The following is a 522,965-nucleotide window of genomic DNA, read 5'->3' on the forward strand; positions in this document are numbered from 1 at the left end:
ATATATAACACATATTCGGGTTACGTGAGTGAACTACGATGTTCCTGACAAGGAAGAAGTGTTCAGAATTTCCTAAAGTCTCTTTCACAAATTTATGCACGAAGAATTACCATTCACACGTAGATATTAAATTAGTTGGAGAAGTGCTCAAGCCTATGCCATTAATACACTGAAATAATTTCGTTACGCCGGGCTGAGCACCTCAAACGGTTGATGCGCTGGCCCTCTGATCCAAATTTGGCAGGTTCGATCCTGGCTCAGTCCGGTGGTATTTGAAGGTGCTCAAATACGTCAGCCTCGTTTAGGTAGATTAACCGGTGCGTAAAAGAATTCCTGCGGGACTATATTCCGGCACCGCGGCGTCTCCGAAAACCGTAAAAGTACTTAGTGGGACGTAAAGAATATTATGATTATTTTCTTATAGTAAGAAAAATCTTACTGGATTCGAAACTCATGGCCTTCAATTTCCAGTTTCAAGACTACCGCTACAGGCGGTACGGTAATGTTTAACAATGTGCACCCTCATTTGTTAATATTATTGGTATTAGGTCCCACTAACATTTCAGAAGAGTATTTGATTGATTTTCTTAATATAAGGGGCATAGAATGTAACCTCAACTCAGATGCGAGGTCATTACTTTTCTAATACTTGCGGCCCTTATCAGTTCCCATGCCATTATCATGCTGGGTAATTTGTTCAGAACATAACACTTTTCTTGGAATATAACTGCAATGTAAGATTATTTAGTGACAAACACCTGGTACATTATAAACAACACGCCAGCGCACCAAGAATCATACAGATGGCAATATGTTATTGCACGCCCGACTTGATGCGTTGCTCTAGCTAGCTCCTTACCGGCCTTGGCAATCGGGTCCACGCACTGTAATCGGAGTAGTTACACAGCTCGACATGTGGCGCTGGTGGCCTATCTGTTTGCGGTAGAAATGCATATCAATCAATCAATCAATCAATCAATCAATCAATCAATCAATCAATCAATCAATCAATCAATCAATCAATCAATCAATCAATCAATCAATCACTACTGATCTGCATTTAGGGCAGTCGCCCAGGTGGCAGATTCCCTATCTGTTGTTTTCCAAGCCTTTTCTTAAATGATTTCAAAGAAATTGTAAATTTACTGAGCATCTCCCATGGTAAGTTATTCCAATCCCTAACTCCCCTTCCTATAAACGAATATTTGCCCCAGTTTCTCATCTTGAATTCCAGCTTTATCTCCATACTGAGATCTTTCCTACTTTAAAAGACACCACTCAAACCAATTCGTCTACTAACGTCCTGCCATGCCATCTCTCCACTGACAGCTCGGAACATACCACTTACACGTTATAATTCTCATGGTAGGTCCGTATTGAAATGTACGTAAATACAAAGTATGTTACAAGTGTTATTATTTTTTAATATCCACCTATTCAATACAAAGAGATCTTTTTTTAGAAAGTAAATATTATTATAAAATGTTAAGGGAAATATTTCGCCTATAATAAGGCCATCATCAGCCTCAAACTCAAACCTGTATGGTGAAAAATCAGGATCTTGATTGCTCTTACAAGTTATAAAAAGGGGATATCAATGAAGGTGTCTGTCCAAACATAAAACTTATTAGAATGTCCTTGGCTAAAATCGCAGCATCAAGCTGCATGTCAAAAGTTAACACGATTATACTTTCCGGAGCGTTGAGTCAACGCACCCCAAAAAACTTGTTACAAACTCTACATCCAAAACATAACTACATTTTTTTAAATCTTCAATTATCTTCTAGAACCTCCACTACTTTAACTAACTTGACTCCCTTCATGTCCGCCCCAGCAATTCTCCCGCAACTCAACACGACTGTCTCCCTGTCTGACCATACAAATCTCTCGGAACCAACAACACAAACTTAACGCCCCACCTACCCTCTCACCGCCACACCACCCTCCTCCGCCAATCTCGCATCGATACTATACTAGAAGCACAAGTGTAGTCATTCAACGCTACCACAGCAACTGTTTAACACTATCAAAGTCAAAGTAATAAATGAACCTACACATAACGTTGTTTTTCTTCAACTAACCATCCTTAACTGATTTACAGCTTTACAGACGAAAGGGTAAGTGTTTTATACATTTTCCATGTTTTTCTTTTCTAAAACCCACATTCTCTTAAAAAATACCTTTACTAAGCATTCACTCTCCTCTTGTTACACACTTCATACCAAAGAGCTCTATCAGCGTCGATATACCTACGACTTTCGATACTTTAAGCAAGACAAATACGTCTATAGACAACTGAATGTTTTTTACTTACTCCCACAACTACTTAAGGAAAACTGTTATCTTATCGTAACGCATTCGACTTTCACTCCTTCAGTCAGTTAAATATACTATAGGCAGCTGAACAGCCACTTAAGTGGGCTGTTGTCTTATCACAAACTACAAAATGGCATCTTTAACAGTCTATCAGCTTTGCTTTTTCTTATCCTCTAACAGGAGTATTCAAGGAAGCACATTTCTGTTTCGTTATAAAGATTGAGCTGTTTATTGCTCTACCCCCAACAAGTTTTTTTGGGTGCATTGACTCAACGGAAAGTATATTAAAATTCTAATTAAAACAGTTCATGGAATGGAAGAAGTTTTAGTCTCCGACAAGATTATAGTTTAATCATTGACAGTGTTTCCATTAGCATCTTTATATATTGTTATCATTTTTCACATTTTTATGTCCCGAATTTTAATAACTGGCTAAACTTTTAGCTTCCACTTTTAATATTAGTTGTACGCTGGGTGATTGTTTTTAGGCTGAAGATGCCCTTAATTGAGGGCGAAACATGTCCCATTTAACTGTGAGTCTATTTATGTAACCACTATAAGTGAAAATAAAAGTATTGAATAGGTGGATTAAATTAAAACACCTTTATTGTTGCTGAACTGTTAATTTTCAATACGGACCAAAAATGAGATTTATAACATGTAAAATGAGATCACCCGCTACAATCACGCTCCTTTCCTTATCGCTTCCTATATAGCTGATTATCTTATCAAATAATTCTGAATCAGCATCTGCGCTACCTTTTCCTGGTCTGTACACTCCAAAAACATCAAGTTGCCTTCTCACGACACAGTATAATAAATAGGCAAGAGTGCTAGCACGACCTGGGATAATAACAAGCAAATAAGAAATCAAAAATAACCAGTATACATACCAGAATTCCAAGAAAAGGCCGTCGCGATTTGCAGAAGCTAGGGCACAAGAGGCCAAATGAATCAATTAAAACTAAGTTTAATTAACTAATTGGCTGAAATAATAAATCCTAAATAAATTATTGAAAGAAAATTTTAATAAGGCAAAATCATTCAAAAGAACTTCCGACCTCCCCAACACTACAATTCAATTTCTGAGCAATTAATAAATGAAAGATTAATTCAAAATTAAAATCTTAAAACCAACTATTACAGCATGAAGGCTGAAAACTTCTCTAATGGATTATCTCGGTTACCCAAATGGTGCATGAAAACTGTCATAACCCACGAACAACACGCAACTTCAGTAATCAGGGAGAAATAATCCAATGAACATGAAAATAAATACATAAGTGGGACAAATAATCAAATATCGCGCAAGCAACCGTAACTTAAATTAAGTGAGTAACTCAACACTGCAGAAAGGTCATCAACACGCACGAAAAATCCTCCCCATAACAGATGAATGTCAAATCTCTTCAATAATTAGCTGATACTCATATGTCAAAATACAACAGAGCAACGCCCCCCAACCGTTTGCATTCTATTACACGGCAGTGTAACAAATGACTACCACCATGATCAAAATGGCTACTCAAAGGTACCGAAGTTTTCATTAGAAAAGTTTTCTACAAAATGTTTTTACTTGCTCGAAAGGTGGCTTAAAAATATTTAAATAATAAATATGATTATTATGATAAATAAAGGAAAATGAAACTACACCACCATCTAGGTTATACAGACACTTCGTACATAATTAGCTTAGTTAGGAGCTCCTCAACATAAATTATTCTTTTACGCCCATGAAAGCTTAAATGACTGTATCAAAAAGGTAAAATTAATATCATTACAATTTAAAATTAAACCCCAAACAGTTTGAACATTACATAGTTATGATGAAGACCTGTTCATTAAATATTTATTTGTTTAAAACCTCAAATGTCCGAAAGATCAGGTGCAGAATTTTTCACATATAGTAGCCCTTAAGGGTCTCCATGTCTCTTAACACCATGAAGTAGTAGTTTTCGTTGGCTAGGTTAATCCAGTACTGAAGTGGTCTGAAGTCTACTTACGAGGTCGGACGATTTGAAACGATTAAATTAGAAAAAACAAACCAAAACTTCGGGCCTTATGCCCCAGATGGATACACCATCATCCAGGATCCAGTCCCAGCACCATCCTTACGTTCTTGAGAGATAAATTTATCCCTTAATTCACAACCAGGAGCGTAGTTTCCAAAGCGTCTTCTTCAATTTAAGAATCAAGAATCAAAACAACTGCTTCTCACTTACATTTTCGAGTTACGGTTTATCGCATAGGAAGCTCATCTTCTCGCGGTCAGAGAGCAGCACTATCTAGCCACCTCGTAAATCTAGTACCAAGTCGACCGCTAGATGGCGTACCATAACCAAATCAGTGCAAAGTCCATACAATCTCGATGTTTGAACTCACGGTGACGCTGACAATTATATGAACGCATGAATAAGATGCAAAATACATCGTACCATGGCGAGGAGTAATTCTAAATCCATTTCAGCCTATTATCTTTAGCGATGAGCCTTACCCCTAGAATTTTGTGCTTGTCCTTTAACTTTTTCGTAGCTTACAAATTCTTCTTTCACCAAAATGAATACTCCCCCTCCTACCATTCCTATCCTATCTTTACGGTACACCCTCTAGTTCCGTGAAAAAAATTCTGCATCCATTATATCATTTCTCAGACATGATTCAACTCCTATTAAATATCTGGTAAGCATATATATATTAAATTACTTAATTATATTCCTTTCTTTACAATACATCTACAACTGATTACTAACATTACTTGGTTTTCAGTTCCCTGTTCCCTTAACACCGCTCCCTAGGCCACCCTGTTTCCCTGAATGTATCGCTCTATAACCCTTCTAAACAAATTTCCTAACTTATATGTACCATTGAGGGTTAAGTGAAAGCCATCTGAGCGCAGATCTCTATCTCCTACCCACCAATTAGGATATACAAATCTCACACACAGTTTTCCACATACCCACTCCATAGTCTCATTCAAATCCTCAATCACCTTCCAGGCAGTATCCTTCCTACACAGTATTCCACTGATTATAATCTCCGCTTCCTTAAACTTCACCCGTGCTGCATTTACCAGGTCCCACACATCCCCAACTATGTTGGTGCTTATAGCTGCTTGTCTTACGTTGTTAGTACCAACGTGAAACACTACCACCTTCTCCTTTCCCTCCTCCTTCTCTTCTACTTTCCTCAACATCTACCTTAACCTAATTCCTGGATAACATTCTATCCTGGTTCCCTTTCCTCCACGCACTTTTCCGTCATGTCTAACGATGGATTTCCCCATGACGAGAGCCTCAACCCTACCTACCTCATTTGATCCCCTCCCCTCCTGGTCAGTCCTATCTTTCCTGACAGCTGCAGAAGCTACTTCCTCCCTTTCCTTCATCCCATGACCCTGTTCCACCTGTCTTTTCCTATCCACTACTCCACATTTCCCTTTCCTACTTCCACACTTCTCGGCAACAGTACCCTGTTCCTCATCTTCCCTTGGTTGTTCTACCTGCAGTGACTCATACTGATTTCTCACCGATATCTGTCCTGAATTCTGATCCTGAAATCAGCCCTTATCCTGCAATATCCTTCCCCTTAAAACATTAGACCACCTGTCTTCTATAATTCCCCCTTTCCTTCCCATCCCCCTATTACACCTACTGTATCCTGTACATTATTTGAGGGAGGCCTACTTTCCTTCCTGTCGTCTGAGAGAAACCTAATTATCTCCCTAAAGCTCTCGAACTCCTCCCTTATACTCCTTAATGCCTGGCCACACCCACAGTTCCTACACTCGCACTCCTTAGCCATTCTTTACTAAATAATGAAAAGAAAAGGGAGAATAAGATAACTTATTCTATAGAAAATTGTAACGTGAAAATGGCATCAAATATTTATTTGGCATGATGGAATTGTAACATGAAAACATCTACGATTATTTATTTATTTATTTATTTATTTATTTATTTGGCATGTCAGTAGTATAATACAGGGATTCTGGCGCCACCACCCCTACCGGCTCCCAGAGGCCACCTCCACCACCACCACCACAGCCAGAGGCCTCCCAGATGCCTCCTCCACCACCACCACAGCCAGAGGCCTCCCAGAGGTCTCCTCCACCACCCGCGGGAAATTTGAATTTGTAAACAAAGCCACGTGCTTTTTGACAGCTGTCATCGACAACAACGCATCGCTAACCTCAGTACTGCCATCTTGACGGGCCTAAACCTCAGTAGTGCCAACTTAACCTAACTAGCGCGTGGTAAACAAAGCCACGTGTTTTTTGACAGCCACGTGCTTTTTGACAGACAACAACGCATCGCTAACCTCAGTACTGCCATCTTGACGGGCATAAACCTCAGTAGTACCAACTTAACCTAACTAGCGCGTGGTAAACAAAGCCACGTGCTTTTTGACAGCCGTCATCCGCCATCTTTAAACTACTGAGCACTGTGCTGCCCTCTTTATCGTAGTAGATGTAAAATTCGTCACCTGTCATCGGCAGTGCTGCCATCTTGGCAGCCCTAAACCTTAGTGCTACCAACTTAACCTCACTAGCGTGAGATAAACAAATCCACGTGTTTTTTGACAGCCACATGCTTTTTTGACAGCTGGCATCCGCCATCTTTAATCCAGAGAGCACCGTGCTGCCCTCTTTATCGTAGTAGATGTAAATTCATCACCTGTCATCAGCAGTGCTGCCATCTTGGCGGGCCTAAACCTTAGTGCTACCAACCTAACCTCACTAGGGCGAGATAAACAAATCCACGTGCAGCTGTCATCTGCCATCTTTAATCTATAGAGCGCAGTGCTGCCCTCTTTAGCTACTTACCTTTGAAATGTGGTGGCGGATAATTAAAAAAATGCTTTTCTGACAGCTGTCATCCGCCATCTTTAATCCAGAGAGAACAGTGCTGTAATCTTTAGTTGAAATGTGGTGGCGGCAAATTCGACGTGCTGTTGTTTGGAAACAAATTCACGTGCTATTTTCTGACAGCTGTCATCCGCCATCTTGCATCACAAACCTCAGTGCTACACTCTTTAGCTAGATACCTTTGAAATGTGGTGGCGGCAAATTCTACATGCTCTTGTTTGGAAACAAACCTAGGCGCTTTTTTTTGACAGCTATCATCCGCCATCTTTAATCCAGAGAGCACCGTGCTGCCCTCTTTAGCTACTTACCTTTGAAATGTGGTGGCGGTAAATTCCACGTGCTTTACAAACCTAGATGCTTTTCTGACAGCTGTCATCCGCCATCTTTAATCCATAGAGCACTGTGCTGCCCTCTTTATGGTGGCGGATAATTTGAAAAATGCTTTTTGACAGCAGCCATCCTTGAGCACCGTGCTGCCCTCTTTAGCTACTTACCTTTGAAATGTGGTGGCGGTAAATTCCACGTGCTTTACAAACCTATATGCTTTTCTGACAGCTGTCATCCGCCATCTTTAATCCAGAGAGAACAGTGCTGCCCTCTATGTGGTGGCGGCAAATTGCACGTGCTCTTGTTTGGAAACAAATCAACATGCTTGTTTTTGACAGCTGTCAACCGCCATCATTAATCACCGTGCTGCCCTCTTTAGCTACTTACCTTTGAAATGTCGTGGCGGTAAATTCCACGTGCTTTACAAACCTATATGCTTTTCTGACAGCTGTCATCCGCCATCTTTAAGCTGTAAATCACCGATTCTCATGTTAAAAGAGCATCTAGTTGTAAAATAGATTCTTAATCCGAGTTCTTTGACGTCAGGAAGGGCAACCGGTCGAAACAATAGTGTATGATGTAAGAATCTAGATACTGCCAGTTCTGCGTCAGCAAGGGCAACTAGTCTTAAAACAAATTCTTCTGATTTAAAATCTTAGTTTTGCGTCAGGAAGGGCATCCGGCTGTAAAACAATAGTTCGTGATACAGCGATTTAAAATCTAAGAATAGCATCTAGCTGTAAATCCCCGATTCTCATGTTAAAAGATCATTTAGTTGTAAAACAGATTCTTAATCCGAGTTCTTTGACGTCAGGAAGGGCAACCGGTCGAAAACAATAGTGTATGATGTAAGAGGCTAGATACTACCAGTTTTGCGTCAGGAAGGGCAACTTAAACAAATTATTCTGATTTAAAATCTTAGTTTTGCGTCAGGAAGGGAATCCGGCTGTAAAACATTAGTTCGTGATACAGCGATTTAAAATCTTAGTTCTTGAACTGAGAAGAGCATCTAGCTTTAAATCCCCGATTCTCGTGTTAAAAAGAGCATCTAGTTGTAAAACAGATTCTTAATTCGAGTTCTTTGACGTCAGGAAGGGCAACCGGTCGAAAACAATAGTATATGATGTAAGAGGCTAGATACTACTAGTTTTGCGTTAGGAAGGGCAACTAGTCTTAAAACAAATTCTTCTGATTTAAAATCTTAGTTTTGCGTCAGGAAGGGCATCCGGCTGTAAAACAATAGTTCGTGATACAGCGATTTAAAATCTAAGAAGAGCATCTAGCTGTAAATCCCCGATTCTCGTGTTAAAAAGAGCATCTAGTTGTAAAACAGATTCTTAATCCGAGTTCTTTGACGTCAGGAAGGGCAACCGGTCGAAAACAATAGTGTATGATGTAAGAGGCTATATACTCCCAGTTTTGCATCAGGAAGGGCAATCGATCGTAAAACGGATTCTTGCGATTTAAACTCTGTAAAACATATTTTTAATCCCAAGAGAATCGAACCCGAGACTGCCGGTTGAGAGGCAAGCACACTAAACCAAACTGTAGGAGCCGGTAATTCTCTTTCTATATAATAATATTGTGTGGCTATTTCAAGCTAAGTGCAGTCTGAAAGAAATAAATCCTAGTCTTGTTACATCAGAAAGGGTAACTACCTAAACACCGGATTTAGAATAAGCAGACTCTAGAACGAGAAAAAATATCTGGGATATGTTTTGAAGCATGCCTACACACACGCGCGCATGCAAGCTGCATCCAGCTAGCCAGCTCCTACCTGGAATGCGTTTGCCTCAGCAGGTACGAAGTCCGCTACACGCGTACAGTTCGCATTAAAATTATTAGCAGCTTCTTGAGCTGAGCTCAAACCTTCCCGTTTAATCATAGTACAAGTACGTCAGCTTGTAGAACTTATATATTTCGATACCTCAGCGTTTCGTGTTGTTGCTAACAGGTAGGGGGTACTGTGGATGTAGACTTAGCTTAGTTAAGCTCACGACAATGTCCGACCTCAGTAGGTTGAAACTTGGTTTCTTCCGAACATTGCAACTTTAGTCTATTGATAAATAGTTGTTCTCTTCAATCCTCATGCTATAGAAGAGGTCAATCTTATAATTTCAAACTTACAACTATGACTGATCTCTATATGTTGAAACTTAGTTTTTTCCCCCTAAAATTGCGATCGCGCGCTAACTTTCCAAGGCTCGATCCGCTGCAGAACTCTTAAATTCTAACACCTCGGCATCAACAGCAGGTTCGACCCCGGCTTAAATATGTCAGCCTGCGGGACTCAGTGTAAGACCTTCAGGAGAGCTCTTGTTACATAAACATTTTGTTCCGACTGTACAGCAAACGTCTGCAATTTTTGATATCCGCTTGGTGATATAGAGCATATTTACTCGCTACAGTCTGCGTGAAGTGCTCCTCACAGTTCTCAGTATGCGTTTATCACATGCACAACCTCATCTAAGTACTGTCTTCTGCGAATATTATTCTTCAGCCTACAGCTTTAAGGTAAGCCCGAACTGTTAGTTACTGTTTGCAAAGCAACTTCTACGCTAGGTAATAAACATCAACATTCATATCTGTTTATTCTTTTCTTTTTTAGGTACCGTTCGAGTAACAAGCTTGAAAGTATGCATTTTATTCACCTGAGTAACAGTTTGCTGCGCGTGCATTTTAAGGTATGTTTCGAACTTTTTCTATCGATCTTATATGTTTACGTTCTTTTTAGCATTATAAGATAGGGGGATTAGAAGGTGTAGACAAGGAGGTAGTTACTGTAATCTTGTAATTTCAAACTTACTACAATGTCTGACCTTAATAGGCTGAAACTTGGTTTCTTCTGCACGTTGCAACTCTAGGTTAGCTGACTTATCCTTTCGATATCCTATTATCACATTTGCTTTTACGCTAGGCAGTAAAGGTCTTTAAGTTAAAGATAGCTAGGTTACCTGCTAACAAACCAAGTATCTTTTGTAACCTTCATTGTTTTTAGCATTTTACGATTAGAGGAATAGAAGGTGTAGACAAGGAGGTAGTTATTCTTGTAACTTCAAACTCACGACCATGTCTGACCTTAATAGGCTGAAACTTGGTTTCTTCCCAGCATCGCGAATTTAGTCTAATCTCTATTGATGAATAGTTGCTCTCTTTAATCTTACATGCTGGTTAATCGGTAGTAATTAAATTTTCGTTTTTTTCTTTGTGACTAGAGGAAAGGATATTGAGTTACTATATTTTTTAACAACAAGAGTGCTTCGACTTTGTTAGGTATAGAACATTTATCTCTTTCTGTTTGCTTTTAAAAACTCACGACTATGCCTAACCTTAATAGGCTGAAACTTGGTTTCCTCTGCACGTTGCAACTCTAGGTTAGCTGACTTATCCTTTCGATATCCTATTATCACATTTGCTTTTACGCTAGGTAGTAAAGGTCTTTAAGTTAAAGATAGCTAGGTTACCTGTTAGCAAACTAACTTACCTTTCTATATCCTATCATCACAAGTACTTCCACGCTACATCTATATATTTTCGTTCTTTTTTAGGAACATCGACATCTCAAGAAGTAGATGATTATACTGTTGCAATGTCCGATATGAAGATCAAGATGATCTAAGAAGGACTCTAAAATCAGTTGTAGTAAATAATATAAAATAAATAATGTAGAATTAACATATTCTTTTATTTCAGTTTAGGTATTACATTCTCCTCCTCCTACTCCTTCCTCTCGAAGAAGAAATAAGAGTAGGTGTTGATTAAATTCGTAAGTATGTTATTGTCTAGCTTATGTTCAGAAGAGAATGTTTTTTTCTAAACAGTGTTTGATTGCAATGCAGTGTTCTACAACATCGCACTATAAACAGTAGTATGTATTCAAGTCTAAACCTAATTTTTTTCTTAGAACAAAGGTATACCCCAGACATGTTGTAAACACATCCACCGATGTTTTGATCATATGTAGTATCGGGTACAGTGTTTGAATCTAGTCTTGATCACTCATCTAGTGTTTGAACACATCAATTAATAGATTTTAAATCGCTGTATCACGAACTATTGTTTTACAGCCGGATGCCCTTCCTGACGCAAAACTAAGATTTTAAATCAGAAGAATTTGTTTTAAGACTAGTGCCCTTCCTAACGCAAAACTAGTAGTATCTAGCCTCTTACATCATACACTATTGTTTTCGACCGGTTGCCCTTCCTGACGTCAAAAAACTCGGATTAAGAATCTGTTTTACAACTAGATGATCTTTTAACATGAGAATCGGGGGTTTACAGCTAGATGCTCTTCTTAGATTTTAAATCGCTGTATCACGAACTATTGTTTTACAGCCGGATGCCCTTCCTGACGCAAAACTAAGATTTTAAATCAGAAGAATTTGTTTTAAGACTAGTTGCCCTTCCTGACGCAAAACTGGCAGTATCTAGATTCTTACATCATACACTATTGTTTCGACCGGTTGCCCTTCCTGACGTCAAAGAACTCGGATTAAGAATCTATTTTACAACTAGATGCTCTTTTAACATGAGAATCGGGGATTTACAGCTTAAAGATGGCGGATGACAGCTGTCAGAAATGCATATAGATTTGTAAAGCACGTGGAATTTACCGCCACGACATTTCAAAGGTAAGTAGCTAAAGAGGGCAGCACGGTGATTAAAGATGGCGGTTGACAGCTGTCAAAAAAAGCATGTTGATTTGTTTCCAAACAAGAGCACGTGGAATTTGCCGCCACCACATAGAGGGCAGCACTGTTCTCTCTGGATTAAAGATGGCGGATGACAGCTGTCAGAAAAGCATATAGATTTGTAATGCACGTGGAATTTACCGCCACCACATTTCAAAGGTAAGTAGCTAAAGAGGGCAGCACGGTGCTCTCTGGATTAAAGATGGCGGATGATAGCTGTAAAAAAGCGCATAGGTTTGTTTCCAAACAAGAGCATGTAGAATTTGCCGCCACCACATTTCAAAGGTATCTAGCTAAAGAGTGTAGCACTGAGGTTTGTGATCCAAGATGGCGGATGACAGCTGTCAGAAAATAGCGCGTGAATTTGTTTCCAAACAACAGCACGTAGAATTTGCCGCCACCACATTTCAACTAAAGATTACAGCACTGTTCTCTCTGGATTAAAGATGGCGGATGACAGCTGTCGGAAAAGCATGTTTTTAAATTATCCGCCACCACATTTCAAAGGTAAGTAGCTAAAGAGGGCAGCACTGCGCTCTATAGATTAAAGATGGCAGATGACAGCTGCACGTGGATTTGTTTAACTCGCCCTAGTGAGGTAAAATTGGTAGCACTAAGGTTTAGGCCCGCCAAGATGGCAGCACTGCTGATGACAGGTGATGAATTTACATCTACTACGATAAAGAGGGCAGCACGGTGCTCTCTGGATTAAAGATGGCGGATGCCAGCTGTCAAAAAAGCATGTGGCTGTCAAAAAACACGTGGATTTGTTTATCTCACGCTCGTGAGGATAAGTTGGTAGCACTAAGGTTTAGGCCCGCCAAGATGGCAGCACTGCCGATGACAGGTGACGAATTTTACATCTACTACGATAAAGAGGGCAGCACAGTGCTCAGTAGTTTAAAGATGGCGAATGACAGCTGTCAAAAAGCACGTGGCTTTGTTTACCACACGCTAGTTAGGTTAAGTTGGTATTACTGAGGTTTAGGCCCGTAAAGATGGCAGTACTGAGGTTAGCGATGCGTTGTTGTCTGGCAAAAAGCACGTGGCTGTCAAAAAACACGTGGATTTGTTTATCTCACGCTAGTGAGGTTAAGTTGGTAGCACTAAGGTTTAGACCCGCCAAGATGGCAGCACTGCCGATGACAGGTGACGAATTTTACATCTACTACGATAAAGAGGGCAGCACAGTGCTCAGTAGTTTAAAGATGGCGGATGACAGCTGTCAAAAAGCACGTGGCTTTGTTTACCACACGCCAGTTAGGTTAAGTTGGTACTACTGAGGTTTAGGCCCGTCAAGATGGCAGTACTGAGGTTAGCGATGCGTTGTTGTCTGTCAAAAAGCACGTGGCTGTCAAAAAACACCTGGCTTTGTTTACCTAGCGCTAGTTAGGTTAAGTTGGCACTACTGTGGTTTAGGCCCGTCAAGATGGCAGTACTGAGGTTAGCGATGCGTTGTTGTCGATGACAGCTGTCAAAAAGCACGTGGCTTTGTTTACAAATTCAAATTTCCCGCGGGTGGTGGAGGAGACCTCTGGGAGGCCTCTGGCTGTGGTGGTGGTGGAGGAGGCATCTGGGAGACCTCTGGCTGTGGTGGTGGTGGAGGTGGCCTCTGGGAGCCGGTTGGGGTGGTGGCGCCAGAATCCCTGTATTATACTACTCATGTCTACTTGTGTATCGAGACGTTATCTAACATTATTGCCCATTGTTTGGAACTGTCATCTAATTGTGGAATTTACCATGCCCATTTAATTCAAAAACTATATCTCCTATTATTACGTATTTGCTGGATTAATCTGATTCGCTCGATTATTGATCGTGTGCCGTGCGTTTGCGTGGTGCGAACTATGAATGCTGGGATCTGGTGACTTCCGCCTTGTCTGTGTGAGAGATTAGGAGTCTGTCTGTTGTGTTCGAGCATTCAATATGGCTGTGTTCAGGCGCGCTCGTAAAGACATCTTGATGTAGCCGGAGAGTGCTAGTAATGGAGTGTGGCTCACCAGGATAAGTGCGAGGACGTTAGGGCTATGCCCTTTACTCTTTTGAATGCTTAAATATTTCATTAGTGTAAGAAGAAAGCTTTGTGTGTGTGTTAACCGTTACCGGCACGGCAAGTTCTAAATGTGTTGCTAGTCTTAATATCGGATACCCCAATTCAAGTAAGTACTGGAAATTATAAATAATTCCGACGATCTTGTACGACCATGCATTATTGTGGATTTGACCAACGTCATAAACGCACCCTTTCGGCACCGTATAAACCTTCGTAAACAAAATCTTGTATCGGCTTTGAACTGAATCCGAAGAAAAAGAAGCATATAACTGAAATGTGTGGGAATTTGGAATCGCTAGTTATGCGTCTATGAGGTTGTATTTTGTGTGAGTTGTAACTTACTGTGTTGTCGTCCGTACTTTGTTTGCCTATTCATTCGTTAAGCTTATTATTATTATTTTTATTATTGCCATGATGTTTATTATTCTGTTATTTATTTTGGTGTGGATTTTCCTCCCTAATTTTTCTTCGTTGTTTGATCTTTCCTTCTAACTGTGTTGCTATTGCCTTCACGGCTAGTTATTTGGATGTGATCGTTATTTGCATTGTTCGGGACTTTATTTAATGACACCTCGAGTACGTATCCTAGCGTAATCCAAAGCCCCTTCATTCTAAATCATCTAAGCTGTAGGTGAACTGTTTAACAAAAGCTAATATAATTTCATACTATCACCTCGGTACCTGAAGACAGAACACGGTAAAATAGAAAAAGTTGATAGCTTTAAGTATTTGGGTGAAATAGTGCAATTGAAAACAAATGAAAGAAGCAAACAACACCAGACGGGAGAAAATGGCTGCGGCTTTTCGTAGGACATATCCTATATACAAGAAGAAAACCATATCCAGACGAGCTAAACTAAGGCACTACAATACAGTGATTAAAACGGAATGTCTGTACGCTAGTGAATGCCTCCAAATGACAGGAAAAGCGGGACTGAGAGAAGCTGAGAAATTTGAAAGAAAGATCCTTCGCAAAATAATGAGTCCAAAGATTGTGGATGGACAGTATAGGCTGCGAGGAAGGGAAGAACTTTACCGAGACAATGAAAGGTTAACTGAGTCCATGAGAAAACGGAGACTTACATTCTATGGGCATTTATTTAGAATGGATGAGAAGAGACTAACGAAAAGGATTTTCACAATACTAGACAGCAGACCTAAAGTGTCGGACAAATGGTTCAGGGAGGTGAGAAAGGATCTCAGACAGGTGGGACTAAATTCGGAAGACATCTCAAACCGAACAAAGTTTAGGTCAGTGATCGACAGATTTCAGGGATTCCATGACGAACCAAAACTTAACCGTGGGTGGACGGACGAAAGAAGACAGGCTGCCAGAGAGAGGATGCTGAAGTTCTGGGCTGTGAGGAAGGCTTCCAGAAACATGTAATTGTTATCTAACGTGGTCTCTAATGGCCGTAAACGAATATATATATATACACTGACTGACAGAGCAAATGCAACACCAAGAAGGAGTGGTTCGAAAGGGATGAAAGTTGGGGAAAAAACAGAGACGGCACGGACGAATAATTGTTGTTTATTTCAAACCGATATGCAGGTTCCACAATGCGCACGGCATCGACTCAGTAGGATGTAGGACCACCGCGAGCGGCGATGCACGCAGAAACACGTCGAGGTACAGAGTCAATAAGAGTGCGGATGGTGTCCTGAGGGATGGTTCTCCATTCTCTGTCAACCATTTGCCACAGTTGGTCGTCCGTACGAGGCTGGGGCAGAGTTTGCAAACGGCGTCCAATGAGATCCCACACGTGTTCGATTGGTGAGAGATCCGGAGAGTACGCTGGCCACGGAAGCATCTGTACACCTCGTAGAGCCTGTTGGGAGATGCGAGCAGTGTGTGGGCGGGCATTATCTGCTGAAACAGAGCATTGGGCAGCCCCTGAAGGTACGGGAGTGCCACCGGCCGCAGCACATGCTGCACGTAGTGGTGGGCATTCAACGTGCCTTGAATACGCACTAGAGGTGACGTGGAATCATACGCAATAGCGCCCCAAACCATGATGCCGCGTTGTCTAGCGGTAAGGCGCTCCACAGTTACTGCCGGATTTGACCTTTCTCCACGCCGACGCCACACTCGTCTGCGGTGACTATTACAGACAGAACAGAAGCGTGACTCATCGGAGAACACGACGTTCCGCCATTCCCTCATCCAAGTCGCTCTAGCCCGGCACCATGCCAGGCGTGCACGTCTATGGTGTGGAGTCAATGGTAGTCTTCTGAGCGGACGCCGGGAGTGCAGGCCTCCTTCAACCAATCGACGGGAAATTGTTCTGGTCGATATTGGAACAGCCAGGGTGTCTTGCACATGCTGAAGATTGGCGGTTGACGTGGCGTGCGGGGCTGCCACCGCTTGGCGGCGGATGCGCCGATCCTCGCGTGCTGACGTCACTCGGGCTGCGCCTGGACCCCTCGCACGTGCCACATGTCCCTGCGCCAACCATCTTCGCCACAGGCGCTGCACCGTGGCCACATCCCTATGGGTATCGGCTGCGATTTGACGAAGCGACCAACCTGCCCTTCTCAGCCCGATCACCATACCCCTCGTAAAGTCGTCTGTCTGCTGGAAATGCCTCCGTTGACGGCGGCCTGGCATTCTTAAGTATACACGTGTCCTGTGGCACACGACAACACGTTCTACAATGACTGTCGGCTGAGAAATCACGGTACGAAGTGGGCCATTCGCCAACGCCGTGTCCCATTTATCGTTCGCTACGTGCGCAGCACAGCGGCGCATTTCACATCATGAGCACACCTCAGTGACGTCAGTCTACCCTGCAATTGGCATAAAGTTCTGACCACTCCTTCTTGGTGTTGCATTTGCTCTGTCAGTCAGTGTATATAATTATTAGAACGTCAAGTCTGTGAAAAATTGAAATTTGCTGGTCGATATTTAACTTAATATATGCCATTCTCTTTACGTTTTCTTGTCACATACTACTCATTTTGTGGTTCCTTGCCTTTGATTTGTTACGTAATGTGTCATCGCCTTTTATCTTATCTGATGGACAAGTTTTAAGTTTTTGGGGCTTTGATTACTATGATGGGATTATGGCTTGGCGTCGGTAAATGGTTGCTCTTGTTGTGTGCTTCTGTGTTCTGTTATTATGTGATGACGTTTATAGTATTTTTCCCTTGATATTCTTCATTTAGTTAGGATTGCTTTCCACTATTGTTTTATTATAATTTAATCTTGTTTGGTTAATTTATGTAATTTTAATTCGCGGTTGGTGCCACTATTTTCTTTGTACGTGTGTCCTTGTGTGTGCCTTTGCGTGTGACTTATTATTGTTTTGGTAGTGTAGCAAATTTCAATTTTAAGCGGTATTAATAGTCGCGGGACCGCATACTGATTATTATTCAACTAGTTTTTCAATGAATTTCCGTGTAGTAATTATCTAGTGTTTATCGTTCAAATATTTTGGTTGCAATCAAGGATTTTCCTTTTTTATTTATTTCAATCTTTCTATACCTTAAGTGTCCGGCTCCATGACTAAATGGTTAGCGTGCTTGCCTTTCGTCACAGGGGTCCCGGGTTCGATTCCCGGCAAGGTCTGGAATTTTAACCATCATTGGTTACTTTCTCTGGCACGGGGGGCTGGGTGTATGTATCGTCTTCATCATCATTTCATCCTCATCACGACGCGCAGGTCGCCTACGGGAGTCAGATGAAAAGAACATGTCCTCGAACACTCCCGGCACTAAAAGCCATACGCCATTTCATTTCATTTATACTTTAAGTAAACGTTAGTGACAATTTTATTTAATGATATCTGTTTTGAGTTTTTCATTATCTGATTATTTGAGGAAGCCTATGTTGATATCAACTTAATTTTATCTTAATTTAAAATTCATTATAAAATAGTGTTTCTCCTTTTAGTTTCAATTGCATTTCGGTTTTTAAAAAGAAAATATATATTTAACTGTACTTATACAATTTTCATATTTAATTTATTAAGTAAAATTTCTTTATTTTAATTTTAATCTTGCTTCTTATTTAGTAGCTAGTAGTATTGACCTGGCAACCTGTCAAACGTTAATGTAAAGATCCTGCCCTTTTTCCTTAATGTTTTTGCCCTCCAAGCTTCGTATTTTGTGCTACTGCCCTTACGGTAAATAATTGTGTTTGTTTTCATTTTGTTGTTTGTTCATTTGCATTGTTATGTGTATATATTGACGAGGTTGCAAAAATAAAAAAAGGAAAGGAAAGAAATATTTTCTAGGTTAGTTCACAAAGATCACACGACAATAAGTTACTTTACATAGGCTACTAATACTACACTGCAATACTACTTAATTGTAAGATTCGTTTATTCCTACAACACGCTAACAGTATGAAAATTGCTGTTAATTACTAGAAATAGAGAATAATACACAAGAATTACACAATTCTTAACTGCAGTTAAGTCTACCCTGATTACAATTTCTTTATGGAAAAGATATTTACTTTGATTGCCGATGTATCGTAATTTAGAGTTATGGAGAATGTTACATAAGTTAATACTGTTACATTCGTTGATATTTGCCAAAATAATGTCGTGAAATGAAACTGCGGAGAGAAGGAGTAGTCCAGCCGACGTCTTGATATCGATTATGATTGCTGATTTATCTTGATTTAGGGAATAAAGGAGTATGTTTCCTTGACTAATACTGTTAAAATGATAAACCTTAGAGGCTACTTTCATTGATATGCGCCAAAATAACGTTGTGAAATGAAACTGCGGAGAGATGGAGTAGTCCAACTGATATTCCTTAACTGTGAGAAATAATAGTAATCGCTTTTATTATCATGGCATTTAGATACATAGCAGAAATTACCACAATACTTTTGCCTTCTGATGTTAACCTTGAGATTATAAATCATTGCCAAGTTGGGGTCAGAAGGTCACTCAGCCTGGCACTCAACCATTGATCGCACCCTTCCTTCCAAAACACGAGTGAACAGCTTGCAAGGTATACTGATCAATGAAATAAATCGATAATTATTGCAATTCTTCCTGTTACCTTTCTTAAAGATAGGTGCAATTATTGCTTTCATCCAATCAGAAGGTACCTCACTAACATTCCATGCTAATCTTATTAATCTATGAAGCCATTTCATTCCTACCTTCCCACTATATTTCTCCATTTCACATCTTAATTTCATCTGTTTTATGAAGATGGAGTTTACCACTTCCGCAACTGTTATTTCCCTACCATCATTTTCTCCTTCCTGTGACCTCAGTTTGCTATCTCAATAGAAAGATTTCACTTTACGTTGAGAAGATTTTCAAAATTTTCCTTCCATCTGTGTAGCAATTCCCTGGGATCTATTACGATTTCATCTAAATAACTCAAAACACTCTCCATTTCCTTTTCCACTCCCTTTCTAAGATTCTATATTATGCCCAGATAGGTTTCCTTGATGTTTGACCAAACCTCTAAGGTTATTACCAAAATCTTCCCGTGACTACTTCTTGGATTCAGTAATTACCTTTTTCACTCTTGTTTCTTTCATCTATATTCAATTCTCTGTCTGCATGTGTCCTTGTTTGGAACCATTTCTGCAGTTCGCTTTTGCCCTATCTTTACACACAGCTGTTGTTCCTAGACAATCCCATGCCGTTTCTACTACAGCATATCTGTATGCCACCCATTCTCTTTTTATATCCTGAACCTGCCTACTGTCCGTTGTTCGATACTTTTCACTAGTCATGTTTATATACTTCTGTCTAATTTCTGCATCTGTGAAATTCTCTATCATTATTTGTCTGCAGACAGATTTAATTTTATACATCCTAGGCCTAGAGATTCTTAGTTCACTACAGATCAGATAGTGGTCTGTGTCACAAAAATAACCCCCAGAATACCTGCACTTCCCTAACAGATTTCCTGAATTCAAATTCAGATATCATGTTTCTGGTGCCCCAACCATTCCATGTGTACCGGGCGAGTTGGCCATGCAGTTAGGGGTACGCGGCTGTTAGTTTGCATCCGGGAAAAAGTGGGTTTGAATCCCACTGTCCGCAGCCCTGAAGATGGTTTTCCATGGTTTCCATTTTCACACCAGGCCATGATGGGCTGTGCCTTGATTAACGCCAGGGCCTTTCCTATCCCATCGTCACCACAAGTCCTATCTGTGTCGGTGCTACGTAAAGCCACTAGCCAAAAAACAAAAACCTTCCATATGTAACGGTGAATAGACTTGTGCTTGAAGAATGTATTCGTAACTGCTAATCCAGAAAATGCTTCCCACTCCTATTATCTTCTAAAACTTCCTGACATTTACCTACAATTTTTTGTGTCCTTCAGTTCTATTTCCCACTCTCATATTGAAATCGCCCATTAGTACTATCCTATTCTTGCTGCTGACCCTGCCTACGAGGTCACTCAATGCTTCATAAAACTTGTCAACTTCATCCTCATCTGCACCCTCACATGGTGAATAAACTGAGACAATAATAATTCTCGTCCTAATTCCTCCAACTGCATCCACATCATTTGCACATTTGCGTGCCTGACAGAAACTATGCTGCGTGCAATAGTATTCCCGATGAACAGTCCTACCCAACACTCTGCCCTTCCCCTTTTAACACCCATTAAGTACATTTTATAATCTCGTAGGCCTTCCTCATTATTTCCCCTTACCCAAATATCATTTACTCCTAGCACATCCAGACGTATCCTCTTTGCTGACTCGGCCAGTTATACTTTCTCCCTTTGATAAACCCCATTAATATTGATAGCTCTCCATCACATTCCATTTTGTTCGTCAAGTTGTTTCCAAGGAGTCGCTCGCCTGTCAAATGGAAGTGGGACTCTGTTACTCCCATAGGTCCAAGGCTGGCTTAAGATATTCTGAGCGTGCTCGGTAAAAATTCTGTGAAGCAAAATGCTACCCTACTTACACATAGTCCCATTGAGGACCTCTCCTCTGACAAGTTAGGGACCATCGGCGGATTGCATAGTCCTAGCCGCTTGAGCACAAGGAGGGCCATGATGCTGTCTGAATTTTCGACAGTGATTTCATCCTGTTTTGTACTGTTACAAAACCAATACTTTGTAAATTAACAGGTCCACAACCTCACTATATGCACTTATTGTTCATTTCCATCTGTATAATTTGTTTTCACTTCTTTTCTTCTTAGGTTAACACAGTTGTTAGTTTGAATTATGTTTCGTATTAACCCCTGTTTCACTGAATTTTATCGCAGTGAGTTGTTTTTGCTCCACATGATGTTGCAAATATTGTATATTGTGCTAATTTTGATTCCGTTTAACCTTTCATTTGTTTCTTCATCATGTTTCTGGCATTTTTAGCTTGTATTATGCAAATTATTTCAACCCCCTCCACTTTCACTGAAGATGGCTCAAACGAGCCGAAACATGTTTAATTTGATTACTCCGTCTGATGACGGAATATATTAGGAGGATACACTCAATTTTTTCACCTTTGTAAAGTGAAAACCGTCAATACAGAATGATTCTAATATCTTGTAATGCCCTTTATACATACTAACAATCAGAAATAATAGGACTGTACACACACAGAACTCTAATACCGAAGTGTATTGTATATTAATGAAATTATGCTGACCTGAAAGATGATTTTGCAACTTTACCATGCCAAATGGTCTTAGATGCGTGCAACTAGCGGCAAAAGCTTGTTTTAACAGGCCTGAGCAAGAACCAGCAAGAACGCGCATTTCCCAGCCTTAAACAATGAGCCAGAAGAAGACTGTAGAGTGGCTGTTGAACCACTGTATTTGAATCCATTTTTTTTGCAATTTGTTTTACGTCGCACCGACACTGATAGGTCTTATGGCGACGATGGGTCAAGAAAGGTCTAGGAATGATAAGGAAGCGTCCGTGGCCTTAATTAAGGTACAGCCCCAGCATTCGCGTGGTGTGAAAATGGGATACCACGGAAAACCATTTTCAGGCTGCCGACAGTGGGGTCCGAACCCCACTATCTCCCGGATGCGAGCTCACAGCTGCGCGCTCCTAACCGCACGGCCAACTCGCCCGGTGAATCCATTTTAACACTGCGCCTGCCGTATCTCAAATTACCATAACTAGTTGGCATGGTGATGAATAGGGGGCGGATTTCTATGACCTAGAATGTATGAAATATGTATGCATTTATGATCAAAAAACATAAAAATATGACCTATAAAATTCAAAATTTGACTTAATGAATAGGATGTAGATTACATAGAAACACTTAAAACAATTGCTACAGGCTGCAATTAATTTAGAGTTAAAGAAGTTTTAATTCTTCGAAATCTTTGACCCAAAATCAACTAAAATGATGAATATTTCACGAATTCATTATGGTTACACTGCATACTCCTAGGCAAGGATGGACTCTGTGGAAGACATAAACACTACAGTTACTTTCATTGTTCAATATTCAATCAGTTTTAATTTATACACAAAACATTTATTTGAATGAAACTTTCATACCTGATCTAGTCTCCATGATCAGAATTGTTGCAATTTATGACCACATGCATCTTAAGATTGTTGAATGAGAATCCGCTCCTGTTGTCGCTGAGTATCGTCTTGTAGCGAGAAACACTTCTTTTGACATCTGAGCCATGCTAATATGGCATGTTTATAAAAATGATGTTTCCCATATTGCAAAGAGCTTGTATCCGCCTCACCTCTATTGACTTAAGTGTTTCAATGATTGTACCAGAGAGGGCAGCTCCCTCGGTCATGAGCATGGAAGATCATTCTTTCGGTGAGAGAGTAGTTTTATCTCTTTGGAGCGATTATTTGCATTGTTATGTGTGTGGAATATAAGCATAACCCCCTCGCAGATTGGAGTGGCGTTTTTATGGCATGGATGGGTTTTCAATAGATTTGAACTTGACCCGTGCTACCATACTTCTTGTTGCTTTAATTATTGATATTACAGGTATGGTAGTCCTTGTATTGATATTGTTTCTACGGTGCTGTTATGACATTCTTCGATATCGTCCGTAACTGACTGATATGCATCCTTCTGCTCTGCTGTATGAATGAGCTGCGTGCTGGTTGTCTTTGTTGTGATTGACTTATGATGTTAGTTGGGTCTCTGATTGATTTTATTTGCGTGCACTACAATGTAAAGTATTTTGCCAGCAATGAATGTACGCCCTGCGTATCGACGCGGAGATCCATTCGTATACATTCGTATATCAAAGAAGAGAAAGGATCCACCTCATTAATACAAGTTTATTATAAGTTCTTATATTACAGTACTGCCCTCCTAAGCCAAAAAGACGTAACTGCATTCAACATGGAACCCAGAAATTTAAGTGTTTAACATTTTGAAAGATTTTTGATGTTAGAATTGTCACATTACCAAAATTCTTTCGCTATATATACCTCTTTGTTAGTTTTAAAATCAATTTTATGGTTTGCTTTGGGTACATATTACTCTTTCACAGTTTAATTTACAATTACTGCTTTTGATTGGTGTATTTACTAAGCCAAAAGGCAGTAACTTACACTTACTGCTTTTTGCCTTCATATTTTGAAGGAGTTGTCATGGCAGAATCTAAGGGCAGCAAGATATTCTGGATAATAACAAATATCACATTTGGAAATTTATCTTATTTTATTCATAGTGAACAGACCACTTACATGTTTGCAACAATAGACCTCTTAACTCAAATATTTAAGGCTTAAAAATAGGTTCTTTAAACGAAGCTAATCTTCACATTCTAAAAGTAAGTCAGGTACGTCACATAGTGGAAAGTTTTCCCAGAACTTGCGTCAACTCTCTGGCATCAATGGTACCAATTTTTTGAAGATTTCCTCCTGCTTCTCATTATTGATACCTCTTAAAGTTGTCCTAGTAGGTGGCCTTGGGACCTGATTCTTCTTTAAGTACTGTTTTTTAAAAAACGTTAATTCAATGGGTTCCTCATTATAGTCATTTTTGTACTTCAGATTTAAAGTTCCTCCTTTTCGTATGTGACCTGTACAATGTCAGATAAATAAGGCCTTGGCTCTGTCTTCGTAATAACATGAGATGAGCTGTAGTCGAACGCATCAAAAAAAATTGAAGGACTTGTGAGTTTCGATACAGAAACTTTTCCAGAATTACAGTTTTGCACGGCTTCTGCAAAGTCATCAAAGTCATAAACTTTACCCTTTTGCCTTAAATTTTTTGCTACCTGGTGGTGAAAGCTGTCAGCAGGCATAAAAGTGTGACCTGCTTCCAGGTAGTTTAATTCCACCACTTCACCTTCTACTTCCTTAGAGTTTACCAGCCAAACAAAGTAGGAAAATAAAGCCCAATTTTTATTTTGTGATGCGCAGCTGTTCATCCAAATCACTATCTTGGTAGCATCCCTGTTAAGAACAAAAAAAACTATGCGAAGCACCCATGATATCGTGTTTCTTTCTTCCAGAACAACCTTCATGCCACATGCATGCAATCGGCTTCAGGTGTTTGTTTTGAGTCCCTAAAGGAATGAAGGATTCGTTAAAAGCTACAATTCTTTTTGTGAAAATGACCTCTTTAAACTGTTCAATCATTGGCAACATAATAACTTTTTGCAGATCCATAGAGTAAACTACATTTTTTCCACTCACTACCTCATTGTACTCCAAAGCGTTTACTTTATTGATATAGCTCTGGTATGATTTGCGAGCTTTTGTGTATTTTCTTTTGTGTTGTAACCAAATTTGACATTGATTGCATGAAGGATTTGGTTCTTCGTAATGATCATTTTCATGGTTCTTGTGGGTCTCGCACTTTTCGCACTCCTCATGGCCTAATGTTGTAAATGAAATGTTCATATCTGCTACAACAGAGCGATATTTATCATATGAACACTTCACTCTTGGATTTTCTTTTGTGAAGTCTTTATGCATTGTAACAATGTTAATTTCAGAAAAAGGAAGGACTTACTTGAAACGGCTAAAATAACTTGGCATGTATTAATGATAGTTATAATTTCTTGGGGTCCAAGGCAGTTTTCACTTTTCAGTTACTGTGGAAAAATACGTAAGTGGAATCATATAGAAGAAATAGCTAAGGAAGAAAGCAGTAACATACATGTGCTAAGCCAGAAAGCAGTAACTACATGTAGATACTGCTTTCTTCTGTAGTATGTGTAAGTTACTGCTATTTGCCTTATTAACCTTGCAAATTAGGTGTAGATACGGCAACCCAATAGCTCTGTATCTCATAAACTAGCGGAGATACGACTTTTTGGCTTAGTTTTTTGGATTCCCCATGGTTCAAAACATATACATATATCTATAACTCAAAATGTGAAAAATTGTCAGTTACGTCTTTTTGGCTTAGGAGGGCAGAGTACCGGTTTCGACTCTTGTTATAAATTCATCTTCAGCTGTACATTACCTTTACATGAGTGTGTCTGAGGGCCTAAAAATCACACTTAATATTAGATATATACACAGCCGGCTTTTACTTTGAAATACGCCTAATTTTCACCCTTGTTACATCCTTCTTTTACTTAGCAAGGCACAATACCAACTTTGACTAATGTAAAGGTAATGTACAGCTGAAGATGTCTTTATAACAAAAGTCGAAACCGGTACTGTAATATAAGAACTTATAATAAACTTGTATTGATTAGGTGGATCCTTTCTCTTCTATGATATATGATAACTATCAATACGGAAAAATAAAACTAATAAATCAAGAGATCCATTCGTGTCGTACGAAGTGCGTAAGCTGATGGGTTTATGCGTGACCACTGGGTCTCAATTATCCTACTGCCAATTGCCTGCGCTGTGCAGGGTATCTCTGACATATGTGAGACCTTTGTGTGTGACCATGAGAGTCATACTATGAGATTGTGTTCAACTTATTAAGTGGAGCAACTGCTCAGATTGTTTGCCGATACCGGCAATGTCTGAATGTTTGGGTGTGTGCTGGCGAGTGAAAGGATGACGTATTGGTCAGCTCATTTTATATTTTAATCTTGTTTCTGAGCCTCATGTTTGTTGCTGGCACGGTGAGATTTATTTTGCCTTGGTTTCTATCACGGCCTTTTGCTTGCCCACGAGGCCGCCATGTTGTTCACTTATACTCTGGCTTTGCGCTTGCCTGCGATTCTCTTTGGGTTTAAATTTTATTCCTTTGGTCCAAAGATGGTACTCTGTGCTATGTTGTGATCTCTCACATCTTATTTTTTACCTTCTCTGGACCACTTTTTCTTCTCCATGCCGCATGGGAGCTTTGATCTATGTGGTAATTGTTGTGGCGATGTGAAAGTTAAATAGGCGCATATGTGATGAATTCTATTAATCTCGCGGAAAGAATGACCGAGTTGATCCGTGTGGATTGTATTCACATTACGTATCGAGTTATCTTAAGGATAATTTAAGCTTGGTGTTATGACTTCAATTGGATGAGCTCTGCACATGTACGTATCCTTGGTTTTTAATTGCTGGCTTCATTTCTTGTTTCTTTTTGATATGATTATATCAATAAAACCTCATTTAAATTTAGTTGGGATTTTATTGCTAGTAGGTTTGGTCTCATTCCTGTTATGCCTTTTTTGAAATGAGGGCCGTTTCCAGTTCAGGGCTGTGTTTGGCCTTTCCTAGTCGCGGTCCACGCCTCGAATCTTCCGACGTGTGTGTTTTATGGTGAGGTAAGTTGTCGGTAAGGGAGGGAGTGCGGCTCAAATGGTCGCAGATGCGAGGTCGACTGGGATATCTCCTCTGAAAAAGGATCGGACGAGGTAGAACTGGAGATGGTGATTTATGTTGACATATTAAGCGAGTCCTTATTTTCCCTAGATTTAGCCGCGTGAAGCCAGTATGTTCTTACCTTAATCTCCAGTGTTATTTATAATTTATGTATTCTTGTGACCATTTGCAGGTGTGTGTCGTGTTTGTTACTGTTGAAACTTTGCCTAGAATATGGAAAGTCAGAAAGCCTTAGACATGAGTAACGAAAGCGAAGCTTTTACCGGGGAAATCTCCAACCTTGAGAGAGAAAAGAGGGAAGGTATTGCTGAAGTTAATGCATCACTCGTGTCTGGTAGTGATAGTGCTAGATGCCCAGACGGTAGGAATGCTATTGCATGTACAAATTGTGCCATCGACGTGAACCGTGTGGAGCCCATTTCCCCCAATTCTAGATCCGCTAGCGATCGTAACGCTAATGTTAACCCTGTTTTTGATGTCGTCAGGAAATGGAAGCTAAATTTTTCTGGAGAAGGGAACAGCTCCTGTATCATAGAATTTCTTGAACGGGTGGAAGGTATCGCCGAATGTAGCTAACTACCCCTTGACCTGTTCGATCATGTCATCCCGGCGATGCTGGAAGGGCCAGCGTTAAAATGGTTCAGGCTGATCAAAGCTAACATTCAGTCATGGGATGATTTTGCTGCTCGTATCAAACAGCGCTTTGGGTTGTCCGACATGGACTACTGTTTAAAACAAGAAATTTTCAGAAGGATTCAGGGAGTAGGGGAAGGAATTGATGATAACGCCACCGGTATTTTAACCTTGTTCAACCGTTTGTGTGTCAAGGTGCCCGAATCTGAAATTTTCGACCAGTTTTATAGAAATCTAGCCCCTGATTATAAACTATACATAAAAAGACCTCAGGTTGAATGTGTTGAAGATATTATTAATTTAGGTCGTGAGTTCGAGTCCGCTGTCAGAATTAGTTATACCGTCCGCCTCTTACTCCATCTGACTGTCCGTTTTCCGACGTTGCCTGTTGTGCGTTCGTTACATCGGACTCTTTTGGTGCAACCCCTTCTCAATCTCGCCCATTGGTAGTCCCGATCGCAGGTCCAGTGTTGTATATCCGCGTTGACACTGCTTTAATGACTTCCAATCTTCTAACTTGCCTATAGTAAGCGATACTGCAGCAAGGAGGTGCTGGAATTGTGGGAATTTAGGGCATGTTTCAAAGAACTGTTGGTCTAAGTCTCCTCTGAAAAGCTCGAAGTGTGGTCTAGGTGGTGTCACTCAGCACGTGTACTCGGTGCAACTCTCGGCAGGGAAATTAATGCGCGCCGGCATGATGGCCGTCGTTGGCACCTGATATTGGTGGTAATAAAAGGATCTGGGGCCTTCCCTCGTCTACAACCTGGGCCAAGATTTATGTTGGATCGCGTGTACTGTATGCCTTATTAGACACTGGTTTCTACGTTTCCTTCGTAAACCAATCCCTTGTGTCTTCTATGGATTTAAAATATCTCCAAGCCTGAGATGCTTGGGAAAGTTCATGTCTGCTGATGCCCGTCAGGTATGTGCCGTGGGTCGTGTCAAATATCATATTAAAATACATAATATTTCGTAGGATTGGACATTTAATGTTGTTCCTGTACATCTGTCCCGGTTATTTTAGGAACCGATTTTATGCTGGCTACTGGTCTATCTATTGATTTTATCACCCGTACCTTTGCCTTTCGATTCAGATCAGGCGTAAGTTACCCTTTTGAAGCCCATTTCCATGGTGCTACCGTATGCGCCCTTTCCAAATCTCAACTTCCCAACGCCTCATGTGACTTGACTGACAACCAAAACTTCATGTTAAATGGTCTGTTGGAAGAGTTTTCTGATGTTTTAACTGCTGATTTAAGTTGAGCAAAAAATTTCTCCCATTCCATCGAACTGAAAGATGATACATCTGTTAGGTCGCCTCCATTCGGTTGCTCGCCCCCAAAGTTGTCTGCTATGAGGGAATGTATTAACCTCTTGGAAAAGAAGGTAATCAGTCCCTCCAAGTCTCCTTTCAGTAGTCCCACCTTCCTTGTCCCCCAAAAGGATGGTAGATTTAGGTTTATTGTAGACTATCGTAAGGTGAATAAGAATATTGCCTTTGACAGCTTCCTCTTACCCACCATTGAAAGTGCCTTTCAACATTTTCATGGCGTTAAATTCTTCACCGTTTTTGACTTTAATTCAGCCTACTACCAAACCCCTTTGGATCCCAAAAGTCGCCCCTGCACTGCTTTCGCCACTCCTTTTGGACTATTTGAATTTAATAAAGTACCGAAGGGCATCTCTATTGGTGGACAAGCGCTCAGCCGCGTGATGGATTCGATCTTTGGAGATCTAAAATTTTCCTATGTCTTCAATTTTCTGGACGATCTTATTTTTTTTCTCCAAGCTTTGAGGAGCACCTTGCTCATGTTCAAGTGGTTGTCAGTCGTTTGCGCAAGCACGGTTTCACTATAAATCCGAAGAAGGTGTCGCTTTGCTCTAAGCGCTTAAATTTCCTTTGTCGTGTCATATCTGATTCTGGAATCGCTGTGAACCCCGACAGGGTTAAATGTATTAAAGAGTTTCCTCGGCCAAAGAATGTCCGCGGTGTGAGAATATTCCTGGGTATGGTCGGTTTCTACAGCCGTTTCATCAAAGACTTTTCCCAATTTTGACCCCCTTAAACCTTCTGAAAAGGAAAAACTCCCGTTTTGTGTGGGGCGAAGCTCAAACCCATGCCTTCGATCAACTGAAAAATGCCCTTTGCCAAGCCCCTCTCCTCCACAATCCAAATTTTTCCCGTGACTTTGTCCTGCAGTGTGACTCCAGCGAACATGCTATTTCTGCTGTACTTAACCAATCCGATGAGGACGGGAAGCTAGTCCCTATTGCGTATTTCAGCAAGTTGTTGCATGGAGTTGAATTACGATATTCTATTTATGAAAAGGAGTGCCTGGCCGTAGTTTTAGGTGTTGAGAAATTTCGCTTATTTGGAGCACCGTGATTTCTTCGTCCATGCGGACAATCAAGCCCTATCGTGGATGAGCGCCAACGTCAAGCGACTTGGCAGGACAGCTAGGTGGATCCTCCGGTTATCAGCCTATAAATTCACAGTTGTGCATGTTCGTGGAAAAGAGAATTTTGTGGCCGAATGTCTGTCGCGTATGTTCGACGGGGTAAATGAGTGTGAGGTCGAGTCCGAGGAGAACTGTCGTCAATCTGATAGTGTTGAAAGTATCAATATTTTGCAAAATTATCCTTGGTTCTTCACGGACATTTATGAGCACCAAAAAGATAACGCCGAGTGTCAAGAACTGCTGAAAGGAATCGCTGCTGGGTCTCTTCGAGACAAGTAGTTTGGTATCAAACGAGGGTTGTTGGTTCGTCGTAACCGTAAAAATGGTAAAGACAGAATTTACGTTCCTCTCGAATTAAGATCCATGATGACGCAGTATTATCATGATTCTTACCTGGGTGCTCATCTAGGTCAATACAAAACCTTGCACCGTATTTCTCGTGATTTCTTCTGGCCTGATGTCAAAAAGGAAATGTTAGAGTATGTGAAAAGTTGCGTTTGCCAACGGTGTAAACCTGCGCAATCCTCTCAAATTGGACTCCACTTCGCTGATGTCGCGTCGTACTCCGGGGAAAAGTTATCTGTCGATTATTTTGGTCCTCTCACGAAATCCGAGAATGGCAACATTGGAATTCTGTCCATCGTTGACGCCTTTTCTAAATTCGTATGGTTGTTCCCAGTCCGCACTATAAACTCGAACAGCGCCGTCCACGTTTCATCTCAGCATATTTTTGGAGTTTATGGACCCCTAAAGTGTTAGTCATGGACAATGCGTCCACATTCAGCTGCCGTAAATTTCGTCACCTGTGTTTTGGGTGGGGAGTGAAGCATGTTTTTCTGGGCCCCAACTACCCCAGACCTTCTCACGTTGAAAGATTTCATCGTAATCTGAAATCCTGTTTGAGTGCTTTCTACAGCGCTGAACATCGCAGCTGGGATGATAATTTGGAATTTTTGTTTTAGCCTTCAACAGTGCTGTGCACCCCAGCTGATTTGTTTCTAGGGAGAAGCCTTGCTGACCCGCTCCAGTTGAAATGGGACATTGGGAATCTGTCCGAGCCATCGAGAAACAGGGATATTGAGGAAAAATGGAAGGAAGCCGTTGCACACTTGGTCAGAACCCGAGACCGGGTGGCAAAAAGATTCAACCAGGGGAAGAAAAAGGTCACCCTGGAAGTTGGAGACCTGGTTGTGGTAAAAGTGCTTCCCCCTAACATCGACAGCCAACCAAATCGCCGCCAAACTCTGCCATAAATGGTCCAACCCCAAGAGAATTGTAAGGTTCCTGGGACCTGTAACTGTAGAATTGGAGGACCTGACGAGTAAGAGGTTATCGAAAGCTCATGTGTCTTTATTGAAACCATATCATCAACGGAGCCAGTAAAACTATCCATTTTCCATTTATATTCCATTATCTGTTTATTTTGCTTTTTGTATAATTACCAGTGTTCTAAAGTCCTTTTTCTTTAGGGGAAATAATATAGAGAAAAAAGGGGGAATGGAAAGGAATATCGATGTCATTGGTTGAAGATGAGACGAAATAAGTTGCGAATCCCTTGGAGACGTGAGGATGTTACGTCTAATTACAACTTTCCCTTGGTTATCTAACACAACTCATGGACGTATTAAATGAATTGCTTGAAATGGACTAATTGATTCGGCATGATACTGTTTATGAAAGTACAGGGCCTCAGGTTGAGGTGAACTGCATTTTATAGTGCATTGTTATAACTGATTTTTGTAATTATGTGTATAATACGTGTTTCCCTAGTTTTAGTTAGATTTTAAGTCCTTTAGTATTTAGCAGTACGTGCACTTTAGGTTTAAGGATTAGAACCTTGTTTTAAAATGTGTCCCCTTGTCTGATCAACAAGAAGAGACACATTTTAAAACGGGGGCAGTGTGATGATGAGCCATGGTAATATGGCATGTTCGTAAAAATCATCTTTCCCATATTGCAAAGAGCTTGTATCGGCTTCACCTCAATTGACTTAAGTGTTTCCATGAGTGTACCAGAGAGGGCAGCTCCCTCCGTCATGAGCACGGAAGATCATTCTTTCGGCGAGAGAGTAGTTTTATCTCTTTGGAGCGCTTCTTTGCATTGTTGTGTGTGTGTGGAGTGTAAGCATGGACCGCACGCAGATTGGAGTTGCGTTTTTATGCCATGGATGGGTTTTCAATAGATTTGAACTTGACCCATGTGTTGACCGCCATGTGTTTTCTTTCGTCAGAGGTCAGCACAATCAGACTGCTACAGCCCCAGTGGAAGGGGGACAGAGTCACGCGCCTTATCGGCGTCAGTGAGTTCCGAGCACTGATCTCTATACCTGGATGGCTGGTGGCTTGGGTAGCAGTAAGCCGAATAGAAGATGACTGGCGCAGTAAGATGGCAGTGAGCGCACGGTGCAGTAGACCACGAGGAGCGCGCTTGCTTTGTTTATGCTTAGTTCAGTGACGCCAGGCCTCTTGATTGTAGTTCCACGAGTGTTCTGTGCTTTGTTATTGCAAAGTAAATAGTAGTGTATTTTACGAATTTAGGTTCGTTGCCTTGTAGTATACTTGTGGATTACAAGATTCAATTTAAATATGTATGTGTTTATCTGAGTCCGCCTCTGTGGTGTAGTGGTTAGCGTGATTAGCTGCCACCCCCGGAGGCTCGGGTTCGATTCCCGGCTCTGCCACGAAATTTCAAAAGTGGTATGAGGGCTGGAACGGGGTCCACTCAGCCTCGGGAGGTCAACTGAGTAGAGGTGGGTTCGATTCCCACCTCAGCCATCCTGGAAGTGGTTTTCCGTGGTTTCCCACTTCTCCTCCAGGCGAATGCCGGGATGGTACCTAACATAAGGCCACGGCCGCTTCCTTCCCTCTTCCTTGCCTATCCCTTCCAATCTTCCCATCCCTTCACAAGGCCCCTGTTCAGCATAGCAGGTGAGGCCGCCTGGGCGAGGTACTGGTCATTCTCCCCAGTTGTATCCCCGATCAAGAGTCTGAAGCTCCAGGACACTGCCCTTGAGGCGGTAGAGGTGGGATCCCTCGCTGTGTCCGAGGGAAAAAGCCGACAGATGATGATGATGATGTGTTTATCTGAAATGAAGAAACATTCTACGGGGTATTAACATACCGCAGTGTTCAGCTTATGGATGTACAAACAGAACCGATCAGTAGAAGGAGAAATCATTTCATCGAGGAGTTTTATACTGTACATAAGAATCTTCCTAGGGTAGTGTTTTGAGTTTTAGGTTTATTGTATCTTATTTCGCATATTCCGGGAGCAAAATGGCAATTAATTTTTGTAGGTTTCCTTTCTCGAGACCCGAACATCTAAGATCATCGATTAGGAGTATCAGGTGGGAGAACTGGGAGCCTTCTAAAACAGCTGTTCTCTGCTCGGATCACTTAGAGGAAGACTGTTTTGATAGAAATGGACAAACTGTACACCTTAGAAGTGATGTATAGCCAACTGTTTTCAATTTTACTGAACATTAACTGCAAGTAAAAATTTACTTATATTTTTTTTATTTCTCGTAATTAAACTGACGGTTTCGATGAAATAATTGACGTGACCTTATAACAATCTTAGAAAATGAAGTCTGGGGGAATTCTAGACCTTATTTACATCAGTAATAATTATGGGTGGGAGAAGAGAAAGTGTGGTGGGTATTTGGGGCTATCCCATTATACAATTCGTGGTATTTGGGACTCTTAACTGGTGTTACTTATATCTGATGATGACTATCAATATCGCTTTGCTAGCTGAATTTAATTAAAGAGGTCTGTAATAGTAAATTAAGCTGCAGGTAATGTGATATATTGACAAGTTTTGAATATTTGGTGTTTTTATAATTGTGTACATTTGCTTCACTGATATTTTAATTTAATACTATGCGCGTTATTTCATGGAAACAGGAATTCATTATCAAGCACCGATTACGAATGTCGAATCTAGGCCTGTATAGTGAGCTACGTTTATAGGTACATCATTTTAAGAATGCATAATTTCATGGCATACATGTATACAATTTACAGCAATGTTTCCAGAAACTGGTTTTCACTTGTATTGTGTTACCGATCGCTAATTGCATGTATTCAGCACCTAAGTTAATATTTGTCGGCCGTTATTATACACTCATGTTTATTGCTATCCCGGAGATTTAGTGACCTCGGAATGACGAGTCAGTGATCCCAATGTCCTTATGCTTTGAGTGAACATGTCTCTATATTTTTAATTATTCCAATGCGCCATTAATTGCGACTTAAAATTGACTATATTATCATTGCTTCCCCATAAGGAGAGCTCTAGGTTGGGTACGCCAACATGGCGAACCGCGCGCTCAACTTGGCGTACTTTCTCCTGCAGCGGAGACCTGCCATCAGCGATCCATGTATAGAGATCAGTGGTTCCGAGACTTGGACCAAATACAGTAGAGACAATACGCGACACTGAGCGAGATATCGAGGGACAGCTATTGGAGCTCACTCTAGCGGATAGACCTGAACGGTACTGATTCTGTCATAAGAGCACGTGTATTTTTGTGTGAAGTTTTTGATGTTATTTATGCGTTTTCAGTGAGTTGACATAATTGATTAGTAGCGTGTGTCATTCCTTGATATCTCCTCTCAACGTGAGGGGAAAGGTATGTGCTGTGTTTGGCTATAGTAATTACGAAGTAGAGAAAAATGCGCGGTCGTTCTTCAGGTTCCCTCGTGACAAGAAAATGTAATATTGTGTTTGCATATATATTCTTCCAGTGACAGAGATTTTTATAGTACTTCATAATCTTCTGACCTGCTCGACCCATGTTTTAACGGGCTTAAAATATAATACGCATATTTTATTGTATAGTGCAGCAGTTAACCTTCAATACCGATATGTTGTTGTAGGTGTGATCTGTGGGTTTTGAAATGTCACAGAAGTGATTTGGATAAAGTGTACGAGAAAGAAGGGACGTTACGCTTGTATAAGAATTATAAGATCTGTTCAGATCATTTCCAGGCCAGCGACTTTCAAAATCCTCGACTGTACAGCCAAAGGTATGTTACATTTTTACTCTAATTGTACATAAATATTCCTCAAAGCATCACTATCGACAACATTTTCAAACTTTTCTTTCTTTTATCCCTCTTCTCAGATTAAAGCCGGGATTTTATAGATTTTCTTTCTGTTAGTAGGCTTCATGTTAAGAGGAAAATTGTCCAGCTATTAAACGTTAATTCATTGCATCATATGTGTAAGGAATGAGCCGATATTTTTATTGACAAATGTCTTAATGTGATGATACAATGTTTTTAAATGAGGAAAAAAGACAAATCCAACCGTAAGATTTCAGGCAGGTATGCTAAAGCTAAAAAAGTAATGCATAAATGAAGATCAAGCCATTTCACAGCAGTCCATTTTGCTCCTTGTTTATATGTCTAATTTCAGTCTTTGAATAATAACCTTTTAAATAATTCTTCATTCATTTATCCAGAATTGCTTTAGCAACTTCGAAGTTAATATCTCAATACCACTTTCTTTCTAGACGTAATTTATTTATCCATTTCCGTATATTCATTTCCATTGATATTTGTATTTAGCGCGATTTGTTCAGGTCAAGTCACTGGGCGCGCCACCGTCGAATTGTCTCCCATCTTAGCAAGGCGAAATCCGTAAGTGTGGTGTATTCTCTCTACTGTATTTGCTTGGACGAGCGTGGGTATCGGTATTGTGTTTGTGCGCTACAACATGGACCACGGCGTCCTAATGTATATTTTGTGAATAAATGAAGTATGTAATGTACATTATGTTGGCCTTCCCTTTGCACTTAATGAAGTACCTTTCGTGGACTGTGGGAAGAGCTAGGCCTCGTTCAACACGAGTAAGCAACTTGAAAACGAGACCGAACATTTTCGTCCTCCGGTGCCCGATGTGATTCAGTGACGATATTACATCTCATAATCTGCGCATTTAGGCCTATTAGTGATTACAGTTTATTTACAAGCGTTTACATTTGTGAAGTACGAATGTGTTCGTTTTACCGCCAAACTTACAACCACCCACGTGCTAAGTACTGCGCAGTAAGGTACAAATGAGTGACTTCAACTAACGTGCTGTGTATGTGATTAACTGAGTTCTAATACAGTTCTCATTAGGTTTCCGAGGGCTAGGGAGTCTTTCATTTTCATGCCCTTCGTGGCCCTTGTCTTCCTTTGGCTGATATCTTCATTTTTCGAAGTATCGGATCCCTTCCATTTTTCTTTCCTTCCCACCCTCCATCCCCCAGGGGCTCTGAACTTCGGAGCGTGGGTTGGCGACCATGGGGCCCTTAGCTGAGCCCGGGCATTGCTTCCACTTACTTGTGCCAGGCTCCTCACTTTCATCTATCCTGTCCGACCTCCCTTGGTCAACTCTTGTTCTTTTCCGACCCCGATGCTATTAGGTTTGCGAGGGCTAGGGAGTCTTTCATTTTCACGCCCTTCGTGGCCCTTGTCTTCCTTTAACCGATATCTTCATTTTTCGAAGTGTCGGTTCTCTTCCTCTCTTTTCCTCGAATTAGTGTTATATAAAGGATTGTTGCCCAATTTTATTTCCTGTAATAACAATAACCACCATCACCACCCTCTAATAAACGTTCCCCACCCCCTTTCTCTATTTATCATTTCTTTATCAATTACTACGGCAAGTTGTTTCGAGTTGAACCTCGTATTTCTTTCATTATTTCTTCCCATTTTTTAATATATTTTTATTTGGCTTTATTCTTTTTTAACGTTTTAAATTATTTTAAAACCTATATATCCACTTTGATTTTGACGAAATTAAATCCTACACTGTTTTCCTAAGACTTCATTCATGTCACCTTTTACTCTTCGGCCAGAGAAACAAATGCCTACAAGACCTGCCTAGCAACGACTTTACATAAGTGCATACTTGATCTGCTTATGAACTTCAAATATATTTGTTTTCGGCGCAAGATAGTGATGTTCTGTTTACTCTCTTGACTGTGATTATTGTGTTTTGAACATTAACTGAATTGCTACAATATGATACAATGTTAATATTTTGCCTGTGTTCAATATATTAGTTGTTTTAAGATCTTCGCTAATTGGCTGATGATGACACTTGAAATGTGTTGAAACCGGTCCCAATAAACAGGTTGTAACTACTTTTTACTACGGAGTATTGAAAGGTGGATCCTTCCCTATAATATTGTACATCTTCTTATTTCTCTATTCAATACGGAACAATCATGAAGTTTTTAACTTTAAATACCTTCCAGAGCCTAGTAATTAATAATCATGCCTTAACAGACACAGAGGTACTATTACCTACTATCATGCTTATCGGGAGAACCTCACAAATTAATTGAAAGCTTGCCTGTCACTGAAAGCAATTTCAAGGTAGCTTGGGAATTAATCTTTCAGAGATATTATAACACCAAATTGATTGAAGACCTACACGTTAAGCAACTGCTAGATCTTCTGTCAGTTAAAACAGAATCAGCTAAGGATTTAAGAGTGTTGCTAAATCAACTGCTGAGCAACCTGAGCACTATTGAAGTAAAGGAAATAGATGTGCCTCTGCATGAAATTTTGTTATCTCGCTTAGTGCTAGATCGAATCAGCCTCAGCCTAAGAAAACAGTGGGAAGTTAAATCCTCAGATAAGCAGTTCCCTCGCTTGAAGGATTTAGTAGCTTTCTTGGAGAATAGTTGTCAAACTCGGGAGCTAATCAGACCCGAAAAACACCAAAGCGACAAGCAACAGGTTGTATCCAAACATGGTGGTGATAAGAGCAGTAAGAAGTCCTTTGTCACAACAGCAATTCATTGTGAGTTTTGTAAGGCTTCTCACACCCTAACAAAATGCCCTAAGTTTCGTGAAGCCAGCATTGGAAATAGAATAATTTCACCAAGAAGTGTAAACTTTGCTGTAACTGTCTGGGTGCTAATCATACTTTAAAGGAGTGTAAAATTGTCGAGTCTGCAATAATAGACATCATACTCTGTTGCACAAGGAGCAGAGTACATCCTACAATACTTCTACTACATCTGAAACCAACCAGACTCGGCAGCAAACCTACTGTGCAGTGAAGAGCAACTATACTCATGTAGAAGTTCTATTGTCAACAGCTCTCGTATTGGTCACAGACAAACGTGGGAATGCACATCGGTGCCGAGCTCTACTTGATAGTGCCTCTCAAATGCATTTCATGTCCAGGCGTTTGGCAGATCGCTTAGGGATTGAATTGAGTCGGCACTCAATGCCTATAAGGGGAATTAGTGATACTAAGGCAACTGAATCATCACATATTTTTCAAATCCAAGTTACATCTAGGGTCACAGACTACACTACCCCTATTGTTTGTGCTGTACTTCCTCGCACAACTGGTCAGCTCCCTACAGTACAGCTTGACACGTCTGACTGGCAGCTACCACAGGACATTCCCTTGGCGGATCCTCAATTTAGTACACCAGGTGAAGTTGATTTACTACTGGGGGCTTCTGTGTTTTTTGACATACTGCGTCGTGGTCAACTCACGAGAGAAAATCATCCTGTACTACAGGACACTGAATTTGGTTGGATCTTATCAGGCAAGATACCATCTCACTCTCTCAAGTTTACCAGCAAGAAAGTAATGTCTTCTCTTGTGCGCGGCAATGAACTGCACGTACAGGTCGAACGATTTTGGCAACAAGAGGAAGTAAAGATGTCTCCCCCGCGTCCTAAGGAAGAAAGTCAGTGCGAAGAACACTTTGTGAACAACACTACTAGGGACAGCACCGGAAGATATGTTGTAAGAATAACTATTAAACCACACCATGAGGAACTTGGGGATTCATTTAAATACGCCACTCGTTGCCTCAGTCAAATTGAACAGCGGTTACATCACCAACCAGACTTGAAGAAGGACTATGTTGAGTTCATGACAGAATATGCTGATCTTCATCACATGGAACTTGTGACAACGCAAACCAATAAGCCAACATATTACCTGCCGCATCATGCTGTAATTAAGCAGTCCAGCACTACCACTAAGGTCAGAGTCGTCTTCAACGCCTCTGCTAAAACTACTAGTAACTACTCACTGAACGATATCTTGATGATTGGACCTACGGAGCAAGAAGACTTGTATTCTATCATCTTGAGATTTAGAACACATAAGTATGCCTTCACTGCAGATGTTACAAAAATGTACAGGCAAATTCTAGTTCATCCTGATGACCAAGATCTGCAACGCATTGTATGGCGTTCATCTCCGAATGAACCTATCCAGATTTATCGACTTTCCACTGTAACTTATGGTACCTCAGCAGCGCCTTTTTTAGCCATGAGATGCCTGGTACAACTTGCCAACGATGGTGCACTGCAATACCCAAGAGCGTCGGAGACATTACGAAGAGACTTCTATGTTGATGATGTTCTGAGTGGAGCAGATACCATTGGAGATGCACTCAGTCTGCAACAAGAGCTGATCGAACTACTCAGTAGCGCAGGCTTTCCTCTTCGTAAATGGTGTGCTAACCATCCCACTCTTTTAGAGCACATACCTCTTGAGCACCAAGAATCACAACTGCCCTGGAGTCAGGATGACAAGGAAGAGGGTACCATTAAGGCCTTGGGACTACTGTGGCATCCTCTAAAGGACATCTTCCAGTTTGCAGCTACCAGTCAAACCCAGAAGACCACAACCTGGACAAAACATAGGGTGTTATCCTGCATTTCATCCATTTTTGATCCTTTGGACCTCTTAGGTCCAGTAATAATAAAATGTAAAATTTTCTTCCAACACTTATGGCAGGCGAAAGTGGACTGGGATCAGACTTTGCCTCCTGTGCTATTAACTACTTGGGAACAGTTTCATCCATATTTGCCATCACTCAACGACATTCACATCCCTCGAAGAGTGACGGGAGATGGAGAGATTAAACAATATGAGTTACACGGATTCTCTGATGCTTCAGAAAGGGCCTTTGGAGCATCCGTTTACCTACGGAGTATAGATGTCAAGGATAATGTTACAGTAGTGCTGTTAAGCTCCAAATCCAGAGTAGCACCACTAAAACAGATTTCCCTCCCTAGACTTGAACTATGTGGTGCATTACTTCTTGTAAAATTAATGGATAAGGTTAAAACTGCTCTTAACCTCAAAATTGAACAAAACTACTATTGGACTGATTCTACCATAGTACTAGCTTGGCTTGCAGGAGAGCCCGCATCTTGGAAAACGTTTGTTGGTAACCGAGCGTCTGAGATACAACAACTTTCATCTGTAGAACAATGGAACCATGTGATGTCACAGGACAATCCAGATGACATCATTTCGAGAGGGATTGAACCACATCTTCTTCAAGACAATCTGTTATGGTGGGCGGAACCATCCTGGCTCTACCAGCCACAGTCAACCTGGCCTGTCAGCGACATGAAGAAAACTTCCGAACTCACTGATGTACCAGAGCAACGGAAACCAGCTGTTTGCTTACTTGTTGTCAGTCATTTCCTTGAAGATTTCGTCCAACGCTTTTCTTCTTGGTCACGGCTGGTGAGAGTCATGGCCTTCATACCGAGATACATGAACAACCTCAGGCTTGCTGCTTCAAAGAGACAGGTGGGAAGTCTGACTGTAGTAGAACTTCAAGAGGCATCGCACAGGATCATTCGTACTGCCCATGAATGAGAATATGGTAAGGAGCTTCAAGATCTGCGACTTAGCAGACCGATCGCAAAGGACAGCAAGTTGAAGTCTCTTCATCCTTTTGTAGATGCAAACCAGATGCTTAGGGTGGGCGGCAGATTGGAACAATCTCAAGCTCCGTACAGCCAGAAACATCCCATCATCCTACCACCTAATCATCATGTGACCAGGTTGTTAGTAATGTGCGAGCACATGTGACTTCTGCATGCTGGACCCCAACTTTTGCTTGCAACCATTAGACAACGATATTGGATACCTAATGGTAAGTCTGTCATTAGGCACATAACACACAAGTGTCTCCCTTGCTACAAGTTGAAGGCAAGTACATCAACTCAACTCATGGGCCAGCTCCCACACCCCAGGGTAGAACCCAACAGACCATTTTTGAACTGCGAAATTGACCATGAGGGTCCACTTTACATTAAGCAAGGGACCCGTAAGAGCAAAACAAAGCTAAAATGTTATATTGCTCTATTCATCTGCATGGCTACCAAGGCGATCCATCTTGAACTTGTCTCTGACCTGTCTACTGATGCGTTCCTAGCTGCTCTGCGTAGATTTACATCGCGTACTTTCGTGGGAGCAAGAAACGAGCTACGGGAGCTTCACACCCTTTTCAGATCTCAAGTACATCAGAGGAAGGTGGATGACTTCGCATCTCAATGTGGAATCCAGTGGCATTTTTCCACCGCATGCCCCTCATTTTGGTGGGCTGTGGGAGGCTGGCATAAAGTCTACTAAGTCCCATTTGAAGAAGGTTGCAGGAAATCTTGTACTGACTTTTGAAGAAATGTCCACATTGTTAGTCCAGATTGAGGCATGCCTGAATTCGAGACCAATAACCAAATTGTCTGATAATCCTGATGACTATTCATTCCTGACTCCCGGTCACTTCCTGATTGGAGAACCTCTCACAACCATCCCAGAGCCAGATTTACTTACAGTTTCAGGTTCTCGTCTGTCCAAGTGGCAACTACTTCAGTTTTGTAGACAGTACTTCTGGAAGCGGTGGTCAAGGGACTATCTATGTCAACTCCAGCAGCGGACTAAGTGGTCAGCAGGAAGGGTCAACCTTCAACACGGAACTCTGGTTCTTCTCAAGCAAGATAACTTGCCACCTCTCGTGTGGCAGACAGGGATCGTGGTAGATACACACGCAGGTGCTGACGGCTTGGTGTGAGTTGCCACTATTTGCACTCCCAAGGGGACCTTCAAACGGCCAATTGCAAAACTTTGTGTCTTCCCAGAAGAGGTTGAAACTGTATATAGTGAAAAAGTGTAATTAGTGAAAAGGTGTAATCTTTGATGTGCTAAAACTTTGGTTTTTTCATTTGACTTTTTTCAGAGCGAGTGCTATTTTTTATTGTTCTTAATAATATTTATGTTTGTAATTTATATATAAATTAGGTGGGCGGTATGTTGAACGCCATGTGTTTTCTTTCGTCAGAGGTCAGCACAATCAGACTGCTACAGCCCCAGTGGAAGGGGGACAGAGTCGCGCCTCACCGGCGTCAGTGAGTTCCGAGACTTGGACGAGCGTGGGTAACGGTATTGTCTTTGTGCGCTACAACATGTACCACGGCATCCTAATGTATATTTTGTACAGTGCAAATAGTTTTGTGAATAAATGAAGTATGTAATGTACATTATGTTGGCCTTCCCTTTGCACTTAATGAAGTACATTTCGTGGACTGTGGGAAGAGCTAGGCCTCGTTCAACATGAGTAAGCAACTCGAAAACGAGACCGAACACCATGCTACCATCCTTCTTGTTGCTTTGATTATTTATATTACAGGTATGGTAGTCCTTGTATTGATATAGCTTCTATGGTGCTGTTATGACATTCTTCGCTATCGTCCGTAACTGACTGATATGCATCCTTCTGCTCTGCTGCATGAATGAGCTGCGTGCTGGTTGTCTTTGTTTGATTGAGTTATGATGTTAGTTGGGTCTCTGATTGATTTTATTTGTGTGCACTACATTGTAAAGTATTTTGCCATTGAATGAATGTACGCACGCGGAGATCCATTCATGTCGTACGAAGTGTGTAAGCTGATGGGTTTATGTGTGACCAATGGGTCTCAATTATCCTACTGCTAATTGCCTGCGCTGTGCACGGTATCTCTGACATATGAGAGACCTTTGTGTGTGACCATGAGAGTCATACTATGAGATTGTGTTCACCTTATTAATTGGAGCAACTGCTCAGATTGTTTGCCGATACCGGCAATGTCTGAATGTTTGGGTGTATGCTGGCGAGTGAAAGGATGGCGTATTGGTCAGCTCATTTTATATTTTAATCTTGTTTCTGAGCCTCATGTTTGTTGCCGGCACGGTGATATTTATTTTGCCTTGGTTTCTATCATGGCCTTTTGCTTGCCCACGAGGCCGCCATGTTCTTTTCTTATACTCAGGTTATGTGTTGCCTGCAATGCTCTTTGGGTTTAAATTTTATTCCTTTGGTCCAAAGATGGTACTCTGTGCTAAGTTGTGATCTCTCGCATCTTATTTTTTATTACAAGATATTAGAATCATTCCGTATTGACGGTTTTCACTTTACAATGGCGAAAAATGAGAGTAGCCTCCTAATAAATACATCATATATTTTTTACCTTCTCTGGACCACTTTTTCTTCTCCATGCCGCGTGGGAGCTTTGATCTATGTGGTAATTGTTGTGATGATGTGGAAGTTAAACAGGTGCATATATAATGAATTCTATTAATCTCGCGGAAAGAATGAACCGAGTTGATCCGTGTGGATTGTATTCACATTACCACATTATGTAGCAAGATACCAATTGAGATGAATAATTTAAGCTTGGTGTTTGAAAAAGCTGTGCTCACACGTTAGTGTTATGACTTCAATTGGATGAGCTCTGCACATGTATGTATCCAGCTTTATTTTGGTTTGCAGGTGATTAGGTGGAAGGAAATATGCACGAATGACTCAGGGGACTACACAATGTTTTGTAGTAGTAACGGAACAGCTAATTTTGGAACAGACTTCCTTGTAAACAGAGCATATAAGGCGGCAATATTGAACTTTGAACCAAAAAATGGAAGATATTCACACTGAGAGTTAAAATGAAATTCTTCAATATGACATTGATCTGTGTTCATGCTCCAATAGGAGAAACAACTGATGAGGTTAAAGATTCCTTTTATGAACAGCTGAAATGCACATATTATACAACTGCTGAAAATGATGTGAAAGTGATTCTAGGTGATATGAATGCCAAGGTTGGAAGGGAAACTGTGTAATGACCAAATGTGGGAAAGTATAGTTTACATGAAGTGTGCAATGATAACTGAACGAGGTTGGCTGATTTTTCAGTGAGGAAAAACCTTACGATAAGCATCACTTCACTGGATGGAACCACAGTTAACCAGATAGATCACGTGCTTATTCAAAGAAGGCATGGCATGGATATAAGGGATGTTAGGGTGATGAGGGGAGGCAGATGCTGATTAGGACCACTATATGGTGATGATTAAGTACAGACAACCATCTATAACCAAATAGAAAGGGATAAAATGTATAACATAACTGTAATCAGTACTGATGAAAAGGAAAGAGAGGAATTTCAAAGAGGAATGAAAGAAGCAATAAGAGCGATTACTGCTGACGAGGAGGTAAGCCCTGAGATACACTCGGAAAAATGGAAAGAGCAATAGGCAATTAATGGACTAAGTTGGTTCAGGAAAACAGAGATAAGCGAAGGGAGTGGTACGATGAGGATTGTGAGAAGGCAATAGAAGAACGAAATAGTGCAAGGAAGAAGGATATGTGGGCCGCCGGAGGTAGTGCTCCATGAAATTCCTGGACTCTCTTCTAACACACGGAAAAGTAAAAGCAGCTTCATGTACTTTTGGATACAGCCATGAACTAGCATCAAAGGACATTAGCAAGCCTCAAGCCAGTGAGATGAAGTCTTATAAAACAGCCCTCCAAAAAAAATTAGACTTCGATCATACATGGAATGAAGAAATCGGAAAGAAGACTAAGAGGCCAGTTGGAAGACCAAGATAAAGCTGGATAGAACCTACTTAGGGAAGATGTGTGGAGAGCAGACGAAGGAGTTAGGAACTTGAACTAAACCTTTTTGGACTGACAACACTGGAGCGTGCTCGTTTACAACCACCTCACTTGGCATGCTTGAAGGGTTCAACATTGATGACATTAGTGCAACAGGTTGAAAAGTTGGAGATGGCAAGTACATCAGCTTGAATTTTTGACTGATTCTACAACCAGACAGAAAGGATTGCAGAGAATAATTCCCACTATTCCTGAGGATTTTAAAAGGCATGAAGAAAGAATGGACAGAACCCTAGTCCAGCCACAAACTTTCAGCTTGGACTGTAGAGTAGTTTTCCAGGTGCTCACCAGTGTGTTGAAAGAGTGAATCTTCTTGGCTTAAGCTTGGAGTGGGGTGAATATGAAAACAGAGTAGCTGTAATTGCCATGCACAGAGTTGGAAAGCCACATGCTGATATTTTCCAGAACCCGAAACAGCTGATTCCAGACAATCCAGTGAATAACTGAGAGAGGTTTTCAATCCAGCGAAACTCCATTTGGAAGCAGAAGCTGAACATTTCACCAAGATACAGGGTACATTTCTGGACACTGCAGCAGTACAATGGAGAATTCTCTTCACAGACGAGAAAGTTCAACTGCTACAACGGCAGCGTATCCGCAGTAAGTTCGTGAGAGTTTCTAAGGTCCAAAAGAGTTATGGTTTTGTGGGTATGAGCTTTGAGCCAGGCTTCATTTTTTAGAAAAAGGCATAAAAACAAGTGTCAGTGTATGTGGAAACTGTTCTGGACCGTCCTGTTAAGGACTCGAGTCACACCATATTAAAAAATGTGTCCGGACCTTTCAGCAAGATTCAATGAGAACTCATAAGGAAAGGATAACTCTACGATGGTTGGAGGCCAATGCAGCAGATTTCATCACCACTGCCGAGTGGCCTCTTGGTAACCCCGACTCAATCTGCTGTACTTCAAAGTGTGGTCAGCATTAGAGGGAAGTTTAAAGCATTCCTCAGTGGGAACAGTCATACTGCCCATTTTGTGATAGATGACTGATCAAAGAGACTGTGCTAATGATGCAGACTGATTGGTGCAGATCGTGCACAATGTGTGTGTCTATAATTTGTTTACAGGAAATTGAAAAAAAACTCAAACTAAATTCCAGTTATTCAAAAAATAGTTTCTGACAGTATTTATGGCAGACTATGTATATTAACTGTACTGATACGGTACTCTTTGAGCCTCAAAGCATGGATCTGGTTGCTGCATCAGAAAAGACCTATTTGAACGAGTATAAGAAAGTACTGGTTTCACCAACACTGTTCTAAAGGCCTACTACACGATGCACCATCGTAGAGCTTACTACGCATACGGAGAGACTGAACTGTGATGTTGGATTCTGCACAGTGCAAATTACTCTTGATCAACACAACTCAGAGGAACAATGAACTTATGAAATTTTTCTATATAAAATGCATTTTTTTCTTGGCCTGCAGATTATAATATTTCAACACCAACGGGCCAAAGTGATGCTAAAGGCTGTATTTATTAAAATTAGTAATGTAATGCTTGGTTTGGTGACAAAGGAACATTATACTGTATATATTTTTATCAAACAGCTGTGAAAAATTTGGGTAAGCAAATGGAATTCATCATGCATACTACTGTAAATATTAAAATACAAAAGCAGATATAAAACACACAGCAATTACAAGAAAAGCAGCAGAAGAGTACAGGGTAGCACAGGAGTCGCACATGGGTTAAAATGCCTCGTAATGTTTTTCTTTACAAGGATATTCTTTTTTCGTTTGTGGTTTCCCAAAGGACACTTGGGAAAATAACCCTGGAGCAGTTGAGCATCGAAAAGTAGGCAAAACATTTTAAACTTTACTTTCAAAATCAGCTGTCCAATATTATATCTTAACCCCAGATTTTTTCTTTGCAGATACTACAAGTATCAACTATTCATGAGCTAAAGAACAATATTTTGAGTGCAATATTGATACATATATCCAGAAACTCTCAACAAAGTTAGGAAGAATAGGCCTACTCTGAAAATTGTTCATCTTCACGAGGAAGTGATTGCTGGTCACTTGAAACACACAATTTTTCACATTTCTAAAGCATGTATTTAAATGTTTTGCAGCAGAATCATTGCAATTTCTTTCAAAGCAAAAAGGTTACAAAGGAATCAAACTCATACTTGACTTATGTGCCACCCCATATAAAAAAAAACAAATAAATAAATAAGTTTCATAAGTCCATAAATTCTTGGATAAATCACAAAGGAAATCAAACTTGTCTAAAATCTACAATTACCTGTGGAACGTAAATCAGCCGGCATTTAAAGAATACCTTCAGCAAGAGCTTCCTTTGAACGACATTGTACCTAGGTAGTTCAAGATGTATGTTCCATTTAGCATCTCGTACTTGTCAAAGCAGCTTGTGGTAGCCACTACTGGCTCTGCTGAGGACGCGATAATGAAACTAAAGCATTCTCAAGGGGAATGGGATTACAGAAAAATGCCAAAGGTCAGTTTTAAAAGAAGCATTCAGGTTGCTAACTCACAACACAAATTTATTCTATAGGAAAGTGAAGAAGAATATAACATATTTCCAACTAAAATAAGTAACAAAGGATTGCCTCTAATATAAAAGTATTTTGTCGACTTCTATTAACCAACTTTTGTGGTCAATTTTCTTTCCTAAAATTAGGGCATAAAGAGCATTTCTGACTATCAGACACCTCACTCATACTTTGGCCTTCCATTGCAACCACAAATTTGAGACTCTTCGAATACTGGAATATATAAAATATTTATTTAACAATATATTGCATGGACTTTTTTTTTGTGTGACTGCAAAATTAATATTAAGCGATTACATCTTGATACTTCGAGGACAGACAGTCCCATGACATTGTTATCATTCTCGGTAAACTTGAGCATGCTTGACTCGGCCAATTCTTTCCTTGCTTTGGTTATTAAGTTTTCAAACAGTTTTTACTGTTTATGAAGAAATAATAATTTTGAAATGATGCACAAACTGTTTAAGTAATGCCAACACTTCTTTCGCTACAAGAGAAGTCCAAGGGCAATCGCAGTAAAACTGCATGTCCCAAGCAAATTAAAATTCAATTAGCAGCAAAATTACTAACTTCCAGCAAAATTCTGGAATGTCTTCTACATGCAGCTTGACATGTTAAGAATACAACTTTCTGTGTACAGATCACTGTAGATAATTTCAGAACGTCTGAACATCTACCTTCCCGTCAACACCGCAGCACTCTGTCACATCTGTGATACTTGATTCATTTCATAGTTATTTAATTTAGTCAATATGTCTTTAGCATGTTTTATAACAGCATCGTTAATAACAAGCAGATGTGAAAGACGACAAATGTAGTTTCACAGGTTATCCCACATCTTCAGAAGAAACAGTCTGTAACCGATTCCAATATCTTTCTCTAATTTTGTGGCAAAATGTTAAGCCATTTCATTTCTATGGACTTTAATTCAGAAAATCCACTTCATATAGTTTGAGTGTCATCGGATCACTTCTCATGAGTTGAGAGAAGCGTCTGGTGAGAACGCTTGCTGTTAAAGAGTGCAGAAACTCAAAAAATTGCAATGTCTGCACATTAGAGTTGCTCACTTTATGGTGTTTTAGCTTCTTTTTCTCCTCTTAGAAATGATGGCTTTCTTAGTTCACTGTGTTCTTACATTAAACAAATCCATTCTATACAGAATGCACATGATACTCCTGACAACACAAAGGGAATGAATAAATCGCTAACAGTACTATCCCAATGGCACCTCAAAAATAACATCATTGAAAAACCTCAGACTTGAACAGATAAGCCAGTTCTGATATATCTGAAGGATTGTCAACAGAAATATCAGCGAGGTGAAGACAGCTGCTAACCAGTAAGTACACAAGGAAAGTAGATGATGGCTGAACAATGGGAAATGATCATGTCGATGCAGAGAAGAGTGACCTGAACGATCTGTACATAAAGGAAAAATAATGACCAGATTCTCAAGGAAATTGGTGAGAAAAGAATTCTGATCCGTAAGATCAAACCAAAGAAGGCGAAAACTGTGGGGCATGTCTTCGGAAGGAGGTGGTGTTGGAAAGAGGCAAATGGTCCTATTTAAAAAAAAGTTGGCTACTTGAATGACCTGCAGTTCTTATACAGAGGTCATGAGCATTTACCGAGTACAATGTATTTCACTTTGACAACATATTGGGTGTTAAAATGTCAACAACTGATTGATTAATTGTAAGAAAGATAAAATGGTTTTATCTAGTGACATAGGAACTCGTGTGAATGAAGCAATAACCCTTGTGACAGGTTGTGTGAGGAGGTTTGGCGGCTCCAGTCCACAGCACAATGAAGGTTCCGAACAAGGAATGGCGACATCACACTCCATGCCATTCTTCATTAATGAATGACAACTACTGTAGAAGGCTATACTGTTCCAAAACTGCCGAGGGAAAGACCTACAGTTTGAGTTCATTCTTAAGACAAAACATTGGAGCAGAAAGCAATCGTATGTAGCAATGAAGGTGGCAACAGACCAGTCTTTACATTGAATACTTGATGATAGATTATGTAGCTTGTATTCACTCATTTGTTTTTATTAGATTTTCATTAATCCAGACCAACTTCAGTTTCATCTAGTCTAGATAAACAAAGTTCTGGTGTACTGTCAGTGAGTCATGAAGTTATATCACCAAAGGGTTACAAACAAGTGTACAAAACTGAAGATTGGATTGATAGTACACACTCTATAGAGCACAGGGATAGAAGTTTGAACAAATAAGCTCCAGATTTAAACTGAAAGCCGAGGATGACGACAAGGAGAGGTGCAAAGAAGATGATGGAATTTGTGTTCCACAGGAGTTGACAACCATCAATTTTTCAACACTTTAGCGGCTTGTCGAACATCTCATATATTACTTTTCTATTTGTGTTGTGTAGATACCGTTGCTTATGAAAAGAGACCTCATGTCTGCAGCTTTACCAAAATATTTTTTATTATTTTGTTTTGGCTGCACAAAGCCTCTGGATCACTCTGTGGAGACCATGTTACCAAATACGGAATAGAATTCCTTGGATGAACTGACACCACCATCTCGTATCTCAAATATTATAACACTAGTCCACATATTTCTTGCAGGTGCAAAATGAATATACATATAATATTAGTATTTTGTACTAATCAATATAAAAATGTAATTAAAAAATTTGTAATGGGCATATTTTGTTTTCTATTTTCAATCACAGGACTGTTTCTCCACTCTCCGTAAAATAAAGTTTTCATTACATTATTTAATATTTTCATTATTTGGGTGGAAATGATTACAAAAGAGTAATACACTGATCTTCATCTTCAGGGATTAGCGGTAGTAACATTCCCCCCCCACATTATGAATGACGTAGCTCATGAACAGCTGAAACTCTGTGTAGTGCATTTCAGATACATTGACATTTTATAGATCTCAGTTCATTTATAATAGGCTTTTTGTCTGTGTACATATGATCTAACTTTTGACTGTTATGTTTTCGAACTGACATCTCTTTAAATACCCTATGAACACAGAAAATTTTGTAACAACATAACACTCCTCATTCCTTTAGTTTCTAATGACATATAATACTTCACAACTTCCTTTCATAATATAGTGGTATTGTTTTTAAACTCAAATAAACATGCAAAACCTGCCCAAAGATGGCACTGCGCTCTGGACTGTGCATATATTGATCACAAAGAATTTTAGTGATTTAAAAAGGAGCTTCTTATGTTTCGATGTTTTTGTAAAGAATTTAATAGGGTTTTGTAAGTGAATAAAATAATTTCCGGACATACTTCCGCCACTTGGAAGAGCACCAGTTCAAGTTCGCAATGTGTTAGAGACAGTTCGGTTATGTTCATTACAGAACCATAATAGTCAACAAAACTCCAACCTGAGGTGTCCAAATCTCTTATTGCAGCACGTGGGAGTTTCGTACCAGGTTTTGAAAGGACACACTACATGAGAATAACATTCACAAGTGATACAGAAAGTTTGTGGACGATGGATGCCAGTGGAAAGGCAAGAGCTCATGTCAGCCACGTCTGACAACGAAGTTGGCTGTAAGCCATTTCAATGACGAGAGGAAGCAGAGAATTAAATATGCTGAAAGTGACAGTGTGGCAATTTCTTCCCTTTGCAAATCCATTGTAGACAAACTTTACTCACATCCCTTTAGGATCTTGGTCAGCTATGAGAGTTTACCGTGCTGACGTGCTGTATGATCAAGGGTGTACTTATTGAAGGACTAAGAATAATGCAACTCAAACTTTAGACATCTAATCTCGTATAAGGCAAGAAATAACCTCACCATTCTTTTATAAAGAACCTGTATCTTTATTTTGAAATTCACCTAGTATTGTTGTTTAGATTAGTTCTGAGATCAACTCCTATCTTCTGGCTATGCACAAACAGGGATATTCCACCACCCCCAGCACAATTAAAAGGACAGGAAGCTCTTATAGCAGAACCCTAATTAACTGATCATCAGACTGTCAGAAGACTTGGCATTTTTTTAAATAATCAATAACACCACCCAAAATTCTCTGTACCTGCCAGAATATAATACAGTGTTGCATCTCTTATAAAGACAAAGAAGAAAGGATCCAAGAGGTTACCATTCCCAACATGTGGTGATCTCGAGTGAGCGGAACCCTTATTGGGTGCTGTTGAGACCAGTCTACCAAATGTTACTGATCATTCATGGAAGTTTAAAAAAATCAATCATGGCATTGCATTTTATCAACTTAACTCAGTTCAGCTTCAGTTCTCTGAGATGCAGGATCATCAAAACAAGTTAATAGGAGAAAATATGAAATGTTCAACAATAAAACAATAGTTAGAATCAGTGACTTTTCAAACTACAGAAGGATCAGCAGAAACCCTCATGCAGTTTGTGCTGACACTTCATTCTGGGACATTTTACTCTGGAGAATTACAGTAGACATCAGAAGAAGAACTGCAGGTATTAAAGCTGAGAAGAAAGTTAAGAACTTAAAAATATAGTAAGAACAAGTCGAATGAAACACTTTGAACTTTTGACTATTACTATGCTGAAAATCTGAAACATCATCAGCAGAATTTGGTAACTTTGGATGGATTTCACACATGAAGAAATAAAAATAAATTGAGCTTCGAGAACTGGCCGACTCAAGCTTGACACCTTGTATTACTCATCACATATAAAATTCATACAAAGTTTGAAAAAATTGCTGAACAAAAGCCTATAAAGATTGAACAAGAGGGGAATCTTTGGCAACTGTACAACCCTGCGACCTAAGTGTTCCCCACTTAAATTTAACATAACTCATACAAACCCATGTGTTGACAGTAAAATACAGTACATTCAGAATAAATGCTGTTTGGCAGTTTATACACGTGACACATACACACGAGATTCACTTCTCCTACAACTGTGCCAAAAGGAAAATAAACATAAAAACCTATCTTCAGGTACACAGTATTTGTTTAACCCAACAAATAAACAGTCAGTCTCTAAATGAATACGATGTCGACCCAGCATGGCGCAGCACTCTTCTGTTGCTCAACCAGATCATCTCCTTGCAGTGGAATCTGTTCAACAGAAGCAAACGTGCAGGTATTAGCATTTCCTAAAATCCCATACTCTCTAGCAAACAGGGAGGGTGACAAGTGGAAAAGAACCCTTTCCCAAATCAAAACATTTTTGTTCAATATTTTTTTTTTTTTGAGAGAGATGATTTATTACCAGAAATAATGAAACATCCACTTTCTGAATGCATGGGCTGTCAACAATAACAAAGGAAACAAATCCAGATTTAAAAAGGGAATGTTGAAACTATTGCAGACAGTAATTAAAAAATGAAGCAATAAATTTGATAAACTTCTCAGTAATGTCCTCTAGTGCAGGGTTCACAGAGCTGTGCTAAGCTGAACCATCCCAATAACCCTGATCTCCAGGAGAAAGGTAGTGTAACAAGCATTCCCCTTCTCTGTAGTCGCTTCTTTCAGTTGGCCTCAAACTGGATTGTCGAGCCTTCCTTGCTGTTGAAAGCTTTGTGCTAACAGCAGACCTCTTGGTACATATTAACGCCTTTCCTCTGCATTCTTGGGGTGGGTAAAAGATCAGGAAAAGATAAACAATGCTAAAAAGAAATTAGGAAACAATAGACAAAGACACTGAATGATAGTGCTGACAATTTGTTTACACAATTTATATGAACAATTTTCAGTAAGATGTTTCAGTTAATCTATCTCCAAAAAGTCATTTCTCAACAATACACACTTTATGCAGGGAGTCTAGCATCTAATGGCCAACTGGAGCAACATACTTCGAGGGATCTGCACACTCATTGCAGGTCAGGTTGACGTGACAAAAGTAACGCACAATCGCATGGGTCATGGGGGATATTGTGTTCCAAAACTAACTTATGATTTGGGTAATGAAAGGAAGAGATATTATTAGACTGAAATGAAATTTCTGAAGTGAAAGAAGAGAGAGGTGAGGAAGGAAGGATATGAGAGAAAGGAAGTGATGGACATTAAACTGTGCTGCATGATGACTGTAAAACCTGACAAGTTAATACTTGCCATCTGAAGAATAACATCCCAAGGGTTAAGGCACGTTGAAACATGGACCACTGCTGGCTGAGGAAGAGTTGAAGCCTGATCAGCACTTCCCTGGCGAGTACTGATAAATCGTTCTTGGCATTTTGTTGGACCCAATCTGACACTGCTAAGACACAGTTCAGGTCTTATGCCTCACGTAACTCTAAGGTTATATTTCTCATAAATATGCAGGGAAGTGGTAGGCATGGTTTAATCTGCATGTAGCATAACTATTTCTTTGTACAGTACCTGCACCTATGATGAAATTAGTATTGTTTTTAAGTGTTCTCTCAGGAAATACATCAACAGTGACATTCTGATGTTCACATTCTGCAGCACATGGAGTCTATTAGCAGTGGCATGCATACTCATGGTATTAATGATCAGTTGTGTGACAGTAATAATTCTGATGTCCATTTTCCATCTTGGAAAGCTACACGTCAGATGTCTCGAGCAAACAAGAAAATGGGATTGCACTGCACATTCAGACACGAAAGTCAAGAGTTGTAGACATTTTTCTATGGAACCTGTCCAAGGAACCCAGGACTCCCATCTTATCAACCGATTCTGATGAAAAAAAAAAAAGAAAAAATTGCTACAGGTGTTGTCGACCGATTGACAATATACTATTTGCAAAAGTTTACTTTCAAATTAAAAAAACATATAAAATAAATGTCTGTATTGCCACTGATGCTGTCACGGCCCGTACTTATAGACATGATACCATATAAGCTTTTGAGCTTATGCCGTGTGAAGAAAATAAGGTGAAATTCTTTAAGTATCGCAGAGACTGTGCTCTGCGTCATCAGAAGAAAATCTCGATTGTCCACAAGAAATGCTTCTTAAACAATGACTTCTTGAAATTTAGACATTATAATAGAAGTGGAAATGGTATGTTCATTCGTCACCAGATGGCTCCCCGGACGTGGCACAGCGCTAGCGTTCGAAGCGGAAGCTGACCGAACCATCAGAATCAGTCTAAGATGGTCACATAACATGTGTACGTAACATATGACATTACAAGATATGACATTGACACAAGCCTGGAATGAAGCATCTGGCAATGAGGAATGTTCGAATTTGGAAAACACAGAGACGAAATAACAATAGTGAAGAGACAGGGAAGGGAACTACCTACGTAAATCCTTAATGGCTGGCAACCAGATATTCCTTGATAGCCAGTGTCCCTGTTGAAATTGTTGGGATTTCTATGTATTTCCACAGCTTCCCGTGTAATCCTGGACCTGTAGTGTCTAGTGTGGGTAAGAGCTTGAGCATCTTGGAACATGACATCATGACCCGACGATAGAGCGTGCCCAGCTATTGCCGATTTGTCTGGCGGTTGAGACGAATATTACGTTCATGTTCCTTGATACAGGTACCGACGGACTGGCATGTTTGGCGATGTATACCTTTACCGCAAGTACAGGAAATTTCGTATACCCCAGGATGTAAAAGTGGGGACAATTTGTCCTTGGTTTTACTCAGACTCAGAGCAATTTTAGTGGCGGTGCCAAACACGGTTTTTATATTGTGTTTGCGGAGGACCTAGGCAATGAGATCTGTGGTGTTGTGAATGTAAGGCAAGTAGGCAGTTTCCTCCACTTCTTCCTTCTGTGAGCTTTGCTAGGTCGTTTCTCTGGGATGCAGGGCTCTATGAATCTGCAAATCGCTGTAACCATTACCCCTGAACGTGACTTTCAGCGTGTCCGTCCGTCCGTCCATCCATCCATCCATCCGACTCCATCTCCATAGTGAATTTAATTGAAGGATGTAGCTGATTTAGATCGTTTAGAAATAGATGAAGTTTCTCAGAACCTTCTGTCCAGACTACAAATGCATCATCAACATACCTCCACCATATCACAGGTTTGATGGATGCCGAAGCAATAGCCTCCTCTTCAAAATGCTCCACAAAGAAACTAGCCACTACGGGCGAAAGTGGACTTCCCATAGCAACTCCGTCCATCTGTTCGTAAAAATTCAAACCCCACAAGAAATAGCTGGAAGTCGTGCAGTGGTAAGCCTCCCATAAGTCCAACCCCTCATCCACGTCGTGGGAGGTGGGGAACGGCATGAAGTAGGGGATTGCCTGTAGGTGGTGATGTACATCGGGGACTGTGTGTGTCCGACGACCGCTACGGTAGCTGTGAAGGCCCTTCAGGAACCCTGAAAAGCGACGCCTAACAGGGCTGTGGTGAAGTCCTCAATGGCAGATGCGGCAGAGAAGGAGACCTTTGGAACGGCAAATCTGGCAGACGAGGCAACCCTTTTCTCTTGGGGTTGAGGAAGTGGGGGAAACCACTGCCTTGTGGTGAAGAGGGATCTTCAAAGGCTAAGGGAGACAACCCCTACAGAAAACGGCAGGCTTGGAGGCTCAGGTGGCAGCCCCACCACCAAGCTTGGGTGCTGTAGGCTAGTAACTCGCACATCTTAAATCCACTTATTAAAGAAACTGAAGTGAAATGAAACCGGAGGGATACCTCGATGACGAACTTTGGCCCAAACGGAAAATGAAAATTGGTTGTTGCAATGTTAGAACTTTGACAGAAGAAGGTAAACTAAAGTAGGTCGAGAAAGAGATGCAAAATTATGGCTTGGAAATTCTTGGTTTAAGTGAAGTGAGAGATCATGATGCAAAATGGGAATACAGTTATTTATTCTGGACAGTCTGGGGAGGATGCTGAATGGAGAAATGGAGTGGGTATGTTGCTAAATAGGACATCCAAGAACAGTTTAATTGAATGGAGTCCCATCTCAGACAGAATGATGACAGCTAGATTTCAAGGTAAAATTCGAAATGTAACAATAGTAGTTTGTTATACACCAACAAACATTTAAACTGAAAATGAAGGCTGCATCAAAGAAGTTTGCAACAAGAAAAAAGAGGTTCAACATACAAAGGTTAAACAGTGAAAAGAGGAGGGAAGAATTTAGTCTGGAGTATCTGATGCCGACATGAAAGATCAATTTTATCATCCGTTGAATGAAATTATGAAGAATATAAATAAAAGAGATATTGCTATTATTATGGGTACCGAGCTCGATAGCTGCAGTCACTTAAGTGCGGCCAGTATCCAGTATTCGGGAGATAGTAGGTTGGAACCCCACTGTCGGCAGCCCTGAAAATGGTTTTCCATGGTTTCCCATTTTCACACCAGGCAAATGCTGGGGCTGTACCTTAATTAAGGCCACGGCCGCTTCCTTCCCACTCCTAGCCCTTCCCTGTCCCATCGTTGCCATAAGACCTATCTGTGTTGGTGCGACGTAAAGCAAACAAAATTATGTGTGATACGAATGTGAAGATTGGATCAAATAATGAGGGACTAGAGCATGTGATAGTGAAACATGGATTAGATGAAATGAATGATAATGGAGAGAGATTTGTAAATTTGTGTGTCAGCCAGGAAATGGTGAGGGACGATCTTTCCTCACAAAAGGTGTCATAAGGTTACATGGATATCGCCAGATCACAAAATAGAAAATCAGATTTACCATGTAGCTATTAGCAAGAAATTTAGAAGATCATTGACAGATGTGAGGAACAGAAGAGGAGCTGATGTTGCTAGTGATCATCATCTAGTAGTAGCTGAGTTTAAATTGAAAATAAAGGATGCATCGAAAAAGTTTGCAACAAGAAAAAAGAGGTTCAACATACAAAGGTTAAACAGTGAAAGGAGGTGGAAAGAATTTAATCTGGAGTTGAAAAATCGGTTTGAAGTCCTTTCAAATCTTGAGAAAGAAGAGATAAGTGTGGAAAGAACTTCGGAAAATGTTAAGAACACTTATATACAAACGTGTGAAAAAGTAATTGGTTATAGGAGCTAACAACAGAAAGAGTGGATGTCTGAAGAAACATGGGACTTAATTGAAAAACGAAAAGAGGCAAAAGCTATAGTAAACCAAAGAGAACAAGACAGCAGAAGTCAGAAGCCCAAAAGAAATATTTGGAAATTGACAAAATGGTTAAAAAGAGTGTGAGAAGCGATAAAAGAAGATGAATTGATCAGCAGGCACAAATTGCAGAGGAAGCTGAGAAGAAGGAACCCTGAAAAGCGACGGCTAACAGGGCTCTGGTGAAGTCCTCAATGGCAGATGCGACGGAGAAGGAGACCTTTGGAACGGCAAATCTGGCAGACGAGGCAACCCTTTTCCCTTGGGGTTGAAGAAATGGGGGAAACCATTACAAGGAAGTTGTCAAGAGGAGGTTATAGGAAGAGTAAACCAGTGAGGGATAAGCAAGGAAATATGCTGTTATCACAAGAAGAACAATTGAGAAGATGGCACGAGTATTTTTCAGAAATTTTAAACAAAGATGATGGAAATGAGCAGGAAATGCAAGAAGAAGTAAATGAAGGCTTAGATAGTGAAGACTCAAGAATAAAGCTAGTTTCCCCAACAACGCATGAAGTTAGGTTAGCACTGAAACAATTAAAGAATGGTAAAGCAGCAGGTATAGATAATATAGATCCAGAAATACTAAAAGTGGATGAAGAGGCCACCATTAATTTGCTGCTACCATTACTGGGGAAAATATGGAAAGAAGAGAAAGTTCCAGCTAATGGGAAAGAGGGCTTGATCGTGAAACTCCCCAAAAAAGGTGACACCACAGTGTGTAAGAATTGGAGAGGAATAACACTACTGAGCATACCAAGTAAAATTCTCTCTAGAATAATTCTAAACAGAGTAAAGACTCAATTGAGCAGCGTCTTCGAAAGAAGCTGGTTTCCGTAGACAACGCAGCTGCGTTGATCTAATAAATAATTCTAGAGCAAAGTAATGAATGGCAGGCCACATTATACTTGACATTCATAGACTTCAAAAGAGCGTTTGATTCAGTAAATAGGACCGTAATGTGGAAGACCTTGGTGAAATATGGAGTACCGGATAAGATCTTGAATCTCATGAAGGCAATGTATGAAGGGTATAGATGTAAAGTAGTACATGAGGGAAAACTCTCAGATTATGTGAATGTCACAAGTGGAGTTCGCCAGGGATGCGTTCTTTCACCAATAATCTTTTTAGTGGTGCTCGATAATGTTATGAGGAATATTATGATAATTATTTGGGGATATTAGGTCGTGTAATAATAAATAAATACCAGCTGACGCGTTTCAATCCTGCGACCAGGATCGTCTTCAGAGCAACAACAAAGCAAAATGGCTACGGTCTCTCCATAGTAACCAGACTCAAGATAGAGAGACCCTGTTAGAAATATAGTTCATTCCAGGGCCTCCAGAGTCACGGAGAAAGATGTAGACGAGTTAACTATGGAGGGTAGCCATGATCTACTCAGTATATAGCCGTCACCTTTGTTAAAGTTATTCGGGCGTTTAGCAATTTCAATCGCCTCACGAATGATTCTGGGAATAAAATGTTTCTCTTTACAAATGACAGAAGTTGCATCAAAAATTATTTGATGGTCATTATGTATGGCATGCTCTGCCACAGCAGACTTCTCTGGCTGGCAAAGACGTAAGTGCCTGCGATGTTCTTTAACCCTTGTTGCTACTTTCCTACATGTTTGGCCGACATAAACCGATCCACAGGAGCAAGGAATCATATATATTCCAGCGCAGTTTAAACCAATAGGATCTTTGACAGATCGCAAACAATTGCCTATGGTGATATTAGGCTTAAAAATGGTCTTGATATTGTGCTTTCTGAGAATATTGCCAATCCTATCCATGACAGATTGCACGTACGGCAAGAAGGCCAGACTCAAAGGACGAGAATCACGTGACAATCTGTCTTTTGGCTTAGGATGTAGCACTTCGTCAATCTGTTTCCCTGAATAGCCATTGCTCAGAAATGTTCTGGTTAGGAACTCAAGTTCACCGTTTAATTTATCCTCCTCACAAACCTCCCTTGCTCGGCTGATAAGAGTGTTAAGCATAGCACGCTTTTGGCAAGGATGGTGATGAGAGGACCCATGAAGGTATCTATTAGTATGAGGAATATGTTGGGTGGAAGGAAAAGAGGAATACAATGGGGAATGGGGGAAAGACTGGAAGATTTAGAATTTGCATATGATATCTGTCTTTTGTCTTCAAGAATTAGTGATATGAAACACAAGTTAGGAGGATTACGGAAGGAAGCAGAGGCTGCAGGACTCAATAGAAATGTTGTTAAGACCAAGGAAATGAGAGTAAATGCTAAAATTGATGAAAGATTGTTTGTGGCAGGAGAAGAGATTGAAGAAGTCAAAACATTTACCTACTTGGGAAGTGTAGTGACAAGAGAAGAGGATGTGAGAGCCAGAACAAGGAAAGCAAATGGAGCCTTCATGCAGCTGTATACAGTATGGAAGAATAACAACATTTCAAGGAAAACGAAAATAAAAAATGTCAATACAAATGTTAAATCAGTCCTTCTATATGCTTGTGAAACTTGGAAGGTTACATGAACTATCACTAAACTCTTGCAGACATTTATAAACCATTGCTTATGGCGCATCATAAACATCAGACAGCCTGAAATTATATCCAATGACGAGCTATGGAGAACAACAAACCAAGTTCCAGTCGCAGGGGAAATCAACAGGAGGAAATGGAAATGGATAGGTCATACTTTGAGAAAGCCAGCGGGATCTATAGAACGCACAGCACTGGAATGGAATCCGCAAGGGGCACGGAGGAGAGGTTGTTCTGTAGAGGAGGAGGCTCTTGAAGCAGGGAAGACTCGGAAGGAAGTTAAAGCATTGGCAAGTCAACGACCACAATGGAGACGTTTAATGGATGCCCTATGTTCCAGTGGGAACGAGAGCAATTAAGTCCAGTAAGTCATGCAGTGCTAAAATAGCTTAGTAATGTCCTCAGGGAACAGGTGTTCAATGGGAGACATGAGTGAATTGCCACTTTAGTGAACAAGGACTCCACATTGAAACTTATAAGTCTGAAAAAAGAGAATATTATCAGTCATTTTACTCTGATTAGTGCAGCTGTATGCTGACATTCTAGAAGGCGAGAACCTAACTTTTCACTTCTTAAACCTCACGATGTTCAATTGCCACTTACAATCTCTATGACAACTCATCATACTGTACGTTACGTTCTCGTGCCAACGTGCTTTGTTTTGACAACTCAAACATGGCTGCCCTTTATGAACTTGCCTCCACAAGGACCACTGATGTCAGGCATACAACCCCTCTATGTTATTCTAACTCTCATATAGATGTTGATTCCCATAGGGAACCTGAAATGTTTGTCCGGAATGAGTAAATTTGTAATACCAATATAAATGGTCCGTTATTGGACATTATAAATTTTCCAGTTAACTCATTCCTGGCTACCAGCGTTTCGCCCCAGTGTGCTAATTGCAATCCTCATTTTTCCATATTGAAAGTCTGTTAAAGGAGAACAATAAAACTTTGATTTCCACCTATTCAATACATTAAAAGCAATTATAAAATTAGGATTTCATCCTTATTTTATTGCTTAATTGTTAAAACATAGGACATGTTTCGTTCATATTTTGAACATCTTCAGCTATAAATATTCTTGCAAGGTTAAACTGGTAACATTATTCTAGAACTTACACTTATGGTTTGCTGTTAACAAACTTATCCATAATAAACTGTAAGAAACCTTTTAAATATAAAGCGTTTATATATTATGTCGTCTTATTAAAAACAATATGACTATTTGTTGAGTTTGAAACTTTAAAACCTTATTCTAATATTTAAAATACAATGCCATTAGTTAGTTTCTGTATAAATACATTACAATCTGTTAAAATTGCTGAATGTCTTAAAATTATTTGTTGAAATACACATTAAAATATTTTGTTACAATTGGTGTGAGCTTTTCCACTCGTACCATATGGAAATGAAATCTTAATACACTCTCAAAACAGCTGAGTTTAGGTGTGAATATATTATTCATTTCATCCGTAAAATGACACAACTGATGCACACGGTTGATTATAGGTTATGAATTTTGTCGTACTTTAAATATTTAATGTCCAGTTTTTCAAATTCCCAAATTGCTTGTAGACTTCACCAGTGTAGGGCAATCCTACAGACGTTAGCAAGGACTCAGTCAAATGGTGACAGTCAAGTTTTGGTGGTAAGCAAGTGGTAACTTCATCAAATTTTACGTAAGTAAGTCTGTTGACACCTCCCTTCTACTCCTATCTGCATTTACGCTAGCGCACTCAGCTGTTTGACAACTTACGTAAAATTTGATGAAGTTACCACTTGCTTACCACCAAAACTTGACTGTCACCATTTGACTGAGTCCTTGCTAACGTCTGTAGGATTGCCCTACACTGGTGAAGTCTACAAGCAATTCGGGAATTTGAAAAACTGGACATTAAATATTTAAAGTACGACAAAATTCATAACCTATAATCAACCGTGTGCATCAGTTCTGTCATTTTACGGACGAAATGAATAATATTCACACCTACACTCAGCTGTTTTGAGAGTGTATTAAGATTTCATTTCCATATGGTACAATGTGTGGAAAAGCTCACACCAATTGTAACAAAATATTTTAATGTGTATTTCAACAAATAATTTTAAGACATTCAGCAATTTTAACAGATTGTAATGTATTTATACAGAAACTAACTAATGGCATTGTATTTTAAATATTAGAATAAGGTTTTAAAGTTTCAAACTCAACAAATAGTCATATTGTTTTTAATAAGACGACATAATATATAAACGCTTTATATTTAAAAGGTTTCTTAAAGTTTATTATGGATAAGTTTGTTAATGACAAACTATAAGTGTAAGTTCTAGAATAATGTTACCAGTTTAACCTTGTAAGTGCACACCGTGGAGGCCAATGCATAGGCTATTTGGAGCCACCGGCAGTGCCAATGCACAAATCCATGTTTTATTGTTCTCCAGTGTGCTAAGTTGGGCTCACCAGTTGGTAAATAGCACACCCACCAAGACGCATTGCTAGTGCATACAATAGAGTAAAATAATATATTATTATTGGTCCACCTTTTCAATACAAAATGAAAATTACATAGGGACTAGTTTCGACCTAGTAATAGGTCATCATCAGCCTGAAGTAAATTAAAGTGTAAATATCGAAGAAAAACATAAACAATGTAAACACAAGTACAGTCTTTTTAAAGGTACATACCATGTGGGAATTTGAGTTTTTTCGATTTCCATTTCCACAATTTATACGACGCACGGAACTTTTTTAAGGATCTCTATTTTTTAACATAATATAGCGCTTCTCTGGTTTCCTAAGCCTCCTCGCGCAACAATTGCCTTGTTCCAAAAAATGAAGAGCCTTTCCAACATCCATGTATTTTGACGTCTTTCAATACCTTATAAAATACGACGTAATCTTCTTCGAATATACAACAGCTAAGAAGAAGCCAGCATTCAACCTACTCTTCTTCTTTATTACATCATTTAGTGCACAGTGGTCTTTTATAATATACGGCGCACCGAACTTTACATAACTTCCGCTCAGTGCTTCGTCAATTGGAAGAGTTATTATTTTTAATATATCTCTACTCAAATTCCCACATGGTATGTACCTTTAAAAAGACTGTACTTGTGTTTACATTGTTTATGTTTTTCTTCGATATTTACGCTTTAATTTACTTCAGGCTGATGATGACCTATTACTAGGTCGAAACTAGTCCCTATGTAATTTTCATTTTGTACTGAAAAGGTGGACCAATAATAATATATTATTTTACTCTATTGTAATCACAGTTCAATACGGATCTATCATTATGAAACTTATTTCTTTTAATTGCTAGTGCATACCGTGGAGGCCACTGCGTAGGCTATTTGGAGCCACCGGCGGTGAGACTGTGTCTCATTACCAAAAGTTGATGCCTGCCTGGCCACCAGATGACATAGATGTTGATTCCTATAGGGAACCTGAAATATTGTCCGGAATGAGTAAATTTATAATACAATGAGCCGACCAGGAATGAATTAGCTGGAAAATTTATAATGTCCAATAACGGACCATTTATATTGGTATTATAAATTTACTCATTTCAGACAAATATTGCAGGTTCCCTATGGGAATCAACATCCATATCATCTGATGGTCAGGCAGGCATCAATTTTTGGTAATGAGACAAAGTCTCTCATAGTGCACTGGCACTGCCGGTGGCTCCAAATAGCCTACACAGTGGCCTCCACGGTACGCACTAGCTATGCGTCTTGGTGGGTGTGCTATTTACCAACTGATGAGCCCGACTTAGCGCACTGGGGCAAAACGCTGGCAACCAGGAATACGTTAGCTGGAAAATTTATAATGTCCTAACGGACCATTTATATTGGTATTATTTAAACTCGGTTGGACACCACAAATGTTATGGGTTAACTAACTAAATTTTTATGATTTTCAGAAATGCTGAAGTGCCAGAATTTTGTCCATCAGGAGTTCTTCTGTGTGCCAGTAAGTCTACCAACACAAGGCTGACATATTTCAGCACCTTCAATTACTGCTGGTCTGAGTCAAGTTTTGATCAGAAGATCAACATCTACCATCTGAGCTATTCAGCCTGGCACAGATTTCAACTAACCTATTATCATAAATAAATTACCATAAAATCAATGGTAGTGTTCATCCTGCCAAGTTTCATTGTAAATGTTCTGTTCAAACCCAAACAGTTCTCCTAGGTGCAGCACATAGTATGGCACGGTCTCACTTTATGCTCTCTTATATGGAAACCAACTGTGATGTGCTCAACTACCCAGCCATGGCACACAGCTGACAAAGAGCAAAATATACAATGGAAATGGAACTATCCTTGGACGCTGCCATAATATCAGGGCACAAACAATAACCAAAACAAACAACTGAGTGACAATTTCAAATCTTATGCGCTGGCTTATTACTAGAGAAAAATATGAATAACATTAAAAACAAAAAACATCATGTAACTTCTACTGTAACCCACAAATCTGTAAAATAAAAAAAAAAAGCAATAAAAGCCCAAAGGTAGCCAACTAATTTCAATCTGTATAATATATATATACATCAGAGCTATAAAAACATAATGTGATACAGTCAAAGAAATGGAGCCAAAACCCTGTTTTCTCTCAGCGTGCTTTGAAGATAATACTGCTTCTCAAACATAGCCTTTGGAGAAATAATGCTAAAATATTTAATCTGCAAAGTTAGCAGAAAATAAACATTGCAGGTTGATTTAACTTGCAAGTATTATTTAGTAAGACAAATAGACAACCTAAAATGTAAACAGCATTAGATGGAGAACGGATTCAGTTTCAATTCTGTATCACAATCTCTTTACTATCCTCTCTCATGAAAGTGATTTGTCTCTGGTATGAAAATTAATTCAAAATTTGTGACATGTCCCAGGAAAGCAAGCAACTTGTTTCCAAAATCTGGAACAATGTTGCTGTTTTAGTTCATCCCAGAGGTGTTACAGTAGGACTGAAGTTTGAAGTCAGAGATCTCAGCTGGCCAGTCTATTTCCACAAACCACCCGTGACAAGAAGTATTCACAACACACAGGCAGTCAAAATGTTCTTCACATTCACACATTGTCACAGAACCTCTGCCAAATTTCACTGTAGTAACTGAACGATCTCCCTTGGGGAAGACTGTTAACCCTAGAGGCGCGTCCCCTGGTGGCGGATATGGGGCCCACATGTGGGCTGATTCAGACACCCTGGAAATGAACCCGCAGACCAAAAGGCTGCCCAATTTCTCGGGGCTCCATCTCTCCTGGGGTCACAAATATGGAGGGCCCTACCTTAGGGTAATGAGTGAAGACCTCAACAGCATTTCTAGTGGGGTAGATAATCTTTCAGGACAGTGTAAATGGCAGAGAAGACAGACTTTAGTACGGCAGAGCTGATGGAGGAGGCACGGCGGATTGAAGCTTTTGAAGTGTACTTGTACAGAAAGCTTCGAATATCCTGGGTAGAAAGGAAGACCAATCACAAGGGAGAGAAAGCTCAGATGCATCTGGCACATCATAAGAGGTGAATGATATGAACTTATCAAGGGGAAAACTGAAGGAAAACGATCCGTGGGGAGAAGGATAAATTCCTGGCTCAAAGACCTGCGCCGCTGGTACGGACGAACTTCCATTGAAATCTTTTGAGCTGCTGTTTTCCGAGTCAAGATAATAAATTGGATCGCCAATGTTTGCAGGGAGATGGCGTCCTTTAAGAAGAAGAATTTCCTTACACCATTGAATGTGGCACTTCGTGCAGTGCATTTTTTGCGAGGGTACCCTCGTATCTCCTGGCACAGAGTCATGGTGCTTGCTAGCTGTAGCACACGACTTTCTCATTGTCCCTACTGTTTCTGCCCTCAACAGTCGACAAGGACAACTCTGAGAGTGACTGCTTACTGATGTGCAGTCGCTCAGCTCCCTTGCTCCACCCATTCTACAGGTATTCCATAGCACTGAATATCATCCAGCCCCACAGCAGAGCACCAAAATAGGTGGTGCTTGAACTGAGCTGCTCTGGTTTGAGTCCATTGTTTTTGTTTTGTTAGATCAGGGTAATGATTCGGAGTATTTTTAAAGCATCAATACTGAATAACATCAAGCCATCGATAGTCTAAGGTTTTAGTGACATCTAGGCTCTACGAGTACAAAGTGGTGTGCATATTCTCAAACTCTTACACTAGAGCACATTCTTATTAATGTGTTCTCACGAAGCACAGTAAAAGCGCCAAAGACTATACGGATACTTCATAGCAAAAATATCCAATGCAACTTGTATTATGCAATAAATTAATTTCCAGGAAATTAACAGATTATTAAACAATTGTAATTAAGCATCTGTACTTGTCATATTATAAAGTCTCATGGCATAATAGGCTCGATTTCTTGGGCTATATTTACAAGAGGAACTAAAGATAAAATCTCCAGCACCATACTGCAATTGTAACCCATCTACTGTACCTGCAACAATCAACAAAATGGACAAAAACCCAGAGCATGTTTGAACCTTACAGGAAACTGGTGACCAGACCTACAGAGCAGTTACCAAGGGAACTTCAGTGCTGACAGAATAGTTCCAAGAGAAAGCTTATTTACTTTGCTTATAGTTAATTTGGTTTAATTTAGTTTTGGTATTATAAATTAACAAACAAGATGCATTTTAGCAGTCAGAGAAAGGTTAGTGTCTGTGCATGTCGGACAAAAATTTGTTGCTCATTTCCCGTAAACTACATTCATTCATTGTTTAACTTGTAATCTCTACACTATTTGGTATATTTCAATGATTCTTATTCTTGGGAATAACACATACAAAACTCATCAGAATCAAGTGCCTAGGGTTGATAATTGTTTGGAAAAAGACAATCTGCACTCAAAACATGTTACAGTAAAACCTCAAGAGCTCCTTTCCACAGCGGTTCACGAGACCTGCGACTTTCTTTCAACTTGAGGAGTCCCCTCTTCCATAAAAATTAGATCCATTTGCCACCTCAACCACCATATTTGAATTGTCTGCAAGACTAACATTAACAATGCATTTATATACAAAACCAACTTTACAAGGACATGTTTTAAAGTGTAATTTTAAGAAGGAATGTATGCATGTGTTTTATAGACTCTAATCAGTGGTTTTAAGCACTATTTTCTGATTTTAGTGTACACAGTACACGTTTTGTCATTTTTAGGAATCTTGAAGTGTTTGACTACTCTTAATTGCCTATGTCTATTTTAATCTATGCTACAAATCTATGCAGCTAAAGATGTCTTAACAAAACTCAACATGTAATGTAATTTAATCGCAAATTTGATTGGAATGTATTGAAAAGATGGAAACCTCACGCCTTTTATTTCAAACTGTTTGTGGGTTACTGTAGTCACGTCCTAGTTCGTGAACCATGGGCAACGGCTGAGTGGCCTAGTAAGTGGTCCTGAGAGTCGGGATACCAGTTGCTATGGAATGGGAGTGGGCATCTCGGACATATTCTGAGTCCTGGCCCTCCTTGTGCTCAGGCGGCTAGGACGATACAATCCACCGGTGGTCCATAACCCTTTAGAGGAGAGATCCTCACTTGGACTATGTGTAAGTAGGGTAGCATCCTGCTTCATGAATCTACCGAGCTCAGAACATTTTAAGCAAGCCTCGGACCTATGGGAGTAACGGAGTCCCACTCCCATTTGACAGGCGAGGGACTCCTTGGAAACAACTTGGCGAACGAAATGGAATTCGATGGGGAGCTATCAATATTAATGGGGCTTATGGAAGAAAGAAAGTAGAACTGGCTGAGTCAGCAAAGAGGATGCATCTGGATGTGCTAGGAGTAAGTGATATTCGGGCAAGGGGAGATAATGAGGAAGATATAGGAGATTATAAAGTGTACTTGACGGGTGTTAGAAAGGGAAGGGCAGAGTCTGGGGTAGGGCTCTTTATCAGGAATACCATTGCACGGAACATAGTTTCTGTTAGGCACGTAAATGAGCGAATGATGTGGGTAGATTTGTCATTTGGAGGAATTAGGACTAGAATTGTGTCCGTGTATTCACCATGTGAGGGTGCGGATGAGGATGAAGTTGACAAGTTTTATGAAGCATTGAGTGACATCGTGGTCAGGGTCAACAGCAAGGATAGAATAGTGCTAATGGGCGATTTCAATGCGAGAGTTGGGAATAGAACTGAAGGATACGAAAGGGTGACTGGTAAATGTGGGGAAGATATGGAAGCTAATGGAAATGGGAAGAGTTTGCTGGACTTCTGTGCTAGTATGGGTTCAGCTGTTACAAATACATTCTTCAAGCATAAGGCTATTCACCGCTACACATAGGAGGCTAGGGGTACCAGATCCATAATAGACTATATCTTAACCGACTTCGAATTCAGGAAATCTGTTAGGAATGTACGAGTTTTCCGCAGATTTTTCGATGATACAGACCACTACCTGATCTGTAGTGAACTATGTATCTCTAGGCCTAGGGTAGAGAAAGTGAAATCTGTCTGCAAACGAATAAGGGTAGAAAATCTCCAGGACGAGAACATTAGACAGAAGTACATGGATATGATTAGTGAGAAGTTTCGAACAGTAGACAGTAAGCAGGTTCAGGATATAGAAAGTGAATGGATGGCATACAGGGATGCTGTAGTAGAAACAGCAAGGGGATGCCTAAGAACAACTGTGTGTAAAGACGGGAAAAGGCGAACATCTTGGTGGAATGATGAAGTGAGAGCAGCTTGTAAACGTAAAAGGAAGGCTTATCAGAAATGGCTCCAGACAAGGGCCGAGGCAGACAGGGAGTTGTACGCAGATGAAAGAAACAGAGCGAAAACAAATAGTTGTTGAACCCAAAAAGAAGTCCTGGGAAGATTTTGGTAACAACCTGGAAAGGCTAGGTCAAGCAGCAGGGAAACCTTTCTGGACAGTAATCAAGAATCTTAGGAAGGGAGGGAAAAAGGAAATGAACAGTGTTTTGAGTAGTTCAGGTGAACTCATAATAGATCCCAGGGAATCACTGGAGAGGTGCAGGGAATATTTTGAACATCTTCTCAATGTAAAAGAAAATCATCCTGATGGTGTTGTGAACAGCCAAGCTCATGGGGAGGAGGAAAATGATGGTGGTGAAATTATGCTTGAGGAAGTGGAAAGGATGGTAAATAAACTCCACTGTCATAAGGCAGCAGGAATAGATGAAATTAGACCTGAATTGGTGAAGTATAGTGGGAAGGCAGGGATGAAATGGCTTCATAGAGTAGGAAAATTAGCATGGAGTGTTGGTAAGGTACCTTCAGATTGGGCAAAAGCAGTAACTGCACCTATCTATAAGCAAGGGAACAGGAAGGATTGCAACAACTATCGAGGTATCTCATTGATTAGTATACCAGGCAAAGTATTCACTGGCATCTTGGAAGGGAGGGTGTGATCAGTCGTTGAGAGGAAGCTGGATGAAAACCAGTGTGGTTTCAGACCACAGAGAGGCTGTCAGGATCAGATTTTCAGTATGCGCCAGTTACCTGAAAAATGCTACGAGAGGAATAGGCAGTTGTGTTTATGTTTTGTAGATCTAGAGAAAGCATATGACAGGGTACCGAGGGAAAAGATGTTCGCCATACTGGGGGACTATGGAATTAAAAGCAGATTATTAAAATCAATCAAAGGCATTTATGTTGACAATTGGGCTTCAGTGAGAATTGATGGTAGAATGAGTTCATGGTTCAGGGTACTTACAGGGGTTAGACAAGGTTGTAATCTTTCACCTTTGCTGTTCGTAGTTTACATGGATCATCTGCTGAAAGGTATAAAATGGCAGGAAGGGATTCAGTTAGGTGGAAATGTAGTAAGCAGTCTGGCCTATGCTGACGATTTGGTCTTAATGGCAGATTGCGCCGAAAGCCTGCAATCTAATATCTTGGAACTTGAAAATAGGTGCAATGAGTATGGTATAAACATTAGCCTCTCGAAGACTAAATTGATGTCAGTAGGTAAGAAATTCAACAGAACTGAATGTCAGATCGGCAATACAAAGCTAGAACAGGTCAATAATTTCAAGTATTTAGGTTGTGTGTTCTCCCAGGATGCTAATATAGCAAGTGAGATTGAATCAAGGTGTGGTAAAGCTAATGCAGTGAACTCGCAGCTGCGATCAACAGTATTCTGTAAGAAGGAAGTCAGCTCCCAGAAAAAACTATCTTTACATCGGTCTGTTTTCAGATCAACTTTGCTTTACGGGAGCGAAACTGGGTGGACTCAGGATATCTTATTCATAAGTTAGAAGTAACAGACATGAAAGTAGCAAGAATGATTGCTGGTACAAACAGATGGGAACAATGGCAGGAGGGTACTCAGAATGGGGAGATAAAGGCTAATTTAGGAATGAACTCGATGGATGAAGCTGTACGCATAAACCGGCTTCGGTGGTGGGGTCATGTGAGGCGAATGGAGGAGGATACGTTACCTAGGAGAATAATGGACTCTGCTATGGAGGGTAAAAGAAGTAGAGGTAGGCCAAGACGACGATGGTTAGACTCGGTTTCTAACGATTTAAAGATAAGAGGTATAGAACTAAATGAGACCACATCACTAGTTGCAAATCGAGGATTGTGGCAACGTTTAGTAAATTCACAGAGGGTTGCAGACGGAACGCTTAAAGGCACAACAGTCTATAATGATAATGTATGTATGTATGTATGTATGTATGTATGTATGTATCAGGAGGATTAACCAGACCGGATTAAAATCCCCATCCTTGCAGGGAATCAAACATGGGATCCTCTGCATTGAAGGCCTCAACACTGACCATCCAGTTACTTTTTGGTTGAAATCATTTGGCATTTTTTTTTGCATAATGTTGTTCTTCGTCAAAGAGAAAGTCAATTTTTCGTCATAAAATTAATCGCCCAGCCTCAACTAACCTTAAAATCTGAGACACTGATTGCACGTGCAGCAGCTACTTCTCACCATTTAAAATACAGCATTTCATATGAAACAGCATATCCGTCCTTGCACAATTTCACTGATTTCACTCTGGACTATGAGTGATGTAATTACTCTCCTGCCGTATTGTTTCTCTGTACTCAACAAGACTACTCTTCTTTCTATCAGCAGGCATAAAAAACTTACAAATCCAATGGAGATGTGCCTCGAAGGCACGGAACTATGTAGAAAAGTGATCTCTATATGTGTATATTTTTTGGTTGATGCAAGAAATATTTTTAAAAATTTTCCATTTCCATTTGATCCGCCTTCGTACAAGATGTCCAGCAACCCACTTGTTACACAAGACGATAGTCGCTATCACAATTTTCAATAATTCTCAGTCGACTGTCACTTTTCAAACGAGTACTTTCCTGAACACAAATCTTGTAAGAGTAGCTACACAGTAAAATCCAACACCCTTTACATAGTTGAATATAGAAGATATTCTCCGGGCTTGAAGGCTGTGGGGGAGGTGTCTCTCTCTCTTTGAAGATCACAAATAGACTTAAGTTGTGGCTGAGGTACAGTCCAGACTTTTGCTTTGCCAAGGGTTCAGCGCAGGTAGGTTGACTGCGGTGGCTAGTGGTTGCTGCTTTGATGAACTTTTCTCAAATTAGATGGAGTTATGCATCAATAGACTACGCACCATTCGATGAAAATTAACATTTTAGCACTATCTTGTAGAGGAAAGCTTCAACTACTTATAATAAATTCCTCACTGTCTTACATGAGGGCATTAGTTGTCAGTAAACTGAAAACCTAAGCGACATAGCAGGAATTAGTTAAACTGTAAATTGGATCAGTAGAACAAGCGCCTCATTCCTCACATTGCCCCGTGGATGACAGCGAGGGAGCCGGCGATTTCGATAGCGCTAAGTTATTGACGTGGTGAGACATTGAGTGGTTTATCAAGTACTTCCGAAAATAAGGGGAAGAACAAAGCTACTAATGCAGCTTGCTAAAATGGTTACATCGGAGTATCTTTCTAGAAGAACTTTCTAAGGTTAGTCGAACAAAAGATGGATTTAGGTATTCAGTTCAATATAGATTTGAAATTTGGAAGTCATATTTAATATATAGCCTATAGAAATTTGGGTTTCATATTTCAAAATTCCTTAAATTTTCAACGTACAACGTTATTTATTTTATACAACTCTTTAATAAGACCGAAACTAGAACATGGTTCTATTATCTGGAGTCCTTCAGACACTAAGTACATCAAATTAATTGATAAAGTACAAAAGCAGTTCTTAAAGTATGTGTACTGGAAACAGTCACACGAGTACTCCACAATGTTATCACACTTTGGTGTTAAAACTTTGGAACAAAGACGTAAAAAGTCCATGATGTTATTTTTGTATAAAATATTGAATAGTAAAATTGATGATGAAGAGTTACTTCAAAGGATACCATTTTACGTTCCTCGGAAGTCTGGCAGGTTCAAGAATTTGTTTTACATTAAGAAATGCCGCACAGAAGCCCATAAGAATTCTCCTCTTAATAACATTCTGAAACTTTATAATACATTAAATACATATAATTTGGATATCTTTTTCATGAATCGAATCAACTTTGAATTGGCGGGTGATACTTTCCTATAATGCACATACTGTTGAATATTATCTCTGTTTTCTGTATATGTTTTTTATTTCATTCTTCTAGTTGTTCTTTTATTTCTCTTCTATTTGAATTCACAGTTTTTCAAATGACCTATAAATTAAACACTTTATTTCTCTTTTAGAATATTATTTTGGATAATGTGCCATGTGTCATGTTTAATACTAAGACTGTATAACTGAATGTGTTACTTTGTGTTAGGCACCACTATAAAATAATAATTATTAATGTAGTAACTGTATATTTTTATTGTATTACCAACTTTGTATTGTTTGGGTAGTTCATTGTATTCTTTGTATTGCCTTTTTTTAATGTTTAGTAGTGTAACTATTAATTTTACTGTATATTGTGAACATTGTAATTGGGCAAAAAGCCTGTTATGTTCATCACTGAATAAATAAATAAATAAATAAATAAATAAATAAATAAATAAATAAATAAATAAATAAATAAATAAATAAATAAATCTCAAGAACAATAAAGCTTCTGGAGAAGACGGGATAGTAGCAGAAATGCTAAAACATGCCGGAGAACACACCTTCAGGAGCATACATAAAGTAATTCTGGACATATGGACTAGTGAGAGGCTCCCAGATGATTGGACGTCAGCCATTATCCATCCAATCCACAAGAAGGGAAGCAAAACAGATCCCAGTAACTACAGAGGAATATCACTCCTTGCTGTTACCTATAAGATATTTTCCAAGATTCTGGAACGCCATGTCACAAGACAGTTGGATAAAGAGTTAGGAGAATATCAAGCAGGGTTCAGAGCATCGAGGTCCTGTACCGAGCAGATACAAAATCTGAAGACCATCCTTCAATACAGCAAATCAAGAGCTCGACAATGGGTAGCTATATTTGTCGACTTCCAGAAAGCATACGACTCAGTAGATAGAATTACTCTTTACAATACATTAAGAGAACTAGGACTTAACGACAAGATCAACAGGCTGGTGCAAGCAACCTTGCACAATACCACAGCCAGAGTAAAGTTTAGAGGACAACTCTCGGAGAGTTTCGCCATTAAAACAGGGGTGAGACAAGGAGATGGCATCTCATGTATATTATTTAACTGCGTTCTGGAAAAGATAATTAGAGAGTGGATGAGATTCCTTCCAGAGAACACTGGATTACGGATGGGGATTAAAGCAGACAACCTGAGGATACCATGCCTAGCCTTTGCAGACGATCTGACTTTATTGGCAAATGACATACAGGAGGCTACTACTCAGCTCCAAACACTGCACTCAATAGCGGCTAAAACGGGTCTTTTGATCAACATAGGAAAGACCGAGTTTGTTACTAACATCAAAGATGCCCCTGGAAAGATGAGAGTCAGTGATAATATCTACATCAAGAGAGTCAAAAGTGTAAAGTACCTTGGGGAATGGTTCTCAGAGGACCTCAGCGAAACAATGGCTCTTGAACACAGGAGACTCAAACTAGATAAGGCTTACCATGCCTGTAGAAAGCTGTATGCTTCAAAAAATCTGTCGATGAATGTCAAACTAAGACACTACAATGCAGTAATCAGACCGTCAGTCCTCTATGCAGCAGAGTGTCTATATTTAACTAAGAAGACCCCACTAAGAGCCCTCGAGGTACAAGAAAGAAAGTTCCTGAGACGGATAGTGGGACCAAGAATTTTACCAGATGGAAGCCGATGGTATCAACCAAATCGTGAGCTATATAAACACCAAGAAAATCTCATAGATGCCATCAGAAGAAGGCGACTGGCTTTTTACGGACACCTATCCAGAATGGACTCAAATAGATTATCTCATAGGATCTTCAAGGCTGCTAACAAGGGCAAAGCTACTGGGTTCGTGTGGATGAAGCAAGTGGAGAAGGACCTTTCGGAACTCCACATAAATCAAAACGACATAGCTGATCGGAGTAACTATCATTCAACTCTTAAAACTAAATCCTTTGTAACATCCCTCACAGAAGTTACCCACAGACCAAAAGACGAGACCAGGAAATGGTCTGAGGAACGTAAGATTGAATTTAGCCGGAAAATGAAGGACTACTGGGCCATCAGGAAAGCTCGAGGTACCAACAAGAAAACAGCTGCCAAACCAGCCGCTAAGAACACCAATTGTGGCAAACAACGACGATGACTTCAAGAAACAGCTAAAACACAAGCACCGTGGTCCATAGATGGCCCTAACGAATTAAAAAAAAAATAAATAAATAAAAATGATATTGTTGTACGGTATCTAACACTGTAGTCTGCAATGTAAGTGATATTTCTGTATCAATATATTTATTTGAAGAAACTGTGAAGGCTTCACTACAACAGTGTTTTAACAAGTTATGCTAGGTAATACGCACCAAATCAGTAAATTCCAGATCAGAATAATGAATGCAGTGACTTTGCAGGTATTTAGCGTGCCCTCAAATTTCATCAGCGTTTATACACTGCAGAGGACTATGTAAACGTAATGAGAAACTGCAAGCAGAAAAACCCCATTGTTGTTCGTCAGATGGAAGACACGTCGTTCTTCAGTTCAGCAGAACTTGAAAAACTGATTGGTAATCGGGAAACAGATGTCCATGGTTGCAAGATAAACTGGCAAAAACTAAAAGAAATCCAGTCCTTGAAATCACAGCTGTTCAGTATGTACGTCAAACCTACATTAATGGTGAATATATGGAAGTATATCTAAATACATGAAAACTGGGACGACCACGGGAAACTAGTTTCCTTTAATCAGGCATTAATACCTTTGTGGCCAAATGGAAAACCTATCTCTGAAGCCAAACTTGGAGACCTTAATTCGCTGATGCACCTAATATTTGCAGATGCCAAACAATTTTACCAGAAACTGAGAGTAACAATCTTAATACCTGTCCAGTGTTTTATATGAATTTATGGGAGCAAATATTTTAATCAAATTTTCTACTCCTGTTCTGTTCGACTGAGATAAGTAATTACAATTCTATATTTTCTTTCAGAATCGCTTTATTTTTCTTGGAATATGGTATTCATAATAACATATACCGGCCTCCATATCATTTACCTAGTTTAAGGGACTATCATTCTGATGATGATAATGATACTTGTTTTAAAGGGGCGTTAACATCTAGGTCCACGTCCCTTAATGGTATGAAAGACTGCTATTCTACTTAGCAACTAATGTGTGTCTAAAGCTGAACAAAACTTACTCATAGGCTTGAAAATATCATATTGGTACTGTACTCTCATGAAGGAAAATTCATAAAGAAATATGCATTGCATTGTATAGACTACAATGGCTCACTTCTTACCTTTGTATTTGACTCAGATCATTTTAAATCTGTCAAATCAATAAGTGGTTATAGCAGTGACTTTAGGGAACAGCTCCCCTTCTAAAGTTTCTCCATAAAACTTGAATAATGTGCTGGAGTTGTGGCGCAGCTCCCGATGGTTCAAGCACTTAGCGCAGTAGGAGATTCAGGTTTTAATCATGACTGTGGTCACACATTTTTTGAAGTCTTTCTTAGTAGATACTCAACAGTAAGGGGTTATTGGTGTAGCATTGTGATGCATTATTCGCATGTGAGAAATACCTTAAAAAGCATCAGTAGACTAAGTGCCATTTTTTCAAGAAAACCGATATACTGTAAGTATAAAAATGTTGAAATTTGGTGAGAAGGTACAACTTATTATCCTACAACACCAGGAATACCATCATCATCACCATCATCCTAAACCATCTCCAGTTACCCATGTTTAACAAAATTATGTTTGCTTGAATTTACACATAAACCTAAAGTTAAACCACTGCCTACGAGATATACAAGACCGGGACATAGCTACTAATTTGCTGCTGAAAAGACGGCCTGACCGTGTTCATGGTTTGGCCGCTAGATGTCAGGCTTCTGTTCTGCTCTTGGCGGACTTTAACATTGTGATGTACGGAGTAATTGTGATGTTGTGCTGATTGTATGCACTTCATTGTGCATATTGTCCCTGTCGGTGAGTGTCTGTGAGGTTGAAATGCATGGTGCATTGTTGTGTGCCTCTATATACTTCGGATACCGCTAAAAAGCAAGAAAATGTGATGTTCCATAATTTTTCTTCGGAGTGCGGTTTAAGAGAGATATGCAGGCAAGCTATTTTGAGGCACGAGTATGTAGCTTGCATTTTAATGCATCAGGTTTCAGTGTAAGCATATCAATCAAGCGAATTCTCCCCAATGAAGTTCCTTCTGTTTTTAGTGTATATCCTGTTCACAACAGAAAAGTGTCAAACGCAGGAAGGCTCCAGCTCCAAGAAATGACGTATTGCCATCAAAATTTAGTAAAATTTCTGATTCAGATAACGATGAACATACCATATCTTCAGCATATAACTGATCTACGTCACTCACAAACAAAAAAAGGAGTACCTACAAGTCTCGTTTCTATGTCAAGGAAAGGCTACGAGTATCTATACTAAATCTATATATGTGTTGATGAGATTTCAAATGCCAGAACATGGTAAACAGTCTTTATATTGAGAACTAAGATACGGTAATGAAATCAGAAAAATGGATTTACGGTATCTGAACTTGACCAAAAAGTAAACAAAACTGAAATAATGGTACAAATGATTATTAATAATAATGTTATTTGCTTTACGTCCCACTAACTACTCTTTAAGGTCTTCGGAGACGCCGAGGTGCCGGAATTTAGTCCCGCAGGAGTTCTTTTACGTGCCAGTAAATCTACCGACACGGGGCTGTCGTATTTGAGCACCTTCAAATACCACCGGACTGAGCCAGGATCGAACCTGCCAAGTTGGGGTTAGAAGGCCAGCGCCTTAACCGTCTGAGCCACTCAGCCCGGCCAAATGATTATTTAGGAGCGTTATTACTGTTAGAACAAACTGAATCTTAAGGGAAGAAAAAGTGAAATACGAAGAAACTACGCTAAAAAATTTTGCGTCCTCTGGCAAAGAAAAGCACCTGCAGGCTACAGATTTGAGATCCTTGCACTGTCCAACTGTACCACATCAGAAGATGCTGAAAATTATGTAGGATTTTCTAATGGCGAAACGGATATAACATCGCTCTCCAAACAGCAGCTTCAATACGAATGTCGCAACATAAGATGTGTGGAGGAAAAGGTAGGATAGGTGATAATTTATAAGATAGTGATTAAACCCAAAGTTATTTATTACCGCAATCTCGATCAGTTTATCAGATACATTGAGGCAGAATTAGAGAAAACAGGAAGAAGTGACAAACTCGCTAATAGACTTCTCTGCCTCTTTCGTGAATTACTTATTTCGTTTAAGCAAAGTGTAAGAAATACTTTGCAGAAAGTAAGTCGTACATCTGCTCTTGGTCTATTTATTTATCTCACATCTGTTTGGTGTCTTCTGAAATTGTTAGTTTTAATGACCACAGCGCATGACCTTGGATGTGCCGCGCTGATCACCGTGAGCTGGCAGTTTGCTTCTATAAATCTATTCGTCTGCGACTTCAAAATATTTATGGATCTTCATATGTTGTTCGATAGTGTTGTGACTTTGTACCTGACAAAGTGTAAAAACTGACCCATTTGACCGTTCTCCACTATTCATAAACATTGAGAGACTTTACTTATCATTGCGTGTGCCGTACTACCTTTCATAATATTACGTACCGTTTTATTTTAAGTGACTCACAATTTCTACCCCCATCATCAATTTATATTTCATCTTATACCGATCCAGAGTTCACTTATTCTTTTTCATATGCATTGTTTTTCTTGTTTTTTATGTTTTGAACGGCTGACGATGACCTGGACTAGGGTCGAAACCGGTCCCATTTCTAATCACTATTAAATAAGAATGTAATCACTACATTCCTTTCTTTTATGTATTGAATAGGTTGAACCTCTTTTTCAATTATTTAATTTTTAACGTTAATACTTTCAATACGGAACAATGAAAATTTTTATCTTTAAATGTCGGAAGTATCTCAAGGACGAGTCTAGTGTGCTGTATTTCCCGGCCTTATGTCTCTCGTAGGCAACGGTTAAACACAAATAACTCGAAACCAACTTTCGGCATTTGGTCTAATGATGCATAAGGGCATCCAATTGTTCCCTGCTCCTATGTCCCCTTCACTTCTTTAATAATGGGTATCGAGATTCTGTTTACCTGTTTGCCATTAACATACTGTATTTTCTTGCATAATTTTGCCCCTTAATATTTTCCGCATCCCAATGTTTTTGGGTCCAAAGTGGAGAAAAAGAATATATTTGACGCACCCCCTTTTGCGATCATCCATCTCGCAGTTCAGGATGCATTTTGAAATAAATATGTCAACTACACAAGTAGCAGCCTTCCTATTGCAAAACCGGGCATTCCAAATACTGCATAACATGCTGTTATCAGCCAGTAGGAAGTACCACTGTACTAGTTCAGTGAGTGAATTGACACAGAAGTGACTTGTGATAAAAATTCTTATAATTTTGTTAAATACCATCTATTATTGTACTGAATAGGTGGTATTTAACAAAATCGTAAGAATTTTTATCACAAGTAGATCTTCAATACGGACAAAAAATGAAATTTATAACCTGCAACAGAAGTGACTAGCGACGCTGTATTCCGGTCTGGTACAAACACGTTTTACGAGTATTTTGGGTACAGTACACGTATTTTGTGTGATTTCAAAATTGTTTCTTAATCCATAATGAGCAAGAATTCGAGTTATACTGCATCATAAATTTGCGATGATCAGTTAAGCCAAAACATACGGGAATAGGGCAGCGGACCGCAAGTATTCATTGTTTGAATACAACAAGCGCCCTACAAGTCTCGCAAAGCATTTCACGGACCAAAATGTGGCAAGTTTCTGCAAGCAGAGGAGGATCAGCTTAAATATGTGATTTCGTTACGCAAGGACGGATATGCCGTTTCTCATGAAATGCTGTATTTTAGGGAAATTGCTGCTGCACATGGAATCAGTGTCTTGGATTTTAAGGTTAGTCGAGGCTGGATGATTAATTTTATGACGAGAAATGGACTTTCTCTTCAACAAAGAACATTATGCAAGAAAAAAAATGAATGATTTCAACCAGAAAGTAACTGATTTTCATCACTTCGTGATTGAGAAGCTTAATGTGAAGGTGTGAAAGAATATTTGCTCTCACAAATAGGAAACACAGATCAGATCCCAATGTTTCGATATGCCATAAAGTCAAACAATTGATAAGAAACGGACCTAGAGTGCCATCATACTCACTACCTGAAGCGAAAAACAATGATGTACTGTAATGCTTGCTGTAACAGCTGATGATAGAAAGCTCGAGTCTTACGTTGGTTCTAAAACGAAAAACAATGCCTAAAGTAAAATTTCGGCAAGGGACCCATACTTACTTACTGGTTGGCGCTACAGTCCATGCAGGTCCTTGGCCTCCTTAATCACCTGCCTCCATTCGTCCCGGTCCTCGTCTTTCCTTCTCCAGCATTTAACTCCCATCTTTCTTAGGTCGTCCTCAACATCATCAATCCATCTCTTCCTGGGCCTTCCTCTCCTCCTTCTTCCTTCCGGCTTTCCTATAAAAACTTTTTGACAGTACTGGTTTCTGCCATTCTCTGAACATGACCAGCCCACCGAATTCTTCCCTACTTAATTTTAACAACAATATCTGGCTGGCCAAACAATCCTTGCAGCTCTGCATTTGTCCTCATTCTCCATCTATCCTGATCTCCAACTGCTCCAAAAACCTTTCTCAATATCTTCCTTTCCCACCGTAACAGCCAGTGTTCTTCTCTAGTAGTCATCACCCAGCATTCTGAACCATACATCACTATAGGTCTCAGTACTGTTGTGTATATTTTTATTTTAGTATTCCTACTGACATTCTTGGATTTAAACATATTTTGCAAGGCGCAAAAGCATCGGTTCCCACTTGTTATCCTTTCCTGTATTTCCACAGAAGTTTTATTGTCTGCAGTTATTACTGAGCCTAGATATTTGAAAGTTTTAACTCTTTGATATTCCTTCCCAGGTATTCTCACTGTGGTCCTTTCTTTTGTTCCCTCTGTCTCTCCCATCTTCATATACTTTGTTTTATTTATATTCAATTCTAGCCCTAAGTTCTGTGCTTTCTCTTCTAACAAAGCACAGTTCTCTTCAAGAACTTTCGTTTCGTGCAATAATTGTCACATCATCAGCATATGCTATCACTTGTACCAATCTGTTCAGGATGGTTCCCGCTGGGTTGATGGGTAGTTGGCGTATTACTTTTTCCAGTGCTAAATTGAATAGGAGTGTGGAGAGAACGTCCCTCTGTCTCAGCCCCTTTCTAACTAAAAACAGACAGATCCTTTTCCACTCTCACCTTGATTACTGTTGTTTTCAAGGTCATTTCTGTCAACCTAACCTATTTCCTCAGGATTCCAAACTCTCTCATACTTTTATAAATTTTGCCTCTATCTAGACTGTTGTATGCCTGATTAAAATCAACATACAGCTGGTGCAGCTGCTTGTCATACTCATAAAACTTCTCCAGTAATTGTCGCAATATAAAAATCTGATCCAGTGTGGAGCGATTTTTCTAAAACCTGCTTGGTACTCTCCTAGTGTCCTTTCCATCCATAGTTCCAGTCGCGAGGCTAATATCTTACTGAAAACCTTGTAAGTTCCTACCGGCAAAGTAACCCCTCGGTAATTTCCGCATACTGCCTTATCTCCTTTCTTATGTATTGGACATATTATACCCAATGTCCAATCCTTGGGCATTTCCTCCTTCATCCAAACCTCCTTTATCAACTCATGAACAGCCTTCTCTACTCCTCCTCCATATCTCAACAATTCTCTCTACATCCCATCTTCACCTGGGGCTTTGTTATTCTTTAATGCTTTAATTGCTATCCTCACCTCTTCTAAATCTGGCTGTTCTATTAACTCCTCATTCAATTGTCCTTCTTCCCCATCATCACTGATGTTTTCCTCTTCTCTATCATCCTCATTATTTCCATTGAGTACCTTGTAAAACTACATCTGCCATCTTTCGAGCACTTTGTTTTTGTCACCGATAAGGTTTCCATTCTTGTCCTTAAAGAAAACAGCTCTTGGTTGAAATCCTCTCTTTCTGGGTGAGTTGACTGTGCGGTTAGGAGCGCGCGGCTGTGAGCTTGCATCCTGGAGATAGTGGGTTCGAATCCCACTGTCGGCAGACTTGAAGATGGTTTTCTGTGGTTTCCCATTTTCACACCAGGCAAATGCTGGGGCTGTAGAGCCACGGCCGCTTCCTTCCAACTCCTAGGCCTTTCCTATCCCATTGTCACCATAAGACCTATCCATGTTGGTGCGGCGTAAAGCAAAAAAAAACACCTTTCTTAAGATCTTTTGTTTTCTTATAAAACTTTCGTACCACATTTCTATCCTTCATTTCATCCAGTTCTTCAATTTTCTTCCTCCCAAAAGCTGTCTTTTTGGATCTACATATCTTATCGGCTCTTCTCTGCTTCTCTCTGTACTCTTCCACTGCTTGCCTTGTCCTCCTTTGAAGCATTCTTTTCCTAGCTTCATTCCTCTCTTGAATTAGTGTTAAGCATTCTTCATCAAACCATTCTGCTCTCATATACACGTTCCTTCTTTCCCAAAGTATCATCTGCAACTTCACTGATAGTTGTTCTCAGTATCTCCCACTTACTTTCCACTTCTCCTTTCTCCCATAACTCCTTTCTTATTTCCAAAGATTCTGCTATTTTCTTCTTGTATTTCTCTTGCAATTCATCGTTTTTTAGACCCTCTACATTATGCTTCGTTTTTTTTTACTTTTTCCATCCTTGCCAAGTCTATCTTTTTGTCTGTATTTTATTCTTACAAAATAATGGTCTGAATCAGCATCAGCACCTCTACAACTTCTAACATCCATGATGTCTAATGCAGGCTGCCTGTCTATGATAACATTGTCTATTTGATTTCTTGTTACACCATCTGGTGATATCCATGTCTCCTTTATGTTTTTCCGCAGGTGCCAAGTATTTTTGATTATCATCTGCTTCCCACTCGCAAAGTCAATAGGTCTCAAACCATTATCATTACTGACTTCGTGCAAGCTTTCTTTCCCTACTATGTGTTTATACACCTCTTCTCTTCCATCTTTGCATTTAGATCTCCAAGGATCATTTTCATGTCATGTCTTTGAACTTTGTTAATTTCATCCTCCAATATGGTGTAAAATGCATCTTTTCCCTCCTCTTCTATCTCTTCTGTAGGGGCATGCACACAAAACATTGTAACATTGAAGAATTTTGCCCGAAGTCTCAAAGAGCACATCCTATGCCATTACTGCCTTCTCCTCCACTGTACATCAGGATATATTGTCCAGACATTATCATCCCTGGCCCCTTCCATCTTAGCTCCTGCAATGCTGCTATTTTTCATTCCATACTTATCCACTTCATTCCTTAATTCCTTCAACTTACCAGGTCTCTTTAATGTCCTTATATTTCACATTGCTACTATGATATCATTTTTCCTTCTCTTAAGTCATTTTTCTCGCCGGGTCGTCACTAAGTTATCTGCTTTACCTGTAGTATGTCTTAAGGTATCCGTAACATTTGTCTTTTTACGAGGTAGGGGAGTTAACCCTACCCCCAACCTGGAGGACCAGGGTATCACTCTTAGTCTGGATCATCACCTCAGACCTGTCCGGCTTGGGTGGCCCTACCAGGAGCATGTGCTCCCGCTGGCATAGCTCTAAGGATCATTTGAACATGCAACCCTCCATATACCCAGCAAAATGTATTTTGCCTTTGTCAAGGTGATACCTTCGGGAGGCAAGGGAACCATCTTCACAAAAAAAAAAAAGGAGCTGGTCATGTCACCCGTACAAGATTGGATACAAACAATTTGGGGAAATCGAGCAGAGTTCCTCCTTCGATGTCCGGCCCTTCTCGTGTTGGATAGTTTTCATGGCTCCTTGATGGAAGACACTAAGAAATTATTGGGAACCATGAAAACAGTTTGGCAGTGATTCCTGGTGGACTGACGTCGCTACTTCAAGCCTTGGAGGTTTCGATAATGAACGAAAACTATCAGTGCCGAATGACGGAAAGTGTGCACTAACTTGCTCCAACAGGAAAGATTCGGAAGCCGCTTGTGGAACTCCTTTGTGAGTGGATATTGCACGCTTGGGAAACAATTTCTTCTAAGGTGACTGAAAAGAGCTTAAAAAATCAGAAATCTCTTAATTCGTTATACGGAGCGAAGATGACTTCTTATGGAGAGACGAGAGCAGTGGTAGCAGTAGCAGTGCTGGTAGCGAACTCAAAGACGGTAGCCGAAATGTCATTATTATGTACTTACATGAATTGTACTTTTATTAGTACATACATATTTATTTCACTTTAGGTCGTATTGTCAGCTTGTAACAGGAAGAAGATTTTTCAGTGTCGGTACTTCAAACCCATGTGTCTGTACACTATTTGACTTTTCAGAGCGGGGATGAAAAAAAAGACGATAACCGCAAATGAGACAAACCAATTGTGTAATATTATATTTGATGTATCTTTTAAATGTAGATCAATTATAAATATCTGAATTCTTTCAATAATTTGCACATCCAAAATTTTTGCCTGTATTCTTCATTTAAAAAAAAAAAAAAGCGTTAATGATGTGAGAAAATATGGTATACCTGGAGTGCACAGCCGTAACCTCAGTCGCCTACCGACCTTCAGAGAGAGCAGTCACTTAAAAAATGACAGACGCAGTTTCCATGAAATGTTGCGAGTTGTCAACTAAATTTGCAAACAGACACAAGTCTGGAAAATAATTTCTCCTATATACCTCGAGACGTCCACCATGAGATTCTCAGCTGTTATATTTCTTCAAAGAACAGTCTCTAATGTCAGTAGTTTAGAGCTTTAAAAAGGCAGCTGCGAGCTTGTAAGAGACAAGATTTCAAAAGGTCGTTTAAATTAAAAATATACCTTAGAAGATTTGATGATTAAAGAGGTATGAGATTACTTTATAACCTACAAGCAGACAACATTCTCATAGTTTCTTTCCATTGACCCTGACAGCCACTCTCTGGACAACATGCTCTGTAGGCTTGGTGTTACTTGTAAGTTTCAAATGTTACTCAGGATCACCTGTGTGATACACCAACCTGGAACTTTCATTGGTCTGTCCACATGCCATTGGAACTGTAGTAGGGGTAAGAGTAGTAGGGGTACTGGGGGTACCCTGAGGAGAACAACAAGTCCACATCATTACCAGCTTCTTCTAAATTTAATACAAGCATCACATATTAATTAAATAAATAAATCAAATTACACACGATGAACCTCCAGCATCCTTACAAGCAGTGTCCCACCTGAAAAGCAAGCCTCAGAAAACAATTTATGCAGCATTCACTTGGTTACATTTAAAATAATAACTTGTGTTTTACAGTTGGTAAATTACTTTGGGCAAGTTATTCAATCAAACAACATAAATTCATAGAACATAACAGAAACAAACATGAAATTGAAAAGACTGAGGGAGAAAAAAAATAAACACAAAAATGATATACAGTGAAACCTTGTTAGTGTGTTCCTCATTAACATGTTTTCCCTCTTAGCATGTCGTGTCAAGTCCCAATTCTCATAGTATTAAATCTATATAAAAATACCTCACATATAGAGTCGCGAATCTTTGCTATTACTGCTTAGAACAATCACATTTTTTCTAGCCCTGAAAAGTTATTTGTCATCCCTTGTGACTTGCAAGCTGTCCACTTCATGACCGTATCGATGAATTCAATCAACAAATTATTGAACAAATTAATTTAATACACCACCTAGTCGATACTTTATTTCTTGCCTTTTGGCAGAATTATTAAAAACATTAACATATACAGGACATGTTTCGACCACTGTCAGCTGTCTTTAAATAACTTAGATGAAACAATTAGTTTGACCAAAATAACCTTCTATATGAGCATTTAAGTAAGTACATAGAATGGGTAAACAGAAGACAAATAAGACGAACAAGTAAAATAACCAAACACGATGTCATGAGACGTATTAAATGACGACACAACCTCGCTTCCCCTCTTGCCGGCGAATCGTAGAAACAAGCAAACTGCGACACATCACTATAACACTAGGTCGTGTACACGAAAACAGTCTCAAGGCGGTGGAGTATAAACACCATCCCAGAAAGGCGAGTTAAAGCAATATACCCCTCATCACCACCTTCTTTCCGAGGTCAAACTAAATTAGAACTATTTTGTTTAATGACACATTTTAACATTTTACGATCTTTCTGCTAGTTGCAGATCGTGAGGCAAGCTGCCCAAATCTGAGAACCACAATTTCACGCAACTTAATAGTCACCATACGACCATGGTAAATTAACAGTTCAACACAACCTGGTACCAAAAATAAAAAAAGCAACTTACAAGGAAGATAATCAACAAAATAGACAATTAATAAGAAACTTGAAGACTGTTATACATATTGATTTTAACATAAGCAAGATCAAGCCACCTAGTGTTTTTACAAAAAGTGCCTAATTCTTTTAAGATTTGAAGACCTCAGGGGAAAACGGTGATAACCCCATTTTGTAAGTTCTGAGATATAATGAAATTATTTTTAAAAAAATATTTACTATTAATATTTTTGATCTTTGAAACAAATTACTCTAGTCAGTGGTACATGTAGTCTTTCTTTATAACATCTTGGAGAAAAAATGCATTAAAAACCAGTATTATACGGAATTAGAGTATATTAAACACTGAATGTGCCCATCAATTTGAGGGTTATAATATTATTTACATGCAATGTGGATAAAGTAGTGAGCAATTTACAATACAAGAAAACATCTCTGTGAAATATATGAAAGTGCGTACACAAAGAAACAAGTTAGTAACACAATTACAATAATAAAATACTTCTCACTCTCAACTGGACTTGTCTACCACTCATCAATGAACATTTCTGTACTGTTTGTACCACTGCACTTCAAACTACCATCAAATTCAGAGTATACTGATGGTACTCATTAGCCCTAGGAAAAATTCTGAATGTAGACTTATGTTTAACAAAATTAATTAAGTTAAAGAAAACATTTAATATAATGTTATTGCATTTACGTGTCACTAACTACTTTTACTGTGCCGGTAAATTTGTCGACACGAAGCTGACATATCTGAGTGCCTTCAAATACCACCGCACTGAGCCTAGATCAAACCCAGTAACTTAAGGTCAGAAAGGTAGCGCTCTACCGCCTAAGCTACTCACCCCGGCATGTTAAAGAGATTTCCGTTAAGTTTTTTTAAATGTCATAATCCAGTTACCCAATTATTTTAAAGAAAATAACAGGTAAACTAATTATAATCTACATAGCACCGGTACATCAACAAGCGAACAAAGTTATAACCCACAGAGTCACATAAAGGACGTGTAAAGAGCCGTTATGTTTATAAAATTTCAGTATAATGACACTAGCTAATTGTATGTGTTAGCATGATTTGATAATAATAATGAATACTAATGCTAATACTTTTCCAAAGGTATTTTACATCACAGCATGTAAATAGTCATAACCCACACTCAAAACCACATGGTAAACAAAGCTGCTGACCATCTCGAAAACGTACTTGTTCACTACTTCCAGATGAACTTCCATGATATTCCTGGGTTTCAACATATTCCGGATCCTTTAAACTGTCATCTCCGTCCATAAACTCCTCAACTTCATTGTTTTTTGTACCATAAATGACATTTTGTTTGGCAGAAAGCACACCATTAGAAACATGAGCCGCCATCTTGGAAATTGGGTTGTCACTGTTTACTGCAGAGACAAGTGGCTTGTTATAAAAATGAAGCTTAATTGTGCTGCCATATCTCATTAAATCAACTAGATTCTTGATAAAAATGAAACTTCATGTTGAATAGAACTGTTTACTGCAAAAAACTGAAAATTTTAAAATTTGAGGGTTATCACTATTTTTCCCCGAGTTCTTCATTTATTAAATATGTTCAATTAGAAAATAAGTTATTACTGTAGACGCGAATTGTAATTTAAGTACCTTTTTACACACCACATCACTAAAATCCCCCCTTAATCCTCCTATTCCCCCCATATTTCAAGCACTTTAAGCAATAGTTATAAGTTCCCATGGGAAAGTAATTTAAGATTTTAATGTACTTACTAATAATAATAATTGTATGGCCTCAGCTACCGGGTGCAGACATTTCAATTTGACGCCATCCGGCTGCCTGCTTGTCAATTTCGACGTTCCGTTTTACTCTAGGCCCCCACTAGATGGCAGACCGAGTAAACCGAAACTCTCTTGGGTGTCTCTGGCTGAGATTTAATGAATTTTGTCGGGTAAACACCAAATGTGTCACCAGAGATCTTTTACATCTTCCATCATACGACATGGAGTGTCGAATGGACTTCTTTCCGCCCTTCAAAAATCCGACTACCTCTGCCGGGTTTGAACCCGCTATCTTGGGATCTGGACGGCGACACTCTACCGCTGATCCAAAGAGGCAGCTAATGTACTTACTAATGAAATTGTTTCATCTAAGCTATTTAACGACAGCTGAAGATGACCACTGAGTGGTCGAAAAATGTCCTGTATATGTCACCTACATACATACATACATACATTATCATTATAGACTGTTATGCCTTTCAGCGCTCAGTCTGCAAGCCTCTGTGAATTTACTAATGTCGTCACAATCCTCGATTTGCAACTAGTGTTGTGGTCTCATTTAGTTCTATGCCTCTTATCTTTAAATCGTTAGAAACTGAGTCTAACCATCGCCGTCTTGGTCTACCTCTACTTCTCTTACCCTCCATAACAGAGTCCATTATTCTCCTAGGTAACCTATCCTCCTCCATTCGCCTCACATGACCCCACCACCGAACAGGTTTATGCGTACAGCTTCATCCATCGAGTTCATTCCTAAATTAGCCTTTTTCTCCTCATTCCGAGTACCATCCTGCCATTGTTCCCACCTATTAGTACAGCAATCATTCTTGCTATTTTCATGCCTGTTACTTCTAACTTATGAATAAGATATCCTGAGTCCACCCAGCTTTCGCTCCCGTAAAGCAAAGCTGGTCTGATAACAGACCGATGTAAAGATAGTTTCGTCTGGGAGCTGACTTCCTTCTTACAGAATACTGCTGATCGCAACTGCGAGCTCACTGCATTAGCTTTACCACACCTTGATTCAATCTCACTTACTATATTACCATCCTGGGAGAACACACAACCTTAAATACTTGAAATTATCGACCTGTTCTAGATTTGTATCACCAATCTGACATTTAATTCTGTTGAATTTCTTACCTACTGATATAAATTTAGTCTTCGAGAGGCTAATTTTCATACCATACTCATTGCACCTATTTTCAAGTTCCAAGATATTAGACTACAGGCTTTCGCACAATCTGCCATTAAGACCAAGTCGTCAGCATAGGCCAGACTGCTTATTATATTTCCACCTAACTGAATCCCTCCCGGTCATTTTATACCCTTCAGCAGATGATCCATGTAAACTATGAAAAGCAAAGGTGAAAGATTACAGCCTTGTCTAACCCCTGTAAGTACCCTGATCCAAGAACTCATTCTACCATCAATTCTCACTGAAGCCCAATTGTCAACATAAATGCCTTTGATTGATTTTAATAACCTACCTTTAATTCCATAGTCCCCCAGTATAGCGAACATCTTTTCCCTCGGTACCCTGTCATATGCTTTCTCTAGATCTACGAAACATAAACACAACTGCCTATTCCTCTCGTAGCATTTTTCAATTACCTGGCACATACTGAAAATCTGATCCTGACAGCCTCTCTGTGGTCTGAAACCACATTGGTTTTCATCCAACTTCTTCTCCAAGACTGATCACACCCTCCCTTCCAAGATGCCAGTGAATACTTTACCTGGTATACTAATCAATGAGATACCTCGATAGTTGTTGCAACCTTTCCTGTTCCCTTGCTTATTAGATAGGTGCAATTACTGATTTTGTCCAATCTGAAGGTACCTTACCAACACTCCATGCTAATGTTACTACTCTATGAAGCCATTTCATCCCTGCCTTCCCACTATACTTCACCATTTCAGGTCTAATTTCATCTCTTTCTGCTGCTTTATGACAATGGAGTTTATTTACCATCCTTTCCACTTCCTCAAGCGTAATTTCACCAACATCATTTTCCTCCTTCCCATGAGCTTGGCTGTTCGCAACACCACCAGGATGATTTCCTTTTAAATTGAGAAGATGTTCAAAATATTCTCTCCACCTCTCCAGTGATTCCCTGGGATCTATTATGAGTACACCTGTTCATTTCCTTTTTCCCTGCTACTTGACCTAGCTTTTCCAGGTTGTTACCAAAATCTTCCCACGACTTCTTTTTGGATTCAACAACTATTTGTTTTGCTTTGTTTCTTTCACCTACGTACAAATTCCTGTCTGCCTCGGCCCTTGTTTGGAGCCATTTCTGATAAGCCTTCTTTTTACGCTTACAAGCTGCTCTCACTTCATCATTCCACCAAGATGTTCGCCTTTTCCCATCTTTACACATAGCTTTTCCTAGACATTCCCTTTCTGTTTCTACTACAGCATCCCTGTATGCCACCCATTCACTTTCTATATCCTGAACCTGCTTACTGCCTACTGTTTGAAACCTCTCACTAATCATATCCATGTACTTCTGTCTAATTTCCTCGTCCTGGAGATTTTCTACCTTATTCGTTTGCAGACAGATTTCACTTTCTCTACCCTAGGCCTAGAGATACATAGTTCACTACAGATCAGATAGTGGTCTGTATTATCGAAAAATCCCCGAAAAACTTGTACATTCCTAACAGATTTCCTGAATTCGAAGTCAGTTAAGATATAGTTTATTATGGACCTCGTACCCCTAGCCTCCCATGTGTAGCGGTGAATAGCCTTATGCTTGAAGAATGTATTCGTAACTGCTAAACCAATAGTAGCACAGAAGTCCAGCAGATGCTTCCCATTCCCATTAGCTTCCATATCTTCCCCACATTTACCGATCACTCTTTCGTATCCTTCAGTTCTATTCCCAACTCTCGCATTAAAATCGCCCATTAGCACTATTCTATCCTTGCTGTTGACCCTGACCACGATGTCACTCAATGCTTCATAAAACTTGTCAACTTCATCCTCATCTGCACCCTCACATGGTGAATACACGGACACAATTCTAATTCTAATTCCTCCAATTGACAAATCTACCCACATCATTCGCTCATTTACGTGCCTAACAGAAACTATGTTGCGTGTAATGGTATTCCTGATAAAGAGCCCTACCCCAGACTCTGCCCTTCCCTTTCTAACACCCGTCAAGTACACTTTATAATCTTCTATCTCTTCCTCGCTATCTCCCCTTACCCGAATATCACTTACTACTAACACATCCAGATACATCCTCTTTGCTGACTCAGCCAGTTCTACTTTCTTTCTTCCATAAGCCGCATTAATATTGATAGCTCCCCATCGAATTCCATTTCGTTTGCCAAGTTGTTTCCAAGGAGTCCCTCGCCTGTCAAATGAGAGTGGGACTCCGTTACTCCCACAGGTCCGAGGCTTGCTTAAAATGTTCTGAGCTCGGTAAATTGATGAAGCAGGATGCTACCCTACTTGCACATAGTCCAAGTGAGGATCTCTCCTCTAACGGGTTATGGACCACCGGTGAATTATATAGACCTAGCCGCCTGAGCACAAGGAGGGCTATGACTCGGAATATGTCCAAGATGCCCACTCCCATTGCATAGCAACTGGTATCCCGACTCTCAGGACCACTTACTAGGCCACTCAGCCGTTGCCCATAGTTCACAAACTAGGACGTGACTACAGTAACCCACACCATGAACCATAATGTTTTTTTAAATTTTTTATAATTCTGCCCAAAGGCAGGAAATAAAGTATAGATTAGGTGGTGTTTTAAATTAATTTGTTTAATAATTTGTTGATCCCTTGTGAAAGAAATGTGATTTCCAACTCTGGTAAGAGCTGTCGCCATAGTTGCATGATTACAGGAAAAGGGATGTTAAGTTTTGCTTGCCAGTTAGCAGCGAGATTGCTGAACAACACAGTAAGCCAATTTGTTGAAGAAGCTGACAAAATAGCGAAACAAGGCTCAAAAGGTCCTTTCATAGGAGCAGAGCCCTTCCTAGGAGTGTTACTCCGAAGTGTGAAACTGGTAATATCCCAGTGGACGAACCAGTCTGACCTAGACATTTGGAAGAGGTTAACCATAGCAAGGCAGGCACATGAACTTATCAAAGGGCCTAGCCAAAGTTATAAGAAGGTCCTGATAAATTTGAATAGGACCAGAACGCGAATGGCAGTTGAACTGTTGACAGGCCACAATACCTTACAGAGATACCTACACATCATGAAAATCAGTCGGGATCCGATGTGTAGAAGATGCGGTAGGAAGGAAGAGACATCCGCGCATGTGTTTTGTCAGCGAGGCCCTTACAAGCACTAGACATCAATATCTTGGCTCACATTTTGTGAGCCTGGACGACATCAGGAATGCTAACATCCGGACACTGGTATCCTTTATAGGAGCACTAGGGCTGGACTAGGCAAACCCGTTTAAGGGACACAACGGGTCTTCACAGACCTACGTGTGGAACCCTGCGAAGGCAGGGCTCACCCATTCCTTATCTATCTATCTATCTATCTATCTATCTATCTCAGCCAATCTGTGCTTGTATTTCACATTCCATTCAGAAGTTAGAAATTCATTTTGTGTTGAGTGGTACTTTGCCGCATGATACGGCCGCCTATATCTGGATTAGGAACACGATTGTGTGAAAAAGATTAGCATAGTGCACATTTGTCTTGTGATAGCCTAGTTATACATACGGAAAACGTAGTGAAATTCCTTACTAATGAAGACAGAATTAAAATCTGTCAGAAGTGGATAGGTGTGGGCATCTTAAAGCACACAGAGGTTGCAGATGCTGAACTGGCACCTTCCAGTTTCGATCGATCAGTTGGTCGAATCAAAGTTTTCAATATGGCAGCCAAAATCATTCCTCCCGGTTGCACATGGTCGAGTATAACCTCCAATTTACGGTCGAAGAGTGTGACCAGAAAATAATGCTTAATGACCCACTGGTACAAAATATCGTTTTACGACGAGTGTGATCTGCAACAATACTTTGATTGGCCACCCCATGCACATCTTTCAGTGCACCTGTTATTTTATACGCCCCAACGGAATAATTTGTTTTCTCATGTTTTTTTTTCACACCTTTTAATATTCACCTCTCATCTTAAGATATAGTTTTCACTGTACCCATGGATACACTATGTAAAATGCCCTCATGTCGGAAAGAATCGTATCTAGTATTTCCATATCCCTGTTGGATAGGTTTTATTGGTATATTCATTAGTACATTTTCTCGTTCCTTCTTGTTGTCCCCTGCAGAAACGACTTACCGAGGCTTTACTGTATTGACTTTACGTCCCGCCAACTACTTTTACTGTTTTAGGAGACGCTGAGGTGCTGAAATTTAGCCCCACAGGAGTTCTTTCATGTGCCAGTAAATCTACTGGACTGAGCCAGGAATGAAAATTGCCAAGTTGGGGTCAGAAGACTGTCTCAGCCACTCAGCCTGGCATTACTTATGTGTCATCTTACTGTGCCTAACTATAAGTTCTTCTCTTTTTACTTTCAATAATTTTCCTCATTCTTCTCCTTTGCCATTATTTTTATTGTTAATTGTTGTTTCCCTACAGTTATCATGTTAGTTTCTAATTTTCTTCTGCTACTTTTGTCATTAGTTTCCTTTGTTGCTCTTTCATTTATTTTTTTAAGCTTGCATTGTGGTATTCTACTGCATCTCACTGTTTTGGTTTAATAAACTAACAAACAATAACAAACAGATAGTTATTCTTCTTATAAGAGTATTGGAGCCTTGGAAACTGCTAGAGGCAGCATGCAGTTCTTGTGGTGCTACGAAAACTGTGAGAAATGGCAATCGGCAAAAGAATACATAAAGATACGGACCATCAATGTAGTGACACTAACAGGAAAAGTGGAAGTAGATTGACAAAGATATTAAATTGCTGGGAATTAGCAAGAACAAATGGAAAGGAATGGGCGAGAAAAAGCTGAATAAAGGGCTTTTTGCTGCCACCAGTTATTCTTAATTTCCCTAATTTGTGCCTGACATTTTTCTTTAAATTCCAAGAAATGTGATTTCTTCACATTGGAACATGGATCTTGAAGAGAGGATAGGTGGGCTTCCCGTTTGGCATTGATCAGGCATTTAATTTCTTCCTTATTTTCATCAAACCAGTCCTGTCTTTTTTTCCTCACAAAACCAATTGTTTCCTCAGCTGACTCAGTGATGACCTTCTGAAGCGTGACCCATTCCTGATTTGTACTATGACTACTTCGGAATCTGGCTCTATTCGAGAAGTATCTGTACGGCACGGCTAAAGCGAAACGTTTCTTCTGCGCATTTCATATGAGACTATTGTGGCATCGAGTTATTCTGAAACATTTCTCCATATTGCCTGTATGTGTTGTGTATATCACCTAAAATGAGCGATAATCCGACAGGAATTGAATGAATCTGTTCTGAGAACCCCTTTTAGGGATCAAACTAAGTTTTGGTTTATTTTTTAAAAACTTAGAATGTAAGATCTTGTAAATACTGTGCTTGTTTGATGACGGTAATTGCCAGCGTAAGATGTTATCGTATATCTCTTCGCGACTTTAAGTACCTTATTTTATTTTATTTTTTTGGTGGAGTCATATTATACCTCATTTATGTGTCATTTTGATTATTGCTGTGGGAATTATGGTGAGATTTTGGTTTGTGTTTTATTCATGTTTTCGTTTGTACTCTGTGTTGGTACCTTTAAATCATATGCCCTTGTTTTCGCTGTTAAACTTGAACATTCTTTGCTTTTCCAAATTTTATTTTCCCTCTCTGATTAATTTTAATTCTGCTCGTTTGGTGTGTTTTCTTGTACGGTATTATTTGCTGGTGCATGTGTTAATGCTATTTAAATTATCTGGTAATTTATTGATGTGGTAATCCTTGCCCGTGTGCTTGCTTGCGTTCTTTCTGACATTCCGTTTTGATTTATTCATTTTAATTGCGTTTGTTTCGACTCTGTATTGTGCTGCGTAATCACCATGTCACCGTTCATTTTCTTTCTTCTTAGTTAATATAATATTATTATTATTATTATTATTATTATTATTAATAATTTTAGCCCAATAAAGTTTATGTCTACCTTTTATATTAATATGTTTCATTTAATTAAAACTTCATATTAAGTACCTGATTTCTGTTCCTATACATACAGAAGTAAATTCTGGGACATACACAAATTTTAAGTTGGTTTCATTTCAAGTTTATAATTTTAAAATACAATATTCTCTAGAAATTGTTCACTTAACATATATAATTTGTGGGGTTGTAGGCAATTCCTCGGTGGAAGGTTTTCTAACGTTCGCTATCCTTATCTTAACTTCAATTGTTTTATCTTATCTCTGCCTTTCCCCATTACGTAACTGTGTCATTGTTCTTATCTTTGGGAATCTTCTTTTCTTGTTGCGTGGCGTCGTTAGTGTGATTATTATTGTTTTGATCTTGGTGCGAGATCGTTTTTGACTTTCTGTGTGTGTTAACACCTTGGGTTACTGGACCTGCCTTGTTCTCTAGCTTATTGACTGTGGGTTTAAAATTTGTTGATTTTCTAATCCGTTGGATTTTATTTGGGATTTGTGTTTAATTTATTTGTGTCAAAATTTTTTCTAATATCGTCGGGATATGTTTATGTTTTAATTTCACGTGATGATTTATGGATCTGTGTCTCTGTCCATATTTATTTATTTATTTGGGAAACCAAAACAGCGAGAAGCCGAATTACAGAGTTCCACAATGAAATACATATTTACAATAGAGTAGCACAAGGCAAGCATAAAGAAAAGTGGAAGAATAATGACGAAAAAACATCTAACGATAAATATAGAGGAAAAAATTAAAAACTAACATAATTAGACACACAACATAACAAAAACAAAAAATAAAGGCTAAAGAAACGAGAAAAATTGTTGAACGTAAAACGAAGAGAAGAACTTATAGCTAGGCACAGTAAGATAAATACAGACATAACACTTAAGTAATGGTATAGCACAGTAAAAAATAAATATTATGTTATGTACAAAAGAGAGGACAGCAATGAGAAGAGAAAAAAGGAATATGAAGAAAATGAACTAGGCTAAGTTAAGGAAGAATCGATTAAAGGAGGCATACGAAGAAAAAACGTCCAAGTTCCTGTCAGAAGATAAAGAGTTAAGGAGGGTTGGTATGCGGATAAATAAACTTCTTTGAACGAGAGAGAGGCGGGAATATGGAATATGAAGGGGCGTATTAATCCTGGTTTTGCGAATTGGAACATGTATGGAAAAGAAGGATGCAGGTTCAGGAGAACGAAATAAACCATTAACAGCGTTATATAGGAATCTAAGGTCGGCTACTTTCCTGCGACTAGATAACGGGTGAAGGTTTAACTTGTCTAGTATCTGATTACTGCTCAAGTTTCGACAATCAGATACTCTGGCTCTAACAATGGCACAGAAGAATGACTGCACGCGGTCAATATGATTCAGATTAGTGGGTGAAGAGGTAGACCAAATGGGAGACGCAAATTCAATAATCGGTAGGATGCAAGATACATAGTAGGCTCGGAGGGCGTGGATATCGGTGATGTCAGAAAATCTATACAACAAACCGAGAAGTGACATTGCTCGTGCGGTTATCTTTTGTATATGGGGGACAAATAACAATTTACTGTCAAACATCACTCCTAAGTCATTTTGTTCTGCTAGAGTTGGGAACGGGTTACCGTGGAGGGAGTATTTACTGAGAATAGGGGATTTACGAAGCGTGATCGAAATAGAGGAACACTTGGCAGGATTAGGCTTAAGACACCATGTGGAGCACCATTCAGAGAGTGAATTAAGCCCACTCTGTAAGGAGTTTACGTCAGATAAAGAATCGATTTGTTTGAATATTTTACAGTCATCTGCAAATAGTAGAATTTCACAAGAAACGGAGGATATAGAATTAATGAGATCGTCAATAAATAAGACAAAAAGAAGCGGACCTAGGACACTGACCTGTGGGACGCCAGAATGTACCATAACAAGAGTCGAACTGAACCCATCAAGAACCACACGCTGAGTTCTGGTATTGAGGAAGCTCTGCAGGAGAGTTAGCAAGCGACCATGGATATTAAAACGTTCTGAGAGTTTATAGGAAAGAAGTGCGTGGTCTACGGTATCAAAAGCCTTAGCAATATCAATGTAGCACACGTCCAGTTGAGAACCGGCGTTAAGAGCAGATGTTGCACGATGGAGAAGAACAGCCAGATTAGTTAGGCAGGAGCTACCAGGAAGAAAACCATGCTGTTGGGACGATATATAAGGAAGTGTGAAAGAAGGAAGGCGCTGGTGGATAATCTTTTCACAGATGAGCGACAGAGTGGGTAATATAGAAATCGGACGATAGTTTCTGACATCAGACCTCTTTCCACTTTTAAAAACCGGAGTGATGTTAGCGATTTTCCAGTCGTCAGGAAAGTAGCCGGCTAAGAAGCAACGGTTAAATATAACAGCAATAGGATGGGCAAGAGTCGTAGCGGTATTCTTAAGGAAGACAGGACTGAGACCATCCGGACCAGTAGGTTTATTTTCTGGGAGGGAGGAAAGTAACGAATAGACTTCTGACTCAGAGGTGGAAAGATTACTGAGATTATGAGAAGGAACAGAATCAATAGACGGAAAATCTGGGAACTGAACAGGTGCAACAAAATTAGACGCAAAGTAATCGTTGAAAATTTCTGGTCTATTACTACCACTGGCTAAATTATCACCCCAAGTCACTGTGTCTGGCACACGCTTTGTATTTTTCCTGCTGTTTATCAGAGACCAGAATTTTTACTATTACTTCTCACTTCTAGGCAGGCAGAGTTTATGTAGTCCTGGTAATCCCGTTTTAGAAGCTGTTTATGGTGTTTGCGAAGGTCAGAAAAAGTTTTATAGCTGGCTTCAGAAGGTGACCTTTTCCAGTCTTTCCAGGCTTTCGTTTTATTAATTTCTGCAATTTTGGTGTCACTTTTCTTCCAAGGTGGGCATCTGGCGGATGTTTTACGAGTGGGAACAAGGTCACGGATCACAGCACGAGTCCAGTCATAGAACAGGTCCACTGCTTCTTGCACTTCACCCACTTGCAGCAAGTGCCAGGGTAGAAGAGAGAGGGTGTGATTGACAGCCTGCCAATCAACCTTTCGCCACAAGGGTACACAGTTCCTGGTAAAGGGTCGATGACATTTCGGGGGGGCGGGGAGGGGCAACAGAGAATGTTGCCTCTACAGACTTGTGGTTCGATTTAAAAATATTTCGTCCCACAGAAATAACGGAAGGCTCAACGGAGCAGAGCAGGTAGTCAAGAAGACTATCCCCGCAGGTGTTCTCAAGGACGTACTGTTGGAGGCCTAGGCCCGTAATATAATGGTCGAGATACCACTTGTCAAGGCTATTAGACGGGACACCATGAGCAGGGGAATTCCAAGAAATAGAGAGGTTAAAGTCGCCTAATATACTTACATTAGGATTCAGATTAATGGCTTTCATTACAGAAGAGAGAAAATTTTCAGAATAATTGAGGGTTGATCGAGGTGGCCTGTAAAAACAAGCAAATAGATATTTGGAATGCTGAAATTTCACTTCTACCCAAATGGCTTCGGAGTCACTACTTAAATCAGTACGTTGGTTAGCATGCCATTTGGATTTAACGGCCAGGAGAACTCCCCCGCCCCGAGATCCACGGTCCGTTCTGAAAATGGAAAACTCTTTGGAAAGAGGGATTTCCGTGTCTGAAACAAAGTCAGTTAACCAACTTTCAGAGAAGGCGACAATATCGAAAGAAGATAGTTCTTATAGGTAGAGCTCACAGTCAGTAATTTTGTTTTTAAGAGAGCAGATATTCTGATGGTAAACTGAGATCGCACTATCCGCCGCGGGTCCGGGTTTATCTCCACATCACCAGCTAACATTAGGAATGTCAACAACAAACTTAAAGTAGACCGAGAAGAAAACCGAGATAATTTACTGGAGGCTGGAACCGAAGCCGGTGCTACAAGAATGCATGGGAGGTTTGCAGTCGGCAGTGAAGGAAAATGAAACTGACGAACGGCAGTCAACCAGTTTCCAACCTGAGGTATATTCAATCTTGAGACGGCGAGTCGTAGACTTCCGGCAAGGGAGGCTTGGGTACGCCAGCAGCCGCCGTAGCACGTGGAATAAAAACAAAGCCGTTTATATTGAGCAGACTTACTTCCGAGCATTTCACAACACATGGAATCACTGGCTGGATCATCTAGATGAACATCACTATATTCTTTTGCGCACACTACTTGTTTTGACATATTTCGGGTGTGTGGTTCCTCCACCAGGGATTGTCCTAAGCCATTCACAGTTATTCAGCCTAACTATTTGTCCCACATTTTATATTTCTAAATCTGATTTCATGTTAAAAAAAAGAGAAGGATTTGTATGGGTAAAAAGTTAAGTTAGTTTAAGGAGCTCCTTACGTTGTCTGTTTAGTAAACTGAATATATTTATTTTAAAACTACTATATTTAATTGATTTCATAATTTTCTTTTGCTAGTTGCCTAAGGTTTTATTATATTATTACAGATCTGTTTACCTATATTTTATAAATTTTTTTTACTTTGCAAAGCAACTGAAAAACTTTCAAATTTCCTTTTATTTACCAAACTATTAATTCATTAAGATTTATCTGTAAGTTATCTATTCCATAATGTTTAATTATAATGTATTTTTTAAAGAAAATTGGTGTTATAATTGGCTCAGTAAGACTGACCTTGTTTTTAAATATGGGGTGGGTTTTCAGCGCAGTATCTTGCTTCCACTTGTGTCCTGGTAAGTTGCTGTATGTTATTGTTTTGTTCTTCCATCCTTGTTGTGTACGTTACCCTATGGCGTTTTTGAGTATAACATCATTCTTTGTCATCTCGGGGTGGTATTGCACAAACTAGAGCCCCAATGGGCCTTCCACCTACCAAGCGACCACTGCTCGGTCCGAAGGCCTGCAGATTACGAGGTGACGCATGGTCAGTGTGACGAATCCCCCTGGCCGTTATTCCTGGCTCTGTAGACCGGGGTCAACATCTCACCATTAAACAGCTCCTCATTTAAAGGTAATCGTAGAATGAGTGAACCTGGAACCAGCCTTCATATATAGGTAAAAATGCCTGATCTGGCCGAGAATCAAGCCCAGGCCCTCCGGGTGAGAGGCAGGCAACTTAGACCACAGGGCCAGCTTCAAACATTCATTACCAGTACGCGACTTAAAAATCTCAAAACTTTACATTCAGTGTTACCGGGGAAACTTCGTCATTTTCCTCTGAAAACTTCTTTCAATTCAGCAACTTTGATCAGCCAAACTCTTCGAAAAATCAAATACCCGTAATGCCAAGCCAAACAACAATCCACCACAAGTAGTTTTTAATTCTCCTATCTAATAAAATAAAGCACATTAGATACAAAAGCACCCAACATAATGGCGAAATCCCTTTTTTAAATCTTCCATTGTCATTTGGTCACCGGTATACTGTTCGTCTGTTTATGGAATTCTTGTACTGCGGAAATTAGGCTACATCGACTTTTAAAGGTTATGCTGAACTTGAGAATATGGTTTCGAATGTAAGTATCGATTTCCAACTTCTTGAATGAATTATATTCAATTCTGCCAGTCAATGAAATTGAAAAGAGAAAAAATATCATTAACACTTCCAAAATTATGATTATTCGTGACCTTGAGCTCAGCTGGCAAGTGCACTTGCTGTACGAGTCGGTACAAGTGGAAAATGATACAAAGTTTTTAAAATGTAACGTGCGCAAATGAAATGACTGCGGTTTTTATAACATTTTAACACAAAAACGTGAAATTTCCAGTCTTATATTAGGACCACAACAGTAATAGGCAATCGCGAAACCTCCCAAGGCTTTATGTATGTAAGGTGCAACATCTGTTCTGGTCTCGATAACATAATCGTAAGGTATACGATAATATTAAAATACTAAATTCGTGTTATTTAACCCTGGATCACTAAGCTCTTCTGTGAAGTACGTTATCACTAAGCATTCGTCTATGAGACAACGGAAAAAGACCTTCCATAACTCTTACAATTACGTTATTTAAAACTTAATAACTAATCCAGCACGTAAATCATTCTATGTAGCATTGAGGGACAAAATACACATATTTTCTTTGTGCCAAGTTGTGCCTTGTCTGGCCTGTGTACTATATGATTTTCACTGCGAATCTCGCAGATCATACAATGTAATAACCGCTTTAAATTTGGTTGCGTAAGGCGGCGCTGGAGGTGAAGTCTAATCAGGTCACGCTTAACTGCTGCGCGAATGCCCTTTTCAAGATAGGTTTTTCTCTCTTCCGGAGGATGTTGTGGCAGAACAAAATATATCCATTCACTAAGAACATATTGATCATAGTTAAGAATACACACAGAGGCCAGCACTGGGTCTTTCATGCTGCAACGCATTTGTACGAAAAAGTCTGTTGCACCTTTTGTTTCGTTATAAAATTCAATTGCTGCAGTTTTGCCACTGTTATTCCTTATTTCTATGTCCTCGTGAGTAGTGGATAGCAGAACGATTTTCCCCTGCTTTGGTTTTTATGATACAAGGCAAAACATCAACGTACCGATTTTTCACTTCTTCACTTCACGGAGCTCAGGAGGTATCTTGCGTTTATTCTTTCTTATTGTTCCTACAATTATTGTCAGAGAGTACGGTGGTTTCAAAAGGTTTTCAGCCAATGGGACGGAGGTAAACCAATTATCCATGGTTACATTCCTTACAGCTACTGAGAACATAACAATGAAATTATATATTCCGATGTTAATAATGAAAGTAGTCATTGTCACAGTGTGCAATAAGCTATCATTTATTTTTAGAATAAAAATAAATAAATAAATAAATAAATAAATAAATAAATAACTGCACAACTACGTATAAAATATAAAAGTAACGTTGGCGTACCTCAGACAACGGGGTCCCCGTAGAGAAGGAATGAAGCAACGTACAGTGACACAAAGGAAGCTAGAGAGAAAGTGAAGCAAATATCTTTGCAGTAGGAGGAAGGGGAGCTACTAATATCCGCACGTATCGTCTGGCAGACGAAAGCTTAGTAATCCAGGGTTAAGGAGCAGTTTCAATTCCTGCCTGAAAGCCCAGTGATTATACAGTGCCCTGAGAGAAGTGCCCAAAACCTGCTCGGCGATACACTCGAAAAAAGTAAAAAAAATCAATAAATAAACATCTAACCCTGGACATAATGAAGACGGTTTGTAAGTATGAACATTTGATGAAACTTGTTCCGTCTTCAAGTAGAGCTGTCGAAATGCACTCTGTCTCCTTCCAGTTGTTGTGGACACTCTCTGCTCTATGATTTCCGAGGATTCTCTACGCAATACCACCCGAATGAGACGCTAAGATGGTCCCTTACGCAAGTTCACTGCCGATTGTTTTTCCAGTACAGTACTTCCTCAAATTACCGACGGCACGTTAACACCAAGATCCGTAAGTATGCCGTAGCCGTACTTTCGTAAGATACAGTTTCTTGATCGAGGATTTAGAGTTGATGGAACTAAAATTTCTGGACGCTTGATCCGGGAAATCGTTTCTTCGAGGAAAGGACAAATTTCTATAGTGTTCTATAGAAATTTGAATATAAGTCAATATGGACAGGATCAACCAACATGGTGAAAATAATCAATTCAGGAAAGGACAATGCAGGATTTTTACAATGTGATTTAATTAGGATGCTCGTGGGACTACATAATTTGAACGAATAATTCGAGAAAACGTAGTTTTCAGGAACGTATAATCGAGGTTCTACTGTAAAAGAAATTAGTTTATTATCGGTAACACATGGTTTTGTAAGAAAAATAGTCAGAAGATAACAAGATAAAATCATATTGTCAAAATCAATGATAAGACTGAGATAGCATTGCACACACCATCTCTCACCAGAAATGAATATGAGTGAATATATTTATAACATAAAAATTTGCACCATTGCTATTACATACTCACAGTTATACGTCTGAAATGTTCCAGAAGAAGGGAAGGTGAAGAGTCCACTGAACGTTCGATCTCGCTCGCCGCTAGCCTGAGATGTGTTGCCATGGTTGATGTTGATGGTGCTGTACCCGCGAGAGCCCCATAGAGATGAGTCTGAGCAATAGAAGAATACATCTTAAAATCTCTTTTGGTAAAACATTTACAAATCAATTGGGAAAGCATGAGAACAGCAAATGTAAATTTTTATGATTTTTTACAACTTGCTTTACGTCGCAGCAACACAGATGCGATAGGGGAGGGCTAGGAGTGGGAAGGAAGCAACCATGGCCCCATCATTAGCCTGGTTTAAAAATGAGAAACCACCAGGACTGCCGACTCCTCAATACAAGCTCACAGCTACGTGACCCAAATTGCGCAGCTACTTGCTTGGTGGAGCAGAACAGAAGATAGTTAACCCTTTACTGAATACTGTTGCCCTCAGGTAACATATAACTTTTCACCTGTATAGAAGGATACAGATTGTGGACAGAGGTAGTTTTACGGCACACTTTCAAGTGTACAATCAATTTAACACATATACCAATGATGCCTTGTTTTTTTTTTTTACATAACATGTGACAAAACAGCCCTACAACCAAAGGTACTCCTTCCATCCCGTCAACATCCACGCGTACCAACCACCGTTTATTTTACGTGGGCCCTCCCCATCACATTACCCAACCTCAAAGACATTACCAACCTACAATCGTGTAAGTATACTTGCGCCTTGCAATATGTACCCATGGCCAGTAGGCAGTAATGTTCGGTCTTTGAATGTTAAAAACTTAGTGTAAAATCGTGAAAAATCGTATATATACCACATTATGGCAATCCACATCACATACCGAGTGTTAAGGTATTAGCCCCAGTTAAGAATTGCTGGTAGATCTAAAACACTGAACGTAAGTTGAACATTAAAGCTTGAAATTTTCTTCGCCAACGAAAACTAAAATCAATTCATGCAGGAAAGGGTTAAGGAACACCATTTGTCCACATCAAACACGCAGATAATATTGACCACTCCAATATGAAAATAATAAAAAAACAGAATAAATTCCCCTTATTCTTGCAAAGAAGCTCAGAATTGACAACTACAAGATGTTGGCAGTGTTTGTCAGCCCCTACATCCTCCGAGTCCTCCAACAACATGGAAATGGAGTAAAGAAAGGCATTCAGGAAAGATAACACATTCCTTCAGCCATTAAATGTCACAGGCTTTCAATGATGCTGGGGTACAGCAGGGCTAGAACTGGGATAGCAGAAGCCATGGCTTTAACTGAGGCACAGTCCCAGAGTTTGGCTGATGCGTCAATTTCAGGACTGTCAATGATATAAAACTCTTTTCTACAAAAAAGTTTCATATCTCAATTCCCTTGCTGTTTCCGTGAATCACTCTAGATCCTTCCTGGTGACTGAAACCTCCTACAATCTTTTTGTGATATATGAAGCCATTTCTTAACTCAGTTTATTTATGAGTGTTACGTCCTTCAGTCTGTTGAAACTAACTTTGAGTAATAAATTTATAAACTATCTGTTACATATGGTAACAGGATAAAGAAACAACTTAATTATAATAGGAAAAGGAGAATCGACTTCTATGGCCACATCCTAAGAATGGACCCGATTAGGATAACTAAAAGAATCTTCGACTAAGAAAAGCAAGCCAAACTGGTTTAAGGAAACTGAGAAGGACCTACGAGAGTTCCAAATTACAGAAGAGATGCTTGTAAATGGATCCGTGAAGAAAATAACCAAAGATAAAATAAAGAGGTTTCAGGACAGGGGGAAGCCCAAACGACTATACAGAATTTCTGACGAAGAGAGGAAGGCAAGATCTGAAAGAATGAAAATTGGGAGGACAGGAAAACACGACTAGATCTATCGTACCCCGAAGTGCGACATATTTCCTTCTTGAAAGATTCTATCAAATCACACTCAAACATTTCCTATGTCACACAATGTCAAATTAAAATGCCTCCACACAGTAGCTAATGATTATTATTATTTCACAAGTTTTAAACACAAAGTTGAAGAATTGTCTAGGTTTTCATTACAATGGAAGCTGAAGGAATAAATGACATGTTTTGCATAGGCAAGCTTGAGTAATAATAATAATAATAATAATAATAATAATAATAATAATAATAATAATGTTATTCCAAGATGCTGGGGTGCCAAAATTTTATCCCGTGGGAGTTCTTTTACGTGCCAGTAAATCTATCGACACGAAGCTAAGCACCTTCAACTACAACCGGACTGAGCCAGGATCGAACCTGCCAAGTTGGGGTCAGAAGGCCAGTGCCTCAACCGTCTTGAGCCACTCAGCCCAGCTCCGAGAAATAGTATACAAAGTTTTAGAAGTGAAGTTTTCACGGTGTGTAGAGTTATTTAGTTCCTCTTCCAGGCTGAATAGTGTTTTTCTCTGTACATTCCGTACAGTCTGCCGACGTTTCGAATACATTGCAGTATTTTTTTTGTCAAGGTGATTAAAGCAACTGGACCTGACGGTGTGTACGCTGAAGTTCTCAAAGTAATAACAGAACAGGAATCTACCGGCCTCAATATCTTAACATCATTATTCAATAAAATATATGTATCAGGAGAAATACCATCAGACTGGCTGAAATCAACCTTCATACCACTACCGAAGAAGCCTAACTTGTCTCAGTGCGATGGTTATCGTATGTTAAGTTTGATGTCTCACGTGCTCAAAATATTCTTGCGAATCATTCACACTAGAATATACAAAAAATGTGAATCCCACATGGATCAGAATCAGTTCGGTTTCCGAAATAGCGTTGGTACACGTGAGGCACTCTTCTCGTTAAATGTGTTGTTACAGAGGTGCAGAGATATGAATGTTGATGTCTATGCCTGTTTTATAGACTATAAAAAAGCTTTTGATTGTGTCAGGCACAATAAGCTGATAGAGATTCTGAGATTAACAGGTACTGACTCCGGTGACTTACGTACTGGAATCAGTTTGCAAATGTCAAAACTGATCAAGGAACTTCAGAAACTGCTTCGATCAGGCAGTTGTGTACTGTCACCTCTGTTGTTTAACATTTACTCAGGGGCAATCTTTAAAGAAACATTGGAAGACTATGGTGGGATCAAAATTAACGGGAAAATCATCAACAACATCAGATATGCAGATGATACTCTTGTCATAGCTGATAACATGCCTGCCCTTCAGTGCATGATAAACTCCTTAGTTCAGCAAGTGAAGAGTTTGGATTATATGTTAACCCCTCAAAGATGAAACTGATGGTGTTCTCTAAGAAGACAATTCGGACAAATCTCACAATAAATGATAAATTAGTTGAGCGAGTGTCTTCTCTCAAATATCTGAGTACCATCTTGGATGACCAATGTAACTCCAAACGGGAGATAATATCGAATTGAGTAGACCAGGAAACAATTCATTACCATGAAGAAATTCTTTGCGAGGTCAGATCTCAGTCTCCAACTACGAATTCGTATGGTCCGCTGCTATATATTTTCTGTTCTCCTATATGGATGTGAAAGCTGGACTCTGGATCCAATCATAGAAAAACGTATTGATGCCTTCGAAATGTTCCTGTATTGCCGTCTCTTGCGGATATTCTGGGTAATGAAAATCTCAAATGCCGAGGTCCTTCGTCGGATGAAAAAGCAAAAAGAACTACTGCTCACCATAAAACAGAGGAAAACGCAATATCTAGGACATATCATGAAAGGTGAGAGGTATCAGTTATTACAGCTTATTATCGAAGGGAAGATACAGGGGAAGAGATCTGTTGGGAGAAGAAGAAATTCATGACTGACAGACCTTTGAAGATGGCACTGCTGTACTTCAGAAATGGCATTCCATTCTGCGCTGTCAAGATCAGAGCTAGTTACGTGGATCGCCAACCTCCGCTCGGAGACAGCATCTTAAGAAGAAGATTACCTAGGATCGAGTAGGGGTATTTCAGTCACCTTGACAAAAAAATACTGCAATGTATTCGAAACGTCGGCAAACTGTAAGGAATGTACAGAAAACTACAACACAGTTCAACCTTGAAGAAGAACTAAACAAAAAAAAGTACATGATTATTCTATAAACGTGAAGGACGTGCTAAAGCAGATGTGAGAAAATGTCAACACATCACAGGAACTCGCATCAGCTGCAAGTGGACACTAAATGTGCAAATACTCTCTGAATCTCAGCTCGTGACCCTTGTACGAGGAGGAAGTGAGGAAAGAGGGGAATTTTGTGATATGTGTGAGGTACACGTTCACACAAAACTTCTCTCTCGAGTTTGCATGCTCGCACCCAACCACTGGGGTAGGATAAGTAAAATTTTTTTTAACCAAACAATAGTAGTGGAACTCTCACCTGTCTGTCCCCTCAGGCTGTTAATACTCCTTAGTCGACAATTTTCCGCATTTTTATATTTCGCAACTGTCCATACATATGAATATTCTCCTTGCATTTACAGCCTAACAGGAACACTCAAAACAAACCAGTGTCTGCTGTGGTTTTCTTTTTGCTATTTTGCTTTATGTTGCACCAACACAGATACGTCTTATGGCGATGATGGGATGGGAAAGGCCTAGGAATGGGAAACCACGGAAAACCATCTTCAGGTCTGCCGACGGAGGGATTCGAACCCACTATCTCCCGTTGTGGTCTTCACGAACATTCAAATCTGATACCTGTGGCCCAGCAGGAACACTCAAAACAAACCGGTGTCCACTGGGGTCTTCACGAATACAGCAGAAGTGCATTACAGCGAGAATAATTAATGGAAAAAAATGTACTCGCTATAGGGTATTGTTGTTTTATCTGATTTTTTTGTAAATGTTAGGAAATATCCCATAGACATTAAAATCGGTATGTAATGGCAATCAGTTTCGTTCAAAACTTGCATTTTCGCAGATAATATCCACACTATGGCTTACTCGTTTGCTATTTTTCGAAATCCAATACAACGTGAAGGTTTGCGATTAATTTCATTATGAAAAAAATTATTGTATCACTCTAGAGCCCTTTGTGGCAAACATTTCAGTTTTCTTCTTCAAAACCTAACCATATAGATATCATGAAAACATATTTCAAGCGCACGTAGAGAAATGATAACCTCCTCGTTACAAATTTACATGGGAACAGCCTTTCCGAAATGTTACTAGACGCGAGAAAATATAAACTATCCTCTGAAATCACTGATGTACTCAGACATATCTAGAGGTGTATCACATTCTTACTTAATTTCAGTATGCAACATTCAAATTAAACGATCGTTTACTTCAGCCTTTATTTCTAACGATTTAACAACTGCTATCGGCCTCGTTACTTACTTATTACAAAAACTTATTATCCTCTTTCATTTTGAATTTTCTTTTAGGGAACAGCATTCGACGAGTATTACCAATAGAATCAGACATTGCCTTTGAATGATGACGAGAGAGCTCACAAGTGTATATAGCGAAAAAACGACACAGTCCGACGATCAATCACATTTTGCGGCAAATGTTTCAGTTTTCTTAGTCAAACAGCATCACCGAACTTAACCATACTACATATATCATGAAAACATATTCCAAGCTCCAGTAGAGAAATTGAATGACCTGCATAAGCAGAAACGTATCAGGATGAAGAGAAGAAGTACAGAAATGATAACATGCTCGCTATAAATTTACATGGGGAAAGCCTGTCCGAAATTTAACCAGACGCGAGAAAATATAAACTACATACATATCCCACGTCACTCCATCTATACGATGGGTCAGCGAATGAAGCCCCTCCACCAACTTCTGTCTCTGTACTTTTCTCCTTCTTCAATGTTGTCCCAGTCCCCTCCTCGTTGCTGAATGTCGTTTTTCACCATGTCTGTATATTGCATTCTTGGCTGCCCTCTTGGTTTTGAATATTTTCATTGCAGATCATACATTTTTCTGGGTATGCAATCAGGATCCGTCCTTCGCATGTGACCATACCATTTGAGTCTAAGCAGAGTTGTTATCCTGCATTCTGCCAACCTGAGTCATGTCCCTGATGTTCTCATTACGAATTTTATCTCGTCTTGTTTTGCCAACCATTTAATTTCAGCTGCCAGAATCCTTGCTTCATCCTTTTTCCTCATGGTCCAGGTCTCACTCCCATATGTCAATATTGGCACGTAATAAGTCAGATAAATTGCTCGCTTGCATTTCAATGACATTTTTGAGTTCCATATTAGGTCTCGGACAACTCTATAGAATGTTCCTCCAGCTTGAATCCTGCTGGTAAGTTCCTCTTCAATGGAGCTTCCTAAATATTTGAATTTGTTGGACATCTTGACTTGTTTACCCTCTGTTTCAATGTAACCTTCAGGTTGACCTTTTCTCCGCATAACCAACAGTTCACTTTTTTCCTGACTGAATCTTAGGCCGTACTCTTTAGCTGTTACTGTCTGTTGATCTGATCCTGAAGTTCCTCCTTGGAATCTCCCCATATACAGATGTCATCAGCAAATAGCATGACTTTCATTTTGTTGTCACCAACGTTTTGGCATACTTCTTGTTGAATCTCATTCACCACAGTAATGAAGAGAAGAGGTGACAGAACTCCTCCTTGTCTTAGGCCCGTAGTTATTCTAAAGGGTTCCATCATTCCTGATAGTGTTTTGACGCAACTACCAATGTCTTCATACAAATTCTCAATTCATTTCATTATGTCATTATTGATTCCACTGTTTCTCAGCACTTCCCAGACTTTGTTCCTGCTTACAGCATCAAAGGCCTTTTTGATATCCAGGAAGGCCAGCCAAAGGACCTTATTATGTTCATAATACTTCACCATAAGCTGACGCAGTAAAAATATTCAATCAACCGTTGATCTGCCTTTCCGGAATCCATATTATTCCTCTGATAACTTTAATTCTATCAATGGCCTTATTTTCCTTTCTAAAATCTTTTCATACAGCTTTCCCACTTGGGAAGTTAATGTAATAGGAACATTTCTTCCTGTCACCTTTCTTAAAGAGTGGAATGATACCTTTTTTCCAATCTGCTGGTATCTGCCCATCCTTCCATATCTTGTGAAAAAATCTATACATCCACTGCTTTCCTGCATCACCCATAGACCTGATCATTTCACCACACACTTCATCAATGCCTGGAGATTTTTCTGTTTTGATGTATTTCCATGCACATTCTATATCACTCCATATCAGATCTGTTATAGTGTCTTCCATCATTAACTAATCAATCTAATGGAATGTTTGTGATATCATTCACATTTAACAGCTTATCAAAATAATTTTTCCACTCTTGTTTGATCTCTCTGTCACCTGTAATGAGATACCCACTATCACTGGTCAGATAATTAGTCTCTTCTTTGTCCCTCCTCCCATTCTTCATCATTCCATACAACATTTTTCTGTTGCCATCTACATCTTCATTTAGTGTATCACTCCATTCATTCAACCATTTTTCTCTTTCTGCTCTGACAACCTGCTTAGATTCCTTTTTCGCTAACTAAAAGTTTTTTTTTGTGCTTATCTGTTCGATTTTTGAAATATTTTCTGTAGGCACTGTCCTTTTCAAGGACTGTGTGACACCATGGTGTCTCTTTCCATTTCCTTTTGCCATGTGTTCTTCCTCTCTTGTCTTGACCAAGCATTCCTTGAAATTTTTCCATTCTTCTTCAACTGTTCCAGTGTCTGTTTTTGGTATTCACTGCTGGATATTCTGTGACCTTCTCTTTATTCTTCAATTTCTAAACCTTTAATTTCTTGTCCTGGATGGTTCTTATTTCCTTCAAATTTTAAAACCTGAAACAACTAACAAGGAGCCTATGATCACTTCACATCCAACAACATTTGTTTATCTACCATAATATAATCAATGATGGACTCCTTCCATCCGTATCTGGTGATTTTGTGACTTTTCTGTTTGTGATACGAGGTATTACCAATAACTATGTTATTTCTCAGGAGTCTGCTTCCCTCAGTGTTCCTTGGTCCCCAACCACGTGTGCCCATGATGCTCTCAGACCCTTGGGCATTCATGTCACCAATAATGATGGTTCCTTCACCTCTTCCAAGGATTCTTCAAATAGATCTTTCTCTGAACTACTTGCGGGGCATAGCACTGAATGATACTAATGTTCTAATCCTGTCAGATTTGAAGTTTATGTTTGGTACATGCTGTTTCATTGAATGGTCCATTATAACACTCACTCCATTCTTAGCTGAACTTCCTCCCGACCAACATAGATGATAACCACCTCTGACTTCTTTTGACCCTTGTCTCTTCCACTTGGTTTCACTCAGTCCTAGTACATTAATATTTCTCATTTTCATCATATCAACGCACACTTCTATTTTCCCTGTCAAAGTAATGATATTCAGAGTTGCTACTCTGATTGTGGTCGTTGATGGATCTTGGTGGAACATCGATCATTGAGCTGTCATTAATATCAATACCAGGAGAACTTGCGTCCTTACTGGGTTTGTTTAACACTCAAAGGCTTCTTTTGGTTTTGAAAGCAATTAAAATTTCTCTCTTCCACTGACTTGCTAGGCCTAACATTTCAGAAGATTTTCTGTCAGCGGTTGTCTCCCTTAGCCTTTGGCAGTCCCCTGCCTCACTGCAAGGCAACAGCTGATGAGTATGTGTGTCATTTCCTATATAAACTAACCTCTAAAATCAGTGATGCTCTGCCATATCTTGAAGTGTATCACTTCTTATTTAATTTCAGTGTAGAGTATTAAGCGATCTTTTACTTGGCCTCTATTTCTAACAAGTTAACAACTGCTTCACAACTAAGTATTTATTTACTTTCCACCTAGTCGATCATTGTATCGATCATTGTATCGATTAGGTGGAAAATAAATAAATACTTAGTTGTGAATCTATTGAAGTGCGACACGGACCATGAAGCTGAATTTAGGTAATTAACAACTGCTATCGACGACGTTATTTATGCATTTGTTACGAAAACATTTCATTTCTAATTTCCTTTACGAAACAGCAGTCGACGGCTATTACTGATAGACTTCTTCAACATCGCACTTGAATGTCGACTACAAAGCTCGCAACTGCACATAGCGACAAAATGGTACCGAAGGTTGCATTCTGTGGCAAACGCTTCACTTTTCTTATTCAGTGTCACCTACTCTAACTTAACCATACTATTTATGTGTATGTATGTTTAGTCATCAGCCCGAAGGCTGGTTGGATCCTCAACAGTTCCGCCATGAGCTGTCATAGATGGCCTAGGCATCACTGAAGAGGCGTACTAGGGAAATGAGGAGTGAGGTAGTTTCCCGTTGCTTTCCTCACCGAGCCAGAAGTTGCTATTACAAATCAGTCTGCCAAGCCCACTGAAATGCATACACCAACCGACCCTATGAGCAATATTTTCACACCATTCGTAGCAGGGACTGGCTGCGTAAGGAATGGCATTACTAGCATCGCTCATACCTCAGTCACTTTCATTTTGTCAAAGCCAAGGATAAGACAGAGACAGATCAATGAAAGTAACAAAATTGCTCTAGCCCATACCAGAAGACTTACTGCACTGTAAACACTAGGTCCCGCCAGCAAAGGCATACTATTTATGTATCATAAAAATATTTTTCAAGCGTTAGTAGAGAAATGATACCATTCTTGCAATAAATTTACATGATAATAGACTTTTCCAAATTTAACCACATGCGAGAAAATATATACATATTTTTTTACAATTGGTTTTACGTCGCACAGACACAGATAGGTATTATTGCGATGATGGGATAGGAAAGGCTTAGGAGTGGGAACGAAGCGGCCGTGGCCTTAATAAAAATATGAACTAACCTCCAAAATAAATGATGCACTCTGCTATATTTTGAGGTGTATCTCATTATAACTTAATTGTAGTATTTAGCATTAACATTAAGCGATCCTTTACTTCAGCCTATATTTTTAACGAGTTTACAACTGTTATTGGGTAAGTAATTCACACATTTATTACGAAATCATGTTCTCCTTCATTTTTTTTTTTTTTTTTTTTTTTGGAAGAGCAGTCGACGGGTTTTACAACTGACTCCAACATCGCTTTCAAATTTAATATCAAAAACTTCATTTTTGGTCCGTACTGAATCAAGATTTACATTAAGGAGTGAGGGTAATTGTTTCCACCTATTCAATACTACAACAGTGTGAAGTCATTAATACATCACATATTTATTAGATCTCACCATTGGGACCAGTTTTGGCAACTAGATTTGCCATCATCAGCCTGTTACAAGGCGTTATACAAATCTATATTAACATCATTATATGTATGAGCAAATTGAACCATATTCTTAAACTATTTTGTGTATTAGGTGAGGTGTACACCATAAAACTTTTGTATTGAAATTACTAGCATACTTCTTATGCGATATATTACAATTTGTTAATTCTGTGCAATCTTTTTTGATATACTGTAAATAGTTAAAACGTTGTCAGTTCCTTGTAGTTGTTGCAAAATTATGATTAAGCATCTAGTTTGGTTAAAATCAATCTCTTAAAAAATTACAGCTGCTTACACATTAAGGGCATTCAGTTTTTCTTGGCCAATTATACATTTTAGTTATTAACATACATTAAAATAAATTCGGCTGATGTCATTTTGGAACATTAAACATTTTTGTGCTTGGTATGGAGGTCCATTGCAGTACAGGTCTTTGGTAAAATCTATCCCTTAAAAATTACAGCTGCTTAGACATTAAGGGCATTCAGTTTTTCTTGGCCAATTATATATTTTTGTTATTAACATACAATAAAATAAATTCGGCTGATGTCATTTTGAAACATTAAACATTTTTGTGCCTGGTATGGAGGTCCATTGCAGTACAGGTCTTTGATAAAAAACAGTTCCTCGTAAAATAAATATTTGTGGACTATAAAGTGTTCACTCTGTCTTGGTAAAATATGAAGTTAAGTGGAAATCCTTTGTGAACACAATATTTTAGTAATATTAATGTGTGTTTTTTAGTCTATAATTTGATTGTAGTATCCTTAATTATGTATAGACTTGATAATAGTAGATTAGTGGACCAGATTTCTTGAAAAACATGACGTTCAAAGGATTTTGAGATTCTAGAAAGATCTCGAACCAAGACGGACCTAACAGAAGGAATATATTACGTATTAGTGTAACAGAAACTGAGATAAGGAAAACACTTTTGTTTGTAAATAGATACTCACCTTGAGCACCAAGTTGACAAGAGTAAAGCTGCAGAGGAACTGCCTTGCGAAATGGCAGTCAACAGACCACAAGCGGAGCGTGTTATGTAGGGGAGGAGGTGATTGCGGTAATTTGAGGCCATTGGTCGGGTGGGTGTGGATTACGGTGGGGGTAGTAGGCTAGTGTGTTATGTATCATTTTGTATACTGATTGATCTATTGGTATTTTTACTGAAATAAGTGTATCAAACAATATTGTAGGTTTTTCGGACAAATCGTTCAGATTGTAGTTAGGGTTATAGTATTGATCTAGTAAAATGAAATATTGCTCCGTTAAGTCAAGTAAAGGACCTTTCCCCATTATTTCGATGACATCTATTTGTGATTACTATTCGTGATTGATATCATGAAAACTATGTTTAGTCATTTATGTGTTGTCTTATTGCTGAGAATTTCCTATATTTAATGGCATTGACATGTTCATTATGTCTGATCTTGCCCAATATATGTACTGGCACAGGTGTTACAGTGAAATCTGTATACACCCGACTTATCAAAGGGGTTAGAAGCACTGACTAACTTCGAGTTATGGAATATGTCGAGATTTCTGTTAGTTCTAAAGTAAATGCTGATATTTATCTTCTTAAATAAGTTTATAATTCTGTAGATGTTAGGATTAAATGTAAAGGTTGAGTAGGTTTTTGATTTAGCTATTTCTTTTTGTAAATTGAATTTCGGTCGGTGCTTAAACTTATAAATTATTCATTCCATAAAACTATGGTTGTATCCATTGTGGGATGCAATGCTATGTATTGTGTTAAGTTCTTTATTTAAACCTGATTTTGACATGGGAATGCTAAAAGCACGGTGTATCAGACTATTATAGGTTGCCCGCTTATGGCTAGGAGGATGTATGGAGTCTTGTTGAATGGTTGTAGCGGTGTGTGTTGGTTTTCTGTATCACCCAAATTTATTTTAATGTATGTTAATAACTAAAATGTATAATTGGCCAAGAAAAACTGAATGCCCTTAATGTGTAAGCAGCTGTAATTTTTTAAGAGATTGATTTTAACCAAACTAGATGCTTAATCATAATTTTGCAACAACTACAAGGAACTGACAACGTTTTAACTATTTACAGTATATCAAAAAAGATTGCACAGAATTAACAAATTGTAATATATCGCATAAGAAATATGCTAGTAATTTCAATACAAAAGTTTTATGGTGTACACCTCACCTTATACACAAAATAGTTTAAGAATATGGTTCGATTTGCTCATACATATAATGATGTTAATATAGATTTGTATAACGCCTTGTAACAGGCTGATGATGGCAAATCTAATTGCCAAAACTGGTCCCAATGGTGAGATCTAATAAATATGTGATGTATTAATGATTTCACACTGTTGAAGTATTGAATAGGTGGAAACAATTACCCTCACTCCTTAATGTATATTGCTTTCAAATGTCGACGAGAGAGCTCGCTAGTTGATATAGTGAGGAAACGATACCAGAGATGATCGATCGCATGCAGTATAATGGCTGGGTGCACAAATACGGGTGACTGAAAAAAATCGTGCACGCTTAATCGCTCGTAATAACAGATGGGTCGGTGATAGGGTTTCACTGTAACCGAAGGATAATACACAGTTTAATATAGGAATTTTGAAGAGACAGAAAAGAACAGACATTATAACGGGGTTCTCGTTATATCCTGTAATCGCTATAGTGGACTTCTACTGTATTCAAATCTGACACACATGGCCTAGCAGGAACACTCAATACAGACACCAATGTCCACTGTGGTCTAGCAGGAACATTCAAAATGGACATTAATGTCTACATGGTGTTCATCGTGTGAAGTGCTGGTAAATGTACCAACATGAGGCTGACATATCTAAGTGCCTTCAAATACCACCAGACTATGCCGACTGGGGCGGAAGCGAGAGACTTCCTCCCCACCGTCGAAGGAAAGTTTGATAAACCATGATTTTTTAAGGGTGTCGGGCAAGTACAAGGCATCTAAAAAATGCAAACAGTACAGTAATCCAAAACATAAAGCATTTGCGCAGGGCAGCCAGCGTAATTTGTCCTCATCTTTGCAGCGTGTGCCTTTTCTTTTGTTGCGTGAGGTTATGTTTGCCAATGATTTATCCAAATGCATTATTTGTATAATGTAAATGCACCTTGTTGGATACATTTCGGAAATAAATTTTCCATGGCATTTGAATGGTTTAAACTGTGAATCAAGGTGACTGCATGCATTATCGGGTCTTAGAATACTTTGTGACGCGGCGAATTAGAAGAGAAGTGCCATGGCGGGAAATCGTACATGAATAGTGACTGTACTGTGTCATAATGCAGATGGAAGCGAGAGACTTTCTCCCCTTGTCATAGGAAAGTTCGATAAGCCACGATGTTTTAAGGGGATTGGGTACTTTCCGCACAAGCACAGGACATCTAAAATGCATACAGTACAGTAATCCAATGAGATGAGAGCATCAAAAAGCTGTCTATACGCTGGGACAAATGCATTTCCAAAGCAGGAAACTAAGTGGAAAAATAAATTGTAATAGCTTTGTGTTTTTCAATAAATGAATTTAAATAAAATATAAGCCAGCATAGATTTCTCCTCGTCTTTTGATTCATGCTTTTTTTCTTTCGTTGCGTGAGGTTATGTTTGTCAGAGTTATCCAAGTGGATCATTTGAATACTGTACATGCACCTTGTTGGATACATTTTGAAAATAGATCTTTTCCTTGGCATTTGAAAGGTTTAAACTGTGAAACAAGGTTAACTGCATGCAGTAACGGATCGTAGAATATTCTGTGACACGGCAAGGGTTGGCATGTCTGAATTACTAATTGGCGGTTAATTCAAAATAACGTAATTCAAAGTTAGATTTTTGCGTTCCAACAGCTTGATATAGATGTTGATTCCCATAGGGAATCTGAAATATTTGTCCTGAATGAGTAAATTTATAATACCAATATAAATGGTCCGTTATTGGACATTATAAATTTTCCAGCTAACTCATTCTTGGTTGCCAGCGTTTCGCCCTCGTGTGCTAGGGTGGGCTCATCAGTTGGTACCTAGCACACCTACCAATACGCTGGCTAGTGCATACCGTGGAGGCCACTGCGTAGGCTAACTGGAGCCACCGGCAGTGCCAATGCACTAAGAGACTTTGTCTCATCACTAAAAATTGATGCCTGCTTGGCCATCAGATGATATAGATGTTGATTCCCATAGGGAATCTGAAATATTTGTCCTGAATGAGTAAATTTCCAACAGCTTCGAATAAACAAGGTTTTACTGTATTTCAATACTATAATGTGACTATTGATTCTTGCATTTGGTTAATCCAGTCAAGGCCTCGTATTTCTCTTTCGTTCATCAGATGAAAATATTTACAGATTTTCTTCACCGTCATTAGTCCTCTATGGATACTTGTCAGATAAACAGTTTCCCAAAAAATCCGGCTTGAAAAACACAGACACTTTTTGGACAATTGTCACTTTAGGCTTTTGAATTGCATGGCGTCTTTCTTAATCACACATGAATCATGAATTATGAACTGAAATATAAGGAGGAAAAAAGCAATACTTGAACCATCAATCCATCGATTATTAGACTTTGATGAAAATGAGCTCGCTTGTCACTTTGTTAACATCTCCTTGAGAATACTTGGCTTTGACATTTATATTCGAAGGGTCACCTTACATACAAAATACGTGACCCTCTACCTGAAGGTTCTATTGTTAGTCCAATTTTTATATTAGTGAACAAATGCAACACAGAAGTTCTTGGGATAAAGAGATGGAGCTCAGCCTGACTGGTCTAAGTTGGATGTCTTGATCAACATATCTTTTCATAAATAAAAGCAAGCAAATTAACCTCATAGCATTAAAGGCCTGCAGATTACCTCACTCTCAGATAGCTTCTCAACTGTTCTCACGTAGGCTGAGCAGACCTCGAACTAACCCTAAAATCCTGGCCAGGAACCGAACTTGGGGCCTCCCTCTACCCATAGGCCAGCTTCTTTCATAGAGAATAAGAATAGTCCAAAATAAAACATTATCCACTTGTTGATCAACAACAGAACTTATGTTTACAACTAAGGGAGGAACACGTGGTGGATTCATGTGAGATAGATTACCTAGCAGAACAATGGACTCTGCCAAGGAGGGTAAAAGAAACGAAAGGAGACCAAGGTTTATAATGACAAAGATAAGAGGTGTAGAACTAAATGAGGTCATGTAGCAAATAGAGGATTGAGGAGGCACAGAGGCTTGCAGACTGAATACTGAAAGGAAAACAAAGATGCATGTATGCAGCATTTAAATTACTTCCAACAAGGTCCTTTCCAGTAAATGTTGTGGCTTGTCGAACAACTCTTGGCAGACGGCTGGCCTTAGGTGACTCAGCTGATGGCCACCAATCAGCAGCAGCTAGGGAATACCATCCCGGCCCTTATTTCTAATCTCGGGATTTCGGAATTACACTTGGTCAGTCCCAGGATTGGTTACAAATACAAAATAAGAAAATCTTACAGAAATCAGCTGTTTAATCAGCAAATCAAAATTTAGACAAAATCAATGTATTTTACGGTATACACCTAGCTAATCTAATCACTCTAACTAATCAGACTTGGAGTCTCAGACTAACCAGATTTAAAATCACTCAGTCTCTATGTTAAAATTAATCTTTTCCAAGAATCAGTGGCTGAAATCTCGGCTCATTAAATAAATATAGTGGCTTTAATACAGTATTTATTTATTTATTTATTTATGTTAATCAGTGAGATCTCTTTAAACTTACATTTTAATAAAACCCTTATGTAACAAACTATGCAAACTATGGAAATTAACAACAATTTCTCTGAACATAGACTAAATAGACGACTTTCATGTAACAACATAATAAGTAGGTAGAAAGTTTCTTAGCAAAAAGTATTTAAAAATAACATTAATCAGTCCCATTTCACATTTCTCGTAAATATAATGAAAACTAATTTAATAGGAACTTTCTAATTTGAATGCGAAAATATGATCTGAGAAATAACAATGTGTCCAGTGTCTCATCACCACGCTTGCTTCTCAATTTGTTACACATATATGCAGCTGCTGAGAAAGCACGTTCAGTTTCGATGGAAGGTGGAGGAATCGTTAGTAAATACTTATAAGCCCGCACTAGGTTATAGCTCTGAGTCGAATTTGAAGACTCGTATAGGTTCATTTCTTTCTTAACAATTATGGAAAATTCATTTTCATTTAATGCTTCAGGAGACAATTTTCATGCTCTTTTTTATTTCCAGCTGAAGCTTTCCTTTGAGCATCAGATTTTTTTTTTTGTATTTGTAGGCTCGACTTGCATATTTTGTTCTTCCTCTTTGTCATTTTTTAACCATTTAACCTCTCAATTAAAGAAACAATCTGGTTTTTTATCAGGACTTTGCTCGGACTTGAAAATGTACGCTTTATTTGATCATCTAACGCCAACGCTACATTGGCACTATGAGGATTTTGTAGGTAGCATAATATGCCACTCAACTAATTTTTCATGCGTTTTTGTGAAGCCAACTGGGAGCTATTTTCATTTAACTGCTTAAAAAGAAACTTAAGGGCAGCATCAGTTGTGCATAAATTTGCATCAGTGCGACAGAGTCCTCCTACAGTTAACTGACTGGAGCCAGGACTTTCATGATTTCATTGATAAGCTTGAAATTGGACTCTTCCAACTGCACTGGATTATTAAAATATATAAGCGCCTTTTTGACGCTAAATTTCAATTTCAAGCAGGCGAAACGCTCGAGCATAGTGTAGAGGCTGTTCTATCTGGTTTTGCAATCAAGCAGTAAAATTACTTCCTTGTCATGCTCTATCTTCACATATTTTTGAAGAATGGTATCATTCTTCAAGGATGCTCTCTTGAAAATAAGAACCACTTTGCGAACTTTTTTTATTATATCCTTGATGTTCTGGTCATTCGTCAAATCCGGGCAATTTTCTCTGTCTTCAAGGTCTAATGTGATTCAAGATCTTTGTCATCATCATCATCATCATCTGAGTCTACATCGTGGAGCTCAGTGGACTAATTTTCTGAAGCCGGTATACAGGGTAAACTTTCTTTATAAAGTAAATTGCAAACGGCTAAGTGAATGCCATGAGCAAAACAAACTTGGTGCTCTGCATTGACAAGTTTCCCGACTTTGAGCATGACATTTGGACTGTCTGTTACGATTGCAATGGTTTCGCTGTCCAGTGAAATATCGAATTGAGAAAGGCGCTCTTTTAAAACAACACAGGTTTTCGCCTTCAAAGATGCATCAATACGAATAAGGCCTAAACTCCAAAACATTTTCTCGGAAATAATATTTACATTCATGTACTTTTTGTTAGAATTCGATGTCCATTCATCAAAGCTCAAACTAAAACGCTGGCCTTCAGTTTTTAAAACAGTTAATTCAGCATTTATATGCTTTTTAATTCTGTAGCTGTAATTGACGATACGGTTACGAACTGTTGAAGCAGCTTTTGGTAAATCTGAATATCCTTTTGATAATCATAACTCTCTCAAATCTTTTGAGGTTACAAAGACACTAAAAGGAAAGCCATTTAAGGCTGTCATTCGCGCTAAAATGTCGTCTAAAGTAACAGTTTTAACTAAAAGGTCCCCAAGTGAACTATGTTTTCTCTTCAATGCCGGTGGTTCTTTGTCACTTTGGCTAGTTGATGAGGACGGCCTTGCTGTAATAACTTTTTTTGCCATGTTTGGTTGAAAGATGAGTGTGTAGTCCTTTGGTAGACCCTCCTAAGGTTTTTAATATAGCCGGGCAGTATTTACATTGCGCTGTTTTGCTATCTTTAGCGACAAAAAAATGGCTCTACAAAGACGTTGCATCTCAGTCTTTTTTATGTTTGACATAAAAACTTTCTTTGCATAGAGACATAATCACTATAGTCGGTCATAAATACCTTTCAAGAAAAGAAAACAACATTAGTGCAATATAAACATAACTTCTCAGAACTACAGGGATTATATTCGTTTGTTATTGATATCCATAAATTCAAGTACCTACTAATTACAACTTAACTAAAAAACAATAAACAACTCACGTAATAAGCGCAGGTTTTCACAAACAACCTCTCAATCTGCTGGCGCAAACGTTACTAAAAGCAGCTGGCAAAACAAACCTCAGTAAGGTACGCAGCAAGCTAGAGTTACATGCCGGTCTGTTGAACAGTGAAGCAACTTAACTGTAGCACCACCAGCGCATCCAGCAGGAAGTTGCACATAGAGGAGAAACCCTTGCCTTATGCATCAGATACAGTAAGGCATTCACTCATCTCACACACACGGGAGAGGAACTGTACTAATGCACGCATTGTGGTCAGATTTTCACGCACACAGGGGATGAACAATACAGTCATGCGCTAAACGAGAATAGGCATTTACACACCAAAAAGACACATAAATAATGCACTGAGAGTTTCACTTCACGCAGTCAATTTTGCAAATTTTAAAAAATGATTTCAATTCTGGAAATTCCGGAATCCGGAAAACTTAATACCGAAAAGTAGTGATTGAAAAGCGGTCGGGATCGCGGGATCGAAGCCTCTAGCAGCGGCGTATATGAGTTGCTGGTTCAATTTTTAATGAAACTAGCTTTTGAGCTGTCTACATTTATTGTGGGCTGTCAACATGTAAGACATGTCAGTCTATGGCTTTTCCTGTGGTTGGAATTAAACCTGATCTCTGGTACAAGCACCAGCTCAAACTTCAGGAGTTAGAAAGAAAAGTTGCAACTGTCTCATACTTCTATAATTGTACAAGGAAATTGTAAAATCACTCAAAGATTCAAACTGATAAATCATTGCTGCTATGAAACAAAGTCAGGTGTATGCCATTCATGGCAAAGAGTGCTCGTGCAGTGAAGCCCATGCAAGCTGTGATAGATTGGCTAAACAAAGTGGAAATGAGACAAAATGTCCTTCAAAATAATATGTCACTTAAAATGTCACAAAGTCCATGCTTGGAGAAGATGCACATGCAAAGTCAGTCCGTCCGTCTATCCATCCATAAGTTTACCCATCTATAGAAACAACATGCAAAATTAAAATGTTAACAGCTAAAGTTGCCAGAACTGAATGATACCAGAGATAACCTTATGAACTGGGCTTTCCTACACTACAATATTGTTTCTCAGATTGCATTTGTACATTTGTTTTTTCTTTAAATTAAAATATCCAACTTAAGGTCGCACGATCAAGAAATTTGAGCTTTATACAAAAGTTCAATTTATAGTAAGCAAAATCCAAACAATGAGGTGATTTAAACAACAAAAGCAAAGGAAACATTTTGCCAAATAAATTTACAAAGTCAAAGCAAACAAAGCTAAAGACGCTGTTAAAAACTCCACGAAGATGGCACTGAATGTACAATGACATGCTGAAAGTCATGGAAGAGGGACTAGTATTATGTAGATCCTCAACTCGAGGAGGCATCAAATCCACAAGTGGACAAAACACATCTGGAGACCCATGCCATCTGGATAGCTATCCACAGCTCTCTGCATTTGTAGGTGCAGGATCTCCACCATGAATGCGGCTCATATTGGACAAATGATGTGGTCACAGTAGTTGCTGACAGAATCTGGAATTCTCCTCGAACCAATTCGGGACAACTTGGGCCTGATGACACGGTGCATTATCCTACTGGAATATCCTATCATTCTGGGGATATGTGATGTCTTACTGGCAGCGAACACCAGCCTGTACAATGCCTTGTTGACAACTAGGAACCTAATGTGATATTGAAAAGACTGGAACTGTGACTCATTGAACCTTACCACATGTTGTCAGTTCCTCAAAGAGTCCAATCAGCAAAGTCACATCCCCAAGTAGGACGCTATGCCCAATATTGTAGTGGTAACAAGTACATTCTGGTAGGTCTTCCCCTCCCATTTCCCATGGATGCTAAAGAATGCTACACAGACTGCTGAATGTGGATGTGATCTGAGTCAGTGTAGATTGTCTGTTACCACAGGCACTATCCCGCCTTCCAGGAGGTATTACTGATACACATGCAACACAGTCAGTTGAGGTACATTAAATGTTTGCACTCCTTTGACAATGGACTGTTTCATCAGTCTGGTCCCATTCAGAAGGCAATGAATTCATGTCACCTTGCTAGGGCCAGCGCAGATGGTTTTAACACTAACTCTCAACAAGTCAGATCACAGGTTCCACGACATCACAGTACTATCCCATTTCTTTAGGCATGACAGTGTATTTAAGAAAATTACAGACTCCATGATTACCCAGTATTGTTACCTCATCTATAACAGAATTTCTCAAAGTTCTGACGTCCAAAGAAGGTAATTTCCGATGTATGTTTTTCTTGAAAGAGTTAAATTCTTATTACATGATATTTCCTAGCCCTCCCTTTTCAAAAAATGGCACACAATGTAATGAACAATCTCAGAAGCCTAGAAAATCTGGTGCACAACTGAGTCGCAGGCACAGACAAAATAAAAATCCTAGATGTGTGTAAGGTGGTAGGTGCTTTCAGTAAAATCTCACCTTGCACAGTGCTGGAAACGTCCCTCCTTGTGCTCCAGTTGACCACAACACTGGTGTAGTCTGTGCTTCCACTACTGTAGCCCACAGGTTGGTTAGAAGACCAAGTGGCAGGACCTGCAGTCACAAACGTAGCTGTACTGTCACATTTTAGACAGGCTACATCCAATCTCCTGACAGCAATTCCTAAGCAAAAGATGGACTCTGCAACCAGAATCTGGAAGGAAATGTTCTTACACACGCAAGACTTGTTCACAGTTCAAGATCTGTTATCTAAGATGTTCATCACAGTACCACCACACATCAGAAGTGTTCTCGGTCATGCTGAGGTAGGATCGGTGTTGAGTCCCCTCCTTTTCAACTTGGTGATGGACCACATAACTTGCGACATTCAGATACAGAGACATTCATGCCTACTGTATGCGTAAGACATCATCTCAACAGGCAAAAGTGCAAGTGCAGTGCAGGAGACCTAAAACTAGTGGACATCAGTGTTGGAACGGCATGGATTACGTGTCAGCAGCACTAAGATGGAATAAATGGAATGTAACTTTGGTAATAAAGAGAGAACAGGCTGCAGAATATGGATAGATGTTGAAACAATCACCAAGTATCTCACACTTCAAATATCTCCATTCTGTACTGACAACCATTGTGAGGTTGATGCATCAGAAAGAGACTGCCTGGTTGAAGTGGAGATCCTTATCAAGTGTACTCCGCAAGTGGCAATAACAAGCATTACAAAACTGTCGTTAGACCTGCTACAATGTATGGAGCACAATACCGGATCACCAAAAAGCTGTTTGAACGATGACTGGAATGAAAATTCATAAATGGGCAGAGTGCCATATGAATCAACACGATTCAGAAATACAGTGGAACCTCAATTCTCCGTTTTTAGAGGGACCACGTAAAAAAAACGTACAACATGGGAAAACGGAAAATCTGGGAATGAATGAACCATCAACAATTTGGCCAAACATTACAAAAAAAAAAAAAAAAAAGTATGTATACTTATAATCCTACAAACACCCCTAAATCAAACCAAACTACAGACCCAATGGGCCTTCCACCTACCAAGCAACCGCCCTTGGTCCGAAGGTCTGCAGATTAAGAGGTGACGCATGGTCAGTGTGACGAATCCCCTTGGCCGTTCTTCCTGGCTCTCTAGACCAAGGTCGCCATCTCACCATTAAATAGCTTCTCAATTAAAGGTGATCGTAGACTGAGTGAACCTGGAACCAACCCTCATATCCAGGTAAAAATGTCTGACCTGGCCGGTAATCGAACCCGGGCCCTCCAGGTTAGAGGTAGGCAAGTTAGACCGCAGGGCAAGCTTCAAACATTCATTACCAGTATGCGACTTAAAAATCTCGAAACTTTACATTCAGTTTTACCGGGAAAACTTCGTCAAATTCCTTTGAAAAACTTCTTTCAGTTCAGCAACTTTGATCAGCCAAACTCTTTGAAAAATCTAATACCCGTAACGCCAAGCCAAACAACAATCAACCACAAGTAGTTTTTAATTCTCTAATCCAATAAAATAAAGTACATTAGATACAAAAGCGCCCAACATGTTGGAAAAATTCTTTTTTCTTAAATCTTCCATTGTAATTTGATCACCGGTATACTGTTCCTAGTCAGTTTATGGAAATCTTGTACCGCGTAAATTAGGCCTACATCAACTTTTAAAGGTTATGTTGAACTCGAGAATATGGTTTCGAATGTAAGTATCCATCCTCAAGTTCTCGAATGCATTATATTCAATTCTACCTGTCACTAATTACAATCAAATTGGAAAGAAAAACTATCATTAACACTTCCGAAATAATGATTATTCACGGCCTTGAGCTCAGTTGGAAAGTGTGCTTGCTGTAAAAATCAGTACGAGTGCAAAATGATACAAAGTTTTAAAATGTAACGTGTGCCGGTTTTTATAAAAAAAACCCCCGTGAAATTCCCAGTCTTATATTAGGACAAAAACAGTAACAGGCAATCCCAAAACCTCCCATGGCTTTATGTATGTAAGGTACAACATCTGTTCTGGTGATATAGATGTTGATTCCCATAGGGACTGCCGGTGGCTACAATTACCCTACACAGTGGCCTCCACGGTATGCACTAGTCAGCGTCTTGGTAGGTGTGCTAGGTACCAACTGATGAGCCTAGCCTGGCACACGAGGGCGAAACGCTGGCAACCAGGAATGAGTTAGCTGGAAAGTTTATAATGTCCAATAACGGACCATTTATATTGGTATTATCTGTTCTGGTCTCGATAACATAATTGTATTTAAAGATAAAAATTTCATTGTTCCGTATTGAAAGTATTAATGTTAAAAATTAAATAATTGAAAGAGGTTCAACCTATTCAATACATAGGAAAGAAATGTAGTGATTACATTTTATTTAATAGTAAAAATAAATGGGACCGGTTTCGACCCTAGTCCAGGTCATCGTCAGCCGTAAAAACATGTAAAACAATGCATATGAAAAAGAAAAGGAAAAAGATTAATTAAACTCTGGATCGGTATAAGATGAAACAGTACGTAATATTAAGAATGGTAGTATGGCACACGCAATGATAGGCGAAGATTCACAATGTTTATGAATATTGGAGAACAGTCAAAAGGGTCAGTTTCCACACTCTGTCAGGCACAAAGTCACAACACTATCAAATAATATATGAAGATCATAAATAATTTGAAATCGCAGACGAATAGATTTGTAGAAGCAAACCGCCGGCTCCCGGTGATCAGCGCAGCACATTCAAGGTCATGCGCTGCGGTCTCGAACGCCAAAGTAGAATGGAGAATATCCTGAAGGTCCAGTATTTGTCTCGGTTGCGGGAAGTTAAGTACGTGTATATAGAAATATACAACGCAAATCAGTATAATTGAATGAGTATTTGTGCTCCTGCTAAGTTCTTGGAAAACAGTTGACTTGAAAAAACAACATTAAAACAAACAAAAATCTCATGTCAATCTTATGTTAATTTTAAGGACACTTCCTCTAAAGCATTACTTTGTCAATTTATGTATTTTTCATCTAAACAGTGTTATGTGGCTGAAGATGTTGATAATATATGAAACTTGTACCACTTTTAACCATTAAATTGCCCTAGGCAATCATTGTATCGACTAGGTGGAAAATAAATAAATACTTAATTGAGAAATTCAAACAAAGCTGTTGAAATGTGCTCTGTCTCCTTCCAATTGATGTGGGCACTCTCTACTTTATGATTTCTGAGGATTCTCTAAACAATACCACCCGAATGCGATGCTAAGATGATCCATTATGCAAGTTCTCCGTCAATCGCTTCTCCAGTACAGTACTTCCTCAAATTACCGCAATGACGGGATATCAACATCAAGATCCGTAAGTATGCTGTAGCCGTCCTTTCGTAAGATACACAGTTTCATGAAAAACGCATAATTGAGGATTTAGCATTGATGGAATTGAAATTTCTGGACGGTAGTTCTGGGAAATTGTTTCTTCGAGGAACGGATAATGCGGGATTTTTACAATGTGATTTAATTAGAATACTCGTGGGACCATGTAATTTGAACGAATAATATAGGAAAACGTAGTTTCCAGGAACGTATAATCGAGGTTCTACTGTAATACATAAGAGGTTCCTTTAAATTATCTCAACTACAGAAAAACTTCAAAAGTGACATATGAGGAGAGGAGATTCCTTCGCCATCAAAGAAGTACTAAGGGTTGTGTGTACCAGCCAATGTATTTCCATAGTAAAATCAACACCGGGTGACTTCCATACAAGAGTAAATTACTTCGGAAGTGTTTTAATAATTTCAGATAGTAGTGGAATAAATTACTACAATAGTAAAATGTTGAAGAGTAAGTTACTAAAGAAGTAAATAAAGCACAAATATAGGTTAGAATTTACTCTCACGTTGTGTATGGAATAAGCCAGGAGGATCTCTTGACTGGAATAGAATACCGTCTAGTAAACAGGAAGAAAGACATTCTAACACTTTTGTGGATTTAATACGATGACGATCGACAAAGAAAACGATGGGGAATGTACTAGTACTTATAGTGCATGTAAGGTTGAGGTTCATATTTACATGGGGAGAGAGTTTAAGGTACGTTTTGATCATATGAAAGAATTCTGATTTACAGTATGAGTGTTTTGAACTGAAAAACTTCATTCTGTTTCAGGCAATCTTATTAAATGTTCATCATATGACTGCACACCATTTTTTCACCAACACTTCGAAAATTTTCAGCGACATAAAGATGGGAAAAGGCTAAGACTGGAGAGGTAACTGGAGTGGCCTTAACTAAGGAATATCCTTAGCATTTACCTCGTGTGAAAGCTATCTTCAGGCTTGCTACGGAAGGATTAGTCCACCTTGTCCCGAATGAGTCGCATCTTTTGTGCAGTACCGATATTAGGAGAAAAGTGCCCAACCCCATCTCCCCGTTACGACCACTTGCACGTCTCGGTATTGAACGATTTTGGCAACACAGAATCGCCCTGTTGTAACCTGTTTCTAACGGTGAAGGACGCTCATAATTTATTCACAAACCATATTCGACAGGCTGAATCAGAGTCGTAAGCTTCAATAAAGCTAATGTACCATAATGAAAACAATCCATTGGAATAAAAGAAAATCTCAAAGTTCAATTGCTTCTCTTCAGCCAGTGATTTTCCCACTCAGAATTAACTATGTTGTAACTTCTGTTACTAGGTACGTAAAAGAACGAGCAGAATACAACACTAGGTGCTGTAATTCTAAACTTGTGTATGGTATCGCGAGTGTGCAGTACAATTAGTAACACAAGAACTGTTTTTCTAAATGGGTTAATTATTAACATTGATACTACTATGGATATTTTTCAGATTTAGAGTGTAGCTTAATTGTGATATTTGCAGCTGAAGTTTCATTTGCTGGTGTTGATGTTGGCAACGTTGACTCCGACTGGTATGAACAAACGATCAATTGAAGTTCGAAACAGGGGGGGTTGCAATAAGTGCATTAATAACAAGGCTGATAACAGTTGTTTACTTGTTAGAAATAAAGGATGAATTAAATTATCACTTAATTTTAATACTACACTAGCTGATGTACTCGTGCTTCGCTACGGGATTCTCAGAAAGACTGTCTTTGTGGTTTTCCTAACTACAGTTAACTTATGCCATTACAAAAACGTCAGTAGGAACGTAGGGTTTAAAAGCAATGTTCTCATATAAAATACTCAATCAAATGAAAAACCGCACGTTCTCACTTTTAACGAACAGTACTACGATGCCGATCTAAAAGTCCAAAGTTCCAATGCCGGAATGCCAAGGCCGCAGACAGCCATGAACACTCCTCTGCCATTGTTCCATTAAATATACACACTGCGCATTCCAATCAGTGCCTCAGGGTAGGGATTGAATAGCTCGAATGATATGATGAACCATTTTGTTACGTACCAGTAGCATCAGAAAATTTATGAACCAGAGGAATGGCACGCTTAAGAAGAAAGTTATCTAACTCCCCACCTACTTCCCGCCAATATTCAGGCAGGCTGTTATACTCGGTACGACCAGGCGAATGAGCCGTGCGGTTAGGGGCGCGCAGCTATAAGTTTGCATCTGGGAGGTAGTGGGTTCGAAAACCACTGTCGACAGCCCTGAAGATAGTTTTCCATGGTCTCCCATTTTCACACCAGGCAAATGCTGGGGCTGTACCGTAATTAACGCCAGGGCCGCTTCCTTTCCACTCCTAGCCTTTTCCTATCCCATTGTCGACACAATACCTATCTGTGTCGGTGCGACGTAAAGCAAATTAAAAATATACTCGGTATACAGCGGCAATTTCATCTATCGGACATGACTGCAACAAAAGACACAAAGCACAACACAACAAACAATGGTCCATGTAATGTTATTGTTGTTCAGTATTATGAGCTTTCTGTATAGTAGGCCTTCACATTTAGTTTTCTTTCGACTCTGTGATATTAGGGCATCTTACGAAATTACTTATAGTGTAGAATGTAGTTCCTTATTTCCCGACTTTCATTAAATTCTGTTTACCCATTTACTCATGACTTGGCGCTGATATGGACCTAGCAACAAAACTCCACATTAACATAGCCGGTACGGTAAAAATGTATATGACATAAATGATCGGACATTTAATATTATATAACTTTAGTAATGCAGTATTTGTCGATAGGACAACTAATAACACAAATATTTGAAAATTAAATTTTAGGCCTTCCCCTAAACTACTATTGCACTGAGCGTGAATAAAAATATTTATGACCTAGACTGTAGCGACTTATTTCCCGACTTTGCATACCGATTTTCACTAAGATAGGGCCACTAATAACATAAAAATTCCAGAATTAGGCCTTCCCCTAAACTACCATTTCTTTCAGTATGAATAAGAGTATTTATAATTTACATTGTAGCGACTTATTTTCTGACTATGCATACTGATTTTCATTATGATAGGACCATTAATAACACAAATATTTGAGAATAAAGTTTTAGGTCTTCCCCTAAACTAACATTTCCATCAGTGTGAATAAAATTATTTATGGCTTAGATTGTAGCGACTTATTTCCCGACCATGCATACCGATTTTCATTAAATTCTCTTTGGCCGTTTTCTAGTGATGTGTGGACAGACAGACAGAAATTACGGAAAAGTAAAAAGTGCATTTCCTTCTTACTGTGGACATGACCGATACAGAAATACCATTCTTTTCAAATTCTGAGCAATGTACAGACAAAACACTTATTTTACACACACACACACACACACACACACACACACACACACACACACACACACACACACACACACACACACACACACACACACACACACACACACACACACACACACACACACACACACACACACACACACACACACACACACACACACACACACACACACACACACACACACACACACACACACACACACACACACACACACACACACACACACACACACACACACACACACACACACACATATATATATATATACCAAAATTGACTATGAATGTGCTACTTCCCAAATTACACTATGATATCAGAGGTTGGGTTATATATTCTTGCATCTGGTTAAATTACAGAAAGGCTGTTCCCATAAATTTATAGCAAAAATGTTATTACTTAATTGGAGCTTGATACATGCATGGTCAAGTAAGGATAGGTGACCTCAACCGAGTAAGAACAAACTCTTGCCATAGAAGCCTATGGCTATTACATAAAATAAGTTTCATTATGATAGATCCGTACTGAACTGTGATTACAATGCCCTGAAATACAATACATTTTCATCAGTTGGTCAACACATGAACGATTATAATCATAAATTTACAGACATTAAACATGATATGGAAATTCTCAAAATTATGAATAAAGGACCCCTCCTTAACATATCAGAGAACTCCTTTATACATCTGGACTAAATGACATATCCGAAAAACCGAACATTCTTTTTGACCTGCTCATTGAGCTTTTCAGACATACATACATACACACATACATTATCATTATAGACTGTTATGCCTTTCAGCGTTCAGTCTGTAAGCCTCTGTGAATTTACTACATGTCGCCACAATCCTCGATTTGCAACTAGTGTTGTGGCCTCATTTAGTTCTATACCTCTTATTTTTAAATCGTTAGAAACTGAGTCTAACCATCGTCGCCTTGCTCTACCTCTACTTCTCTTACCCTCCACAGCAGTGTCCATTATTCTCCTAGGTAACCTATCCTCCTCCATTCGCCTCACATGACCCCACCACCAAAGCCGGTTAATGCGTACAGCTTCATCCATCAAGTTCATTCCTAAATTAGCCTTTATCTCCTCATTCCGAGTACACTCCTGCCATTGTTCCCATCTGTTTGTACCAGCAATCATTCCTGCTACTTTCATGTCTGTTACTTCTAACTTATGAATAAGATATCCTGAGTCCACCCAGCTTTCGCTCCCGTAAAGCAAAGTTGGTCTGAAAACAGACCGAAGTAAAGATAGTTTCGTCTGAGAGCTGACTTCCTTCTTGCAGAATACTGTTCATCGCAACTGCGAGCTCACTGCATTAGCTTTACGATACCTTGATTCAATCTCACTTACTGTATTACCATCCTGGGAGAACACATAACCTAAATACTTGAAATTATCGATCTGTTCTAGCTTTGTATCACCGATCTGACATTCAATTCTGTGGAATTTCTTACCTACTGACATCAATTTAGTCTTCGAGAGGCTAATTTTCATACCATACTCATTGCACCTATTTTCTAGTTCCAAGATATTAGACTGTAGGCTTTCGGCACAATCTGCCATTAAGACCAAATCGTCAGCATAGGCCAAACTGCTTACTACATTTCCACCTAACTGAATTCCTCTCTGCCATTTATTACGTTTCAGCAGATGATCCATGTAAACTACGAACAGCAAAGGTGAAAGATTACAACCTTGTCTAACCCTTGTAAGTACCCTGAACCAAGAACTCATTCTACCATCAATTCTCACTGAAGCCCAATTGTCAACATAAATGCCTTTGATTGCTTTTAATAATCCGCCTTTAATTCCATAGTCCCCCAGTATGGCAAACATCTTTTCCCTCGGTACCCTGTCATATGCTTTCTCTAGATCTACAAAACATAAACACAACTGCCTATTCCTCTCGTAGCATTTTTCAATTACCTGGCGCATACTGAAAATCTGATCCTGACAGCCTCTCTGTGGTCTGAAACCACACTGGTTTTCATCCAGCATCCTCTCAACAACTGACTGACCGCACCCTCCCTTCCAAGATGCCAGTGAATACTTTGCCTGGTATTCTAATCAATGAGATACCTCGATAGTTGTTGCAATCCTTCCTGTTCCCTTGCTTATTAGATAGGTGCAATTACTGCTTTTGCCCAATCTGAACGTACCTTACCAACACTCCATGCTAATTTTACTACTCTATGAAGGCATTTCATCCCTGCCTTCCCACTATACTTCACCATTTCAGGTCTAATTTCATCTATTCCTGCTGCCTTATGACAATGGAGTTTATTTACCATCCTGTCCACTTCCTCAAGCATAATTTCACCAACATCATTTTCCTCCTCCCCATTTGCTTGGCTGTTCACAACACCACTAGGATGATTTTTTTTTACATTGAGAAGATGTTCAAAATATTCCCTCCACCTCTCCAGTGATTCCCTGGGATCTATTATGAGTTCACCTGAATTACTCAAAACACTGTTCATTTCCTTTTTCCCTCCCTTCCTAAGATTCTTTATTACTGTCCAGAAAGGTTTCCCTGCTGCTTGACCTAGCCTTTCCAGGTTATTACCAAAATCTTCCCATGACTTCTTTTTGGATTCAACAACTTTTTGTTTCGCTCTGTTTCTTTCATCTACATACAACTCCCTATCTGCCTCGGCCCTTGTTTGAAGCCATTTCTGATAAGCCTTCTTTTTACGTTTACAAGCTGCTCTCATTCCACCAAGACGTTTGCCTTTTCCTATCTTTACACACAGCTGTTCCTAGGCATTCCCTTGCTGTTTTTACTACAGCATCCCTGTATGCCACCCATTCACTTTCTATATCCTGAACCTGCTTACTGTCTACTGTTCGAAACTTCTCACTAATCATATCCATGTACTTGTGTCTAATTTCCTCGTCCTGGAGATTTTCTACCCTTATTCGTTTGCAGACGGATTTCACTTTCTCTACCTTAGGCCTAGAGATACTTAGTTCACTACAGATCAGATAGTGGTCTGTATCATCGAAAAATCCGCGGAAAACTCGTACATTCCTAACAGATTACCTGAATTCGAAGTCTGTTAAGATATAGTCTATTATAGTTCTGGTACCCCTAGCCTCCCACGTGTAGCGGTGAATAGCCTTATGCTTGAAGAATGTATTCATAACAGCTAAACCCATACTAGCACAGAAGTCCAGCAAACGCTTCCCATTCCCATTAGCTTCCATATCTTCCCCACATTTACCAATCACCCTTTCGTATCCTTCAGTTCTATTTCCAACTCTCGCATTGAAATCGCTTTTCACACAATCAAAATCAAATATTAAAGGTCTGATTTTTCATTCTATTTACAGTACTTTGCTTAATCTTCCATATTCCCACATCGCTCAGCCCCGCATTAATAACCTCTTCCCCCCCCCTCCCCCTTTGTTTTCTCCCTCAGTTTCCTTTCCTTTTGTTTCTCTTTTCCCTTCACTTCCTTCTCAAGATTTCCTTTGAACCTCACCTACCCCCAATTCTCTCTCTAGCTTCTTACAACACGAAGTAATTCCCATATGTCATATTTTATTTAGGTATTTCCTTCCACCTGACTTAATTCCTTTTTTTTTGCCATCACTTATTCACAGTCAAATGTATTGAACTGCGAATTTCTATCCACCTTTATTTAACTCCATATATGTTAATCCTCCTCACCTAACATCCATCAAGATTCTAGAAACAGAAGAAATTTCTTCTAGTATCATACTTTGCATCCACACATATATAAAGTTTATAAACATTCATTATTCATTCGAAGAACAACTGAGATGAAGTTATGTCATTTTTTAAGATATTCATAGAGGTAAAAACATATGGATGCTAGAAAGATTCTTCTGTTTTTTGGAACTTGAAGGAAGGTGATTGTTGCGCGTTGAGACAATGTTACCACAATTACAATTGATCTCTGAATGAACAGCAGCATCGCTTGGAAGCCAGACTTTTTTGATTTCCATGACCAGCAACTTAAGGATTACTTTTACAACTTTTTACTTTTATCCGGCGCACTGGACTTTTTAATGGATCTCTATTTTTTAACATAGTGTAGCGCATCTTTGGATTCTTAAGCCTCCACGCGCAACAATCACCTTCCTTCAAGTTCCAAAAAACAGAAGAACCTTTCTAGCATCCATATGCTTTTACCTCTATGAATATCTTAAAAAATGACGTAACTTCATCTCAGTTGTTCTTCGAATGAATAACATCACATTTAAGGAGCCAGCATATATTGAATTCCTTGACTTGCAACTTAAAGATTTCCATTCCTAACAACTTTTTAAAGCTGTACAGCGCACTGGACTTAAATCGCAAATAAACAACGTGACTTCGGCTCAGTTGTTTTTCAATTGGATAACAGCATCTTAAAGGAGCCAGCATATAATGATCTCCTTATTCAGAAACTCAAGGATTCCTATCTTTAACATCTTTTTAATGCATACTGGACTTTTTATGAATCTCTGTCATAGAGTTATTTTTTAATATATGTCTGCACTCTGTATAATTCTTTTCTCAATATCTCACATGGTATCTACACTTACGAGACCTTATGTGTCTTTACATTGTTTAATTTCTTCGGTATTTATGTTTTAATTTTGCTTTAGGCTGATGATGACCTACTATTAGGTTGAAACTAGTCCCTAATCATTTATGTAATTTAAACTCTGTACATTTTGTATTGAAAAGGTGGACCTTAATAATACATTAGTTTAACTCTACTATTACAATGTTTAAGAATTAAATTCAACATGTACGTTCAAATAGGCTCTGTTACAGTATTAAAAAGCAGCTGTGTTTATCGTATTTTGAAAGATGTTGTGTATCACTTTATTTTATTTTGAAAAACTCAAGAAAAGACATGAAAGTACTTTACAGAAGAACAAGAGTCATTGTTTTAATTTTGATTTTGTTCTATTTGATTTTGAAAAATATGTTCCTTTGTCTTGCCTTGAAAACTTGACTGAGGACCAAGAAGAAGAACTTTTGGAAAATTGTTTTATACTGTAAAATTTGTCTTATTTTATTTTCTGTACGTCAAGAATAGTGTCTTAATTTGGTTATAGTGTAAAATTTTATAAGGTAAATAAATGTGTAATTGGCATCTGGATTTAAGGTAGTAACTTGTGTGGCAGGGTGTAGCTGCACGCGCATGCATTGGTAAGATGCTTCCAGTGATTTCCTGTTGCATTGGAAAGGAAGTTTCTGGAAAATGTAAAGATCTATCCTCATAAAAAATTTCGGAGCCCTATTGGCCAAAATAAAACGATTTCTAATTGGTGAATGTAAGAGCAGCGGGTGCGCTGATTGGTTATCTCTTGATTGCCCCATTTCTGGCTCCTGGAGACTTGGACAGGGCCAAGCTTGTGTCCGTCGTCTTTGATTTGTGACCGGCGAAGGGAGCAGTCGTCTCCTCCGTCTGATGGGACCACCGGCCCTCCGTATTGAGCACTATTTGGTTCATGCTTTGGATTTTACCTTTAAATGCAAATTCTTATTTTAAATTTCTTCGTGCACCGGAGTTGGCCCGGGGTACCTTCAATTTGCCAATCTTAAGTTCAAATGACTTAGCCTTCGCGGCTAGTCATACCCCATTTGTTTTGGAGGCATTCCCCTTTTCTTTGATTTTACATACTGTGTAATAAATATGTAAATTTTAATTTTTCCCAGGATTGCCTCCAGTAGTCCTGTTTCATCTTAAGGTATGCACCTTATTGAGAAGTGTTTTTGAAAAGGCAACTATTTGATCGGGCTCTGAGTTAGGATTTTTAATAATCAACAGCTTTCTTTTCCTTGCTAATGTCTTAACTTGCATGTGGTGTTATGTTAATGTATATTTTTTTCTTTAACTTCTTTGGTTGTAAAGCGATAGCCCTTGCTAATTTCTGAACTCATTCTCTTATATGTAAAAGTTGATATCGTCCGCAACTACCTCACGAAACTACCTTGTCATGACTTCAAATTATGACTGTTAAAAATGTCTTTTCATTGTTTTAAAGACGTTGGCGTGAAGCTGAAGCTTGTACTATTGACACTATTGATATCTTAAAATTTGTTTATTTACTATGTTAACTTAATTTGTATTTCATCACTGGCCTTGTTTTGTAAAGTCATATTCCAATTTTTTAAAATTCAGTAAATGTAGTGTTCAATTGGGATCATCGTTGATTTTGTTTTTCCGGCAACACACTACCTTCCCACGGACCTGGTAAGGTTCCCAACCGCTTCCCATTTCCTTTCTTTTAGTTGTCATAATGGTTAAAGTGTTATTTATATCTCTACAATGTTTTCGGAGCGTTAACTTGGTGTGTATGTTTCACTTATTTTGTGCGATCTAAATTTATTATGTTTAAAATTTTATTATCAGTCTTGTTCCTTGTGTAATCTGTTGCGGTTACAGGCTTGATTAGAAAATAACTAACGAATATTCCACAGTATGAAAATAATCTGTGAAGACTTCAGTTTCGAACAGAATGATGGCCATTTCATACCAATTACAGTAAAAGTCCGTTATAGTGAGAATTCACAACGGCAAAAAATTTATTTGCTATAGCGGATTGTCGTTATATGGGGGGGGGGGGGGGGGGGGGGGACCCACACACATTAAAATCGCTATGAAATGCCAATTGGATTTTTCAAAATTTTCGTTTACACGGATTTCCATACTGCGGCTGACTTGTTAGTTAATCTTCTAAATCTGAGAAACATGAACCCATATGTTCAATTTCTTTTTGAAAAATGAAACAAACTTTTTGGTTTCCTTATTCAAATTGCATCATCTAACCTAACCTTATGTGCATAATGAAAACAGAATTCAAGTCCTAGTAAACTAATGATAACCTTTTTGCTATAAATTTACATGGGAATAGCCTTTCCAAAATTTAATCACACGTGAGAAAATACAGTGAAATTTCGTTAGGGATCTCCTCAAGATATCTTGCTTAGCACGCCATAATATGAAGTACCAATTCAAGTCGTATTAAATATATATAAAAATACATCGCTTATCGCGTCACAAATTTTCACTATTACTTCAAAATGGGTGCAATGAGTATGGTATGAAAAGTAACCTTTCGAAGACTAAATTGATGTCAGTGGGTAAGAAATTCAACACAACTGAATGTCAGATTGGTGATACAAAACAAGAACAGGTTGATAATTTCAAGTATTTGGGTTGAGTGTTCTCTCAGCATGATAATTTAGTAAGTGAGTAAGGTGTAGTAAAGCTAATGCAGTGAGCTCGCAGTTGCGATCAACAGTATTCTGTAAGAAGGAAGTCAGCTCCCAGATGAAACTATCTTTACATCGGTCTGTTTTTGGACCAACTTTGCTTTACAGGAGCGAAAGCTGGGTGGACTTGGGATATCTTATTCATAAGTTAGAAGTAACAGACATGAAAGTAGCGAGAATGATTGCTGGTACAAACAGGTGGGAACAATGGCAGGAGGGTATTCGGAATGAGGAGATAAGGTTTAATTTAGGAATGAACTCGATGGATGAAGCTGTACGCATAAACCGGCTTTGGTGGTGGGGTCACGTGCGATGAATGGAGTAGGATACGTTACCTAGGAGAATAATGGAGTCTGTTATGGACGGTAAGAAAAGTAGAGGTAGACCAAGACGACGATGGTTAGAGTCAGTTTCTAACAATTTAAAGATAAGAGGTATAGAACTAAATGAGGCCACCGCACTAGTTGCAAATAGAAGATTGTGGCGACGTTTAGTACATTCACAGAGGCTTGCAGACTGAATGCTGAAAGGCATAACAGTCTATAATGTATGTATGTACCACTTCATATGATCACTTATTTTCCTAGCCCTGAAAATGTTCATTGTCATCCCTTGTGAAAGGAACGTTATTTCCAACACAGATTAGAGTCCTCACCAATGGAGGCCAGTCGGAGAAAGTTGCGTGAAAAGGAGAAATGGTCTTGAAGTCTTGAACTTTACAGTCTTACGAAAGTTCAGTTTTGCTCTCCATTGATATTACTGAATAACCCAGAAAGCCTGTTTGTTTGTATTTTGCATTCCATTCGGAAGTTAGAAATTTATTGTGTTGAGTTATACAGCGAAGGGTGCTGAATATTTGTCGCGCGATTAGGAACATAATCGTGTGAAGGTGACTAGCGTGTGCAGACCAGCTATGGATATGGTCATCGTGATATCACTTACTAATTAAGTACACCTTTGAGCTTCGACTTGAGTTGATCCAATTGATCAAAGTGTTGTCGCAATCGAGATGACAAAGTAATCCTCTCACACATGGACGAGTTTAACCTTCAAATAATTCATGATGAAGAGTGTGATCAGAAAACAATGTTTAATAGATGATGATGATGCTTGTTGTTTTAAGGGGCCTAATATCGAAGGTCATCGGCCCCTAATGGAACAAGATGGACGACAAGATATATAATAGTTAAAATTTTAAAATTTATCCACTGACTAGAGTTAAAAAATGGTGATGAAGAAAAATGAGTATGAGATTAAAACAATCAGTGGATCTAATTCGCAATGCCTTATTTTCTATTAAAATAAGAGAAAATACAGAAAACAAACCAATAAGGCATTGCATGGAAGTATATAATTTACGGTAGACGTTAAAAGAACACATTAAAATACGCAAAACAAACTAACATGCGGTCAATGGGATAAAACACAATTAACACAAATACACTAAGACAAAGGACATCATTTCACACGATAAAAAAGACCACTATCCCTCATAAAGCGGATGACGAGGTCTGCTGACTGCTCGTCATCTCGCAGGATGAGGGAGAGGGTACGCGGGAGTTTTAGACTACGGCGCACATCGACCAGGTCCACGCACTCCGTAAGGATGTGTACTGCGGTAAGATCATCGCCGCAAGTACACACCGGAGGGGTTCTCCTTTCAATAAAAGGGAGTGCGGCAGAATACCGTGGCCAATCCGAAGACAAAATAACACCACTGCTTCCCTCCGAGAAGCCCGAAGGGAAGTCCTTCAAACCTTTGTTGTACCTTTTATCGCTCTCAGCTTATTTGGAAGAGTGGCCAGCCACTCCATCTCCCAATGGGACATAACCAGATGTCTCAGCTGAGAGCGAATATCACTTGCTGGAACCTTGTATGGCAACGGGGGCAGTGTAACTGTCTCCTTGGCAGCCTGATCCGCTAACTCGTTTCCCTCTACACCCATGTGACTTGGGAGCCTCAGAAACGTGATTCTGGTGCCGGCATCCGAACACCCGGCCAGCAGGTCCTGGATCTGCTACACCAGAGGGTGCCGAGGGAAACAGGTATCAATAGACTGTAGCGAGCTCAAGGAGTCAGTACACACAAGAAAGTGTCGGGGCTCATTGGACAGTGCGTACCGCAGAGCTTCACAGATAGCATAGACCTCTGTAGTGTACACACTACAGGTTTCCGGCAGAGCAGAAAGAAACCTATCAGTGTCAACAACGAACGCACAACCCACGTGAGTGTCTATTCTCGAGCCATCCGTGTAAACGATGACTGAGCCTGGATACCGCCCAACAACGGACAGGAAGAGCCTCCGATAAATCGAAGGGTCCGTGTTTTCCTTCGGGTCACTGCGCAGATCCAGAATTATTTCAGGACGTCGTACTACCCCCGGAGGTACCCGACTTGGTTGTCTGACAAGGCAAGGAACCGAAGGTGCGTGAAACAATCTGTGACTGCTATCCAAGCGTATTCCAACCGGTTGCGTTGTTCGAATACAAGCAGCGTACAGCAAACGGTTGCCATTGTTGAATACACAAGGATAGCTTGGATGAAGTGGCATCTGTCGCAAATTAGCAGCATACGAAAGAAGCATTTGCTGGTGCCTCAGGTGGTGGCACACCAGACTCTACTTCTTCTTCTTCTTCTTCAAGTGCCATATCCGGTTGCCCAGACGTCGGCGATTACTCTAGAGAAAGTTTTTCTGTCTTCTGCTAGTCGGAAGAGTCTCTCAGTTGTCTCAATACCGGTCCACTGCTTGATGTTTTGTAACCATGTTATCTCTGGTCTGCCAACTCGCCGTCTGCCCTCTATTTTACCTTGGAGAATGAGTTTTATGAGGCCATATTTGTTTCCTCTTAATATGTGGCCTAGATAAGCTGTTTTGCGAACTTTTATAGTTGTTATTAGTTCTTGCTTTGTCCTAGCTCTCCTTAGGACTTCATCGTTTGTTATCATAGCTGTCCAGGGTATTCTAAGCATTCTTCTGTGCAACCACATTTCAAAGGCGGCAAGTCGTTTGATACTTGTGGCTTTTAAGGTCCATGTTTCTGCTCCATATAACAGTACTGTCCAGACGTAGCACTTCATTAATCTCTGTCAGAGCTTCAGATTTAGATGATTATTACAGAACAAAGAGCTCATCCTGCGAAATGCAGCTCTAGCATTCTCAATTCTGCATCTGATTTCCTTATCTGGATCCATACTCTCTGTTATTATGCTGCCGAGGTACTTGAACTGGTGGACTTGTTCTATTTTACGGTTGTTTAATGACAAGGTGACATTTGCATTACCTTTTCTGCTAAATACCATTAACTTAGTTTTTGCTACATTTATATCAAGACCATACTGTAAACCTCTGACACGGATTCTGTTCAGGAGTTCTTGAAGGCCTTCTGTAGTGTTGCACAGAATCAGAGTGTCATTTGCATATCTAATATTATTGATCAAAACACCATTTACTTTCACCCCCAGTTCAACATCATGCAAAGCTTCTTTAAAAATGATGTCAGAATACATATTAAAAAGGAGCGGCGAGAGAATACAACCTTGGCGTACCCCTCTTCTGATTTTCACATCTGATGTTTTGGTTTGTTTGATTTTGACTGTTGCTTGTTGGCCCCAGTAGAGATTCTGTATGATGCGTATGTCTTTTCCATCGAGATGTTTTCGTTGGAGAATCTCTATCAATTTTTCATGTTTCACTCTATCAAAAGCTTTCTCATAGTCAATGAAACGTGCAAATACATCTTTGTGTAGTTGGCGGAATTTTTGGAGCAGGACATTGACGCTGAATAAGGCTTATCGTGTGCCAAAGGCATTTCTGAAACCCAAGTCTATTTCGCACTTTGTTCTAATGCGTGCGTGTATTATACGTAAGAATGCTTTTAGCATATGACTCATCAGACTTATGAGACGGTAGTCACTGCATTTCTTTGGATGAGACTTTTTAGGTATTGCGACGAATGTCGACCAGTCCTCTGGGATTATTCCAGTATCATAAATTGTATTGAAAAGTTTACCAATTTGGTCAACATTATCTTCAGTTATTAGTTTTAGAACCTTGCCTGGTATCTGGTCTGGACCTACTGCTTTACCATTAGGTGATATTGTGAGGGAATGTAATACTTCTCCTTTTGTTATTTTTGGACCTTTTGCATTGTGTAAGTACACAATTTCACCTCTATCATCACTGAACAATTCGTTTATGTATTCTGTCCAGGTCTGTATGACTTTTTGTTCATCTAGGATGGGTTTGCTGGTGTCATCAAAGAGAGTCATTGGCGTCTGTTTTCTGTACAGCCCAGCTATCTCTTTTACTTTCTTGTATAACTTGAAACTATCATGGTCTTTATTTAGTTCTTCCATTTCTTCACAGTTCATTGTCATCCATCTTTCCTTGGCTAATCTCATTTCCTTCTTAATCTCCCTTTGTGTCTGTCGCTAGCTGTCTTCCCTGCCCTTTTCTTGTCTTCTCCGTTCCATTAGATCAAGTATTTCATCAGTCATCCATCTCTGCTTCTTTTGCCTTGTTGGTGTAAGACGATCCTTACAGACTTTTAACAGTGTATCATGTAATATTTTCCATTGATATTCTGTACTGTTGTCATTGTTGTTACTATTGTTTGTTTCCATTTTGTTGTTCAGGTCTTGTATTACTGCTTTTTTAATTGTACTATCTTGCAATTTGGCAACATCAAACTTGTTAGACACTTGCTTTGATGTGGTGGTTTTCAATTTCAATCTGATATCTGCCACTAATGGCACATGGTCGGATCCAATATCTGCTCCAGGATACGTTGTTGCTCGTTTAACAATATTTTTAAATCTTTTGTTAACCAGAATATAATCAATCTGATTCCTGATTGGTCTTCCTGTTTCCTTTTCTAGTGGTGAAATCCATGTGTAGAGGCGCCGTTTATGAAGTTTGAACCAAGTGTTACAAACAACTAGATCTTGCTCTTGGCAGAATTGGAATAGTCTGTCACCTCTTTGGTTAGCTGAACCCAATCCATATTCTCCCACTAAGTCAGACCTTCTACCTTGCCCAATTTTGGCATTGAAAGCTCCTGATATTATTATTATGTCAGTGCTGTTGAGTTCTTTACACACCTTATTCAGCATTTCATAGAACTCATCAACGTCCTTGTCATGTTTTGTGTCCGCTGTTGGAGCATATACTTGTATAATGCTTACATTAAAGAGCTCACTCTGCATCTGTAACAGCGTTATACGGTCAGAGATTGGTATGAAGTTTTTGACATATCTGACATAGTTCGCTGAAACGAACACACCTACTCCATTCCAGTGATTGCGGTCTTGTGGGTCCCTGCCAGAGTAGTAGAGTGTGCCATGTTCATGGCGACACAATCCAGAACCTGGCCAGCGTAGCTCACTGATTCCTAAGATGTTCATTTTCAATCGCCTGGCTTCTTGAATCATATTGTCCAGCTTTCCAGCTGCATATAAACTTCTAACGTTCCATGTAGCTATACGTAGTTGATTTTTAATTATGTTAAACCGGGGGATTCTTAGCACCCCTTGCCCACTAAAGGGCTGCCCGGGACTAGGGGCCTTTGATTTATTCTTTCTCTCCATAGTAACTTCCTGGGAATATTGTCACTGGGGTGGTTTCCCGTTGCCTTCCCCTGTATAAATACAGTCGCTCCTAACATGGAGAACAGACGCTGGGTGTAGCCGCCCACTCTGGATCAGACGCTACACGTCGTATCAGACTCTACAATGCTTGGTAAAGCTAAAGGTTCCACCTATTCAATGCATTATCATAATGGTCTGTTTAGAACATCACATATTTATTTAACTTATTGTAAAATACATCTTTGGGACCGGTTTCGGCAATCCACTATGCCATCATCAGCCATTGAAAGTTTAATAGCAAGGAACATTCAAAAAAGTAAAAATATGCTATAGAATCAGTAAAGAATGTATGCTTGGCATACTTTTAACAGCAAGTCCTATTCTACACGAAAAACATTAAAAATAGCTAGATAACATTGACCCATTGTACTATACAAATAACATGTCTTTTTTGAAAAAATACAGTATTATTTGGTGCGTCTAAAATTATTTTGTATATGATTGAAAAAGTCTATGATTTGGTGTAGTTTATGTACAAGAAATTCATATGAAATTGATAAGTGATTCTACAAAGCATTTGCCATTTTAAACCACAGTTTTTTAACAGCAAGTACTATTCTACATGAAAAACATTAAAAATGGCTAGATAACATTGACCCATTGTATTATACAAGTAACATGTCTTTTTAAAAATACAGTATTATTTGGTGCATCTAAAATTTTTTTGTATGTGATTGAAAATGTCTATAATTTTGTGTAGTTGATGTACAGGAAATTCATATAAAATTGATAAATGATTCTACAAAACATCTGCCATTATCAAAGCACAGTTTTTTGGTTCCTCATGATATGCGACTTACACTGTTTGATAATATATACAGGTTCTTCTAAAAAATTATTGACAAGACAGTCTATGTTTGACTAATATGAGGAGTAGCAGATTTCTGATATGTTTAATCTTATTTTAGTATTTGAAACTTGCTTCGTAGTATTTTTTCAAGATAAATAACTGTATGGCTGAGGCCGAAACTGTGGTTGAGATCTTGAATATTATTGTATATGCCAGGTGGAAGTGGGCAGTAATTAGTATTAATGTCGAACCAGCACGGACCTAAAAAGGAATTTGTAAATTGAGTATGAGTTATTGAGAATGAAACGCGGTACTATAGGAAAGAATTGAAGATATGAAACTCCCTTCAGGTTGAATGTAACAGCGTGTAGAGAGAGTGAGGAACAAATGCTGAATGTCAAACGACAGCCGGCTGGCTCAGCTGTGAGGCGGGGCGTATTATTTGAAATTAACAAGAGAATATAATTTTTCTATAACACAATATTATACAATTTACGCTAACAATATTTTCTATTAAACACACAGCTCATCCTTAATAAATTTATATTGTTTACAAAATTCTGCTTATAATATCTCCTGTACTACTTACAAATTTAGTCGTCTGATATACAGTAAGTGGAATTACTTCAAATGATACTATACAACTGGTATAAGATTAATATTTACAATGCATTTATTTACATTTTTTTTTTTTTTTTTACCCGTTCTGGAACCTAAGTAGCATAACGACCTGCTGCGTCTTAACCAGAGCCCCATTTGCCACCACTTTTCAGAGTTCCTGAAGGGCCTTCACAGCTACCGTAGCGGTCCCAGGGCCCTCGAAGTCCCCACTGTACTTCACCCCTACAGGCAGTCCCCTACTTTGGCTGTCCAAACTCCTTAGACCAGGGGATGGAATTAATTTATTCACACACATTTTTTTGTTTACAATAACCTGCACTGGTCGAATGCCCTCTAACACTTCATTTATTTTCTGTTGCTGTTTATTCTCTTCTTGAATATCTATACAGATTTTGGAAAAGGATCAAACACTACCCCTGGTAAACTGTTCCACTCCTTCACACCCTTCCCAATGAATGAAAATTTACCCCAATCGCTTCTGCTAAAATTCCTTCTAATTTTATATTTGTGGTCAGTCCTGCCGATATAATTATTTTCCAACTGAAGCCTCTCACGGATATCTCCCCAGGCTTCTTCTCTTGTATAGGCTCTATATAATCCTATAAGTCTAATTTTCTCCCTTCTCTTACTTAAAGTTTCCCACCCAAGTTCCTTTAACATTTCTGATACACTACTCTTTCTCCTGAAATCCCCTGTTACAAATCTTGCTGCTTTCCTCTGCACACTATCTATTTCTTTTATTAGGTATTCTTGGCGAGGATCCCAAACACTGTTTGCATATTCCAATAATGGACGAACCATACTCAAGTAACTTTTTTCTTTTAATTCTTTGTTGCATCCTTTAAGTAGCCTCATTATGACATGTAACGATCTGTATGCTTTCCCAACAATCTCATCAACATGACCCTTCCAGTGCAAATTACTTTCAAATCTCACACCTAAGTATTTGCACTTGCCATCTTTTGGGATAACTACCTCATCCAAAGTATATTCAAATTCAGTTTTAAAGCTCCTGTTTGTAAAAGTTGTAACAGTTGATTTGCCTCCATTAACCTTCATATTATTTTCTTCAACCCATTGTTGGATACTTTCAAGGTTTGAACAATCCTCAATGTTGTTTATTTCCCTATAAACAATTATGTCATCTGCATACAATCTAATTTTTGATGTTATATTGTTCCCTATATCATTTGCGTATATTAAGAAAAGTAACAGACCGATTATACTACCCTGTGCAATTCCCTTCCAAACTTTCTCTTCCTGCGATACATTATTTCCTACTTTGACTTTCTGAACCCTTGAATTTAGAAATGTTTTTATCCAACGTGTAACCCTTACGTCCAATCCTATTCCCTCCAATTTCTTTAATAATATTCCATGTTCCACTCTATCAAAGGCTTTGGAAAGATCTATGGCTATGCAGTCTGACCTCCTGAATCCAATTGATCTGATATGTCCTGCTGAAATCCCACCAGTTGTGCCTCACAAGAAAATTTCTTTCTAAATCCATACTGGCTCCTCATGAACCAATTTTTATCATCACATATCCCTCTGATGTACTTCGATATTAAACTCTCCAGAATTTTACAAACTATACTGGTCAGGCTGATTGGTCTGTAGTTCTCTGGTATCACTCTTTCCTTTATAAATTGGTATTATTATAGATTCCTTCCATTCCTTTGGTAATACACTATTATTTATGACATAGTCAAAGAGAAATTTTAAATAAGGAACTATGTACCAACCCATTGTCTTTAATACCTCCCCAGTAATTTGATCACTTCCTGCTGCTTTTCCTTGCTGAAGCAGTTGGATTTCTCTGAAAATATCTTCATTTGTGAATGAGAAGCTTCTTGTTTCCCTCTGTGTCTCTCCCTCTCTATCTTCTGTTTCGGTTTCCAGCTCTTGACAATCATCTACTGAATCTCTAAATTCCCTTCTAAATAGATTTGCTTTCTCAGTATCTGTTAAATAGTGTTCACCCCCTTCTCCCACCATTGTAGGAATTTGGGGAAGGGGAAGTAGGAGAGGTTGTGGTCGCATGTATCTGTGTGTCAGGGGGGCGTGGGCTTTGTCGGGGATAGTTTTTGTTTTGGGTGTTTCTTTTTGTAATTTAGTCTTGGGTTGGTGTTTAAATTTATAAATAATGCGTTCTATAAAACATTTGTTGTAGCCATTATAAGATGCGATCTTGCGTATAGTGTTGAGTTCTTTGACATTTGACATGCTTATTTCATTGATTAATAGTTTCAAAATTCCTAAAAATCAATCAGTACATAAAATATTACGTAGCGCGCTAGCTTACTATCCCCGACAAAGCCCACGCCCCCCCCTGACACACAGATACACGCGATCGCAACCTCTCCTACTTCCCCTTCCCCTACATAATACGCCCCACCTCACAGCTGAGCCAGCCGGCTGTCGTTTGACATTCAGCATTTGTTCCTCACTCTCTCTACACGCTGTTACATTCAACCTGAAGGGAGTTTCATATCTTCAATTCTTTCCTATAGTACCGCGTTTCATTCTCAATAACTCATACTCAATTTACAAATTCCTTTTTAGGTCCGTGCTGGTTCGACATTAATACTAATTACTGCCCACTTCCACCTGGCATATACAATAATATTCAAGATCTCAACCACAGTTTCGGCCTCAGCCATACAGTTATTTATCTTGAAAAAATACTACGAAGCAAGTTTCAAATACTAAAATAAGATTAAACATATCAGAAATCTGCTACTCCTCATATTAGTCAAACATAGACTGTCTTGTCAATAATTTTTTAGAAGAACCTGTATATATTATCAAACAGTGTAAGTCGCATATCATGAGGAACCAAAAAACTGTGCTTTGATAATGGCAGATGTTTTGTAGAATCATTTATCAATTTTATATGAATTTCCTGTACATCAACTACACAAAATTATAGACATTTTCAATCACCTACAAAAAAATTTTAGATGCACCAAATAATACTGTATTTTAAAAAAGACATGTTACTTGTATAATACAATGGGTAGAGTTCGTGGTTTATAGCATTTAAAAATCAGAGATTTAGCATTTTGATTTTCAAATTTAGCGTTTTGTAGCATCTAAACTTCTCAAATTTAGCGTTTTGTAGCAAATTGGTTAAAAATAGGCATAATTTGCAGAATTGCACACACAACAGTTGGGAGTAAAAGCATACTGTTTAATCACACATTGGTCGTCATGCAGTTCTGAATTCACTATGGAATATAAGACAAACATCAACATAAAACTGCAAGAAGTATTAACGAACACACAGGAATATGCTTATTTTCAAATTTACAAACACAATTTCAAAGTGAAAAATACTATTCTCAACGTATTTATTTATCACAGTACAACCCGCTTACAAGGAAGAGAAATTTCGATGATGATTTAAGTACAACATGCCAATTGTTTAAAAGGTGTCCTCCTTCATTTGAGACCGCCTATCAGTTACAATTATGTTTTACTTGCTAAAAAAAATCTACATCGACACTGTTCGTAGAGGCCCAAATGCACAGAAGTGCTGCCAAGGCAAAGGAAGGCCTGCAAAACATTTTTTTCTTCAAGTTTTTGATTGCAGAATCGGCACATCAATATAGGCCATCTGTATCCTTACATAAAAATGTCCCGATTTGTGACTTTTGGCATGCTGTTTGATCGACACTTTGCTTCTACCCATGGCTAACAGACAATAAAATAAATCGCTACCGTACTTTTAAACAGAACTATTACTCAACACCAATGCCAAGAATAACCGACTAAGATCAAGGGTCAACACACAAAGAGAATGAACGTGGTGCTTGAAAGTGTATTTGCTGTTTGATTGACTGGTCTTTGCAGTGCTCTTTAGCCAGTGAAAGAAATTTCACACATTGAATGATTTAACCCTTTGGCCTACCATTACTTGTGAAAGGAAATATTCCCTTGCATACTATTTATTTTTTCGTCACTTTAACAAATTTGATTAATCAAATAGGCTACATAAGAATACACAAAGCAAAGTGGGCTTTTAGCTCGTCTATAGTAACAGGAAACCAATGTTTTTGTTCGTAAGTATTACTGGCTTCAAGGGAAGCAGATAAATTAGCAAGAAATGTAGAGGCATAGACATTGGTTTCCTTAGTAACGTGATCTCAGAACTGTGGGGATAGAAATTCATTCCCTAAGTCCATTTCTTTCGGATTATTACCCAACCCCCTCCTCACTATAGAGTGAATTTCAAAAACTGGTTTACATGTTACAGAAAGAGGCTTACTGTCAACAAGATCATAATTCCAAGTATCATTTTACTAGACTTCTCAACGGGCGAGTTGGCTGTGCGGTTAGGAGCGCGCAGCTGTGAGCTCGCATCCGGGAGATAGTGGGTTCGAACCCCATTGTCGGCAGCCCTGAAGATGATTTATTTTCCGTGGTTTCCCATTTTCACACCACGCAGGTGCTGGGACTGTACCGTAATTAAGGCCACGGCCGCTTTCTTCCCATTCCTGGGCCTTTCCTGTCCCATCGTCGCCGTAAGACCTATCTGTGTCGGTGCGACGTAAAGAAGAAGAAGAAGAAAAAAAAAAACCAACTAGACTTCTCACTCGCTCTTGTTGCATTCTGGTTTTGTCACGTAGTTTCAATTGGCACTATCATCTCAGAATTGAAATCGGAATCACTTTCATCCATCACTATTTTCAAGCCAGTTACGAATAAACTCATCTATGCCGCGCTTGGATGCCGCCATGATTGTTTACAACGAGCGGCAAAATGAGGTGCTTTTAATTTTCCGTATTTCAGCTCAGAGTTACTATTTACACAGAGAAAATAGCTTCAGGTATCATCTGACATCAATCGGTTAGGCTGCAAAACAAAGAGAATAAATCTCTCCGACCAGCTAACTGCGATAATGAACTTATAGATCTTTCGTGCACCAAGACGGAAGTGTCCGTGAAAGCATGTTACCGCTTTACCATCGCAAGGGGCGCCGAAATAATTATTTCTCCTCAAATAAATAACAGCATTTATATCTTATTTTTAAGAAAATGCATCGTTTTTAAAAATATATATGTTTATTTCGTATAAAACTGAGAGTTTCGCATCTATTTCGCATAAATCGTATAATTTCGCATTTTGAACCAATTTCACATTTTATTGCGAATTCAAAACCGCTAAAAACCACCCGTACGAGTCATATACGATGAAGGCACATACACTGACAAAGTTTCGGCATATTTCGCATTTATCGCAAATGCTAAAAATCACAAACTCTAACAATGGGTCAATGTCATCTAGCCATTTTTAATGTTTTTCATGTAGAATAGGACTTGCTGTTAAAAAACTGTGGTTTAAAATGGCAAATGCTTTGTAGAATCACTTATCAATTTCATATGAATTTCTTGTACATAAGCTACACCAAATCATAGACTTTTTCAATCATATACAAAATAATTTTAGACGCACCAAATAATACTGTATTTTTTCAAAAAAGACATGTTATTTGTATAGTACAATGGGTCAATGTTATCTAGCTATTTTTAATGTTTTTCGTGTAGAATAGGACTTGCTGTTAAAAGTATGCCAAGCATACATTCTTTACTGATTCTATAGCATATTTTTACTTTTTTGAATGTTCCTTGCTATTAAACTTTCAATGGCTGATGATGGCATAGTGGATTGCCGAAATCGGTCCCAAAGATGTATTTTACAATAAGTTAAATAAATATGTGATGTTCTAAACAGACCATTATGATAATGTATTGAATAGGTGGAACCTTTAGCTTTACCAAGCATTGTAAAATCTTGAGTCAATACGGACAAAAAATGAAGTTTTTAATACTAAACACCAGACTCAGCGAGCAGGGTAGCTAAGCGGCTTGTACGAAAAGCTCCCGTCGCCGACCTAACCCTGTTGTGGTGGATGCTTTTCAGCTTCGCAAGGACGCTTGGTCTTGCTGAGCCATATGCTGCACTGCCGTAGTCTAGCCGGGAACAAATATGTGCCCTATAGAATTGGAGGAGCACCGTGCGGTCAGCACCCCAATTAGTGCTGCTAAGGAACTTCATGATATTCAGCTTCTTAGTGCATTGCACTTTTAACTGCCGCACGTGTGGCTCCCACGATAATTTGCTATCGAAAAGAAGCCCAAGAAATCGGTGTCAACAACTGGAAGAATGACATTTCCTAAATAAAGCTCAGGTTGTGGATGAAGAGTACGGAGCCGACAAAAGTGGACAACAGAGGACTTTGCGGTGGAAAACCGAAAGCCATGTTCTAAGACCCACTGTTCCACTCTCCTAATAGCTTGCTGTAATTGTTGCTCTGCGAATGCCATATTACGCGAGCTATAGTGCAGAGCAAAATCTTCCACATAGAGCAACAGTATTACTGCTTAAACAGGAGCAGCAACAATACCGTTTATGGCAATCGCGAATAGAGTGACACTAAGGACCAATCCCTGTGGAACCCCATTTTCCTGAACGTGGTATTGCGAATATGACCTCCCTACTCGGACACGGAATAGACGGAGGGACAAAAAATTTGCAATAAATACTGGCATGTGACCTCAGAATCTCCACTGATGCAGGACTGAAAGGATACCATACCGCCATGTGGTGTCATAGGCCTTTTCTAAGTCAAAGTAAACAGCTACCAAATGCTGTTTGCGGAGAAATGCATCCTGGATAGAGCTTTCCAGGCGTACCAAGTGGTCAGTGGTCGAGTGAGCGGCTCGGAAACCACATTGGTACTCGGACAAGAGTCCTTGTTTCTCCGGACACCACACAAGTTGGCGACTTGCCGTCCTCTCAAATAGCTTACACAGGCAGTTTGTAAGACAAATCTGTCTGTAACTTCCTGCATACTTACGATCTTTGTCAGGCTTGAGGACAGGAATGATTATGCCCTCTCGCCACTGAGACGGAAAATCACTCTCTATTCAGATACGGTTGAACACATGAAGGAGATATAGTAAACTATCACCACTAAGGTGTTTCAACACCTGGTTATGGATGTTGTCTGGGCCAGGAGACGTGTCTCCTTGCAAAGCGCTAAGGCGTTGCAGAGTTCCCACTCCGCAAAGGGCACGTTGTAGTTGATGACGTTCTGCCTCCCGCTTCAGAGCGAGGAAATCACGATGGTAATTCCCGGAGCCAGATACATCCACGAAATGACTAGCTAGATGGTTAGCAATCAAGAGTGTGTCAGTGATGACACTGCCTGCAATGGAAATTCCCGGTACAGAAGATGATCCTTAGATACCCGAAATACGTCTAAGCTTAGTTCACACTTGAGATGATGGAGTATGTGACATCATAGACGACATCACTCCCACGAAGCCTTCTTACTTTGGCAAATAAGAACTCGCACCTTAGCGCGGAGTTTCTTAAATGTTACTAAGTTGGCCACAGTAGGCTGTCTACGGTAACATTTATGAGCGTGATAGCATTCTTTGATAGCTGCTGCTATTTCTTCATTCCACCAAGGAACGAGTTTTTGGTGAGGAGTCCCCGAGAAGAACGGAATGGACTCTTCAGCAGCAGCAAGAATAACTTGGGTGATACAAGTTATTTCCTCGCTGACGGTCTGCCTGATATTGTCGTTAAAGTCAGCTAGTGACGTGTACTTTGCCCAATCAGCATGTTTAAGAATCCATCGAGGGGGAGCCTCGACGGAGTTTTGTTTCAACAAAGTAAGGATGATGGGAAAATGGTCACTGTCACAGAGATCATCATGTGTATTCCACCGAAACAGCGGAACCAACGTTTGGCTGCACAGACTTATGTCTATGGGAGAATATGTGCCGTAACGTACACTGAATTGAATTGGTTCCCCTGTGTTCAAAATACATAAATCCAGCTCTGTTACTAATCTTTCCAGCTCTCGTCCCCGGGGGCAAGGCGTCTCAGAGCCCCAGATGGGGTGATGGGCATTAAAATAACCCAATAAGAGGAAGGGAGGTGGAAGTTGATCTATAAGATCAGTGACATCATTAATGTTAAGAGGCTGGCCTGGTGGAAAATAAACATTACACACTGTTGCTATGACAGGCAGCGGTATCCGCACCGCAATTGCTTCCAGTGGGGTCCTTAGAGGTACCTCTTCGCTATCAAGTATCAGAACGGACAAAAATACCCACACCACCAGACGCCCAGTGGGCATAATATCGTTCTGTCGAGTATAGTCTGAAATTTCTCAAGACCGTATGATGACCTGGTCTGAAGTTTGTTTCCTGAATACAAACTATACTCACTGCGTACTCACTAATGAGTTGACGTAGCTCAGCAAGGTGCCTGTCATAACCGTTACAATTCCACTGTAACAGAGCCATAGTGTGTGTGGACTTCTGAGGTTTAGGTTAGAAGCAGCGTAATGCTACCTAACCTACACTCACATCCCCATCCGAAGATGGAGATAAATGCTCCATGTGTATCACCCCGTCTTAAATTTCTTCGATGTAGTCCGGGGGTGGGGTTTCTTCCTACGAGGGGAGTGCGCACGTTTTCCAGGAGGAAGACCCGTTGGCGCAGAATCAGGCCCTCCAGGTGGAGGGCGTGAGGCCCCATTTGTAGGAGAAGTTGAAGAACGCCTGGTAAGGGCGCTCTTCTTCCCCGCCGTCGATTCTTGTTTAGACGAGCTGGGAGGTGATTTTCCCAGCCCTGGTCGATGGTGCCGCCTTCACCGGCTTAGGCGCAGCTTTCACTGACCTCGTTATCATGCTAAAGTCTAGTGTCTTAGCCGGTGCATTCAGAGAATTAAACTTAGGGCGCGCTTCCTGGTAGGAAAGACCATCCAGGATCTTGATCTCCTGGATCTTCTTCTCACTCAGATAGGTCGGACAGTTCTGATCTCGAGGAGAATGAAGACCAGAGCAGTTAGTGCGCTTGTATGGATGTGTGCACTGCTCCGTGCCGTGAGCTACTTTCCCACATGTACCACACACAGACTGATTCGAACAACGAGATAACATGTGTCCAAATCTCTGGCATTGATAGCATCACATAGGAGGCAAGATGTATGGCCTCACATCGCAACGATAGGTTATTACCTTGACTTTCTCTGGCACCACTGACAATTTGAAGGAGACTATGAACGCACCCATAGCAACGTCCTCACTGTTGACTTTGCGTGTGATACGCCGGACGTGAGCCACGCCACGGTGCTTCATGTCTTCCATCAATTCATCGTCAGTGTTCAGAACGAGATCACGGTGGAAAATAATTCCACGAACCAGATTCAAGGTTTTGTGCTCTTCCACTTTGACGGGGATGTCGCCAAAGTGGTCGCACTTAAGCAACCGATCTGCTTGGAGAGCAGTGCTCGTCTTCAGAAGCAAGCCAATATTGTGCATTTTCTTAAGGTCCTCAAGTTCACCGTATACATCTTCAATGTGTTGATGGAATAAAATAAATTTCACCAGCTTGAAATCGTGCCCATCAGTTCTGGTAGCAACCAGGAACCTAGGGAAACTGGAACCCAGACTAATAGGCTGCACTTGTTCCCAAGGGGTCGCCCTCCTTACGGAATCAAAATTTTAAGACTTGGGTAGCGAACTACCCGACAATGTTTAACAACCCACTGCTCCGAAATATAAGACTTTAGCTGACATTTGTTTTAGAAAGAGAGTGATCTGCAAATAATGCGCTGATACTTCTATAGACCCCAGTGCAAATGTTTTTATATTTGTTGTCTGGTGTTTAGATACCTTTCAATACACTCTTATTAGCGGTATGTAATAAGCCCCAGCGGAAAAGAATTTCGTAGTCGTTCTCTAGACTTTTTTCATGCCTTTTTATACCCTCATCTTTAGAAATGGTAGGTAGCCTATATCTTGTACTGTACCGTACATGCATGACGTAAAATAGAGGGATTACATACAAATTACAAAATATACATTTAATGTTAACCTAGTCAATACTTACAATACCACATTTTGTGGTTAAATATTTATAAAAGATAGAAAGGTTGTGAACATGTTTCGCCCTTCTTAATGGGCATCATCAGCACAATGGATAACCTTAAAACAAATAATTACAACTGAGAACGTTTACAATTATTGGTCATATAAAACTGGAATGAGATGTTGTGTTGTTAAAAGTTATTTTCGATATCATGATTAGAAAGTTTGACGCGAATGTTACAAACACAAGTTAAAACTATTGTAGTACATTTTTACAATATTGTCTAAAAAATGTATATCGGCATTCGCCTGGAATTGAAATGGATCCTCTTCTTTTAATTTTTGGTGAAAGTCAATGTTATTGTCATGTTCACCACCAAGCAGATTTGAAGAAAAAGATATGTAAAAAAACATATGTTCTTATTGTAGAAATTAGGTCAGGAATGAACAATTGGTGTTATTTTTTGAGTTAAATTGGTTAAAACACTTTCAGGTGAGAATACGTTGAAATGGAATATACGTTGAAAATTTATCCGATGTACAAGTTGGAATGGTTAACGCTATAACAGTAGTCTTCCAGATTGTTGTGTAAATCTCAATGGTTAGAACTGCAAAGAAATATAAAAACGTATTTAATGTGTATGTATAAATAATGTATGTGTTTGTACAGTGTTATGGGTTACGTAAAAATGGACACTTACTCGAATGCCGTAGAGTGTGTTCCGGCCTAGCTTGGCCAGACCACCTAGTTACTCGCTGCCACTTTAGGACAAATAGCAGCACCCTTCAGTGTGTAAATATTTTGTTGCTTGTGTTTCTGTTTTGCCTATGTTTATAAGTATATTTTGTTGAATGATCAACTCATTTTGGTTACTGTACATGAACTCTGTATGCCAGTGCCTGTGTGATATTTGAACTGAACTCTCATGAGGGCATATCAGGCAATTTAATTCGGTTGAATCATGGTGATTCAACGGTGGGGAGCATGTTCTGGCCTAGCTTGGCTAGACCACCTAGTTACTCGCTACCACTTTAGGACAGATAGCAGCACCCTTCAGTGTGTATTTATTTGAAGGCCCTCAGCCGGAAGTGGTGTGGATGGAAGGGGATGAGAGACTGTTATGCTCGGGTGCCTCGAGCGAGAGGACATGAGAACATGTGACTGACTATTACCGAGGGCATCAGCCCATTAGTACACAGTATTATGTATTAATAATGTTATAAGTGTCGTAAGTGTAATAAATGTTGTTATTTAATCAAGTGAGTGATTTATGTTCATAACAGAGTGTCTATCTTGTTCTGTTATTAGCGTTAGTCTGACTGGCGTTCTGCTACGCGTATTGTATGGGTGTGGCGGAGGTGGGGGACGGGTTGAGGGAGGGAACAATTGGGCGGAGTAATATGTATTGGTATTGGTACGGGAGGGGGATTATTTGGAGGGGGAACTGTAGGTTTAGTATTCGGGGGGGATAAGTGGAGTTGTTGAATTGACAACTTTTAATGTATGCAGAATTTTCTTTTAATTTGGAATAACTTTTTTCAATAACTTTGGTATTAATGTGTATAAAGAACTCTTAATCTCCGTGTCGTCATTAAGGTTGCGATCATTATTAAATGTTTTGTCCAGATAAATATAAATATTTTCTAATTCATTTAGTAGTTTTCCCTTGTTAGTATTCCTTATTATTGTCACATCTTTTTCTATTGAGGTAAAATGGTGGCCCGTTTCCTTGTTCATGTTCACAACCTTTCTATCATTTATAAATATTTAACCACAAAATGTGGTGTTGTAAGTATTGACCAGGTTAACATTAAATGTATATTTTGTAAATTGTATGTAATCACCGTCGTCAATACGGACCAAAAATGAGATTAATGACTTGTAAAATAGAGGGATGTCGGAAAAAAACATATGAAGTGTTTACATATCCCTATTGAATAGTTCTGATTCGTGTATTCAATAACATGTTTTCTCGCTTAACACATTATCTCTTCTCGTCCCCTGCAGAAACGTCCAAACGAGGGTTTACTGAATAAACTAACCTCTAAAATGAGTCATCCACTATACGCTGTATCACATTCTTACTTACATTCAGTACAGCATCGGGATGTACGGCCTCACATCGCAACGATAGGTTGTTACCTTGACACTCTCTGGCACCACTGACAATTTGAAGGAGACTATGAACGCATCGTAGCAACGTCTTCACCGTTGACTTTGCGTGTGATACGCCGGACATGGATCACGCCACGGTGCTTCATGTCTTCCATCAAGTTATCGTCAGTGTTCAGAACGAGATCACGGTGGAAAATAACTCCACGAACCAGATTCAAGGTTTTGTGCTCGAGTAAATTTATAATACCAATATAATTGGTCCGTTATTGGACATTATCAATTTTCCAGCTAACTCATTCATGGTTTCCAGCGTTTTGCCCCAGTGTGCTAATTGAGCTCATCAGTTGGTGCCTAGCACACCTACCAAGACACATGTCTAGTTATACCATGGAGGCCACTGCGTAGGCTACCTGGAGCCGCTGGCAGTGCCAATGCACTATGAGAGACTTTGTCTCATTTTCAAAAATTGATGCCTGCCTGGCCATCAGATGATATAGATGTTGATTCCCATAGGAAACCTGCTGGTGGCTCCAAGTAGCCTATGCAGTGCCCTCCACGGTATGCACTAGCCATGTGCCTTGGTAGGTATGCTATTTACCAACTGATGAGATCAATCAGCACACTGGGGCGAAATGCTGACAACCATGAATGAGTTAGCTGGAAAATTTATAATGTCCAATAACAAACCAATTATATTGGTATTATAAATTTACTCGATTCCCTATGGGAATTAACATCAATATCATAACATTAAATTACGCGATCGTTTATTTCAACCACTATTTCTAAAAAGTTAAGTACTACTTTCGGCCACGTTATTTACACATTTATTACCAAAACATATTCTCTTTCACTTTCAAATTGTGTTTACAGAACACCAATCGATGAGTATTACTAATCTACTCCGACATCCCCTTCGAGCCCGAATGTCGACGAGAGAGCTCGCTAGTGCACATAGCGCGGAAACTCTACCGAAGATGATGCTCCTGTATTTACTGTAAATGTATTTTTCTTTGTTAATAACGTTGTTTATGTAAATATGTATTATATATGATTGTACAGCAGTTTTTATTGTGTATATTCATGTCCTTTGTAAGCATTTATATACCTTTCATTTTAGATTCATATCTATTGTACATAGCTCAGATCGTTGTAATTCGGCGTTATTCTGTTGCTGATCCTGAATAAATAAATAAATAAATAAATAAATAAATAAATAAATAAATAAATAAATAAATTAAAAAAAAAAAATAAATAAAATGTCTATAATGGAAAAATAACCCATGCTTAATCGCTCATAACAAGGAATGAATCAGTGATAGAGTTCTTGCTGTAACCAAAGGATAATACACAGTTTAATGCAGGAATTTTTAAGGGACAGAGAAAAGCTGTCGGTACAATGGAGTTCTTGCTATATGCCGTACTCGCTAAAGCGGGCTTCTACTGTATAATGCTTTTTTTGTGTGAATCTTTTAGGAAATGCACTACAGCAAGTAAACCTTTCACGGTTGTGAATTCTCTCTATAACGGACTTCTGCTGTATTATAATAATGTTACTGGGTTTGCATTACAATGACTACTGTTACGGTTTTCAGGGACCATAAATTATGCGAGTTAAGTGAGTTCAAAATTGACAAATTGTTTCTCGTAAGTTTGATCTACAAGAAAGCGTAGGGAGAGCTGTATACTTACTGGAAACTGGTGACTGCCTCTGAGTGTAGTAGCCGGTGGAATACAAGGACTGTCGCTGCCCACTGTAGTTGTTGGAGTATGGCGAGTACCTCTGAGTGTAGTAGTTCCGGACAGGTCCTCCTCCAGTGTCGGTCCGATACCCATTCGCTAAACTATCGTAACCTCTCCAAGTGTAATCACTGTAGTAGGGCTCAAATCTCCTGCTGTACTGGCTGCCACGAGGATACACACCTGTAACCCGAGCATGAATAAAGCTCTTCAGTCTGTCAATACCAATTACAATAAAATTCATTTTCTAATAAAATACCTGAAAATGAAAACATTTAACAACAGATTATTATTGATTTAAGCCCACTAAGGAGCGCTGGTGACTAGTTCTTCCTCAATGCTCTTCTTTGTTCCCAATATCTCTTGAGCCCTGCTGATAATTTCTCCTTTCTCTCCGGTGAAAGGGGCTTCCGACTTCTAGGAACTCTAGGCGGTGGGGTCCAAGACTGTACTGTAGCACAAAATTTGGAACGATCTTCTATATCAATATCTGAAATCCCAGCCGAATCCAAGTCCTTCTGTACTTCATTAAGCCACAAGCTTCCAGTCTTGTAGCTTTTAACCAAAGAAAAGATCTTCTTGGTAAGCCTCTTGCTGTCCATTCGTTGTAGGTGTCCATAGAACTTAAGCCTCCTACGTCGCATGCTGGTATTGGCTGATTCTAACTGTCGATACAGCTCAGAGTTCGATTTAAGTCTGTAGGTTCCATCTGGGAGCAATCTCGGTCCATGAATTTTCCTGAAGATACGTCTTTCGGCTTTCTCTAGATCATCCATGGTGCCTTTTTTGTTCATCAGGAGGGTCTCTGAGGCGTACAAAAACTGTGGTCTGACAACAGTTTTGTAATGACAGATCTTAGCATTTTTCGAAATGCACCTCTTATTATAATGGTTGTGGGATAGTTGGTACGCTGCATTGAGTTTGTTACACCTTTCTAGGATGGATGTACCGTCTCTACCATTGGGGTGGACCCATTCACCAAGATAGCGGAAGCGACTGACTTTCCCAATCGTTCCATGTATGGTCGTCAAAGGGGGGTTACCGGGATGCCGAGTCTCAAAGTACTTAGTTTTGTCATACGATATGTGTAATCCAGCCTTCACCGCTATCTCGTGCAGGGCTTCAATAGCAATGACAGCATCCTTAGAGTTGTTGGTTAGGATTGCAATGTCATCTGCGAATGCTAGGCACCTGATCTCAATCTTTCGAGTCCCGGCTCCAATGGCAACTGGTTTGATTTCTAGATCCTCAGTGTACATTCCCAGTGACTTTATCAAGCACTAGATTAAACAGAATGGGTGAGAGGCCATCACCCTGTCGTACTCCAGTTTTTATCTTGAAAGTCCGAGATAGTTCTCCCCTGAACTTCACCTTAGATGTTGTATCCGTAAGAGTCTGTTGGATGAGGGTGCGTGTGTTGTAATCAACACCTCGTTCTTGCAGTACGGAGAAGAGTGTCTGGCGGTCGATGGAATCATAAGCTTTTTTAAAGTCGACGAAAACCACAGCGATGTTCATACTCCTTACTTGTTTTAGTTGGAGAATGGTTTTTAGGTTGAAGATCTGCTCGGTACAAGACCGTCCCCACCGAAATCCTCCTTGATATTCACCACATTGGCTTTCTACATTGTCCAGTAAAATCCTTGACAGCACTTTGTATGCTACTGACAGCAGAGATATCCCTCGGTAGTTGTTGACATCACTGTGGTCACCTTTTTTGTGTAAAGGGTGTATGATAGCTGATTTCCAGTCATCAGGGATCCTGCCAGTCTCCCAGCAATCGATCAAGATCTGGTGTATGGCCTCTGTGATCTTATTTTCACCTGCTTTTAGAGCTTCCGCAATGATGCCATCTTCCCCGGGTGCTTTGCAGTTCTTAAGATGTCCGATGGCATTAGCAACTTGCTGCATTGTTGGTGGGTTAGATGGGAGGTGTATCTCTGGAGGATCTTCAACAGGTAATCTTTCCGTGGGCTCTTCGCAATTGAGCAGCTGCTCAAAGTAGTTTGCCAAAAGTTCCACGTTCTGGCTGTTGCAGGTGACCAACTCCCCGTCTGTATCTTAAAGTGAAGACATTGTGGTTTATAACCTGAAAGTTCCTCTTTGAAGGCCCGATAAAAGTTTCTGGTGTTGTACATTTTGAATTCTTCATCTAACTTCTCCAGTCTTGACCGATCGTAAGATCTTTTCACACGTCTGATGGTCTTACTCGACAGTTTCCGCATCATTCTGAAATTCTCCCAATCTTCCTTTCGTTTAGTCGAGTACCACTTCGTCCACGCTGCGGCACGCTCATCAACTGCAAGATCGCATTCAGTTTTCCACCATCTATGTCGTCTCTTCCTTCGAGGTTGTCCGAGGTTATTGGTCGTTTCGCATATGGTGGACTTCAGTTGGTTCCAGTCTTTCATATATTTTTGCAAGATGTCGGTTGCAAAACGTTCTTTATTCTCTGACAGGAATTGGGGATCAATCCTTGGTGGAACTGTGGTAGAAGGTATATTTCGTTTTGGCAGTAATCTGGTCTTTATTTGTGTGAAGAAATGGTCAGAATCAACATTCCATCCTTTACGAACTCTGACATTCATGATCTCTTTCCTGCATTTTACACTGACTGCAACATGATCGATTTGAAATGATCCTATAGCTGCGTTCGGTGATTGCCAGGTGGTCTGATATTTTGGCTTTCTGGGGAAAACTGTGGACATGATCTTCAACTGATGTAATCTACACAGTTCAATTAAGCGCTTGCCGTTGGTGTTTGTTCATCTATGTGCTGTGTAAGGCCCCAGTATATCTTGGTACTGTCGTTCTTTTCCCAGTTGAGCGTTGAAGTCACCTACGAGTATTTTGACATGGTGACCGGGGATCTTACCGATCTCGTCTTCTAGCATCTGCCAGAAACTTTCGACCTTTTCAGGGTTCTTCTTATTGTCATCATTAACTGGAGCATGTGCATTTACAATAGAGTATACCTTGTTGCCACATCTTAGAGATAACACAGAGATGCGTTCGCTAGCTGATGTAAATCCGATGACAGAATCCATTATATCACGTCGTACTAAAAAAGCTGTACCAAAAACGCTGGAGCCATGTGTGTTCTTAGATGCTGGTTTCCCCTTGATTACTCTATAACCTTCTGACTCAAAAGCCACATCATCAGTAAATCGGGTTTCTTGGACTGCTGTTATTGCAATTTTGCGTGTATGCAGGATGTCCGTCAATTGCTTGAGTTTTCCGGTCTTACAGAGGGTTTGAATATTGATGGTTCCAAAGTGTGTGACAGTTTTGGGTCTCAATAGGTTGGTGATATTGGGGAACTCCGACTTTCCCCGCACGATGAGGTCAGGCTCCCCAGAATCCGAAGGCCTGAATGCGCCACCATTGGTGACCGGAGATTGGATACTCCCTGGGGTAGTGACATCTGCGTCGTTGTTTATCATCGTATGCGAACTAGTAAAGAAATTTACTAGGGGTGAAGACTAAACGCCTTCAGGGTTGGCCACTCCGAATCTTATTCAGGAGCATTGATTACAATGGGGTCGCCACTCCCAAAGGCATTTTAGAGCTACTGCCAGCAATTAACAACAGATTATATCTGGGGGAAAAAAAATTTAAAAAAGTAAAAAAAAAAAATAAAAAAATAAAACAACATTAGAACGATACGTTTCACTCTTGAAAGAATATCATCACATTCTATCAAATCACATTACGTTTTAAGCTCCCTCTCTAATCAACAATTTGTTTTGCGTCGCACCGACTGATAGCTCTTATGGTGACGATGGGATTGGAAAGGTCTAGGAGTGGGAAGGAAGCGTCTGTTGGCTTTAATTAAGGGACAGCCCCATCAGTTGCCTGGTGTGAATATGGGAATTCATGGAAATCCATCTCCAGGGCCGCCAACCCACTATCTTCCGAATGCAAGCTGACAGCACGCAAACACTAACTCTTTTATTTTAAAACCTACACATACATACAGTGTATGTGAAATGTAACACCATTTATATTCTATTAACACCTTTTAATGCTTGAGAGTCAGAACTTACCTTAACCCATTCCAGTCTGGGCCGCAATATCCCTAACAAACGTTCTGGAATGGGCATTTTTTAGGATTTTTAAAACATTATATCTCTGTACCTGTAGGAGATATTTGAATGATTATTTTTTCTTTGCGCTAGTTTGAGCATCTAATTTTGAAAAACGCTGTTTGTATCACGTCAACTATCACCTGAGATTTTAAAATTGTTCATATATTACACCATGTTTTGCGAATGGAGGAAAGGTCTGACGGATAACTAAAAGCAAGTACAGTTTACTGAAATACTGTTATATTTACCTTATTTTGCTAATATAAAATGTGCATTGCAACTACAAAACAACAAAAATAATGGGTACGATATAAAAATAATAAGTTTTCAATAATGATAGTAATAATTACAATAATGGAAATGGGAGCTCTTATGCAATTTTATTTTAATTGATAAATTTTGTCAAAAGTTACTCAAATGTAAAATTATTGTTCCATTTACCACAAAAGACTTTTGAGAAAGAGAAAATATAGTCTTCTAAACACACAACTTCACTAATATGTAGACAATCTTACGTATTCACGCAAATATGAAATACGCGGGAACATGAGCTAGGCCGTAAAACGAACTCTAATCATAATGAAATGCAAGAAGTTGTTTCGAATTCATATGTCAATATGTTCATTTGCGTGTAAACTTATAATAAATCATAAAATATCGAAAATATCACTTTCGTCAAGCACATGTTTGCCGCGAGAAACCATGTCTTAGAGCTTACTGAGTGACAAAATCTACTGATGCATGCTGATCGAAAATATCATAACTTCTCTGAATTAGACATATAATACTGCCAACTGTTTAAATATTCTCGTAAATAATACATGCAGAAACACGATGTAACCACCAGAATGCGTGCATAGCTCGTTCTCGATTTTTAGTGAATTGTCAAACCTTACTACGGGCTATGCCCGCAGCGCGGCTTGAACGTAATTTCAGCCGCTGCGAGCATAGCTCGCAGTTAGACCGGAAAGAGTTAATGTAGTTCCCCCTCTCTCTACTGTCAGTACACAAGGTGCAGTTGGTATGAGGCCAGTTGGCTAGTTTCCTGTTAACATTCCATTACGTGAGGTCAACGGCCACGTTAATCCACACTTTTAGAATTATTATCATCGTTACTATTATTAATCATTGACATTATATTTTTAATTGTTTTAAAAATTATTTAGGGATAGTTTAACCCATTCGCATCATATGACGAGCTGTGGTCTTGGATGTAGTTTTGGCGCATGATTCAAATGAGCTCAGCTTGCAATGACGCAGTGCCTCACTTATCTTCGTGTATTAGATTCCCTTTGCAACATAATTTCTAACGATTCACACTGTAGGGAACTAGAGGCATGTGCTGTTGGTAAACAATGCTGTCTGTATTTCCGTGTGACACTGGAATCGTTGAATAATAGTTTATTTTTATTGGTATTCAGTATTCATTATGCAGTAGAACTGGTTTCGCGGTAATGTCGACAAGATATTGAAAGTATAAGTTAAAAACTTCATTTTCCCGTAGTGAACTGAGATTTACAATTAGAATTAAGGAAGGTTCAACCTTTTTAATACAAAATGTGTTGTAAAGATGTTCACAACATATTATTTATTATATTATTAGTACTGGTTTCGACGCTTATTGCGTCATCATCAGCTAAAATATCACAAGTGGGCAAAGTACATATCACAAAAGTTGTATAAATAATTCTTGCATGGCAAACTACAAATGATAGACTGCTTCTCTCCTTAAAGGCTAAAAGAAAAATGGGTAAAATATGATGATATAATATGACATATAAAAGCGTTATAGTCTAATGAGATGGGTGAGGATTATGCAATAAAATTGGTCTGATGATTGAACATAAAAGTCTGAATGTGATAATAAAACGATGTAGTAAAATTGTCCACTCTTCTGTTGTTATTCAATGGAGACACACAAGTCCGGGTCCGATGTTATGTGAGGTTGGCAAGACCATCAAAAGGTTTTTTGTCTACACCTGATGTTAAGCGATTGAATAAGGTTGATCTTTAAGTTATCTCAGCTCAACAAGGGTGGTGAATCTTAAAAGAAAGGAAAGAAAAACCAAGTCAGTGAAATAGAAATCTAAATTGGGATCTCGGCCAAGGATGATAGAATATGAAACTCACCTTGTTCAGCGTGCTGTGTGTGTAGTGTGAGAAGAGTTGTGGACAAGTGAGATGGGTGTGACTAAGTTGAATGAGTGCGAAGGTAGAGTGAGAGGGGTGGAAAGGGGAGGGGGGAGAGGGGGAAGGGGAGAGGAAAGGGTAGGGAGGCGGAGTTCAAGGCGGGTCAGGAGGGTGGAGTGGTAGTGGTGTGAGACATAGAAAAGTGCTGTGGAGAGCGTGAAAGATCGATTTTCCTCCCGTGATTTTGATACTTCTAAAGACTTCAATTAGGAAGTCGAAAAGGATATTGGATTTTTCTGAAATTTCGTTAAGGTTTAGATTAGGATTAACAAATTGGTCTAGGTGAATGAAACAGTTCTCCGTAACATCGAGTAAAGGGCCTTTGTTTATGTTTTTGAGAATTTCTAGGTCTTGTTCTATGGTAGTAAAATTATGCTTTAAGTCATGTATGTGTTAGCCTATTGCAGAAAATCTATTATATCTGATGGCATTGACGTGTTCTAAGTATCTAACTTTGAAGCTTCTCCCGGTCTGTCCGATGTATGAGGAAAAACAGTTATTGCATTGAAAACGGTAAACACCTGACTTTGCGTGAATGTCGGATCTATTTATCGACTTGGAATTGTGAACTGTATCTATGTTTCTATTGCTGGTTCTGTACGAAATTTTAATATTATGTTTCTTGAAGACGTTAGTTATACTGTGTATGTTTTCGTTAAAGGTAAAGGTGGCAAATAGGGCAGGGTTAGGTCTTTCTTTGGTTAATGTTGTCTTTAGTCTATGTTTACATTTGTTGATAATGCGTTCTATGAATGAGGTGTTATAACCGTTGTACTTAGCGATGGCACGAATGGTGTTCAATTCCTTCTTTAGGTTTACTTTGGATAACTGTATTTTTAGTGCACGGTCCACCATACTATAGTAAGTGGCGCATTTGTGTGCGTGTGGACGTGTGGAGTCTCTTCTGATAGTAGTCGCTGTTTGGGTTGGTTTTCTGTAGATATTGTATTCTAAAGAAGAAGGAAGTCTCTTAATTGTAAGGTCTAAAAAGTTGATTGAGTTATTGGACTCAGATTCTAATGTGAATTTTGTATTAGAATCTATCTTGTTTAAGTTGTTAAGGGTGGTAGCTGCATTAACCGTTCTGTCATCTAGAATAACCAGGGTGTCATCGACATATCTAGACCAGAAGAGTATATTTGAGAAAATGTTGTTGGTATTAATTGCAGTGTCTTCTAGGAAATCTATGTATATCTCAGCCAAAATTCCTGAGGCCGGCGACCCCATAGCCAGTCCATCTTGTTGGTAAATACATTTGTCAAATGTGAAATAGTTGTTATGTATCACGAGTTTTAGGAACTGCATGAAGTCTTGGATCTCTAGTTTACTTAGCCCACTATATGTTTTTAGGTTATTTTGGATTATGGGAAGGAGTTTTTTGGTGTTGATGCTGGGATACATGTTATTGATATCGAATGAGTGAAGGGTGTGAAATGGTTGTATTTCAAATTTATTCAGTTTTTCAATTAGTTCAGTGGTGTTTTTTACAGATTTTTTCTACTGAAATTTATAGTTTTTACTAAGGAATTTTTGTATGAATTGGGCCAATTTGTATAATGGGCTAGGTCTATAGTTAATGATGGGGCGTATGGGGACGCCGGTCTTATGGATTTTGGGGAGAGCTTTAGCGCTAGGCAGGCCGGGATTCATATTAATTAACCTCGTTTTTTCTTGTTCTGTTGAGCACAACAAGGGTGGTGAATCTTAAAAGAAAGGAAAGAAAAACCAAGTTAGTGAAATAGAAATCTAAATTGGGATCGCGGCTCCCTTGTTGAGCTGAGACAACTTAAAGATCAACTATATTCAATCGCTTAACATCAGGTGTCCCGGCCTTAGACAAAAAACCTTTCGATGGTCTTGCCAACCTCACATAACATCGGACCCGGACTTATGTGTCTCCATTGAATAACAACAGAAGAGTGGACAATTTTACTACATCGTTTTATTATCACATTCAGACTTTTATGTTCAATCATCAGACCAATTTTATTGCATAATCCTCACCCATCTCATTAGACTATAACGCTTTTATATGTCATATTATATCATATTTTACCTATTTTTCTTTTAGCCTTTAAGGAGAAAAGCAGTCTATCATTTGTAGTTTGCCATGCAAGAATTATTTATACAACTTTTGTGATATGTACTTAGCCAACTTGTGATTTTTTAGCTGATGATGCAATAAGCGTTGAAACCGGTACTAATAATACAATAAATAATATGTTGTGAACATCTTTACAACACATTTTGTAGTGAAAAGGTTGAACCTTCCTTAATTCTAATTGTGAATCTCAGTTCAATACGGGAAAATGAAGTTTTCAACTTATAATGTCAAAGCTAACCAAGCAAAATTTATAGCCCATCAATACATGGGCCAAAGAATAAAGATTGCAAAATTGGGCAAGGACATTCGCTTCTTAAAACAATGTTTATTATACAATTTAACCCCGAACTTTCTTAAAACCAACTTGAAAAAAATATAACGAGTATCTCCTCAACACTCGAAAACCCAAGTCAAAGTAAATAAAATCTGGCTTAAGAATGAAATAAGATTCTTATACAAGAAAAAATCTTTCTTGAATAACAAACTACATGAGACGCACCTTGAGACAGCACATTTACTTTCCAAAGCTCAATGGGACATATTCCAAACTAAACTTGCGGATAAACTGTTCATTATACTTGAGCAAAAACAAGCAACACATGAGAAGAAATTTAATAACCTTAAAAATAACGCAAGGTTATATAGTCCAACTACAAAAATTTCGAGTACCCGTAACCTAGAGTCTTTAATAGAGCATTTCCATTCCCCAGTAGCTAACTTAACAAAAATAACACTTTCAGACAAGGAAAACGAGATCCTCGAAAAAGGACCAAAACACAATTGGCCTAATCCAAATAAAGTTAATATCGCTACCACACTAGTCATAGAATCTGAAACAGCCATAAATAAAATGCCTTTAGACGTACAAGATGAGGTTAGATTGGACGTCAAACGAACATTAAACAAAATCAATAACCTAAAAAACAAAACAACACCCACAAATAGTAGTTCACATAAAAAAACCTTCGCAGAACGAGAACACATCACTAAACTCACGAAGAAAATCAAAGATCACAACCTTATCATCACAAAAGCCGATAAGGGCAATACAACGGTTATCATGGATAAAAACGATTATATCGAAAAAACAAAACGTTTTTCAATAACGGTTCTTTCTCCATAGTAAAAAAAGATCCGACTCAGCAAATCCAACGTCTAAAACAAACTTTAAAAAACACATCATTCCTCTTTACAGAACAAGAAAAAATGAGATTAATTAATATGAATCACGGCCTGCCTACCGCTAAAGCTCTCCCCAAAATCCATAAGACCGGCGTCCCCATACGCCCCATCATTAACTATAGACCTAGCCCATTATACAAATTGGCCCAATTCATACAAAAATTCCTTAGTAAAAACTATAAATTTCAGTAGAAAAAATCTGTAAAAAACACCACTGAACTAATTGAAAAACTGAATAAATTTGAAATACAACCATTTCACACCCTTCACTCATTCGATATCAATAACATGTATCCCAGCATCAACACCAAAAAACTCCTTCCCATAATCCAAAATAACCTAAAAACATATAGTGGGCTAAGTAAACTAGAGATCCAAGACTTCATGCAGTTCCTAAAACTCGTGATACATAACAACTATTTCACATTTGACAAATGTATTTACCAACAAGATGGACTGGCTATGGGGTCGCCGGCCTCAGGAATTTTGGCTGAGATATACATAGATTTCCTAGAAGACACTGCAATTAATACCAACAACATTTTCTCAAATATACTCTTCTGGTCTAGATATGTCGATGACACCCTGGTTATTCTAGATGACAGAACGGTTAATGCAGCTACCACCCTTAACAACTTAAACAAGATAGATTCTAATACAAAATTCACATTAGAATCTGAGTCCAATAACTCAATCAACTTTTTAGACCTTACAATTAAGAGACTTCCTTCTTCTTTAGAATACAATATCTACAGAAAACCAACCCAAACAGCGACTACTATCAGAAGAGACTCCACACGTCCACACGCACACAAATGCGCCACTTACTATAGTATGGTGGACCGTGCACTAAAAATACAGTTATCCAAAGTAAACCTAAAGAAGGAATTGAACACCATTCGTGCCATCGCTAAGTACAACGGTTATAACACCTCATTCATAGAACGCATTATCAACAAATGTAAACATAGACTAAAGACAACATTAACCAAAGAAAGACCTAACCCTGCCCTATTTGCCACCTTTACCTTTAACGAAAACATACACAGTATAACTAACGTCTTCAAGAAACATAATATTAAAATTTCGTACAGAACCAGCAATAGAAACATAGACACAGTTCACAATTCCAAGTCGATAAATAGATCCGACATTCACGCAAAGTCAGGTGTTTACCGTTTTCAATGCAATAACTGTTTTTCCTCATACATCGGACAGACCGGGAGAAGCTTCAAAGTTAGATACTTAGAACACGTCAACGCCATCAGATATAATAGATTTTCTGCAATAGGCTAACACATACATGACTTAAAGCATAATTTTACTACCATAGAACAAGACCTAGAAATTCTCAAAAACATAAACAAAGGCCCTTTACTCGATGTTACGGAGAACTGTTTCATTCACCTAGACCAATTTGTTAATCCTAATCTAAACCTTAACGAAATTTCAGAAAAATCCAATATCCTTTTCGACTTCCTAATTGAAGTCTTTAGAAGTATCAAAATCACGGGAGGAAAATCGATCTTTCACGCTCTCCACAGCACTTTTCTATGTCTCACACCACTACCACTCCACCCTCCTGACCCGCCTTGAACTCCGCCTCCCTACCCTTTCCTCTCCCCTTCCCCCTCTCCCCCCTCCCCTTTCCACCCCTCTCACTCTACCTTCGCACTCATTCAACTTAGTCACACCCATCTCACTTGTCCACAACTCTTCTCACACTACACACACAGCACGCTGAACAAGGTGAGTTTCATATTCTATCATCCTTGGCCGAGATCCCAATTTAGATTTCTATTTCACTAACTTGGTTTTTCTTTCCTTTCTTTTAAGATTCACCACCCTTGTTGAGCTGAGATAACTTAAAGATCAACCTTATTCAATCGCTTAACATCAGGTGTAGACAAAAAACCTTTTGATGGTCTTGCCAACCTCACATAACATCGGACCCGGACTTGTGTGTCTCCATTGAATAACAACAGAAGAGTGGACACTTTTACTACATCGTTTTATTATCACATTCAGACTTTTATGTTCAATCATCAGACCAATTTTATTGCATAATCCTCACCCATCTCAATAGACTATAACGCTTTTACATGTCATATTATATCATCATATTTTACCCATTTTTCTTTTAGCCTTTAAGGAGAAAAGCAGTCTATCATTTGTGGTTTGCCATGCAAGAATTATTTATACAACTTTTGTGATATGTACTTTGCCCACTTGTGATTTTTTAGCTGATGATGACACAATAAGCGTCGAAACTGGTACTAATAATATAATAAATAATATGTTGTGAACATCTTTACAACACATTTTGTATTGAAAAGGTTGAACCTTCCTTAATTCTAATTGTGAAGATATTGAAAGTGATTCACAAATAAGTATTTTTTATTTTCCACCTTGTCGATACATTGGTTGTTTAAGGCAACTTATTGGTTAAAGGTGGAATATGTTTTATATATTATTAACATCTTCAGGCACATAAAACTGTTTAGATGAAAAATTCATATATTGACAAAGTATCAAGATTAAACTCCTTACGCTATTTATAAGGACACTTTCTCTTTACGCATTGATACTTTGTCAATATATGAAATTTTCATCTAAACAGTGTTAATGTGGCTGATGATGTTAATAATATACGAAACATGAACCACTTTCCACACCTGAAAAGCCTTACATCTGTTATGTTTTTGACATGCTCTATGGGTGAAAAATATCTAATTTCCTCCATGGGAATTTAGAATTTTCCATTCGGAATTGCTAGGCGGGAAAAAATTCCATTGTGGAGATTTATCTCCCATATGCAGTTATCAGACTGTGCCTGATATATAGGCTTCTGATAAGCTCACCTGCATACACCCAGCGTCAGTGGGTAGGGTCTGACACATCCCACTCTGACGAGTCTAGTGTCAGACCGAAGACGAAACGCTGGTTAATAGAGCAAATGCCTGAAAAGCCTTACATCTGTTACATGTACCACTTTTAAAAAATAAGTTGCCTTAAGGGACACTGGGACTGAAATTTTGGCGAAATATATGTAAAATATTGATTTTCGGCCTTTTCCATATTAATACACCCCTAATCCCCGCGGATCAGATAGCAGTGTTTTCATCCAAATTCCTCCATTTTTAAAGCTCTAGCGTAGCTTTTAAATGCCTGGCGTGCAGTCCTTTAAACGCCCACTTTCGTTCGACTCACGATCAGCACACATTAGTGGTGTATTCAAGCAGATTTCACGATTTCATTTCATAAGAATAATTCAAAAAGGCCTCCTACATCTGTCGGTCTGCATTTTGCTGCTTTCTAGTGGAGGAAGTAGGCACTTTTACTACGTAAACTATATAAGAACTACAAAAGTTTGAAAAATCTAAATGAAAATTACAGGTGGTGGTGTGGCCTTGCATAATATATTGAGTAAATTTTTATGCCTATTTTCAAAGACAGTGATTACTTATTAAAGAAATATTTATTAGTTCCAACATTATTTATGACTATTTCCATACATACCATGTGCAAATCCTGTTTGTTTACAAACAAGTTGTTTTCCAGTTTGATTGGGTTGAGGTATGCGAGTATTTTCTACTATTATTTGGTGTTGTTCTGTGGTGAAATGCATACAATAAGTTCTCGGTGGCGTAAGCCAAAATCCAAAAGTAGGAGAAAACAAGAAATTTCTTTGAGATTCTCAGCTGGCAATACAGGTTATGAGCATTGTCCATTATTTTAAAAAATTGCTTTTTTCTCTGTTTCACTTTTTCAAGCATTCAAAATGTTACACGCATCATAAATTTTATGATATTGCTTTCAAAATTTGCATGTATTATCTTCATTGCATTGACTATAAACCTGCGGATCGATTTTTGGATTGCACTTTTGGTCTGGCTGCAAAAAAATTTCAAACTTAAAAAATTGAAGATTTTTTGTAGATTAAAAACTTGGATATGAAAAAAATTTATTTCTTCATACTCATTAATGCAATTCAAAAAATAATCCGTAGGTTTCTTCCAATTGTATTAATGCAATAGAATATTACCTAAAAGTTACACTACCTTGATTGGTTTAATGCGGCAGACCTTTATAAATATTGAATAATTTGCACATGAAAATGTATAAAATAATTAATATCTCAAGAACTAATCAACTTGCAATGCTCAAATTTACCACAGTGGTTTATGTTATGACTATTCATAAGCATACAAAATTTCAAAGCTGTACCTCAGTTTATATAGAATTTGGAAATTTCAGTCCCAGTGTCCCTTAAGTAACTAATGTATCAACAAGGTGGAAAATAAAAAATACTTATTTGTGAATTTGTTAAAGTGCAATACTGACCATGGAGTTGATTTTATGCAAGATTGAAAGTGTTCGCAGACATTGTTTCAGATGGTGATTATGTTAATAATGACATTTTGGAAAATGAATCAGAGTTCCAGGATAGTGATAGCAACAGTGAAAGTTACCAAAGTGAGCAGAATATTGAAGAAAGTGTGAGTGCCGTGCCAGGTTCTTCCAAACGCGTGCGGCCGGCGAACAAAAGAACCATAGTGATTGGAAATTGGAGGGAAACAAAAGGCAAGAATCCTAATATACAGTGAAAAACTCGTTAGTGCATCCCTCATTAACACATTTTCCTGCTTTGCACGTCATAAATTCTAAGTCCCAATTCTCATAGTATTAAATCTATATAAATATACCTCACCTATCGGGTCACGAATTTTTGCCATTACCGCTTAGTATGATCACATTTTTCCTAGCCCTGAAAATGTTATTTGTCATCCCTTGTGAAACAAATGCGATTTCCAACTCGGGTAAGAGCTGTCACCACAGTTGCGTGATTACGGAAACCGGTCTTAAATTCCCGAACTTCACAGGATAAGTTGCACGTTCGGGGGAGCAAGCTGTTAGCCTCAGGAATGTTCAGTTTTGCTTGCCGCTTAACAGCACGATTGCTGAATAACACGGCGAGTCTATTTGTGTCTGTATTTCTCATTACATTCAGAAGTTAGAAATTCAAGTTAGAAAATCATTTTGTGTTGAGTGGTACAGTGAATGAAGTGTAGCGAATATATGTCGCATGATATCTGAATTAGGAACATAATCATGTGAAATTGACTAGTGAGGTGCGTTTGTCTTGTGATAGCCTAGGTATGGAAATGGAAAAAGTGAAATTCCTTCCTAATGAAGACAACATTAAAATCTTTTAGAAAGTAGACTGGCATCTGTAACTTTAAGCATACAGAGTTCGCAAATGTTGAACTCGCACCTTCGAGTTTCGACTCGATCAAATAGACTCGGTTGAAGTTTTCGAAATGGTAGCAGTCACACATAGCCGAGTATAACCTCCAATTCATTGTCTAAGAGTGTGACCACAAAATAATGATTTATAACCCACTGCTCTGAAATAAAAGGCTTCTACTAACATTTGTTTTGGAAAGAGTGTGATCTGCAATTATACTTGGATATTTTTATTGGCCCCTGTGCTTACGTTTTCATATTTGTTGTTTGGTGTTTTTCACACCGTTCAATGCACTTGTTATTTTATAAGCCCCAGCAGAAAAGGTTTTTATATTTGTTCTCTCATGTTTTTCACACCTTTTTATACTTTCCTCCCATCTTGAGAAATGGTAGATATGGTTTTCATTGTACCCGCAGATACACGACATAAAATGCCCTCATGATAAAAATCGTATCTAGTATTTCCATATCCCTGTTGGATGGTTTTTATTTCGTATATCATACCTGCCAACTTTCCAAAATAAAAAAATAGGAAGATTTTTTTAAAATTCTTGGATTTTATCGTGTATAATGTGCCATGGTCTCCATGAAAAAAGGCCTACAGTTACAAGGCAAATTGACCATTAATTTTAAAACCTTAAAGTAAGAAAACATAAAAATGGTTACAAAAAAAAGTAACAAACACGGAACCAAATGCATAATGGTTTCCTTTATTAGACAGTAACACAAATGGAAATTCAATTTTATACGTATCTCTCAACACGTGGAGATAACGTTTGTTATGTTTTGTGGCCATAGTGTGAAGATAAAATACCAGAAACTGTCACCGACACAGCTCTCTGAAATACATTCAAATTCAAATTTTGAACTAAGAATGAACACAAATGCACTGAAATATGCGAAACTACCACATACAAAACAGATCAATATGTACAATACTAGTAGTCTATTGAACAGGTGGAAAACCCTACCCTTATTTTTGATTTTAATTTCAATTCAATACGGACCAAAACTGAAATTCTTGACATTAGATCAATATGTCACATACATTTTTTTTTGCTAGTGGCTTTACGTCGCACTGTCACAGATAGGTCTTATGGCGACAATGGGATAGGAAAGGGACAGGAGTTGGAAGGAAGCGGCCGTGGCCTTAATTAAGGTACAGCCTGGTGTGAAAATGGGAAACCACGGAAAAATATCTTCAGGGCTGCCAACAGTGGGATTCGAACCTAATCTCCCGGATGCAAGCTCACAGCTACGTGCCCCAAACCGCACGGCCAAATTGGCCGATCATACATTATTAACATAAGACTTCGAGAGGGGGGGAAAAGCACAGAACCGCAAGAAAAATCACGTGGCCTTCAACTTCAATGAAATTACACACAGAAACAAAGTTAACAGCGCGAGAACAAGAAACTCAATCTTTTGTCCCTATTAACGGAGTCTCTCTTGCGTGTAGGACGATTGCCATCCCAAATTCCCAGCTTTAAAATACACATGATGCTGTAGTGAGTTGGAAACATGATACACGAAGACGACAAACGATACACCGGCCAAATATATACACTTGAAAATGAGGTTGCGTACATTACACAAGCACACAATAATTTATCCTAGGGGAAGATTATTTACCGTACCGAGGTTATATTGGTCAAAAATAGGAAGAACTAAAAATAAATCGGAAAATCAGAAGATGAGTTAGTTTCCGGGTAAATCGGAAGTATTGGCATGTATGGTATATTCAGTAGTACGTTTTCTCGCTTAACATGTTTAGTTTTGCTGTCTCCTGCAGAAACGTCTTACGAGGTTTTGCTGGTAATTTTGGTAATTTTGTGGATACAGTGGACAAATACTGATGAAAATGTACAGTCCAACACCCATCCGAAATTGCGATGTTTTTAAGAGTACATGGATATGATGTTTTTGAAATTATTTCAAATGAAGCATTTGTACCACAGCCAGCGGTCACTCAAGGAATGAAGAATAGGTAAGTGATAACCTTCAATGGAATGAATGCGAAATTTGAGTGAATTATCTGGAGTAGTTTTTTATTTAGGGATGTTTTTGTGTGACAAAGTCGTTGAGAAGAAGTTGGATGAAAACCAGTAAGGATCAGATTTTCAGTATGTGCCAGGTAACTGAAAAATGCTACGAGAAGAATAGGCAGTTGTGTTTATGTTTTGTAGATCTAGAGAAAGCATAAGATAGGGTACCGAGGGAAAAGATGTTTGCCATACTGGGGGACTATGGAATTAAAGGTAGATTATTAAAAGCAATCAAAGGCATTTATGGTGACAATTGGGCTTCAGTGAGAATTGATGGTAGAATGAGTTCTTGGTTCAGGGTACTTACAGGGGTTAGACAAGGCTGTAATCTCTCACCTTTGCTGTTCGTAGTTTATATGGATCATTTGCTGAAAGGTATAAAATTGCAGGGAGGGATTCAGTTAGGTGGAAATGTAGTAAGCAGTCTGGCCTATGCTGACAACTTGGTCTTAATGGCAGATTGTGCTGAAAGCCTGCAGTCTAATATCTTGGAACTTGAAAATAGGTGCAATGAGTATGGTATGAAAATTAGCCTCTTGAAGACTAAACTGATGTCAGTAGGTAAGAAATTCAACAGAATTGAATGTCAGATTGGTGATACAAAGCTAGAACAGCAATTTTAAGATTAAAATTTTATTAGTCAACCTATTCAATACAATGATATTTTCAAAGTTAGGACTTACATCCTATTAAACTAAGGTCTAAGGGACATGTTTCGCACTTTAAATGGGCATCATCAGCCTTTTTACACTCATGCTAAAGATAAAAATCAGGATCTTGATTGTTGATATAAGAAAAAAATATAAAATGAGAATAAAAATTGGAATGAATATTATACAATATGTGCAATCATGAGTTCTTAATGACAATTGACAATTAAAATATCATTTAAAATATTTGCGAAGAAATGGGAGTTGGTACGATAATTATATCAACAATCTTAAAATGATCTTATAAAACTGAACAAACTAGGCCTTAACCAAATAAATAATAAGAAAGTCCAACGTTAAAGTTGCCGTATCAAGGTTTGTGAAATTTGGCTGGAAGCAACCTGATTTTTAATGTAGAGCAAATGGTTAATAGAATCTAATAGCCACTCAAGACAACATAAAACCTCTCTCGTTGAAAAGTCGTAATGAAACTGTAGTATGGCACATGTAGATTATAAAGTTGTGTCCAATCAATCCATTAATCTCATATTTTATGAAGTGAGATTGCAGTCTCAGTATTTTTGTTGAAGGAGCTGTGAGAAGTTAACTAATAAGTGCCGCTGTACAGATTTTGTCAGCTCGTATACCGATGGTTAAATGGGAACATTCTTACATGTTGGCTGTAGTTTTGAATGTGGATTGACTATTGAAGAAAAATAGTGCAAAATCTGTAATGAAAAGGAGAATAAAAAAGTAAGAAGTTTAGAGAAAAAATGGTTAAATTAGGAGAATTGATACAAATCCAATTACTTACGTTCTCGGTTTTTGCGGTATGAACTAGTTGCCTGTAAGGTCTCGGAACGAGTGAGGTTTGAATGGCGTGTGTTGTATCTGTGTGGAACTGAGGGAGGGGGGTGTGATGGATGAACGGAAATAGGCGGAGCGTTGCGCTTGCGCGCTATTGGCTGTTGAAGATGTGGAGTTAAGGAAGAGGAGTGTAATGGAGAAGATGAGGTGGACGGAGGGTTAAACCTACATGCCGTTGGCTGTGGAACATTAGCAGATTGGGGACGGAGGGAGTTACTTTTAAGGGGAAGTTGGAATCTTTATTGGAAGTTAGTTTAAGGTTTGTAAGGATTTTTTAAAAATTTGGATTTAAAGATTGTAATAAATTGGGTAAAGTCCCGTATAGGGGATTTTTTATTTCGACGGGATCATTGAGATTTAGGTCTTTGTTGTAATGCTGATCCAGATATATGTAAATGTTTTCTAATTTGTTCATTAATTTTCACAGGCGAGGGACTCCTTGGAAACAACTTGGCGAACGAAATGGAATTCGATGGGGAGCTATCAATATTAATGGGGCTTATGGAAGAAAGAAAGTAGAACTGGCTGAGTCAGCAAAGAGGATGCATCTGGATGTGCTAGGAGTAAGTGATATTCGGGTAACGGGAGATAACGAGGAAGAGATAGGAGATTATAAAGTGTACTTGACGGGTGTTAGAAAGGGAAGGGCAGAGTCTGGGGTAGGGCTCTTTATCAGGAATACCATTGCACGGAACATAGTTTCTGTTAGGCATGTAAATGAGCGAATGATGTGGGTAGATTTGTCAGTGGGAGGAATTAGGACAAGAATTGTGTCCGTGTATTCACCATGTGAGGGTGCAGATGAGGATGAACTTGACAAGTTTTATGAAGCATTGAGTGACATCGTAGTCAGGGTCAACAGCAAGGATAGAATAGTGCTAATGGGCGATTTCAATGCGAGAGTTGGGAATAGAACTAAAGGATACGAAAGGGTGATTGGTAAATGTGGGGAAGATATGGAAGCTAATGGGAATGGGAAGCGTTTGCTGGACTTCTGTGCTAGTATGGGTTCAGCTGTTACAAATACATTCTTCAAGCATAAGGCTATTCACCGCTACACGTGGGAGGCTAGGGGTACCAGATCCATAATAGACTATATCTTAACAGACTTCGAATTCAGGAAATCTGTTAGGAATGTACGAGTTTTCCGGGGATTTTTCAATGAAACAGACCACTATCTGATCTGTAGTGAACTAAGTATCTCTAGGCCTAAGGTAGAGAAAGTGAAATCTCTCTGCAAACGAATAAGGGTAGAAAATCTCCAGGACGAGGAAATTAGACGGAAGTACATGGATATGATTAGTGAGAAGTTTCGAACAGTAGACATTAAGCAGGTTCAGGATATAGAAAGTGAATGGGTGGCATATAGGGATGCTGTAGTAGAAACAGCCAGGGAATGCCTTAGAACAACTGTGTGTAAAGACGGGAAAAGGCGAACATCTTGGTGGAATGATGAAGTGAGAGCAGCTTGTAAACGTAAAAAGAAGGCTTATCAGAAATGGCTTCAAACAAGGGCCGAGGCAGATAGGGAGTTGTATGTAGATGAAAGAAACAGAGCGAAACAAATAATTGTTGAATCCAAAAAGAAGTCATGGGAAGATTTTGGTAACAACCTGGAAAGGCTAGGTCAAGCAGCAGGGAAACCTTTCTGGACAGTAATAAAGAATCTTAGGAAGGGAGGGAAAAAGGAAATGAACAGTGTTTTGAGTAATTCAGGTGAACTCACAATAGATCCCAGGGAATCACTGGAGAGGTGGAGGGAATATTTTGAACATCTTCTCAATGTAAAAGGAAATCATCCTGGTGGTGTTGTGAACAGCGAAGCTCAAGGGGGAGGAGGAAAATGATGTTGGTGAAATTATGCTTGAGGAAGTGGAAAGGATGGTAAATAAACTCCACTGTCATAAAGCAGCAGGAATAGATGAAATTAGACCTGAAATGGTGAAGTGTAGTGGGAAGGCAGGGATGAAATGGCTTCATAGAGTAGTAAAATTAGAGTGGAGTGTTGGTAAGGTACCTTCAGATTGGGCAAAAGCAGTAATTGCCCCTATCTATAAGCAAGGGAACAGGAAGGATTGCAACAGCTATCGAGGTATCTCACTGATTAGTATACCAGGCAAAGTATTCACTGGCGATCAGTCGTTGAAAGGAAGTTGGATGAAAACCAGTGCGGTTTCAGACCACAGAGAGGCTGTCAGGATCAGATTTTCAGTATGCGCCAGGTAACTGAAAAATGCTACGAGAGGAATAGGCAGTTGTGTTTATGTTTCGTAGATCTAGAGAAAGCATATGACAGGGTACCAAGGGCAAAGATGTTCGCCATACTGGGGGACTATGGAATTAAAGGCAGATTATTAAAATCAATCAAAGGCATTTATGTTGACTATTGGGCTTCAGTGAGAATTGATGGCAGAATGAGTTCTTGGTTCAGGGTACTTACAGGGGTTAGACAAGGCTGTAATCGTTCACCTTTGCTGTTTGTAGTTTACATGGATCATCTGCTGAAAGGTATAAAATGGCTGGGAGGGATTCAATTAGGTGGAAATGTAGTAAGCAGTCTGGCCTATGCTGACGACTTGGTCTTAATGGCAGATTGTGCTGAAAGCCTACAGTCTAATATCATGGAACTTGAAAATAGGTGCAATGTGTATGGTATGAAAATTAGCCTCTCGAAGACTAAATTGATGTCAGTAGGTAAGAAATTCAACAGAATTGAATGTCAGATTGGTGATACAAAGCTAGAACAGGTCGATAATTTCAAGTATTTAGGTTGTGTGTTCTCCCAGGATGGTAATATAGTAAGTGAGATTGAATCAAGTTGCCGTAAAGCTAATGCAGTGAGCTCGCAGCTGCGATCGACTGTATTCTGTAAGAAGGAAGTCAGCTCCCAGACGAAACTATCTTTACATCGGTCTGTTTTCAGACCAACTTTGCTTTACGGGAGCGAAATGCTGGGTGGACTCAGGATATCTTATTCATAAGTTAGAAGTAACAGACATGAAAGTAGTAAGAATGATTGTTGGTACAAACAGGTGGGAACAATGGCAGGAGGGCACTCGGAATGAAGAAATAAAGGCTAATTTAGGAATGAACTCGATGGATGAAGCTGTACGCATAAACCGGCTTCGGTGGTGGGGTCATGTGAGGCGAATGGAGGAGGATACGTTACCTAGGAGAATAATGGACTCTGCTATGGAGGGTAAGAGAAGTAGAGGTAGACCAAGACGACGATGGTTAGACTCGGTTTCTAACGATTTAAAGATAAGAGGTATAGAAGTAAATGAGGCCACAACACTAGTTGCAAATCAAGGATTGTGGCGACGTTTAGTAAATTCACAGAGGCTTGCAGACTGAACGCCGAAAGGCATAACAGTCTATAATGATAATGTATGTATGTATATGTCATTAATTTTCCTTTGTCTACTATTTTAATGATTGTCAGGTCCTGTTCGATAGTTGTGAAATGATGACCTGTATCTTTCATATGTGAGATGAGATTTTGCACTATATTTCTTCAATAGTCAATCCACATTCAAAACTACAGCCAACACGTAAGAATGTTCCCATTTAACCATCGGTATACGAGCTGACAAAATCTGTACAGCGGCACTTATTAGTTAACTTCTCACAGCTCCTTCAACAAAAATACTGAGACCGCAATCTCACTTCGTAAAATATGAGATTAATGGATTGATTGGACACAACTTTATAATCTACATGTGCCATACTACAGTTTCATTACGACTTTTCAACGAGAGAGGTTTTATGTTGTCTTGAGTGGCTATTGGATTCTATTAACCATTTGCTCTACATTTAAAATCAGGTTGCTTCCAGCCGAATTTCACGAACCTTGATACGGCAACTTTAGCCTTGGACTTTCTTATTATTTATTTGGTTAAGGCCTAGTTTGTTCAGTTTTATAAGATCATTTTAAGATTGTTGATATAATTATCGTACCAACTCCCATTTCTTCGCAAATATTTTAAATGATATTTTAATTGTCAATTGTCATTAAGAACTCATGATTGCACATATTGTATAATATTCATTCCAATTTTTATTCTCATTTTATATTTGTTTCTTATATCGACAATCAAGATCCTAATTTTTATCTTTAGCATGAGTGTAAAAAGGCTGATGATGCCCTTTTAAAGGGCGAAACATGTCCCTTTAGACTTTAGTTTAATAGAATGTAAGTCCTAACTTTGAAAATATCATTGTATTGAATAGGTTGACTAATAAAATTTTAATAATCTTAAAATTGATGTACATTTTCAATACAAACCAAATATGAAGTTTATAACATGTAAAGCTAGAACAGGTCGATAATTTCAAGTATTTAGGTTGTGTGCTCTCTGAGGATGGTAATATAGTAAGTGAGATTGAATCAAGTTGTCGTAAAGCTAATGCAGTGAGCTCACAGTTGCGATCAACAGTATTCTGTAAGAAGGAAGTCAGCTTCCAGACGAAACTATCTTTACATCAGTCTGTTTTCAGACCAACTTTGCTTTATGGGAGCGAAAGCTGGGTGGACTCAGGATATCTTATTCCTAAGTTAGAAGTAACAGACATGAAAGTAGCAAGAATGATTGCTGGTACAAACAGGTGGGAAGAATGGCAGGAGGGTACTCGGAATGAGGAGATAAAGGCTAATTTAGGAATGAACTCGATGGATGAAGCTGTACGCATAAACCGGCTTCGGTGGTGGTGTCGTGAGGCGAATGGAGGAGGATAGGTTACCAAGGAATATAATGGATTCTGCTATGGAGGGTAAAGAGAAGTAGTGGTAGAGCAAGACGACGATGGTTAGACTCGGTTTCTAACGATTTAAAGATAACAGGTATAGAACTAAATGGGGCCACAACACTAGTTACAAATCGAGGATTGTGGCGACGTTTAGTAAATTCACAGAGGCTTGCAGACTGAAAGCTGAAAGGCATAACAGTCTATAATGTATGTATGTATGTACAGTAGAAGTCCGTTATAGCGAGAATTCATAACAGCGAGAAATTTACTCGCTATAATGGATTGTCGTTGGGGCCAAATTCAACGACTAGCGATGTATAGGCCTAATCGCGAACGTTGAAAGTCAACAACCGAGTTTATTGCGCCACGGTATGGCCAACCGCCCTTGCATTTTTCGTGCACATACCTCACAATTTCATCATCGACTTCTTTAAAGCGTCCTTGTTGTGGACCACTGAATGCATTTTTTGTACAGTACGCATTTTTTTTTAGCTCGTTGTCTTCACGCTAACGCCAAATATTGGCTTTAGTTAGGCCAATGCCGTAATTTCTTGCGGCTGCACAATTATTCTACATTTCCGAGTGTTTAATAAACATTAACTTAAAATTGACATCATAATATTGACTAGAACCCGTTGAAAATTTGCCGGCAATACCTTTTCCACGTATCTTTACAATACGACTATCCATCACTAAAATATTCCTGCTGTCTATAAACCTTAATTTTACTAAGCGTCAAGTACAATAGACGCGTTATGACTCTGCCAGTGACTAGCCATGGCTTTTCTAAGAATTCGAAGGGTCACATGTTTTGATGCCATTCTGCAGATTTGAGAAACACACAGGCACTGTACAACCAGTAGCGATGTGTAGTAAAGAAGCGGTCGTCAATAAGTTCTGTGCGCGTGTGAAAAGAAGCAGCGTGAGTACCGCGGTAGTTGCCAGTGGTATCCATTAACGTACTGTTAGGCTGCGAATGCAACAACCCTTGAGTTTTCGCATGAGATTCTGAGAAAAAAAAAGTCTTGGATTCGGAGAAATATGGTATCACTCCAGAGATTTCTGTGGCAAACACCTCTCCTATTATTGTGCAGTGGCTGGATTATTGCTGTAGTCCATTCTTCAGGTATTTCTTCAGTATTCCAGACATCTATGATACATTTATGTAAATTTTGAAGGGTTTGTTTATTTGCATTCTTCCATAGTTTTGCTGCTTTGTAATTCTTGAGGGAATTTATTGCTTTGATCACTTCCTCATAAGGTGGTGGTATAACCTTTTCAAGTGAAGTTTTATTTTTTGTGGAAGGATTAAAATCAAATTTTTCTTTTGGATCTTCACAGTTAAGTAATTCTTTAAAATGGTCGGCTATAATTTTAGCAATTTTCTCCCTTGCATTGAAATGGCAATGATAAGGTGGAAGTCGAATAACTTTATGTCCATGACGTCTTGCATACACTGGAAATTGTGGCTTGTTTTCTTTCACAAGCCCTAACAGTTCACCTTTCTTAATGTCCTCCCGCACAGAAATGTTGTACCTCCTTAACCACTCAGTATGAATTGACTTCTTTGCTGCCATTGTCGAAGCTTTGTTCTGAATTACAGACAGGTTAATCATTAACGTGTATTCAAACCAGTTTTGAAAATTAACACTATTCATCTCCTCGTAGTAATTGCCAGTCTTCTTAGACCTCGGTACATATAAACAGTTGGGTACAAATCCGTTTGCGGTACCAGCATGTAGCACAGTAATTCTTCCCCTGTTTCCAATGGGCACTGCCATTGTACCTTCCACAGAATCATCTGTCCAGCCTTTTCCTATGGTATGGTTTGCAATGATCCTCGTTTCATCTAACCACACAATCAAATAAAAATTTTCCTCCATAACGTCCCTTAAAAACCGGCAGCGCCACATCACAATATCACTTCTCTCCATTAATACTCGCCGGCCATTTAATTTCTTGTAACGGAATCCCAGTTCCTTTACCACAACAGTCAGTGAAGTCTTGCTTCCCTTAAATAGATTGCTTTCCTTCAGAGACTCTCATAGTTTCGCAAGAGTACGGCGACTGGAGTGGGACATTGATGATGATGATGATGATGATGATGATGGTCTTTTCTGCAGTAGTAGTCATAAATATGCCGATGAGTGGCATCTTCCTGGAAACTGTCCAAGTTCATCACTGGTTTGGTCCGATTCTTTTTCTTACACGGCGTTTCAAACTTAAGAGGATCCAGAAGGGTTCTTCAGCGTCGTATTTCTTCTTTTCAACTGACACTACTGTGTGTTTACTTACTTTGGTAGCATCAACAGTTCTCTGTACAGCTTGCGCTAGAGGAAGCAATGTAGCACTGTGCTTCTTTTCTTTCTCAAAGTACTTGCGTACGTTGGCCACAATTTCATGGGCCTGGCTTCCCACACCTCTCGATTTCTTACCACTTATTACATGTTATGAGTCTCATTATGATAGCCGTATTGAAGTACGGAATGTAAAAGTTTCAAACAAATTTATTTAAAAACTACCATTCCAATACTTTAAAATCTCTAAGTCTAAGATACAAATACTACATACATGTTAAAATGGGACATGTTTCGCTTAGGCTTTGTAAGCATCTTCAGCCATACTTAAGTCAGGCTTTATTGAACACCCTATTTGTTGAATACACTAGACAGCTCACGACTACAATCTATTACAAAGATTATTCTAGAAGGAGAGACAACACTTCTATACTGATGCTTCAAGCGCCTTTAGACCTTATTACGCAACCACTTGGAGTCAACAACTCTACTGTATTCTACGTACCTGATTCTCAGTCAACAACGCTCGAAGATTTATTTTTCGACATTTTTAATTAATCCATGCTTCATTAATGTAAAACAATCTGTACAATCCAAATGTATGTCAGATCATTATGACTCTTGTTCTACAAATAACTAACGTGTACTTTTTTAGATGAACACTAGTATTCATTCCATGTACATATAATACTATGACAAGTTCATTATTGAATTTTATTTGCATTTAAGTATTGCTTTTTCCACAAACTAGATTTTATGACTGTTTTATCTTGTATTATTACACTTTAATGAGAAACCCAGTTCAGGGCCCTGACTTAGCTTTAGATTAAGTATGGCTGAAGATGCTTACAAAGCCTAAGCGAAACATGTCCCATTTTAACATGTATGTAGTGTTTGTATCTTAGACTTAGAGATTTAAAAGTATTGGAATGGTGGTTTTTAAATAAATTTGTTTGAAACTTTTACATTCTTACCACTTGTCTTTCTCGAACTACATGGTAAAGTACACTAATACAGGGACGTAAATAAAACTACAACTATTTTATACAATGAATAATTAAACTTATATTATATTAACAAATGCTATGCTAAACTGTAAACTACGCTATACTGTACTAAACCAGAGATAAAGACTAATATGAAAAACAGAGTAATTACTGAAGGAAAATGCAAAAGATAGCAAACCACACCGAATACCATATACACTGAGCGTGATAGGTTAACCACGTGGTGAATGTAAATATTAGAGTTGGCAACTAGGTTTTGAGACAGTGTTCTGCCGATATAAATCAATATGAATTGCAGCTTGGGATTGGTTGGATGTCTATACTTCAACGCATAACCATCAGAGAGAGCCAAAATCTACCAAAACGTCAATTTAGAAGTAGAGCCGTGTGGAGTACAATGTTGTTTTGAACAAATTCCATTCCTCCTGAGCACTTTGTATTCCATTCCTCGGTAGCTTTTGTATTGTCAGGTTTTCAAAAGCCTTTTTTATTTACCCCATCTTTTAAATTCCACTCCTCTATTCTGGGTGCTTTTCTTATACTAATAATTACAGCACACACAGCCTTATAGTACAAGTCAACCATTAAGAATCTGTGATCTTTACATAGACATTCACTGGGAATAACTTGCGTGACTGTCACGCTTTCTCCTTATAGCTTATCTGTTATCACAGATCTTCCGTCCCAGCTGTATCTGGTTCACTGGGATTAACTTAGGTGACTTTCACGCTTTCTCCTTATAGCTTATCTGTTATCACAGATCTTCCGTCCCAGCTGTATCTGGTTCACTGGGATTAACTTAGGTGACTTTCACGCTTTCTCTGTAGAGCTTATCTGTTATCACAGATCTTCTGTCCCAGCTGTATCTGGTTCACTGGGATTAACTTAGGTGACTTTCATGCTTTCTCTGTAGAGCTTATCTGTTATCACAGATCTTCTGTCCCAGTTGTGTCTGGTTCACTGGGATTAACTTGTATGTCTCTCACGCTTTCTCCTTATAGCTTATCTGTTATCAGTAGACGGGAATTTGCCTATGTTATTCCTGTGTTCAGAAATGTAGCCTTTCGAGATATCCACCCGTTTTAGGGACAGTTTTATTGTGCCTATAAATGCTTATTTCAGGGGTTTGTGCCTATTTGCAGTATAATTGCCTACAGATTCACAATTAAGTATTTATTTCCCACCTAGTCGATACAATGATTGCTTAATGCAATTTAATGTTGTCAATCTTATGTTAATTTTAAGGACACTTCCTCTTAAGCATTACTTTGTTAATTTATATATTTTTCATCTAAACAGTGTTATGTGGCTGAAGATGTTGACAATATACGAAACACGTACCACTTTTAACCATTAAATTGCATTAAGCAATCATTGTATCGACTAGGTGGGAAATAATAAATACTTAATTGTGAATCTATTGAAGTGCGATACGGACCATGAAGCTGATTTTATGTAATATAATTGCCTATTCGATGCCTTTTGAATCTATTTTAAAGAAGCCGATTTTCTTCCAGTGCATTATATTGTAACTGATGTGCTCGGCAGAATTATCTTCTCATTTCTCTAGATCTGTTTACCCTACAAACAAAAATGGGAATTCTCGGAAGTCACCAGAAATAGTTCTTGGGAAATTTTCATCAAGAGAAACAAGGAACAATTTGACCTCGAAGGCTTCAACCGCTCCAATCTTCTAAGACATATGCGAGAACCAATCAACGTCGAATTACATTGCGCAACCCATATCCCTTATACCTCCTTCTCAATGTGAACTGTTGTACACGTACGCTTTATCTGCAAAACGTGTTGTGATTTACTGTGAAGAAATATGTCTGTGGCAATGCCCAAAGAAAAATCACCGGGCGAGTTGGCTCTGCGCTTAGGGGCACGCAGTTGTGAGCTTTCATCCGGGAGATAGTGGGTTCGAGCCCCACTGTCGGCAACCCTGAAGATGGTTTTCCATGGTTTCCCATTTTCACACCATGCAAATGCTGGGGCTGTACCTTAATTAATGCCATGGTTGCTTCCTTCCCACTCCTAGGCCTTTCCCATCTCATCGTCACCATAAGACCTATCTGTGTCGGTGTGACGTAAAACAAGTTGTAATTGCAAATGAAAATCGTTGAAGTCCTACTGGCTGAAGCGGTGGATCACCGGGGATCCCAGTTTCACTACTGATGGAAGGGTAGTCTTCTGCCAAGCTTGCTGTAAGGAGGTAAGTTCGTTTGTTCCTTTTATCTTTTTTGTGACTGAACTACGATCGCATTTCATTGTAACATGTATAGGCCTATTAATTTACGTACTGTGGAAAGTTGTTTTGTTGCAATGCTGTATTAGTCGTGAACTTTCAATAATTTATATTGCTAAAATGTAAATAATAATTTAATTACTGAACGAGGAGTCAGAACGCCAGTGGTCTCTTGTCACAGAGTGGTATTTTGAACTCTGATTCATTTCCTGTAAAAATAGAGATTTCCCCTTTCTTTCCTGATATGTTTACCTTCCAGGGTAGGTTTTTCCCTCCGACTCAGCAAAGCTTCCCACCTCTACCGTCAGGGGATACAACTGGGGAGGATGACTAGTACCTCGCCCAGACAACCTCGCCTTCTATACTGAACAGGGGCCTTGTGAAGGCATGGGGAAACTGGAAGGGACAGGCAAAGAAGAGGGAAATGGCCGCGTCCTTAAGTTAGGTACCATCCCAGCATTTTCCTGAGGAGAAGTGGGAAACCTCGGAAAACCACTTCGAGGGTGGCTGAGGTGGGAATCGAACCCACCTCTACTCAGTTGACCTCCCAAGGCTGAGTGGAACCCGTTCAACTTTTCAAATTTGGTGGCAGTCGGGAATCGAACCCAGGCCTCCGTGAGTGGCAGCTAATCACGCTAACTACTACACCAAAGAAACGGACTACAACTGAACTGTAATTTTTAAAAATCGTAAGTAATTTTCACCAGCGCTATGTGTAGGTTCTAGTGAATTCTATTACGCTTTCGCTAAGTCTTTGCGGAACATTGGTTGAAGATCCAATGTGATGCAGCTAGGACGATGTCACAGAGGCTAAACATACAAGATGACACGGCTTGGACGATGTCACAGCGTGTTTGACAAGGCTGCAAAGGCTATCCTTACAAGACCAGGCCAGTGAAAAGACAAGCTCTAGCATCCCCTCTAGAATCTTGCTAAATTGTGACAGAAAGTAAGGTTGTGGGCGCATGCAATGACAATTTCAAATTACGTGGTTTTCTAATTTTCAACAAGGGTGGCAACCTTGTGGGCACAGATGATGCAGGATCTATTGTAGGCAACAGAAAATAATCTTCATGACAGCTGACCTGGCTGACCAAAGCCGGTGAATAGCAACAGAAAAATGTTCACAAATCTGATGTATATAGTGCCTCCATTTCAATTCTTCTATATACGTAAGAATACTGCTAGAGGCAGCTTGGTGAATCCCTGGCAAGCATATAGGAAGGATCTCTTCTCTACGCTAGTCAGGTATCGTGAACTCGACAGGAAACTGCCAGATTATACATACATACATACATACATACATACATACATACATACATTATCATTATAGACTGTTATGCCTTTCAGCGTTCAGTCTGCAAGCCTCTGTGAATTTACTAAACGTCGCCACAATCCTCGATTTGCAACTAGTGTTGTGGCCTCATTTAGTTCTATACCTCTTATCTTTAAATCGTTAGAAACCGAGTCTAACCATCGTCGTCTTGCTCTACCACTACTTCTCTTTACCCTCCATAGCAGAGTCCATTATTCTCCTAGGTAACCTATCCTCCTCCATTCGTCTCACATGACCCCACCATCGAAGCCGGTTTATGCGTACAGCTTCATCCATCGAGTTCATTCCTAAATTAGCCTTTATCTCCTCATTCCGAGTACCCTCCTGCCATTGTTCCCACCTGTTTGTACCAGCAATCATTCTTGCTACTTTCATGTCTGTTACTCCTAACTTATGAATAAGATATCCTGAGTCCACCCAGCTTTCGCTCCCGTAAAGCAAAGTTGGTCTGAAAACAGACCGATGTAAAGATAGTTTCGTCTGGGAGCTGACTTCCTTCTTACAGAATACTGCTGATCGCAACTGCGAGCTCACTGCATTAGCTTTACTACACCTTGATTCAATCTCACTTACTGTATTACCATCCTGGGAGAACACACAACCTAAATACTTGAAATTATCGACCTGTTCTAGCTTTGTATCACCAATCTGACATTCAATTCTGTTGAATTTCTTACCTACTGACATCAATTTAGTCTTCGAGAGGCTAATTTTCATACCATACTCATTGCACCTATTTTCAAGTTCCAAGATATTAGACTCCAGGCTTTCGGCACAGTCTGCCATTAAGACCAAGTCGTCAGCATAGGCCAAACTGCTTACTACATTTCCACCTAACTGAATCCCTCCCTGCCATTTTATAACTTTCAGCATATGATCTATGTACAGTAAACTACAAACAGCAAAGGTGAAAGATTACAGCCTTGTCTAACTCCTGTAAGTACCCTGAACCAAGAACTCATTCTACCATCAATTCTCACTGAAGCCCAATTGTCAACATAAATGCCTTTGATTGATTTTAATAATCTACCTTTAATTCCATAGTCCCCCAGTATGGCGAACATCTTTTCCCTCGGTACCCTGTCATATGCTTTCTCTAGATCTATGAAACATAAACACAACTGCTTATTCCTCTCGTAGCATTTTTCAATTACCTGGCACATACTGAAAATCTGATCCTGACAGCCTCTCTGTGGTCTGAAACCACACTGGTTTTCAACCAACTTCCTTTCAACGACTGATCGCACCCTCCCTTCCAAGATGCCAGTGAATACTTTGCCTGGTATACTAATCAATGAGATACCTCGATAGTTGTTGCAATCCTTCCTGTTCCCTTGCTTATAGATAGGTGCAATTACTGCTTCTGTCCAATCTGAAGGTACCTTACCAACACTCCACGCTAATTTTACTACTCTATGAAGCCATTTCATCCCTGCCTTCCCACTATACTTCACCATTTCAGGTCTAATTTCATCTATTCCTGCTGCTTTATGACAATGGAGTTTATTTACTATCCTTTCCACTTCCTCAAGCATAATTTCACCAACATCATTTTCCTCCTCCCCATGAGCTTGGCTGTTTGCAACACCACCATGATGATTTCCTTTTACATTGAGAAGATGTTCAAAATATTCCCTCCACCTCTCCAGTGATTCCCTGGGGTCTATTATGAGTTCACCTGAATTACTCAAAACACTGTTCATTTCCTTTTTCCCTCCCTTCCTAAGATTTTTTATTACTGTCCAGAAAGGTTTCCCTGCTGCTTGACCTAGCCTTTCCAGGTTATTACCAAAATCTTCCCATGACTTCTTTTTGGATTCAACAACTATTTGTTTCGCTCTGTTTCTTTCATCTACGTACAAATCCCTGTCTGCCTCGGCCCTTGTTTGGAGCCATTTCTGATAAGCCTTCTTTTTACGTTTACAGGCTGCTCTCACTTCATCATTCCACCAAGATGTTCGCCTTTTCCCACCTTTACACACAGTTGTTCCTAGGCATTCCCTTGCTGTTTCTACTACAGCATCCCTGTATGCCACCCATTCACTTTCTATATCCTGAACCTGCTTACTGTCTACTGTTCGAAACTTCTCACTAATCATATCCATGTACTTGTGTCTAATTTCCTCGTCCTGGAGATTTTCTACCCTTAAATGTTTGCAGACGGATTTCACTTTCTCTACCTTAGGCCTAGAGATACTTAGTTCACTACAGATCAGATAGTGGTCTGTATCATCGAAAAATTCCCGAAAAACTCTTACATTCCTAACAGATTTCCTGAATTCAAAGTCTGTTAAGATATAGTCTATTATGGATCTGGTACCCCTAGCCTCCCATGTGTAACGGTGAATAGCCTTATGCTTGAAGAATGTATTCGTAACAGCTACACCCATACTAGCACAGAAGTCCAGCAAACGCTTCCCATTCCCATTAGCTTCCATATCTTCCCCACATTTACCAATCACCCTTTCGTATCCTTCAGTTCTATTCCCAACTCTCGCATTGAAATCGCTCATTAGCACTATTCTATCCTTGCTCTTGATCCTGTCCACGATGTCACTCAATGCTTCATAAAACTTGTCAACTTCATCCTCATCTGCACCCTCACATGGTGAATACACGGACACAATTCTTGTCTTAATTCCTCCCACTGACAAATCTACCCACATCATTCGCTCATTTACGTGCCTAACAGAAACTATGTTGTGTGCAATGGTATTCCTGATAAAGAGCCCTACCCCAGACTCTGCCCTTCCCTTTCTAACACCCGTCAAGTACACTTTATAATCTCCTATCTCTTCCTCATTATCTCCCCTTACCCGAATATCACTTACTCCTAGCACATCCAGATGCATCCTCTTTGCTGACTCAGCCAGTTCTACCTTCTTTCTTCCATAAGCCCCATTAATATTGATAGCTCCCCATCGAATTCCATTTCGTTCGCCAAGTTGTTTCCAAGGAGTCCCTCGCCTGTCAAATGGGAGTGGGACTCCATTACTCCCATAGGTCCGAGGCTTGCTTAAAGTGTTCTGAGCTCGGTAAATTCATGAAGCAGGATGCTGCCCTACTTGCACATAGTCCAAGTGAGGAGGATCTCTCCTCTAACGGCTTATGGACCACCGGTGAATTGTATAGTCCTAGCCGCCTGAGCACAAGGAGGGCCACGACTCAGAATATGCCCGAGATGCCCACTCCCATTCCATAGCAACTGGTATCCCGACTCTCAGGACCACTTACTAGGCCACTCAGCCGTTGCCCATGGTTCACGAACTAGGACGTGACTACAGTAACCCACAAACATGAACCATTGCCAGATTATAACCGAACATTTTTGAGGACTTATTTCCATGTAAATGACGAATTCTCTTGTTCCTACTTGAAAGTTTTGTACTTCTAGAAACATCACATCTAATAAGGCTTTTTCTTTTTTATGAAACAAATGCGTGTTTATACTAAGCATTTTTGCCAATTAGCCCAGCTGTAGAAATTTAAGATATAGGAACATAGTAATTTAAGTCAATTTTGTTATTTTGCAAATCAAATGTGAAAAGATATCTTATAGATCAACATAGAAATACTGCGATGCATTTGACACGAGTACAGAAAGCTATGTCAATGCAGCTTTTCTACCAGTCCACTGTGAGGAGCGACCATGAACAATATTCTATGGACCTTTGCACTGCAATGGTGGGAGCTAATATCCCCCTGCATAAACTGGAGCACCTTCAAACTTCGACAAGCTGCCGGGAGGAATCACCGAGTTGGAGAAGAGTGACTTTCCCCTGGTGGAGTCATTTAGGATTGTGGAAGAAGTCAGGGAAAGTTTTGACCGAACCTCTGGGAAGGTAGCCGCTTTCAGCAAAAAGTTCCATAGGAGTCCTGCAGCAGAATCCATGATGGAAAGCGGCAGTAAAAGTAGCCAGGGTGCTACGAGGTGAGGTAGATGAAGCAGTTGAACTAAAACCAGATGAAGTGGCTTCATTGAAGTTTTGTCCAATCACTTCCTATGATGTTGAGAGATCTTTCTCTCTGCACAAAAAATTCTGTCCGACAGGATGTAATGTTTGGGACATCACTGCATGTTTTCAATTATTGAACTATATAATTCATTGATAAGAGGTATATATTTAATAACTGATATGTCATGTTTAAATTAAAATGTGTGTATATATATATATATATATAGGGTTTTATCATCCATTTCAATCATAATTTCATTTCTTTGTATCGCGGCTATAACGTATTTTGAACGAACAAATTATTGGGTAAAGTATTTCAACATCATTCATATTTATAACTTGCAGTAAATTTTCCAATATTCTCCCGTCACCGAGAGAACCGAACCTGATGTAAACAAAGAAAAATGTGTATCCGTATGTATCCATCCGCGGTCTAAATGCTGATTGGAGAACCACTGGGCTACTCCCGGACACATGGCAGGAACCACGTGGGCAGTCTTGAAACTGTCATTACTTCGCTTGATTGCGGCGATTACATCAGGATTAGCTCTACATAGACTGTTGCCGGATACCACTGACGTCAACACGTACAGTAGTTGACAGGCAATTGTGATGCGAATTACGGCACAAATTATACTCACTGTCCGCGAAAAATAAACAACAATGAATGATAAATGGTATCTCGATATTTAACATATCAGGAAAGAAAGGTAGATTTGAATTTATGGCCGAAACGTAAATACGTAATAACTCAATCATAACAGCGCATATAAGTAAAACTTCACACATGTAATCTTCTAATCAAGTAAAATTCTAGCGAGGATCTCAGAAGAGGCAATATTAAAACAATAAAATGTACAGAACTGGTACTTTACCCAATCAGAATATGATAAATGACTAACTTCTTCCACGTAAGCGCTTCTTCGATTTCCCAGGTATTCTTACCAATCCTTCATGCATTCGTTCGCTGCGCGCGGTATGAATGCTCCACTCCGAAACAAAAGTGAACTCGGATGTCAGCTTCGCAAATCCTTTAAAGCAAAAGTCGGGTATTTCCTACAAAAATTACGAAACATATTCAATGCAATTGCCTTCTCGCCACTTTTCAAAGGTTTCCCTTTGTGATGCTATTCGAACTCAACTCGGTGATCCACACTGCACAAGAACAAGTAATGTCTCACTCACTCACTCACACACGCACTGTACTGCTTGCTTCCCAAGCACACAGCTTAACAAAATGGCGGGTCAAGCATGAGCGAATGCGTCCCTTGTGCTCTTCAATTTGAAATGCTTGTTTATATTAAATAACATTGAATACAAATAGTTTTTTGTATATTTCTCTGACTTAAATTATTTGAGGAATTATATTTCGGACATTTTGCATCTAGGATCGCATTAGCCATGATGTGGCTAACGAACTAGTTTCATGTCTCCGCGTAGGTGTCCCGCGGCAGCACTAACCAATAAACGTTAACCCAAGCACGTGCTTATGTTTACATCACGACTGGTTCTCTGGGTGAAATCTGTATAGCCGTTGTGAGGTGACCAGAGTCAGCAGGCTAATTTTAGCCCATTTCCAAGAAAAGTACGTCATCTAGGTTACGAGAGATCTTACCCTCTCCACCTCATGAAGAGACAATTGATACATTATAAACGCCCACTTTTCATACTGCGCTTCCTGACGCTTTATTTCAGCGGGAAAGTTCAGCCTATGTGAATGAACGTAATGAAGCAACGAGATGGATTCACAGCAATACATAGGAGAAGGGATGAGACCTCAAATCTTACTGGACCATGTGATATGGCTGATGGAAGGAGACTTTTGAACCGATATATATACCCGCTGACAAGAGCTGGAGAGGTCATTCTTATTCAGATTCTGATTCTCACTCTTGGAAGACACTCTTACTACGATTCTACGTCTGCACATCGGAGAAGATTTTAACTTAGTTCACTTCGCATCTGAGTATATACTACTCAAAAGTTACTCTCATTGGGACTTGTTATCTCAATGACGAGAGGTAGTCAACGGGAGACCGGTTTTGACTAGTATAGGGGAGGAGAGCTTTTATTATGAAATTAGCTACGCTACTGTTCCGTAATATGGAAGAATACAAGTGTATTCTCTCCATGAACATAACCCATGGTGGTTTTGCATTTAAAATTAGGACTCATTACAACTTTATGTAAGGAGTACAGTAGGAAGTGTTAAAGACAGGAAATGTAGAAATAGGACTGGAATCCAACAACAGATGAGGCAGCCTGTACGAGAGATCCACCCATCTTCAGCTTCAAGACAACAGAGTCTACATATGGTGAGCTTATGGTATAAGTTACTGCAAGTCTTCGCGCAACAGTTCATTTTCTTAGAGTTAATTTCATTCAATTTTTCTTTTGCTTCCGTAAGTTCAGATTTCGTTAATACGCCGTTACGTCACGTTTTTCATCCTAATAAATAGCTGTTTTAATTTGTATGTTCTGAAATTATTATTAATGATGCTTAAATTCCAAGTTAGTGTACCTAATGATTTGTGTTCCGTTCACCTCACCCCTGGTAGTTTTTGAGTCTCATTACATATTATTATTATTATTATTATTATTATTAATTATCAACTTTCGTTTTCAATCCATAAGCTTGAAGACTGGCGCCCTCGGGATACTGTTTATGGAGAAACAATGACATATCATTTATTTATTTTAATATTAAAGTGACCCGCCACGTTATAATTTTGTCAAACATCTGTGGGCTGAGTGGGTACGTCACAAGGAGAACAAGATTGTTACCAGAAAACATTGAAAAGTTGCTTGTTGTAAATTCCTTTTATAGTAATTAAGTGTGTTATTAAATTATAAGTATTTTTCATGCCTATTTTATGTTAGTGCCTATTTACATGCCTATTTTGGCTAATTTAAGAGCCTATATGCCTGCCTATTTTAACTGTTTTTAGTGCCAATAATTCTCATCTCTAGTTATCACAGATCTTCTGTCCCAGCTGTATGTGGTCATTTTATGACTATCTTGTTTTTAAAGAAGGCACCTTTATAATCAGGTTATTTCTTACACAGAAGTCTAGGACATTTCTGCCCTCAATATTTTTAACACCATAACCAAAGGGACCCACCAACTCTTCATAACCCAATTTGAGTATTGAAATCCTGTATTTTCATGATATTATCTTCTCTTATTTGGTCCTCCAGGTCTTCCAAAAACTCCTTCTCCTCAGCATTGTCACATTCTTGCTGTGGGGCATATACAGTGGAACCTCGATTATCCGTTCCCGGAAAGTACGTTTTCCCGGAATATGCGTTCAAATTACGTGGTCCCGCGAGCATCGTAATTAAATCACGTTGTAAAAGTCCCGCATTATCCGTTCCTCGAAGAAACGATTTCCCGGATCAACCGTCCAGAAATTCCAGTCCCATCAATGCTAAATCCTCGATCAATCGTTTTTTAATAAACTGTATCTCACGAAAGGACGGCTACGGCATATTTATGGATCTTGGCGTTCGGCGATCGGCGGTGAACTTGCATAAGGGACCATCTTAGGATTGCATTCGGCTGGTATTGTTTAGAGAATCTCGGAAAATCATAGGGCAGAGAGTGGCCACGGCAATTGCTAGAAGACACGGCGCATTTCGACAGCTCTGCGTGAAGACGGAAAGAGTTTCGTCAAATGTTCGCACTTATAAAACGTCCATATTATGTCCAGGGTTAGATGTTTTTTATTTACATTTTTTTCGATCGTACTGCCGAAGGGGTTTTCGGCACTTTGCTCAGGGCACTGCAGAGTTAACTGGGCTTTCAGGCAGGAATCGAAACTGCTCCTTAACACAAATTCAGTATTTTTTATATTATCGTACATGATTATGTTAGCGAGACCAAAACAGATGTTGCACCTTACATTAAAAAAAAGAAAGCCATGGGAGGTCTTGGGATTGCCTATTACTGTTTAGGTCCTAATGTAAGACTGGGAATTTTACGTTTTCGTGTTAAAATACCAAAAACCGCAGTCGTTTTATTTGCGCACGTTACATTTTAAATGGTTGGTGTCATTTCAAACTCGTACTGACATGTACAGCGAGCGCGCTTTCCAGATGACCTCAAGGTCACAAATAACCGTAATTTCTGAAGTTTTGATATTTCTTTTATCTTTCCAATTTGATTGGATTTGTAACAAGCAGAATTGAATATAATGCATTCGAGAACTTTTAAGAATCGATAGTTACATTCGAAACCATGTTCTCGAGTTCAACATAACCTTTAAAGGTCGATGTAGGCCTAATTTGCGCGGTACGAGATTTCCAGAAACTGACTACGAACAGTATACCGGAGACCAAATTACAATTAAAGATTAAGAAATGAACGGATTTCACCATCATTTTGAGTGCTTTTGTATCTAATATGCTTTATTTTATTAGATGAGAGAATTAAAAACTACTTGTGGTCGATTGTCGTTTGGCTCGGTGTTGTTAGATTTTTCGAAGAGTTTGGCTAGCGTAATCAAAGTTGCTGAACTGAAAGAAGTTTTCACGGGAAACTGACGAATATATAAAGTATAAAGTATAAAATATAAAGTATCGAGATTTTGAACTCGTCTACCGGTAATTAATGCGGTTTCGCGCTCTAACATGCCCGCCTCTCATCCAGAGGGCCTGGGTTCGATTGCGACCAGGTCAGGCAATTTTACCTGGATATAAGTCTGGTTCCAGGTCCACTCAGCCTACCTGATTACCTTTAATTGTGGAGCTATCTAATGGTGAGATGGCGACCCCGATCTACAGAGCCAGAAATATCGGCCGAGAGGATTCGTCGCACTGACGATGCGCCCCTCGTAATCTGCAGGTCTTCGGGCTGAGCAGCGGTCGCTTGGCAGGCAAAGTCCCACTGGGGCTGTAGTTTGGTTTGGTTTAGGAGTTTTTGTAAGATTATAATTATACATATTTCATTTTTGTGATGTTTAGCCAAATTGATGGTTTTCATTCATTCCCGGATTTTCCGTTTTCCCGTGTTGTACGTTTTATTTTCACGGTCCCTCGAAAAACGGAGAATCGAGGTTTCACTGTATCTGAAATACTGAAGGACTTGTTATCCATATTTACTCTAGCTTTGATGATTCTTTCATTTACATATGAGAGATCAGTTATGGCTTCAATATATTTACCTAGTACAAAATCGACTCCAATCTTCTTTATTGTTTTCGTGCCAGTGTAGTTCATCCCCTTCCATTTTGTTTCTGTTGAAATGATGGAAAGGAGACACATACATATATTAGGACTATCTCCTCACACTTACCCATCAGTGTGATTACATTCCGAGTTCCTACTCTCAGTTTCTTTCTCTGGTGAAGTCCTATCTGGTTTTTAAGTCTTCTATTGAATTTTCTTGGCACGTTTCTAAGATAAGCATCAGCCTCCGAAAGGTCATCATTAATTCCAGAAATGCCAGAAGTATACTTGATATATTCAATATATTTGATCCGAGGCTTGTCCTTTCATTGAAAGCAACTGCATGAATGACACTATATTAAGCTAATGATACTGAATAGGTGGACCCTTCTCTACCCTTTGATAGGTACCTCTCTAGTAAGTCGCTAGGTCTAAAATAAATAAGGATTTTCGATATAAACATTAATTTAATGTTAAAACTCTATTATCATTAAGCATGTTAGCACACAAAGTAACGTGCCACTACTGCACTCACCTGTCCATCTTTGACTGCCATAACCATTCTGCATGCGCCCACTGAATGACTGCCAAGAGTTTCGAGTTGCTGTGACCCGTTGCTTCCCCATCGCCTTATCTGCTCCCACATTCTTGCCGCAGATGTGGTGGACCTTTTGCACTACAAAAACACAACACTAGGTATTCTCCAAAATATCAAATTCACATCAACTTACATGATCATCAATCCTATATACTCACAGAATATCTTGTCGACAGGGTCGTAGTCGTCAAACTCAACAAAGCCAATCCCTCGCTGTTGGATGATCCTGCACCTGATTACTTTACCGAAGGTCTTGAAATACTCCTTCAGATCCTGCTCGGAAATCTGCCCTCTCAGATTGTAGAGAAACACTGTTTTCACTGTAATTCTGGCTTGAGGCAGATGACTCTCCTACGGCAAACATATTAATATACCTTAAAAGGATGACAGCTGTTTGATGCAGACTAAATTCATAAGCGGGTTATTCGGTTTGCGGAGTGATTTGTGCAACCTAAAAGTAAATACTGTATTGACTGAAATATAAAACAGCCCTGAATTAATGGATGGTATTTAAAAGAAAACTTAAATAACAAATGTAATCACAACATATTCAGGATCCCCTATAACTAAGGAATGTTTCCAGCAAGAGAGTTCAAACACAATGGTCGAACATTAACAAGAATATAACTTGGTTGAACCTATTTGTAATAGCATGTCTGGCCGAGGACTGCAAGAGATGGAGATAACGCAACAATAGCCTCCTCAGAGATCACGAACCTCAGAATTGAGGAAGCGATAAGACAGAGATTATTACAATCATTTAATAAGAACTACAGTATATCTATGAACAACTTTTATTTAAAAAAAAAAAAAAAAACCCAGATTACCTTTGGAACACTCAGAACATATCTCTCATTTCTGTAACATGGTGGGGCAATTTGTGTATACTAAGCATCCACTCGTTCAGACTGGTAAACTAAAAGTGGTTCAACCTAATGGACCAACAAAAAATTCTCAACATGGGACTGCAGGAAATAAGAAACACGAACAAGAACACCATGCAATCTCAAGGATACAGGCTTTACAAACATATAATGGGGAAGAAAATCATAAAAATGTTCCCACTGTTTGGAATAGGCTTTTTAACTAAGGTTAAGTTATGAGTAGGTTCCCACCTTCCAATACTTATCAATTTCTATATAATAGGTTTATTAATTACATAATATAAACCATATAATCTCTAGCACATGTTTCGTTCCGATTATGGAACATCTACTAGAGATTATATGGCTTATATTATGTAATTAATAAACCTATTATATAGAAATTGATAAGCATTGCAAGGTGGGAACCTACTCATAACTTAACCTTAGTTGTGCTGAGCCAATACGGAATAAATATGAGATTTATAAGCTATAGGCTTTTTAGTCAGCCTTTAAATAATTAACTACACAAGATTTCAAGTCGCAATCCTCAAAAATCTCTACACTCTCCCATAAATTCTACACCATAACAGGTGCCCATACTTCCACTAATAAGAAAAATAACTTCAAAATACAGTAAAACGTCGTTAAGATGTTTCTGCAACGGACGATAAAAAAGAACGTGTTAAATGAGAAAACGAACTACTGAATATAGGAATAACTATCCAACAGGCATATGGAAACACTAGATATGATTCTTTCCCACACGACGGCATTTTAGGTCATGTATCCACGGATACAGTGAAAACTGTATCTGCCATTTCTAAAGATAAGAGGGAAATATTAAAAGGTGTGGAAAAACACGAATGAACAAATATAAAAATATGAAAACCTTTTCCGCAGGGGCTTATAAACTAACAAGTGCACTGAAAGGTGTGAAAACACCAAACAAATACGAAAACATATGCACGGGGGCAAATGAAAATAAAGTATTATTGCAGATCACAATCCACCTAAAACAAATGTTAGTAGAAGCCTTTTATTTCGAGCAGTGGGTTATTAAACATCATTTCCTGGTCATGCTCTTGTAAACTGGAGGTTACACTTGACCATATGCAACTGCAAGGAATGACTTTGGCCACCATTTTAAAATCGACCAAAACTTCGACTAACTTGGGCGATTGATTGCTCCTCCAGAAATGGGAAAAATACGGCTTTAGGGGTTGCTTGAGAGTTACTTTTTAATTTAAAGTTAAGAACTTCGTTTTGGTCCTATTGAATCTAGATTTACACTATAAATTGAGGATAATTATGTCCACCTTTTCAATACAAATACAATGTGACGTCATCAACACATCACGAATTTATTACTATTCAAAAAATTGGGACCGGTTTCGGCATTATTTGTATGCCATCATCAGTCATAGGAAACTTTGCGCATACCTGCCAACTTTTACAACCCAAAAATAGGAAGATTTTTTAATTCTTGGATTTCATCACGTATAGTTCACCACAGTCTACGTGAAAATAGGTCAGGATAAAAAGCATACATATCTACAGTTACAGTGCGAATTGATCATTAAATTTAAAATCTTAAACTAAGAAAACATAAAAATGGTTACAAGAAAATGTACCTAATTACTCTCATTTATGACACTTACATACGAATAATAATATTTATGTCACACCGACACACACAACAAAATCCATAATACCATATTTTCTCGCGTAATTAACGCACTTTTTTGACGAAAAATACAGGCGAAAACTGCGGATGCGTAAATTATTCAAGGAATTCAGATCTTTACAAATTATTTATAATTCGTTTACGTTTAAAAGATACGGTACATCAAATATAATATAAAGACAATTGGTTCAACTCATTTGCGATTATCGTCATACAGCGTAAAATTCCGGCGTGAGATTTTTTCTGAAAAGTCAAATAAGGTACATCAGGTAAGTTAGACACGTGGGTTTCAAGTACCGACACTAGAAAATATTCTTCTCATTACGAGCTGAAAATACGGCCTGAATGGCATACCGAAAAAAAAAAGAAAACTATCCAACACGAGAAGGGCCGGGCATCGAAAAAGGGACCCTGCTACATTACCCCAAACCGTTCGTATCTAATCTTGTACGAGTGACGTGTCCATCCATCCTTTCTGTTGAATACGAACGTGGATCACTCGCGGAAATTTTGCTTTAGGCACTGTTTTTCGTTTTAGAACAATGTAAGGTGTAGCCTTTCTACCATCAGCAAGCATTGCAGTACATCGTTGTTTTTGGCTTCCGATAGCGCGTACTATATGTTCCTTTCTTATCGATTCTTCGACTTGTGGCGTACGGAAACTGATTGGCGTCTGACGTGCGGTTCCTATAAAGGGAGATCAAATATTCCTTCATTTCACGCTTCTCAATCACAAAGCGATGACAATGGTTGAAATCATTCATTATTTTTTGGCATAATGTTGTTCTTCGTCGAAAGTTCATTTCTCTTCAGAAAATTAATCAAGCTTCGGCTAACCTTCAAATCCGGGACACTGATTCCATGTGCCGCGGCTATTTCTCATTCTTTAAAACACAGCATTTCGTGAGAAACGGCTTATCCAACATTGCGCAACAAAATCATATATTTAAGCAGATAATCCTCTACTTGCAGAAACTTGCCGCTTATTGGTCCGCGAAATGCTTTGGGAGACTTGTTGGCCGCTTGAAGTGCACTTCTGTTACCGCGGTACCGTAGCGCACGTTTCAGTTGGACACTGAATACTTGCTGCCCGCTGCTCTATTCCCGTGTTTCGAAGTAAATGATCACCGCGAGTTTGTATGATGCAGTATTACTGGAATACTGTGTACTGACAAACAATTTTGAGATCACAGAAGGTCCCGTACCCGAAACACTCGTAAAACTAGTGCATTGGGATTTCCTGACGGCTAATAACAGCAAGTTGCCCTGTGTGTGGAATGCCTGCTTCGCGATAGGAAGCCTGCTACTTGAGTAGTTGGCATCTTTATTTCGAAACGCATCCGGAGCTGAGTGATGGATGTTCGAAGCTGTGGGAGCGTCAAATACGTGAACATTTCTTTTTCTCCACTTTGGACCCAAAATTATTGGGATGCGTAAATTATGCAAGGGCGTTAATTACGTGAAAAATACGGTAGTTTCCCTTAGACGGTGAAATGAACGGAAATTTATAGGTATCTCTGAACACTTTGAGATAACGTTTGTTATATTTTTTGGCCATAACGAGAAAAGAAAATGCCAGAAACTGTCGCCGACAAGAACCCCCTTAAAAACATTAAATTCATTAAAATTATGCACTTAAATACGCGAAACTACCACATGCAAAACAATTCAATATGTCCCATACATTATTAACAAACGACTTTGACAGAGGGGGGAAACACGTGGCCTACCACTCCGACGAAACTGCGCACAGAAAAGATGTCAACAGCGCGCGAACAGCACAATAAACTCGTTCTTTCGTCCCGATTAACTGAGTCGCTAGCGTGCGCTAGCCTCTTGCTTGCAGGACGATTGCCGCCCCGAATCCCCAGCTGCATAAAGCGCGCACGCTGTTGTGGTGTGCGGGAAACACGATACACGGAGGCGACGGACGAAATATTCACGAAATAAAGCAACAAATAAATACGCTTGAAAATAAGGTTTCGTAAATTACACAAGTACGTAAGAATTTATCCTTTATCGAAGGGGAAGAGTATTGGTGGTACTAGAGGTTATATTAGTCAAAAATCGGAAGAAGTAAAAATAAATCGGAAAATCGGAAGACGAGTTAAAAACCGGAAAGTTTCCGGGTAAATCGGAAGGGTTGGCAGGTATGTTTGTGACAAGGCTTAAGTACACCCAGCCAAAAGCGGGCAACCTATAATAGTATGATACACCGGGCTTTTAGTATTCCCATGTCAAAATCAGACTTAAATAGAGAACTAAAAACAATACGTAGTATTGCAGCCCATAACTGCTATAATCGTAGTTTCATAGAACGAATAATTTATAAGTTCAAGCACAGACCGAAATCAAACCTACGAAAAGAAATAACTAGACCAAAAGTCTACTCAACATTCACATTTAATCCTAACATCTATAGAATTACAAAAATATTCAAGAAAAATATCAACATTTCTTTTAAAACCAACAACAGAAATCTTGACATATTTCATAACGCTAAACTAGTCAACGCACCAAACCCATATGATAAATCGGGCGTATACAGATTTCACTGTAACAGCTGTAATAGTACATACAATGGACAAACAGGGAGATCCTTTAAGGTTAGGTATAATGAGCATGTCAACGCCATTAAATATAGGAGATTTTCAGCTACAGGGCAACACATAAATGACTATAAACATAGTTTTCATGACATCAACCAAGATATTGACATCGTAGAAATGATGGGAAAAGGGCCCTTACTTGACATAACGGAACAATGTTTCATATCATTGGATCGGTATTTTAACCCTAATTATAATCTGAATGAGGTATCCGAAAAACCCATGATATTGTTTGACACGCTCATTTCAGTGATCAACAATTTAAAAAGACCAATAAATCAACCAGTACACTAAATGGTGCGCAATATGCTCATCTACCATCCCCTCCGTAATCCACGCCCTCCCGACCAATAACCTCGCATTACCGCAATCCACCTTCCCTTACATAACATGCTCCGCCCCTCTTCTAGTACTCGTAGTCTTATCTGCCTTTCCAGTAGACAGTTCCTCTCCGGCTTTATTCTCGACAACTTAGTGCTTGAGATGAGTTTCTATTTAAATAGAAATAGTGCCTTCTCAACTTAGTCATTCTTATGCTAATACGTAGTATATATTTCTTTTCCCCTAGGTCCGTCTTGGATCGAGATATTTCTAGAACCTCAAAGACCTTGAATGTAAGGGTCCAAGAAATTTCGGTTCACCAGTCCACTCCTATCAAATCGATCTACATTTTAAGAACACTCCTATGACTTCGAATTTTCAAACGAAACTACCCCAGGTGAGTAGAGTGAAAGACTCAGAATCTCACACTGGCAATACGTCAGTCTGCCTCAAGGATTCTGGGGGAGGCAAAAATTCGAAAAGAACGACTAAAAAAGTAAGAATAGCCACATTCAACATAAGAACTATGAGACTAGCTGAAGACCTTGAAAGGCTAGAACAAGAACTGCATGACATAAAATGGGATATTCTGGGTATTTGTGAGACTCGCCTTCAAGGAGAAAAAGCTGAGACCCTTCCATCAGGTCATGTCATCTTACGTAATAACGGGGATGCTTCTACACATGGGGTTGCTATTCTTGTCAATAAAAATATCAAAGAATTCATACACAAGATGATTTGTGTCTCTTTCAGAGTGATATATATCCTCCTCAAATTGAATAGTAAATTCTCCATACAAGTCATACATGTCTATGCTCCAACCAGTACTTCTGACGAAGAGGCAGTGGAACAGCTGTATGAAGATATCACCAAAGCGAAAAATTCAGAAAAGACACAACTCTGTATCATCATTGGAGACTTCAATGCAAAAGTGGGTCAAAAGGAAATCGGAGACCCAGAGAACATTGGTACATATGGACTAGGCGATCGAAACGAAAGAGGTGAAAGATTGCTAGAATATCTCACAGCCGAAAATCTCTATTGCATGAATACTTTCTTTAAAAAGCCCATCCAATGAAAATGGACATGGAAGAGCCCCGATGGACAAACCAAGAATGAGATAGATTTTATCCTGACCAACAAGAAGAAATATTGTACAGATGTTACTGTTCTCAATAGATTTGATACAGGAAGCGACCATAGGCTAGTTCGAGCAACCTTTACATTTGACCTCAAACTTGAACGGTCCAAAATGACAAGGGGGTACACTTTTCCAAGAGTAGAGGACTTAGAAACACATCAATCATCATTTCAACAAGCTCTTACCAAAAAACTTAACCCAACAGAAGATTTGAAATACTTGGACGTGAACGAACTTAATGAGAAAATTACAGTCAGTATTCAAAATGCAGCAAAGGAGATCCCATTGAAGAAAACTAATAAGAAGAGCCGACTTTCACTCAATACCATGCAGCTCATTAAGGACAGGAAGACAATGGACAGGGATACAGCAGAATACAAAAATCTTAACAAGACCATTCGCAAGGAAATAAGAAAAGATCTAAGGAAATTTAATAATAACATGATCATACAGACAATTGAAGAAAATAAAAACATGAAGGTTTTAAAGAACAGCATGTCTACAGGAAGACCAAAAATTACAAAACTTAAGAACCAAAATGGAGAAATAGTCACAGATAGGCAAAAGATTACTGAAGTTATTAGAGATTTCTACTACAAGCTGTATACATCAACCATTAATAAACCATCCAGCGATGAACAACTAGCCCAGAATTATACACATGAAGTAACACCGGAAGTAACCACTGCTGAGATTGAAAGTGCTCTTAAACAACTAAGGAATAAAAAATCCCCTGGGGAGGATAAAATAACGAATGAAATGCTGAAATTAGGTGGAAGAGATCTGCCAGAAGCCGTGAGAATACTCATGAACAAGTGTATTAACTCTGGAAGAATACCAGAAAATTGGAAAAATGCTGAAGTGATACTTCTCTTCAAGAAAGGTGATAAGGAAAATTTAGAGAACTATCGTCCTGTGAGTTTGTTATCACACCTTTATAAGCTCCTGACTAAAATTGCAACCAACCGCCTCACAAGAGAACTGGATTTTTATCAACCTGCCGAGCAAGCGGGATTTCGTAAAGGTTTCTCAACTGTTGAACACATCCAGACTATTCGTCGTCTTCTGGAGAAAACCACTGAGTACAACATCAAGATTCATCTGGCCTTCATTGATTATAAAAAAGCTTTTGACTCAGTGGAGATCTGGGCAATCATGAAGGCACTTCAAAATGCCATGATAAACTCAAGGTATATAAAGCTTCTGGAAAACATTTATGATCAAGCAACAATGGTAGTCAGAGTGGACGAAGACCTCATCACCAATAAAATCCCAGTTGGCAAAGGAGTTCGACAAGGTGACACAATCTCTCCAAAGCTGTTTACCCTTGCCTTGGAAGATGTATTCAAAACCCTTCATTGGGATAATAAAGGAATAAAAATCAACGGGTTATATTTGAACCACCTGCGTTTTGCCGATGACATTGTGCTCATAAGTGAAAATCTAGATGAGCTAGAAAGCATGATCCAAGAATTAAAAACTGCTTCTGCTAAGATTGGTTTGGAAATGAACATTAATAAAACGAAAATACTAAGCCCAGAGAGTCGACCACTTAAAATGGGAAACCAATATATAGAAGCTGTCGATGAGTACATCTATCTTGGACACAAGATAAAACTTGGAAAAGACAACCAACGTGCAGAAATTCCTCGCAGAATAGGTATGAGTTGGACTGCATTCCGAAAACTAAGATTCATCCTCACTAACAAGGATGTTCCAATTAACCTGAAGACCAAGGTTTATAATAAGTGCGTGCTGCCAGTTACAACTTACGGTCTGGAAACGATGACTCTGACGAAGGAAAGTGCTCGCAAGCTTCAGCGAACACAACGAGCCATGGAGCGACAGATGCTAGGGATCAGCCTTAGGGATAAGATCCGTTCAGAGGACATCAGGAGAAGAACTAATGTAACAGACATCCTAGAGATAGTAGCAAAACTAAAATGGCAATGGGTAGGACACGTAGCTCGACAAGACTACAACAGGTGGACCTCTAGGATTGTTCACTGGAGACCATGGGAACACAAGAGAGGCATTGGAAGACCCCAGAAGAGATGGCTCGACGACGTAAAGCTGTTGGCTGGAACACGCTGGTTCCAAGTGGCTCAAGACCGAAGACGATGGAAGCACATGGAAGAGGCCTATATCCAGCAGTGGATTGAAATAGGCTAGAAAAGAAGAAGAAGAAAGAAGCATAAAAGACGGAACATTACATATATCAATATTGCTCAACGACATTATATTACGAAATAAGAAATTCATTTAATTCAAATTCCACCTAAAACAGAGTGAACCTGTAATCAATTCTAAGAGGAACTGTTTTGCTCACTAAAAATCTTCACTACAAGGGACCTCTATAATGGACAAATAATGTTTTAAAGTCTAAAATAATATCAGCCGAACTTATTATTTTACTCGAATTGTTAAATAACCAAACTGTATTAACACAAGACATAGAATTACCAAAGACTTATACTGTAACATATCACTACACCTAGTACAAATAGGTTACTGTTTCCAATTTGATAGTAGGCGAACTCATTTTAACAGCATGTCAGTTTTAGGTATTTTTGATCAAAAATGCACAATTGTCTTTAAACGCCTAGTAATTACAAAAGTTTTCAAAGACTGATTTTTCTTAAAACTGGATGCTCAATTAGCATTTAGTAATATTTATAAAAAACTTGACAAAAGCTTTAATTTTAGTAAAAAAAAATTGTATAGAAGAAATAAGTCATACTATGTCGCATATAGTATGCTACCAATTTTAATCTTAAGTTTTATTGAGTACACCAAATTTTTAATAGTTATGTAAGAATATGTTCAATTTTTATATATATGTATGTTGTAAGTTATGTTAATATTGTACTTAAGCCTTGTCACAAAGTTTCCTATGGCTGATGATGGCATACAAACAATGCCAAAACCGGTCCCAATTTTTCGAATAGTAATAAATTCGTGATGTGTTGATGTCGTCACATTGTATTTGTATTGAAAAGGTGGACATAATTATCCTCAATTTATAGTGAGAGTTACTTGACAGATCGAGTTCAGTATGTCAAAATTAATCAACATCTAAGCACACCGATGAAGATAATAAAGGGTGTCCCACAAAGCACAGTATTAGGTCCACTATTGTTTATTCTATTTATTAATGATCTAGAGAAAACAATAGCAAATGCCGAACATACGCACATCGTAACATATGCAGATGATACAGTCATTTATGTGTAGGGTGATAGCTGGAACGTCGTCAGACAGAGAGCAACTCGAGCACTGCTTAAAGATAAAGCATGGTTAGATAATAATGAATTATTTTTAAACATTGAAAAGACAAAATTTATGAATTTTTCAGTAACAGATACACGGAACGATTTTAATGAATTAACTGTACACAACATCAACTGTGAATTTAATTGTAACTACTACAAAATTCATAAAGTAAGTAATGTTAAGTATTTGGGATTAACTGATTCGAACATGAAATGGAAAAGTCACATTACCACTTTAAGTAATGGAGTGCACTCGAACGAAGGCAGGTGATGTAGGAAATATTAGATTAGGAAATGAAGTCTTAAAGGAAGTAGATGAATATTGTTACTTGGGTAGTAAAATAACTAACGTCATCAGACAGAGAGCAACTCGAGCACTGCTTAAAGATAAAGCAGTTCAGAAGAATTGTTTATATATTTCACAATTTAAAATACATATCCAGTATGAAATTGATTAGAGAGGCTTATTACGCTTTAGTTCAGTCTATTCTTAGCTACGGAATATTAGCATGGGGAGGAGCCTACAAATATGTAATCAATAAAATACAGGTTGTTCAAAACCTTGTGTGTTTGAGTCATCAGTCCATTGACTGGCTTGATGCAGCCCTCCATGCCACCCTATCCTGTGCTAACCTTTTCATTTCTACATAACTATTGCATCCTACATCTGCTCTAATCTGCTTGTCATATTCATACCTTGGTCTACCCCTACCGTTCTTACCACCTACACTTCCTTCAAAAACCAACTGAACAAGTCCTGGGTGTCTCAAGATGTGTCCTATCATTCTATCTCTTCTTCTTGTCAAATTTAGCCAAATCGATCTCCTCTCACCAATTCGATTCAGTATTTCTTCATTCGTGATTCGATCTATCCATCTCACCTTCAGCATTCTTCTGTAACACCACATTTCAAAAGCTTCTATTCTCTTTCTTTCTGAGCTAGTTATCGTCCATGTTTCACTTCCATATAATGTCACGCTCCACACGAAAGTCTTCAAAAAAATCTTTCTAATTCTGATATCAATGTTTGAAGTGAGCAAATTTCTTTTCTTAAGAAAGCTCTTCCTTGCTTGTGCGTCTGCATTTTATGTCCTCCTTACTTCTGCCATTGTTAGTTATTTTACTACCCAAGTAACAATATTGATCTACTTCCTTTAAGACTTCATTTCCTAATCTAATATTTCCTAGATTACCTGCCTTCGTTCGACTGCACTCCATTACTTTTGTTTTGGGCTTATTTATTATCATCTTGTACTCCTTACCAAAGACTTCATCCATACCATTCAGCAACTTCTCGAGATCTTCTGCAGTCTCAGATAAAATAACAATATCATCGGCAAATCTCAAGGTTTTGATTTCCTCTCCTTGGATTGTGATTCCCTTTCCAAATTTCTCTTTGATTTCCTTTACTGTCTGTTCTATGTAAACACTGAAGAGAAGGGGGGACAAACTGCAGCCTTGCCTCACTCCTTTCTGGATTGCTGCTTCTTTTTCAAAGCCCTCGATTCTTATCACTGCAGACTGATTTTTATACAGATTGTAGATAATTCTTCGTTCTCGGTATCTGATCCCTATCATCTACAGAATCATAAATAGCTTGGTCCAATCAACATTATCGAATGCCTTTTCTAGATCTACGAATGCCATGTACGTGGGCTTGTCCTTCTTGATTCGATCCTCTCAGACGTAAAATCAGGATTGCTTCACGTGTTCTTACATTTCTTCTGAAGCCAAATTGATCTTCTCCCAACTCAGCTTCAACTTGTTTTTCCATTCTTCTGTAAATAATACGTGTTAAAATTTTGCAGGCATGAGATACTAAACTAATAGTGCGGTAGTTTTCACACCTGTCAGCATCGGCTTTCTTGGGAATAGGTATAATAACATTCTTCTGAAAATCGGATGGGACTTCTCCTGTCTCATACATCTTGCACACTAAATGAAATAACCTTGCCATGCTGGTTTCTCCTAAGGCAGTCAGTAATTCAGAGGGAATGTCATCAATTCCAGGTGCCTGGTTCCTATTTAGGTCACTCACAGCTCTGTCAAACTCTGACCTCAAAACTGGGTCTCCCATTTCATCAGCATCAACAGCCTCTTCATGTTCCAGAACCAAATTATCTACATCTTTACCTTGATACAACTGTTGGATATGTTCCTGCCATCTTTCTGCTTTGTCATCTTTCCCTAGAAGTGGCTTTCCATCTGAGCTCTTAATATTCATTCAGCAAGATTTCCTTTCTCCAAAGGTTTCCTTGATTTTCCTGTATGCAGCATCTACCTTTCCCAGGACCATACAGCCTTCGACATCCTTGCACTTCTCCTTCAGCCATTCTTCCTTAGCTATCTTGCACTTTCTATCCACTTGATTCTTTAATCGCCTGTATTCTTTTCTGTCCTTTTCATTTCTCGCATTCTTGTATTTTCATCGTTCATCAATCAGGTCTAGTATTTCCTGAGTTATCCACTGATTCTTAGTTGATCTTTTCTTCCTTCCTAACATTTCTTCAGCAGCCCTACTGACTTCATTTTTCATGACTCTCCACTCTTCTTCTATAGTGTTTCCTTCAGCCTTTACATTTAGTCCTTGTGCAACATGTTCCTTGAAACAATCCCTCACACTCTTTTCTTTCAACTTGTCTAGATCCCATCTTTTTGCATTCTTTCCTTTCTTCAATTTCTTCAACTTCAGATGGCATTTCATGACCAATGAGTTGTGGTCAGAGTCCACGTCTGCTCCTGGGAAAGTTTTGCAATCCAACACCTGGTTTCTGAATCTCTGCCTAATCATAATGAAGTCTATTTGATACCTTCCAGTGTCTCCAGGTCTCGTCCACCTTATATTACGAATAATGTACTAGAAAGGAAGATTATACCCAAGTAGTCAATTATATGCTGAAGCAAATATATTTAATGTAAAACAGCTCTATGCCCTTAAAATATACAAATATATTAACAAAAAAAAAAAATATAACTGAGAATATTAAACATGAATACTCAACACGCAGTAAGATGTACCACCGTTGTATGTTATACAAACCCAAACTTAGCATAACAAAGCGCAATTTCTTGTACTTCATTCCAAAATTCTTTAATGTCCTTTCTGGTTCTTTGCAAACTACTTCATTAGGTCAGAAAATGAGCCTGAAGTGTATTAAATCCTTTGTCAGGGATAATAAAACTGTTATTGAAGAAATAACTAAATGAGAATATCACGTCACCATATTCAATTTCTATTCGATGCTCCACCATGTGCTGTTGATCATATCCATCATTCACTCATACCCATACTCATACTTCAGGCATCATTTAAAAATACATTTCTCTCTATGTAATTAATATTCTAAATTACCACACACAAGGTTTCACCTTACGTGGTATTTTACTGATATCTACTCGACTCTGTTGAGAACACAAACCTTCAGCTATAACACACGTAGCAAGAAGTCTACTGTTGCAAATACTTCTAACTCATAACGTTACAAGCTATCTTTGTCACCATCAAATGATTCCACTATTATATGCCTTTTCAACTAGATTATCTACAAACTCACAACTTGCAACATTTGAGCATTACTTCAAATTTTGAGATGGTCCATAGAGATCCTATTTAAAACTGTTCTTCAACTTCACCATATGCCTCTGACTTTCGTCTTTTATCTTCAAGATTATGATTAACTTCGGATCTCACGACCAACATTTGACTTTTATTCTCTCTTCTTTACTTTGATTATATACGACTTTTCGCCATCGTCTAATTATAACTGCCAAACTATCAACTTTATTTTTATGCAATCTTACTACTTGTTGTATAACAATCTGTTCTTTTATCAATTGCACTTATTTTAGCAACCTTCTAATGTTAATTTTGTTAATACTTCCACTATTATATCTCATCACATTGTATTTTTAAACCATCATTGTTATTTTTAATGTTATTTTACTTCAAATCTCCTCAAGATTTTAAAATTAATTTCATTATGACATGTTATTTAGATGCTTATTTTTAATTTAAGGTTAAGACTCTGGCTGATGATGCCTTCAGGGAAGACGAAACATGTACCACTATTAGTTAACAAATATATGAAAATCATCCAAGACTAGACTTTGTATTGATTAGGTGGTCTAATAAATAACTTACTGTTATTATTTCAATCTGTTGAGGTTGGTGTGATTTTGTTATGTATAACAATAATAATAATTTATTTAATGTTTGCAAGGGATAGTTACAAGTTCAATTTATTTTAAGTATTAATATGTTAATAATAATACTACTACTTCTGTAATATATGTGGTTGAGTTACAAGATTAATTTTTCTCAAGTAATAATGTTATTAGAAGAGTTATGTATATAAGAAACAGAGTCCTGTAAATATGTAAACAACATAATGAGTGAATAAATACTACTACTACTACTACTACTACTACTACTACTCCTCCTCCTCCTCCTCCTCCTCGAAGGGGCGACCTCTGCGCTTAAAGATGTGAGCACCAGTACACTTTCTGACAAATTTTAACTGGAATCATTACTAAGGAATTTCAAGTCTTTTTAACGCATCCATAACTAGGCTATCACAATACAAATATGTACCATGCTAGTCAATTTCACACGATTACAGTATGTTCCTAATCTAGATATAGGCTACCATAACACGCGACAAATATTCAACACACTTCATTATACCACTCAACACAGAATACATTTCTAACTTCTCAATGGAATATGAAATGCCAAAATACGAGCACTAAAATATACTCATTGTGTTATTCAGCAATCTCGCTGCTAGCTGACAAGCAAAACTGCACATTCCTGAGGCTAACGGCTTGTTCACGAAGGTGCAGTTTATCCTGTGAAGGTGAGAAATGTAAGCCCTTTATCCGTAATCACGCAACTGTGGTGATGGCTCTTACCCAACTTGCAAATTGCATTCCTTTCACAAGGGGTGACAAATAACATTTTCAGGGCTAGGAAAAATGTGATCTTACTAAGCGGTCATAGAGAAAATTCATGACGCGATAAGCGAGGTATTTTTATATAGATTTAATATGATGAGAATCGGGACTTCGAATTTTCAATGTGCTAAGTGGGAAACGTGTTAATGAGGAACGCACTAACAAGGTTTCAGTGTACCATGAAACAAAAAGATTTTGGAACCTACTCGACCAGACCATAAATAATATCCTCAAAAACCATGTAAAACTATGACTCTGTGACTTCAACACTTCAAGTACGCAGAGAAAGAAGATCCCACATCATCATTTCAAAATGGTCCGCTGAAAAGAGAACAAAAATGGACAATCATCATCTCTGCAGAAACCATAGTCTAATATCTAAATACACATATTTCAAGAGAAAACTTCAAAAGCTTAAAACATGGAAACATCCTAACCACACTAAAGGAGAATGGCAACTAAATCATGTCGCCATAGATAAACGACCATTACAAAGAGATTTACAACATCAAAATCCTCTGAAGAATAGACACAGGTTTGGATTAGTACATAGTCAAAATTAAAATTAAATTAACTCCCCAAAAGAAACTACAAAACCAAGCCCCTAAAACCTAGAAGAAATATTTACCCTACCCAGCTAATCAAGAATGAAAATTACCAAAAAGTAGTCAATATCCTTAAACTAACTGCAGAAGAATGGGCCCCAACAGATCCTCACAAAAAGCAGTGGAACAACAAATGTGATGAAACAGGCATGGCTATTACACCAATCTCAAAAGTCAGAAATATCCTTCCAAAATCTAGTAAAGCAAAGAAAGGAAACCCCCAAACCTTCAGGAGATTATAGAGCCAACACCATAAAGATGCAATTAAATTAACTGAAGAAGAATTCAACAAAATAGTTGAGGTTTGACATTGGACCCTTCATATTTATGTCTCCTGGAGATAGGGTGACCCTGCAATATACAGCCTCCAGCTACCTGCTGGTTCGCAGGCCCCAATGGGTATGAGACAAGTCTTGTGCACGTGCAGGAGTCCCTTATTTGCCAAATGGGGATATGCACTGCACAGTTATTTACTTATTTATTTCAATCAATACAGGCGAACGCTCCCCCCCCCCCCCCCAGATAGGATATAGCGTGGAAGAAAAAGAAGAGTTCCTCAATGAACTGGAAACACATACTGTTCGAGATGGGATCATGAGAATGGGAGATCTGAATGCTCATGCGATATGAGAATATTCTGAGCCCACATGGGTATGGCGATAGAAATGAAGATGGAGAGAAACTGTTGTACTTTCGTATATGATAAAGAACACATTGTTTATGAAGAAGAATAGCCATAAGATCAGCCGATATAGTTAAGATGGACAGTATGGAACACCCATCGATTTTATAACAACATTTAAATTGAAGAATTTTATTATTAAGTCTGTACTGAACCAAGAATAATAGATAAGTAAAATTTAAAATCCACCTTTTCAATACCAATATTAAACTAAACAAGTTATAACATTTACTTGGAACTAGTTTCGACACTGGTGAGCATCATCTTCAGCCAAATATGAGAACAAGCAATCGTAAATATGTGCATTAATATGATACGTTTATTTACGATTGCCTGTTCTTTGGCTGAAGATGATGCTCACCAGCGTCAAAACTAGTTACAAGTGAATGTTATAACTTGTTTAGTTTAATATTAGTATTGAAAAGGCGGATTTTAAACTTTACTTATCTTTTTATAATAACAGACTGAGAATGGGGAGGGTACGTAATGAATACGAAGATACTGTGAAACCTTGGATTGCGAGTAACTTGGTCTATGAGCGTTTTGCAAGACGAGCAAACATTTTAAATAAATTGTAACTTGATAAGCGAGAGAGGTTCCGCAACACGAGCGGCATGCGTGCCTACGTTTTCTCCTCCCCTGTTCGTTTGTTGAATGGATGAACGAGGTCTTTAGTCCTGTAATGAAGAAATACCCTTCAGAAAATAATCTGCTGCCCAAAGTCTTGCTGGTTATGGACAATGCTCCTGCTCATCCTTGAGGCCTTGAGGCCGACTTACTGGAGGAATTCAAGTTCATTAGGGTTAAATTCCTTCTTCCCAACACTACTCCACTACTCCAGCCTATGGATCAGCAAGTCATTTTGAACTTCAAGAAGCCATACACCAAAGCACTATTTCAGCGATGCTTCGAAGTAACCGAAGAAACAAACCTCACCCTCCGAGAGTTTGGGAAAAATCATTTCCACATAGTGAACTGCTTGAAGATCATCGATAAAGCCTGGGATGGAGTCACCAAGAGAACTCCCACTTCCGCTTGTGGAAAGCTGTGGCCTGACTGTGTTCTTGGACGTGATTTTGAGGGGATTGCTGGTGACAATGAGCCGCAGATTGTCGATGAAATTGTGTCCTTAGGGAAGACTGTGGGGCTGGAGGTGAATCACGTGGACATTCAAGAGCTGGTGGAAGAACATAGCCAGGAACTGACCACCAACGAACTGATGGACCTGCATCGCGAACAACAGGAGGAGGTTATGGAGATCTCGTCCGGGGAAGACGAGGAAGAAAAGTCAATGGAATCTCTCACTTCAACTGAGATTCGGGATGTAGGAAACAGTGCAAAATTTTGTAGAAAAACAACACCCTAATAAGGCTGTAGCAGTGCGAGCGATGAATCAGTTCAATGACAATGCAAAGTCACATTTTCGTGAAATCTTCAAAAAGAGGCAAAAGCAAGTCATTGGACAGGTTCCTCGTTAAAATTGCACAAAAAATAAAACAATTCCAGTGAGTCAACAGATAGCAGTGATTCTGTTAGTGAAATTCGTGCTACACAGTAACTCTTCTCATGTCATCTCTCGTCTTCTATTGTAAGGAAAAGTGCAGTTCAATTTTGTTTTAGAAATGGTATGCGAATACATATTTTTGTGTTGTGGACGAATCATCTGCGTTTCAATTGTTTCTTATGGGAAAACTTGCTTTGATATGTGAGCGCTTTGGATTACAAGAATGTTGCCAGAATGAAATATGCTTGCAATTCAAGGTTCCACTGTAATCTGTAATCCCCAGTGAAAGTATGGAAGGTGATCATAGATTATTAATTTGAAATTAAAACAAGTTAAAATCCCTAAAATTGTATTGAAGAAGAAACCAAAGATCAGGATTTGGGAATCGGAGGAGGAGGAGGATAAAAGAATGGCATTCCAAAATTGTATAAAATGGAAGTAGCCTAACATGGAAATGCAAAGTGGAGAAGAAGAGTGGGACAATTTAAGACAGATATTTGTGGAAGTAGCAATTGAGGCATGCGGGAAAACAAAAGCAAAGGTTAAGGAAAAGGAGACACAGTGGTGGACAGACAAAATAAAAAAAGAAATAAAAGAAGGGAACAAGACGAAGAAAGAAATGGATAAGTGGTGGTGGTGGTGGTGGTGATTATTGTTTTAAGAGGAAGTACAACTAGGCAACCATCTTCTATATAACACTAATCAGAGAGAAAAGATGAAAAGGGGTCCGACACTTCGAAAAATGAAGGTATCGGCCAAAGGAAGACAAGGGCCACGAAGGGCATGAAAATGGAAGACTCTCTAGCCCTCGCAGGCCAAATAGCGTCAGGGTCGGAAAAGAACAAGAGTTGACCAAGAGAGGTCAGATAATAGATGAAAGCGAGGAGCATGGCACAAGTAAGTGGAAGCAATGCCAGGACTCAGCTAAGGGCCCCGTGGTCGCCAACCCACGCTCAAAAGTTCAGAGCCCCTGGGGTGTAAGAAATGGATAAGGAACAGCAAAAAAAAAATCAGAGGAACAAGAATAAGATAGAAAGGTTACACGTGGAATACAAAAGATGGCAACTACAAGTAAAGAGGAGTATCAAGGAAGAAAAGGAGAAATGGTGGGGAGAGTTTACCATCAAAATTGAGCAACATAGTCGAGAAAATTATACAGAGTAATAAAATCGAAAAGAATAAATCAAGAAAATATCAAGCCATTAGAGAGAGAAGATGGATCCATAGTACATGACAAAAAGGGTCTTCAGAAGGTGATGGCAAAGTATTTTGAAAAACTTTATAATGAGGATGACTGCTCGAAGGAAGAAGGAGATAAGAAAATGGAAATAATATATGGAGAAAAAGAAAAGAACCCAATAACACGGTTGGAACTTGAAAGAGCAGTGAAAGCAATGACCAAAGATAAAGCAAGTGGAAAAGACAAATTCAACGCTGATATGATTAAGGCAGCAGGAAGCATTGGACTACAGTGGCTCCACAGAGCCCTCAATGCCATATGGAAGGATGAAAGGAGACCTGAAGATTGGCAACAAGGGAAGCATTGTACCACTGTTCAAAAAAGGAAATAGGAAGAAATGTGAAAATTATAGACGTATCACATGGGCTAAAAATAATGGAGAAACATACATACAGTACATACATACATTATATTTATAGACTGTTATTCCTTTCAGCGTTCAGTCTGCAAGCCTCTGTGAATTTACTAAACGTCGCCACATTCTTCGATTTGCAACTAGTGTTGTGGCCTCATTTAGTTCTATACCTCTTATTTTTAAATCGTTAGAAACCGAGTCTAACCATCGTCGTCTTGCTCTACCTCTACTCTCTTACCCTCCACAGCAGAGTCCATTATTCTCCTAGGTAACCTATCCTCCTCCATTCGCCTCAAATGACCCCCACCACCAAAGCCGGTTTATGCGTACAGCGTCATCCATCGAGTTCATTCCTAAATTAGCCTTTATCTCCTCATTCTGAGTACCCTACTGACAATGTTACCACCTGCTTGTACCAGCAATCATTCTTGCTACTTTCATGTCTGTTACTTCTAACTTAGGAACAGACCGATGTAAAGATAGTTTCATCTGGGAGCTTACTTCGTTCTTACAAAATACTGCTGATCGCAACTGCGAACTCACTGCATTAGCTTTACTACACCTAGACTCAATATCACTTACTATATTACCATCCTGGGAGAACACACAACCTAAATACTTGAAATTATCGACCTGTTCTAGCTTTGTATCACCAATCTGGCATTCAATTCTGTTGAATTTCTTACCTACTGACATCAATTTAGTCTTCGAGAGGCTAATTTTCATACCATACTCATTGCACCTATCTTCAAGTTCCAAGATATTAAGACTGCAGGCTTTCGGCACAGTCTGCCATTAAGACCAAGTCGTCACCATAGGCCAAACTGCTTACTACATTTCCACCTAACTGAATCCCTCCCTGCCATTTTATAACTTTCAGCATATGATCTATGTACAGTAAACTACAAACAGCAAAGGTGAAAGATTACAGCCTTGTCTAACTCCTGTAAGTACCCTGAACCAAGAACTCATTCTACCATCAATTCTCACTGAAGTCCAATTGTCAACCTAAATGCCTTTGATTGATTTTAATAATCTACCTATAATTCCATAGTCCCCCAGTATAGTGAACACCTTTTCCCTCGGTACCCTGTCATATGCTTTTTCTAGATCTACGAAACATAAACACAACTGCCTATTCCTCTTGTAGCATTTTTCAATTGCCTGGCGCATACTGAAAATCTGATCCTGACAGCCTTTCTGTGGTCTGAAAGCACACTGGTTTTCATCCAACTTCCTTTCAACGACTGATCGCACCCTCCATTCCAAGATGCCAGTGAATACTTTGCCTGGTATACTAATCAATGAGATACCTCGATAGTTGTTGCAATCCTTCCTGTTCCCTTGCTTATAGATAGATGCAATTACTGCTTTTGCCCAATCTGAAGGTACCTTACCAACACTCCATGCTAATTTTACTACTCTATGAAGCCATTTCATCCCTGCCTTCCCACTATACTTCACCATTTCAGGTCTAATTTCATCTATTCCTGCTGCCTTATGACAAAGGAGTTTATTTACCATCCTTTCCACTTCCTCAAGCATAATTTCACCAACATCATTTTCCTCCTTCCCATGAGCTCGGCTGTTTGCAACACCACCAGGATGATTTCCTTTTACATTAAGGAGATGTTCAAAATATTCCCTCCACCTCTCCAGTGATTCCCTGGGATCTATTATGAGTTCACCTGAATTACTCAAAACACTGTTCATTTCCTTTATCCCTCCCTTCCTAAGATTCTTTATTACTGTCCAGAAATGTTTCCCTGATGCTTGACCTAGCCTTTCCAGGTTATTACCAAAATCTTCCCATGACTTCTTTTTGGATTCAAAAACTATTTGTTTCACTCAGTTTCTTTCATCTACGTACAAATCCCTGCCTGCCTCGGCCCTTGTTTGGAGCCATTTCTGATAAGCCTTCTTTTTACATTTACAGGCTGCTCTCACTTCATCATTCCACCAAGATGTTCGCCTTTTCCCATCTTTACACACATTTGTTCCTACTACAGCATTCCTGTATGCCACCCATTCACTTTCTATATCCTGAACCAGCTTACTGTCTACTGTTCGAAACTTCTCACTAATCATATCCATGTACGTAGGTGGTTTGAAAAGTTCTCGGAATGTACTAGAATTAAGTATCTTACCTCGGTGGAACTGCTTTTATTTTTCAACATAGTCTCCCTGTAGACTAATGCATTTGGTCCAGCGATGTTCCAATGCCTTGATCCCATCTCGAAAATGAGATTCCTCCAGGCCTGCAAAATACCTCTCTAATTCAGCTGTCAGTTCTTCCCTTGTAGAAAATCTCCGTCCACCCAGGAAAATTTTCAGCTTGGGGAATAGATGAATGTCTGATGGTGTCAAATCAGGTGAATAAGGTGGATGTGGCAACAATTCGTACCCCAGTTCATGAAATTTTGCCATGGCAATAACACTTATGTGCGGCGCAGCGTTGTCCTGATGAACGATGACCTTTTTCCTTGCCAAACCAGGCCTTGTTTCGCGTATCTTTTCCTGTAGTTAGTCTAGGAGGTTTGCATAGTATTGCCCCGTAATTGTTTGGCCAGTAGGAAGATAATCTATCAGCAGAATGCCTTTTGCATTCCAGAAAACTGAGGCCATGACCTTCCCGGCCGAATGCACTGCCTTTGTTTTCTTTGGTGGTGGTGATTCAGCATGTTTGCATTGCTTTGACTGCAGTTTCTTCTTTTAAAGATAAAAATTTCATTGTTCCGTATTGAAATTATTAACGTTAAAAATTAAATAATTGAAGTTCAACCAATTCAATACATAAAAGAAAGAAATGTAGTAATTACATTCTTATTTAAATGGGACCGGTTTCGACCTTAAGTCCAGGTCATCATCAGCCGTAAAAACATGTAGTCGAAATCACACAATGTTTATGAATATTGGAGAAATGGGTCAGTTTCACACTCTGTCAGGCACAAAGTCACAACACTATCAAATAATACATGAAGATCATAAATAACTTGAAGTCGCAGACGAATAGATTTGTAGAAGCAAACCGCCAGTTCCCGGGGTTCAGCGCGGCACATTCAAGGTCATTCAAGGACCTTCAAGACATTCTCCACTCTACTTCGGCGTTTGAGGCCGCAGCGCATGACCTTGAATGTGCCGCGCTTAACACCGCGAACTGGCGGTTTGCTTCTACAAATTTATTCGTCTGCGACTTCAAGTTATTTATGATCTTCATGTATTATTTGATAGTGTTGTGATTTTGTGCCTGACAGAGTGTGAAACTGACCCATTTCTCCAATATTCATAAACATTGTGTGATTTCGACTACATGTTTTTACGGCTGATGATGACCTGGACTAGGGTGGAAACCGGTCCCATTTAAATAAGAATGTAATTACTACATTTCTTTCTTTTATGTATTGAATTGGTTGAACTTCAATTATTTAATTTTTAATGCAGTTTCTTCTTGCTAGGGGTTTTACGTCGCACCGACACAGATAGGTCTTATGGCGACGATGGGATAGGAAAGGCCTACGAGTTGGAAGGAAGCGGCCGTGGCCTTAATTGAGGTACAGCCCCAGCACTTGCCTGGTGTGAAAATGGGAAACCACGGAAAACCATCTTCAGGGCTGCCGATAGTGGGATTCGAACCTACATCTCCCGGATGCAAGCTCACAGCCGCGCGCCTCTACGCGCACGGCCAACTCGCCCGGTTGACTGCAGTTTTGTCTCTGGGGTATAGTAGTGGACCCAAGTTTCATCTGTAGTCACAAACCGGCGCAAAAAATCGTGTTGGTTGCACTGAAAACGGGCCAGACTTTGTTCGGACATTTCCAATCTGGTGCGTTTTTTGTCCAATGTCAAGAGCCGCGGCACCCATCTTGCGGATAATATTTCCATACCCAATTCTTCGGTTAAAATATAATATACCCATTCAGAAGACTTCCCTAGAGCTTCAGCAATCTCCCGCACTTTCAGTCGACGATCCTCCATGACCATTTTATGCACTTTTGCGATAAATTCTGGGGTCGTAACACTTTTTGCCCGTCCACTACGCGGATCATAATCCAAGCTCATCCGACCAAATTTAAACTCGCTGGTCCACTTGGAAACAGTTGAAAATGAAGGAGCGGAGTCCCCCAGTGTGTTCTGAAAGTCGGCATGAATTTCCTTTGCTTTCATGCCTTTCTTTACAAAGTATTTAATCACTGCTCGAATCTCAGTTTTTTCCATTGTCACAAATCACTATGCGGGAACAACAAACAGTTGTCACTACCACACTCCTGTAGCTAGAGCACTGATGCACCGCGTGTTCACTCACAAAGGATGTGCGATTATTGCGTGGGAATCTCGTTGCTCTAGCACTGACATCCAGCGGTGATTCCGAGAACTTTTCAAACCGTCCTCGTACTTCTGTCTAATTTCCTCGTCCTGGAGATTTTCTACCCTTATTCGTTTGCAGACAGATTTCACTTTCTCTACCCTAGGCCCAGAGATACTTAGTTCACTATAGATCAGATAGTGGTCTGTATCATCGAAAAATCCGCAAAAAACTCGTACATTCCTAACAGATTTCCAGAATTCAAAGTCTGTTAAGATATAGTCTATTATGGATCTGGTAGCCCTAGCCTCCCATGTGTAGCAGCCTTATGCTTGAAGAATGTATTCGTAACAGCTAAACCCATACTAATACAGAAGTCCAGCAAACGCTTCCCATTCCCATTAGTTTCCATATCTTCCCCACATTTACCAGTCACCCTTTCGTATCCTTCAGTTCTATTCCCAACTCTTGCATTGAAATCGCCCATTAGCACTATTCTATCCTTGCTGTTGACCCTGACCACGATGTCACTCAATGCTTCATAAAACTTGTCAACTTCATCCTCATCTGCACCCCCACATGGTGAATACATGGACACAATTCTAGTCCTAATTCCTCCAACTGACAAATCTACCCACACCATTCGCTCATTTACATGCCTAAAAGAAACTATGTTGCCTGCAATGGTATTCCTGATAACGACCCCTACCCCCGACTCTGCCCTTCCCATACTAACACCCGTCAAGTACACTTTATAATCTCCTATCTCTTCCTTATTATCTCCCCTTACCCGAATATCACTTACTTCCAGCACATCCAGATGCATCCTCTTTGCTGACTCAGCCAGTTCTACCTTCTTTCTTCCATAAGCCTCATTAATATTGATAGCTCCCCATCGAATTCCATTTCGTTCGCCAAGTTGTTTCCAAGGAGTCCCTCGCCTGTCAAATGGGAGTGGGACTCCATTACTCCCACAGGTCCGAGGCTTGCTTAAAATGTTCTGAGCTCGGTAAATTGATGAAGCAGGATGCTAACCTACTTGCACATAGTCCAAGTGAGGATCTCTCCTCTAACGGGTTATGGACCACCGGTGAATTGTATAGTCCTAGCCGCCTGAGCACAAGGAGGGCCACGACTCAGAATATGTCCGAGATGCCCACTCCCATTCCATAGCAACTGGGATCCCGACTCTCAGGACCACTTACTAGGCCACTCAGCCGTTGCCCATGGTTCATGAACTAGGACGTGACTACAGTAACCCACAAACATGAACCATTGTCATTGACAAAAGACTGAGGGATATTATAGAAACACAGTTAGAGGAAGAACAATATGGCTTTAGACCGAATAGGTCAACAATAGACTTGATATTTACAGTGCAAACGATAATGAAAAACATCTGGAAAGGAACAAGGAAATCATATTTGTATTTTTGGATTTGGAAAAAGCCTATGACACAGTTAAGAGAAAACATGCATGGGAATGACTACTGAAAAGGAATGTACCAAAATAATTAATTAACAAGATAAAAATGTTGTATCATGAGAGTAAAAGCAGTGTACAAGTGGGGAGTGGTGACTCTGAAACATTTTATACAAAAAAAGGTCTCAGGCAAGGAATTGCACTGTCACCATTATTGTTTATTATATATGGATGAAATCATAAAACGTGTAAAACGGAGTATCAGTAGTGATGAGGTGAATGCTTTGATATTTGCAGATGATGTGGTGATTTGGGGAAAGGGAGAAAAGGAAGTACAAAGGAGAGTGAACATTTGAAATGAAAATCTGGAGGAGTTTGGAATGGTAATTAGTAAAAAGAAAATTGTAGTCATGCAGAACAGCTTGCATATCTGGGTAGCAATATTAATGGAAGTAATGAAATCAACCCTGAAATTAAAATAACAGACTAAGTAAAGGTACAATATTATATCATCAAGTCAGAGAGCTTTTATGGGAAGACAAAGTACCCAAGAGAACGAAATTAACATTATATAAACAGTATTTTATACCAATTGTTGCATACGGACTAGAAGCGCTGGTAATTAATAAGAGACAGAATAGTAGGATCCAAACAGTAGAAATGAAATTTTTTAGAACATCAGTTTAAAAGGACGGCCCCGTGGTGTAGGGGAAGCATGCCTGCCTCTTAACCGGAGTCCCCAGGTTCGATTCCCAGCCAAGTCAGGGATTTTTACCTGGACCTGAGGGCTGGTTCGAGGTCCACTCAGCCTACGTGATTAGAATTGAGGAGCTATCTGACGGTGAGATAGTGGCCCCGATCTCGAAAGCCAAGAATAACAGCCGAGAGGATTCGTCATGCCGACCATACGACACCTCGTATTCTGCAGGCCTTCGGGCTGAGCAGCGGTCGCTTGGTAGGCCAAGGCCCTTCAAGGGCTGTAGTGCCATGGGGTTTGGTTTGGTTATCAGTTATAAAGACAAAAAGAGATAGAATTCAAAATATTAAAATCAGAGAAGAAGAAGACCGAGCTCGATAGTTGCAGTCGCTTAAGTGCAGCCAGTATCCAGCAATCGGGAGATAGTGGGTTCGAGCCCCACTGTCGGCAGCCCTGAAGATGGTTTTCAGTGGTTTCCCATTTTCACACCAAGCAAATGCCGGGGATGTACCTTAATTAAGGCCATGGCCGTCCAATTCCTAGGCCTTTCCTATCCTATTGTTGCCATAAGACCTATCTGTGTCGATGCGACGTAAAGCAAATAGCAGAGAAATCAGAGAAGAGCTAAATATAGAACCGTTAGTACAGAATATACAGAAAGCAAGAATGAGATGGTTTGGCCATGTAAAAACAATGGGAAAGGAACGGGTAACAAGAAGGGAATTAGAAAGAGAAGTTAAGGGAAAGAGACCCGTTGGAAGACGGAGAAGAAGATGGATGGATCAGATATGGAAAGATATTGGAGAAGCTGGATTTGATGTGGCGGAAGTAATGGAGCAGGAAAAGTGGAAGGGCAGAAAGGAGTGGAGTGGAGGAGGCTTGTTAACCACACCCAGGCAACGGAGTGGGACACTGACGATGATGATGAATACAGCTAACTGTGGACTATGGTTACACAAAGTACTTGCTTCTCTTTCTTAGACTTACACAGTAACCAAAGGTTTTTCAACTTAACAGTCCTTTTCAGCCATTCTACCACCGAGATGTTCTGCGGTTTAGCAGGTTCTCTCTCTGGATCATCCCTCAACTCTGCAACTTTCTTCCTAAAGATGGTCCTCTCCATGATGGCCTCTGGTCTTATATCATTTACCCGCATGTCTCCTTCAGCCAGCGGTGATGAGATTTCCATTTTTCCTATAACGTGAGCAATTTCTGCACCAATCTCTTCAGGTGACCATAAAATGTTGATCTTCCTTTCTTTAACAGTGATGATCTTTTCAACTCTTACGTACAGTTCCTTGTTTGACCTCAGGTAGAGACAGAACCCTCACGCACATTCTTGGGACGATTATTATAATTATTCAATGTCTCAACCGACAGAAATACATAACCTAACCAACATATGGATCAAGAACTTCGAGCATCATCATCATTTTACAGTTCCAGTTTCCCAGGTACTGTTGGCGAGCCTCTTCCATTCTGTCTTATTGAGATACGTTCTGTTGGTAATGACGTCTTCTAGTGTCCTTCCCTGATCTGCAATGTCCATGTTTACAATGTCCATCCAGTGGGTTCTTGGTCTTCCCACCATCCGTTTCCCTGCCACATGTCGCTCCAAGTTAACATATTCTGTCATTGTTGGCTCCATCCTCATTACATGCCTAAACCACCTCCGCCTGGACATGCTGACCCAATCTAACAATGATGTAACAATCCCATCTTCCTTCCTAACCACCTCATTCCTCAACTTGTCCAGTTTGGTTCTTGAATTGTGGACCGAAGGAACTTCATCTCGGATGCCTGCAACCTTGATGAGTCTTTCTTACTGAGGGTGCAGGTTTCAATACCATGGGTGAAGATTGGTATGAAGTACTGATTGAACATCACCAGCTTTGATTCTGTTGGTACTTTGGGATCCCAGAGGAGTGTTCGTACTTGCTGGTAAAAGTGAGAGCTCTTCTGCACTCTATTTGCCACCTCCTTTGTGGCCAGTGTATCTCGAGATATTACACTGCCGATGTATGTAAAGCTTTCCACACTTTCTAGTAGTTTCCTAGCATGATGTTCTCTGGTCGTCCCTCTCTGTTTATTGCCATAAGAACAAAAACCCACGTAGCTCGTCAACTACTACGAGAATTCTCAGGACCTTTTATCAATGTATTAATCGTACTAAACAGAATGCTATGCTAGTTCAAAACTTCTCTTCAAAATAAAAGCAAAGGGCCTGCTACAACCAAGGGGACAGGACTTGCAGAAAGAAAACCTGTTGGAAGGAAGAGAGAGAACCAGCAAACTGAAGCTGAACAAGAACACGGCTCACTTACCCATCTAGGAACGGCACGCTTTGGATCCACCACTCTTCCATCTACAGTATGTGGGCGAGCCTTCTGGACAGCATCCACCATGCGAGCTTTGGCGAACGTCACAAATGCAAACCCTCTCGACCTACAAGTGACAAGCAGACTTTTAAAATGACACTGTATAAGGTATGGATATGTTCTGATATCACCTGTTATACCCCTTACCTTTTTGTGAAGCGGTCTATGGGGAGGCAGATGTCCACGATCCTACCCCACCGCTCAAAATACCGCTTGAGGGAGTCGTGGGTGCTTCTACGATCCACTCTGCCCACAAAGAGTTTGCGGATGTGTTCAGGTCCACCTTCCACCTCCTGTCAACAACACATGTTACTCTAGAGGAATACAGTATTTACTCATGTATTAGAACCCCCCCCACCATTTTCCCTCAATATTACAGGCAAAAGAAGTAAGGGGGGTCCAATATGCAATAACGTCAAATTTTCTGCAGTGAACACATGGCTTCTAAGCTATAAATTGTACATGTAAGCATTCTACACTGTTCTGAGTTTTACTGGCTATTTTTCTAAATGTAAAATGACAACATACTGCAGGGTTTTTGATACTTTTAAAAATAGTTTCATTCCAGACTATAGATGTATTCACAAATGGTTTCTGAAGATGGTGTCTCTTATTTTCATTTTCATATTTGTAGAAGAAGTCACCCCTAACGAATAATGCCGTCCTGTAGAAAGCATGCCAACTCACCAGCTGATGACTAGCATATGTTACGAGTTGTGTAAAACATAGTGACTCGAAGCATTCTTTGTATAACTGCGGCTGTTAAAAGTCAGATCATTATTTTTAAGAATATTTCATGCTTGTTCTCTACATTTATCACAACTGTAATTGAGATGAGAGAGACCACATTGTTTAGGTTAGGTATGCTATCAAGTGCCCGGAGAATGCTAGAAGTTCCACGATGGAATTCCTTGAAATTGATTAATTGAAATTGACATTCCTATTTCGACAAACATTCAAACAAGCTTCCACGTGATTGCTCCCCGTCTATTGATTCCAACCTTCCCCTAATTTCCCCTCGCTCCAGCTCCTATCACACACGACCTCCATAGTTCGTCTTCAGTCAGCCACAATCATCCACGCTAAGCTAATTACTCTTGAGAGGCGAGAACGCAAGTAATCAGATGTGCCACATTCTTCCCTTTCTTTCATTCTTATATCGTAAGATACAAAAGAACTTGCCTAATTTCAATAATTACAATAGTCCTTATTCTTATTCTAGGGCCATCCACTGTATTTCTACCTACGTCATACGATCAGATATTCCACCTAATTTTTAATAAGAAATGTCAACTTGATCTTTATATCATCTCTCTGGATTTCCTACACATGCTCGTTGATCGTCTTTTTTCTACTAGAAATAACATTGTGCACCTAATTATCAGCTTTTATCGACGGACCTGAATACTGCATGTCAACAGCACCCTCAAGAAGAATTTTAATACCAAGTATTACTGTGTCATCTCATGTGTATAATTTTAAGTTTGTTCATCAACAACTTTTGAATGTTTGTGCTCGGAACAATCTAGAACAGCCTCACTATTTTAATTGACGTATTTGGCAACCCGATTTATTTCAATGTGTTATTCTGTCCTTGTCTTTTTTGTGCTTTTTCTTGAATATTTTACGGCTGATGATGTCTACAAGTTAGACAAAACACGTCCCGTCATATTTTAAATAATGAACTTTTGGTATTGTAAAGGTGGAATATTGACTTAACCTTAAAGTAACTGGTGTTCTATACGCACAATTCGAAATGGAAGAAAACATGTTTTTACAATAAATGCGTTAATAACGTGGCCGATAGCTGTAGTTAACTCGTTAGAAATAGAGGTTGAAGTAAACGATCGCTTAATTTTAAAACTATGTACTGAAATTAAACGAGAATGTGATACACCTCAAGATATGCCGTGGAGTGGATGACTGATGACCGATTTAGGAGGTATTCGGTAAAACCTTTTGTATTGAAAAGGTGGTATTAATAAACATTTCTGTAATACTCTTGATAAAACCTTGTTAGGCATTTCTGCAGAAGACAAGGAAAGATAATGTGATAAGGGGAGGTGGTACCACCTCTGGTTCAAAAATTCATGATTTTGTTGTTGTTGTGGATTTTTAAATATTTAAGTGTATTTAATTATGTATGAGTAATAGAATTAGCCACAATCATTCCTTAATGCCCTCAAATACAATTTAAATGACAAGTTGATATTTGAGGTTACGCCCCCTTTTCGGTTTGAGTAAAATGCTTAAATATAGTCTGACATTCTACTTCCTGTGGTGAAAGTGATGTTGTTGATCACCAAAGGGAATGTTTTTGTTGTGTTCATTTGTGTTGTGGCTAGCCTGTGTCACACATTCCCGCTCTCTTCTGTTCATTGTTTGTTTCTCTTGTATGAAAACGTGTAACAAGTACAAAGGGAAGAAGCTTGAAAATAATCAACCCGTATCAGGAACTGGGAGACTTACAGAAAAGGAAATTGACAGCATTCAAAATTATTATGGGATGGCAATAAGAAGGAATACCTCTAGTTTAGATAAGAGGAAAGCTGTGTCGGCAATATTTCTACATAAAGCATCCACTGATGAAAATCCTCAGCATGTTTTATGTCCCACAGGGCTAATAATAATTTTGTGTGGCTATTTCTAGTCGGATGCAGCCCTTGTAAGGCAGACCTTCCGATGAGGGTGGGCGGCATCTCCCATATGTAGGTATCTGCGTATTATTGTGGTGGAGGATAGTGTTATGTGTGGTCTGTGAGTTGCAAGGATATTGGGGACAGCACAAACACCTAGCCCCCAAGCCACTGGAATTAACCAATGAAGGTTAAAATCACCGACCCGGCCAGTAATCGAACCCGGGACCCTCTGAACCGAAAGCCAGTACGCTGACCATTCAGCCAACGAGTCGGACACGGGGGAACTTTCGTGGTGTAAATATAATAGGTCATTATTTACTGGTGAAGTTTACAATCACAAACATTCCCTGCCTGCACCAATAACTGACATTATAAAGACTGAGTTCAGGAGACTTTCTGATCCAAAACTACTTCGAAAATCCTTGCATGTAGTACAATTCACGAATTTCATCGCGCAGATCTGTATTGATACAGTTAAAACTAAGAAACAATGTTTGGTTTTGGTCCACCCAATCAATACACGTCACTTTAGAAGTGAACTATTTAATTAATTGTTTGTAGGATGTCAGTCATTGTGCATTGGTGTTTATGATGCTGTAATTACTTTTAATGAGGGATGTGCTGGTAGGATGAAAGTTATGCAGCAATTAGGGACTGAGCCAGGAGTGAACACACTCAGTACATTTCAAGAAATTGCTAATATGAGGAGGAAAAGGTGTGACCTGGTGACCTGGGTGCTTCTGTTATCTCCAAAGCATTAAGAACTGTGCTGAGAAGCCAGAAAAGGTCTAGGGAAGATGCTGATGACCCCTATGATCCAGAATTTGGTGCTGGTATGCATGAAAAGGGTAATCTTAACTTGTTCCTTTGTTTTCTCCATTTGCATTTTTTTAGGAAAAGGTACCAATATTTCAGGTAGTACTAGGCATATGAGCATACAACCTTAACCCCTTATACTCTTAGGAGTTTTACATATTTCTGCGTTTTCATAACATCATTACTTAAAAACTGTGGATTTTATTTCGCTACAATGTGTTAATGCAATAATAGGAGGTACAACCTCCCCTTAACTGAGAAAACGTACTATTGAATTTAAAAAAACAAAAAAATTAAATTAAACATTTGATATGGTTTTTTCCCAACATGCGTGCATTTTACGTCGTGTATGAATGGGTACAGTGAAAGATATAGGCTATCTACCATTTCTAAAGACACATTTTTTTTGTTGCTAGTGGCTTTACGTTGCACCGACACAGATAGGTCTTCTTATGGTGACGATGGGACAGGAAAGGCCTAGGAATGGGAAGGAAGCGGCTGTGGCCTTAATTAAGGTACAGCCCCAGCATTTGCTTGGTGTGAAAATGGGAAACCACAGAAAACAGTCTTCAGGGCTGCCAACAGTGGGGTTCGAACCCACTATCTCCCGGATGCGAGCTCACAGCTGCGTGCTCCTAACCGCACGGCCAACTTGCCCGGTTCTAAAGATACTATGAGGGTATTAAAAGGTGTGAAAAAGACGAGAGAACAAATAATAAAATCTTTTCCACTGGTGTGTAAAATACCTGATAACAAATATAAAAAAAATTTGCAGTGGGGCCCTGTAAAAGTATCAGCACATTATTGCAGATCACACTCTTTGACCATGAATTATTTCACTATCAAGGGTAGGAAGGGTCCACCCATTCAATACTATTAGTTTGTATATTGTCTTATAAAACTGGGACTAGTTTCGAACCCATATATATTGCGTCATCCCCAGCCACGCTCCAGTTGGAAGACATGAGAGCACATATAAACACTGATATGACACAATTTATAGTCTTAATTTAAACCAATGATGAAGTCTGAATAACATATCTACACTTTAAACTGAATAACACATCAAGCATGTTGCGGTTGATGGCGAACTATTTTGTCGTTTCTACAGCAGCTATTGAGTTGATCTGGGAGTTGGTATCCTTTTTGTGTAAACACTGATATAATTTAAATCAGTGATGAAGTCTGAATAACATATCTACACTTTAAACTAAATAACACATCAAAAATGTTGTGGTTGATGGCGAACTACTTTGTCATTTCTACAGCAGCCATTGAGTTGATCTGGGAGTTGGTATCCTTTTCTGTGTAGACGAGCAACTTGATTGATATTCATGTTTGTTCAATAGTAATATGGGTCAAGACTTATGTAGCTTTAAGAGGAACATTCGTACTTTGAATAGGTTTTCCTTATTATCAGTGTAGTGATCTATTGCTTAATTCATTTGGAAGTGAATGTTGTTCGTAAGTTACGTGCACTTGGTACAGACACCAACACCAGAAAAACCTATTCAAAGTACGAATGTTCCCCTTAAAGCTAGCTGCAAGAAAATATGGTACAGGACTAACTAAGCCAATATTTGACATTAGAGTGAAGACAAAGATAGCTAAAAAATGCGTACTGTACAAAAAATGCATTCAGTGGTCCGCAACAAGGACGCTTTAAAGAAGTCGAAGATGGAATTGTGAGGTATGGGCACAAAAAGCACAACGGCAGAATTGCCATACCGTTGTGCAATAAACTCGTTCGTTGACCTTCAACATCCGCGATTAGGCCTATACATCGCCAGGCGCTCAAGTTGGCCGAACCCGCAGGCGAAACGTGCGTGTAATGGTAGCCGGTTATATCTGACGCTGAGTAAAAGTAACAGTTTTATAGACAGCAAGAATATTTTCCTGATGGATTGTCGTATTGTAAAGACGCATGGAATAGGTATTGCTGGCAAATTTTCAACGGGTTTTCTTCGGTTACAATGCCAATTTTAAGTTAGTGGTCGTTAAACCCGCAGAAATAAAGAATAATTGTACAGCTAAAAAAAAAAAATAAAAAAAAAAACTAGCATAATGAAAGCCAATGTTCGGTGTCTAAAAATGCGTACTGTACAACAAAGGCATTCATATGATTTTACAAAGCATTTTTTGAGCCTGATTTAAATTTTTTGAAGGAAAAAGTGGGGTTTGTCTTGGATTCGGAGAAATACGGTACTATAATTTTTCAGAATGAAATTAAACACACACTTCCACGAAAAATAACAAACAAGTAATCCATAGTGTGGATATCATCCACGGAAACGCAAGTTTTCAGCAAACTGATAGCCGTTTCATACCGATTTTAATGTGTATGGGTTTTTTCTGAATTTCATAAAAAAATCTGGTATAACGACAATCCGCTATAGCGAGTAAATATTTCGCTGTTATGAATTCTCGCTATAACGGACTTCTACCGTAGTAACCAATGGGAACTGGACGCGGAGGTGGTCAGTGTCCAAACTCAAGGCAATGGAAGAGGGGATGGGAGTGAGAGAGGAGGTTGTGTGCCGAGTATGTCTAGTATAGAGGCAAGATCCGTGATAACTCTGGTCACAGCTATTATCGACTGACTTGATGAGACGATAAATATTACGAGAAGGCAGATGGCAGAATCCCAAGGCATACTGTAAGTGAAGTTATACGAGTGAGAGGGCGAAGAGAAGACAGACTATGTCTAAAGGGCGTGTGGGGTAAAAAAAACAATAGTGAGGAGGGTATAGTAACTAGAACCAAGAAAGCTCAGTAATACCGTATTTACTCGTGTATTAGACACCCCTGGCTTTTCGAGACGAAGAAAATGAAAAAAAATCTCGCCTATAAGACCCTCCAACGTAATTAGTCAGAAAACGACGACGATTCCACTTCGAAGCGGGTACAAGTCTTGTTGCAGCTCTGATGACATCGCACAAATTTGCGAATAGTTTCGTCCATACGACTTATGCAATGAAAACGCGTCGAATCCATGCGGTACATCTGTGTGTCGTAGTTAAGAAATGTCCGCCTCTGTAGCGTAGGTCTACTGCAACTCTGATGACGTCACACAAATAGACGAATAGGCCTAGCTTCGTGTCGAACCCGCGCATTGCAAGCATGCATCAGCTATATGCTATATGTCTGTGTTTTCTAGTTAATAATGTCTGCCAGTGTAATGGTTGGCACAATTAGTTGCTGTTTTTGGAGGTCTGACTTTGATTCCCGGTACCGTACTGCCAGAGACTTACGAATGGCGGGAAGGTTGATATGCGGTAAAAGAAGTACATGTAACTCCCCTCCACTGGGGGTGTGTCTAAAAAGAGCTGTACCACCTCGGGATGAGAAAACAAGTTTACTTTACTTGAGAAATATTCACGGTTGTTGCTATTTATACAGCAGGCGAGATCATTAACAAAGTGGTCGTTTAATATCTCGTAACTCGGGCCAATAAAGGTATATATTTGGAGAGAAGTAAGTTTAAAACGTGATAAAAGCTATCCAATTAAAACGATTGTTTTACTCGGCAACGTATCTAACAAATAATAATAATAATTTTATGTCCACACGTACTTTGAACGATTTTCGGAGCCGCCGAACAAAACATACTAGGGTATGCGTTAACCCCTTCAGTGGCGGGTTCTGGCAGACCTCCTGTGCCAGGAAAGTGAGGTTTTTTCGGAGGAAATTATTTATTTTCAGGAAGCAGGGAATGATTAACATTCATTCAGAAACAGTTCAAAGCAGTCAATCGCACTCACCTCTGGTAATAATCCAACCCTCACACCAGGATTTCCTGTAAGTGGAATTATATTAGATCGCACATTATCCCCAGGCTTACACTTTTTCAACACGAATGTATATTCAACACCTTCTACCATCACCTTAGCTTCTGACGTAATATCTTCTTCACTTTCACTATAAATAATAAGAAGGTAATCATCCGAAGAATCATTATCAATACTATCAGAAATACTAATGTCACTTAGAGATTCATCTTTGATGTAATTCCTTATTTTGTCTTCAAACATCTTTTCCGTTTCGCGCTCGTCATTTCTGTTTACCTCGTCAGCTGGCCAGAGATTGTATATGTAAAATGGAGAAGATAAGGCTGGAAACCCTCCCGCCAACTGTTGAGAATGCTGGAAAACAATTTCCAAAGAGATTACAGTACCCAAGAAATTATTGGGCCATCGCGAAATAACACTGCAGCTAAACAAGAATTTCTCGGGTGGTGACGTTATGAGCAAGAGTGCGCAACCTGAGAATTTCTCGGGCGTGCCACTGAAGAGGTTAATAAAAACAGAAACAATGAACGTACGAAATTAAACATTATGATAATAAAAAACATTACCACCACACCTGTAGATATCCATAAATGCGGTATATTTTCCTGTTATTTATTTTTATTTTTTCCGTCAAACTTTTGGCACTATCAGGGCGATAATATACCTAACCTAAACAATGTGGTCTGTCTTATCTCATGGACAGCTGTTTACGCAAATCCTGATGTGATAAATGTAGAGAACAAGCATGAAATGTGCTTAAAAATAAGGGCCTGTGTTTCAACAGCCGCAGTTAGCAAAAGAATGTTTCCAGTTACTATGTATTACATTCGGAAGTACAACTCGTAACATATGCTAGTTATCAGCTGATGGTTTGGCATGGCTTTATTCGAAAGGAGTGGCTTCTGCTACATATACATCAACTGGGAATATCAGAGACCATCTGGGAATAGATTTACACTGTTTAGACTCTATAGTCGGGAACAAAATTATTTTTAAAAGGTTCAAACAGACGGGACCTCATATGCTCTTGATTGCAGTGTATGGCTCAAAGAGAATGAAGCATGGCTGACGCTACTGGCGAGAGATAGCAGTAAAGATGACGTCACTTAGAATGCAGATACGTCGGTAGCAAGGCAGGGAAGTTGGCGGCGCAAGGCGATAATTCAAATGAAAGCAGTGATCAGGTTTACTGTGTGCTATGCCTACTGCTGAACTGACAGAGACAAATGACTAGCCATTAAGTTCTTTTGTATCAATATTTAATTATATGATAACACAATACCCTTATCCCTTTCTTCTACGGGATGGAGTATGAAGTGAGACGAATCTTCGTAGCGATTTTTTACGACCGTATGCCCTTCCTGACATCAGCCTCATCAGAGGAATTAATGAGATGTAACAAATGACGTGATAGGAGTATCTAAAACGAACTTTTATATGTACCGTAGGCCTAAAAGTCGTGTTCACCATTTGTCTTTTTCCGTTTAGAAATACCGCCTTCCGATTTATTTATTTATTTATTTATTTATTTATCGTATGATGAATCTATGTACACACATATATATAGTTTCAGGATAAATGTGCGTAATCACTAGTCCGTACAATACTACAACAATCAACTGCTTCATCCGATGTGCGATGAATGTCCATTAGCGTTCCTTTGAAAGCTCGAGTTGGGCAGTCAGCAACAATGTAGTGGATTGACTGCGAAGAGACACCAAAATCACAATCTGCAGAGCTAGTCCGACCCTATTTGCACAACAGATAACCACATCTCCCTTGTCCAGTTCTTATCTGATTGATGATTCTCCAATGTCGTCTTGGAAGATCAAATCCTTGTACGCGTTTAGAAGGATTCTCAACTAGATGCTTGTTCACTACTGAAGACTGATCCCACTGGGCTTTCCATGAACTGTTAACATGAAAAGAGGTTCTTTCAAGATCCATTGCTGTACACCAGGGTGGTTTCCTTGATTTCAGTCGATGTTCAGTGTGCGTAATATCTTGATGGATTGATGGGTAGTTGGGGGTTCTGCTGAATGTTCTTCCAAACCTTTAGGAGAGCTTCTGATTGTCTTAGGACTGAAGGTGGAATATTGCCGAAAACAGAAAGCCATAGTGTGTTCATGCACCGAATGCAACCCGTGATTATGCGCATTGCCTGATTGAGTTGTACGTCGATCTTCTTTGTGTGAACACTATTGATCCAAGAGGGGCAACAGTATTCAGCAACAGAATATGATAAGGCTAATGCTGTTGATCTTAGAACATGAGTATTGGCTCTCCATGATATACCAGCAAGTTTCTGAAGAATATTATTTCTAGTTTTTACTTTAGCAGCTACATCTGAGAGATGTTGCTTGAAAGTCAAAGTTCTATCAAGTGTTATTCCCAAGTATTTTGGTTTACTGCAGAACGGCAACACTTGACCTCGGAATTTTATTGTTGGTTTGTAATTAGGCTGTCTGTTGCGTGAGTGGAATGAGGGGGTCTACATTGCTTCACGTCCGTAAGTTTAACCACTACACTGCCCTACACGTGTACCCGGGTGGTGCTAAGAAAGCAACAGTGATAAGATGAGACCGAACTGTCGGAAATGACCTCTTGGTCAAAGAGCGAACAAGAAGATGTGTGTCCTTTTCAGGACCTTCAATTGTGAGACGATTCGTAAAGTCGGTATAAGAACTCGTAAAATTGGTATAACAATCGATTTTACAAATATTCTCGCTGCAAAATGGAATTCTCTATCTGGTAGGCAATGCAAGTTGGTCTTTGGTTGGGGAAGGAAAGCAGTAAGCGATGATTTTGTGAGCTGTACACTGGTCTTTATTTACATTACTCAAACTGTCCAGTTGCTTCGAGCATTTGAAGATTATTGTTTGCTGGCCAATTTGTGATAATTGTGTGCCTGATTTACTCTGTTTTATATGGTTTATTTTAGTTTAGTGATTATAATAATATAAACATGGGTGAACTAAGTGGTTCAAGTGCAATTAGAGAAGCATTGGGGGAGGTTAGAAGTGATGAAAGTGAAGATGACATTGGAAATGTAGAAGATTTTCGTGATGATTTATCATTAGACAACTTTTCCTCTGGAAGTGGGGAAGAATATGATGCTAATTTAGATACCCATGACTATAGTGATGCGTCAAGTAGTGATGAAGATAATACAAACGTGCTAACCCTACCAGGCACATCTAGACCTAATGACCCACCACAACAGACTCTCTCCAAGTCTTTTCACCTGTGACTTTTTTATTATTCATTGAAGTTTCTATTATTATATATCATTGTGCTTGTAATGAAATTTGGCACATTTTGTATATCTTGGAATTCAATTTCAGATAATGGAGTGCTTGTGACCAACCTCAAAAATTGGAATACCTTTTGATTTTTTTAAAAAAATATGACTAATCATCCATTTTACTTTCACTGGATACTTGTAAGTAAAACATCCTATTATTATCTTATTCTCTAATTTTTCCTGAACAAATTTATATATAATATGCCATATGTAGTTACAAATTTGTATTTATTATAAATTTTTTTAAATGTATTTCCACGCTGCCTTAAGAATGCTGAGCACTTAAGAGTGAAACGATCAGCACTTGGAGGGTTAAGAGTTGGGTATGGTATTTTAAGTTAATGATGGATCGGTGTTCTTGATAGAGGTATGCCGACTAAGAAGTAAGAAAGCTAAGCAATATGTTTGAATGATAAGAGAGGGAGTGAAGTTTAGTTGACGAGTAGAGTCGGGGAATGGTAATTCTAAGTTAATGGTGGATCGGTGTCTCTGCAACGGGATGCCAACTGTATGGTAGAGCTGTATCTTTGTTAACTGTAAGGTCAGAGGTTGGTGATAGAGTGACCAGAGCTACAGTATGTTTGTATAAGTGGGGTAGTGAATATAGATGGTATTTATTGAAGTTAATGGTGGAGCTGTGTCTTTGTTAAGGGTATGAAAATGAAAATCCAGAGCCTGTTTCCAGTCATTCGACCAGGTCAAGAATGGAATGAAGCCCCATCTAGTGGCGAGGATAGGAACTGTGCTAGATGCCGAAACCTGTCGCACTCCTCTGGGGCAATGATTGATGAATGACAGGTGAAACGAAATGATAATGGAGAGTGTTGCTGGAATGAAAGAAAACAGAGAAAACTGGAGTACCCGGAGAAAAACCTGTCCTGCCTCTGCTTTGTCCAGCACAAATCTCACATGGAGTGACCGGGATTTGAACCACAGAACCCAGCAGTGAGAGGTCAGCGTGCTGCCGCCTGAGCCACGGAGGCTCTTTGTTAAGGGTATATGGTCTGGAATTTACACGATGGTGAACTGTGCGGAGAGGTGCTTGGAGCGAGGTCACAGAGTTGAATGGTAAGAGAGGTAGTGATGTTTAGTTGGTAATTATGGATGGTAAACGTAAGATTGAGAGGATATTGTTTCGATGAGGTTGAGTGGAAGCTTTGTGAGGCTGTAAGGTGGATGGAGGCTGGTCATTGAGTGATCAGGAGTTATTTGAATTACAAGTAAATGCAAGAGTGATTATGTTTATTCGAGACGACATTGTTTTGGAGGTGAAGTTTGGCAACAAGGAAGTAGTTCATGTGGTAATTGCAACGTGTGGAGTTTGTGGCACACTACCACGGCAGCTGCCTCAGCAAACTGACTAGGTCGAGAGTTAGGGCAATAGCTGAGGTTGAAAGCGCCAGTTGAGAGGTGCCATACTGTCGATGTTTTATTTTATGTTTCTGCCTTATTGCCAGGGCTAACGGCTCTCCGGAAATGGGCCATTTGTTTCTAAATACTATATTGTTTTGTTTGCTCGAATTATTATATTGTTGTGTTGTATTATTATCACTATTATTGATTCATTATTTTTATTATGCAGGAGAGTTTATGTTTATTTTTATTTAATTTATTTAAATAGTTTACGCCCACATTGGAGCACTTAAATCAAACCCAAATACATTTACGTTAACAAAGAATTAACTGAAGATTTAGCTTGCATCATCTTCTTCCTTTCCCAAAACCTCTTCATTCTGGCTGACCTGGCTGCCCTTTCTTCATCAGATATGACATTGTTTGTGTTGTACAGTTTTTAATGACAATCTTATTTGTTTGTTCCTATTTTCAATTTGCTTCATTGTAATATTCAGCTCTTCTAAATCACTCTGAACTTCTTTAAACCAATTATTTTTTGTTTTACTTTTCCAAAAGTAATTAAATAGTTGTATTATCCTATTATCATTTAATCTATAAAGATGACAGAAAAAGGCAATTCTTCTTTTTGTCAAAGATTCACTTTCCCTATAAACCACTGCATTAGGCAATAATCTCCACTGTCCATCCACCTGATGTTTTTTATTAATGATTGTTTATGTTTATTTTATTTCACTATTATTTGAATTAGGAGAGTCTAAGTTGAAGGAGCTGGGCTAGGTTGGGCAATGTTATTTTTCTCCATTAATAGATCACTAAAGTAGAAATTACTGTAGATCTGGAGGAAAATAAAAAATAAAGAATAAATAAAGAAAACATTTAATTTTTCCTATGTAAAGTTAATGAGGAACGTGCACTATGAGATTACACTCTATTTTCTCAAGTCTGATTACATTTTGGAAAGGGTATTCCCAAGTAATTTATAGCGAAAACGTTTTCATTACTCTACTGGTGCTTGAAATATATTTTCATGATACATATGAGAATAAGTTATGTCAGGTGGCTGTTTGAATAAGAAAACTGAAAAGTTTGCCACAGAAGTCACCTGAGTGATACCACTCCAATTCTTCAGAATGAAACTGAACACCGACGTTCACGTTGTCTCGGAATTAGAAAACTAACTTATGAGTAAGCTGTAATATGGAAATCTGTGAAAACGCAAGTTCTGAACAAACGGATTGCCATTACATACTGATTGTGATGTGTGTGGTTTTTTCCTGACTTTTACAAAAAAATTGGAAAAAACGACAATCCACTATAGCAAGTAAATTTTTCACCATTGTTAATCCTCACAATAACGAACTTCGACTGTATTATTATTTGTTAGGTATGTTGCCAAGTAAAACAACTTATGAATGGATTGTTCTTATATTTTAAACCTAATTCTCTCCAAAAATTAAGTATATTGGCCCGAATTATGGGATATTATACTATTACTCTGTTAATGATCTCGTCTGCTATATTAATAGCAACAACTGTGGATATTGCTTAACTAAAGTAAACTTGTTTCCTCATCCCGAGGGGGTGCAGCTTATTTTAGGCACGACCCCACTGGAGGGGAACTGCATGCATCATTTTTATCGCATATCTACTGCCAATCTTAAATCTCTCGCAGTACGGTACCAGGAATCGAAATCATGGCCCCGAGAACGAGAGCTAATTGTGATAACCATCACGTTGGCGGACATTCTCAACTACAAGAAAATACATTATAGCGTGTTTATATTGCGTGGGACGGACACAAAACTATTCACCTATTTGTGCGACGTCATCCGAGCTGCAGTAGGCCTACATTATAGAAGCGGACATTTCCTAACTACGAAACACAGATGCACCCCTTGACTTTGACACGTGTTTGCATCGCGCCGGTTGTATGGATGAAACTATTCACAAATCTGTGTGATGTTGTCGGAGCTGCAGTAAGGGTTGTACCCACTTCGAAGCAAAATTGTAGGGGCCAATGACCTTCAATGTTAGGCCCCTTAAAACAACAAGCATCATCATCATCAAAGCAAAATCGTTCTTCTCTGAAAAATTACGTTGGGGGTTCTTGTATGTAAGATTTATCTTTTTCATTTTCTTTGTCTCAAAAAAGCGAGGGGGTCTAATACATGAGTAAATACAGTAAGTTACGAAAATAATTCTGATCAATGAATTTGAAAAAGGATAATATTTAGAATTCTAATTACTAAAACCAAACCCATGTTTTTTTTATTTTTTTATTTCTCCTATTAATAGTTCAAAAATTTATTGAATTTCCAGGGGTGGTCAATGAAGAGGTATCGTACCACTGTGCCATGGTACAATGAAGGAAGGAAGGAAGGAAGGAAGGAAGGAAGGAAGGAAGGAAGGAAGGAAGGAAGGAAGGAAGGAAGAAAGAAAGAAAGAAATCCTCGAGAGGTATGTATAAGAGATTGTTTCAACATATCTACCCTTGTTCTTTCATTTGAACCCCGCCAGTAATTTTCTGAAGCTGTACTGTATATAAGACTACAGTGGTCAACGCAGTGCCAAGTCTACATTCCAACCCCTACAGCACAGTAATCCACACAAGCCACGACATCCATGCAGAAAACCAATGATTTTCTACACAAATTTTTAATGCATCATGCAACAAGTTAATGCTACCAACTAATTTGATATAAAACATTCTGACGAATACATTCGGACAAGAATCGTGAAATTATGGATATGCATACATTTCTTCAAAGTAAAAAGCTGAAGGAAGCGCTTCAAGTCGTCGTCTGAGTTAAAAGTAGTTTCTGGTGCTTTTGTTTTGTTAAGATTGTAGAAGATTAGCTTTGTGATACTTCTTAAGATATAGTCGAAGTTTTGAAATATTGTCATCACAATATCTATCTCGACATCGGTCAGTGCTCAAAAGAATCATACCTTTTCTTAGAGATACTATGACGGAAAGGTCTTTTTTTTTTCAAAATTGACAATTACAATTAAAAAAATGACAGATTTATTTGATAACTAGAAGGAAGGATGAATGGGTTTTCAGTATTGTTCTAACTAATTCAGATGAAGTTTTCTTCCCAAAGTCTTGGAATTTGTACTGCTGATGGGTACATTAACATTAGTGGTCTGTTTACAACTTTCCTATCTGCTGGCCTTAGGAGCCCTGATTTATCATCTGTCTCTTCGAGAAGAAATTTTCACCAGCTGATTTAGAAGAATACAGTAGCTAAATAAATATTCAATGAATATCAAGGTATGTTATGACATATCTAAGATCAGAACCCACCTCATCGTCAATCTCATGCTTGTCATCATTGGGAGCAGTGAGCCTGGACTGCTCAGCCACTACTGCTGTGTTCTCTTCCGAAACTGCCTGTAAGGAGCAACAAAATACATTAAATCATAGACTTGTAAGACTCACTGCTGGGAAATGCAGGAAAAAAAATCACTAGAAGTATATATTCATAACTATATTGAGCTCCTTTACAAGATGGTGTGAGGTAACATTTACCTAGACAGACAGACAGACAGACAGACAGACAGACAGACAGACAGACAGACAGACAGACAGACAGACAGACAGACAGACAGACAGACAGACAGACAGACAGACAGACAGACAGACAGACAGACAGACAGACAGACAAGGAAGGTGGGTATGAAATGGTAGTAAGAGAACAGATCAAAGCAGGATGAACAAAATGAAGAGGAAAATTCATTTGACACGAAAGGTTAAAGCCCAAATTGGCACACTGGGTGGAATTCTGGCAACCAAGAATGAGTTAGCTGGAAAATTTATAATTCTCAATAAAATAACAATTATATTGGAACTGTAAGTTGTCTGTCGGATGGAGATATTAAGTCTTGAACAGACCCGGTGGGGTTATAAGAGTAGGCTATGTGGTGACACCAGGTTTCACCCTCTCCCTACCCAGTTGTTATCATCATCGACATCATCATCATCATCATCATCATCCTCCTCCTCCTCCTTCATCCAGTGGCGCAGGTGGCCCATGGGCACTAGTCGAAATGAATATATCCTCAGACACTTCCAGCACTAAAAGTCATACAACAGCTCTCTTACAATTCCCATTATATTTCTACACTACTCACATCAAGGTGGTGCTCCTAATGAAGGTGGGAAGTAGAAACTGCTGAGAAAAAATGGATGTAGATGAATAAATTGATTGATGAGGAGGTCTATTAAGCTGAAGATTAGGATATTTGTTCATGTCTACTCTTCTCACATTATCTTTCTATTCATTAATCAATTTAAACTTTTCATGAAGTATATTTTAGACTTATGCCATGTAATTAATTATAAACACACTTTACATGTTTCAAAAGGAACCTTGCCTTTCTTCATCAAGAGACAACAGAGAAATTAAACAACGCATTAAAGGTTGCTAGGAGAAAGCAACAAGAAACTTAAAATGGTGCCTTAAGATGTAGAAGGGACACCATTTTAGCCCCATGCTAGAGACAATGAATGGCAACAGTAAAGCATCATTCTCTAATGGTTGTGATAATAGGTAGCCATGATTCACTGAGATTGTAGCCTGTATCGCGGTTGAAATTATCTGGGTGTTTACGTATTTCAACCGCCTCCCTGCTGATCCTTGGGCGATATTGCTTTATACGGGCAAGAACATCCATTTCTTGGAACATGACATCATGACCAGGTGTTAAGGCATGATCAGCAACAGCTGATTTATCACGTTGGTTGAGTCTGATACACCTGGTATGTTCTTTGATGTGAGTGCATACTGTTCTCGAAGTCTGCCCAATATAAACCTTGCCACATGTACAGGGAACTCTGTAGATATCAGGTTGTTGCAATTTACGCAAACTGTCCTTAGCTGGTTGCAGGAGTTGCCTAATCTTAATTGATGTTCCAAAAACAGTTCGTACATGGTACCTACGTAAGATTTTAGCAATACGATCTGTCGTGTTGTGTATGTAAGGTAGGTAAGCAGTTCCTTTTACACCTGTTTCCTTAACAGATGTCCGATTATGCGTCGATTTCAAAACCGTTGAAATCAAAGCTCTGCTGTAACCGTTGCTCTCAAAGGTGATTCTCAAGGTTCCTGTTGTAGAGCTGACACTTCACAAATCCTCCTGGCCCTGGTAGTCAGTTGCAAGGATACCATTTTTCTGGGCAGAGTGATGGTGAGAATCTGCATGGAGATATCTAATGGTGTGTGTAGGCTTACGATAAACGTTGTGTCCTAAAGATCCATTCCCTTTCTTGGTGACGAGAACATCTAAAAATGGTATTTTGCCATCAGATTCCATTTCCATGGTGAAACAAATGGAAGGGTGCTGGCGATTAAGGTGATCCAGGAAGTGACCAAGATAGTCTTCACCTTCCGTCCATACAACAAACGTATCATCCACATATCGCCACCAGATCTTCGGTTTGCAAGGTGCCGACGACAGTTCTTCGAAGTTTTCCATGAAGAAATTAGCCACAACAGGAGAGAGATGACTTCCCATGGCCACACCATCTGTCTGTTCATATTATTTCCCATTCCATAGAAAGTAGGAGGTCATGGAGTGATAGAAAAGCCTTGTGATCTCTTCAGTAAAAATATAATTAATGAGAGACACAACACCATCAACAGGTATTCAAATAAACAGACACACCACGTGGAGACTCACCAAGATATCATCTGGCTGAAGTGATATAGTTTTTAACTTCTCAATGAAGTGTGTGGAATCCTTAATATAGCAAGGTGTGTTACCCGGAGTGGTTGAAGTAGACTACCTAAATATTTAGAAAGGGCATATGTCGGGGAACCAATCTGACTAACAATAGGCCGAAGAAGAACACATTCCTTATGTATTTTGGGAAGCCCATACAGTCTCGGAGGAATAGCATCCCCTGGAAGGAGACTCTTCGCTGTATCTACTGGAATAGCAGACTGCTTGACCAATTTGATGGTCACATTTGAGTAGCGAGTTGTAGGATCACGACTGTTAATCCTGTATATAGGATCAGCTAACAAAGAAAAGATCTTGTTGTCATAATCATCCTTATCCATCACCACTGTCGCGTTACCCTTGTTAGTGAGCAGAACGGTTATATCAGAATTGTCTCTTAGATCTTTTAGCGCCCGGATTTTGCCTCGTTTTAAGTTGGACTTAGGTGGATTAGTGGCCTTGAGAACTCTGGAACATTCTTGTCTAACATCCTCAGCCTCTTCAAGTGTGAGGTTATGTACCAAGGATTCTATAGATGTAATAAGTTCCTCAATTGGAATTCTTCTAGGCGCTACAGCAAAGTTGAGACCTTTGGCGAGAACTGCCTGTTGGGTTTCATTCAGAGGCATACCGGACAAATTTACGACAGCTTTGTTGGTATCAAGTCTAATGTCATCTGACATAACCTTTCATATTTGGAAATATGCCTGCCCCTAACCCGATCTCATATGCTGTTGGCTTGCAATGCAGTAATACGATCAAAGACCTTCCAAAATTCCTCATTTACAAAGTTCGAGAGGCATAGATGCAGCTGTAGCAACTCCCTCAAGATTAAATCCAACTCCTTACGAGTCTGCTGTATCCTCTTTATCAATAACGCCTCGCTTGTAGACAACAGGTTTTCATAGCTTTTGGTGTTCTGAAGGTATGCTTTAACATAACAAAATTTGGTAGTATATCATGGTCCCAGCATCTTAGGAGAAAAGTAAGAGAGGAAATTAGACACACCTTCTTGCGTCGTAATCTACTAATTTTAGACATTGATCGAAAAAATATCCTCCCCATAGAGGTTTCTAATATTATCATTTAGATTCTCACGGCCCACGTAACTATTCATGTACAAACTGTTTTTGGAACATTAATTAAGATTAAGCAATTCCTGCGACCAACTAAGGACAGTTTGCCTAATTGCAACAACCTGGTAGCTACAGAGTTCCCTGTACTTGTAGCAAGGTTTATATTGCGCAGACTTCGAGAATGGTATGTACTCGCATCAAAGAACATACCAGGTGTATCAGTCTTAACCAACCTGATAAATCAGCTGTTGCTGATCATGCCGTAACACCTGGTCATGATGTCACGTTCCAAGAAGTGGATGTTCTTGCCCGTATAAAACAATATCGGCCAAGGATCAGCAGGGAGGCATCTGAAATACCTAAACACCCAGATAATTTCAACCGTGATACAGGTTACAACCTCAGTGAATCATGACTACCTATTATCAGAACCATTAGAGAATGATGCTTTACTGTTGCCATTCATTCTCTAGCATGGGGCTAAAATGGTGTCCCTTCTACATCTTAGGGCACCATTTTAAGTTCCTTGTTGCTTTCTCCTAGCAACCTTTAATGCGTTGTTTCATTTCTCTGTTGTCTCCTGATGAAGAAAGGCAAGGTTCCTTTTGAAACGCGTAGAGTGTGTTTATAATTAATTACATGGCATAAGTCCAAAATATACTTCATGAATAGTTACACGGGCCGTGAAAGTCTAAATGATAATACAATTTAAACTTATTCTTCTTTACAGGAAATATTCGCCTCTCACCTGTTCAGGAGGCTGAACCTTGACGACGACGGTGGTTGTGTCTGAAATCTGTTCAGATTTTGGCTCCAGCACAGTGGTAATAAGCGGCTGCTGAAATACAGAAGCGATCAATAACTACATCAGGGATACACAGTGAAAGTTCCCCAATGGGGGTTCCAGCTAAATGGCAGGTCTGTAAATACAAAACAAGATTCTCAAAATGTCATAAGAAAACTCTCAATCTGCACTGTAGAGCTAAATGGTCAGTAAAGCATTCTTTTAATAGCCGACTAAAAAAGCAGCCGAGGCTTTCATGGCCGACTTATAACCTGTATTTTTTTGGGCTAAGGAGCATACTGTAGTCCTGACATTTCACTGAAAACCGCATTCAGCATTCTCAAGGATTCCGTTGTCTTCAACTACTACTAAGCTCTCGGTGGAATGGAGTAGTATCGCATATAGGCTCGCCTATTGGTTCGCCATAGTGAGGGGGCGGTTGCTGATTGGCTATTCTTTGGCCAATGACAAGCAATGTAGAGCCTGGCGCTGGACTTGGTGAAGACACGCAGCTGATACCCGTTGCTTTCTCTGGCCTTAAAACCTGGAGGACACGGTGGCCACAGCAGGTGGCGAGCAGCGCAGCGCAGTTGGAACTGTGATACCGCTCCATTCCACTTAAGAGCTTCGTACCAGTCAAAGATGGCAGAAACTCTTCAGAATGCCGTCAGCGAGACGTTTATTTACTTAGCGTATGGCATACAAATGAACAACAATAATCAATGAACTAAACTACAAACAAACATCTAGACCTCATGCTCCTGAAAAATACAGATATAGGTGATTCTGAAAGGTTGACATTTTGCATTTTTTTCCAATGAATCTATAGACACATTAATGAAACCAATCTACATTAAAAGAAAAAAAAAAAAAAAGAGATTTCAAGTCAGAAAAAATAGGGAACATTTGGTCTTTCATGACAATTCTCATAATCTACTGTATTTGCCAAGTCATAAGATTTTTCAATGTCAGAACATGAAACAGAACACAGTAGAACAACACTGTGCTCAAATCTGAACACAGAAAATAATTAGGGTTTGTTGAGAGAAACAGACAATTTGATATGAACAAATAGATATTGAAGATTACTGCAGTGTTCTCCCCAGACTATGTTTCGTCAGCCGAGTGGCAGGAATGAGTAGCCGGACAGGGATTAGCCTACTATGTAAAAAATGTCAGTTTATTCCCCTCAGGGCTTTAACAATATCAGACAGGCAAACATTAACTGCAAAACTGAACTATTTTAGTGTTACTATCACGAAGAAGACATAACAGAGTAATTTGAACTTCTAGTGTTGTACTGATCGCTCATAATCGTGGAACTCCAAGGCCTACCTTTTGGTTCCTGTGGAGTGCCACATGGATTTGCGATGTCATGCGGAATTGAATGCCCACATATGATTTCACGCTAATCCAGGCACCACTCGCGCACGAGACTACGTGATAGTCAAGCTAAACGTTTAAACTCTGATGTAATAGACACAATTATGCTGATAATAACGAAGATTTATCATTTAAATAAAGAGCTTTCAAGTATTTACGTTTTAATTTAGAGCACCCAGACCCTATGGACCAATTGCAGAAACGATGACTAGTTTTAAGCCTTAGACAATGTCTACCTAAACAACATCTAAATCGAGCACGATCTTCCATTGAATAAACAATGTTCAGCTGGTGTTTAACTAGACATCGTTTAAAGTTTCAATACTGGTTTGAAAATGGAGATAGAAGTATCTTTCATGCAACTCTTTGCTTGTCGCAACCAATGAAATACGTCGGTGTGCACTCCGAATGGCAGTCATCTGTTTGTCTTCCTACAAATTACTCAAATATGGCTAAGCATGAGCATGCCTTGCCCAGAATATCGCTTTCGGTGGAAATTAAATCTCATAATATTATCGACACCAAAGCGATACGCCACTGTATGGGGAAGTACACGTAAGGCCATACACTAAGGGTGCAACCTTACTCTTTCTCCCCTGTGATGTTAAGGTGATGCTGTTAGGTATTTTGCAGTTCTTTTTCAGTGTCGGTAACCATACAGTTTAGGGACCCTACTTGCCGATACGACGTCTTACATTTACCGTTAATCTGGCATGATGGCAACGTTCAGTCACAGTTCTAGCCTGATTTACGTATTGCCACTGCATTACTGTTAAAGTCACTAGTGATACATTTATGAGTATTTTTAAAGCATATTTTCTTTTTCTGTGGGAATGTAAATCTATTTGGCTAATACCAGGTAAGTAGAATTGTGACATGTTTGAATAATGCATTTAATAACATAGTTTGTGTGAAATGATGAACACATCATTTTATCAATTACGTTCCTATTTCGTCCCATACTTACGTAGAGAATTTGATTAAGATGTCTAAGAAGGAAGAAAAATGTGCAAGAACTCCTCCAAAAAGGAAAGCAACGTTATGTCCTTTACAAAAATCAATTCAGAGATTGCAATAAGGTATTGAAAAAGGATGACGAGTTATCACTCGTAGTGATATGGACCTTATGAAAAGAGTTTCACAATTAATTGGGGGTAAGTGTTCATTTAAATTTAAATTTTGTTTCTATGATAAGATTATGACAGTAAGAATAAGCTGAAATGGAGAATATTTCGTTATGAACCTAACCTAACCTAAACACGTCTTGTCTCAACGTCAATACGGTTTAAAGACCCAGCCTTCATGTATTCTTATTGACTTACGGCATATGTGTATATAATATATTTGCTCATGCATATTATTACAACGTGGTTTCATTTCAGATTTCTATTCTGTTTACTAGGTAATATCTGCCACCTGGGCGACTGTCCTAAATACAGATCAGTGATGATTGATTCAAATCGACTGGCATGATGTAGGAAGTGGCATTTTAACTTACAGCTTCAATCTGCATTTAAGGCAGTGGCAGATTCCCTATGTGTTGTTTCACTGCGTTCTATCAGTGGTTCTTGAATTTGACTGTTAAGGGGTCTGTTGGTTATGAAAAAGACCTGTAGTATTCACTTTACGCCAACGATTAACTTTAGAGATGCACTTCAATTAAAACTTTTCCAGTGTATGTTCACGTAATATTACTGGATATTGGTATCAGCAAATTACTTGTACTATAGGCCTATTTATTAGGTTCATTTTGTATTGACAATCTCCACCTGAATCAGTGTATAGCTGACTATTGCACACCTTCTAAGCTTCCTATTTCTTAGTGCTTAATATAGGTTTGGTATCCGTAGCAGTTACATTTCTTCTAAAGTATTAAACATTAGTGTTTATAGTAATATCATTAATACAAGTGATCATGGACTTCTAGTCTAGATATACCATACTGATGTTAAATCAATATACTAGATATACTAATACATGATAAATTTTAGCATAGAGTAGTGTAAGTAGCAATTCATTAACTTCATCTTCAGGTGACTGTTGCATTGTAATTGCTTTCACTTAAAATCAGACATCTTTTTCAATCATTCAACAGAAATAACAATTTTTGTCTGTTAATATCCCTGAAGAAGGTGGTTTCATATTTTTAGGGATAAGAAGAAATAACTTCATGCTAACACTCATAATTCTTACAGGTGCTCATTTGATATTTGGCACAAATTTGAAGAGAAGTCAAGATTATCATGGTGCTATGAATAGTGAGAAATCTCAGATGTGGGTGGAAATACAATCATAGGATTAAGAAATATAGGACCCTGTGTATTGTGATGGATAATGTAACATATCACTGTAAGCTTGTGGAGCATCAACCGACAACGAAATGGAGGATCAATTAGTGGTAATTATAATAGATTGAATATTTTCTACTACTGAATTATATTTAATGTTACAGAATTTTATTTTTATTTTTCCTTTAATTTATAGTCATGGGTGAGGCAGAATTGGGATGGCTCCACCACAAAACTCAACAAAAGATGAGCTGCAAAGGATGTGTCATATGAATCAGTCACTTAAAGAGGTACAGTAGCATCTAAACATAACTTTAGGTAGGCTAATGTTGTTAACTTTCGTGTATGCATAACAATATCTCTCTTTTTTTAAACAGGTATATTGTTGATGAGATTCTGCACAATGAAGGCCATACTGGGAATCAGAGGAGGAAGAAGAAAGAGGAGGAGGAGCTGAGGAGTTAGCTGTACCATTGTAAGAGCTATTCCATGAGATTAAGGGTTTTCCAACTTTGCTGGGAAATAATACATTTTTAATTGCCCTGTCCTTTCGGATATAACAGCGTTACATTTGAAAATTGTAGGGAAATGTTACCTTATACAATAATCTCATTTCTTTATTTGTTCTGATGCTCCATAAATCTCGCTCCTTCACCTTTCCAAATATCTTCCTCAATACTTTCCTTTCCTACACATTTAATCTCCTCTCTGTGGCCGCAGTCAATACTCATGCCTCACTCCCATACATAAGTACTGATTTAATTATTGTTTTGAAGAGAGTCAGTTTTAAAATTTTTACTTCTCATAAGAGGGTACAGTGCTCTGCAGGATCTGTTGGCAGCCTTAATACGATTTACAATATCTGTCTCAACTTTATTTTCTGATGTTATTACTGAGCCTAGATATACTGCTTCAAACACCACTTGGAGTTTTTTGGTGTTCCTTCCACTTCTCTTTGTTACCATATAGGCTATTTAAATTTAGCCTCACTTATCTCTAAACCCAAAGATCCAGCCACATCTTTCAGCTCAGTTGTAAGTGCCTCGTTACTCCTAGCAGTTATCACCACACCATCTGCATATGCCAAAACTTGGATCAGTCTATTGTAAATATTACCACCCGGATTAGGAGTTATTGATCTTGCAGCTTTCTCCAGCACTATATTAAATAACACAGGTGATAAGGGATCTACTTGCCTTAGGCCTTCATCGGTTCTGAAAGATATTGTCAGACTTCCCTGTACTTTTACCTGACTTCTGCTGTTCTCTAGGGTCATCTTAGTCAATTTTATTAACTTCTGTGGGAATTTAAAATACTTCATTGTTTCCAATAATGTCGATCTCTTTACTTTGTCATAGGCTTGTTTAAAATATATAAAAAGATGTCCTAGTCGAACGTTGTATTTGTATGTCTTTTCCAGAGTCATTCTTGTGGTGAAAATATGGTCCGTGGTCAATCTTCCAGGTCTGAAACCAGTTTGGTACTCCCCTACAATTCTTTATGTTCAACTACTAACTCTCTTTGTTATGTCTGTAGAGAAGATTTCGTACACTGTACTCAGTAAGGATATACCTTGATAATTCTTGCATTGCATGCGTGACCCCTTCTTATGTATAGGGCATACATATATTTGCTAGTGTCCAGTTCTCTGGCATTTTACCTGTTTCCCATACCTTTTTCATTTATCTCATATATTCTCCTCACCAACACTTCTCCTCCAGTTTTACCATTTCTGCAATTATGAAGTCATTCCCTGGGGCTGTACTGTACTTCAATTGTTTTATAATTTCACATATTTCTTCAACCGATGGTGATCCCACATCGTCTTTATCCTCATCTCCATTCTCATCGTTCCTCTCTTCCCCCTCACACTCATCTCTCTCTGAAGTTTCCATACTACCTGATCCTTCATTTTGTTCATTTATTGGTCTGACAGAAAGTAATGTTTTGAAATGTTTTGCCCCTCTCTCCAGAATTTGTTCTTTCCCAACAATCAATCTCATCCTTAAGCATATTCACTCTAGGTTGATATTCCTTCTTTACTTGTCCAACCCCATGGAAGAACTTTCTACCTTGTTTGTTTTCAAAATTCTTCTGCACTTCATCCAATCTCTCCCTTCTATTCTTTTCTTGTTCCTTATCAATTTCTTTGCTATTCACAGTTTCTCTTTAAAAACTGCCATATAAATTCAAGTGGGTCTCTGTAGCATTCTTTGTCGGGCCAGATTTCTCTCTTCTAGGAACTTTACCCACTTCGTCATACCATTTATTTCTATTCTGTTTCCTTCTCTCTCCAAGTACTTCCTACGCTGTTGTATTTATTGCTAGCTTGGTTTCTTCCCACATTTTATTGATGTCCACATTCCCATTTCTGCCCATCTGTAGTTTTCTTTGCATCTAGTCTCTATACTCTTCCTCCTTCCCATCGCTTAACAGTTCTACATTATAGACCTTGCTCTGTTCAGCTCTGTCCCCGAGTTTAATTGCCAGTCTTTCTCGGAACTTGATCCTCACTAGTATGTGATCTGAATCACTGTCTGCACCACACATGTTTCTCACATCCATAATATTGGAGGCATGTCGCGCATCTATCAGCACAGGGTCTATCTGGTTCTTTGTCAGACCATCTGGTGATATCCATGTCTCTTTATGGATTTCCTTATGGGGAAAACATGTGCTTTTAATCACCAGCTCCTTGCTAAAGCCAAAATCAATCAAATTCCATCCGTTCTCATTGGATTCTTGGTGTTTACTGTGATATCCTGCCAATGGGTGGTTTTCCTTCTCTTTGCCTACTTTGGCATTGTAATTAGTGTTGGCTACTGAATGCATGATTCGAAGCAGTGTATCAATTCAATTCAAGTGTCGAAGTGAATCAATTCACAGGAACGAGCTCACGGCACACGATTCAGCTTACTCCCAGCGGACAGTGCTCACTAGCGGGACACTGGACATTGGCGGGGAGCCGAGCTTCCGCTGCAGAGAGACATACAGTGAGCCATTGCACACCGAAAGAATCGTGCACCAGCACGGCTCAGTGAGATACAAGATACACACGGCTCCTTATCGGCACACTGAACACTGGTGGAGAGCCGAGCTTCCGCTGCAGTGAGACATACTGTGAGCCATGGCATACTGAAAGAATCGTACGCAGTCACGGATCGTTGAGATACAACACACACACGGTTCATTATCAGTACACTGGATATTAGCAGGAAGCCGAACTTCTTCTGAAGCAATACATACAGAGCCATGGTACACTGAAAGAATCGTATGCTATAATGGACTCTCGAGCTCAGCTCATTTGAAAATAATACCCACTTGCATTCACTGTCCTCTTCTTATAGGGAGGTTTAAATAATAGATGGATTTATTTGCAGTGTTAAAAAGGTAGTCAAAATATAATTCTAAAGTAGCTAGTAAGTAGGTACGCTATTAGGTTATACTATTTATTAGCTTAATGAATCTTAGTATTATAACTTAGTTGACATTTGACAATTAATTAAACTTGATTCTAGCCTGCCCTATAACTATGAGTCGTGCTCATGACCACTCAAAAGTACCTGTTTTATATTGGGAAGAACGGCTCGGTATTCTCTCAATTCGTATGTCACACCATTGCACAAGACTTCAATCATATGTGGGACATAAGTGAGCCGACTGACACAATAACTTAACCAATAGTATATATGTTTATATGTCGAATCAGAAAACCAGTGGGCTACTGTATATCTCAGGTAGCCTATACAAAATATGACGATTTAAAAAATCCTCTGCTGATAGAAAAATACATATTTTCAATAATGACTGAGCGAGTTGGACGTGCGGTTAGTATCGCGTAGCTATGCGCTTGCATTCGAGGAATGGTGGGTTCGAATCCCACCGTCGGCAGCCATTAAGATGGTTTTCCGTAGTTTTCCCCTTTTTACACCAGGCAAATGCTGGGTCTGTACCTTAATTTAGGCCACAGTCCTAGCCCTTTCCTATCTGTGTTAGTGCGGCGTGAAACAAATTGTAAAAAAAATAATAAAAAGGAATGTTGAGGCTACGTTGATTAATGATTTCATCCTCCCACGGGACACAATCTACTGCATTAAAGTACAGTAGAAGTCCGCAATAGCGAGTACTGCATATAACGAGTACTCCGTTATAGCGACAATATATATTTCTGTCCCTTCAAAATGCCTATATAAAACTGCATATCGTCCTTCGGTTGCAGCGAGAACCCTATCACTGACGCATCCATTATTACGAGCGATTAAGCGCGCGCGATTTTTCCGTTCCCTACATTTATGCACCCCAGCGCTTATATTGCATGCGATCGATTACCTTCGGTATCGTTTCCTCCCTATGTCCACTAGCGAGTTTTCTCGTCGACATTCGAAGGCGATGTCGGAGTCAATTAGTAATACCCTTCGACTGCTGTTCCGTAAAGAAAATTCGAAATGAAAGAGGACAATTTCATAATAAATGCGTAAATAACGTGTTCGATAACGGTTGTTAAGCCGTTAAAAGTAAAGGCTGACTAAATGACCGCGTAATTTTAAGGCCAAATACTGCAATTTAGTAAGAATGGGATACACCTCGAGATATGGTAGAGTGCATAATTGATTTTAGATGTTAGTTTATATTTTCACGTGTCTGGATAAATTACGGAAAAGCTATTATGAACATTTATAGTGAGAAAGTTATAATTTCTCTACTGGCGCTTGAAGTGTGTTTTCATCATACGTATAATTCGGATAAGTTAGGATAGGTGACGCTGTTTGAATAAGAAAACTGAAACGTTTGCTACAAAATGCGATCGATCATCTTCGGTACGGTATATTCTCACTATGTACATTTGCGAGCTCTCTCGTCAACATTCGAAGGCGATGTTGGAGTCGATTAGTAATTCCCGTCGACTGCTATTCTCTAAAAAAAAAATTCGAAATGAAAGAGGATAACACGTTTTCGTAATAAATGCGTAAATAACGTGGCCGATAGCAGTTGATAACTCGTTAAAAATAAAGACTGAGATAAACGATCTCTTAATTTTAATGTTACATACGGAAATTAAGTAAGTGTGTGATATACCTCATATCCCGATTTCAGAGGATAGTTCATATCTTCTCGCATCTAGTTAAATTTCGGAAAGGCTATTTACATGTAAATTTTTAGCGAGGAGGTTATCATTTCTCTACATGTGTTTCAAATATGTTTTCATGATACATATACGGTCAGGTTGGTGACGCCGTTTGAAGATGAAAACTGAAGTGTTTGCTACAGAAACCTCTGGAGTGATACCGTATTTCTCCGAATCCAAGACTACATTTTTTCTCTCAGAATCTCATGCGAAAACTCAAGGGTTGTCTTGCATTCGTGGCCTAACAGTAAGTTAATGGATACCACTGGCAACTACCGCGGAAACTACGCTGCTTCTTTTCACCCCCGCACGCAAACGCACACACAAAACTAGCTGACAAACAACCGCCTCTTCTCCTCCATTTTCACAGACACTATACATATGTGTATATAAATGCCTTTAATGAATGATTCCATGACTGAATTAAATTGTCATTAAATTGTCATGCATGCATGAATAAATGAATGAACACTTCTCTCCCAATCACGGATAGCCACCAACTGAGGAGAGAGCATTCGATTCGCAGAATAAATGCATGGATGGGATTATGCATAACTACTGCCCGGTTGTGTTATCCACCCCTGGTGAGAAAAGGAGCCACTTTCCCAAGGATAACACGCCCGACCCTTTCTCTTGAGTCCCAAACGGAAGCCCCCACCCGATCTAATAGCTGCCAAACACTAATTTCTCACCATTCCCTAATTTCTGCAAGGCACACGTAAGCGGAAATCCCGCTCCCCATGTGCCCTCCTCCCTTTCTTCTTTCTCTGTTGCATTTGTAGTCACTCTACATATTCGATTGGGATAGGCCCGTCCTACTTCGGTTATATCCTTACATAAGTGTATGAATTAATGAATGAATTAATTAATTAACGATGATTCCCTGCCTAAATTAGTGCCTCCTTGCACAGGCAGATCACCATTCCACATGCAAGGGCCAAGCCTACGATTTTATCTACATGAATGGATGAATGAATGAATTCTATTAGCCTCTACAAAAACGTTTCTCAAATCTGCAGAATGGCATCAAAACATGGGAGCCTTCGAATTCTTAGACAGGCCAGCTACTCAGTGGCAGAGTTATAATGCGTCTATTGTACTTGACGCCTAGTAAAATTAAGTTTTATAGACAGCAGGGATATTTTCGTGATGGAAAGTCGTATTGTAAAGATACCGGTATGTGGAAAAGGTATTGCAGGCAAATTTTCAACGGGTTCTCGTCGATATTATGATACCAATTTTAAGTTAATGGTTATTAAACACTCGGAAATGTAAAGTGCAGCCGCAAGAAAATACGGCATAGGCCTAACTAAAGCCAATATTTGGCATTAGCGTGAAGACAAAGAGCTAAAAAAAATGCGTACTGGACAAGAAATGCATTCAGTGGTCCGCAACAAGGACGCTTTAAAGAAGTCGAAGATGAAATTGTGAGGTATGTGCATGAAAATTGCAAGGGCGGAATGGCCATACCATGGAACAATAAACTCATTCGTTGACTTTCAACGTCCGCGATTAGGCCTATACATCGCTAGGCGGCAAGCGAGACGTGCGTGCAGCTACGGTTATATCTGACGCCGAGTAAAAGTAACAGTTTTATAGACAGCAAGAATAATTTCCTGATGGATCGTCGTATTGTAGAGCCGCATGGAATAGGCATTGTTGGCAAATTTTCAACGGGTTCTCTTCGGTCTCATAATGCCAATTATAAATTAGTGGTCGTTAAACCCGCGGAAATAAAGAATAATTGTGCAGCTGCAAAAAAACGGCGTGACGAAACCCAATGTTCGCGTCTAAAAATAGTCTGAAATGCGTAGGCCTACTGTACAACAAAGGCATTCATATGATTTTTCAAAATACTTTATGAGCCTGATTTTAATTTTTTGAAGGTAAAACTGGGGTTCGTCTTGGATTCGTAGAAATACGGTACCATATTATTTCAGAATGAAATTAAACATACACTTGACGGATTTCAAAAAATAACAAGTAAGCCGTAGTGTGTATCATCTGCAGAAACGCAATTTTAATGTGTCTGGGGTTTTCCGACTTTTATACAAAAATTGGATATAACGACAATCCGCTATAGCGAGTAAATTTTTCGCTGATATGAATTCTCGCTATAACGGACTTCTACTGTAGTTTAAAAAATGATCACGGCCTCCCATTGCATCTGATGTAGCATTTCCTCCTGTAAAATTGAACTTTCTGTTAAATTCTACTATCTGAAATAGTTGTTGAAATTGCAATACAGTAACTCTGAAGTAGGCCTACCGTCGAAACTTAGCTTCATCGCGCATTCAACGTTCAAATATGTTTGAATACTCTCCTTTTGGCTGTCTTAATTTCATGCACCCAGAAACTTCTCCGATCTCTCGTAATTTTCTACCTCCTCACACCTTCTGTTCCGATTCTGTTCTGCTAGATGTGAGCGGTCGAGTGGAAATTTCGGCTGTTCGGTTCGATTCGATTCCACTAGGTGTGAGCGAGCCTTTAGAGAGAAAAGAATATCTTGGTGGAATGATAAAGTGAAAGAAGCCATAATGAAAAGGAATGAAGCCAAAAAAGCTCTTGATGTGGCTAAGTCTGACAGAAGAATCAACAATGACCGAATAGACAACAATAAATTGTAAGAGACGGCAAAAGAATATAGATACAGGAAGTTGGAAGTCAAGAAAATTGTACGGGAAGAAAAAGAGAAAAGTCGGGAAGAATTCACAACTAAACTGGAAGAAGACAGTAAAGGGAATATGAAAAAGATACTGTATATGGAATAGTAAAAAGTAAAAGATCAGATAAAGAAGTAATTACAGCTCTGGAGACAGCAAATGGGAATATACAGGGTGATTAATTTGAAAGTTCAGAGCAGAGTGCCGAGGATTAGGCGCGGTGGGAAGCGGAGAGAGCGAGCGCAGTGCCCGCCATGACAAGCAGGCATAGTTGGCTCTAAGAAGCAGCATGATTATGCCTATAGAAACTAAATGAAAGTGAACTCACCGGCTACATAGATGCTCTGGACAAATAAGTGAATGAATGAATGAATAAATAAATAAATAAATAAATAAATAAATAAATAAATAAATCAAATAGGAAATTAAACTGTACTCACCAGTATTTACAGACGATGCTGAAAGTGATCTCCTTCAGCTGCAAAGCAAGCTTCACATCTTGTAATGAGATTTCGAAACACACTTTGTAGTTCATGGACACCGAAAGAACGCACAATGTTCCTAATTTCAATTTTTAATTCTTCTGCAAACTTTTCCTTTAAGATTTCCCCATAGACAAAAATCACATGTGGTTAAATCAGGCGAACGAGGGGGCCATAAGCCCTTACTGATGATCTGATCATCATCGAACATTTCCTGTAACCGTCGCATAGAGCTACGCCCCGTATGGGCCGTTGCACTATCCTGCTGGAAATAGACGTACCTTTTCTCTTCTTCAGTTCAGTTCAGCAAAAAATGGTTCCAGAATGTTGTGAATATAACGGTCAGAAGTAACCGTGTCTTGAAAAAATATCGGACTGATAATTCGTCGGGCACTGATAGCGCACCACACACCCAACTTCACATCGTGCAGAGGTCTCGGCTGTAAAAGGTGCGAGTTGTCTGTATCCCAGATTCTATTGTTCTGTGAATTGACGTATCCACTCAAATGAAACCAGGCTTCGTCACTCATAAAAAGAAAGTTCGGATCCACAATACAGTCGTGGACACTATTTATTAGCCAATAGCAAAGTCATATTCTTGCATTGAAATCTGTAGGCAGTATGTTATGGATTGAATGAGTCCGATAAGATCGTAAATGTAACAATTTTGTTGTATTACATGCTGAAGAAGGTGAAATACCACTTTCCTGAGCTACTCTTCGAAGCGTCATAATGTGGACTGACCTGGAGTCTTGCCTGTATATCTTATAACCTCTCCCGTGTGAGAGCTGTTCTCCTTCACTTCATTTTTTAAAATTGCTTACGGAACCAGTACTACGCCACTTGTAAACGAGCTGATGCATGTAACGTTTTGATGGTACTGTCGCACCGGGAAATTGTCTACGGAATTTTCGAAGGCACCTTTTAACTGGTTTCTTCTTCTTGTGCAAATAACACTTGACCAAAAATATTCTTTGCTCTATAGTGTATTTAACCATCGTGATAATAACCTCACAACACACCTTAAAAGTCCCGGCAAACTGAGGACAGAGTGCTAAACAGCTGCATGCTGGTAGTGAACACTTCTTATCTTGTCAGTGTTGACAGAAGCCATATGGCGCTCGGGACTTCCCACGGCATGCGAGGGAAAGGAACTGTTAGTATCAGGGGAGAAAACCTTGAGGCTGTTTAATACACTTCAAATATTTGGAAAGTGATATAATGCAAGATGCAAGGTTGGACAAGTAGATCAGCAGAAGGGTACAAGTGGGAAATACATTCTACCAGAATGTAAGGAACCTGGTATGGAACACAGAAGCTCCTATGAATTGTAAAAAGATAATGCATAAGATGTAATATACCCCTATATTAACGTATGCATCAGAGACTTGGACTCTAACAGCAATTAGTGAGAGTAAAATTCAGGCCAGTGAGATGAAAGTCCTGAGGAGTATGGTAGGGAAGACAAGGAGTAAGAGTGAGTAAGAAATATTGAGGTGGTGGTAGTGATTATTGTTTTAAGAGGAAGTACAACTGGGCAACCATGCTTTGTATAACACTAATCAGTACTAATAAACTGTGTATTAAAAAAAAAGTGTGTTCTGTGTATTATTTTACTGGTATTTACTGTTTGGAGAGATACAATTGTGACTCATCCATTAAGCACACATTGAAAGAATGGAAAACATGATCTCCACAATATTTTTAACATACAAGACACAGAACATTTTGAGGTTATAGAGGCTGGAAATGTTTGTAAAATGCAACAGTTTAAGAGACAGAATGACCCACTTATCCTGGATGATGAAAGGTTTCTTCTTCTTTTCATCATGGGGCCTCTAAATATTTGTTCCTAATTAGCGTCGACCTCTAAGATCTTTTGCTACCATGTTTTTCCTTCATTCCCACCTGGATATAACTGCTCCCTTCACAAAGCTGCAGGTTGTTCTTCTTGGGTCTTCTTGAATTTTTTCTCTCCCTTCACCTGGTAGTCCTAGAGTGGAGAGTCTGATTCTACCCAGCGCCTCGCATTCGAAAAGTATGTGTTCAGCTGATTCCTCTGCTTCATTGCATTTCCTACATATATTGTCTTTATTACTCCAATTCTATGCAGGTGTTTTTTTCAGATGGCAGTGTCCTGTCAACAGTCCTACTACCCATCTTATATTTTCTCTGCTGATTTTCAACAGTTCTTTAGTATGCTTCTTGTTTGGTCCTTTTATCAGTTCCTTTGCAAGCCTGCATCCTGGAGTATTTTTCCAGTTCTCGATTTGTTTCCTTTGTACCCATTTTCCTATGTAGCGTCGGGCTTGTCCATAGGAAACCCCGCATACAGTTTCTGGGCCTACAAAATGTGTTTCTGCCCCTTTCCTGGCCAGTTTATCTGCCTTTTTATTTTCTTTTATACCTGCATGCCCTGGTACCCATATTATTTTGACAATGTTATACTTTGAGAGCTTCAGGAGGCTTACTTTCTACCACCAGATGATTGCAGCATAGGCCATCAATGGTCTAATGATCATTGTGTATATCCACATTACCATTGATGGTCTTAGGCCTCATGTCTTCCCGACAGCTCTTTTATATGCATACAGCAAGTTCTTGGCCCGGGTTATGTTCCTTTCTATATGTGGATTCCATGTTAGATTTTTATCTAACACTACACCTAGGTGCAGTGCTTGTTCTTCCATATATATATATATATATATATATAAATCTCTTGCCCAAAGAGCTTCAGTGGTCTCTTTCCCTCTATTTCCTCCTTCTTGTAAAAGGGATTAGAGTTATTTTGTTCGGGTTGATTGATAGTTGTTCTTCCAGACACCAGTTCTCCACAAGGTTAAGTGATCTTTGCATGAGGTCCTGGATAACACTCATCACTTTACCCTTGTACCACAATCACTAGGTCATATGCATATCCTTGTGTATAAAAACCTTGTTCCTTGAGCATAGTTGTGATTTTGTTCACCACGAGGTTCCACAGCATAGGAGAAAGAACTCCTCCCTGAGCACAGCCTCGGGTGGCCCGTCAGCGTTTCTTCAAACAGGGGTGCTTTAATCTTCCTTCCGTCTAACATGGATTTAATCCATTTGACGAAGGTTTTATTCACCTTGCTCTTTGCCAATGCTTTGATCACAGAGTCATAGGTTGTATTGCTGAAGGCTCCTATATCTAGAAATGCTGCCAGTGCAATTTCTTTATATTCTAGGCTTTCCTCTAGTTTACAAACCAACTGATGGAGTGCTACTTCAATGGATCTGCCAGTTCTATATGCAAACTGATTTTCATATAACGTTGAGTTGAGTTGCACCGTTCTTCTGATATATTTATCCAGAATTTTCTGCATTGCTTTCAGCATGAAGGAGGTTAAACATAATGGTGTGTATGCTTTGGCTTGGGTATAATTTGCCCTTCCAGGCTTAGGTATGAATACTGCTTTAGCTTCAGACCATGATTTCGGCACGTACCCTAAAGCTAGACTAACTCTAAAAAGGTCCGTCAGGGCATTGACGAGTATCTCCTGTCCTTCCTGTGGGAGTATCAGAAATATCTCATCTGGCCCTGGAGCCTTTATAGGATGAAATGTATCCATTGCCCATTTGACATGGTTATGTTTTATTATTCTGTTGGCACAGTTCCAGTTTGCTCTTCGAGCTCAGGTCTCTGTTCCAACCCTTTCTTCTTCTGTCATCTCCTCAGCCTAAGCAAAGTGACACGCCAATAGTATCTCCATCTATTACAGAACTATTTAAAATAGTTATGTAATAGATTCAGACAAGTCAATATGGATCAAACAACCATATTAACCTATCATGGTTAAGTTTATAAACAATTAGTATCTCCAGCGTGTCCCTCCCCGCCTGAGTAAATGACCCATCTGGTTTCTCCACTGTCCCCACTTGATTTATATGGGTTGCTTTCAGAACCTTCTGGAGCCTTTCTGTTTCAGTGTGTGATTCCACTTTCTCACAGAACAATCTCCAAGATTTTCATTTTGCTTTCCGTTTCTCTAGGTCTTTTTTTTTTATTTACATACTATCCATTTGTTACCTTGATTTGCTTTATGTCACACCAACACAGATATGTCTTATCCCTTTCAGACCTGAAAGAAAACTGGCGGTGTGAATTTTTGTTTGTACGTCAAAAACTGACTAAAATGCTCTTAAATACATATATTTTTAGTTTATTCTACAAAATAAAAATTAACATCTGAAAAAAAAGCACCCGCACAATTGTGCGTGTCAGGACTTACTTCACTACTTACAAAAAAGAAAAATTACCTCAAAGCATGTGAATATACATATTGTGACCGTGAGGCCACAGCTGAGTGAACAGGTGTTGGTATGGCTTGTGTTCGCTTGTCGGCGAGATGGGGTGTGCGCGACCTTGGGCGAGAACGAGAACGAGATTTTTTTTACGTGAAGAGGGCGACCGCCCGGCTAACAAAAATAAAAATAAAAAAATGAAGGTTGGCGAGAGAAAGAGAGATACCAGCGCGTGTCACCTGTAATTGCGAGGAACGATGTGAATGAAATATTTATAATATCTTTGGTGGCGTGACATGCATATTTACGGAAGGCTCAAGGATTAAATTAAAATAAACTGGATAAAAAATAGCACATTTAGAGGATATAAATTAAAAACTGAAATTTTGAAATAATTTACACGACCTTGTGGCAAAAATGGTAATGAAGTTGTATATTCGTACAGTAGAAGAATTTAGTATCTAAATTGACTTTACTTCCGTGCATGTGCACCAGACACGATATTTAAGTCATGTGATAAGATTACTCACTCTCACACACACTGGCGTGTTCCTGGACTATCATCTGCAGTCGCTCAGCGTGGAACGTCGTGAATACTGTCGTCAAGAACAGTGGCTTCACTCCTGTGCTCTACACCTCTGATAATTGTATTCAACTTAGAACAGTGCTGTGATCAGACGTCGAATGTGCAGATATTAATCCCTTAAGTACGTGTCATTTCCAAAATACAGTTACGTGTGTGTTTGGAGTTTATGCTAAAGCACTTTGTGTAAGTTTCAGCTTTCTCACGAGTGGACGCGGAAGACGTGGACGTGATCATTTCCAGAAGAGGACGGAACTTCGCATTATGGATTACCAGTGCTTCACCATGAAGTTCTAAACTATCGACCACTGTTGGCGGCGTCGGGATGCAGATTCTTTCATCCTAGCATGGCTGATTGAGAACCCAGACTTCCAGACGTGAAGATTTCTCCTTAAGTTAAGTCGATTATGTCTCATTTATATCTGTTCTATGTAGTTTTGTTCTATTCTTTCTTTCTTTCTTCTTAGCAAGCTATTTTGACACATTTTATGGTTGTATATTTGCTCGGATATGTCGTAAAACTGACACATGCGATTGCTTAATGACCATGTGGCCATGAATTTGACAGTGAGGGTTCCGATAGAGTTATCCATGTGTTATCAACACCATCTTTGCTTATTGAGTGAATTTCGTCACGAATATGAATTAATTTATGTCCGATGGATTTAATGGTAGGATATTTCGTCCATATTTTCAATATTTTTCTTGTAATGGAACTTCTACTTGTACCTCGTGTTTGAGATAACGTGTCATCGGGATATAGAGTCTGAATTCTATGTACGAATTTAATGTGAATATGTGCATTGGGGGCATGTGATAATTAGTTAGAGTAATTAATCATCGAGACACATTTAAGTGGATATTGTATATTTGTAGGACGATGGTAGGTCCTGATATTTCGTGGTTACACATATTTGAGATTAGGATGCGACAAGTTAGAGTCGTCATGGTGGTACACTGTACGTGTAGAGTATATGGAATAATTGCGCATGACATGAATCTTCGTGAAACTGAGCTTTTCACATGTTAATGGATTATTCGCGATGAATGCAGTGTAGTCTAATATTAGTGTCTTCAGATGAAGAAAATGAAAGTCCATGTTAATCGATGTACTTCTTAATTCGTGGGAATATCCCAACTTTTCTCAAGTAATTCAATAATTTCAAGTTGAAGGTACAGGTGAACGTTCGAGAAGGCCTTAGGTCTGAAGAACAGGTCCTCGACGAAATATCTAAATAATATTTGATTCGTGACTACGCAAGCTCATTCGTTGGTGCAATTTTTCGCTCTCATGAGGTAACTCAATCTTGCTGTAACTCAATAAATCTGTTAACAGGAGAGTAATATGATTGATCGACACCCGTCGACTAGTACATAGTGTAGATATTTTCTTCTTGGTAATCACAGTCTTCTTGACAATTTCCGTAGTTAGCTGTAGAAGTAGTAATTTGTTAGTAGTTAGAAAATTATTTTCTATGTGTTCTGTTCTGAAAATATGTGACACTTTGACATTATCGATTGATAGTGGACGGGATTTCCACATGGATGATATTCTCCCCATTTACTTACGTTTGCAAGCCCAGAAGGCGTTTTATTTTGTTGAATTATTGATTAGATGCTTAAAGTTCAGTATTAATTCTCACGAAAAGAGATGTGAGATGACGTGAACAGGTATATCCGACGTCTCGGATTAACTTAGAGAAACCCAAGGCAAATTCAACTTTTCATTTTATAATTACAAAATTGTTAAGATAACGACTGTAAATTTTATTTTTGCTATAATTGTTAACTTTTTGAATCTTGGATATTTCTTTATTATACTCGTTCTTACAATTACTGCATTTTTTCCAGATTTTCGATGAAGGCTTGGCCCAGACCTCATTTTTCCGAATGAAAATTTTTTATTCAACTTTAAATAAATGATTTAATAACTTTAAAGACGATAAAAAAAATTTTCACCATGTAAAAAATACTCTGTTAGAATGTTAGGGAAACAACTGCCGTGTACCATCCCATTAGTTTGCACCTAGGTTTGTTACATCAAGAGCCACATTAAATTCCATAACGTAGCGATCATAATCATAATCACAGATTTCAGGATGGCCAATATTGCATTTAATTAAATAAAAGTGTCATATTTGTTTTATACCTGGAACGTGCTTATTCGATGAACCCTATGATAATCCTGCCACATTCATTTATTTTATAAGCCTACAGCCACCGAACTGAGCACCCCTGGGGTGTCTCGTGTTCGCAGACTGACTATGTCGGGTACAATATGTACATGATCAAATGTTCTATTTTCCAGTGGGGAATAATTTTAAACAATTAAATCTTCGTTCAAACACAAGTAAACGTTACATTTTCTACATTGAGGAGGAGTTTTGACATTACTGCCCTTTTGGCAGCAGCAGCTTGTCGTCAGACCTGAATGAAATCTGGAGGTGTCAAAACGTCAAAAACTTACTAAAATGCTCTCAAATACATGTTTTTACAGTTTATTTTACGAAATAAGAACTATCGGCTGAAAAACAGAACCCACAAAATTGTGCGTGTCAGGACTTCATTCACTACTTGCAAAAAATAAAAAATTAAAAAAGTCATCTCAGTACATGTGAATATGCACATATACATGATCAAATGTTCTATTTTACAGTGTGGAACGATTTTAAACAGTTAAAATCTTATACATTACATTTCTCATGTAGAGTACGAGATTTCTTTCTCAGTCCTTTTTGCGACAGCACCCAGCACTCCTGCATGCATTGGCTGTAAGGAAACCTAGCCCGCACATTTGTGCGTATCAACATTCAAAACCTCATGGTATTACGTACGATGTTGAAAGTTCACAATTTTCGTTTGCTACACAATCTACATACTTCATAGATTATATTCTGATATTCAGTAAAGCTTCTAGATTAATATGAATGCAATAAATAAATACTTACTTTAGGCATTACTGCTTCCCGCCATATTGCTAATGAACTGTATTTTTAAACTCTTCTTCCTTCCCTCTGGTGGTCAAGTACTAAATAAAAACAGCTGAAGTACATGCTACGTGTCCCGCACAAGCACTGCAGTCCGGTCTAGCGCCAAGAAAACGTCAAATAAGCTCAGACATAAATAAAATACGAACCCGCACAATTGTGCGTACACGGTCTGAAAGGGATATGGCAACGATAGGAGAGGAAAGGCCTAGGAATGGAAAGGAAGCGGCCGTGGCCTTAATTAAGGTACAGCCCCAGCATTTGCCTGGTGTGAAAATGGGAAACCACGGAAAACCATCTTTAGGGCTGCCGACAGTGGGGCTCGAACCCACTATCTGCCAATTACTGGATACTGGCCGCAATTAAGCGACTGCAGCTATAGAGCTCCGTTCTCTAGGTTATACTCAGTGAGTTTTCTATGATATACGTCCCACATACCATTTCTAGATGATATTCTATACAACATCCTAACCTCTTTTCTCATTTTGGCTAGTTTGTTGATTTACCACCTTATTTTATTGGTGCTTTTCTTTTCTTTAAGAGGACAGTTTTCATGGAATGAGTCAATAATGGCCTCTTCTAATAGTTCCACTGCCTCATCCAATTCTTTCTGTCCTCTCATGTTGGTTGGAATTTTTTGTACAGCCCTCCCTAGAACTTCTCTGTATCTGCCCCAGTTAGTTCTTTATGGGTCTGTGTACATCTCAATCCCACATTGTCTCGCATCTATTGCAAACTGGATGTGGTGGTGGTCTGCCAGTGATGGTTCCTCCAGCACCTTCTAGTCTTTAATAAAGTTTGCAATATGCGTAGTGCTAAGTGTAATGTCTATTACCTCCCTACGATTTTTATTTATAAATATAGGCTTGTTTCGTACGTTTAGTATCGTCAACTCAGTTCCAATAATAAACTCTAGTAAAGACTCACCTCCTGCATTGCAGTTCGTGCTGCCCTATGCCGTCTGGTGTGAATTTGCATCTGCTCCAAGGACTAGGTGTTCGCCCTTCCTCTTTGCGTTGCAAAATAGGTTCTCAACTTCTTCAGATGGGGCAGATTAGTTGAGTCATATGGGAGGTATGCAGAGCCTATCGTTATTTCTCTGGGTCCCTTCCAATTTCCAAGTTTAATCTTGGCCAGGGTTAGGTCCCATGAACAGTGTTCCTGCAACATAAGATATTTTAATGTCCTGTTCACAAGAAGACATGTTCTGGGTATTTCCGACGTTGTATCGTACATCAGCTTACCTCCAGATTCCGCCAGTCCTGCTACTCTGCCCTTGACTACCCATGGCTCTTGAATAAGGGCCACGTCAATAGCCTCGGACTTGAACTTCCTGGCGAAATTGGCCTAAAGGACCTTCAGCTCCATCTTTATCAACATTGGGTGTTGTTTTCCCCTGATGACTTGAAACTTGATCTGCCCAAGTCCGAGCTTAGCCTTATGGCTTCTCTTTTTGAGCTCTTCACAGTCTCTTTCACCAAGGGCTAAAACGACTGTCCTTTCTGTCTTATCGATTGAAGTGGCATTCAGCACTCTCCTCTCTTGTGTTAAAAGTTTGGTATCATGCTGATTGAGTTTGCTCTACTGGAGCTTCTGTTGCCATTTGACGAAAGGTTTAAAATGAAATGTCAAATTATATAAGATTATGCTCCTACTTCTAACATTGGGATCATGCACGTATGATCTGCCACATGATGTATACATAGGCCTATATACGTACACTCTTTCACTGTATTTTCTGGATATTCGCTTTCAAAGACATGGCCATTCAGTGAAAGAAAAATGTCTTCCCTTATATTTTCTAAAACAATGATTTCAGTCTTCATGGTAAAGTCCAAAGAATCTTATTCATGCCAACAGGGAAAGAAACCGCGAAGTCAGCCCAAGTAGGCCAATCCACACGATCATAAGTGTCACACAAATTATTATTTTATTCGCACGAAAATGAATTTCAAATAAACATACCTGTGATATGATACGCCACTGCCCTTTATGAACCTCCCTGTGCAGCCATAAGCTGCCCAGGAGACTGACATTTTCCTTAAGAGAAGTATAATACTTCAGTTTATCGAGGAACTCCAATAATGACAGTGGCAAACAAACCAGCTTTTGCAAAACAGCGCACTCGTTCAACTTCGCACGCGACTGCAGTGCCAATGCTAAATCTAGTGTATTAGTTACTAACTCTATGGGCATAATTATTTCTAGTGAGGATAATATACTGCAGAAATGTTGTGATATATAAGTCAATTGCCAGCTGTCTTTCACTTCGTGCTGCCACAGCCTTTTCAACATTCATGCTACCACGCAGCTTCTCAACAGGTTTTGCTCCTATAAATCACCAGCAAAAGCGATTATAGAGGCAGTGAACATGATGAAATGAGTCAGTGAACTGCAGGAAGAGATTCCTACCGCTTGCAACAAGTGTACTGTTGTTTATAAGTTTCATTTCCGTATTGATAGATATTACTTTACAAAAACAATATAAATATAAGTCACCACCTTATCAATACAAAATTTATTCACATTCAGCTAGTAAATATGGTCAAGACCGGTTTCGACCCCTAGGGGGTCATCTTCAGTTGACATGCATAAAAGATATATTTTACAAAAACATCACATATAATGATTAAAACTTAAATTAAGTCCAACTGATCATAAATGTTGGTATGTATGTCTTGGTACATTTGAGCTATTGTATGTGTCAATCCTAAGTTTCCCAGCATACAGTGTCAAGGTAAGTAGTTAACTAATATACATCATCCATGAAATTACATGCTATTTTTCATGTTATCACTATCTAATTTGGGTTGTACAATGTGGAATGAGAGATACATACGTTTGTGTAAATTAATGTAGTAAGTTCAGTAATATACGTGTGGTGTAGTAATACAATGTCTATACCATGTTTATTAGTAAGAAAAATCTATATCGCTTACATACAGGGTTTATCCAGTGTACAAGTGATAGAAACTGTATATGGATATTTTATTGGCAAGACTGTTAGTAAAAGATGCATTAGATATTTATATAACAAGCTATTTATATACTGGAAAAACTCACCAAGAAATTCCTGCAGGTGACAAGGAAAGAGAATATGTTAAACGAGAAAACATACTATTGAACATGCAAATAAAAACTATCCGACAGGCATATGGAAACACTTGATACTTTCTTTTAACGACATGCCTGCATTTTATGTCATGTATATATGGGTACAGTGAAAGCTATATCTACTGTTTCTGAAGACAAGAGGACAGTATAAAAATGTGTGAAAAACAAATATGAAAACTGTTTTCACTGTGCCTTATAAAATAGCAGTGTGTGAAAAACATCAGACAATAAATATGAAAACTTTTGCACTATGCCCCATTATCAAAGTATTTATTTCTATGAACACTTACTGAAGTTTATATTTTAGACCGTTGCTGTTTGGATCATCAGTCCACCAACTGGTTTGATGCACCTCTCCATGCCATCCTACCCTGTGCTAACCTTTTCATTTCTACCTGACTGTATGTACGGTTTTAAGACAACCATAAACATCCAATTCCCAAGTCACACCAACCATTCAGTTAAGTAGTTGTCTTCTACCATAACTGCTCCTTTCATAAAATGTAGTAGACCTACTTGGCTAATTTCTTTTAGGATTGCAAAACAACACAGCCAGATGAATAATACTGCATTTCTGTTATTTATTATGGTAACTGTTCTGTTTTCAATTAGAGAATAGTTCTAAAACATTGCAGTTAGTGCCATTTTCAAACTACTTAACACAAAAATTAATTTCAAAAGAAAATAGCCTATTTGTGACTAATTATATTTAGATTTTAGGAAAACTAAAAGAGAGAATGGGTTGCCGTAGAAAACAGAAATCAGTCAATTAACTTTAATAGTTAAGAAATTATTAATGTTTATTACATATTTTAGGGCAATGGGTTAGGCACTTCAAATGGTTAAATTAGTGGAAGACTCACCCAAGTGGTAAAGGTGGCAGTTGAGGTGTCCAGCTCTGTCTTGGGCTGCACTGGTTCCTCCTTCACTTCCACGCTCGCAGTCTTTACACTGCTGTTATCAGTTACTTTCTTGGGAGTCTCCTTGTTGGCTGCAGGCACAACACTTTCAACAGTAGTTCTCACTTCGCTTCTCTCTTTCGCCTTGTCTCTACCTCGTCTCGCAGGACTAGTTTCCCTGGACTCCATGGTGGGGCCGAGAGATCTCTGTTTTTTCGTAAGTACTCCACCCTCCGGCTCTTTTGGGCTAGAGTCTTTATTCGCACTTTGAGCCGTTTTCTTCCTGTTCTCGTCCCGCACAGGCTCCACTGTCTTTGACACATTGCTATCTACAGTCTTTGTTGAGGTTGAGCTTGCATCTGCCCCCCGTGATGCCTTTTGCCGCCTTGTGATTGTTTTGCTTGATTCTTCAAGTATGACTACATTTTCCTTCTTACCCGTCTTCTCAGAACCTGCAGATACCTGAAAGACAATCACAGAAATCATGATAATGATTGGTGGACAGTCTGCTTTGCAAGGCAAACTTCAGAAAAGTATTTACAAACCATCTAGCATGTCCTAAGAGAATAAGCCATTGTGGAGGGATGAAGCTGAATTATTTCTTAAATCTATTCGGGACAAACCTGTGTAATAACAAACCACATTTTCTTGCATGAAAATATAGGAGGCGGGGTTCTTATGGCCTTATACAAGAATTGTAGAAATTTTATATTCACTATATATGAAATGTTAGCAAAAAAAGGAGGGTTTTTCAATGAAACACATTTACTGTCTAACAATCATGTAAATTTATAATTAAGGAAAACATTTTTCAAATCTTTTATTTGGAATGTAGTTTTGTATGGAAGTGGTGGTGGTGGTGATGCTTCTTGTTTAAAGGGGCCTAACAGCTAGGTCATCGGCCCCTGATGGTACGAAATGTAATGACAATTTAAAAGTCCAAAATCATCCACTGGCCAGAATTCAAACCGTGGGATAATCATTTCTCTGGTCCACACCTTTGTCTAGTAAATACAAGAATTTCTTTCTATGCTTAACATTTTGTGTTTACTCGTACTTATTTATCTCGTGATGACTCGGCATATGATAGTGTCCCCAGAGAGAAAGTTTGGGAAACCATGGTTAAAGAGAGACCTGGAAGAGAAATGTTAGAAATGGTGAAAGCAATGTACCACAACTGTGTCAGCAGGGTACTGACCCCAGTTGGAAAGACAATGGTGGACTAAGACAGGGGAGTGTGCAGTCACCTCTTTTGTTTATTAAGGTCCTGGATGAAATTGTAAAGGAAACAAAGGAAGCCTATAGAGATGAACATACTGCTATTTGCAGCTGATGTTGTGATCTGGGCAAGGAACAGCAACTAGATGTACTGAACGAAAAAATTGAGAAGTATGGCACGAAAATCAATACGGAGAAAAGCAAGATGTCAAGAGGGGAAAGGCAAGGAAAAGGCATTGTGAAAATTGGAAGTGAGAGTTTGGAAATTGTGGACAGCTTAAAATACCTAGGAAGTGAATTAATGCAAAATGCTAGGGTGGACATGGAGATTAGCAGGAGGGTACAGCAGGACAATGCATTCTGCCAAAGTGTATGAAAACTTATTTGGAGCAAAGAAGTACCAAGGAAAAGTAAAAGAGATAATGACAAAATGTACTATGTAGATAGATAGATAAATGTCTTTATTGGCGTAGTTAAGGCCATTAGGCCTTCTCTTACACTAAACCAATTTGTACATAGAATCTAAGTTAACACTACCGTATAGCACAGTTAAAGACAATCTAAATACTTTATAACAGAAATAAAATTCCACCCCAGTGAGATAAACATACTTACAACAATAATAATTATAATAATAATAATAATAATTATTATAATTATAGCTAGTAGTAATAATGTAGTAACACCATCAGTAAAGGACTAGAAATGCACAGTTCATTCGTATCCTGCTGTATCTCTTAACGCTCTTTTAAATTACCTGGTGGTTGGTATTCCTCTGACGTCATCCGGTAAGCGATTACATTCTTAGCGGCAAACACAGAAAATGAGTTATTATATGTTGCAGTTCGATGGTGAGGAATGACGAGCAGGTTTGATGTTTGAGCCCGTGTATCTCTGTTATGTACATTTGAGAAATAATGAAAACGCGAAGAAAGGTAAGTTGGGGAAGATGTAGTAAGGACTCGGTGGAGGAGAGACAGAGTATGATGATTACGACGAATGTGGAGTCGCGACCACTCTAGTTCTAGGAAAGATGACACGTGGACATATTTTCTTAGATTGCATATATACCTCACACATGCGTTTTGAGCGCGTTGTAGCCTTAGGGACAGCAGTGGCCTCACATCATTGAAAACAACATCGCAATAGTCGAAATGTGGCATTACAAGGGCCTCGATTAATTTCTGCTTAAGTTTTATTGGAAATATGTATTTATATTTATATAAAGAATGAAGAGCAGAGAAAACCTTTTGGCAGATATGTAAGATATGTCCAGACCAAGTCATGCGTTCGTCCATGATAACACCGATGTTCTTCACTTGTGATACAAAAGGAATTTCAACATTCTGACTTATGCAGCTGAGACTTGGACTTTAACAAGCAGGCAAGAGAGTAGAATTGAAACCAGTGAGGTGAAATTCCTAAGAAGTATGATAGGAAAGACGAGGAAAGACAGAGTGAGAAATAAGATGTTACAAAGGAAGTTGGGATAGGAAAGCTAAATGAGAGAGTTGAAAAGAATAAATTAAGGTGGTTTAGACATGTGAAGAGGATAGAGGAAAATAGAATTCCAAGACAGATGCTGGAGGCAAAGTGCGAGGGCAAGAGAGCAAGAGGAAGACCTAGAACAAGGTGGACTGAATCATTGAAGTGCAGCATAAGAAGACGAAATATAGACTGGGACAAGATCGTGGAAGAGGAATGGTGGAAGGAAAGAAGATGGAGAAGTGCCATAAATACTCCGACCCGGCAGGAGCTGGATAAGGGGAAATTATTTATTATTTATCTATTGTATGGCATATATATATACAGAAACAGGAAAGCGAGTACAGTACATTATATTTCAATGTCCAAAGTTGTTATCCATTCTAGAGCCTCTGTATTGGCCTCTAGAAAATCAAACCAATCTCCAGGGTAGGCTCTTCTGTTACACTCCTCGACAATGTGTTCAATGGTTTGAAACGGAGCACCACTGTCACACTCAGGGGATTGTATCTTTCCCCATTTATACAGGGATGCAGCACAGACTCCATGACCATACTGAATCCTATTAAGGATGGTCCAAGTTCTTCTTGGGAGATCAGACCTCGAATTAGGTGGGAAGAGAGGCCAGAGATGTTCACCTGTTTTTGAGATCCATTCTTCCTTCCATTGGGCATAGGGGTTGAAATTGTCTTCTGTGAGCTTCTGAGCGAACTTAACTGGCAGATGTCTAGATTTTAATCGGTTTCTCTGAAGGTCAGGAATATTGGAGTGTATGGGCAAGTCAGAGTTCTCATTTATTACTCTCACAACAGTGCTCTACGGAATGAAGGAGGCATGATGTTGCTCAAGATAGGAAGTTAGTGGGTAGGAGCTGATCTTATTACACCTGAAATAATTCTCATTGTGTTGTTGAGTTGAGTGTCCATAAGTTTCACATGGCAGCTGTTGATCCACACAGGAGCACAATATTCTGCTGCAGAGAAAACTAAACCAAGGGCAGAACATCTCAAGGTAATTGCAGAAACACCCCAGGTTGTACCACACAACTTCTGCAGAATGTTGTTACAACTCCTAATCTTTGCTGCTGTATTTACTAGACGTTGCCTGAAGGAGAGTGTCCGATCTAATGTTATACCTAAGTACTTTGGGTAGTTGTTGTGTCTGAGGACCTTACCGTTAAAAGACACTTGGAGAGTACAGCTTGCCATTTTTTTATTTAGATGAAAGCAGGACACCTCAGTTTTGCTGGTGTTTGGTTACAAAGGTAACCTAAATTGGTTGGAGTCTCCATTTCTGAAAACATTCACTAAGAATGGAAAGGTCATAGTTAGAATGTTCTCAGTTTCTGGGTGGTGCTAAAGAAGCAACAACATTGGCTGCTGGAACTATCTTCTAAAGATCTCCCAGCAAATACGCAAACTGTACAAAGGGGAAATGATGAGATCAAACAAAACTGAAAGCAAGATGCAAAAAAATTCAACATATTTTATGGTTTGTAGGTATAATTTGTTACAGTTGAATCACAAACATTAATGAAGTATGTTTCCACAGGAAATGATATGCAACTACCCTTCTGTAATATCTTGTATGAACGGTTGCACATCTTTTCTTTGTGCCGAGTGTGACATTTATCAAACAGTTTGCTGCAGTCAATGTCAGGGAGGGGAAAGCATTGGGGAAACTATCTCACTCCTCATTTCCCTAGTATGCCTCTTCAGTGATGCCTAGGTTGTCTGTGATAGCTTTTGGTGGAGCTGTGGAGGATCAAACCAGCCTTCAGGCTGAATACCCAACACACACACAATAATGTCAGCGATTGAGTGTCAGCCTTTGCATCCCAACATTGCAGCTTCAAACCCAGCAGAGGTTTTCGCATTTTTCAAGGGCACGAAAAGGTCCAATCACATTTAATATTTACCTATAGATTACCCTACAGAGACCTGGTTCACTCGGCCACCTGGTGCCAAAAATTGACATGTAGGCAGCCTAATGGCATCAAACGTCATCACCTGAGAACTTACTTTAGATTGAGCAGGTTTGGTGACTGGAGCTGGGATTGTCTTCACCTCCTCCAGGCAGAGGATTTCATCCTCTTCGTCTCCAAGTGTTATCTGTAAACAAAACAAAAAGCTATAAAATGTCATCAAAGTAAGAAACCTTTACTGAGGAAGACACACCAATATTAATTCATGAATTTTTCTTCTGCAGAAATTCTTACAAAGGAAGATTTCTAATGGGGACTTATGGGAATCACAGAGGTGTAAGAAGGTGCTGGGGTGAAATGGGTGGACAAGGAAATGACCAGAGCATAAGTTAATGCACTAATAAATTTTGAAATTTTATTTCTTTCCTCCCTTTTTTTAAAAAAATCTGATAAATAAAAAATCTGAATAAACAATAACAATATAATAATGAGCTCATCAGCTCCAACAACGATTCAAAGTCCAAACGTCAGGTACAAAACTAGAGAGAATTATCAACAAGATAATATACGAAGGGATGAGCAGGTACACTGTTTTATACGAGCATATTTGCTCCATTGACTTACATAGCCTACGAGTCTACAGTACAGACTCACAGCAGCATACATTTTTTATAGTGCACAAGGTTATACCTTCAAGTAACATATTTACCATCACTTAGCGTTGTTTGGGCTCATCTTCCACTTAACAGGTTTTCACTTTCTGTTCCCAAAACATTAACAGGTGCAATGAGTGCCCATACTAAATGGCCTTAATGTAACAAAAGGCAAAAGGCTAGGACGCGAAACACTAGCACTCCTAGAATAATTTTGAAAACCCTAAGTGAGCTTACAGCCCAAAGATACAGAGGCTAAGCCTATTCCACGCTAGGGTGACTAAAAGAGAAATATTAAATACCAAAACACACATACATAATCATTATAGACAGTTATGCCTTTCAGCGTTCAGTCTGCATGCCTCTGAGAATTTACTAAACAATCCTCGATTTGCAACTAGTGTTGTGGCCTCATTTAGTTCTATACCTCTTATCTTTAAATCATTAGAAACAGAGTCTAACCATCGTCGTCTTGGTCTACCTCTACTTCTCTTACCCTCCATAACAGAGTCCATTATTCTCCTAGGTAACCTATCCTCCTCCATTCGCCTCACATGACCCCACCACCGAAGCCAGCTTATGTGTACAGCTTCATCCATCGAGTTCATTCCTAAATTAGCCTTTATCTCCTCATTCTGAATACCCTCCTGCCATTGTTCCCACCTGTTTGTACCAGCAATCATTCTTGCTACTTTCATGTCTTTTACTTCTAACTTATGAATAAGATATCCTGAGTCCACCCAGTTTCGCTCCCGTAAAGCAAAGTTGATCTGAAAACAGACCGATGTAAAGATAGTTTCGTCTGGGAGCTGACTTCCTTCTTACAGAATACTGCTGATCGCAACTGCGAGCTCACTGCATTAGCTTTACGACACCTTGATTCATACTCTCTCACTATATTACCATCCTGGGAGAACACACAACCTAAATACTTGAAATTATCGACCTGTTCTAGCTTTGTATCACCAATCTGACATTCAATCTGTTGAATTTCTTCCCTACTGACACCAATTTAGTCTTCGAGAGGCTAATTTTCATACCACACTCATTGCACCTATTTTTAAGTTCCAAGACTGCAGCCTTTTGGCACAGTGTGCGTGGTGGTGGTGGTGGTGGTGATTATTGTTTTAAGAGGAAGTACAACAAGGCAACCATCCTCTATATAACACTAATCAGAGGGAAAATGGAAGGGGCCTGACACTTCGAAAAATGAAGGTATTGGCCAAAGGAAGACAAGGGCAACAAAGGGCATGAAAATAAAAGACTCCCTAGCCCTCACAAACCTAATAGCGTCGGGGTCGGAAAAGAACAAGAGTTGACCAAGAGAGGTCGGATAGGATAGATGAAAGTGAGGAGCCTGGAACAAGAAAGTGGAAGCGATGCAGGACTCAGCTGAGGGCCCCGTGGTCGCCAACCCACGCTCCAAAGTTCAGAGCCCCTGGGGCACCTCTTAGTCGCCTCTTACAACAGGCAGGGGATACCGTGGGTGTTATTCTACCGCCCCCACCCACAGTGTGCCATTAAGACCAAGTCGTCACCATAGGCCAAACTGCTTACTACATTTCCACCTAACTGAATCCCTCCCTGCCACTTTATACCTTTCAGCAGATGATCCATGTAAACTACGAACAGCACAGGTGAAAGACTACAGCCTTGTCTAACCACTGTAAGTACCCTGAACCAAGAACTCATTCTACCATCAATTCTCACGGAAGCCCAATTGTCAACATAAATGATTTTGATTGATTTTAATAATCTACCTATAATTCCATAGTCCCCCAGTATAGTGAACATCTTTTCCCTCGGTACCCTGTCATATGATTTCTCAAGATCTACGAAACCTAAACACAACTGCCTATTCCTCTCGTAGCATTTTTCAATTGCCTGGCGCATACTGAAAATCTGATCCTGACAGCCTCTCTGTGGTCTGAAACCACACTGGTTTTCATCCAACTTCCTCTCAACGACTGATCGCACCCTCCCTTCCAAGATGCCAGTGAATACTTTGCCTGGTATACTAATCAATGAAATACCTCGATAGTTGTTGCAATCCTTCCTGTTCCCTTGCTTATAGATAGGTGCAATTACTGTTTTTGTCCAATCTGAAGGTACCTTACCAACACTAAACGCTAATTTTACTACTCTATGAAGCCATTTCATCCCTGCCTTCCCACTATACTTCACACCATTTCAGGTCTAATTTCATCTATTCCTGCTGCCTTATGACAATGGAGTTTATTTACCATCCTTTCCATTTCCTCAAGCATAATTTCACCAACATCATTTTCCTCCTCCCCATGAGCTTGGCTGTTTGCAACACCACCAGGATGATTTCCTTTTACATTGAGAAGATATTCAAAATATTCCCTCCACCTCTCCAGTGATTCCCTGGGATCTATTATGAGTTCACCTGAATTACTCAAAACACTGTTCATTTCCTTTTTCCCTCTCTTCCTAAGATTCTTTATTACTGTCCAGGAATGTTTCCCTGCTGCTTGACCCAGCCTTTCCAGATTATTACCAAAATCTTCCTTTGACTTCTTTTTGGATTCAACAACTATTTGTTTCGCTCTTTTTCTTTCATCTACGTACAAATCCCTGCCTGCCTTGGCCCTTGTTTGGAGCCATTTCTGATAAGCCTTCTTTTTATGTTTACAGGCTGCTCCCACTTCATCATTCCACCAAGATGTTCGCCTTTTCCCATCTTTACACACTGTTGTTCCTCGGCATTCCCTTGCTGTTTCTACTACAGCATCCCTGTATGCCACCCATTCTCTTTCTATATCCTGAACCTGCTTACTGTCTGCTGTTCAAAACTTCTCACTAATCATATCCATGTACTTCTGTCTAATTTCCTCGTCCTGGAGATTTTCTACCCTTATTCGTTTGCAGACAGATTTCACTTTCTCTACCCTAGGCCTAGAGATACTTAGTTCACTACAGATCAGACAGTGGTCTGTATCATCGAAAAATCCACGAAAAACTCGTACATTCCTAACAGATTTCCTGAATTCAAAGTCTGTTAAGATATAGTCTATTATGGATCTGGTACCCCTAGCCTCCCACGTGTAGCGGTGAATAGTCTTATGCTTGAAGAATGTATTCGTAACAGCTAAACCCATACTAGCACAGAAGTCCAGCATACGCTTCCCATTCCCATTAGCTTCCATATCTTCCCCACATTTACCAATCACCCTTTCGTATCCTTCAGTTCTATTCCCAACTCTCGCATTGAAATCGCCCATTAGCACTATTTTATCCTTGCTGTTGACCCTGACCACGATGTCACTCAATGCTTCATAAAAATTGTCAACTTCATCCTCATCTGCACCCTCACGTGGTGAATACACGGACACAATTCTTGTCCTAATTCCTCCAACTGACAAATCTACCCACATCATTCGCTCATTTATGTGCCTAACAGAAACTATGTTGCATGCAATGGTATTCCTGATAAAGAGCCCTACCTCAGACTCTGCCCTTCCCTTTCTAACACCCGTCAAGTACACTTTATAATCTCCAATCTCTTCCTCATTATCTCCCCTCACTCGAATATCACTTACTCCTAGCACATGCAGATTCATGAAGCAGGATGCTACCCTACTTGCACATAGTCCAAGTGAGGATCTCTCCTCTAACGGGTTAGGGACCTCCGATGAATTGTATAGTCCTTGCCGCCTGAGCACAAGGAGGGCCATGTCTCAGAATATGTCCAAGATGCCCACTCCCATTCCATAGCAACTGGTATCCCGACTCTCAGGACCACTTACTAGACCACTCAGCCGTTGCCCATGGTTCACGAACTAGGACGTGACTACAGTAACCCACAAACATGAACCATCACCAAAAGAGTGTTAAAAATTTTAGATGATTAGAAACTTGAGTCACCCCATACCAAGTTGAATGGGAATCAACAGAGGGTGATCACTTTGTTTCCTTACATTACATGTTTCCCAGTAAGGATTTGAACAGAGTCCTCAGACTTGCCGAAAATTTACATTTAAATCATGAAATTAGAAGTTTACATGAATACAAAAGTTTGAAACATTCCATTCAAGCTATATGCCGGATGTATCACATGTTAAGAAAATTCTGCCATTACCTTGAGTTGCTGGGCCTTCCGAATGCCGACCTGCGGCCCATACCCCCTCAGTACACGGCTAACATCATGGCCGCTAGTTGCTAGTCGCATGCAAACTTTCTCTCGCAAAAATTATAAATTGCAGGTGATATAGTGCTTGAAGTGAGAAATACGTTATCAGATTTGTACTGAAGTTAACTAAAGTAAACTGACAGTGTTCTAGTAAGTTTTCATAATGGCTCCTAAGAAAGCTTCCCCAAGCCAGCCCACAACATGGCGCCAGCATACAAGAACTTGTTAAGCAGGCCGTAGCCGAACAGTTACAGTCCCTAATTACAAACCATTACTCTGGGGCCCCTAATGTTGCAGCTCCAGGAACTAAGAGCGGAGTGCATGGATATTGTCAAACTATTACAAGACCAGCTTCAGACAAAGGACAGAGAACTTGTGAAAATCAAAAGTGACTTTAAAAACAAGCAAGATGAACTGGAGCAATACCAGCGGTGGCAATGTATCCGTATTTTCGGCATTCCGGAAAAGGAAGGGGAAGATTCTGATGTCGTAACAATTAACATCGCGATGTTGTGGAAATTCATAAATAGCTTTGGCATTACAAAAGGACGGGACGAGACGACAACAAAATAAATATACCCTTGGAAAAACTGAACAATTACTTTTCTTCTAACTGCACATTAAATGCAGCCCTGAAACAGGAAGTTCTTGATCGGAATTATGTAAAGACGTGAACAGATGGATACATCCGTCCAGCAACACACTCACAAGTCAGGTTTGCTATAAATCGGATAACATCAACAGCAAAAGGAAATGACAGTATAGGAATAGAGTTGCTAAAAATTATTCTGGACGTGATATTACCTGCATTAATGAACATATTTAACTCTTCCCTTGTAGACAGCACATTTTGCGAAACATGGAAAGCGGGCATTATACATCCTCTAAAAAAAGTAGCTTCTCCTTCTGAACCATCTGACTATAGAGCCATCTGCATACTTTCTGCTTTATCCAAAGCGCTAGAGTTCATCGCTCATAGACAAATAACAGACTACATGACAACTTACAACTTACTTGACCCACTACAATCTGGTTTTCGTCAAGCACACAGTACCACAACGACACTACTGAAGGTCACAGAAGACATCTGAGAAGCAATGGACAACAAGGAAGTGACAGTTTTTATACCTCTAGACTTGAGCAAAGCTTTTTACTCTGTTGACATTGACATTTTTCTCTCTAAATTGTATTCTCAGAGACTGCGTTCCTTTGGTTGCACTCCTACCTGCATGGCCGTTGGCAGTGTGTTACAGACAGGATAAATAAATCAACTTGGCGGTCAGTGCAGTGTGGTGTGCCCCAAGGGTCGGTGTTAGGACCTCTTCTTTTTTCTATTTACATTAGTGATGTCTCCCAAAACCTAACGCACTGCAAACACCATATTAACACTGATGATGTACAAATGTACCTCCATACACCTCCAGATATAATATTTCCGGCCATAGACAAAATCAATCAGGATCTAACATCGTTTTCTTCTTGGTCTTTGAGATGTGGTCTTAAGTTAAACCGAGCAAAAACGCAAGCCATCATCCTTGGATCCCGAAACTACACGTGAAGGTCAATCGACCAGAGATTTTATCTATAAGGTTATGTAAAACTAACATACCATTCACGTCATCAGTAAAAGTCCTAGGCGTTACTTTCGATGATGACATGCCATGGAAAACGCATATTACGAACATCACTCAGAAAACATTCTCTGCACTGCACATGCTGCACGGTTATATTTCCTGAAACACTAAAAAATGCTGGTAAAAGCTCTGGTTTTCCCTCATTTCGATTATTGTGACGTGATTTATAGAGACGCTGGGTGCAAGTTATTGAGCAGTTTACAACGTGGTCAAAATGCATGTGTGAGATACGTTTGTAAGCTATGGTATTATGACCATGTAACTCCTTCATACAACCACCTTTCTTGGCCCCAACTAGAAATCCGTTGCACTGTTCATACCCTATGCCATCTCCATAAAATCCTTCATTCTTCACAGCCATTTTACCTTACTATATATTTCAAATACCTATCCTCTTATAACAGTCTTAACACCAGATCTACTAATAATTCCAACTACCCATAGATTTGCCATGTACGATAAATCATTCACGGTAATTGCCTGCCGGGAGTGGAACCTCCTTCCCGAAGGTATCAGAGGGTTAAGTGCTATTCGCACTTTCAAGGAAGCCCTGTGGAGACATTTTATGCACCAGTAAGGATCATCTGTAAACTTGATGCTGCTACTCACAACCACTCTATTGTCATGGATGTTCTGGTAGAAGATTAGTCTAAAATTCTTACCCGACCTGTTTTTCAAATGTTATTAAATTTTATGTACTACCTCTTTTTACATGTAGGATATTAGTTTTAAGAATTTATCCTTTTTTTTATATCTAATTTATTTCATCTTAATTTAATCTTATCACTCATCATTCTTGCATTACTATTAATTTAATTAGTATTAAATCTATTATTCCAAAGTGATGCAATGTAATACACTAACTGACAGAGCAAATGCAACACCAAGAAGGAGTGGTCAGAACTTTATGCCAATTGCAGGGTAGACTGACGTCACTGAGGTATGCTCATGATGTGAAATGCGCCGCTGTGCTGCGCACGTAGCGAACGATAAATGGGACACGGCGTTGGCGAATGGCCCACTTCGTACCGTGATTTCTCAGCCGACAGTCATTGTAGAACGTGTTGTCGTGTGCCACAGGACACGTGTATAGCTAAGAATGCCAGGCCGCCGTCAACGGAGGCATTTCCAGCAGACAGACGACTTTACGAGGGGTATGGTGATCGGGCTGAGAAGGGCAGGTTGGTCGCTTCGTCAAATCGCAGCCGATACCCATAGGGATGTGTCCACGGTGCAGCGCCTGTGGCGAAGATGGTTGGCGCAGGGACATGTGGCACGTGCGAGGGGTCCAGGCGCAGCCCGAGTGACGTCAGCACGCGAGGATCGGCGCATCCGCCGCCAAGCGATGGCAGCCCCGCACGCCACGTCAACCGCCATTCTTCAGCATGTGCAAGACACCCTGGCTGTTCCAATGTCGACCAGAACAATTTCCCGTCGATTGGTTGAAGGAGGCCTGCACTCCCGGTGTCCGCTCAGAAGACTACCATTGACTCCACAGCATAGACGTGCACGCCTGGCATGGTGCCGGGCTAGAGCGACTTGGATGAGGGAATGGCGGAACGTCGTGTTCTCCGATGAGTCACGCTTCTGTTTTGTCAGTGATAGTCACCGCAGACGAGTGTGGCGTCGGCGTGGAGAAAGGTCAAATCCGGCAGTAACTGTGGAGCGCCCTACCGCTAGACAACGCGGCATCATGGTTTGGGGCGCTACTGCGTATGATTCCACGTCACCTCTAGTGCGTATTCAAAGCACGTTAAATGACCACCGCTACGTGCAGCATGTGCTGCGGCCGGTGGCACTCCCGTACCTTCAGGGGCTGCCCAATGCTCTGTTTCAGCAGGATAATGCCCGCCCACACACTGCTCGCATCTCCCAACAGGCTCTACGAGGTGTACAGATGCTTCCGTGGCCAGCGTACTCTCCGGATCTCTCACCAATCGAACACGTGTGGGATCTCATTGGACGCCGTTTGCAAACTCTGCCCCAGCCTCGTACGGACGACCAACTGTGGCAAATGGTTGACAGAGAATGGAGAACCATCCCTCAGGACACCATCCGCACTCTTATTGACTCTGTACCTCGACGTGTTTCTGCGTGCATCGCCGCTCGCGGTGGTCCTACATCCTACTGAGTCGATGCCGTGCGCATTGTGTAACCTGCATATCGGTTTGAAATAAACATCAATTATTCGTCCGTGCCGTCTCTGTTTTTTCCCCAACTTTCATCCCTTTCGAACCACTCCTCCTTGGTGTTGCATTTGCTCTGTCAGTCAGTGTATATGTATAATTCAGTGCCTGGTTAGATGGAAGAAGGCCTTAATCTTGCCAGGTAAAATAAAACATTACTAACTAACTAACTAACTAACTAACTAGTACACGCCACACACAATAAACTGAAGCGATGAAGATGACGATACAGCCCTCGAGTGCCCAGCTTTTATAGTATTTAACTTTCCAGAACTCTTTACAGATATGCTGGATGCCTGTATACACCCCCAATTTTAATTGGTTAGAGAAAATATTCACGAAATTTCTGAGTGGTTGATAGGTACAGAAGTTGGAGAGGGCAGAAGTGTTGACAACTTTGACAAAAGAACAAAACAATCTTCAAAAACTAAGGTTAGTCCAACTGAGAAAATCAACTTTGCCTTAAGAATTAATTGTCCTTAATCCCACCAGAGGGGCACTTAGGCCGATGGTAGAGACACCTAACATTTGCAAATGCAAGTATCTTGCATAACATTAGTTCAAGTTCAATTAGATAGCCTTAGAGAAGGCATGCAGTTTAACTGGACAGAGAAGGTGTTCCCCTCGGTGCAGGCACTATAAGGCTCCTCAAGCATCCCTGTCTACAGTGTCTCAGCAGATCAACATCTTTTACTGTATTTTGCCTATGATGATGTATTGATGTGTACTTAGCACCACACATGAGACACATGCAGGAAAGTAACTGAAGAAATCCCCAACTCCTTTGATCCTCCAAAGAAGCCAAGATAGCTTTGGTCCCCCTGGATACTGGTGCTGTAACAAAGCGAGCGACTGCGTCAAGAGAAAGCCCTGAGACCTGTGACGCTATCAGATAGTTGCATAATGTGGGCCACTAGTTTTCTAGTGTTATCTATACTGAGTAATCATCATATGATTAAATACTGTGCGACAAAAATAACAGTAAGAACAGGCTTATGTCAAGATCCAAACAGATCCTAGCACAATAATCTGAAGATGGAATGGGCTTTCAACTGGTGGATAAATTCAAGTACCTGGGGTTTTCCGTGGTTTCCTATTTTCACACCAGGCATATGCTGGGGCTGTTCCTTAATTAAGGCCACGGCCGCTTCCTTCCCACTCCCAGCCCTTTCCCATCCCAATGCTGCCATAAGATCTATCCGTGTTGGCGTGGCATGAAGCAACTTGTAAAAAATATCAATATACACAGTGTGATCACATTTCAAAAAAAGAAAATGTCTATCTTGTATGATGTCTGTAAAATGGTACTGACACTTGTCTGATACATAAAAGGAATTTTTGTAACCTTACTGTGGTTTTGGCAACTCTGAATAACAGTGTATATCTGTTTACATTTCAAAGTGCTGTGTGATTCTGCGTGTTATTACGGTTAAAATAGTCTTCTGAGTGTTTTATTACTTTAAGGACAATAAAATGATACTTTAGGAGTTCTATTAGCCATACTGGAACATTAGTTTGCATTTTCAATTAAGAATTTTACAGGTTCATATTAGAAAGGCAATTTTCATCATTCTGTGTTTGAGAAAACCTAAAAAGTGAAACAGAAAAAGACATTTCTAGTGAAAAGAAGTATTTAGTTAGGCATTTACTAATGTCGAATTAAAGAAAATTTTCTACTCCAGAGAGTTCGGCTGCAAAAAGGGAAATTGTGGCAGAAAAAAATTATTTCAAAAATATTATTTCTCCTGGCAGTGAAAGAAAAGCGATCGTCAACTAATGAAGACATTGTAGAAGAGTTATGTAGATCTGGTGTGAAAGCATTCTCTTCATATGCACCGTCGATGACCTGTAAGAAAGCCAAAACTAACACCTATTATGAAAGAAAAGCATTTGAAATGGGCGAAAGAACATGCTCATGTTAAAGACTGGGGATAAAAAGGTTTAATTTTTTACCTTGTGTTATTTAAGAACACTGTAAAATTTACCATATTTTCACAAGCTCTTCATTATTTCAGGTTAGTTTTAGTGATGAGTCATTGTTTCAAGTCTGCCTGTTAGGTCCTCAGCCCAGAGGCTGGTTGGATCCTCAAATAGCACCACCAAAGGTTATGCAGTCAAGGGGAAACCGCAACAACCGATGGTAGCATCAAAATGAGGCGTTCTAGGCAAGATGAGGAGTGAGGTAGTTTGCCATTGCTTTCCTCAGTGGATCAGAAGGTGCCACTGCACCATGACTGATCCTATGAGCAACACATTTCATAACAATGAGAGCCACTGGTCGTGCACACCACCAGCAGCTTGCATATTGTCACAGCCATGGATGAGGCTGGAACTTAAATAGTCTGACCTGTGCCACGAGATGCACAGGTACTGTATCCATCAAGAAATGGCAGTAGGCAGGCAACAAAACCCAATATGTGAAAAGAATATTTGGAGAAAAGTGTGAAGCACCCTCCTTCAATCATGATCTGTAAAGTGGTAAAGGGTCAGTTCGGCTGTGCTTTGTTGAGGGAACGTTGCGCAAAGATCAGTTAAGAAGAGGATTATTATCGCAAATTCATGACTGGTTCCGTGACGATGATGATTATATATTTATGCAAGTTGGGGCACCATGCCACAGTAAAAAGTCCCTCTCAGATGAGAAAATTCCCACTTCCTCCATGGTCTTCTGACCTTCACTCCATAGAAAATGTATGGGAACTGTTAAACAGAGAAATTTCACAAGAAAAACTTTCTAATAGGTTAGTGTTGAAAGAAAAACTTACTTTTATATTGGCATCACAATTTAGAACTGAAGGAAAGAGCACTGAAATATACTGAAAGTATGCCACGCGGGGTACAAGATGTGATAAGAAAACAAGGGAGGACTGGCAAAATATGAGTATTTTCTCTAAAATACATGTAATATAAATAAAAATATTTTCATTTATTAAGAAAAATATACATTCTTCCATTGTAAGATATTTAGGTAAAAACAACAAAATTGGAGGTGAATGTCTGTATTTTCTTCATTTTGTCCAAAAAGTGTGAACTTATTTGTGTTATCCAGTATTAGTGAAGATAAACACAACATCTTATTGTCATTTTTAACTCACCACATCGTCGTTGTCGATACATTCCACTTCAGGCTTGATGGAAGCTCCTCTGGTCTTGATATCATCTTCATCCAGTGTTATCTGTCACAAGAACATTACGCATTAGTCAGAAATGTACAATCCAACTCAGTGCACAGCAAATTCAGAACATTAAAAATAACCAGGGCTTTCTTTTCCAGGGGGAAGCGTGGGGTACGTGTACCCCTTAAAACATTTGAAGACTGTTTAAGAAAAAATATTGGTACATTTCTATCTAGTCTGGCAAATATTAGTTCCGACTTGAAAGTTCATCGATCAGCTGACGTCAACGCCCTGTTCACAACAACTGAAGATTTAGAGTAATCCTCAATTTAAATCGACCTATCAAATCAGTTTCCCTTGGTCAGCAACTCAGCACTAAGCAGCAGGTTCGAAACATTAGGCCATATTATTATCCTCTCAACTAAAGCTTTGTGATTGCTGCCTTATTGGAAAAAATTTTACTCATTTAGGCAAAAATAAGTATGTTAGTGCCGTATGTTGACTGTATATTTAATGTAGGTACTTACGATCGCTGGCTTTTGCCTGCCTTTCAATTTTCTTGAGTATGTGATTTGTTGTGTGATTTGCACTGAAAAGCGGCGTGACTTTCGTGATTAGACTTTCAATTTCTTAACGGCGTGTGTAAAGAAAGTATTAGACCATATTGGTAATCTGAACACCTGAACAGAAACAATTTGATGGTACATACTCTAACAATAGTGGAAAAGGAAGTTTCATTCTTATAAGCATGTAAGATATTATTTGATGGTGAGTTAGGTTGTTATTTTGTGTGTGTAGTTAGTTTTGAAGGATGAAGAAAATAACGAACTATTATACATCCACCCAGGAATCCAAAAAAGCTGAAAGTTAATGATTCGAACGTAAGCAATGACGGGAAATGCCAACAGTGTGGTGTGGTGATGCAAAAGTGGGGCAGAAGACTATCCCGAATGCTGGGATTTGGAGAAAAATCTGGAATTTAACAATAAGTATAAATGGTTGGTGGTAAAAAATAAGAAACTTGGCTGCAAAATTTGTAAAGAAGTTAGCGACTTGCGAACTGAAAGCACATCACAAGGGATGAACATTTCACAGCAATGAGGTTCAGTTTATATTTGTGCAACTGGTGGACCTGAAAATAAAGGTCAGCAAATGAGCAAGAAAATATTTAAACATAAAGAGAGTTCAGCTCATCAGGATGGAGTTACAATATTAAAACAGCAAAACTGACAACTTAGGAAACTGCATGCACTAAAGCTCGGAAATAACTGCATAGCTGCCAACTTTTAGAAATCAAAAATAGGAAGATGTTTTAATTCTTGAATTTTATCACATATATTGTGCCATGGTCTAAGTGAAAAAAAAAAAAAAAGGATAAAAAGCATGCATATTGCAGTAACTATGTGAATTGACCATTAAATTTAAAATCTTCAACTCAAAAACAACATAAAAATGGTTACATTAAAATATACTGTACCGGGAAATGATTGTGGGGTTTGAGCATGGGAAGGGTACAGAGACGGATAGTATCGCAGGGCGAATAATAGATGGTAATACTTTTTTTTGTAAAATTTATTAACAATATCCACAAATATATCAATCGAATGGAAACCTCAAATTTATACTTGTTATTTGCCAAAAATATAAAACAAAAGATTTATGTTGTGATCTTCTCGACGTCTGTTTGCTTGAGAATATCAAAAAAATAATTATTCTTCTATAGAACATGAACAACCTACAGTCTTTCTAATTTAAATGTAAACACAAAATATCACTTTGCACCTGGGATCGGTTCATTATTTATGGTACTGACCTACAGTCTTTCTAATTTTCAAATCACAAAATTGAACACACACTTGTCATGGAAAGTTTGATTGAATTGAAAAAAATTAATAAAACACTTGAAAATCCTAAAGTTCATCTAGGTAATGTGAATTAAATTAATTAATAACTTTGAAAATGAATTTATAGCAAAATATGAACTTCTTTTTAAATGATGATAAAATTATGAATTGGTATCCATACGAAGCACTTGTAAGAGCACTGTACTGGACTAAGTGCTTTATAAAAGTCAGTCAGTTGTGATTACTCACTCAGAATACGAGAAGATCTGCTTACAAGTGTTGGAGTTGATGACTTGGTGTCTGGAACATTCCGCGGAGTGCAGACGAAGGCTCGAACTCAGCACCGGAGATGTTCAGTGAAGATACCACATCTATCTCCCACGTAGACGTCCCACGATGGGTACCATAACTAAAGAAACCATGTAAATCCCTCGTTGGAAGCGACATTTTATGTAGCAGGATCTCGTATACTTTTGCCAAGATTTCCGTTGTTCTTGGCGTAATGTCCGAACACGGAAAGTTCAATTGGCACTACTGAATTCAGAAATATCGTGGATATTAATACTACACACTGTCGTAATGCACAGCTCTATTCTTACACTGATTTTATGATGTTGAATTAACATTCACAGTCCATGCTGCAGAAAACACAGTTCTTATATGTACACAGTTCATGGGTTTGAGAATTAACACAGTTCATAATCGTCACTAATTATGTCTGAAATACGATTGTAAAGTAATGAACACAGTCCACAAGCACTTGAAAATGTGATTTGTAACAGTCTCTATCACAGTCGCTAAACAAATATTATTTGCAGATTAAGGTGATTTTATGGTTGTATCTGCACCACACTAGTCTGTAATATTTAAGATTATTGTAAAAAGTCCTTAATGTTCACTGGGTTTTTCACAGTGGTGATCGAAAGATCGAGAACATGCTCAAGGAAAGTGGTTAAATTTTGCCCTGTTATGTCTTATACTGATTAAAGTGGTCTTAAATTATGATTGCAGTTTACCACACGCAATGATTTTAGGATACTGTCACAGTTCAGAATTATGTGGCATTAGTACAGTTCACGGTGACGTATAAAAATATTGGACATTTCACTTCCAACTTCCAATTATAGCTTCACCTTTTTAATAAATTCACAAGCATTATATGACGATAATTCACCTTGAGAAACGTCTAGAATCTTACCGCCGGCGCGGCGGAAACTTTACATACGGTACAACGTTCTTTTACTCTTTCAACAGCGTTTGAGTGCGGCCACGATTACGTCCTCGCGAATCGCGATGGAACATACTTTCTGCACACATTGTGCACGCAGAACTCTGTACACGGGACTGGTTATGGCCTTGGCCCAGTTGCCTATATATACAGGTCTGGCGAGCAGTGCTCAAAATCAGGTGATGAAGGGGCGAGTATTCCTTCCAAACTTTAAATTATCATATTTCGGAAACCACTGGACGGATTGATTTCAAATTTGCAGGATTTTGTTTCCAGAACATTAGCTACAATTCAGCATTGGTCTCGTGTTAATCAATCCAGGCAATAAAAAGTTCATAAAAATAGCCGAGACACTTCTGTAGGGGAAGTAAGCTGCGGGCGGCGGTGACGTCACTTGACCTTGCTTGACTTGCGTTCTCCCTCGTGGAGTGCAGTAGGTATGAGAACATTCTCTCACACAGCTGTTCATGTATTGGAACTGAATTGTATGCTAGAAAAATAAAATTTATAATTTATATGTGCGTTCCTGGTACAGTACCTAATCACTTTCATTTACGACACATACATACGAATAACAATACAGTCGAACCTCAATATCTCGAACCTCCATTACTCGAATTTTTCAGTATCTTGAAGTAACTTAAATTTTCCTGCCGTTTGTCCTATTCTTCATGTGTAATTATTTCTCTATTACTCGAAATTTGGTTACACGAATTTCTTGATTTCTCGAAGCAAACATTTCCTGCAATTAATCTCATATTAAAACCGTATTGAAGATGATATATTAAAATTATAAAAATTCTTTTATTTATAACCACCTATTCAATACATTACAGTACATTTAGCAAACATTTCCTCCCTTGAATCAAAAAATACTCTAACTCAAATTTTGTGCAACATTAACTGTGCAATATGGCATTTGTGGTTTGTGACGAGCAGTTAACAAGTAAAGAAAGGGTTACAGTGAAGCTTGGAACAAATATGATGGGAACCGAAAAACTCGAACTTCTAGTGATCGGAAAATCGGCAACGCCTCGCTGTTTCTCAGGTGTGAATTAATTACCAGTCACAAAAGCAAGCCGAGAAGGTTTTTTTTTTTTTTTTTTTTACATTTTAAACATTTTTATTCACAATTGATATCATACATATACATACAGAGGTAGTAAAAGATACAGAGTGAATCTCACATAAGGCAAACTTGTGTGTGGGCTTCAAAAATACAATACAAAAGTCGCGGATGACAAGCTCCATTTACGATCATTTTAAGACTTCATGAATACAACTGTTAGTTTCCCCACAAACTTTATCATCATCAAGAGTTTAATGAATAATTCAACCAGATTTATTGATTATATGACTTGCAACTTTAACAAAGTTTCCAAAATTTTATTTTAAATGTCCGATCATACAATAATGTTTTTAATGTGCCTTTCCAATTTAATAATGTAATTTGATATTCTGATATATTATTGTAGTGTATTATAGTTGATGATGTCCCTTAGGGGTCGAAACATGTCCCAAATGTAATAAATTATATATGTATTGAATAGGCGGACCACTTAAATGTAATATTTAAGTTAATCTTAAATATTCGCTATTTGATTCCTTGTAGCTATTGACGTCGAGTAGTAAGGGGTGAATTACGGGAGTTCATATTGTTTTTGGGTTAAAAATGGAATTTAATTTTCTTTTTACTTCAATTCTTACTTCGTCTTGTTTACCTACTGGCACTATGCTAATGGCTGATACTTACGATTTCTGGACCTTGTCTTCTCTTCTTGGGTCCATACACAGAAATTGAGTCGTCAATTACTTCCTATAAGCAGAAAGAACAGAATGGCAGCAAAGGATATGATAAACATGCTCCACTTCCAACAAGTGAATACCGCACAACACTTACGATAGGAGTGTCATCATTGTTGATGTTAGCACGCTTGGCCCTAGATCTTTGAGAACGCGTATTCATGGCAGCGACACAGATGAGGTACAAGAACCTGTAAAAATACAAGAACAGAATAACTGTAAACTGTTTTAGCTTTTGTACACTTTCACCACGGCAAGGTCCCAAAATCAAAGCTGAAATCCTACATGACCATACGTAACACGGGGCAGCAGCCTCACTAGAGAGAGCTCCACAATTCAACCTGTAATGCCTAGTATCACTATTCGACTGCTCTTACATGCTTAATTCACAGCTTTATTTTAGAACCTTGCTGTGGAAACTCATAACGCACTGGCCTTCACGACACATTTAACAGCACTATTATTAGCAATATTAGGAGCTGGATAAGGGGAAAGGGGGAGGAGGATGATGATTATTACCTGTGATATTATCCAAAGACTGTACTTTTGAATTTTCATTATTCATAAACTGTAAACCACTTCTGAATATATTTCGAAAACCTGAAAAAATGCAAAATTTAAACTAAAACCTGTGATATTATCCAAAGACTGTACTTATGAATTTTCATTATTCAGAAACTGTAAACCACTTCTGAATATATTTTTAAAACATGAAAAAATGCAAAATTTAAACTAAAATGTAATAAATATGAAATACAAAGTTTTTCATTCCTCTGAAAACTTGAACCGAGAACTTTGTGCTTGCCTGGACTGCCACTGATTCGCCAAAGTTAATTTTTTTATATTTTCCTTTTTATTCTTTCATTTTGGCCAACTGTGCACCACATTCAGCCATTTCTGGGTTTTCATCCTCTTCTCTTCTGTACATGGTGCTTGGTTCTGGGATCTAACTACTTCTTGGAAACTTGACTTGTAAGTTTCCCTTCCTGATGCCAATGTACTGTAGTTTTCCTGGTCTCAAAAGACCTTACTATCTGGTTGGTCAGTCTTCCTAGGCCCATTTTGTAGATATGCCTGAAGGACATGGCTTTCCTCTTCTGGATGGTGTTGGAGAACTTTCCCAACCTGAGGTACAATTCTTGGCTTTCTTTCTGTATGACCTGTCCTCTGTTGTCCCGGTGTCTTACTCGGAACTTTTCTCCCCACCAGTTCAAATTTTTTAACCAATCTTATTTTTGTCACGTTCAAACGTTCAGGTGTGTATAATGCTTCTGGACGGATTACTGTCTGGTAATGTCTAAAGGTCAAGATGATCTTCTTGTTGTAAGTGTTCATAGTTAGTTTGTACACCATGTTCATCTTGTCTTGCCTCTTTTTCTAGCAGGTTTAAAGTTTCTTCGCTTTCTCCTGCTACTGTCATCCATCTGTGCCTCTTCTATCGATTCTGACAGAACCACAATGTCATCAACATTGTCCATCAGTTTCAATGTCCACTGAGTTTAATCATTTGAATTAAGTGTTAGCATTTTAACCCTTGTGCTTTCACGGTAACGATCTGTCGGTACCCGCGGTTCCTGCGAAAACTGTCATGGTAATGATCCATAGTTACCAGCCTTTATTGTTATTTCGTTATTTACATGCCAGATAGCAGCATTTTGCATGGAATAAGAAGAGCACAGTTTTAACTCGCGTTATACTACACGAGAACTGCCGACTCTCTGTATTTAAAACATATGCTCACTGGAGTTCGGTGTCTTGTTTACGTCGTGGTTGGCAGCAAACATGCGAGCATTTCCCTCTGTTTATGTTGATGATACTGACTATATAGTGAAATTAAGCAGTATCATAGGCATTATATTTACTGTACATGCTAGTTCATTATTTAAATAGTTTTCTTAGGTAATTAGGTGTGTATTGATAGTGAAGTGTTAGATATAGTCGGATACAATTCATTTAGGTTAGACCCAGTTATTTATCACGTGAAATATGGAGAAGAGAGTTCATATAGCTGACGATATCACGGAATATCTTGACAATTATTCAAGCGATGATGTTTCTTTGTGCGAAGGAAAGTGTAGATGACAACGATAACAATCCAGCACCTTCAACAAGAAACGTGTATTTTATGCAAAACTGGCTGACTTTTTCACTTTACACAATTTAATTTATCCTTGGATCTAATGCACATAGAATCTTGATGTTTACCATGCTCGTAAACAATAATACAGTTGAACCTGCTTTATACGTAACTCTTTTCTACGTAATTCGTATTTGTACGTAATTTCCTTTAGGTCCCGGCAAAATATAATTTAAAAGCGTGTTAATTAAACCTTATACATAATCCGTTTATACGCAATTCGCTGTTATATGTATAAAGTACCAGTGAAATATAACTGAGTTTTGCGTAATTGTGCTGAGAATCTGCTTTTTAAAAAGAAACTACTGTATTTATGAAGTTTCCTCTTTGTCGGCATAGGCAGAAGTAGAGTGATCTGGTTTTGGTGCTGAAACAGAACACAGAGTTTCGCCGAGTGACATTGTTGACACTTACTGGCGGCTTAACAAAGGCGAGTCCCTTCGCTCCTCCTCTACAGTAGTTTTTGACACGCCGCCAAAGATTAAGAAACATTATAAGCAAAGTGGGCTGGTTCGGTGCGGAAACAAAAGAAAATACAGTAAACTTGTTTGAATATGAGAATTTCTTTCGTGGGAACAACAGAGAAGTAAAATGTCCACGATGCCGGTATCTGGTGTTTACTGTTGAACAGTAGTTTTGTCATTCAGTTGCCTTTGATTAGCCATGGAGAACAGAAAAAGGGAAAGTTATACGAGAAGTGGACGCTAATCAACACAAAACAAAAACTGAAATCGCTTCAGCCTTAGGGATTGCTTATACCACGCTACGTACAGTCAGCAGTAAAAGAAACGCTATTTTGGATGGGTTCTTAAAACTGGGTTCAAAATCAGCAAAGCGCAGCCATCAGCAAGAAGGAAGGTACGTAGATTTGGAGAAAGCACTTTTCACACGGTTCCAGCAAAAGCGGGATGCAGCTTGACCAATTAGTGGAGACATGCTGAAGGCAAAGGCGATAAATTTAGCTAAATGATGAGTATCACTGCTGCTTTCAAGGCTTCATCAGGAAGGTTGCAAGGATTTAAAGATCGTCATGGAATCACAAGGAGAACAATTTGCGGTGACTCAAAATCTGCAGACGACGTCACGGTGCAACACTGGAAAGAAGAGGTTCTGCCGGGTATCGTAAGCGATTATCAGCCTCCAAACATCTACTGTACAGCTGTGACGAGACCGGACTATTCTACAATCTCCTTCCTAATTAAACATTAGCTGAAAAAGGTGACTAATACAATGGTGGGAAGAAAAGTAAAATTCGTGTAACAGTACTTCTCGCCACCAATGTAGATGGATCTGACAAACTTCCTCCACTTGTGGTAGGAAAATCGAAGAATCCGAGGTGTTTTCAGAGTGCAAAAAATCCTAAGGAATATGAATCTAATGGAATAGTGGTTGAAAAAAACTGGACATTAAAATGAAAAAGAAACAGAAGAAGATCCTTCTTCTTATGGATCGTCGTGCAGCACATCTACCTCAAATCATCCCGGAGAATGTCCGAATGTAATTTTTCCCTCCTAACTGTACCTGCGTTCTAGAACCGCGTGATTTGAGCATAATTGCAAATTTCAAAGTGCATTATAGAAAAATGCTGGTTCAACATTTGATAACACTGAGTGATGCAGGAAATTAACCTCTCTTCATTAATTTTCTATAAGCCATGGACTTTATTTCGGCTGTCTGGAAGTAGGTGTCATCCTCCACAATCAGCAACTGTTTCGGCAAAGCTGGTGTCTTACTAGAAGAGGCTGCCTCTAATGATGATTATGGGGACGAAGTTTTGTCTGGCAATGAGCTGTAGAATTCGATACTTTTGTGCATTTCGATGACAGTCTGGCTGTATGTGGAGAACTACCGGATGAAGATATTATTGCTGATGTATGCCAACAACGCGGCGGTGATGGACCAGCTACAAGCGTTAGTGACATTGGAAATGGAGATAACGATTTGGATCTTGACACCTGAACTGAGTGAAGTGTTAAGTGCAATCGAAGTGTGTAGGGGTTACATCAGTGCGAAAAGCTGTAGTAAAAATGCTTCGGTTTCATTACTAAGTTTGCTGAAGGAGGTTTATACTCTTATGCAAGAAAAGTGAAACAAGCCAAACTATCTGATTTCTTTAAGGCTGGGCCAAGTTAATAATATTTTCTGTCTTAATGTATTTATTATTTGCAAGGATTTACACATGTAGGTCTATTTCATTGGTTTTTCAGAAAATATATGTGGCGTATTGCATAAGTCTGATTTCTAAGTAATTCTGAGTTACAGGTAGTTTTTTCTCTTCCCCTTGATACACGTATAAGTCAGGTTCAACTATATAACCTTTCTTCTAACATCAATCATGAACTTGTGCAGTGAACACCATTGTCAGAATTACTTCAAAACTTTCAAACACTGAAACTTGTAACTTTATTTCTACATTTGTTATTTCTTTACAAATTGAACCCGTCTGCTCACCTGCAGTGATACAAACTTTCATGCTGATATCTTTATTGGTGTGCCTTGCATGTAATTTTAAAGAAGTGCGTGCTGACAGTTTCCACACATCCATCAGCTGAGAGCAATGCCCGTTTCTGAAGGAATATTTACCTTGTTGATCAAATGATCCATTATTTTGTATCAGTATTTTCAATTTAATAGCACTAACTTAATTCTTGAAATCTTGATGTAAGAAAATTGTGAACAAGGTTATGGGTGTCAATTAGTAAGATAGCATCGAAATATAATCATCATGTAGGAAAGTCTTCCGAAACTGAAATTTTCTTTCATCAAGATTTCAAGAAAGAGTGCTTGTATATCTTGTTCTATAAGGTGGTTTCTATAGTTATGTTTTTTTCTAACAATATGACGCGATAAATGTTTCAAGATTAATCTTTCATAGGAGTTTTAGTGTTATGTTTCAAAATGTTCTATAAATTTTAAATTTTATTTTCAAGGCTGATAAGGCCCAATGGGGCCAAAACATGTACTTGTCACTTTACTTAAAGTTTCCTTTAAGACACATTTTATTGTACTACTCCACCAGGGAATTGTTACCGCTAGACTTGGAGCGCTGCTGTTGTGTTTACATTACATCAGCTCACCACGGTATGGCTGCCGCAGATGGGAGAGAGGCAAGAGGGGGAACGCATGTACAATCATACAATGAGAACAGTACCACTAACCTGCTTGAAGTTACAGTACATTGTACTAGACGATGATGGTCCTGCACACAAAGGATAGATACCAGGTTCTTCATCAGCTGTGTCGGTCTCACTATTCTCACTATTGTCCATACCAGGTTCACTTGTAGTATCAGTATCCATATCACTTTGTTCAGTGTTGTCACGACACTCATTTTCATTTGTATTTTCATCACTGCTTCATCACTATCACTGTCAAGGCCAAAATTTATGATTATATTTTCTATGGTTTCCTCCATTAACCCATCCCTGTACCAATAACTTTCCTCAACTGTTCGTACTTTTTCGCAAGCTTTTGCCCAGTCCTGTTGAGCGATTTCACGTAAAGAAATGTTGGTCAGTTCCTTTAGGGTTTTTAACCTAATAGCAGAGACATTTTTAGCAGCAATCTTTTGTTTTAACAAATTCCAAATAAGTTCAATTGGATTAAGGTCACAATGGTATGGAGGGAGCTTTAAGACAGTAAACCCTTTTTGTTCTACATTGTATCCACTCTATATGCCGGTTTTGGCTTATTACGTGTTATAAGTTTCAAAAGTTCATCACGTCTCCAAGTGGGATCACAATATATGTTATGCTGAGTAAGCCAGTGTACCATTTCAGCCTTACGAGATGCATTAGTGGGGGCTTTATTGACTTGCGCAGTATAATAGGGCGCGTTATCGATAACAACTATGCTCTCGGGTGGAATATTTGGAATAAGTATATCTTCTACCCATATCTGATAATTATTGCAGCTATTCATTTCATTATGGTAATCTTGTGATTTGGATTTTGAGCCATAAATTAAATTTGCTTCCTCCCGCATGGACGACAATATCTCGTTGTCCTGGACTGTGATTCGTCATCACCCCTGCGACGTCTTCATGTTGCCAACATATTTTTACAGTGTAGTGTGTATGAACCCACGTTTCATCCGTGTACACTACTGGTTTATTTGGACCCTTCGCGTTATTTCTTATAGCTCATAAGTAGTCCGCACGTCTAGCAACAATGTCTGACCTTTCCTCGAGGATAGTTCGTTTATTTTTACACTTCCAGAAATAAAAACCCATTTCCTTTACAGTTTTCCGGAAAGTTTTCTTTCCTCCCTTAAACTGTATTTCATGTTTCGCAAATACAAGCAGTTTCCGCAGTGTAGGAATTTATTTCTTTTGTTCATAATACTCTAGGAATATTCTATGAATACGACATTTATCAAAGTCATCAATAGAAATCATTTTTCTTTCAGACCGTTTTTTCTTTTCTTTTCGAGGTGTTGTAAAGTTTTCGCCGGTTTGCTCCGCCTTTTCAATGTCTTTCAAAATATTTCTTATGGTTTTTCTGGACTTACCAACCATATGTGCCGCCCTTAAAATTGTTTTTTTGAAGAGATACAATTACTTTTTTCTCTTGCTTACAAAACTGCACGACATTGTATATCGTTTTCTTCTCTGCGGAATGAGTCCATTTCCCCCTTTTCCTGCTTTGACGTTTCCATTATTATTATTATTATTATTATTATTATTATTCGTACTATGCACTATGTACTATTATGTTAAAGTACATCTACTCCACTGCTCAACAAACAATGTAATCTATTAACTGTTTTCACTTACGTACGTACTTACTTACGTACACGGGTTCACTAATCTACAACGCACAATGCACGACCCAGCATGAAGCATTCACTCACACGACATGCGATGAAGTTTCGCTGGTGACAACTGCACTTCTATCGCAGGCGCGTGGCTGGGCGGAGCGCATTAGTTCCGATTTCCGCTACCGGCAACAATTCGCTGGCTGGGTAATATTGACCAAGGAGGACTAATTTTCTTTACTGACAGTACGCATCATGGTTCATGGTGTGGGTTACTGTAGTCACGTCCTAGTTCGTGAACCATGGGCAACGGTTGAGTGGCCTAGTGAGTGGTCCTGAGAGTCGGGATACCAGTTGTATGGAATGGGAGTGGGCAACTTGGACATATTCTGAGTCATGTCCCTCCTTGTGCTCAGGCAGCTAGGACTATACAATTCATCGGTGGTCCATAACCCGTTAGAAGAGAGATCCTCACTTGGACTATGTGCAAGTAGGGTAGCATCCTGCTTCATGAATTTACCGACCTCAGAACATTTTAAGCAAGCCTCGGACCTATGGGAGTAACGGAGTCCCACCCCCATTTGACAGGTGAGGGACTCCTTGGAAACAACTTGGTGAACGAAATGGAATTCGATGGGGAGCTATCAATATTAATGGGGCTTATGGAAGAAACTTTTTTTTTTTTGCTAGGGACTTTACGTCGCACCGACACAGATAGGTCTTATGGCGACGATGGGATAGGAAAGGCCTAGGAGTTGGAAGGAAGCGGCCGTGGCCTTAATTAAGGTACAGCCCCAGCATTTGCCTGGTGTGAAAATGGGAAACCACGGAAAACCATCTTCAGGGCTGCCGATAGTGGGATTCGAACCTACTATCTCCCGGATGCAATATGGAAGAAACAAAGTAGAACTGGCTGAGTCAGCAAAGAGGATGCATCTGGATGTGCTAGGAGTAAGTGATGTTCGAGTAAGGGGAGATAATGTGGAAGAGATTGGAGTTTATAAAGTGTACTTGATGGGTGTTAGAAAGGGAAGGGCAGAGTCTGGGGTAGGGCTCTTATCAGGAATACCACCACACGCAACATAGTTTCTGTTAGGCACGTAAATGAGCGAATGATGTGGGTAGATTTGTCAGTTGGAGGAATTAGGACTAGAATTGTGTCCGGGTATTCACCATGTGAGGGTGCAGATGAGGATGAAGTTGACAAGTTTTATGAAGCATTGAATGACATTGTGTTCAGGGTCAACAGCAAGGATAAAATAGTGCTAATGGGCGATTTCAATGCGAGAGTTGGGAATAGAACTGAAGGATACGAAAGGGTGATTGGTAAATGTGGGGAAGATATGGAAGCTAATGGGAATGGGAAGCATTTCCTGGACTTCTGTGCTAGTATGGGTTTAGCTGTTACGAATACATTCTACAAGCATAAGGCTATTCACTGCTACACATGGGAGGCTAGGGGTACCAGATCCATAATAGACTATATCTTAACTGACTTTGAATTCAGGAAATCTGTTAGGAATGTAAGAGTTTTTCGCAGATTTTTCGATGATACAGACCACTATCTAATCTGTAGTGAACTAAGTATCTCTAGGCCTAGGGTAGAGAAAGTGATATCTGTCTGCAAACGAATAAGGGTAGAAAATCTCCAGGACGAGGAAATTAGAAGTACATGGATAAGATTAGTGAGAAATTTCGAACATTTAAAGATAAAAATTTCATTGTTCCGTATTGTTAAGTATCACAGTTAAATTGAAATAATAAATATGGTAGTTCAACCTATTCAATACTAGTAAATAAGAGATGTAGAGATTACATTCTTATTTAATTAAAAGTGGAAATGGTACCGGTCTCGACGCCAGTCTGGGTCATCATCAGCCGATTATAACTTGAAAAACAATGCAAAAGTAAGAAAGAAGTTAACGGTCAAGTCCACACAATATCAGTTGAAGAGGCGATATAAAAATGACGGGGGTAGGCACTGTAAAATTCAGACGAAGTGGAATGTAAGTCACTTAAAAGAAGTAATTATAATCATTATAAAATATCAAAGCCATTTTGACAGTGCTGATGTAATTATTTTATTATTATTATTATTATTGATATATACAGTCGTATCAGCACACACGTTATTAAAACATAACCGGTTTTCGGACACTAAGGTCCATCATCAGTGTTAATATTTAAATTTAATTTCACATAAGTGTGTCGTCAAAATGAGTTAAAATGAGTTTAAATTTGTAGCCCTGTTGACATAAACTTATGTGAAATTAAATTTAAATATTAACACTGACGATGGATCTTAGTGTCCGAAAACCGGTTATGTTTTAATAACGTGTGTGCTGATATGACTGTATATATCAATAATAATAATAATAAAATAAAAGAAGTAATGCGTAATCTTCCAAGCATCAGCACGGCACACGTGATGTTTGGCACTGTCTCACAATGTTCACGAAAAGCAGAGAACAGTTAAATGAGCCAGACTGCATACACCGTCAGGCGCAAAGTCACAACACAATCCAAATATGAAGATCTAAAGTCATGAAGAAGCCGAAGACAAGCAGCTCAACTGAAGTAACTTGCAAGCTCCAGAAGATTGGCGTGGTGTTTACAACGCCACGTGCTGTCGTTTCATACGCTGACGGAGATTGAAGAATAGATTAATGATCAAGTATTTGCTTAGTTCACGAAAATGTACCTATATATATATATATATATATATATATATATATATATATATATATATATATATATATATATACTTATAATACGATTCAATATAATTGAATATGTAATTATGATCTTGAAGATTTTTAGAACAGTTGACGTGAAAAAACAATAGTGAATAGAAAAAATGGTAAAAGCGCAATACCGGAAACAAATGAAAACATGTATGCACAGTGCGCTATTTCTTGAATATAAAAAAAATTCAGGTCGTGATTGAAGTAGTCAAAGTTGGCAGATGCACGGCATGAGTTTAAATTTGAAAGTGAGGGCCCAAAATAAAGGTGGCAATGTAGTTTTTTTATTTTTTTAAGGGGTGAAAAGAAAAATAGGATAAATCAATAAAGAAAGAAGACTAGTGGATAAGAAAAGATTAAAAGGGTTTAAAGTTGAAAGGTGGTGAGAAAGGATAAGATAGGGATGAAGGAGGGGTAGTTCAGGGTGGGTTAGGAGGGTGGGTTACTGGAGGTACAAAATGTGGGTAGGAACTTTGTAAGGCATGGAAAATTGAATTCAGGTTTTGAAATTTAGAATTTTTGAGAAGAGGAATTAGGAAGTCAAATAGGATGTTGGGTTTTTCAGAAATGTCGTTTAAGTTGAAATTGGGGTTGAAGTATTGGTCAAGGTGAATAAAACAATTTTCAGTAGTGTTTAAGAGACGTAGAACTACCTTCGAACTCAGTATCATATAGACTTTGATTACTTTCATTGTTATACTGTACATATGATGGCCTTATTTAATATTAAGAAACCACTAGCGTATTTTACTATGTGTAACTAGTCTATTGTTATTTCGTTTAAGATACCTTGTACATGTTTTTTAATGTATTCTTTCTTACACATTATGTTCATAATTTCCAACCAGACGTCTGGTTTAATTTTGAGGTGCTTTGATATGACTGATGATGCCCCACATGGGGGGCGAAACATGTCTCCATTTAAACGATGTTTAACTAAAAATGTTAACATCCTGTAATGTATTGAATAGGTTGGAGTCCCATAAATTCTCTTATATTATTATTGAGATTCTTTCAATATGGAAAATAAAATGATTTTCATTACTTGTAATGATAAAGCCAACCAGGCTAATAAAAATAAAAATAGATATCAAAACCTCAAAATCAAAATCGGTAAAATTTCAAAAGATATTTTATTCTTAAAAGAATGTTTAAGATTAGGTCTGGTGCCTAATTTCTTAAAATCAACTCAAAGGAAAAACATTCCAACACTCAAATCTAAAGACGTCCAAAATAAAGTCATACCATCTGGCTTAGAAATGAAATTAAACTAATGTATAGAAAAAAATCCCTACTAAATCTGCAGCTTTACCGGGAACATTTGATCACTGCTCAATCATTATCACCTCTCGAATGGAGCTCATACCAAAGACACATTGCACACAAACTGCAGAACATATTAGACAAAAAACCTTAGACCACAAGTTGACATGTCTATTAGAAGAGAAACCTAAATCCTTAAACCAAAACAAAAATAGAGAAACTTTCACCCCCTCATGGAAAAACACTCCAACCACTATCAATTTATCTAACACCACATTTTCGGATAATGAAATTAATTTCTTTGACCAAGGCCTAAAATATAATTGGCCTAGTCCACATAAAGCCGAGGACATAATTACCACAATAGCCGAAGTTGAATCCAACATAAATAAACAAATTCTCGACAGACAAAACGACGTGAGATATGAGATAAAAAAATAAATTACCCACCCTTGTAGGAGAAGTTTCCAACATCAATAATTTCACAGTTCTCAAACAAACCCACGAATTAAGAAAAAAGGTAGACACCAATAATGTTATAGTAACGAAAGCCGACAAAGGCAATACCGTAGCCCTAATGAATAAACACGACTACATCCAAAAAACGGAGGATTTCTTTTCCGATAATTCTTACTCAATAATTTCAAAAGATCCTATCTTAAAAACTCAGCGTAATTTAAAAACACTCCTAAAAAATTCACCCTTTTTATTTAATGAACACGAACATCAAAAACTCATCAACATGAATCCCAAATTACCCACTGTCAGATCACTGCCAAAAATACATAAAAATGACGTTCCTATTCGACCCATCACAAATAGCCGAAACAGCCCAACGTACAAAACTTCTCAGTTCCTCCAAAAATTCCTTAAGAAACATTTCACATTTCACAATAAACACCCTATTAAAAACTCAATAGAATTATGCAAAACTTTAAATAAATTTAATTTGCAGCCTAACCACATAATGTGCTCATTTGACATTACCAATATGTTCTCGAACATTCCCGCTAAGAAAACTATCAAAATCATACGAACTAATCTTTCTAAACACAGCACCTTAAGTCAGTTAGAAATAGAAGAATGCTTAAAATTACTAACCTTCGTCCTTCATAACAATTATTTTTTGTTCAATAATAAGATATACAAACAAGAAGGTCTAGCCATGGGTGATCCCATTTCAGGAATACTCGCCGAAATTTATATGGACAACCTCGAAAATAGTAAAATAACAAACAGCATCAATGGTTTGTGTCTTTGGCTACGCTATGTTGATGTCACATTAGCAATAATAGACAAAAGCTGCAACAATAGTGAAGACATACTAACTTACTTAAACAGCCTCGATAATTGCATCAAGTTTACTAAAGAAAATGAGGACAATAATTTCACCAATTTTTTAGACATTACAATCACCAGGACTTTAAACAATTTCGATTTCCAGATTCACAGATTCACAGAAAACCTTCATTCACTCCCACAACCATAAAACAAAATTCTCTTCACCCACAATCGCACAAACAAGCCTCGTTTTACAGTTTAGTGTACAGAGCGTTAAAAATTCCCATGTCAACCGTCGTTTAAAAAAGAAATAAATACCATAAAAGAAATAGCTCTTTTCAATGGATACAATCCCTCAATCATACAAAAAATAATCAATAAAGTAAAATTGAAATTGGCCACGAACCTCTCCCCAATAAAAATTAATAAGCCTAAATATGCATCTTTTACCTACATTAACCCCATTATAGATCAAATCGCTCCCCCTTTAAAAAAACATGATATTAAGACCCATAATCCCAATCAAAAGCTATTTTTCAACCACAATAAGATAAACTCGGACAACAATAAATTTTCGGGCTCTGGCATTTATAGACTGAAATGTGCTGAACGTAACAGTTCATATATCGGTCAAACTGGCAGAAGCTTTGCAATTAGATATGCAGAACATTTCAATGCCCAAAAGCACAATAAACACTCAGCCTGAGCATCCATATGAAAGACACCGGATATAGTTTTACCACAATCGAACAGGATCTCCAAATTTTAAAAAGACTAGATAAAGGCAGGCTCATGACCGAGTTCAAAAATTTATACATTTTTTGGACCAAAAATATAATAAGAATAAAAATTTAAATGATCCAATAGACAACCGAAGCCCTCTTAACAAACAATTAATATTTTCGCTCAATAGTTTAAATCTGAAAGACAAAAGACTTGTTAACGTCCTCAAAACAAGCTCTCCAAGCACCCCCACTAAGCCGCTCAACTCATCGCGCCCCTATTCTCTCTCCAATACACACAACTCCTCCCCAAGCGCCAATCACATACTCACAGCTCCGCCTTCTCAAATCCACTCCCCTCCTCTAAGACGTCACACGTACAACACGAGGAGCAGGACATTAGCGACAGCCAGTGCTCCACAAACCTCCTAGCAATTAGGTAACAGCTCAACAGCTTTCAAGGTAAGCTTTAACTTTCACATTTTTCATTTCTCAATGATTTCCCCCCTTTTTTTCTCTTGTTCCGTTATTTCACTTAACTAATTAAGACAAATCCTCCATTTTCAGATTCCCTCCCATGTAGGACAGCTCAAACACCGATTGCACTGCACAACATTTTCGACCGTTGCCCATTCAACCAACAACTGACTTTCCCACACTTCAACAACAAAATATACGCAAACCTCTAGTCAACTAGGAAGAATCTACGGTAATGATGTTTTAACTATCTTCATTTGAAGCCGGTGTTGTTTTAACTCTGTCTTAGCACAGCCTCATTTTATAATCAACAAAAGCTGTTCATTGGCACTGTGCACTCCATTCATATAGAGAGTGACCAACGGAGTTGACTACCTCATGAATCCTAGGGCGAATTATTTTGGTTGGAGCGAAATCACAAATAGACAAATTGGAATGTTTTACCTCATCAATTTTAACAATTATAAATAAGTGTAATTTTAAATTGTAATTGTAAATTGTATTTTATTTTGCCAACATTTGTATATACTACGTAGAACTACCTTCGAACTCAATATCATATAGACTTTGATTACTTTCATTGTTATACTGTACATATGATGGCCTCATTTTAATATTAAGAAACCACTAGCGTATTTTACTATGTGTAACTAGTCTATTGTTATTTCGTTTAAGATAGGACCTTGTATGTGTTTTTTTATGCATTCTTTCTTACACATTATGTTCATAATTTCCAACCAGACGTCTGGTTTAATTTTGAGGTGCTTTGATATGACCCCACATGGGGGGCGAAACATGTCTCCATTTTAACGATGTTTAACTAAAAATATTTAAAATATTAACATTCTGTAATGTATTGAATAGGTTGGAGTCAAATAAATTCTCTTATATTATTATTGAGATTATTTCAATACGGAAAATAAAATGATTTTCATTACTTGTAAGACTAAATTGATGTCAGTAGGTAAGAAATTCAACAGAACTGAATGTCAGATTGGTGATACAAAGCTAGAACAGGTCGATAATTTCAAGTATTTAGGTTGTGTGTTCCCCAGGATGGTAATATAGTAAGTGAGATTGAATCAAGGTGTCGTAAAGCTAATGCAGTGAGCTCGCAGTTGTGATTAACAGTATTCCGTAAGAAGGAAGACAGCTCCCAGACGAAACTATCTTTACATCGGTCTCTTTTCAGACCAACTTTGTTTTACGGGAGCGAAAGCTGGGTGGACTCAGGATATCTTATTCCTAAGTTAGAAGTAACAGACATGAAAGTAGCAAGAATGATCGCTGGTACAAACAGGTGGGAACAATGGCAGGAAGGTACTCAGAATGAGGAGATAAAGTCTAATTTAGGAATGAACTCGATGGATGAAGCTGTATGCATAAACCGGCTTCGGTGGTGGGGTCATGTGAGGCGAATGGAGGAGGATAGGTTACCTAGGAGAATAATGGACTCTGTTGTGGAGGGTAAGAGAAGTAGAGGTAGACCAAGACTAACAATTTAAAGATAAGAGGTATAGAACTAAATGAGGCCACAACACTAGTTGCAAATCGAGGATTGTGGCGACGTTTAGTAAATTCACAGAGGCTTGCAGACTGAAGGCATAACAGTCTATAATGATAATGTATGTATGTGTGTATGTACAGTAAGCATTGACAAACCACAGCCTGGAGTAAATAGCACTCACAAACTGAATTTTTACGCAACACAAAAATACCTGATAGAACAAAGGGCAAATTATCAAAACAGCCATGAGGCCTATGTTGTACAACAGTCACATCTGGGTAATGAAAAAACCAAAAGCGGAAACTTCACACTGCACAAATGCCTTAGAGGGGTCACGCATCACGAATGAACCATCAGAACAATGTTTGAGATAGTATGGACAGGTGATATGCAGATGATGATGGAGATGAAGGTGATTTTTGTTTTAAGACAAAGTACAACGAGGTAATCATCCTTTCTGAACAAATTAGTGGAAAAGAAATTTAAAATAAAAAATTTATTCAACAAAGGAATTTGGAAACGTAGTACAAAATAAAACAAAAAATTACTGAATTAGGCCGATATATTACTCATCATCATCATTTCCCTTTAATCAGCTGTAGCCGGGTAGGGGCAAATATGGTTCCTCTCCACTTTCTTCGGTCTTTCCACCACTCCTCCTCCAACACTGTGTCCCAGTCCAGGTTTCTTTCTATAATGCTGCATTGGATGGTATCCTTCCATCTCAATCGTGGTCGTCCACGGCCTCTCCTTCCTTGGATTTGCATTTCCATCACCTTTTTTTGCATTCTTTCGTCGCTCATTCACTTTACGTGCCCAAACCATCTTAGTCGGCTCTTCTCTATTTTATCATTCATTTTTTCCACTCCAATTTCTTCCCGGATTTTCTGATTCCTTATTTTGTCTCTTCTACTCTTCTGTATCATACTCCTCAAGAACTTCATTTCGGCTGCCTGTATTCGACTCTCATCCTTCTTTGTCATTGTCCAAGTTTCTGCTCCGTAAGTTGTTATGGGTACGTAATACATCTTGTACATAGTATCCTTTGCTTCCGTTGGCACATCTTTGTCCCATAACATGTTTCTTACACTATGATAGAAACAACTTCCAGCTTGAATCCTTTTACTAATCTCAGCATCCAGTCGAGCATTCTCCATTAATTCACTCCCCCAGGTATTTAAACGTTTCCACTACTTCCAGGGGCTTGTCTGCAAGTCTAATCTGACCTTTCCCTTCTTTCTCCCCTCTAGTCATAACAAGAGTTTTACTCTTTTCTACACTTATTTTCAATCCACATTCTTCAATCTTCCCATTCACCACATTCAACTGTTCTTGAACCTTCCTGTCATCTTCTCCCCAAATCACAATATCATCTGCCAATAACATCATGTTCATTTCTCTTCCTCCATAGGCTGCTTTTGCTGTTCTCATGATGTCATCCATTACTATTGTAAACAGGATTGGTGATAGAACACTTCCCTGTCTCAGCCCACTAGTTATTTTCCGATATATTACTAGCGAATCAAAAAAGGAACGCGCGTTCCCCGAGTAACAGTACACTTGTAATTTATATACCCTTGATTAATCCATTGTCGCACATAAAGCGGATGACAAGATCAGCAGTAGTCGCGCCATCGGCTAGCATGCTTTTGAGCGTTTCCTGAAGGCCGAGGCTCCGTCATAGGCCGGATAGATTGGCGCACTCTGAGAGGATGTGAGCCACGGTGAAGTCGGCACAACAACACACTGAGGAGTCTTCCCTCTTTAGCAGATAAGAGTGCGTAGATCGTCCATGACCTATCCCCAGCCTGCACATTACTATGGTCTCTCCCTGCGAAGGCCAGAAAAATTACTGCCACACGGAGGTTGTCTTCTTCATTGCTTTCAGCTTGTTGGGAGTTCGGATAGTTAGCCACTCCAATTCCCAGGACGCAAAGATTGTTTGAGACAGCTGAGAACAAATGTCTTTAGCAGGTACATCCACAGGTCCTGGAAGTAACAGTAACGCTTCCTTTGCAGCTTCACCCGCAAGTTCATTTCCCGCAATCCCAACGTGGCTTGGAAGCCAAGTGAAAGTGATTCTGGTGCCAGCATCACTTAACCTGGCTAGAAGGTCATGAATCTGCTGCACCAGTGGGTGTTGTAAGAAAAGGTTTCAATAGACTGAAGAGAACTTAACGAGTCGGTACACTTATGAAAATGGTTTCTTTCGTCAGCCAGTGCAAACTGCAGAGCTTGTAAGATGGCGTAAAGCTCAGCAGTATACACGCTACATACACTAGGAAGCGATTTCTTCATGCTCATATTATCAGTGACAAGAGAGCAACCAACATTTTCTCTGATTTTAGAACCATCTGTGAAGATATGTCTCGTGGCCAGATATTGGTGAAGGAAGTTCTGGAAATACCTCGGATAAACGGAGGAATCCGTGTTCACCTTCAATCCATGAAGTAGATCTGGATGTATATCCGGTCGCGGAACTAACCTCGCTAAAAGTCTGTTCAAGACAACCTCAGATATCTATATTTAAATCACGACAAAAGCACGCAAATAACATAGATCTTGATTCCCATAGGGAACCTGAAATATTTGTCCCTAATGAGGAAATTTATAATACCAATGTAGTTGATCCCTTATTGGATATTATACATTTTCCAGCTAACTCATTCCTGGTTGCCAGCGTTTCGCCCCAGTGTGCTAAATTGGGCTCATCAGTTGGTAAATAGCACACCCACCAAGACGCATGGCTAGTGTATACCGTGGAGGCCCCTGCATAGCCTTCTTGGAGCCACCAGCAGTGCCAATGCACTATGAGAGACCTTGTCTCATTTCCAAAAATTGATGCCTGCCTGGCCATCAGACAACATAGATGTTGATTCCCATAGGGAAACTGAAATATTTGTCCCGAATGAGTAAATTTATAATACGAATGTAGTTGGTCCGTTATTGGACATTATACATTTTCCAGCTAACTCATTCCCGGTTGCCAGCGTTTCACCCCAGTGTGCTAAATTGGGCTCATCAGTTGGTAAATAGCATCCCCACCAAAATGCATAGCTAGTGCATACCATGGAGGCCACTGCGTAGGCTACTTGGGAGCCACCGGCAGTGCCAATGCACTATGGGAGACTTGGTCTCATTTCCAATAATTCATGCCTGCCTGGCTACCAGATGACATATATATTAATTCCCATAGGGAAACTGAAATATTTGTCCCGAATGAGTAAATTTATAATAAATATGTAGTTGGTCCATTATTGGACATTTTAAATTTTCGAGCTAACTCATTCCTGGTTGCCAGCGTTTCGCTCCAGTGTGCTAAATTGGGCTCATCAGTTGGTAAATAGCACACCCACCAAGACGCATGGCTAGTGCATACCATGGAGGCCAATGCGTAGGCTACTTGGGGCCATGTCTCTGTATAGCGCGAATACACTCCCCAACTCCCACTCCGTGAAATGCACGCTGTAGGGATGCGAAACACTGGAGGCAAAAGGAGATGGTATGCCTCTGCTTCACGCTTAATTGGTAGAAATGCAGAATCGTATCTCCCAGAGCTGGACGTATCTGCGTAATGTGATGTAATATGCAATGACTGAAGGAGCCGTAACTATATTTCCATTAATGGAGATTCTGGGGTCTGAGGGCACATTCTGCACTCCAACAATATGGCAGAGTTTTGTCCATACTTGTGATGATGGAGTATGCGCCGTCATGGAAGACACGTACTTTTCCCACGTTGCTTTCTTACTTTATCGAATTAAAAAAGGGCCTTCGCATGCAGCTGCTTAAATATGATACGATTAGCCATCGTAGGATTCTGATTATAATGCTTAATAGCCCATTGGCAATCATGTATGGCTGCTGAAATTTCGTCCGTGCACCACAGGACCTGTTTCCGGCGAGGGATACCGGATGAGGAAGGAATTGTGTCCTCTGCAGCAGCTAGAATTCCAGTAGCAATGGAAGAAACGTGGTCGTCAACGGACTCCAACATGTCATCGGCCATCACTGCATGTCGGGAAAATTCTGGCCAATTTTCCCACCTAAGTAATCAGCGCTTGTGTACTTCAGACCGTCGTTTGTTCTAGAGAGATAGAATTATCGGGAAGCGATCACTATTGCAGAGGTCATCGTATACTTGCCACCGTAGCAGGGGAACTAGCGCAAGGCTACACAAAGTAACATCCAGGTATCAGAATGTGCCATGTGCGCTGTTGAAATGTGTTGGGTTCCCCTGTGTTTAGCACACAAGGATCAAACTTGTTGATCAATCGCTCGAGCATCCTACCCTAGCACAGGAAGATGGAGAACACCAGAGTGTGTTACGGGCGTTCCAGTCTCCCAGCAAGAGAAACTGAGCAGGTAACTGAGTGATCAGATCTTGTAGTGCATGCATTTGAAGATCGTAGTCTGGTGAAGTGTACACGTTGCGCACTGTTGTCATTACTGGCAATGGAGTGCGAACCGCAACTACATCTATCCGAGTACGGAGCAGTAATTCATTGCTGAAGATGTCGGAGCAAACTAGGGTACAAACGCCCCCAGTCGCAGCGCCATCTAGAGCTACTGTGTCTTTAGAATAAAGATGATATCCTCTTATAGTCGTGTCATGTCCAGGTCTCAAACGAGATTCCTGTAGACAGACTATGGAGATCGCACAGATGGATATCAACTGACTAACACAGCTAAGCGACAGTGTAACTACTGCAGTTCCACTGCAATAGTGTCATTGTCTGTATAAGTATCATTTCGAATTTAGAGCAATTTCTTACCCTTCCTTCGGTCCACTACCTGCCAGATTCCGGTGGCGGCGTCTTTTTTGTCGCCATTACCATCCACGACAATGAGTGGCTCAGTCTTCATGGTCTCCTTAGAAGAGGGAGACACGTTGACCGAGCACTCCGCGGACGGTGATCTCACTGATCGGGAACAGTGGGCCTTCTTCCTGGGAGAACTGGGTTCTCCAGAAAATGATCGGGCAAGAAGGCGTCGGGGCCTCTCGCCCTTGCCCATCGCATCTGTCTTTTTGGAAGAGAACCGGTGGATGGCTTGCCGGACTTCTTCAGGGATCCTGCGACCCCCGATTGAGTTGGAGAAGGCTTCTTCCCCAATTTCTTAAGGGAGCTCTGTGGATTCACCTTTTCCTCCTTTATGGCCTGGGCATTGGAAGGAGGGCTGGACTTTTCAGCCCTATTTGGGGAGGACTTCCCAGCCGAACGTTCTTGGGAAGGGCCCTTCCCAGGCAATGTCGGCAATAACACACGTTTTATTATTTATAAGTTTCATTTTCCGTATTGATTGGATGCACTATACTGTACTGTATAATAACACACGTTTCGATGTTCCAGGTACTAAAACCACTGATCTCTATACATGGATCGCTGATGGCAGCTCTCCGTTGCAGGAGAAAGTATGCCAAGTTGAGCGCGCGGTCCGCCATGTTGGTGTACCCATTCTAGAGCTCTCCTAATGGGGAAGCAATGAAAATATAATCAATTTTAAATCGCAATTAATGGTGCATTGGAATAATGAAAAATTAAGGGACATGTTCACTCAAAGCATAAGGACATTGGGAACACCGGCACGTCATTCCAAGGTCAGTAAATCTCCGGGATAGCAATAAAAATGAGTGTATAGTAACGGCCGACAAATATTAACTTAGGTGCTGAATACATGCAATTAGCGATCGGTAATACACTACGAGTGAAAAACAGTTTCTGGAAACATTGCTGGAAATTTTATACATGTATGCCAAGAAACTGTGCATTTTTAAGGGGAGGTATGACTGAATTTTTCGTATTTTGATTCAAAAACTCGTTTTTTTTATTCATACAAAAATAGCCCTATTCTTCCTCTTTCAATTTTTTTTATTTTAGTAATTCCGGCTTGTTTAGAGCTTCTAGAAACCATTTAATATGAGCCGCAGGACATTTAAAAGCCCAGAACCACACCCACGTCTCCTGTAACGGCATAGTGATATATTCAAATATTTCGCGGCGTATTTGCTGTAGAAGTACAATTCGGCATGGTGACAGTCACTTGTTTACTACGTAATCAATACAATTACGTTATGTTAGGAAATATTGTAATTTGAACTGACGGAGAGAATGTTGCAACTCTTCCAAACAGTACTCACTTTATATCTGCCACACATGTATACTTTGATAGTTAAAATATATTATGTATTTGTATTATTTACATTTATGAATTCGTATTTGTGTTAGTCGTAGTAGTAAAAGCATGGCTCCCTTGTTTGTTTATATTTTACTAACATGCAGAAGTAACATGTGGCTTCAATTCAGCGAGTGAAATATCTAAACTAGTGATTTTTCATTGATGTATTTCATCTTATTTCCTTTACAAATGTGTGGGATATTGCAACAACACAGCACAGAACACCCGTGGAACTACAATCAGGAGGCCTGGCGTCACTGGACTAAGCATAAATAAACAAGCGTGCTCCTCGTGGTCTACTGCACCGTGCGCTCACTGCCATCTTACTACGCCAGTCATCTTCTATTCGGCTTACTGCTACCCAAGCTACCAGCCATCCATGTATAGAGATCAGTGACTAAAACTCCTGTTTCTTTAACGATTACATTTTGTTGCTGGCTTTGACTTTTCGATGCTGAATTGAGATGGGATAGGGACGTAGACAAGTTTGAATTGAGTGAGTTAGGATATGTTCAAGGTTTAGCTAGGATAGCACGAGGAATGTAGTGGACTGTAGGTATAGGATATGAGGCAGGTAGCTGGTTCATATCACTGGATTCCTGTGGAATTTTTAGCATGGACATATTTACACACTTAAATACACACGTGATACACAATACAAGAACAATCGCTACACATATTTACATTCACATAAAACTCTGAATGTGCTAGTCGCACTGACTATATCATCCTCCGTATTTCACGCGACCGACTGTCCGCTTCATCTCACAGACTCCCACCTTTTTTTTTTGGTGCTATTTTGCTTTACGTCGCACTGACACCTAGGTCTTATAGCGACGATGGGATAGGAAAGGCCTAGGAATGGGAAGGAAGTGGCCTTAAGTAAGCTACAGCCCCAGCATTTGCCTGGTGTGAAAATGGGAAACCACGGAAAACTTTCAGGGCTGCCAACAGTGGGATTCGAACCCACTATCTCCTGGATGCAAGATCACAGCTGCGCACTCCTAACCGCACGGCCAACTCGCCCGGTGACTCCCACCTTATTATTTATAAGTTTCATATTCCGTATTGATTGGATTCAATGTAATAGACAAGAAAAATGTTCCACCGATCAATACTATTTATTGTGAATGAATTATTGCACTAGTACCGGTTTCGGCCTTTCTTGGCCATCATCAGCTAGCACACAAATTTACAGTCATTAGACAAAATTACAAAGATGTTACGTTAGAGCATCCGGATGTCTAATGAAAAATGGAAGTAAAATATATTGCAGTATGTTGCGTTAAAATATCTCTGATTAAAAGTGGTGATGGTTATAATAATCTAAAACCTATTGATTGAGCATGGACATGAGTACATAAACACATTAAAATATATAGGCCACATCATAAGACACTAAAAACTATAGCACATTAAACACATTAAAACATGGTATATTTTAAAAACGCCTATTAAAATTTGAGTTCATGTTATGTTGCATTCATTCTTCAATCCTCTTGTAGTTCTTGTGTGTATTAGGTGATCATCGAGAATGTTCTATGGCTGATATACTTTGTATTGGTATGTTATAAGAACTCTTGTCATTAAAATTGAAAATTGAGTACTGTGCAATTCAACTGTTGATTACTGTCTATTACATTGACTCCCACCTTGTCGTGGCCGGAATTAGCAGGTAGTCTACCGCATCTTAGTGGTAAGACAAAATAGCACTGTCCAAATCTGACCTGTGGCGAGGGCTTGCTAAATTAAAAGTGGAAGCAAACCCACACACAAAAAAAAAAAAACTACAATACAAACACACAACGTTCAGACATCGTCTCCTTGAGAAGTGGGAAGTGGACAAAGTTTTGCAATGGGCCTTTTTTAATACTCCAGGAGAAGTACAGCAGGGTGTCCACCAAATCCAGATTTTAAAATTCCCTGACATTTCCCTGTTTTCCAGACATAAAAACCAGTTTTTTCCCTGACACATGATGACAAAAAACATAATTATAAAGGAAGTGTCAATAATATTAAAATAAATTTTTTAAACTTAATATCCAAAAAAATAAATGAGCAATTAATGTGCATATTAAAACTTGGAAGTTTAATTTGGTCTGATTAAATTCACTTTAAGTTTTTTTTACATGTATTACCATTACTGCTTCAGCAAAGAAACTTCTTTGTAGCCACCAACGACACGAGCTTCTGCCATCACCCTCCACTTCTTTTCTTCTAATTCCTTCAGCAACAAAGTGGCCTTTCTCTTATTTTTTGCAAAGAATCTTCTACTTCCAATATTTCATGTTTCTCCTTTAGATTTTGAACGTACAAAGCATGAGCACTCTTTGCAGCATGGAACATGTTATTAATGGAGACCTTTTCAATTCCACCAGGGTTTGGGATAGAATCATATATTATTCTTTGTGCTACAAGGGATACTTGTAGCATGTTCTAGACTATAATTTCTTTATTAACAGGAAAACCACATTCAAGTGAAGCATTTCCATGAAACAATATTAGTATCATTTTGAGAAATGAAGCCAACTTTTCTGTTTTCAAATTTACTATTGGAAGAAAAGTGCGAAGCCAAGAGTGATCTAAACTCTCGTCTTTAGAATACAAAGAATTCACTTCTTTCAAAGTATTATTCTCACAAACAGAAGTGAACTCCCTTTGTACAGGAACAGCTTCATTACCCGAGATCCATTTGTTTTCAACAAGGGCATTTAAAGCTATCCTTAGCAGTCCGCTGCTTAGAGGCTACTTGGCTACACTTGGATCGAAACAAGAAATTAATTTAGTCAGTTTATATGCTAGCGGTGAGCAGATGCGGCCAACAGCTGGAAACTGAGGATGATGATGACGATATGCCAACAGTGACCTTTCCAGTAACTATTTGCACAAAGCTACAATTCCTCTTAGACAATCTGTGCAAAACACTAACATGTCTCTATCATTTAATCCAGGATTGCCACGAAGTGCTGCTTTAGCGGCATAACCTATGTCAATTTTAGATGCAGGCAGAAGATTTTCTTTACTGTCTAAATACATTTTAGGAGATCTTCTGAAGACTTAACAAACCTTGTCATGATATTTATCATCAATGAAAGATTCATAAAGGAGTGATGCAAATGGGAGACCTGTCTGAAACTTTTAGGAATGGTTACAAATCTCCAACAAGTGATGATAAAAATGACAACTTGGCCTTAAGAACCTTATCTTTAAGTGAAGTTGATACTATTTTGTAGCTGTTACAGGCTTGGGATTTTCTTGTCTCTGTTTGTTCCTTCCACATATTTTTTGACATTAGGTAGGATATCTATAGCATGTTCAATGACTTGAAAATTTTCAAGACATCTTATAGCACAATATTTTGAAGGAAATACGTTTGAACCTGAATAATGTATATAATCAGCACGACTTGCAGGAGCATAGCAAAACAAGAAGTGAAGAGCACAAAAAAATTCTGCAATATTCCACTGGGTTTCTTTTACTGCAATTTATATATGAATTGTGCACACTATGCAAGCCACAAGATCCAATATTCAACAAAATAGGAACATTTAGATCATCTAATAAATTACCAAAATCCTAAAAGAACTAAAATTTGTAATTTTTTTTAGGTACGGTCCTTGCTGTGCTTGCAAAAAACCATTAACAAATCTGAGGAGGTAGAGTGACCAAGAAACATGGAATCAAAATTAGTATCAGGATTGAAACAATGAACTACAAGATCCATTTGGCCTATTTGAGAAACTTTATTCAGTGACTCGTCAAACCCAACGGTGAAATGTGTGCACTTACTACCCATCTCAAGAACTTGTTTATGGAAATAGAGAGCCAAACCATGAGTGATTGTATGTGCAACTTTTGTTCTGTGCAGTTGAACTTTCAAAGCTGTTTCAGAGTCTGGAAACATTACTGGAAAAAACTGAGAACGCAATATAGGTCTAATTCATCGAGCTAACCATTTCCCAACACAGAATATTCAATAGCAAGCAGATCAAAACATTGAAAATTCGATCAATCATATAGCTATTGATATTATTGATTACTTCACATTCGAGATCACACTTTTTCATTAAAATTTATTCCTGGCATAAAAGACATGCCCTAGATTAATGTTATAAAAACTGAAAAATGTGTTTGTATTACACGGATAAATACGGTATGTCAATTTTATCTGACAGAAGAATGAATTTCCAGATTTTTTCCTGAATTCCCTGACATTTCCAGGTTTTCCCGTTAATTATCGAATTCCCTGACATTTCTCTGTTTCCCAGGTTTTCCATACGGGTGGACACCCTGTACAGATAGTGGCGACGCGTACTAGTCCATCAGAAACAGGGTGGACCTGATCAATTACCGCGAATTCCAACACAGAGGGGTGTTTTCTTCCTTGACGATTACTAATGTGCCTGGTTACACGTTATTGTTTGATAGCGTTCATTTACTTCTCTGGTGCAGATGGGAGAGGTAGTCTGTTGAGCACGCCTTCCAAAATCCTTGGAGCTGCCGTTGTAGTTGCTGCAATCTAGAAAGTACACTGATGCGTACATTACTCAGATCTGGTTCAGGAAGGGTAGTGATAGATCTTTCAATAAGATAGTGACCGGGAGTGATAGAATTTAGATCGTCGGGATCATCAGATAGGGGGACTAGAGGCCTAGAGTTAAGACATGCTTCAATATGTGTTGTGTTGCCAGTTCTTCAAAGGTAAGGAATGCCATTCCCATCACTCATCGAAGATGATGCTTAAATGATTTTGACGCCAGCCTCCCAAATGCCTCCGAAGTGTGGAGCCTGAGGCGGAATAAAGTGCCACTGAATGCCTTCATTGCTAGCGAAGGTTGAGATCTCTCGATGTTCTTCGTCTAACAATCTCTGCATTTCCCGAAGTTCTCTGTCAGCGCCTACAAAGTTTCTGCCATTGTCTGAATATATGTGTACAGGTCTCCCTCGAAGTGAGATAAAGCGTTTGAAACCAGCAAGGAAGGCCTGGGTAGTCATGCTGTTAACAATTTCTAAGTGAATAGCCCTAAGTAGCCAAACACACAAAAACTGCTACATAACATTTCAGCCTTAAATTTTTTTTTTTGAGAGCCTGATTTTATATACAGTGGGCTAGCGTAATCAATCCCGTAGTGTAGGAATGGACTGGCGGGTGATACTCTATAGTTTGGCAACTGACCCATTAGTTGCTGGGCATCTTTTGCCTTGAGCTTATGGCAGATAAGACAATTGTGTATGATTTTCCGAATGGTATTCCTTCTCTTTGTTATCCAGTATTGCTGTCGAAGAGAAGAGAGTAGCAATTGACATCCAGCATGTAACATTCACCGATGTTCATTCTCGATAATCAATTTAGTTAGATGGTGACTTGGAGGCAAGATTATTTGATGTTGGTTGAAAGGGAGCTCCGATCGTTGTAATCTGCCCCCAACTCGAAGAAGTCCTTGCTCGCAGAGGAATGGATTAAGGGATATAAGCTTGCTCTTCTTACTAATCGCCTATGTAGTCTGAAGGGCATCAATCTCTGCACCATATGCTGATGCTTGGATGCTCTTGATACATGCATATAGTCCAGAACGTCTCCTGAAGATCTAATTCGCCAGTCTTTCTTTACGTAGGATGAATGTTTGGCGTTAGTGGCAAATCTGAGGCAGTATGCTGCCACCCTCTGTAGCCGTGCAAGCTTAGAGAATCGCTTCATGAACTCATCTTCAGGTTGAAGCGTCATGAAACTGACCACTGGCTTCCGCTGTTCTGGGATGTCCTGAGTCCCCGCAGAAGGGATTGAATATTGAATCAGGCCATGACAGAGTATCCTCCACAAGCCACGGTGGTCCATTCCACCAGAGTAATTTAGCGATAAGGGCGTCTGGGGTGAGTCCTCATGAAATTAGATCTGCAGGATTATCTCCTGAAGCAACGCGCTTCCAATCTGCAATCGATGTGCTGTCTTGAATCTCCGCAACTTTGTTGGCAATGAAAGTCTTCCACTATGTAGGTGATGCTGCAATCCATGAAAGAACTACAGTTGAATCTGTCCATAAATGGATGCTGCTAATAGACAAATTTAAGATTGTTGTTACCTTCTTGAGAAGACGAGCTAGAAGCAATGCTCCACATAACTCTAGAGTAAAATAATATATTATTAATGGTCCACCTTTTCAATACAAAATGAAAATTACATAGGGACTAGTTTCGACCTAGTAATAGGTCATCATCAGCCTGAAGTAAATTAAAGCGTAAATATCGAAGAAAACATAAACAATGTAAACACAAGTACAGTCTTTTTAAAGGTACATACCATGTGGGAAGTTGAGTAGAGATATATTAAAAATAATAACTCTTCCAATTGACGAAGCACCTTTATTTAACTCCATATATGTTATTCCACCTCGTGAAACATCCATCGTCCTTCAAGATTCCAGAAGCAGAAGAGCTTTCTCCTAGTATCATACTTCGCATCGTCTATTAATTCTAGTTTATAAACATCTTGAGAAGACAATGTTACGATTCTTTATTTTCAATTGATCTCTGAATGAACAACATTATCGCTTAAGAACCAAGTTTTTTCGATTTCCATTTCCACAATTTATACGACGCACGGGACTTTTTTAAGGATCTCTATTTTTTAACATAATATAGCGCTTCTCTGGTTTCCTAAGCCTCCACGCGCAACAATTGCCTTGTTCCAAAAAACTGAAGAGCCTTTCCAACATCCATGTATTTTGACGTCTATCAATACCTTATAAAATACGACGTAATCTTCTTTGAATATACAACAGCTAAGAAGAAGCCAGCATTCAACCTACTATTCTTCTTTATTACATCATTTAGTGCACAGTGGTCTTTTATAATATACGGCGCACCGAACTTTACATAACTTCCGCTCAGTGCTTCGTCAATTGGAAGAGTTAATATTTTTAATATATCTCTACTCAACTTCCCACATGGTATGTACCTTTAAAAAGACTACTTGTGTTTACATTGTTTATGTTTTCTTCGATATTTACGCTTTAATTTACTTCAGGCTGATGATGACCTATTACTAGGTCGAAACTAGTCCCTATGTAATTTTCATTTTGTATTGAAAATGTGGACCATTAATAATATATTATTTTACTCTATTGTAATCACAGTTCAATACGGATCTATCATTATGAAACTTATTTCTTTTAATTACATAACTCTAGACCTTTGACTTAGCGCACAGTAGCCTTGTGGTACGCTCACCCTGTTGATTTTCTGATCTTATATAAATGCAGCATCTGTAACCCTCTCAGATGCATCCGAAAACCCATGCAATTGAATGTTGGTGATAATACCCTTCGCCAACACTAGTCTGTCGATTCGAATTCGAGTAACAAGAGGAAACTGATTTCGCAATTGCTCCCAGAATTGGAGTAGTTCTGTCGGTAGCTTCTCATCCCCACCTAAGCGCAGTTGCCAGAGTTGCTGCAGGAAACATTTGCAGGAGATGATGAATGGACCCATCAGTCCCAACGGATCGTGTATTGACGCTATGACTGGAAGTACCTTTCTTTTCGTAACATGGCTATTGACGTCAGTACACCCAGTACCATTCACAATCTGTAGCTGATCAGTGGCAGGATGCCACAAGAGTCCTAAAGTTTTGACATAATTGCCGTTATCGAGTTGAAGGGGCAACTGGGCTTCTCTGTATTCTGGAGAAACAGCTTCGAGTAGTTGTGGATGATTGGAACACCACTTTCGAAGTTGGAAACCTCCCCTTTGAAGGAGATCGATGAGTTGTTCTTGCATTTGTAGAGCTTCCTGGAGGGTTTCCGTCAGACATGCAGTCGTTCACACAGGAATCTCTCTGGAGAATTTCTGCTGCCTGGGTAGACTGCTAGACTCTTCAATAGCGAGCTGCTGAAGGCACCTAGTAACGAGGAAGAGTGCTGAAGCTGTTCCGTATGTGACCGTTTTCAGCTGATAATGTTTTATAGGTTCTTCCGGCGATCAGCGCCATACGATTCTCTGAAGGCTGCAGTCCCGACTATCAATATTTACTTGCCGATACAAATGCATTTTCAGTACTGGTGTTCTGTACTAAACTCTGTGGAGTGATTCGCACTTTCATGACCTTTTCAGTGAAGGAGATGGAAAACTCAGGAGCAGCCATAGACTTGAACTTCCTCCTGGCGTATGGATAAGAAAATTTGTCCAGCGTTTTTATCTCCTGGATCTTCTCTCCTGCTTGAATATGGGGCACTCCTTTGAGATTGGAGCATGCACACCCGGGCAGTTGGCGCACACAGGTGGTGGCGTGCAGTCATCCCCAGCATGCTCACACTTCCCACACATTTTACAGGTCATTGAACCTGTACATCGCAATGAGGTGTGGCCAAACTTTTGACAGTTATAGCACGTCATTGGTGATTGAATATATGGACAAACAGACAGACGATACATTGCCATTTTTATTCGTTCAGGCACGGTCTCGGCGTCAAAGGTAAGGATGAAAGCGCCTGTATCAGGCTGCTTATCCCCCACACGCCTCTTCAAGTCAGTTACACCTTGACGTGCTAGGTACCGAATCATAGTATCTTTTTTTTTTTGCACGTCGCACCAACACAGATAGGTCTTATGGTGACGATGGACAGGAAAGGGCTAGGAGTGGGAAGGAAGCAGCCGTGGCCTTAATTAAGGTACAGCCCCAGCATTTGCCTGGTGTGAAAATGGGAAACCACGAAAAAAAACATCTATAGGGCTGCCGACAGTGGGATTCGAACCCACTATCTCCCAAATACTGGCCGTAATTAAGCGACTGCAGCTATCGAGCTCGGTGATCATAGTATTATCAGAATCCCTGTGGAATATAGCTCCCTTGCAGGAGTTCAGGGACTGGTGCTTCTCGATTTTGACCTCTACCTTTCTGAAAAACTTTGCTTTAAGTGGCCAACTGGACTGTTCAGCTGTAGATGTCTTTATGAGTACAGATCCATCACGGAGCTTGCGCATCTCGTCGACTTCACCAGCAACAATTTCTTCTATAGAATTACTGATCGAAAAGGACATTCATCAAGAAAACTTTTACCATCGACCCTGGCAGCAACCAGGAATCGTGGAAGATGTTCGTCACTTATATAATCTACTGGAACTGGTGAATACCGCTTACGTTTCTTAGCAATCTTGGATGCTGTTTTTTGAAGGGTGCCACTCTGCCACTCTTTGAAATTCGAGGAGAAGAAGAGAGGTTCCATTTTTGATCCCATGAGTACTCAGGAAATATGAAGTCGACCTTCGGCTGACCCCATGAGTAGTACCAAAGGCAAGGCTAGACACTACAGAGGGCGCCCGGTGTCTGGAGGGGGTCACTAGAAACTACTCTCCCAATAGCCATGAATCACCTCTCCACGACCCGAAACTTGTGATTGGGGGAGGATAAAACCTCCGTATTAACCTATTGTACCAGAGGCAGAGAGGGTGGTTAGACAGGAAGAAGAATGAAGTTTAAGAAGGTGAGAATAGAAGGATAGAAATAGTTATTAAGAATAAAGAGCACAGACACCTCTCAGGCAACTCGTTGGACCCCTTGTTAGTATGGCCCTAGACCGAGGCCAATCCAACATGGGTAACCCTGAGCTGGCACAGCCCTCGGGATCAACAAGCAAACAAGCCCCCGCACAGTCGTCAAGGTCATGGTGTCCCTAAGAGGGGGAGTGATACACAGACCTGATGACTGCATCATGAAGAAATGCTTATCCATCGCTATGGGGAAAAGAGAACGAGGCAGGCCTGTAACCACGTGGCTGATGACTGACTGTAGGGACACGAAAGGCTGAATCTCACCTAAAAAGATCTGCTACAAAGAAATGAATGGCACCTCAAGACTAAAAGAGCCGACCACATGACGGAAAAAAGCAAGGGAGAAGAGGAGTGCTTGCAACGCATTCCCTTATTTAACAACTTGTAGTATTGTACGAGAGATGGCAGTACTAATCTCTTGCTTTATGACAAAAGCAGTACATAATTTCTAAATAAGTCAGCTGATGACTTGTATTCTGGTATGTTTTTGTGCTGCAATTCTGCGATGTTCTTCTCATATGTTCGTAAGAATGGCATTGGCAAACTCTGATGCAGTGTTTGTAGATGACAATGATTCTGCAGAGTATGTTACTTTCGTAGGTTTCGTAGTTTAGGCCAGAACTAGGAACATATTAAGTTCCAAGTGCTGCTTGCCATGTATGCGTTGCATTTCAAAATAATGTCTTACAACCCATTGATGTTTTTCCAGCCAATCACCTTTAAATTTTTTATTATGATTGTTATCAGATTCCCCCCAAATTAATTTTCAACAGGAACTGATGATGACTCCAAGGGAGTCAAAACCGGTCTTCTTATAATTTAATATATCTTACAATTTGGTGAATGGTGGAACATCCTGGACAGTGATGGTGTGCTGTATAACACAGGCCAACAACAAACTTTGGAGTGTGGGCTCAATATTATCTATAAATTCAGAGTAATGAAGTAGATTTTCTTCCTTACTCTTTTCAATGTGAGATACATTCACTTCCTTAACACACTGACAACTAGATGGGTCATTGCTGGCTCTCATTCACTGCAATGTCCAACTTGTAGGATTCCACCAAAATATAGCAGATATTTTAGACTCACGAGGTCAAATGGACTGTATCGCTATTGACTTTTGATTGAGTAGATCATGGGAGACTACTAATGAAAATGTGGGTTACTGGACTAGATAAAAGAGTGGTTGAATGGGTTGCGAAATAGAACTCAGAGAATTAGAGTCTGTGAAGTGTTATCTGATCCTCTAATGATTGTGAGGGTTCCCACAGGGCAGTAATATTGGTCCCTTACATTTTCTTCCATATATAAATGATATGAGTCATCATCATCAGTTTTCCACTCCAGTTGCCCGGGTGTGGTTTACGAGCACTCTCCACATCTGTCTGTCCATGTACCACTCTTCTTTCAAGATGACATCCCAGCTGATTCCTCTTGTTCCTATGTCCTCTTTCACTTGGTCCAGCCATCTCTTCCTAGGTCTTCCTCCCGGTCGTTTTCCGGCCACGATTGTGTGTAGCCATTGTTTTGCTGTCCTTCCATCGTCCATTCGTTTGACATGGCCAAACCATTTCAAACGGGCCCTTGTCACTTTTTCATTCAGGGATGGGTACACACCAGCTTCCTCCCTTATTCTTTCATTCCTTACCCTGTCCGTTTTTGTCTTCTGTACCATAGTTCGTAGGAACTTCATTTCTGCAGCTTGTAGTCTGCTGTCCACTTGTTGGGTTGTTGTGCAGGTTTCTAGGCCATATGTTATTATGGGGGTGAAGTATGATTGGAATAGAATCTGCTTTGATCTTAAGGGAACTTCTTCGTTCCAGAGGAGGTTCCAAACTTGATGGTAAAACTGAGTTGATTTTTGAATGCGGTTGTTAATCTCATGCTGTGTTCTGTTATCACTTGAAATGATGCACCCAAGATATTTATATTGCTCTACTGTTTCCAGCTGTGTACCTTCCAGCATTATTTTTCCTTTCTTCTTCTGCCTGTTAACATAGTAACAGTTTTTGATTTATTTATTGTTAATCCCTGTGCTTTCAAATGTTCATTCCAGGTGTTCAGCCTCTCTTGGACTTCCTTCTCTGTATTTCTCCAAATTACTACATCATCTGCAAACGCATTGATGTCCATATTGTTCTTTTGCTTAATTTCTTTCATGACTTCATCCATGGCAGTGATAAAAAGTAAGGGTGAAAGGCTTCTGCCTTGATGCACTCTTTTAGTGGTTTGGAACCAATCAGAATTACCGTTTCCTATCTGTACGCAACTGCAGCAGTCTTCGTAAAGCATCTTAACTTTCTGGATAAGCCCTTTGGGAATATTTTTCTTTCTTAAGCATTCCCATATAGTCTTCCTTGGAACACTATCAAATGCTTTTTCGAGATCCAAAAACACTAGTGTTAAGTCTTTGCCCTTCTCCCAATGCTTTTCTAACAGTATTCCAAGTGCAAATATGAGATCGGCAGTTGATCGGTGTTCTCTGAATCCATATTGTTCTTCCTGTAGTTGTGGTTCTATTATTTTCCTTAGCCTTTTTTCAAGCATTTTCTCAAATATTTTCAAACTATGAGACAATAAAGTGATCCCTCTATAATTGCTACATTTCTTCCGGCTTCCTTTTTTGAAGAGAGGTATTATTATTCCCTTTTTTCCAATCATCTGGGACTTTCCTATCCTTCCATATTGCATTAATTACTCTATGAAGCCACTGTATTCCTATTGCACCAGTTGCTTTGATCATATCTGCATTGACTTCATCAAATCCTGTTGATCTTTCTATGGGCATACTATTAAGAGCCGTCTCTACTTCCTTCCATGTTGGCGGGCTCTCTTGGTCAGGCTCATCATTGCAGCTTAAACTGACCTGCGTGGTTACATCATTGGAGTCTTTCCCAGTACTGTTGTATAAATTATCAAAACAGGATTTCATGATCTTCCTTATTTCTGTCTCTTCCCTAACTACGTTACCATCTGGTTCCTCTATTGCTGTTATGTATTCATTGTCTCTTCTTATATTTCGTATTGTTCGGTAAAGTAGTTTGGAATTAACTTTGCTGTCTTGCTCTAGTTTATCTGTGAAATCAGTCCAAGCTTTCTGTTTTTCTTCGGCCATAATTTTCTTTACTCGTAGCTTCTGATCTCTGTATTTCTGCTGCAGTTCATTTACTCTAGATTCATTCCTTTGACTTCCTTTTTGCATTTCTTTGTCTCTGGCTTTCCTGGTTTCATTTTTTGCTTTCACAGCAATCTTCACCCGATCGTTCCACCAAGGAGTTTCTTTTGCCTTCATTTTGCTATTAGTTTTACGACAAACTTCTACTGCAGCTCCGACAATGCTTTCTTTGAATCTAGTCCACTCGATGTTGCCTTCTTGTAATGCATATGATGGTAATTTCTTGGTCACTTTTTTTGTGTATTCAACTTGTTTCTCTGCCTTCTTTAGCTCCCATGTCTTGATTTTTGGTTTCCTGTATTTCTGAGGTCTATAAATTTCAATGTGCTTTATTGCTGTGAGGAGAAGTCTGTGGTCACTGTCCAGGCTTTCACTTAGTATAACTCTGACATCACATATGGTCTTTCCTGCTTCATTGTCTGATATAAAATAATCTATCAGAGTTTTAGTATCTCCACTACAACTGTATCTTGAAATGATATGAGTAAAGAAATGAAATCGCCGCTAAGGCCATTTGCAGATGATATTATACTGTATAGAGTAGTAAATGAGTTGCAGGATTGTTTTTTCTTTTTTTGCTAGTGGCTTTACGTCGCACCAACACAGATAGGTCTTATGGCGACGATGAGATAGGAAAGGGCTAGGAATTGGAAGGAAGCGGCCGTGGCTTTAATGAAGGTGCCTGGTGTCAAAATGGGAAACCACGGAAAACCATCTTCAGGGCTGCCGACAGTGGGATTCAAACCCACTATCTCCCGGGTGCAAGCTCACAGCTGCGCGCCCCTAACTGCACGGCCAACTCGCCCAGTTTGCAGGATTGTGAGCGATGGACAGCAGACAATAGTATGATGATAAATGGGATAAAAAGTCCTCATGCGGATCACTGTAAGTAGCTAGGTGTTATTAAAAAGAATGATCTCCAATGGGATAATCATATTACCAAGTTTTAAAGAAAGGTTCAAGATCGTTTCACATGGTTATGAGAGTATTTAGGAGTAGTAGTAAGGATATAAAGGAGAGGGTGTAGAGCATGGAGGACCCTCACCAGGACTACCTCATACGAGAACTGGAAAAGATCCAAAGGAAAGCAGCACGATTTGCTTTGGGAGATTTCCGACAAAGGAGTAGTGTTATTACGAGAAATCATGTTCATACTGGGCCGTATTGACTAATTAACTTGAGGAAAAATATATATATCAACCACCTAATCAATATAGAATATTATAATCTAAATTATTTATCAAACATATGTGGAGCCATCATCAGCACACAAACACACAGCCACAACATGTCCACTTTTGTTTGATAAATAATCTTTTCAGATTATAATATTGTGTACTGACTAGGTCGTTGATCTATATATATATATTTTCTCAAAGGAATAGCGTTCAATCAATCACTACTGATCTGCATGTAGAGCAGTCGCCCAGGTGGCAAGATTGCCTATCTGTTATTTTCCTAGCCTTTTCGTAAATGATAGCAACTAAATTGGAAATTTATTGAACATCTCCCTTGATAAGTTATTCCAATCCCTAACTCCTCTACCTATAAATGAATATTTCCCCCAATTCGTCCTCTTGTATTCCAGCTTTATCTTCATATTGTGATCTTTCCTACTTTTAAAGACATCACTCAAACATATTCATTACGAAAATGTTACAAACTTTGGGCTGGGAAAACTTGTGAGTAAGGAGACAAGATGCTGGACTAGGTGGTATGTTTTCAGCTGTTAGAGGAAAGATAGTGTGGAATGGCACTAGTAGGCGAATAAGCTTCAGCGGAAATTTTAAAACTAGGGAAAGATCATAATATGAAGATAGAGTTGGCATTCAAGAGGACAAACTGGAGCAAATATTCATTTATAGGATAAAAAGTAAGGGATTGGAATAAATTATCACGGGAAATGTTCAATAAATTTCCAAGTTCTTTGAAAACATTCAAGAAAACTCCCAATGATGAAAACTCTCAAATACCTAAAGCAGAAGACAGAAAATAAGATTTCAACATGTATGAGAGGAGATTAGTCTCCTGATTTTGCCACTAATAAAGACACCTCCTCCTACTACTACTACACTTTGCATTCCTTGGACTCTGCCACCTGGGCAATAGACTTAAATGCAGATCACTGATGAGTGATAGTAGTACTATTTCTTGGATGATAAGATAAACTGTTGGCAAACAATTCCTGAAATATTTCGTAAGCACAAAGTTCAATCTCTATGGCAGATTTGCCGACAGATTCTCATGCTAAGACACACAATGTTGAACAACAATGTTGCAGTCACATTATCGGAGTGCTGAGGGGAAAACAATAGCTTGTAGCATAATATTGTGAAATACTGTTCAACCCCTTCCCCGCCACTGTTACAGGTCACTGACACCTCTTTCTGCATGTAAGCTGGTCGTCAGCCGCCAATGTGTTGAAATGGGTAACTGGTCGTGTTGTTTCTTCTTTATTTATTAAAAAAAAAGTGATTTTTCATTTGGATAATAGTTTTTAAATGGAGACAGTTGTGCTTGATTCTTTCCACTGACACTAAGAACCAATTAGATCACAGCATAGGACTCACAGTTCATGAAGAGAGATCGTCAGCTACAGAAGTGGAGAGCAGGAAGAACCCAATGATGAAAACTCGCAAATACCTGAAGCAGAAAAGAGAACATAAGATTTCAACACGTAAGAGAGGAAATTACTCTCCTAATTTTGCCACTAATAAAGACACCTCTACAACTACTACACTTTGATTTCCTTGGTGGTCACTTCCTCTGCAAATGCTATATATACTCCCTGCAACGCAAGCCTATATACTAAGGGCACAAACCTTACTTTTTCTCCCCTGAAGGTGGTGATTTATAGTTATTTTCTAAGTATTGGGTTCAACTCAGTGTCGGTATTGTATACAGTTTACCTGCTGATACGACGTCTTACAGTTGCTGTTGATATGGTACAGTGATGGTTTACTTCGTGATTTGCGAGAATTATGTATTGCCACTGCCGTATTGTTAAAAACACTAGTGTTACATTTGCGGGTAGAATTTAAGCATGTTTTCTTGCTCTGTCTGTTTGGGCAATACCAGGCAAGTAGAATTGTGGCATGTTCGAATAATGCATTTATTAACGTAGTTGGTGTGAAATGAAAAATGCAGTACTTTATTAATGACGGTCTTATTTCATCAAGTATAGAATTCAATTAGGATGTCTAAGAAGCAAGAAAAATCTGCAAGAACTCATCCGAAAAGGAAAGCAACATTATACCTCCTCTATAGAGATCAGTTCAGTTCAAATGGGAGGAAATTTCGTTATCAACTTAACCTATGACTTTGATATGGTTTGCAGATTTAGCCTTTGTGTATTCTTTTTGACTTACAGAATTATGTACTGTAGATGCTGAAATTCAATATCGCCTGGAACGTGCTAGTCTAGCATTCAGCACGTAACGTATAGAAGAAGAAATGCAAGCACCCATAAGCTGAGTGAAGAGAGTTGCAGCAACAGTCGTACTTATCTTAAATGTTCACAATAATCACTGATATTTGGTTGCTATTCATTGTCAATGCGAAAACGTCTTGGCAATGTAGTTATCACCTTATTTTTCAATTAATTAGTGAGCATTATGTGTAAAATACATAAGAGCAACATTGGAAAACTAGGAGTAGCAACAACCTCATGTGTTTCGTATCTGGATGTAGATCTGAAGACAGCAATTCTTCTTCTTCTCTTTTCTTTTAATGGAAGCAATCTATTCCTAGCAAAGAGAGAAAAGTGACTCCTAATTATTCTGTGCGTGTTATTCATTTTCCCAATAATATTTTAGTAAAAGAAGATGAATGGTGAAGGAGTAGAGATTCTAAACTAAATGGGAACTAAAGCTGTAAGCAGTCCTCTATATTTTTCCTAATTTACCCCAACATTTTTTTAAAAGACAGTTCAGAAAACTCTCTCTTGAAAAGGTAATCTGTGCAGACATACATAACAGAATGCCCATGGAATAGTCTCATTCGATAATGTACCGCGAGGTACTCATGTTACCGAGCTCGATAGCTGCAGTCGCTTAAGTGCGGCCAGTATTCAGTATTCGGGAGATCGTGGATTCGAACCCCACTGTCGGCAGCCCTGAAGATGGTTTTCCATGGTATCCCATTTTCATACCAGGCAAATGTTGGGGGCTACCTTAATTAAGGCCACGACCGCTTCCTTCCCACTCTGTCCCACCTTCGCCATAAGACCTATCTGCGTCGGTGCGATGTAAAGCAACTAGCAAAAAAAAAAAAAAAAAAACCACTTATGTTATGCCCTCTAGTATGAAGAGGAACTATTAAAATCCTAAAGTAATTTTTTTTATTTTGAGGTTTACTACACTGAGTTGATTGTTCTTTGTTTTTTTGTGTGTCTGATCTCTTACCGCCAACTTCAAAATTAACCAACAGGAAATGTTGTAGGTGTATTTTTCCACCAATAATTTTCATCTTCTAACTATTTGATTACCCAATAAAAATTGGGGGTGTGCCGGGCCTTAGCCCAGAGCTCTCTAGAACCTTCCTCTTGGATATAAAAGCTGGTACCTTTTCGAGCCACCTTGTCTTATTGATCGTCCAATTTACTGAGTGTATGCTAATAGAGGAAGCGGCGGCGTCTCACCCTTCATTTAGCTTTACAGCAGATTAAGGTAATGCCAGCTATTTAATATCTATGTGATAGCCTCTGAAAGCTAGCTCGAGGGGAAGGTTTCCTATCTGTAATAATGTAACCCTAAATTTCCAATTTTCTAAAATGTAAATTTCAAACAAGCCGAAAAGCACTTAGCTTAAATTCGGGAATAGAGAGCGTGTCACCCTCTCGAGTTCCCTATCAACTTGACTTCGAGGTAACTATGATTTTGTAACCGTTTTCTGCCTGTAACTTAAAATTTCTCCATCTAGTCAGCTCAGTAGTATATGATTAGCCTCTGTAACATTGGGCAATGAGTCCAACTAGGGTTTTAATATTCTAAGTGTCAGTTTCAAGGAGTGCAAGTGTCCGCCTCCACATCATTTTGATTTTTGGGCCAGCAACTTTAACCTGTGTTTTTTTTTCTTCCCACAAAGGCCCGATAGAATGAGTATTCGATACTCCTGTAAAATTCAATCATTTATGTTAAGTGGTTAGACTGTTGAGTGTTTAAGACAGTGAATTCTGTTTGAATTATAAAATGTAGGTTGTGCCTCGAGAGGCCTGGAAAGTGTAAATTTAAGTGAGAAAAGATGCTCTGGTTGTAAAAGTTGAAGGTTGCCCTGAGTAAGGCAGCGCAGTCTCCTAGATAAATTCATAGAGCATAGATGCTCTTTCTATTTTTGTAGAGATGTTAGTATACTCTATAAATGAAATTGGGAGACCTCTCTCCTTGACTATGGAGTGGATGGAGCCATAGTGCTCAAGTAACATTCGTAAAATTTGGGAGCTTTACGCTCAGGTGATTGACAAATTTTGTTGATTTTCTAATTTCTCGTACTTTGTATCGAAGCTAATGAGCTAGTTCTGTACCTGAAATCTTGTTGTCGCTCAACCACATGTTTTGTTAAAATTTATCATTCGGAAGAAAAAAAAAAAAGCCAAAAGAAATATAACCTTGATTTTAAGGCTTTTAATTAATCTTTCGATTGCCGCAGATAGACCCATTCATGCCCGCACCTTCTTTCACCTCTGACCACCACAAAAAACACGGTAACAGATAATAAAAGCACTAATTAGAATGTGTCCTGTGCGAAGATCTCTAAGGGTTAGCAGTTGGAGATCCCCTGATGTTGAAAATTCTAGAAAAACAATTAACTGCTTTTCTGAACAAGAGACTGAATAATCAGACACATAATAAACAAAACTTTGTTAAAGTTAGGGATACATTTTAAAAAAATACCAAGTTTCTTTGTAGACCTTGTCGATGTCTGTGAATTAGTTCCGTATGAGTAATTAAAACTGTTACCAGTTCATAAAGGAAATGGCCACAAGAAATGGACAGGGTCTTTTTTTAGCTCTGTGTGAGTGTCGGGGAGCTACACGGAAAGTGGATAGCAAGGCAGGGTGACCCTTACAGAAGGACTTAATTTATTAACATTCTTAACATCAGGATATCACATACATACACATCCCATGTCGTTCCATCTTAAGCGATGGGTTGGCAAACGAGGCTTCTCCACCAGTTGCGGTCCCTGAACTTCTCTCCTTCTTCAATGCTTTCCAAAGTATGTCCTCTCTGTTGAATGTCAATCTTCACCATGTCCTTGTACCTGAGTCTTGGTCGCCCTCTTGGTCTTTTGTCTTCAAGTTTTAGACCGTACATTTTTTTTGGTAATCTGTTATCACCCATGCGTCGCATATGTCCATACCATCTCAGTCGCTGCACTGTTATTTTGTCCTGCAGTCTTACAACTTGAGCCTGCTTGCGGATTTCCTCATTACGGACTCTGTCCCTCCATGTTTTGCCGATCATGCTACGGACAAATTTCATTTCTGCTGCCTGGATTCTACTAACATCTTTGTTTCTCATGGTCCATGTTTCGCAACCATAGGTCAGGACTGGTACGTAATAAGTTTCATATATGACTCTCTTACATTTTGTTGGTATTTTCTTGTTCCATATTATGTCTTTAACTATTTTGTATCACAATATCAGAATTGAACTAAAATCTAGCAGGTTCCACCTTTTAATTAAAGGTGGAACCTGCTAGATTTTGTGATCTCAGTTCAATACGGATAAGAAATATGAAGTTCCGTAAGTTTAATCAGGATATCCCTCGGTCTAATACGGCAACATGAAATGTTTAAAAAAAAATACTGATCCAAATACTTCAATCACATGTACAGCATACAGCATATTTTTGTGTGTTTTCAGTGGACTATATCGTGGAAACTCAATATTCATGCTCAACACTGTGATAATTTTAACACAGCACTTTTGATGTTTACGAGGAATGTATCATAACATCCTCAGCTTCTCATATGTATGTTCAGAACTTACTCTTTTTACGAACATCAACAAACAATGATAGATGTCATTTTTTAATTAACAAGTGTTCATCCAGATAAAAAATCCTTGTAAATACTGAATATTTTAATTGTGTACATGTGTTTTTGCGCCCATATTTGTGGTCATAGGTTTTTAAGATTCAGTCCTACTTGACGTTTGTATTAAGACAAATATAATTTGTCAGGTATAATTTTTATGACACTATGTCTTTCCTTAAACTGACTTGCTGAAGATGGCTGTTCATATCGGCAGAAACTAGTCCTAGTAAAAAAATAGTGTATTGATCAGGTGATCGATAAAACTTTCATTACGAAAATAAGTCTTATAGAAAAAATCAATGGCAGTGTTATAATTAACTGCTGGGCAGCTTAGAGCAGTTATCTGATGATGATGTATGCATTGTACAAATATACCGATAATTCTATAGTATTTTAAAGTAATAATGAAAATTAAATTTAACAACTTGCACAAAATTACACACCATTCGACTCCTTGGCTGAATGATCAGCATTGAGGCCTTTGGTTCAGAGGGTCCACCGAGCGAGTTGGTCGTGCTGTTAGCTTGCATTCAGAAGATAGTGGATTCGAACCTCACTGTTGGCAGCCCTGAAGATGCTATTCAGTGGTTTCCCATTTTCACACCAGACCTGGGTGTTTGTGTTTATCCCAACACTCTCCTGTTCAGATTGCACATTAATAGTGATTACAACCCTCTACGTAGGGTTGGTATTAGGAAGTGGATCAAGCCATAAAAACCAAGCCAAGTCCATATGTATGACACAGTTCACACCCGTGACCCCACAAGCATTGGAAACGTTGTCGAAGAAGGTGAAGAAGAAGTATGAAATTACACATTCTACAAACTTATTTTACTAACACATACAGGAGGGAACGAAATTTGAAGTTGGAAGCCATTCTAATTATGCCACGAAGTTCATAATCAAAATTATACCGTAATACATTTTTCCCTCTTATGGCCACCCAATATGGTCAAACCAATCTTTGTGCAATTTCCGTTTAACAGGAAAAGAGATCTTGACGGCTTCACATTTTCTTTGCATAGAACATCTACACTGTTAGAGGCTGAATCACTCTTGTTTCCTGCATTTGTACATGGGATACACTTCAGTCATCATCATCATCATTTCATCGCTCCAGCAAGCCGGGTGCGGTTGTGTACAAGTCTCCTCCAGTTTGTGCTATCCAACCACAGATGTTGCTCATATATGCGACACCAGTTCACACCTCTAATTTCACGGTCCTTCATTATCTGTTTTTCCCAAACACCATGAGGTCTTCGTCTTGGGCTCTTCCCAGGAACATTGTGGTCAAAGTATGTTTGAGGAGTCCTGTGAGGGTTCATTCTTTTCATATGACCATACCATTCCAATCTCTTCACTTCTAGAGTCTCCAGCAAGCTTCTTTCCGATCCGAGCTGTTGTCGGATACCTACATTCCTTACTTTATCCATTTTTGTTTTTTGTGGAGAAAAACGGAGGAACTTCATTTCTGTTGCCTGAAGATGACTCTTTGTTGGTCCAGTAAGTGTTGCTGCTTCCAGGCCATACGTCAATATAGGTACTAGATATATTTTGTACAAGCTGATCTTGGAAACTAACAGAAATGTTTCATCCCAAAGTATTTGACGTACAGCGTGATAGAATTTGGAAGCTTTCTGTATTCTGTTACTAATCTCTTGATGTATGGTATTGTCTGATGACAGAACACTACCTAAATACTGGAAATTGTCTACAATATCCATCTCTTCGTCTCCAATTCATAGATGAACAGTTGGAGAGTTTCTACTCATCACCAAGCCAACTGCGTTTTGCTGATTTTGAGACCTAAGGTTGTAAAAGCTTCATGCCAGAGATCTAGTCTAGTTTGTACTTCCGCTTCTGTCACACCCCATACCATTACATCAGCAAAAACCAGGGCATTAGTTGTTGGATCCTTTCGCTTAACCGCTTTTGAAACTTCATCCATTATGATTATGAAGAGAAATGGTGAAAGACAACTTCCTTGCTGGACTCCACTCTTCGTTTCAAACCAACCTGACCTTCCATCCTGGACCTGGACACAACACTTGGTTTCATCATATAATCATTGTACTCATACTATGTCATTGGGCACTTTCTTATGTCTCAAACATTCCCATATATGCCTGCGTGGTACATATTCATATGCTTTCTCGATGTCCAGAAAAACAGTTATAAGTGTTTTACCTTTCTCCCAATACTTCTCATAGAGCATTCTGGTGGCAAAAATGAGGTCTATAGTTGGTCTATGAGGTCTAAATTCATGTTGTTCCTCCTCAAGTGTAGGTTCAACATATTTTCTAATCCTGCTCTCAAGGATGGATTTGTAGATTTTGAGGCCATGTGACAGCAGAGTTATACCTCTGTAGTTGGTACATTTCTTTCTATCACCTTTTTTCAACAATGGGATGATGACTCCTTCACAAAAGGGCAAAAGATTTATTTTTTTCTTTCCCTATGGCAGCTACTTAATTGCTATTGCATATGAAACAAAATAGCATGAAAAACAATGATTGTCAGCTTGAGTGAAAAAAATTCTAAAAAATATAAATACGATAACCGAAACAATACGTCCAAAAATGGAACACAAATCGCTGTCATCTGCTGCCATCTTTCGCCAAGAGCCAGCATTTTATAGAATAATTTGGTCACAAGTCTCAAATTTTTGGTTGCCAACGGAAACTGGAATTTGTTTCATATCGTACCAACACAGACAGGTCTTATGATGACAATGGGATATGACAGGGCTACAAATAGGAAGGAAGAGAATTAAGGTACAGCCTCAGCATTTTCCTAGTGTAAAACCCTGGAAAACCAGCTTCAGGACTGCCAACGGTGGTGTTCGAACCCAACATCTCCTAAATGCAAGCCAACATCTATGTGACCAAAACTGCATAGCCAACTCCCTCAATTACACCAAATTCAAATGTAAACAATCGTCCTATTCATTTCTTCGTAATATGTTACATCTATAAAGATGATATTTCTACATTATCCAAACCTGTTTCAACCCATTTTAGAGTCATCTTCAGTGTAACATAACACCCGTCAAAACACGGCTAATGGTGAAAAGACTTTTGAGAAAGCAAGTTACGGACGAATAGGGGAACATATACCATAACACAAAATACCCTTTCGATGACACCTCAACTGGTATCAACAGCACAGTCACATCAAGTTTATGATGGAAGTGAACTCACAAATGGAATAATTCTAATCTACATATCAAGTTTTAAAAACATATATTTAGAAGACAAGAGATTACATCTCAAGGAGAGTGATTTTAATTAGGTGTCAATAATATATTACCAGGACACCACTGCAAGATTTTAATAAGCCACTTCTTAAATAGTTTATTTAGAAATAGTGCTTTATTGTAACTCATGTTTTTACAAATTATTTTTCACTGAAGATGACTCTAAAATGGGTCGAAACATGTAATACATTACGAAGTATTGAATAGAAAGATTGTTTACATTTGAATTTGATGTAATTGAAAAACCATGAGTCATCACCATCATCAATGGCCCAACACCAGTCTCCCGGGTGTGGTTAACAAGCCTCCTCCACTCCTTTCTGTCCTTCCACTTTTCTGTCAAATCAGAATGAAATTCATACTATGCAACTCCCTCAGTCTGCACCCTGTTGCAGGCTATAGAAATATATCAATATACTTCTGTATTGTTTATAATGGAATCTATAACTACTGAATTTCTATTCAGAATTGTTCTCTACAGAGATGTACTAAGAAATTGGGATCCCATTGTCACCACAATGGGCAAAATATGATTCAGAAGAATTTCTCATTGTTTTCTTCATCACAGGGTTTGACAGCTCAGTGATGCCATCCTACACCATGAGAGATCCAGCATACAAAATGTCTAGTTCCTGGACTGTGTCGTTCACCAATATAAACTGAGCCGGCCCTGCGGTGTAGGGGTAGTGTGGCTGCCTCTTACCTGGAGGCCATGGGTTTGAATTCCCAGCCCGGTCAGGGATTTTTACGTGAATCTAAGGGCTGGTTCCAGGTCTGCCCTGCTTAGGTGACTGACGGTGAGATGGTCTAGAAAGCCAAGAATAACTTTTTTTCACAATTTGCTTCACGTTGCACCAACACAGATAGGTCTTATGGCGACGATGGGAGAGGAAAGGGCTAGGAATGGGAATGAAGCGGCCGTGTCCTTAATTAAGGTACAGACCCAGCATTTGCCTGTTGTGAAAATGGGAAACCATGGAAAACCATCTTCAGGGCAGCCAACAGTGGGGTTCGAACCCACTATCTCCCGGATGCATCCTACACCATGAGAGATCCAGCATACAAAATGTCTAGTTCCTGGACTGTGTCGTTCACCAATATACACTGAGCCGGCCCTGCGGTGTAGGGGTAGTGTGCCTGCCTCTTACCTGGAGGCCATGGGTTTGAATTCCAAGAATAACTTTTTTTTTTCACTATTTGCTTCACGTCGTACCAACACAGATAGGTCTTATGGCGACGATGGGAGAGGAAAGGGCTAGGAATGGGAATGAAGCGGCCGTGTCCTTAATTAAGGTAGAGACCCAGCATTTGCCTGTTGTGAAAATGGGAAACCATGGAAAACCATCTTCAGGGCAGCCAACAGTGGGGTTTGAACCCACTATCTCCCGGATGCAAGCTCCCAGCCGCGCACCCCTAACCGCACGGTCAACTCGCTCAGTGCCAAGAATAACAACCAAGAGGATTTGTTGTCTTTTAATCTGCAGGCCTCCGAGCTGAGCACAGTCTCTTCGTACGGCTGTTGCACCATACGGTTTATTTATTTATTTATTTATTTGGGAAACCAAAACAGCGAGAAGCCAAATTTCAGAGTTCTGCAATGAAAAACATAGAGTTTGATTTTTCAATGTAACAATGACCCTTCATTAGGTGAAGGCCTGCTGTCTACAACAGCATACTGCGCCACTGAAAGAGCTGCCAGTTCAAATATCATCATGATAACCATCGATTCTCCACTATGTGTGGAAATGAACAAGTCTCCTCCATAAACTTCTGTCCTGCTACCACTTCTCTTGTCATACAGTATCTTATCTTCTCTCATTTCAGGCCCTGCCTGGCCAAGTCTTCATCCAGCTATCTCTACTCCTAGGTCGTTTTCCAGTTATTTCATTTATTGTATGGCTTTTAGTGCCGCGAGTGTCCGAGGGCATGTTCGGCTTGCCTGGTGTCTTTCAATTTGACACCCACAGGCGAGCTGCATGTCTGGATGTGGGATGATGGTGAGGTACGGGAGGGTGAAACCCAGTGTCGGCAGGTAGCCTACTCCTTTGAATAACACGAAGGGATCTGCTAAAAGCTTTAAGTCCTCATCACCGGATGAATCATATGCCCGCACCCTATGTGTGCATTGCGGAGAGGTTTGGAATATAATCCAGGCTTTTGGCACGCAATCTAGTGATTACAAATTGTATACTACCACTTCTCCTACCCAGCTGGCCAATATTCTGATGGTGATATTTTTTTCGACCAACGGGGCTCAAACTGGCTAACCGTGGTGTCAGAGTATTATAGACTTGATGCCTTAATAATCGTGGCCACCAGGCAGGCTTGCAAATTGTATGATCACTAATATTTGCACCAGTTACAGCCCTCAGATCACCGCGCTGCTCACACTTTCTACCTTGTTTACTTGAATCCCTTCTAGGCCCTCCAAGCAACACTAACCTCTACTAGATTAGCAGTCATTATATCAACAAATACATCAGGTAGTCAGCCAGGACTTGCGGTCGATTTATCAACCATAGCTTTACTCCTTCAAACAGACAAGCAACTGATATATCAACCATGCAGCTCACCATGAATTCTGGCTTATGAAGAGAATCTAATCTTCTGTTACTGATGAATACATCGATGTATTGGGCAGAAGAACGTGGAGATTCCCTTTCACGCTAAAATTTGAGCAGTCAGGGGATGACAAAGGCAACACAACAAAAGCTCTTGTTGTCGAGAGATACAAGGGCAATTTTTTTTTTTTTTGCTACTTGCTTTACGTCGGACCGACACAGATAGGTCTTATGGCGATGATGCAAGGCCTATTAGTATATAGTAAGGATGTAAAGGAGAGGGCATATAAGTCTCTGGTAAGACCCTAATTAGAGTATGTTTCCAGTGTATGGGACCCACACCAGCATTACTTGATCCGAGAACTGGAAAAAATCCAAAGAAAAGCAGCTCGATTTGCTCTGGTTGATTTCCGACAAAAGAGTAGCATTACAAAAATGTTGCAAAGTTTGGGTTGGGAAGACTAGGGAGAAAGGAGACGAGCTTCTGGACTAAGTGGTATGCTCTGAGCTGTAAGTGGAGAGAACGGCATTGGTAGATGAATAAGTTGGAGTTGGGTCTTTAAAAGTAGGAAAGATCACAATATAAAGATAAATTTGGAATTCAAGAGAACAAATTAGGGCAAATATTCATTTTTGGAAGCGGAGTTAGGGATTGGAATAACTTACCAAGGGAGATGTTCAATAAATTTCCAATTTCTTTGCAATAATTTAAGAAAAGGCCAGGAAAATAACAGATAAGGAATCTGCCACCTGGGCAACTGCCCTAAATTCAAATCAGAAGTGGTTATTATACTGTAAGGGTGGAAAAGGAGATGAATGGAAATACCCTCATGGACCCGTCCTTGATAGGTTAGTTTTTGTAATAACATAGCTGCAGCAGAAGAGAGAGCGAGCACATTTCAACTAACAGCAGTCAGAGTGATGTTATTGATAAGCTTTTTGAACAATGTAGCCCGTCACATTTGTTTTCTTCCAATTCAGCATTGGTAGAACATCCAAGGTGTAGGGTCTCCTTCCCCCACCTTCATGATTCCCTTTCCCCTAGATCTTAAAGTGGTTGTATATCTGTTTCTTCTTATTTCAACAGTAATCTTCATCCCTTCCCTTTTTGCAATTGATTTGGTGTTGTCTCTCCTCATGTTGCAGCATCATGTTGAGTTGGAACTTATCATCTTCATGAAGAGAGGCAGATTATTATTCAGTTATGGACCTTACAAAGACAATCACAACTACAACCACTATTATCCCCATGATAATTTCACAATATTTCCATGTCAGCAAAGCTTGCCTTTGATGAAATTGGCAATAAAAAATATTTGAATTCGTGAAAATCTCTGTTTTGACACAAAACGTTCAAAATGTTTTGTCTGAAACCTTCAAAATATCAGCAAGAAACTATTTCAGCCCTCTTCCTCATTCAAATATCATATCACAATGCATATTAGCCCAGGAACTAAGCTAACACAATGTGGAGTTTCATCAGTAGCGGTGGGCGCATTTATGGATAATTCAAAATTGTTTCCTTTGTTTCTGCCTGATTTAATCAATCGATCGAAAGTATTCGACTTATATTGAAGCTCTGTTACACTGACAGCTGTTCGTTTCGACTGACAATGCAGGGAACACAATGGAGATTTTGCTACGAGCCTGAAGACTATACGCATGCCCTTGGAGATGACGTCATGGTTTATGCACAGATATCTCCATAAGCGAGGAGCATGGTAAGGTGTGTGCCTTTCAGTCTACAACTACCCTCAAACAAGTGATAGTATTACAGTTGACCACAAGGGTCCGCCACCTCACGTTACTGCTGGCCACAGCTCCCAGAAGTAACTATTGCATTACAATGCCAGAAGATTTTGCTAGTAGGTAATTCTGAACACACGGGAAGAAGTTTGCTTTACATTGTGGGTGGTGAATCGTTTCAATCTGAGTACTGGTAAATGTTGTAATTGCACGGACTATTTTTATGCTCGTTGTCATACTTAGGTGAACTTCGTGCTATGTAAATCCAAGAATAGGGTTCGCATCTTTTAATATTCGCTACAATATAGCATTGTAGCAAAGTTGCTGTGAAATTTACTTTTATCAAGCTAAGTATTGAACCTGCCAACTTGGGGTCAGAAATCCGTCTGAGCCACTCCACCCGGCAGTCGTAATTTTAGTTTTGTTGTGCGCTCACGGATTAGTCACAGAAAAATGCATCCTCGGTTATAGGGGTTCTACCAAATTATGAGTGGAGAAGCAAGCGTAGAAGGAAATTTTAGTGAAATGATTTAAGTTAGTTATTTTGTACTGATTTGCATTCTACATTGGTATATTTGAGACGTGAACACATTTTGTTGTGAACCCCCTAAAGATTTTGTCATGAGCCGCCACTGAGTTTCATGAAGGTATGACCTGCTATTTTTAAGTGAAAAAAAAACACACACGCACGCGCGCACACACACACACACACACGCGCGCGCGCACACACACACACACACACACACACTCTCTCTCTCTCTCTCTCTTATTCGTTCAAACATGCCAGTCCAACCGGCAAGACCAAGGCGAAACACTACACACACATGATCTAATAACCCAGTCTATTGCTGTTCCTTCTTATGCAAACGCTACAGATATCTAACCATTGGTCTCCGAGTTCTTTACGACCTGGGATGGGCTTCTTTTAGTCAAATAACATGATCATTTCCATAACGTACAGACAAAATATAAGATACCTTCTATGCACAGTGATGGTCCAAACTGCCACAACATTGGAGAATATAGCCTAAGTACACAAACAAAAGGAAGAGTCTTATTTTAAATGTCCTGATTAAAATACATCACTGCTCTCACGAATTTCAAATTATCCTTGTTACCAACCGAAAATGAACATTACCTCGGAATTCCTTAGCAACCCCCCCCATGGCTCTACAACCCTTGAAGGACCTTGGCCTACCAAGCGACCGCTGCTCAGCCCGAAGGCCTGCAGATTATGAGGTGTCGAGTTGTCAATTCGACGAATCCTCTCGACCGCCATTCTTGGCTTTCTAGACCTGGGCTGCTATCTCACCGTCAGACAGCTCCTCAATTCTAATCATGTAGGCTGAGTGGACCTCCATCCAGCCCTCAGGTCCAGGTAAAAATCCCTAACCTGGCCGGGAATCAAACCTGGGGCCTTCCGATAAGAGGCAGGCACGCTACCCGTACACCACGGGGCTGGCGTTCTTTAGCAAAGGTTGTCAAAAAAGCAGATGGATCTTGATGTGAACTCGTATTTCACATGAATGTGTGTAATTAAGACAAATATTCTGCATGCAGATTGTGGTTACATATCTTTATAGGCTTTGAAGAAAATAATAGGTGTGTGTAAAATTATTCTGAAATATTTCTATTTCTATATTTCCTCCAGTGCAATACAATAATAATAGTTAGCTGGGTATGCTGTTAGCTGTCAATACGGATAAATAATGAAATGCATATAATGTAGTGTGTCTAGAATAGCAAATATTCTACAAATCTGTAACATTCTTAAGTTAATCCCTAATACGCCAGCTATATTAAATTGCCTTTGATCCTTGTTTCTGGATTCAGTCTTAGGAGCATAACCCAAAAATTGGCATTGTAAACGAATAACATACATAACCCAAAAACTGGTGTAAAGACTTGGTCAGTAGAGGAAGATTTATTTTCATTTTGATCGTTCTATCCTGTTCTTCCTTGACAATCCATTTTGCTTTCACCATAAGCAAGCAATGGACAAAACACAACACACACATTTCTGAACAAATTTAGCACTTTTACACAGCCCAAAAAAAAATATAGTAAAAGGTTAGGGGAATGAGTTCCACGATTAAAATCTTATAACCAATGAACAATAGATTTCCAACGTTAAAACAATGATGAATCAGTTATTTATGCAATTTTTGGTAATGTTTATTGACTCAACTGCATATGGTTTGATAGCTTTATTTTCTGGGCTCCAACAGACCTTCTCATAGATCTTATTCAGCATCAACATTTGTTGCTCATATTTATCAGTCTAATATAATACTCATGAATATATCTAATTAGCTTTAGACTGTTTTTAAAACAATGGCTTGCAACTAAATAATACATGCCCGATAAATTGTTATGAATTCCGAACCAGTTAACTGGAGGTTAGTTTTGTTAGTTTTGTGCTCCATAGATTCTGTTTCGAACTACATATTATATAATATTTTGTCTCAGAAAGTGCCATAAATTCATAGCAATAAGAAAGCACTTTATACCAAAAACTAACATTCTAATACAGAACCTTATAAAAATGACATTTGGCACATATATAAACAATAGGTTTTGTATGATGATTTTCACACTTTTGCAAGTAAAGCTAGTATAATATAACTAAAAACTATCAACTTACGAAATGTATTCCCGATAAACACTTCTGTACAATTACAGAGGGATTCAGATACAATACCAATTACCTAATATTTCGCCACTGCCATTAAGCCGAACTTTCATGTCCACTAGACAGACGACACCACGAAAGTTTTTTGGATTTTTATTTTCACTGTTAATAACGAGAGTTTACAAACAGCATAATAAACTCTCTTGTTTTGTCACATACCAAGTGCTGCCATGCTGCGGTAGAAAATATTATAGGTATTCCTGTGCCTTCATCACTGCCTGCTCGATTTGCATCCGATGGCAACACCTCCCAGATAATAATAATGAAACATTCCGTTTACAAATACCCACAGCAGGTAGCAGCAGCAACCGGCTAAAGACCAAGGTTTGTCTAGGGAGGTCTGGTCACGCTACCACAATCCTTTGCGGTGGCGGCCATATTGGGTCTCAAATATCGTTGTTACGTGGGCGTGCCCGATATAATGATGTGAGTTATTATAGTAGGGCCCACGAGAGTTGAAGTCTGACAGGTGAGCGGCGAAATCTGTAACTACGAAGTACGCTGCGTTGTCATAGTTACCTCAATTCGCGGCCTACCACCTTTCAGACAGGTTGAGTGTTTAATAAAACATGTAGGCCTAGGCCTAATGCAATTCATTTACCCTTGACCGGTTCCTAAGCTCGTGTTAATAATTCCAGCATTTAAGACAGAAGACGACATTATCGATATATATAAGAAATTTCATAATCACTAACAAGAACATCAGTTTCTGACAATAACCTCAACAAATGCACATGTTAATTACAGTATATAACAACACTACCCACATTGATAGTTTTTATTATTTAACGCCGATTGTTAACGGTACCTGTACAATTCGGGAATAAACTACGGTATAATAAACACAATAGGAAGACGGTACTTCATCGAGAAAAGAAATCAGTCAGAATATGAATAACAATGATGGAATTAAGGAGACATTCGGACTTTCTCCCGTAATTGCTCAGAAAATAGCAATAAAATGTACAGACATGCAATGTACACAAAGCACTGAACCGAGATATTTGTAAAAATAAAAAGTACTCACTGCTCTGCCGACAGCAATCAGTCATCTAGAAGGGGCTCTATCCCATCCATATCATCTCCTGTACTATCCTGCTCGTTGTCACTGTCACTGACACAATCATTTCTCTTCCCTGGCTTCGAACAGTCACACCTCGGCCAGTTGTATTTTTTGGCGTTTCTTTTGACTTGGAAGTCATTGTTAAACACTCAAAAGAACCGATCAAATAAAACTACACGGATTCTTAACGAATAATGGAGTACTTCACACTAACACTATAGTCACACTACAAGATCGCTAACATCTACAGACGAACAAAACTAGGAACAACTAGCCACCGATAAACTTAAAGAAATAAACTAACACCTAACATAATATTCTGAAAACATACACATTAAGCAGCAACGACTAGCACAGCTAACACAGTACCATTCGGAATACTATCACAAAAGCGACTGAGAGCAAGCCAACCCACGTGGTGATAGCGTCCTAAAATGTTGCAACTCTGTTATCGTTGCCATAGCAACAGGCCATTTTCGAACAGCGTTAGTCAACTTTTTCTCGCCGGTGGCGCTAAACGTCAGACTTCAACTCTCGTGGGCCCTACTGTACTTGTATTTTGAAGGAAAACGGGATACTGCGCCGCACCAAATTGTCAAAATAAGACAACTGACGGAATTAGAGTGTTTCGCTTCCCGAGAGAAAAGCAAAGGAGAGTTCAGTGGATACAAAACTGTAGGCGTGACAAATGGCAACCTACAGATAATTGCTCCTTGTGCGAGGTTAGTGAAGTTATACATTCGTATTATTCCTGAATAACGGTATGTTTATATGAACGATGTTTTATATTTATAGGTCTTATTGTGTTTTTTTTGCTAGTGGCTTTACGTCGCACCAACACAGATAGGTCTTATGGCGACGATGGGAGAAGAAAGGCCTAGGAGTTGGAAGGAAGCGGCCGTGGCCTTAATTAAAGTACAGCCCCACCATTTGCCTGGTGTGAAAATGGGAAACCACGGAAAACTATCTTCAGGGCTGCCGACAGTGGGATTCGAACCCACTATCTCCCGGATGCAAGCTCACAGCCGCGCGCCTGTAACCGCACGGCCAACTCGCCCGGTGTATTTTCTTCTAGCATCATTTTGAAGAATCGAAATTTGAACTAAAGAGGGCAGATGGACGGAAACTACTCAAGTGGAATTCCATCCCAACAATTTTCAAAGTCCCTAATCCACCCGAGTCTTTGACATATAATAGGGAACCTCCCAAAGAAAGAGAATTTTCTTTCAAAACAAGCAAGAAAAGTAACAGGAAATGTGTCATACTAGTATTGATGTTTATGAAAATTTCCTTTTCATGTGTCCGGCTCCATGGCAAAATGGTCAGTGTGCTGGCCTTTTGTCACAGGGGTTCCAGGTTCGATTCTCGGCAGGTTCAGGAATTTTAACCATAATTGGTCAATTTCGCTGGCACGGGAGCTGGGTGTACGTGGCGTCTTCATCCTCATTTCATCCTCATCACGACGCAGAGATCGCCTACGGGAGTCAGATCAAAAGACCTGCACCTGCCGAACCGAACTTGTCCTCAGACGCTCCTGGCACTAAAAGCCAAACGCCATTTCACTCCATTTCTTTTCATTTAAACTACAGACAGTATCATTCTAACCCTACATGCAACGTAGAAATGTTTCACAGATATTTGAAATGCTTGTTCCTGTTCATTTACCAATTATAATCACAACAAACAATAAGCCTATCACTTCAAACCAACAATTTATGTCCAGCTGGCCATCATTACAACAATTGTGTTGATAATAACAGTCTTATACTGTACTGTAGTTATTATTTACAGCTAAATTTCATTCAACTTAAATGCTCTATAGAGTACATTATATGGCTGGACAAATACTTATAGATCACAACACTCGCTTCACTCGCACTAACCAACTACTGTAATTTAATGTACCGTAGCCTAACATAATATCCTAATGTAATCCATAAAATAGTCTAAGCTAGGTTAACTCAACTTAATAGTGACTGACTTTCTATTTCTTATGAAATCGTGTCTACCAGTGGCTTTGATTTTCTCAATCATTATTCTTATTCTTATTCTTATTCTTCTTATTATTATTATTGAGACAATAATTTACCATACCCTCATTTGTTGGACATATACATTTGTGTGTGGGGACTTTTATCTGCAATTCTCGGCCATTGTTTGCATTGCCGTTAAATTATGTGCCTGAAACTGTGGCGATTTAAAATGTATCTTCTTGCCATTGTTACGTCGGTTGCTTCGAAATTCTGATTGGCTCAATAACCAAATTTTTTACTTGACCGTGCGCAGTGTCGATCTTCAACTGAGCGACCCGCGGCTTGACTGGACTGAACGCCAGTCTGTTCCCGGCAGATCGCCAAGATGGACGCGTTTGGAGAAGTTGTGTACAAAATGCGATTGAAAGTTGTTGGAGTGGAGTTTGATAAACCAGGCTAATAGCCTCGTTAATTAAGGCATTGCCTTAATTATAGCGCAATAATGTTGTGTGTTTCATATTTACAGTTTTTTTAATATTAGTGTGACCGAACTATCTGAAGGAGGGTTCTTCATTACAAAATGGGCTAGAACGTAAGCTATTGGATTACAGTATATTAAATTGGACACCCAAAAATGTAAGTACAAGTATCTACTTAATTGTTTCGAAACTGTTCTGCTGCCGGATTATTTGGAGAAGAACGTGTGTATCAAGCTATCTGCGACAACTATTATATTAGAAGAAATGTTTTGGCAACGCTGTTAATATTACTTCGTCTCTACTCTGCTACTGTAATTGAAATTAGGCCTATAGTTTATGGACCTGGCGACCACCGTTTATTCATTAAATTAAGCTGGACTTTCTTCTTCATCGGACATTTTAATGATATAAATTGTATCTGCTAAATATTAAAATGTAACTTAACGTGATTTTGGTAATGTTCTATATCCAAATTATTCTTATGGAGTAATTCTGGAACATGGTATATGCGCGGGTGAGAGACCTATTATTCCATTACTTTAATTTAACTGAGATTATCGTTGTGCTGCCTTTTTCTGTTTCTTAAAGTTATTATTATTATTATTAATTTTGTTGGTGGATTACTTTTTACATTTCTTGGTTCATATTTGTGGCATCCGATGGACTGTTGACAACGTTTTGAAAGACGTTATGTACTAGTATTGTTTTCGTAATGGCTCATTGTTTAATTACTTAATGGGATGGTTTATTTCCGGTCTTATTCGGCCATTACCGTTTTCCAAGGCCTCCTAAAATTAAAATTGTGTAACCGGCATTTAAATCCTTTATTAATATTTTGGTTGGAAGAAATGTTAAATTTAAAAGACTATACATAATTATTGTAAAATTCTGGTTATAATAAACTGGAATTTGTTCCCTATTTCTTGATGATACTTTTGCCCTCCTCAGATTATTCGCGTCCGTTTTTCTTTCCTTCTTCTTTCATTATTGCGTGCCATGTTTTTATCTTATCTCCGGTTCGTTAATTTTGTGTGGGCTTTGCCTATTGTCTCTTTAAGTCGGATGTTGGCTTCGGTTTTGGGAAGCTGTATGCTTCGTGTGTACCATTGTTTTGTTGTCTGTGAAATTTTAAGTGTTGCCCTTCGTAATTTGTAGTTTATTTGAGACATATTTTTATTCGGGTTCGTGCGATTTTCTCTTGTGTCCTTTCAATTATTTACGTGTGGAATTTTTTTTGGGTCTGCTATCGTTGCCTTAAATATTGAGTGTGTTTCCGTGTTTCGGGGTGATTGAAATCCTTGTGTACTGGTTCTGGAAGCAAATTCCAGTTTATTGTGATTAATTGTAGTATACTTACTCACAAAGAAAAGCTGGCCAGTTATGTAATTAATATTTAATGCACGGATCCGTTTTAACATTTGTCATTCATTGATTCTAAGGCAAACTGTAGCTTGTAATCTGAGTGTGTTTTCACGATTTTATTTATCCTAAAAATAGACATTTGTCTCCTAATTTAATGAGTTGAATTGTTACAATTTTTTTTATCTTTTATCTAATTACTTATTTATTACTACATAAAAATTATTTTACGTTGTTATCCGAGTGCGCACTCATAGTATATTTTGCTTTAAAAATTGATTTTTATCTATAATTTAAAGACATTATTTACAGATTTATTTTTTGCTCTGCAGTTTTCATTCCTAAATTCTGTTTAAATTTTTCCTAATTTTAAGTAAAGTTCAAGTTATTTAAACATTAATCTTGCTTTCATTTAGCAATCTTGACCTGGCAACCCCTCAAGTAGTTAGCTCGATCCAGTCCTTTCCCTTATGTTCTGTGCCCTCCACGCTGGTTTTGTTAATACTGCTCCTGCTCGATGGTAAGTATTTTGCTTCTTGTGCACATTTGGTTATATTTATGGGGTTTTATTATCATTCCTGTTTTTATCTTTGTCGGGTTGCAATTATTATATGCATGAATATTAGGACTCAGCTAAGAGCCCCGTGGTCGCCAACTGACGCTCCCTGGTTAGGAGAGCCTGATGCCCCTTTCAGTCGCCTCTCATGACAGGCAGGGGATACCGTGGTTGTTGTTCTATTGTCCCCACCCACGGGGGGAATCTATTTTGGGTTGTGACTACGACGCCCTTAGCTGAGTCTTGACATTGCTTTCAATATTCAAGCTCATCCGACCTCCCCTGGTCAACACTTGTTCTTTTCCGACCTCGACGGCATTAGCGCATTGGAGGCCTAGGAAGTTTTTCATTTCCACGCACTTTGTGACCTTTATCTTTCTTTTGCCGATACCTTCATTTACGAAGTTTTGGTCCCCTTCCATTTGTTTTTTTCTGATTAGTGTTTATAGAGGATGGTTGTCCAGTTGTACTTCCTCTTAAAACAATAATCACCACCACCACTTTGTACTATATAGCTGCATGGGTTATCAATAAACTAGTTAAGAGTAGCTAAGAACATCACTCTTGTTGTTTACGTGCAGTTTATTTTTGCCTTAGAACCGAAAGAAATACCACACGAATGGATAACAACAGTTACCATACATAATTCAATGCACTCAACTCAAGAGGCATTCATAGTTTGTCAACATACTGGGGTAACCTTTTAGAAACGCAGTATCGGAAATTACTCTCTTAATAAAGGAAACGCTGAAGGTAATTTATTACAACCGTCGTTTAGTACTTTAAATACAGTACTTCAAGTTCAGTATTTCATGTACCGGTAATCATAATATGACACAGGGACACAGGTACTGTACCGATTTCTATGTTTCTGTCAATAAGTTTCCGTATTTGACAGATGATATTAATAAGAAACACTGTAAGACCAAGTTGTAAGGAAGTAAAAGAGAAGAACATGAGCTTTTCTGTTGCTTCTTGTTTCTCAAAAAAAAGAAGAAAAAAGAAATTCAGGCTCTGTTAATTATCTTCCTATTCAAATAGCTGTGAATCTATTTTTTTTGCTAGGGGCTTTACATCGCACCGACACAGATAGGTCTTATGGCGACGATGGGATAGGAAAGGCCTAGGAGTTGGAAGGAAGCGGCCGTGGCCTTAATTAAGGTACAGCCCCAGCATTTGCCTGGTGTGAAAATGGGAAACCACGGAAAACCATATTCAGGGCTGCCGATAGTGGGATTCGAACCTACTATCTCCCGGATGCAAGCTCACAGCCGCGCGCCTCTACGCGCACGGCCAACTCGCCCGGTGTGAATCTATTCATATCATTTAAATGTTATACAGTTATATATACATGGCCAGGAGATGCCCAATTAAATTCTTTATCAAGATTGGTTGGTATTTTGTTTTTATTTCAATGTACGGTACCGAAATCCTCTAAATTCGAATACACTTGCCTTTGGTTACGCTCGCTTGAGGACCCAATATGGCGGCCCCATAAGTAGCATTGTTGACTTGACCTCCCTAGACAGACCTTGTAAAGACCTGTCGGAATGAAATAACGGGAAATAGGGCAGTACTGTACTTTTTTCAGTGAAAATGGTGTACTGCTGCGTGCCTTTCTGCAAATCAGAGAAAGGAAAACCAGAATGCCGTGGTATTTCATTCCATGAAAAAACCTTCAAGTACAGAATTGCGTCGAAAGTGGTTAAGTACTACATCCAGAGAAGGAAACAGCAAAGGAAGTAAAGGGATTCCTTCTGACTATTCCGTGTTTTGCAGTCTACATTTCGTAAATTACGATTTCAAAGTGACCAGCAAAACGCGAAAATTAAAAACACGATCTGTACCCAGCCTCTTCCCTGATTATCCAGCTTATAAACAACCGCTAATTTCAGCGAAGAGGAAGAAAAGGGATTCAAGCAGAGAGACGTCTAACATGAGCTCTTCAAACAACATTGCAGAAAATGGTAAGCGCTATATAAGGTTTGAAGTATTACATACTAAGTAATGAAATTTCTGGGGACAATTGCACTTTTAATGTGAAGGTACAAAACAGAATAATATGCTGTCATAGATTCCATTACGAGACGTTTGTTAGTAATATAAAATCGTGCCAGTATACTGTTATTATTATTCACTACTCAAGTAGGGCCTATTTAGTGTTTTCGGTTTTACAGTTATAGCTAAATTAATGTCAGGTTCTCTCTCGTTTTCTTTCCAGTCGACTATCGGCTTACGGATACAGAGGTAAGCCTAAATACTATAACAACGAACCGTGTGACGTTGGTTGTCAATTTGATATGTTGGATGACAGCAGTACCGTATGGAAAGTCTAAAGAGAGGAAATAAAAGGCTTCGTGCTGCGCTATTCAGAATGAAGAAGAAAATAGTAGATCTGGAAGAAAAATTACACCGATCAAGTAAACAGCTAGAAGATTGTAACACGCAACTCCAACCACTGAACATTATAAAGAAAGCTGCAGGTGAGGGTGTTGAAAAGGCAATTTATCTTCAAGATCAAGTGAATGACTTTCAGAAACTGCGTCCAGTATGGTCTGAAGAAACTATACGGCATTGTATTTGTTGGCGGATTGCTTCCCCGAAAGGTTGCGAGTATGGGCGGAGATCAAAATTAATACTGTCACCTTCACGTAGTACATTAGATAGGTATCTAGGGACGGTGCAGTGCGGAGCTGGTATTTAGCCGCTAGTAAAGGAAAGACTGCAAGCAGAAGCAAATAATTTGAATGATCTGGAGAAAGTTTGCTCCCTTATTTACGACGAAATCTAAATTTATAGAGGGGTGTGAGAGCGTGATTAAGGCGAAGTCGTAAGATATTGATGATATGTCGACAGGTGTAGATTGGTTTATGATACCAGTGCGTAGTAGGTAATAGTGGTTGTAGACTATGATAGAAAGTTCCCTAAAGTCGTGCAGATGCAGTCCATAAGTTTTGCCAGATCGTTTCCGTTGCCATTTTAACAGAGAAAAGATATCAGATGCTGGAACAGTAAATTTGTGCGGGGGTGTAGTTAATATGGAAGCCTCTTTGGCTAATCGAACAGCTTGTACATTACTTGGTATGCTTTTGTGGACAGGAATCCAAATTAGTGTAATTTGGACACCTAATTGGTGTAAAGTATATAGGATTTGTTTTACATTATATACGTACCAGTTCAAGGTAAACTTGTTGTATTTTAATGATTGTAACATAGATAGTGAATCAGTAAATATGTTGGCGGAGTGTATCGATGACTTTCTGATGTAGAGTAACGTTTGTCGTATGGCAAGCAGTTCTGCAGAAAAAATGTGACGCTCAATGATACAATTCAACATACTGGGTTTGTTCGTAATAAAAGGCAGCTCCGACACCAAAAGAATTTTTGGAACCGTCCGTATAAAACTTGTTACTAGCATGAACATACGAAACACGAACTCTTTTAGAAAATAGGGGAAAATACGTAAGCCGATATGGGAGCATAGCGAAGGATGAAGCTTTAGACAAAATAATTGAAAGAGTATATGATACAGAGTAATACGGTAATACATTGCTACGAATGATATCTGATTTAAATGGGAAGACGGACTCATAAGCCAAAATTAATGCCGGGGCTCTGCAATTTTGTGTGAGAGGTGATGGGAATGAGTCAGCAAGGAGTTGTACTTTGTTTACGAGATTATTTGAGACAACTATAAGTCATTTGAGAAGATATTTAGAGGCAAGAAATATTCGGCGAAGCAGAAGAGGAGGTTCACCCGTTTCTACTAATAGTGCATTAGTGGGGGTGGTATGTAATGCCCCAAAACTAATTCGTAGGGATTGATGTTGTATCGTATTGAGGGATTGAAGTGCGGAGTGGGATGCGATATCAATTATGTGTGCACAGTAATCAAAACGAGCACGGGTTGTTGCATAGTATACTAATTTTGCTGTGAGAGGATCAGCTCCCCAGGAACGACGTGTGATATCTTTTAGTAATTTAATATATGTGGCAGTACTGTTTCGTAGGCGATGCGAATGTTGGGAGAAATTTAATGTTCGATCAGTTATAATGCCAAGATATTTATGATTAGCACGGACAGGAATTTCATATGTATCACATTATAAGGGTTCTGAATTATAGACAAGCTTGTTAGTAAAAATTACCGCAGAACATTTATTAGGAGATAGTGTTAATCCATGTGTGCTTAACCAGTATTGAACTTTAATCAGCAGTTGAGTTATGCAATGTCGAGCGGTATCAACTTTTTTATGGGAAAAATAAATGACTATGTCATCAGCATACATGAGGATTCTCGCAGATTGTAGGACTAGTCATTCAAGGTCTGATAAATATAATGGAAAGAGTAGTCCACTAAAGATATCTCTCTGTGGGAGCCCGACTGTAGATTGACGAGCGGATTGTGCACTGAGAGGTGGTTTGAGAATAAGAGTGCGATATATACGCAGATTACGCAGAAGAGTGATGAAGGTAGTAGGGATTCCTTTCCGCGATAACACGTTCCATAACAGATGAAGGGGTACTGAGTCAAAGGCTCCTTGAATGTCAAGGAAGACAGCGGCAGTGTGCTGTTTCCGAGATTTGGCTAATAATATATCGATGATAAGCATCCTGAGCGCTCCTGCCTTTACAGTGTGCGTATTGGTATATTGGGAGGACGGAAGAATACTCTAAGAACCAGACAAACCGTTGTATCATTATCTTAAGATATATTTTACGTATACAAGATGCTAAGATTATGCCCATGATATTTTTAGCGGTTGTCATGGGAAGACGAGGCTTTGGAACAGGGACTAAGAAGAAAGTGTTCCATTCCGGGGGAGGAGTGGAAGTGGCTAATACAAAATTAAAATACGGTACAAGTCCTTGTAGGGCTTTGATAGGTAATTCTTTTATCATAGTATAAGAGATGTAGTCTGGACCTGGTGTGGATGCTTTACAGGAGTTAAGAGTGGATGTAAGCTCATGGAGAGTTATTGGACGTGTAAGTTCTGAAGACTGACTAGGAAGACAAAGATGGGATGAAAGGTGGGACCACATAATCTGGAGTTAGGGATGTTACAAATTCGTTAAGAACATTTGACGTTATATGAGGGCGTGGGATATGATTCGAAGCTCTGGTGAGAGCACGGACAGCGTTCCATCACTGAGATGTAGAAATATGTGTATTAAAGGAGGATATAAACGTTTTCCCGTCTTGTCTTCTTTTTTGATTGAGGACACGTCTTACATGTGCAATATGATGCTTAAGATGAAAGTAGTGTGAGGGGGTTAAAGTTTTTCGATATATTCTGAAAAGTCTCTTTCGTTTGAGTATTAACTGGTGGCTCTCAGAATCCCACCACTTTAATCGAGAAGGGTGGGATGTCGTGATATGCGAAGGGCGTTTTAAAGGGATGTTAGAGGTCAAGATACTTGAATATCATTTGTAAAATCGAATTATAGGATAGTGCTGTCACTGGGCATGTCTCCAGTTGTTGTACCATGAATGACTTAAAGCACGAAAAATCAAAATGTTGTAGGGAGCGAATTTGACCAGGGGAATAGTTGGTAGGAAAGTTATGAGTGATATGCCCAAGTCCATAAGTATGATGGGAAGATAATCACTGTTATGAGTGTCTCCTAAGACTCTCCACGTGGTTATAGAGGCGAGATTGTAGCGACAAAGTGATATATCTACTGCGCTAGGCGAAGAACCTGTAGGAGTTAGTCTAGTAGGGGAACCATCATTAAGAACCATGAGATTATGTTGATTTGCAGAATTTAAGAACTGGGTTCCTTCTGAGGTGTCCACATGAGCTCCCCACTGAGTATGATGAATATTTAGTTCTCCTAGACGAAGGAGTTGGCTATCAGATGGAAATTGGTTAAAACATTTGAACCATTGTGCGAATGAGATATAATTATCTGGTGGATTATATAAATTTATAAGGTATGTCTTGTGATAGAGAATTCCAAGGGTGTAGGTATGGGGTATGATATGTTGCAGTTGTAACTGAGTGTATGATAACGAGTTATGGATCATAAAAGCTACATCATCAAACCCTGGTCCGTCATGCTGTTCAATATAATAACTGGGAAAATAGAAGTTAGTGGTTGGTGAAAACCAAGTTTCTTGAAGGGCTACTATTTGGGGAGACGTTTCCATCATTAGAATTTTTAGTTGATATTGTTTGTTTTGTAAACTTCTAGCATTCCATTGTAGAATGCTCACTACCATTATGAAAGATAAACTGTAAACTTTCTCGTAGTTGACTAAGCACTGGTAATATATTGGGTTGATCTCCAAGTAGTTGCATGAGAAGATTGAGAACATACTATTGAACGTGTTCACACTGTGCTGTAATAGGTTTGTGCGGGTTGCAAAGGGGTTACTTGTTTCGATGTTGATGGAGCTGGCTGGGTGGGAGGTATGGGGTATTGGTGTGACGGAGTTTGCATGGAACGGGGGAAATAAATGGTTGCACGATCTGAAGATAGCCGGCTCTATCATATCCGGGAGGCGGCCTGGAAGGCAAGTCCTTTACGATCACTTGCGTGAATTTACGTTTGCGCGGCAAGTCTGCGATGGGAGGAGAAGATTGAGTGGGAAGGGGAGGAAATTGTTAAAGGTTACTACAATCAGAAAAAAATAGATAGAAATAATCTGGAGGAGGCTTCAGAAAATGAGATATTATCAATGCACATGAGCTTCTTAATTTCTACTTGTCTCTGGTGGACAACACAGTCAGATGAGCCCGTGGAATGCTCCCGATTACAATGCAAACATAGTTTTACATTGGAAAGGCAGTCTGAGGTGGCATCATTTAAGGCACAGTTGTAGTAAACAGACAGTTTCGTATGAGCAGGTGATGCAAGGTTAGTATTACGTTGGGGTGTATTCGGCAAAGAAGAGGTATTGAGAGAGCTATCGTTCAGATTTCTCCACGACCAACATTGCTATTTGATGCAGGATTAGACTCCTCATCGCCTCCACTTTCAGTACTCATGACACCACAGCACTACTCACACGCAGAGGTAACTCGACACTAAGCGCAAGTACTAGAAACGCCAGAGACACAATAGACGAAACCTCGCCCACTTCCAACCGCACGAGACTGCACCGTCTCCATCCTGGTACACTGCCTGCGCTATGTTCTTCACGTACGTCCGACTGTATCCCTTCTTCTTCTTCTTCTTCTTCTTGTCTCTTCTTTATAATTTAATGGGCTTCACTGAATAGCGGTTTATCCAGTCACTGGCCCTATAATGAACATCAAAGTATGGAGGAGACGAAAACCCAAATGATAAAGTGGATAATAGAGGATAACAATTATAGTTCGAATATACAACACACAGGAATAGCACAAGGACGCAAGGTGCAAAGCTTCACACCAGAGCGATCCTTCTCCCTGCAAGGTATTGAATTTGAGAGTGCCATAATAATTTCCTGTCGAGGTAAATGCCTAAGTATTTAGTCGACGGAACAATTGGGATCGAAAAACCTTGAAAGAGGGCAAGCGGGTGATCAGTACCCTGGGACCAAGAGAAAATTACCGCTGTACATTTTTCGTAGGCCACTGCTAAGTGATGACCTTGAAGCCAAGTAGCCAAATCCAGGAGAGTAATGTGTAAGGAAGTGTAGATTGCTTCGATAGACGGGAGACTGAGATATATAACGAGGTCATCGGCAAATGGTAACATACGAGCCCTGCGTGTTATAATTTTCTCAAGGGACAGCGAATATAGGGTAATAAAATAGGACTGAGAATATCCCCTTGAGGCAGTCCCGTAGACGTCATTCGTGCCATGATATGAGGAAAATGTTTTAACTGAAGAGTTCTGTTCGAAAACATGTTCAAGAGAAGAGCTACAAATAGGGGCGGGACGTTGTAAAGGAGCAATTTTTGAAGTAACACGTGGAGGTCAACGTTGTCAGAAGCCCCACGTAAGTAAAAAAATATAGCCATCAAGGGTTCTTTCCGACAGCGTGCGAGAGTAATATCGGTTAACAACAAGTTAATAGCGTCAGTGGCAGAACGACCCGGTAGGAATGCGAATTGGTATTTGGGAAGAAAATCGTAAGGACCATTTGAGGCGTTCTAGAAGAATTTTTCGGAGAATTTTACGTAGACATTGTCCAAGGTAAATGCCCTTGTAACTCTCGGGAAGTTTTAAGATGGGACCCAAATACAATTAGTTCCATGTTGGAGGAATCTGAGCGGATTCGAGGCAACGATTGAAAATCTGCAGTAGGGGCTGTCTCGCCAATGTAGGAAATTGTTTTAATACCGAATTCGATATATCATCCCGGCCAGTGGCCGAGGTGCGGGACGTTTGGATAGCCAGATTTAATTCGTATATATCCATGGGACAAAGAAGCGAAGAAAATTTATTGGAAAGAGGAGAGATATGGAAGCTATAATGTGGGGAGACAAAATCCGGGGTTAGTTGATGAAAGATAAGCATTATAGCCTCCATATTATAGTGAACAGTGGACGGTGTGCAATCGCTCTGCATATGTGTTTTGACGGCGATTGTCTATTAAGAGAGGAAGTAAAAGATTTCCAAGCCAGGCGGCGTTTGTCGTTAAATGTCTTTCTGATTTTGATGACTAGTACTTTATAACGTGAGTATACTTAAAAAGTTCCAAAGCGTTGAAAGGAGTGAAGTGCTGCTTGCCTTTGTGAAATTAATGTAGCACACTCATCATCCCACCAGCGTGCGTATTGGATTGTTTTGTGTTTAAAAAGTGGCCGTCTGGGATGGTATAGATCGAAATACTGAGTGATTATGGAAGTAAATGTATTGTAGGGCATCAGCTGGCCGTCAGTACCAGATAACTTGTTCACATGAAACTGTTGAATCTGGGTTCTATTAAAGTGAAGCATTCTCCTACTCACTTTGACTGGGGGCTTATCGGCTGGATGACTGTCAGGAAGGACAATAAGGATAGGGAAATGATCACTCGAGTGCGTGTCCTTTATTACCTCCCATTTAACTCTGTGTGCCAGTTCACTAGTACATATTGTTAAATCAACAGTACTTTTCACTTGAAAAGGTGACGTCACTCGAGTGGGCGAACCGTCATTTAAGATGCGTAAATTATATAGTGCTGCTAATTTAGCTTTCTTATCCCCTTTAGGACAAGAGACCTCGCATCCCCAGCTATGATGGTGACAATCCCCGAGGATAAAAGGGTGTGGACGTTGCGAGAAAAATTGTGTCCAATTAGAATATGAACCTCGAAATTTCGGTGGACAGTACAGAGAAATAACATGCATGTCTGAAACAGAAATTGCAACCACTTGTGTACCAGGAATTCTATATGGCAAAGGTGTAGAATGGAACTGTAGTTGGTTGGATACCAAAACACAGTCCCCATCATAACCATAGTTATCATGTCGAATAAAAGTATAGTTTGGAATATGAAATTGTTCGGCTGGAGCCAGCCAAGTTTCGCTGAGCAAACTTATGTGTGGTTGATAGGAATCAATAAGAGAAAAAGTTCTTGTCTCTTACTTAAAACACTATGTGCATTCCACTGTAACATAATCATGATTTTAGAACAGACAGTGCTAAAGAATGGAGAAAGGACATGACTTCCTCCTGCATAGTTAGAAGGATCTTAGACCATTTCGAATCATGTTCCGCTGCCCGAGTATATGCAATAGCGGTAATTGTGGCAGTGAAAGGGGGATATTCCAGAAAGCGTTCTCTTAACGTGTTATCATAAATATCAACCGTCTTAGGAAAAACCGGTGTGCGATTCCTATATACGGAAGGCATGGGAGTAAGTTCACTCCGGCAGGAGAAAGGCATGCGTAGAATCTCACGGTATCCCCGTATATTGTGTTTAGCCGGTGACAACTGGACAACCGCCGCGAATTTTCTTTTCCTTGACGGAGGAGATTGTGGAACTTGAGAATTAGTTCGCGGAAGAATAGGGAATTGTTGTGGGGACATGAGGAGGCCAAATCGATTTTCGACTGGGGCAAAAAAGACTCTGAAGTTGAAGTATTAAATTCCATAGCAAGCGTTTTCTTTAATTCCTGTTGTCGTTTATGCTTGGGGCAGTGAATGGATCCCACTTGATGTTCCCCAGAACAGTTTAAATATTGTCTTCGAGAATCGGTACACTCTTGGGTCTCGTGATTTTGAGCGCAATTCGCATATCTAGGACTTTGAGCTCGACAATTCTTCCAAGTGTGACCATAACGTTGACATTTACAGCATATTGTGGGTTTGAAACAAAGAGTTCAACTGGGGATCGAACCCTATAAATAGAAACATATGGAGGTAGCCTCTGGCTGCGGAGCCAGAAGAAATATTAATTTTAATTTTAATTTTCTTTCATGCTGTAATATTCTAAGTGTGGTTTCGCTTTGCAGTACTGCTGGAAGCAACAAGGCAGTGCATAGGAAGTGCTGAGCAATGAGAAACTGTGTAGCTCTGTAGAATTATCAGTCATGGATGTGTCGAACAAGTATCATCCGTACGTCCTTTGGAACTTCCGTGCTATCACTTCGAACATCTCCGTCAGACAGGTTGGTAATGGTATTAACACTGGTCGTGAGTTGCTCCCCCTTCGGTTTCTTCGAGGGTTCCGAGCATCCCTTGAAATTTAGTTTGCGCTTCATTTGTTTGTTCGGAAGAGCTTCTTGGTTGGAAGGAATCGTATCGGATGAATCTTCCAGGCACTGAATCTGTTCTTCTGTAGTGAACACTCCACTGTTCGATGAGTAGTCCAATAAGTCCTGGGCGTTTTAATTATTGAGCTAACGGTGATTGTCGTGTACCGACCTCCCCAAGGGTTCGAACCGGCGGACTGTCAGATGAACGGCAGGCGGTATTCGCAACTGAGATTCGATCTTAGAGTATCAAAGGAAATAAATCAGTATCAGAGTAATAACAAGTAATACGGGACACCTTGTGTGTTAATTATATTAAGATTTAATAATTAGAAGGAAGAAGAAACTTTTCAGTGAAGTTACAAGTAGTGGAGAACATTAGTCAGGCAGAGAGCTTGCGAAACGCGCCTACAATAACATGTTTACAACAGAGGATGTTTGCTTGTTTGTTATTGACAAGCAGAGTCTAATAGTCGGTACTAGAGCACGCGGCTCGTCAACAAAGAGATCAAAGCCAGTACAGTTGTACTCTAGTAAAGACAAGGAAACATAAGTGCAAGGAGAAGGACATAGACAGCAGTGCCCAGAGAGCAGCACCTACTGGGACAATTAGTTCATAATAGTAATTGAGGGCGCCACCTAACAAGGCGACCAACCCCTAAGGTAGTGGGAAGGGACCGACCCTTGCTTCTAGGAGAGCAGATATAACCCTAAGCCAAGATGGCGCGGGGCACTCTCTCGACCAGTAATTCGTACACTTAGGACCGGGCTTCTCTCGAGCAGTCAGTCGTGACAGTGAAGTTGTACATACAGCCTACTAGAACGTCTCGCAGGACAGCTAGGTCACGACATTATCGCGGTGGTGTTGTAAGCGACGTTGCTTCGTCGGGTTTTCTGCGATGACTCGTCTTCCTTCCCTGGCGTCTGCGTTGTTGATGGTGGGAAGAGAGACTTCAACATTGTGGCGGTAGTAGATGATTTTCTGAAAAGAAAAATCACAAAAATATAATATTGTTATAATTCATTTACTTTTAATATGAATATATATATTCTTTTACACACATGTGTATCTGCTTACCTTCAGAAAAGCCGAACTTGTTGCAAGCTGTTCTACTTGTTAAAGAGAGGGGAGAATCGATCGCATGCTGAAATATATATCTCCGTATTGTTCAAAGTTCATCTACCGTCATTACTTTTAAGACAGTAATGTGCACACCGGATGTAGGGACAAGCTCATTTCGATAGTATTTTAATGTAGTATAATACGACAGCCTTGTGCTATTGAAAAATAAGAAACCATAAAAAGGGGTATCTAGCAAGATGGAGTTCGGAAGGGATCTAACTACTCTGCCCCCTCCAATATGGTGTCGGGGAAGGGATATCAGGCAGCTAGCCATAAAACTAGGGTCATTAATCTCCCTCTAAGATGATGTCGGGAAGGGGCATCTAGCCTTAAAACTACGACCCTGTGAGGTTACGCCCCCTCGATGGGATACGGAAGGGGTGGGAGCGGGAAGGAACTGACTGTAGACTTAATTAAGGTACAGCCTCTGCATTTTGCGTAGTGTGAAAATGGGAAACCATAGAAATCCATCTTCATGATCGCCGATAGTAGTGTTCGAACCCACTATCTCCCGGATGCAAGATCATAGATGCGTGCTCCTAACCACACAGCCAACCCGCCCTTGTTATTATGACACGCAAGTCCCCACGGGACGTCATTTTAAAAGATCTAAGCCTAACTGCATGGGCAACACGCCCCCGATACAAGGATAGATAACCAGCCTTTCCTTATTACGAGACCAACACGCGTCATTTTAATCGCGAGTCCAGTGCAGTCTTGTATACCCCTAACAGAGCTGGTATGTGCACGTCAGCGAATGCTCTGCACGACGAATCTTTACGGTCGTGGTTCCTAGCTCGAGGGGGATATCTTTTACTCAGATAGTTCCTTAATTCCAATTACGTACGCCATGAAACAGCCCTCAGGTCGTGGTAAAAATCCCTTACCTCGCCAGGAATCAAACCCTCGGCCTCCGGGTAAGAGATAGACAATATGCATAATGAAAATGCACAGCCTGTTTCCACTCATTCGACCGGGTCAGGAATGGGATGAATGAAGCCCCATCTATCGGCGAGGATAAGAAACGTGCCGGCTGCCGAAGCCTGTCGCACTACTCTGGGGCAATGATTAAGGACTGACAGGTGAAATGAAATGATATTGGAGAGTGTTGCTGGAATGAAATATGACACGGTAAACCGGAGTACCCGGAGAAAAACTTGTCCCGCCTCCGCTTTGTCCAGCACAAATCTCACATGGAGTGACCGGGATTTGAACCACGGAACCCAGCGGTGATAGGTCGGCGCGCTGCCACCTGAGCCACGGAGGCTCTCAGACAATATTCATAATGATAATCAAAATAGTAATATCAGTATTATATTTGTGTAGTCTAGGATAACCTTTGTCGCATCAGCTACCCCTATACTTGAAGGTAAAAATTCCTGACCTTGTTAGGAATCGAATCCCGGGATAATAGAGTGTATCTGTCTACGCTTCTGTACAAATCTCACGTAAAGTAACTAGAGGGGGATTTGAACCAAGGAATCCAGCAATGTGCTCTGTAGACAACAACCTGTGATCGCCCATAACCTAGTCGGGATATCAAACCCGTGACCCCGAATAAGTGGTAGAACGCAACCATGAATAGATAGCGTTACTTGGAAAATAATAATAATAATAATAATAATAATAATAATAATAATAATAATAATAATAATAATAATAGTATTGGCTATTCAGTTAGGAAGCGCGTGGCTGTAAGCTTGCATCTAAGACGTAATGGGTTCGAATCCCACTGTCACCAGCCGCTGAAGGTATTGCAACCATGAATAAATAGCGTTACTTAAAAAATAATAATAATTGTATTATTTTGCCTGGTGTGAAAATAGGAAACCATAGAAATCCATCTTAATGACTGACAACAGTAGGGTTTGAATTCATTATCTCCCGGATACAAGCTCAAACCTGCGAGCCCCTAACCACAGAACCAGGCTCGTAGCTGAATGGTCAGCGTTGGGGCTTCTCTAATGTAAGCTTACAGCTACACGTGCAAAACCGTACGGTCATCATTCTCGCATTTTTTTCATTAGCAGCTGAGAATGAGGAGTATGTCGTGGGCTTTAGACACAGAGGTTCCGGGTCATTCTCATCACGACGCGCAGGAAGCCTACGGGAGTCAAAAAACACCTGCACCAGCCCTCTCTGGAGGCTACATGCACACCGAGGAGTGGAAAGGAAGCGGCTGGTAAGGTACAGTCTCAACATATTTTTCTGATGAGGAAATGCGAAACCACGTAAAACTATCTTTACGGCTGCTAACATGGCGAGGATTCAAGGGTGTAGCTCTATGGCTAAATCGTTAGTTTTCAGATTTTCTCAACCCATACATCATGACGCATCATTTTAAATTATATGTGATAAATATTTTAATTCACAGTACTGCATAGAACTGTATGGTAAGAGTAAATGTGCTGTGTATGCTGAGTCATACATCCAGTCATGCCGGCGCGACTTGCAGTGTGTCTCGTTCATTTCTTCCTATGGCTTCATGCAGAGCACACAGCCACATACAAAAACATCTTAAAATATGATTTAATCTTTTCACCCCTTTGCACATGTAAGTATCTCAGGTAATCAACTTTAAATACTAAAAATTTTAAATTGATATATCTGCGAATGAAGTGTGCAAAGAATTAAAACTCGTGTGTGTTTGAGCGTAGTGATGAAACATAATGGCTAGCTCACATCATTTGCTTGTCCCAGAATGTTTTTGTATGGATCAATCAATTCCGTATCTTGCGTGTGTGTGGTTAGTTTTGCGATAGAGAATGCTGCGTGCGTAAAACATCAAAGAAATGTACTATCGAAAATAAGAAGTGGTGCATTTGTTATTATGTATAGTCTGCTGTTATCTTAGACATCAGAGAGTTTCAGTGTTCGATTCCATGCATGTAATTTTTTACTGTAACTGTGTGTTTGTGTCATGAATCACGTGTAGACAGCATACGAAATAAGGAGTGAGGTATTTTTATTCTATCATTAATTAGAGAGATAAGGGTTCGATTCCATGTGTTGCATGTATTAGAGATTTTTATTCTGACGATGAACAGAGAGAACAGCGTTCGAATCCGTGATTTCTTTATTCTGTGTTCGAATCCGTGATTTTTTAAATCTGTTACAGTGACTGTTGTGTTTGCGTCATATAGTTGATGCCATATTCGCGAAATAAGGAGAGAGAGAGACAGGTAGCTGTATTCCATGCAAGCAACATCTACCTGCGTGTCAATTTCTCTGTTTTTTTTTTATCAACAAGATACCGCGCCTTCGTCCCAACATATATTTATAATCAAGGTAAGTTTTTAATGTTCAGAACACGATAGGAATGTATGCTGACTATTCAAATCTTTACTGTAAGATAACAACAGCCTATATTTTCTAAACACACACTGAAAAAGTTGTTGCTCTTGGTAGAGGTCAACACACAATGCATTTTTCCGGTCCTCTGTAACAAGGATTGAACCTGTACAGATTAACAACATGTTTTATATTGTCTAGGAGGGGAGGTCACGCGTCGGATGGAGACGTAAAGCATTAGCAACGGTGTAGTTAGGCTTCCTCCAAAAATAGCAGAGGGGGCGGGCCAACTAGTGCAGGAAGGCATCTGCCCGTACAACTGCATCAAAAACTGTAAAACTGTGAGGAGGAGGACGGATTGAGCTGACCTCCATGACGTCACGCTGTCGGATACAGAGCGTTTCATAGTTTTCTATTTTCATATACGACAAATAAGATGACGTTCGGAAGGGGCATCTCGCAAGATGGTGTCGGGAAGGGCATCTCGTTATAAAACTGTACCCTGTAAGGTTGGACCCCTCTAGGATGGCGTCGGGAAGTGGCATGTAGGGAGAAAAGAGGGATAGCCATCTAACTGTAAAACTGTGACGAGGAAGAAGAGGAGGAACGTGCCTAAGTCCCGTCAAGATAACATCAGTGAGTTAGCGATCGACGGGACATGTCAAGAAGGGCAGCTAGTCCTTAGGCCCCTCGTAGATGGTGTCGAGAAGGGCACCTTGCCTTATAACTAGGGTCCTCTGTGGTTCCGCCCCTCCAAGATTTCGTGAAAGAGTATCCGGCAAGTTGGCAGCTAGTCTTAAAACTACGGTACTCAGGCCCCTTCTAAGATGGTGTCGAGAAGGGCACCTTGCCTTATAACTAGGGTCCTCTGTGGTTCCGCCCCTCCAAGATTTCGTGAAAGAGTATCCGGCAAGTTGGCAGCTAGTCTTAAAACTACGGTACTCAGGCCCCTTCTAAGATGGTGTCGAGAAGGGCACCTTGCCTTATAACTAGGGTCCTCTGTGGTTCCGCCCCTCCAAGATTTCGTGAAAGAGTATCCGGCAAGTTGGCAGCTAGTCTTAAAACTACGGTACTCAGGCCCCTTCTAAGATGGTGTCGAGAAGGGCACCTTGCCTTATAACTAGGGTCCTCTGTGGTTCCGCCCCTCCAAGATTTCGTGAAAGAGTATCCGGCAAGTTGGCAGCTAGTCTTAAAACTACGGTACTCAGGCCCCTTCTAAGATGGTGTCGAGAAGGGCAACTTGCCTTATAACTAGGGTCCTCTGTGGTTCCGCCCCTCCAAGATTTCGTGAAAGAGTATCCGGCAAGTTGGCAGCTAGTCTTAAAACTACGGTACTCAGGCCCGTTCTAAGATGGTGTCGAGAAGGGCAACTTGCCTTATAACTAGGGTCCTCTGTGGTTCCGCCCCTCCAAGATTTCGTGAAAGAGTATCCGGCAAGTTGGCAGCTAGTCTTAAAACTGCGGTACTCAGGCCCCTTCTAAGATGGTGTCGAGAAGGGCACCTTGCCTTATAACTAGGGTCCTCTGTGGTTCCGCCCCTCCAAGATTTCGTGAAAGAGTATCCGGCAAGTTGGCAGCTAGTCTTAAAACTACGGTACTCAGGCCCCTTCTAAGATGGTGTAGAGAAGGGCAACTTGCCTTAAAACTTGGATCTTTAGCCTCCTCTAAGATGGTGTCGGGAAGGGGCATGTCGAGAAGGGCAGCTATCCTTAAAACTAGGGTCCTTAGGCCTCTCTAAGGTGGTGACGGGAAGGGTGCCTAAGTCTTGTCAAGATGACAGCAGTGAGGTTAGGGATTGTTCACTTTTTCAAAATTCTACGGCACATAAAAGCACGTGGTTAAGTCCCGTCAAAATTCAAAATTCCGCGGCACATACCTGTTAAAAGCACATGATATGTGGCTAAGTCCCGCCAAGATGCGCGCGCATCGGCAATCGAAAAATTTCGAGATGTGTTTATATTTTATTTGACCAGAGTGCGTAACAATCGCCTCTCAATGCCCGCGCATTGCACACCCCCACCCCCTTATCGATGGTATAAATACAAATGCTATTCGCAGTTTCACTCGGTCACCTTTTTTGGTAGAGGACTCATCGCCAAGGCGAGTGGACCTCCTGAGAGACAGAGGGAGAGAGAGAGCACACTTCTCACTCACGCATCCCCTATTTCTGGTAAGGGGAGCTGGGAAAAGAGGACTAACTATCTACCCTCTCCCCTGATTTCACAAAGCAAAAAAATTCTCTGAGGTTAGCCGTGCATTCTTTCGCGCCTCAGCACGCGGTTAAGTCCCGTCTGTGAGGTTAGTCTCGCCCACCTTTTCAAATTCTGCGTCAAACACTTGGTTAGGTCCTCGTTCAAAATTCCGGGACAAAACACGTGCACGAGGTTAGGACCTTTCAAGATGGCAGCAGTGAGGTTAGCTCTGCCCACGTGCTCAAAAATAGGTTCTGTGAAGATGACAGCTGCCATCTGTGCTTTTGTTTACAAGCAAGACCACGTGGCCGTGACGTTACGGTCATGTGGTTCGGAAGTCATAGTGTCAATGACCTCGGGTGCTGACTCAGCACAAAAATGCTGAGGAGGTGTTCTAGAACCCGCCCAGCCCCTCTACTAAAAAGGCCTGTACAAGTAGCTTTTCTTAAGTAATTCCTAGTTCCAGCTAGCTAAGTTGTTGTTTGAGTCATCAGTCCATAGACTGGTTTGATGCAGATCTCCGTACCACCCTATCCTCTGCTAACCTTTTCATTTCTACGTAACTATTGTATCCTATATCTGCTCTAATCTGTTTGTCATATTCATACCTTGGTCTACCCCTACCGTTCTTACCACCTACACTTCCTTCAAAAACCAACTAAACAAGTCCTGGGTGTCTCAAGATGTGTCCTATCATTCTATCTCTTCTTCTCGTCAAATTAAGCCAAATCGATCTCCTCTCACCAATTCGATTCAGTGTCTCTTCATTCGTGATTGGATCTATCCATCTCACCTTCAGCATTCTTCTGTAACACCACATTTCAAAAGCTTCTATTCTCTTTCTTTCTGAGCTAGTTATCGTCCATGTTTCACTTCCATACAATGCCACGCTCCACACGAAAGTCTTCAAAAACATCTTTCTAATTCCGATATCAATGTTTGAAGTGAACAAATTTCTTTTCTTAAGAAAGCTCTTCCTTGCTTGTGCTAGTCTGTATTTTCAGGGGCGAAGCGTCAGGGGAGACAGGGTAGACAGCGTGTACCCTTAACATTTTGTGAACGAAATACTGTCTAGTTAATTCAGTTATTTTTAGGACATTATTTATTTTCACATTCATGACATTATTATAATCTCCGCTTTACTTATTTTCGTCTCACTTCGGCAATGTTAGGGCTCGCGTCAGTTACACGAAGCACGTAGGCGAAAGTAGACGCTGTCCATTCTGTGTATGATCCCTTTGATTTCAGATAGAGCAACACTAACGCTATCTGTAGGTGCTGACTGTGGAACTATGACTTTCCTATAGCGAGATTTCTCCGCCCAGTAGACAGACTTGCCAGCGTCTCTTCTTGCTCTCATTGGCTAGTATTTGGATTCCAGGTATAAAGGTGCTCTTATTGGCTATCATCTCAGACATGCTTTTAATGTAGTTAATTGGAATTTATTTTATTATAAGACAGTCTAAAAATAAATCATATTCAAATACGAAATATAGCAAACTTACACGTAATAAATGAATTACAGCATGAAAACCCTTCAAGTACATGCACTTCCTTGCCCGCCATTATTAGTTAAGGTATTATAACCCCCACAACATTCTGAATAATGAACTGCAGTGTGTGCATACGGAAACAACAAAATTGCTTAACTAGATGCCGTATATTCCGTTAACGTCAGTTTCTAGTGAACGCGCTGTTAATGCCTTGAAACGAATTAAAACCTATTTAAGGAATTCAGTGACCAACCAGAGACTTCAAGACGAGGGGTAATAGATATATTTGCTGAAATGAAGGACAGGCGGATTGAACTAATTTACAAGAATATTGTTTAAGGTGACCTGTACGAAAATCTATTTATTTCTTATTTCTCTTATTAAATCTACATAGCAGTATATGACAACTCCCACTGCCTATTTAGTCTATATTTAAAAATAAAACGAGTGCATGTAGGATTATAGGTTGTTATAGGATTTGTCTTAGTTTCAGTCATTAATATAATATTGAATGAAGTTCTGTATGCGTCGAAAACAAAATTCCATATATACACTAATGTGATTAAAATAGTTTAATTTTTTTTAAAAATCTGTCTCCCCCCTTACTTAGATCACGCTTCGCCGCTGTGCATTTTATGTCCTCCTTACTTCTGCCATCGTTAGTTATTTTACTACCCAAGTAACAATATTCATCTACTTCCATTAAGACTTCATTTCCTAATCTAATATTTCCTACATCACCTGCCTTCGTTGTTCGACTACACTCCATTACTTTTGTTTTGGACTTATTTATTTTCATCTTGTACTTCTTACCCAAGACTTCATCCATACCATTCAGCAACTTCTCGTGATCTTCTGCAGTCTCAGATAAAATAACAATATCATCGGCAAATCTCAAGATTTTGATTTCCTCTTCTAGGACTGTGATTCCCTTTCCAAATTTCTCTCTGATTTCCTTTACTGCCTGTTCTATGTAAACATTGAAAAGGAGAGGAGACAAACTGCAGCCTTGCCTCACTCCTTTCTAGATTGCTATCTAAAGTGGAATAAAAATGTAATGTTTACTCCACAAAGTGGGGCGGGGGGCGACTGTCCCTCTTCGCCACACCCCTTAATCGCCGCTACTGTTTGTAAACACGCCAAAAATGCAGAATATAAAAATTAATAACATTAATTTTTACACGTGTAGACATTCCATTGTATATAATAGTTGTTTGTATAAAAAAAAAACTAATACTGTTCGGCGAAATACATGTGTGGAAGGAAGACGTCTGTTTGGAGCTTCGGCTACATTCCGACCAGGTTGCCCAGGTTAACATAATGTCTATGTATTCGTCGCTGCTGATCACACTAGCCATTGCCTATATGCAGACAGCAAATATACTGCGGCTGTACCATACACCAGCCTAGAACTCTGCGGGGGAAAACGAGGTTTACTAATGCCAGGGGTGCATTAGACCGGTAGCGCTGAGTATTATGCTGTGAGCGACCGTCCGGTTTTTATCTCTTCGTATTCTGACGTAATCTGCCTGCTGACTGTAGTGCCCGTGTGAAAATCAGTTGGCAAGCGTCCCGTTCATCATTTGTGTATGCGGGACATTTATAAGTAGAAAATACGGCGCTCGCGAGCCGCCTGGCACATATATGAACGTTTGTTTGTATGTATTTCTCGAATGGACGATTTGTTCTGGGCGATTTCCGACAAAAGAGTAGCGTTATAAAAATGTTGCAAAGCGTAGGCTGGGAAGATTTGGGAGAAAGGAGACGAGCTGCTCGACTAAGTGGTATGTTCCGAGCTGTCAGTAGAGAGATGGCGTGTAATGACATCAGTAGACGAATAAGTTTGAGTGGTGTCTTTAAAAGTAGGAAGGATCGCAATCTGAAGATGAAGTAGGAATTCGAGAGGACAAATTGGGGCAAATATTCATTTATAGGAAGGGGAGTTAGGGATTGGAATAACTTACCAAGGGACACGTTCAATAAATTTCCAATTTCCTTGCAATCATTTAAGAAAAGACTAGGAAAATAACAGATAGGTAATCTGCCACCTGGACGACTGCCCTAAAGGCAGATCAGTAGTGATTGATTGATTGATTGATTGATTGATTGATTGAACCACTGGACCTACTTCAATGAAAATTTCACAGTTTGTTGTTATTAGTCCTGGAAGGGTTTAGGAAGTGGTTTGAACGAAATATTATGGGTAGTTCGACAATAGAGTTTGAGAAATGTGAAAGAACAGGAATAGGGGAAGGAAAGTAAACCGTATGACAAGACAAATCAGCGGGTTGCCTAACCAAAAGTATTATGATATGTTTCGTAAAACCTGTCTTCTTCTTCTTATCCTATAAACAGTTTATAAACATGAACAATCCTCATGGCATAGTAGGCGAGAAGGAGTGACAGAGAATGTGTGTGTAGCTCTCAACCTAACTAGAGACACATATAACTTACTATCTAGAAACATTCCTGTAGGGGCAAGAAACCCCTAGCACGCCTAAAGGAAGGGGTGAAATGTCAAAATAGAAAAATGACCGATATTAGTTCCAAGTTCATAGTCTTTGGTGTAGCTGAGATGAACTATGACACTCTGGATGCCGTTTGAGCCAAAGTTCATTCCCAATCGGGATGGGGTTAGAAGGGGGTGAAAGGAATGTCCAAAATGACCGAGATAATGGATGTACGTGTGCATGAGACTCTTTGGAACAGGAAACTGTAGGCTAAGACACTCCTCCGGGCGGCGGTCGAAAGGGGGTGAAATATTAAAATAATAGAAAACGACCATGTTACAAGTGGAACGATGTATGTTTTAAACATAGTTTTCCTTTTGCATTTAATTGAACGGTTTAGGAAGATCTAACGCGGTTGGATTAATAAAGGCGGATGAAGCCGCGGGTACTTGAGGACTGTACAGCTGATTTCTGATCGTTTATGATTATTAGCGGTCAAAATTGTTAGGTCCTTTTCCAATTTCCTTGCAATTTACACCAATTTCTGCAACGACATTAGTGGCAATGTTTCGTTGTTGCTGGTATTAAAAAACCTATTGTTTAGATAGTGATTACAGAACGGTAGATGATGCTTTTGGAAGATACGGTACTGCAAAGTTGGTTCAAACACGACGGGTGGTGAACCACGGGTATCAGGTTACATGCGCGGTCAATGACTTCTCACGTCATCAAGGCCTCGGGCCTATGATCACTTCAATCACAGCCTCACAGACTAGATGGAGGAACCCAATGATCAGGTCATTGACCCGTTTTGGAAGAGAGGAGATTAACCTCTCCTCCTGGGACCAGTGTGGTCCTTGCCAACCGCTAGCCCAGTGAGCCTACCCAGCAGTACGCCGTTCAACTCAGGTTCTGAGAGAACCCTGCCGACAGCCAGCAGTAGGCTGTTCATCAAACTGCAGGTGTTCTCATTTTTATTTTCAGGGGTCCCCGAGCCGGCTCTCCTCACACCCGCGTGTCGATCAACACAAGGAACATCGCGTCGAACATGCCGTTAATTGTAAGACTAGAAAGAGACAGCAAGAATAATTGGAAGGAAGTAGTATCAGCCTGTCCCATGCTCAGCATACTACGAGGCGAATAAAGTGATGAGATAAACTGTGGTAGAATCAGGTCCAGGGGAAAAACACATAGTCAGAAATATAAATATGCCTATATTAAAAAACTGAATTTTGTAGACACCTCTTGGAAGGAAGCGCACTGCATCAGTCCAAGTAATGTTAGATAGGGACAAGTATCACGCAAAAATCAGTCAACATGCTCCAGGCCGGCCTTGTTTGTTAGGGGATTCAGTCCTTGTAGGCACTGTTGGGGCTAGCGTGATCTTTGCCGCCTCCCAAGACTTGGTGCGGGAAATCCTTCCACCTGCTGCACAGCCTGGTCTCATGGGGTCCCTGGTTGTAGTCTCCGATCCCTGAGAATGAGGCCACTCCTCTCTGCCCGAGTCATGGCCCTGTGTACTTGGGAAATGCGACGAGACGCCGACACGCCTGCGCCTCCCTAGGTGCCGTGCAAGCTGTGTGGTGGTGATCACGAGAACAGCGATGTCAGCGCACCTGGAGGCCACAGCTAACCTGAGGATGGCCTCACCTCATACAGCAAGAACGGATTGAGCGGGACTTGTAGATTTCACTTGAGTGCCACTCGCTGCTGAGGTCCCCTTGTGATTGGTTCCTCCTTCCCCACTGCCTCCCTGGATAGCGGCTGGGTGACCCTCTTCTGGTGGGCAGGGGCTGTAGGTGCTGCTTCTTCTTCCTTGTGGTGGTTTCTTCTGGGTAGGAGAGGAGGCACCCCTCCTTCCGACCTGAGGACCGTGAGGGCTTGGACCACCCTTCTGCTTCTTCTTCTTCTTCCTGGCAGGCGTCGGCAGTGAGCGGAGGTCTGCTGTAGGGCATATATGCACTGTGAAGGAGGCCTGGGTAGTATAGAGTGTGCTGTTCATGAGTGACTCTCCCTGTCTGTTCATCTGGCGCTCCCCTGGGACACGTTACAACTCTGCCAGTATTGTGGAAAGGGAGCGATATGCGGTGCCAGTTTTCTCATCTGGGCAGCATCCTCTTAGGAGTACGTGTGTTTCTCATGGGTAATTGTCTGCAGGAATGACATCCTACAACACTATGTGTGGTTTTTTCGTGGTGCGTATGGACGTGAGTTCCATCTGATGGACGATAATGCCCGCCCACGCAGGGTTGGTCTGGTGGACGAGTGCCCACAGCAGGAGGACATCACACGTGTAGAGTGGCCAGCTCACTCACCGGATTTACATCCGACTGAACATGGAGGGAAGCTCTAAGGCGAAGGATTGAAGCCCTAACACCGCCACCACGGGCCATTGTTGACTTCCAAAGGGCGTTTGTCAATGAAATGCATTGCCGCAGGCCATGCTGGACAGGCTGATGCAGACTAGGGGGGTTGTTTATACTCCCCCTGTGGGTGGGGCTGTACAATAACACCCATGGTACCCCCTGCCTGTGGTAAGAGGCGACTGAAAGGGGCCCCAGAGTCTGTTAACTTTGGAGCGTGGGTTGGGGACTACGGAGCCCTAAGCTGAGTCCTGGCATTGCTTCCACTCACTTGTGCCAGGCTCCTCACTTTCATCTATCCTATCCGACCTCTCTTGGTCAACTCTTGTTCTTTTCCGACGGGGCGGGGTAGACATACTTACGTGGGTGTGATGATCGTCGCAATGAAACTCGCCACGTTTGCTTACTGAATTCAGACTCGAGAAGGAAGAAGGGAGCAGACAACCAGCAGCTGTACAGTTTCAAGTCTTCAGGGACACCGTTATTGAGTTATCACATGCTCGTGTTTATCTTCTCTGTCTCCAAAGACAAGACGCGAAGAGCGACATTAGGTCTCTCTGTGAGTCAGCGGGCCTCCCAATCCAAGATCGTGGAGGCAGCGCGATTATTGAAGGGCAGAAGAATGTACACTCAGTTCTCAATGTGCTACGATATCAACATGTAAAAGATCTCTGGTGACTTACCGGGGAAAATGAACTGAAATACGGCCACATATCGCCTTAAGAGATTAGGAGTGTCTGCCACCTGTCAGAAGAAAATGGAAGGTCAAAATTGGCATGCAAGCACCTTGAATGGCATGATGTAAAGTGTCTGTACTGACACCATATTATTATTATTATTATTATTATTATTATTATTATTATTATTATTATTATTATTATTATTATTATTTACATCGATACAGTCAGCTGTGGATTACCCTCCCGCTCTCTTTTTCCGCAGTTTTGCACGTACTTCCTCTTTCTTGTACAATTTTTTTTACGTCACACCGACACAGGCACGTCTTACGGTCATCAAATACATTTTCTTTGCAGACGGCGATCCCTTTGGATGGTTGTAACAGAATCTCTCTCTCCCTCTTCCCTCTTAATTATCCTAACCCAGATTACTTAATTAGAGCTGGTTGCACCTGTTCCTTTCCACACACTGTTTTACTCCAGGTGTCTCTAGTTGACATCCTGCCCGCTCATTCTCACTTCATCATGTACACAGCCTATGCTCCATACTCGTTGTCTGCCATACTCACAAAGTAGAACAGGGCTTAGAATCGAAAATTTAAACCACAGATGATAAAATTTCATCCTGAATTAACGGCGTCACGTCAGATATCGGACATCAATTGGTGGGAGGACAAATTAAGCCACCTAGGGCTTGTTCAGTTGGGAAGTGCAGGGCCGCACCAACGTATGAAGATGAAAACAAGATTAGATGTACTCGTAACGTAGACATGAAAATATTAGCACAGGATAGGGTGGCATGGAGAACTGCATCAAGTGTACACGACTTTTGTTTCTTCTAGCTGTATCATACTTCCACTTGGACTAATTATCGTTCTACGCTGCGGTTTTATTCGACGAAAATAAATATCACACGAGAACACGTTCCCTTCCTTGACAACACACTAGGAAATGATACCACACCCAATAACATACTCTCTCTCACACTCCACCTCGGAGCCCAACAGTCACTCCCAGTCCATCACTTGCCTGAGTCCCAAGAACTGCCTTCACTGACTGACAGCTCGATATTGTAATAATTTCGTGTGGCTATTTCTAGCCGAGTGCAGCCCTTGTAAGGCAGACCCTCCGATGAGGCCATGTCTAGGTAACTCCGTGTTATTGTGGTGGAGGATAGTGTTATGCGTGGTGTGTGAGTTGCAGGGATGTTGCGGACACCACAAACACCCAGCACCCGGGCCATTGGAATTAACCAATGGATGTTAAAATCCCCGACCCAGCCGGGAATCGAACCCGGTACCCTCTGAACCATTCAGCCAACGACTTGGACAGCTCGATATTTGTACCATTCGATCAACCATCTATAATGATCGACTTCTGGAAGAGTTCTTACAACACTCGAAACATCGGACCAGCACTCGAACATTCCTCCGCTATTTAAAAATGTACATGGAAATATCTACAACATTCGTAATGTCTCTACATGTATCTGGATAATAAAACCTTACAGTAAGTTTCCAGAACCTTTCACCTACACCAAATTATAGTACAGTAAGTCTAACACACGAATATTATGGAATTTTCTACCGCTTTCGACTCTATAGATTTTGAGGTTAAACAATAAACAATATGTATTTGAGGTTATACCATTTTATACTACATATTTACAGGGAAATCATATATTAATCATATTTAAAATTTAATAAAAGATAATTTAGCCTTCTATAAACTATAATTAAAATATATTAAACATAATAATTGAAGTTTTTACACCAGTTACAGCGTCGTACGTACGACATAATGACTCAAAAAAACATCTTCATCATTCGTGATTGGAACTACCTATCACATCTTCAGTACCTATACTTACTCTATAAAACAAGTGCTTCAGACGTGTCAGTTGACTCTACCTTCTTGTCAATGTCAGCAACAATCAAGAATACACTACTTTACAGATCGATGATGGGGAGAAGATTCAGTTTAGTGACACTGAGCTTCAACCCTGCGCTTTATTAATGGTCATAGAGAAGGCTAGTCCACTTGGTACCTTCCCGTCTGTATGTACGTAGACTGTTTTCTCTTACCAGCATGTAATCCTCGATTTGCAACTAGTGTTGTGGCCTCATTTAGTTCTATACCTCTTATCTTTAAGTCGTTAGAAACCGAGTCTAACCATCGTCGTCTTGGTCTCCCTCTACTTCTCTTACCCTCCATAGCAGAGTCCATTATTCTCCTAGGTAACCTATCCTCCTCCATTCGCCTCACATGACCCCACCACCGAAGCCGGTTTATGCGTACAGCTTTATCCTTCGAGTTCATTCCTAAATTAGCCTTTATCTCCTCATTCTGAATACCCTCCTGCCATTGTTCCCACCTGTTTTTACCAGCAATCATTCTTGCTACTTTCATGTCTGTTACTTCTAACTTATGAATAAGATATCCTGAGTCCACCCAGCTTTCGCTCCCGAAAAGCAAAGTAGGTCTGAAAACAGATCGATGTAAAGATAGTTTCGTCTGGGAGCTGACTTCCTTCTTACAGAATACTGCTGATCGCAACTGCGAGCTCACTGCATTAGCTTTACGGCACCTTGATTCAATCTCACTTACTATATTACCATATTACCATCCTGGAAGAACACACATCCTAAAGACTTGAAATTATCGACCTGTTCCAGCTTTGTATCACCAATCTGACATTCAATTCTGTTGAATTTCTTACCTACTGACATCAATTTAGTCTTCGAGAGCCTAATTTTCATACCATACTCATTGCACCTATTTTCAAGTTCCAAGATATTCGACTGCAGGCTTTCGGCACAGTCTGCCATTAAGACCAAGTCGTCAGCATAGGCCACACAGCTTACTACATTTCCACCCTCCCTGCCATTTTATACCTTTCAACAGATGATCCATGTAAACTACGAACAGCAAAGGTGAAAGATTACAGCCTTGTCTAACCCCTGTAAGTACCCTGAACCACGAGCTCATTCTACCATCAATTCTCACTGAAGCCCAATTGTCAACATAAATGCCTTTGATTGATTTTAATAATCTACCTTTAATTCCATAGTCCCCCCAGTATAGTAAACATATTTTCCCTCGGTACCCTGTCATATGCTTTCTCTAGATCTACGAAACATAAACACAACTGTCTATTCCTCTCGTAGCATTTTTCAATTACCTGGCACATACTGAAAATCTGATCCTGACTGCCTCTCTGTGGTCTGAAACCCCACTGGTTTTCATCTAGCTTCCTCTCAACGACTGATCGCACCCTCCCTTCCAAGATGCCAGTGAATACTTTGCCTGGTATACTGCTATATTTGCTTTAAGTCGCACCGACACAGATATGTCTTATGGCGACGATGGGATAGAAAAGGCCTAGGGATGGGATGGAAGCGGCCGTGGCCTTAATTAAGGTACAGCCCCAGCATTTGCCTGGTGTGAAAATGGGAAACCACGGAAAACCATCTTCAGGGCTGCCGACAGTGAGATTCGAACCCACTATCTCCCGATTACTGGATACTGGCCGCAATTAAGCGACTGCAGCTATCGAGCTCGGTGCCTGGTATACTAATCAATGAGATACCTCGATAGTTGTTGCAATCCTTCCTGTTCCCTTGCTTATAGATAGGTGCAATTACTACTTTTGTCCAATCTGAAGTTCCTTACCAACACTCCACGTTAATTTTACTACTCTATGAAGCCATTTCATCCCTGCCTTCCCACAATACTTCACCATTTCAGGTCGAATTTCGTCTATTCCTGCTGCCTTATGACAATGGAGTTTATTTACCATCCTTTCCACTTCCTCAAGCATAATTTCACCAACATCATTTTCCTCCTCCCCATGAGCTTGGCTGTTTGCAACACCACCAGGAGTAGTATAATTGGATGGTTCTGCCGCACCTCCGCCGCCGCACGCCTCCTCCTCCGCCGCCGCCGCCTCCGCCCGCGGGAAATTTGAATTTTGGCGGGAAATTAGAATTTTGGTGGGAGATTTGAATTTGTAAACAAACCCACGTGCTTTTTGACACCTGTCATCGACAACAACGCATCGCTAACATCACTGCTGCAATCTTGACGGGCCTAAACCTCACTAGTGCCAACTTAACCTAACTAGCATGAGGTCAACAAAGCCACGTGTTTTTGACAGCCACGTGCTTTTTGACAGACAACAACGCATCGCTAACCTCAGTACTGCCATCTTGACGGACCTAAACCTCAGTAGTGCCAACTTAACCTCACTAGCATGAGGTAAACAAAGCCACGTGCTTTTTGACAGCCACGTGCTTTTTGACAGATTTGTAAACAAAGCCACGTGCTTTTTGACAGACAACAACGCATCGCTAACCTCAGTACTGCCATCTTGACGGGCCTAAACCTTAGTGGTACCAACTTAACCTAACTAGCATGAGGTAAACAAAGCCACGTGCTTTTTGACAGCCACGTGCTTTTCAACACATTTGTAAACAAAGCCACGTGCTTTTTGACAGCTGTCATCGACAACAACGCATCGCTAACCTCAGTACTGCCATCTTGACGGACCTAAACCTTAGTGGTACCAACTTAACCTAACTAGCGCCAGGTAAACAAAGCCACGTGCTTTTTGACAGCTGTCATCCGCCATCTTTGAGTACAGTGCTGCCCTCTTTAGCTACTTACCTTTGACAGCTGTCATCCGCCATCTTTAAGCAGTGCTGCCCTCTATGTGGTGGCGGCAAATTCTAAATGCATTACAAACCTATGCCCCTTTTTGACAGCTGTCATCCGCCATCTTTGAGCACTGTGCTGCCCTCTTTCATCACCTGTCATCGGCAGTGCTGTCATCTTGACGGGTCTAAACCTTAGTGCTACCAACTTAACCTGGCGCGTGGTAAACAAAGCCACGTGCTGTTTTGACAGCCACGTGCTTTTTTGACAGCTGTCATCCGCCATCTTTAAACCACAGTGCACTGTGCTGCCCTCTTTATCGTAGTAGATGTAAAATTCGTCACCTGTCATCGGCAGTGCTGCTATCTTGACGGGCCTAAACCTTAGTGCTACCAACTTAACCTCACTAGCTCGAGATAAACAAATCCACGTGCTTTTTGACAGCCACATGCTTTTTTGATAGCTATCCGCCATCTTTAATCTATAGAGCACAGTGCTGCCCTCTTTAGCTACTTACCTTTGAAATGTGGTGGCGGATAATTTGAAAAATGCTTTTCGACAAGCAGCCATCTTTAATCATGAGAGCACCGTGCTGCCCTCTATGTGGTGGCGGTAATTTGAAAAATTCTACATGCTCTTGTTTGGAAACAAACTCACGTGCTTTTTTGACAGCTGTCATCCGCCATCTTTAATCTATAGAGCACCGTGCTGCCCTCTTTAGCTACTTACCTTTGAAATGTGGTGGCGGCAAATTCCACATGCTCTTGTTTGGAAACAAAGCCATGTGCTTTCTTGACAGCTGTCATCCGCCATCTTTAATCTATAGAGCACAGTGCTGCCCTCTTTATCGCAGTAGATGTAAATCCGTCACAGCTGTCATCCGCAGTGCTGCCATCTTAACGAGCCTAAACCTTAGTGCTACCAACTTAACCTCACTAGCGTGAGATAAACAAATCCACGTGCTTTTTTGACAGCTGTCATCCACTATCTTTAATCTATAGAGCACAGTGGTGCCCTCTTTAGCTACTTACCTTTGAAATGTGGTGGCGGATAATTTGAAAAATGCTTTTTGATAGCAGCCATCTTTGAGCACCGTGCTGCCCTCTTTGTGGTGGCAGGCAATTCCACATGACAGCAGCCATCTTTAATCATGAGAGCACCGTGCTGCCCTCTATGTGGTGGCGGCAATTTGAAAAATTCTACATGCTCTTGTTCGGAAACAAACTCACGTGCTTTTTTCTGAAAGCTGTCATCCGCCATCTTGCATCACAAACCTCAGTGCTGCGCTCTTTAGCTAGATACCTTTGAAATGTGGTGGCGGCAATTTGAAAAAATCTATGTGCTCTTGTTTAGTAAACAAAGCCACGTGCTTTTTATGACAGCTGTCATCCACCATCTTTAATCAATAGAGCACTGTGCTGCTATCATGCGGGCAATTTCATCACCTGTCATCCATCATCTTTAATCTACAGAGCACCGTGCTGTCCTCTATGTAGTAGCGGGCAATTTGAAAAGTTCTGTTAGCCCTCATCCGCCATCTTTAATCAAGAGAGCACCGTGCTGCCATTTATGTGGTGGCGGCAAATTCCATGTGCTCTTGTTTAGTAAACAAACTCACGCGCTTTTTTGTCATCTGTCATCCGCCATCTTACATCGCAAACCTCAGTGCTACACTCTTTAGTTGAAATATGGTGGCGGATAATTTAAAAAGAAAAATTCTACAGCAGCCATCTCTCGGCGCTAATTGCACAAGATGGTGGCTATACATGACTCCTTAAAGGTGCTTATGCAAGATGGCCGCTATACATAGACTCCCTTGGGATGCTTGCGCAAGATGGCGGTTATACATGGCTCCTTATGAGATGCCCTAGGGATGCTTGCGCAAGATGGCGGTTGCTCTTATGAGGCGGCTTAAGGGTCCTTGCACAAGATGACTAGAGACGCCCTAAGGATGCTTGCGCAAAATGGCGGACGCAAGATGGCGGCTATACACTACTCCTTATGAGACGCCTTAAGGGTGCTTGCGCAAGATGGCTGCTGCTCTTAGCTTAGAGGCTAACGTGTCGTGCTAGTTCGATTCATTAAATTTGGGGCTTAAATGCAAAATGTTAAATATCTCGAAAACGGTGCATCGTAGAGCAAAACGGACAAAATTTTTCCGCCCAATACCTCGGTTCGCAGTACGAGGAACATGATAGCATAAGTCTAATGATGAGATCGACGGTTCGGTTCCTACTTAGGCCCTATGGCATTCACTCTGTTTTAGCTTGTATTGAAGCAAGTCTTCGTAACATGATCAGATCTAGCTATGGTAGAGAGTATAACGTGCCGTGCAGGTTCGATTCATTAAATTTAGGGCTTAAATGCAAAATGTTAAATATCTCGAAAACGGATAAAATTTTTCTACCTGATACCTAGGTTTGCAGTATCAGGAGCATAAGAAAAACATAGTCTAATGATGAGATCGACGGTTCGATCCCTACTTAGGCCCTTTGGCATTGGCAGCTATCTAATTCTACAAGATGGCGGCTATACATAGCTTCTTATGAGACAGCTTAAGAGCGCTTGCACAAGATGGCTGCTGCTCTTATGAGGCGCCCTAGGGGTGCTTGCGCAAGGTAGCAGTGACAAGACGGTGACTATACACAGCTGCTTATGATACGGCCTAGAGGTGCTCACACAAGATGGTGGCTGCTCTGATGAAGAAAATTAGCTTTGCATCGTGCAGGTATCTTTACAGCACTAAACCTCATACCTTTGAAATGTGGTGGCAGGTAATTTGAAAAATTCGACGTGCTTTTTCATAAGCTGTTAAGGCCTCCTCTTATGTCAAGGCATAGCTCTATCGAACGCGTTTAAACCTGCATCGGGATAGCTAGAGTAAGCGCGTGCTGCAGTGATGACGTCATTATGCATGTTTAGACTTGCAAATCACAGAAGAAACGTAACAAGGCTGGAATCGAAAACTGCACTCTATGCTGTTAACTTTATCATGTGATCGAAACATTGATTTAAGTATTTAGAACACGCAATAAGTAGAACCAAACACTGTACTCGATACAACATGTGTTTAGAACATGTCAGGGGATATCTTTGTTCTAAGAAGATTAGTTTACCGCACATTCCTTGGCTAAAGGGCTAATGGGCTAAAGGACTAATGGGCTAAAGGGCTAATGGGCTAAAGGGCTAAAGGTGCAACAACCTCATCGATCGCTATCAGCAAGAACGCTTGTACTTTGTTAAGTGTAGAAAATTAATCTTTATTGGTAAATGTTTTTATGTTCAGAACAAGGAATGGAACCTAGGGGTTACGCCTTACCTAATAAAATCCCCGAGGTGCGATGAGTTACGTTTTTCGAACTAGTGTTTGGAACACTGAACTTTTCAAGATGGCAAGAGTGAGGTTAGCAATGTTCTGTTGTTGGATTTTAAATTCCGCGCTACAACATGCATAAGGTGGCAGCCCTTGAGGTTTACCGCCGTAAAGATGGCAAGAGTGAGGTTAGCAATGTTTCGTTGTTGGATTTTAAATTCCGCGCTATAACATGCATAAGGTGGCAGCCTTGAGGTTTACCGCCGTCAAGATGGCAGCAGTGAGGTTAGCGACGCTCTATTGTCCTTCAAAGTGAGGTTAGGGTTCGTCAAGAAGACAGCTGTCAAAAAAGCACGTGGCTATGTTTACCAAACAAGAGCACGTGGCTGTGACGTCACGGTCACGTGGTATGCTGCCTCAGCATGCAAAGTTCAATGTCTACACCTACGTAGTTAACACTCTGCTATGTTCATAAGTTTTTTTACACATAACTATTCTTTATGCTTTACGTTCATGCACATAGCCTATGCTAAGATAGCAGTACAAACACATGCGAACTTTGTACATTCTAATGGAATAAGTTTAGTACTGTGTGCATCATGGATACATGATGTGTGCATGCATTTAATCTTGATTTTCGTAATGCTGCTGCTTTGTTTACAAGATTTTTATACATTGCTATTCTTTATGCTTTAAGTTCGTGCACGCACAAGCGATACTCGTACGCTCTAGCAGGAGAAGTTTAGTACGATATTCGATACATACATTATCGATAGGTGATGTGTACACGCTTTAGAACATAGCTCATCTTTGTGCATTAAGTTCGTGCACATGGGTTTGGGATACACAAAAGCGATTGCTACATGCTCTAGCGGAAGAAGTCTAGTACGATAGTCGATGCATGTAAAATCGATAGGTTATGCTATGATAGCAGCACACTAACACGATTTTAGCACAATCTAGTGGAAAAAGTTTAGTATGATAGTCGTTTCATGCAAAATCATTAGGTAATGTGTAAACGCTTTGAAACAAGGCTATTCTTTGTACTTTAAGTTCATGCGTACAGGTTATGCTAAGATAGCAGCACAATCTAGCGCAAGAAGTTTAGTACGAGAGTCGATGCATGTAAAATCGATAAGTAATGCGTACACGCTTTAAAACATGGTTATTCTTCGTACTTTAAGTTCATGCGTATAGGTTAGGCTAAGATAGCAGCACAGTCTAGCGTAAGAAGTTTAGTACGAGAGTCGATGCATGCAAAATCGATAGGTGATGTGTACACACTTTGAAACATGGCTATTCTTTGTACTTTCAGTTCATGCATCTTAGTTATGCTAAGATAGCAGCACAATCTAGCGGAAGAAGTTTAGTGCGATATTTGTTGCATGCAAATCGATAGGTGATGTGTACACACTTTGAAACATAGCTATTCTTTTTACTTTAAGGTCATGCGTATAGGTTATGCTAGGATAGCAGCACAATCTAGCGCGAGTAGATTAGTACGAGAGTCAATGCATGCAAAATCCATTGGTAATGTGTACATGCTTTGAAACATGGCTAATCTTTATACTTTTAAGTTCATGTGTATAAGTTATGCTAAGATACCAGCACAATCTAGCGGAAGAAGTTTAGTACGAGAGTCAATGCACGCAAAATCGATAGGTAATGTGTACACGCTTTGAAACATGGCTATTCTTTGTACTTTAATTTCATGGGTATAGGTTATGCTAAGATAGCAGCACAATCTAGCGGGAGAAATTTAATACGATATTTGATGCATGCAAAATCAATAAGTAATGTGTACACACTTTGAAACATGGCTATTCTTCGTACTTTAAGTTCATGTGTATAAGTTATGCTAAGATAGCAGCACAACCTAGCGGAAGAAGTTTAGTACGATATTTGTTGCATGCAAAATCGATAGGTAATGTGTACACACTTTGAGACATAGCTATTCTTTGTACTTTAAGTTCATGCGTCTTAGTTATGCTAAGATAACAGCACAATCTAGCGGAAGAAGTTTTGTACGAGAGTCGATACATGCAAATTCGATAGTTGATGTGTACACGCTTTGAAGCATGGCTATTCTTTGTACTTTAAGTTCATGGGTATAAGTTATGCTAAGATACCAGCACAATCTAGCGGAAGAAGTTCAGTACGAGATTCGATGAATGCAAAATCAATAAGTAATGTGCACACGCTTTGAAACATGGCTATTCTTTGTACTTTAAGTTCATGTGTATGAGTTATGCTAAGATAGCAGTACAACCTAGCGGAAGAAGTTTAGTATGATATTTGTTACATGCAAAATCGATAGGTAATGTGTACACGCTTTGAAACATGGCTATTCTTTGTACCTTAAAGTCATGCGTATAGGTTATGCTAAGATAGCAGCACAATCTAGCGGAAGAAGTTTAGTACGAGAGTCAATGCTTGCAAAATCGATAGGTAATGTGTACACGCTTTGAGACATAGCTATTCTTTATACTTTAAGTTCATGCGTCTTAGTTATGCTAAGATAGCAGCACAATCTACCTGCAGAAGTTTAGTACGAGAGTCGATACATGCAAATTCGATAGGTAATGTGTACACGCTTTGAAACATGGCTATTCTTTGTACTTTAAAGTCATGCTAAGATAGCAGCACAATCTAGCGGAAGAAGTTTAGTACGAGAGTCGATGCATGCAAATTCGATAGGTGATGTGTACACGCTTTGAAACATGGCTATTCATTGTACTTTAATTTTATGGGTATAGGTTATAATAAGATAGCAGCACGATCTAGCGGATGAAGTTTAGTACGATGGTCGATGCATGTAAAATCGATAGGTGATATGTACACGCTTTGAAACATGGTAATTCATACTGCTGCTCTGTTCCCAAGACTTTTAAGAATAGCTAATCCTAATACTGCTCTTAACGACGTCGAGCTAAGGATTGATTACGTGACCGTGACGTCACAGCCACGTGCTCTTGTTTGGTAAACATAGCCACGTGCTTTTTTGACAGCTGTCTTCTTGACGAACCCTAACCTCACTTTGAAAGACAATAGAGCGTCGCTAACCTCACTGCTGCCATCTTTACGGCGGTAAACCTCAAGGCTGCCACCTTATGCATGTTATAGCGCGGAATTTAAAATCCAACAACGGAACATTGCTAACCTCACTCTTGCCATCTTTACGGCGGTAAACCTCAAGGGCTGCCACCTTATGCATGTTGTAGCGCGGAATTTAAAATCCAACAACAGAACATTGCTAACCTCACTCTTGCCATCTTGAAAAGTTCAGTGTTCCAAACACTAGTTCGAAAAACGTAACTCATCGCACCTCGGGGATTTTATTAGGTAAGACGTAACCCCTAGGTTCCATTCCTTGTTCTGAACATAAAAACATTTACCAATAAAGATTAATTTTCTACACTTAACAAAGTACAAGCGTTCTTGCTGATAGCGATCGATGAGGTTGTTGCACCTTTAGCCCTTTAGCCCTTTAGCCCATTAGCCCTTTAGTCCTTTAGCCCATTAGCCCTTTAGCCCATTAGCCCTTTAGCCAAGGAATGTGCGGTAAACTAATCTTCTTAGAACAAAGATATCCCCTGACATGTTCTAAACACATGTTGTATCGAGTACAGTGTTTGGTTCTACTTATTGCGTGTTCTAAATACTTAAATCAATGTTTCGATCACATGATAAAGTTAACAGCATAGAGTGCAGTTTTCGATTCCAGCCTTGTTACGTTTCTTCTGTGATTTGCAAGTCTAAACATGCATAATGACGTCATCACTGCAGCACGCGCTTACTCTAGCTATCCCGATGCAGGTTTAAACTCGTTCGATAGAGCTATGCCTTGACATAAGAGGAGGCCTTAACAGCTTATGAAAAAGCACGTCGAATTTTTCAAATTACCTGCCACCACATTTCAAAGGTATGAGGTTTAGTGCTGTAAAGATACCTGCACGATGCAAAGCTAACTTTCTTCATCAGAGCAGCCACCATCTTGTGTGAGCACCTCTAGGCCGTATCATAAGCAGCTGTGTATAGTCACCGTCTTGTCACTGCTACCTTGCGCAAGCACCCCTAGGGCGTCTCATAAGAGCAGCAGCCATCTTGTGCAAGCGCTCTTAAGCTGTCTCATAAGAAGCTATGTATAGCCGCCATCTTGTAGAATTAGATAGCTGCCAATGCCAAAGGGCCTAAGTAGGGATCGAACCGTCGATCTCATCATTAGACTATGTTTTTCTTATGCTCCTGATACTGCAAACCTAGGTATCAGGTAGAAAAATTTTATCCGTTTTCGAGATATTTAACATTTTGCATTTAAGCCCTAAATTTAATGAATCGAACCTGCACGGCACGTTATACTCTCTACCATAGCTAGACCTGATCATGTTACGAAGACTTGCTTCAATACAAGCTAAAACAGAGTGAATGCCATAGGGCCTAAGTAGGAACCGAACCGTCGATCTCATCATTAGACTTATGCTATCATGTTCCTCGTACTGCGAACCGAGGTATTGGGCGGAAAAAATTTGTCCGTTTTGCTCTACGATGCACCGTTTTCGAGATATTTAACATTTTGCATTTAAGCCCCAAATTTAATGAATCGAACTAGCACGACACGTTAGCCTCTAAGCTAAGAGCAGCAGCCATCTTGCGCAAGCACCCTTAAGGCGTCTCATAAGGAGTAGTGTATAGCCGCCATCTTGCGTCCGCCATTTTGCGCAAGCATCCTTAGGGCGTCTCTAGTCATCTTGTGCAAGGACCCTTAAGCCGCCTCATAAGAGCAACCGCCATCTTGCGCAAGCATCCCTAGGGCATCTCATAAGGAGCCATGTATAACCGCCATCTTGCGCAAGCATCCCAAGGGAGTCTATGTATAGCGGCCATCTTGCATAAGCACCTTTAAGGAGTCATGTATAGCCACCATCTTGTGCAATTAGCGCCGAGAGATGGCTGCTGTAGAATTTTTCTTTTTAAATTATCCGCCACCATATTTCAACTAAAGAGTGTAGCACTGAGGTTTGCGATGTAAGATGGCGGATGACAGATGACAAAAAAGCGCGTGAGTTTGTTTACTAAACAAGAGCACATGGAATTTGCCGCCACCACATAGATGGCAGCACGGTGCTCTCTTGATTAAAGATGGCCGATGACGGCTAACAGAACTTTTCAAATTGCCCGCTACTACATAGAGGACAGCACGGTGCTCTGTAGATTAAAGATGGTGGATGACAGGTGATGAAATTGCCCTCATGATAGCAGCACAGTGCTCTATTGATTAAAGATGGTGGATGACAGCTGTCATAAAAAGCACGTGGCTTTGTTTACTAAACAAGAGCACATAGATTTTTTCAAATTGCCGCCACCACATTTCAAAGGTATCTAGCTAAAGAGCGCAGCACTGAGGTTTGTGATGCAAGATGGCGGATGACAGCTGTCAGAAAAAAGCACGTGAGTTTGTTTCCGAACAAGAGCATGTAGAATTTTTCAAATTGCCGCCACCACATAGAGGGCAGCACGGTCCTCTCATGATTAAAGATGGCTGCTGTCACGTGGAATTGCCTGCCACCACAAAGAGGGCAGCACGGTGCTCAAAGATGGCTGCTATCAAAAAGCATTTTTCAAATTATCCGCCACCACATTTCAAAGGTAAGTAGCTAAAGAGGGCACCACTGTGCTCTATAGATTAAAGATAGTGGATGACAGCTGTCAAAAAAGCACGTGGATTTGTTTATCTCACGCTAGTGAGGTTAAGTTGGTAGCACTAAGGTTTAGGCTCGTTAAGATGGCAGCACTGCGGATGACAGCTGTGACGAATTTACATCTACTACGATAAAGAGGGCAGCACTGTGCTCTATAGATTAAAGATGGCGGATGACAGCTGTCAAGAAAGCACATGGCTTTGTTTCCAAACAAGAGCACGTGGAATTTGCCGCCACCACATTTCAAAGGTAAGTAGCTAAAGAGGGCAGCACGGTGCTCCATAGATTAAAGATGGCGGATGACAGCTGTCAAAAAAGCACGTGAGTTTGTTTCCAAACAAGAGCATGTAGAATTTTTCAAATTACCGCCACCACATAGAGGGCAGCACGGTGCTCTCATGATTAAAGATGGCTGCTTGTCGAAAAGCATTTTTCAAATTATCCGCCACCACATTTCAAAGGTAAGTAGCTAAAGAGGGCAGCACTGTGCTCTATAGATTAAAGATGGCGGATGACAGCTATCAAAAAAGCATGTGGCTGTCAAAAAGCACGTGGATTTGTTATCTCGAGCTAGTGAGGTTAAGTTGGTAGCACTAAGGTTTAGGCCCGTCAAGATAGCAGCACTGCCGATGACAGGTGACGAATTTTACATCTACTACGATAAAGAGGGCAGCACAGTGCACTGTGGTTTAAAGATGGCGGATGACAGCTGTCAAAAAAGCACGTGGCTGTCAAAACAGCACGTGGCTTTGTTTACCACGTGCCAGGTTAAGTTGGTAGCACTAAGGTTTAGACCCGTCAAGATGACAGCACTGCCGATGTCAGGTGATGAAAGAGGGCAGCACAGTGCTCAAAGATGGCGGATGACAGCTGTCAAAAAGGGGCATAGGTTTGTAATGCATTTAGAATTTGCCGCCACCACATAGAGGGCAGCACTGCTTAAAGATGGCGGATGACAGCTGTCAAAGGTAAGTAGCTAAAGAGGGCAGCACTGTACTCAAAGATGGCGGATGACAGCTGTCAAAAAGCACGTGGCTTTGTTTACCTGGCGCTAGTTAGGTTAAGTTGGTACCACTAAGGTTTAGGTCCGTCAAGATGGCAGTACTGAGGTTAGCGATGCGTTGTTGTCGACGACAGCTGTCAAAAAGCACGTGGCTTTGTTTACAAATCTGTTGAAAAGCACGTGGCTGTCAAAAAGCACGTGGCTTTGTTTACCTCATGCTAGTTAGGTTAAGTTGGTACCACTAAGGTTTAGGCCCGTCAAGATGGCAGTACTGAGGTTAGCGATGCGTTGTTGTCTGTCAAAAAGCACGTGGCTTTGTTTACAAATCTGTCAAAAAGCACGTGGCTGTCAAAAAGCACGTGGCTTTGTTTACCTCATGCTAGTGAGGTTAAGTTGGCACTACTGAGGTTTAGGTCCGTCAAGATGGCAGTACTGAGGTTAGCGATGCGTTGTTGTCTGTCAAAAAGCACGTGGCTGTCAAAAAACACGTGGCTTTGTTTACCTCATGCTAGTTAGGTTAAGTTGGCACTAGTGAGGTTTAGGCCCGTCAAGATGGCAGCAGTGAGGTTAGCGATGCGTTGTTGTCGATGACAGCTGTCAAAAAGCACGTGGCTTTGTTTACAGATTCAAATCTCCCACCAAAATTCAAATTTCCCGCCAAAATTCAAATTTCCCGCGGGCGGAGGCGGCGGCGGCGGAGGAGGAGGCGTGCGGCGGCGGAGGTGCGGCAGAACCATCCAATTATACTACTACCAGGAATATTTCCTTTTACAATGAGAAGATGTTCAAAATATTCCCTCCACCTCTCCAGTGATTCCCTGGGATCTATTATGAGTTCACCTGAATTACTCAAAACACTGTTCATTTCCTTTTTCCCTCCCTTCCTAAGATTCTTCATTACTGTCCAGAAAGATTTCCCTGCTGCTTGACCTAGCCTTTCCAGGTTGTTACCAAAATCTTCCCACGACATCTTTTTGGATTCAACAACTATTTGTTTCGCTCTGTTTCTTTCATCTACGTACAAATCCCTGTCTGCTTCGGCCCTTGTTTGGAGCCATTTCTGATAAGCCTTCTTTTACGTTTACAAGCTGCTCTCACTTCATCATTCCACCAAGATGTTCGCCTTTTCGCATCTTTACACTGAGTTGTTCCCAGGCATTCCCTTGCCGTTTCTACTACAGCATCCCTGTATTCCACCCATTCTCTTTCTATATCCCGAACCTGCTTACTATCGACTATTCGAAACATCTCACTAACCATATCCATGTACTTCTGTCTAATTTCCTCATCCTGGAGATTTTCTACCCTTATTCATTTGCAGACAGATTTCACTTTCTCTACCCTAGCCTAGAGATACTTAGTACACTACAGATCAGATAGTGGTCTGTATCATAAAAAACTCGTACATTCCTAACAGATTTCCTGTATTCGAAGTCGGTTAAGATATAGTCTATTATGGATCTGGTAGCCCTAGCCTCCCATGTGTAGCAGTGAATAGCCTTATGCTTGAAGAATGTATTCGTAACAGCTAAACCCATACTAGCACAGAAATCCAGCATACGCTTCCCATTCCCATTAGCTTCCATATCTTCCCCACATTTACCAATCACCCTTTCTTATCCTTCAGTTCTATGCCCAACTCTCGCATTGAAATCGCCCATTAGCACTATTGTATCCTTGCTGTTGACCCTGACCACGATGTCACTCAGTGCTTCATAAAACTTGTCAACTTCATCCTCATCTGCACCCTCACATGGTGAATACACGGACACAATTCTAGTCCTAGTTCCTCCAACTGACAAATCTACCCACATCATTCGCTCATTTACGTGCCTAACAGAAACTATGTTGCGTGCAATGGTATTCCTGATAAAGAGCTCTACCCCAGACTCTACCCTTCCCTTTCTAACACCCATCAAGTACACCTTCCTCGTTATCTCCCCTTACCCGAATATCACTTACTCCTAGCACATCCAGATGCATCCTCTTTGCTGACTCAGCCAGTTCTACCTTCTTTCTTCCATAAGCCCCATTAATATTAATAGCTCCCCATCGAATTCCATTTCGTTCGCCAAGTTGTTTCCAAGGAGTCCCTCGCCTGTCAAATGGGAGTGGGACTCCATTACTCCCATAGGTCCGAGTCTTGCTTAAAATGTTCTGAGCTCGGTAAATTGATGAAGCAGGATGCTGCCCTACTTGCACATAGTCCAAGTGAGGATCTCTCCTCTAACGGGTTATGAACCACCGGTGAATTGTATAGTCCTAGCCGCCTGAGCACAAGGAGGGGTATGACTCAGAATATGTCTGAGATGCCCACTCCCATTCCATAGCGACTGGTATCCTGACTCTCAGGACCACTTACTAGGCCACTCAGCCGTTGCCCATGGTCCAGGAACTAGGACGTGACTACAGTAACCCACAAACATGAACCATAGACTAAAATAATTGTAAACGGTGGTACAAGTATGATGTAGTTAATAATTTATAACGGAGGTGCGTAAAGTAAACCTCGTGAGTGAAAGTGAGGATTACGTTTTCTATAAAATACAGCTGTGCCATCAATTCCGTGACTACTGCTTTACATGTTCAAGAGTATCATACAAATATCACTGTACCGACTCAACAATCCAGCTGGGTTTTGGAGAGTTCAAATGTTATTCGTTTTCGTGTTTTACATAATAGGCTGTGGTTCATAGACCTAATGTTTTTATCGCAATCTATTTACCTTATTTGCTGGCCGGGGTTTCATATGTGAAATATTTTTATACTGTGTGAGTGTGTTTCAACCTGACGTTGATAAAATAATTATCCTTTCGTTATTTTCGCACTGAAAATGCAATTAGACTTACGCGATAATGCTACTTCTGATGCATAATTATTCTTATTCTTATTTTGAGGCAGTGAGTTGTATTTCATAGACGTTCGACTTGTATTCAGGTGACTCGCGGTAAACATCCATAATCTTCTCCTCAACCTCTCATGTCGCCCACTGATGTCCGCCATGTCTGATGTAACTGTAGTTGGCCTTCATCAAGATCTACGGTCACTTATTTAGCCATTGGCTACGCTGTAATAGAAGGCCTTGAAATGCACTAATGAAAATGGATGGCATCAGTTCACCATTCAGCCACTAGGATCGCGTTCTAGCCCCCTTGTGTTCTCATGGCCGTATAAGTCAGTCAGTAAATTACACCAAGAGCTGAATGTTTGTTACAGCACCTCATTTACAGAGCGGTACATCATTGGCTTGAAACTTTCCTGCTCAGTGGCTTCTTGACAAGTTTCAAAACTTTCTCTTCTTCTTGAGTGGCTCGAAGCAACGCTGTCTAACAGAGGCTCACAAAAATAGGTATCTAGTCATCTTTACAGTTCTACTTTTCAGAAAATCGTACACATTTTCAGGAACTGTTGTACTGCACAGCAGAGGTGACAAATTCCATCGTGCATCGTAGAAGTGGCACAAACGATGTCTTGAATACGAATAAGACACAATCTTGGACTCTCACTACCTGGAGAAGATGTATGTTCTAAACAAAAGTGTCCCGTGACAAATTTTGTGATCGTACTTTTTTTAAGACACGACTGGGATGGGAACTTAGGAACAGCTGGATGTCGTAATGCTTCCTTCGCATAATGTTTTAAATATCGAAACATTTACCTGGGAGTTGTCGGTCACAACTCCAATCGCTCTGAAACCACACTCAACGGCATTTAACGCATCCAAGGTTAATTTTGCAAGTTGTGAGCCCGGAACGGAGGAACGGAAATAGAAATACATCAGTAATTTGTAATATGTAGAAAGACCCTTGAACAAAATGCAGAGTAGTTTATTGGCCAACCTATCTTCGATTCCAAGAGCGTCAATTTTAGTATCATTCAGTCCAATAAACATATTTGATACATTACTCTCGGCTTGATCTCTTGTCGTTGACTAACGACACTTTTTCTGCCAGTAATCAAGCTTGTTAACCCCAACGTACGATTTCAAGGTTCGTGGTTGAGGAAGATGCAAAATATGGAGTGTTCTGAGAAGCCGTTGCCGACCTTGAAGATAACTCCAGTCTCCTGGTATTTACATTTATTATTTTCCAAAGCTCTGAAGTTGCTCTAGCAAAAAAAGTGCTTTCATCTTACCTCCCTCAGCTTCATCGTTAGGTTTACAAACTTGACTTGCACAATTTCCGTGATCCTTCTTTACCTTCCTAAGTTCTGCTTCCAAGTCACGATTTTTACCCAATTTCTTAATAATGGCCACGTGTTTTCTATCTCTTCTGATCTCCTTCCTCAATTTTCTGCTGATGTATTTTGGTACTATTGGTTTCAGGGCGGGACAAGAGGGTGTGCCTACGTTTATCAGATCCGATTCTCCAGCATTATCAAGCACAACAGATGTCGATTATTGCTCACATGTTGTAGACTCATGTCTCACTCTCCGATATTTTAAACTGTGTTTTCTTGGGAACATTACTACATTTTGAAATGACTTGTTTGTGTTTAGGAACATTTGTAAAACTGAAGGAACTTCATTAGGGGCTGCCTGGCCGAGGCGGTAAAGGCGCGCTCGGTTCACCCGGAAGGACGTGGGTTCGAATCGTCGCCAGGAAGTCGTAAAATTTAAGAAACGAGATTTCCACTTCCGGAGGTGCATATGGCCCTGAGGTTCACTCAGTCTACACCAAAAATGAGTACCAGATTAATTCCTGGGGACAAAGACGGCCGGACGTAGAGCTAACCACTCTACCCCATCACGTGCCGAGGTTAACAGTGGTGGAAGCCTTTACCTTCCACTCCTCCAAGGGCCTTCATGGCCTGTACGGAGGAGACTTCATTAGGCAGAAGTGTCTTGTACTTATACTAAAGTCTTCTTCCTTGAAATGTTTACCACATACCCTAGACTTTTGTGTCGCGGTTTGTCTCATTCGCGAGAAATAGCAAGCAGCCACCGTAACACTTCTGAAATGAAAATCCTCTACCCTTAACTTCCCGTGACTCACAATAAAGAACAGAGGAATAAACAATGCGAGGGCTTAACATCAAAGGAATAACCACGTTTAAATGCGCGAGTCTGGTAGACAGGGGGCAAGAAAGCGATCCCAACAGCCCGGCAGTGCGTCTCACGGGCTCTATTTCAAGACTACGGATTTAGCACACAGTTTCATGGTCATACATTTCGCAAGGAACGTATTATGACAACAATTCTGCTGTCTTCCGTGATGTTATCATGTGACCTAGACGAAACGCCAGTCAAAGAGCGTTGTTCAAAACACGGCAGGTGAGGAACACTGTCCACGCTATTGTGCGCCAGCCAAAATGCTAAGCCTACATGAATGTTACCTTAAAAGCAAAGGATTTAAAAAAACTGGATCTGCAGCTACTGGAAAAAATCCAAACATAGAGTGTGATTGAACAGCCAGTTCCTGTATCGTGTGCTTACGTTATAGCGGTGCTGTTCCTCTGCCAGGGTAAATAACTTTGTATTTACATTTTTTATTATTTCTTAGAACGTTTTTATCCTCATCTTTTTCTTCTGTTTACCCTCCAGGGGCGGTTTTCCCTCGGACCTCTACCGCCTCAAGGGCAGTGTCCTGGGATTCAGATTCTGGGTTGGGTATACAACTGGGGAGGATGACCAGTACCCCGCCCAGGCGCCCTCAACTGCTATTCTGAACAGGGGCCTTGTGGGGGATGAGAAGAATGAAAATGATAGACAAGGAAGAGGGAAGGAAGAGGCCGTGGCTTTAAGTTAGGTACCATCCCGGCATTTGCCTGGAGGAAAAGTGGGAAACCACGGAAAACCACTTCAACGATGGATGAGGTGGGAATCGAACCCACCTCTACTCAGTTGATCTCTCGAGAGTGAGTGGACCCCGTTCCAGCCCTCGCACTACTTTACAAATCTCGTCGCAGAACCGGGAATCGAACCCGGGCCTCCGGAGGTGGCAGCTAATCACGCTAACCACTACACCACAGAGGCGGACGGACATTTTTATAACGTTATTAAAACGCAGTGTAAGCCAAGCCAAGTACAGCTGTCTCGACAGTCCGCCCGCCCTACCGCAGTTCAGGTTCTCCTTGTCGGCGCGAAAGAGCTACACCAGCGAAATTTATGTCACTTGGCCCTTCTCTTGGGAGTGGGGCCCTCCTTCAACAGGCCAGCTAGCTTGGGAAAGGTATGTTAGTTTTAATACTTGACACAGACTAGAGACTACAGTATCGTCTTGTTACCGCCAGTTTGTACTACAGAAGAATATTGTGGCATTTCGGCACGTGTAGAGTGGCACAGAGCTAAGCGCGAGTTAAAATAATTTTGTATTTGCTTGTCTGGGATGGTGGTATAAAATGAATTATTTAGAGTTCCTCTTGGATTACAGGTGAAGTTTTCGTGAGTTCTGTGCCAATCTTCATGAATATAACGTGTTTTATACGACGTGACGAATATTTTCCTTCGTTTGTCGTTGATGCACGTACACTCAGCAAGTGAGTGAAACTATAAAACTTCGGCGACCTTCATCTGTTTACTCTCCAGGTATCCCACCTCCACCGCCTCAAGGGCAGAGTTGTGGAGCTTCAGTCCCTGCAACGGGTATGATTAACAGGGGCCTTGTGGGGGACGGGAACATTAAAGGGGATAGACAAGGAAGAGGGAAGGAAGCGGCCGTGGCCTTAAGTTAGGTACCATCCCGGCATTTGCCTGGAGGAGGAGTGGGAAACCGCGGAAAACCACTTGGAGGATGGATGAGATGGGAATCGAACCCGGGCCTCCGGGGGTGGCAGCTAATCACTACACCACAGAGGCACTCCGACTCGTTGGCTGAACGGTCAGCGTACCGGCCTTCGGTTCAGAGGGTCCCGGGTTCGATTCCCGGCCGGGTAGGGAATTTTAACCTTAATTGGTTAATTCCAATGGCACGGGGGCTGGGTGTATGTGTTGTCTTCATCCTCATCACGACGCGCAGGTCGCCTATGGGAGTCAGTAGGGATAAAAAGGGAATTCTGGGCCAGGGGCTAATGCGCAAGATGGCCGCCGCGCGCAATCTACCTCTAGGGCTACCGCGCAAGATGGCCGCCACGCGCAATCTACCTCTAGCTACGCGCTACGTCCTCGGACACCTTCAGAAAATAGGTTGTCGTTATCTTATGGAATACTGTCGAAAGAGGCTACTAAAAGGGATACCTGACTTGAAAGAGCAAGTGTTAGCGAACTAGGGGTCATTAGCTGAGCCTAGGTATGATGTATGCTAAGCTGTTGTGTATAACCTCCCTTGGCCAACTCCTGTAGGTCACTTTATTCCGAGGGGGGGGGGGGGTTGATCAGAGTAAAGCTCCTCCAGGGGCACCGAGCAACCTGTGCTGTTGTTGTGTCTGCAATGGCGAACTTAGGTTTTTTACCTGAGTCTAGCTATGATGTGTGCTAAGCTGTCGTCTGTTTAACCTCCTTGGCCAACTCTTGTAGGACACTTCATTCTGATCTGGTAAGGTTCTAGCAGAGTAAAGCTCCTCCAGGGGCACCCTTGCCTTAGGTAGGAGCCGAGCAACCTGTGATGCTGTGCCTGCATTAGCGAACTCGGGTTTTTAGCTGGGTCTAGGCATGTTGTGTGCTAAGCTATCGTCTATCCAACCTGCTTGGCCAACTCTTGTAGGGAGTACTTCAGCCCTAGAGGAGCAGAGTAAATGCTACTCCTAAGGATTCGAACGTGGAGTTGACATAAACTCAAAACTAAAGAGCTTAAGTACAATTCAAATATCCTCACCCTGATTGAAATATGTGTACGATGTGTACTGACTACAGTAAATGTGGAGACATGTTCATCTCAGCAGAAAAAGAATGGCTTTGCGAGCTAAGCTGTATTTTCCCCTACCTGGTGTAGTACTAAAAAATGTTGACAATATGTTATGATGCGAGACACTTGACTTGAGAGAGAACGCGGAGTCTTCAGCTACAGGTCAAAGCTTGTTCGCGATGACGGCACTACAGCTCTTGCTACCAAGATAACGTTACTCTACTTAGATCTGAATTGTTTTATGAGGTAGGGTGGAGGGGTAGATTTTGATTAATGGTATACTGCTACTTGTAAGGGTAACTAAAAGGGATAGGCTAACTCAGGAGGGAGCTGTGCTAGGACACAGGGGTAATTAGACATATACAGAGCCTTATAGACGCATTCCCTAATTTTCTTCTTTCTTTCTTAACCTGCTTACCATCCAGGGTTGATTTTTCCCTTGGACTCAGCGAGGAATCCCACCTCTACCGACTTAATGACAGCATTCAAGAGCTACAGACTCTGCGTCGGGGGATACAACTTAGGAGGATGACCAGTACCTCGCCTTACATGGCCTATCGTTAACTTCTTAAGACTTAGCTGCTTACCTGATTATGGTTAAGAGTGCTAGGTTAACCCATGCATATGACGCCAGGCTTAACTTTACAAGGGCGTTACAGTCTCAAATTTGAGATTCGATCTTACGCTCAACCCAACTAGACGAGATAAGACATGATCCAGGGACTTTGATGCTGAGATTGGTGGAAGGACTAGGGATATGGTGTGAGGTGTAATACAAATGCTTTATTTACAGACGGCGTAATATTGGGGAGCATCTTCGAAGTTCTAAAAACGGAGAGCCTAGCATAACATAGAAGAAATAACTGCACGTGCAAGTTGACTAGCTTTCGATGTATTTGCTAACACACAGAATACAAAGTATTTTTTCCCTACAAGTTTGCATCTTAGGTACAATCACGCAGGAAGACCTTACCTATCCTTGTACTGAATACCCAATGTAATACGTAAAATTAATGTGGTGCCGGAGTATAGCTCTGCAGCATTTCGCGTATTATCAGAATTCCCGAATACAGAATAAAATCCTTACTTACACTTTACGTTCGATACCCCTGCAGGCCGGACGTTGCGCTGACCACGCGTTCACCTCCTAGGCGATGGTGTAAGCCTTAATACATAACATGCTTCATTCATTGAGACGTAAGGCTGAAAAGCAACCTTAGGTCCAGGGGAGATGAGCGACCGCGCAAGGTATCAGACAAAGAAAGACAAAGGCTACGAAAGGCGTGAAAATTAAAGATTCCTTAGCCTTCGTAAACCTAATAGCGTAAGGGTCGGAAAAGAACAAGAGTTAACCGAGGAAGGTCGGATAGGATAGATAAAAGTGAGTGACCTAACACAAGTAAGTAGAAGCATGCGTATACATGGGCTCTTATGGCACTAACCCGGTGGAGGCTGTGCTAGGGCTTTTTGCCTTGTATCTAATAAAATCCATGACCCAGCCTGGAATTACCCTACTTCGAGGTTCTATCCTCCTAACCGGATGCCCTCCTAACTTGCTACTCTCGGTGGAGTGACGTAGGAGGGTGATGGAATACTGCTGTAAGAAACGACTGAAAAAGGGGTGCTCGAGGGCTTTTAAATTCTGAGCATGGTATTAGCGACAAGAGAACCTCAAGCTGAGTCTGGCATTAATTATAGTTGTTTAACATTTATGAATAGGGAATCGAAGGTTTAGTGACTCGAGAACAATCTTCTACTCACAACGACGAGGCTTTAGGAATCTGCTGACAGTGTAGCCGGTTACGCTATGTAAGCAACTCAGCTGTAGCAGAGATGCATGCCGTTACAATTGACATGAATGAAATATCTGACCCGCACACACTTCGACTCTTTGAATACAACTCTGCATCTGTTGGCACAAAGGGGTCTATAGCTGAGTCTGGCATAAGTCTAACTCTGCAGAGCTACTACAGGGTTTACAACTTGTAACTCATAAGCTATTAGTTTTTATTAGCTTAACATTCGGAACAAGGCTACTATGCAAGATAGCTGCTATACTTTATTCGTTTAGACTTAACTAGAGGGCTGTCTCATAGGCTGACAACTTGTAACTTAAGACCTCATGCATTACAATTGTGTCAAACACGGTATGTAGCGTACAGGACCTGCTATTTCTCTTTCTTCTTCTCCTCCTTAACCTTTTTCTCAATATATTTGGAATAACACGACGAAAACACATAGTTCGCAAGCCAGAAAACGTAATCATACGCAGTTAAAATCACGACCCGCCGGGGATCGAACCCAACGCCTTGTAAACTTAAGGTTAGTATGCTAATGATACAACCGAGGAGCCTTGTATCTAATAAAATCCATGACCCGGCCTGAAATTACATCAGCCCTCGACAATACAAACTATTAAGTGAACTACGAGGGGTTATTAACTGTGTGTCTCTTATTACTCTTAGAAAATGTACATTTAAGCTCTACTGATAAAATGTTAGTCTCTTCTATCTTTAAAGTCGCAACAAGTTAACACTTGGTTTCTTTCGAGCTTAACATTTAAACTATATAGGCTATACTCGTATATATAACCTGTAGTGTGCCTGCCTCTTACCCGGAGGCCACGGGTTCGATTCCTGGCTAGGTTAAGGATTTTTACCTGGACTTGTGGGTTGGTTCGAGGTCTACTTAGCGTACGTGATTAGAATTGACGGGCTATCTGACGATGAGATAGCGGCCCCGGTCTAGAAAGCTAAGAATAACGGCCGAGAGGATTCGTCGTGCTGACTATACGACACCTCGTAATCCGCAATCCTTCGGGCTGAGCGACGGCCGCTTGGTAGGCCAAGGCCCTTCAAGGGCTGTAGTGTTATGGGGTTTGTTTATGTGTATATAACATTTTACTCTTACGTCTAACTCTATTGATCTCTTCTGACTTCAAACTGGTTACCTATCTGACCTTTATTAATCCAAATTTCGTTTCTTCTAATGTTTAACTGCCTGCTGTCATTTCTTGATGGATACAGTACTTTGCATCCATCTCTTGGCACAGGCCAGAGTAAAGTGTAGCTTCCACCGAAGTCCCAGTCAACATTCATGACTGTGACAATATTGAAGTTGCTGGGGTATGGGTAGTGCTGAGTAATGACATTCAGAGCATGACTAGTGCATCTGAGTGTTATGAAAGGTGCTGCTCATAGGGTCAGTCGTGCTGCAATAGTACTTTCTGACCCAGTGAGGAAAGCAATGACAAACTACCTCACTCATCATCTTGCCTAGTACGCCTCATTACGGTGCTGCCATTGGTTTTTGGGTTTTCCTTACAGCCGCATAACCTTTGGTGGTGCAATTTGCGGATCCAACCAGCCTCTGGGCTGATGACCTAACAGACAGACTAATTTTTAAACTTGCAACTCGACGGAAGAACATTTAACGATTCAGCTGAAGTTGGTACATTTTTGATAGCAGCAACACCCTTATCGATTGTTATCTGCAAGAACGCTTCTACTTTGTTAGGAATAGCAAATTAATCTCTATTGGTAAATGGTTTATCTCTTCTAACTTTAAAACTCGTGACGATGTGTAACCTCTGTTGTTCATGATCAATGACTGTTCACAATGTTCCTTACAGTAATGTGATCTATTCGTGTTGTGTATATCTGTGGTTATTCTTCAATAAACAACTGCACTGGATGGTCTATTAGACTTATGGTTTTTGTTATAGTCCTTTACTATAAGCAGTTACAACCTAAGCTTCTCAACATTGTGTATTATTCCTGCTAAGGTACACGGGAAACTGATAAATGTCTGATTCTAAGAAAACGAAAAGTTTACCGTGCTAATGACAATGAGTTAAAACTGTGTGTTCAAAAGCAAAAAGAAATTCGTGCTACACACATGATAGTGAACGGAACCCAGGGCTTACGTCTTATTATAAGGCAAAAGGGCTTCCACCTCCTAGCAAAAGAGCAAAAGGGCTTCCTCCTCCTATCAAAAGGGATCCTGCTCCTAGCAAAGGGGCTAAAGGGATCCTCCTCCTAGCAAAAGGGCAAAAGGGCTTTCTCATCCTATAAAAAGGGATCCTGCTCCTAGCAAAGGGGCTAAAGGTATCCTCCTCCTATCAAAAGGTATCCTGCTCCTAGCAAAGGGGCTAAAGGGATCCTCCTCCTAGCAAAAGGGCAAAAGGGCTGTCCCTATCAATAAAGTACATGCATTATGCTTTACACTATTCTTTCTAGCCCTATCAATACTATGTGTATCCGCTATGTCCCTATGTAAAAAGCATAAGCATTAAATCGTTTACAATTTTTCCTAGTCCCGTGTTACTGTTCCGTTTCAAGTTCAATTCTAGCCCTTTTGCTAGGAGCAGGATCCATTTTGATAAGAGGAGAAAGCCCTTTTGCCCTTTTGCTAGGGGGAGGATCCCTTTAGCCCCTTTGCTAGGAGCAGGATCCCTTTTGATAGGAGGAGGAAGCCCTTTTGCTCTTTTGCTAGGGAGGTGGAAGCCCTTTTGCCTTATAATAAGACGTAAGCCCTGGGTTCCGTTCACTATCATGTGTGTAGCACGAATTTCTTTTTGGTTTTGAACACACAGTTTTAACTCATTGTCATTAGCACGGTAAACTTTTCGTTTTCTTAAAATCAGACATTTATCAGTTTCCCGTGTACCTTAGCAGGAATAATACACAATGTTGAGAAGCTTAGGTTGTAACTGCTTATAGTAAAGGACTATAACAAAAACCATAAGTCTAATAGACCATCCAGTGCAGTTGTTTATTGAAGAATAACCACAGATATACACAACACGAATAGATCACATTACTGTAAGGAACATTGTGAACAGTCATTGATCATGAACAACAGAGGTTACACATCGTCACGAGTTTTAAAGTTAGAAGAGATAAACCATTTACCAATAGAGATTAATTTGCTATTCCTAACAAAGTAGAAGCGTTCTTGCAGATAACAATCGATAAGGGTGTTGCTGCTATCAAAAATGTACCAACTTCAGCTGAATCGTTAAATGTTCTTCCGTCGAGTCGCAAGTTTAAAAATTAGTCTGTCTGTTAGGTCATCAGCCCAGAGGCTGGTTGGATCCGCAAATTGCACCACCAAAGGTTATGCGGCTGTAAGGAAAACCCAAAAACCAATGGCAGCACCGTAATGAGGCGTACTAGGCAAGATGATGAGTGAGGTAGTTTGTCATTGCTTTCCTCACTGGGTCAGAAAGTACTATTGCAGCACGACTGACCCTATGAGCAGCACCTTGCATAACACTCAGATGCACTAGTCATGCTCTGAATGTCATTACTCAGCACTACCCATACCCCAGCAACTTCAATATTGTCACAGTCATGAATGTTGACTGGGACTTCGGTGGAAGCTACACTTTACTCTGGCCTGTGCCAAGAGATGGATGCAAAGTACTGTATCCATCAAGAAATGACAGCAGGCAGTTAAACATTAGAAGAAACGAAATTTGGATTAATAAAGGTCAGATAGGTAACCAGTTTGAAGTCAGAAGAGATCAATAGAGTTAGACGTAAGAGTAAAATGTTATATACACATAAACAAACCCCATAACACTACAGCCCTTGAAGGGCCTTGGCCTACCAAGCGGCCGTCGCTCAGCCCGAAGAATTGCGGATTACGAGGTGTCGTATAGTCAGCACGACGAATCCTCTCGGCCGTTATTCTTAGCTTTCTAGACCGGGGCCGCTATCTCATCGTCAGATAGCCCGTCAATTCTAATCACGTACGCTAAGTAGACCTCGAACCAACCCACAAGTCCAGGTAAAAATCCTTAACCTAGCCAGGAATCGAACCCGTGGCCTCCGGGTAAGAGGCAGGCACACTACAGGTTATATATACGAGTATAGCCTATATAGTTTAAATGTTAAGCTCGAAAGAAACCAAGTGTTAACTTGTTGCGACTTTAAAGATAGAAGAGACTAACATTTTATCAGTAGAGCTTAAATGTACATTTTCTAAGAGTAATAAGAGACACACAGTTAATAACCCCTCGTAGTTCACTTAATAGTTTGTATTGTCGAGGGCTGATGTAATTTCAGGCTGGGTCATGGATTTTATTAGATACAAGGCTCCTCGGTTGTATCATTAGCATACTAACCTTAAGTTTACAAGGCGTTGGGTTCGATCCCCGGCGGGTCGTAATTTTAACTGCGTATGATTACGTTTTCTGGCTTGCGAACTATGTGTTTTCGTCGTGTTAATCCAAATATATTGAGAAAAAGGTTAAGGAGGAGAAGAAGAAAGAGAAATAACAGGTCCTGTACGCTACATACCGTGTTTGACACAATTGTAATGCATGAGGTCTTAAGTTACAAGTTGTCAGCCTATGAGACAGCCCTCTAGTTAAGTCTAAACGAATAAAGTATAGCAGCTATCTTGCATAGTAGCCTTGTTCCGAATGTTAAGCTAATAAAAACTAATAGCTTATGAGTTACAAGTTGTAAACCCTGTAGTAGCTCTGCAGAGTTAGACTTATGCCAGACTCAGCTATAGACCCCTTTGTGCCAACAGATGCAGAGTTGTATTCAAAGAGTCGAAGTGTGTGCGGGTCAGATATTTCATTCATGTCAATTGTAACGGCATGCATCTCTGCTACAGCTGAGTTGCTTACATAGCGTAACCGGCTACACTGTCAGCAGATTCCTAAAGCCTCGTGGTTGTGAGTAGAAGATTGTTCTCGAGTCACTAAACCTTCGATTCCCTATTCATAAATGTTAAACAACTATAATTAATGCCAGACTCAGCTTGAGGTTCTCTTGTCGCTAATACCACGCTCAGAATTTAAAAGCCCTCGAGCACCCCTTTTTCAGTCGTTTCTTACAGCAGTATTCCATCACCCTCCTACGTCACTCCACCGAGAGTAGCAAGTTAGGAGGGCATCCGGTTAGGAGGATAGAACCTCGAAGTAGGGTAATTCCAGGCTGGGTCATGGATTTTATTAGATACAAGGCAAAAAGCCCTAGCACAGCCTCCACCGGGTTAGTGCCATAAGAGCCCATGTATACGCATGCTTCTACTTACTTGTGTTAGGTCACTCACTTTTATCTATCCTATCCGACCTTCCTCGGTTAACTCTTGTTCTTTTCCGACCCTTACGCTATTAGGTTTACGAAGGCTAAGGAATCTTTAATTTTCACGCCTTTCGTAGCCTTTGTCTTTCTTTGTCTGATACCTTGCGCGGTCGCTCATCTCCCCTGGACCTAAGGTTGCTTTTCAGCCTTACGTCTCAATGAATGAAGCATGTTATGTATTAAGGCTTACACCATCGCCTAGGAGGTGAACGCGTGGTCAGCGCAACGTCCGGCCTGCAGGGGTATCGAACGTAAAGTGTAAGTAAGGATTTTATTCTGTATTCGGGAATTCTGATAATACGCGAAATGCTGCAGAGCTATACTCCGGCACCACATTAATTTTACGTATTACATTGGGTATTCAGTACAAGGATAGGTAAGGTCTTCCTGCGTGATTGTACCTAAGATGCAAACTTGTAGGGAAAAAATACTTTGTATTCTGTGTGTTAGCAAATACATCGAAAGCTAGTCAACTTGCACGTGCAGTTATTTCTTCTATGTTATGCTAGGCTCTCCGTTTTTAGAACTTCGAAGATGCTCCCCAATATTACGCCGTCTGTAAATAAAGCATTTGTATTACACCTCACACCATATCCCTAGTCCTTCCACCAATCTCAGCATCAAAGTCCCTGGATCATGTCTTATCTCGTCTAGTTGGGTTGAGCGTAAGATCGAATCTCAAATTTGAGACTGTAACGCCCTTGTAAAGTTAAGCCTGGCGTCATATGCATGGGTTAACCTAGCACTCTTAACCATAATCAGGTAAGCAGCTAAGTCTTAAGAAGTTAACGATAGGCCATGTAAGGCGAGGTACTGGTCATCCTCCTAAGTTGTATCCCCCGACGCAGAGTCTGTAGCTCTTGAATGCTGTCATTAAGTCGGTAGAGGTGGGATTCCTCGCTGAGTCCAAGGGAAAAATCAACCCTGGATGGTAAGCAGGTTAAGAAAGAAAGAAGAAAATTAGGGAATGCGTCTATAAGGCTCTGTATATGTCTAATTACCCCTGTGTCCTAGCACAGCTCCCTCCTGAGTTAGCCTATCCCTTTTAGTTACCCTTACAAGTAGCAGTATACCATTAATCAAAATCTACCCCTCCACCCTACCTCATAAAACAATTCAGATCTAAGTAGAGTAACGTTATCTTGGTAGCAAGAGCTGTAGTGCCGTCATCGCGAACAAGCTTTGACCTGTAGCTGAAGACTCCGCGTTCTCTCTCAAGTCAAGTGTCTCGCATCATAACATATTGTCAACATTTTTTAGTACTACACCAGGTAGGGGAAAATACAGCTTAGCTCGCAAAGCCATTCTTTTTCTGCTGAGATGAACATGTCTCCACATTTACTGTAGTCAGTACACATCGTACACATATTTCAATCAGGGTGAGGATATTTGAATTGTACTTAAGCTCTTTAGTTTTGAGTTTATGTCAACTCCACGTTCGAATCCTTAGGAGTAGCATTTACTCTGCTCCTCTAGGGCTGAAGTACTCCCTACAAGAGTTGGCCAAGCAGGTTGGATAGACGATAGCTTAGCACACAACATGCCTAGACCCAGCTAAAAACCCGAGTTCGCTAATGCAGGCACAGCATCACAGGTTGCTCGGCTCCTACCTAAGGCAAGGGTGCCCCTGGAGGAGCTTTACTCTGCTAGAACCTTACCAGATCAGAATGAAGTGTCCTACAAGAGTTGGCCAAGGAGGTTAAACAGACGACAGCTTAGCACACATCATAGCTAGACTCAGGTAAAAAACCTAAGTTCGCCATTGCAGACACAACAACAGCACAGGTTGCTCGGTGCCCCTGGAGGAGCTTTACTCTGATCAACCCCCCCCCCTCGGAATAAAGTGACCTACAGGAGTTGGCCAAGGGAGGTTATACACAACAGCTTAGCATACATCATACCTAGGCTCAGCTAATGACCCCTAGTTCGCTAACACTTGCTCTTTCAAGTCAGGTATCCCTTTTAGTAGCCTCTTTCGACAGTATTCCATAAGATAACGACATCCTATTTTCTGAAGGTGTCCGAGGACGTAGCGCGTAGCTAGAGGTAGATTGCGCGTGGCGGCCATCTTGCGCGGTAGCCCTAGAGGTAGATTGCGCGCTGCGGCCATCTTGCGCATTAGCCCCTGGCCCAGAATTCCCTTTTTATCCCCCTATGTGCAAGTTTGTGGTTGAAAAACCTTTCTCATGTAGAAGATGTTTCTTTAGAGAGTGTACGTTTGCTTGCAGCTGGGATAACTTCATCGCACGCCGCTAGCAACGTCCTTTTACCAATGTGACCGGGTACTCTCATCGTACCTGTAGCGCAGCGTTCGTCTAGCAACCATCCTGCATCGTTTGCATTGCGCATACTCCACTAGTTAGGGCGGAATGTGTGCTGTCATTCGGCATGTTTTCCGCAGAGGAATACGTTGACATGCTCCTCATTTATGAGGAAGCAAGACAATACGCGTGCGAGGCACTGCGCGGTATCCCAAGAGGTGACAGCCGGCTGCTACGACATTCCGCCGTGTTGAAAGACACCAGCCACCAGTCTGCAATAGGCCCGTTACAGCGGTTGAAACAGAAGTGGACGTTCTGAGGCAGCTCGTAATGATCCACAAATCAGTCAGTACAAGGGCGATTGCACGACAAGTGACAACAGCCAGTCGTCCATCTGGCGAAAACTGCATGAGCATAAATTTCACTCATGCCATCTGGAGCTACACCAAGAGCTCCATGGGCGGGATTTCGAAGCTCGAATGAAGTTCTGTCGGTGACCATTAGGCAGGCTAGACAATGGTGCAGAATTCGCATAGCATATCTTGTTCTCGGACGAATTGCGCTTCCACAATCATGGGAACGTCAATCGCCACAGCATGGGCTATTTGAGTCCGGAAAATCCTCACTGGGTAAGACAGGCGGTCCATCAAGTACGATGGGGAGTGAATGTTTGGTGTGGAATCTTGGGGAATCGCCTCATTCCACCTTATTTCTTTGAGGGTCATTGGACGGGCGCACGCTGCCTGCAATTTCTGCATCGCGAACTCCCACTGCTGCTGGAGGATGTGCCCTTGTACGATGTGTTTGCAACAGGGTGGAGCTCCGCCACATTAGACTTTGCCCGTTCGTAACCATCTGAGCGAGGAACTGCCAGGGAAATGGACAGGACGAGGAGGCCCTGTTCCTTGGCCCGCCAGATCACCGGATTTAACACCGTTAGACTTCTTCTTGTGGGGACATTTGGAGAACGACGTTTACACCCAAGGACCACAAAACCCCGACCAACTCCGACAACTCATCACGCATGCCTGCCGAGCGAATGGTTCAACTCGCAAGACGATCTATTGGACACCGGGCCCGAATGTGTATGAAACAAAAACGTCATCACATCGAGCATTTGTTGCGATAAAACATTGTCAGGGCAGTTGTGTCCCGTCTGCTAACTAGTCGGTCTTTCTTAGGGCACAAACTCATTCATTCACACTCAGTTTACATGGATGCGGGTATTGAACTTGCATTGCGTGCGGTACGTATTAAACAAATATTTCAACATTTTGGCCAACGGCCGTAGCCGTGTTGAAATACCGGATCCCGTGAGATCTCCGAAGTTAAGGAACATTGGGCGTGGTCAGGAGTTGGATGGGTTGCCACGGGCTGTTGGTGGGCGGGAGTAAGGGAATGGAGAAGCGGAAAGGAACTGGCCACCCTACCGCACGTAAACTCCGGCTCAGGAACACCTCTGTGGAGGTTCGGACCTTGCCTTCGGGCAGAATAACCTTTACCTTACCTCAACAATTTGTAATGTTCGCCCCGGACTCGAGGACATGCAAACCCACTCCGCCACGCCTTTACCAACTACACTACGGTTTCGTACGGCACAGTGGGCAGCTTATTAGACAATATCAATTTAGTGTTTCGCCGGCGTGTCAGCTTCAGACGATCTAGAAGGATTTCAGTGTTTAATACGAGTATAACATTACAGTGTCCTATCATGGTGAGGCGGTGAATACCAGGATATCCGGTTGTGTTGTCTGAGCATACCGGCAGGGCAGATGTTTGTGGGTTGCATAAAACTACATTGGAAGGGGCGGCTGAATAACGCTGTGTATTTTGAGCAACTTAGTTTCTTCGAGCTAGCGTGCTAACTTCCATCTTCAAGAAGAGACACTGCCACCACGATCCTCATGCGCTGCCGGAGAGTTTAGAGCACGACGCTGGACAACTTGGAAACTGAAAAGCAAAAGAGCGAAGCGACAAGGAAGGGTGTTCACTTACATTTCTGTGTTTGTAATGTCTACTGGGGGCTTTCATGATTTATATAGCCACATATTCTGTGTGTTTGTTTCCCTTGCGTAGGGAAGAGCTGCGTTCCTCTCCTGACGTGTTAAACCACCTTTTCCGTCTCAAACGCCAACAATCGAATGTCAAGTTTATTTAGGAATACAATTGGCCTATTCTCTTCGTTAAAAAATAAAAATGCAACAGACGAATGAGAATGACCGCAAAGACTCCGAGCTGAGTCTGATGCTCGCGGGTCGCCATCACCATTTATCGTACACCCCGCAGAGACTGGACTATCACCAGCGGTGGGCTTACATTGTTTTATTTCCGCTGGTCTCCGAAAACACGTGAGAAAATTGAACTCTTATGGAATTTATTGAATGGTATTTAAATTTGCATCGTTTTGTTTTCAATAAACATCGCAGTATATTAGCAAGGTGTTAATTTTTACCGTTTTTATACTAAAATTGAGTTAATGACCTCGAGCAAAAAACTTAAAACCATGCGCTATTAGAAACGTTTTCCCTTCTCTCTCTCTTTTTTTTTTGTTCGGGGCGTCGACCTAGAAAGATCTTTCGCCCCTACTTGCACCATACGTGAGGAACCTGCGTGTATTTTGTAAATGGCGGAAGTGTAAAGTGTTAAGGACGCGACACAAACACCCAGTTCCCAGGCCAGGGATATTAATAATCATTTACATTTAAAAACCCTGACCCAGCCGGGAATCGAACCCGGGCCCTCCGGGTGACAGGCGGACGCGGGGCAGGTCATTTGGAACGTTTGTTGTGGCAGAACAGGCTTCATAATTCAAAGTGAAATGGCTTGTTTCTTTTCACCTACACTCATTAGGGCGTAGTACCAATCATCTCAAACGTTTACTAAGTTCTTTCCCTTTTCTGATGGACTAAAAGCAACGCGAGAAGGAAAGATGATGACTAGGCTAACACAGTGGAGATCTTTAGCAAATTAAACATTACCAGCGAAGTGTGAACGTGAGGAGATTCTATAGCAATGTACTCTAAGTTGAAGGCATTTTCTGTCGCTGACCATCCATTTCATCTTGAACATCTCACAACGTAGCACTTCAGAATCTTACGAAAAACATAAACAAACTAATAAAATTATTTTGTTAGCTGGTCATTTGAATGTTTAGAACATTAGAAACGTTGCAAGTTTTACATGTTTAGTTTGGAACACTATATGGTGGGCGTGATTAGCGCCTGGAAGACTGAGATTCGAACTGCGGTCATTCCATGGAGGAGATTTTCAACTCAGGAATCATGTGGCGTCAGGAAAGGCATCCGGTGAAAACACATAAGAAACATAAAACTAGTAGTATTTCTTGTAATATGGTCTTTCCATGCAATTGCTTCTTGTATTCTTGTTGTTGTTGAGTAGTTATCACATTACTGTAAGTGATCACCTCCACCGCGATAACTGTCATAATAATGTGGACGGTCTGCCTGACTGCAGCAGCCCCAGAAATTACTCGGATAATCTGGAGAATGTTTTATGTAACATGGACTACTTCCAAATAAAAAATAAACCACTTCTTCCTGATATGATGTGTACCGGTTCAGATGAAATGAAATGGTTCTTAGTGCCGGGAGTGTCCGAGGACATGTTCGGCTCGCAGGTATTTTCATTTGACGCCCCTACGCGATCTGCTCGTCGTGATGAGGATAAAATAATGATGAAAACGACACATACACCCAGCCCAGGTCCGAGCGAAATTAACCAATGATGGTTAAAATTCCCGACCCTACCGTGAATCGAACCCTGGACCCCTGTGATCAAAGGCCAGCACGATAACCATATGACCACGACCACCAGGCATAAGACAGCCTGTACGGTTGCTAGGTTCACTTTCGTCACGCACTGCCTAACTGCTCAGTCATGTCAAAATGAACACTTAAACACCTACTCGAACACATGAAGCTACCGCCACCTGGACATGGGCTAGTCTGAGGCCGTGCTCAATGGCCGCCATGAACGATGTAGGTCGCGGCTGGCCCCCCTCTGCTAGCATCACTCTCTTCCATTACAGCCCGCTGTTCTTATTGCGAAAAAGACTCATTGATTAGGTCCGCTATTTACTGCCTGACGGATACATATTTCACCCGATAATGATGTACACTATAATATTTGAAATGCTTGAAAGCCTGTGGAGCGCCGACGGCTTTCTTTTTGTTTCTCTAAGCGGCTGCACTCAGCATGATTCCCTTGAAGGGGCGCACTCTAGCGGCAAGGAATGGAATATTTATAAGTACATGGTTATAAATAAAATAAATGTCCCTCAGTTTTATTTATTTCCAATGTTTGCCTCTTACTGACAGGAATGCAATACAGGAAATAGAATTCCTCAAACAGGATTTATTTCAGGGCTGAAAGGAACAGCATTTAGTACAGTACGAAAGAGGCGCGAGAAGGACTTGGCGTGAATGAGTGAAAACCCATCATTAACTGGACTATCGTGGAGAACATCTTTCATACATGTAAACATTTGAGCTTCACTGAAAAGTACGTCTAATACAAGCTTCTCAAATGATCATTTCTAAGGAGCACGAACTCCTGATACAAGCCTAAGTCTTTTTGTATTTATGAATTGCTAGGAAACAAATTGTTGAAAGAAAGATGTACAGAGGAAGTAAACTGGTGCCGATCTTCAAGAGCAGTTAACATTAACGTTTGAAATAATCACTGAAGGAAGCAAGCAGATCAACGATAAGGGGAGGATGGTCTGCTGGAGGGGCGCGCAGCCCTGAACATGATTATCCGTGTTTCTCACTTTCACACCAGGTACATTCTGCGTCTGTACCTTAACTAAGGCCCACTGCCAGCCCTTGCCTGCCCAAACCTAACCGTGTCGGTGCCATGTAAAGCAGGTTGTACAAAATTGGTGAAAACTGCCAATGACATGGTAATAGGTGTGGAGATGCGCTAGCGAAGACGACTTCTTTGGCACTTAAGACAACTTTTAACATGTAACAAGTAGGTCTAAAATCTAGCACCAGGGCATATTTCTACATTAGGCTTTAATGAAAACGTGCCTCAATTAATCATCTGGCCATATTTATTACAAGTTGTATTAGGTCAAAGGAAAAACTACCTTTGCATATTAAAATCGCGAAACATTCAATCAAATTGATTTATGTGTAATGCAATCTAAATGAGAGGTTTCTTAAAGGAAAATAACCGATGGCACATCAGACAGAAAAATGTAATAAACAAGAGATTAACTGGCAGGCTAGTCGGTAAAGAGTTGCCACCCCTTCATTTACCATTCTTGGATTGTGTCTACAATTGGTGGAAATAAATAATAGTAATAACCTCTTCTCACATGCTGGACCAGGCACGAAGACACAGGTGCTTGACCTGTTCCATGAGATTATGACAACGACAAAACTTCCAAAATTATTCATAAAACCGAAAGTAGTCGTCATCCAGAAAGGAGAGGATTTTCCTCCTGAGCTCCTCGAGAGTAAGAACTATCAACACTTGTACACGTCTGCCCTGCTATGAACGAGTGCTGACGCTGACGTCCCAGTAGCGTCTGTGTACTTGTCACCATGTAGCAAACTGACTGAGGTGACCGCAGCGTAAAACAAAGTAGCTTTTAACAACGGAGTCCCGCATGGGACTCGTCTATCTCCGATGCACAATACATCTTTCCACAAGTTCGCCTACCCCGATGATCTAGCTATCACCACCCAATTCAGGCATCTAACAGAATTGGACCGATGACCTATATGTTAGGCCTCTGTAAAGAACAAGCATAATCTAACAGCGGATATGGAAATCCTGAGAGAGTTAGTCGGACTGGCATGTGTCCAACTAACTGGCAGGTAGGAAGATTGCTTCCCAGTACAAATCGCACCCTATCGTATGGTAACAATCAGTATAGAAAGGTAAAGACACGGAAAACCGGAGTCAACCTTGTGACAGTGGGTTGCGGAAACTTATGATCGGGATAGCTATGACAAAGGGACTAAGCCACTCACCCGTCCTGTTTGGCTGACGAGCGACTGTGCACCAATAACGGAAGGTTCTGGATAACACGGGCGTATTCGTGCACAGTGACCTCCAAAGCCACGACACTCACGAAATGTCCGCAGGGACGCAGACAGGACAACCGCCGCAGGAAAAGCGAGCTGATCGCCAGAAGCTCCGGAGATTTGACCTTGCCTGAAAGACGTGTCTTGATCTGAGTCACGTCGATCAGACCACATGACATAATGTAGCGAACTGTCAGGAGCCGACCATGACAGCGGTCACAGCCGCCGCGGCTAGCAAAATGTAAAGACATCCGCGCACTGGACGACAGCTTCAGGAGGCTTAAAGCCTCTCGCGCACTAGGCGACCATGACAGCGGTCACAGCCGCCGCGGCGTTGGTCGTTGACATGAGCGAGGAGCGCGGCTCTTTGGACAGAAGAAGAATCCGACTTGTTAGGTCAGTGCAGTCCAGTCAGTTGAGTGGCGAGCGCAAGAAATTGAAAAACGATCTGCAATAAGGGATATGTCCTCGGAAGAATATAGTGATAGAAATATAATGGTATGAAATCGTTGAATTGCCTGGATGCTACAACAGTATAGATAATAAAGAAAAGCTTAAGAGCGGATACACACAATAACCTTTCTTGTGTTTGTGTTGCTGTTTTTTTCAGTAAACATATGCTAAGGCAGCGACCGTCTCCGTGACTCCTTAGTCTTAGTCTGTGTTTGTTTGATGGAAACGTGTGAAATAAAATATATAAATAAATATTTGTATTTCTTTGTTTAACCTACCCTTGTCGTCTTTCTAAATAAATAAATAAATAAATAAATAAATAAATAAATAAATAAATAAATAAATAAATAAATAAATAAATAAATAAATAAATAAATAAATAGTTTGTTTGTCCGACACTTGTCCCGTTTCTCAATAAATAAATTAATAAGTGTAGTCAGTAGTCTCCAAAAGTGAATGCATTCGTCTCTTAGTTTGTTGAAGCAGAGGTGAGCGAAGTCTTGTTCTCACGATGTGAGGTTTGCGAGGCCTAGAGAGTTTGCCTTTCCTTTACCGATACATTCCTCCACTTTCTTGTCTCGTCAGTGTCCACAGAGAATGGTTACCTACTCGTAAACAATGCGCATGAATTACGTATACCCATATATTAAATTAAACTCAGACTGACATGATATAAAAGTACATATACTTATTATTTACTTATTGATTTATTTATTTATTTATTTATTTCTACTTACATCTTAGTAATCTAAAACACCCGATGTGTCGTGCATGATCTCTGCACAGTTGAATACGCAACATCCTTGAGGTCACTGTCTGGAAAGCTTCGCGCACCGCGTTATAATCGCTGCTTCCTGACGTGTTCCTTGATGTGACTAGAGCAGGGCTCCTTGGTGGCTGTGGGAGAGGAGCTGGATCCAAAGACAGCCGGCGCCCCCTCGTGTTGAAACCAAACAGCATCTAAGATTCCCGCATTTTGTAGGTGCGGGACGAACCAGTCATGCTGTCATTCGGCCCAGATCATGACGTGACGTGGGTTTCGCTCGATTTCTTGGAAAATGTGGATCCGCCCAAATTAAAGTTAGGAAGTACGTGAGTAGCGATAAATTGCACATTCGCCACTTCCATCGGACTGTCTGCAACATCCGAGCATCATCTGACACTCAATGACGGCATCCACTTTGATGTGTTCGCTCCTGGTTGATTCCGGTATCCGCAACTCTGACGCACGTTTCCGTATGGATTTGTCCACAGATTGTTCGATAGATTTTTGCATGTCACCACAGAGTTCAAGTTGGTGAACGGTCTTCCAGTTCTCGGCGAGTGGCGAACACTCCTCGTTACAGTAACCGCACTAACAACGTCTTCTTTGTCGGTGCTGCTTTCGCAAACCGCGCAACGAAATCCTCCCTCACATTTTGAATAGACTTGCCGCTAATTTTATGCTCATGAATCCAGACAGGGGCCAGCAAACGTTCCTCAGTCACTTGTAGCATCCATTCCTTGAATATTTCGGCAACAAGTGTTGTCAACAATCGAAGTCCATAACAATGGTTATCTGACAATAGAAATAAATAAGGAGCAGGGGTATACGGACTTCGTGCGCACTCTGTACTTTCAACTTAAAAATAACCACCTTCACCTCAGTTCCCATTGGCGGCTCGTGAGGCCTCGTGTAGGTCGGTCGCAGACGTGCAAGACAATACGTAGCTTAGGATCCACCCACTTTCTAGCAAATACAAGTCATTGAAGTATGTTTTTCTTTTCTTTCAGAGAGCTATCTGCGACTCTTCTAGGTCACAGTTTGCTCGTGACCAAGGTTCTCTCTTCCCCAAGAAACACAGCCAGCGGCGAGGTTTGTTTACAGTTTATTTTACATCGCACCGGTATTAGTGGTGGCAGTGATTATTGTTTTAAGAGGAAGTACAGCCAACAAACACTAATGGGAGACGAAAGTGCGAGGGAAAGTGAAAGACTGCCCAGCCCTCGACTGCTCTAATAGCGTCGAGGTCGGAAAAGGGAGGTCGGATAGGATAGGTGAAAGTGACGAGCCTGGCACAAGTAAGTAGAAGCAATGCCAGGACTCACCTAAGGGCCCCGTGGGCGTCAACCCATGCTCCCAAGTTCAGAGCTCCTGAGGCCCCTTTCAGTCACCTGTTATCCTGGGTGTTATTCTTAACTGGCCTTAATTAAGGTACAGGGCTGTCGACAGTGGGGCTCGAACCCACTATCTCCCGTATGTACGTTCACAGCTACGCGCCCCTAACTGCACGACCAACTCGCCCGGTGCGGCAATGTTTGGAAACGTCTCATCTACGGTCACATGGGCTTTGTGACCTGGAGCTGAGATATACTATTTTACATTATATCCTGAAGCCAGATTTTGGAGTTAAGAAGTAATATTCACGTTCCTTATGAGCTTAAAACCTGTATCCTTCCCTGTACTGAGAGGTAAAATATTAATGTTTATTGCGAGGGCACGTGAACCTTTGACCTTATCCGCCAGCCGCCATTGTTAGTTTGTGTAATTCGTCCACTTGTTGTACTCTTTGTAAACTTCTCCAGTCTTCCTGGCTCTCCGCATCTTTGTCTATCCAGGTAAATTTCTTCCTCCTCAACTTGGTGCCATTCCGCACCTCTTCCTTTCCACCGGTTCTTTGGTCTGCCTCCAGGTCTTTTGCCTTCCAGTTCCTTTTTCTTGTTGTTCTCATTTGATCCGTCCTTTTTACATGACGATGCCATTTGAGTCTGGATCTTCTTACATGTGAGTGCTTTACTTGAGTATTATGACGGATCTTCTGTCTTCTTGTTTTCTGTAGCATTGGCCTCAGGAACTCCATTTCTGCTACTATCTCTACTGTTGATCGAACAGGTTTCAAAGGCCTATGTAGTTTTTGGCACGAAATATACCTGACAAAGTGTTCCCTTTGTGCTTAAAGGTTATCCCATAGAAGAGTCCGACTCGTTGTCTGAATGGTCAGCGTACTGGCCTTCGGTTCAGAGGGTCCCGGGTTCGATTCCCAGCCGGGTCGGGGATTTTAACCTTCAATGGCCCGGGGGTTGGGTCTTTGTGCTGTCTCCAACATCCCTGTAACTCACACAACACACATAACACTGTCCTCCACGACATTTACACGCAGTTACCTACACATGGCACATACCGCCTTCCAAGGGCTGCACTCGGCTAGAAATAGCCACACGAAATTATTATTATTATTATTATCCCACAGAAGAGACTTAACTTGGTGATAAAATTGTGCTCCTTTTCTGGACTCTGTTTGTGATTTCGGCAGAGGGCTTTGAGTCACTAGTTACAATACTACGAAGATATTGTGTAGTTTCTCGCTGTGCGGTTGGATGCTTGCCTGGCATTACTACTGTTTTTATGTGGCTGATTTTTAGGTTCAACTGTGTAACCGCTGGTTCTGGCGCGTACATAAATAATAATAATAATAATGAAGTAATAGTAAATAAGATAATAATAATAAGGTAATAAAATAATACCAGTAGTAAATAATATAATACTTAATAATATGAATAAGGAGATAGAAATATGACGCAGTGGCGGTGTATTGCCATCAGAACATAGAAGCGTGACGAGTATCTTTTAAATACGCAATGTTAAATCAAATATAGGAAACACTTACAGGCCTAAAATGACAACTAAGACAGGATAGTGGAACGTGCGGGAAGCCCTAACGAGGCCCATGGGAACGTATGACGTTATGGGGGGAAAAGACTTACAATAATACACCCAACAGACAAATTAAGGAAATGAACATACAATTATAAATGAACTGCGGATTAACTGATACTTGAGATACAAACAAAAGATGTGTAAGGGAAACAAACTTTTCGGTAACGAACAAACTTTGACATGACGATTCAGAACTTACAGAATGAAAGGAGGCAACCTTAAACGAAACAAAATGAATTACATAATTCAAGAAGGTGTTACAGTTACTTACAATTACAACTAAAGTTAGAAAAGAAGGTCTGCCTCTGAAAACAACACGTTGCGGACTAGCATAATCGCTAAGTCATATAAATGCTCTATTTTGGAATATGTGGAAAACTAGAGGAAACTCCGGCACACGAGATGAACTTCTACAAGTAGTATAATGGGAGAGTTCGGCGGCCACCTCCACCTCAGGCTCCCAGTGGCCACCTCCACCTCAGCCAGAGGCCTCCCAGTGGCCACCTCCACCTCAGCCAGAGGCCTCCCAGTGGCCACCTCCACCTCCACCTCAGCCAGAGGCCTCCCAGATGCCTCCTCCACCTCCCGCGGGAAATTTGAATTTGTAAACAAAGCCACGTGCTTTTTGACAGACAACAACGCATCGCAAACCTCAGTACTGCCATCTTGACGGGCCTAAACCTCAGTAGTGCCAACTTAACCTAACTAGCGCGAGGTAAACAAAGCCACGTGCTTTTTGACAGCCACGTGCTTTTTGACAGATTTGTAAACAAAGCCACGTGCTTTTTGACAGACAACAACGCATCGCAAACCTCAGTACTACCATCTTGACGGGCCTAAACCTTAGTGGTACCAACTTAACCTAACTAGCATGAGGTAAACAAAGCCACGTGTTTTTTGACAGCCACGTGCTTTTTGACAGATTTGTAAACAAAGCCACGTGCTTTTTGACAGACAACAACGCATCGCTAACCTCAGTACTGCCATCTTGACGGGAATAAACCTCGGTGGTACCAACTTAACCTAACTAGCTCGAGATAAACAAAGCCACGTGCTTTTTGACAGCCACGTGCTTTTTGACAGCTGTCATCCGCCATCTTTAAACTACAGAGCGCTGTGCTGCCCTCTTTCGTCACCTGTCATCGGCAGTGCTGCCATCTTGGCGGGCCTAAACCTTAGTGCTACCAACTTAACCTCACTAGCTCGAGATAAACAAATCCACGTGCTTTTTGACAGCTACGTGCTTTTTTTTGATAGCTGTCATCCGCCATCTTTAATCTATAGAGTACAGTGCTGCCCTCTTTAGCTACATACCTTTGAAATGTGGTGGCGGATAATTTGAAAAATGCTTTTCGACAAGCAGCCATCTTTAATCCAGAGAGAACAGTGCTGCCCTCTATGTGGTGGCGGCAAATTGAAAAATTCCACGTGCTCTTGTTTGAAAACAAACTCACGGGCTTTTTTGACAGCTGTCATCTGCCATCTTTAATCTATAGAGCACAGTGCTGCCCTCTTTAGTTTGAAATGTGGTGGTGGTAAATTCCACGTGCTCTTGTTTGGAAACAAAGCCATGTGCAGCTGTCATCCGCCATCTTTAATCAACAGAGCACTGTGCTACTATCATGCGGGCAATTTCATCACCTGTCATCCGCCATCTTTAATCCACAGAACACCATGCTGCCCTCTTTGTGGCTACTACCTTAAGCACGTAGTAGCGGGCAATTTGAAAAGTTCTGTTAGCTATCATCCGCCATCTTTAATCAAGAGAGCACTGTGCTGCCATCTTTAGCTAGATACCTTTGAAATGTGGTGGCGGCAAATTGAAAAATTCCACGTGCTCTTGTTTGGAAACAAACTCACGTGCTTTTTCGACAGCTACCATCCGCCATCTTTAATCAACAGAGCATAGTGCTACCCTCTTTAGTTTGAAATGTGATGGCGGCAAATTCCACGTGCTCTTGTTTGGTAAACATAGCCATGTGCTTTTTTGACAGCTGTCATCCGCCATTTTTAATACAGAGAGCACCGTGCTGCCCTCTTTATCGTAGTAGATGTAAATTCGTCACCTGTCATCCGCAGTGCTGCCATCTTTAGCTAGATACCTTTGAAAAGTGGTGGCGGATAATTTAAAAAGAAAAATTCTACAGCAGCCCTCTCTCGACGCTAATTGCATAAGATGGCGGCTATACATGACTCCTTAAGGGTGCTTACGCAAGATGGCTGCTATACACAGGTTCTTATGAGACGCCCTTGGGATGCTTGCGCAAGATGGCAGTTATGCATGGCTCCTTATGAGATGCCCTAGGGATGCTTGCGCAAGATAGCGACTGCTCTTATGGGACGGCTTAAGGGTCCTTGCACAAGATGGCTTGAGACGCCCTAAGGATGCTTGCGCAAGATGGCGGACACAAGATGGCAACTATACATAACTCCTTATGAGACGCTTTAAGGGTGCTTGCGCAAGATGGTTGCTACTCTTAGCTTAGAGGCTAACGTGTCGTGATAGTTCGATTCATTAAATTTAGGGCTTAAATGCAAAATGTTAAATATATCGAAAACGGTGCACCGTAGAGCAAAACGGACAAAATTTTTCTGCCTAATACCTAGGTTCGCAGTATGAGGAACAAGAAAATCATAGTCTAATGATGGGATCAACGGTTCGGTTCCTACTTAGGCCCTTTGGCATTTGCTCTGTTTTAGCTTGTATTGAAGCGAGTCTTCGTAACATGATCAGGTCTAGCTATGGTAGAGAGTATAACGTACCGTGCAGGTTCGATTCATTAAATTTGGAGGCTTAAATGCAAAATGTTAAATATCTCGAAAACGATGCATCGTAGAGCAAAACGGACAAAACTTTTCCGCCTAATACGTAGGTTCGTAGTATCAGGAACAAGAAAAAACATAGTCTAATGATGAGATCAACGGTTCGATTCCTACTTAAGCCCTTTGGCATTCGCAGCTATCTATTTCTACAAGATGGTGGCTGCTCTTATGAGAAACAAGATGCCTTGAGACGTCCTAGGGATGCTTACGCAAGATGGCAGACACAAAATGGTGACTATACATAGCTCCTTATGAGACGGCCTAGGGGTGCTCGCACAAGATGGCGGCTACTCTTACGAAGAAAGCTAGCTTAGAGGCTACTGCGCAAGATAACAGCTGCTGTTATGCATGTGGTGGAGGGCAATTTGAAATTCTATGTGCTTAATCAACAGAGCACCCTGCTGCCCTCTTTAGCTGAAATGTGGTGGTGGATAATTTGAAAAATTCTTTTGACAGCTATCATCTTTAAAAACAATGGCGACTATACATAGGCTGTTAAGGCCTTATCATTCCCCTCCTCCTCCTCCTCCTCCTCCTCCCCCCCCCTCCTCCTCCTCCTTCTCTACCTCCTCCTCCGCCTCTTATGTCAAGGCATAGCTTTATATCGAACAAGTTTAAACCTGCATCGCGAAGGCAAGCGTGTGCAGCGATAACATTATTGTGCATGTTTAGACTTTCGAAACATAAGAAGAGTAGAATCAAACGCTGTACTCGATACGACATGTGATCAGAACATTGATTGATGCGTTCAGAAAAACAAAATAAGTGATCAAGACTAGAATCGAACAATGTACTCAATACATCATGTGTTTAGAATATGTCAGGGGATACGCTTGTTCTAAGAAGATCAGATTGAAACATAACAAGACTAGAACAGAACACTGTAATCGATGTTGTTAACTTCAACATGTGATCAGAACATTGATTGATGTGTTCAGAACACAAAATAAGTGATCATGACTAGAATCGAACACTGTACTCGATACAACATGTGATCAGAACATTGATCGATGTGTTCAGAACACGAAATAAGTGATCAAGACTAGAATCGAACACTGTACTCAATACAACATGTATTTAGAACATGTTAGGGGGTACCCTTGTTCTAAGAAGATCAGAATGAAACATAACAAGACTAGAATCGAACACTGTAATCGATGTTGTTAACCTCAAGATATGATCAGAACATTGTTTGATGTGTTCAGAGCAAAAGTACAATTTTGATGATTTGCGCAGCTAACTCGCTCGGTAAACGATGTGGCCAAAGTATAACTTCAAATTATTTACCTTCCATCATTCGTCTTGTGTGTAAAAATCAGTCGAACAAGTTATCGCATAAACATGGCTGAAAAAAAAAAGTGATAGGGTATGGAACCCAGGGGTTACATCTTATCAGAAGGGCAAAAAGGATGAAAGGACTCTTCCTCCTCCGTACCGCACATTCCTTGAAGGGCTAATTGGCTGAAGGGCTAATGGGCTAAAGGGCTAAAGGGCTAATGGGCTAAAGGGCTAATGGGCTAAAGGGCTAAAGGAGCAACAACCTCGTCGATCGCTATCAGCAAGAACGCTTGTACTTTGTTAAGTGTAGAAAATTAATCTTTATTTGTAAATGGTTTCATGTTCAGAACAAGGAATGGAAAAACCCCGAGGTGCGATGAGTTACGTTTTTCGAACTAGTGTTTGGAACACTGAACTTTTCAAGATGATAGCAGAGAGTTTAGCAATGTTCTGTTGTTGGATTTTAAATTCCGCGCTACAACATGCATAAGGTGGTAGCCTTGAGGTTTACCGCCGTAAAGATGGCAAGAGTGAGGTTAACAATGTTCTGTTGTTGGATTTTAAATTCCGCGCTACAACATGCATAAGGTGGCAGCCTTGAGGTTTACCGCCGTAAAGATGGCAAGAGTGAGGTTAACAATGTTCTGTTGTTGGATTTTAAATTCCGCGCTATAACATGCATAAGGTGGCAGCCTTGAGGTTTACCGCCGTAAAGATGGCAGCAGTGAGGTTAGCGACGCTCTATTGTCCTTCAAAGTGAGGTTAGGGTTCGTCAAGAAGACAGCTGTCAAAAAAGCACGTGGCTATGTTTACCAAACAAGAGCACGTGGCCGTGACGTCACGGTCACGTAATCAATCCTTAGCTCGACGTCGTTAAGAGCAGTATTAGGGTTAGCTATGCTTAAATGTCTTGGGAACAGAGCAGCAGTATGAATTGCTATGTTTCAAAGCGTGTACACATGACCTATCGATTTTACATGCATCGACCATCGAACTAAACTTCATCCGCTAGATCGTGCTGCTATCTTAGCAAAACCTATACCCATAAAATTAAAGTACAATGAATAGCCATGTTTCAAAGCGTGTACACATCACCTATCGATTTTGCACACATCGACTCTCGTACTAAACTTCTTCCGCTCGATTGTGCTGCTATCTTAGCATAACCTATACGCGTGACCTTAAGGTACAAAGAATAGCCATGTTTCAAAGCGTGTACACATTACCTATCGACTTTGCATGCAACAAATATCGTACTAAACTTCTTCCGCTAGGTTGTGCTGCTATCTTAGCATAACCTATACACATGAACTTAAAGTACAAAGAATAGCCATGTTTCAAAGCGTGTACACATTACTTATTGATTTTGCATGCATCAAATATCGTACTAAATTTATTCCGCTAGATTGTGCTGCTATCTTAGCATAACCTATACCCATGAACTTAAAGTATAATGAATAGTCATGTTTCAAAGCGTGTACACATTACCTATCGACTTTGCATGTATCGACTCTCGTACTAAACTTCTGCAGGTAGATTGTGCTGCTATCTCAGCATAACTAAGACGCATGAACTTAAAGAACAAAGAAGAGCTATGTTTCAAAGTGTGTACACATCACCTATCGATTTTGCATGCATCGAATCTCGTACTAAACTTCTTCCGCTAGATTCTGCTGGTATCTTAGCATAACTTATACCCATGAACTTAAAGTACGAAGAATAGCTATGTTTCAAAGCGTGTACACGTCACCTATCGATTTTGCATGTCTCGTACTAAACTTCTTGCGCTAGATTGTGCTGCTATCTTAGCATAACCTGTACGCATGAACTTAAAGTACAAAGAATAGCCTTGTTTCAAAGCGTTTACACATTACCTAATGATTTTGCACGAAACGACTATCATACTAAACTTTTTCCACTAGATTGTGCTGCTATCTTAGCATAACCTATACCCATGAACTTAAAGTACAATGAATAGTCATGTTTCAAAGCGTGTACGCATCAACTATCGATTTTGCATGTATCGACTCTCGTGCAAAACTTCTTCAGGTTGATTGTGCTGCTATCTTAGCATAACTAAGACGCATGAACTTAAAGTACAAAGAATAGCCTTGTTTCAAAGCGTGTACATTATTACCTAATGATTTTGCAAGCATCGACTCTCGTACTAAACTTCTTCCACTAGATTGTGCTAAAATCGTGTAAGTGTGCTGCTATCTTAGCATAACCTATCGATTTTACATGCATCGACTATCGCAAGCATAACTAAGACGCATGAACTTAAAGTACAAAGAATAGCCTTGTTTCAAACCGTGTACAGATCACCCTGAACTTCTTCCGCCAGATTGTGCTGCTATCTTAGCATAACCTATACGTATGACTTTAAGGTACAAAGAATAGCCATGTTTCAAAGCGTGTACACATTACCTATCGACTTTGCATGTATCGACTCTCGTACAAAACTTCTTCCGCTAGGTTGTGCTGCTATCTTAGCATAACTCATACACATGAACTTAAAGTACAAAGAATAGCTATGTTCAAAGTGTGTACACATCACCTATCGATTTTGCATGCATCGAATCTCGTACTAAACTTCTTCCGCTAGATTGTGCTGGTATCTTAGCATAACTTATACCCATGAACTGAAAGTACGAAGAATAGCTATGCTTCAAAGCGTGTACACGTCACCTATCGATTTTGCATGTCTCGTACTAAACTTCTTGCGCTAGATTGTGCTGCTATCTTAGCATAACCTGTACGCATGAACTTAAAGTACAAGGAATAGCCTTGTTTCAAAGCGTTTACACATTACCTAATGATTTTGCACGAAAGGACTATCATACTAAACTTTTTCCACTAGATTGTGCTAAAATCATGTAAGTGTGCTGCTATCTTAGCATAACCTATCGATTTTACATGCATCGACTATCGTACTAGACTTCTTCCGCTAGAGCATGTAGCAATCGCTTTTGTGTATCCCAAACCCATGTGCACGAACTTAAAACATAAAGAAGAGCTATGTTCTAAAGCGTGTACACATCACCTATCGATAATGTATGCATCGACTGTCGTACTAAACTTCTCCTGCCAGAGCGTACGACTATCGCTTGTGTGTGCACGAACTTAAAGCATAAAGAATAGCAATGTATAAAAATCTTGTAAACAAAGCAGCAGCATTACGTATAGTCAAGTTTAAATGCGTGCACACATCATGTATCCATGATGCACATAGTACTAAACTTATTCCATTAGAATGTACAAAGTTCGCATGTGTTTGTATTGCTATCTTAGCATAGCCTATGTGAATGAACTTAAAGCATAAAGAATAGTTATGTGTAAAAAATCTTGTGAACATAGCAGAATGTTTACTACGTAGTTGTAGACATTAAACTTTGCATGCTGAGGCGGCATACTACGTGACCGTGACGTCACGGCCACGTGCTCTTGTTTGGTAAACATAGCCACGTGCTTTTTTGACAGCTGTCTTCTTGACGAACCCTAACCTCACTTTGAAGGACAATAGAGCGTCGCTAACCTCACTGCTGCCATCTTTACGGCGGTAAACCTCAAGGCTGCCACCTTATGCATGTTATAGCGCGGAATTTAAAATCCAACAACAGAACATTGTTAACCTCACTCTTGCCATCTTTACGGCGGTAAACCTCAAGGCTGCCACCTTATGCATGTTGTAGCGCGGAATTTAAAATCCAACAACAGAACATTGTTAACCTCACTCTTGCCATCTTTACGGCGGTAAACCTCAAGGCTACCACCTTATGCATGTTGTAGCGCGGAATTTAAAATCCAACAACAGAACATTGCTAAACTCTCTGCTATCATCTTGAAAAGTTCAGTGTTCCAAACACTAGTTCGAAAAACGTAACTCATCGCACCTCGGGGATTTTCCATTCCTTGTTCTGAACATGAAACCATTTACAAATAAAGATTAATTTTCTACACTTAACAAAGTACAAGCGTTCTTGCTGATAGCGATCGACGAGTTTGTTGCTCCTTTAGCCCTTTAGCCCATTAGCCCTTTAGCCCTTCAGCCAATCAGCCCTTCAAGGAATGTGCGGTAAGGAGGAGGAAGAGTCCTTTCATCCTTTTTGCCCTTCTGATAAGATGTAACCCCTGGGTTCCATACCCTATCACTTTTTTTTTTCAGCCATGTTTATGCGATAACTTGTTCGACTGATTTTTACACACAAGACGAATGATGGAAGGTAAATAATTTGAAGTTATACTTTGGCCACATCGTTTACCGAGCGAGTTAGCTGCGCAAATCATCAAAATTGTACTTTTGCTCTGAACACATCAAACAATGTTCTGATCATATCTTGAGGTTAACAACATCGATTACAGTGTTCGATTCTAGTCTTGTTATGTTTCATTCTGATCTTCTTAGAACAAGGGTACCCCCTAACATATTCTAAATACATGTTGTATTGAGTACAGTGTTCGATTCTAGTCTTGATCACTTATTTCGTGTTCTGAACACATCGATCAATGTTCTGATCACATGTTGTATCGAGTACAGTGTTCGATTCTAGTCATGATCACTTATTTTGTGTTCTGAACACATCAATCAATGTTCTGATTACATGTTGAAGTTAACAACATTGATTACAGTGTTCTGGTCTAGTCTTGTTATGTTTCAATCTGATCTTCTTAGAACAAGCGTATCCCCTGACATATTCTAAACACATGATGTATTGAGTACATTGTTCGATTCTAGTCTTGATCACTTATTTTGTTTTTCTGAACGCATCAATCAATGTTCTGATCACATGTCGTATCGAGTACAGCGTTTGATTCTACTCTTCTTATGTTTCGAAAGTCTAAACATGCACAATAATGTTATCGCTGCACACGCTTGCCTTCGCGATGCAGGTTTAAACTTGTTCGATATAAAGCTATGCCTTGACATAAGAGGCGGAGGAGGAGGTAGAGAAGGAGGAGGAGGAGGGGGGAGGAGGAGGAGGAGGAGGAGGAGGGGAATGATAAGGCCTTAACAGCCTATGTATAGTCGCCATTGTTTTTAAAGATGATAGCTGTCAAAAGAATTTTTCAAATTATCCACCACCACATTTCAGCTAAAGAGGGCAGCAGGGTGCTCTGTTGATTAAGCACATAGAATTTCAAATTGCCCTCCACCACATGCATAACAGCAGCTGTTATCTTGCGCAGTAGCCTCTAAGCTAGCTTTCTTCGTAAGAGTAGCCGCCATCTTGTGCGAGCACCCCTAGGCCGTCTCATAAGGAGCTATGTATAGTCACCATTTTGTGTCTGCCATCTTGCGTAAGCATCCCTAGGACGTCTCAAGGCATCTTGTTTCTCATAAGAGCAGCCACCATCTTGTAGAAATAGATAGCTGCGAATGCCAAAGGGCTTAAGTAGGAATCGAACCGTTGATCTCATCATTAGACTATGTTTTTTCTTGTTCCTGATACTACGAACCTACGTATTAGGCGGAAAAATTTTGTCCGTTTTGCTCTACGATGCATCGTTTTCGAGATATTTAACATTTTGCATTTAAGCCTCCAAATTTAATGAATCGAACCTGCACGGTACGTTATACTCTCTACCATAGCTAGACCTGATCATGTTACGAAGACTCGCTTCAATACAAGCTAAAACAGAGCAAATGCCAAAGGGCCTAAGTAGGAACCGAACCGTTGATCCCATCATTAGACTATGATTTTCTTGTTCCTCATACTGCGAACCTAGGTATTAGGCAGAAAAATTTTGTCCGTTTTGCTCTACGGTGCACCGTTTTCGATATATTTAACATTTTGCATTTAAGCCCTAAATTTAATGAATCGAACTATCACGACACGTTAGCCTCTAAGCTAAGAGTAGCAACCATCTTGCGCAAGCACCCTTAAAGCGTCTCATAAGGAGTTATGTATAGTTGCCATCTTGTGTCCGCCATCTTGCGCAAGCATCCTTAGGGCGTCTCAAGCCATCTTGTGCAAGGACCCTTAAGCCGTCCCATAAGAGCAGTCGCTATCTTGCGCAAGCATCCCTAGGGCATCTCATAAGGAGCCATGTATAACTGCCATCTGGCGCAAGCATCCCAAGGGCGTCTCATAAGAACCTGTGTATAGCAGCCATCTTGCGTAAGCACCCTTAAGGAGTCATGTATAGCCGCCATCTTATGCAATTAGCGTCGAGAGAGGGCTGCTGTAGAATTTTTCTTTTTAAATTATCCGCCACCACTTTTCAAAGGTATCTAGCTAAAGATGGCAGCACTGCGGATGACAGGTGACGAATTTACATCTACTACGATAAAGAGGGCAGCACGGTGCTCTCTGTATTAAAGATGGCGGATGACAGCTGTCAAAAAAGCACATGGCTATGTTTACCAAACAAGAGCACGTGGAATTTGCCGCCATCACATTTCAAACTAAAGAGGGTAGCACTATGCTCTGTTGATTAAAGATGGCGGATGGTAGCTGTCGAAAAAGCACGTGAGTTTGTTTCCAAACAAGAGCACGTGGAATTTTTCAATTTGCCGCCACCACATTTCAAAGGTATCTAGCTAAAGATGGCAGCACAGTGCTCTCTTGATTAAAGATGGCGGATGATAGCTAACAGAACTTTTCAAATTGCCCGCTACTACGTGCTTAAGGTAGTAGCCACAAAGAGGGCAGCATGGTGTTCTGTGGATTAAAGATGGCGGATGACAGGTGATGAAATTGCCCGCATGATAGTAGCACAGTGCTCTGTTGATTAAAGATGGCGGATGACAGCTGCACATGGCTTTGTTTCCAAACAAGAGCACGTGGAATTTACCACCACCACATTTCAAACTAAAGAGGGCAGCACTGTGCTCTATAGATTAAAGATGGCAGATGACAGCTGTCAAAAAAGCCCGTGAGTTTGTTTTCAAACAAGAGCACGTGGAATTTTTCAATTTGCCGCCACCACATAGAGGGCAGCACTGTTCTCTCTGGATTAAAGATGGCTGCTTGTCGAAAAGCATTTTTTAAATTATCCGCCACCACATTTCAAAGGTAAGTAGCTAAAGAGGGCAGCACTGTACTCTATAGATTAAAGATGGCGGATGACAGCTATAAAAAAAAGCACGTAGCTGTCAAAAAGCACGTGGATTTGTTTATCTCGAGCTAGTGAGGTTAAGTTGGTAGCACTAAGGTTTAGGCCCGCCAAGATGGCAGCACTGCCGATGACAGGTGACGAAAGAGGGCAGCACAGCGCTCTGTAGTTTAAAGATGGCGGATGACAGCTGTCAAAAAGCACGTGGCTGTCAAAAAGCACGTGGCTTTGTTTATCTCGAGCTAGTTAGGTTAAGTTGGTACCACCGAGGTTTATTCCCGTCAAGATGGCAGTACTGAGGTTAGCGATGCGTTGTTGTCTGTCAAAAAGCACGTGGCTTTGTTTACAAATCTGTCAAAAAGCACGTGGCTGTCAAAAAAACACGTGGCTTTGTTTACCTCATGCTAGTTAGGTTAAGTTGGTACCACTAAGGTTTAGGCCCGTCAAGATGGTAGTACTGAGGTTTGCGATGCGTTGTTGTCTGTCAAGAAGCACGTGGCTTTGTTTACAAATCTGACAAAAAGCACGTGGCTGTCAAAAAGCACGTGGCTTTGTTTACCTCGCGCTAGTTAGGTTAAGTTGGCACTAGTGAGGTTTAGGCCCGTCAAGATGGCAGTACTGAGGTTTGCGATGCGTTGTTGTCTGTCAAAAAGCACGTGGCTTTGTTTACAAATTCAAATTTCCCGCGGGAGGTGGAGGAGGTATCTGGGAGGCCTCTGGCTAAGGTGGAGGTGGAGGTGGCCACTGGGAGGCCTCTGGCTGAGGTGGAGGTGGAGGTGGCCACTGGGAGCCTGAGGTGGAGGTGGCGGCCGAACTCTCCCATTATACTACTTCTACATAATTCCTGAATTTACATTAAGTGGGAATAAGAACGCATTTAAATAGCATAAGGAAAAACGAAGCGCTTACCTTTGGCGGCTGACGACCCATGGCGGGACGGGCGCAAAGACGCGGACAAAGTGACTCGCACACACGAGCAGCCACGAACAGGAAATAGCCAATAGCAACACTCCAGTTTGCCACATTCACCTATTAAAAATCCTAATACACTGACCAATAAAAACACTTGTACTTTTGACCAATGACAATATTCTTCAGGAATCGCATCTTGCGTATTAGCGGATATTACAAAACGACAGGAAGGACCACTTACACGTGGCACACCCTGCCTCACAAGTCATGTATAAAATTTCCACATCCCTTTCTATAATTTACAGAAAAATAAAATTTAAATCAGGAAATGTAAATACCATAAATCTTCTTCATAGTCCATTTCTTCATATTGAAACCGTACAGTGTCCTGTACAGTTCATTGGAATGATATGGGCCTTTATACTCCATTAACATTACTCCTAAAGGTCGCGTCAGTGGTAGCAGTCTGGGCGAAGGGGATCGAGCGGCGTCATGCCAGAACGGAACCCGCGAAAAGAGCGCCTGCGAACAAAGGGAGGACAGGGCAAAAGCCAAGCCCCCGCGGAAATACGCTCTCAACTTGCAGAGAGAGATAGAAGGGGACGCGATGCTGGAGTAGTCAGATACGCCCCGAGGTGGGGCTTAGCTTCCCAGAGTTCCAAACGAACATAAGGAACTTCCGGTTTTTTATGCACGTGTCACGGGTGCCAACATCGGACTTTGGCGCGTAAACAATGGAATGATATTTTAATCCAGACATAGGAAAATTATGCGAGACACACCATTGAATAGAGCGGAATTTTCTGCGTTCCCCAGACTAAAAATATGTAATAACTTATGCAGGGGAAGAAATGAGGTCACCAGCTGTCAAGATGTAACATATCGCTAACACATGTTGATACAGCGGCGTCACCCAAGCCAAGAGTCGCGCTCAAAATTGACTCCGCCTCCCGAGGGACGCTAATGAATTAATCAAAGGCGGGAAGCAAATTACATAAAAACTGCTGATCGTAGGTCCAGCACGCCTGGCTCAAATGAAAGAGGAGACAGAGGGCTACAAGATGCAATATTTAAATGTCTTCAATTCTTGGTGTGAAAGGAGCTCTGGTTCTTAATGAACCGTGAAGGTTTACACCCCCAAGCTTCCGGCGGGCAAGATAATATAGGCCGGGCAGGCCAGTGCAGAGACAGTTGTTCTTTCACGGGTCGTGAGACGGACACCGTGTCCCGCGGTGCTCTAGTTACAGTCAGAAACCCCTGACCGCGTACAAAGAAGTGTTATTGTGTACAAAAGCTTTTGTGTAGTGAACGGGAGGCCAAACGAGCCTAGGTGTATTGTTTCTGTGCTGCGTGTCAAACTGGTAAAAACCGCGAGCATATTTTACGAACAAGTATTAGAATTCGGCTGAGAAACTGCCGGTTTAATGAGTCAGTGAAATTCATACTTCGGTATCACCCAAAGTGTTACTTCGAATCAGGGGCTCGAGTCTCGTGAGCTACCCGATTCTTACTGGGAAACGCGGGTGTAAACTCTGAAATAGAGGACGTGTGAAGAGTGTAAAAGTGTTACCCACTTGGATTACTGTAAGATTTCAGCTGTGACGAGTTCCCCCAGGATGTCGGACTTGTATGGACCAGGGATGAAGGACTGCACGCCCGCCACCTACCGAGTGGTCATGGAGTACTAAGAACTTCACCATGGGTCTCCCGTGGGAGGAGAGACAACGGCCACCAAACAGATGAGTGATGTCCAAAGTTAATTTCTAAGCATGACATAACCCGGGGATAGGATTGGCGTTCTTTTGTAAATATCAAATGTTGTAAGTTAATGCATGTCCTATATGGAATTTTTATTGATTTTTATAATGTTGAAGTAAAATTCAAGGGAGCTAAATTCCCGGACGACTCATATTTCTTTCTTAATGATTAGCTTATCGTGAGGGTTATATTTTTAGTAAAATGTAGAATGTCCTAGCAAATATGGGAACAAGGTTAGGAGAATATTTGAGTTTCCCGTAGGGGCGGTTGGAAAAATAGTGCTGGCAAGCAGGGAAACATGTCGAAATATTGGTAGTCACTGTCCCACGAGGTTGTCAAATATGCCAGGGAAACTCATGGGTCAGTCAGACAATGCATGCCTAGCTTACAGATATAATCAGTGCATGGACTGCAAGAAAGAAGAAGATCCCGACCGGGAGAGGTACATATTGTGTGATTTAGATAAGTGTGAGGAACCATGTGCAAGTCTCCCGTGATTTTTGATTAATTGGCCATAATGGTTTGGAGTGTTTTTTTTATCTATAGCCGGGGCGAGACCCAGGGCAGGAGCCCTTAATCTTTGGTCAGAAGGTTTAAATATAAGTGTATTTATATGGTATGAACGAGGAGCCATGAGAGCCATAGGCCCAAGGGAAGAAGATACGCGATATGAGACGTAGTGAGAAGGCCGAATAGGAATTTACGATGAGATGATTGAGAAGTGATCGTGCCCCAGTCTCAGTGATAATAATGAGAAGGGAGTGAATAAAAAGAGTATTTTATGGGAATTCCACGATAATATAAATAAGCAAATGAAATGGGCCAAGGATGTGTCCCCGAGACGAGAGGGTGAACGTATGAGGGAGAGAAGAATCTGAATGGCCGTGCGAAGTGAATGGCCGGCCTTCCTTGTTTTGTGAATGTCTAGCTCTCGCCCTCGTGACAAAAGGGTCCCGTATCCCATTGTGTTAGGGCTTGGAGCCCGGGTCTGCCTGCGTGCTTTTGTTTGGGTTAAATGGCTTAGCTAAGAATACTTGTATAATGATAATATCACGGTAACTTCTTTTAAAGGTATTTAATAAATGAGTAGGGATCTCCCCCAGATATCCGGCGATATGAGAGTAACTATTCTAGGGATCTACAGAAACCCACAGTACCTCTCGGTCGGGAGTCTGCCAGTTCGACTCCGGATTATGGTGGCGCCCTTGAGCGAGCTGCTCCAAGCTTGCGCTGTGGGCCGGAGACAGTGATAACCATGCTGTTTCTTTTCTAGGAATGGTTCTCCTTTGTGCATGAAGTGTATATATCCATATATCTGTGTATGTTTCGTAATTATGTGCACATATTTTTGAGTTCAAACAGAACCTATGTGCACGTTGTGTGGTCTTGGTGATAGGTGAGGAGTCCGGGGTTTAGCAAAAATGGTATTTGTGTTTGTTTGTGCATTATGCAAATGTGTCTTTTAATATGATATTATGTAGTGTAGGCCCCGGTTATGTTCGTGCTTAGAACAGCTAGTAATATTTGTGTATAGGGACATCAGATCATCTCACGGTGTGATCGACAGAATAATGTACAAATTTCATGAACGGTATGAATTAATGGGGAAAAATGAACGATCGCAAGTCGCAAAACCTCAATCATGCCGTTATGCAGGCGACGCCCATGGGCGATTCGTATTTTTTAAAGTGATTATTATTTTCTTTTCCTCCCATATGTGGAGAGTCATTGTATAGAGCTGTGTCGACTCCTTTAAATTGTCATATTTGAATAAATTTGTATTCGTAACCCCTATTTTATGATTCTTGTCATTTGTAGCAGTGTTAAGCAGTATCCAATAGGCACTTGAACCCAGAGATCCTACTCTCATATTATAGACATAAGGCTCCATCTTAAGTATTTGTTGTTTTTGTTTTTCTTTGAACGTACCACTTCCCCAAGTGCTCAGGCTGCCGGGCCGGCACAGAAAGTAGGAAGGGGAGCGGTTCGAAGCTCGTTAAGCAATTCGACCCGCTCTTCAATCAAATCTCATCCGTGGGGTTTACCCCGTTACGTGGAGGCATTCTTATGCGTGGGTCATCCATTCGAAGCCCGGTAGGGTGTAATATGCCTAAATATGTAATAACTTTTAAATAAGAAAACTTCATACAACAATTTACTTTACATAAACACTTCAGTTCTTTAATTGTTTTTGTTTACGTAAAATGATGACAAGGTAAAATTTACGTAACATTACACACATAATAAGGACTTCTGTTGCTTCACTGATTTCTGCTCACCGACGGCCACAAACTGTTTAAACTGCTGGTTCTAAGTGTTCAATTTCTGTTGAAATTCTTGTCCTGTTCCTCCCCAAATTATCACATCGTCTGGGAAGTCCTCGCTCTTCATTACTTCATGAACAGGGCGGGGGTGACACTTTATTTGTAGTGAACCAGTCAGAATATTTTAAATTTCCGCTGCAGGACAGTTTTTCACCCGTACGACCTCATTTTTCGGATTCCGATTTGTGTACTACACAAAAGTTTAGGTCAGGCGAATGTGAGGGCTATAAGTTTGTAGAAACGACCCACTTATCAAAAATCTTGCCGCATTCATTGCAGCGTATGCTGCATTTCTCTGTACTGTTCAATACGTCCTTCAAGTATAAAAACAAAATATCGCTTTTGCACCACGCAACATCGCTGCTGACGGGAGCACTTGGATCTCCAATGTAAAACAAGGAGCAGCTGTACCCTATCTGGAAGAGTCAAATAATAAGAACTAAGCTGAACATTTTCAGAAACAACGCCGAGTCAGATCAGAATCCTGGATGAAATCACAAACTGACTACAGGAATTTACAAGTAGGTGTCTCAAGACGTATAATAGCCACAGCAAGAACTACGGACAACAGCATCGGAAGAACACATCAAAATCAAATTAAAATAAATAATTCTAATGGTTATAAGTGGGCCTCGAAAATTGAAGACCTATACATTGCCTAAAGAAAGATATATAAATTGACCTTAAAGTATCCGAAAAAGGCCTTGAACTGAGAAAAAGAACGTACAAATGTGTTCCCAGTGCGCAATTGTAGTTGTAATATAACAAACAGTGCAAAAATACATTTCTTCTTACATTCTTAGATTGAGATCATCACAATAGCTATCGCCAGGTGTAAGGTAGACCGTTGTCAAACATCGAGGAACTTCTCTCCAAGTTAATGGATGTTAAGGGTTCATACTTGAAGCAGGTTAGATTTTCCTCTTCAAAAACACTCACATCACTTGTCTTGATCCTCCCGGTTTCTTGGAGCACTACTTCCGTTTTTAAAATTTTATTTCACTTCAAATTCGTTTAATTTCCTCTCTTACAACGTTTAAGGGGAGATGGATGAAGTTAGAATGTAGTCGAAAGAAGGTGAAGTTGCTAAAAGGACCATCAAGCCAATAGAAGCCAAGAATGAACAAATAAAACCCGCCATGTTCTGGCCCAGAATGCAAATGAATTATGCTGGGCCTGGTTTTCTGACATTCGAGGAAAAATGGAGTGTTCCTCAACTTTCGAGCCCTGGTCGTGACACATACGCCCAGGAAAGCAGACAGGGCCAAAGGAATTGCACAGGGCGAATGGAGTAGAGAAAGGTCTAAACAGTCGAGGGTGAAGGTCAAAAACAAAAAAAAGTTGGAGATAGCGCAGCTTCGGAATGCCCTATGTTCCACTGCGAAATAAAGTCAAGTAACAAGGTCGAAAAAAATCCGGACCTAGTTCTAGTTCAAGCTGATCCTTGCTGCATTTCTCCGTACTGTTCAATATGTGAACACAATCCTTCACGTATAAAAACAAAATATAAAACCAACCCAACAACAAAGCTGTGTGTTGTGAATTATACATGTCTGTGCACCTGTTAATGATTTAGTGCTGCAACATTTCGTCGTCATGCTACAGTTTTTTGGCGCATTGAAAGCTGACTTCATATCGCCACCGAGTTTCCTGCGATGTCAACTATTTAGCCTTCTGTGGAATGTTAAATTATTTTTATGCAAACGCATGCAATGTGATAGCCGGAGTGTGAAGGAAGATGATTATACTTTTAAGCTAACCCCCGTGAAACCCGATTACAGATTGATCATTAGTAGATCCCAGGGCAACAGAGAATTCAAAACTCATTCACGTTTAGAACGCACCTCACGCCATAACATCAATGATACCTAACGAATTGAGATCCCCCTGTGGGTGGGGTGGTACAATAGCATCCACGGTATCCTCTGGCTGTCGTACAAGGCCACTAAAAGGGCCCCCAGGGGTTCTCAACTTGGGAGCGTGGGTTGGCGACCATGGAGTGTTCAGTTGATTCCTCGTATTTCTTCCACTTACTTGTACCAGGCTCCTCACTTTCATCTGTCCTATCCGTCCTCCCTTGGTCAACTTTTGTTCTTTTCCGACCCCGACGGTTTTAGGTTAACGAATCGTTAGGAGTCTCTCATATTCTCGCTTTCGTGGCCTTTGTATTTCTTCGCCCGATACCTTCATTTTTCGAACTGTCCGATCCCTTCCATTTTTTCTTTTTGATTAGTGTTATATAGAGGATAGTTGCCTACTTGCACTTCCTTTTAAAACCATAATCACCACCAGTAATGCTTTGAGAGCACAAGAAGAAGTACGCGTTGTCTCCAATAAAGGAAACAACCGATACATGCCTCCTGCTCTGAAGGTTTCATCGATCGAGCAACGAAGAGGTCGACGCGGAGGAAAGGAGCTCACATCCATCTCTGTAACCGGCTTGGTGTTAGGCGCTCAAGGAACCATAACTAATTTTTTTGTTAATTTCGTCAATAACATCGCCATTAATAATCTTCAAGAACCTCAGACGACTGTTTGACGTGCCTCATGTTACTTCTCCTGTATCTGTTATTGTTATTCAGGTACACTTTGTCCTTGCGCAAGCTGCAGCTTTTCCAGGAAGATTATCAGAGACTGTTATAAAACTTTTAAACAGAATTTCAGTAAATTGATTCCTATTTTTGCTATTTGTTTTACGTCGCACCGACACAGATAGGTATTATGGCGACGATGGGACAGGAAAGGCCTGAGAATGGAAAGGAAGCGGCCGTGGTCTTAATTAAGGTACAGCCCTATCATTTGCTTGGCGTGAAAATGGGAAACCACGGAAAACCATCTTCAGGGCTGCCGACAGTGGGGTTCGAACCCACTATCTCCCGGATGCGAGCTCACAGCTGCGCGCTCATAACCGCACGGCCAACTCGCCCGGTAAATTACATTGTTCTGGGGGAGTTATAAACAATTTATTTGCGAGGAGCTTGCGAACTTCTCCTCGAACACTCCCAGCACTAAAATCCATACGCATTTCATTTTTTCTATCCAACAGCTGGCATACGCTTATAGTCATGGTGTTTGTTTGATAATAGTAATCGACATAGGCAAAGTAATTTTTGCGTTATATGAGACATGTGACATCGGTAGACGTGCTTGTGCTTTCGTGTGTGCAACGTCTCTTGTTAGACTCATGAATAGGACCCGGATGTTTATGCAGTAATTGGTTAGAATGCAATCTTACTGAAGCGGGTAAGAAGTAGAGTCTACCCGCACGACGGTAATGCTATGAGGTTTGCATAAACATTAGGGGTTCGACTCCTAGAATGTATGTTAATCCCACTACATTACGTTAGAGCGGGCTAGTCGACATTTCCTACCCAGTAATTTTGTTACTAAATAATTTTGTTAGTAGGAAATGTCGACTAGCCCGCTCTAACGTAATGTAGTGGGAGTAACATAAATTCTAGGGGTTCTAATGACTCGAACCCCTAATGTTTATGCAAAGCTCATACCATTACCCTCGTGCTTATTACTCGCTTCATTGTAACCTAGTGCTATATAAACATCCCGGCCGAACACATGAACCTTTATTTTCACTGCAACAAACTTATTCTATTGCCGTAATCAGTGAAGGAATTATACTATTTCTTGTAATACCACTACTACGACGTGCTACGCAATTACTAACGGTCAGTGGCACGCGCCGCTGTCCGGCGTAGCCAAGCTCGCCAATTCGAAACGCTCTCTGTAGGTCGCACAAGTTAATTTCCGAAAGAAATATTTTGACCGATGTGTTTTTCTTGGGTCATTTAACGCGTGTGCAAAATTTACGTAAGATCCGTGATTCTCCGCTACGTGTCCTTCTCTTGTCAAAAATTCTTCTTCTTCCTTTTCTACCGCTTTTCCCGCACCTGTGGGGGTAGCGGGTGCGAACTCTGTCGCACGTGTGGATTTGACAGTGTTTTACGGCCGGATGCCCTTCCCGACGCCAACCCTATATGGAGAGATGTAATCACTATTGCGTGTTTCTGTGGTGTAGTGTGTTGTCTGAGTATGAATAGCAAAGTGTTGAGACAAACACCCTATCCTCGGAACAGAAGAATTAATTAGAGGCGATTCAAATCCCCGACCCGGCCGGGAATCGAACCCGGGACCCTCTGAAACGAAGGCCTCAACTCTGACCATTCAGCCAATGAGTCGGACCCTCTCATGTCAGAAATATTTCGACTAACACATCTCCAAACAGAAAAAAACTTGCCTTTAGTGTCTAAATACTTTCAAATTCTACAGGAAGATGCAGCAAAAAATTACCGCCATTTTAACCGGTGCTGTCGGGTTGTTGGGAGGTCAGAAGAATACACATGGCTGGTGAGGCACGGGGCGAAGGGGTTTTCACCAGCAGAGTTAGTGACGCAATGGTTACCATAGCAACTCCCCTACTACCCAGGCGACTTTATATTATCTTCTACTGGCAGCTCTTCGCTCTTGTTAGTTGTAATCCAGCAAAAGTGCAAAGTGTGAGTCAATGTTTTCTTGTAGCAGATAAGAGCCGATCTGTCTGGGCAGATCAGGAATTTCGTGCTTGCAGGACACATTCCTCATTCCTGCATTCTTCTCATCTCTACACAGTACGTGGACTGGGGAGTTCACGAGCGACGGGACAGAGCGCGTACGGGATGAATGTTTATAGCATTGGGGAATGGATCCTTGTACAGCAGTTGAGACATTCTTTCTAAAGAAGTTATCGCATGACGCAACCGTTTGCTATTTCTGCCCCTTTTCCTTGCCGCTTCAATGCCATATAATCTAAAGAAATGGCGAAAAACGGGACCTGTATGAAACAAAAAGAGAGTACCGCGGAAGGAGTTGCACATGTTCAAGTAACAATGGATATCATCCGGAGGAAATCTCCATGCCGATTAGCGTACGAGTGTGGTGTTCGACAATACGGGGTGAGAAAATGCTAGGCGTTTATCTTTACAATGTGTCAGTAAACACCACGGGGTGCCGCTAGCTGCTGCAATCTGTCCGTGCTAGTATTGTGGATCTGTCTTTTTTAATTACGAACGAGAAAATGAGTATATGAATTCCCAGAATTCACTGCATTGGAACACTGACAATCCTCGTGAAATGCACCAAATTCCCGTTCACGATCAGAAAGTTGGTGTTTGGTGAGACATTACTGCGCGCAGAATAATTGGCCCTGTTTACTTTTATGATACAATTAATCATCAATCAATCATTACTGGTCTGCATTCAGGGCAGATTCGCTACCGATTGTTAACCTCATATTTACATTTATTCTAATTGTTTACCGAGCTTTTTCTTAAATATTTTCAACGAACTTGGGAATGTATCGAACATTTTCCTAGACAATTCCTCACTCCTCGTTTGCCCCAATGTCCTCTTGAATTGAATGGGTGCTCGCAAAAACGGCCTAACCATCATTTTGTCAGAACAAAGATAAATCAACTTTTGCAAATGTCAAAAAACAAAAATTATACCATAAAAATAATATTTGTTTCATTATTTTATCTTGATGTAGTAGCTTTAAATTATCAGTACCATACATTGGAACTGTATTAAAAATGAAAAGTGCTTGGAAAAATAGGAATATAAAAAAATGGAAGAAAATCGACTTCTGCGTTGACGTAGCTATAGTTCGCAACCAAACTTTATTTTTATGATCATACAATATAAAAAAGGTGTTTTATACAGTAAACTAGACATAAAGATGCGAGCTTCCGTGGTGTAGGGGTAGCGTGTGCCTGCCCCCGCCCGAAGGCCCCGGGTTCGATTTCCGGCCACGTCAGGGATTTTTCTCTCGACCTGAGGGCTGATTTGAGGTCCACTCAGCCTACGTGATTAGAATTGAGGAACTATCTGACGGTGAGATGGCGGGCCCGGTCTCGAAAACCCAGAATAAATGGCGAGAGGATGTGTCGTGTTAACCACACGACCCCTCGTAATCTGCAGGCCTTCGGGCTGAGTATCGGTCGCTGGGCAGGCCAAAGTCCTTCCAAGGGCATAAGTGCCGTGGGTTCTTTAGACATAAAGATGCTTCAGACTTATTTTGAAATATGACATAACTTTCCCTCATGGGACAATCATCAGTCATATGGGTCATATTCTAATGCATTGGAAAATGATTCCTCAGTCACTTGGAATTATTCCAACTTTATCCTCCTACTTTTAAAAACTCCACTCAAGCGTATTCTTCTGCTCATGTCATTCCACGCCAACTCACCACTGACAGGTCGAAACATATCGGATACTCGAGCATCTCGCGTCCTTACTCCCAAGTCCTCCCTGCCCAAAGTTTGCAACATTTTAGTAACACTACTGCTTTGTCGGAAATCACCCAGAGCAAATCGAGCTGCTTTCCTTTGAATATTTCTTCTGAAATTTCTGGAATGGTATGTGATAAACCTGCTGCAGCCATTGTGACATGACTATGTCGTAGATCTGGAAGTCGTCTCGCGGCGGGTGTTACCTAGCAACAGTACCTTGAGAGTTGTAAGTCATGGCCATCACTTCACATCGCGTCACACGTTTGTTTACGTTCCTCAACAACAGAAAGAATTTTTTTTTTTTTTTTTTTGGCATTCGGGTCGAAGCCCACTCAGCCAGTGAATTATGAATGGAAGGGAGTTTTATAGGAACTTATGTTTTAATTTATTTGTTGCTCGGAGACAGGAGAGATGGATTCGTCTTCTCATCATAATGCCTATGAGGACATCCAGTGGTACGCGTGACTAGGCCGTGGATCAGAAGAAGGTAGGAGTGTTGTAGTACTATAGGGTAAGTTCGATGCTAGGCGAAGGACTTAGATTCGCAGTCCAATGTCAGAAAGAAATGCATATAACTCAAAGTAAGCAGATTGATCACTTTTGTGGAGAATTGACGAAAGAATAGGGGGTAATTGGTATCCTAATGCCAATAAATTTTGAAGTAGGCAAGTAGTGCGTACAAAGTGGTGTGGACATCCAAAGAATGTATGATTAAGATCCGCAACTGTATCAGCTGAACATGAACAGAAGGGAGATCGTAGTACTTGGATTTTGTGCAGATGCTGAGGGAAACAACCATGATGAAACTTAATTCTTGCGATTGCTGTGATGAATTGACGCGAATAGGGAAGCTGATGGTGCCAAAGATGGTTTGGAATATCTGGATGGATAGTGGCATAGTGTTTTCCGCGTTGTTGGGAGGTATCATGCCACTCGTTGTTCCACGCCGTCAATTGCCGTCGACGAAGCAAGGAGGTGTAATCCGTTGCTGGAACTGTCGTGTAAGTCTGTTGGCCTTCAGTGGCAGCAGATCGTGCTGCTTTGTCTGCTAGTTCATTGCCTGTGTCTCAAGTCGATGTACCTGTGCAATAATCTCGTGTACGAGAATCAAGGATGATGTCCGTGAGTTAATGGTTCGTAGACTCTGCAGTGCTGATCTAGAATCAGACAACACCACAATCAACCGCTCAGGAAGATTTGCAGCGTATTCGAGGGCCCCCAAAATGGCTGTAAGCTCAGCCGTAAATATAGATGCTGTCGGAGGTAGCTTGAACTTACCACAACTGCCGGATTGAACATCGATATAGGCGCTACCCACTGTATTACAGTCCTTTGATCCATCTGTGTAGACGTGTCGGGCGTGTGGCCATTCTGCCAGATAACGTTTCAAGCTGACATCGTTACAGTTCACAGTGATCTCAAATGATGTTTCTAGTCGAATATCCAGTTTCTTAATAGTAGTTTCAAAAGAACAGTTAAAACTGGGATGGGTATCTGTAGTGCTTATAATACGCCTGCAACCACTGAGATTGGTACATTCATCCACTAGGATCGGTTGACGTTTCTTTCTCCAGTAGCGTGAAGTCAGTACTAGGGTAGTCAGCTTGGTTATCTTGTGAAGTATTGGAGACTCCCTGTATTGAAAAAGTTTGAAAATATATTTCCCCGCTAGATATTGCCTTCGTAGATGGAGAGGAGGTTCGAGTGTTTCAAGTAGCAGAGCATTTGTAGGTGTAGTCTGCATTGCTCCTATGCAGAGTCTAAGGGCCTTATACTGACATTTGTCTAGTTTAGTTAACAATGTTTTGGAAGCCGTAGCAAAGCATCCACTTCCATAATCCAGGAGAGGTCGAATCAAACTTCTGTACAGTTGCAGCGCAATTTTCGGGCCACAGCCCCACCAAGAGCCGCTAATGGCTCGTAAGATATTGACTGAAATATCACACTTACGGAGCACGTGATGAATATGTGGAGACCATGTCAATTTGTGATCGATGAGAAGTCCTAGATAAGGCACCACCACCTTGTAGGGAAATAAGTAGGAACCCAGATGAATCGTGTCCAGTGGGGGTCTCGAATGTCGAGTGTAGATAGAGACTGCTGATTTTCCTGCAGATATAGTTAATTCATGGTTATGAAGCCAAGGGGTGAAAGTCCTCATGGCAACCGTCATCTGTTCTTGACACTTGTCCAAGGATTCAGCTTCTGTATAAATGCAAATATCATCAGCATACTGAAGAACTTGAATCTCAGGAGAAAATATAGATGTGAGGTCTGCTGTGTATATGTTAAAAAGCAACGGAGACAAGATAGAGCCTTGTGGAAGACCTTGGGATGTCATTCGAGGACCAATTGTCGTGCCATTGTGAAACATGATGAGATGTCTATCTTGTAGAAGGCAACTGAGGTTCCCAATAAAGTCCTCTGGGAGATGTAGGAAGCGTAATTTGTCTTCTAAGACGGGAATAAGCACGCTGTCATACGCAGAAGACAGATCAGTGTACAATGCCACAACGTAATTGTTATTGCTCAGACCAAGTTGGATGTCTGTAATTAGATGTACAAGTGTATCTATTGTACCTTTCCCACGTCGAAAACCCATTTGTTGAGGTGGTAGCAGCTTGTGATGTTCTACCCACCATTCTAATCGATGCTTAATCATCCTTTCCATAGTCTTGTACAAGCAGGATATCAAGGACAGTGAGCGATAGGATGAAGCTAGTCGTGGATTTTTCCCATTCTTCAATAATGGTACCAGACGAATAAGTTTAAATGACGGAGGATGCACTCTTTGAAACCACATGCTGTTCATCAGCTTAAGTAGTTTCTAATGTCCATCACTAGACATGTTGAGTAACATTGGGTAATGGATGTTATCTGGGCCTGGGGAAGTATTATTACTCGTTTTCAAGGCTTTGATAAGTTCTTGAAATTCAAATGGACGAAGTAGTGGATGGAAATTATCTTCATGGCCATTGCGTGGTAAATAACCTATATGAGCTGAAGGAGGGGTCATTTTTCTCAGGATGTCCTCTTTTATTGGTATCGTACATGTAAATGTAAACTGAGGGCAGTTCTGTGAGTTTCGGAAACGACGAATATTCCTCCACATCGTAGCAGGAGAGATAGATGAGTTGAGAGAAGTACAATATTGGCGCCAACCCTGACGCTTTTTAAGCTTGAATAAGCGCTTTGCTTTCGCTTGAGTTTGTTGTACGGTGAGGAAGTTAGCTTCAGAAGCATCCTGTTTATAATGATGGAGTGCCACACGACTGTCATGCAGCGCAGCTTGACATTCGTTATCCCACCAGGGAGTTGGAGGTCGTTTGCTGTATGCATATGGTCTGTTTTGTGGAATTGTAAGGCAGGCTGCTCGATTAATGGAATCACAGAATGTTTCGTAGTCTCTGACAATGTCATTCGTTTCGTGGTATTCTTCCAGGATGAGATCTATTGCTTCCTTGTAACTTGCCCAGTCAGCTTGTCGAATTTTCCAACGATATGTTGGGTAGATGGTATGAGGAATGGTTGATGTATTAGTCTATGTTAATAGTATTGGAAAGTGGTCAGATCCCAGAGTGTCCTGTAGAACCTGCCAGGAGAAGTCGAGTGCAATTGAAGGAGATGCAAAAGTAACATCTACTGCCGAAGGAGCTTGATCAGTCGGGAAATTCGGGTAGGGGACACATCATTCAGCAGCACTAAGTTTTCTTCTTCAGCTACACCCATGAGTTGTATTCCATGTGAGTCAGTAGAAGAACTTCCCCAATTCAAGTGGTGTGAGTTGAAGTCTCCGAAGGTAAGTACAGGCTGTGAAAGTTGGGAAAACAGTCGACGCAGTTCGTGTACAGATACCAGTTGGTTAGGTGATCGGTATACGGAAACAATAGTTAACGGTGAACCCCTGTAGTTGACCTTGATGGCACATGTTTCCAGTTTAGACCCTCGAAGATTAAGAGTTACTTGATCATAAATGATGTTCTTCTGGAGGAGAATTCCAACCCCTCCATAACCATCACCACGATCACTTCTTATAAAATTGTAGCCTGGAAGCTGAAAGGGGGTAGTGTCCTTCAGCCAGGTCTCACTAAGTACACACATTGAAACGGAGTAATCTCGCAGTAGAGTCTGAAGGCTAAGTTTATGCGCTCGTATTGAGTGACAGTTCCACTGTATTATTTTATTCACTTGATGTGCGGTATCCATGGTTATTCTGATTTAAAAGTGATGAAATAACGTCACGTATATGAGAGGGATCAGTTTCCGAGGAGGCCGTGTTTTTAAGCGTCAAAATAAACTGGACGATGTTTTCAAGCAGCGGAGTTGTAGGTAGAGCCTGTGGTGTTGTTTGAGGCAGTTGACTTGGTTGAACTTGTTGTGTAGGGTATATAGGTCCAGTGGAGTTGGCAGGAGAACGCTGTCCATTGTAGTATGTTTTCCACTGGTTGTGAACTGGAACTCTAGACTTTGGGGTGGAAGAACGTTTGGGTGTAAAACGAGAGGACACCTTAGAGGTACTACGGAAAGAAGAGTTGGAAAGGTTATTGGTGGGAAGTGGCCCACGTGCAGGGAAAGGAAGGGATGGAAATTCCTTGTGATAAGATGTACTTGCTGGAGAAGTGTTATTTTGCATCACAGTGTTAGCATATGTGCTTGTAGATTCCATTTCGAGTGCTTGCTCAATGGTGATATTTAAATGGGCCATATTATATTTAATCCTACGCTGTCGTTCGTATTCTGGACAGGATCGATCATCTGCACGATGAGGGCCTGAGCAGTAAATACATTTAGGCGGATCTGGAGTAAGGCAATCTGCAGTGATGTGACTGTCGCCGCAGCATGCACAGCGTGCTTTGCTACGACACTGTTTATTTACGTGGCCGTATTTAAGACATTGGTAGCAAAGGGTTACATTCTGGGCGTAAGGTTCTACACCACACCGAGTGTTAAATATATACACGTAAGGAGGTAAAGTGCGACCTTCAAATACAACACGCAACAGTTGCCGAGGCACTAGTACAGTCTGTCCGTCTCGTACAAGTTTACGGTGAAAGCGATGTACTTCTAATATTTTCTTATCTGACTGAATTTCTGAAAGTAATTCTTCCTCCGAGAAGGACGTATCTACTGCACGAATAAGACCTGTCTTCACCTTTAGATGCCTTGGTATGTAAAGACTGAGTGAGGGGGATTGTAACTGAGCAAGCCTGTTTGCACAGGTAGCGGAAGAAAGTTCTATTTGAACCCTATTACGTCCCTTTGTAGTAATGTTCATTATAGAAGTACGCATGTCTGGAATTAAGGCCCTAATACACTTTCCCACGGACATTGGATGTAACCGGCCGATATGTTTAGTTACCGCACCTGCCTCATCGTGTTTATGTTCAGCATACACTATGAACGGACCTTCATAATCTAACTTATAGAGGTATGACTCATGCTGAGCGCTGCTTCGTACCTGTTGACTTGGAGCAAGCTGGCTAGCTGGATGCTGGGACGTATTCAACTGCACAGGCTGCACAGATGGGGCTGGCGGAATTGGGCAGCTAGTTCGATGTTCATGAGAATTTTCACTGGCACTTATTGACACTGATAGCTTCTTCACACTTAGGCCCTCTTCATTCCAGTAATCAGGACGCTCGTCCGGGAGACCACGTTTACGTAGTGTAGATATTTGAGAAGGTATTTGGTCTACATCACTTAACGGTCCGTCTGAATAGCACAAGTTTAAAGCGGTACCTATAGCTGAGCTAAGTGAATTATGGTTAGATAGAGTACCTAGGCCACCGTCTGATGATTCCTCCATCCTCACTAAGTCCCGGGGACCCTCGTCCCCACTAACATGTAACACTAATCCCTTATGTGCACGTGTCTATATAATACTGTTATTCAATACAGTCACACAGATCTGTAAACACGGGCACGAGGTGATAGCGAGCTCTAGAAAGCAAAGCGAGCACAGCACAACCGTGTCTAGATGTTAAGGATGTTGGAAAGTTATTTTCACAAGATTAGTTTGCGTAATTACTTAGTTTTGGTATTTATTTGAGGAGCTTGTTTTTCTTCCGACTATATTCAATATGAAGAAAAATGTTGAGACGCTTTTAGTGTTTGGCAGAAGGCGTATATCACCGAGAGTATGTAACTTACCATTATGTTTAATGTCTCAGATAGGAGGAGACTACCTGGTGAAAAATAAATAAATAAATAAATAAATAAATAAATAAATAAATAAATAAATAAATAAATAAATAAATAAATAAATTTGAAAATCTGAAACGTAGGTTTTCATGGAATAACGCTTCAAACTAAGGCAAAATTTGTACTAAATATGTGAGGTCACATAAGTGTTTCGGAAAGCGACATTTGTACCCAGAACGATGGACATCATTTTAAGCATCTGCTTTTAAGATCTACAGGAGTTTACAAGTTCATTCATTGTTAACTTAATGATTCCTAGAATGTCCTTTCGGGAAACTGCTTCTCCTATACATACCTTCTTATTTTTAAATAAAATTTCTATGCCTGCCATCATGTTATCTCCTAGAAAGTGTTATTCAGTCTCTCCTTATTTCCAACCTGTTTCGCAAATATCTTTATTTATCTGCAAATGTTGTGGGTATTTACCATTCCTTAACACTTTTAAAGGTATAAACCTATTTTCGCAATCCTCATTAACCGCTTTAAATAACTGTTCCGTTGTTCATGACAATGAAAATCTTGTCTCTCACAATTATGACGTCGGCGTGGCTCATCTCCTTGAGATAGTCAATAACAAATGAGGGTCGCACGGATCGCATTAGCAGGACGCGGCCATGGAAACACGTTTGATTGTCAAGAGCATTTGATCACCCGTAATTTGTTTAAACAGAACTGACATAAATGATTTATTGCTTGAGTGGAATCTCGGTTAAACGGTCTTTCGATCATACACCCCAGAACTGGGGTGAACTACAGTATATGTTGTAACAGTTATTAAAGCAGTAACCTAGAGAATACAACGTGAGAAAGTATTAAATTTAAATAACATTTAACTTTCACGAGAGCAGTAAACTTCGGCTTATTTGGCGGTCAGTATACAGTATACTGTACAGAACAACAATGGCCAGCCAGACACTAGAGGTCCCGTCATGTTGTTCAGTTGGAATTAATCCGAGGCGGAGCAATACGAGCGCATTGTGCTGTCCGCCTGGCCATTTTGTCTCCACCTAACACATAAACATATCAACATAAATCTAACGCTGAAATAAATGTTTGCTGATCATGGTCTTACAAACTTAAAGTTTATTTTCCATCAGCTCAGGGGAAGTTATCGAGCTCGTGTTGGGTAGACGGGAAGCTCTACACCCAACAGTGTCGAAGTGTTTTCAATGACCAGGCGTGTCGGTTCTGCGGTTAGAGCCGCGCAGCTCTAAGTTTGCATCCGGTAGATAGTGATTTCACACCAGACAAATTGTGGAGCTGTACCTTAATTAAAGCCACGGCCATTTCATTTCCACTCGTAGGCCTTTCGTGTCCCATATCTGTGTCGGTGCGACGCAAAGCAAGTTGTGGGCCCCTGTCAGGAAAACAGGGTGAAACTTTTGACGTTTCGCAGAGAATTTTGCTGCGCGCTTGAAAAGAAAATCTCGACGTATTGCAAATTGTTGGTTTTCAGTGAAGGGTCCGTTGAACATTCGCTGAACTTTCCATACTCCATTGACGCTAAGGATCGTGGTCTGATGCGCATCACGATGGTTTTCTTGATCTTAGATCTTCCTGTTTTGCCCTGGATGTTTCTACTGCTTTTCAGATGGCCTTTTGATCTCCTCAAATATGACTGCAACCACTTTGGTCACCATTTATTGTACTGATTCTACTAGACATGAAATTACTTGAATAATTATAGATATCTGAAATGTTCGTTAATTGAGCGCCATAATTCACCAAAGTTGATTCCTGGAATTTAGAACGAGTATGATACATTTTATCTTCTTTCCCAACGGCGTGTTCATAAAGTGGTCATCTTCTACGGGCCTTACGTAACCCTCAGAAAGCTGATTGCTGGGTGGGAACTACACCTAGGTTATCTACCTCAAATAAAAGCTCCGCAATGAGTGGCTATATTATAACGTGACGTAATAGATGCGCCTCATCAGACTACAACATCCATCTCCAAAATAAAGAGACGAAAGACTTCATGACACATAAAGCTGTAATAAATACGCGCTACGCTCTGCTACAAGAGGAACGTACTTCGTGTAACGTACACAAGTATCAGAAATTGTTCCACCGACACGTCGTTTACATAATCTTTATCTAGTTGACTTTTTCAGCCACTCAGTCGTTTTAATACTAGTATAATCATACTTCCCACTTGAGAAAAGAACCAACAACACGTATCACTTCCACAAGACTCATCTACGCCTTGAAACCGGGCGGTGGAATGTAGACAACACATACGACCGAACATTATACAGCCACGTCAAACATAAGACCTCGAGCTTGTGATGCCACGAGGGTTGTGTTCTCTCCGATGACTCGTACAACGTTTTGGGTTATACACTGACGGAAATCAAACACCAAGAAGGGGATTATCGAAAATTGGTAAACGTGCTTGTACATTTGAAAGATGACGTTGATTCAAATTTCCCGCAAATCGCATCAGCGTGGCGCTAGCAGCGGCCCCAACACATTCCACAACGCTCTACTGTGCGAGGGTCCGACTTGTTGGCGGAATGGTCAGCGTACTGGCCTTCGGTTCAGAGGGTCCCGGGTTCATTTCCGGCCGGGTTGGAGGTTTTATCCTTCATTGGTTAATTCCAATGGCCCGGGTGCTGGGTGTTTGTGCTGTCCCCAATATCCCTGCAACTCACAGACCACACATAACAGTATCCTCCACCACAATAACACGCAGTTACCTACATATGGCAGATGCCGCCCACCCTCATCGGAGGGTCTGCCTTACAAGGGCTGCACTCGGCTAGAAACAGATACACGAAATTATGATTATACTGTGCGAGAGCGTTAATTACCTGTGAGGTTGGACGGAGTGACTGTTAGTGGGTTAAGAATGCCTTTACGACGACGAAGAGGCCACTATCAACAGCTCAGTGCGGTTGAACGAGGCCGCATAATAGGGCTACTTGAAGGTGGATTGTCCTTTCGCGCTATTGCAGAACGACTCGGCACGAGAAGGTAATCTCGCTCCGGGCGTCCCCATGGCACGGCTGTGGCGCAGGGGACAGCTGCGAGCCAGGCGTCCTGCTACTTCAGTGGTGTCAAGCGAGAGCTCATTGGAGGATGAAAGCCGGTTCTGCCTTGGTGAGCGCCTGCATTCCACCTGTCTGGACCTACACCGGGAGTGCAGGAGCACTCTCGTGGTTGTCCCACGCACGGCCGACTCGATCCCTCGCTGCGCTCCTTCTACAGCGACGCATCAAGTCAGCCGTGGTAGATGTATACGTCCTCTGGTGATTCAACCTGTTCTCCTGTCAAGGTCTACTCAAGGTCTGTTCGTATCTAAAATCTTCTACCATCTGAGGTAAAACTGATTCCTCTTCCTGACTTCCTCCGCGCAGTAAAGAAAATGTATATGTAAGTAGAAACCCATATGTGATATATATAACATGTATAAATTAGAATATTGTAAGAAAGATGGGTGCAAATACAGTTGAATGTGAGTGAATATGTGTGTATACAGGGGTATGGGTGAGAGTGGGTCTAATATGTGAAGAATAAATCAAGATAATTATTATTATTCTAAGAGTACAATGTTTGTAGTGTAAATGTCTACATGTATACAGTAAGTATTCAGTAGAGTTTATATACACATACATTTGGGAATGGAGTCACTTCCGTGTATGTGGGGCTTGCCCTTTCTCCCTTAGATTGTACGTGTACAATTTCAGGAAAGCAAATCTTAATGATTCATGAACAGCATTCCCCCGGGTGTTTTACAACAACATAATGCACGCCCCCATACCTCTGTTGTAATCCAACGTGCTCTACATAGTGTCGACAGGTTGCTTTTGCTTGTTCAATCCCTCGATCTGTCCCCAGTCGAGCACGTATGGGACATCATTGGACGACAACTCCAGCGTCATCCACAACCTGCATTAACCGTCCCTCTATTGACCGGCCAAGTGCAACAGGCATGGAACTCCACCCCACAAGCTGACATCCGCCACCTGTACGACACAATACATGCACGTTTGCTGCCTGCATTCAACAGTTAGGCAATGAACCAGCATGGCACATGCGCGATGAGATAGCTTTTCTCGCGCGGATATTAACGTGTAGTTTTGTACATTTAATCAATTAAATATGTTACCTCGACAAATATATTGCCAAAATTTCCGTATTCTATATTCCTTATTCCATGCTGTTTGCCAGTGTATAATCTGCTATGGACAACTTTCAAGGTTCTTCATTTAACGTACGAAATGAATAATTCAATAGAGAGGAGATGAAATAATAAGTACTATCACACCTTGGGGTCGGGAGAGAGCAAAAGGTCGCTAAAGGAGGTCAGATAACAATGATAAAGGTTAAAGAATTGACCCAAGTGAGTATACCGTGGATGATACTAGGAGTGAGTTTCCACGGGATGTTGAACAAGAAAACGATTGAGAAGAAAATCAAAATACTTATTTAAGGTTGAGTTGCGTGTACCAGAGTAAATCAGAGCCCAGCACGTTGGTTCAATGGTCAGTGAACTTGCCTTCGGTTCAGAGGGCCATGCGTTCGACACCCGGCCGCATCCCATTAATTACTCTGACATTTTTGGTGGAGTTGGTGGTGATGATTATTTTTAAGATGAACTGGACAAGCATCCTCTAATGAGAAAAAAAATGGAAGATGGCTGTCACTTCAAAAAATGAAGGTACCGGAAAAAATTAATGGAAGAGGGACGAAGGATGTGAAAGTGAAAGACTCCTTCGACTACCCAATAACATCGTGGTCGGACTGTTGACCAAGGGAGGTGGGATAGGATAGATGAGCATGTGAAGCGTGGAACAAGTACACCGCTACCAAGACATGCACGGGGTAACATCACTTACGAAGCCCAGTGTAGCAATGAAGGAAGTGTCTGAGGATGTAACGTTAAGACTCAAGAAGACGACACCTTTCCTTACGGTCGGCCGCAACTTAATTAAACTGCCTTTATGGCCCAATACGTAATGTTGGCCGCACTGTTCATTATACAGGAGACTCTAACTCAATATCGCCCGTCAGCTTGGCTCTGCCTTGTAAACCTTCAAACTTCTTTGCATTTCTTTCCTAAACCTTTTCATGACGGGATAGGATAGGTAAGATGAAGGAAGTGGATGATGCCCGTGTGAGGAAGCTAAGGTAGCTGCTACTGGTAAGGAAGAAAAGCAGTACTACAGGCGCATACATCGACAATGGTTTATAAAATCTGCAAATCTGGACTCAGGAGATGGCAGCACATGCCTACCGGCTTCCAATATATAACATGGTGGACAAAGGGAGGTTGACGCGCGAGCAGAAGATGAAAATAGTCATGTTTAATGCAAAACCAAAGAGTGTAGCTCTCACTGAGGAAAGGTACCCGGTGAGCTCCCTGCTGGCAGACGGTTCCATGCTGCTGAGAGATCCGCTGTGGCCGCCCGTCCTCAGCTGGGCATCTCACGTCGGTCAGTTCTGCAGCGTGAGCGAGTAGGACACATCCCATGTCCGGCCTGACATTGTGTGTCGGCTGCAATTTCCAGCCAGCCAATCTTTTTCAATGACACAGTCAACACATGGCCATGGACTCCCTGCATGTCTCGTGCGGCTCCATCTGGCCACCATATAAACCCGATCTTAATCCTTGCAACTTCTCACTGTGGGGACATTTCTAGGAGATTACCTACCGTCAGAAACAAGACAACGAACTGCAATTGCAAGCGGCCATCCTGACATTTTCCGAGCGCTCAGTGAGCATATTGAACATGTTCTGCATACTCACATTTCAGGGTGTGTGCTGTATGACATTCTCTACGTGGCATGTAGAGATGCGAACGAACTAGAAAAATGGAATAATCGACCACGAAGTCCTCTCGAAAACAAACAAACAAACAAACAAACAAACAAACAGAAGCAAAACCATCTCCGTACAGTCCGGTAGAGATTTGTCTGTACATTGCTCAGAATTTAAAACGGATGATATTTCTGCATCAGTCGTGTCCACAGTAAGAAGGAAATGCACTTTTTAATTTTCCGTAATGTCTGTCTGTCTGTCTGCCTGTCTGTCTATCTGTCTGTTGTCTGTAGGCGCATGACAAGAAAACGGCTGAAGAGAATTTAATGAAAATCGGTATGTAAAGTCGGGGAATAAGGAACTACAGCCGACGCTATAAATAACTTTACAAGACGCCCTAATATCACAGAGTGGAAAGAAAACTAAATGTGAAGGGCTACAATATTGAAAGCTCATAACATTGATCAAGAATAACATTACATTGACCATTGTTTGTTGTGATGTGCTTTGTCTTCTGTTACCACTCATCTCCGATAGATGGGATTACTGCTGCGTACCGAGTATTTTTTTATAATTTGCTTTACGTCGCACCGAAACAGATAGGTCTTATGGGGACGATGGGATAGGAAAGGGCTAAGAGCATGAAGGAAGTGGCCTTGGCCTTAATTAAGGTACAGCCCCAGCATTTGTCTGGTGTCAAGATTGGAAACCACAGAATACCATCTTCAGGGCTGCCGACAGTGGGATTCGAATCGACCATCTCCCGGATGCAAGCTCACAGCTGCGCGCTCCTAACCACACGGCCAACTCGCCCGGTCGTATCGAGTATAACAGCCTGCGTGCCTAAATATTGGTGGAAAGTGGCCGGGGAGTTAGATAACTTTCTACTTTAGCTTGCCATTCCTCTGGTTCATAAATTTTCTGATACTACTGGTGGGTAACACAGTGGTTCATCATAGTATTCGAGCTATTCAATCCCTACTCTGAGGCGTGAGCAGTGGGCGTATTTAACGGAATAATGGCAGAGGAATGTTCACGGCTGTCATTCCAGCTCTGGAACTTTGAACGCCGGGCTGAGTGGCTCAGACGGTTAAGGCGCTGGCCTTCTAACCCCAACTTGGCAGGTTCGATCCTGGCTCAGTCCGGTGGTATTTGAAGGTGCTCAAATACGACAGCCTCGTGACGGTAGATTTACTGGCACGTAAAAGAACTCCTGCGGGACTAAATTCCGGCACCTCGGCGTCTCCGAAGACCGTAAAAGTAGTTAGTGGGACGTAAATCAAATCACATTATTATTATTTAGGAACTTTGAACTGTTTGGTCGGCACCGCTCGTTAAAAGTGACAAAAGCGCAGTTTTCATTCGATCGAGTATTTTATATGATAACATTGATTTTAATCGCTACATTCCTAGAGACGTTTTTGTAATGACCTATATTGACTTCAGTTAGGAAAACCACGCGTACGTCATCTAGTCTTATTCATAAGTTAGAAATAACAGACATGAAAGTGGGGAAAAGCGGTGGAAACAATGGCAGGAGGGTACTCGCAATGATGAGATGAGCTAAATTAGGAATGAACTCGATGAATGAAGCTGTACCGATAAACCGGCTTCGGTGGTGGGGCCATGTGAGGGTCTTTGCTTTTGAGCAGCCTCAACGAAGTGAGGAAGGATCAGAACATTGGACATATCATGGCCTCGCCTTGGAAAATGTCTTTGTGGTATTCGATATATCTTTCAGAAGAAATGTGGCAACACGTGAAGCAAACGTGACTTTACGTCTGATCGTTCGTAGTGCACCAAACTAAAGGTGATCGAAATGAGATACAGAGAAAGAAGAATTATGTATAATCTATATATATAAAATAAGAGTTTTGTCTGTACATTGCTCAGAATGTGAAAAGAATGGTATTTCTGTATCGATCATGTCCATAGTAACAAGGAAATGCACTTTTTACTTTTCCGTAATTTCTGTCTGTCTGTCTGTTTGTCTGTCTGTCTGTCTGTCTGTCTGTCTGTCTGTCTGTCTGTCTGTCTGTCTGTCTGTCTGTCTGTCTGTCTGTACATGCATCACGAGAAAACGGCTGAAGAGAATTTAATGAAAATCGGTATGTATAGTCGGGGGATGAGCCGCTACAATCTAAGCTATAAATAATTTTATTCACACCGAGTGAAATGGTAGTTTAGGGGAAGACCTTAAATTCAATTCTCGAATATTTATATTATTAGCGGTCCTATCGATAAGTACTATATAACTGAAGTTATATAGAATTAAATTTCCAATCAATTATGTGTTATACATTTTTACCGTACCGGCTATGATAACACAGATATTCATGAATTTGTATTTTTGTTGTTAAGTCCATATCAACGCCGAGCCACGAGAAACTGGGTTAACAGAATTTAATAAAAACCGCTATATAGACTCGGGGAATAAGAAACTACAGTCTAGGCTGTAAATAATTTTATTCGCCCGAGATGAAATGGTAGTTTAGGGCAAGGCGTCTAAAATTTAATTTTTAAATACCGGTACCTATATTATTGGTGCTATCGAAAAGTACTACATAACAAAAGTTATAGACAATACAATTTCCGATCATTTATGTTTCATTCAGTTTTACTGTACCGACTATGATAAGAGTGGCATTTCAGAAGGCCTACAATCAAAAGCGCATAACACTGATCAACAATAACTTTACATTGACCATTGTTTGTTACTGATCAACAATAACTTTACATTGACCATTGTTTGTTACTGATCAGCAATAACTTTACATTGACCATTGTTTGTTACTGATCAACAATAACTTTACATTGACCATTGTTTGTTACTGATCAACAATAACTTTACATTGACCATTGTTTGTTGTGATGTTCTTCGTTTCTTATGGTCCCGCTCAACTCCGATAGATGGGATTACTACTGCGTACCGAGTATAACAGCCCGACTGAACATAGGCGGGAAATAGCTGGGGAGTTGGAAAACTTTCTTCTTTAGCATGTCATTCCTCTGGTTCATGCAGCATCCGTGGCTCAGACGGCAGTGCGTCGGCCTCTCACCGCTGGTAACCGTGGTTCAAATCCCGGTCACTCCATGTGAGATTTGTGCTGGACAAAGCGGAGGCGGGACAGGTTTTTCTCCGGGTACTTCGGTTTTCCCTGTCATCTTTCATTCCAGCAACACTCTCCATTCTCATTTCATAAAATCTATCAGTCATTAATATATCACTGGGAGTGGCGACCCCATCGTACTAACAGCCTATATATATATGCTTCATTTATTACATCCCTGACCCAGTCAATGACTGGAAAACAGGTTGTAGGTTTTCATTTTCATTTTCCTCTGGTTCATACATTTTCTAATACTACAGGTACCTAACACACTGGTTCATCATAGTATTCCAGTTATTCGATCCCTACTTTGAGGCGCTGTTTTGAATGAGCTGTATGCACACTTACGGCAGAGGCTCACTTAGTAGTAGTAGTAGTAGTATGACCTGGTCTAGAATTACTATTTAAGCCTATTTCAAATTATAGCACCACAATTCACTAAATACCTCAAAAGTCAAACCTGAAAAGAGCCGTTTCTTAAGAAAAGCTTCTTCCTCTTCACTTTTATTAAATTCTACATTAATTTAATTCTAAATTAGCAGTGAAGACGGGGCTTCTCCTCTGGCTTGGAGGAAAAAATTGCCTCCAAATCAGATAGGTTTTTCCGTTGCCATTGTAGTGAATTGAGATTTTCCGACTCATCGGGTACTCCTCGGAAACAGATTATTAAAAAGGCATAGTTTTTGCCCTGGGACTCTCCACTATTCTCCTTCCCCCCCCCTCCCCCCGCACTGCAGAAAAAAGACGTCGAGTGTTCACGGATCAGAACTGTCTGCGACTTGGTCATTCTAGCTCTGGAATTCCAGCATAGTACTGTTCGTTAAAAGTGAGAAAGTGTGTGGTCTTTCATTTGATGGAGTATTTCATATGAAAGTATTGCTTTTAATCGCGCCATTCCTACTGACGTCATTGCAATGACCTATGTTCATTTTAGTTGGAAAAACCACTAAGACAGTCTTTCCGAGGATGTAAAATGGCTGGTGGAGAGTGAGTGTCTGCCATTATAATGAAAACTCCCCAACCTGGTGGTGACTGATGGTAGGCAAGCGGGCCTATCATTACAATGAATATTCCCTAACACAGTCTTCATATGAGAAAAGACGTTTGGTAACTTCCCCGTCGCGTTTCTAGAGTAACGTTAAGAGCTATGCAACTTAATACAATCTTGCTCACAAGGTGTACACTACCTAGCCTAGAATTATGTATACAATGTAGAATTCCGTAGCGAAGCACGGGTACATCAGCTAGTAATCTGTATAAAAATCAGTCTGCACTGTTAAGAATGGAGGGCTTTGATAAATAAGCAGCAATACAGAAAGGGGTGAAGCAAGGCTGCAGTTTGTCCCCCCCCCCCCCCCCGGCCTCCATTTCACTGTTTATATAGAACAGACGGTAAAGGAAATAAAAGAGGAATTAGCGAAACCAGTCACAATCCAACGAGAGGAAATCAAAGCCCTGAGATTTGCCGATGATATTGTTACTTTATGTGAGATTGCAGAAGAGTTGGAGAAGCTGCTGAATGGTAAGGACAGAGGAGTACACGATGAAAATAAATAAGTCCAACAGAAAAGTAATGGAGTGTAGTCAAATAAAGTCAGGTGATGCAGGAAATATTAGATTGGGATATGAAGTCTTAAATGAAGTAGACGAAAAGATAACGATGGTAGAAGTCAAGAGGACATACAATGCAGACTAGCACAAGCAAGGAAAGCCTTTCTTAAGAAAATAAATCTGTTCACTTGGAACAGTGATGCAGGAGTTAGAAAGAAGACTTATGGAGCGTAGCGTTGTATGGAAGTGAAACATGCACTATAACATAGTACGAGCTTTTGAAATGTGGTATTACAGAAGAACTGAAGGTGATATGTATAGGCTGAATCACGACTGAACGATTTAAGCTCCACTAACTACTTTTACGGTTTTTGGGGATGCCGATGTGGAGGAATTTAGTCCCGCAGGAGTCCTTTTACGCGCCAGTAAATCTACTGACACGAGGCTGAAGTATACCACGGGACTGAGCCGGGATCAAACCTGCCAAGTTGGGGTCAGAACAGTCTGAGCCAGTAACAATGGTAAGGCTCGTCTTAAGACACTTGTTCACTGGCGCACTGCAGGGGCGGACCAACCAGATTACAGTAGTTGTAGGGGGACATGGACACTGCATCACTGATGGCTCAAACAAGAGGAACAACATGTTCGATCACCAATAATCTACATATATAAAATAAGAGTTTTGTCTGTACATTGCTAGAATTTGAAAAGAATGGTATTTCTGTATCGATCGTGTCCACAGTAACAAGAAAATGCATTTTTTTACTTTTCCGTAATGCCTGCCTGCCTGCCTGTCTGTCTGTCTGTCTGTCTGTCTGTCTGTCTGTCTGTATGTATGTATGTATGTATGTATGTACACGCATCACGAGAAAACGGCTGAAGAGAATTTAATAAAAATCGGTATGTAAAGACGGGGGATGAGCCGCTACAATCTAGGCTATAAATCATTTTATTCATGCTAAGTGAAATGGTAGTTTAGGGGAAGGCCTAAAACTATTTCTCAAATATTTATATTATTAGTCGTCATATCGATAAATACTACATAACTAAAGTTATATAGAATTTAATTTCTGATCACTTACGTCTTATTCCTTTTTACCGTACCGGCTATGATGACACAGACATTCATGAATTTGGATTTTTGTTGCTAAGTCCATATCAACGCCGAGCTCCGAGAAAATGGGTTAACAAAATTTAATGAAAATCAGTATACTGAGTCGGGGAATAAGAAGCTACAGTTTAAGCTATAAACAATGGTATTCACCCTGAGTAAAATAGTAGCGTAGGGGAAGGCACCTAAAATTTAATTTTTAAATACCTATGTTCTTGGTCCTATGGAAAAATACTACATAACAAAAGTTACAGAGAATATAATTTCCGATCATTTATATTTTATTCAGTTTTACCGTACGACTATGATAAGAGTGGTATTTCAGAACCAGAAGACAATTAATAATGTGAAGGCCTACAATATCGAAAGCGCGTAACACTGATCAACAATGACATTACACTGACCGTTGTTTGTTGTAATGTTCTTTGTCTCTTATGCTGACATTCAACTCCGATAGATGGGATTACTGCTGCGTACCGAGTATAACAGCCTAACTGAATATTGGCGGGAAATAGCTGAGGAGTTAGATAACTTTCTTCTTTAGCATGCCAATCCTCTGGTTCATACATTTTCTGATACTGCCGGTACGTAACACACTGGTTCGTCATAGTATGCCAGCTATTCGATACCTACTCTGACGCGCTGTTTTGAATGAACAGTATGCTCACTTAAGTCAGAGGCTCAGTTAGTAGTAGTATGAACTGGTCTCCAATTACAATTTAGGCCTATTCCAAATTATAGCACCACGCTTCACTAAATAACTCAAAATTCAACCCTGAAAAGAGCCGTTTCTTAAGAAAAGCTTCTTCCTCTTCACTTTTATTAAATCTACATTCATTTTATTTCAAATTAGCAGCGAAGATGTGGTTTCTTCTCTGGCTTGGAGGAAAAATTGCCTCCACGTCAGACAGTTCTTTCCCTCGCCAGTGTGGTGAATTAAGATTTTCCGACTCATCGGGTACTCGCAGGAAACAGATAAGTAAACGGGCATAGTTTTTGCCCTAGGACTATCCACTATTCGAATCCCCCCGCCGAAAAGAAGACGAATGTTCACGGATCACAGATGTCTGCGTCTTGGTCATTCGAGCTCTGTAGCTTTGGGCTGTTAGTTCTGCAGCGTAGTACTATTCGTTCAAAGTGAGAAAATGTGTGGGTTTTTATTTGATCGAGTATTTCCTATGAAAGCATTGCTTTTAATCGCGCCATTCCTACTGACGTCATTGTAATGACCCATGTTCATTTCAGTTGGGAAAACCACTAAGAGGGTCTTTCTGAGAACCTACAAAGGCAGGCGGAGAGTGAGTGTCTGCCATTATAATGAAAACTCCCCAACCAGATTGTGACTGATGGTAGGCAAGCTGGCCTACCATTACAATGAAAATTCCCTAACCCATTCTTCATATGAGAAAAGACGTTGGTGACTTCCCCGTCGTGTTTCTAGGACAACGTTAAGAGCTATGCAACTTAATACAATCTTGCTCCCCTACCTGACCTAGAATTCTGTATAGCCTACAGTACATCAGCTAGTATCGACTGTACCATACAATAAACACTAAAAACTCACATGAAATGTCATTAATCATTTTCCTTTCTATAAACATTCAAATGAAACAAAATATATATTTCTATGTTAAAATAAAAATCGTATTGTTGGAGGTTTACGTAGCATGTTGAGGCCGACAAGTACCTCTACAGTACTGTCCGCTCTCAATGTCTACAGCAGGCAGCCCCTTCACTCCCTTCTTATCCTATCGTCATCGACGGGAAACAAAATTATCAGTTCCTTTATTCTACGAATAGTCATTTTCTGTTTTACAAGTAAGTTGAGAATTCTTCCTGTAACTTTGTGCGGTTCATTCCTTGAAGGCGTCCGAATAAAACAATTCGTCTTTTTCTAATTGTACCGAGTTCGTTGTATCCTTTGTGTTGTTGGCCATCTCAAATTGGTTTCAATATTTTTCTCTATACCTTCTTTAAGTGATTTACACTTCCCCCACCGTCAGACGGTTCTGGTGGTCATTGTTGTTTTAAGAGGAAGAACAATTCGACAACCACCCTCTGGGCGAGGATCACGTGTCTGTCGTAAAAGGCGACAAAAAGGGCCCCAGGGGGTCTTAACTATGGTGTGTGTGTGTGGGGGGGTTGTGATCACGTGACCATTAGCTCAGTCCTGGCGTTGCTTCCACTTACTTGTGCCAGGCTCCTCACTTTCATACATCCTATCCGACCTCTCTTGGTCAACACTAGTTATTTTCCTACCCCAACGGTATTAGAGAGTCTTTCATTTTCAAGCCCTTCGTGGCCCTTGTATTTCTTTGACTGATACCTTCATTTTTCGAAGTGTTGGACCCATTGTTATTAGAGGATGGCTACCTCGTTGTACTCCTATGTCTTTTATTATGGGAGCGACGTTTCATTGGGCTAATCTTCAACCAATGGCAGAGTTGATTCGCGCCACCGCCAGCCGTGATTATTATACTGGTGAGGGTTTCGTGAAGCTTTACCTTTCGGGATACATCTTTTGACCTTTACAGTTATATATTTTATATGAATTTTAGTGAGGTAATTGCAATAAGGTGTTGTTAAACATTTTATTGGTTGTTTTAAGATCTTCGTTATTGATTCGTTTTCTCTAGGTTAGCATGTCAGTTTTTCTTGTTATTTAGAGTTAATGTGCATCTTATAATTGACAGCCCCGATGTCGTCATAAGAAGTGGATTCGCTGCCAGTCTTTACTTCTCTTTCGTTAATTTTCTATTATTTTCCTCGTATCTCTTTGTTTTCGTGTTCCACGAATATTGACATATGTCCAATGTAAGTGCTGGCATATGATCATAGAATGCTCTGTTTTGAGATCTTGCCTTTTCCGAGAGAACCTCACATTCAGTTGATGTGACTGCCATTTGTTTATACTGCGCGGAGACAAACTTCCCTGTCACTTGTCTTACACGTGGGGACATCTATCGAAACGAAGGTAAACTATAGTAAATGTTATTCTGGAATTAACTTGAACCACACTAGTAACTGAGTATGAAAATACAGAAACAAATACTTCTTGGCACATTACAAGGACATAATGTTATATATAAAAATAATGTTATATATATAAAAGGAAAATTCGTGGATAGAGCTAGAAATTAAGGATGATTGGTGAAGGAGCGACGTAACAGCGCCATTGCCGCTAACAAGTGTTTGTGACAAGACGTGGTCGACTCCCCATTAACAGCTAATAATTAATTCTCTCAGATTACAATCTTCTCCTGTGACTGACATGGCGATAATTATAACGAAAATAGCTGATCTTTGTTGAACGTCAGATGTCAAAGGGTGAGAACCTACATTGACGGAATCACTTGTCACATAGCTTTTAAACAGAGAGGCTTTTAATCCGTGTAAGTTCATATTTACAGTTTTGGCATATTTAAAGCATTTAGACAAACCTGAATAATGATTTTCGACATCAAATTTTAAAAATCCTTATTTCCAACGAAAAATAATCATTTATTTGCAAAGTGTTGTTTTATAACTTTGCTAAAATAAAGTGTCGAAGGCAATATTTTTACTGCAAATCACTAACTAAACAATAATATTTCTTCCATTTTTCATTACATTTCACTTTCAGGCGGAGAAATGTTTACAAGAGTTAATAACACTTTCTCAGTACGGTACAACACTTGGAGATAAACGGGGCGAGCCGGTTATTCACATACATAGGTCTTATGGCTGGTTGTCATCAGAAATTAACAGCGGTTGATTGATGGCCACGACCGGCTGACATATTGCTCAGGCTATAAAATGTTGACTGTACTCATAGTTTCACTTTCTTGTTTCTCAAATTTTGTTTTCTGTGCATAAAAATGTAGCATTACATCTCTCGTAAATTCGCCTTTTGAAAGAAACACACGCTGCAGTGAAAGTTTGTGGAAGAAAATACAAATGTTAAATGTGATCTGGACCCGCCACATTTATGCAGGGAGTACGAAAGTAAGAAGCAGTGATGAAGAACGCAAGCTCTCTGACACTGGAGCAAGAAGCATGCAGTGGACACCAAGAAAGGGAAATACTGCTTTTGTAAAATTTCGATTGTGAATTTCAGTATCGATAGTTAACGTTATTCAGTTGTTTTGTCATGTGCATGGATGGATGGTGGTATGTTTATGTTCAGTCAGGTGTTAGTGGGTTGTGATGAGTGTATATATATATATATACTTCAAACAGTGGAGTTATTCAAATCCAGCAACTACAACTAGTGACCCCAACGTGATGAAAATGCACGAAGGAAACGAGGTTAGAGGCTAATAAAGTAAGTATTAGGATACCACCATTTTTAAGCGAGAAGGCGGAAATATGGTTCTATCAAGTAGAGGGACAGTTTAAAATTAATTAAATCTTGACAGAGGAAACCAAGTTTAATTACCTAGTATCCCAATATACACAATATTTGGGCGATGTTAAATCTGGTCAAACAATGCCAAAATACGCATGTTAGCTATATTCAAGAAAAGTGATGATACGCGTATCAAGCGGCTAGTAACAGACAGGCCTATCGAACTGAGCGACTTGAAACCGAGTCAGTTACTATGTAAAATGAAAGCACTAGCGCGAGCGGATATAGGCTATCAGATAAGGTTCTGAGGATTTTCTGGCTTCAGAAACTACCAGATTCTATTAAAGGCCTTGCTGAATGTTAGCGAGGAAGCCTTGGGAAAAACAGTGATGGCTGACAAGATAGTTCAGATGAATCCCCGTTCCGAACTTTATTCCACAACTTGCAGTTCATGTAACGCCAAGGAGCAGTCGCTCTTAGAACGACTAACTGAAGCACCGTCCACTGGACACCGTTCCCGATCGTGAAACCACAGTCCCAAATATTGCAGTTTAAGTCGTCATAATTCGAGAAGGAGATACAATCCAAAAAAGGGAGTATTGCTATTTTCACTTCAGGTTCGGAAAGAAATTTGACCCTGCCCTGCAGTTAGGAGAATCAGGAAATCTCCGACAAGCAGTAGAAATAGTGGATAGCTCTGTTCCTCAAAACGAACTAAATTGCTGCAAATGCCGACTATTTGTCAAGGACAGAAAAAGAGTTTGCGCTATTTAATCGATAATGGGGCCGCTGTATCGATGTTTCTCGCGCGGGCAAATGATAAAATGGACGATACTTACAAGTTATATGCTGCTAATGGTTCTGAAATCCATACGTATGGTTTTAAAATGTGCAACCTCGATTTAGGACTTCGGCGTCAGTTCGACTGACCTTTTGTCGTTGCAAAAACGAATAAAGCTGTTGTACGTGCTGATTTTTGAATCAGTTCGAACTGCTACTTGACATTAGCCACCGGAAGTTAATTGATGGTCCCCAACTTCATGTTAAAGGGGACGTGACCCCAATCTCGCCCGAAATGGACATCAGTACTATCAGTAAACACTCAAAGTTTTCTCAGCTGTTGACTCAGTATCCTGAAATTACAAAACCAAGTCTAACCCCGAGCAACATAAACCACGATGTAAAGCGTTACATAAACACTAATGGCGCACCGGTGTTTAGTAAAACTCGCCCCCTAGATACAAACCGTTTAAATATTGCCAAGCAATAATTCAACTTCATGTTAGACCTTCTAAATCACACTGGGCCAGTCCCTGCGGTGATCATAGGAGATTAAACACCCAGTGCCTCGAGTAGATGTTTTCCACTACATTCTGAAGAACAAAATTGATTTATTTAAGGCCTATTTCCAGATTCCTAATGCAGAAGAGGATAAATCGAAGACTGCTATTATAAACCGTCTTGGTGTCTACGAATTTTATGTAATGAGCTTTGGACTCAGGGTTGCAGCTTCTACTTTGCAGAAATTTATTACTGAAGTCTGCTCTGGGCCAGATTTTGTATTTTCTTATTTGGACGACATCTTAATTCCATCGTAATCAAATAAAGAGCATGAGGAACATCTGAAAAGTCTCTTGATAAGACTAACGACGTATGGATGACGTATTCATATATCTAAATCTGATTTTGGAGTTGAAGAATTAGGTTTCATGGCACATTGGATTACTTCTCAAGGTTCAAAACCCTTGCCAGAAAAGTTCAAGCCATGATGGATTACAAACTACCCGAAATGATCCATGAGATTCGTACCTTCTTGGGCACAGTCAACTTCTACCGGCCATACCTGAAAAATGCTGCTCAGACTCAATATATTCTTGATGACTATCTGAAAGGCGCAAGAGGACTGGACAACCGAGCACTTGGTTGGACAGAAGAAGCGAAGGGAATGTTTCAAAAATGTAAACGACGCAACTCAACTTCCACTATCATTGGTACATTCAGTAGTCCAACAATGAAACTACTAGCGTTCTTTCCAAAAAGCTTAACCAAACAGAAGAATTTCCTTGAGCTTCTAGGAATGTTTGTTTCTACCAAAAAATGTAAGCATCTCAACTCCGTGATATTTACTGACCGCTTGCTTTCAAACAAAAGTCTGAACCAAGACATTACGGCAGGTTCAATATATTTTCCAATTTACTGCGTACATTCATCATATCAGCGGTAAGGATAACGTTGTTGCTGATGCAACTTCAAGAATTGAACGAGAAATTGCAGGAATTAATTATGAAACAATTCCTCAAGATTAAATTGAAGATGAAAAATTGAAACAGCTCCAAAAAGAAAGCAAATCTTTGCATTCGAGGTATCCACTCTTGCCGCATGCAAAACGATTTGATGTGATACTTGTACCACACAAATCAGGCCCTTCATCTCTAAATCGCACTGCTATCGACTTCTTCAGCAAATGCATAATTAAGTCTATTTAGGAGTAAGATTTACGGCCGGATAATTGACGTGATGTTCAAAACTGGAAAAGAAATAAATTTACTCGTGACACACAAACCCACCAGATGGCAGTAATTCCACCTCTACTTCCTTCAAACTACGTGTAGCCTGCATTGATCGACTTACCTCAATAATTTACCAAACATAACCGCAGAAACAATATCCACAGCCTTCTACGAGCATTGGATTACTAGATTTGGAATTCCGTCTTGTGTTGTACCTGGCGAAGGTTTGCAGTTCGTTAACGAGTCTTGCCAAGGTGCGTGGAGACCACACCTTATGATCCACAATGTTACGTTTACACAGGACAGCGCTTCGAGCTCACAACTCGGTACACTGGACTGATACATTACCAAAAGTTACGTGGAGCACTGCACGAGGTTCAATACCGGACTAGCGCACTGTGTCACTGCCACTAACACTTCAATACCGGACTAGCCCACTGTGTCACTGCTACTAACAGTATGCGTCAGAGTGGAAAGACTTATTTTCTTTTGTTTCATTTCATTAATTCCTTTAAGTTATATTTGGCAAATATCGATGTATCTTTACTTTGTTATGTCTTCATTAATTTGATTTCGATCATGTTTTAGAAATAAATTATTTTCTTAGGAATTACTGTGTCTTGAGAGTCACTTCATAAAATGTTACGTTCCAGAACGTCGTAGGATCCAGTCCGATTTTCATATCCCGCCTCTTAGTGGTTGTTTATTTTTAAATTTTATTTGATCCTAATTTATGATTAATATTAGATGCTCTGTATTTAATAAATTCCCGTGTTTTAAATTTTGTTGTGTTACCCGCTCAGAGGTTACACTGAGATAACAGAAAATATAATACACTACACAACCTCTTATCTGTGAACCTCCGTGGCTCAGGCGGCAGTGCGCCGGCCTCTCACCACTCGGTTCCGTGTTTCAAATCCCGGTCACTCCATGTGAGATTTGTGCTGAACAAAGCGGAGGGGGACAGGTTTTTCTCCGGGTACTCCGGTTTCCCTGTCATCATTCATTCCAGTAACATTCTCCTATATCACTTCATTTCTCAGTCATTAATCATTGCCCCAGAGGAGTGCGACAGGCTTCGGCAGCCGTCACAGTTCCTATCCTAGCCGCTAGATCGGGGCTCCATTCCAGTCCCGGTCAAATGAATGAGTCAGGTTGAGGATTTTCAGTTTTTCAATCTCTTATCGCACTATATAAAAATCAAAACAATGTCTGCCATCCGAAACAAGCTCAGCAGTGTAAAAGATTACAGGCTGGTGCAGTATCAGATGTGGATGATGGTGGCAGCGCGCAACGTCACCCATTTCCCTTGCCTTCTCCTAGGACCCGAAAGTATATCGCGTAATTCTTTTTGAGCAGATGACTATGTTGTAGATAACTGGATGACACATAGCCTACTTTCCATTACAACGATGATGACCTAGCAATTTCAATAACAACGAACATTGTAGGCAATCTTTTCATAAGTGTATGAGTTTGAAGGAATCCCCCGGTTCTTATCTTATGCCCACTCCAGACCAAATGAGCTTGGAGCGTGTGACGTTACCTGGCGGGCGATTGAAAATGTCAGCGTGGCTGGTTACGTGTGCAGGCCCGTAGTTTGTACAGGCTTGGATTAGACTCCAGGTTTAACTTCACACGCCTGCCAACATTACAGACCCAAGTTCGGTACCCAAGAGTGCAAGATTAACCTAACAGACTCAACGTTCCACACCCGGGATAACCGTATGTGTGTTATCCTAAACTTAGTAGCCAAAATGGCGGTTATACACTATTCTTATGGGTCTAACTCTAGAGAGCTACCTCGGTGCTTTGGAGCTGAGCTACTATTTCTGAAAATGGTGGTGGTTATGCATTACTCATATGAGACTAGGGAGGGAGACGGGCTAAAGTGTTAAAGCACTAAAGGGCACTAAAGGGATAATGGCCGAAGAGCAAAAAGGGGCACTAAATGATAAAAGGGCTAAAGAACTAAAGGGTACTAAAAGGCTGAAGGGCCCGGAGGTGGAGATCGCTCTCGACAGCTATGTCTAACGCGGGGCTGATCATGTAGCATACTGAGGTCACCCTGCTTTGACGTGCAGTGATCACGTGGACATGTTTAGACTTGTTCGATAGCAAACTCTCTCTCTCATAAACTCAAGTCTTTAAGTTTGCTATGAGTAGAAATGGTTTACTTAGCTGATAAGATACTGTGCTGGAGAGTTGAATGCGTTTTATTTCATTATGACAGGAACATTGATAGTTGACGTGCAAGATTTTCAAGTGAACGGAAACAAATCTGTGTGTAAAGAGGTAGTGATGTTGGATTGCACCAACAGTCGTGAGTTCCCTTAGTGCTCGCAAACAGCAAACGCAATTGATTATAAATAATTTAGGGCTGCAGTGGGAAGAGGGTCCCGAACGTTAGATCTAGTGTTTATGAAAAGAAAAATGGTTGGGTGAGTATCTACCACCCACAAAGTTATCGATTTGCATGAATATGAAGTCTATCATTCCAATCTTTTCTCCAGGGGCATCTTGCGGAGGCGATGAAACCATGTGTCGTGTCGCACTGCATGCTTGGAGATGAGTGCAGTGTTCGAATCTTATCAGTGAAAATGAAACATTTGGAGAGTATAGCCATTGCTATTTGACACCAAGCTGCTGAAAAGGCGATCGTGAAGTTTTATGCTAGCAATAAGAAATTAATTACTTTTACTGGAAACGAGTTGAAGGCATTACAAAAGCATTTCTATTGAATATAGCTGCGAATACTGTAAAGAAAATGTGAGAAAAATTGCCTCGTGAGTGGACAAAAGATCGTGTTCTTCGGACCTTGAAACGTGTAGTCTATATCATCCACAAGTAAATTTACCTAGGAGACCTTCAGTGGCCCGACTCGTTGGTCAACGTACTGGCCTTCGGTTCAGAGGGTCCCGGATTCGATTCCCGGCTGGGTCGGGGATTTTAACCTTAATTGGTTAATTCCAATGGCACGGGGCTGGGTGTATGTGTTGTCTTCATCATCATTTCATCTTCATCACGACGCGCAGATCGCCTACGGGAGTAAAATAGAAAGACCTGCACCTGGCGAGCCGAACCCGTCCTGGCATATCGCGGCACTAAAAGCCATACGACATTTCATTTCATTTCAGACCTTCAGTGAGACAGTGTCATACGTCTTAACTGATTAAACTATATCACGGACATAAAACTAACGAGTTAACTTCGCTTATGAACACTAATCATGGCTGCACAGAGAGCAGACAGACAGAGAAAGAGATGAATAGACGTGTTGAGAGAAAAGCGAGGAAGCATAGGAGTTATGGGCTCAATAAAGCGATTGATTTTCTTCTGTTTGAGCTTCATACTCCTGTCTACCAATACTGTGGCCCTGGAACTGGACTCTATGTTCGCTAGTCGCGTGGTGATCCTGGTTTATTATGTTGAAAGCTCCTTGCAAAGAGCATGACATAACTTACCGTGATATTAAACGTGAAAAAACCTAAACTGAGACGTGTAGCTGATGAAAATCTGCTTTGTAGAGCTATCCACCGTGTGACGTCACCTAATGCTACAGTTCTCCAGAAGATAGCAGCGCTTGTCGTTGCTGGTTCAATCAAAGGGAAACTTTTGCTGGGCGGAGGCATTGGAAGTCCAAGAAATTTGAGAAAATCTATATGAGAAAGGAGTAAATAGATTTAATTGACGAAAGAAAAATGTACACATGCAATAAATATAATTTACGAAAAACAATGCAGTTATTGCTTGATTTATTTTATAGTTGTTACATTAATTGTAGTAGTAGTATTGATGTTGACTAAAGCATTTAATTTTGTTTCAAGCAATAGTAGAGAAGAGAGGTACTAGATTAAAATCCATTCGACATTCTAAAGTATGTATATCCTCGTTAATAGTACACGAATTTAAGTTGTTATAAAAACCAAGCCATTTTTAATCGTATCGTAATCTGTTTACACTCCAGGGTCGGTTTTCCCGCGGACTCAGCAAGGGATCCCACCTCTAACGATTCAAGGACAGTGTCCTGGAGCTTCAGACTCTATGTCGGGGCATACAACTGGGGAGGATGACCCAGGCGGCCTCACCTGCTATGCTGAACAGCGGCGTTGTGGGGGATGGGAAGATTGGAAGGGATAGACAAGGAAGAGGGAAGGAAGCGCCCATGGCCTTCAGTTAGGTACCAACCCGGCATTCGCCTGGAGGAGAAGTGGGAAACCACGGAAAACCACTTTCAGGATGGCTGAGGTGGGAATCGAACCCACCTCTACTCAGTTGACTTCCCGAGGCTGAGTGGACCACGTTCCAGCCTTCGTACCACTTTTCAAATTTCGTGGCAGAGCCGGGAATCGAATCCCGGCTTCCGGGTGCGGCAGATAATCACACTAACCACTATACCACAGAGGCGGACGCCATTTATCATGCAGTTTATTATTCTCAACGTAGGGCTAAAGGGATTATATTCCGTGGAGTTGGTCCGGTCATCACTGAAGAGGGAATTATCCCAAGGCCAACAATATCGGGTTGTGAGACCTGGCTAACATTCAAGGACGATAGCACATGCTAATGCCGAGACCTGTAACAGTCCTCCACAGCCAGCTGGTAGCCTAACTCCCTCCACCGGCCCGCTGCCAATTTCACGATTGAAAAAGGATAAATAGCTCGAACACTTTCCAATGACGCAAATTCAGTGATGTTTTAAAGTAAGGATCAAATCATATTTCCACCTTTCATGGAATATGCCAACTGCTGTAGCCGTGTTGAAACACCGGATCCCGTGAGATCTCCGAAGTTAAGCAACATTGGGCGTGGTCAAGATTTGGATGGGTTGCCACGTGCTGTTCGTGGGGGTAAGAGAATGGAGGAGCGAAAAGGAACTGGCCACCCTACCGTACGTAAACTCCAGCTCAGACACACCTCTGCAGGCAGAATTCACCCTTACCCGTACGAAAAGTCCATACGTTTTGTAACAGGCATATCAAGTAAACATTCGGGCATGTTTCTAAGATGTTCTGTAGCAGTATATGTCAGCTGACCAGTATTGTGTTTTTACGTCCGGAAACCATCTGTCCTTCGGTACGCACAGTGAACACAACAGGCGGGTGTATTTGCATGCACGACCTACACAAATGTAGAAAGCTGTTATGCCGTAATATTATTAAATAATAGAAACCTTTAATGCGCTGGTCTTAGACTACCACCTGAGCTTGTGGTGTGCCGGGGTGGCAGGAGCAAGCCCGACGCCAGGTCTCCAGCTTCGAGCACAAGGCACGGATAATTTACTTGTTGCCATTTCTTCAGGTACGCGAAATGCACATATTCCGTGAATGAACGTGTGTGTGGCCCTAAGGGATAGGAACTGAACTAACACTTACGTTAGCAAGTGATCGAAGTGATGACATCATGGCTCGCTACTCTAGTGCGCTGCTTTGCCACTGTTATTGATCTGCAGGCTTCAGCGATGAGCGCTCAGGATTTTGTTGCTCCTGGGTGTGAACTGGGACCATATTTCGTCCCCTTAGTAGATTTGGGCTTGTAGATATTCAGGAATATTATGTACAAGGCTAGAAATTTGTATATACATTACTCAATATATATTCTCCACTTGCGGTAATTTACAATGACACCGTTTGCTGGCAAGACCTAGTGTTTACAGTGCTCTGGCATGGGCTAGAGCATTGTTGTTATCTGTGTCAGTCTCATCCTTGGCTGTGACAAAATGAAAGTGACTGAGGTAGTAATGCCAATCCTTATGCAGCCAGTCCCTGCTATGAATGGTGTGAAAATGTTGCTCATAGGGTCGGTTGGTCTATGCGTTTCAGTGGGCTTGGCAGACTGATATGTAATAGCAACTTCGGGCTCGGTGAGGAAAGCAACGGGAAACTACCTCACTCCTCATTTTCCTCGTACGCCTCTTCAGTGATGCCTAGGCCATCCATGACAGCTGATGGCAGAGCTGTTGAGGATCCCACCAGCGGCATCGCTGACGGACTGAACATGCATATACCGGTATAACGTAAGGTGGTCAGTATTTGACATAAACATAAACATTACGTACAAAAACTAAACTACCAAAATATGTTCGTAATTTCGCCCCCACCAAATTTATCAAAATGTACAATTAATTTAAATATATTTTTCGTTTCTAATCTTACCAAAACACTTTCTCAATAATTAATTACTTGAAGGCCATTTATGAAAAATATTTTCTTGGAATTCTTTTTAGTATAGTCTTTCAGCATTGCTCGTGGATGTGAAACGTTTTTCTTGCATTACCTTGTTTATCACTGCCTTAATTGCATTTTTCATATCCTCCTTATCCCACTGTTTCCGTTTTTCCACGTGAAAATTATATGAAAGTTCATAAATAAGAAATAAATTTGAGAGAGACGCACATTTATTACGATGGCTGCCACTACACAGCGTCGTCCATACACATATCAGTGCTGAGTCTACGAATGCTGCACGAGCTCGGCTCAGCATGACTTCCTTGTACACGGAAACTAAACAACCAACTCTCACAGCAAGACCAGCCGTAGAAACTGGATATCCATAGGGGGACGAAATTAGACGCCGGGATGGAATTTGACTCCCCTACCTTATTTTTTAAAGCCCCCCTCACGGGAAGAATTCTAATGCCGTTAAGTCCAGTGATCTGGCGGGCCATTATCCTGGTTGTGTCTCACTCAGATGGTTGAGTTCCATCCTGTTGAAACTACAGCATTTAGTTCTCCAAGTGGCAGGTAGCCCTCAAAGAAATACGCTCCAGTAAGGAGACGACCAAAGATTCTACTTGTCGGAGTCAGCTGCTTGCTGCAGCAGTTGATGTGAACTCGCGATTCTTCCGAGAACAAGATTTTTGACAGGAATGTTCAGGTTCAGTGTGAGCTGAAAAAAGAGAAATGGCGTGCGAATGTCACAAGTAGTCGAGTGTAGGAAATTAGTTTATATCTTCTTCTGCTTCTTTTGCGTTTGCTCCGCCTGGTGATAGGGCCCGCTGAGTGGATTCGTTGTATCCACATAATTCGGTCTCCGGCCACATCCACAAGAAATGTAATGAAATGAAATGGCGTGTGGCTTTTAGTGCCGGGAGTGACCGAGGACAAGTTCGGCTAACCAGATGCAGGTTTTTTATTTGACTCCCATGGGAGACCTACGCGTCATGATGAAGACGACACATACACCCAGTCCCCGTGCCAGCGAAATTAACCAATTATGCTTAAAATTCCCGACCCTGCCGAGAATCGAACGCGTGACCCCTGTGGCCAAAGGCCAGCACACTAACCATTTAGCCATGGATCCGCATGTAGTCTTACAACTTTCAGGTCGTTGTGCACTGCATCGGTCCTTCCGTGACTTGGTCGTCCCTTGTGCCTCTTTCCAGCGACTTTCCTCTGCACGCAGCACATGCGCATGTGATCCAGTCTAGTTGGTCTTGGTCGGCGCTAGGCGCATAACAGTCAGACGGTCCTTCATCCGGCGGTCTTTGTCATTCGCCACTTCAGTGAGGCTGCATGTATCCTTATGTTGACCAACTTCTCGATAATATAATGTCATGTATTCTGCCTTCATTTTATTGAGGCGCGGGCCATATTGTGCTAGTCTTGTTCCAGTCTTCAGTTTGGCGCTAGAGATCAAGCTTATTCTCCGCAACCAACATTCAGAAAATACTGACCAAATCGAAAAACTACTGTACCATCACGATGAATACTCCTCAGCAAGCGCTGTTGCCACCGGGAGGCTACAACGTATGAATTAAATGTAATAAATTGATATAAATACACCTGCAGTGGTTTCCGTAAATACAATATTAAAGCCGCTCTTGATATTCTATTTACGAGTGGATTTTCATTAAAACGAGATACGAGAGGGAATATTTGATGATTTACTCTGATATATTTACCATCTTAGTGATGCATAAAGTAGCTAATAACTGTGACATTTTAGTGCAAATATTTCTGGTGTCATGTCAGTGCCTGCACGTCAAATGTCATAACAAACCACTGATCGCACTTCCGGCGACGTAAGGTTGAGAAAATGAATGGGTGTCTTCAATTACGTGAAATTTCTCATTTAAGAGAAATGTGGCAGCACTTGTGGTAAGTGAGGAGAATATTTGTGGCTATAGGGATGGTACAACTGTTAGCGACTGCCAGTTGTTCCATTTGGGCTTTTGACGTCAGAAAGAACAACCGATGATTGTGAGACATTTGACAGACGCTTCGGGCACATTTATTCTCTAAAAGTGGGAAGCTACCAGTGATGAACAAGGTCTGAGAACAGTCGTCGTCGGGGTCGTGGTGGTGGTGATTATTGTTTTAAGAGGAAGTACAACTAGGCAACCATCCTCTATATAACGCTAATCAGAGAGTAGAAAAGGAAGGGATCCGACACTTCGAAAATGAAGGTATCGGGCAAAGAAATACAAGGGCTACGAAGGTCGGGAAAATGAAAGGCTCCCTAGCCTTCCGGAACCCATTAGCGTCCGGGTCGGAAAAGAACAAGAGTTGACCAAGAGAGGTCAGATGAAATAGATGAAACTGAGGAGCGTGGCACAAGTAAGTGGAAGAAATGCTGGTATTTTCCTAAGGGCCCTGTGGTCGCGAACCAGAGCCACTGGAGTTCCTTTTAGTCACTTGTTACGACAGGCAGGGGATACCGAGGGTGTTATTATACCGCCCCCACCCACAGGGGGAGCAGGTCACTCATTGTGGCATGAAGATATTATTAAGGTGTGCGAAGTCCTAAAGTTAATTACTCGCTTAAAGTTTAAATATTAGATGACGAAGTTAAAGCCGTGGCTGTACAGCTAGGTCTGGTACTCGTACTGCGGTAATTCTTCAGGAGTATGCTAGAGTACAAATGAGTTCACCTAATTTTATTATAATAACTCAGGATTTTTAAAATAACGTGTGAGTAGCAACGCAAATGATAGCAGATCGTGGACTAGAGCCAAGACAAACTCGTGGAGAAACGTTAGATCATCACAAGTTCAAACACTCCCCTTGAAAGGGCACAAGGAAGAAAGAAGAGTAAAAATGCCAAGAAAATATTTCAAATTATAGATGTGATCTGGTGATGAACCAACACAAATGTGAGACGTGCGAGGCCTCTATTTGTTGCTCTGCGGAGACCTTTAATTGGATCAGAGGTTTCTAAGGACTTCATAAAACATGAAAGTACATGTAGAGATTACCTGTTTCGTGTCATTGTGGTAGGTAGCCTAGTAAGATTGTCATTACCGGGCGAGTTGGCCGTGTGGTTAGGGGCGCGCAGCAGGCAGCTTGCATCTGTGATATAGGGGCTTCGAACCGCACTGTCGGCAGCCCTCAAGATTGTTTTCCGTGATTTCCCATTTTCACACCAGGAAAATGCTGGGGCTGTACCTTAATTACGCCCACGGCCGCTTCTTTCCCACTCGTAGGCCTTTCCTATCCAATCGTCGCCATAAGAGCTATCTGTGTCGGTGTGACGTAAAGCAAATACATTTGACTGTACAGCTGAAGAACACTCTTCTTTTCCTTCTTCTTCCTATGATTATTATTATAGTGTATTTCGCTTTTAACTCAGGTACATCGATATCTGTTTATGGCCAAACTTAGATTTCCATTGCTTTACTATGTATTGCTAAGCCTCCGTGGCTCAGGCGGCAGTGCGTCGGCCCCTCACCGGTAGGTTCCGTGGTTCAAATCCCGGTCATTCCATGTGACATTTGTGCTGGACAAAGCAGAGGGGGACAGGTTTTTTCCAGGTACTCTGGTTTTCTCTGTCATCTTTCATTCTAGCAGCACTCTCCAGTATCATTTCATCTGTCAGTCATTAATCGTTGCCCCAGAGGAGTGCGACAGACCTCGGCAGCCGGCACAATTCCTATCCTCGCCGCAAAATGGGGACTTCATCCATTCCATCCGTGACCCGGTCACTGACTGGAAAACAGGTTGCAGGTTTTCATCATATTATGTATTGCTAACATTTTTCACTTTGTATGTTACTTTTTCATTAAGACTTTTCCTCTTTCCCTTGTTATACTTTTATGCTCCGCATACATTTTATTTTATTTATTGAACTTTGCTTTCTTTCTCCATTGCATGTTCCCTAAATCTTTGATTTTTACAATAGAATATTTCTGTTATATACACATTATCTTGTGATTTACGTACTTAAGTGTCTTCGCCACTGCTGAAGACAAATAAATAAATAAATAAATAAATATTTTTTCACAATGTACAGGTGAAAGGTAAATTTTATTCACCAAGATTCCCACCCTCGTGCAGCCCTGACGTCACGTGTCAGGGAGACGGAGACGATGGTCACATCTAGTTTCTAGTCATTTGTGGGTAACAGTTGCAGATCGAGTAACTTCTACATGCGCAACCGTGAGCTGCTGGGTCGAATCCCACCATCGGCAGCCCTGAAAATTGCTATCAGTGCTTTCCCGTTTTCACACCACGAAATGCTGAAGCTATATGCTTCCATGGCAGTCCTATCACCCTGTGCGCTGCCATTATGTCATTGTTCATCACTCCAATCACTATTCTTTCCTGGAAATCAAATCATGTTAACACTCAATTATTTCAACTTCTGAGAGCAACTCTTGTACGAGTTCTTCGTAATTTTGTGCTTCCTCGTTACCGAGGAAGTTATTGACAACGACAAGAAAGCTGAGCGAGGCAGAATCTTTAGTATCTGTCATACAATTTCTTAAATTTGAATCTTTGACGAGTTACAGAATGTGGGAGCTAGCAAATATTTAATTTTTTCCTAAAAAAATATTTGTTCAGCACTCTAATAAATTGTTTCGTAGGTCCTACTTCATATCGAGTGGATGAAGAATGAATTTTGGAGTGTTGCATAGATAACAGGCAAAACAAAGATGGGTTGATAAATACTGTGTTTTGGGGTGAAGATCATAAATTGGAAATGCTGCATTTCCAAACCCGCACTCAATTCACAAAGTTAAAGTCATTGCTGAATTCGGCACCGTCGAAATACAAAAACTTAGACAAGTGTGAGGTGAAAAGACGACCATTAGGATGTTTGTAAAGATACGAGGGATGAAACTAAATTAGTGACAATATTTAATGAACTAACAACACATTCCTTCAATGCAGTCACCCGCAAAGTCTATTAGGAAATGTCGGGAAGTCGTTGGCAAGCTGTTATTTCTTTATGACAGTCACGGAGCGCCGTACTGCGCCGGTACAGATGCCACATCAGGAAATCGGCAGCCTTGGAGGGGTTCCTTCTACATCGGAAACAAGTCGAGGTCACAAGGACCCATGTCTGGTGAGCACGGAGGGTGTTCCGAGACCTGCGCTCTGCGGGAATGCATTCTCGCCACAGGTTTCAGGTTATCTTCAATAACATTCTCATGCATTTTTGCTACAGCCAAGCTCGATTTTAATCCACGAACGATGGTCACCTTTTGAAAACATGTTTTAGAGCGGTCAAATCGATACTCTTCACTTCAAGAACACTCTCAACTGATGCACACTACAGTGCCCCCTGACCGCTCCCCTGCCTGACCTGCGAGTGTTGCCAGTACTTCATTCACAGCCCTTCTGCTCGCAAAGAAGTGGCAGAACACCAAGCTCCAGCAGAAGGCAGTATTTTAGTTGAAAGTGTTGCACTAGTTGAGGCGCCGTTGTTTGGTCCCGTAGGAGTTCTTCTAGGTGCCAGTAAACCTACCGACACGAGAATGGCGTATTTCAGCACCTGTTAACTTGCCAGGCCTTTACCGTCCGAGCTACTACTTCAGCGTGACTGAGGCTCCAGGTCTCAGTGCGCGATTCCCTGACGCCAGGACAGTATCACTCCATCGCCAGCCTTTTGGAGGAGGAGAATGCGTGTTACCACGGCCGGGGTTTATGGTTGACATCATGCACCAAATATTCTGCGAGATATGTACTGCCCTACTTTCTATTTAATTTCCGGACCGCCTGAGCACTTATATAATCACTTCTTGCACCTTCAAAACACTTTGACATACACATTATTATATCTGTAACCACTAGGCTATAAGACAAATTCTCTCACTTTTCTTGAACATAATTGTTTCACTGCACTTAAAAACTTCTCTGTTTCCTTTCAATAACCTACTAAATGTAGTTCGTCTGTCTTTTTCCCACACAAAATACATTGTGAGTTTTATTTAGTCCTTATCCATCCCTTGTTTCTACATAACTCCATGAGTCACCATATTTAACCCCCTTTCAACCTTCTATCCCCATATCTTATATTTATCTTGGAGACTTGGAAAACCTTATAAAATAAACTAAGCGAAGCTCTATTCCTTTGCATTTGTATATACTGATTTCTTGTTATCAGAGCTCTCTGACTACTACTACTACCTTTTACCTTTCATATCTCGACGTTATTGACATAGGTTTTAATTTTTGACAACCAACTCTCGGCATTCATAGCTTTAGACTGATGTTTGTAAGCTTCTTGCAGCAGCACTAAGTCACCCTACCCTCGTTTCAGTCGCATCCAGTAGTCCAATACTCTTTTAACGTATGCCTCTTCTAAATACTCTCCACATATTAATAACGCCCCACATTCGCTTTACACTGTGATAATCTCATAATCGTCTTACTAAATTTGTACATAATTTGATTTAAGATACACCTTTTTCCTTCAAGTCCCCATAATTCTGCCCCGTATAATACTCTGCTTAGTACTAATGTCTTTAACACGAATCTCAGTATCTTTTAATTTATTCCCGGGAATTTTGCCTCTAAAATTTTAACCACTGAGAGTTCTGCAAACCCCTCTCCATTTACTCCCTTAATATGATCTTCCCACCCACCTCTTCTGTTTAAAAGCACTCCTAGATATTGTAACGTATCCACTTCTTCTATGCCCTCTCGCTGTGTCATCCATTTCCCTTCATTTTTCCTCCTCCTATTCTTACGTGTAGTTATTTATAGCTATTAATCTTTGGTGCCCATTTAATTGCGTACTCCGACAACTTGTTCTAACTTCTCTGTAATCCCCCTCCTGTTAAAGCCATTAGAATCTCAATCCTGGGATCTCTAGTTTGTTTCTCCTCCGTGCCCTTACAAAATAACATCGGCGATACTTCAACGCAATCTATCGGCCTACTAAGTAGTTTCATACAGTAATATCGCCTCAATCGCCCGTGTCATTTCCTTGAGACTCCCAACCTACCTAATTTTTCTATCAACGCTTTTCTGCTCACCGTGTCATACGCTTTTTCAAAATCTATGGCTGCTACGTATACACTGCCTCTTTCCCTGCTTAGGTATTTTTCTATTATCATCTTTGCTGTCTTACTGTTATCTGTTGTCCTCCCCGCCTTTCTAAATCCACTCTGAAACATTGATAATATCGAATTCTCTTCGGCCCAAACACGTAATCTATTTGCCAAAACTTCTGTGTAGATCTTAATCAGTGAGTCCACTAGCGTTATCCCTCGGCAATTGCTCGCTAGATTTTTGTTCCTTTTCTTCCTGTACATTGGGCAAAAAATTCCGAATTCCCACTCTGTAGGTACTTTGCCGCCATTGAAGATCATGTTAAATAATTTTACTATTTCCTCCCCATCTGTCTGTATTTGTTTATTTTTTTCCAAAATAAATTGTTTATACAATTTCTTCACCCCGCCGATCTATCCCTAAGTTTACCTATCTCATCCTGTACTTTCTCTACTGAGATTTCTTTATACTAACTTTCATATTTCCTCACGTGACCTTCATTCCATCCCCAAGCTCCCATTTATCCTTCTCTTCGAATAATTCGCTGAAGTATATCACCCACTGGTCATAATCAATCCTTGCTTTGTCATAATTTTTCCCACCTTTATTAATTTTAGTATTCTTTCCCAGACTCTCTCCACTTGGTTCGTCCTGCATTCTCCATTTGTCCATAGCTTCTTCCTCCCGACAATTTTAAGTTTGTACTCTTTCCTGTATACAGAAAGCTTCTCTTTCTTCATTCCTTCTGTTTATTCTATAATATTTTAATGCCTTCGTCACTGAACTCCTTAATACCTCATATTCCTTATTGAACCATCCTCCCCCATCTCTCATCTTTCTTCTCTCACCTTGATCTATCCGTACAACCCTCTTTATTGGGTATTCAATTAGGTCGAAGGCTCTACCTAATTATTTTCTTTCAATGCTACTTCCCATCCATATCTAATTAATTGTAGCTCTTTTTCCATAAGGTCATCTAGTTCTCGTTTTGTATTCTCTGACCATTTAAATTTATTGTAGTTCTTACCCTTCTCTAAAATCCCATTGTATCTCCCTCCCTCTCCTCTCCACTTCTTTCTATCCTCACCCAAACCGGCGTATGGTGATGTGCCGTAATATATGCCAGTTTAACTTCTTGGTCCCCCTCCCGAAAACCATTTAAAATATAGAAATTTCCTGCCTCACAAAATTCTAGGAGGTTTCCACTGTAGCTGTTCTTTTCCTTTCTTTATCTTTATTTCTTCTTCTTCCTACCTTTATTTCCATCTCAAATTCTTTACTAAACATTGGACATTGCTCACCTATTCTGGCAGTCCAATCTCCTAGTAATAATATTCCATCTTCTTCAAAGTTCCCACCAATAATACTGGTTTATAATAATGAATCCTCAAAAAATTACCATTAACATATGGAGATCCCTTGGGGTGACAGGAAGCACAAGCCCTTCTCCCTGTACATGTTAAACCGTAACCAATCGTTCTCAATATCATCTACTAATTCACCGATTTCTTCTTTAATTAACACCACGTTCGCTCCACATTACACTGCTTTTCATTTATACTTGACTGTAAACACCCTCCTACTTCCATGGAAGTCTCCAAGAGTTCCACAATGTCAAAACTTTCGAGCACATTTATCAGCTCTATGTTACCTATTTTACTTAACAAACTTTCAATATTTACAAAGCCTATCTTCCAATCTAGCTATAACTTACCCTCTCTTCCTTCTCTATTTCCTTCTTTATTTTAACTTCTCGTTAAAATCGCTCTCTCTCCTTCTAACTCCATTCCTTCATACTTTGATATTTTAGGGCGTTCCTTCCTATCCTTTTCCGCTGTATCTTTATTTTTCTTACCCCACAGATTTTTTAGACTCCTACTTCTCCCTTTCATCATAGTATCTTTCCCATTCTTTTCATCCCTCGACCCGCCACCTCCATTATTATGCTCATGTCCCCTGAACTGTGTATTTGATTTTTCTTGAGCGTCACTCACCACCACCACTTCCTGAATCCTTGTATTTAGCCCCACGCTGCACTCACCACTTATATCTTCGTTGGATTCAGTTCTTACCTCTTCACCTCGCTCCTCTTGATCTGCAACCTGCCTTCCATTTTGCCTTGAACCCAGGTCCTCTTCCTGCTTGAGCTTCTCCTCATAACTTTTAATTCTCTCACCGTCCAGATTCGCCTCCATTTTCCGTTGAATACTATCAACTGTTGACCCCTTATATACGCCTCCAGCCCCTGAAATCTAGCTCTCCCTAGATGTCTCTTCAACATTCTCAAGTTCTTACTCCCTTCTCTTCCCATGTCTCTCTTAACCCAGAATTTTCCCCTTGTGAGTTACTCGCATTTCTTATTACTATGTCCGCTATTACGGTAGATAAAAACTTGACTTTTATTGGCCTGTGCTCTTTCACTTTACCTACCCTTTCAGTGTCATCTATGCCCACGTTTTGTATAATTATGATATCTACTTTCTTCTCCATCCCTTCTTCCTGCAACCCGTATATGTATAAACAGGCTCTTGACTTCTGTCTCCCTTTTCAATTTAAACACCTCCTCCTCCAGATTTTTAACTTTCACTCTTAACGTCTGAATGTCTTTCTCATTACTTCCTACCGTTTTTTCTAAATCCATTCTTTCAGATCTTCGAATTCCGTGATATGAGCTTGCAACTTCTCAAAGGGGCAGACTTCTTTACCACTTCTTTCACCACCTCCCAGATCTTCTCCATGTCTTGCCAACTGATGTTTCCACTGACATTCGTGCCGGGGTTCAATTCCAACGCCCAGCCCCCCGATCACCAGCCACCAATAGCACCCTGCACCTCCTCTGCCAGCTCCCGATCGCCACCCGGTACACGATGACTCTCTGCACTCGCCACTTCACACGTCTGCACCTGTCGCTTGCTTACGCTAGACTCTGCTCGTTTATCTACTGGTCCCTTGTTCCCTCGAACAGGACCAGATCACCTGCAATAGGATTACACTTGTTTTTAAGGTTCTTTTGTTTGCAACCCAGTCTAATTCCACTCTTTCTCAAGTGCACACTTGAACAATAACGGTGAGAGTCCAGCTTTCTGTCGCACTCCCGTCCTTATTTAGAAGGAATCTGATAGTTAACCCATGAATTTAATTTTCGAAAACGTATTTGTGATAGTCGCCTTTATTATATCAGTTGTTTTCTTATCCAAACCAATTTCCTCCAGGACTGATAACAGGGGTTCTCTATCAATCGGATCACATGCCTTTTTGAAATCAATGAGGAAGATTGCATACGGCCTTACCCTTGATTTTTGGTATCCCATAATGTTTCTTAGATTTAGTATTAGTTGAGAGCATGACGTACTCCTGCCTGGTATTAGTCAGGTTGTGGGTCCAATTGTGGCTCTGCCTTGTTTAAAAGGACTTTAGAAAGAATCTTGTATATTACACCCGGCAATGGTATTTCTCTACAATAGTTTGGGTCTTTTTTCAAGCCTTTCTTGTGAATAGGGTGGATGCAAGCTATTTCCCACTCTATGGGTATCCATTCTTTTTTTCAGATGTTATCGAAAACACACCGAAGGGACGTACTTGCGGTTTTTTAACTTGTTTCCACAGTTCGACCACTATTTGGTTTTCTCCAGATGCTTTGTTGTTTCTTAGTTCTGAAATGATCTTTTGTAATTCTTCAGTTTTCGGGCGTTTCTGAATCTGGCTTTTCAAAGTTATTTGGACTGATTCAAATTTTTCGAGGATTAGTTCACAATTTAAGACTTTCTCGAACTATCCTTCTAGTATCTTGCAATTTTCTGTGTTAGTTTGTACGCTGATAACTTTGCTTGAATGTTCTGTCGAAGCTTCTCGTATTGTTTTTGGTAAATTATTCATGAATTTGGAGCAGAGTTTTGTTTTCGTGTGCCTTTTTAACCCTTTTCATATTTTATGTACCATTTTACTAATTGTAATGAAATTTAGTTTGCCTTCTTCTGTTTTCTTGTTTCTGTGTGTGCATCACATGCTGGTGACCACCAGGCGTGCTTTCTAATTTTCACTTGAGGTGCTATCTGATCAGGTCTTCCTTGATATTCTCCAAACTGAATTGTTTCCGTTGCTCTTGTGAAGTCATCCATGCTGCACTTCCGACCCTTAATTTGCTTTACTTTGTATTTCCTGTTTGGGGTGACTTTGAACTTAATTTTGGAGAGGTAGTGGTCCGGTCCGAGTCCAACATTCATGAGTTCGTCGTGAAAGGTTTCTTTGATTGCTACGTGATCGAGTTGGAATTTCCCTAGATTGGTATTTGGGAATACCCACGCCTTTTGTTTTCGTGGTAATTTTCTTAAAGCTGCAGATTTAAGAATTAAATTGTGTGCCTTGCGAAGTTCTATTACCCTTACGCCGTTTCTATTTGTTTTATTGTGGGCAGGATAATTTCCAATAATTTTCTTTTTTCTTTACCAGTCTGTGCATTTAAGTCTCCAAGGAGGATGATGTTATTTCTATGTGGAATTTTCTGAGGAAGGTTATCAAGTGGATTCCAGTTTTTCTCTGTTTTTTCCTATCATTCTCATTTACCGGGGCATGTGCATTGATAAGTGTTTAGATTTTTGTTTGTGCTTTTGAATGTAAGACTTCAGGGTATAAAGGCTGCTCCAAGGCGTGGGACTCTCGGTATGTCCTGAAACCTGTATCTTGTTTGTTGAATGCCTTTGTGGTACCCTGATGTATCCGTTAGGTTATTTTCCAATGTGAAATTTGGACGAGATTCCAAGACACTCCGACTTGCCCCCAGCATCCGAATGTCTGCTCATGTATTATTGTCCACACTGATGTAAGTTATTTCTGGAGTGGCCGAAGACCACAAAAGCACAACCGTCATTGTGTGTCCTGGAGGAGTCTCCGCCGTTGGGAATCTTAAATTCCTCTTCCGGCTTTGTGCAGAACATTATTTAATGTGTGTACAATTAACGGAGTGCTAGTTAATCAAGTAAGTGCATTTATTAGAAAGAGTAAGGGTTAGAACTCGATACCCACAAAGCAGGAAAACAAATATTGAGCGGCGGTTTCTTGATGGTGAGGATGGTGGTGATGATTATTGTTTTAAGAGGAAGTACCGTTGGTCAACCATTCTCAACACTAATCAGAGGTAAAATAGGGAAGGGGTCCGCTACATCAAAAAAAGCCAAAGAAAGACAAGGGCCAAGGAGTACGCGATAGTGAAAGACTCTGTAGGCCTCGAATGTCCTAATAGGGGTCGCTTTGCCAAGGGAGGTACGATAAAAATGAGGAGTCGAAGCAATGGCAGGACCCAGCTAAGGACCTCGTGGTCATAAACCCACGCCCCCAAATTAAGAGGCGTTGAATGCTGTGGGCGCGAACACTTGAACAGTTTCACACTTAGCGCGCTGACGATATTACCCGCCGAGCTCTAATCTCCCGTTAACCAAACTTTTAAAGACACTCCCGCTAATGGAGCTTCTTGTCTTGTAAGCACATTATTTTCCTATCATTTATCAGCTCTAACTTCTTTTCCTCGACGTGAACACGTGAGCAGTCAAATTACGGCGATACATTAGACAAAGACATTCATTCTGCGGTCGTCGCCTTTTTCTTTACAATGGTCGTGTACTGAAAACATTAAACAAGCTAACAGAGAATCTGAGCTCAGCTCTTCTGGGTTCAAAAGTGCGTTCCCCTAATAGTTTACATCCCCTACGTACAGTAGAATACACGGACAGTTTTCCCTGCCTGTTCTAGGATACGATGGGAAGAAGATTCAGGTACCTTCCACTTGAGAGGACGGGTGAGGTAGTAATGGTGATTATTGTTTTAGGAGGAAGTACTCCTCTACATAACACTAATCAGAGGGAGGAAATGAAAAGGATCCGACACTTCGAAAAATGAAGGTATCGGACAAAGAAAGACAAGGGACACGAAGGGCGTGAAAATGAAAAACTTCCTAGGTTTTGAGTGCTCTAATACCGTCGGGATCGGAAAATAACATGAGTTGACCAAGGAAGGTGTATAATTTTTAGGCATTTGCATCTATTTGCTTTTGTGCCAGTTTTTTCTGGACCTTTGTGGTCATCGGAGTGCCGAAGAACTGTACCTTCTTTTGAGGACGTCAAGAGATGGCACCACAAAGTAGGGAGATGCTGAAATTAGCCTCGGCATTGCCTCTTACGAAGCTAGTGGAGCAATACCGCCCATCAAGAGGGAGGAGTTTTGGGAAATATCTGGGAAAAGGTTCATTTTATGGTCCCTAAGGACTTCGTCGTACTGAGCGTTATGTGACAAATTCAATATTTTATGGATGTTTTTTGTTTTGTCCCTCTTAAATATCGAGTTAACATATCCAGTAGAAGGGCCGGATGGAACGGACAGAGCTGCTTTTAATTCACAGATTAATGTCCACCTCTGTGCTGTAGTGGTCAGTGTGATTACGTGCGGGTATGATTCCTGGCTCTGACACGAAATTTGAAACGGGTTACGAGGGCTGGAACGGGGTCCACTCACCCTCCGGAGTGGAGTTCGATTCCCATCTCAGCCATCCTCTAAGTCGTTTTCCGTGGTTTCTCACTTCTCCAGGCAAATGCCGGGATGGCACCTAACTTAAGGCCACGGCCGCTTCCTTCCCCCTGCATTGTCTATCCCTTCAAATCTTCCCCCCCCCCCCAACAAGGGCCCTGATCAGCATAGCAGGTGGTGCCGCCTGGGCGAGGTACTGGTCCTCCTGCCCACCTGTATTACCCGACCGAAAGTCTCACGTTCCAGGCGGTAGAGGTGGGACCCCTCGCTGAGTCCGAGGGAAAAAGCAATCTTGGAGGGTGAACGGATTAAGAAAGAAAGAAAAACACAGTACTCCTGTGGGTGGGGACGGTGTAAGAAGCGACTAGAAGGGTTGGCGACCTCGGGACCCTCAGGCATTGCTTCCAATAATTTGTGCCAGGCTCCTCACTTTCATCGATCCTATCCCACCTTCCTCGGTCATCACTTGTTTCTTTTCGACCCCGAGGGCATTAGAGCACTCGAGGCCTAGGGATTCTTTCATTTTCACGCCCTTCGTGGCCTTTGCCTTTTTTGGCCGATACCTTCATTTTTCGAAGTGTCGAATCCTCGCCATGTCTTTCCTCTAATTGGTGTTGCCGAGTTGTACTTCCTCTTAAAACAATAATCACCACCACCACTCTAGTTCTTATCTGGTCCTGTTTAGTCTGGACAATCGATCCTCTACACTTCTTACCTTTATCCTGGGCCTTCAAGCTGTCTTCGCGTCAGTTTTTGGAATTCCTATTTACTAGATCAGATGGCAGGGAAATGGATCTCTGTTTGGAAATATATCTTTGAGTTTTCTGAGGCGTAGACTAAATATATCCCCAGAGACTTTTTACGTGGAATGTCGAATGGACTCTGCCGGCTTTGAACCTCTGATCTCGCTATCTACTGCCGAGCACACAGTATAATCAGAGCACTGTGTTCTGAGAACCGGAGAGACTATGTCTGAACGTGTCTGCACGCCTCCTTTAATAGCAGCAAGAACAACAGGCTCTGTTTCAATAGCTCTGTTCGCGGCTGCAGAAAATCAATTCTTATCGAATGTAGAGGAGCGAAAGGCACTTGACGTCTTGGTCAAGAGGATATTGCGAAGTGCCAGCTCTCGCTACAATAACAGCTCGGAATTATGAGATTGTGGGCATCGAGGAACTTCTTTACACAGACAGTTCTACAAGTTACTGACGGATACACAGCACGGAAATTCGCATTAAATTTGCTGAATAAAAACAACGAAAAATATTCCTAGTCCCTGTTTTCAGGAACTATCTTCTGTGCCCGCTGCTAGGCGAGTGCTGCCATCTAGCGAAAATAAGTAACAAGGCAAGAGACGGACTATACTTTAGCAGCAATAATATTGTTCAGGTACAGCTGTGCCCTTCGTATTCAGTAGCACGTACCCTCCCAAACTACTGGACACCATTATATTACAGTGGAGGGAGTGAAAAGGGGGGTGAAACCCCGAAACGCATTAAAATTCGTTTTTCTTTTAAGGTTAGGGACTCCCACTGCAATGTAAAGTGTGCAGGAAAGGGCAAATACTCATCTGAAGTGGAAAGAATTAATAAGCCAGCCACAGGTCACAGTGTTTAAGTGCAAAGGTTCAGGAAATTTCTTGCTAAATGTTAAGTATGTGTATCGGTATTATTGTAATAGTACATTTTGATCCTCAAGATGAACTCTATAACTATTGAGAAGGATCTGAGTCATGCATTTCTTGTCACATTTGATGATATTTTTACTGTACCTTTCGTATTTCTTGATTATATTTAATAAACATGTTTTCCTCAAAACTGACGTCATGCCTCGACCTCGTCTCGTCCATTCAGAAATATGTTCCCCATCAAATCCAAGCTGTGGTAGTTGGAGTTACATGAACTGAGGAGGCCTGGGAGCGACTGACTAGTGCGGGGCAGATTTCCTTCATGGTACAACATTACACAATTATAGTGATACGACCATTCGCTTTCCAAGGACAGTAGATTGTGACAGAGAAGTGAGGGGGGAAAACCAGCAGGAAGGCAAAAATGTGAAATGGGAAAATGTTGAGGAACAGAAACTCTCGCAGAAGGAAATGGCGAGCGCTTGTACACCACACCGCGAAAACTGGAGCTAGAAAATGATGATACATGTTTGTGTAGTCAACGTGAAATACTGTCGACAAAGCACGAGTCAATGACTGACCGCTCACGCGTATGGCTGGCGAGCGATTTGGCCAATAGAGTGGAAATTTTTTCTTTAATAATTCGAAAATATACAGTTAGAAATTGTTTTGCTTTTAAAAACACTCTGAAAATTTAAAAGCCAAGAACTTTCGTCAGAGTGCTTCACGATGTCAATCGCTCGTGTTAGGCGACACTTTCACCATTATTGTCGATCTCGCACCAACCCGAAGGAAATCTATCAACTTCAATATTAGGCGGCATGAAAGCAGTAGAAAATAAAGGAATAGTAAAAGTAAATAAATACATAGAAGGAATATTTATTGAAATTTGCTGTGTCGGCGAAATGTGCCGCACATTCTACAGCCATTGCCTTCGGTGTTCTGCGGACGACAGAGTCCACAGAGTCTACAGTTTAACAACCTTCCAGAAAGGTCATATTTTGTTAAGTCACCACATACGGCACGTGAATTCCTTGTTCCAAGAGATCTGCACAAAGCTATTTGAGCGTCTAAATACGCGAAACAAAACTGAGCTAAACATGTTTTTGTGATAACCTGTCCTTCTAGGATTTAACAGCATAATTGTGGCTCCATCAATGGACATCTATTGTGAACTTTGCGTGAAAGGTGGTGGTGATTATTATTTTAAGATAAAGTAGAACCATTCTCTATTGACATTAATCAAAAGGTAAAAGATGGAAGGGGTCTGAAACTTCGAAAATTGAAGGTATCGGCCAAAAATACAAGGGCCGTGAACGACGTAGAAGTGAAAGATTTCGTAGACCTCGACACGAAATATCGTCGGTTCCGGGAAAGAACAAAGGTTTTTACCAAGGGAGGTCGGACTGTGAGGAGCCTGGCACAAGTAAGTGGAAGCAATGTCATGACTCAGTTAAGGGCCCTGTGCTCCCCCAACCCGAGATCCGCTGCGGGCCATTTTAGTGGCCTCGTACGACAGGCAGTGGATTCCGCGGTCTCATAGTGGCAGATCGCGCTAGGCTGCCCCCACCACCCACCAACAGGGGAGTTTCTTTCTAAACGGGTCAGTGTCATACAACGTGTTTCTCAGCTATGAGAATTTAACAGTTTGCTGATAATTTTGAAGAATTTTTTAAGAAAATCAACTGAATAAATAATATTTTTCTATCGTGTTCTGTGAATGATGGATTCACCAGGTCTCTATTCTTTGTCTAACATTGTTGGCAAGTGTTCGTTGAATATTTTGTTGGCCGTGTCTGTATATTTTGATAAAATAAATATCGTTGATCCTTTTACAACCAAACCACACAACTGAGCCTCAGAGGAGTGCACTTGCACGAGTGAAGTAACGGAAGTGGTAAATACACATGGTAGAAGAGTACTGTACACTCCAATGACGATAGGCGATCCTACTCACAGAAATGTAGCGGACAAAATGGCGCGCGCCGGCTTCATGCAACACGAACACATATGAAGTATCACCAAGATGCAAGTTAATCACAGTTTAGAAGACGGAGACTTATCAAAGACCATCGAAAAAGAGTTTCATGTTGGAAAAACTATTGTCTTGAAAAATAATTGAATTGAATTAATTCTTACTACCTTGAGAAAGAAGATCGCTTGTATCACTTTAAAAAATACTTTAATTACCTTTGTAACATTTTGTTGTATTCTAGGTCTTACGGCGACGATTGGATAGAAAGGCGTAGGAGTGGGAAGGAAGCAGCCGTTAAGATTCATTAGCATTTACCCGGTGAGAAAATGGGAAACCACGGAAAACACTCTTCATGGCTGCCGCACTGCCAGCTCGCTCGGTGTTACAGTATTCTCTTCAGCGTTAGTTAAGTGAATTTGTTTTATAGAAAGCAAATAAATCACTTTTTGTAGACTAGTCTTTTAGTGATTGTTATATTGTTTCTATTGCAATTAATTTCAAATTAACCTGTGCATTGGTCCCTACGCGGTAGCACTCTTGAACGAAGCTGTTAAGCAGACAGAATTACTTAATATTATTTATGCTTGACGATGCCGAAATGAGGCTCATGATACAACAGTTTGATCTCAAGGTCTCTGATCCCCTCACGGAAAATCAATAACCCAGCGCATGCACTCCGCGCTCAACTGTCAAGCGACATCTCGACAGATATTTAAAAATAGATTTATAATTATAGTCGAGCATATACAGTCGTATGCAATTCGCCTATAATGGTAATTAAGACACTCGTATGGACTTCTAGGACTGATCGCATGATGGCGCTGCGGTGCACTATAGCGCATAGGTGGCGCCGTGCTGTGTTACCATGTTAGTTAGTCCTTCGTCCCTGCAAGAGACAGTCGAGTGCATGCACTGGAAGCAGACGTACGGTCGTTGTTGTGACAGTGGTTTGAATGCGACTGCCAGACCTTGTCATGTCACAGTTTGAGCAACGGGCGAACATCAAGTTCTGCCAGAAATTAGACAAAACCGCTGCCGAAACGTTTGAAATGATGCAGCAGGTTTGAGTCGCACTGCTGTGTTTAGGTGGCACCGACGTTTTAGTATTGAATTGAATTATTGAATTTATTGATCATGATTTACATGCCACTGAGACTGAAAAGCCCCTTTATGCAGCGTCTTCTTATAATACAATGCAGATTTATGAAAACAGTAACTACATTTTATAATATTAAAGTATTAAACTAAACAAGAAACTTAAAAAAAATGAAAATACAGATACCAAATCCAGTAAGGTTAAGACATACATTATATAATAAGTAAGAAAGTAAATCATTAAGCCCTTCTGTTATTTTGGACTACATGGGTTTAAAGAATATAAAGCTAAAGCAGAGAAACAATTTTATTCGAAATATACATATTCCTGATTGTTCGACACAAGAATGCCTGATCTCAGCCTCTTGCGTACTCCTCCAGAAAGACACATGTTAAGAACTGCTTTAGTTGGGTACAGTTAGTGTTACTTGCGAAACGGTGAAGATTAAAGACGTTAAAGATACGTGATGCAGTGCAAACAAAGGATTTGTTAAATTTAGTGGTACGATGAAGGGGAATTTGAAGGGTGGTTTTTGTAAACCTATTATCTCTGTTATGTACCGACTCCATAGGTTTAAATGCATTATAAAGGTAGGATGGTGTCTTCAGTTTGAGAATTTTCTGCGTAGCAACAGCTACTGAGATTTCCCGACGTTCATGGAGTTTCAACCATTGTAGCTGTATGTAATAGGGTGTTATGTGTTCATCACGCCTGGCATTTGTAACGTAACGAACACATGCGTTTTGTACCCTCTGTAGTTTTATGTTCAAAGTTTCAGATAAGTCGTTGTATACGACTGAACCATAGTCAATTATTGGAAATATAAGACTTTGAACAAGTAGTTTTCGCATGAAAGGTGGTGTACATGACACGTTACGTTTCAAAATATGCATGGATGACACAACTTTTCGGATTACATTTGACGTATGATCAGACCAGGATAAGGTTCTGTCGAAAATTAGACCTAGATTGTTAACGGTGTCACTATAATGAATATCTGTCTCTAGAATTTTTATTGCTGGGAGGGATTTGAGGTCAACAGTTTTCAGGAGTTTTGTGTAACCTATGCAAATAAACTGGGTCTTAGCCACGTTTAATTGGAGGTTATGATTTGCGCTCCATTCAATCAATCGAGAGATGTCATGGTTAAAATGCGTTATAGAAGAAGATGCGTTAGTGGGACAAAAGTGGAAGTAAGGTTGTAAGTCATCCCCATACATGTGAAAGCTACTGCTTTTAAAGACTTCAGATATGTCATTAATATAAATAGAAAAACATAAAGGACCGAGGACTGATCCTTGTGGTACGCCACAGTTTACTGATTCCCAGCTAGAGAATCGACCGTCAACGAACGTGACTCTTTGTGATCTATTTGACAAATATGATTCAAACCACGACAGAGCACTCTGGGAGAAGCCAATTGACTTCAGCTTAGCAAGAAACAACTCATGATTAACAGAGTCAAATGCCTTAGAGAAATCAAAGAGACATAAGATAGTAAGCTGCCTCTTATCGGTGGCCGCACGTATATCATCTGTAACCTTCAGAAGAGCAGTAGTAGTACTATGGCCCTTCTTGAAGCCAGATTGGTAGGGATTTAGAATGTTGTATTTAGACAAATATTCACATATCTGCTCATGAACATTTTTTTTCTAGTGCCTTACTAAGTGCACAGAGGATGTTGATAGGCCCAAAATCACTACAGACTGTTGGTATTTTCTTTTTGGGCACAGGACGTACATTGGCACGCTTCCACTCTGAGGGATAAACTCCATTCTGTAGAGAGAAGTTAAATAAGTGCACAAGGGCAGGAAGAAATATGTCCATGCAGGTAGAAATCATGGATATTGGAATATTATCTGGACCTTTAGCTTTAGTTCGTATTGATCTGACTGATTTTTCTACCTGTGAAGGGTGTACGTACATGAAATAGAATTTATCTCTGTTACTTGGAGTGAGATGTCTATAATGTTTGGCAGTCTCTGATACTTTCGGAGAGTTGGAGTTAGAGACTGATGTCATATAATATTCACTTAATTCAGATGGAGTAACAGGCATCTGGCTATCTAGAGAGTGACTGACTCCAATACCAAGAGATTTTGCAGCACGCCAAGAAGCTGAGGTGCTCTTACAATTACGGAAGATGTTGTACGTATACTTCACTTTAGTGTTCCTAATTACTTGTTTTGTCTCATTACGCAGGACCCTGAATTGCTCGTAATCATCTGGAAGTTTAGTTTTAATAAATTTCTTCCTAGCTCTGTCCCGTTTGCTTATCAATTCCTTAATACGCTTATTGAACCATGGTGATGACCGGTGTTTTACGAGAATTCTTTTTTGTGGCGCATGCTTGTCATAGAGTAAAAGTACAAAGCTGTTGAAGAGAGATACTTTTTGATCTACGTCATTAGACTGAAAAAACATATACCAGGGTAGTAATTCAGCGTCAGCACGAAAATTGTTCACGTCAAATTTACTGAAGTCTCGAACAAGAATAGTTTTAGGAATTTGTTTTGGCGTGGATAAAGTGAATACAGCATACAGCAAGTCATGACCAGAAAAACCGGCAGCTGGTTCCTGTCCGTATTCTACTACCAACTCATTGCAGTTCGATGAGATTATGTCGAGAGTGCTATCGGAAGTGGCAGTATGAAAGGTTGGATTGAATGGAAGGCAGTCGAGGTTACAAGCGTTGAGCACATCGCGTATGTTATTGCTTTCAAACGTCCCAGTGCCGAAACGAGCATTAACATCTCCCACAACGAATATATATTTATAATTCATACATGAGAATACATATCATTCAGGAATGTATCCATGGACCCTACTTTTGGTGGACGATATATACAAGCGAAAAGAATTTTAGTATCTGAAAGGGCTATATCAAGGATTATGTACTCAGGTTTCTTACTGTACTCTCCAGGAGATTTACTAAGTACACTACATTTTATGCTATTCTTCAAATAAACTGCAACACCACCAGCGGCTGTGTTTAATCTGTAATTACGGAAAATATTATACCCATCGATACAGACGGCAGAATATGGTACTGAAGGTTTGAGAAATGTTTCACTTACTGCAATAATATCAAACGAACTCTTGCCAAAAATGTGCCGGAACTCAGATATATGGGAGGAGTCAACAAGAGACTGAGAAATGATATGAATGACCTGAAGATTTCTTGTGTTTCTCACACTAACACCGTGTAGTAAGTCAGATAAGACACACTCATTACTTGTCATGAGTACAATATAGTACAAAAATTTAAACACAATAGATAAATAACAGATCGTTCAAGAAGTATGATGTTGTTAGTAGCCTATATCAATATAAGAATAATTTAAGGATTTGGAAATTATGTGAAGTGAAATAAAAAAGTGTAGAAAATGTGTATAAAATCAATCGCGTTAGCAATTATTTCTAAATGTAAAAGAAATTATAACTAATATACTACACTAAATAGAATGGTTGCGAAAGAGAAACTTTTGAATTGTTAGCCTCACCAGAATTATCTTTACTTCTCGTCCAAGGTAATTCCAGTAATCAAGTGATGCACAGGAATACGAATTATCGCGCCGCATCATTTCAGTGGAGCTGGGTAGCGTTTCTTCAGTTCCTCGAGGTCCCGTTCCGTCTTCACTCGATGTTTCACATCACCAGCGCGCACCATTATAACACCATCCATAGTCCACACTGAATTTAGTCCGAAATGGCTTACAGCACGTTTGAGAATGTCAGTACGGGTCTTAGTTAGGTCCTCCCGTATGGTTATACCACTATTCTTTAACAGCATCTTTGATTTGAAGACTGCATTTCGGTAGGCGTATGAAACAAATTTCACAATGATGGGCCTGGTTTTGTTGTGACTTCTGGCACCAACTCTGTGCGAACGGTCGATCATCGCGGGATCAAGTGGAACATTGATCCGAGTGGCAATCTCCTGAATGCGCTTGTCCGTGTCTTCTCCTGAAGTTTCAGGTACTCCAAATATACGTAAACTGTTCCGACGTTGATAACTTTCCAGCTCATCTGTCCTATCGTCTAACTGTCGTTGAAGATCAGTTATTGCCTCGTCTCGTCTGCTGAGTTCACATTTTAATTCTCTGATTACATCAGTATTAAAATCAATACTTTCCTTAAGTTTCTGTATGACCTTCTCGGCTACTCTGTCTACAAGTTCGTCGAGGAGTGAACTGTTCCTAATGAGGTTATCCAACGTTAGTGACACCGTAGTATCTATAACCTCCCTGCTTACACTGGTTTGCAAAGTGTCCGATCGGGTGCACTAATCATCGCAGGTCAAGATGTTGGCAGCGCTGTTCTGTGAATTTACAGAACGGTTGGTGTTCTTCACTTGTTCCCGCGTAGTTTCAGCAGTTGCCACATGAGAGCGTGGGCTGTCACTGTTTATTTCCTTGCCGTTAGAGAGTGGGGTGGCACTCCTGCTCGCGGGCTGGGCGATACGGGCTTTAGCCTTCACTTGTTTACGTGAGTTACCCATTGTAATTCGATAAACTTTTACAAATTACTTACGAATCACGATACCTTCTTCCAATTAAAGTACCACTGCACATGCAGGACGAGACAGTTTGGAAGATGATGTGCGTACTGGTCGGCCACAAACAGTTCGAACGGAACGCAAGATCCAAGAAGTTGCAACGTTGGTGCGAGCTAACCACTTGGAATCGGTGGACGATCACGCAGCAGCAATAGGGGTCAGCCATGGTACTTGCCGCAAAATTCTGACGGATGACCTCAACACCCAGCACAGTGTGCCACGAATCCTGTCGCAAGACCAACGTGATGATCGCATGACGATTTGTGGTGACCTCATCAGTAGCGCTGACGATGATCCGACGTTTCTCAACCGGCTAATAACTGGAGAGGAAACATGGTGTTTCCTTTACGATTCGCAACTGAAACGACAATCCACCACCTGGAAAAGGCCACGACAGAAACTGGAACTGCTTTTTGACTGAAAAGGAATCGTTCACACGGAATACCTCCCAGAGGGTGTGACGGTAAACAAAACCCGCTACAGGGAGATCCTTGACCGTTTACGCGACGCAATTCACCGTAAGCGACCTGGGCTTTGGTGTACAAAGCATTGGCTGTTGCTGCACGACAACGACCCTGTACATTGCTCTGTCCTTGTCCAACGCAAGGCAACAGGTGACAGTTTTGCCACACCCTCCGTATTCACCTGATCTCGCACCTCGTCTGAAAGCACGCCTACGTGGGCGCAGATTTCAGTCGTCCGAAGAGGTCATGATGGCCATACGGGATCTTCCTGCCAACTGCTTTCAGCGGTGCTTCCAGCAGCTATACCAACGTTGGCAAACGTGTATAATGGCCAACGGCGACTATTTTGAGGGTGGATGTGGTTCTGTGTAGGTGTGCGCCGAGTAATGCGGCATCGTGTGCAACATACAGAGTCGTGTGGGTGCCTATCATCGAGGCGTTAAGTCTCAGAACTTAATGACTACACTATGTAAAAGGCGCTTCACTCGTTTTATAAGCATACTCGTGTCTTAATTATTGCCATTGTAGGCTTGTTGTATAATGCAGTATTATTACGTTTATGTACGAGGGAAGATACATCGTTCTTAATGGTATATTGGATAGAACTAACACTGTGTTTAAAGAGGAGCTTATTACGACATAAACTGACCGCATTTTGGAATAAAATATCGGCCATAACGTCCGTCTAGTGTTTATGTTTGTTTATTACGTATTTGGAGATTGGTGACAACAATGCAACGTTTATTTCTATAGGCTTCAAATCACTCTGTCCGTTAAAGAGTGAAGGCAAGCATCGCTGTGAAGATCCCGTAAACGAAAAGCAAAGTGTTTAATATTCAAGAAACGTCACACATTCCAAAACGGGGGTACAAATGCGAGCATCGCAAACGAACTAGGTGTATGGAACGGCAGAGGGACAATAAGTCTCTTTTCGAAGAATAATCTGAAAGAATCAAGTGAGCACAAAGATATTGAAGAATATTTACTTAGATGGTTTAAGCCGCAACTCTTCAAGCGGAAGCCAGTGAATTTCCTCCCAGTTCTACTCCACTAATAAGTTTTGCACGTTGTACCTTAATTATTTTAATTAACTATGTAAGTGTGCAGCGTAAAACTTCCAGATATTTAGGAAGAAAAGGAGAACCTGTCTGTGCGACTGTCGCCTGTAACGAGCTTGATTGGCGGTCGCTTCAGTGTCGTTATAACCGATTGTGACTGCACAAGTAAATGTTCCGCTTCACGGAAGAATAAAACGTCAGCGAACGAGTTGTGTTTCAGTAGCCTCTTAATTGTGAGTCAGGTAGCCTGGCAACTACACCCTGCCACGTCTACCGTAAGATTCTCTACTCAGCGATGTTACTTAACAACCGTGCAGGCTGTGATGTAAGGTACGGATATATGGCCACACAACGTTACTTAACAACCGTGCAGGCTGTGATGTAAGGTACGGATAGATGGCCACACAATGTTACTTAACAACCGTGCAGGCTGTGATGTAAGGTACGGATAGATGGCCACACAATATTACTTAACAACCGTGCAGGCTGTGATGTAATGTACGGATAGATGGCCACACAACGTTACTTAACAACCGTGCAGGCTGTGATGTAAGGTACGGATAGATGGCCACAGAACGTTACTTAACAACCGTGCAGGCTGTGATGTAAGGTACGGATAGATGGCCACACAACGACACTTAACAACCGTGCAGGCTGTGATGTAAGGTACGGATAGATGGCCACACAACGTTACTTAACAACCGTGCAGGCTGTGATGTAAGGTACGGATAGATGGCCACACAACGTTACTTAACAACCGTGCAGGCTGTGATGTAAGGTACGGATAGATGGCCACACAACGTTACCTAGCAACCGTGCAGGCTGTGATGTAAGGTACGGATAGATGGCCACACAATGTTACTTAACAACCGTGCAGGCTGTGATGTAAGGTACGGATAGATGGCCACACAACGTTACCTAGCAACCGTGCAGGCTGTGATGTAAGGTACGGATAGATGGCCACACAATGTTACTTAACAACCGTGCAGGCTGTGATGTAAGGTACGGATAGATGGCCACAGAACGTTACTTAACAACCGTGCAGGCTGTGATGTAAGGTACGGATAGATGGCCACACAATGTTACTTAACAACCGTGCAGGCTGTGATGTAAGGTACGGATAGATGGCCACAGAACGTTACTTAACAACCGTGCAGGCTGTGATGTAAGGTACGGATAGATGGCCACACAATGTTACTTAACAACCGTGCAGGCTGTGATGTAAGGTACGGATAGATGGCCACACAACGTTACCTAACAACCGTGCAGGCTGTGATGTAAGGTACGGATAGATGGCCACACAACGTTACTTAACAACCGTGCAGGCTGTGATGTAAGGTACGGATAGATGGCCACACAATGTTACTTAACAACCGTGCAGGCTGTGATGTAAGGTACGGATAGATGGCCACACAATGTTACTTAACAACCGTGCAGGCTGTGATGTAAGGTACGGATAGATGGCCACACAACGTTACCTAACAACCGTGCAGGCTGTGATGTAAGGTACGGATAGATGGCCACACAACGTTACTTAACAACCGTGCAGGCTGTGATGTAAGGTACGGATAGATGGCCACACAATGTTACTTAACAACCGTGCAGGCTGTGATGTAAGGTACGGATAGATGGCCACAGAACGTTACTTAACAACCGTGCAGGCTGTGATGTAAGGTACGGATAGATGGCCACAGAACGTTACTTAACAACCGTGCAGGCTGTGATGTAAGGTACGGATAGATGGCCACACAATGTTACTTAACAACCGTGCAGGCTGTGATGTAAGGTACGGATAGATGGCCACAGAACGTTACTTAACAACCGTGCAGGCTGTGATGTAAGGTACGGATAGATGGCCACACAATGTTACTTAACAACCGTGCAGGCTGTGATGTAAGGTACGGATAGATGGCCACAGAACGTTACTTAACAACCGTGCAGGCTGTGATGTAAGGTACGGATAGATGGCCACACAACGTTACTTAACAACCGTGCAGGCTGTGATGTAAGGTACGGATAGATGGCCACAGAACGTTACTTAACAACCGTGCAGGCTGTGATGTAAGGTACGGAGAGATGGCCACAGAACGTTACTTAACAACCGTGCAGGCTGTGATGTAAGGTACGGATAGATGGCCACACAATGTTACTTAACAACCGTGCAGGCTGTGATGTAAGGTACAGATAGATGGCCACACAATGTTACTTAACAACCGTGCAGGCTGTGATGTAAGGTACTGATGGATGGAGAGACAATGTTACTTAACAACCGTGCAGGCTGTGATGTAAGGTACGGATAGATGGCCACAGAACGTTACTTAACAACCGTGCAGGCTGTGATGTAAGGTACGGATAGATGGCCACACAATGTTACTTAACAACCGTGCAGGCTGTGATGTAAGGTACTGATAGATGGCCACACAATGTTACTTAACAACCGTGCAGGCTGTGATGTAAGGTACGGATAGATGGCCACACAATGTTCTTAACAACCGTGCAGGCTGTGATGTAAGGTACGGATAGATGGCACCACAACGACACTTAACAACCGTGCAGGCTGTGATGTAAGGTACGGATAGATGGCCACACAATGTTCTTAACAACCGTGCAGGCTGTGATGTAAGGTACGGATAGATGGCACCACAACGACACTTAACAACCGTGCAGGCTGTGATGTAAGGTACGGATAGATGGCCACACAATGTTACTTAACAACTGTGCAGGCTGTGATGTAAGGTACGGATAGATGGCCATACAACGTTACTTAACAACCGTGCAGGCTGTGATGTAAGGTACGGATAGATGGCCACACAACGTTACTTAACAACCGTGCATTCTGTGATGAAGGTACGGATAGATGACCACACAATGTTACTTAACAACCGTGCAGGCTGTGATGTAACGTACTGATAGATGGCCACACAACGACACTTAACAACCGTGCAGGCTGTGATGTAAGGTACAGATAGATGGCCACACAACGTTACTTAACAACCGTGCAGGCTGTGATGTAAGGTACGGATAGATGGCCACACAATGTTACTTAACAACCGTGCAGGCTGTGATGTAAGGTACGGATAGATGGCCACAGAACGACACTTAACAACCGTGCAGGCTGTGATGTAACGTACGGATAGATGGCCACACAATGTTACTTAACAACCGTGCAGGCTGTGATGTAACGTACGGATAGATGGCCACACAACGTTACCTAGCAACCGTGCAGGCTGTGATGTAAGGTACGGATAGATGGCCACACAACGACACTTAACAACCGTGCAGGCTGTGATGTAAGGTACTGATGGATGGAGGGACAATGTTACTTAACAACCGTGCAGGCTGTGATGTAAGGTACGGATAGATGGCCACACAACGTTACCTAGCAACCGTGCAGGCTGTGATGTAAGGTACGGATAGATGGCCACACAATGTTACTTAACAACCGTGCAGGCTGTGATGTAAGGTACGGATAAATGGCCACACAACGACACTTAACAACCGTGCAGGCTGTGATGTAAGGTACGGATAGATGGCCACACAACGTTACTTAACAACCGTGCATTCTGTGATGAAGGTACGGATAGATGACCACACAATGTTACTTAACAACCGTGCAGGCTGTGATGTAACGTACTGATAGATGGCCACACAACGACACTTAACAACCGTGCAGGCTGTGATGTAAGGTACAGATAGATGGCCACACAACGTTACTTAACAACCGTGCAGGCTGTGATGTAAGGTACGGATAGATGGCCACACAATGTTACTTAACAACCGTGCAGGCTGTGATGTAAGGTACGGATAGATGGCCACAGAACGACACTTAACAACCGTGCAGGCTGTGATGTAACGTACGGATAGATGGCCACACAATGTTACCTAACAACCGTGCAGGCTGTGATGTAACGTACGGATAGATGGCCACACAACGTTACCTAGCAACCGTGCAGGCTGTGATGTAAGGTACGGATATATGGCCACACAACGACACTTAACAACCGTGCAGGCTGTGATGTAAGGTACTGATGGATGGAGGGACAATGTTACTTAACAACCGTGCAGGCTGTGATGTAAGGTACGGATAGATGGCCACAGAACGTTACTTAACAACCGTGCAGGCTGTGATGTAAGGTACGGATAGATGGCCACACAACGTTACTTAACAACCGTGCAGGCTGTGATGTAAGGTACGGATAGATGGCCATACAACGTTACTTAACAACCGTGCAGGCTGTGATGTAAGGTACGGATAGATGGCCACACAACGTTACTTAACAACCGTGCAGGCTGTGATGTAAGGTACGGATAGATGGCCACACAATGTTACTTAACAACCGTGCAGGCTGTGATGTAAGGTACGGATAGATGGCCACACAATGTTACTTAACAACCGTGCAGGCTGTGATGTAAGGTACGGATAGATGGCCACACAATGTTACTTAACAACCGTGCAGGCTGTGATGTAAGGTACGGATAGATGGCCACACAATGTTACTTAACAACCGTGCAGGCTGTGATGTAAGGTACGGATAGATGGCCACACAATGTTACTTAACAACCGTGCAGGCTGTGATGTAGGTACGGATAGATCGCCACACAATGTTACTTAACAACCGTGCAGGCTGTGATGTAAGGTACGTATAAATGGCCACACAACATTACTTAACAACCGTGCAGGCTGTGATGTAATGTACGGATAGATGGCCACACAACGTCACTTAACAACCGTGCAGGCTGTGATGTAAGGTACGGATAGATGGCCACACAACGTTACTTAACAACCGTGCAGGCTGTGATGTAAGGTACGGATAAATGGCCACACAACGTTGCTTTACAACCGTGGAGGCTGTGATGTAAGGTACGGATAGATGGCCACACAATGTTACTTAACAACCGTGCAGGCTGTGATGTAACGTACGGATAGATGGCCACACAATGTTACTTAACAACCGTGCAGGCTGTGATGTAAGGTACGGATATATGGCCACACAACGACACTTAACAACCGTGCAGGCTGTGATGTAAGGTACTGATGGATGGAGGGACAATGTTACTTAACAACCGTGCAGGCTGTGATGTAAGGTACGGATAGATGGCCACACAACGTTACTTAAAACCGTGCAGACTGTGATGTAAGGTACGGATAGATGGCCACACAACGTTACTTAACAACCGTGCAGGCTGTGATGTAAGGTACGGATAAATGGCCACACAACGACACTTAACAACCGTGCAGGCTGTGATGTAAAGTACGGATAGATGGCCACACAACGTTACTTAACAACCGTGCAGGCTGTGATGTAAGGTACGGATAGATGGCCATACAACGTTACTTAACAACCGTGCAGGCTGTGATGTAAGGTACTGATGGATGGAGGGACAATGTTACCTAGCAACCGTGCAGGCTGTGATGTAAGGTACGGATAGATGGCCACTCAATGTTACTTAACAACCGTGCAGGCTGTGATGTAAGGTACGGATAGATGGCCACACAATGTTACTTAACAACCGTGCAGGCTGTGATGTAAGGTACGGATAGATGGCCACACAACGACACTTAACAACCGTGCAGGCTGTGATGTAAGGTACGGATAGATGGCCACACAACGACACTTAACAACCGTGCAGGCTGTGATGTAAGGTACGGATAGATGGCCACAGAACGTTACTTAACAACCGTGCAGGCTGTGATGTAAGGTACGGATAGATGGCCACACAATGTTACTTAACAACCGTGCAGGCTGTGATGTAAGGTACGGATAGATGGCCACACAACGACACTTAACAACCGTGCAGGCTGTGATGTAAGGTACGGATAGATGGCACCACAACGACACTTAACAACCGTGCAGGCTGTGAAGTAAGGTACGGATAGATGGCCACACAATGTTACTTAACAACCGTGCAGGCTGTGAAGTAAGGTACGGATAGATTTCCACACAATGTTACTTAACAACCGTGCAGGCTGTGATGTAAGGTACGGATAGATGGCCACACAACGTTACTTAACAACCGTGCAGGCTGTGATGTAACGTACGGATAGATGGCCACACAACGTTACTTAACAACCGTGCAGGCTGTGATGTAAGGTACGGATAGATGGCACACAACGTTACTTAACAACCGTGCAGGCTGTGATGTAACGTACGGATAGATGGCCACACAACGTTGCTTAACAACCGTGCAGGCTGTGATGTAACGTACGGATAGATGGCCACACAACGTTGCTTAACAACCGTGCAGGCTGTGATGTAACGTACGGATAGATGGCCACACAACGTTACTTAACAACCGTGCAGGCTGTGATGTAAGGTACGGATAGATGGCCACAGAACGTTACCTAGCAACCGTGCAGGCTGTGATGTATGGTACGGATAGATTGCCGCACAATGTTACCTAGCAACCGTGCAGGCTGTGATGTAGGGTACGGATAGATTGCCGCACAATGTTACTTAACAACCGTGCAGGCTGTGATGTAAGGTACGGATAGATGGCCACACAACGACACTTAACAACCTTGCAGGCTGTGATGTAACGTACGGATAGATGGCCACACAACGTTGCTTAACAACCGTGCAGGCTGTGATGTAACGTACGGATAGATGGCCACACAACGTTGCTTAACAACCGTGCAGGCTGTGATGTAACGTACGGATAGATGGCCACACAACGTTACTTAACAACCGTGCAGGCTGTGATGTAAGGTACGGATAGATGGCCACACAATGTTACTTAACAACCGTGCAGGCTGTGATGTAAGGTACGGATAGATGGCCACACAACGACACTTAACAACCTTGCAGGCTGTGATGTAAGGTACGGATAGATGGCCACACAACGACACTTAACAACCGTGCAGGCTGTGATGTAAGGTACGGATAGATGGCCACACAATGTTACTTAACAACCGTGCAGGCTGTGATGTAAGGTACGGATAGATGGCCACAGAACGTTACTTAACAACCGTGCAGGCTGTGATGTAAGGTACGGATAGATGGCCACACAATGTTACTTAACAACCGTGCAGGCTGTGATCTAAGGTACGGATAGATGGCCACAGAACGTTACTTAACAACCGTGCAGGCTGTGATCTAAGGTACGGATAGATGGCCACACAACGTTACTTAACAACCGTGCAGGCTGTGATGTAAGGTACGGATAGATGGCCACACAACGTTACTTAACAACCGTGCAGGCTGTGATGTAAGGTACGGATAGATGGCCACACAATGTTATTTAACAACCGTGCAGGCTGTGATGTAAGGTACGGATAGATGGCCACACAATGTTACTTAACAACCGTGCAGGCTGTGATGTAAGGTACGGATAGATGGCCACACAACGTTACTTAACATCCGTGCAGGCTGTGATGTAAGGTACGGATAGATGGCCACACAATGTTACTTAACAACCGTGCAGGCTGTGATGTAAGGTACGGATAGATGGCCACACAATGTTACTTAACAACCGTGCAGGCTGTGATGTAAGGTACGGATAGATGGCCACACAATGTTACTTAACAACCGTGCAGGCTGTGATGTAAGGTACGGATAGATGGCCACACAATGTTACTTAACAACCGTGCAGGCTGTGATGTAAGGTACGGATAGATGGCCACACAACGACACTTAACAACCGTGCAGGCTGTGATGTAAGGTACGGATAGATGGCCACAGAACGTTACTTAACAACCGTGCAGGCTGTGATGTAAGGTACGGATAGATGGCCACACAATGTTACTTAACAACCGTGCAGGCTGTGATGTAAGGTACGGATAGATGGCCACACAATGTTACTTAACAACCGTGCAGGCTGTGATGTAAGGTACGGATAGATGGCCACACAACGACACTTAACAACCGTGCAGGCTGTGATGTAAGGTACGGATAGATGGCCACACAACGACACTTAACAACCGTGCAGGCTGTGATGTAACGTACGGATAGATGGCCACACAACGACACTTAACAACCGTGCAGGCTGTGATGTAACGTACGGATAGATGGCCACACAACGACACTTAACAACCGTGCAGGCTGTGATGTAAGGTACGGATAGATGGCCACACAACGTTACTTAACAACCGTGCAGGCTGTGATGTAAGGTACGGATAGATGGCCACACAACGTTACTTAACAACCGTGCAGGCTGTGATGTAAGGTACGGATAGATGGCCACACAACGACACTTAACAACCGTGCAGGCTGTGATGTAACGTACGGATAGATGGCCACACAACGACACTTAACAACCGTGCAGGCTGTGATGTAAGGTACGGATAGATGGCCACACAACGTTACTTAACAACCGTGCAGGCTGTGATGTAAGGTACGGATAGATGGCCACACAACGACACTTAACAACCGTGCAGGCTGTGATGTAAGGTACGGATAGATGGCCACACAACGTTACTTAACAACCGTGCAGGCTGTGATGTAAGGTACGGATAGATGGCCACACAACGTTACTTAACAACCGTGCAGGCTGTGATGTAAGGTACGGATAGATGGCCACACAATGTTACTTAACAACCGTGCAGGCTGTGATGTAAGGTACGGATAGATGGCCACACAACGACACTTAACAACCGTGCAGGCTGTGATGTAAGGTACGGATAGATGGCCACACAATGTTACTTAACAACCGTGCAGGCTGTGATGTAAGGTACGGATAGATGGCCACACAATGTTACTTAACAACCGTGCAGGCTGTGATGTAAGGTACGGATAGATGGCCACACAATGTTACTTAACAACCGTGCAGGCTGTGATGTAAGGTACGGATAGATGGCCACACAATGTTACTTAACAACCGTGCAGGCTGTGATGTAAGGTACGGATAGATGGCCACACAACGACACTTAACAACCTTGCAGGCTGTGATGTAAGGTACGGATAGATGGCCACACAACGACACTTAACAACCGTGCAGGCTGTGATGTAAGGTACGGATAGATGGCCACACAATGTTACTTAACAACCGTGCCGGCTGTCTCTTATGTTGGCAGTCATCTGGCGTTGTGGACGGCCATAACCGAGACACATGGAACGTGTTACTTTTTACTGTAACTCAGCACCAGTTCAAGTGGTTTGGTCCTTGTCAGAACTAGGGTTAACTCTCGATCGCCGAAGCGCTGGCATCCTTCTTCACAAATATCCAAGTCGAAGAATATTCAAGTACATTAGGCTATTATTCAAAGAACATGAATAGGGGTGCCAAAGATTTATCTGCAATATCTGTGGAGTTAAAACCGTAAGGAAATGTGTAGAGAGAAGATAGATGGGTTAAGAAAGCTACATTTTCTATTGTCCCTAAGGGTGAAGGAGCACAATGGAACCGCACCAGAGTACGTCTCATAACAATATTAATTTTATCTTCTATAAATTGCATTTCTTTAATTAAGTGGTTCAGATGAGTGATATGACAGCGCGAGCCGCCGACTAGTTCATCAAACTCAGCCGGATAAATGTTACCACCATATCCGGCGTGGCTAATTCATCGCCTTATATTTCGCTATTTTCACCTTTTGCCATCTTCGGTCCTCAATTGTATCCCGCGTTAGGGGTCAAAATAGATATCTCGAGGGACAAATTGTCGATTATTCCAAAGTTTCATGCACATTTTCAGTGTTCACAGTAACTTATCCACAGATTGTACTTATATTCGCTATATTACTGTTTCTTAAAATAATAATATTGGCTTTATATCCCATTAACTACTTGTACGGTTTTCGGAGACGCCGAGGTGCCCGAATTTAGTCCCTCAGGAGTTATTTAAAGTGCCATTAAATCTACCGATATGAGGCTGTCGCACTTGAGCCCTTCCAAGTACTACCGGACTGAGCCAAGCGAGCGCGCCTCACAGTGATCTAACTCGCTACGACTCCTAAAGGCCCCTGCGGGGATTGACTAGCCAGAACTTAGTCTCCCAGTGTTCCACTTGCCTGATGCACGCCTACAGACAACCTGGGCATCTGGCAATCGGTGCCGGCACATAGCCTACTCCTCTCGAAATACACCAAGGGTTCAGCTCCAGCCTTAACATTGCCTTCAACAGCGTCACATGCCTTGACTCCATATGAACACTACGCATAGGTTTGGAATTGAATCCAGGCTTTTGACGCGCAATTTAATGGTTAGAAATAGTCTACAAACACCTGCTGGCCAACATTCTGATGTTGACAGTTTTTTCGAACAACAACCATGGTGTGAGAGTAATCAGGCAGTTTTCATGCGGAGTAAGACACTGCCATATCAACATTATTTGATTTGATTCACATCCTGATCTCTGTAGCCTGAACACGTTATCGATCCAGAGCGGAGTTGGTGCTTGTTTATGAAGGGCTCACGTCAGGAACACGTGAACAACGAGGAAAACCTGCATGTCTCTACACTACACAGCTCTTTCCGAGCGCTGATGTTGGTTAATTCGTAAATATAATAATAATAATAATAATAATAATAATAATAATAATAATAATAATAATAATAATAATAATAATAATAATAATAATAACTGCATGAAACTCTTCAAGATATGACGGTCAATGAGATGAATATTCAGTCAAGGATTTCCTTACATGCGACATTCTCTGTACTTTAACTTTTCTACAATTTTCTTTACGTCAGCCGGCTCGGCAGTATAAGGGTAGTGTGTCTGTCTCTTACCCGGAGGTCTCGGGCTTGATTGCCGGCCAGGTCAGGGATTTTTACTTGCATCTGAGCTCTGATCCACTCAGCCTACATGATTACAATTGAGGAGCTATCTGTCGGTGAGATGGGGGCTCCGGTCTAGAAAGCCAAGAATAACGGATTCGTTTTGATGACCGCACGACACCTCGTAATCTGCAGGTTTTCATGCTGAGCAGCGGTCGCTTGATAGGGCAAGGCCCTTTGGAGTTTGGTTTGGTTTAGGTCTTACGACGACGTTGGAGTACGAAATGCTTACAAGTGGGAAGGAAGCAACCGTGGCCTTAATTAAGACACAGATTCAGAATTTGCTTGCTGAAAATGGGAAACCACGCGAAAACATCTTCAGGGCTGTCGATGGTGGGGTTCTAACCCACTATGTCCAGAATGCAGGCTAGTAGCCAGTTGCTTGGTCGGCACTATTGCAACTTTAAAGTATGGCTCTCTTTACCTTTAACTGGCTGAGGTCACGTCCCTTGCTCGTGATGAAAAATGCCAAGTGATTCCTCGCCGAGGGAAATGGAACTGTTTTATCGGATGCTCCAGGGATTAGAGTTCTCTGTCCACTACAGACTTCTCAGATGGTTCCGTTTAGAAGCCTTTTGGAAACGTTTCGATTTCTAAGGAGCATAACGAAGGCTTAGAATATGTGGAGGCAAACCATTCAAGATTTATGTTGGTAATTAAAATACCTAGATTTCAGCTCCGGTATTAATATGTGGCTGCTAGTTCCCCGTTACTGGTTTCTTGTAAAAAACCCCAGCGAATTCCATTTTGTTGTGGTTTGGGCCACAAGCGGCGTGTTTTGAAGAAGGGCGAAGGAGGACTGTTTGGCTATAACCATATGAAACCTCTCACCAAAAAGAATAGAATGTCTTTACCTATGGTATATTTTAGAAGACTATTTTGGGCCTTTATCCCATATTGAGCCGCGCTAATCGAACATCATCAGCTGCTGTGGAATTTAATTTTAATCCAGACACCGAATTCTCACTTAAATGTAGAGGAATTTTGAGTGCAATGAACACTTTCCAACCGCTGGGGAGCAAAAGAGCTCCTATTCCTGTCCATCAAGTACAGTAACTAGGAATACGTCTGCTCATGCGCGCCCACCCCTTGCCACGTCCTCTACCATGCCTCCCGCTCAGCGCTCTCACGGTTCAGGTGGCCTTGAAGTACTGGCGGGTGCATTAGCCAAGCGGAATGCTACATTTTCTTTAATAATTTAAAATATACAGCAAGAAATTGTTATGCTTTTAAAGAACTCTGCAAATGTACAGGCCAAGAGCCTTCGTCAGATGTCAGACGCTCTCAAAACAGCCGGCCTTTCTTTGTTTCTTAATCCCTTTACTTTCCAGGGCTCGCACTTAGCACCCCTACCGCCTGGAGGGTCTGTGGGAAGGATGAACAGGGGTCTTGTGGGAAGGGGATATCGGAAGGGATAGGCAAGGAGGAGGGAGGCACGGCCTTAATCCCGGTAATTGCCTGGAGGAGAAGTGAGATACCACAGAAAACTACTTGGAGTATTTTTGAGGAGAGAATCGAACACCCCTATACTCATTTGACCTACGAAAGCTGAGTGGCCCCGTTACAGCCCTCATACCACTTTTCAAACTTCGTCGCAGAGCTGGGATTCGAACTCGGGCCTCCGGGGGTGGCAGCTAATCACACTAACCACTACACCATAGAGGATGATAATACTAATAATGATAGTTATATGTGTTATTGTTATTACTTTCAAACTAATTGTAAGGACTACTAGTGCACAAGCATTACTATCTATAAAATATTTGCAAACTGTAAATGGACTTACACTTTCCGGGTTTTATACTGCAGTTGTAGCTCGGAGTTGTACATCAACAGCGACATATGCGGCCATGCGGAGCTACTTGGCATACCCCCTTCAAATTACTGTACTATTGCAGCCACATCTTACGACATTAAGGACGGACCGCATAGAGAATGCGGTGGTGCACCATTGTTGTCACACAAGGCAAGTGAAAATACTAAATCTAATAATAATAATTGTACCGGGAGGTACACCTCAACACCGCACATTCAAAATAAGCGCCTTAATGAACTCCTCTATCGGTCAAAAAGCGAAACTGATAACACAACAAGTTGGAACTTTCGGAAGATGTCACCACTGAAAAAATTAAGGAATTGTGTTACTGTGAAGTTTTCTAAACTGATTGAATTTCTCCTTGTTTTGTTTGCTATACCTCAAGAAGTTTGGACATTTTTCCACAGATGTCACTAACAAAAAACTCTGGTGCAAGGTGAAAGAACTTACAACTTTAAGAAGTTTCGTATTTCTAGGTTTTAAAAACTGAATCTATGTTCATTTATTTTTGGGTTGCCAATACATCCTTTTCTTTCCGCCAGTTTTGAATCTAGCCAATCACGAATTTATGTAATTAATTTTCAACCAATCCCGCATTTCTTGTTCACTTCGAATCTGCCAATAAATATTAAGAGGGTGTGTCCTGAATTCTCTCGAACCTTCCCTGAGGGTATATAAACTGCGGCTTTTCATGTTTCCTTGTCAATTGATCGCCGTCTTTCTATGTGTGTGTTAAGGCAGGAGGCGGGGCGCCTCTTTCTTCGGTCAGCAGAACATCTACAAGGTAGTGGCCACATGGCAGCTTTATTCGAGGGGAAGGTCCGAATATTTAATTATGTAACAATACTTTTCTAAAATGTAACTTTTCTTCCGGCTAATGTAAAAACTTCATAAAATATTTAACTATAAGTCGGGGATAGAGAGTGAGTTACCCCCTCGAGCTCCCCTTCAACTTGCTTTGAGGTGACTACGTTTTGCAACCTTGCTGTAATATGTTGAAGATATTTCCATGCGAGCGATCTCAGTAGTTTGGGAATGGCCCCTCTTTCATCGGCCGAGAGCCCTGTATGTTTTAATATTTAATTATCTGGAGCGCAGTGTTCGCCTCCATTCAGTTTGTGTTCGGGCCGTTTTACTTAACCTATTCTTTTTTCGCAAAGGCCCGATAGGTTGGGTACTAGATACCCCTGTATTAAGCAATTTCCATTTGTAATTTGTGCCTTGTGAGGCGAGAGATTGTAGTAGTGCCTCGAGCGGGCTGTAGGAAACTGAGAGCCTGTTAGCTCTTTTCAAGTTTTTGTAATAGTAACGAGTGCCTCTGGAAGGTTAGATATTGTATTTTGGGAGCAAGTGCCCTTGAGTAAATGATTCCTTGTTCGAATTAAAGATGTAAACTGGATCCGGTATCTCTAGAATTGTAACCTAGGGGCTTGTAGCTCAGAACTGTCAAGGTCTGAATCTTGAATTTTCCAATTTCTGAAATTGTCATTATACCTGATGTTTCATCGTTATGAAAAACTGTTAAGTTTGAAGTTCTAAAAGAAATATAACCTTCAGTACAAGTTTTGAATTAATTTTAATTAATAATTGTACCGGGTGGTACACCTCCACGCCGCTAATTCAAACTTTGCGCCAGTTAAAACTCCTCTACTGGAGGAAGCCTGAACTTTATATTCCATATTAATTCTCAAGTTTCTCAGAAGATGTTCCTACTTGTAAATTTTGAAGTTTCTGAACTGGGTCTTTTTCGATGTATTTTTGTTTTGCCTGTAGTAAGAAGTGTGGACATTCTCTTCCAGATGGCACTACTGAAGGACTACAATTATGCACCCTAGTGCGAAGTGAAAGAACTGTGTTTTTGGAGAAATTTTGAATTCATAAGTTTGTTCTTTGTTAAATTTCTTTCAGTCATTGCTTAAGTTGGCAATATTAACCCTTTCTTTCCGCCAGTTTTGAATTTGACCAATAAGGAATTTCTGTAATTAATTTTCCACCAATAATGTGTTTCTTCTTCATCTAGTGTAGGGGTTTTCGTTGTTGACCAATAAAATTCTTGTGGGCGGGTGTTCTCATTGAGGAAAGGCCTCGAATGTTCCGCGAGGGTATATAAACTGCTGATTTTCGGGTCTCCGCGCCACTTCAGTAACATCTATCAGTGTGTAAAGTACGTAGCAGGGGGCGGGAAGCGCCTCTTTCTTCGGGCAGCAGTTCAACCACCAGGTAATGGCCGTTTAATAACTTATTTTCTTGCTAGCTCAGCAGTTTAACTCTCGGGGCAGGTCCGAAGCCTTTTTACCATGTAACTTTCCCCTAAAATGTAAAGACATTTGGTATCAATTCTATCTTTTTAAACTACATATTGGGATAGAGAGTGCTTAACCCTCTCGAGCTCCCACTCATATTGCGTTGAGGTGAACTTATTTTCACAACCGTTTCTTCCTTAACGTAATGTAAATTGTCTCCTTCTATAAGTCACCTCTTTAGTATGGGATTAGCCCTTGCATTAAAGGCCTAGCGCCAAGTAGGTTTTAAATAAGGTGTATTTGGAGTGCAGTTTCGCCTCCGCTCAAGTTGGTACCGTGGAGGCCATGTAATATTTCTGTTTTTTTTTCACTGAATAGGCCTCAGTAGGTTGGGTATTTTTACCCCTGTGTATATGTCCTTGGAGGACAGCTTGAAAGGGGAGTTTGGTGTGGCCTTTGATAGGCTTGAACTTTGAGAGCGAGTTGCTCTTTCTAAAAATTTGTTTCTGCGTGCCTCGAGGAGGCTTTTCTGTGTAATTGTGAGCAAGTGCTCCTGGGCATTATTGGGGTTTTCTGCCCCTTCGTCAAATCTTGTATGAGTAAAGTTGGGCTAATTGTCCAAGAATTGTGAGTCCGGGGCTCGAAGCCCAAATTCTGTAAAAACTGTAATTGTACCTTCTTAACTTGTTGATTTTCAATTGTGTTCCTGTTATTCTTGTCATTTCTTGATTTTGAAAAGAAAATATAACCTTGTTAAATTTTATCTTAACTTTAATTTCGCATTTGGAGACCTGTTCACCCCAGCACCTTCTTTCACCTCTGCGCATCCACAATACTCCGTAACAAGTGGTAGCAGAGCGTGGTTGAATGGGTCTCAATTTAGCCCCTTTTGACGGCTAAACATTGCCTTGTTTTCGAACTCTAACAATTTTCTCAGTTGCTGGAATTTGTTGATTTTTCATTTGTCGAAATTGTTCTGGCATCATGTCCGGCCCTCGCGAGGTTCTTCATCCTGTCTATTTGCGTAAAGAGAAATTAATTTACGAACTATCTCTCAGAAATGTTCAATCTGGAGGCACGGTTGCAGTCGACTCCAATAAGCTAAAAGATTCCCTTGATTTACCTATTACCATCCCGATTTTGGGAGAAAAAGAGATTGACGACGCTCTCTGCACGATCAATAATAATACTACTAAGCTAGCATCTGTAGTTAGTTTTTTGAAGTGGGTGATCCATCTCCCAATCAACTCAAAAGAGTACAGGCTAGGTTGTACCACTTTTATAATAGGGTATGTGATCTATTGTCTCTGAAGTTAAATGACGTTCAGGGTAAGGAAGCTAGTGCCCTTGCTGAAAACTTGTCCGAAATGTCTAATAAGGTTAGTCAGTTGTTATCTGGACCTGCCATCCCTAAAGTCGACCAACCTATGGTAGTAAATATTGTTAGTGGGGAGGATTCCTCGAAAGAGGAAGGAAGTAGTACTGAGGCGACAACCGAACGTACATCTGCACCATCAGAAAATATGTCAGATCGTCGCAAGTCCATTTCACCCTTTGTGTTAAATAATGCTCCTTCCGAATCTTCTTTTCCGCCACTTAGGCCCCTTCCTACTACGTCTCGGGGTTTCAGCAGTTTGCCGCATCCATTAGCAATGTTGCTTAGAGGTATCTCTAAGTTTTCGGTTAACTCTACCAGTGACGTAATTGCATTTTTACGGTTCTTAGTTGAGTTTCAGGACCATGCTCTTGTTTTTTCTCTTTCTCCGTGTCAAATTTTACAGATAATTTATCCCTATGCAATTGGTGTTCTCTCGGACAAAATTGTTAGAGCGATAGCGGAACAGTCATCCATTGAAGATTTTCATGCACACCTTCTTGCAAATTTCATTCCTGCTCGTGCGAGGTCATCCCTGATTCAGAAGTACTATTATCGTGTACAGCAGTTGGATGAAAACTTGGCAGATTTCATCCAAGATATTAAGTTCTATACCAGGGTGTTTGCTCTTCATTTTACTGAAGATCAGATTGTACAGGCTATTGTAGAAGGTATTTCACCACCTTACCGATCATACTTGTGTTTTGCGTCGCGTCCGCAAACTTTCGCTGAGCTAGAAGCTATGGCTGTATCGGCTGAAGGAGTTAGATACGCCGATTCCTTGCGTGTTGCGAAAGAACCCCCTCCTTCTTTTAGTAATCCTCGGCCTCCACCTCCCCGACCAGTCATACCCCGTAAGTGTTATGCTTGCGGGTCGCCTGACCATCTTCGGAACAAGTGCCCATCAATCAAGTCTAGTGGGACAAGGAATGGAGCAGGGTCATCTCAAGGCTGTTTTAAATGCGGCGCGTTCTCCCATATTGCCAAGAACTGCCCTAATACTAACAGCACCCCCTCTTGCTCAACTTCGGGTGCAACTTCCAACAACAATAATAATAAGTGACTAGTGGCTTCGGCTGAGTCGACTACTTCATCTTCCCGAGGCTCAGCCCCTAGTAAAAATGTCGAAATTTCGGGGAAATGTCAGTCTTCTAATCTATCTTTTGAAGGCCCTAAGAAATGTCTTAGGATTGCGGCGGATACCCCCGTACCTGTTCCATTTCTTAAGATTGAATTAAATAATGAGCCTGTAACAGCCTTACTAGATTCAGGCAGTGTGTGTTCTATTATTTCAGCTGAATGGTATTCCAAATTGAAAATAGTTTGTAAACTTCCTGACTATTGCTCATCTTCTGTTCAATATGTTTCGGCTAATTCTTCTCCATTAGAAATTTTAGGTTCCTTATATGTTAAAATTCGTATTTTTTAAATTTACTTGGAAAGTCAAATTGTTTGTGGCCAAGCGCTTGTCTTGCCCAATTATATTGGGAGCTGACTTTATTTCTCACACTGGTCTTGTGCTCGATCTTCAGAGTAGGTCGTGCACTTTCAAATTTGCTTCCAGTTGTAAAATCCCCTTATTGAAATGTAATTCTGCATCATGTTCATCTATTTCGCCTACCTAGGATGAGATGTTGTTAGACCTTAGACATCTACCTGAGGAGCAGGCTGATAGTATTCGTAAGTTGTGTCAGTCGTTTCCAGAGGTGTTCTCTGATACTCTTGGTGTTACTGACCTTATTGAATACAAAATTGAGGTCACGGATTCGATTCCTGTCCGTTTTCCACCATATAGGCTCTCTCCACCTAAAATAAAGGCTCTGAAAGAAATCATTGATCAAATGTTAAAGGATGGTATTATTCGACCCTCTAAGTCAGCGTATTCTTCACCTATCTTTCTAGTCCCGAAACCCCAAGGTGGCTTCAGGCCGGTCATTGACTATAGGGCTCTCAATCGGAAGGTGGTGTTACAATCTGTGCCCCTTCCTGACCTTCATTCTTGTTTTTCATGGTTTCGTAAAGCTAAGTTCTTCACCATCTTGGATTTGAATCAGGCCTATAATCAAATTCCCCTAGCTGAAGAGTCTAAACATCTTACATCGTCCAAACCGACGCGCCGTCGTCGGCGGTAGCTGCAGTCCTTCTTCAAGAGACTGAACTAGGGAGGCGACCCATCGCCTATGCATCTAGGGCTCTATCGGCTCAAGAAGCCAAGTATTCCATCTATGAGCTCGAAGGTTTGGCAGTTTTATTTGCCTTAGAAAAGTTCCGTCTCTATCTGGAACATGTCAAATTCGACTTGGAGACGGATAATCAAGCCCTAAGCTGGGTCTTAGGTAGGCCGCGTCGTACTGGTCGTATAGCCCGGTGGGCTATCCGAATTTCGGCATTCCAATTTGACGTTAGGCATATCAGAGGTACTGAAAATGTTGTTGCAGACGGACTCAGCCGTATGTTTTCCAACGACGTCGAGACCCATGAACCGGTCGATAGTTCATCACCTCCCGATTCCATGCTATCTGAGGTTAATGCCATCTTCACAGATGCTCCCATGCTCTTTAGGGACATTGAGAAATACAAACGTGAAGATCCGACGCTGGCTCCGATAATGGAAACCCTTTCTTCTGGGGAACATGTCGTCCCTTATGTACTGACGAATGGAGTTTTATGTTGCCCTTCGAGGCATGATAAGATGATGAAAGTTGTCGTTCCAGCTGTTCTTGTACCTATGATCTTCAAGTACTATCATGAGACCCCATTAGGGGGCATCTAGGCATCTTTAAAACTCGGGAAAAGATTCGTGAAAGGTTCATCTGGAAAGGTATGGACGGTGAAATTCGTGAACTAGTAAAGGCTTGTAAATCCTGCTTGCTTAGTAAACCCACCATGTCTACCAAGGTAGGCCTTTTGTCTTCTCATCAAGCGTCGCGCCCAATGGAACGCCTGTATATTGATTATGTAGGACCCTTCCCCCAGTCAAAGGGAAATGCCAACAAGTTCATCTTTGTATGTGTAGATGGTTTTACAAGATTTTCCTGGTTATTTCCGACTAAGCTGGCTGCTATTACTTGTTTAAATTCAATCTTTGTTTCTTTTGGTCCGTGTCAATATATTGTGTCTGACAATGCCAAGGCTTTCACATCTAATCTATTTCGTAAATTCTGTTTTGATCTGTCCATATCTCATGTGACTACTTCTGCTTATTATCCCCAACCATCTCTTGCTGAAAGAGTTAATCGTAATCTTAGGTCGGCCCTTATTGCCTATCATCATGAAGATCATTCTAGGTGGGACACGTCTCTGCATTGGTTAGCTTTTGCTTTGAACTCGGCTGTTCATGAATCCCATAAATTTACTCCAACTTCGCTGATGTTCAAGTTTGTTCCCAACACGCCGCTCTCTAACCTCTGGTCTCTGAGTGACATTCTACCTGAGACAATAAATCCAGATAACATTAAAGATCTTTGGAAGAAGGCTAAAGCCAATCTTAAAGTGTCTCATGAAAAGGTTAGGGAAAGATATGATCGTGGACGGAGACCCACCCATTTGAAGGTAGGTGACCAGGTGATGGTCAAGAATTTTGTTCCCGCGGGCAAGCTTGCCCCCAGATTTCATGGGCCGTGTACTATTCTCGATTTCATTACACCCGTTACTTTATTGCTAAGCAATCCAGCCACCGAGAGGATATTTAGGGTTCACCTGTCACAGGTGAAACCGGTGTAATTTCTGTGCTAACTTGCTTCATATAATTTTGAAAGAAATATGAAGGTTATATTTTTGTTCGAGGGGTTTCACTTTTAAGGCCTTCTGCCCTTGGAATCTGTTTCCCTGTATGTAAACATTTTTGTAAACCTTCCCCGACCAGTTAAACTGCCATCCTGTCCTTGCCATGGCCATTACCACGCTCCCGTCTCCTGCTCAACAACACACAGTGGCTTTTGAATGAAATAAATATCTCCACGCCGCTGGCCCCTCAGTTCCACCACAATGAATGTACCCTAAAATCATCTGGTCCAACAAAATTCTGCCGCCGAGCTTTAATGTTTCAGTTCCCCCGCAGCAGCGCGACGCCGTACCGCCACGGAGACGGGGTAAGGGCCCGCCCCTCTCCTGTGAGGCCAACCAGTGTACGGCGAGCCGGAGTCCTCCTCCCGGCCAAGGCTGATGTGCGGCGCACAACCTGCAACTCGCCCGCGACCTGTATGTTCGCCACGGGCGCGGCGTGCTTCAACTCCACTACTCCTCTCATAGTGCGGGCGAGCGGTATCTCAGGGTACTTGAGGGGTCCGAGCGGCCTCCTCTGGACACAAGCAGCAGCGGCCGGCCTGGCCGTCCAACTTAATCAACCTTGAATATATATTTAATCAGCTACATGGACATTTAATATCAGCATTACTACTATTTTTGAATTCAACGACAATATCTGGTGGACTTAGAAAATTTTTCTCGGCTTTCAAGAATTAAAGGTTTTTCCTTCTGAATTCAACTTCTACAAGCACAAAGACATTGCATCAATAGTAACCAAAGAATTTTGAAACTGGATCCAATCATTTTAAGAAAACTTGTTGGTAAATACTTCCGCAATTAACTTCTATACCAACATCATAACTTGGACCTTATTTTGAAACAAAAGTTTATATTCCTCTGTGCTACCCCTTGGAGGAACTTTTTGGGGGGGGGGGAGGTCTGTACCGGGTGGTACACCTCCACGCCGCTAATTCAAACTTTGCGCCAGTTAAAACTCCTCTACTGGAGGAAGCCTGAACTTTATCTTCCATATTAATTCTCAAGTTTCGCAGAAGATGTTCCTACTTGTAAATTTTGAAGTTTCTGAACTGGGTCGTTTTCGATGTATTTTTGTTTTGCCAGTAGTAAGAAGTGTGGACATTCACTTCCAGATGGCACTACTGAAGGACTACAATTATGCACCCTAGTGCGAAGTGAAAGAACTGTGTTTTTGGAGAAATTTTGAATTCATAAGTTTGTTCTTTGTTAAATTTCTTTCAGTCATTGCTTAAGTTGGCAATATTAACCCTTTCTTTCCGCCAGTTTTGAATTTGACCAATAAGGAATTTCTGTAATTAATTTTCCACCAATAATGTGTTTCTTCTTCATCTAGTGTAGGGGTTTTCGTTGTTGACCAATAAAATTCTTGTGGGCGGGTGTTCTCATTGAGGAAAGGCCTCGAATGTTCCGCGAGGGTATATAAACTGCTGATTTTCGGGTCTCCGCGCCACTTCAGTAACATCTATCAGTGTGTAAAGTACGTAGCAGGGGGCGGGAAGCGCCTCTTTCTTCGGGCAGCAGTTCAACCACCAGGTAATGGCCGTTTAATAACTTATTTTCTTGCTAGCTCAGCAGTTTAACTCTCGGGGCAGGTCCGAAGCCTTTTTACCATGTAACTTTCCCCTAAAATGTAAAGACATTTGGTATCAATTCTATCTTTTTAAACTACATATTGGGATAGAGAGTGCTTAACCCTCTCGAGCTCCCACTCATATTGCGTTGAGGTGAACTTATTTTCACAACCGTTTCTTCCTTAACGTAATGTAAATTGTCTCCTTCTATAAGTCACCTCTTTAGTATGGGATTAGCCCTTGCATTAGAGGCCTAGCGCCAAGTAGGTTTTAAATAAGGTGTATTTGGAGTGCAGTTTCGCCTCCTCTCAAGTTGGTACTGCGGAGGCCATGTAATATTTCTGTTTTTTTTTTTCACTGAATAGGCCTCAGTAGGTTGGGTATTTTTACCCCTGTGTATATGTCCTTGGAGGACAGCATGAACGCGGAGTTTGGTGTGGCCTTTGATAGGCTTGAACTTTGAGAGCGAGTTGCTCTTTCTAAAAATTTGTTTCTGCGTGCCTCGAGGAGGCTTTTCTGTGTAATTGTGAGCAAGTGCTCCTGGGCATTATTGGGGTTTTCTGCCCCTTCGTCAAATCTTGTATGAGTAAAGTTGGGCTAATTGTCCAAGAATTGTGAGTCCGGGGCTCGAAGCCCAAATTCTGTAAAAACTGTAATTGTACCTTCTTAACTTGTTGATTTTCAATTGTGTTCCTGTTATTCTTGTCATTTCTTGATTTTGAAAAGAAAATATAACCTTGTTAAATTTTATCTTAACTTTAATTTCGCATTTGGAGACCTGTTCACCCCAGCACCTTCTTTCACCTCTGCGCATCCACAATACTCCGTAACAATAATAATAATAATAATAATAATAATAATAATAATAATAATAATAAGTATAGGACGGTTACATTTGTTATAAACAGGTGAGATAACTCGTCTGCCCTCAATGTTTTCATGAACATTTAACAAGAAGCGCATCGCAGGTATTCTGACGTGATCATGCCATCTGTCTGCTTTTTAATCCTCCAGATCTTGACTGGTGTTGTATTGTAGAAGGGCATTGTATCAAGAACGGTTGCCATATGAGCTCATAGGTTACTCAGCTACCTCTGTGGATCAGTGGTAGAGTGTGGGCCTCTGAATCCCAAGACAGCGGATTCAAACCCGGCGGAAGTTGTCGGATTTTTGAAGGGGGGAAAATGTCCATTCGCACTCCATGTCGTACGATGTCGGCATGTAGAAGATCTCCGGTCACACATTTGGTGTTCACCTGAAAAAATTAATTAAAGCTCCGCCATAGACGCCCAAGAGAGTTTCTGCCTGCCATCTAGCGGGGCTAGAGTAAAACGGAACGTCGAAATTGACGAGCAGACAGCCAGATGGCGGCACACGGTAGCTGAGGCCATTAGTCTTGAAGGAGCGTTTTTTGGAGCTTTTGCTTCTTGATTTATGGGACCTAACATCGAAGGTCATCGGCCGAGAGAATTGTTAAAGACACATGGACTTCACTCTCCAGTGTAGCTAGGTCTTCCCACTGACAATGTCTTCTTTTCCTGTGGCAGCCCTTGTAAGGCAGACCCTCCGATGAGGGGGGCGGCATCTGCCATGTGTACGTAATTGCGTGTTATTGTGGTGCAGGATAGTATTGTGTGAGTTGCAGGGATGTTGGAGACAGCACAAACACCCGCCCCCCGATCCGTTGGAATTAACCAATGAAAGTTAAAATTCCCGACCCGGCCGGGAATCGAACCCGGGACCCTCTGAACCGAACGCCAGTAGCATTCATCCAACGAGCCTTTGAAGGAAGTGGTGAGTCAGGCTGATGTGCTCTCAAGCCGAACATGCAATCCACAACTTCAGCGCTGGAATGTCAGCAGCACGTGAGCAGGGAATATTACTGTCCCGTGACAGCTACGCCTGCAATTATTCGAGTGATTATTTAACGATTTGATTTTATGATTACTCAATGTTGGCTGAACTATCACTGTCTCATGAAACACTGGCAGATAATTCCACAGAGAATAAAACACAAATGAAGCCCATAGACCGGACGGACGGATTTGCTAAAGATGTGTTTAGTAAACTCACAGATGGCCTGTGAGGGCAACCTGCGCGTCTATGAGGATGAGGCCCTCCCTATGAACCCCCTGTGGGTAGGGGCGGTGGAATAACACCCGTCGTCTGTCGTAAGGGGCGACTAAAAGGGGTCTCAGGGGCTCTGAACTTTGGAGCGTGGGTTGGCGACCACGGGGCCCTCAGCTGAGTCCTGGCATTGCTTCCACTTACTTGTGCCAGGCTCCTCACTTTCATCTATCCTATCCGACCTCCCTTGGTCAACTCTTGTTCTTTTCCGACCCCGACGCTATTAGATTTGCGAGGGCTAGGGAGTCTTTCATTTTCACGCCCTTCGCGGCCCTTGTCTTCCTTTGGCCGATATCTTCATTTTTTCGAACTGTCGGATCCCTTCCATTTTTTCCCTGTGATTAGTGTTATGTAGAGGATGGTTGCCTAGCCATGAGAATTAACCAATGAAGCTTAAAATAGTGACGGGGCCGGGACCACCTTAAGCAAAGGGCAGCACGCTAAACATTTAGCCAAAGCTCCCACATCACTTACGTCTGGTCGAGGGGAAGCAGCTCTTGTAATTCTCCGTAATATTCGCATTGTTTCTATTCAAACAAGCAGCCAATATTCCTGTCCGTGTTCATATCTAACGGGGTGCATTGTGGCTGGCTTACCCTCAGTATGTCCACAGCGGAAAATACAATTATTCTAACTCTTCTATGAAGACGAAATTGTCTAATGAACAAAAGAGAAATGTTTTGGAACAAGTAGAATTTCAGAATACACACGCTCTCAAACACCATATCCTCTTTCCATCTTGTGTATCCATTCTTTTACAGCGGATTTTCCCATACCATTCTCTCGAATTGTTTCTGAATTTCTTTATATTCCTTATTTGACCAATTTCTGTTATTAGAAATTCTGGAGCATCTTTTATAGTTGTCATAAATTTGCTTTTTCTATAGAAATTCTTCTTCTTCTTCTTATTATTATTATTATTAAAGGTGCCTCCATGGCTAAGGCGGCCTCTGACCGCCGGGTTCCGTGGTTCAAATCCCGGTCACTGCCTGTGAGATTTGTGCTGGACAAAGCGGAGGCGGGACAGGTTTTTCTCCGGTTTTCCCTGTCATAATTCATTCCAGAAAGACTCTCCAATATCATCTCATTCATTAATCACTGCCCCAGATGAGTGCTACAGGCGTCGGCAGCCGGCCAATTCCTGTCCACGCCGCTAGATGGGGCTTCATTCATTCCATTCCTGACGCAGTACAATGACTGGAAACAGGCCGTGGATTTTAAAAATTATTATTATTACAAGTCGCTAATAGACACCGCGGTAAGTTTTCTGAGAGCTCTCCATTTCTCATCATGCAAAGTCGCAAAAGTCACGATGGATGTTATCTTCCTATTCGTCATTATCTCTGCGGGACCGAGCGAGTTGCTATCAGCTTGCATTCGGGAGATAGTGGTTCGAACCGCTGTGGTGTCCGTCCCGGATTCAAACTCAGGACAGCCACTTCTTCCGAGGATCGAACCTGTGGCCAGGAATGTCGGAGGAATGGTGTTGCTGAATCATAACTAGGCTGCTTATAGGAGAGTGTACATACATATAGTGTGATAGCGGACACGCAATCAGCGTTCACATATTACTAGAGGAGAATTCACTGTAGAATTAATATTAGAATTTCTAGAATTTTTAATAGAATCAGAATATGGGAAATAGCATTGTTTCTGAAGGAAGGACCCGAGCAGAGGGTGACGTGGCTCGGTCAAACAATGGTTAGTCACGTCCACATACCTGTAAAACAAGGGCGTAGTTCCCCTTCTAGAAGATACAAGTCACGTTGGAAGAGCCCTCTGATGGGTGGATTTAAGCTCCAACGTAGTTGAAAGTTTCTACACCCTTCGAGAAGGTCGGGTGAGGTCGTGCGCCCCGAAAGTGGTCTTCTGGTCAGATCAACCCAGCGTGGGTCAGGGATAGCGTACGCCAAGTCACCAAGTCAAGAGTTGTTGTACACATTGTAATAAACAATCCAGCCGAAGGCATTAAACAGCAATTAAGGAAGCAGAGGACTTCAGATTTCTTCAGCCAGGCCCATTGTATCACATCTCCCAAACCGCCAACTGAGTAAGTAGTAATCGCCAGTATCACGACACCCTACTGTCGTCAGCCCTGAAGATGGTTTTCCGTGGTTTCCCATTTTCACGCCAGGGAAATGCAGGGGCTGTATCTTGGGCCCAATGTTTCTGCCTGTCACAAGTCAGGACAAAGGGCGAGTAACATGGTCCAGCTGGCCCGGCTGGTAGTCCCATGTAAGGGTCCCTTGCCAGGGTTACGGTGAAGGCTGAGAAGATGGACTTCGGAACGGTGGTACTGACGGACGAAGCAGCCCTCCTATGCGGGGAAAATAGAATAGGAACTGCTGCCTTGTAGTCAGAAGTGGGAACTTCAAAGGCTAAGGGAAGAAACCCCGACAGAAAATCAGTAGGCCTGGCTACTTAGAAGGCAGGTTCTTCACCAGGCTTTGGGTGCTGAAGGCCAATAACCTACTCGCCCGAGATTAACCCATTACAGAAACATCAACGAATAGAAGCCGGATGGATAAAAGGATTTGACTTTTAGCATGAAATCGGACACGAGAATTGGAATGTGGAATGTACAGACAATGTGGCAGGCAGGAAGATTGGCTGAAGTATCTAGGGAGATGAAGCGATACAGGTTGGACATATTAGGCTTGAGTGAGACGAGATGGACTGGGTTTGGTGAGATAAAACCCAGGAAGGGGACACACTGCTGTACTCAGGAAGAGAAGAAGAACATAGAGAGGGTGTTGGATTACTGATCACTCAAAAGACAAGGAAGAGTTTGATAGAATGGTACCCAGTCTCAGAAAGGATTCTAGTAGCTCGATTTGCATCAAGAGTAAGACCAATTACAGTGGTGCAGTGTTATGCACCAACAGAGGCAGGAGAAGAAGAAGAAGAAAAAGAGCAATTTTATGGTCAGTTACATCGAACCCTGTTAAAGGCAAAGAAAAGGGATATAATGGTCGTGATGGGAGCCCTGAATGCGAAAGTTGGCAATGTAACCAAGGAGTAGAAAATATAATGGGAAAACATGGTATAGGTAATAGCAATGAGAATGGTGAAAGACTTATTGAATTTTGTAGTAACCACAGGTTGGTGATAGGAGGCACTATCTTACCTCATAAGAATTGCCATAAAGTGACGTGGGTTTCCCGACCATAGAACGGAGAATCAGATCGACCATTTCACTATCAGCAAGACATGGCGAACCTCCCTTTTGGACGTGAGGAACAAGAGGGGGGCAGATGTGGGAAGTGACCATCACTTAGTAGTAGCTACGCTCCGACTGAAGATTGCAAGTACTAGGCACATTCATCAAAAGAGGAGGATAAAGTATAACTGGGATAAACTGAAGGTGCAACAAAATTTTTCACTAGAATTGAGTACCGGTAACCGATTCCAACAGCTAAGAGAGGAAGAAGGACAGGATATTGAACATAATTGGAAGAGCATAGAGAGTACCTACATTAATAGCTGTGAAAAGGTCTTAGGCAAAAGGGAGAAAGGAAGAGAGGAATGGATTACTTCTGAGACATGGGAAGCCGTGAATCAAAGGAAGGAATGTAAGAAAAGACTCAATACCGCAAGAACACAAGAAGAGAAGGCACAAGCTAGAACTGACTTTAATGAACTTAACAAAATAGTGAAGAGGAGATTTTGACGTGACAAACGAGCATTTATCAATAATCTTGCAACACAAGCTGAGACGGCAGTACAATACAATGATAGTAAGACCCTCTACCACATTACCAAGAGACTAACAGGAAAGTTTTCTAGATCTGACAAGCCAGTGAAAGCCAAAGATGGGAGATTATTGTCCGCACAAAAAGAACAGCTAGAAAGATGGAGAGAACACTTTCTGGAGATCTTGAATCGTGAAACAATCGAGGAAGAAGAGACAGAGGTGATGACCGTAGAAGAGCAGGAAGATGTTGCTATCAGTACAGAACCGCCATCAAGAACAGAGATCTAAAGGGCCATTAAACAACTAAAGAATGGCAAAGCGGCAGGTATGGACAATATCTCACCGGAGGCCTTGAAAGTGGACGTGGGTACTTCAGTCGAGATTCTGTTCCCACTTATCAAGAAGATTTGGAAAGAAGAGAAGATCCCCACAGATTGGAAGAAAGGATTGTTGATTAAGCTTCCGAAGAAAGGAGATTTATTGGAATGTGATAACTGGAGAGGGATTACCCTCCTTTCGATACCAAGTAAGGTACTCTCACGAATAATTTTAGAAAGGATCAAAAAGCGAGTTAACTCAAGGCTGAGAAAAGAACAAGCAGGATTTAGAGAAGGTTACGCCTGTACAGACTAGATCAACACACTGTGCATAATTATAGAACAATCCACGGAGCTGCAGTCGTCACTGTATCTGCTATTTGTAGACTTTGAAAAGGCATTTGATAATGTAATGAGGAAGAAGATGTGGAAAGCCATGAAAGAATTTGGGATTCCAAAGAAAATTATAAAGATAACCCAAGAAATGTATGAGAACTACACATGCCAAGTTTTACATCAGGGGATGTTGTCTGAGCCCATCCCAGTAAACACAGGGGTTAAGCAAGAATGTTTGCTGTCACCAATACTATTTCTGATGGTGCTGGATCTTATGATGAAGAAGGCAACGAATCGCTGAAGAGGAATTCAATGGGGACTGACAGGCAGGTTGGAGGACTTGTGTTTGCTAGCCAACAGTTTTAAGGATATGGAACCAAAGCTGAATGATTTGAAAACCGAAGCTTCAGAGGTGGGATTGAAGATAAATGGAAAGAAAACCAAGGAGATGCATTATAATAACCGAAACAAGGCACTATTATTTTTAGGAAACCAAGAGATCGAACAAGTCAACCAGTTTTGCTACCTGGGAAGTATAGTCACCCCTGAAGGAGGAACTATAGAGGATAAGGCTAAAGGAGCATTTGCAATGCTGAGACCAATCTGTAAATCTAAGGAACTTAACACCTACACCAAACTACGCATCTTCAATACGAATGTCAAGTCAGTACTGCTCTATGGGTGTAAAACATGGAAGACTAACAAACACCTGATTAGCAGACTTCAAACATTTGTGAACAGAAGTTTGAGGAATATCCTGAGGATATGGCGGCCACAAGTAATCTCCAATGAAGAACTGTGGAAAAAAACCCGTCAAACACCCATTGATATTGAGATGCGTCGTAGGAAATGGAAGTGGATCGGGCATACATTACGGCGAGATAAAGACAACATAGCAAGACAAGGCCTGGAATGGAACCCACAAGGTAGCAGGAGAAGAGGCAGACGAAGAAACACATGGAGGAGGAGTGTAATAGCAGAAGGGATGGAGAAAGGAGGAAAGACCTGGACAGAGATCAGGACGATGGCGCAGAACAGAGTCCGGTGGCGGAAGTTCGTTGATGCCCTATGCTCCACTTAGGAGATACAGGAAATAAGTCAAGTAAGTCAAGTATCTTAATTAAGACCACGATCGCTTCCTTCCAACTCCTAGGCCTTTCCTATCCCATCGTTGCCATAAGACCTATCTGTGTCGGTGCGACGTAAAGCCAGTAGCATTTCTACATGTTTATTATTGTTGTTATACAGGCCTTCAGTTCAACACGCACGGAATATGAATGCATGGAAATAGTACCTACTGAGTGGCTTTTCATCTTCAACCGTCATTAGCAGTTCCCATCATTAATTTATCATTTCCATGTTGCAACCTTAATTGAGACTCGTCCATCCAGAACGGTCTTCGCCTTTTCTCAATGTAATCTGAAAGGTCGGTCAGCGATCTTTGTCGGCTTACTTGCTCTTCTTCATCTGTTCTACTGCCAAGGAAGTACTCACTCACACGGGAGTGATGCTTGTTTTGTCCATTATTGAAGCATTCGTCCGTCCAGCACTCCACCAACACCCCATCTCGAAGGAATGAGTCTATTTTTGTCATTAACTTGCTGAGTTGAGGTCTCACAGCCATACTAAACGATGGAGAACAGTAACAACTAAACTAGGCGTTTACCTTGAATCCGTAATGTACAGTTGATGCAGCACCTTGCAAAAGAGGGAGAGGTCAGCGTTTAAAAACGCTTTTATAAGGCACAAGGGCTGTGCTAAGATGCACGGTGCTGCTTCTTTCAAAACAAACCAAGAATACGACAAGTCGGAGAGTATAGTCAACAATCCGTTTGAAAGATAAACCCTCTGCGCTGCCGCCATCTGTTGCAAAATAAGGGAGTTGTGAAGCTAATTCATATCTTGGCGCAAAAATCGAACTAATTCAAAGAAGAAACTGAACGGAGCTGGACCACAACTCTCTTCAGCTTGGTCAGGTTTGCAGCTCGATGTTGGATCAGTGACCTCACCCTGTAAGTTGGCCATCAGTTTTGACTTGTCATGTTTAGAGCAATGTTCTTCACTCTTATAAACAAACAAACAAAAGAGTAAAAGAAATCAATAATTATCCGACAATGGATTGTGGAATGCAGAGCAAATAAACTTGAGTTGGCCTTCCAACGAACAAAAGACACAAACAACAAGAAATCTCTTTCATGTGGGCCCAAAATTAAACATTAAAAAACAGTGATTAAACTAAAACTCTAATCATGAATTTCAAAGGCCAAATGGAGAAACTCGAGCTAAAAGAAAGGAACAGAAGACCAAAATTTCGGGATAATGCGTTAATAAGCATCAAGAATGGAACATTCTATAAGAAAACTGAATCCAGTATTCGGGAGATAGTAGGTTCGAACCCCACTGTCGGCAGCCCTGAAAATGGTTTTCTGTGGTTTCCCATTTTCACAGCAGGCTGTACCTTAATTAAGGCCACGGCCGCTTCCTGTGTCAGCGCGACGTACAGCAACTACTGTGCGAGAAACAAGGATAAGGTCTTCTTCCGTAAAACCCAGATGGATCAAAGAAACTGAAAAGGACCTAGTAGAATTAAAATGTACAGAAAATTCACTGTTTGATCGAACAGCTGTAGCTAAAGACGAAAATATAAGGCTCCAAGAGAAATTAACATTGAAAGCCTCGACAGAAATAGTGAAGTGATTGTTTCAACGTAGCCCAAGGAAAACAGGTCAGTAATTTGTTCCGGAAGCTAAACTATTACACAGTATGAAATCTTGGTCAACAGCATTTAATCTCTCATTAGATTGTTGTTTGTGTTAGCGGGCGGTATTTCGTCCTAAAACACAATACGTCTGTTGGCGGCGTCCACGAGTCGCTCATAGTGATATCACTGTCATCCAATGGCCAGCTTGGTGGAGCACTCACCTTATCTTAACGTGACCGATAACATCTGACACATCGTTGGCCGGCACGATAGGAGACGAAAACACTTGATTTCCTACCAAAAGCCTGGACTCTCCGCAGTGCTCGTATGGAGTCACTGTTGATGGTGCTTCGTCCGTCGGATGGCGACGTTAAGCCTTGAGCAGACCCCATGCTGCTATTCGACGGGAGTAGGCTACGTGCCGAAACCAGGTTTGACCCTCTCCCTTCCTAGTGCCACATATCACGTCATTCATTTCATGTCTCTAACTGCTGTGATGAGGTTGACGTCAGGAAGGGCATCCGGTCATAAAAACCATGCACGACAGATTCCCCTCAGCTCACACCCGACCCCGTAGAGAAGCAGGACAAGGGTTGGACAAATATTATTATTATTATTATTATTATTATTATTATTATTATTATTATTATTATTATTATTATTATTATTATTATTATTATTATTATTATTATTCATTCATTCATTCATTCAACTTCGCTAATCGGCCAACTAGGGACCACGATAAGCCTCACTTTACATTCTGGCATTTGTTCGTCTTTCGCTTATTATTATTATTATTATTATTATTATTATTATTATTATTATTATTATTATTATTATTATTATTATTATTATTATTATTATTATTACAATGTGCTTTATATTGCACACAAATAATTATTATACATAGCCAATTGCTACGCTGTACATTCAGTCATGTATATGTAATCGGTGATTCATTATCAGAGGAAATGTCATCTTGGTAATCAACAAAGGATTCTGAAAGGTGCGGAATAGAAAAACTTCCGAAGACTGTTAAATATAAAGTAATAATAATAATAATAATAATAATAATAATAATAATAATAATAATAATAATAATAATAATAATAATAATAATAATTGGTCATCAAACCCTGGAAGTAACTCAAGATATTTTGTTCTTACCACACAAACCATTGAAAATGGATATAACAAATAATCCCAAACAATAATTGCTAACACTTACTCAACCACTTCAGACGTAATTTTCCACACATAAGGACTCTGTACAAGCAGCCAGTCAACCTGAGTAGGCCCGTATTTTCCGCAATGTGTTCTGTTATGCCCACTTCAAGGTGGACCTCTGTAACATTACGGTTTACATATGGAACCCAGAAAAAGTGACTCCACTAATTTAGTTTTTAAGAATCTCAGCTACTTTTTCCTTGGCAGTGGCACACTCTCAGTCCCTTTTGTTTATGTAATTACTTTGTAGGTGACAAAGTTAGGACATCACACTTCTCTAACTCAGTCAGCAGGTAGTCTCGGCGAGCAGCCTTCAGTTTAAGTAATTTCTGACATTGACAGGCAGGGAATTCCAAAATCTGGAACCCGTCACCACAAAAGAATTGTTATACACAGAGAATTTGATTCTGATGCGTTTCTTTCACTTGTAG

At 40.5% G+C, this 522,965-nt stretch overlaps 1 protein-coding gene across 5 annotated transcripts; it reads right to left on the reverse strand.

Annotated features, from left to right (window-relative positions):
* Positions 1 to 50,285: 50,285 nt before the first annotated feature.
* Positions 50,286 to 341,677, reverse strand: LOC136884336 (uncharacterized). Of its 5 annotated transcripts, none has more exons than XM_067156442.2 (18): positions 341,613 to 341,677; positions 326,730 to 326,802; positions 290,470 to 290,563; positions 290,323 to 290,385; positions 285,477 to 285,557; positions 273,853 to 273,942; positions 269,093 to 269,590; positions 245,303 to 245,392; positions 241,062 to 241,148; positions 225,999 to 226,144; positions 225,798 to 225,918; positions 197,978 to 198,170; positions 197,757 to 197,897; positions 158,045 to 158,275; positions 123,292 to 123,405; positions 102,515 to 102,655; positions 84,468 to 84,544; positions 50,286 to 52,368 (listed from the first exon to the last, which is right to left on the reverse strand). In XM_067156442.2, exons 3-17 carry the CDS (start codon positions 290,533 to 290,535, stop codon positions 84,477 to 84,479), a joined length of 2,130 nt encoding a protein of 709 aa, XP_067012543.2. In that variant the 5' UTR covers positions 290,536 to 290,563; positions 326,730 to 326,802; positions 341,613 to 341,677; the 3' UTR covers positions 50,286 to 52,368; positions 84,468 to 84,476. The 5 variants fall into 5 exon arrangements, with proteins under 5 accessions (XP_067012543.2, XP_067012541.2, XP_067012542.2 ...); XM_067156440.2 differs by lacking the exon at positions 341,613 to 341,677 and adding an exon at positions 341,470 to 341,604; XM_067156441.2 differs by lacking the exon at positions 341,613 to 341,677 and adding an exon at positions 341,406 to 341,549.
* Between the last annotated feature and the right edge of the window lie 181,288 nt (positions 341,678 to 522,965).

This window comes from Anabrus simplex, chromosome 12 (assembly GCF_040414725.1).
Source record: "Anabrus simplex isolate iqAnaSimp1 chromosome 12, ASM4041472v1, whole genome shotgun sequence".
In the NCBI taxonomy this organism is placed as follows: domain Eukaryota; kingdom Metazoa; phylum Arthropoda; class Insecta; order Orthoptera; family Tettigoniidae; genus Anabrus; species Anabrus simplex.

Coding starts and splice junctions, on each gene's coding strand:
- LOC136884336 (XM_067156438.2), bottom strand. CDS start 295,741: ATGAAGAACCTGGTATCTATCCTTTGTGTGCAGGACCATCATCGTCTA. Junction 285,558..290,322: donor GAAGACAAGGTCCAGAAATC/GTAAGTATCAGC, acceptor TTCTTGTGACAG/ATAACACTGGATGAAGATGA. Junction 273,943..285,476: donor GTATCGACAACGACGATGTG/GTGAGTTAAAAA, acceptor TTTTGTTTACAG/ATAACACTTGGAGACGAAGA.